The sequence below is a fragment of the Sceloporus occidentalis genome, unplaced genomic scaffold (assembly GCF_023333645.1).
Source record: "Sceloporus occidentalis isolate IW3139 unplaced genomic scaffold, rSceOcc1.0.p SCAF_12, whole genome shotgun sequence".
NCBI lineage: Eukaryota > Metazoa > Chordata > Lepidosauria > Squamata > Phrynosomatidae > Sceloporus > Sceloporus occidentalis.
In genome coordinates this window covers 11,954,293-12,528,508 of record NW_028316992.1, presented here as the reverse complement: position 1 = coordinate 12,528,508, position 574,216 = coordinate 11,954,293, and the positions used below count along the sequence as shown (strand labels likewise).

At 41.3% G+C, this 574,216-nt stretch overlaps 11 protein-coding genes across 20 annotated transcripts; 4 read left to right on the top strand and 7 right to left on the bottom strand.

Annotated features, from left to right (window-relative positions):
• Positions 1–5,348: 5,348 nt before the first annotated feature.
• Positions 5,349–21,336, bottom strand: PROB1 (proline rich basic protein 1). Its single transcript, XM_089477951.1, has 2 exons — positions 15,609–21,336; positions 5,349–7,630 (listed from the first exon to the last, which is right to left on the bottom strand). The coding sequence occupies exon 1, from the start codon at positions 21,134–21,136 to the stop codon at positions 16,634–16,636; it is 4,503 nt and encodes a 1,500-aa protein (XP_089334077.1). The 5' UTR covers positions 21,137–21,336; the 3' UTR covers positions 5,349–7,630; positions 15,609–16,633.
• A 15,732-nt stretch (positions 21,337–37,068) lies between these two features.
• Positions 37,069–50,417, bottom strand: SPATA24 (spermatogenesis associated 24). Its single transcript, XM_089477946.1, has 6 exons — positions 50,296–50,417; positions 47,180–47,245; positions 44,849–44,979; positions 42,820–42,890; positions 41,834–41,936; positions 37,069–38,498 (listed from the first exon to the last, which is right to left on the bottom strand). The coding sequence occupies exons 1-6, from the start codon at positions 50,371–50,373 to the stop codon at positions 38,408–38,410; spliced, it is 540 nt and encodes a 179-aa protein (XP_089334072.1). The 5' UTR covers positions 50,374–50,417; the 3' UTR covers positions 37,069–38,407.
• A 2,278-nt stretch (positions 50,418–52,695) lies between these two features.
• DNAJC18 (DnaJ heat shock protein family (Hsp40) member C18) lies at positions 52,696–69,273 on the bottom strand. The gene is given in 9 exon segments (XM_089477906.1): positions 52,696–54,851; positions 56,788–56,960; positions 59,279–59,388; positions 61,155–61,230; positions 61,232–61,265; positions 62,808–62,990; positions 64,983–65,128; positions 66,726–66,912; positions 69,166–69,273. Coding segments are annotated over 9 exon segments (1,071 nt in total). The 5' UTR covers positions 69,203–69,273; the 3' UTR covers positions 52,696–54,726.
• A 104,449-nt stretch (positions 69,274–173,722) lies between these two features.
• Positions 173,723–225,016, top strand: LOC149305278 (zinc finger CCCH domain-containing protein 13-like). Of its 3 annotated transcripts, none has more exons than XM_089478002.1 (20): positions 173,723–173,812; positions 185,702–185,827; positions 187,192–187,301; positions 193,029–193,140; positions 197,573–197,681; positions 199,656–199,795; positions 202,286–202,443; positions 202,822–203,022; positions 203,920–204,090; positions 206,322–206,632; positions 208,010–208,480; positions 209,710–209,892; positions 210,803–211,271; positions 211,461–211,564; positions 215,793–216,791; positions 217,793–218,293; positions 218,691–218,840; positions 221,329–221,529; positions 223,020–223,183; positions 224,141–225,016. In XM_089478002.1, exons 2-20 carry the CDS (start codon positions 185,711–185,713, stop codon positions 224,306–224,308), a joined length of 4,839 nt encoding a protein of 1,612 aa, XP_089334128.1. In that variant the 5' UTR covers positions 173,723–173,812; positions 185,702–185,710; the 3' UTR covers positions 224,309–225,016. The 3 variants fall into 3 exon arrangements, with proteins under 3 accessions (XP_089334128.1, XP_089334130.1, XP_089334129.1); XM_089478003.1 differs by having other exon boundaries at positions 173,730–173,812; positions 185,705–185,827; XM_089478004.1 differs by lacking the exon at positions 203,920–204,090.
• Positions 225,017–226,521: 1,505 nt separating this feature from the next.
• Positions 226,522–246,876, bottom strand: LOC149305277 (carboxypeptidase B2-like). Of its 2 annotated transcripts, none has more exons than XM_089477820.1 (11): positions 246,798–246,876; positions 242,206–242,281; positions 240,157–240,281; positions 239,923–240,031; positions 238,386–238,487; positions 237,398–237,502; positions 235,016–235,126; positions 232,229–232,319; positions 229,278–229,480; positions 226,849–226,933; positions 226,522–226,741 (listed from the first exon to the last, which is right to left on the bottom strand). In XM_089477820.1, exons 1-11 carry the CDS (start codon positions 246,866–246,868, stop codon positions 226,557–226,559), a joined length of 1,263 nt encoding a protein of 420 aa, XP_089333946.1. In that variant the 5' UTR covers positions 246,869–246,876; the 3' UTR covers positions 226,522–226,556. The 2 variants fall into 2 exon arrangements, with proteins under 2 accessions (XP_089333946.1, XP_089333947.1); XM_089477821.1 differs by having other exon boundaries at positions 239,926–240,031.
• Positions 246,877–251,523: 4,647 nt separating this feature from the next.
• On the top strand, positions 251,524–286,715 carry SLC23A1 (solute carrier family 23 member 1). Its single transcript, XM_089478110.1, has 15 exons — positions 251,524–251,584; positions 257,795–257,852; positions 261,825–261,947; positions 265,426–265,583; positions 265,685–265,773; positions 269,348–269,415; positions 270,760–270,941; positions 272,373–272,493; positions 274,438–274,594; positions 276,282–276,429; positions 276,971–277,076; positions 279,311–279,440; positions 281,386–281,529; positions 283,149–283,244; positions 285,634–286,715. The coding sequence occupies exons 2-15, from the start codon at positions 257,817–257,819 to the stop codon at positions 285,879–285,881; spliced, it is 1,806 nt and encodes a 601-aa protein (XP_089334236.1). The 5' UTR covers positions 251,524–251,584; positions 257,795–257,816; the 3' UTR covers positions 285,882–286,715.
• A 1,480-nt stretch (positions 286,716–288,195) lies between these two features.
• PAIP2 (poly(A) binding protein interacting protein 2) lies at positions 288,196–303,889 on the bottom strand. The gene is made up of 4 exons (XM_089478109.1): positions 303,808–303,889; positions 294,106–294,265; positions 292,013–292,192; positions 288,196–289,290 (listed from the first exon to the last, which is right to left on the bottom strand). The coding sequence occupies exons 2-4, from the start codon at positions 294,241–294,243 to the stop codon at positions 289,234–289,236; spliced, it is 375 nt and encodes a 124-aa protein (XP_089334235.1). The 5' UTR covers positions 294,244–294,265; positions 303,808–303,889; the 3' UTR covers positions 288,196–289,233.
• A 7,521-nt stretch (positions 303,890–311,410) lies between these two features.
• On the bottom strand, positions 311,411–345,660 carry MATR3 (matrin 3). 3 transcript variants are annotated; one of them, XM_089477913.1, is made up of 16 exons: positions 345,501–345,660; positions 334,137–334,241; positions 330,326–331,387; positions 325,956–326,017; positions 323,406–323,447; positions 322,111–322,211; positions 321,243–321,295; positions 320,494–320,619; positions 319,627–319,752; positions 319,329–319,499; positions 318,345–318,476; positions 317,687–317,730; positions 317,150–317,519; positions 315,041–315,392; positions 313,160–313,281; positions 311,411–312,460 (listed from the first exon to the last, which is right to left on the bottom strand). In XM_089477913.1, the coding sequence occupies exons 3-16, from the start codon at positions 331,223–331,225 to the stop codon at positions 312,386–312,388; spliced, it is 2,676 nt and encodes an 891-aa protein (XP_089334039.1). In that variant the 5' UTR covers positions 331,226–331,387; positions 334,137–334,241; positions 345,501–345,660; the 3' UTR covers positions 311,411–312,385. The 3 variants fall into 3 exon arrangements, with proteins under 3 accessions (XP_089334039.1, XP_089334041.1, XP_089334040.1); XM_089477915.1 differs by lacking the exon at positions 334,137–334,241; XM_089477914.1 differs by lacking the exons at positions 334,137–334,241; positions 345,501–345,660 and adding an exon at positions 334,072–334,087.
• Positions 345,661–347,347: 1,687 nt separating this feature from the next.
• On the top strand, positions 347,348–409,121 carry SIL1 (SIL1 nucleotide exchange factor). 3 transcript variants are annotated; one of them, XM_089477879.1, is made up of 10 exons: positions 347,348–347,418; positions 351,651–351,761; positions 352,034–352,175; positions 361,023–361,143; positions 371,296–371,404; positions 374,282–374,473; positions 377,078–377,199; positions 385,711–385,807; positions 402,003–402,167; positions 408,686–409,121. In XM_089477879.1, the coding sequence occupies exons 2-10, from the start codon at positions 351,657–351,659 to the stop codon at positions 409,037–409,039; spliced, it is 1,407 nt and encodes a 468-aa protein (XP_089334005.1). In that variant the 5' UTR covers positions 347,348–347,418; positions 351,651–351,656; the 3' UTR covers positions 409,040–409,121. The 3 variants fall into 3 exon arrangements, with proteins under 3 accessions (XP_089334005.1, XP_089334007.1, XP_089334006.1); XM_089477881.1 differs by lacking the exon at positions 347,348–347,418 and adding an exon at positions 347,441–347,548; XM_089477880.1 differs by lacking the exons at positions 347,348–347,418; positions 402,003–402,167 and adding an exon at positions 349,141–349,159.
• Positions 409,122–443,684: 34,563 nt separating this feature from the next.
• On the bottom strand, positions 443,685–535,919 carry CTNNA1 (catenin alpha 1). Of its 3 annotated transcripts, none has more exons than XM_089478071.1 (19): positions 535,884–535,919; positions 534,989–535,100; positions 526,043–526,149; positions 522,046–522,241; positions 520,350–520,516; positions 519,601–519,720; positions 517,589–517,855; positions 512,029–512,232; positions 482,778–482,858; positions 480,723–480,875; positions 473,596–473,688; positions 471,775–471,931; positions 463,278–463,478; positions 459,431–459,582; positions 455,376–455,486; positions 452,276–452,457; positions 449,834–449,939; positions 447,984–448,118; positions 443,685–445,062 (listed from the first exon to the last, which is right to left on the bottom strand). In XM_089478071.1, the coding sequence occupies exons 3-19, from the start codon at positions 526,145–526,147 to the stop codon at positions 444,775–444,777; spliced, it is 2,718 nt and encodes a 905-aa protein (XP_089334197.1). In that variant the 5' UTR covers positions 526,148–526,149; positions 534,989–535,100; positions 535,884–535,919; the 3' UTR covers positions 443,685–444,774. The 3 variants fall into 3 exon arrangements, with proteins under 3 accessions (XP_089334197.1, XP_089334195.1, XP_089334194.1); XM_089478069.1 differs by lacking the exon at positions 535,884–535,919 and adding an exon at positions 535,605–535,759; XM_089478068.1 differs by lacking the exon at positions 535,884–535,919 and having other exon boundaries at positions 534,989–535,262.
• LRRTM2 (leucine rich repeat transmembrane neuronal 2) lies at positions 494,365–499,936 on the top strand. The gene is made up of 2 exons (XM_089477868.1): positions 494,365–494,789; positions 495,068–499,936. The coding sequence occupies exons 1-2, from the start codon at positions 494,786–494,788 to the stop codon at positions 496,612–496,614; spliced, it is 1,551 nt and encodes a 516-aa protein (XP_089333994.1). The 5' UTR covers positions 494,365–494,785; the 3' UTR covers positions 496,615–499,936.
• Positions 535,920–574,216: the final 38,297 nt, after the last annotated feature.

Below are 574,216 nucleotides of genomic sequence, written 5' to 3'. Positions count from 1 at the left end.
GGGCTGGGAGGCACACGGAGTTTGGAAGGCACTGCCTACCACTCTCACCCCAAATGAGGGGTGGCTAATTGAACCCTGAGAAATCTCTAAGAAGGTGATGGACCAAAGAGGATCATTTTGAGCTGGTCTGTTTTAGCCTCAGGGAGGCCTTTTTTCAAAACCAGAAGTGATTTTGTGTCAGTTTGACCATCCGCATGGCCATCTGTCTTCTAACCCTTCTTCCATTTTCCTCTTCCGTCTAATTGATCTTTGTGGCCATTCTAAAATATCTCTATAGGATAATCTTAATTTGAAGATTAATTTGTTGATTTTGCTCCTGAAAACAAACAAAAACCAAACACAGATCCAGGAGTGACTGTTGGGAAAAACCACCATTTCCTTTCAGATCCCGGGATTAAGACATTGTGAGGCTACAGCTATTTCTTTCACTCAGATGGAGGACCAAAAAGCACCCAAAGATCTCTGCTGATCTCAGAATGGAGATGGTGAGGGAAGGAAAAGACACTCCCTGGTCACCACCATGTCTTTGCCCCCAAGCATCCCAATTCATGTACATGCCACAGCTCCCTTTGGAAGATGGAGAGCATAGTACTGTGCCTTATAGTCAAGCCAGACCCTACCTTCCAGGCTTAAAAGAGGAAACTTTCTCTCTGCATTTCTTGAGCAAGGCCAACACAAGAACTTATTTGGCATCCTTAGAGACAAATGTTAACAACATGATGTGGGATCCACCTTGTGATTGGCTGGAGGAGCAAATGACCATTCCATTCTACAAAGAGCTACTAGGAGAAGAATCAAAATGATTGTTGAAGGAACCGTCCAACACTGGTCACTGATTGCCCTGATATCCAGAGATATGTTTGTGAGAGGGAGAGAGAGAGAGAGAGAGAATGAGAGGAAAAGACAAAGAGAGAGAGAGAGAGAGAGAGAGATTGAGAAACAAACAATACATACATATCATTAGGAGACAATCTCCTATGAGCTGCCTTAGTGATTATTATTCCCACCCAATTCCATTTGTTTTTCTTCCCTGCAACATGCTATCAGATACAGTGACTTTAGTTGTCCATTGATTTGCATTATCTGTGTGGCAACATCTGGCCTTCCATGTATCTCTGGATTTAATTTCCCATCATCCCTGACCACTGGAAATGCTAGCTGACAGTAATTGCAGATCAAGAGCCACTGGTGGCCCTCAAGGAGCCCAGTCCCAACGTATCCATAATTAACAGGTAAGCCACCACCAACTGGTTCTCAGTCCAAGAAAGGCCATCCCTTCAGAGATAGGAAAACTGGTGACCATGCATCCCCAGCCCCCCTTCTGCCTACAGAAGTCAAGCGATGGGAACTGATTTCAGCACTTGTGATAGAGCAGGCCTCTGCACCATGCCAGAAGCAAGGTTCAGGGTAGTGCTCCTCAAAGTAGTGTTCCCTGGACCCATGCTGGTCCCCTGACCCATGGGCTACTGGTCCTTTGCATGTTTCGGGGGGCGGGGAGAGAAACAATTGTACCCAATGAGCTCAAATATAGTGTCTTTCCTTACTACACTGGGGAAAAAATTGAGTCCCTCATCGCAGATAGCTTGAAATGTACTGCCTTCGGGGGGCTTAGGGCAGGTCTCATGGAACAAAAGGCTGTCAAGATGGATCTCTTCTGGCAGGCCTTCCCCAAATCGCAATCCTGGCCTTACACCCAATATGTTTACCCCATTGACTGCCCTATGCCTAATCCCTCGTTGTCTATTTAAATTGGATTATTCTATTTTTAGATTATTTTAATATTTCATTGTTTAATTCTGTTTTAGGGAGGGAGGGAGGGGGATGTTGAGATTTTGTATGGAGTTTTAATATGTGAGCCACCTCAATTATCTTTGATAGAGAGGCAGGATACAAATAAAAAAACATTATTTTATTTTATTAACACATCACTTTGTCTTTCAACAGAATGTAATGGCCTGAGAGGTGCTGCCTTTTCCATACTACCCATCATTCGTTGCCTGAGGGAAACCCCTCACTCTACCTAATGATAGATTCAGCCCTGGTGCAAGGTAGTGTTTCATTTTGGGTTGGAACTATGCTGAGAAAGAGAAAGCACTGTCCATGGAAGGTTTTGGCCTAGATTTAGCTCAAAGTGGAAGGATAGCTTGGAAGAAAGCTGCCAATGCAGCTGTTGTTGTCTGAGTACTTGATGGGTGCATTGCTGTATGCCTTTTATTTAAACATTTCTAAGTAAAGCAGCTACAAAGATACTATTTCATGTCAGAGGTAAAGCTTAATCTTGAAGAGTGTTGCTTGCAGACATCCTCCGTGGGAAAGGGTGTATGTGTTACAGTTCAACAATGCTGCTTACACTTCACTATTTGATGGTCTTAGATTAAGGAAACTATCTTCTGTGGCATATGAAGCCTGGCTTGGTGTCATCTTATAGAATTGACTACTGTGTGTGTTTACTCTTCCAGACTATCTGTGGCTTTTTGACTCCTAGGCAGCATGAGGTTGATTGGACGTTGGAAGAAATGGCTAGAATTAGAGTTGTGGTTAGGACTCCAGTTCCATTAACAGAGGTTGGAACTGTGTTGCTCTCCAGATGTTGTTGAACTGCAAATCCCAACATGCCTTACCATTGGCTCTGTAGACCAGGGCTGCTGGGAGTTGTTGTCCGACAAATCTGGAGGGCTGCTGATGCCTACCTTACTTTAAGAGCTGCACATCAGACAGAAATGCAACCAATAAAGTTTCCGATCTTGGAGGTGAGAAAGTAGGAAAGGCTACACCTCCCTAATTTGGTTTAAATTTAGTTCACATCCTAATTTAGCTCAAATGTTTTGTCCCATATATGGTAAAGGGGTTTTAGAGGGCAGAAGATTGGGAACCAAAGATTCTGATGTCTTACTTGACATTTGATTGACACTATTTTCCCATGTTGATTAACAATTATATATATATTTTAAAAATGCCACATGATCACTGATTGAGATGGGACACATAATATGTCTAGAGTAAGGGTAGGTTGACCTTTCTCCCAATGCCTTTTTTTTCCTGCTGAAAATCAATCTGTATCCATCCAAATCTGCTATTTGCTGCTATTACCAGCATCAGAGGCACGTCATTCAATGGGGATGGGAACGAGGTTTTGCCAGGAAAACAGCATGATGGGGAAGATGAAACCTTTCTCCCACTGATTCCAGTGAAGACTGGGGTGTGGTCATGTAGCTGCTTTTACTTTTAAAAATATTTGGGGAATCCAAAACATGGAACACATTTAATGTGTAGCTAGAGACTCACTGGCTGCTATCATTTTAAATTTTGTTGCTTTTTTTAAAAACGCAGATCATGATATTCTTAGCTCCATCTTGTAAAGCAAATTTTTAAAAGCCTGACTTGTCCCAATATCATTTCCCCCATTTCCTTGCACACCTGTGTGCTCAAGCATCCAACAATAGCACTGGAAAGAACCAGAAAAGAGAAAACAACCAGCAAACTATTAAGATGGTGATAAGGACTATAGAGTAGTGTGAAGACACACCCAGCTAAAGATGGTGGCAGATTTGGGTGTGCAACGCCGGTACCCTGGTGAGATCAAATTCTTCTACCCAAAAAGGCTCTGAAGCTGAATGTAAAGTTCAAAAAGGGGGAAGTTTAATTTAAAGAACAAAAATAGTTTTCTCCTCCCCAGCTCTAGATAACTTGAAATAAAAGATACTTTACAGTTTGGCTTTCAGCAATCTTCAGGGTGTCATCTCTCTGGGATTGATCTTGGTTTGATCTCCTCACTCAATGGAGCTAGTGCAGGGTCTTTCAGCTCCTGATTTCTTTGACTTGGTGTAGGTAACTAATTTCGCTGACTTGTTCCTGGTAACTAAATCAGCTAAAGTGTAAGAAATGTCCTTACTGGCTGTCTGGGCCTATTTGCCCCCAAAAGACAGCTCTCTGCAAGTTCACAGCAAAGACTGCCAAAAACTAAAAGCCTCTATCTAGAACTTGCTAGGAAGGAGCAAACCAAACCTGGAAAAATGCAGGGGATCCTACAGCTCCTCCCACAACTTATACAGTGAACATTTCCTATACTAAAACTGTACTGCAGCCATTCATTCACAACCACAAGGTTGCGAGTTCAAGACCAGCAAAGGGCCCAAGCTCGACTCAGGCTTGCATCGTTCTGAGGTCGCTAAAATGAGTACCCAGACTGTTGGGGGCAAATTAGCTTACTTGCTAATTAGCTTACTTGCTGTTCACCGCTATGATCTTTGGAATAGCGGTATATAAATAAAACAAATAATAATAATAATAAAACATACTATGGCCTGAACTAATATGAAAGAAAATGTGCGGGGAGATTGAAACAGTCCTGGCTGGACATCACAAGTAGAGTTCTTATGTCTGGCTGTGTCTGATGAGAACTGTCCCGTGCATTTCCCAATTCTTTTTTTAACCAATAAATGTATTGTGTATCAAAAATAATCTTGGCTCCAATTGTTTTTTATTTTTATAATTCCAGTGACAAGGAATGCAAGTGTTTTCCTATTCAGAGGAAGAGCAGTTTACTTGACTGGCTTCATCTGCTCTTTTTCACACCAACACAGTTACATCTCACTGGCTATGCAGTACTGAAATGTCACCTTATTCATTATGTGACGTCACAAGTATACGCTCATCTAATCAAACAGAGACAACAGCATGAAGAAAATTAAAAGTTCAAAAATAGCAGCAAAGAGGGGAAATAATGGCAGAAAACATCAAATAAACAAACCAACAAAAAAGAATTGTAATGCAATTGTTTCTGCATCCAAACATCTTGTAGAGTAATTCCACACCCTATTCCTTTCATTGAGTAAGAGATGAGGAGGCAGAGTCCTGCCTTTCCTAAAGTTAATTGATAAACCCAAGGGTTTCTCTACTTAAAAATAGTTTTTTATGTTCTTCCTCATTAATAACTTTTGCCTTTTTGTATCTAGCCACATCCTTTTCATGATACGCCGATATGGCTCAGCTATGTGTCCCTGTTTTCATTTGGGAAATGTTGGTTAGTACATAAGCCCCACTTATTTCAATGAGCCTGTCAGATGTATATGTTCTGAATAGATGACAGTCGACATTTCAAATCACTGTGTAAAGAGTGGGTGGGAAATACAGATCTATGCTGATGCTTCTTTTATCCTGAAAATCAAAACAAGTGACTATTTGGTACAGACCTAGTTAAGACATCTACAACACTAATATGGCAATGTATATTGTTCATAGAAACAGTTCTGATACCTCAAAATAATATAAATAGTTTATTGTCAAATCTAATGCTCATTCAGATAAAACACATCAGTTATATAAAACACAAGGCACATTTTGGATCTTGCAGCCTTTATCAGGAACAATTAAAGCATGTAAAAACATAAGAAACCTTACAAATATTGCATTATGGATGATAATTTCAAATTCAGTTCTTTTTGGCATATCACAGATATGACATTCCTTCATACACCAAATGTCTACTGTCACCCAACACTGAACAACAGCCATCTTACTATTCAGCTGTGCATTAAAAAAATCGATACATAATTCCTTTAGATGTTATCACTAAAAACATCCTCAGAGCAATGATACCAAATCATATACTTTCTGTTTTTTCTGTTGTCAGAGCACTCCTGTAGTTTCACAATACTATATTCAAAGCCTGCAATAATTTCTGTACAATAACCATTTTGGAAAGACAGTTTTGCACCACAAACCAAGTATCAATATTTTCAAATATATTATTTACAACCGGGAAAGTACAAAAATCATAATAATCTTGTGACACATTAAAAACTAACAAATCGTTTTATTGTTGTATAAAGTTTTAAGTGATTCAAGGCTATTTCAGGTACATGAACTGTGTCTTCATCTGGCAGGGTTTTACACATGTATGTGTGTTCATATATACTGGTATAAAGAAAACAAAGCAAAAAGGTTAAAAGGCCACAAGGAACAAGAGATTCGGTCTAGGACATTTGAAAAAGTGAGAAAATTCTGTTCAATGTCCAGACAAACCAGGGACCCCAAAATTGGCTGGGGAAAGAAGCTTGAGACAATATAATAAATAAATTCATGATTGGCTATAACATCAGTGAAAAGACACATTTTTTGAAGTATTCTAGAAAGCCTAGAAGTTCATTATTCAAAACGTCACCTCTTTACTTTCTGGTTCAACATACTCTTCCTCTCTATTTTTCTCTACTGCATGAGCTCAGAGGTCAGCTTGCCTCCTGTGTTCACACAGCAAAGCTCTGATTCCAAGGTGCAGCAAACAAGATTGTGCTGTGTCCTAGGGCCTGTCTACACAATTAAAATACTCATCGCAATCAATTAGAATGTGATCTGCCCACAAACGATTTACAGGAGTTTGGGCATCCCCCCACCTCCCCCACAAATCCCTTAAACTGCATGAAAAATGCTTCAACCATGTAGCTGTCTGTTTCCTTCACATCGATTCAGATGGGCGTGCATTTTTGGCAGAGGAAGCGCACATATAGTCGTCCCTCCTTGTCCTCTGATTTTTTTTATCCACAGATTCAAGTATCCACAGCTTGAAAATATTCCCAAATAGTATAAATTCCAAATAGCAAATCTTGATTTTCCATTTTATATAAAGAAGACCATTTTCCTCTACTATTATATTTAATGGGACTTGAGCATCCACGGATTTTGTTATTCACAGGGGATCTTGGAACCCAACCTCAGCTGATAACAAGGTCCCACTGTACAGTCGGTCCTCCACATCTGCAGCTTTGACTTTTTGCGGATGTGATTATTTCTGGTTTTGATTAATATGTTCTCTCTAGGAATCTCTTAAGTCCTCCAGCGCAACTCTGCCAGAAGTTTACTATACAGCTCTGCTGCCAAATCTAGAAGTGTCTACAAAACGCTTCTCTAGACATTTGTAGGTATCCAGCATGATTCTGTGGTTAACCTTTGGCAGATGTTGACCATAATGTTCCACTGGAGGACCTGAGGATTCCTAGAAAGTTGTTCTCTTAGGTAAAAAAAAAATAGTGGGTTTTTTTTTTATTTGCAGTTTTCCCATATTCACAAGAGTCCTTTACCTCTAACCCCAGCAAACGTGGAGGGACAATTGTAGATTTGAATTTGTGGAGGAAAGTGAAGACAACTAAAGTCTGATACGAATGTGCAAAACCTACAGCAGTTCAGATAATACAGTTATGTATAGACTAGACCCTAGAAAACAGGCCTCTCCTCTTCCTTATCAGTTAGCTTTCATGACAACATTAGCCCATGTGGAGAGGCAGAGCTGTGTGAGACAGATCTGGTCCCCTCGGCCACTGGTCCTGTCCTTCCAGGGCCCATGAACCAAACTCCAACATCTTGCTTCTTGATTTGTTCTAAGAAACAGCCTTTAGCATTACCATCATATTATTGATTTATTCCACTTGAAAGCTGCAAACAACCACAGTGCTGGTTCCTTAGCGAAAGCATTTCCCTTCTGCTCCCTTTCACTTCTGTGACAGGTGCTTTTCCTCCATTTGCGAGGGATCCTGCACCATATTCCATTCTTCATTGCAGATTCCTTCTCTACCTTGCCAGTCCTGTTGGGGTTTTTTGTTCTTTTTTTTTTTAAACAACAGCAAGAAAATCCACCCTGCAAACACAGAAATCCATTTAAAGACATAAATCCCTGCCATCTTTCCACTTAAAAATTAAAGTCCTGTGGAAACAACAAGCACTTTTAGCACTTTGAACACAAACATATTGATTATAATATAAAATGTTCACTGGCTACAGTGGAACCCTCTTCATCACATCAGTTTTAAAGGTGCTACAAGACTATATTTTATACAAAGGACTACATTCCTGTCACTTAAGGAAGGCAACTAAAAAAAAATCAAAAGGCTCACACATACTCTTAGGTCATCTGCTATACAGTAAGTCACACAGACATGTGGAGCATGGATTTACAGCTGCTGTCTTTTCGTACATCTTTGGAGATGTAGTGAAACCTGTCCAAGGAAATGAAGCCACTGATGGGTTCAGTATGAATAAGAGAAAACTCTTATTCGTGGGATCACAATGTTCTCTTTCTTGCCATAAGCTGAAATAAGGAGACTATATGTCTATATACAGTCAGCCTTCCACATTTGCAGCTTTGACTTTTGCAGATTTGATTATTTATAGATTTGATTAATATGTTCTCTCTAGGAATCTCTAGGTTCTCCACATAAACTATGGTCAACATCTGCCAGAAGTTACACTGGAAGATCTAGAGATTTCTAGAGAACACTTCTCTATGCATTTGTAGGTCTTCTAGCACAATTCTATGGACAATGTCTAGCAGATGTTGACTACATACCTGCACTGGAGAACCTAGAGATTCCTACAGAGGTGTTCTCTCAGATTACAAAAAAGGTTTTCCACTTTTACAGGGATCCTAATGCCTAACCCAAGAAAATGTGGAGGGCCCACTGTAGTGAGTTTCAGAGTGGTCACTCACTAGTTGCAGAAGCCACAGGCACTGACTATTCCTTCCCTATATGGTGTGATACATCTCAGTTTGTACACAGAAACCCAGTGCCAGAGAGTTTTCAGGCAGCCCAGTCCATCTCTTGGGGATAAACTGTGTGAGGGACCCCAAAATCTGGGAACAAGTCCTGTAAGTTTGCCAGAGTCAGTAACTCCATGATCGAGTACAAAGAGGAAGCACTTTATAGTTGTCTCCAAAGTGTGACAACAATACCTCTTCAACACAACTTTAAAAGTTGGAGGAGTCCTGTTTTTACATTTGGCCACCCTATCATGAAGCCCTTTTTGGAGTTCCTTTTGAAGTCAGAATGATGGCGACTGGGCAAAGAGCCTCATTTGCTGTAATGCCAGTCGTTGAAAGGTTTTCCTGAGGGCAATTACTTGAAGTTGTCATTTTGGCAGACTCTAACACAATGTTGTTGGACTGCAACTCCTAGCAGTCCTCGCTGTTGATTGTGGTGGATGAGGCTGGCTGGAGTTGTAATCCAACTCCAACTGCATCTGCACTGAAGAAACAATGCAGCTTGACACCACTTTAATAGCCATGACTCAATACTATGGAATCTTGGGATCTGCAGTTTGTTGTGGCACTAGAGCTCTCTGACAGAGAAGGCTAAATATCACATAAAACTATAAATCACAGGAATCCATAGCACTGAGCCATGGCAATTAAAGTGATGTCAAATTGCCTTAATTCTATAGTGCAGATGCAGCCTCCATCTGGAAGACTACCCTTTCCCTACCAGTGCTCTGACATTACAGTTTAGAGTTGCTGTTTAAATGCTGTGTTTTAGGCTGCCTGTGCATTTGGAGGTGAGCCCTAGTGAGCCCATTGATTTGCACTGTGTAGACACGAACAACTGGGTTGGTTTGTCAGTGGTTTTCTCATTAGAGTTTTGAAATCCTTTCATTTATTCTTTGATACTTATGTTCCGTAACTTGCTCTGGACATCCTGTAGACTGAACAGCAAGATAGGAGGACTTGTAATTTACAAACCAACCTCTAAGCCAAGGCTGTTCAGATGGACTGCAACTCCACACAACTCTAGCCAGTATTTCAAATACAGTTGGTGATGAATGCTGTGAGCTACAGTCCAACAACGTCTGGAGGATCACAAGATTTCCATCTCTTTTGTAAGCCAATCTCCCCCAGTCTGGTGCCTTCAGAGATGTTGGAATGCAGCTCTTACCATCCTCAACCAGAATGGCTGGTATGATGGGAGCTGCAGTCCCATGACATCTGGAGGGCAACCATTTGGGAAAGGGTGATCTTGACATTCAGAAGACACGCATCTACACAAAATGGCCAGAGTATGCTGCCAGAATGTTATTCTGAACTGAAGCAGCTTATTCAGATGCATATTACAAGCCAAAATCAACACAATGAAAGAGACACTGTGAATGACGTCTTAAGGCTAACGGATCCTGTTGGTCAATTGTCCAAGCCTCAGTATGCTCTCTATTCAGGGATGATGGGATTTACAGGCCAATGTCTAGGGACCCAAGGTTGGAAACTCTGGCCTCAAGGGCATGCATAGCTATGCAGAACACTGAGATCCCAGATTCTGCCACTTGTCCCTTTCAACATTCAAAAGCAGGGGCACGGACTGTGCCTTCTATGGAGGGCTGCCAACTGGCCGGGCAAAACAAAAACAGAACAGCCTGAATTCTGTCCAGTGGCTCTCTCTCTCAGCCACTTGACAAAACAGGATCTGGCAGGTTGCTCACAGCATGAAGGTAACGGAGCCCCTTTCAGCCCTTCAGTAACCATGGATACTTCCCTGACCTATATATCTGCAGGCCTCTGGGCACATAGAGGGCTTTCTATAGATAAGAAGCCTGCAAAACCAAGATTTCTGGTCTTGGGGACAAAACCCTCTCCTTGCCTAGATCCGTATGGGTCCAAAGCCCTTTGTATTCAGGAATAGATACCCATTTTCCAGTCTGAGCTCAGCTGTGCACCTGAGGCTTTTGGCTGAGTCTGAGCATTTAAGGCAAAAGGGTCGTTGCGACCATATGGCTTAGCACTATCTCGCTCACATTCACAGAGAGATGTCTAAAGATGTGATGTCACCAGGTGTACAACTGTAGTATCTACACCAACATATATCAACAAATCGCTTTCTCCTCAGTGATGCAACTTGCTACGTGAAAATTAAGACCTGTCAATTTAGGAGATCCGACTTTTCCACTTATTAAGTAAATGTTCACAGAACTGGGTTTTCAGACCATGCCATCATCAGAATTTCTATTGCTCAAACAAAATGTGTGTGCATGTGTGCTGACTTTTACCATTATCTTGTATTTTATTGATGTGACCATTCTCCCAGAGAGGTTTTTGTCAACAGTGGGCAAACGTTCAATACAGAATTATCACAATTTGAGGCATGTTGTTTTATATTTCATATAATGTAGGTCTTTAAGATTTGGGAAGGATGTCTGAAAGATCTTCAGTTCCTGAGACTGGTGAAACCCAGTTGCTGTATATGGTTTGTGCTACCAGGCTGGCTTTTAAGTATATTAATGTCAAGTATATTAATAAAAAATAATAATAAACATCATTCTTATACCCCACGTTTCTGCTGCAGCAATCAGTACTGAATTTGTATTTTGCTGTCGGTGCAAATCTTGCTGTACTGTGTTTTAATAGTAATGCCTTGTAGACAGTAATAGGTTTGGGTGGACTTTACACCATAAAACCACTTGGTTCTCTACGACTGAAAAGGGCTATTATTAACAATTAATTGCTGCAGATCATAGAAGGGGCTGTCTCTTTGGTTGCCACCCATCCGAGGCCTGACTACAGGGCCCTCTGGGGAAGGAAAAACTTAACTAAAGTTTTATGTATGAGAAGTACCATTCAAAAGCCAGCATGGAGTAGTGGTTCAAGCATTGGACTATGACCCTGAAGATCTGGGTTCAGTTCCCTTCTCAGCCATGGAAACTGCTGGGTGACTTTGGGAGAGTCACACACTCTCAGCCCCAGAAAACTCCATGATAGGTTCACTTTCAGGTTGTCATAGGTCAGAAACAACTTGAAGTCACACAACAACATCAAGTACCATTAACTCCCTTCGTGCCTACTATTTGCATTGGGACAAGAGCTTCCATATGTCCAAATTGGAACATTTTTTCCGGTGACCATGGGCGGCAGGTAGTTAAACCATTCTCCTTACCAATTAAGGTCCCAGTCTGAATTGGGCCTCTTAAAACTCCTATTTGCTTTACAAAATCTATTTACGCATCTGGTAATTGGGTGGATTACCTATCCTACCAATCAGACAGTAATGATATGAATGGCATCTTGTCTAATATGGCTCTGAGCATATAACTTATCAAAGGCTGCAGAGGAATTTTTTCCTCAAGAGCTGGTAATCTTTGTGCTCCTTTGCTTTCCATGCCCCTTTGGAATTGCAGAAGCACATAACATGTCAAATATATATCCTTGCTTTCCTCTTGCTAGCTTGATTCACTTAGCCAGCCAACCCTAGGAAGCCAGATATAATTACATTCTTACATTTCAGAGGGTTATTTTAATTGTTTATTACCTGGCATTAAGAAGTAAGCAGCGTTCAGCTTTCAGTGCGTTCTATAATGTTAATCTAGTGCTAATGGGTTTTAAGATGTTCACTGTGATGGCAACAGGGATGATGTCTCTGGCTCCCATTAGATGAAGTGGTGTGATGTCTGAGAATGCTCATAAACATCCCATCTGCTCAGGAAAAAAGATCAGCTATGCAATCTTCACATCAGCTTTCTCAGCAGAAATTTTTTAAGGCTGTTATACAGATTTAGGGCCTATATTCTTGGAAATTTTTTTAAAAATGATTATGGAATATTTTCTTTTAGAATGGGGGAATAAAAGGTTTAGTAACAGGTGTTCACGTATTTGCTGCTTCCAAACCATTTAAAACACTATTTGAGAGGAAGACTTTCACCTAAGACTATGTACAGTATCAGATCACTATAATTCCTGATCTTGATTTCCTTTTCGCAGTTCATTTTATGGAAACGAGAGCATTATTTTGTGGGATACTATGGAGAGCTAGCGGAGACAACATATTTATTTCTGTTTTACTACTGAATATTTATTTCTGTTTTACTACTTGATAGTTTGGTCTTTTTTTATTGAGCTTTTTGCTTGGTCTTCAAAGCCAATGAGGAACCTTATAGCTCCTTCCATTTATAGCAAATAATAAACATTTTTAAAAAGTTCAATTTGTAATTACATTCTGAATTTGTAATTATATTCTGAATAAACTGGACTTTTAATACCGCAAACATTATGATTTGATGCCAATGAATGAATTTTATGTAACAAATTTTATGTTCCCAAGGAAGAAAGTGACTTTCAGTCTGTAAAAGATTGTATATTATTGTAACTGGGGAGAGGAGGAATGAAACCTGGTGAAATGTTTCAGTTCTCTAGATGCAGTGGCTGGAAATAACTGTACATGACCAAGAGTCCTGATGAGAAGAGTGGATAGTGATGAAGTTGGTAAAGTGTAGGGTTAGGTTGGTAAGGTGTAAATATAAGAACCTTATTTTGGAAGGAGTATTGTGTAAAAGCTAGGCATGGTGTAATGGTTTGAGCACTGGACTGCAACTCCGGAAATCAATTCCAGAAAACCCACTCAGTAGCTTTGGGTGATTCACACTCTCTCAGCTCCATGATAGGGTTGCTTTAGGCTTGCCATAAGTCTGAAACAACTTGAAAGTACACAACAGCAACAATGTTGTGTTAGAGCCTAAATACCCTAAAGGCACTAGGTCTTGTCTGATCTTGGAAGCTAAGCAGGATCAGCCCTGGCTAGTACTTGGATGGGAGTCCACCAACAAATACCAGCCTATATTTCAGAGGAAGAAACTGGTAACTACCTCTGAGTATTCCCTGTGTAAGAGAATCCTATGAAGCTTGTGACAATAAGCTGACAGGAGATTTGAAAGGCCATATGCACACACATTGTGTAAGAAATGTAAAGGATGCCAACATTGCATCACTGTTGGGAAAAGAGCTGAAGCAGCTGCATTCCCATCCATCTGGCAAGTTTTAAAGTCACAAGGAGCCAGGAAAAAGAAAGCAGAACTATCTACAGCAAATGTTGTGGCCATCCAGATGCTATTGACATGCAACTCCCATCTGCACAAGCCAGCATAGTGACTGTTGAGATAATGGGACATGTAGTTCAACAATACCAAGAGGTCCCAAAACACACACAGACCCCCCCCCCCCATTATTTTGTAAGGCCTGGGATGACTTTTTAAATTTTCTGTGAGCCACCTTGAGTCCCTATATCAGAAGAAAGGTGGGATATAAATAAAATAACAGTCATCATCATCATCATCATCCAGTGCTGCCTCTTTTTCTGGCTCTTGTCTTGTCCCACAATATACAAACCCATTAGACCATTTGAATTTTATGTAAAAGCAAAAAGAATGGCTAACTGCTAAGCTGTATGGTGGCCAAGAAAGGGAGCTTTGGAAGCCTGAAGACTGTGGAAGTCAAGCCCAAACCACAACAGGCTCATGTGCTTTTTTTGTCAGGGAGGGACAAAGTGGGTCCATCCTGATATTATTGAACTGTAACCCTCAGAAGCCCTAGCCAGCACAGCCAATGATGAAGAATGGTGGGAGTTGCAGTTGAACAACATCTGGAGTGTCTTGCTTTACAATTTAAGGAGGAACTTTCAGGAACAGTTCCTTCTGATAACATTTCTGCCATCACTGGCCAGCTGCAATGAGAAAAAAATATTATCTGGTGAAATGCATGCTTCTCTGTTACTCCTGCAGGCACAAGGATACTCTCATGGTTTGAACAAACCTTCATCCACCAAGAGAGGCAGGTAATAAACAAATAAATAACTAAATAGATAATAGGAGGAGTGGGCAACCTGCCCCTCAGATGCTGTTGGACTGTAGCTCCCATGATCGCCCCACTGGCTGGTGGGAATTGCAGATCAGAAACTTCTGGAGGGCAACAAGTTGCCGAACCCTGGTCTTGGGACTGAGACAAAAGTGGGGAGGACAATGGGTGGTTTATTCCACAGATTAGCCAGCCGCATATGCCACACATTCAGGAAGACAAAGAAATTGTGGTCCTACTTGGATACTAGCTGCTCTGGCTCATCTCCCTGGTTATTCTGAGCAGGAAAACTCAGCATAGAGAACAGCATGCAGCACTAGGCTTGCTTCTGCTTTCCCCTTATTTCTGGCAGAAACAAGATGCAGTATTCTGTTCAGGAATTGCTGATATATATAAAAAGAGATTGACAAAAGAAGGAAGACCTACTTCACCTCATCATTCTGGGCAGCATAGTAGTCAACAGAGACATCAAGGTGCTGGAAGCAAGTCTCCAGCTACACAGTAATGCTGCACATTTGCCTCTCACCACCATCCCTCCAGTGATACTGATTTATGATAATAGTGGCTAATCCCAACCTTTTCCCAAATCTTCCGAAACCATTGCTCTTTTGCAGTTTTTTTAAATAGTTAAAATAATGCAGTTATTAAAGAAATGCCAAAAAGTATTGTATTGCCTACAACTTGCAAAGCCAGAAAATGTTACATTTTGAGGAGCAGAATATATTGCAATTATATTTTACCTTTCTTCCATGTTGGAACTACAATAGCCAGGTGTAAAAGAGAACAAGGCTCTCACCCATTTACCTGTGGTGCAGAATAATGCATTTCAGCAGGTGAAAGTTCTCATGCAAGTGACATCTGCTGAAATTCCCTCTTTTACAAAACTATTAAAGATGCAGAAAGTCTGCCCTCTTTTCATTCTGGCTACTCTGTTCCACTATTCACCCAAATATCAAACAGATCCTTTGCTGGGGATCATGTTGATTCTTCCTTGGCACAAACATATTTTATTCTACCCTGAATGGAATCGTAGAATCATCGACTCATAGAATCATAAAGTTGGAAGGAACCGCAAAGGCCATCCAGTCCACCCCCCTGCCATGCAGGAAATGCTTTATTTTTACCCTGTTGATCACTGCTGACTTTGAAACAGTTATCTAGTTACCATTCCCATGCATTCATAGGCAGGCAGAGTATCACTGCCGGCATCTGGTATTACTTCTATTTTGCCACTTACCAAGTCAAGACTGGGGTCTGGAGATCTGCCTCTTCAGTGTGGAGCTCTGGCCAAAGATGAAGTTCAAGGGAGTAGTTATGCCTTCCACTCTCAGGCTGCCCAGTACATAATGTGCTGTTATTCTCACAGTATTTACGCCGCTAGAATCCAACAAGGTAGGGCAATGTGGGCTGAGACATTTTGCTGCCTGAGGTGGATAACAAATGGTGCTTCCCCTCCCTAGTTTCACATACAGAAGTTGACCAGACAGGCAGCTGAATCTGTCTTCAACCTAGATGACAGGACAGCCTCCTCCAATGCACCAGGCTGGTTTAGGGGGCACTGGGAAGGCTACACAGCATACACAAAGGTCCTGTCCTCCAGCACTTCACTATCACTCCCTGCTTTCTGAACTGGCTGTCTTGGGGGTATTTGTGGCCCTGTTACTACAATATACTGGTACAGTATGTGATGGAAAGGTGAAGTGGGGTACTGTTAACAATCAGTGGTACCTGGAGCTGTTGTTGGTTTGTGCATATATAAAAGTATCACAACTCAAAAAAAAAAAGTTTGGTTGAACATTTAATTTCCCACATAAGAGCCAAGAGTTGTGAATAAATGGACTCCTCAGGAGCAGACTTAGCATTAGAATATTATACTGCATATAGTATGCTTCAAGAAACAAACAACTGGAAATGAAAATCTTAAAGCCTGTATCCTGGTCCCCTGATGTCAATACCAAAACTCCCATTGACTTCAATTAGCACCAGAACGTGGCCCATTATTGCTCAGGATGTTTCTACTTAATGAACACCATCAAGCAAGTGATCTGTTAGCTATAAATGCTTAATGTCCTTTGAATCCTTTGGAGCCCACGCAACTAAACAAAATGAACAAAAAACAACCAAGCTTCCACTTTCCTGACATTCATTTTTTCCAGCTTCTAAGGAATGAAATTTGGCTTCACCTTTAAAAACGGGGTGGGTGGGTGGGGGAGAATGATCTAAAATATAACATCTTCTTTGCAGATGTTGTTAAATTTGTTGTCACACTCTAAAGAAAGATCCCTTTTCAGGCAAAGAAGGGCCAGAATTTGTGGTTGGGGAAAACAAAGCTTGATTAGGATTCGGACTTGAATTCATCCCAGTTGGAATATAATATAAACTTTCCATGTAGTTTCCATCAGCAGTCTGGGCAGGTGGGGGAGCTTCATTCTTTGAAAAATGGTTGAAGCTTTCAGTAACATTTGCGTTGTCTTGAATGGGTTGTTGGTCTTGAAGATCCAGATGGGCAGGTGGCGCAGCTGGAGGAGGAGGAGGGAAACCTGGAAATCCAGAATATGACATGTATGGTGGTCCATAACCTCCTGCGTTCATGACCACTGAAGAGAATGGAGACTGGTAAAGCCCACCATGTGAGGTCAGAGGGACTGGTGGTATCAGCACCTCAATGTACTGCCCTGTCTCTGGATCATAAAGCATCTTCAACTGAGGCTGCCTTGGTGATTCCACATAATAGCATTTCCCACTCTCTGGATCAACTAACATTTTTCGATGCGCTTGTAGTGGTGGAGCAGCAAAGTGCCTAGTTGGGCTTGGAGCAGTCTTACCAGATGGTGAAGTCCTTTCATTTCTTCTTGTGAAATTGGGAGACTCTTCAAGTCTCAAGGGGAGTTGACTATGGCTTGGGTTATTAGGATACAACACATTATCAGAGGCTGCTTTCCTTTCCATTTGTTTTGGTGGGTAAAACTCATTGCTTATTTTATTTCCTGATGCTTCTCCACTGGGCTGGAAAGAGACATTAGAGGAGAAAGAGGTGTTATCCATGGGCAATGTAAGGGGGTACTTAGTGGGTGCTTCAGGTTGCTGGGCTTTCACAGGAATTGTTAAGTAATTTGTGTTGTCAGCTTGAGTAGCTGAAAAATACTGTTCATTTGCCATTTGTGGTTTATTATTAAAATAATCACACCCTGAATCAGGGAGCTTTTTACAAGAGGCTGATGGTGTAAAAGATGAGTTTGATATTACCTTGATTCCTTCACTAAACTCTCTTGTTTGTGGACTGTCTGAAATGTATTCTGAATGTATTCTGTTATGCCTCTCCAAAGGCCTGGTGTCTTCAAGTCCTTTAGTTTCAGTTGCATTGTCAACAACATGGTGACTTGCTGGAGTCTGTGTCTGAATATTTTGGGTGCTTGTTGCCTGTGAGTGCCTGCACCTCTCACGGGATGATGCAGATTCGGAGAATTTATTTTCTTCTTTCAAAAAACTAGACAAATCTCTAGTGTCTCTGGGAGCCACTGAAAAGACCTCGCTGGATAAATGTTTTGGATAGGGCAACTCAGTTTCCTGGGTTTTGCAAGGCTCCTGAATATGGCTTGTGGTCATGGAACCAAGATCTCTCCTTGTGATTTCTTGAAGAGATGCAGTGGATGGAATCACAATGGCCTCTGATGAAACCACAGCTTTGTTTTCTCTCAACAAGCTATGATTAGACTGTGGCAACGCTTCTCTTATGGTCCTCTCATCAAGTGTGGAACAACTTGAAGCAGGGAAATAATCAGTCTCTGTTTTGTGTGACTGTTTGGAAATGGAGCTGTTGACTTTGATATTAAGCTGAGACTCCTTCTTGGCAGCTGAAGAAGAAGGTCTGACATTTAATTCACTCCGCTCATAAGGTACTGATTTATTTTCAACCTGGGGCTGCAACTCTTTATTTTCAGCAACAAGCTTCTTTGACTGAATTGTAGTGATATGCACTGGAGATTCCCCCACTGCAGAGCATTTGTTTTCTGGATGACCAGCAGCTTTGTTTTCATGTAACTGTCCTGTGGGATAAAAATTGTCACTGGACTCCCTGCCACTTGTGCTGTCATCAAGTAGAGAAAGTGCTGAAAGATCAAGGTCCTCAGCTTGGTCTTCCTTTTTCTCCTGTATAGAGTTTACTGTTTGAGAATCATCTTTCCGACATATTGAGGTACAATGTATGAACAGAGGTGAGATGGCCATGGATTCCCTTGGCAACACGGTTAAGTTGTTCTCACTCTTGCTTTCCGAATAGGCAGCCTGGTCTACACTAGAGCTATCTGAGGATTTAAAGGCATGGCTGTAGCTGTCATTCACCAATTTTCTGACATCTCTGGGAGGATGTATTCTTATCTTCCCTTTACTTTCCATCTGAGTAGTATTCTCCGTGCAAGATTTTTTCAGGCAATTTGATTTTTCACTGTGTGTCTTGCTGGAAGATGGAAATGTGACAGATGAAAGTTTCATGCTCTGAAATGTAGGCAACCTCCTATCACTGGAAATTCTGTCTAAAGGTGGGTGCCTAGAAGCATGAGGAATACTGTGCTCATTCTTGATCTGAGGGATGAGCTTCATTTCTTTAGTTTTGGATGTGAAGATGTTGCTTGAAGCATCTTTGGGCACCATGAGGCTTTTAGGCTTAATGGGAAACATTTCTTCTTTGGACTGTGTATGCTTGTTCTGACGAATAGCTCGTTGTTTCAGGTTTGGCCAAGGCTTTTGTGGCTTTGCAAATTTTGGAACTGCTGCCAAGCTTTTTGTATCAGCTTGCATAGATTCAAACACAGCTCGAGCTCTCCTGTATTCTTTTCTTTCCCCAGAAACCTGTTTTCTGATTTTGTTTGTCTCGATCAAATTCACACCACTCTCTGCCAAGATAGGGAGCCTCTTCAGCTGAGTGGCTTCTTGATATTTCATCCTCTCATTCAGTTCATTAAATGTATTTTTCAGTTTACAAACCTTTTCCCTTAGTTGCTCATTGAGCACAACTCCCTTGGTTGGCCTCAAGCCATCCATGCTGTCTTTGCTCACTGCAATGGATTCAGACTTCTCACTGGTGGTGGAATGACTTTGCATATCCTCAGTTGAAAAGCTGCAGTCTGATTTGGACAACGAACTTGACTTGCCTTCTAAACTGTCCCCTTGGATATCAGTACTTACAGAGGAAGGGACAGAAGAGGTTGAGCTGCCCTGGACAGATGCTTGTTCCATTTTAATTCTTTGTTCGTACTGCATTTTTTTAGCCAAAACATTCCTCACTAAACTTGAAGCAAGCCGTGTTTTGTTGTAAGCATTGTTTAAAGAGGCTGCTTTCAGAAACTGCTTATAATTGATCCTAAACTCATCGCTGATACTCCTCCCTTTCACGCATGACTCTTTCCTGGATTGGGTTCCTTGGTTCCTTGCCTGGAGGGTGGCACATTCACCAGCAGCACAGAAGGCAATCTCCTTCTTATCCTTCCGTCTCAACTGGATCTGGCGTTTGGGCACCATTCTCTTTTTAGAGAGGCTCTTTTTACCATCGGCATTCTCTAGTGTGACATCAATGCATTCAAAGTGCTCTTTTCCCAACACACCACTGAGCAGTTCTGTTTCTGGGGCTTTGCTGGCTCCTGAGAATTGCCGGCCTCCTTTAGCGTGGCCAGCTACCACTGTTTTCCTTTGCTCACTGCATGCTGGCCACCTGTTCATTCCATTACAATCTTCTGGCAAGGAATTGGATAAGCTGGATGATGTCCTGTTACTGGAACTATACATATCTAGGTAACTTCCCTGGGGACATGAGAGGCTCTGGAAAGACAGAGCAGTGAGCTTCTCTACTTCATTATCAGCCTCATCCGAGTCACTCATAACACCTGGATTTTCAACAAAATATTTGGGACATGCTGCTTTGGTACTTACAGGGCCATGAGCTCGACTGCCAAGGCTGCTTTTCTTCAGCTTGCGAACATTTGATAACATTTCCTTGGATTTGTCAGAACTGAATTGTGCAGGATGATCCAAATATTTAGATCCGCTGTCTCCTGGCTGCAGCCTTCGTGTGACGAGGCCCATTCTACTGCTGCATACTGGGTCTGCGCTATTCTTAGCTTTGATTGACATCTCAACCTGTTGGCTTTCCTTACTACTGGAAGATAGTTTGTCTCTGCAGGTTTGATCTTTTATAGTCCCACTGCGATCTGCCTGCAGGCTCTGCACTCTTGCCTCTTGGAATGGCAGTGAGTCTCCCAAAGTCTCTCTCCTGTGGGGCGGAAAATGAGCTCCTCCAGATGTAGCAGCATAAGTATCACCTTTCTCTTTGCTGTTCGTACTGCAAGGGTCTTCGTGTAAGACATTACCGAAACTATTCAGAGTCCCGCAGAGTTGCCTGGCTGTAACCTTGGACATCTTGCTTCCATCAGCAGGGCTTGTCTGAACCACAGGGAGGATCGATGTTGCTGGTGCTATACTTCCTTGCTCATATTCCGAGTCACAGTAAGTGCATGGCTTGATATGATCTCCAGATTCTTCAAAGTACTCAGCACAGTCCTTAAAACTCTCTGCTTCCTCTGAGCCCGGTGGAGTGCGGTAAGAAGAACTAGAAGTGTCAGAGGTGCGGTCTCCTTTGGAATGACAAGAAATGTGGCTGTCTTTCTCAGCGGGAGAATGGGATCTGCAGCTGTAGTTGCTGAATTGCTTTTCTTCATTCGGTCTGTCAGGTTCAGAAGAAGGTTGGCTATTTCCTGTCACAGAAAAAAACATTTTTCTGCTGTGTAGACCATGGGAGTCTGAGCTGGAACAATGGGAGACTGGATCCTCTTTTATCCCCGGTATAGCTGGGACTGTTCCCACTCCAGCTTGAGAACTTGATCTTCTGGATGAAGCTCATGTTCCATCCTCTCCCTGCTTAATCCAGTCATGATAAAGAGCAAAACCCTTGGTTGTGTCATGTGCCCATTAGAGCTGGGCTGAGGAAAATAGAAACACACACATACAGTGTGCTATAAAAACCACAGCCATCAGTAAACAAAACAACAACAACAACAAAATATCAATGCTATATTTGTTTTCTTTCTCTCCAGAGTGACACAATGAGAAATTCAGATATATAATAGTGTCAAAATATACTATTATTTGGGGGGAAATGCTCTAGAGAATATCTTTCTTAACCAAATAAATTTAAAAGTACCAAGAGAGTTGCTGTTTTCCTTAGGACTACTCATCTCATTAAAGAAATAATAATCATTTGATTGCATGGGCCTAAATAATTCCATTGAATCATAAGAATCACTTACCAAGTGTTGTCTGGATAAGTTCCCAATTATTTAGTGGGCCTACTCTAGATTAAGGCAGTTAGATTTAGGTTACGGAGTTTAGCTGATTAATCAGTTAATCCCTAAAATTGCATTGCATATTACTAAAATCAACAGATTATATTATATTGGCATTTTGGTTAGAAATGAGGAACATGTGTAACTCCAGATGTAGTAGAAGTGCAGCTCTCATCATCCCTTGCTGTTGGTTATGGCAGCTAATAGGACTGCTGGGAGCTGCAATTCAACATCTGGAGAGCCACACATTGCCTTCCTTTCTTTTACATGGTACATGCATGTGCTGCAATTGGTGTCATTTTAGCGGGGATATTCCCTTCTGTGTGACCCCTGCAATCTATAACTTTCACAAATACATATGTGAAAAATAATGAGGCCATTGATTTAAATACTGTAGTTCCCTATAATATGAATACTGTTGACAGTTCAATAATTACACAGCATTTTCCCCACAAGGAAAGGAAACACCTTCCCGGTTAGACAGCCCGATTGGTAGCAGTGTGCATGGAATAACAGCATATATAAAATAGCTGAGAATAAAGTTTTGTAATTAAAATTAACCACCAGGGAAGAAGAAGGAAGAGGGAAATCAAAGGTGATTACTTACAGGCATGCATTCTGTCCTATCGCACTTCTTACTCAATATGTACATGTAGGCCACAGACTTAAAAGAAAAAGAATAAGGTGACATATATCCTGAACATAGAATCATAGAGTTGGAAGAGACTGCAAGGGCCATCCAGTCCAACCTCCTGCCATACAGGAACTCTCAGTCAAAGCATTGTCCAGTACTATATTAAAGACATAATAATAATAATAATAATAATAATAATAATAATAATAATAATAAAAGAATCATAGAATCATAGAATCGTAGAGTTGGAAGAGACCACTAGGGCCATCCAGTCCAACCCCCTGCCATGCAGGAAATCCAAATCAAAGCATCCCCGACAGATGGCCATCCAGCCTCTGTTTAAAGACCTCCAAGGAAGGAGACTCTATCACCTTCCGAGGAAGTGCATTCCACTGTCGAACAGCCCTTACTGTCAGGAAGTTTCTCCTAATGTTCAGGTGGAATCTCTTTTCCTGTAGCTTGCATCCATTGTTCCGGGTCCTGTTCTCTGGAGCAGCAGAAAACAAGATTGCTCCCTCTTCAATATGACATCCTTTCAAATATTTAAACAGGGCTATCATATCACCTCTTAACCTTCTTTTCTCCAGGCTAAACATCCCCAGCTCCCTAAGTCGTTCCTCATAGGGCATGGTCTCCAGACCCTTCACCATTTTTGTCGCCCTCCTTTGGACACGCTCCAGTTTCTCAATGTCCTTTTTGAATTGTGGCGCCCAGAACTGGACACAATATTCTAGGTGGGGCCTGACCAAAGCAGAATACAGTGGCACTATTACTTCTCTTGATCTAGACACTATACTTCTATTGATGCAGCCTAAAATAGCATTGGCCTTTTTAGCTGCCGCATCACACTGTTCACTCATGTTCAACTTGTGGTCTACTTGGACTCCTAGATCCCTTTCACACGTAGTTTCATTCAGCCAGGTGTCACCCATCCTATATCTGTGCATTTTATTTTTCCGCCCTAAGTGCAATACCTTACATTTCTCTGTGTTGAATTTCATTTTGTTAGCTTTGGCCCAGCTTTCTAGTCTATTCAGGTCATTTTGAATCTTGATCCTGTCCTCTGGGGTATTAGCTATTCCCCCTAATTTGGTGTCATCTGCAAATTTGATAAGTATGCTCCCAATTCTGTCATCCAGGTCATTGATAAAGATGTTGAATAGCACTGGGCCCAGGACAGAGCCCTGTGGGACCCCACTGGTCACTTCTCTCCAGGATGAAAAGGAGCCATTGTTGAGCACCCTTTGGGTTCGGCCGGTCAACCAATTACAGATCCATGTAACAGTTCCTTTGTCTAGCCCACATTTTACAAGCTTGTTTGCAAGAATGTCATGGGAAACCTTGTCAAAGGCCTTACTGAAATCAAGATATACTATATCCACAGCATTCCCTTCATCTACCAAGCTGGTAATTTTGTCAAAGAAAGAGATTAGATTTGTCTGGCATGACTTGTTTCTCTGAAACCCATGTTGACTTTTTGTGATTATGGCATTGCCTTCTAGATGTTCACAGACTCTCTGTTTAATGATCTGCTCCAGAATCTTTCCTAGAACTGATGTCAGACTAACTGGACGATAATTGTTGGGATCCTCTTTTTTCCCCTTTTTGAAGATGGGGACAACGTTTGCCCTCCTCCAGTCTGCTGGGATCTCTCCTGTTCTCCAGGAGTTTTCAAATATGATTGCCAATGGCTCCGATATTACTTTTGCCAGTTCTTTTAATACCCTTGGATGGAGTTCATCTGGTCCCGGAGACTTAAATTCATTTAGATTAACAAGGTTTTCCTCTACTATCTCTTTACTTATTCTGTGCTGAAATTCCCCTATTCTGTCCTCTGCTCCATTATCCTCAGGTTGAGCATCCTTTGCCTTTTCTGAGAAGACTGAGGCAAAGAAGGTGTTGAGTAATTCTGCCTTTTCTCTGTCTCCTGTTAGCATTTTGCCATCTTCTCCACGCAGTGGCCCTACCGTTTCCTTCTTCTTCCTCTTGCTGCGGACATATCCAAAAAAGCCCTTTTTATTGTTCTTAACCTCTCTAGCAAGCCTGAGTTCATTCTGCGCTTTAGCTTTTCTGACTTTACCCCTACACATGCCTGCTATTTCTTTGAATTCCTTTTTCGTGATTTCCCCCTTTTTCCATTTCTTATACATGTTCCGTTTCAAACTTAGCTCAGTTGAAAGTTCCTTAGTCATCCATCCTGGTTTCTTGAGACACCTCCCGTTTTTCTTTCTCACTGGAACTGTTTGAAATTGTGCCTTCAGTATCTCCCTTTTGAGAAAGTCCCATCCGTCCTGAACTCCTTTATCTTTTAGTATTTCTGACCATGGAATCGCCCTCAATACTTCTCTAAGTTTACTGAAATCCGCTCTCCTAAAGTCTAGGATGCGTGTCTGACTCTGCCTGGCTTCTCCTCTCCATTGTATAACAAACTCCAGGAGAACATGGTCGCTTCCACCTAAGGATCCCACCACTTGCACCCCATTAACCAAGTCATCCTTGTTGGTTAGGATCAGATCTAAAATAGCTGACCCCCTTGTTGCCTCTTCCACCTTTTGGACCATGAAATTGTCTTCCAGGCAAGTGAGGAATTTGCTAGACCTTGAGGATTTTGCTGAGTTTGACTTCCAGCAAATATCAGGATAGTTGAAGTCGCCCATCACTACTACATCTCTCTTTTCTGACAGAATTATCTCAATATCCTGAAAATCTTATCTGGGTGGAAGTAGCAGATAACCTGTGATTTCAGATGGATCCATCATATCTACAGTGAGACTAGCCCCCTTACGTCACCACTGGGTAATGTAGATAAGAAACCTGAGAGATCAATAATATACAGTTGTATATCCACATCCACAGATTCAAGTATCCATAGCTTTAAAATAGATTAAAAATATATAAATTCCAAAGAGTAAACCTTGATTTTGCCCTGGGATTTGAGCACCCATGGATTTTGGTATCCACAGGGGGCCCTGGAACCAATCCCCAATGGGTCCCAAGGGCCCACTATAATTCCTTTCTATTTTTAGTTTTAACAAATATTTTCACAATAACTTTTTATACTCAACAACCACAAGTATATACCAGATATAAACAAAGAATGATATTGTCCCTATGGGATTAATCTTCTCAGGTATTTGTATGCATGGATGTCAGGCACTGACCTGAACAAATATCACAATATGAAAAAAGCTCTTCTGGACATTTGTTGTTATGCACCTTTAATTCAACACCAATTTATGGTGACCCTCTCATAGGATTTTTTTTCATCAATATTTTTTTCAGAGGTTTATCATTGCTTTCCTTTGAGGCTGAGATTTTGACTTGCCTAAGGTCACCCAGTGGGTTTCCATGGCTGAACACAGATTCAGATCCTGCTCTCCTAGATTTCTTGACCACCACACAAATCAAAACACTGTACTAGCTCTTCTCATAGAGAAATATTGTTCCAAGCCCCATCACTTTTAATTATGATTGTTTAACTACTGGATTAAATTTAGCATTTCCCTTTCAGTTACATGCCAGATTTTTAATGTCCGTCATTCCATAAAAATTACTATAACTATCTTCAATTCAGCCAAAAGAAAAATGCACAACTGCAGTTAAATTAACTCTTCTACAATAGAAAGATTTCAATGATTTTAAGGTGTTTGATGTGCTGATTTTTAATTGCTTATAATTTTTTATTGTAAGCATTTTTAATTTACTATTTTTAGAAGCTGATCCAATCTTGGGGGAAAGGTGGCATATACATGAAGTAAATAAATAACATAATAAATTTAAAAAAATCCTTATATATCAGTGTTTCAAAGTAAGAAACACTGAACACTGGCAGTAGTGTATGAACATTGGACCATTAAAAGATCTTGGTAATGAACTTATGCCAAGTTTAATGTAAGAGCCCCTCCCAAAAAACTTTCTTGGGACCTTGATATCTTTTCTCATGTAGGAATTTTCCACTAATTTGGACATAACCTTTCTGAGAGAGGAAAGGGTTTTTCTCTAGTAGAAAGACATTTAAAAATCCAATCCACTGTTGGGATGGTTACTATCCAATTTATGAAAAATTTTAATCTTAGAAGTGTACGTTTTTGAAATAACCCAACAGCCTTACCAGTACTAATGAACATTAGCCAGTCACAGCACATGTTGACCATTTCATTATTTCTAGTATAACTGAAGTGTTGTCATTGGCGGGTTATAAACCGCCGCTTTGAGGCGGTCTGCCGCCGCCACCGTTTGTTCCGTGCGGGAGCCGCAGCAGCCACACCGTGCGACTCCCACACGGACCGAAAAAGATTTAAGCGGTGCCTCTATGATGTCGCGAGGCGCCAGGGGTGGACTCGCGACGTCATAGACGCCATGACACGTGCGGACGCATAGCGTCCGATACGTAAACATGGCGGCCCCCATGTGGAAGGGGCGCCGCCATGTTGTACATATGGAATACGTATTAGGGTTAGGGGGGTGCAGAAGCACCGCCCCTTCCTAACCCTAATACGTATTCCATACGTATTTTTTGGCGGTTTGTAACCCGCCATTGTCAACTACCCTGGTCAGCCTCGACTCTGTGGATGAGACATCTCCAAAACATGTCCTCCACTGCTCTGCTTAGGTACTGTAGACTCAGACCTGTAGCCTCTCTGATTGAGTCCATCCATCTGGCATGTCGTCTCCCTTTCTTTCTATTGCCCTCTACCTTTCCTAGTATTATTGTCTTTTCCCAATGATTCATGCTTTCTCCTGATGCAGCCAAAGTATAACAACCTCAATTTAGTAATCATGGATTCTAGGGAGAGTTTGGGCTTGATCTGTTCTAGAACCGTCTTCTTGGTTATCCATGGTATCCTCAGCACTGTTTCCAGCACCACATCTCACACGAGTTTCCAGCATGCCCCAACGAGTTTATTTTCTATCAGCTTTTTTCACAGTCCAGTTCTCACATTCATATATGGTGATGGGAATATGATGGCTTGGACAATCCTCACTTTAGTGTTCAAAGTTATATATTTACACTTTAGGATCTTGTCCAGTTCTTTCATTGTTGCCCTTCCCAATCCTAGTCTTGTTCTAATTACTTGACTGCAGTCTTACGTTCTGTTCAGTGTATTATCCAAGGTATGGGAACTCAATTTCCCCATTATATAAGATGAATTCTTGTAGATACTCTGTGGCCATTATTTGTGTTTTCTTAATTTTCAACATTAAGCTTACCTTGACACTTTCCTCTTTGACCTTCTTCAGTAATTGCTCCAGATCATTGCTGGTTTCTGCTAGTACACTGAAGTTTACCTCACATGCTCACCTCTCTTTTGGCCATCCTTTGAGGCCAGTAGCTTTGGTCACCCCCAAACAACTCTTTCATCACATTTGCTGACTTACATTTTGATGGAGATGAAATAGGCCTCATTCCCTAGGTTGGGGGATGACCCAAGTTGTTTCTTTGGTCTGATGACTGTGAGAAGAGGGGACTGATCTTGCTTGCTCTATTTGGGTTCTTTGGGGACAATAGCAAGCCTTCCCTAAGGTGCTGCTTTCCACATGTATTAGATTGCAATTGCCATCCTCCTCCGCCAACAGGGCTTGCTGGACTGTGAAGAGAGCTATAGTCCAGCAAACCTGGAAGCTGCAATCTTGGAGACAACTATCCTAGGAGCTTCACCTCACATTTCCCCAATTACTCTTAAAACATGACCAAATGTGAATAAAGTCTGCCTCTATCATTTTGCATTTCCCGTTAACGATATGAATTTGCCCTGCATATCTTTAGTTGTTATTGGTGGTGTGTCAACATATCACTAACAGGTCTTATATGATTGATTGGTTTACATACTATGCGTTCCCTGAATGCTAACCTAGATTTAAAACAGGTGGAGTGGACTTCAGAAAAAACTGATGGTCTATCTCTCCTCCTGATTGCAACCAATAGACCCCAGTCCTTGGACTGATATCATGGTGGAAAGCAAGAGGGCTTTTCATACACAGTATCTTGTGAGAAGGCTAAGGCTATTTTGATCTTGTGAATATCATTCACATAATTATGACCCTGGTGCTAGACTCAAGGAATTTGCTGTGTATTGGGGATGAGCAAAAAGTAGATTGGACTCTGCATGTAGAGCTCCCTGTGATCTGCAGTGGATTTCTGACTCCCAGTTTTTTAACTATGGCAGACCCTTGTTATCCACTGGGGTTTGGTTCCAGGAACCCCCGTGAATAACAAAATCCATGCATGCTCAAGTCCCTTTAGATACAATGGCATAGCAAAATGGAGTCCTTTATATAAAATGGGAAAGTCAAAGTTTGATATTTGAATTTTATACTTTTTTTGAATATTTTCAAGCCGTGGATGCTTGAATCCGTGTATAAAAAATCCATGGATAAGGAGGGCCAACTGTAATAATGCTGAAATGAAGAAAGCCTAAGGCAAGCCCAAAAGGATACTGGGGTGGCAAGGCTGTGAGCCATTCACTTGCGGAATTTAAAACATGAGAATTCTTTAATTGTCATGTTTTATTTGTTTGTTTTGCACGACGCTCTGGTTGGAAGATCTCAGGGATCTATTAAAAGAAACAACAAAGTATGAAGTCTGCCCACATCTGGTCTCTTTGCTCTCTCCATAAGGACTGCTCAGAGTCTGTCCTTGCGTAAAATGAAGCAGTCTGCTTTACAGTCAGGAAGCAGGAATAAGTTAATATAAACAGAGCTAAATTTCACTGGCATCTTGTCACATTTTATCTCCAATCCAAGATGCTATTATTATCTCATAAAGCCATAAATGTTTTGTTTGAAACATTCAGGCCTGGAAAAAAAATATTTAAAATGTCCAGATGTCTGCGTTGTGTTGTATTCTTATACTTTTCCCTCCAGCACAAGAGTTATTTTTCTCCCCTTTTCCTAAGGGAAAAGACCTCTTACTGACTTGTACAAATGCCAACAAGCAAAGGTCACATTTTCACATTCCCATAGCAGCTATGGCATAGCCTCCTATTTTGTCTCTTGAATTTACTGTAACTGTGGCAGCATGAAAAGGGGTATGCATAAAAGAAAAACAGCCACTGCTTCTTCATAGTGACCAATTAAATTAATGGTGCATTTCATGAGTGTTTCAAGGACCTGAAATGGAAATGCTTGATTTGGTCAGTTTTATACTCACTAAGCAAACATAGTCATTTATATTAATATCAACAATATCTCAGAAATAAAGCCACAGGATCATTGCCTTGCTGTGAACCATGGATTTGGTTATCTGTGTTTATCTTATTGTAAGCCATTCTTAAGACAAACTTCAGAAAAGTTGGGTATGAATAACAAATTACTTATCAATGGAGAGATCAGATCAGCTACTACTAATTTTGTGTAAAGAACCATTTCATCTAAATCTGTGTTCCCACCACTACCCCTGCTGCATGTTGTTGTTGTTCATGTTGTTAACTGTCCTTGAGTCGAAGTCAACTCATGGTGACCCTATGGATGAGACATCTCCAAGATGTCTATCCTCCACTGCTCTGCTTAATTCCTGCAACCCTCTAAAACCTGTGATCTCCTTAATAGAGTCCATCCATGTGGCATGTGGCCTTCCTCTCTTCCTACTTCCCTCCACCTTTCCCAGCTTTATTGTCTTTTCCAATGAGTCCTTCTTTATCATGATGTGTCCGAAATATAACAGCCTCAGTTTGGTCATCTTGGCTTCCAGGGTAGTTTCTGGCTTGATCTGCTCTAGGACCCATTTGTTTGTCCTTTTGACTATCCACAGGATCCTCATCACTCTTCTCCAGCACCACACCTCAAATGAATGGATTTTCTTCCCATCTTCTTTCTTAACTGTCCAGCTCTCACATCCAACATGGTAATAGGAAATACAATGGCTTGTACGATTCTGATTTTTGTGTTGAGTTGTATATCTTTGCATTTTAGAATCTTTTCTAGTTCTTTCATAGCCACCCTCCCCATTCTTAACCTTCTTCTGATTTCCTGACTGCAGTCCCCATTTCTATCAATGTTTGATCCCAGGGATGGGAGTCTTTTACTATTTTTATTTCTTCATTTTCTAGGTTGAACTTGTGTAGGTCCTTGGTGGTCATTATTCTTGTTTTCTTTATGTTCATGATTAAGTCTGCCTTTGCACTTTCTTCTTTGATCTTCCTTGGTAGGTGTTCCATGTCTGCGAGGTTTTCTGCTAGTACTATGGTGTCATCTGCATATCTTAGGCCTGTTACAGACTGCCAAAATAAAGCTGCTTCGGGTCTCTTTGGAGGTATGCTGTTTAAATGATGCATGGGTCCTAAGAGTCCGGAGGTTGTGCCAAAGCCACACTCCATTCCTAAGCACTGGAGTGCAGCTTTGGTGCAGCTTCTTATTTTCACTCCTCTTTCTTCTGTATTCAAGCCTGCTTTTCTTACAATAAGTTCTGCAAACAAGTTGAACAGATAGGGTGAAAGGATACAGCCTTGTCTGACCCCTTTTCCAATTGGGAACCATTCTGTTTCTCTGTGTTCTATTCTGACAGTAGCCTCTTGTCCTGAATACAGATTCCTCATCAGGACTATCAGATGTGTTGGCACTCCCATGTCTCTAAGGGCATTCCATAGCCTTTCATGATCTACTCAGTTGATCAGGCTTTGCTATAATCTATAAAGCACATGCTGATTTTCTTTTTAGAATTTCCTGCTGCATGAGTCTTTGATAAAATGAACCCATGTTACCAACAACGGGGGGAAAGTTTAGTGAGTATCAGAATATTTAGGTTACAAGTTTCCTCTCTTCTACAAATATTATTTAGTGAGGAATGGCAAACCTCTGTGAACAAACATGCCAAGGAAATCTCGTGGTAGGTTCACCTTAGGGTCTCCATATGTCAGAAATGATTTGAAAGCACACAACAGCAACAAGTGAGCACAGAACTGACCAGATCCAGCTTTTCCATTTCCAAATTGGTGGGCAGGACTCCCTAACAGCAATATTTCTTCAGAGTTGTTTGTTCCCACATGGATCCATGGAGGCACTCCAATATGCCATTTGAAACAGATCCCTTCCCTCCCCAGCCAGTTGATCCGCACCTCATTGAGAACTGCAATAGATCTCTTGGTTGCAGAAAGGTTCATTTCAAGCCACAGACAGAACCAACTCCACCAGGCCTACTCCACAGGATCCCAGATAGTTCACAAAGCTGACTGGGCTGCAGCTGGTGTGTCAGATTACATCTCAGAATACACCATTTGTTTTTTCAATGCAGAGGCTGCAATCCTAAGCATACTTATTTGTAAGCAGGTTGTACTGCAGGCAATGAGTATTTTGAGTAAACATTGCCTCTAAGTCATGTAAAGCCAGCTGGGCAGTACATTTACTAAATATCTGGGCACCTAGACATATCTATTTCTGAGACCAACAGCTTTGGCTGCACACCAGGTAGCTCTTTATATCTCTACTTTGGTAGCCTGCATTGATATGTTCACCTTCTTTGTCTTCCAATTTTACTTTATTTTAAAACTGTCTATGTGGCTGTCCAACTGGCTGTCACTGTTTCGGCCCATAGATATCTGAACTAGAGGGCAAATCCTCAGAGAGTAATCTTTGTGTATTTTACAAGGTCAGTGAGAATACTGTTGCAGTACAGGAACTAATGATTTGCCCTTTAGCAAATTTCACTTTTCCCTGTCCCTCTTTCCTGGTCTATTGTTAAATAGACTGGCATAGGAGCCAGTATGGCGTAGTGGAAAGTGTTGGGACTATGGCTCTGGAGACCAGGGTTTATTTCCCACTAGGCCATGAAATCCCTGGGTGACCTTAGGCAAGCCACATGCTTTCAGCCTCAGGGAAAGGCTAAAGCAAACCTCTTCTGAACAAATCTTGTCAAGAAAACTCCATGATAGGGTCCCCTTAGGATCACCATTGGAAACATCTTGAAGGCATACAACGCCCACACAGGCTAGGCATGAATAGAACAGATCAAGCTCCCCTGTAGTCAAACCATTGAGGTATAGTTGAACATTGGGTACTGTGACAAGGACTTGAAGGTTTCCATGATAATGGTCCTGTTGGATGCAGGCAGTAATAAGTCGTGTCTACAAGTTTTTATCACCTGATCTCACAACTCATTTGCTGAAATCAAACAAGCATGGGGCCATGCATCGGACATGCATCATAAAACTGGAGTGGAAGGAACCTTTTTTCTTTTGTGTGCTGCAGTCCCTTGGATGAGATCTTGCTGGTGGAAAACCCGACTAGACTCATAACTACCCAACTTTCTCTTTCTCTCAAGGCCATTCTTGAGAAATAATTGAGCCATCTTCCTATTTATCAAGCAGTCTGTCCTTATTGAGATCATGAGCCCCCAGCATGAGGCATTTCTGACAAGTCTCATTTATTCACTTCAGCATTTTCCTGGTTGCTAATTTTGTCAATTATGCCTGTGATTTTGCTGAAATATTGTATTGCTTTAACATTTCAGTAATTGCTTTTGTTAGTTTGTACTATTGAAAGCCATACTGGGATTTTTGATTTAAAAATAACCCACGTTAAAAAAGGGTTGGTTGCTGCTGACCATAAAACACCTCAGGACTTGAAGAAGGTTCGGTATGGCTTTTTAATTCTAAATTTCTTTTGTTAACTATAGAGTACATAGTATTCTGATTGATTTCTGTATAAGATTTGCCCAGTGTGTAACAGATTGAGCAGGATAAACACATTATTTAATTTATATGTATTGCAAGTAAATGCTAATAAGTATTTATTTACTTTTTAAATCCTTCCAAAACTGTAAATAAATCTCAAGTACAATGAATATATGTAATATTTTATTATGAAAATATTAGTCAAAATCGAGTTGCAGCTTCCAATTAGAGTTGGCTCTTTTATAATAAAATCTTTTAAAAGTATGTTTTCAGGCCTCCTGTTGACCTATCACAACCCCATGCATTTAACAGGGTTTTCTGAGGCAAGGAATATTCAGGGACAGATTGCCACTGCCTTCCCATGAATATAGCCGACAGCACCTGGATATTGCTTGGTGGTCTCAGCTGTTGAATATTAGATCAAAACTTACGCAAATCCAACTGATACAATGAGTCTGCTCTGGAAGGATTAACAATTGGATTTACACCACTTTGTTTACAATTGCATTCATCATGACTGATGCAAGTAAAAAAAATCATTGTATTTTTTTATTTTGTTCTTTTAAATTCCACTATCTGAACTATACAGCTTGGGATAGGGATAAATCACTGTCATCTATTCTGTTTTCTGTTTTGTTTTACTTTGCTTGCAATTTTAAGGGATATTTATCCAGAGTCATCCTTTCTTTAGAATCCCCTCTCTCTATTTTTCTTGAATTTTAGAAGCTCAACATTTGCAATAGATGTATCTTTTGAATGTGTTCTTCCTTCATGGTCTATCTTCCCCCTTCCAACTGGCCCACCTCTGGTTTGATCAGCTCATGCCATATACGTTGAGAGACTATGGTGTTCAGGACCAACTGTACTTATGCTTGTCAGTGTTCAAATTTATTTCAACAGGATCAGAAACAAAACCCCTATTGACAAGTGGCTGCTAAATTAAGACGGTTAAAATTACCACTGGAAGCACTTGGGCTACTAATGCAATATGAGTTCTTGTGAATATTTCAGTGTCTAAATGTCAGGTAGTATTATTGATCTAACTCCCCAAACTTCATCTCAATACTGAAATGTCGTCAAAATAGCTGAAGTATATCTGACACTGACTTAGCTGGATGGTTTACAACTGGGACCGTGTTTGTCTATTCCCAAAGAGGGTGCCAAAAGTGTTTCGGTTCTAAGAGTGAGGTAGCTTCGGGACTTTGAAAGAAGATAACTTTTTAAAGCCAACACATGCAAAATGAGAATTTTTTTTTTAAAGAAAACCAGTTTTCCTCCTTTTTTCTATAATTTCACACATGGAAAACAAACAGAAATATTAGAGGTGTGCCTTGATGTATAATTTCAAGAATGATAATATGCAATAGCCTGCTCTTGCAGGAAATGATAGTAAAACATATCATTTATTTTTTCCAAAGACCAGTAAAGTAACAGCGGCAGGTGCTAATCCACTGGAGGCGAGCCAAGACCATAGGCTACTGGATACCCTGGGTCAGATCGGTTCACCAATGGAGCTAAATTTAAAGTCTTGGGAATTAAAAATATATTTTAAAATATCAGAAATAAATTGTAAGGCAGTTAACCCTTTAAAGTAAAAGCAAACGGTGAACTATTTTGTGCCTGTTTTATTTTAGGTGTATAGCCAAGCGATGGTTTAAAAATGGTTTTAAACCGCCTACAAATATCTCTAATTCCTACAGGCTAGGAGTGTAAGGCTCAAGTGAGCTGGGAAGGTAAATTCACCATTACTGTGTTGATCCCACGCAAATACATACCAGATGCCAGGCATTCACTGGTAGATAAGCCAGCAGAGGCTACAACCAAGCAGCTGTGGTTCGTTTCAATCTGGAATTTGCCAGTGTGCTGCAGCATCTTTAGGCTTTCTGATGTATCACCAGTATGTGGCCATAACTATGTACTTACATGGGTTCACAGAAGGGGTCAAGAAATGATAAGTTGGCCTAAAACAAACTACAATTCTCAGTGGGGCATAGTGGTTTGAGCATCAGATTATGACTCTGGAAATGGGTTTCAAATCCTGGCTCAGCCATGTAAACCCATTGGGTGACCTTGGGCAAGTCACACTCTCGCAGTCTCAGAGGATGGCACAATGGCAAACCGCTGCTGAAGAAACTTGCCAAGAAAACCCTATATAGGTTTGCATTAGTCGTAAATGACCTGAAGGCACACAACAACAAATCTAGGAGACAAGGGATAAGGATCCCATCCCCTGAGAAACAGAAAATCAACAGATAATTATTTGTGATCAAGGTGTATGTATGTCAGGTGTTGGTATTAAAACAGAGCTGACCAGCTGTTTTAATACCAACACCTGACATACATATACCTTTTATCACAAACAATTGATTTTCTGTTTCTCAGGGGACAGGGCTCTTACTGGTTATCCCTATCTCCTAGATTTGTTGTTGTTGTATGCCACCAATTGCTGCCCATGGCTGACAAATGGCTTCCTCCTAAGTAATGGTAGACTAATATTCTTGATCTTCCCCCACACACATAGCCTGGAGAGGTAATATGCTCTTCTCCATATAAATAAAGCATACCAATATTTCAGCCACATAATACTCTTTACAGGAAGGGAAGGTAGACTACCCACTTGCAGGATTTACTCTGTATTTTAATAGAAGCCCAGGTCTAGTAGCCCTGGATTTCTGACTACATCTGGCAAGGGTAATCCATGAAACTGCGCTGCTGAAACCTGACAGCACTTTGTTCTTCAGGGGCCTTGTGGAGTTGGGCCAATACAAAACATAATTCAAAGTGGTTTATTTTAAGAGTGCTGTTAGTGGTCTAAAGGACAAGTACTGATCAGGGCTTGAAAGTAACATGCTACAAGGTAATGCACTACTACAACTTATTCCTTTTGAGAACAATGAGTGCAGTACACTGTCATTTTTAAAGGAATCATGAGAATAAGAGTTTTCCTTGGTATTTGTTAAGAAGACTGCGGCTTTACGACGATTGGGGGAAGAGAAGGAATAATGACTGGCCTGGCTTCTCCTGCTGCTGACTCATGGCAGAGGAATAGTGAAAGCAATACTAAATGTGGTGCAGGCTATGAGAGACAGAGACATATCATGTTGGGCAGCAGGATAATCAAGATGAGAATAAATGAGGCTAAAATGCACCAGTGTAGGCAGTAGACCAAGGGCAGGCATAGGACTGGGCAGATGCAGCCCCTGGCCCCCACTTTTGTGCCCCGAAGCTTCACACCATTTAAAAATATTTAAATGGCTTAAAAATAAATTTCCATTTAAAATTAAATTTCAGCATGATCTTGGGGTAATTTTTGCCCCAGAACTACACAAATAGCCCCTCAATGAGTAAAAACATCAAGAAAAAAAATCCCCATTCACACTCCAGAACCCTGTACTACCCCAAATATCTATACTTTCCTTTGTAGTCCATATCAAAATGGATATAAGAAGTCAGGGGACATTACTTCTGGTTGCCATTTTGAGAGGAAGTGCAGAGAATAATGGGGGTTTAGGCATGCCGTGAAGTGGTGCAACGTGCGAGAAGGGGCTTGGGGGAAAGTGGCCACTGACCCCATACAGTTGCTCACCCCTGCAATAGACAATGCTTTCAGAAGTCATGGAAACCACTGACCACAGGTGTGACTTAGGGAGTATATTCTTGTTCCCCCCCCCCCCCCTTTCCTTGTGTAGGAGTAATAGTCATGTTAATGCATTAATCTTACCCAGGCACCAAGCCAAACATTGAGTAATACCATGAGTTACATTTGCAGAGTAACATCTCAGGCTTGGGTATTCATGGCTTGGAAGTCAAGAATCTCACTGAAGTAAGATTAGTAAGCAGCAGCTGGATACGCTCGATTTACAAAAGAGGGTAACACACTGTAAACATTGGTCTCCATCGCCCATATACGTTTCTGAAGTTATTTTAAAGGGCCTACAAGTATACTGTATATGATTAAAGGACTAAGGACAGATGGATATAATTTAGTACTTTATCTCCTTTTCTGTTTCTTATTTCTTTTATCTGGTGTTCTAATTGTAGGCTGGAGACACAGGAGGAAGGAATAAACAGTGAGATGAATCTGTGTTACAGAGAAAGAAATAATGCCACATTTTTAGACTGTTTTGGGGAAAGTAAGAATATATTATTAATAATTTATTAAACACCAACACCTCATTTTCAATAGCGATGTGCACATAAGCACAGAATTACTTTTTAAAGTTAAAACTATTAAAACAACATAAATGCATTTGTCACTAATACCATCACAGAGAACAATACTATAGGTACCTAGATTCCACATACCTAGCACAACAGCCAAGAATATGTCGAATGAGATGTTTCCCAGTATAAAACACTATACTGAAGTGACTGAAAAATTACTGTCATCATAAAAGTTCCAGCTTGAGGTAATAAACATAAGACTTCTAAAAACCATCACACACACACACATTTACAAAAGCTCAGTGAGAGGCTCTTTTCCCTCTATAAAAATAAGTGTTATAACTGCTCTTGAGCATATGTGGAATTCTTCTACTTTCCTACTGAATAACCAGCACTTCGTTTCAGAATCTGCTTTGCATATTCCACCTGTGCCATGGCCTAGACAAGGAGTGGAAGGGATATGGTGCTTGCCATGGGTTGCTGGCTGAATTCTGCAGTTACCCATTCACCTATAATTTTTCATATACAGAATTGTCATTTATTTTAATTCACTGGCAGAAAATATATCAGTAGTTTAGGATCCCTGGGCTCTCCTGTTTCTCAAGTTTTGAAAAGACATTGAGTATTACAGCTACTACCCTAGAATAAAGCTCAAAGGACTCACAGGCAATTATTTTTAAAATTACTTGTATATTTCTCTAGGTATCCTCTTCTGAAATTTTTCTACATCACTTTGAAATTTGTCTTCTGGAGATGGATGAAGAATGAAGAACGACAACCTTGCAGGAAAGAACTTTCAAATTCCAGTTCTATATCCACTTATGGTGCAGTAAGCCATTCTGAGCACAATAGGACTTACTTCTGAGTAGATACGAATGGAGTTGCACTGTTAATCTTATAGTCCAGGTCACATCAAGAATGACTTATAAAACACTTCCCAGGAAGTGTGGTACTTATTTCATAAGGAACACTAATGGTCTAAAGAGCATTTGATTCTTGACCAGCTTCCACAGCCATGCTTTGAAGGTGAAAAAGCAGGTGCATTTTGTCTAAACATTGGGAGCATTCAATCCTGCAATCTTTGTCCAACTAAACTGCTACAGAAATGCATACCTTCACAATGGGGCCCAGTGGAAAGAATGAGATATGGAAAAATGACATTTGGAGGTGAACTGAATTCCTCCATGATAATCTCCAATCACAGACAGAATTAAGTGGGGAAAACAAAAAAGTCAGTCCTTGACTTCTGTAGCGGTAGAGATGAGAAAACAACTGACTTTACACAATGCTTCTGTGGTTACTTGAAATCTTTCTTATTCTTTTTTCCAAGCGCTTCTGCTATGTAATTTTCCTGTTGTTTTTCTATCTTGAACTCAGATGCTTGTTTTCTGGGGGAGAAAAAACAACAAACATGAAAACAACAATAGCAGATGATAGGAACATGTGGAAATGGCAATCTATACAACATGTGGAAATGGGCATCTAAATAGAGTAATCCTTATTCCAACATTGACACTTCAAGAAAATAAACCAAAAGCTAATCCATGATGGGAAGTTTCCTGATCGTCAAAATCTACACATAATTGCTTAAGAATAATGGTTTAATACAGGCGTAGACAACAAGGCTGTTAGCCACTTTTCAGTTTAGGCAAATGCTCAAGAGGCCTAAAAAGAAAAGATGGACCTCAGCAGACTTTTAAGAAAAATGAAGAAAAAAAACAGCAACAGAAAATAAATAACAAGACTATCTTTAAAACAAAATGAAAACAAAGAATATTAATGAGTGGAGCAAATTCATATGTTAATAATTTAACAAATTAAATTTGTTAACAAATACAGTTATCCCACTCATGCTTGATTATTATGAAATTTATATATAAATGAATCTTAAATGTACTTAATGTACTTAACTGAACTTTCCTATGATATTAATATGATACTGGCTACAATACTATCAACTGAATATGAAACTGATTACCCCTCTGACTTCTGATATCCTGTAGTACTGTACTGACTATATGGGAATGACTATGATATTGACTATAGTCAACGGGATAATTGATATCACAGTCAATATTATTTCTTTCCCCTTTGATAATCATGCATTTAATTGTATGCCACAAATGTTGGCAGCAAACTCTGCTAAAAGAGTTGCCATAAAGGGTTGGGGCAGCACATGCAGCTTGCAGAAGACACTTTGACAACTTCCAATTTATTATCATTTCTAGGCAAGAAAAGAGGCTTGTATAAAGGACAACCATCCCTGGCAATTAAATAAACAGAGATATCATGATAAGTCACAGCTTACTGTCACTGGAATATGTATCTCTCCTTGTCCTCTCTTTCTTTAGCAAGGCTACAAGGAGGACAGAAGATTATACCTCTCTTTTTGAACAGCCACAGCTTTTTGTCCTATCCCTGAAAAACTGAGAGCACATTTTATTTACAACAGTTTGTTCATCACAAACACATTCTTCAAACAACCAAAAAGGTGACTATAACATGGTGTATTGGCTGGATAGCCAATACAGAAATCAAATAGACTCCACCATTGGAAGCAGAAGATGAGAACTTATTCTTTCTACAAAAGAAACCGAGGAGCATACTGTGGCACGGCCCATGTACTGCTAATATTAAAAAAGGAAAGTAAAGCTAAAGAACACTAAACCAACCATCATTCCAAGTGACCTGAATTACATGGTTTGTTTACCAATTTGTAAAGTTATTGCCCTGTGATTCAGTAGCCGCAAATGGGATCTGTGCAAAAAAGGGAGATAGCAGGATTTGCGTGCAGGAAAATTTATCTAATTTATCTAAGGAGGGGAAGAGAGCATGCACAAAAAAAAAATCTTCCAACAGAAGCTTCACTCAAGAGCACATGGGGGAAATAAATCACCAGGAACAGATGGCATACCAACAGAGCTACTTCAAGCTACAGACACAGAATTATTATTGTGAAGTCGAAGGCTTTCATGGCCGGCATCCATAGTTTTTTGTGGAGTTTTGGGGCTATGTGGCCATGTTCTAGAAGAGTTTATTCCTGATGTTTCGCCTGCATCGATGGCTGTCAACTTCAGAGAACGCATTCTCTGAAGATGCCAGCCACACATGCAGGCGAAACGTCAGGATTAAACTTTTCTAGAACATGGCCACTTAGCCTGAAAAACTCGCAAAAATTAAGAATTACAGTGTGTCCGTGTCATACGCAGGTGCCTTTTACGTGTTTTCAGCTTGTGCTGAAAGCCACACCAACGGGGTTGCAATGGCACGTGCGCATCATGCACGAGCCCCATTATTTTCAATGGGGCTCGGGCATACGTACTATTTGCCTTAAATTGGAGGGGTCTGGAACGGATCTCCTAAGTAAGGCAAAGGTGCACTGTATTATTATTATTATTATTATTATTATTATTATTATTATTATTACTATAACTATCATCATTAATATCATTGTTATTACTATCCAAATATACAAATTTAAAACAATCCAAAAGTATTAATAAAAGAATAAACATAAGACTGAAGAAACAATCGAACAATTCACTACTGTTCTCCACTCTGCTCTAATTCTAGAATTTACTCTAGTTCTAACTAAAATCTGTCAGTGCATATAGAAAACAAAAAATTAATTCACAGGTCAGAAATGCTCAATATACATTCCAATCTCCAAGAAAGGGGACCCCAGCAATTGCAACAACCACATGACCATTGTATTAATTTCTTATGCAAGGAAAGTGATACTCAAAATTCTAAAAAAAATTCATTTGATGTAGGACGCCAGTAAGGGAAGCAGTTGAACCATTAGATAACAAAGACATTAAAGGAGTTCTGAAGAAGGAAAACAAGATTGTAGAAAAATTAAATGAATGATTTTAATCTCTCTTTAGTACTGAGGATACAGGGGAAATATCCATGCCTGAACTAATGTGTCCAGCACAGGAGAGTGAGTCAAATAGTATGAATAAACAGATGACAGAAAGAGATGAAATTCCAAGACTTCATGGATAAATTACAAACAAACAAATTACCAGATCCAGTTGGTATCTTCCTCAGAGGTCTTAAGGCAAAATTGCTGATCTTCTAACTAAAATATATAACATCCTTACGATCAGACTCTAGACAATTAGAGATCCAAAACTAGTTTTAAAAAAGGAATTCAGAAGAGAACAAAGAAACTACCTATAAGCCAGTCAACGTAATGCCTTTTTTGGATGAGTGTCTCATCAAATATTGGAGTGATAACCTGCGATATGAAGAAGAGTCTAATAGAAGACATGGAGAAGCCAAGCTTTAAAGAAATAAGAGGGACTAGAAACTAGAAGTATGCCATACTCTTGATGCCACAGTCCAAAATGTGTGTGTTTTCACTACTAAAGACATTCTAAATATAAAATCATCTGTCTGACTACTTCTGAAGTCAAGAACAAACGTCAGTGGAAGGAAAGGGTTTATTGTTGTGAGCCTTCAAGTTGTTTTTGATTTATGGTGACCCTAAGGCGAACCTATAATGGGGTTTTCTTTGCAACACTCATTGGAGAGTGTTGTCATTGCTTTCCTCTGAGATGTTTTCCTCTGAGGCTGAGCGTTATTTGCCCAAAGCCACCTGGTGAGATTCCATCACCAAAAAGGATTTGAACTCTAGTCTCCCAGATTCCTATTCCAACACTTAACCCATTTCACCCTGTGGGCTGAATGAAGGGAACCATATCAGGATGAAACTTACTTTAAGGTTTGCTTCTGCTTATTGATGAAGTGCTGCAGCTCTTTGATCTCATTTTCTTTGTAGTTTAAAATGTCTTCCTGTTTCTGAATATGGGTCTCAATTTCTGGAAAGAAAATTTAGAAAAACTAAATTAATTTCTATCTCCAAAATCTCAAAACCTTGGGCCACACAATGTATGTATGTACACAGAAATCTTAGCAAAATATATAACTAGGGCTTTTTAGTTTAGAAAATGACTAAGTGATGACAACTATGATAGAAGTTATGCATGCTACAGAGAAAAAGCTCTTCTACACATTATCAAGAGTCAATCCGAGGTATGACACTGAACATATGTCAACAGGGAACTGCAGCCAGTCATGGTGGGACAATATATGTTTACAAATGACTGTTTGCTGCATTTGTACAAGACACTCACACAGGCTGAGTCGCCCTTATCCAAAATGATTGGTACCAGAGATGTTCTGGATTTACATAATGAGATAGATATCTTGGAATTGGGGCCCAAGTCTAAACACAAAATTGATTATGATTCATATACACCTTATACACATAACCTGCAGGCAATTTTATACAATATTTTAAAGATTTTTGTGTATGAAGCTTGTGTACACTGGACCATCAGAAAGCAAAGGTATCTCTATCTCAGTCACCTATGAAAAAATTTTGGTTTTTGGAGTATTTCGAAATTGGAATTCTGGATAACGGAGACCCAACCCGTATTTATCAGTTTACTAAAAGTGTTTTTTAATTGCCCATTACCCTTGCAGATACCAATACAGTACAATATACTATAAAAACAAAATAGTATCATAAAACCAAAAAGGAGCAGCCAATACACAAACAGATCAGGACAAACATAAAGGTTCCAAGCTGGCACCAAATGGACTGCAAAGTGGGCAATTAAACACTTAAAAGGTGACAGTTAAAAATGTAATGTATCATGCGACCTTCATTTCTAAAACAATCAAATCTAGTGGACTTACCAGAGCATTTGCTTATCAGCTTGTCCTTTTGGACTGATTGCTTTAGCACTTTGTTGTTTACACGAGAAAGTCTACAACAGAAATAACAGTGACAGATTGTAAAAAGGCAACTCTTTACCATTTTAATTGGAATATTGAATTGGGCCAGTCACTGTCTTTCAGATATCCCATCTAATGGAGTTGTTGTGAGGATAAAAACATGGTGAAAGACAAGATGTACTCTCCCATAGGAGTCTAGTTGGGGTTTGACTGATTTGGAGGAAGCCCTTCCCTCGATCCTGCCGTCTTCACAGGAGCCTTTGGCTAGTATACAAGTGGCTGTTCTCTAACACTGGAAATCCCTCCCAAAGGGGGCTAGACTGGGCTCCTCTCTACAGATCTTCCACTGGCAGGCAAAGACCTTTTTTTCAAGTAGGCTTTTAATACTGGACTAACTATGGAGGAAGAGACTTTTTCAGAATGCTGCACTTTTATTTCTTTTTTTTTTTTAAAGATGAGCTTTAAATCAATTTAATTTAGTTCACTTTTATGGCTGAGCCTTTAATTCAATTATTTTAATATTACATTAATGGGTTTTAATATTATAACATACAGTGTTTTCAGTTGAACTTGTTTTTTTTTAATGTTGTGGGGTGCCTTGAGACCCAGTTTAATAATGGTAGGATATAAAAGTAAACAATTAAGTAAGAACCAAATAAATTACGCGGGAGCCACATAATCTCTTATAAATGTAAAAAATAATAATTTACCAATACTATTAAATACAACCAGCATAAGAATTTCAGGCCGCTCTTTGACACCTGTCAAATAAAATGAGTAAGAGGTAGTTAAACCAGCCCCTTTCGAGCACGAGTGGGAATTATGAGGCTCTCCAGTTGTTGAACTGCAACTCCTGGCAACAATGACAACCATACCAAATGGTGAAGAATTGCTAGGAACTGCAGTCTCACAATATCCGCAGAGCCACACATTTCTCCTCCTAGCTTTACAGGCTTTACCTCTACAAGTGCAGGGCCTTCTGATCTAGCAAGGTTAGGAACAGCTAGATTAAAATACACAGCCTTCACTGACCCAATTTAAACTTCTATTATATTACTGTACTGATTTCAGAATCACCACATATAGCACCTCACAAGCTCCAAGCCTCATGGTATACAGTATCCATCCGAGGCACTAAGCCTTATCATATATAATAGCCAAAATTGCCATCCATGCACAAGAGGGAAGTATGAGTAGGTTTGGGAGAATCTCAAGTTTTGACAAAGTTTAAACAATATTTAAGACAAACTCCTACAGGAGGGGAATGAAAACTAGCAGGGGAAATAAAAAAATTGGTATCTGTGTGATGTGTATGAGAGAGAGAGGTAGAGGGAGCAAGAAATTAAATGGAAGTTCTTCAATGAGGGTGTAGCTCACTGGCAGCAACCCTGAACAGAAACATGTCATATTGCAACGTTCTGTTGCAGTTCTTAGCTTTACTACTACTTTCAAATACAGTGCGCCCACACCATACAGGGGCACGCCATACGCAGCTTTCAGCTTATGCTGAAGTTGTGCCATGGTAAAAACAATGGTGCACACGTGCCACATGCACGTGCCACATTGTCTTCAATGGAGCTCGAGCATACACATTTTTCCTTTATGCAGGGGGGTCCAGAACGCATCCCCCATGTAAGGGAAAGGCCCACTGTATTACTAATGGCCTTACTGGCCCATATCCTGTTGCAGAGTTATGCATTTAGGACTGTTATGTATTCACCATCCCTACGTAGCCCTTAGGGACCATGATAGTCCCCCAATTACCTTACTAGGAAGCAACCACTAAGGTCAACAGGGCTATGTTCCCACTGACTGGGACGCAGCTGGCTGATAGTCCCTCCTCTTTGCACAATGGCCTCTGGTAACTGGCCAGCCAACAGACTACCTGGGGGGCTAGGAGTGATGTAATGTCCACTTTCACCCCCTATTTATAGAGCCAAAGTATAACCCAATATTTTCATAGCAACTTCTCCATCATTTACAAGCGTACGCGCTGTCAAATGCTTGTTTCTCCATCTCAAGATGTTTTGATAGGACATCGATCTCCCCAAGGGCAAACTCCAACTGTTCTGATACCACAGCTAGATTAGTCTTTGTCTTTGAGTGTTCTTCCTCTTCCTTCTGAAAATTAAAGTACAGTTGAAAAATTTTAAGTTATTCGATTGCTTAACATATTTCATTTGGCAACATGATAACACAGCATCTGATTGCATCAGCAGACACATAAAATATTCCAAAATTTTGCTGTTCTGTTAAGGAGATTATCACATGCAGCTTCTAAAGTGCAATTCCCCTGGGAAGGAAGTGGGTTTGGCAATGGTGACTGCATAACGCCACCTCTGACCCCATAGCTGCCCCATCCCCCACCTGTCCCTTTTCATTCAAGGGGAAACCCGTGAATGAAATGGTAATCATGCAATGCTCTGGGTGTGGAAAGCCATTCCTAGGGCACTTGCATGATTGCTAGTCACGTGGTGTCACTGTCCCCTCCATTCCCTCTTCCACCTTGCTATTTGTTTATTCTTTTCTCAGCTTTTTGTGCAATTCTGGAGCTCTGCAGCCTCTGAAGTTTAATTTTTAAAAGGTTAAATCGGGACTGCAGAGCTCCAGAATTGTGCAAAAAAGTTGAAAAAAACGAACACTTAAAGGCATGCTGGGTAAGGCACAAGGGTGGGAGAGTGGGATTAGAGGAGAGGACAGGATGAGAGCACGATGGGGGCAGCAGCCACGGTTGCACGAATGAAAAAAGATGTGATGATGGCTGTACTAAAATCAGTGTGTTCCTGTTTTATTTTTCTGGTATGACATCATACAGATGTCACTCCCATATTTTTGAGATCAGCAACAACTATAGGACAATAGCACTAATCTCACATGCAAGCAAAATAATGCTCAAAATTCTGTAGCATAGACTCCAACCATACATGGAGAGAGAAATCTCAGAGGTGCAAGCAGGATTCAGAAAAGGAAAAGGCACCATGGACCACATTGCAAACATGTGATGGCTAATAGATCGCACCAAAGAATTCCAAAAAAGAATCAGCATATGTCTTATAGACTACAGCAAAGCTTTTGATTGTATAGGTCATGAAAAGCTATGGAATGCATTCAAAGACATGGACATGTCACGACATCTGATAGTCCTGATGAGGAATCTGCACCAAGGACAAGAGGCCACCGTCAGAACAGAATTCGGGGAAACAGAATGGTTCCCAATAGGCAAAGGGGTCAGGCAAGACTGCATCCTGTCACCTTACTTGTTTAATTTATATGCTGAAAACGTCATAAGAAAAGCAGAATTAGAATCAGAAAAAGGAGGAGTGAAGATAGGAGGAAGCAACATTAACAACCTAAGATATGCACATGACACCGTAATATTAGCAGAAGACATTCAGGAATTGGAACAGTTAATAAGGAAGGTCAAAGATGAAAGTGCAAAGGCAGGTCTGATGCTGAACATAAAGAAAGCAAAAATAATGCCCACAGAAGAAATACACAATTTCAATCTAGACAACGAGGAAATTGAAATAGTTAACGAATTCCCATATCTAGGATAAAACATTGACCAGAATGGAGACTGCAGTCAAGAAATAAGAAGACTAGGAATGGGAAGGGCAGCTGTGAAAGAACTGGAACAGCTACTGAAGAGCAAAGACATACAAATGAGCACTAAAGTCAGAATTGTTCAGGCCACTGTATTCCCAATTACCATGTACATCTGTGAGAGCTGGATAATGAAGGAAGCAGAAAGAAAATAAACTCATTTGAAATGTGGTGCTGGAGAAGAGCACTTAGGATACCATGAACAAACAAGAAGACAGACAAATAGGTTCTTCAACAGATCAGACCAGGGCTCTCCTTGGAAGCAAAGATGATCAAGTTGAGACTATCGTACTTTGGCCACATAATGAGAAGGCACAGATCACTAGAAAAAACAATAAAAAACAATAATGCTAGGAAAGGTGGAGGGTAGAAGAAAGAGAGGAAGACCACAAACCAGATGGATACACTCAATCAGGGGGGTTGTGGGCAAGGGCTTGCAGGATCTGGGCAGGGCAGTGGAGGATAGAGATTAATGCAGATGTCTCATTCACAGAGTCACCTTGAGGGCAGCTAACAACAACAAAAACAGCTTACTAACAACCCAGTTTTCAATATGGAGGAAATAATAACCATATATTTAATAGTTACCTAAGCATCTGCACATATCTGTTCTGGGCAATGTGCAAAACATTTAGGAATGTACACATTATACTTCTGTGTTATTCTTTCAGAAATAAGAATTTAAAATCAGAAAATTAAAAAATGGAAAGATGCATACCTCTAATTTTTTCACAATATCCTCATATTCTGCCTTGCTGACTGAGTTCTTCTCCTGTACTGCTATCTACAAATAAATAAATAAAAATTACAAACCAGTTGTTTGTGTAACACATTTGCAGAGCAGACACATCTAAATTCATTTATTTCAATTGGCGTAGGTATTTTTCAACCTATTTAAAGGCAATAATCCCCTACATAACCATCTATAACTATCTAGCAATGTGGTGTAGTGTTTGAGCGTTGGACTATGACTAGAGACCAGGGTTCAAATCCCTGTTCAGACATGGAAACCCACTGGGTGACCTTTGTCACGTCATACTCTCTCATTCTCAGAGAAAACAAAGGAAAATACTTCGGAACAAATCTTGTCAAGAAACCCTTGTGCTAGGTTTTTGGGTTTTTTTACTGGTGGTGGGGGTGGAAACACTATCTTCAAAGCATCCAACAAAATAACCATGCATAGCTGTCATACCTCATTTCTGATACTAATTTTTTTAAAGCTCTAAAAATCTTGATTTGGCTAACACTTTAAATAAAATCAACTATTAAACTGGAAGAGAAATGGTTTAACTTCAAAAGTAGAAGCCTGCAAATGGAATAACTACGAACATAAGAGATTTGCTGGATCAAAGCAAAGGTCCATCTAAATAAGTCTTCAGTTTCCAACACTCTATAGCAGCTAATCCTCCCAGGCACATGTGCACACACACACTGACACTGTGCCCTCCACTCACATGTCAGTGAGGTTTAGACTGCGTGGAAAAGCACATAACTGAAATAAAGAAGACTATGCATGGGATGGCAACCCTGAGCCTTCTCCATTTAAATCTTCAGTCTGTGAAACAGTTGTTTGGTATGTAGCTGGCAGTGTGATTATGCTGCAGTGTGCTGTAATGTCTCTCCTTTCATGCCATCTTCTGCAGCATATTTGCAGCACAAGAGACATAGAGGTTTGTGTGGGAGCAGTGTGGGCAATCCAAGAGGGCCATACATAGGGTTTACAAGGGCGCTACACATGCACTTTGTAGGAATTCTAGAATTTGTCTAGTTAAGTCAGATTAGTAGAGAAACTGCTTCCTAACAGTGCCCAGCTTTCAAGACCATCAGCAAACTATGACGCAAACAGTCTTCTTACATTGCTTACATCCCTAGAAATTAGTATTTAACAGTATGTCATCAGTGAATACAAAGATTTAGTTAATGTGGCCTGTTATAACTACTGCAGTTGTTTTCCCCCCAACACTGAAGAAAATATGCAAGGGTAGCTGTGTTGGTCATTCAGCAAATTCAAACAAAAATCCACCAAACAGGGATACATAGTTTTTTGTGAGTTTTTCAGGCTATGTGGTCATGTTCTAGCAGAGTTTCTTTCTGACGTTCTGCTAGCACTGTTTGGTGGATTTTCCCAAACACTGCTTTACTTTACAAATCTTGGGATTCCCATGACTACATAGGTGCTGGTATGTAATAGGTTTCTGTGCAAGTGAATCATGGTCTAGTTGAGGATTAGAGAGGCTCAGGGGCACCTCAGCTGGAAATAGTGGGCCTCCACATTTGCTGCTTTGACTTTTGCAGATATGATTATTTGCAGTTTTAATTAATATGTTCTCTCTAGGAATCTCTAGGTCTTCCAGTACAACTCCGCCAGAAGTTTACCACAAAGTTGTGCTGGAGAATCTAGAAGTTCCTAGAGATAACACTTCTCTAGGCATTTGTAGGTATTTTCCAGCATGATTCTACAGTCAACCTCTGGCAGATGTTGACCACAGAGTTCCACTGGAGGACCTGGAGATACCTAGAGAGCTGTTCTTTTAGGTAAAAAGAATAGGTTTTTTTATTTGCTGTTTTTCCACATTCACAGGGGTCCATCACCCCTAACCCCAGTGAATATGGAGGGACTACTGTATATCCCTCCCGTTTAGACCACAAGCCACTGCAGCTTAATACGGTTGTATACTATTTATCCTCTAACAGTCCCAATTTGGCAGATTTGGAGGGGGCAAAGTTTTTCTCTTTCTTAACACATCCCATAAATTCCAGGGTTTCTCTTCTTAAACCAGTACTTTTGTGTATTTTCTCATTAATAATGTTTGCCTCTCCTTGCTTGAACACACTCTGATGCGGCTCAGTTGCACGTCTGAGTTTTCATCTGCGAAATTTTGAAGGATATGATACTGTTCATTGGCAGGGTCCGAAATACATGAAGCTGTAGCAGCAAAGGGGTGGGTTTTAGCAGAAGGGATTGAGAGTTTCTAGAAAGGCTGGAATCAAACAGCCCTTACTGTCAGGAAGTTCCTCCTAATGTTGAGGTGGAATCTCTTTTCCTGCAGCTTGCATCCATTGCTCTGGGTCCTAGTCTCTGGAGCAGCAGAAAACAAACTTGCTCCCTCCTCAATATGACATCCCTTCAAATATTTAAACAGGGCTATCATATCACCTCTTAACCTTCTCTTCTCCAGGCTAAACATCCCCAGCTCCCTGAGTCGTTCCTCATAGGGCATGGTTTCCAGACCTTTCACCATTTTAGTCGCCCTCCTTTGGATACATTGCTCCAGTTTCTCAATGTCCTTTTTGAATTGTGGTGCCCAGAACTGGACACAATATTCCAGGTGGGGCCTGACCAAAGCATAGAGTGGCAAACTGCATCATTTCTACAGCGTAGATCAGTGGTGCCCAAACCTTGTATTTAAACTGTGCCCTTTAAGAGACTTTGGACTTCAGCTCCCAGAATCCCAAGCCACTGGCCAACATGGCTGAGGTTTCTGGGAGCTGGAGTCCACAATTTCTTTTCAAGGGACCACAGTTTGGCGAAACCACTGCTGCATTGGCACCTCTAGCCCTCAGGGGACATGTCTGTAAACATGTTGGGGTGGGATTTTATCAGCAATCGTTCCCAGTGATTCCCCACACTCTGGTCCTCCAGGTTGTTTTGGACTTCAACTCCCAGAAGCCCCAGCCACTTTGGCCAACGGCCAGGAATTCTGGGAGCTGTAGTCCAACAAAAACCAGGAAGTTGGGGAACCACTGGAATATAACCCCCACCATCCCCAAGTGATTAAGGACGACGGGGGCTGCAGTCCAAAAAGTGGGGAGAACCGACGAGAGCAGCCCCACCTGCCGCCTCAGCCCCTCCAGCAGCGCCTCCTGAGTCTCCACCAGACCCCGCAGCTGCTGGAAGGCGACCGACGCCATTTTGAGTCCAAACCAGCTCGCTTCCTCATCCGACCAATCACAAGCCAGCTCCCGGGAACTTCGCGAGCCAAGTCTCGCGAGATTCTTCCTCTCAGGAGGCGCTCTTGGCATAGAGTAGAACGCAGCCCATGTCTGCGCATGCGTCCTAGTCCCCTTTGCAATTGCCAGGAGAATCTTTCACTGAAGGGAGACCAAGCATGTCCTCCATTTCAGCCTTCTGCCCATTTCCCTCCATTTTGGACATGGCTCCTACATTTTTAGTAGTGTTTTGAGCTTTTATTTTCTGTCCAGGAGGGAATCCCAGAATGTCCTCCATTTTGAGCATCATTAAAAAGCATGGGTTTATATATTATAGGAGTGTTTTGTTTTCTCTCCAGGAGGGAATTCCAAAATGTCCTCCATTATATATAAAGTATATAATATAATGTAATGTAATGTAATATAATATATATATCCAGACTGAGAAACATGGATTTATATTTCATATCATATGGGTGCTTTGATCTTGTATCCTGTGTCTTCCATTTTTCTTGACTGAAGCATGGTTTTGCATTTCTAGGAGTGTTTCGAGCTTTTATTTGGCCATGTCCTCCATTTCTCTGGAATGTCCTACACACGTCTCTTGGCTGTCCTCCATTTAACCGTCTCTTGTCCTCCTTTGTGGTGAGGACACATCTGGTCACCCTGCTCTCTTACTTCACTCCGACAACCTCTTGCAAAGCCTGAGTAAAAAGTGTTGGGACCGAATTGGGAGGCAGTGCCTTGATTTTATTTTACCCACTTCCTTTTCTTTTGAGCAGTAAAAGCAGTGTGAAGCTCCCTCTGATTTCTTCCAGTGCTGTACTGCAAGAGCCACACTTTCCTTATATCAGAAGTGAGCCATACACATAGGCCTATAATGCAGTTTGTCACCACTTCAACTGCCACGACTCTGTCCTATGGAATCCTGGGATTTGTAGTTTTGTGAAGCACCAGCATTCTATGGCAGAGGAGGCCAAACACCTTGTAAAACTACAAACTTAAGGACTACTTAGGATGGCACTTGTGTGCTTTCACGTCGTTTCTGACCTATGGCAGCCCTAAGGCGAACCTATCATAGTGATCTCTTGGCAAGTTTGCCTTAGCCATCCTTTGAGGCTGAGATACTGTGACTCACCAAGTCATCTAATGGGGTTTTCTTTGCAGTTTGTAGAGGGAGTTTGCCATTGCCATCCTCTGAGGCTGAGAGTGTGTGACTTGCCAAAGGACACCCAGTGGGCTTCCATGGCTGACTGCAACACTTGCAGTGTCAAATGGTATTATTTCTATAGTGTAGTTGAACCCTATGAAAGCTTTGGTCAAATAAAATCTATTCATCTTCATGGTGTTAAGTTGATGTTTTTGCTGCAGCAGAATAAAACAGACCCTCATCTTGGAAAACTTGCAAAATGCTGAAATCCTAAATTTGTATTTTGGCATGATTTTTACTTACCAAATGCTTTCTTTTAAGAAATGACCAGTGCTGGGACTCAGTAGTATGCAATTAAGAAAAGGAAGGAATTACATACAATGTGACTACAAAAGAAGAAAGACACATGTAGCCGAAACTGGCAACAATTCACAGGAGAATGTATGCAAAATATTATTCCGAGGTCTTCCAAACAAACAGGGACAAACGCAGGCAGTTGAATACAGTGGACTGGCTCTAGAGAAGGGTAAAAAGTGGAGATGGAAAAAGAGTGGGAATAGCAGAGTGTGCAAAGATTGACAGATAAATGCACAAATCTGTGAGGTGACAGGGCAAGGATCAAAATTCCCTGAAGCAGAGATGAACAGCAAATGGAAGAAGACAGTGCAACAAAACTGATTGTTGGATAGGGTCCCCAAGAAACAACATATAAAGCATACATAGACAACCCTCCCTTCCATCTAGTCTTTCTCCTTTTCTCAACTACCATACCTGTTTTCAATATATCCACTTTAATATCTCATCGGAATATCAATGTCAATATTTTCCAAGACCAAAAGACTATTTCTCCCCAAATCTTCCCCAATACCTCTCTACATCCAATCTGTTGATCAAGCAACATACATCTGATTTTTATCATTGAATGTGGAGAGCAAAGAAGTCCAATCAATGTGTTTCCTTTTTTAGTCTTCTTGTGCCTTATATTTTTATTTTATTTATTTTATTAGAGTACTTATGGCTTGCCCTTCAGCCCTAAAGGCTATCACTATATGATACATAGTGGCTGCAAATCGGCCTTTTAAAAGTTCTGTCCCCAAAAATTGACTAAAGTGGCCTAGTTTGAAACAAATACAGTATCCTGAACGTACGGTAGCTTCAGTATTCATAACTTTTATTTCATTGTCTGTTTCCATACAGCAATAGGTGCCACGTTCATAGCTAAACAATGCATTACATTTAAATATTTTTGTAAAAAAGTGCACACACACGCGCACACACGCACAAAATTGTTTCCCACTTCAAGGGTGCGATTTTCAAAAACTGCATTAGTCCTGTTGACACTGCCCAAGAGCAAGGCCAAAGTAACAGAATGGATCATTTCAAATCTGCTCATCGCCCCAAGACAGTTCCAGAATGTTTATGCTAGATAAGGAAAACATCTTATTTACTAGTCATCTGGTGTAACAATACACACCTAAATGGTTTCTAAAAAATGGACTGTACAGTGCAATGATACAATGACCATATCGCCAATGTATATTTACATTCAGAAAGATAAATATCACTAAGCAACTGAAACAAATAGAAAAAAAAATTAAATTGGGGAGGGATGTGGAATGAACAAAAACAAAGTGAAGAAACATTTTCAAATCTCATGCATACTTGGAAATACATTTTAAAATAAGCTATTCCACAAAGGATAAACCAAATCTTGGATTGATGATTCTATGCTACAGTCTGTGCTATAGGCTGACCTATAGTCTAACTGGGACAAATAAAAATTACACAATTAATATTATATATAAAAGGATGCTGTTTTTCCTAAAATTAACAATGTTGTAGTTTGTAAAGTGTCACTGATAAAACAGGGGTCTTTTTTAATTTTCTCCAAATGGTGGTGTTAAGACACCACATAGAACTACAAGGTCTGACTGTTTTCAGACTCATATCCTTGGGAACATTTGGCATGACTAGTGCCTATGCAAGCGAACATCGGAGGAGAAATTATTGAAATAATTGTTTCGGTACCATGTGAACTAAAATTATAGATAAAACCTTCTAAGTATTTCCTTGAAAAATTGGCTGTCTTGGAGAACAGCACAGATGTTGCAAGGAATGTATAAAGTGATTCAATCATGATGGTGAACGCCCAATTAGAAAATGAATTTAGAAGAAGGTGAAAAGTGAAGCTGCCAATGGCAAGCCAGTGAAGGTAAATGGATGTAACGGTTTTCTAGATGCAGGGATTCAGAGCTCTCCAAAATTATAGTGTTAATTCCCCATCACATGATTCCGGTTCAACAACTAAAAAGATACAGATTAAAAACAAAGGCTGCCTACAGCTGGGGGCATTCTGGTAAGCGGGAGAGCACCCACTTCAGCTAAAAGAGCTACTTTTCCAGTTATTATTATTATTATTATTATGCTTTATTTATATAGCGCTGTAGATTTGCACAGCGCTGTACTTACAAACAATAAAATAGATAAGAGTAAACCTGCCCATGGGGTACAGTCAGTGTTTGTTTCTTCATCCCTCCCCATTTTCCATTTACATAATAGCTTTTCGTGTGGACAAGGAGTGGATTTTTTTTTACCTTTTAATCTGCAGACCATGCTTAGAACATACTTCAAAGTACTTTGAGAGTGCTCAATAAATAAATAAATAAATAAATAAATAAATAAATAAATAACAACCATCACCATCCTTTGTGTGTGGAACAAATCTTGTCCTTCCTATCTAAGCTTTCAGCAACAAGTCACATGAACAGCTGCTTTGGATCAATATGGGAATGACAATGTAAAATGCTGACCAACTATGGATCTTGAACTGAGCAGATTTTGTTCACAGCAAGAACAATGAGCATGATGGTTGTTTCTGGGACTCATGTGCTTGGCACATGGATGGCAACCAAGTATCAAATGACAACATTTGCCAAATGTAATTAATTCTCCAAAAAAATATCTAACATTTAACTACTACCAGGCCTTGGAACCAAATGTACTCAATACATTACAGCATGTGCGGCCTTGCTGGCTCAGTTCATACAGCTCTCTGTACATGTTACAGTACTAAGTCTACATATTATGTTTTGTCTCTAGATTATAAAAAGAAAACAGAGGTAAGCTGAAATTTCGAAAGCACACAGGACTTGTCGGTACTGCTAATTTTTCTCCTTGCGTCTGTGTTAGCGACTCCGTTGCAGTCCTATGATATTGGAGAGCTTTTCACAGTTGTCAAGTGATAGGGATTCAGCTTTTTGCTTCAGTCGCTCATCTCGGTATAGCTTTGCCAAATTAGATAACTCGGATTCTGAAAAATGAAAAAGATGGGTAATAGTTACACTTGGAGGAGTGTGAGATTTCATGTCGTTTATTTATCCCTTTTATATGACTTGAGTCCTATTTATTCACAGCTGGAGAATTTTAAACACAGATTGCAAAGAAATGGGAATTGCTGAGGTGGGAGAGGTACACATGAGATAACTTGAATAGATAATTTTTAACCTTTTCTATCTGGTGGTGAGATATCAGAATTGCAGAATATATGCGTGCAACTATTATTCTGCAATACCTACAATATGTGCTACAATTCAAGCTGAGGCAATTTATATGTTAAGCCCCATAATGCCATGACTACTTATAACAGAGAATTTGGACTTGATTATTTAAAACTAACACATGTTTCTGTTCATATGTGACTATAACTGATAGCGGTTTGGTGATACTGAAAAATTATTTATATAAAACTGGAAGTTAGAAAACAGAACCAAAGATCTTATTTTCTGTGTTAGATTTAAGTGTAATGGAAACAACTGTGGACTTTAATGCTTTGCTCATTTCTGTTGCAGATTTAATTGATGCCTGACTAATAGAAATTAGTGAAATTATACACATTTCTTGAAAATGAATTCACAGTCCTATAAAGCACTGAATTTAAAGACTAAACATAGGCCAGTCTACACTATCATTAGCTGGGAATGCCTTCCAAACATATAAATTGCATACAGTTGTTTGGATGTTGTATTAGTTTGTCCTCTGCCTACTTGCTGCTCAAACTTCCCTTGCCCATATCTTTTCTTCCCTCAAAACACTGATGGCGCAACACTGCATAACGTCTTCTCTCTCCGTGCCTATCCAACTACTTTTCTCATGTTCCTACTTTATGATATATGTGGTCTTGACTCCCATTATGGTGTTCCTTTCTTTATACAGACTATCAACTAGCCTTTCTGCTTCTCCCTCTTTCCTTTCTTGTATATATTTAACTTGAAACAGTCATTAGGTTTTTCCATAATAAATTCTCTTCATTAGCTCATCTTTCTCAGGTATGTCTCTGCTACCCTTCGGAGTCTCAGAACTCTGCCTCATATTCCTATTGTTCTCTTACAGCACTAGCAGGAAATATCTGCCATACCTACAGCTCAATTTCAATTCCGCCCATCCCCTATCACACTGTCATGGAAAAGCACTTCTGGCTACTGCAAATCACATTTCAATGTGAAAGGTATGCAGCAGGCTCATATCTTGTCCAGTTAATACTTTCAGGAATATGATTCTTCTCTAGAACAAGTTATGGCTCTACCATACATCCTGTTTCAGAGTGGAAAAGCTGCTTACTTTTTAGCTGTGCTTCTCTGTCGCTGGAATTCAGTGGCATGTCACCAGATTTAAAAATAGGAGCCACAAAAATTGTGACGGCAGAATGCATGTTGCCCACCTTTCTCCCCAGTGTTAGTGTTTTTAAATTCATTGGGCAAGGAGATATTCAAGACCTCCTTTTACAACAATCCCCTCCCTCCTACACCATAGCCAACGTTTACAATGTCAGAACATGCTCTCCCCACATGGTCAATTAGTGGCTGGGGGAAAAGAGAGGTACTCGGGAAGCATCCAGTGACATGGTTCTGTGGCCAGGAGAAGACTTCATCATCCCAGATTTCCAGTAAGAGATGATAGTATAAAGGAGTTTGGGAGGGTGACATCTTCTCCTGGTTGTGTGCATTCAGCTTGACACTGTCTGGGCACTCCAACACCCAAATGGGTGTGGGCTTATCTTCTGGCATTGAAAAGATTGGCATCCCTGAGGCAAAAGGCACAACGGAGAGAAGTATGCTGATGGAATGTTATTTTTTTATATACAGATATTTTACTTACAGATCAGTAGCATATTTAATAGAGTTAGCTGACTACATTATGAGTGCCTGGCACATATGAGGATGCTTAAGAATGAACAAAAGAAAACTTACTTTGTTGTTTTTCTTTCCTGCAGTTAGTCTGGACATGGTCGATGTAATCTTTTTCAATTTGCTTTTCAAGCTCTTCAAGTTCTTCACCATTATAATTATGTTCAAAGTTCTTATCGACATAGTAAGGCACCTGCAAATTCTGAGTTTCCCTAAGAATAGTGTGCCCTAGATTCCTATGAGGGGAAAGCAGTGAAGAATAGTTTTTCACCCATTAAAAAAAGGAAAGAAAGCTCAGAAAATAAGTTCTGTCACAATAGTATTTCTAGTTAAACTTATCTGATCTTTGAAAAGACTGAAAAAACATTATAAAAACCGATTACTGTACATATTTATTTTTCTTTTTTGAGGTTTGTTTCACCCCCATCGTCTTCATTAGCGGTGGGAACTATGTAATTTCCTGCATTCCTCACCACTGGCTATGCTGTCTAGGGCTGCTGAGAGTTGCAGTTCAATAACATCTGGAGGGCCATACAATTTCCATCTCTAATCTACATGATTGTATGGTGCTCATATGCCTATCCAGTTACTGTAGAATCTACATAAATAGTTGTGAGTAGACACCAAATGAATTAAAGATCTTTTAACTGGTCAGTTGAATGATTAGCCTACATCCCATTTCTGAAATGCAGAGAATTACATAATCAGGAAAATAAAGCAAGCTACCAGAGAACACAAAATTATGCCCTTAAGGAATGCTGAAGTGATGCAATTTAAAATGAACTTTTTCACTATTTATAATTTATTTATCTGTATAAAAATCTATTCTGCTTTTCCTCAGCCTATGGATGACTCAGGGTGGCCTATATTCACTTTAATAATAAAAAAGGGGAAAGACAGCTGGGGGGGCACATATGTGTTCTGCATGAGGCAAGATGTTCCAAAATAATAATGCAACTACAGAGAAGACTGATCTTTTATTGAAATTAACTGTTTCCCTACTCTTGGCAGGACAAAGAAAATAACTTCTCTGCTTTATCCTAGGAACAAGAAGGATGATATGGGAGGAAGCAATTCCTCAGCCATCCTGGGTTCAAGCCATTTAGACACTTACTGAATTCCAAGAGCTATTTTTCGATTCTTATTTTCTCTTCAATCTAGTATATATATTTCTTTTTTAAAACAGCCAACCATCTTTTACTTCTGCATATCCTCTCTTGTTGTTGTTTTTGTGTGCAAACATATTTTAAGTAACTACTCACCAGTTAGAACTGGAATGTTTTTCTGCTAGGCTTTTATTTAAGTTTACTTTACATGAAACTCTGAACAAGTCAATCCATTATTTTATATCTCTTCTTTGGCATTAGACTGTACAAATAGGGCTCTTCTTTCTGAGTAGTAACTGGCACTGTGGATCCCAATAATGTATTCAGCTATTGTAACTAAAGAAGCAGTTGTCTCCCTCCCCAATATTCCAAGGTAACGTTTTTTTCGTGCTAATAGAAAGTATCTCAAGTCTGATCCAAAAACAAACAGCTTCATTTATATACCGCTTCACACTGAACTAACAGTGTCTAAGCAGTTTACAACTGTAAGCTAATTGCCCCCAACAATCTGGGTACTCATTTTAGCCACCTCCTCAGAAGGATGCAAGGCTGAGTCAAGACTGAGCCCTTTCACTGATACTGAACTCGCAACCTTATGGTTTTGAGTGAGTGCCTGCAGTACAGGCATGTAACCACTGCGCCACCAGGGCTTAATAATGCTTACAGTAAATCCATTAAAATTAAGAGAACAAATATCATGTGTGAATTAAATCTCACAGATTTCAGTGTATGTACTGCATTGCAAGACTGGAGGGTCATTCAGACATATTTTTTTTTAGTGGAATAATGTAAATAACCTCACTCATGCATTCCAAGTTTGTTCCTGACACTATGGAATCACAACTGTGAGCATCTCTGCGAGTGCACTTGCTCACACGTGCCAGCACTCGAATAAACATGGAGTTGATGATGTGAATGTATTCAAAACTCATTCAAGGCATGCAGAGTTTAATATCAAGTCTATTTGCATCAGTTATTCACACTTCCAACAATGCAAATTTTTTTTAAAAGCTCGGAAAAAATCCGGTATTGATTATCCCGGGTTAACTGGGGTTTTTGGCAGCCTTCCCCCCAAACATAATTGGGTGCATTTGGGATACATGTGAACAACGGAGATTCAACCTGGATTATTTCTACTGTCTGAATAACCCCAAGGTGTGGAACCAATCCTTAGCTCTAACATTGCAACCACTAAACCCATAGAACTTCTTTTAAAACAGAAATCCAGTCTCCCTATTGGAAAATGTATGATGATGGAAAGATTGGCTATAGATGTGCCTTTTCATCTTTTAAAAGCTTTAATCAGCTTCCCAGTTTCTTTGCCATTCACATATAACAAACAACAGATCTTGTCTAACTTCTATACTGGAAACATTAGTATCAAGAAAGCCTTAAGAATCTTAAACTAGATTCTCCTGGAAGAAACAAGAAAAGATTTTGTGACTTACGATTTGTAGAAGAGGCTGTAGGGTGGATTAGTAGCCATCAGCTGAGTTACTACTGACACCACTATTATGATAAAGACTGGTAGTAACTGGATAAATGCTGAGTAGCTATTCTGGAAATTAAAACTATGGTTAGAGACTCATACAAGCTAGGAATAGAAAAATCACTTTTGTAAAGATAAAAAGGTAAAACAACCCAAGTTGGACATATTAGCTAGCAACTAGTTCTTTTAAGATGGACTCATTAAAGACTGAAGTTAAGAGAAAAAAGTATTGATGAATACTTACTATTTCTAATCAAGCTCTTTATATTAATACAAATCATGTGATAAGAACACAGCAGCTTCCAGATTGCTTTCTAAGGCATTCAGGAAGGATAATCCCTCACAGACATTTCTTCAGCTTTTATATACATCATGCTGCCTTGAGTTGGTCATATCATCACTATTCCACACACTATTTTCTATCATGTTATTTGGTGTTATTTAATTCTGATGACTAAATTATTGTTTTCTCATACATGCAAACTGGAGTGCAAGAGGTTAGTTATGTGATTAAGACTGATTCTTCCAATAAATTTTTGCAGAGGTATCCCATGGGCTACATGCCTTATTGTGGTGTGTACAGGATACAGTAATGGAGTCTGATGGCAGAGATAATGATTAAGAATCTTGCTCAACTATGAAATTAATGGGTGATCTTGCACACATACTTTTCTTTCATCCTCACAGCCTATTAGCAAGAAAAAAAATGTACAGCCTTGGCAGTGTAGATTGGCAGACATAAATATGTGGAAAGTATTTAGAAGCAGTACAAACAATCAGAACGAAAATGCTATTAAATGATGCACAAATATATATAAGGTTCATCCACAAAATTACCATCTGGTATGGTTAAGTCTGATACAATACAGATTGATTATCCTTTGTCTGAAATGCCTGGGACCAGAAGTGTTTTGGAGTTGGGACTTTTTAAGATTTTGGAATACCCAAGTAAGCATAGTATGTATCTGTACTATATTTGTGAGGCTGGAGGGACACACAAGGATCTGTGAAATGGCAGGATTGTCTTTCAGCTGCCAACCACTCGCTTCTGTAGTCAAGACAGTGGCTGTGATACTCCTGCTTATTTGTCTCTCTCCAGCTTCATGTCTTGTTCATTCAATACTTGTGTTGTGTATGAAAAGAGAGGCTGGAGAGAGACGAAGGCCTGTTACAGACTGCCAAAATAAAGCTGCTTCGGGTCTCTTTGGAGGTATGCTATTTAAATGATGCATGGGTCCTAAGAGTCCGGAGGTCGCGCCAAAGCCACACTCCATTCCTAAGCACTGGAGTGCAGCTTTGGTGCAGCTTTCGGATTCTTAAGATGCATGCATTATTTAAACAGCATATCTCCAAAGGGACCCAAAGCAGCTTTATTTTGGCAGTCTGTAACAGGCCTAAGTATCTGAGAGATGACAGAGCAGGAATGCCATAGCCTCCACCGCAAAGGCGGAAGTGGGTGGCTGGCAGCAAAAACTTTTGCTTTAGGGAGGTTTTTGGATTTCTGGAATAGGGGTGCTTGTTTTACCTGATGTAAGTCCCATGGGGTTTAGAAAAAGACGTTAAATTCTTATGCATATGTGAATAAAAACCCACATAAGCCTAAGAATTTATCTCCTTCCTTTGCATCTGTCAAAAGGTTACTCCATAGTATCAAAATAATTCTTCGTAAATATACTGGTTGAGTGCCTTACAATTAAAAGTCATAAGAGTAACAAATACCACTTCCTTTCAAAAATGGTTCAAATATTACCGAATTATAAGCAATACCAGATTTGTTAGTAACAAACAGACAGGAGCTGTTTAATGGGCTATCACACAATAAGTATCCAAATTACCTGCGGTCTAGTTTCTTCCTCTTCTTCCTCTTGTGTCCAAGTCCTCTCATGTCTGTTCCTTTGCTGAAAACAGGGGATCCATGGGTGAATGTGAAAACATGTGTATATTTCCTTTTTAAAAAAAGAAAGGAAAAAAGAATTTGTTTATTTATTTATTTTTATCTATCCTAGTGTGGATTATTACTCCTAGCACAATAATCTTAGATTTCATTTTAAAGTGTTCTAGCCTTCTGTGGTTATAGAAAGAACAGCTTGGCCTAGATTCTGACTTGTATATCATTCAATGGGTGAATTACCTCTGTTCCGCCAAGGGATTCTGGTACAATGGAAGTTCCTACTAGTGCAATAGAACAGGTGATTCCCCTTTCACCTTGCAGATCCCTGGGGCCATCTTTCCCAGGATTCCAGAGGATTTCCAAATTCCCTGAAGAAGATTTTAAAGGGTCTCCAAGGAGAGAGAGAACCAGCAGAAACTGCCTCTCTATTTTACTACCAATTTAAGTATCCTGAATGATATCCTTGGTATCCAAAACTGTGCTTCCTAAAAGCAGACAAGATTGGAATTGAACTATTTGTATTTTACACTTCAGCTTTTTATTTTAAAAAAATATTGAGTGGACTATTAACACTTCAAAGTGCGACTAATGAAGAAACAGGTCAGGCACAAAACACACTTTTCCTACCAGTTGTGGGCTTGTCTTAAGTCAGACATAGGAAACATTTGATCCTCCAGATATTCTGGCCTACAACTCCATAACTGTTATTACTGGCAATACTGGATGAGTCTGACAGGTGGTATAACCAAGGTATTTAGAGGTCAAATGTTCCACAGCCCTAGGGTAAGCTGAAATGTAAAGTCTAGTAAGACTGATATAATTTGTATAATAAGTATAGTATAACACTAGTATAAGAAGTGAATCGTTAAGAATAAATCTAGACTATGCATTTGAGAAGAGCCAAGTTATCCCTCCCCCTTTTGCACAGGCATAGTGTTACACCCTTGTCAAAGAGAGAGGAGCATCATATTCTTTGCTATGCTAACATTGTTAAAGCATTTGGTGGCTGGCATTACTGTTGTTCACCAAAGAAATATAGCTAGGTAGTTTTCTGAAGGTCTCAAATGATGACAGAACACTGGATTTGGAAGCGCTCATAGTAGCTAAATGCCAAGGAAGATTGAAAAAAGTAACAGCAACTTATCCAGGTTTGAGAGGTTTGGACATTGTGTGGAATTACTATTCTAGATATTACTTGGTGATGTTGTTAACTGCCTCAAGTAAGCCCCAACTCATGGCAACCCTATGGACAAGAAATCTCCAAGCCCCACTATCCTCAACCACTCTGCTTAAGTCCTACAGGCTCAGGCCCATGTTCTCTCTCATTGAGTCTATCCAACTAGCATATGGTCTTCCGCTCTTTCTATTCCTTCTACCATTCCTAGCACTATAGTCTTTTCTAATGATGTGGCCAAAGGATAACACCCTCAGTTGTGTCATGTTTGCTTCCAGAGAGTGTTCAGGTTTGATATGTTCTAAGACTCATTTATTTGTTACTATTTGTTAATGTTGGCTACATAGTATTATTCTACATATTTTAATAAAAAGCAGCAGATTTAGCTGTCCTTCAGAGAATATCCAGGAAGGGAAAACTCACCTGTTGGAAAGTTCCCTCCAAAAAACATATTAAATATTTCTTCTGGTGTGATGTCTGCCTCAAATTCTCTGTAATAGTTATAACGCCTGGGCAGGTTGATGTAAGGTTCTTCTTCATCTCCATACTGGTCATACTGTAATCTCTTTTCCGGATTGCTCAAAACTGCAAAAGCTGTTCCTATGGCTGTAGTGCAGAAGAGAAGGGAAGGGGGGAAAAAGCTATATTTTTGCCAGTGATCACGAAGTCTTCATCAACAAATTATATTGGAGTAAAATATGTTTGTGTTATACCATGAGTGGGAATTTGACAGAATTTCCAGAAGTTGTTGAACTGCAACCTCCAGTTTTGTCTCCATCTATGCTGGCTAGACTGCTGGGAGTTGCAATCCAACTTCTGTAGAATTCTAACCGCTGAATTAAGGCACAGAAAAGGGATTCGAAGTAGTGAAACATGACAGAACAGCATGGCAATAATCCCTGGTTCTGCATTAATGACAGAGCATTTGCATCCCACTTTTCTAAAATGCTCTGGCATTTTACTGATTTCACAGTATTTTAAAACACACTAGCCTTCTTGCTTGCCTGAATCATCTTTATGGAAATCCCACAGTAAGCAACCAAATTCAGAATTAGCTTCCCCTTTTAAGAGACATATAACATTAACATATAGTATTAATTTAGTGAGAATCAATAAAATGATGGGCAATTGAAGTAAAAAAAAACTTTTTGCAAACACTTAAATGCACTACTGAATTGAGATTTGTAGGCATTTGTATAACAAGATACAGTAATTTGGATAGGAACACTTTAGATTCTCTAAAGAAAATACCGCTGGTTAGACCTGGAGCTGAACAAGCAGCTAGAAACAACACAGAAAAGGACAACTAAAATGATTAAAGGATTACAACAACTTTGTTGATGAAAGAAAGAAAAAAACCAAGGAAGGGAAGACATAATAGAGGCGTATACCTCTGAACAAATGTTGCCAAGAAACCCCGTGATACGTTTGCCTTAGGATAGCTATAAGTCAGAAGCAATTTAAAAGGCACACAACAACAACCAAAATTATGCATGTTCAGGAGAAAGCCGATAGAGGAGCTCCTCCTACCAACACACACACAGGTAGAAGCCAAGATTACCAACTGAATGTGGAAAATTTGGGACAGAGAATAGGAGCTACCGGTATTTATTCACACAGCACACAGTTAGGCAGTATTACTCTTTAGTAATACTTGCATTCTAATGCCTAATCATGTGTTGGAAGACTAGCAAAAATAAGTAACTGTATATGATCCAATAAAAAAAAATGAATGGCTATCAGCAAACCATTTAGTAGATGGAATTTGGAAAGATGTACCATTTGCCATATTTGGTTTTACTTCTAAACTGTTCAATTAAATGGTTTTAAGATGGCAATGATAAATTATATATGGCTTTCAAATAATCATATGTTAAAAAATCCCATTAAACAATTCATTTTTATTTTTAAAACACCTACACAAATAAGTTGGCAATTTTATTCTAAAAACATTTAAAGTTATCCTATATAAAGACTGTAGTTGATTTTTTTTGCTGTTCTTGCCAAACAAGAATTTTTTTGTAAATTCAGAAAAGAAAGATCAATTAAAAATAATAGATTCATTGTAAAGGAAAGTTATTCTATTTACCAATATCTAGAAATTACTTAATTCAACCACCATTAAAATATATGAAACCAGTTCTTTATGAAATACACTTTGTGTCTTTTGACCAATAGTACTGGGCACATAGTCTGGAATATTTAGGCACAGGATCTTATATTTCTATAAGTCACAGCCAAAGTACTGCCCCCGATATTCAAAATCTTTTGACAATTCTACCACATTTTATTCACCTTGAAGCAGTAATAGGTCTAGTGTTCACAATATGTCATATTCAATTGATTTACTTTTACTGAACATGTTTTTAATTGGTGACTTTTAATATTTTAACTGTGAATTTTTAATGCCATTTGTTTAGTTCTGTTTTAGCGGACAAGCAGGATATAAAATGAATAGTATAAAAACACTGTACTGTACTGGGAAAGAGAAATATGCTTTTCTCAGCATACCAATGTGCAAAAGAATATCTCTTAAATTTATCAACAGAAAACATATTTTTGTCACTTCAACTACCTGATCCAGACTTTTTAACATACCTTTAAATGCATCTGTTGCTCCTGGAGCACAGTTCTTGTCTGGGTGAAATTTCAGAGCAAGTTTTCGGTAAGCTTTCTTTAGCTCTTCATCATTTGCATCTCTCCCAACGCCAAGAATCTCATAGTAATTCTTACTGTTCTTTATTCTATGAAATGAACACACTATTAAATTGTGTATCTTTACCAAAACAGCAATCATAGATGACTTCTGGGTAATGCCTGCATTAGGTCTTTAATTATATAAAAGGAAAAGTGGCAGCCAATGCAAGTTTCAGACCTCTCTGTCTATAGAGAAGCTATCACAATCTTTTTTTCCTTTGGATGTGCTTCATTGATCACTAGTCCTTTGACCAATCAGAAATAGTCAAACATTGGCCTGTTACAGACTGCCAAAATAAAGCTGCTTTGGGTCTCTTTGGAGGTATGCTGTTTAAATGATGCATGCATCCTAAGAATCCAGAAGCTGCACCAAAGCTGCCCTCCAGTGCTTAGGAATGGAGTGTGGCTTTGGTCGTGACCTCCAGACTCTTAAGACCCATGCATCATTTAAATAGCATACCTCCAAAGAGACCCAAAGCAGCTTTATTTTGGCAATCTGTAACAGGCCATTATGTTCAATGTGGACTTTAAAAAACTCTTCATTCTGATTCTTGCAGAACAAGAATGATGCATGCTGGTGCTGATATTTATCCATCTTACCCTGAATTTTAAAGGAAGGGAACACAGATGGCTAGCTAATGCTATTACAAAGCTGACTGCATTCTGGAAGAAAAGACATTTTAAATAAATTAGCAATTAAAACCTTAACTTAGGCCCTGAGTATATAGGTCAGGAAAACATGGGCTGAACCTATTCTGTTCTGGTCAGGGTGCTCACCTGGATCAGTCCCCATACCGATTCGGGAACCTGCTATTGGCACGCACTCCATACCTTTCTGCACTGTTGCTCTTACTATGGAGCTCCCCATTGCAGCATCTGACACAGAAACAGGGCACTTGGCTGCACCCACATGGCCAGCACCTGTTTCCATGTCACATGCAACGACAAGCAGCTTCCCAGCAGGGGTGACACATTGCTGAAAGGTAAGGCATATCTGGGAGCCATAGCAAACTAGGAGTCAAATTTACTCAAATTAAGGGCTGTTTGCCCAGGATCAAGCCAGTCTGACAGGATCTGGCGTTATCCTGGCCCTAGGGTTTCCAAACAGTCTGATGAGAGGCCAGGGGGAACACAGGCCTTTTGGCTCATGTTGACAGCCCATTATTCTCACGTATTGTATCAGCAAACAAGATGTAAATTAAATAGAAAATATTTAACCCAAGCTCAACACACGTTATAGGAATCTAGAATGTGAGAAGCATGAATCAGGGGAAGCTACAAATAGTAAAACAAGAAATTGAACCTTTCAACAATGCAATACTTGGGGTGAGAGGGCTAAAATGTACAGGAATGGGACTTCTGAGTCGGATAATTACACAGTGTTTTACCTACAAAGGCAATGAAAATCAAAGAACAAATGGGGTGGCATTAATAGTGAGGAGAGATGTAGTAAAAGCAGTCAAAGGATATAATGCAAAGTCTTGCCAAATAACATCACTAAGAAACCCATCAATATAACTAAATGTTGTACTGGAGAAGAGTTCTACATATACCGTAGATTGCTAAAAAGACAATCTGAACAACTCCAAAACATCTGGAGCGTATCCATCTTATTTGGAGAAAGATGAGAACTTTCCTATTTACCTTTGTACCCCAAGTAACTGTTCCTTGGTGTAAGTGATGCTTCCTTCCCCAGGCACTGACTGAGTCCTTCCATTGTCAGACACATGCTCTTTCTTCATCCTCAAGCAGTCACTACAACCACAGTAGTCAAAATTGTCTTGCACTTCCTCTGATGGACATGGATTTCTTCTGAGCTCATCAATTAGTGCTGCAATGGAAGCCAAATTTCTTATTAGTACATTTTCCAACGTGGAACACATAATGATATAGTTCTGAACACACAAGCATAACAAAAGTGAGGTGGAAAGATGTTATTATCATCAACTACGAACTATATTGGCCTCCACCAACCTGGTGTACTTCAGATGTTTGTCCTGGAATAAGTAGATGCAAAGGCACTAGCCTGAGGAAGGCTGAACTATATAGTACACAAGAACTCAGCTGGATCAGACTGTTGTCAAGAATCATATTTCAAACAGTAGCCAGCATGTGGTTCTTGAACACCTACTACAGGGAGGAAGAGAAAGACACCCGGCCCCCAATAACCGATATTTCGAGGAATACTGTCCGTGAAACACTGACTGTTCTGTAACTGGATATAGCTATCATGGTAGATATCCATCAATTGACTTCTAGCCCTGACACAAAAATATTAAAAGAGAAGGATCTATTACAAACATCCAGGATTTGTTCATTTAGTTACTTCCTTTCTGCCTTCCACAGCCAATATCAACATCTGCTCTCTTCCCTTTCAAAACATCTGTAAAATGTTGAAAATGGGAAGATTATTTCCATGCTAAATTGTCCTCTAGGAACTCTACTTCGTTCTCTCATTTGCCCTACTCTGTTAATTCCTAAAATCTAGCCCGTTTCACCCTCCAATAACCCCAGACATAGCAGAGGAAAAGATGTGTTAATGTTGTCTAGTTCCTTTATTGTTAGTGTATTGTTAAAAATTAAAATACTGACACCTTACAGACTATTTTAAAATTGACACAAGCTGTTTCAGGCAAGATGCATGAATAGCGACATCCTTACCTAGCAGATTATCTTTTACATCCTTACCTAGCTGATTATATTTTACAGGCACAAACACATGATTTAAAGGAAAATAGCAGTGGACAGCAGTAGTCCTGCACTATTTCTATGCAAAGCTCAAAAGTGTATATACTGTGGATCCTTGGTATCTGCTACGGTTTGTTTCCAGGCCCCTCCCATGAATACCAAACTCCATGGATGCTCAAGTCCTATTAAATATAATGGGGGTAGTAAAATGGTGTCCCTTACATAACATGGCAAAATTTAGGTTTGAATTTTAGAACTAATTAGATAGATAGATAGATAGATAGATAGATAGATAGACAGACAGACAGACAGACAGACAGACAGACAGACAGACAGACAGACATGCTGGAACTGATGGATAAAGAATCCGTGGATATGGAGGGCCAATTGAACAGTCCTTCATTTCCCTGTGCAATTGAACTTAATATACAGGCTGCACCTGCACTGCAGAGATAATCCAAGTTGACACCACTTCAACTGCCCTGGCTCAGTGCTGGGGAATCCTGGGAACTGTAGTTTATTGTGACACCAGGGCTCTCTGACAGAGAAGGGTAAATGTCTCATAAAACTAACTCCCAGAATTCCATAGCAGGGAATAATTGGGTTATAGGGTATGTATGTCCTCTTTTTAATTGTAAGCCGCCTCCATTGTCTCTGACAGAGAGACGGGCTAAAAATTAAGCTATTATTATTATTATTATTATTATTATTATTATTACTATTGAACCATGGCGGTTAAAGTGATGCCAAACTGGATTATTTCTGCAGTGTGTTTTGGACCTATAGTTAACAAGGAAAGTTGCTTCTCTCTTTCTGTGCATAATATATATCTATAGAATATATAATTATATTATTGTGTGTTTGTGTGTGTGTGTGTGTGTATATATATATATATATATATATGTAATATATAATACACACACACACACACACACAGATGTCCTATATATACAGGGCTATACAGTTGGCCCTCCGTGGAATTCTGGGAACTGTAGTTTTGTAAGACATTTAGCCTTCTCTGCCAGAGAGCTCTGGTGCCACCATAAACTACAGTTCCCAGAATTCCAGTGAGCATTCAGTCAGGGCAATTAAAGTGGCATCAAACTGGGATTATCCCTGTCGTGCGGAGGCAGCCCCAAATACCCCAATGTCCCTAAAAGGTGCTGCTTTCCTTCCTGCAGCCAGACATATGGCAACAGATGTACCAAGGTGCCTAGGGGCCACTGGACATGGCACTCGCCCCTCCATCCCATCCAAAAGGATTCCCATCCGACCACATCCCCGGCGTTTTTATATTTCATTTTAAAAAAGCAATTTTTTAAAACCCTTGTACTCCGCCTTTCTGCCAACAACGGGGCTCGAGGCGGCTCACCACAACGGCGACGTGTTTATTTACCTTCGGCCCAGCGCTCCCCAGGACTCAGCACGGCCATCTTCCATTGGAATGGAACCAGGGTCCTGGAGGAAAGGGGGCGGGGCCAGGCCGGCGCTCACGTGATCCTCCGCGCAAGGCACCCTGGGCGTTGTAGTCCCCGCCATCCCCCAATTGTCGTTCAAAAGGACCCTACTAGGTTCACATCGCCGCCTGAAGCAGGGCCTTCACCATAGAGTCGCCCACGGCCAGAGCGGCCGGAAGTGGCAAATGCCAACTCCCATCATATTTTCATGTTGTGTGCCTTCAAGTCATTTCCAATTTATGACGTGGCAAGATTTGCTCAGATTTGTTTGCCATTGCCTTCCCCTGAGGCTGAGAGAGTGTGACTCGCCCAAGGTCACCCAATGAGCTTTATGCTTGAGCAGGGATTTGAACCCTGATCTCCAGAGTCCTGGTCCAAGATTGAAATCCCTGAAGCCATATGTCTCTGAAACAACAACAACAACAACAATAATAATAAAATTGTATTTATATGCTGCATTGAGGCGGTTTACAACATCGAGTAAAACACAGTATAACATACAACATACAATTAAGATGCATCCCATTAATTCCATACCCCCATTTGTACTACAATAAAATATCATTAAATGGTCCAAGAATTAAAAGAATTAAGGATTAAAATAATTACAATAGTAATTAGTTTACTTACAGTGACAATTTTTTTTGTAACTTTTGTAAATGAATTTTTTTGTAACTTCTGATACATTTAATTATAATGGAGGTTTTCAAAGCCCAGGAAATTTAAAGTCCATTTGCCTCTCACCAGGGATTCTAAAACCCAGATAGAGAAGTACCCTTCTCCCTCCACATTTGCTGGGGTTAGGGGCACAGGACCCTTGTGAATGTGGAAAAACCACAAATAACAAAAACACTTATGTTTTTACCCGAAAGAGCACCTATCTAGGAATCTCTAGGTCCTCCAGTGCAACTCTGTGGTCAATGTCTTCCCCTGAGGCTGAGAGAAACTGACCATAGAACTGCACTGGGGGAGCTGCAAACGCCTAGTGGGGTGTCCTTTCTATGAATCTCTAGGTCCTCCAGGTAGGGTTGCCATAAATCCAGACCTCCAAAACGGGGAAAATGTAGGACAAAATTTTCAAATGTAGGACACAAGCAAATTGTGTCCTACATTGAAAATTTTGTCCTACATTTTCCCGCGGAGGGGAGCGGAGGCCAAGCGGCGACGGAAACCCTCCACTTAAGGAGGCTTTCCCTCCCCGCCTGGGCCCCGGGCCTCGCCGCGATCGGAGGCTGCGGAGGAAGGGCCAGGCCCCGGGCGATCGCCAAGGCCTCCCTTCCTTCTCCGGCCTCCGCAGAAGCCGCGGAGGAAGGCGCGAGGCCTCGGGCGATCGCCGAGGCCTCCCTTCCTTCCCCGGCCTCCGCAGAGGCCGTGGAGGAAGGGCCAGGCCCCGGGCGATTGCCGAGGCCTCCCTTCCTTCCCCGGCCTCCGCAGAGGCCGCGGAGGAAGGCACGAGGCCTTGGGCGATCGCCGAGGCCTCCCTTCCTTCCCCGGCCTCCGCAGAGGCCGCGGAGGAAGGCGCGAGGCTGCCGGTGATCGCCGGGGCCTCGCCTCCTTCCTGGCCTCCGCGGAGGCCAGGAAGGAGGGAGGAGGCTGCAGGGAGGCGGGGAGGTTGGTGCGGCTGTGCGCAGGAGGCGCCACCTCCCTGCAGCCTCCTCCGCCCCAGGCCTCGCTGCCCTCCTCTTCCTCCGCGCGGCCATGCGCGGTGGAGGAGGAGGAGGGCAGCGAGGCCCCCCGGGTTGCTCCGCAACCCCGCTGCAACCGGGCTTTACCCAGTTTTTGGCTGCACCCGTGCCGTGACCGGGCAGGTGACGCCAAAACCGGGAAAAACCCGGTTGCAGCCGGGTTATGGCAACCCTACCTCCAGGGCAACTTTGTGGTCAACATTAGCCAGACATTGACCATAGACTTGCACTGACTTAAGCCACTGACTTCTGTATGTCATATTCTGCATGTCGTGGGCCCTACTACCCAGACTCTGTACTTAGACCACTGTTCCACTCAGGAATCTCATTTCTATTCTAGGGCCAGCCTTTTCTCTCAAGGCCTCTTTTACACAAGCTTCCTCAGCAATCTGGAAGCGCCCTTTTCTTCAGGTCTCACCAGATATTTGAGGCAATCATGAGTATAGTACAACCCTCATATCTATGGATTCAGTATCCACGGTTTCACGTCATTTATTGTACTTGCTAAGGACCCTGAAGTGGTGGTAAGATAAAAGGGAAGATCAGTGAAGGCGGTTGGCTCCAGTGTCAGAAGGACAGTAAAACTGATGTAAGTTTTAACGTAGGTTTTAAAGGCACCTCCAATGTGTTGAAAATTGTCTCCAAAATACCTTTGGCACCTTGGATGGGTCCTTTAAAAACCCAGAGCTAATTCACCATAGATATCAAAGCTATCAGCTTTTACTGGGGAGGTAGAATTTAGACTTGGGATTCTGTCCAGGTCAGTTTTCTGAAACTTATAGTCCTCCAGACCTAGGGTTGCCATAACCCAGGACCTCCAAATCGGGACAAATGTAGGACAATTTTTTCAAATGTAAGACTTTTTTTTATAAGGGCAGAGGAGGCCTCCTCTGCCCTTATAAAAAAAATGTCCTACATTGGGCCTCTGAAGGGGCCAGGCAGGAGGGAGGAGGCCGCGGGGAGGCGGGGAGGATGGCGCGCGCTCCGCCTCCACCTTTGTTTCCTCCATGTGGCCTGGGGCGGAGGGGGCAGAGGAGGAGGAGGTGGGCGGCCCACGGGGAGGCAGCACCTCCCCCTTCGCCTCCTCTGCCCCAGGCCTCGCTGCCCTCCTCTTCCTCCACCTCCTCCGTGCGGTGGAGGAGGAGGAGGACAGTGAGGCCCCGGGTTGCAGCGCAACCCAGCTGCAACCGGGGTTGTCCCGGTTTTTGGCAGCACCCGGGCCGGGAGCGGGCAAGTGCCACCAAAACCGGGAAAATCCTGGTTGCATCCGGGTTATGGCAACCCTATCCAGACCCCATCTTTGTCTGAGATAAAGGAGCAAATGGTGCTCCACACTGCAGCTCCCAGTGCGCAGTACAGAAGGCCAGCCATGCCATTTTGACACCCAAAGCCATGCTGGCTGGGGATAAGAGGAGATGTGTATAACATATCCTGAGGGCACCAGGTTGGACAGAATTCTTTGATGGTATTCATGAATGCTGAGCAGGCTAAGGAGATGGAGTGTTTGTATGTGAACATAGAATTTCCACAGAGTTCTTGGCTCATAAAAACGTACCATTTTCCACCACTGCTGCTGTCTTTCATCTTGTGACTTTGGGTTCAAACTGTACTGTATGCATTCTGGGATCCCTTCTGTTAAAAAGTACCACTGAAATGCCAAATCTTATTCATTAATAAAAGCCAAAGCGGTTGCAGTGTTTGGGGTGAGTGACTCATTGAGAGGAAGGCTTGTATTTTCTGCTACACATTTGCTGGGGGCATTTTAAAAAATACAAAATGTCTCCCTCAAGGCAATTGTGATTTATTATATAAGGATTATGCAAACCACGAGGTAGCGATTAAGAGCTCCAATGGGGCCAGGATGTCACTGTGACTCTCCCCACCCCAGCAGGCCTTTCTGGTTAGCGTAAAGGTTCCTCCTCCTCCTCCTTTTTTTTCTTTGTTATAATGTTTATTCCAGATGAATATATTAAATGAATGCAAATACCACTATTTGCCTAAATCATCACAATTTGGCTTAAGTTTGTTTTGCAGGTCATTGCTAACTGTCTATAGAAATGGGAGGGTCTATAGGCTTGTCTGGACCAGGGGGAAACCCCATACTTACTCTGTAGCAGCTACAGCCTGGGCATGTTCTTCAGGATTCACAGGCAATGTGGGGCTTTTCTCCAAAACTCCAGAGAAAAAAGAATTTCCTTTTATCTCTCGTTTGCCTGCAAAATCCAGATCAGTGGCGAAGACATGGACATGTGGCCAGAAATACTCACATTATAGAACAAGTGATCATCATAGGACTGTCCTTCTTCCGAGTTGCTCTGATCTTGCCATGGTGAGTATGGTGCTATTGGAGTCACTACAGACTAGAACAGGGGTAGGCAATCTTTTTGAGCCGGGGGCCGGGTTGCTGTCCCTCAGACAACTGGAGGGCCGAAGCCAATAAATAAATAAATAAATAAATATTTAAAAATTTAAATAAATAAATAAACCGGGGCAAATGTAGGACAACATTTTCAAATGGTGGACACTTTTTAAAAAAAAGTGGAGGACACGCAAAAAAATTTGCTGATTTTTAAAAAAATGTTAATATAAATGCATGTTTCTGAGGCGTCTATAGACAATTGCCCCCCCTTGCCCCTGCGCGCGAGAGGCCAAAGGCCCCGGTGGCAATCGGCGGCAGGACCGGGCTGGGGCCGGTCCCAAGGCCTCGCCGGGCCGCATCTGGCCCGCGGGCCGCAGGTTGCCTACCCCTGGACTAGAAAACTGCACAGCAGGTACAGGATTATGGGGTTTCCCACCGGTGTAAACAGCTTATGAGTTTCCCTTTTTCTCACATTCAATTTTTTAAAATCTCAGGTTCTTTCCATTTTGAATAAGAAGAAATGGTGGTTAATATGGTTAAGTGGTTAATTCTCCATGTGTCCTGGCCTGAATTCAATAGCTGGTTCATGTATTCACCTGAACAAATACAAGGCTAAACCACACAGGGAGATGGGCAGGAACAAGAGTTGCCAGGTCTCCCTTATTTTAAGAGATGTTCCTCATTTGAGGGTTAGAAAGCTTTCCCTTATATATCCTCTATTTCCAAAAATAGACATGTGCGCATCATGTAATTTATTAATGTTGACAAAATATTAATTATGCAGAAAAACACATGGCTACATTAACTGAAATCAATACTCCATCCTAACTTACAAAAAATAAACTTCAATAGAAAGATGGCACATTTTGGTTTATTTGTGAGTGTCTTGCTTGTGACATGAATTGTGACCATAGATACTGGTGTGAAACCATCTTCTTTCAGTTTCGCAGATCTGTTTCCAGATTGTGGCACCAAGTCTCCTTCTCTTTCTTTCCGAACACTTCCTTCTAACAGCTGGGCTACTTTTGTTCCCTGAAGTTATCAGAAACACACACATACACACACTATGTTGCCATGAGGTTCTTAGTGCACACAACCTGTCTGTTCATGAGAATGTTAGTAGATGAAATAGGAAAAGATAGACAGAGGAGTTGAAATACAACCCCCGCTAGCAACACCTTCCTAGAGAGATATTCTTTCAGGTAAAAAAGGAAACCCATGGTTTTCTTTGGAGTTTCCCCACTTTCCCACGGGTCCTGTGTCCCTAACCCCAGGGAATGTGGAGAGACCACTGTCTGTGAAAGAGGAAAAGGCAGAAAGAGGAGAAGAGAGCTGCATTGGGAGGAAAGCAGGGCTCCGCAGGGACTTGAACCCCGTCCTGGAAACCAGGAGTGCCAACCACCAGCGCCTTTTGCTTTTTTTCTGGCAATGCAACAAGGAGAAAAGCAAAACCCGAGAGAACACAGGAGTGTTCTCTCAGGAAAAAGAAAACCTGACAGAGTTAAAACAAGAACATTTGAGTCGTAAAGCTTCAAATGTTTCAGGTATTCACTTTTTGCAACCTAAAAACAGTAATGAAATCTTGCAGAAACCTCCTTATTGACATCATAACTGCCTTTAAGATGCATCCTAGAGATTGGTTTTGTTAGGAATCTCTTCCTAACATACTGTTGTTGGTATTTGTTGAGCCTTGCTCTTAAAATACAGAAAAGATAACTTACCTGATCATCCAACCGCAATGGGAATGGGTCTGGGATGATTTCGGATAAACGGTTGTGTGGATTCTTCATAGGAACTGCTATAACCCAAGAAGAGGAGAGAAACCCCCCATACAAACACACTAGGGATGCGTTCCCACTATGAAATAAAGCGATCTGCCTGGACATCTCTCTAAGCCTGGATGCCCATGACTCAGTAGCTGCCAGGAGTGTATTTGCACATCTTAAAATTATGTGCCATCTGAGTGCATTCCTTGAGACTTCAGATCTGCCTGTACTCATGTCTGAGCCTGGATGCCCATGACTCAGTAGTTGCCAGGAGTGTATTTGCACATCTTAAAATTATGTGCCATCTGAGTCCATTCCTTGAGACTTCAGATCTGCCTGGACTCATGTCTGAGCCTGTATGCCCATGACTCAGTAGCTGCCAGGAGTGTATTTGCACATCTTAAAATTATGTGCCATCTGAGTCCATTCTTTGCGACTTCAGATCTGCCTGGACTTCTCTCAGAGTCTGTATGCCCATGGCTCAGTAGCTGCCAGGAGTGTATTTGCACATCTTAAAATTATGTGCCATCTGAGTCCATTTCTTGAGACTTCAGATCTGCCTGGACTTCTCTTTGAGCCTGGATGCCCATGACTCAGTAGTTGCCAGGAGTGTATTTGCGCATCTTAAAATTATGTGCAATTTGAGTCCATTCTTTGCGAATTCAGATCTCCCTGGACTTCTCTCAGAGCCTGGATGCCCATGACTCAGTAGCTGTCAGGAGTGTATTTCCACATCTTAACATTATGTACCATCTGAGTCGATTCCTTGAGACTTCAGATCTGCCTGGGCTTCTCACAGAGTCTGTATGCCCATGACTCAGCAGTTGCCAGGAGTGTATTTGCACATCTTAAAATTATGTGCCATCTGAGTCCATTCCTTGCGACTTCAGATCTGCCTGGACTTCTCTCTGAACCTAGATGCCCATGACTCAGTAGTTGCCAGGAGTTTATATGCACATCTTAAAATTATGTGCCATCTGAGTCCATTCCTTGCGACTTCAGATCTGCCTGTACTCATGTCTGAGCCTGTATGCCCATGGCTCAGTAGCTGCCAGGAGTGTATTTGCACATCTTAAAAATATGTGCCATCTGAGTCCATTCCTAGAGACTTCAGATCTGCCTGGACTTCTCTTTGAGCCTGGATGCCCATGACTCAGTAGTTGCCAGGAGTGAATTTGCACACCTTAAAATTATGTGCCATCTGAGTCCATTCCTTGAGACTTCAGATATGCCTGGATTTCTCTCAGAGCCTGTATGCCCATGACTCAGTAGCTGCCAGGAGTGTATTTGCACATCTTAAAATTATGTGCCATCTGAGTCCATTCCTTGCGACTTCAGATCTGCCTGGACTTCTCTCAGAGCCTGGATACCCATGACTCAGTAGCTGCCAGGAGTGTATTTCCACATCTTAAAATTATGTGCCATCTGAGTCCATTCCTTGAGAGTTCAGAACAGCCTGGACTCATGTCTGAGCCTGTATGCCCATGACTCATCAGTTCCCAGGAGTGCATTTACACATCAAACTTATGTGCCATCTGAGTCCATTCCTTGCGACTTCAGATCTGCCCGGACTTCTCTCAGAGCCTGTATGCCCATGGCTCAGTAGCTGCCAGGAGTGTATTTGCACATCTTAAAATTATGTGCCATCTGCGTCCATTCCTTGACACTTCAGATCTCCCTGGACTTCTCTTTGAGCCTGGATGCCCATGACTCAGTAGTTGCCAGGAGTGTATTTGCACATCTTAAAATTATGTGCCATCTCAGTCCATTCTTTGCGACTTCAGATCTCCCTGGACTTTTCTCAGAGGCTGGATGCCCATGACTCAGTAGCTGCCAGCAGTGTATTTGCACATCTTAAAATTATGTGCCATCTGAGTCCATTCCTTGAGCCTTCAGATCTGCCTGGACTTCTCTTTGAGCCTGGATGCCCATGACTCAGTAGTTGACAGGAGTATATTTGGACATCTTAAAATTATGGGCCATCTGAGTCCATTCCTTGAGACTTCAGATCTGCCTGGGCTTCTCTTTGAGCCTGGATGCCCATGACTCAGTAGTTGCCAGGAGTGTATTTGCACATCTTAAAATTATGTGCCATCTGAGTCCATTCCTTGAGACTTCAGATCTGCCTGTACTCATGTCTGAGCCTGGATGCCCATGACTCATCAGTTCCCAGGAGTGCATTTACACATCAAACTTATGTGCCATCTGAGTCCATTCCTTGAGACTTCAGATCTGCCTGGACTTCTCTCAGAGCCTGTATGCCCATGGCTCAGTAGCTGCCAGGAGTGTATTAGCACATCTCAAAACTATGTGCCATCTGAGTCCATTCCTAGAGACTTCAGATCTGCCTGGACTTCTCTTTGAGCCTGGATGCCCATGACTCAGTAGTTGCCAGGAGTGAATTTGCACACCTTAAAATTATGTGCCATGTGAGTCCATTCCTTGAGACTTCAGATCTGCCTGGACTTCTCTCTAAGCCTGGATGCCCATGACTCAGTAGTTGCCAGGAGTGAATTTGCACACCTTAAAATTATGTGCCATCTGAGTCCATTCCTAGAGACTTCAGATCTGCCTGGACTTCTCTTTGAGCCTGTATGCCCATGACTCAGTAGCTGCCAGGAGTGTATTTGCACATCTTAAAATTATGTGCCATCTGAGTCCATTCCTTGCAACTCCAGATCTGCCTGCACTTCTCTCAGAGCCTGGAGGCCGATGACTCAGTAGCTGCCAGAAGTGTATTTCCACTTCTTAAAATTATGTGCCATCTGAGTCCATTCCTTGAGACTTCAGAACAGCCTGGACTCATGTCTGAGCCTGGATGCCCATGACTCATCACTTCCCAGGAGTGCATTTACACATCAAACTTATGTGCCATCTGAGACCATTCCTTGTGACTTCAGATCTACCTGGACTTCTCTCAGAGCCTGTATGCCCATGGCTCAGTAGCTGCCAGGAGTATATTTGCACATCTTAAAATTATGTGCCATCTGCGTCCATTCCTTGAGATTTCAGATCTGCCTGGACTTCTCTTTGAGCCTGGATGCCCATGACTCAGTAGTTGGCAGGAGTATATTTGGACATCTTAAAATTATGTGCCATCTGAGTCCATTTCTTGAGACTTCAGATCTGCCTGGACTTCTCTTTGAGCCTGGATGCCAATGACTCAGTAGTTGCCAGGAGTGTATTTGCGCATCTTAAAATTATGTGCAATCTGAGTCCATTCTTTGCGAATTCAGATCTCCCTGGACTTCTCTCAGAGCCTGGATGCCCATGACTCAGTAGTTGCCAGGAGTGTATTTCCACATCTTAACATTATGTACCATCTGAGTCCATTCCTTGAGACTTCAGATCTGCCTGTACTCATGTCTGAGCCTGGATGCCCATGACTCATCAGTTCCCAGGAGTGCATTTACACATCAAACTTATGTGCCATCTGAGTCCATTCCTTGAGACTTCAGATCTGCCTGGACTTCTCTCAGAGCCTGTATGCCCATGGCTCAGTAGCTGCCAGGAGTGTATTAGCACATCTCAAAACTATGTGCCATCTGAGTCCATTCCTAGAGACTTCAGATCTGCCTGGACTTCTCTTTCAGCCTGGATGCCCATGACTCAGTAGTTGCCAGGAGTGAATTTGAACACCTTAAAATTATGTGCCATCTGAGTCCATTCCTTGAGACTTCAGATCTACATGGACTTCTCTTTGAGCCTGGATGCCCATGACTCAGTAGTTGCCAGGAGTGTATTTGAACACTTTAAAATTATGTGCCATCTGAGTCCATTCCTAGAGACTTCAGATCTGCCTGTACTCATGTCTGAGTCTGGATGCCCATGACTCATCAGTTCCAAGGAGTGCACTTACACATCAAACCTATGTTCCATCTGAGTCCATTCCTTGAGACTTCAGATCTGCCTGGACTTCTCTCAGAGCCTGTATGCCCATGGCTCAGTACCTGCCAGGAGTGTCTTTGCACATCTTAAAATTATGTGCCATCTGTGTCGATTCCCTGAGACTTCAGATCTGCCTGGACTTCTCTCAGAGTCTGTATGCCCATGACTCAGCGGTTGCCAGGAGTGTATTTGCACATCTTAACATTATGTGCCATCTGAGTCCATTCCTTGAGACTTCAGATCTGCCTGGACTTCTCTTTGAGCCTGGATGCCCATGACTCAGTAGTTGCCAGGAGTGTATTTGGAAATCTTAAAATTATGTGCCATCTCAGTCCATTCCTTGCGACTTCAGATCTGCCTCGACTTCTCTCTGAGCCTGGATGCCCATGACTCAGTAGTTGCCAGGAGTGTATTTGCACATCTTAAAATTATGTGCCATCTGAGTCCATTCCTTGCGATTTCAGATCTGCCTGAATTTCTCTCAGAGCCTGTATGCCCATGACTCAGTAGCTGCCAGGAGTGTATTTGCACATCTTAAAATTATGTGCACATGAGTCCATTCTTTGCGACTTCAGATCTGCCTGGACTTCTCTCAGAGTCTGTATGCCCATGACTCAGTAGCTGCCAGCAGTGTATTTGCACACCTTAAAATTATGTGCCATCTGAGTCCATTCCTTGAGACTTCAGATCTGCCTGGACTTCTCTTTGAGCCTGGATGCCCATGACTCAGTAGTTGACAGGAGTATATTTGGACATCTTAAAATTATGTGCCATCTGAGTCCATTTCTTGAGACTTCAGATCTGCCTGGACTTCTCTTTGAGCCTGGATGCCCATGACTCAGTAGTTGCCAGGAGTGTATTTGCACACCTTAAAATTATGTGCCATCTGAGTCCATTCCTTGAGACTTCAGATCTGCCTGGACTTCTCTTTGAGCCTGGATGCCCATGACTCAGTAGTTGCCAGGAGTGTATTTGCACATCTTAAAATTATGTGCCATCTGAGTCCATTCCTTGCGACTTCAGATCTTCCTGGATTTCTCTCAGAGCCTGTATGCCCATGACTCAGTAGCTGCCAGGAGTGTATTTGCACATTTTAAAATTATGTGCCATCTGCGTCCATTCCTTGAGATTTCAGATCTGCCTGGACTTCTCTTTGAGCCTGGATGCCCATGACTCAGTAGTTGACAGGAGTATATTTGGACATCTTAAAATTATGTGCCATCTGAGTCCATTTCTTGAGACTTCAGATCTGCCTGGACTTCTCTTTGAGCCTGGATGCCCATGACTCAGTAGTTGCCAGGAGTGTATTTGCGCATCTTAAAATTATGTGCAATCTGAGTCCATTCTTTGCGAATTCAGATCTCCCTGGACTTCTCTCAGAGCCTGGATGCCCATGACTCAGTAGCTGTCAGGAGTGTATTTCCACATCTTAACATTATGTACCATCTGAGTCGATTCCTTGAGACTTCAGATCTGCCAAGACTTCTCTTTGAGCCTGGATGCCCATGACTCCGTAGTTGACAGGAGTATATTTGGACATCTTAAAATTATGTGCCATCGGAGTCCATTTCTTGAGACTTCAGATCTGCCTGGACGTCTCTCTAAGCCCGGATGCCCATGATTCAGTAGCTGCCAGGAGTGTATTTGCACATCTTAAAATTTTGTGCCATCTGAGTCCATTCCTTGAGACTTCAGATCTGCCTGGACTTCTCTTTGAGCCTGGATGCCCATGACTCAGTAGTTGCTAGGAGTGTATTTACGCATCTTAAAATTATGTTCAATCTGAGTCCATTCTTTGCGAATTCAGATCTTCCTGGATTTCTCTCAGAGCCTGTATGCCCATGACTCAGTAGCTGCCAGGAGTGTATTTGCACATTTTAAAATTATGTGCCATCTGCGTCCATTCCTTGAGATTTCAGATCTGCCTGGACTTCTCTTTGAGCCTGGATGCCCATGACTCAGTAGTTGACAGGAGTATATTTGGACATCTTAAAATTATGTGCCATCTGAGTCCATTTCTTGAGACTTCAGATCTGCCTGGACTTCTCTTTGAGCCTGGATGCCCATGACTCAGTAGTTGCCAGGAGTGTATTTGCGCATCTTAAAATTATGTGCAATCTGAGTCCATTCTTTGCGAATTCAGATCTCCCTGGACTTCTCTCAGAGCCTGTATGCCCATGACTCAGTAGCTGTCAGGAGTGTATTTCCACATCTTAACATTATGTACCATCTGAGTCGATTCCTTGAGACTTCAAATCTGCCTGGACTTCTGTCAGAGTCTGTATGCCCATGACTCAGCAGTTGCCAGGAGTGTATTTGCACATCTTAAAATTATGTGCCATCTGAGTCCATTCCTTGCGACTTCAGATCTGCCTGGACTTCTCTCAGAGTCTGTATGCCCATGACTCAGTAGTTGCCAGGAGTGTATTTGCACATCTTAAAATTATGTGCCATCTGAGTCCATTCCTTGAGACTTCAGATCTGCCTGGACTTCTCTCAGAGCCTGTATGCCCATGACTCAGTAGCTGCCAGGAGTGTATTTGCACATCTTAAAATTATGTGCCATCTGCGTCCATTCCTTGAGACTTCAGATCTGCCTGGACTTCTCTTTCAGCCTGGATGCCCATGACTCCGTAGTTGACAGGAGTATACTTGGACATCTTAAAATTATGTGCCATCTGAGTCCATTTCTTGAGACTTCAGATCTGCCTGGACGTCTCTCTAAGCCTGGATGCCCATGACTCAGTAGCTGCCAGGAGTGTATTTGCACATCTTAAAATTATGTGCCATCTGAGTCCATTCCTTGAGACTTCAGATCTGCCTGTACTCATGTCTGAGCCTGGATGCCCATGACTCAGTAGTTGCCAGGAGTGTATTTGCACATCTTAAAATTATGTGCCATCTGAGTCCATTCCTTGAGACTTCTGATCTGCCTGTACTCATGTCTGAGCCTGGATGCCCATGACTCAGTAGTTCCCAGGAGTGCATTTACACATCAAACTTATGTTCCATCTGAGTCCATTCCTTGCGACTTCAGATCTGCCTGGACTTCTCTTTGAGCCTGGATGCCCATGACTCAGTAGTTGCCAGGAGTGTATTTGCACACCTTAAAATTATGTGCCATCTGAGTCCATTCCTTGAGACTTCAGATCTGCCTGCACTTCTCTTTGAGCCTGGATGCCCATGACTCAGTAGTTGCCAGGAGTGTATTTGCACATGTTAAAATTATGTGCCATCTGCGTCCATTCCTTGAGATTTCAGATCTGCCTGGACTTCTCTTTGAGCCTGGATGCCCATGACTCAGTAGTTGACAGGAGTATATTTGGACATCTTAAAATTATGTGCCATCTGAGTCCATTTCTTGAGACTTCAGATCTGCCTGGACTTCTCTTTGAGCCTGGATGCCCATGACTCAGTACTTGCCAGGAGTGTATTTGCGCATCTTAAAATTATGTGCAATCTGACTCCATTCTTTGCGAATTCAGATCTCCCTGGACTTCTCTCAGAGCCTGGATGCCCATGACTCAGTAGCTGCCAGGAGTGTATTTGCACATCTTAAAATTATGTGCCATCTGCGTCCATTCCTTGAGATTTCAGATCTGCCTGGACTTCTCTCAGAGCCTGTATGCCCATGGCTCCGTACCTGCCAGGAGTGTATTTGCACATCTTAAAATTATGTGCCATCTGTGTCGATTCCCTGAGACTTCAGATCTGCCTGGACTTCTCTCAGAGTCTGTATGCCCATGACTCAGCGGTTGCCAGGAGTGTATTTGCACATCTTAAGATTATGTGGCATCTGAGTCCATTCCGTGCGACTTCAGATCTGCGTGGACTTCTCTCTGAGCCTGGATGCCCATGACTCAGCATTTGCCAGGAGTGTATTTGCACATCTTAAAATTATGTGCCATCTGAGTCCATTCCTTGCGACTTCAGATCTGCCTGGACTTCTCTCTGAGCCTGTATGCCCATGACTCAGTAGCTGTCAGGAGTGTATTTGCACATCTTAAAATTTTGTGCCATCTGAGTCCATTCCTTGAGACTTCACATCTGCTTGGACTTCTCATTGAGCCTGGATGCCCATGACTCAGTAGTTGCCGGGAGTGTATTTGCACACCTTAAAATTACGTGCCATCTGAGTCCATTCCTTGAGACTTCAGATCTGCCTGGACTCATCTCTGAGCCTGGATGCTCATGGCTCATCAGTTCTCAGGAGTGCATTTACACATCAAACTTATGTGCCATCTGAGTCCATTCCTTGCGACTTCAGATCTGCCTGGACTTCTCTCTGAGCCTGGATGCCCATGACTCAGTATTTGCCGGGAGTGTATATGCATACCTTAAAATTACGTGCCATCTGAGTCCATTCCTTAAGACTTTAGATCTGCCTGGACTCATCTCTGAGCCAGGATGCTCATGGCTCATCAGTTCCCAGGAGTGCATTTACAAATCTTAAAATTATGTGCCATCTGAATCCATTCCTTGCGACTTCAGATCTCACTGGACTTCTGTCTAAGCTTGGATGCCCATGACTCAGTAGATGGCAGGAGTGTCTTTGCACACCTTAAAATTACGTGACATCTGAGTCCATTCCTTGCGACTTCAGATCTGCCTGGACTTCTCTGAGAGCCGGTATGCCCATGACTCAGTATCTGCCAGGAGTGTATTTGCACATCTTAAAATTATGTGCCATCTGAGTCCATTCCTTGCGACTTCAGATCTGCCTGGACTTCTCTCTGAGACTGGATGCCCATGACTCAGTAGTTGCCGGAAGAGCATTTACACATCAAACTTATGTGCCATCTGAGTCCATTCCTAGCGACTTCAGATCTGCCTGGACTTCTCTCAGAGCCTGTATGCCCATGACTCAGTAGCTGCCAGGAGTGTATTTGCACATCTTAAAATTATGTGCCATCTGAGTCCATTCCTTGCGACTTCAGATCTGCCTGGACTTCTCTCAGAGCCTGTATGCCCATGACTCAGTAGCTGTCAGGAGTGTATTTGCACATCTTAAAATTTTGTGCCATATGAGTCCATTCCTTGAGACTTCACATCTGCTTGGACTTCTCTTTCAACCTGGATGCCCATGACTCAGTAGTTGCCGGGAGTGTATTTGCACACCTTAAAATTACGTGCCATCTGTGTCCATTCCTTGACACTTCAGATCTGCCTGGACTCATCTCTGAGCCTTGATGCTCATGGCTCATCAGTTCTCAGGAGTGCATTTACACATCAAACTTATGTGCCATCTGAGTCCATTCCTTGAGACTTCAGATCTGCCTGGACTTCTCTTTGAGCCTGGATGCCCATGACTCAGTAGTTGCCAGGAGTGTATTTGCACATCTTAAAATTATGTGCCATCTGAGTCCATTCCTTGCGACTTCAGATCTGCCTGGACTTCTCTCTGAGCCTGTATGCCCATGACTCAGTAGCTGTCAGGAGTGTATTTGCACATCTTAAAATTTTGTGCCATCTGAGTCCATTCCTTGAGACTTCACATCTGCTTGGACTTCTCATTGAGCCTGGATGCCCATGACTCAGTAGTTGCCGGGAGTGTATTTGCACACCTTAAAATTACGTGCCATCTGAGTCCATTCCTTGAGACTTCAGATCTGCCTGGACTCATCTCTGAGCCTGGATGCTCATGGCTCATCAGTTCTCAGGAGTGCATTTACACATCAAACTTATGTGCCATCTGAGTCCATTCCTTGCGACTTCAGATCTGCCTGGACTTCTCTCTGAGCCTGGATGCCCATGACTCAGTAGTTTCCAGGAGTGTATTTGCATGTGTTAAAATTATGTGCCATCTGAGTCCTTTCCTTGAGACTTCAGATCTGCCTGGACGTCTCTTTGAGCCTGGATGCCCATGACTCAGTATTTGCCGGGAGTGTATATGCATACCTTAAAATTACGTGCCATCTGAGTCCATTCCTTGAGACTTTAGATCTGCCTGGACTCATCTCTGAGCCAGGATGCTCATGGCTCATCAGTTCCCAGGAGTGCATTTACAAATCTTAAAATTATGTGCCATCTGAATCCATTCCTTGCGACTTCAGATCTCACTGGACTTCTGTCTAACCTTGGATGCCCATGACTCAGTAGATGGCAGGAGTGTCTTTGCACACCTTAAAATTACGTGACATCTGAGTCCATTCCTTGCGACTTCAGATCTGCCTGGACTTCTCTGAGAGCCGGTATGCCCATGACTCAGTATCTGCCAGGAGTGTATTTGCACATCTTAAAATTATGTGCCATCTGAGTCCATTCCTTGCGACTTCAGATCTGCCTGGACTTCTCTCTGAGACTGGATGCCCATGACTCAGTAGTTGCCGGAAGAGCATTTACACATCAAACTTATGTGCCATCTGAGTCCATTCCTAGCGACTTCAGATCTGCCTGGACTTCTCTCAGAGCCTGTATGCCCATGACTCAGTAGCTGCCAGGAGTGTATTTGCACATCTTAAAATTATGTGCCATCTGAGTCCATTCCTTGCGACTTCAGATCTGCCTGGACTTCTCTCAGAGCCTGTATGCCCATGACTCAGTAGCTGTCAGGAGTGTATTTGCACATCTTAAAAATTTGTGCCATCTGAGTCCATTACTTGAGACTTCACATCTGCTTGGACTTCTCTTTCAGCCTGGATGCCCATGACTCAGTAGTTGCCGGGAGTGTATTTGCACACCTTAAAATTACGTGCCATCTGAGTCCATTCCTTGCGACTTCAGATCTGCCTGGACTTCTCTCTGAGCCTGGATGCCCATGACTCAGCATTTGCCAGGAGTGTATTTGCACATCTTAAAATTATGTGCCATCTGAGTCCATTCCTTGCGACTTCAGATCTTCCTGGACTTCTCTCTAAGCCTGGATTGCCATGTCTCAGTAGCTGCCAGGAGTGTATTTGCACATCTTAAAATTTTGTGCCATCTGAGTCCATTCCTTGCGACTTCAGATCTGCCTGGACTTCTCTCTGAGACTGGATGCCCATGACTCAGTAGTTGCCGGGAGAGCATTTACACATCAAACTTATGTGCCATCTGAGTCCATTCCTAGCGACTTCAGATCTCCCTGGACTTCTCTCACAGCCTGTATGCCCATGACTCAGTAGCTGCCAGGAGTGTATTTCCACATCTTAAAATTATGTGCCATCTGAGTCCATTCCTTGCGACTTCAGATCTGCCTGGACTTCTCTCATTGTCTGTATGCCCATGACTCAGCATTTGCCAGGAGTGTATTTGCACATCTTAAAACTATGTGCCATCTGAGTCCATTCCTTGCGACTTCAGATCTGCCTGGACTTCTCTCTAAGCCTGGATTGCCATGTCTCAGTAGCTGCCAGGAGTGTATTTGCACATCTTAAAATTTTGTGCCATCTGAGTCCATTACTTGCGACTTCAGATCTGCCTGGACTTCTCTCTGAGCCTGTATGCCCATGACTCAGTAGCTGTCAGGGGTGTATTTGCACATCTTAAAATGTTGTGCCATCTGAGTCCATTCCTTCAGACTTCAGATCTGCTTGGACTTCTCTTTGAGCCTGGATGCCCATGACTCAGTAGTTGCCGGGAGTGTATTTGCACACCTTAAAATTACGTGCCATCTGAGTCCATTCCTTGAGACTTCAGATCTGCCTGGACTCATCTCTGAGCCTGGATGCTCATGGCTCATAAGTTACCAGGAGTGCATTTACACATCAAACTTATGTGCCATCTGAGTCCATTCCTTGCGACTTCAGATCTGCCTGGACTTCTCTCTGAGCCTGGATGCCCATAACTCAGTAGTTTCCAGGAGTGTATTTGCATGTGTTAAAATTATGTGCCATCTGAGTCCTTTCCTTGAGACTTCAGATCTGCCTGGACGTCTCTTTGAGCCTGGATGCCCATGACTCAGTATTTGCCGGGAGTGTATATGCATACCTTAAAATTACGTGCCATCTGAGTCCATTCCTTGAGACTTTAGATCTGCCTGGACTCATCTCTTAGCCAGGATGCTCATGGCTCATCAGTTCCCAGGAGTGCATTTACACATCAAACTTACGTGCCATCTGAGTCCATTCCTTGCGACTTCAGATCTGCCTGGTCTTCTCTCAGAGCCTGTAAGCCCATGACTCAGTAGCTGCCAGGAGTGTATTTCTGAGTCCATTCCTTGAGACTTCAGATCTCACTGGACTTCTCTCTAAGCCTGGATGCCCATGACTCAGTAGATGCCAGGAGTGTATTTGCACGTCTTAAGATTATGTGGCATCTGAGTCCATTCCTTGCGACTTCAGATCTGCCTGGACTTCTCTCTGAGCCTGGATGCCCATGACTCAGCATTTGCCAGGAGTGTATTTGCACGTCTTAAAATTATGTGCCATCTGAGTCCATTCCTTGCGACTTCAGATATGCCTGGACTTCTCTCTGAGCCTGTATGCCCATGACTCAGTAGCTGTCAGGAGTGTATTTGCACATCTTAAAATTTTGTGCCATCTGAGTCCATTCCTTGAGACTTCACATCTGCTTGGACTTCTCTTTGAGCCTGGATGCCCATGACTCAGTAGTTGCCGGGAGTGTATTTGCACACCTTAAAATTACGTGCCATCTGAATCCATTCCTTGGGACTTCAGATCTCACTGGACTTCTGTCTAAGCTTGGATGCCCATGACTCAGTAGATGGCAGGAGTGTATTTGCACACCTTAAAATTACGTGACATCTGAGTCCATCCTTGCGACTTCAGATCTGCCTGGACTTCTCTGAGAGCCGGTATGCCCATGACTCAGTATCTGCCAGGAGTGTATTTGCACATCTTAAAATTATGTGCCATCTGAGTCCATTCCTTGCGACTTCAGATCTGCCTGGACTTCTCTCTGAGACTGGATGCCCATGACTCAGTAGTTGCCAGGAGTGTATTTGCACATCTAAATCTTATGTGCCATCTGAGTCCATTCCTTGCGACTTCAGATCTGCCTGGACTTCTCTCAGAGCCTGTATGCCCATGACTCAGTAGCTGCCAGGAGTGTATTTGCACATCTTAAGATTATGTGGCATCTGAGTCCATTCCTTGCGACTTCAGATCTGCCTGGACTTCTCTCTGAGCCTGGATGCCCATGACTCAGCATTTGCCAGGAGTGTATTTGCACATCTTAAAATTATGTGCCATCTGAGTCCATTCCTTGCGACTTCAGATCTCACTGGACTTCTCTCTGAGCCTGTATGCCCATGACTCAGTAGCTGTCAGGAGTGTATATGCATACCTTAAAATTACGTGCCATCTGAGTCCATTCCTTAAGACTTTAGATCTGCCTGGACTCATCTCTGAGCCAGGATGCTCATGGCTCATCAGTTCCCAGGAGTGCATTTACAAATCTTAAAATTATGTGCTATCTGAATCCATTCCTTGCGACTTCAGATCTCACTGGACTTCTGTCTAAGCTTGGATGCCCATGACTCAGTAGATGGCAGGAGTGTCTTTGCACACCTTAAAATTACGTGACATCTGAGTCGATTCCTTGCGACTTCAGATCTGCCTGGACTTCTCTGAGAGCCGGTATGCCCATGACTCAGTATCTGCCAGGAGTGTATTTGCACATCTTAAAATTTTGTGCCATCTGAGTCCATTCCTTGCGACTTCAGATCTGCCTGGACTTCTCTCTGAGACTGGATGCCCATGACTCAGTAGTTGCCGGAAGAGTATTTACACATCAAACTTATGTGCCATTTGAGTCCATTCCTAGCGACTTCAGATCTGCCTGGACTACTCTCAGAGCCTGTATGCCCATGACTCAGTAGCTGTCAGGAGTGTATTTGCACATCTTAAAATTTTGTGCCATCTGAGTCCATTACTTGAGACTTCACATCTGCTTGGACTTCTCTTTGAGCCTGGATGCCCATGACTCAGTAGTTGCCGGGAGTGTATTTGCACACCTTAAAATTACGTGCCATCTGAGTCCATTCCTTGACACTTCAGATCTGCCTGGACTCATCTCTGAGCCTTGATGCTCATGGCTCATCAGTTCTCAGGAGTGCATTTACACATCAAACTTATGTGCCATCTGAGTCCATTCCTTGCGACTTCAGATCTGCCTGGACTTCTCTCTGAGCCTGGATGCCCATGACTCAGTAGTTTCCAGGAGTGTATTTGCATGTGTTAAAATTATGTGCCATCTGAGTCCTTTCCTTGAGACTTCAGATCTGCCTGGACGTCTCTTTGAGCCTGGATGCCCATGACTCAGTATTTGCCGGGAGTGTATATGCATACCTTAAAATTACGTGCCATCTGAGTCCATTCCTTGAGACTTTAGATCTGCCTGGACTCATCTCTGAGCCAGGATGCTCATGGCTCATCAGTTCCCAGGAGTGCATTTACAAATCTTAAAATTACGTGCCATCTGAATCCATTCCTTGCGACTTCAGATCTCACTGGACTTCTGTCTAAGCTTGGATGCCCATGACTCAGTAGATGGCAGGAGTGTATTTGCACACCTTAAAATTACGTGCCATCTGAGTCCATGCCTTTTGACTTCAGATCTGCCTGGACTTCTCTGAGAGCCGGTATGCCCATGACTCAGTATCTGCCAGGAGTGTATTTGCACATCTTAAAATTATGTGCCATCTGAGTCCATTCCTTGCGACTTCAGTTCTGCCTGGACTTCTCTCTGAGACTGGATGCCCATGACTAAGTAGTTGCCGGGAGAGCATTTACACATCAAACTTATGTGCCATGTGAGTCCATTCCTAGCGACTTCAGATCTCCCTGGACTTCTCTCAGAGCCTGTATGCCCATGACTCATTAGTTGCCAGGAGTGTATTTTCACATCTTAAAATTATGTGCCATCTGAGTCCATTCCTTGCGACTTCAGATCTGCCTGGACTTCTCTCTGAGCCTGGATGCCCATGACTCAGTAGCTGCCAGGAGTGTATTTCCACATCTTAAAATTATGTGACATCTGAGTCCATTCCTTGCGACTTCAGATATGCCTAGACTTCTCTCTGAGCCTGGATGCCCATGACTCAGTAGCTGCCAGGAGTGTATTTCCACATCTTAAAATTATGTGCCATCTGAGTCCATTCCTTGCGACTTCAGATATGCCTGGACTTCTCTCTGAGCCTGGATGCCCATGACTCAGCATTTGCCAGGAGTGTATTTGCACATCTTAAAATTATGTGCCATCTGAGTCCATTCCTTGCGACTTCAGATCTGCCTGGACTTCTCTCTGAGACTGGATGCCCATGACTCAGTAGTTGCCGGAAGAGTATTTACACATCAAACTTATGTGCCATTTGAGTCCATTCCTAGCGACTTCAGATCTGCCTGGACTTCTCTCAGAGCCTGTATGCCCATGACTCAGTAGCTGTCAGGAGTGTATTTGCACATCTTAAAATTTTGTGCCATCTGAGTCCATTACTTGAGACTTCACATCTGCTTGGACTTCTCTTTGAGCCTGGATGCCCATGACTCAGTAGTTGCCGGGAGTGTATTTGCACACCTTAAAATTACGTGCCATCTGAGTCCATTCCTTGACACTTCAGATCTGCCTGGACTCATCTCTGAGCCTTGATGCTCATGGCTCATCAGTTCTCAGGAGTGCATTTACACATCAAACTTATGTGCCATCTGAGTCCATTCCTTGCGACTTCAGATCTGCCTGGACTTCTCTCTGAGCCTGGATGCCCATGACTCAGTAGTTTCCAGGAGTGTATTTGCATGTGTTAAAATTATGTGCCATCTGAGTCCTTTCCTTGAGACTTCAGATCTGCCTGGACGTCTCTTTGAGCCTGGATGCCCATGACTCAGTATTTGCCGGGAGTGTATATGCATACCTTAAAATTACGTGCCATCTGAGTCCATTCCTTGAGACTTTAGATCTGCCTGGACTCATCTCTGAGCCAGGATGCTCATGGCTCATCAGTTCCCAGGAGTGCATTTACAAATCTTAAAATTACGTGCCATCTGAATCCATTCCTTGCGACTTCAGATCTCACTGGACTTCTGTCTAAGCTTGGATGCCCATGACTCAGTAGATGGCAGGAGTGTATTTGCACACCTTAAAATTACGTGCCATCTGAGTCCATGCCTTTTGACTTCAGATCTGCCTGGACTTCTCTGAGAGCCGGTATGCCCATGACTCAGTATCTGCCAGGAGTGTATTTGCACATCTTAAAATTATGTGCCATCTGAGTCCATTCCTTGCGACTTCAGTTCTGCCTGGACTTCTCTCTGAGACTGGATGCCCATGACTAAGTAGTTGCCGGGAGAGCATTTACACATCAAACTTATGTGCCATGTGAGTCCATTCCTAGCGACTTCAGATCTCCCTGGACTTCTCTCAGAGCCTGTATGCCCATGACTCATTAGTTGCCAGGAGTGTATTTTCACATCTTAAAATTATGTGCCATCTGAGTCCATTCCTTGCGACTTCAGATCTGCCTGGACTTCTCTCTGAGCCTGGATGCCCATGACTCAGTAGCTGCCAGGAGTGTATTTCCACATCTTAAAATTATGTGACATCTGAGTCCATTCCTTGCGACTTCAGATATGCCTAGACTTCTCTCTGAGCCTGGATGCCCATGACTCAGTAGCTGCCAGGAGTGTATTTCCACATCTTAAAATTATGTGCCATCTGAGTCCATTCCTTGCGACTTCAGATATGCCTGGACTTCTGTCTGAGCCTGGATGCCCATGACTCAGCATTTGCCAGGAGTGTATTTGCACATCTTAAAATTATGTGCCATCTGAGTCCATTCCTTGCGACTTCAGATCTTCCTGGACTTCTCTCTAAGCCTGGATTGCCATGTCTCAGTAGCTGCCAGGAGTGTATTTGCACATCTTAAAATTTTGTGCCATCTGAGTCCATTCCTTGCGACTTCAGATCTGCCTGGACTTCTCTCTGAGACTGGATGCCCATGACTCTACAGTTGCCAGGAGTGCATTTGCACATCTAAATCTTATGTGCCATCTGAGTCCATTCCTTGCGACTTCAGATTTGCCTGGACTTCTCTCAGAGCCTGTATGCCCATGACTCAGTAGATGCCAGGAGTGTATTTGCACATCTTAAGATTATGTGGCATCTGAGTCCATTCCTTGCGACTTCAGATCTGCCTGGACTTCTCTCTGAGCCTGGATGCCCATGACTCAGCATTTGCCAGGAGTGTATTTGCACATCTTAAAATTATGTGCCATCTGAGTCCATTCCTTGCGACTTCAGATATGCCTGGACTTCTCTCTGAGCCTGTATGCCCATGACTCAGTAGCTGTCAGGAGTGTATTTGCACATCTTAAAATTTTGTGCCATCTGAGTCCATTCCTTGAGACTTCAGATCTCACTGGACTTCTGTCTTAGCTTGGATGCCCATGACTCAGTATTTGCCGGGAGTGTATATGCATACCTTAAAACTACGTGCCATCTGAGTCCATTCCTTGAGACTTTAGATCTGCCTGGACTCATCTCTTAGCCAGGATGCTCATGGCTCATCAGTTCCCAGGAGTGCATTTACACATCAAACTTACGTGCCATCTGAGTCCATTCCTTGCGACTTCAGATCTGCCTGGACTTCTCTCAGAGCCTGTAAGCCCATGACTCAGTAGCTGCCAGGAGTGTATTTCTGAGTCCATTCCTTGAGACTTCAGATCTCACTGGACTTCTCTCTAAGCCTGGATGCCCATGACTCAGTAGATGCCAGGAGTGTATTTGCATGTGTTAAAATTATGTGCCATCTGAGTCCTTTCCTTGAGACTTCAGATCTGCCTGGACGTCTCTTTGAGCCTGGATGCCCATGACTCAGTATTTGCCGGGAGTGTATATGCATACCTTAAAATTACGTGCCATCTGAGTCCATTCCTTAAGACTTTAGATCTGCCTGGACTCATCTCTGAGCCAGGATGCTCATGGCTCATCAGTTCCCAGGAGTGCATTTACAAATCTTAAAATTATGTGCCATCTGAATCCATTCCTTGCGACTTCAGATCTCACTGGACTTCTGTCTAAGCTTGGATGCCCATGACTCAGTAGATGGCAGGAGTGTCTTTGCACACCTTAAAATTACGTGACATCTGAGTCCATTCCTTGCGACTTCAGATCTGCCTGGACTTCTCTGAGAGCCGGTATGCCCATGACTCAGTATCTGCCAGGAGTGTATTTGCACATCTTAAAATTATGTGCCATCTGAGTCCATTCCTTGCGACTTCAGATCTGCCTGGACTTCTCTCTGAGACTGGATGCCCATGACTCAGTAGTTGCCAAAAAAGCATTTACACATCAAACTTATGTGCCATTTGAGTCCATTCCTAGCGACTTCAGATCTGCCTGGACTTCTCTCAGAGCCTGTATGCCCATGACTCAGTAGCTGCCAGGAGTGTATTTGCACATCTTAAAATTATGTGCCATCTGAGTCCATTCCTTGGGACTTCAGATCTGCCTGGACTTCTCTCAGAGCCTGTATGCCCATGACTCAGTAGCTGTCAGGAGTGTATTTGCACATCTTAAAATTTTGTGCCATCTGAGTCCATTTCTTGAGACTTCACATCTGCTTGGACTTCTCTTTGAGCCTGGATGCCCATGACTCAGTATTTGCCGGGAGTGTATTTGCACACCTTAAAATTACGTGCCATCTGAGTCCATTCCTTGACACTTCAGATCTGCCTGGACTCATCTCTGAGCCTTGATGCTCATGGCTCATCAGTTCTCAGGAGTGCATTTACACATCAAACTTATGTGCCATCTGAGTCCATTCCTTGAGACTTCAGATCTGCCTGGACTTCTCTCTGAGCCTGGATGCCCATGACTCAGTAGTTTCCAGGAGTGTATTTGCATGTGTTAAAATTATGTGCCATCTGAGTCCTTTCCTTGAGACTTCAGATCTGCCTGGACGTCTCTTTGAGCCTGGATGCCCATGACTCAGTATTTGCCGGGAGTGTATATGCATACCCTAAAATTACGTGCCATCTGAGTCCATTCCTTGAGACTTTAGATCTGCCTGGACTCATCTCTGAGCCAGGATGCTCATGGCTCATCAGTTCCCAGGAGTGCATTTAAAAATCTTAAAATTACGTGCCATCTGAATCCATTCCTTGCGACTTCAGATCTCACTGGACTTCTGTCTAAGCTTGGATGCCCATGACTCAGTAGATGGCAGGAGTGTATTTGCACACCTTAAAATTACGTGCCATCTGAGTCCATGCCTTTTGACTTCAGATCTGCCTGGACTTCTCTGAGAGCCGGTATGCCCATGACTCAGTATGTGCCAGGAGTGTATTTGCACATCTTAAAATTATGTGCCATCTGAGTCCATTCCTTGCGACTTCAGATCTGCCTGGAATTCTCTCTGAGCCTGGATGCCCATGACTCAGTAGCTGCCAGGAGTGTATTTCCACATCTTAAAATTATGTGACATCTGAGTCCATTCCTTGCGACTTCAGATATTCCTGGACTTCTCTCTGAGCCTGGATGCCCATGACTCAGTAGCTGCCAGGAGTGTATTTCCACATCTTAAAATTATGTGCCATCTGAGTCCATTCCTTGCGACTTCAGATATGCCTGGACTTCTCTCTGAGACTGGATGCCCATGACTCAGTAGTTGCCGGGAGAGCATTTACACATCAAACTTATGTGCCATGTGAGTCCATTCCTAGCGACTTCAGATCTCCCTGGACTTCTCTCAGAGCCTGTATGCCCATGACTCATTAGTTGCCAGGAGTGTATTTTCACATCTTAAAATTATGTGCCATCTGAGTCCATTCCTTGCGACTTCAGATCTGCCTGGACTTCTCTCTGAGCCGGTATGCCCATGACTCAGTATCTGCCAGGAGTGTATTTGCACATCTTAAAATTATGTGCCATCTGAGTCCATTCCTTGCGACTTCAGATCTGCCTGGAATTCTCTCTGAGCCTGGATGCCCATGACTCAGTAGCTGCCAGGAGTGTATTTCCACATCTTAAAATTATGTGACATCTGAGTCCATTCCTTGCGACTTCAGATATGCCTAGACTTCTCTCTGAGCCTGGATGCCCATGACTCAGTAGCTGCCAGGAGTGTATTTGCACATCTTAAAATTATGTGCCATCTGAGTCCATTCCTTGCGACTTCAGTTCTGCCTGGACTTCTCTCTGAGACTGGATGCCCATGACTAAGTAGTTGCCGGGAGAGCATTTACACATCAAACTTATGTGCCATGTGAGTCCATTCCTAGCGACTTCAGATCTCCCTGGACTTCTCTCAGAGCCTGTATGCCCATGACTCATTAGTTGCCAGGAGTGTATTTTCACATCTTAAAATTATGTGCCATCTGAGTCCATTCCTTGCGACTTCAGATCTGCCTGGACTTCTCTCTGAGCCTGGATGCCCATGACTCAGTAGCTGCCAGGAGTGTATTTCCACATCTTAAAATTATGTGACATCTGAGTCCATTCCTTGCGACTTCAGATATGCCTAGACTTCTCTCTGAGCCTGGATGCCCATGACTCAGTAGCTGCCAGGAGTGTATTTCCACATCTTAAAATTATGTGCCATCTGAGTCCATTCCTTGCGACTTCAGATATGCCTGGACTTCTCTCTGAGCCTGGATGCCCATGACTCAGCATTTGCCAGGAGTGTATTTGCACATCTTAAAATTATGTGCCATCTGAGTCCATTCCTTGCGACTTCAGATCTTCCTGGACTTCTCTCTAAGCCTGGATTGCCATGTCTCAGTAGCTGCCAGGAGTGTATTTGCACATCTTAAAATTTTGTGCCATCTGAGTCCATTCCTTGCGACTTCAGATCTGCCTGGACTTCTCTCTGAGACTGGATGCCCATGACTCTACAGTTGCCAGGAGTGCATTTGCACATCTAAATCTTATGTGCCATCTGAGTCCATTCCTTGCGACTTCAGATTTGCCTGGACTTCTCTCAGAGCCTGTATGCCCATGACTCAGTAGATGCCAGGAGTGTATTTGCACATCTTAAGATTATGTGGCATCTGAGTCCATTCCTTGCGACTTCAGATCTGCCTGGACTTCTCTCTGAGCCTGGATGCCCATGACTCAGCATTTGCCAGGAGTGTATTTGCACATCTTAAAATTATGTGCCATCTGAGTCCATTCCTTGCGACTTCAGATATGCCTGGACTTCTCTCTGAGCCTGTATGCCCATGACTCAGTAGCTGTCAGGAGTGTATTTGCACATCTTAAAATTTTGTGCCATCTGAGTCCATTCCTTGAGACTTCAGATCTCACTGGACTTCTGTCTTAGCTTGGATGCCCATGACTCAGTATTTGCCGGGAGTGTATATGCATACCTTAAAACTACGTGCCATCTGAGTCCATTCCTTGAGACTTTAGATCTGCCTGGACTCATCTCTTAGCCAGGATGCTCATGGCTCATCAGTTCCCAGGAGTGCATTTACACATCAAACTTACGTGCCATCTGAGTCCATTCCTTGCGACTTCAGATCTGCCTGGACTTCTCTCAGAGCCTGTAAGCCCATGACTCAGTAGCTGCCAGGAGTGTATTTCTGAGTCCATTCCTTGAGACTTCAGATCTCACTGGACTTCTCTCTAAGCCTGGATGCCCATGACTCAGTAGATGCCAGGAGTGTATTTGCATGTGTTAAAATTATGTGCCATCTGAGTCCTTTCCTTGAGACTTCAGATCTGCCTGGACGTCTCTTTGAGCCTGGATGCCCATGACTCAGTATTTGCCGGGAGTGTATATGCATACCTTAAAATTACGTGCCATCTGAGTCCATTCCTTAAGACTTTAGATCTGCCTGGACTCATCTCTGAGCCAGGATGCTCATGGCTCATCAGTTCCCAGGAGTGCATTTACAAATCTTAAAATTATGTGCCATCTGAATCCATTCCTTGCGACTTCAGATCTCACTGGACTTCTGTCTAAGCTTGGATGCCCATGACTCAGTAGATGGCAGGAGTGTCTTTGCACACCTTAAAATTACGTGACATCTGAGTCCATTCCTTGCGACTTCAGATCTGCCTGGACTTCTCTGAGAGCCGGTATGCCCATGACTCAGTATCTGCCAGGAGTGTATTTGCACATCTTAAAATTATGTGCCATCTGAGTCCATTCCTTGCGACTTCAGATCTGCCTGGACTTCTCTCTGAGACTGGATGCCCATGACTCAGTAGTTGCCAAAAAAGCATTTACACATCAAACTTATGTGCCATTTGAGTCCATTCCTAGCGACTTCAGATCTGCCTGGACTTCTCTCAGAGCCTGTATGCCCATGACTCAGTAGCTGCCAGGAGTGTATTTGCACATCTTAAAATTATGTGCCATCTGAGTCCATTCCTTGGGACTTCAGATCTGCCTGGACTTCTCTCAGAGCCTGTATGCCCATGACTCAGTAGCTGTCAGGAGTGTATTTGCACATCTTAAAATTTTGTGCCATCTGAGTCCATTTCTTGAGACTTCACATCTGCTTGGACTTCTCTTTGAGCCTGGATGCCCATGACTCAGTATTTGCCGGGAGTGTATTTGCACACCTTAAAATTACGTGCCATCTGAGTCCATTCCTTGACACTTCAGATCTGCATGGACTCATCTCTGAGCCTTGATGCTCATGGCTCATCAGTTCTCAGGAGTGCATTTACACATCAAACTTATGTGCCATCTGAGTCCATTCCTTGAGACTTCAGATCTGCCTGGACTTCTCTCTGAGCCTGGATGCCCATGACTCAGTAGTTTCCAGGAGTGTATTTGCATGTGTTAAAATTATGTGCCATCTGAGTCCTTTCCTTGAGACTTCAGATCTGCCTGGACGTCTCTTTGAGCCTGGATGCCCATGACTCAGTATTTGCCGGGAGTGTATATGCATACCCTAAAATTACGTGCCATCTGAGTCCATTCCTTGAGACTTTAGATCTGCCTGGACTCATCTCTGAGCCAGGATGCTCATGGCTCATCAGTTCCCAGGAGTGCATTTAAAAATCTTAAAATTACGTGCCATCTGAATCCATTCCTTGCGACTTCAGATCTCACTGGACTTCTGTCTAAGCTTGGATGCCCATGACTCAGTAGATGGCAGGAGTGTATTTGCACACCTTAAAATTACGTGCCATCTGAGTCCATGCCTTTTGACTTCAGATCTGCCTGGACTTCTCTGAGAGCCGGTATGCCCATGACTCAGTATGTGCCAGGAGTGTATTTGCACATCTTAAAATTATGTGCCATCTGAGTCCATTCCTTGCGACTTCAGATCTGCCTGGAATTCTCTCTGAGCCTGGATGCCCATGACTCAGTAGCTGCCAGGAGTGTATTTCCACATCTTAAAATTATGTGACATCTGAGTCCATTCCTTGCGACTTCAGATATTCCTGGACTTCTCTCTGAGCCTGGATGCCCATGACTCAGTAGCTGCCAGGAGTGTATTTCCACATCTTAAAATTATGTGCCATCTGAGTCCATTCCTTGCGACTTCAGATATGCCTGGACTTCTCTCTGAGACTGGATGCCCATGACTCAGTAGTTGCCGGGAGAGCATTTACACATCAAACTTATGTGCCATGTGAGTCCATTCCTAGCGACTTCAGATCTCCCTGGACTTCTCTCAGAGCCTGTATGCCCATGACTCATTAGTTGCCAGGAGTGTATTTTCACATCTTAAAATTATGTGCCATCTGAGTCCATTCCTTGCGACTTCAGATCTGCCTGGACTTCTCTCTGAGCCGGTATGCCCATGACTCAGTATCTGCCAGGAGTGTATTTGCACATCTTAAAATTATGTGCCATCTGAGTCCATTCCTTGCGACTTCAGATCTGCCTGGAATTCTCTCTGAGCCTGGATGCCCATGACTCAGTAGCTGCCAGGAGTGTATTTCCACATCTTAAAATTATGTGACATCTGAGTCCATTCCTTGCGACTTCAGATATTCCTGGACTTCTCTCTGAGCCTGGATGCCCATGACTCAGCATTTGCCAGGAGTGTATTTGCACATCTTAAAATTATGTGCCATCTGAGTCCATTCCTTGCGACTTCAGATCTTCCTGGACTTCTCTCTAAGCCTGGATTGCCATGTCTCAGTAGCTGCCAGGAGTGTATTTGCACATCTTAAAATTTTGTGCCATCTGAGTCCATTCCTTGCGACTTCAGATCTGCCTGGACTTCTCTCTGAGACTGGATGCCCATGACTCAGTAGTTGCCGGGAGAGCATTTACACATCAAACTTATGTGCCATCTGAGTCCATTCCTAGCGACTTCAGATCTCCCTGGACTTCTCTCAGAGCCTGTATGCCCATGACTCAGTAGCTGCCAGGAGTGTATTTCCACATCTTAAAATTATGTGCCATCTGAGTCCATTCCTTGCGACTTCAGATCTGCCTGGACTTCTCTCATTGTCTGTATGCCCATGACTCAGCATTTGCCAGGAGTGTATTTGCACATCTTAAAACTATGTGCCATCTGAGTCCATTCCTTGCGACTTCAGATCTGCCTGGACTTCTCTCTAAGCCTGGATTGCCATGTCTCAGTAGCTGCCAGGAGTGTATTTGCACATCTTAAAATTTTGTGCCATCTGAGTCCATTACTTGCGACTTCAGATCTGCCTGGACTTCTCTCTGAGCCTGTATGCCCATGACTCAGTAGCTGTCAGGAGTGTATTTGCACACCTTAAAATTACGTGCCATCTGAGTCCATTCCTTGAGACTTCAGATCTGCCTGGACTCATCTCTGAGCCTGGATGCTCATGGCTCATAAGTTACCAGGAGTGCATTTACACATCAAACTTATGTGCCATCTGAGTCCATTCCTTGCGACTTCAGATCTGCCTGGACTTCTCTCTGAGCCTGGATGCCCATAACTCAGTAGTTTCCAGGAGTGTATTTGCATGTGTTAAAATTATGTGCCATCTGAGTCCTTTCCTTGAGACTTCAGATCTGCCTGGACGTCTCTTTGAGCCTGGATGCCCATGACTCAGTATTTGCCGGGAGTGTATATGCATACCTTAAAATTACGTGCCATCTGAGTCCATTCCTTGAGACTTTAGATCTGCCTGGACTCATCTCTTAGCCAGGATGCTCATGGCTCATCAGTTCCCAGGAGTGCATTTACACATCAAACTTACGTGCCATCTGAGTCCATTCCTTGCGACTTCAGATCTGCCTGGACTTCTCTCAGAGCCTGTAAGCCCATGACTCAGTAACTGCCAGGAGTGTATTTCTGAGTCCATTCCTTGAGACTTCAGATCTCACTGGACTTCTCTCTAAGCCTGGATGCCCATGACTCAGTAGATGCCAGGAGTGTATTTGCACGTCTTAAAATTATGTGCCATCTGAGTCCATTCCTTGCGACTTCAGATCTGCCTGGACTTCTCTCTGAGCCTGGATGCCCATGACTCAGTAGTTTCCAGGAGTGTATTTGCATGTGTTAAAATTATGTGCCATCTGAGTCCTTTCCTTGAGACTTCAGATCTGCCTGGACGTCTCCTTGAGCCTGGATGCCCATGACTCAGTATTTGCCGGGAGTGTATATGCATACCTTAAAATTACGTGCCATCTGAGTCCATTCCTTGAGACTTTAGATCTGCCTGGACTCATCTCTGAGCCAGGATGCTCATGGCTCATCAGTTCCCAGGAGTGCATTTACACATCTCAAAATTTTGTGCCATCTGAGTCCATTCCTTGCGACTTCAGATCTGCCTGGACTTCTCTCTGAGACTGGATGCCCATGACTCAGTAGTTGCCGGGAGAGCATTTACACATCAAACTTATGTGCCATCTGAGTCCATTCCTAGCGACTTCAGATCTCCCTGGACTTCTCTCAGAGCCTGTATGCCCATGACTCAGTAGCTGTCAGGTGTGTATTTGCACATCTTAAAATTATGTGCCATCTGAGTCCATTCCTTGCGACTTCAGATCTGCCTGGACTTCTCTCAGAGCCTGTATGCCCATGACTCAGTAGCTGCCAGGAGTGTATTTGCACATCTTAAAATTATGTGCCATCTGAGTCCATTCCTTGCGACTTCAGATCTGCCTGGACTTCTCTCTGAGCCTGGATGCCCATGACTCAGTAGCTGCCAGGAGTGTATTTCCACATCTTAAAATTATGTGACATCTGAGTCCATTCCTTGCGACTTCAGATATGCCTGGACTTTCTCTAAGCCTGGATTGCCATGTCTCAGTAGCTGCCAGGAGTGTATTTGCACATCTTAAAATTATGTGCCATCTGAGTCCATTACTTGCGACTTCAGATCTGCCTGGACTTCTCTCTGAGACTGGATGCCCATGACTCAGTAGCTGTCAGGAGTGTATTTGCACATCTTAAAATTTTGTGCCATCTGAGTCCATTCCTTGAGACTTCACATCTGCTTGGACTTCTCTTTGAGCCTGGATGCCCATGACTCAGTAGTTGCCGGGAGTGTATTTGCACACCTTAAAATTACGTGCCATCTGAATCCATTCCTTGCGACTTCAGATCTCACTGGACTTCTGTCTAAGCTTGGATGCCCATGACTCAGTAGATGGCAGGATTGTATTTGCACACCTTAAAATTACGTGACATCTGAGTCCATCCTTGCGACTTCAGATCTGCCTGGACTTCTCTCTGAGACTGGATGCCCATGACTCAGTAGTTGCCAGGAGTGTATTTGCACATCTTAAGATTATGTGGCATCTGAGTCCATTCCTTGCGACTTCAGATCTGCCTGGACTTCTCTCTGAGCCTGGATGCCCATGACTCAGCATTTGCCAAGAGTGTATTTGCACATCTTAAAATTATGTGCCATCTGAGTCCATTCCTTGCGACTTCAGATATGCCTGGACTTCTCTCTGAGCCTGTATGCCCATGACTCAGTAGCTGTCAGGAGTGTATTTGCACATCTTAAAATTATGTGCCATCTGAGTCCATTCCTTGCGACTTCAGATCTGCCTGGACTTCTCTCTGAGCCTGGATGCCCATGACTCAGTAGTTTCCAGGAGTGTATTTGCATGTGTTAAAATTATGTGCCATCTGAGTCCTTTCCTTGAGACTTCAGATCTGCCTGGACGTCTCTTTGAGCCTGGATGCCCATGACTCAGTATTTGCCGGGAGTGTATATGCATACCTTAAAACTACGTGCCATCTGAGTCCATTCCTTGAGACTTTAGATCTGCCTGGACTCATCTCTGAGCCAGGATGCTCATGGCTCATCAGTTCCCAGGAGTGCATTTACAAATCTTGAAATTATGTGCCATATGAATCCATTCCTTGCGACTTCAGATCTCACTGGACTTCTGTCTAAGCTTGGATGCCCATGACTCAGTAGATGGCAGGAGTGTATTTGCACACCTTAAAATTACGTGACATCTGAGTCCATTCCTTGCGACTTCAGATATGCCTGGACTTCTCTCTGAGCCGGTATGCCCATGACTCAGTATCTGCCAGGAGTGTATTTGCAGATCTTAAAATTATGTGCCATCTGAGTCCATTCCTTGCGACTTCAGATCTGCCTGGATTTCTCTCTGAGACTGGATGCCCATGACTCTACAGTTGCCAGGAGTGCATTTGCACATCTAAATCTTATGTGCCATCTGAGTCCATTCCTTGCGACTTCAGATTTGCCTGGACTTCTCTCAGAGCCTGTATGCCCATGACTCAGTAGATGCCAGGAGTGTATTTGCACATTTTAAGATTATGTGGCATCTGAGTCCATTCCTTGCGACTTCAGATCTGCCTGGACTTCTCTCTGAGCCTGGATGCCCATGACTCAGCATTTGCCAGGAGTGTATTTGCACATCTTAAAATTTTGTGCCATCTGAGTCCATTCCTTGAGACTTCACATCTGCTTGGACTTCTCTTTGAGCCTGGATGCCCATGACTCAGTAGTTGCCGGGAGTGTATTTGCACACCTTAAAATTACGTGCCATCTGAATCCATTCCTTGCGACTTCAGATCTCACTGGACTTCTGTCTAAGCTTGGATGCCCATGACTCAGTAGATGGCAGGATTGTATTTGCACACCTTAAAATTACGTGACATCTGAGTCCATCCTTGCGACTTCAGATCTGCCTGGACTTCTCTCTGAGACTGGATGCCCATGACTCAGTAGTTGCCAGGAGTGTATTTGCACATCTTAAGATTATGTGGCATCTGAGTCCATTCCTTGCGACTTCAGATCTGCCTGGACTTCTCTCTGAGCCTGGATGCCCATGACTCAGCATTTGCCAAGAGTGTATTTGCACATCTTAAAATTATGTGCCATCTGAGTCCATTCCTTGCGACTTCAGATATGCCTGGACTTCTCTCTGAGCCTGTATGCCCATGACTCAGTAGCTGTCAGGAGTGTATTTGCACATCTTAAAATTATGTGCCATCTGAGTCCATTCCTTGCGACTTCAGATCTGCCTGGACTTCTCTCTGAGCCTGGATGCCCATGACTCAGTAGTTTCCAGGAGTGTATTTGCATGTGTTAAAATTATGTGCGATCTGAGTCCTTTCCTTGAGACTTCAGATCTGCCTGGACGTCTCTTTGAGCCTGGATGCCCATGACTCAGTATTTGCCGGGAGTGTATATGCATACCTTAAAACTACGTGCCATCTGAGTCCATTCCTTGAGACTTTAGATCTGCCTGGACTCATCTCTGAGCCAGGATGCTCATGGCTCATCAGTTCCCAGGAGTGCATTTACAAATCTTGAAATTATGTGCCATATGAATCCATTCCTTGCGACTTCAGATCTCACTGGACTTCTGTCTAAGCTTGGATGCCCATGACTCAGTAGATGGTAGGAGTGTATTTGCACACCTTAAAATTACGTGACATCTGAGTCCATTCCTTGCGACTTCAGATATGCCTGGACTTCTCTCTGAGCCGGTATGCCCATGACTCAGTATCTGCCAGGAGTGTATTTGCACATCTTAAAATTATGTGCCATCTGAGTCCATTCCTTGCGACTTCAGATCTGCCTGGACTTCTCTCTGAGACTGGATGCCCATGACTCTACAGTTGCCAGGAGTGCATTTGCACATCTAAATCTTATGTGCCATCTGAGTCCATTCCTTGCGACTTCAGATTTGCCTGGACTTCTCTCAGAGCCTGTATGCCCATGACTCAGTAGATGCCAGGAGTGTATTTGCACATTTTAAGATTATGTGGCATCTGAGTCCATTCCTTGCGACTTCAGATCTGCCTGGACTTCTCTCTGAGCCTGGATGCCCATGACTCAGCATTTGCCAGGAGTGTATTTGCACATCTTAAAATTATGTGCCATCTGAGTCCATTCCTTGCGACTTCAGATATGCCTGGACTTCTCTCTGAGCCTGTATGCCCATGACTCAGTAGCTGTCAGGAGTGTATTTGCACATCTTAAAATTTTGTGCCATCTGAGTCCATTCCTTGAGACTTCACATCTGCTTGGACTTCTCTTTGAGCCTGGATGCCCATGACTCAGTAGTTGCCGGGAGTGTATTTGCACACCTTAAAATTACGTGCCATCTGAATCCATTCCTTGCGACTTCAGATCTCACTGGACTTCTGTCTAAGCTTGGATGCCCATGACTCAGTAGATGGCAGGAGTGTATTTGCACACCTTAAAATTACGTGACATCTGAGTCCATCCTTGCGACTTCAGATCTGCCTGGACTTCTCTGAGAGCCGGTATGCCCATGACTCAGTATCTGCCAGCAGTGTATTTGCACATCTTAAAATTATGTGCCATCTGAGTCCATTCCTTGCGACTTCAGATCTGCCTGGACTTCTCTCTGAGACTGGATGCCCATGACTCAGTAGTTGCCAGGAGTGTATTTGCACATCTTAAGATTATGTGGCATCTGAGTCCATTCCTTGCGACTTCAGATCTGCCTGGACTTCTCTCAGAGCCTGTATGCCCATGACTCAGTAGTTGCCAGGAGTGTATTTCTGAGTCCATTCCTTGAGACTTCAGATCTCACTGGACTTCTCTCTAAGCCTGGATGCCCATGACTCAGTAGATGCCAGGAGTGTATTTGCACGTCTTAAAATTATGTGCCATCTGAGTCCATTCCTTGCGACTTCAGATCTGCCTGGACTTCTCTCTGAGCCTGGATGCCCATGACTCAGTAGTTTCCAGGAGTGTATTTGCATGTGTTAAAATTATGTGCCATCTGAGTCCTTTCCTTGAGACTTCAGATCTGCCTGGACGTCTCTTTGAGCCTGGATGCCCATGACTCATTATTTGCCGGGAGTGTATATGCATACCTTAAAATTACGTGCCATCTGAGTCCATTCCTTGAGACTTTAGATCTGCCTGGACTCATCTCTGAGCCAGGATGCTCATGGCTCATCAGTTCCCAGGAGTGCATTTACACATCTCAAAATTATGTGCCAACTGAGTCCATTCCTTGCGACTTCAGATCTCACTGGACGTCTGTCTAAGCTTGGATGCCCATGACTCAGTAGATGGCAGGAGTGTATTTGCACACCTTAAAATTACGTGACATCGGAGTCCATTCCTTGCAACTTCATATCTGCCTGGATTTCTCTCAGAGCCGGTATGCCCATGACTCAGTATCTGCCAGGAGTGTATTTGCACATCTTAAAATTATGTGCCATCTGAGTCCATTCCTTGCGACTTCAGATCTGCCTGGACTTCTCTCTGAGACTGGATGCCCATGACTCTACAGTTGCCAGGAGTGCATTTGCACATCTTAAAATTATGTGCCATCTGAGTCCATTCCTTGCGACTTCAGATCTCACTGGACTTCTGTCTAAGCTTGGATGCCCATGACTCAGTAGATGGCAGGAGTGTATTTGCACACCTTAAAATTACGTGACATCTGAGTCCATCCTTGCGACTTCAGATCTGCCTGGACTTCTCTGAGAGCCGGTATGCCCATGACTCAGTATCTGCCAGGAGTGTATTTGCACATCTTAAAATTATGTGCCATCTGAGTCCATTCCTTGCGACTTCAGATCTGCCTGGACTTCTCTCTGAGACTGGATGCCCATGACTCAGTAGTTGCCAGGAGTGTATTTGCACATCTTAAGATTATGTGGCATCTGAGTCCATTCCTTGCGACTTCAGATCTGCCTGGACTTCTCTCTGAGCCTGGATGCCCATGACTCAGCATTTGCCAGGAGTGTATTTGCACATCTTAAAATTATGTGCCATCTGAGTCCATTCCTTGCGACTTCAGATCTGCCTGGACTTCTCTCTGAGCCTGGATGCCCATGACTCAGTAGTTTCCAGGACTGTATTTGCATGTGTTAAAATTATGTGCCATCTGAGTCCTTTCCTTGAGACTTCAGATCTGCCTGGACGTCTCTTTGAGCCTGGATGCCCATGACTCAGTATTTGCCGGGAGTGTATATGCATACCTTAAAACTACGTGCCATCTGAGTCCATTCCTTGAGACTTTAGATCTGCCTGGACTCATCTCTTAGCCAGGATGCTCATGGCTTATCAGTTCCCAGGAGTGCATTTACACATCAAACTTACGTGCCATCTGAGTCCATTCCTTGCGACTTCAGATCTGCCTGGACTTCTCTCAGAGCCTGTAAGCCCATGACTCAGTAGCTGCCAGGAGTGTATTTCTGAGTCCATTCCTTGAGACTTCAGATCTCACTGGACTTCTCTCTAAGCCTGGATGCCCATGACTCAGTAGATGCCAGGAGTGTATTTGCACGTCTTAAAATTATGTGCCATCTGAGTCCATTCCTTGCGACTTCACATCTGCCTGGACTTCTCTCTGAGCCTGGATGCCCATGACTCAGTAGTTTCCAGGAGTGTATTTGCATGTGTTAAAATTATGTGCCATCTGAGTCCTTTCCTTGAGACTTCAGATCTGCCTGGACGTCTCTTTGAGCCTGGATGCCCATGACTCAGTATTTGCCGGGAGTGTATATGCATACCTTAAAATTACGTGCCATCTGAGTCCATTCCTTGAGACTTGAGATCTGCCTGGACTCATCTCTGAGCCAGGATGCTCATGGCTCATCAGTTCCCAGGAGTGCATTTACACATCTCAAAATTATGTGCCATCTGAGTCCATTCCTTGCGACTTCAGATCTCACTGGACTTCTGTCTAAGCTTGGATGCCCATGACTCAGTAGATGGCAGGAGTGTATTTGCACACCTTATAATTACGTGACATCTGAGTCCATTCCTTGGAACTTCAGATCTGCCTGGACTTCTCTGAGAGCCGGTATGCCCATGACTCAGTATCTGCCAGGAGTGTATTTGCACATCTTAAAATTATGTGCCATCTGAGTCCATTCCTTGCGACTTCAGATCTGCCTGGACTTCTCTCTGAGACTGGATGCCCATGACTCTACAGTTGCCAGGAGTGCATTTGCACATCTAAATCTTATGTGCCATTTGAGTCCATTCCTTGCGACTTCACATCTGCCTGGACTTCTCTCAGAGCCTGTATGCCCATGACTCAGTAGATGCCAGGAGTGTATTTGCACATCTTAAGATTATGTGGCATCTGAGTCCATTCCTTGCGACTTCAGATCTGCCTGGACTTCTCTCTGAGCCTGGATGCCCATGACTCAGCATTTGCCAGGAGTGTATTTGCACATCTTAAATTATGTGCCATCTGAGTCCATTCCTTGCGACTTCAGATATGCCTGGACTTCTCTCTGAGCCTGTATGCCCATGACTCAGTAGCTGTCAGGACTGTATTTGCACATCTTAAAATTTTGTGCCATCTGAGTCCATTCCTTGAGACTTCACATCTGCTTGGACTTCTCTTTGAGCCTGGATGCCCATGACTCAGTAGTTGCCGGGAGTGTATTTGCACACCTTAAAATTACGTGCCATCTGAATCCATTCCTTGCGACTTCAGATCTCACTGGACTTCTGTCTAAGCTTGGATGCCCATGACTCAGTAGATGGCAGGAGTGTATTTGCACACCTTAAAATTACGTGACATCTGAGTCCATCCTTGCGACTTCAGATCTGCCTGGACTTCTCTGAGAGCCGGTATGCCCATGACTCAGTATCTGCCAGGAGTGTATTTGCACATCTTAAAATTATGTGCCATCTGAGTGCATTCCTTGCGACTTCAGATCTGCCTGGACTTCTCTCTGAGACTGGATGCCCATGACTCAGTAGTTGCCAGGAGTGTATTTGCACATCTTAAGATTATGTGGCATCTGAGTCCATTCCTTGCGACTTCAGATCTGCCTGGACTTCTCTCTGAGCCTGGATGCCCATGACTCAGCATTTGCCAGGAGTGTATTTGCACATCTTAAAATTATGTGCCATCTGAGTCCATTCCTTGCGACTTCAGATATGCCTGGACTTCTCTCTGAGCCTGTATGCCCATGACTCAGTAGCTGTCAGGAGTGTATTTGCACATCTTAAAATTATGTGCCATCTGAGTCCATTCCTTGCGACTTCAGATCTGCCTGGACTTCTCTCTGAGCCTGGATGCCCATGACTCAGTAGTTTCCAGGAGTGTATTTGCATGTGTTAAAATTATGTGCCATCTGAGTCCTTTCCTTGAGACTTCAGATCTGCCTGGACGTCTCTTTGAGCCTGGATGCCCATGACTCAGTATTTGCCGGGAGTGTATATGCATACCTTAAAACTACGTGCCATCTGAGTCCATTCCTTGAGACTTTAGATCTGCCTGGACTCATCTCTGAGCCAGGATGCTCATGGCTCATCAGTTCCCAGGAGTGCATCTACAAATCTTGAAATTATGTGCCATATGAATCCATTCCTTGCGACTTCAGATCTCACTGGACTTCTGTCTAAGCTTGGATGCCCATGACTCAGTAGATGGCAGGAGTGTATTTGCACACCTTAAAATTACGTGACATCTGAGTCCATTCCTTGCGACTTCAGATATGCCTGGACTTCTCTCTGAGCCGGTATGCCCATGACTCAGTATCTGCCAGGAGTGTATTTGCACATCTTAAAATTATATGCCATCTGAGTCCATTCCTTGCGACTTCAGATCTGCCTGGACTTCTCTCTGAGACTGGATGCCCATGACTCTACAGTTGCCAGGAGTGCATTTGCACATCTAAATCTTATGTGCCATCTGAGTCCATTCCTTGCGACTTCAGATCTGCCTGGACTTCTCTGTAAGCCTGGATTGCCATGTCTCAGTAGCTGCCAGGAGTGTATTTGCACATCCTAAAAATTTGTGCCATCTGAGTCCATTCCTATCGACTTCAGATCTCCCTGGACTTCTCTCAGAGCCTGTATGCCCATGACTCAGTAGCTGTCAGGTGTGTATTTGCACATCTTAAAATTATGTGCCATCTGAGTCCATTCCTTGCGACTTCAGATCTGCCTGGACTTCTCTCAGAGCCTGTATGCCCATGACTCAGTAGCTGCCAGGAGTGTATTTGCACATCTTAAAATTTTGTGCCATCTGAGTCCATTACTTGCGACTTCAGATCGGCCTGGACTTCTCTCTGAGCCTGTATGCCCATGACTCAGTAGCTGTCAGGAGTGTATTTGCACATCTTAAAATGTTGTGCCATCTGAGTCCATTCCTTCAGACTTCAGATCTGCTTGGACTTCTCTTTGAGCCTGGATTCCCATGACTCAGTAGTTGCCGGGAGTGTATTTGCACACCTTAAAATTACGTGCCATCTGAGTCCATTCCTTGAGACTTCAGATCTGCCTGGACTCATCTCTGAGCCTGGATGCTCATGGCTCATAAGTTACCAGGAGTGCATTTACACATCAAACTTATGTGCCATCTGAGTCCATTCCTTGCGACTTCAGATCTGCCTGGACTTCTCTCTGAGCCTGGATGCCCATAACTCAGTAGTTTCCAGGAGTGTATTTGCATGTGTTAAAATTATGTGCCATCTGAGTCCTTTCCTTGAGACTTCAGATCTGCCTGGACGTCTCTTTGAGCCTGGATGCCCATGACTCAGTATTTGCCGGGAGTGTATATGCATACCTTAAAATTACGTGCCATCTGAGTCCATTCCTTGAGACTTTAGATCTGCCTGGACTCATGTCTTAGCCAGGATGCTCATGGCTCATCAGTTCCCAGGAGTGCATTTACACATCAAACTTATGTGCCATCTGAGTCCATTCCTTGCGACTTCAGATCTGCCTGGACTTCTCTCAGAGCCTGTATGCCCAGGACTCAGAAGCTGCCAGGAGTGTATTTCTGAGTCCATTCCTTGAGACTTCAGATCTCACTGGACTTCTCTCTAAGCCTGGATGCCCATGACTCAGTAGATGCCAGGAGTGTATTTGCACGTCTTAAAATTATGTGCCATCTGAGTCCATTCCTTGCGACTTCAGATCTGCCTGGACTTCTCTCTGAGCCTGGATGCCCATGACTCAGTAGTTTCCAGGAGTGTATTTGCATGTGTTAAAATTATGTGCCATCTGAGTCCTTTCCTTGAGACTTCAGATCTGCCTGGACGTCTCTTTGAGCCTGGATGCCCATGACTCAGTATTTGCCGGGAGTGTATATGCATACCTTAAAATTACGTGCCATCTGAGTCCATTCCTTGAGACTTTAGATCTGCCTGGACTCATCTCTGAGCCAGGATGCTCATGGCTCATCAGTTCCCAGGAGTGCATTTACACATCTCAAAATTATGTGCCAACTGTGTCCATTCCTTGCGACTTCAGATCTCACTGGACTTCTGTCTAAGCTTGGATGCCCATGACTCAGTAGATGGCAGGAGTGTATTTGCACACCTTAAAATTACGTGACATCGGAGTCCATTCCTTGCAACTTCAGATCTGCCTGGATTTCTCTCAGAGCCGGTATGCCCATGACTCAGTATCTGCCAGGAGTGTATTTGCACATCTTAAAATTATGTGCCATCTGAGTCCATTCCTTGCGACTTCAGATCTGCCTGGACTTCTCTCTGAGACTGGATGCCCATGACTCTACAGTTGCCAGGAGTGCATTTGCACATCTAAATCTTATGTGCCATCTGAGTCCATTCCTTGCGACTTCAGATTTGCCTGGACTTCTCTCAGAGCCTGTATGCCCATGACTCAGTAGATGCCAGGAGTGTATTTGCACATCTTAAGATTATGTGGCATCTGAGTCCATTCCTTGCGACTTCAGATCTGCCTGGACTTCTCTCTGAGACTGGATGCCCATGACTCAGTAGTTGCCGGGAGAGCATTTACACATCAAACTTATGTGCCATCTGAGTCCATTCCTAGCGACTTCAGATCTCCCTGGACTTCTCTCAGAGCCTGTATGCCCATGACTCAGTAGCTGTCAGGTGTGTATTTGCACATCTTAAAATTATGTGCCATCTGAGTCCATTCCTTGCGACTTCAGATCTGCCTGGACTTCTCTCAGAGCCTGTATGCCCATGACTCAGTAGCTGCCAGGAGTGTATTTGCACATCTTAAAATTTTGTGCCATCTGAGTCCATTACTTGCGACTTCAGATCTGCCTGGACTTCTCTCTGAGCCTGTATGCCCATGACTCAGTAGCTGTCAGGAGTGTATTTGCACATCTTAAAATGTTGTGCCATCTGAGTCCATTCCTTCAGACTTCAGATCTGCTTGGACTTCTCTTTGAGCCTGGATTCCCATGACTCAGTAGTTGCCGGGAGTGTATTTGCACACCTTAAAATTACGTGCCATCTGAGTCCATTCCTTGAGACTTCAGATCTGCCTGGACTCATCTCTGAGCCTGGATGCTCATGGCTCATAAGTTACCAGGAGTGCATTTACACATCAAACTTATGTGCCATCTGAGTCCATTCCTTGCGACTTCAGATCTGCCTGGACTTCTCTCTGAGCCTGGATGCCCATAACTCAGTAGTTTCCAGGAGTGTATTTGCATGTGTTAAAATTATGTGCCATCTGAGTCCTTTCCTTGAGACTTCAGATCTGCCTGGACGTCTCTTTGAGCCTGGATGCCCATGACTCAGTATTTGCCGGGAGTGTATATGCATACCTTAAAATTACGTGCCATCTGAGTCCATTCCTTGAGACTTTAGATCTGCCTGGACTCATCTCTTAGCCAGGATGCTCATGGCTCATCAGTTCCCAGGAGTGCATTTACACATCAAACTTATGTGCCATCTGAGTCCATTCCTTGCGACTTCAGATCTGCCTGGACTTCTCTCAGAGCCTGTATGCCCAGGACTCAGAAGCTGCCAGGAGTGTATTTCTGAGTCCATTCCTTGAGACTTCAGATCTCACTGGACTTCTCTCTAAGCCTGGATGCCCATGACTCAGTAGATGCCAGGAGTGTATTTGCACGTCTTAAAATTATGTGCCATCTGAGTCCATTCCTTGCGACTTCAGATCTGCCTGGACTTCTCTCTGAGCCTGGATGCCCATGACTCAGTAGTTTCCAGGAGTGTATTTGCATGTGTTAAAATTATGTGCCATCTGAGTCCTTTCCTTGAGACTTCAGATCTGCCTGGACGTCTCTTTGAGCCTGGATGCCCATGACTCAGTATTTGCCGGGAGTGTATATGCATACCTTAAAATTACGTGCCATCTGAGTCCATTCCTTGAGACTTTAGATCTGCCTGGACTCATCTCTGAGCCAGGATGCTCATGGCTCATCAGTTCCCAGGAGTGCATTTACACATCTCAAAATTATGTGCCAACTGTGTCCATTCCTTGCGACTTCAGATCTGCCTGGACTTCTCTCTAAGCTTGGATGCCCATGACTCAGTAGATGGCAGGAGTCTATTTGCACACCTTAAAATTACGTGACATCGGAGTCCATTCCTTGCAACTTCAGATCTGCCTGGATTTCTCTCAGAGCCGGTATGCCCATGACTCAGTATCTGCCAGGAGTGTATTTGCACATCTTAAAATTATGTGCCATCTGAGTCCATTCCTTGCGACTTCAGATCTGCCTGGACTTCTCTCTGAGACTGGATGCCCATGACTCTACAGTTGCCAGGAGTGCATTTGCACATCTAAATCTTATGTGCCATCTGAGTCCATTCCTTGCGACTTCAGATTTGCCTGGACTTCTCTCAGAGCCTGTATGCCCATGACTCAGTAGATGCCAGGAGTGTATTTGCACATCTTAAGATTATGTGGCATCTGAGTCCATTCCTTGCGACTTCAGATCTGCCTGGACTTCTCTCTGAGCCTGGATGTCCATGACTCAGCATTTGCCAGGAGTGTATTTGCACATCTTAAAATGATGTGCCATCTGAGTCCATTCCTTGCGACTTCAGATATGCCTGGACTTCTCTCTCAGCCTGTATGCCCATGACTCAGTAGCTGTCAGGAGTGTATTTGCACATCTTAAAATTTTGTGCCATCTGAGTCCATTCCTTGAGACTTCACATCTGCTTGGACTTCTCTTTGAGCCTGGATGCCCATGACTCAGTAGTTGCCGGGAGTGTATTTGCACACCTTAAAATTACGTGCCATCTGAATCCATTCCTTGCGACTTCAGATCTCACTGGACTTCTGTCTAAGCTTGGATGCCCATGACTCAGTAGATGGCAGGAGTGTATTTGCACACCTTAAAATTACGTGACATCTGAGTCCATCCTTGCGACTTCAGATCTGCCTGGACTTCTCTGAGAGCCGGTATGCCCATGACTCAGTATCTGCCAGGAGTGTATTTGCACATCTTAAAATTATGTGCCATCTGAGTCCATTCCTTGCGAGTTCAGATCTGCCTGGACTTCTCTCTGAGACTGGATGCCCATGACTCTACAGTTGCCAGGAGTGCATTTGCACATCTAAATCTTATGTGCCATCTGAGTCCATTCCTTGCGACTTCAGATTTGCCTGGACTTCTCTCAGAGCCTGTATGCCCATGACTCAGTAGCTGCCAGGAGTGTATTTCTGAGTCCATTCCTTGAAACTTCAGATCTCACTGGACTTCTCTCTAAGCCTGGATGCCCATGACTCAGTAGATGCCAGGAGTGTATTTGCACGTCTTAAAATTATGTGCCATCTGAGTCCATTCCTTGCGACTTCAGATCTGCCTGGACTTCTCTCAGAGCCTGTATGCCCATGACTCAGTAGCTGCCAGGAGTGTATTTGCACATCTTAAAATTTTGTGCCATCTGAGTCCATTACTTGCGACTTCAGATCGGCCTGGACTTCTCTCTGAGCCTGTATGCCCATGACTCAGTAGCTGTCAGGAGTGTATTTGCACATCTTAAAATGTTGTGCCATCTGAGTCCATTCCTTCAGACTTCAGATCTGCTTGGACTTCTCTTTGAGCCTGGATTCCCATGACTCAGTAGTTGCCGGGAGTGTATTTGCACACCTTAAAATTACGTGCCATCTGAGTCCATTCCTTGAGACTTCAGATCTGCCTGGACTCATCTCTGAGCCTGGATGCTCATGGCTCATAAGTTACCAGGAGTGCATTTACACATCAAACTTATGTGCCATCTGAGTCCATTCCTTGCGACTTCAGATCTGCCTGGACTTCTCTCTGAGCCTGGATGCCCATAACTCAGTAGTTTCCAGGAGTGTATTTGCATGTGTTAAAATTATGTGCCATCTGAGTCCTTTCCTTGAGACTTCAGATCTGCCTGGACGTCTCTTTGAGCCTGGATGCCCATGACTCAGTATTTGCCGGGAGTGTATATGCATACCTTAAAATTACGTGCCATCTGAGTCCATTCCTTGAGACTTTAGATCTGCCTGGACTCATGTCTTAGCCAGGATGCTCATGGCTCATCAGTTCCCAGGAGTGCATTTACACATCAAACTTATGTGCCATCTGAGTCCATTCCTTGCGACTTCAGATCTGCCTGGACTTCTCTCAGAGCCTGTATGCCCAGGACTCAGAAGCTGCCAGGAGTGTATTTCTGAGTCCATTCCTTGAGACTTCAGATCTCACTGGACTTCTCTCTAAGCCTGGATGCCCATGACTCAGTAGATGCCAGGAGTGTATTTGCACGTCTTAAAATTATGTGCCATCTGAGTCCATTCCTTGCGACTTCAGATCTGCCTGGACTTCTCTCTGAGCCTGGATGCCCATGACTCAGTAGTTTCCAGGAGTGTATTTGCATGTGTTAAAATTATGTGCCATCTGAGTCCTTTCCTTGAGACTTCAGATCTGCCTGGACGTCTCTTTGAGCCTGGATGCCCATGACTCAGTATTTGCCGGGAGTGTATATGCATACCTTAAAATTACGTGCCATCTGAGTCCATTCCTTGAGACTTTAGATCTGCCTGGACTCATCTCTGAGCCAGGATGCTCATGGCTCATCAGTTCCCAGGAGTGCATTTACACATCTCAAAATTATGTGCCAACTGTGTCCATTCCTTGCGACTTCAGATCTCACTGGACTTCTGTCTAAGCTTGGATGCCCATGACTCAGTAGATGGCAGGAGTGTATTTGCACACCTTAAAATTACGTGACATCGGAGTCCATTCCTTGCAACTTCAGATCTGCCTGGATTTCTCTCAGAGCCGGTATGCCCATGACTCAGTATCTGCCAGGAGTGTATTTGCACATCTTAAAATTATGTGCCATCTGAGTCCATTCCTTGCGACTTCAGATCTGCCTGGACTTCTCTCTGAGACTGGATGCCCATGACTCTACAGTTGCCAGGAGTGCATTTGCACATCTAAATCTTATGTGCCATCTGAGTCCATTCCTTGCGACTTCAGATTTGCCTGGACTTCTCTCAGAGCCTGTATGCCCATGACTCAGTAGATGCCAGGAGTGTATTTGCACATCTTAAGATTATGTGGCATCTGAGTCCATTCCTTGCGACTTCAGATCTGCCTGGACTTCTCTCTGAGACTGGATGCCCATGACTCAGTAGTTGCCGGGAGAGCATTTACACATCAAACTTATGTGCCATCTGAGTCCATTCCTAGCGACTTCAGATCTCCCTGGACTTCTCTCAGAGCCTGTATGCCCATGACTCAGTAGCTGTCAGGTGTGTATTTGCACATCTTAAAATTATGTGCCATCTGAGTCCATTCCTTGCGACTTCAGATCTGCCTGGACTTCTCTCAGAGCCTGTATGCCCATGACTCAGTAGCTGCCAGGAGTGTATTTGCACATCTTAAAATTTTGTGCCATCTGAGTCCATTACTTGCGACTTCAGATCTGCCTGGACTTCTCTCTGAGCCTGTATGCCCATGACTCAGTAGCTGTCAGGAGTGTATTTGCACATCTTAAAATGTTGTGCCATCTGAGTCCATTCCTTCAGACTTCAGATCTGCTTGGACTTCTCTTTGAGCCTGGATTCCCATGACTCAGTAGTTGCCGGGAGTGTATTTGCACACCTTAAAATTACGTGCCATCTGAGTCCATTCCTTGAGACTTCAGATCTGCCTGGACTCATCTCTGAGCCTGGATGCTCATGGCTCATAAGTTACCAGGAGTGCATTTACACATCAAACTTATGTGCCATCTGAGTCCATTCCTTGCGACTTCAGATCTGCCTGGACTTCTCTCTGAGCCTGGATGCCCATAACTCAGTAGTTTCCAGGAGTGTATTTGCATGTGTTAAAATTATGTGCCATCTGAGTCCTTTCCTTGAGACTTCAGATCTGCCTGGACGTCTCTTTGAGCCTGGATGCCCATGACTCAGTATTTGCCGGGAGTGTATATGCATACCTTAAAATTACGTGCCATCTGAGTCCATTCCTTGAGACTTTAGATCTGCCTGGACTCATCTCTTAGCCAGGATGCTCATGGCTCATCAGTTCCCAGGAGTGCATTTACACATCAAACTTATGTGCCATCTGAGTCCATTCCTTGCGACTTCAGATCTGCCTGGACTTCTCTCAGAGCCTGTATGCCCAGGACTCAGAAGCTGCCAGGAGTGTATTTCTGAGTCCATTCCTTGAGACTTCAGATCTCACTGGACTTCTCTCTAAGCCTGGATGCCCATGACTCAGTAGATGCCAGGAGTGTATTTGCACGTCTTAAAATTATGTGCCATCTGAGTCCATTCCTTGCGACTTCAGATCTGCCTGGACTTCTCTCTGAGCCTGGATGCCCATGACTCAGTAGTTTCCAGGAGTGTATTTGCATGTGTTAAAATTATGTGCCATCTGAGTCCTTTCCTTGAGACTTCAGATCTGCCTGGACGTCTCTTTGAGCCTGGATGCCCATGACTCAGTATTTGCCGGGAGTGTATATGCATACCTTAAAATTACGTGCCATCTGAGTCCATTCCTTGAGACTTTAGATCTGCCTGGACTCATCTCTGAGCCAGGATGCTCATGGCTCATCAGTTCCCAGGAGTGCATTTACACATCTCAAAATTATGTGCCAACTGTGTCCATTCCTTGCGACTTCAGATCTGCCTGGACTTCTCTCTAAGCTTGGATGCCCATGACTCAGTAGATGGCAGGAGTCTATTTGCACACCTTAAAATTACGTGACATCGGAGTCCATTCCTTGCAACTTCAGATCTGCCTGGATTTCTCTCAGAGCCGGTATGCCCATGACTCAGTATCTGCCAGGAGTGTATTTGCACATCTTAAAATTATGTGCCATCTGAGTCCATTCCTTGCGACTTCAGATCTGCCTGGACTTCTCTCTGAGACTGGATGCCCATGACTCTACAGTTGCCAGGAGTGCATTTGCACATCTAAATCTTATGTGCCATCTGAGTCCATTCCTTGCGACTTCAGATTTGCCTGGACTTCTCTCAGAGCCTGTATGCCCATGACTCAGTAGATGCCAGGAGTGTATTTGCACATCTTAAGATTATGTGGCATCTGAGTCCATTCCTTGCGACTTCAGATCTGCCTGGACTTCTCTCTGAGCCTGGATGTCCATGACTCAGCATTTGCCAGGAGTGTATTTGCACATCTTAAAATGATGTGCCATCTGAGTCCATTCCTTGCGACTTCAGATATGCCTGGACTTCTCTCTCAGCCTGTATGCCCATGACTCAGTAGCTGTCAGGAGTGTATTTGCACATCTTAAAATTTTGTGCCATCTGAGTCCATTCCTTGAGACTTCACATCTGCTTGGACTTCTCTTTGAGCCTGGATGCCCATGACTCAGTAGTTGCCGGGAGTGTATTTGCACACCTTAAAATTACGTGCCATCTGAATCCATTCCTTGCGACTTCAGATCTCACTGGACTTCTGTCTAAGCTTGGATGCCCATGACTCAGTAGATGGCAGGAGTGTATTTGCACACCTTAAAATTACGTGACATCTGAGTCCATCCTTGCGACTTCAGATCTGCCTGGACTTCTCTGAGAGCCGGTATGCCCATGACTCAGTATCTGCCAGGAGTGTATTTGCACATCTTAAAATTATGTGCCATCTGAGTCCATTCCTTGCGAGTTCAGATCTGCCTGGACTTCTCTCTGAGACTGGATGCCCATGACTCTACAGTTGCCAGGAGTGCATTTGCACATCTAAATCTTATGTGCCATCTGAGTCCATTCCTTGCGACTTCAGATTTGCCTGGACTTCTCTCAGAGCCTGTATGCCCATGACTCAGTAGCTGCCAGGAGTGTATTTCTGAGTCCATTCCTTGAAACTTCAGATCTCACTGGACTTCTCTCTAAGCCTGGATGCCCATGACTCAGTAGATGCCAGGAGTGTATTTGCACGTCTTAAAATTATGTGCCATCTGAGTCCATTCCTTGCGACTTCAGATCTGCCTGGACTTCTCTCTGAGCCTGGATGCCCATGACTCAGTAGTTTCCAGGAGTGTATTTGCATGTGTTAAAATTATGTGCCATCTGAGTCCATTCCTTGCGACTTCAGATCTGCCTGGACTTCTCTCAGAGCCTGTATGCCCATGACTCAGTAGCTGCCAGGAGTGTATTTGCACATCTTAAAATTTTGTGCCATCTGAGTCCATTACTTGCGACTTCAGATCTGCCTGGACTTCTCTCTGAGCCTGTATGCCCATGACTGAGTAGCTGTCAGGAGTGTATTTGCACATCTTAAAATGTTGTGCCATCTGAGTCCATTCCTTCAGACTTCAGATCTGCTTGGACTTCTCTTTGAGCCTGGATTCCCATGACTCAGTAGTTGCCGGGAGTGTATTTGCACACCTTAAAATTACGTGCCATCTGAGTCCATTCCTTGAGACTTCAGATCTGCCTGGACTCATCTCTGAGCCTGGATGCTCATGGCTCATAGGTTACCAGGAGTGCATTTACACATCAAACTTATGTGCCATCTGAGTCCATTCCTTGCGACTTCAGATCTGCCTGGACTTCTCTCTGAGCCTGGATGCCCATAACTCAGTAGTTTCCAGGAGTGTATTTGCATGTGTTAAAATTATGTGCCATCTGAGTCCTTTCCTTGAGACTTCAGATCTGCCTGGACGTCTCTTTGAGCCTGGATGCCCATGACTCAGTATTTGCCGGGAGTGTATATGCATACCTTAAAATTACGTGCCATCTGAGTCCATTCCTTGAGACTTTAGATCTGCCTGGACTCATGTCTTAGCCAGGATGCTCATGGCTCATCAGTTCCCAGGAGTGCATTTACACATCAAACTTATGTGCCATCTGAGTCCATTCCTTGCGACTTCAGATCTGCCTGGACTTCTCTCAGAGCCTGTATGCCCAGGACTCAGAAGCTGCCAGGAGTGTATTTCTGAGTCCATTCCTTGAGACTTCAGATCTCACTGGACTTCTCTCTAAGCCTGGATGCCCATGACTCAGTAGATGCCAGGAGTGTATTTGCACGTCTTAAAATTATGTGCCATCTGAGTCCATTCCTTGCGACTTCAGATCTGCCTGGACTTCTCTCTGAGCCTGGATGCCCATGACTCAGTAGTTTCCAGGAGTGTATTTGCATGTGTTAAAATTATGTGCCATCTGAGTCCTTTCCTTGAGACTTCAGATCTGCCTGGACGTCTCTTTGAGCCTGGATGCCCATGACTCAGTATTTGCCGGGAGTGTATATGCATACCTTAAAATTACGTGCCATCTGAGTCCATTCCTTGAGACTTTAGATCTGCCTGGACTCATCTCTGAGCCAGGATGCTCATGGCTCATCAGTTCCCAGGAGTGCATTTACACATCTCAAAATTATGTGCCAACTGTGTCCATTCCTTGCGACTTCAGATCTCACTGGACTTCTGTCTAAGCTTGGATGCCCATGACTCAGTAGATGGCAGGAGTGTATTTGCACACCTTAAAATTACGTGACATCGGAGTCCATTCCTTGCAACTTCAGATCTGCCTGGATTTCTCTCAGAGCCGGTATGCCCATGACTCAGTATCTGCCAGGAGTGTATTTGCACATCTTAAAATTATGTGCCATCTGAGTCCATTCCTTGCGACTTCAGATCTGCCTGGACTTCTCTCTGAGACTGGATGCCCATGACTCTACAGTTGCCAGGAGTGCATTTGCACATCTAAATCTTATGTGCCATCTGAGTCCATTCCTTGCGACTTCAGATTTGCCTGGACTTCTCTCAGAGCCTGTATGCCCATGACTCAGTAGATGCCAGGAGTGTATTTGCACATCTTAAGATTATGTGGCATCTGAGTCCATTCCTTGCGACTTCAGATCTGCCTGGACTTCTCTCTGAGCCTGGATGTCCATGACTCAGCATTTGCCAGGAGTGTATTTGCACATCTTAAAATGATGTGCCATCTGAGTCCATTCCTTGCGACTTCAGATATGCCTGGACTTCTCTCTCAGCCTGTATGCCCATGACTCAGTAGCTGTCAGGAGTGTATTTGCACATCTTAAAATTTTGTGCCATCTGAGTCCATTCCTTGAGACTTCACATCTGCTTGGACTTCTCTTTGAGCCTGGATGCCCATGACTCAGTAGTTGCCGGGAGTGTATTTGCACACCTTAAAATTACGTGCCATCTGAATCCATTCCTTGCGACTTCAGATCTCACTGGACTTCTGTCTAAGCTTGGATGCCCATGACTCAGTAGATGGCAGGAGTGTATTTGCACACCTTAAAATTACGTGACATCTGAGTCCATCCTTGCGACTTCAGATCTGCCTGGACTTCTCTGAGAGCCGGTATGCCCATGACTCAGTATCTGCCAGGAGTGTATTTGCACATCTTAAAATTATGTGCCATCTGAGTCCATTCCTTGCGACTTCAGATCTGCCTGGACTTCTCTCTGAGACTGGATGCCCATGACTCTACAGTTGCCAGGAGTGCATTTGCACATCTAAATCTTATGTGCCATCTGAGTCCATTCCTTGCGACTTCAGATTTGCCTGGACTTCTCTCAGAGCCTGTATGCCCATGACTCAGTAGATGCCAGGAGTGTATTTGCACATCTTAAGATTATGTGCCATCTGAGTCCATTCCTTGCGACTTCAGATCTGCCTGGACTTCTCTCAGAGCCTGTATGCCCATGACTCAGTAGCTGCCAGGAGTGTATTTCTGAGTCCATTCCTTGAAACTTCAGATCTCACTGGACTTCTCTCTAAGCCTGGATGCCCATGACTCAGTAGATGCCAGGAGTGTATTTGCACGTCTTAAAATTATGTGCCATCTGAGTCCATTCCTTGCGACTTCAGATCTGCCTGGACTTCTCTCTGAGACTGGATGCCCATGACTCTACAGTTGCCAGGAGTGTATTTGCATGTGTTAAAATTATGTGCCATCTGAGTCCTTTCCTTGAGACTTCAGATCTGCCTGGACGTCTCTTTGAGCCTGGATGCCCATGACTCAGTATTTGCCGGGAGTGTATATGCATACCTTAAAATTACGTGCCATCTGAGTCCATTCCTTGAGACTTTAGATCTGCCTGGACTCATCTCTGAGCCAGGATGCTCATGGCTCATCAGTTCCCAGGAGTGCATTTACACATCTCAAAATTATGTGCCAACTGAGTCCATTCCTTGCGACTTCAGATCTCACTGGACTTCTGTCTAAGCTTGGATGCCCATGACTCAGTAGATGGCAGGAGTGTATTTGCACACCTTAAAATTACGTGACATCGGAGTCCATTCCTTGCAACTTCAGATCTGCCTGGATTTCTCTCAGAGCCGGTATGCCCATGACTCAGTATCTGCCAGGAGTGTATTTGCACATCTTAAAATTATGTGCCATCTGAGTCCATTCCTTGCAACTTCAGATCTGCCTGGACTTCTCTCTGAGACTGGATGCCCATGACTCTACAGTTGCCAGGAGTGCATTTCAACATATAAATCTTATGTGCCATCTGAGTCCATTCCTTGCGACTTCAGATTTGCCTGGACTTCTCTCAGAGCCTGTATGCCCATGACTCAGTAGATGCCAGGAGTGTATTTGCACATCTTAAGATTATGTGGCATCTGAGTCCATTCCTTGCGACTTCAGATCTGCCTGGACTTCTCTCTGAGCCTGGATGCCCATGACTCAGTAGCTGTCAGTAGTGTATTTGCACATCTTAAAATTTTGTGCCATCTGAGTCCATTCCTTGAGACTTCACATCTGCTTGGACTTCTCTTTGAGCCTGGATGCCCATGACTCAGTAGTTGCCGGGAGTGTATTTGCACACCTTAAAATTACGTGCCATCTGAATCCATTCCTTGCGACTTCAGATCTCACTGGACTTCTGTCTAAGCTTGGATGCCCATGACTCAGTAGATGGCAGGAGTGTATTTGCACACCTTAAAATTACGTGACATCTGAGTCCATCCTTGCGACTTCAGATCTGCCTGGACTTCTCTGAGAGCCGGTATGCTCATGACTCAGTATCTGCCAGGAGTGTATTTGCACATCTTAAAATTATGTGCCATCTGAGTCCATTCCTTGCGACTTCAGATCTGCCTGGACTTCTCTCTGAGACTGGATGCCCATGACTCAGTAGTTGCCAGGAGTGTATTTGCACATCTTAAGATTATGTGGCATCTGAGCACATTCCTTGCGACTTCAGATCTGCCTCGACTTCTCTCAGAGCCTGTATGCCCATGACTCAGTAGCTGCCAGGAGTGTATTTCTGAGTCCATTCCTTGCGACTTCAGATCTCACTGGACTTCTCTCTAAGCCTGGATGCCCATGACTCAGTAGATGCCAGGAGTGTATTTGCACGTCTTAAAATTATGTGCCATCTGAGTCCATTCCTTGCGACTTCAGATCTGCCTGGACTTCTCTCTGAGCCTGGAAGCCCATGACTCAGTAGTTTCCAGGAGTGTATTTGCATGTGTTAAAATTATGTGCCATCTGAGTCCTTTCCTTGAGACTTCAGATCTGCCTGGACGTCTCTTTGAGCCTGGATGCCCATGACTCAGTATTTGCCGGGAGTGTATATGCATACCTTAAAATTACGTGCCATCTGAGTCCATTCCTTGAGACTTTAGATCTGCCTGGACTCATCTCTGAGCCAGGATGCTCATGGCTCATCAGTTCCCAGGAGTGCATTTACACATCTCAAAATTATGTGCCAACTGAGTCCATTCCTTGCGACTTCAGATCTCACTGGACTTCTGTCTAAGCTTGGATGCCCATGACTCAGTAGATGGCAGGAGTGTATTTGCACACCTTAAAATTACGTGACATCTGAGTCCATTCCTTGCAACTTCACATCTGCCTGGACTTCTCTGAGAGCCGGTATGCCCATGACTCAGTATCTGCCAGGAGTGTATTTGCACATCTTAAAATTATGTGCCATCTGAGTCCATTCCTTGCGACTTCAGATCTGCCTGGACTTCTCTCTGAGACTGGATGCCCATGACTCTACAGTTGCCAGGAGTGCATTTGCACATCTAAATCTTATGTGCCATCTGAGTCCATTCCTTGCGACTTCAGATCTGCCTGGACTTCTCTCAGAGCCTGTATGCCCATGACTCAGTAGCTGCCAGGAGTGTATTTGCACATCTTAAGATTATGTGGCATCTGAGTCCATTCCTTGCAACTTCAGATCTGCCTGGACTTCTCTCTGAGCCTGGATGCCCATGACTCAGCATTTGCCAGGAGTGTATTTGCACATCTTAAAATTATGTGCCATCTGAGTCCATTCCTTGCGACTTCAGATATGCCTGGACTTCTCTCTGAGCCTGTATGCCCATGACTCAGTAGCTGTCAGGAGTGTTTTTGCACATCTTAAAATTTTGTGCCATCTGAGTCCATTCCTTGAGACTTCACATCTGCTTGGACTTCTCTTTGAGCCTGGATGCCCATGACTCAGTAGTTGCCGGGAGTGTATTTGCACACCTTAAAATTACGTGCCATCTGAATCCATTCCTTGCGACTTCAGATCTCACTGGACTTCTGTCTAAGCTTGGATGCCCATGACTCAGTAGATGGCAGGAGTGTATTTGCACACCTTAAAATTACGTGACATCTGAGTCCATCCTTGCGACTTCAGATCTGCCTGGACTTCTCTGAGAGCCGGTATGCCCATGACTCAGTATCTGCCAGGAGTGTATTTGCACATCTTAAAATTATGTGCCATCTGAGTCCATTCCTTGCGACTTCAGATCTGCCTGGACTTCTCTCTGAGACTGGATGCCCATGACTCACTAGTTGCCAGGAGTGTATTTGCACATCTTAAGATTATGTGGCATCTGAGTCCATTCCTTGCGACTTCAGATCTGCCTGGACTTCTCTCTGAGCCTGGATGCCCATGACTCAGCATTTGCCAGGAGTGTATTTGCACATCTTAAAATTATGTGCCATCTGAGTCCATTCCTTGCGACTTCAGATATGCCTGGACTCATCTCTGAGCCTGTATGCCCATGACTCAGTAGCTGTCAGGAGTGTATTTGCACATCTTAAAATTATGTGCTATCTGAGTCCATTCCTTGCGACTTCAGATCTGCCTGGACTTCTCTCTGAGCCTGGATGCCCATGACTCAGTAGTTTCCAGGAGTGTATTTGAATGTGTTAAAATTATGTGCCATCTGAGTCCTTTCCTTGAGACTTCAGATCTGCCTGGACGTCTCTTTGAGCCTGGATGCCCATGACTCAGTATTTGCCGGGAGTGTATATGCGTACCTTAAAACTACGTGCCATCTGAGTCCATTCCTTGAGACTTTAGATCTGCCTGGACTCATCTCTGAGCCAGGATGATCATGGCTCATCAGTTCCCAGGAGTGCATTTACAAATCTTGAAATTACGTGCCATATGAATCCATTCTTTGCGACTTCAGTTCTCACTGGACTTCTGTCTAAGCTTGGATGCCCATGACTCAGTAGATGGCAGGAGTGTATTTGCACACCTTAAAATTACGTGACATCTGAGTCCATTCCTTGCGACTTCACATCTGCCTGGACTTCTCTGAGAGCCGGTATGCCCATGACTCAGTATCTGCCAGGAGTGTATTTGCACATCTTAAAATTATGTGCCATCTGAGTCCGTTCCTTGCGACTTCAGATCTGCCTGGACTTCTCTCTGAGACTGGATGCCCATGACTCTACAGTTGCCAGGAGTGCATTTGCACATCTAAATCTTATGTGCCATCTGAGTCCATTCCTTGCGACTTCAGATCTGCCTGGACTTCTCTCAGAGCCTGTATGCCCATGACTCAGTAGCTGCCAGGAGTGTATTTGCACATCTTAAGATTATGTGGCATCTGAGTCCATTCCTTGCGACTTCAGATCTGCCTGGACTTCTCTCTGAGCCTGGATGCCCATGACTCAGCATTTGCCAGGAGTGTATTTGCACATCTTAAAATTATGTGCCATCTGAGTCCATTCCTTGCGACTTCAGATATGCCTGGACTTCTCTCTGAGCCTGTATGCCCATGACTCAGTAGCTGTCAGGAGTGTTTTTGCACATCTTAAAATTTTGTGCCATCTGAGTCCATTCCTTGAGACTTCACATCTGCTTGGACTTCTCTTTGAGCCTGGATGCCCATGACTCAGTAGTTGCCGGGAGTGTATTTGCACACCTTAAAATTACGTGCCATCTGAATCCATTCCTTGCGACTTCAGATCTCACTGGACTTCTGTCTTAGCTTCGATGCCCATGACTCAGTAGATGGCAGGAGTGTATTTGCATACCTTAAAATTACGTGACATCTGAGTCCATCCTTGCGACTTCAGATCTGCCTGGACTTCTCTGAGAGCCGGTATGCCCATGACTCAGTATCTGCCAGGAGTGTATTTGCACATCTTAAAATTATGTGCCATCTGAGTCCATTCCTTGCGACTTCAGATCTGCCTGGACTTCTCTCTGAGACTGGATGCCCATGACTCACTAGTTGCCAGGAGTGTATTTGCACATCTTAAGATTATGTGGCATCTGAGTCCATTCCTTGCGACTTCAGATCTGCCTGGACTTCTCTCTGAGCCTGGATGCCCATGACTCAGCATTTGCCAGGAGTGTATTTGCACATCTTAAAATTATGTGCCATCTGAGTCCATTCCTTGCGACTTCAGATATGCCTGGACTCATCTCTGAGCCTGTATGCCCATGACTCAGTAGCTGTCAGGAGTGTATTTGCACATCTTAAAATTATGTGCTATCTGAGTCCATTCCTTGCGACTTCAGATCTGCCTGGACTTCTCTCTGAGCCTGGATGCCCATGACTCAGTAGTTTCCAGGAGTGTATTTGAATGTGTTAAAATTATGTGCCATCTGAGTCCTTTCCTTGAGACTTCAGATCTGCCTGGACGTCTCTTTGAGCCTGGATGCCCATGACTCAGTATTTGCCGGGAGTGTATATGCATACCTTAAAACTACGTGCCATCTGAGTCCATTCCTTGAGACTTTAGATCTGCCTGGACTCATCTCTGAGCCAGGATGATCATGGCTCATCAGTTCCCAGGAGTGCATTTACAAATCTTGAAATTACGTGCCATATGAATCCATTCCTTGCGACTTCAGTTCTCACTGGACTTCTGTCTAAGCTTGGATGCCCATGACTCAGTAGATGGCAGGAGTGTATTTGCACACCTTAAAATTACGTGACATCTGAGTCCATTCCTTGCGACTTCACATCTGCCTGGACTTCTCTGAGAGCCGGTATGCCCATGACTCAGTATCTGCCAGGAGTGTATTTGCACATCTTAAAATTATGTGCCATCTGAGTCCGTTCCTTGCGACTTCAGATCTGCCTGGACTTCTCTCTGAGACTGGATGCCCATGACTCTACAGTTGCCAGGAGTGCATTTGCACATCTAAATCTTATGTGCCATCTGAGTCCATTCCTTGCGACTTCAGATCTGCCTGGACTTCTCTCAGAGCCTGTATGCCCATGACTCAGTAGCTGCCAGGAGTGTATTTGCACATCTTAAGATTATGTGGCATCTGAGTCCATTCCTTGCGACTTCAGATCTGCCTGGACTTCTCTCTGAGCCTGGATGCCCATGACTCAGCATTTGCCAGGAGTGTATTTGCACATCTTAAAATTATGTGCCATCTGAGTCCATTCCTTGCGACTTCAGATATGCCTGGACTTCTCTCTGAGCCTGTATGCCCATGACTCAGTAGCTGTCAGGAGTGTTTTTGCACATCTTAAAATTTTGTGCCATCTGAGTCCATTCCTTGAGACTTCACATCTGCTTGGACTTCTCTTTGAGCCTGGATGCCCATGACTCAGTAGTTGCCGGGAGTGTATTTGCACACCTTAAAATTACGTGCCATCTGAATCCATTCCTTGCGACTTCAGATCTCACTGGACTTCTGTCTTAGCTTCGATGCCCATGACTCAGTAGATGGCAGGAGTGTATTTGCATACCTTAAAATTACGTGACATCTGAGTCCATCCTTGCGACTTCAGATCTGCCTGGACTTCTCTCTGAGACTGGATGCCCATGACTCTACAGTTGCCAGGAGTGCATTTGCACATCTAAATCTTATGTGCCATCTGAGTCCATTCCTTGCGACTTCAGATCTGCCTGGACTTCTCTCAGAGCCTGTATGCCCATGACTCAGTAGCTGCCAGGAGTGTATTTGCACATCTTAAGATTATGTGGCATCTGAGTCCATTCCTTGCGACTTCAGATCTGCCTGGACTTCTCTCTGAGCCTGTATGCCCATGACTCAGTAGCTGTCAGGAGTGTATTTGCACATCTTAAAATTTTGTGCCATCTGAGTCCATTCCTTGAGACTTCACATCTGCTTGGACTTCTCTTTGAGCCTGGATGCCCATGACTCAGTAGTTGCCGAGAGTGTATTTGCACACCTTAAAATTACGTGCCATCTGAGTCCATTCCTTGAGACTTCAGATCTGCCTGGACTCATCTCTGAGCCTGGATGCTCATGGCTCATCAGTTCTCAGGAGTGCATTTACACATCAAACTTATGTGCCATCTGAGTCCATTCCTTGCGACTTCAGATCTGCCTGGACTTCTCTCTGAGCCTGGATGCCCATGACTCAGTAGTTTCCAGGAGTGTATTTGCATGTGTTAAAATTATGTGCCATCTGAGTCCTTTCCTTGAGACTTCAGATCTGCCTGGACGTCTCTTTGAGCCTGGATGCCCATGACTCAGTATTTGCCGGGAGTGTATATGCATACCTTAAAAGTACGTGCCATCTGAGTCCATTCCTTGAGACTTTAGATCTGCCTGGACTCATCTCTTAGCCAGGATGCTCATGGCTCATCAGTTCCCAGGAGTGCATTTACACATCAAACTTATGTGCCATCTGAGTCCATTCCTTGCGACTTCAGATCCGCCTGGACTTCTCTCAGAGCCTGTATGCCCATGACTCAGCATTTGCCAGGAGTGTATTTGCACATCTTAAAATTATGTCCCATCTGAGTCCATTCCTTGCGACTTCAGATATGCCTGGACTTCTCTCTGAGCCTGTATGCCCATGACTCAGTAGCTGTCAGGAGTGTATTTGCACATCTTAAAATTTTGTGCCATCTGAGTCCATTCCTTGAGACTTCACATCTGCTTGGACTTCTCATTGAGCCTGGATGCCCATGACTCAGTAGTTGCCGGGAGTGTATTTGCACACCTTAAAATTACGTGCCATCTGAGTCCATTCCTTGAGACTTCAGATCTGCCTGGACTCATCTCTGAGCCTGGATGCTCATGGCTCATCAGTTCTCAGGAGTGCATTTACACATCAAACTTATGTGCCATCTGAGTCCATTCCTTGCGACTTCAGATCTGCCTGGACTTCTCTCTGAGCCTGGATGCCCATGACTCAGTAGTTTCCAGGAGTGTATTTGCATGTGTTAAAATTATGTGCCATCTTAGTCCTTTCCTTGAGACTTCAGATCTGCCTGGACGTCTCTTTGAGCCTGGATGCCCATGACTCAGTATTTGCCGGGAGTGTATATGCATACCTTAAAATTACGTGCCATCTGAGTCCATTCCTTAAGACTTTAGATCTGCCTGGACTCATCTCTGAGCCAGGATGCTCATGGCTCATCAGTTCCCAGGAGTGCATTTACAAATCTTAAAATTATGTAACATCTGAATCCATTCCTTGCGACTTCAGATCTCACTGGACTTCTGTCTAACCTTGGATGCCCATGACTCAGTAGATGGCAGGAGTGTCTTTGCACACCTTAAAATTACGTGACATCTGAGTCCATTCCTTGCGACTTCAGATCTGCCTGGACTTCTCTGAGAGCCGGTATGCCCATGACTCAGTATCTGCCAGGAGTGTACTTGCACATCTTAAAATTATGTGCCATCTGAGTCCATTCCTTGCGACTTCAGATCTGCCTGGACTTCTCTCTGAGACGGGATGCCCATGACTCAGTAGTTGCCGGAAGAGCATTTACACATCAAACTTATGTGCCATCTGAGTCCATTCCTAGCGACTTCAGATCTGCCTGGACTTCTCTCAGAGCCTGTATGCCCATGACTCAGTAGCTGCCAGGAGTGTATTTACACATCTTAAAATTATGTGCCATCTGAGTCCATTCCTTGCGACTTCAGATCTGCCTGGACTTCTCTCTGAGCCTGTATGCCCATGACTCAGTAGCTCTCAGGAGTGTATTTGCACATCTTAAAATTTTGTGCCATCTGAGTCCATTCCTTGAGACTTCACATCTGCTTGGACTTCTCATTGAGCCTGGATGCCCATGACTCAGTAGTTGCCGGGAGTGTATTTGCACACCTTAAAATTACGTGCCATCTGAGTCCATTCCTTGAGACTTCAGATCTGCCTGGACTCATCTCTGAGCCTGGATGCTCATGGCTCATCAGTTCTCAGGAGTGCATTTACACATCAAACTTATGTGCCATCTGAGTCCATTCCTTGCGACTTCAGATCTGCCTGGACTTCTCTCTGAGCCTGGATGCCCATGACTCAGTAGTTTCCAGGAGTGTATTTGCATGTGTTAAAATTATGTGCCATCTTAGTCCTTTCCTTGAGACTTCAGATCTGCCTGGACGTCTCTTTGAGCCTGGATGCCCATGACTCAGTATTTGCCGGGAGTGTATATGCATACCTTAAAATTACGTGCCATCTGAGTCCATTCCTTAAGACTTTAGATCTGCCTGGACTCATCTCTGAGCCAGGATGCTCATGGCTCATCAGTTCCCAGGAGTGCATTTACAAATCTTAAAATTATCTACCATCTGAATCCATTCCTTGCGACTTCAGATCTCACTGGACTTCTGTCTAACCTTGGATGCCCATGACTCAGTAGATGGCAGGAGTGTCTTTGCACACCTTAAAATTACGTGACATCTGAGTCCATTCCTTGCGACTTCAGATCTGCCTGGACTTCTCTGAGAGCCGGTATGCCCATGATTCAGTAGCTGCCAGGAGTGTATTTGCACATCTTAAAATTATGTGCCATCTGAGTCCATTCCTTGCGACTTCAGATCTGCCTGGACTTCTCTCTGAGACGGGATGCCCATGACTCAGTAGTTGCCGGAAGAGCATTTACACATCAAACTTATGTGCCATCTGAGTCCATTCCTAGCGACTTCAGATCTGCCTGGACTTCTCTCAGAGCCTGTATGCCCATGACTCAGTAGCTGCCAGGAGTGTATTTACACATCTTAAAATTATGTGCCATCTGAGTCCATTCCTTGCGACTTCAGATCTGCCTGGACTTCTCTCAGAGCCTGTATGCCCATGACTCAGTAGCTGCCAGGAGTGTATTTGCACATCTTAAAATTATGTGCCATCTGAGTCCATTCCTTGCGACTTCAGATATGCCTGGACTTCTCTCTGAGCCTGGATGCCCATGACTCAGCATTTGCCAGGAGTGTATTTGCACATCTTAAAATTATGTGCCATCTGAGTCCATTCCTTGCGACTTCAGATCTGCCTGGACTTCTCTGTGAGCCTGTATGCCCATGACTCAGTAGCTGTCAGGAGTGTATTTGCACATCTTAAAATTTTGTGCCATCTGAGTCCATTACTTGAGACTTCACATCTGCTTGGACTTCTCTTTGAGCCTGGATGCCCATGACTCAGTAGTTGCCGGGAGTGTATTTGCACACCTTAAAATTACGTGCCATCTGAGTCCATTCCTTGACACTTCAGATCTGCCTGGACTCATCTCTGAGCCTTGATGCTCATGGCTCATCAGTTCTCAGGAGTGCATTTACACATCAAACTTATGTGCCATCTGAGTCCATTCCTTGAGACTTCAGATCTGCCTGGACTTCTCTCTGAGCCTGGATGCCCATGACTCAGTAGTTTCCAGGAGTGTATTTGCATGTGTTAAAATTATGTGCCATCTGAGTCCTTTCCTTGAGACTTCAGATCTGCCTGGACGTCTCTTTGAGCCTGGATGCCCATGACTCAGTATTTGCCGGGAGTGTATATGCATACCTTAAAATTTCGTGCCATCTGAGTCCATTCCTTGAGACTTCAGATCTGCCTGGACTCATCTCTGAGCCTGGATGCTCATGGCTCATCAGTTCTCAGGAGTGCATTTACACATCAAACTTATGTGCCATCTGAGTCCATTCCTTGCGACTTCAGATCTGCCTGGACTTCTCTCTGAGCCTGGATGCCCATGACTCAGTAGTTTCCAGGAGTGTATTTGCATGTGTTAAAATTATGTGCCATCTGAGTCCTTTCCTTGAGACTTCAGATCTGCCTGCACGTCTCTTTGAGCCTGGATGCCCATGACTCAGTATTTGCCGGGAGTGTATATGCATACCTTAAAATTACGTGCCATCTGAGTCCATTCCTTAAGACTTTAGATCTGCCTGGACTCATCTCTGAGCCAGGATGCTCATGGCTCATCAGTTCCCAGGAGTGCATTTACAAATCTTAAAATTATGTGCCATCTGAATCCATTCCTTGCGACTTCAGATCTCACTGGACTTCTGTCTAAGCTTGGATGCCCATGACTCAGTAGATGGCAGGAGTGTCTTTGCACACCTTAAAATTACGTGACATCTGAGTCCATTCCTTGCGACTTCAGATCTGCCTGGACTTCTCTGAGAGCCGGTATGCCCATGACTCAGTAGCTGCCAGGAGTGTATTTGCACATCTTAAGATTATGTGGCATCTGAGTCCATTCCTTGCGACTTCAGATCTGCCTGGACTTCTCTCTGAGCCTGGATGCCCATGACTCAGCATTTGCCCGGAGTGTATTTGCACATCTTAAAATTATGTGCCATCTGAGTCCATTCCTTGCGACTTCAGATATGCCTGGACTTCTCTCTGAGCCTGTATGCCCATGACTCAGTAGCTGTCAGGAGTGTATTTGCACATCTTAAAATTTTGTGCCATCTGAGTCCATTCCTTGAGACTTCACATCTGCTTGGACTTCTCTTTGAGCCTGGATGCCCATGACTCAGTAGTTGCCGGGAGTGTATTTGCACACCTTAAAATTACGTGCCACCTGAATCCATTCCTTGCGACTTCAGATCTCACTGGACTTCTGTTTAAGCTTGGATGCCCATGACTCAGTAGATGGCAGGAGTGTATTTGCACACCTTAAAATTACGTGACATCTGAGTCCATCTTTGCGACTTCAGATCTGCCTGGACTTCTCTGAGAGCCGGTATGCCCATGACTCAGTATCTGCCAGGAGTGTATTTGCACATCTTAAAATTATGTGCCATCTGAGTCCATTCCTTGCGACTTCAGATCTGCCTGGACTTCTCTCTGAGACTGGATGCCCATGACTCAGTAGTTGCCAGGAGTGTATTTGCACATCTTAAGATTATGTGGCATCTGAGTCCATTCCGTGCGACTTCAGATCTGCCTGGACTTCTCTCTGAGCCTGGATGCCCATGACTCACCATTTGCCAGGAGTGTATTTGCACATCTTAAAATTATGTGCCATCTGAGTCCATTCCTGGCGACTTCAGATATGCCTGGACTTCTCTCTGAGCCTGTATGCCCATGACTCAGTAGCTGTCAGGAGTGTATTTGCACATCTTAAAATTATGTGCCATCTGAGTCCATTCCTTGCGACTTCAGATCTGCCTGGACTTCTCTCTGAGCCTGGATGCCCATGACTCAGTAGTTTCCAGGAGTGTATTTGCATGTGTTAAAATTATGTGCCATCTGAGTCCTTTCCTTGAGACTTCAGATCTGCCTGGACGTCTCTTTGAGCCTGGATGCCCATGACTCAGTATTTGCCGGGAGTGTATATGCATACCTTAAAACTACGTGCCATCTGAGTCCATTCCTTGAGACTTTAGATCTGCCTGGACTCATCTCTGAGCCAGGATGCTCATGGCTCATCAGTTCCCAGGAGTGCATTTACAAATCTTGAAATTATGTGCCATATGAATCCATTCCTTGCGACTTCAGATCTCACTGGACTTCTGTCTAAGCTTGGATGCCCATGACTCAGTAGATGGCAGGAGTGTATTTGCACACCTTAAAATTACGTGACATCTGAGTCCATTCCTTGCGACTTCAGATATGCCTGGACTTCTCTCTGAGCCGGTATGCCCATGACTCAGTAGCTGCCAGGAGTGTATTTGCACATCTTAAAATTATGTGCCATCTGAGTCCATTCCTTGCGACTTCAGATCTGCCTGGACTTCTCTCTGAGACTGGATGCCCATGACTCTACAGTTGCCAGGAGTGCATTTGCACATCTAAATCTTATGTGCCATCTGAGTCCATTCCTTGCGACTTCAGATCTGCCTGGACTTCTCTCAGAGCCTGTATGCCCATGACTCAGTAGCTGCCAGGAGTGTATTTGCACATCTTAAGATTATGTGGCATCTGAGTCCATTCCTTGCGACTTCAGATCTGCCTGGACTTCTCTCTGAGCCTGGATGCCCATGACTCAGCATTTGCCAGGAGTGTATTTGCACATCTTAAAATTATGTGCCATCTGAGTCCATTCCTTGCGACTTCAGATATGCCTGGACTTCTCTCTGAGCCTGTATGCCCATGACTCAGTAGCTGTCAGGAGTGTATTTGCACATCTTAAAATTTTGTGCCATCTGAGTCCATTACTTGAGACTTCAGATCTGCTTGGACTTCTCTTTGAGCCTGGATGCCCATGACTCAGTAGTTGCCGGGAGTGTATTTGCACACCTTAAAATTACGTGCCATCTGAGTCCATTCCTTGAGACTTCAGATCTGCCTGGACTCATCTCTGAGCCTTGATGCTCATGGCTCATCAGTTCTCAGGAGTGCATTTACACATCAAACTTATGTGCCATCTGAGTCCATTCCTTGCGACTTCAGATCTGCCTGGACTTCTCTCTGAGCCTGGATGCCCATGACTCAGTAGTTTCCAGGAGTGTATTTGCATGTGTTAAAATTATGTGCCATCTGAGTCCTTTCCTTGAGACTTCAGATCTGCCTGGACGTCTCTTTGAGCCTGGATGCCCATGACTCAGTATTTGCCGGGAGTGTATATGCATACCTTAAAACTACGTGCCATCTGAGTCCATTCCTTGAGACTTTAGATCTGCCTGGACTCATCTCTGAGCCAGGATGCTCATGGCTCATCAGTTCCCAGGAGTGCATTTACAAATCTTGAAATTATGTGCCATATGAATCCATTCCTTGCGACTTCAGATCTCACTGGACTTCTGTCTAAGCTTGGATGCCCATGACTCAGTAGATGGCAGGAGTGTATTTGCACACCTTAAAATTACGTGACATCTGAGTCCATTCCTTGCGACTTCAGATATGCCTGGACTTCTCTCTGAGCCGGTATGCCCATGACTCAGTAGCTGCCAGGAGTGTATTTGCACATCTTAAAATTATGTGCCATCTGAGTCCATTCCTTGCGACTTCAGATCTGCCTGGACTTCTCTCTGAGACTGGATGCCCATGACTCTACAGTTGCCAGGAGTGCATTTGCACATCTAAATCTTATGTGCCATCTGAGTCCATTCCTTGCGACTTCAGATCTGCCTGGACTTCTCTCTGAGCCTGTATGCCCATGACTCAGTAGCTGCCAGGAGTGTATTTGCACATCTTAAGATTATGTGGCATCTGAGTCCATTCCTTGCGACTTCAGATCTGCCTGGACTTCTCTCTGAGCCTGGATGCCCATGACTCAGCATTTGCCAGGAGTGTATTTGCACATCTTAAAATTATGTGCCATCTGAGTCCATTCCTTGCGACTTCAGATATGCCTGGACTTCTCTCTGAGCCTGTATGCCCATGACTCAGTAGCTGTCAGGAGTGTATTTGCACATCTTAAAATTTTGTGCCATCTGAGTCCATTACTTGAGACTTCAGATCTGCTTGGACTTCTCTTTGAGCCTGGATGCCCATGACTCAGTAGTTGCCGGGAGTGTATTTGCACACCTTAAAATTACGTGCCATCTGAGTCCATTCCTTGAGACTTCAGATCTGCCTGGACTCATCTCTGAGCCTTGATGCTCATGGCTCATCAGTTCTCAGGAGTGCATTTACACATCTGAGTCCATTCCTTGCGACTTCAGATCTGCCTGGACTTCTCTCTGAGCCTGGATGCCCATGACTCAGTAGTTTCCAGGAGTGTATTTGCATGTGTTAAAATTATGTGCCATCTGAGTCCTTTCCTTGAGACTTCAGATCTGCCTGGACGTCTCTTTGAGCCTGGATGCCCATGACTCAGTATTTGCCGGGAGTGTATATGCATACCTTAAAATTACGTGCCATCTGAGTCCATTCCTTGAGACTTTAGATCTGCCTGGACTCATCTCTGAGCCAGGATGCTCATGGCTCATCAGTTCCCAGGAGTGCATTTACAAATCTTAAAATTATGTGCCATCTGAATCCATTCCTTGCGACTTCAGATCTCACTGGACTTCTCTCTAAGCCTGGATTGCCATGTCTCAGTAGCTGCCAGGAGTGTATTTGCACATCTTAAAATTTTGTGCCATCTGAGTCCATTCCTTGCGACTTCAGATCTGCCTGGACTTCTCTCTGAGACTGGATGCCCATGACTCAGTAGTTGCCGGGAGAGCATTTACACATCAAACTTATGTGCCATCTGAGTCCATTCCTAGCGACTTCAGATCTCCCTGGACTTCTCTCAGAGCCTGTATGCCCATGACTCAGTAGCTGCCAGGAGTGTATTTGCACATCTTAAAATTATGTGCCATCTGAGTCCATTCCTTGCGACTTCAGATCTGCCTGGACTTCTCTCAGAGCCTGTAAGCCCATGACTCAGTAGCTGCCAGGAGTGTATTTCTTAGTCCATTCCTTGAGACTTCAGATCTCACTGGACTTCTCTCTAAGCCTGGATGCCCATGACTCAGTAGATGCCAGGAGTGTATTTGCACGTCTTAAAATTATGTGCCATCTGAGTCCATTCCTTGCGACTTCAGATCTGCCTGGACTTCTCTCTGAGCCTGGATGCCCATGACTCAGTAGTTTCCAGGAGTGTATTTGCATGTGTTAAAATTATGTGCCATCTGAGTCCTTTCCTTGAGACTTCAGATCTGCCTGGACGTCTCTTTGAGCCTGGATGCCCATGACTCAGTATTTGCCGGGAGTGTGTATGCATACCTTAAAATTACGTGCCATCTGAGTCCATTCCTTGAGCCTTTAGATCTGCCTGGACTCATCTCTGAGCCAGGATGCTCATGGCTCATCAGTTCCCAGGAGTGCATTTACACATCTCAAAATTATGTGCCATCTGAGTCCATTCCTTGCGACTTCAGATATGCCTGGACTTCTCTCTGAGCCTGTATGCCCATGACTCAGTAGCTGTCAGGAGTGTATTTGCACATCTTAAAATTTTGTTCCATCTGAGTCCATTCCTTGAGACTTCACATCTGCTTGGACTTCTCTTTGAGCCTGGATGCCCATGACTCAGTAGTTGCCGGGAGTGTATTTGCACACCTTAAAATTACGTGCCATCTGAATCCATTCCTTGCGACTTCAGATCTCACTGGACTTCTGTCTAAGCTTGGATGCCCATGACTCAGTAGATGGCAGGAGTGTATTTGCACACCTTAAAATTACGTGACATCTGAGTCCATCCTTGCGACTTCAGATCTGCCTGGACTTCTCTGAGAGCCGGTATGCCCATGACTCAGTATCTGCCAGGAGTGTATTTGCACATCTTAAAATTATGTGCCATCTGAGTCCATTCCTTGCGACTTCAGATCTGCCTGGACTTCTCTCTGAGACTGGATGCCCATGACTCAGTAGTTGCCAGGAGTGTATTTGCACATCTTAAGATTATGTGGCATCTGAGTCCATTCCTTGCGACTTCAGATCTGCCTGGACTTCTCTCTGAGCCTGGATGCCCATGACTCAGCATTTTCCAGGAGTGTATTTGCACATCTTAAAATTATGTGCCATCTGAGTCCATTCCTTGCGACTTTAGATATGCCTGGACTTCTCTCTGAGCCTGTATGCCCATGACTCAGTAGCTGTCAGGAGTGTATTTGCACATCTTAAAATTATGTGCCATCTGAGTCCATTCCTTGCGACTTCAGATCTGCCTGGACTTCTCTCTGAGCCTGGATGCCCATGACTCAGTAGTTTCCAGGAGTGTATTTGCATGTGTTAAAACTACGTGCCATCTGAGTCCATTCCTTGAGACTTTAGATCTGCCTGGACTCATCTCTGAGCCAGGATGCTCATGGCTCATCAGTTCCCAGGAGTGCCTTTACAAATCTTGAAATTATGTGCCATATGAATCCATTCCTTGCGACTTCAGATCTCACTGGACTTCTGTCTAAGCTTGGATGCCCATGACTCAGTAGATGGCAGGAGTGTATTTGCACACCTTAAAATTACGTGACATCTGAGTCCATTCCTTGCGACTTCAGATATGCCTGGACTTCTCTCTGAGCCGGTATGCCCATGACTCAGTATCTGCCTGGAGTGTATTTGCACATCTTAAAATTATGTGCCATCTAAGTCCATTCCTTGCGACTTCAGATCTGCCTGGACTTCTCTCTGAGACTGGATGCCCATGACTCTACAGTTGCCAGGAGTGCATTTGCACATCTAAATCTTATGTGCCATCTGAGTACATTCCTTGCGACTTCAGATCTGCCTGGACTTCTCTCAGAGCCTGTATGCCCATGACTCAGTAGCTGCCAGGAGTGTATTTGCACATCTTAAGATTATGTGGCATCTGAGTCCATTCCTTGCGACTTCAGATCTGCCTGGACTTCTCTCTGAGCCTGGATGCCCATGACTCAGCATTTGCCAGGAGTGTATTTGCACATCTTAAAATTATGTGCCATCTGAGTCCATTCCTTGAGACTTCACATCTGCTTGGACTTCTCTTTGAGCCTGGATGCCCATGACTCAGTAGTTGCCGGGAGTGTATTTGCACACCTTAAAATTACGTGCCACCTGAATCCATTCCTTGAGACTTTAGATCTGCCTGGACTCATCTCTGAGCCTGTATTCCCATGACTCAGTAGCTGCCAGGAGTGTATTTGCACATCTTAAGATTATGTGGCATCTGAGTCCATTCCTTGCGACTTCAGATCTGCCTGGACTTCTCTCTGAGCCTGGATGCCCATGACTCAGTAGTTTCCAGGAGTGTATTTGCATGTGTTAAAATTATGTGCCATCTGAGTCCTTTCCTTGAGACTTCAGATCTGCCTGGACGTCTCTTTGAGCCTGGATGCCCATGACTCAGTATTTGCCGGGAGTGTATATGCATACCTTAAAATTACGTGCCATCTGAGTCCATTCCTTGAGACTTTAGATCTGCCTGGACTCATCTCTGAGCCAGGATGCTCATGGCTCATCAGTTCCCAGGAGTGCATTTACAAATCTTAAAATTATGTGCCATCTGAATCCATTCCTTGCGACTTCAGATCTCACTGGACTTCTCTCTAAGCCTGGATTGCCATGTCTCAGTAGCTGCCAGGAGTGTATTTGCACATCTTAAAATTTTGTGCCATCTGAGTCCATTCCTTGCGACTTCAGATCTGCCTGGACTTCTCTCTGAGACTGGATGCCCATGACTCAGTAGTTGCCGGGAGAGCATTTACACATCAAACTTATGTGCCATCTGAGTCCATTCCTAGCGACTTCAGATCTCCCTGGACTTCTCTCAGAGCCTGTATGCCCATGACTCAGTAGCTGCCAGGAGTGTATTTGCACATCTTAAAATTATGTGCCATCTGAGTCCATTCCTTGCGACTTCAGATCTGCCTGGACTTCTCTCAGAGCCTGTAAGCCCATGACTCAGTAGCTGCCAGGAGTGTATTTCTTAGTCCATTCCTTGAGACTTCAGATCTCACTGGACTTCTCTCTAAGCCTGGATGCCCATGACTCAGTAGATGCCAGGAGTGTATTTGCACGTCTTAAAATTATGTGCCATCTGAGTCCATTCCTTGCGACTTCAGATCTGCCTGGACTTCTCTCTGAGCCTGGATGCCCATGACTCAGTACTTTCCAGGAGTGTATTTGCATGTGTTAAAATTATGTGCCATCTGAGTCCTTTCCTTGAGACTTCAGATCTGCCTGGACGTCTCTTTGAGCCTGGATGCCCATGACTCAGTATTTGCCGGGAGTGTGTATGCATACCTTAAAATTACGTGCCATCTGAGTCCATTCCTTGAGCCTTTAGATCTGCCTGGACTCATCTCTGAGCCAGGATGCTCATGGCTCATCAGTTCCCAGGAGTGCATTTACACATCTCAAAATTATGTGCCATCTGAGTCCATTCCTTGCGACTTCAGATATGCCTGGACTTCTCTCTGAGCCTGTATGCCCATGACTCAGTAGCTGTCAGGAGTGTATTTGCACATCTTAAAATTTTGTTCCATCTGAGTCCATTCCTTGAGACTTCACATCTGCTTGGACTTCTCTTTGAGCCTGGATGCCCATGACTCAGTAGTTGCCGGGAGTGTATTTGCACACCTTAAAATTACGTGCCATCTGAATCCATTCCTTGCGACTTCAGATCTCACTGGACTTCTGTCTAAGCTTGGATGCCCATGACTCAGTAGATGGCAGGAGTGTATTTGCACACCTTAAAATTACGTGACATCTGAGTCCATCCTTGCGACTTCAGATCTGCCTGGACTTCTCTGAGAGCCGGTATGCCCATGACTCAGTATCTGCCAGGAGTGTATTTGCACATCTTAAAATTATGTGCCATCTGAGTCCATTCCTTGCGACTTCAGATCTGCCTGGACTTCTCTCTGAGACTGGATGCCCATGACTCAGTAGTTGCCAGGAGTGTATTTGCACATCTTAAGATTATGTGGCATCTGAGTCCATTCCTTGCGACTTCAGATCTGCCTGGACTTCTCTCTGAGCCTGGATGCCCATGACTCAGCATTTTCCAGGAGTGTATTTGCACATCTTAAAATTATGTGCCATCTGAGTCCATTCCTTGCGACTTTAGATATGCCTGGACTTCTCTCTGAGCCTGTATGCCCATGACTCAGTAGCTGTCAGGAGTGTATTTGCACATCTTAAAATTATGTGCCATCTGAGTCCATTCCTTGCGACTTCAGATCTGCCTGGACTTCTCTCTGAGCCTGGATGCCCATGACTCAGTAGTTTCCAGGAGTGTATTTGCATGTGTTAAAACTACGTGCCATCTGAGTCCATTCCTTGAGACTTTAGATCTGCCTGGACTCATCTCTGAGCCAGGATGCTCATGGCTCATCAGTTCCCAGGAGTGCCTTTACAAATCTTGAAATTATGTGCCATATGAATCCATTCCTTGCGACTTCAGATCTCACTGGACTTCTGTCTAAGCTTGGATGCCCATGACTCAGTAGATGGCAGGAGTGTATTTGCACACCTTAAAATTACGTGACATCTGAGTCCATTCCTTGCGACTTCAGATATGCCTGGACTTCTCTCTGAGCCGGTATGCCCATGACTCAGTATCTGCCTGGAGTGTATTTGCACATCTTAAAATTATGTGCCATCTAAGTCCATTCCTTGCGACTTCAGATCTGCCTGGACTTCTCTCTGAGACTGGATGCCCATGACTCTACAGTTGCCAGGAGTGCATTTGCACATCTAAATCTTATGTGCCATCTGAGTACATTCCTTGCGACTTCAGATCTGCCTGGACTTCTCTCAGAGCCTGTATGCCCATGACTCAGTAGCTGCCAGGAGTGTATTTGCACATCTTAAGATTATGTGGCATCTGAGTCCATTCCTTGCGACTTCAGATCTGCCTGGACTTCTCTCTGAGCCTGGATGCCCATGACTCAGCATTTGCCAGGAGTGTATTTGCACATCTTAAAATTATGTGCCATCTGAGTCCATTCCTTGCGACTTCAGATATGCCTCTACTTCTCTCTGAGCCTGTATGCCCATGACTCAGTAGCTGTCAGGAGTGTATTTGCACATCTTAAAATTTTGTGCCATCTGAGTCCATTCCTTGAGACTTCAGATCTGCCTGGACGTCTCTTTGAGCCTGGATGCCCATGACTCAGTATTTGCCGGGAGTGTATATGCATACCTTAAAATTACGTGCCATCTGAGTCCATTCCTTGAGACTTTAGATCTGCCTGGACTCATCTCTGAGCCAGGATGCTCATGGCTCATCCGTTCCCAGGAGTGCATTTACACATCTCAAAATTATGTGCCATCTGAGTCCATTCCTTGCGACTTCAGATCTCACTGGACTTCTGTCTAAGCTTGGATGCCCATGACTCAGTAGATGGCAGGAGTGTATTTGCACACCTTAAAATTACGTGACATCTGAGTCCATTCCTTGCAACTTCAGATCTGCCTGGACTTCTCTGAGAGCCGGTATGCCCATGACTCAGTATCTGCCAGGAGTGTATTTGCACATCTTAAAATTATGTGCCATCTGAGTCCATTCCTTGCGACTTCAGATCTGCCTGGACTTCTCTCTGAGACTGGATGCCCATGACTCTACAGTTGCCAGGAGTTCATTTGCACATCTAAATCTTATGTGCCATCTGAGTCCATTCCTTGCGACTTCAGATCTGCCTGGACTTCTCTCAGAGCCGGTATGCCCATGACTCAGTAGCTGCCAGGAGTGTATTTGCACATCTTAAGATTATGTGGCATCTGAGTCCATTCCTTGCGACTTCAGATCTGCCTGGACTTCTCTCTGAGCCTGGATGCCCATGACTCAGCATTTGCCAGGAGTGTATTTGCACATCTTAAAATTATGTGCCATCTGAGTCCATTCCTTGCGACTTCAGATATGCCTGGACTTCTCTCTGAGCCTGTATGCCCATGACTCAGTAGCTGTCAGGAGTGTATTTGCACATCTTAAAATTTTGTGCCATCTGAGTCCATTCCTTGAGACTTCACATCTGCTTGGACTTCTCTTTGAGCCTGGATGCCCATGACTCTACAGTTGCCAGGAGTTCATTTGCACATCTAAATCTTATGTGCCATCTGAGTCCATTCCTTGCGACTTCAGATTTGCCTGGACTTCTCTCAGAGCCTGTATGCCCATGACTCAGTAGATGCCAGGAGTGTATTTGCACATCTTAAGATTATGTGGCATCTGAGTCCATTCCTTGCGACTTCAGATCTGCCTGGACTTCTCTCTGAGCCTGGATGCCCATGACTCAGCATTTGCCAGGAGTGTATTTGCACATCTTAAAATTATGTGCCATCTGAGTCCATTCCTTGCGACTTCAGATATGCCTGGACTTCTCTCTGAGCCTGTATGCCCATGACTCAGTAGCTGTCAGGAGTGTATTTGCACATCTTAAAATTTTGTGCCATCTGAGTCCATTCCTTGAGACTTCACATCTGCTTGGACTTCTCTTTGAGCCTGGATGCCCATGACTCAGTAGTTGCCGGGAGTGTATTTGCACACCTTAAAATTACGTGCCATCTGAATCCATTCCTTGCGACTTCAGATCTCACTGGACTTCTGTTTAAGCTTGGATGCCCATGACTCAGTAGATGGCAGGAGTGTATTTGCACACCTTAAAATTACGTGACATCTGAGTCCATCCTTGCGACTTCAGATCTGCCTGGACTTCTCTGAGAGCCGGTATGCCCATGACTCAGTATCTGCCAGGAGTGTATTTGCACATCTTAAAATTATGTGCCATCTGAGTCCATTCCTTGCGACTTCAGATCTGCCTGGACTTCTCTCTGAGACTGGATGCCCATGACTCAGTAGTTGCCAAGAGTGTATTTGCACATCTTAAAATTATGTGCCATCTGAGTCCATTCCTTGAGACTTCAGATCTGCCTGGACTCATCTCTGAGCCTGGATGCTCATGGCTCATCAGTTCCCAGGAGTGCATTTACACATCAAACTTATGTGCCATCTGAGTCCATTCCTTGCGACTTCAGATCTGCCTGGACTTCTCTCAGAGCCTGTATGCCCATGACTCAGTAGCTGCCAGGAGTATATTTACACATCTTAAAATTATGTGCCATCTGAGTCCATTCCTTGAGACTTCAGATCTGCCTGGACTTCTCTCTGAGCCTGGATGCCCATGACTCAGTAGCTGCCAGGAGTATATTTGCACATCTTAAAATTATGTGCCATCTGAGTCCATTCCTTGAGACTTCAGATCTGCCTGGACTTCTCTCAGAGCCTGTATGCCCATGACTCAGTAGCTGCCAGGAGTATATTTGCACATCTTAAAATTATGTGCCATCTGAGTCCATTCCATGCGACTTCAGATCTGCATGGACTTCTCTCTGAGACTGGAAGCCCATGACTCAGTAGTTGCCGGGAGTGTATTTGCACATCTTAAAATTATGTGCCATCTGAGTCCATTCCTTGCGACTTCATATCTGCCTGGACTTCTCTCTGAGCCTGTATGCCCATGACTCAGTAGCTGCCAGGAGTGTATTTCTGAGTCCATTCCTTGAGACTTCAGATCTGCCTGGACTTCTCTCTGAGCCTGGATACCCATGACTTAGCAGTTGCCAGGAGTGTATTTGCACATCTTAAAATTATGTGCCATCTGAGTCCTTTCCTTGAGACTTCAGATCTGCCTGGACTTCTCTTTGAGCCTGGAGGCCCATGACTCAGTAGTTGCCAGGAGTGTATTTGGACATCTTAAAATTATGTGCCATCTGAGTCCATTCCTTGCGACTTCAGATCTGCGTGGACTTCTCTTTGAGCCTCGATGCCCATGACGCAGTAGTTGCCAGGAGTGTATTTGCACACCTTAAAATTATGTGCCATCTGAGTCCATTCCTTGAGACTTCAGATCTGCCTGGACTTCTCTCTGAGCCTGGATGCCCATGACTCAGTAGCAACCAGGAGTGTATTTGCACATCTTAAACTTATATGCCATCTGAGTCCATTCCTTGAGACATAAGATATGCCTGGACTTCTCTCTGAGTCTGGATGTCCAGGTCTTCCCAGTGGCCAGGAGTGCATTTGCACCTCCTAAACTTGTCTGCCAGCTCTGCCCGTTCCTTGAGATCTTAGATCTGCCTGAACTCCTCTCTGCGCCCGTATGACCAAGTCTGAGCAGTGCCCAGGTGGGTAAGTGAGGCCGATGCCCATAGTTACCTGTGCCCACCCACCTTTGTGCCCTTTGTGCCCATCCCCAAACTCATGGCATAGCACAATTTTTAATTGCCTTCCACATGAAGCAGGATGTTGGATTTGTAACCCGGGCACAATTTATTTCTGAGGGGAGGCGCTATTTCTTCTCAGTCCACTTTTCCACGCCAGATCCCTCCATAAAATGTAGGACGGGGATATCATGGAAGACGGTGGAGACCAAAGAATTGGTAGCAATTAGTGCAAAGAAGCCAATATAGAAGTGTATGAAGGAATCGCAGCTAAGTTGAGAGCCAAAAGGCATGATAGGACAGGATCGGAAAGTGGAATAAAAGCCAATGCGATGAAGTGGAACTTTAAGAAGGAAAACCGGAGAGCAAATAGGAGTGGAGCTAGACCAGTAACCATGCCCTATTTTTGGAGCTAAAGGAGATCTTTGCTGGCGTTTCTAGTGTAGAGACAAAACGGGTAACTTCTGCAACGGATGTTGTGATAGTGTCAGGAGGTGCTGCTCCTCAGGACCCCAGCATGGCGCACTGACATTTGCAGCCAGCAGAGGGCTCCGAGGAGCTCTTTTCGGAAGGTACGTTTCACAAGGGAGGTTCTCCTCCACAGGAAGAAACTAATGCTGGTCCCCCCTACCTAGATCTGCAACGTTTGACGCACAGGAGAAACCATGTTGCAGTGAAACTGTCCGGTGCTCCGATCATTTGCGGAAATCCCAGAACTTCAAAACCAGCCATCACCTGCAAGGGCAGTGTAAAAGTGCAAAATGGTAATTAGTAATTTTCATTCCAAATCAATTACATTTATAGTGCAGAAGAAGGCAGGAAAGCAAAGGAGTTGTCACACAGTGGAAAAGACACTGAAAGTAACAATAAGAAAGCAACTAAGTACAACTACAAAGTAACAAACAGCAAACTGAAACTGTGCAACATATAACAGGATGCTGTAAAGTCAAATGGCAGAAAATGGCATACCTGGCTAAAGTCTCCAAGGTTTTCTTCATGTTTTCTTCATGAGCACCAATTCCATGGCATTAACCACTTGTATTATGCCTTTGCAGGCTGTGGACTTCCCAACACTGAAAAATGTAGCAGTAGTACATAGGAGCCTCGTCTGCTTCTCGTCCTCGTCCACTGATCTCTCTCCCTATCTCCGTCTGCTTCTCGTCCTCGTCCGCTGTCCTCGTTCTCCGTCCTTATCTGCTTCTCTTCCTTGTCCGCTTTTCTCCCTCTCTCCATCTGCTTCTCTTCCTCGTACGCAGTCCCCCTTCTCTGTCCTCGTCTGCTTCTCGTTCTCATCTGCTGATTTCTCTATCTCCATCTGCTTCTCGTCGTCATCCACTGTTCCCCCTTCTCCGCCCTCGTCTGCTTCTCCTCCTCGTCCGCTATCCTCGTTCTCCGTCCTCGTCTGCTTCTCGTCCTCGTCCCCTGATCTCTCTCCCTATCTCCGTCTGCTTCTCTTCCTCGTCCGCAGTCCTCCTTTCCATCCTCATCTGCTTCTTGTCCAGTATGCTCTTCCTCTCCTCTAGTTCTCCATCACCTTCTCTGTCTGATTTCCATTTTTAATATTTGGGGTTTTTTTTTCATCATAGACTTTTAAATCTTAAACCCTACAAAGTTTCTCTCACCCTCCAATGGAGTATCTGTGCTGAGGATCTTTTAATTCATTTAACCTTCTTCCCTCCTCTATTAAAAGGGGTTTGTTATATTTCGGCGGAGCTGTGCAGGTAAGAACCCAGCCCCGGTTTGTGTCCGCAGTCTGTCCTCATCCTCTCCAGCATCATTACTACAAGCACACTGGAACGTTTCCTGGGGAAGTGGAATTAATTCCTATCTTTAGGAACTCTGTGGGCCAATCTAAGTACCCTTTATCGGGGGCATTTTTTAGCCAATTGCCATTTAAAAAATTATTTTAATATGGCTAATAGGCTCCACAAACAGCATGGCTTACCACACACCTCTGCGGTTGCAGCTTTTCACTCCGTCATCTTACTGGACATCCCTTGAGATGTCAGATCTGCCTGGACTCCTTTCTGAGCCTGGATGGGCAGGTCTCAGCAGTGCCCAGGAGTGCATTTAGACAACAAACTTATGTGCCATCTGAGTCGATTCCTTCAGACTTCAGATCTGCCTGGCCTTCTCTCTGAGCCTGGATGCCCATGACACAGCAGTTCCCAGGAATGCATTTGCACATTTTAAACTTATGTGCCATCTGAGTCCATTCCATTAGACTTCAGATCTGCCTGGACTTCTCCTTGAGCCTGGATGCCCATTACTCGGTAGTTGCCAGGAGTGTATTTGCACATCTTAAAATTATGTGCCATCTGAGTCCATTCCTTGAATCTTCAGATCTGCCTGGACTTCTCTCTGAGCCCGGATCCCCAGGTCTCAGCAGTGATCGCCATAGTTACCTGTGCCCACCCACCTTTGTGCCCTTTGATCCCATCCCCAAACTCTTGGTATAGCGCCATTTTTAAATGCCTTCCACGCAAAGCAGGTTGTTGGATTTGTAGCCCGGGCGCAATTTAATTCTGAAGGGAGGTGCTATTACTTCTCAGTCCACTTTTCCACAGCAGATCCCTCCAAAAAAAGTGGGAATGGGATATCATGGAAGACGGAGGAGACCAAAGATTTGGTAGAAGTTAAGGCGAAGAGGCGGTGCAGATGCCACTCAGTAACAATCACCGCGATATAGATGTGTATGACAGAATCACAGCTAGGTTTTGAGCCAAAAGGCATGCTAGTACAGGATCAGAAAGTCGAACAAAAGCCAAACAATGAAGTAGAACTTTAAGAAGGCAAACCAGCTCGCAAACAGGAGCGTGGCTGGACCAGTAACCATGCCCTATTTTTGGAGCTGAAGGAGATCTTTGCTGATGTTTCTAGTGTAGAGACAAATCGGGTAATTTCTGCAACGGATGTTGTGATAGTGTCAGGAGGTGCTAATCGTCAGGATCCCAGCATGGCGCACCATCGACATTTGCAGCCAGCAGAGGGCTCTGAGGAGCTCTTTTCGGAAGGTGCGTTTCCTCCTCCAAAGGAAGAAACTAATGCTGGCCCCAGTGAAGAAGACCTACCTGGACCTGCAATGTTTGACGCACCGGAAAACTATGTTGCAGTGACAACAGTACACTGCTCCGATCATTTCTGGAAATCCGAGAGCTTCAAAACGAGCGATCACCTACAAGGGCAGTCCAGATATGCCTGGACTTCTCTCTGAGCCTGAATGCCCATGACTCAGCAGTTGCCAGGAGTGTATTTGCACATCTTAAAATTATGTGCCATCTGAGTCCATTCCTTTAGACTTCAGATCTGCCTGGACTTCTCTCTGAGCCTGAATGCCCATGACTCAGCAGTTGCCAGGAGTGTATTTGCACATCTTAAAATTATGTGCCATCTGAGTCCATTCCTTGCGACTTCAGATCTGCCTGGACTTCTCTCTGAGCCTGGATGCCCATGACACAGCAGTTGCCAGGAATGCATTTACACATCAACCATCCGCATCCAGATGGGGCAGGTGGATTTTTGTCTGTTTTTAAGCTGTGTATTTTTTATTTGATTTTATACATAGACTTCATAATTAGTTGAATTTTATAATAAGTTTAAAGGTTTTAACTGTAAGCCACCTTGGAGCCCTCCAGAGAGAAAGGTGGTATATGAATGAAATAAATAAATAAAATAAAATAAATACTGGGGTACAAGAGACATGAGAATGCATGCGGAATTCACAGAAAGATATCTCCATTAGCCTTAATATGACAGACCTAGGAGCAATATTTGAGCACAGATGGGAAAGAAGAGGAGAAGAGAGGCCAAGAGATGCAGCTTTCTTTGCAATACACTTAGACCAGGAACTAACATAATTCTCTTCCTCTTGAAGTTTAAGGAAATCAAAACCCTCCTCAAATACTATAACCTTCTTCTATAAGTTAAGGGCAAGCCACTAAGCTCTGCTAGATAAGGGCTTTCCTCTGTTTCCTGCAACAGCAGATACATAAATATAAATAAAGTCATAGGCCTCTTGCTAATCCTAACTGTAGTGGATAATATTAACTGCAGTAGAAATCGAAAGACACTTGGTAAACCAAACCACAGCAGAAATCAAAATGTCCTTTGCAAAACCAAAGTATTATCTGTCATCAACCTTCCTTCCTTCCTTCCTTCCTTCCTTCCTTCCTTCCTTTCTTCTCTCTTTCCATAATTAAAGTCTTAAAGCACTTATTAATCCTAACTGTAGTAGATAATACTAACTATAGCAGAAATCAACAGACACTGAGTAAACCAAATCACTGATACAAATTCATTCTGGGAGGGACCAACCATTGAATTGAACTTAAATGGTGGATATGGTGGCTTCACAGAAATACATACAAACCACATTTACACATTGGAAGACAAATCTCAGTGGGTTTTGTGCGTTCTCTCAGGAAAGAAAATGTGACACAAGGGCCCAGTACATATTGGGCTTTGCAGCGCCTTGTCACATGTAAGGGTTGCCTGGGGGCGGTGCGACCACACACCACGCAACCCTCACACATGATGAGGGCGTAACAATGGCCGCGCGGCACGTATGTAACAAGTGCACCAGTGGCACACTCGTTACGCCTCCATCACAGCAGAAAAAGAACCTGTTTTTGCAGGTTCTTTTTCCGCCAGTGGGAAGCCTCGCAATTTGGTGGCTGAGGCTTCCCTCCAGTGGAAAAATAGGCACCGCCATGCCGCCCTTTTTGGGCAGTCTTTACTGCGCCAATGAGAAGATTTGCTCTGTAAAACCTCAACTGTTTCAGCATATTCACTTTTTGCAACCTGAAAACAGTTGTGAGACATTACAGAGACCTGTTTCCTAGCATCCTTACTACCTTTAAGAGACATCATTAAGTTTGGTCTTGTGAGGGATCTCTCCCTAAAACACTGTTGTTGGTAGTTATTGCTATTGAGAAACATTAAAGAGGGCTTACCTGGTCTTGCAGCTGCACTTTCTGGAAACGGTTGTGTGGATTCTTCATAGGACCTGCTAGGATGCCAGAAAAGGAGAGAAGCCCCCCATACACAAATACACACAACATACAAAAGCATTCCCTTGTTATTCCTGGTGTGGAAAGAGAGAAGATAGGGTTCTCCTGTTCTTGGGTCCCTTGAACCTCTTGCATCTGAGACTCTCTCTCCTCCTCCGGATCTGGGAAAAGCAGCCTCCAGATCCCAGTGCACCCCAGTCCCTCCCAGTAATCCCAAAGACCTTCTCTGGCTGATCCTGGAGAGAAGGCCTTGTTTGGAGGGTCACCTCTTCTAAAACCAGGAAAGCAGAGACCCACCCACCCACCCCCCGACACACAACAACACAAAAGCAGTGCAGTAAAGAAGGTTACACAGGGATCAAATGCAATGTACGGCCCCATTCATACTGGTCTAAAAGACCTGGAAGGAACTGGGCTGATCCGGATGCCCCTCCCCTGAATCGCTCCGTTAGCAAGTGCCCACTACAAATTTGAAATCGAATGCATTTTGACCTGCAAATTAGAAATCGAATGCATTCTGTGTCTGCTGGCGAGGTGGCTGCTGCCAATCAAGCTATCGTCATGGTGACGTTTGCAGGGCATCGGGGAAAGCGTCCTCCCTTTTTAAAGAGCCAGGCACAGGGGTTTCAGCGGCTGAAGCAGGGAGAGAGATGCCTCTCTCTCTCTCTCTCTTTTTATAAACCTGTGGGCTTTGGGGTCAGATCTGCCCCTGTCCCAGGCAAAGGATGGGATTGCCATGCATTTTTTTAATGCCTTTAAAAGCAACATTAGCTTTCCCTTTGCTTCCCTTGCTGTATCTGCTCAAGAAGACAAACCATGCGCATATTTGCTCCAAAAAAATGGTTAAAAATGTAACATTGATTGTTTGCAACATTTGTAGCTTCCCCCTCTGCAGAAGGCAAGGAGATCCAAGGATATAAAGTGCAAGCCCAGCTCCATCTGCCTCTGGAATACAAACATAATGTATTCAATGCGCATATTTGCTCAAAAAAAATTGTTTGAATTTGAAAAGGGGGGGGGGTTGCCTGACATGAGCTCCGTTCGTGACCTGAATTTTTTCCTCCTGCAAGGGAAGGAATGCCCAGTGACAGAGGGCTTTGGGCAGAGGATGCAGGGAAAAGAGGCTCCTAAAGAATGCCTTCCCTTGCTCCCTTCTTCCCAGGGCTCTTTCCTCCTCCCCCTCCCCTCCGATGAGGGGAGGAAATGCCTTGCCCTTTGCCCACCCTCTGACCTAAATCCCTCCCTCAATTTGCCTCGATCGTGATCGAGGCCAAGTTCTCATTCCCAGGACCTGGGGTTTTCCAAAAGAAACGGTATTTGCGCCGATTTCAAAAACACCGCGCTAGGGGCCATTTACCACGGAACGGGTGTGCAAGCCTCGGATTCGCTTGTGTGAGATTCGGGGTGAGTAGGAACTTCACGTGATTGAATCGGTTTGAGAACCGATTTTTTTTGTAATGTGAATGGGCCCTAAGTTTACTTTCTTGTGTGTATGTGATCCCAAGAGGCATCTGGAACCAGAGATTAAAGGCTTCAGTGCCCCCTCCCTCCATTGACAAAGAGCATTTTACCAAAAACACAGCATTTCAAGTAACATATTTCCCACACAATTATTGCTATGAAATCCCTGAAAAGGAAGGCACTATAACAAGATCCCCAAAGGCATTTGAAACTCGGAGGGTTACTCACTGTCCAGTTGTCTTCGCCCCTAAACCTCCAGAGACTGGGATCCAGAGACTGGCACAGGGACTCGCATCCATCCCAAAGAGGCAGCGTTTGCTCCATAGAAAGGACACTGCAGGGCCAGCAAAGGATGCCCAATGTCACTCTTTTTCTGCCAGAGAATCCCAGACCAAGAGGGAGCTGGAATGTGGGCAAGATCCCAAACTTTGGGGGACAGTGGTCTTGGAACCAAATCTCAGAAGATGCCAAGGACCCCCTGGATTATCTTCACGTTTTTTGTTACTTTGTTTTGATTAATTCTCTTTTAGTACTTCTCCTCATTCCCTCCTCAATACTATTTTCCCTCTGGTTTTGGTTTTAAACTCTTTACTTGCATTAATTTTCCTTTTGGGACTAAAAAACCCAAAGTATTATTTGTCATTAATTTACCCTTCCTTCCTTCCTTCCTTCCTTCCTTCCTTCCTTCCTTCCTTCCTTCCGCAATTAAAGCCTTAAGGCAATTGTTAATTCTAACTGTAATAAATAACACTAACCTTACCAGAAATCAACAGACACTCGGGAAACCAATCCACTTGCACAAATCCCATTGAATCACTCTGCTTCAGACAAGCCATTGAACTTACCCCAAATTCCCCTCCGTTTGATTTTCTGTCGTTCCTTTTCATTGCCCCCCTAACCCTTGATAAGAGCCAATGTGTAACAGCCAATATTCAGAGTTATAAACTGACCATCTTAGAATCTCTTAGTTAAGTCTAGGAAATAGCTCCAGCTTTCAGAAGCATTCTAGCTGTTTCTGTTTTCCTCTTTGAGAGGCGGTTTTAAGCCTCCTTTGGCCCCCAGTTGCTTTAACCGCTGAGCCTGACACTCCCCTCCCTTCTGACCAGAGAAGTCCATGGAAGATGGCAGTTGGCCAGAGGAAGCCTGGATCCTTCCGCCTTCATTGTACGCATCATAGTGGCGCAGAAAAGTAGTCCCTAGAAACCTTGGGCCAATGGAGGGAAAAGTCCATTGCCACCCATTGAGAGATATTTGATGGGGAAAGTTTCCATTGCTCTATTAGTCGATATATACTGGCTTCACAGAAATACACAAACACACTTTGGAATAAAATCTCAGAAATATATATAAATACACACACACTTTGGAATAAAATCTCAGAAATATATATAAATACACACACACTTTGGAATAAAATCTGAGTGGTTTTTGAAAGACCAGACTGAAAAAATGTGAAAATGCATGCAATTTCCACAAGCGTGGACATACTGGCATAAGGGCGGACATACTGACTCCATAGAAATGTGTGTGTGTGTCCATGTGTACATGTGTACATGCATGCACACAATCACACAAACACTTTGGAAAAAATCTTAATGGTTTTTGAAAGACCAGACTGCACAAAAGTGAAAAGGCATGCAAATCCTACACAGTTGGGCCTGAGTGACCAGAAAAGGGCATGGAGCCTGGCAAGGGACGGCTTCAATCCTGGCACAGCCTCGATCCTTCTGCCTTCATTGTACACATGACAATGGCACCAAAAAGTAGTTTCTGGAAGCATTGAGCCCGCGGAGGGGAAAGCGTTCCTTTTCAATGCTGTGAGACATTTGCTGGGGAAGTTACTATTGCTATGTTGGTGGACATACTGGCTTCACAGAAATATACATGCACAGGCACACACAGACAGGCTTACTTTGGAAAGAAATCTCCATGATTTTTCAAAGACACGTCTGTGTGTGTGTGTGTGTGTGTGTGTGTGTGTGTGGAAAAATAAATCTCTGGTTTTTGGAAGACCAGGCTGAACAAAAGGGAAAAGTCATGCAAATTCCATAAGTGTTGGGAGTCTTTGGTGCCGTCCCATTACCTTTCGTTTAAAGGGCAGAGTTTTCATACGCCTCAATCACACAGAAAAAAAAGATCCAGTTTGACACAACTTTAACTGCATCAGCTGAATGCTATAAATTTCTGGAAATTGTAGTTGGTTGTGGCACCAGAGCTTTGCTTTGCAGTTCCCAGAATTCCATAGCATTCCGTCAGGCAGTTAAAGTAGTGTCAAATCACATTACTACTTCTGTGCGGATGCAGCTTTGCTTTCAAACAGCCCTGATTTGGCAGAGAGAGTCCCCCTGAATCCTCTGCCATCCCACTTTTCCAGATGCTTTCTAAATGACCCGGTTTCTCTCTCCTCCTCCCACTTTCCTCCTTTTGTCCCCAGCTCACTTCATCTGCTGCAAAATTAGGTTCAAAGTACAAAAGTAGTTGACACTCCATAAACTTAGGAAGGGGAAGAGGAAAGGCTGGAAATGCGTCTCTGCCATCCCATTGCCAGTGCTGATGAAATATTCACCTGCCAGTCTGGTTGCTTCTGGACATGAAATAGGGAGAGTGCCACCTTGTCCTTTGCCTCAGGTGGCAAAAGGTTTTAGGCCAACCAATAACCATAAAGAGAGAACAGCAATGGATATTGTTCCTATGCCCCCTGGCGACTGTGCTATGGGGTGTGCCATCTTATCCACTATCCCACATAATATCTAGAAAGAGTCATAATCAGGATTGTACATCATGGACACACACAAATTTCTATGAAGCCAGTACATCTGCACTTATGCCAATGTGTCCACACTTGTGGAAATTGCATGCCTCTTCACTTTTTTCCAATCTGGTGTTTCAAAAACCTCAGAGATTTTATTCCAAAGTGTGTGTGTGTCTGTGTGTGTAGTATATATGTGAAGCCAATATGTCCACGCTTAGACCCATGTGTCCACATGTGTAGGATTTTCATACCTTTTAATTTTTTTTCAGTCTCGTCTTTGAAAAAATACAGAGATTTTATTCCAAAGTGTGTTTGTGTATTTCTGTGAAGCCAGTATATATCCACTATCAGAGCAATGGAAACTTCCCCCATCAAATATCTCTCAATGGACAGCAATGGACTTTTCTCTCCATTGGCCCAAGGTTTCCAGGGACTACTTTTCTGCGCCACTATGATGTGTATGATGAAGGCGGAAGGATCCAGGCTGCCTCTGGCCAACTGCCGTCATCCATGGACTTCTCTGGTCAGAAGGGAAGGGAGAGTCAGGCTCAGTGGTTAGAGCAACTGGGGGCCATAGGAGGCTTAAAACCGCCTCTCAAAGAGGAAAACAGAAACAGCTAGAATGCTTCTGAAAGCTGGAGCTATTTCCTAGACTTAACTAAGAGATTCTAAGATGGTCAGTTTATAACTCTGAATATTGGCTATTACACATTGGCTCTTATCAAGGGTTAGGGGGGCAATGAAAAGGAAGGACAGAAAATCAAACAACGGAGGGGAATTTGGGGTAAGTTCAATGGCTTGTCTGAAGCAGAGTGATTCAATGGGATTTGTGCAAGTGGATTGGTTTCCCGAGTGTCTGTTGATTTCTGCTGTGGTTAGTATTATCTATTACAGTTAGGATTAACAAGTGATTTAAGGCTTTTATGGCAGAATAAAGGAAGGAAGGAAGGAAGGAAGGAAGGAAGGAAGGAAGGAAGGAAGGAAGGGCAAATGGATGAAAGACAATACTTTGTTTTTTTAAGTCCTCAAAGGAAAATTTATGCAAGTAAGAGGTTAAAAACCAAGACCAGGGGGGAAATAGTAATGAGGAAGGAATAAGGAGAAGTACTAAAAGAGAATTAACCAAACAGAATAACAAAAAAGGTGAAGATACGATAATACAGTTGGCTCTTGGTATCCGCTAGTATCAGTTTAAGGACCCTCCTCCCTCTTAGGGATACCAAAATCCATGGATGCTCAAGTCTTATTAAATACAGGGTCAGAGTAAAATGGTGTGCCTTATTTAAAATGGCAAAAATCAAGCTTTGTTTCTGGAATTTACATATATTTAAAATATTCTTAAGCTGTGGATGTTTGAATCTGTGGCTATGGAATCAGTGGATATGGAGGACTGACTGTACTAGCATGAAGTTCTGCATATATTTTAGACCAGTGGTTCCCAACCTGTCCCCCCTTTGGGGTTCGAACGACTCTTTCACAGGGGTCGCCTAAGACCATCGGAAAACACATATTTGCATGTAGCAATGAAAATAATTGTATGGTTGGGGGTCGCCACAACATGAGGAACTGTGTTAAAGGGTCGTGGCATTAGAAAGGTTGGGAACCACTATTTTAGACGAAGGAAAAACCAGTTTCATGTGAAATGCTCTTGCAAATACAAACATGGCCATGGTCTGTGATTCCCTGACAGCACCAGAGTGATATTGGGCATCCTTTGTTGGCCTTGCAGGGTCCTTTCTGTGGAGCAAGTGCTACCTCTTTGGGACGGATGCCAATCCCTGTGCCAATCTCTGGGTGCCAGTCTCTGGATGTTTGCGACCGAAGGCAACTGGACAGTGAGTGACTCTCCGACGCATTGCTGCAATTGGGCTTTGAATGCATTTGGGAACCTTGTTCTAAGTGCCTTCTTTTGCAGAGATTTCATAGCAACAACTGTGCAAGAAATGTGTGACTTGAAATGTTGTGTTTTTGGTAAAATGCTCTTTGGCAATGTTGGGAGGGGGGCACTGAAGCTTTTAGTCTCTTGGTCCACATGCCAACAAGTTATCTTTGCTTTTGATCCCTTTTTCACTTTGCATTTGATCCCTGTGTGACCCTCTTTATTGCATTGCTTTTGGGTTGTTGTGTGTTGGAGGGGGTGACACGTCTCTGCTTTCCTGGTTTTGGAAGAGTTGACCCTCCAAACAAGGCCTTCTCTCCAAGATCCAGCAGAAAAGGTCTTTAGGGTTACTGGGAGGGACTGGGGAGCCCTGGGATCTGGAGGCTGCTTTTCCCAGATCCGGAGGAGGAGAGAGAGTCTCAGATGCAAGAGGTTCAGGCTTCAAGGGACCCAAGAACAGGAGAACCCTATCTTCTCTCTTTCCACACCAGGAATAACAAGGGAATGCTTTTGTATGTTGTGTGTATTTGTGTATGGGGGGCTTCTCTCCTTTTCTGGCATCCTAGCAGGTCCTATGAAGAATCCACACAACCGTTTCCAGAAAGTGCAGCTGCAAGACCAGGTAAGCCCTCTTTAATATTTCTCAATAGCAATAACTACCTACAACAGTGTTTTAGGGAGAGATCCCTCACAAGACCAAACTCAATGATGTCTCTTAAAGGCAGTAAGGATGCTAGGAAACAGGTCTCTGTAATGTCTCACAACTGTTTTCAGGTTGCAAAAAGCGAATATGCTGAAACAGTTGAGGTTTTACAGAGCAATGTTTTCATTCTGTCAGGTTTTCCTGAGAAAACACACAAAAACCACTGAGATTTTTCCCCCGATATGTAAATGTGTGTATTTCTGTGAAGCCAGTATATCCACCAATTTGGGCTAAATTGAATGGCTCATCCTTCCCAGAATGATTCAATGGGATCTGTATCAATGGTTTGGTTTACCAAGCGTCTGTTGATTTCTGCTATAATTATTATTATATGCTACAGTTAGGATTAACAAGTGCTTTAAGACTTTAATTACAGAAGGAAAGTAGACAGGAAGAAAGGAAGGAAGGAAGGAAGGAAGGAAGGAAGGAAGGAAGGAAAAAGGATGACAGACAATACTTTGGTTTTTCAAAGGACATTTTGATTTCTGCTGTGGCTTGGTTTACCAAGTGTCTGTGGCTTTCTGCTGTGGTCAGTATTATCTATTACAGTTAGGATTAGCAAGGGGCTTATGACTTTCTTTATATTTATATTTATATTTCTGCTGTTCCCGGAAAGAGGAGAAAGCCCTTATCTAGCAGAGCTTCGTGGCTTGCCCTTAAATTACAGAGAAAGGATATAGTATTTGAGGGGGTGGTATAGACCTACTTAAACATCTGGCACAAGAGAATTGTATGATTTCCTGGTCCAAGTGTGTCACAAGGGGAGCTGCATCTCTTGGACTCTCCTCATCTCTTCTTTCCCATCCGGGCTCAAATATTGCTCCTAGGTCTGTCATATTAAGGCTAATGGAGGCCCGTTCCACATGGGCAAAAAGTACGCACTCGGCATGTACTAGGGTTACGAAAGGGCATCCCTTCCAGATGCCCTAACCCTAGTACGTGCTGAGCACGTACAAAATGGCGGTGCCCTATACACATGGGCGCCGCCATCTTGACGTGCCGGACATTTAGCGTCCAGATGTTCTCCTGCGCTTGCGATGTCACAAGTGCGCCACTTGCACACTCGTGCGTCACAAATACGACGCAAAAAGAAGCAGCTTTTTGCAGCTTAGTTTTCCGCCTCCAGGAAACCTCGCCGTTTGGAGGCTGAGGCTTCCCGGTGGCGGAAACAGAGGTGCTGGCAGACCGCCCTTTTTCGGCGATTTGTAAAGTGCCAATGATAGCGTTCTGTGAATTGATTGTGCGTTATTATGTCTCTTGTATCCCCGGTATTTTTTTATTTTATTTTATTTTATTTTATTTTATTTTATTTTATTTTATTTATATACAGCCTTTCTCCCTGGAGGGACCCAAGGCGGCTCACAGTTAAAATCTTTAAGTTTGTTATAAAATACAATCAATTACAACGTCTATATATAAAATGACATAAAATATGCACAAGTAAAAAACAGACTAAAAACCCACCTGCCCCACCTGTGATTAGGGTTCAGCTGGCGCACAAGTTTAAGGTGTGCAAATGCACTTCTTGCCACTGCCAAGACCTGGGCATCCAGGCTCTGAGAGGAGTCCAGGCAGATCTGAGGTCTCAACAAATGGACACAGATGGCACATAAGCTTAAGATGATCAAATGCAAACCTAGGCACTGCTGAGACCTGAGCATCCGGGCTCAGAGAGGAATCCAGGCAGATCTGATGCCTCAAGTAACGGACGCAGATGGAACATAAATTTAAGATGTGCAAATGCAATCCTAGCAACTGTCAAAACCTGGGCATCCAGGGTCAGAGAGGAGTCCAGGAAGATCTGACACCTCAAGGAACGGACGCAGATGACACATAAGTTTAACATGTGCAAATGCTGAGACCTAGGCATTCATGCTCAGAGAGGGGTCCAGGCGGATCTGAGGCCTCAAGGAACAGATGCAGATGGCACGTAAATTTAAGATGTGCAAATGCACTCCTGGCAACTGTAGAGTCATGGACATCCAGGCTCAGAGAGAATTCCAGGAAAATCTGAAGTCTCAAGGAATGGACTCAGATTGCACATAAGTTTAAGATGTGCAAATGCATTCCTGGCAACTGCTGTGTCATGGGCATCCAGGCTCAGAGAGAAGGCCAGGCATATCTGAAGTCTCAAGGAATGGACTCAGATGGCACGTAATTTAAGATGTGCAAATGCACTCCTGGCAACTGTAGAGTCATGGGCATCCAGGCTCAGAGAGAAGGCCAGGCAGATCTGAAGTCTCAAGGAATCGACTCAGATGTCACATAAGTTTAAGAAGTGCAAATGCACTCTTCGCAACTGTAGAGTCATGGGCATCCAGGCTCAGAGAGAAGTCCAGGCAGATCTGAAGTCTGAAGGAATGGACTCAGATGGCACATAAGTTTAAGGTGTGCAAATACACTCCTGGCAAATACTGAGTCATGGGCATCCAGGCTCAGAGAGAAGTCCAGGCAGATCTGAAGTCTCAAGGAATGGACTCAGATGGCACGTAAGTTTAAGATGTGCAAATGCACTCCTGGCAGATACTGAGTCATGGACATCCAGGCTCTGAGAGAAGTCCAGGCAGATCTGAAGTCGCAAGGAATGGACTCAGATGGCACATAATTTTAAGATGTGGAAATAAACTCCCGGCAACTACTGAGTCATGGGCATCCAGGCTCAAAGAGAAGTCCAGGCAGATCTGAAGTCTCAAGGAATGGACTCAGATGGCACATAAGTTTAAGATGTGCAAATGCATTCCTGGCAACTGCTGTGTCATGGGCATCCAGGCTCAGAAAGATGTCCAGGAAGATCTGAAGTCTGAAGGAATGGACTCAGATGGGACATAAGTTTGTTGTCTAAATGCACTCCTGGGAACTGCTGAGCCATGGGCATCCAGGCTCAGAGAGGAGTCCAGGCAGATCTGATGTCTCAAGGAATGGACGCAGGTGGCACATATGTTTAACATGTTCAAATGCACTCCTGGGCTCTGCTGAGACCTGCCCATCCAGGCTCAGAAAGGAGTCCAGGCAGATCTGACGTCTCAAGGGACGTCCAGTAAGATGACGCAGTGAAAAGCCGCAACTGCAGAAGTGTGTGGTAAGCCATGCTGTTTGTGGAGCCTATTAGCCATATTAAAATAATTTTTTAAATGGCAATTGGCTAAAAAAGGCCCCCGATAAAGGGTACTTAGATTGGCCCACGGAGTTCCTAAAGGTAGGAATTAACTCCACTTCCCCAGGAAACGTTCCAGTGTGCTTGTAGTAATGATGCCGGAGAGGATGAAGACAGACTGCGGACACAAACCGGGGCTGGGTTCTTACCTGCATAGCTCCGCCGAAATATAACAAACCCCTTTTAATAGAGGAGGGAAGACGGTTAAATGAATTAAAAGATCCTCAGCATAGATACTCCATTGGAGGGTGAGAGAAACTTTGTAGGGTTTAAGATTTAAAACTCTATGATGAAAAAAAAACTCCAAATATTAAAAACGGAAATCAGACAGAGAAGGTGATGGAGAACTAGAGGAGAGGAAGAGCATACTGGACAAGAAGCAGATGAGGATGGAAAGGAGGACTGCGGACGAGGAAGAGAAGCAGACGGAGACAGGGAGAGAGATCAGGGGACGAGGACGAGAAGCAGACGAGGACGGAGAACGAGGAAGCGGACGAGGAGGAGAAGCAGACGAGGACGGAGAAGGGGGAACAGTGGATGACGATGAGAAGCAGATGGAGATAGAGAGATCAGCAGATGAGAACGAGAAGCAGACAAAGACAGAGAAGGAGGATTGTGGACGAGGAAGAGAAGCAGATGGAGAGAGGGAGAAAAGCGGACAAGGAAGAGAAGCAGACGAGGACGGAGAACGAGGACAGCGGACGAGGACGAGAAGCAGACGGAGATAGGGAGAGAGATCAGTGGACGAGGACGAGAAGCAGACGAGGCTCCTATGTACTATCGCTGCATTTTTCGGTGTTGGGAAGTCCACAGCCTGCAAAGGCATAATACAAGTGGTTAATGCCATGGAATTGGTGCTCATGAAGAAAACATGAAGAAAACCTTGGAGACTATAGCCAGGTATGCCATTTTCTGCCATTTGACTTTACAGCATCCTGTTATATGTTGCACAGTTTCAGTTTGCTGTTTGTTACTTTGTAGTTGTACTTAGTTGATTTCTTATTGTTACTTTCAGTATCTTTTCCACTGTGTGACAACTGCTTTGCTTTCCTGCCTTCTTCTGCACTATAAATGTAATTGATTTGGAATGAACATTACTAATTACCATTTTACACTTTTACACTGCCCTTGCAGGTGATGGCTGGTTTTGAAGTTCTGAGATTTCCGCAAATGATCGGAGCACCAGACTGTTTCGCTGCAACGTGGTTTCTCCTGCGCATCAAACGTTGCAGATCCAGGTAGGTGGGATCAGCATTAGTTTCTTCCTGTGGAGGAGGACCTCCCTTGTGAAACGTACCTTCCGAAAAGAGCTCCTCGGAGCCCTCCGCTGGCTGCAAATGTCAGTGCGCCATGCTGGGGTCCCGAGAAGCAGCACCTCCTGACACTATCACAACATCCGTTGCAGAAGTTACCCGTTTTGTCTCTACACTAGAAACGCCAGCAAAGATCTCCTTCAGCTCCAAAAATAGGGCATGGTTAGTGGTCCAGACCCTCTCCTATTTGCTAGCCGGTTTGCCTTCTTAAAGTTCCACTTCATCGCTTTGGCCTTTATTCCACTTTCCGATCCTGTCCTATCATGCCTTTTGGCTCTCAACTTAGCTGCGATTCCTTCATACACATCTATATTGGCCTCTTCGCTCTAACTGCTACCAAATCTTTGGTCTCCTCTGTCTTCCATGATATCCCCGTCCCACTTTTTTTGGAGGGATCAGCCATGGAAAAGTGGACTGAGAAGAAATAGCGCCTCCCTTCAGAATTAAATTGCGCCCGGGCTACAAATCCAACATCCTGCTTCGTGTTTAAGGCATTTAAAAATGGCGCTATGCCATGAGTTTGGGGATGGGCACAAAGGGCACAAAGGTGGGTGGGCACAGGTAACTATGGGCATCAGCATCCCTTACCCACCTGGGCACTGCTGAAACTTGGTGATACGGGCTCAGAGAGGAGTTCAGGTAGATCTAAGATCTCAAGGAAGGGGCAGAGCTAGCACACAAGTTTAGTAAGTGCAAATGCACTCCTGGCAAATACTGAGTCAGGGGCATCCAGGCTCAGAGAGAAGTCCAGGAAGATCTGAAGTCTCAAGGAATGGACTCAGATGGCACATAAGTTTAAGAAGTGCAAATGCATTCCTGGCAACTGCTGGGTCATGGGCATTCAGGCTCAGAGAGAATTCCAGGCAGATCTGAAGTCGCAAGGAATGGACTCAGATGGCACATAAGTTTAAGATGTGCAAATGCACTCCTGGCAACTGTAGAGTCATGGGCATCCAGGCTCAGAGAGAAGTCCAGGCAGATCTGAAGTCCCAAGGAATGGACTCAGATGGCACATAAGTTTAAGATGTGCAAATGCACTCCTCGCAACTGTAGAGTCATGGGCATCCAGGCTCAGAGAGAAGTCCAGGCAGATCTGAAGTCGCAAGGAATGGACTCAGATGGCACATAAGATTTAGATGTGCAAATGCACTCCTGGCAACTGCTGTGTCATGGGCATCCAGGCTCAGAAAGATGTCCAAGCAGATCTGAAGTCTGAAGGAATGGACTCAGATGGCACATAAGTTTGTTGTCTAAATGCACTCCTGGGAACTGCTGAGCCATGGGCTTCAAGGCTCAGAGAGGAGTCCAGGCAGATCTGATGTCTCAAGGAATGGACGCAGGTGGCACATAAGTTTAACATGTTCAAGTGCACTCCTGGGCTCTGCTGAGACCTGCCCATCCAGGCTCAGAAAGGAGTCCAGGCAGATCTGACGTCTCAAGGGACGTCCAGTAAGATGACGCAGTGAAAAGCCGCAACCTCAGAAGTGTGTGGTAAGCCATGCTGTTTGTGGAGCCTATTAGCCATATTAAAATAATTTTTTAAATGGCAATTGGCTAAAAAAGGCCCCCGATAAAGGGTACTTAGATTGGCCCACGGAGTTCCTAAAGGTAGGAATTAACTCCACTTCCCCAGGAAACGTTCCAGTGTGCTTGTAGTAATGATGCCGGAGAGGATGAAGACAGACTGCGGACACAAACCGGGGCTGGGTTCATACCTGCATAGCTCCGCCGAAATATAACAAACCCCTTTTAATAATGGAGGGAAGACAGTTAAATGAATTAAAAGATCCTCAGCACAGATACTCCATTGGAGGGTGAGAGAAACTTTGTAGGGTTTAAGATTTAAAAGTCTATGATGGAAAAAAAAAAACCAAATATTAAAAACGGAAATCAGATCGAGAAGGTGATGGAGAACTAGAGGAGAGGAAGAGCATACTGGACAAGAAGCAGATGAGGATGGAAAGGAGGACTGCGGACAAGGAAGAGAAGCAGACGGAGATAGGGAGAGAGATCAGGGGACGAGGACGAGAAGCAGACGAGGACGGAGAACGAGGATAGCGGACGAGGAGGAGAAGCAGACGAAGGCGGAGAAGGGGGAACAGTGGATGACGATGAGAAGCAGATGGAGATAGAGAGAGAGATCAGCAGATGAGAACGAGAAGCAGACGAAGACAGAGAAGGAGGATTGTGGACGAGGAAGAGAAGCAGATGGAGAGAGGGAGAAAAGCGGACGAGGAAGAGAAGCAGACGAGGACGGAGAACGAGGACAGCGGACGAGGACGAGAAGCAGACGGAGATAGGGAGAGAGATCAGTGGACGAGGACGAGAAGCAGACGAGGCTCCTATGTACTATCGCTGCATTTTTCGGTGTTGGGAAGTCCACAGCCTGCAAAGGCATAATACAAGTGGTTAATGCCATGGAATTGGTGCTCATGAAGAAAACATGAAGAAAACCTTGGAGACTATAGCCAGGTATGCCATTTTCTGCCATTTGACTTTACAGCATCCTGTTATATGTTGCACAGTTTCAGTTTGCTGTTTGTTACTTTGTAGTTGTACTTAGTTGATTTCTTATTGTTACTTTCAGTATCTTTTCCACTGTGTGACAACTGCTTTGCTTTCCTGCCTTCTTCTGCACTATAAATGTAATTGATTTGGAATGAACATTACTAATTACCATTTTACACTTTTACACTGCCCTTGCAGGTGATGGCTGGTTTTGAAGTTCTGAGATTTCCGCAAATGATCGGAGCACCAGACTGTTTCGCTGCAACGTGGTTTCTCCTGCGCATCAAACGTTGCAGATCCAGGTAGGTGGGATCAGCATTAGTTTCTTCCTGTGGAGGAGGACCTCCCTTGTGAAACGTACCTTCCGAAAAGAGCTCCTCGGAGCCCTCCGCTGGCTGCAAATGTCAGTGCGCCATGCTGGGGTCCCGAGAAGCAGCACCTCCTGACACTATCACAACATCCGTTGCAGAAGTTACCCGTTTTGTCTCTACACTAGAAACGCCAGCAAAGATCTCCTTCAGCTCCAAAAATAGGGCATGGTTAGTGGTCCAGACCCTCTCCTATTTGCTAGCCGGTTTGCCTTCTTAAAGTTCCACTTCATCGCTTTGGCCTTTATTCCACTTTCCGATCCTGTCCTATCATGCCTTTTGGCTCTCAACTTAGCTGCGATTCCTTCATACACATCTATATTGGCCTCTTCGCTCTAACTGCTACCAAATCTTTGGTCTCCTCCGTCTTCCATGATATCCCCGTCCCACTTTTTTTGGAGGGATCAGCCGTGGAAAAGTGGACTGAGAAGAAATAGCGCCTCCCTTCAGAATTAAATTGCGCCCGGGCTACAAATCCAACATCCTGCTTCGTGTTTAAGGCATTTAAAAATGGCGCTATGCCATGAGTTTGGGGATGGGCACAAAGGGCACAAAGGTGGGTGGGCACAGGTAACTATGGGCATCAGCATCCCATACCCACCTGGGCACTGCTGAAACTTGGTGATACGGGCTCAGAGAGGAGTTCAGGTAGATCTAAGATCTCAAGGAAGGGGCAGAGCTAGCACACAAGTTTAGTAAGTGCAAATGCACTCCTGGCAAATACTGAGTCATGGGCATCCAGGCTCAGAGAGAAGTCCAGGAAGATCTGAAGTCTCAAGGAATGGACTCAGATGGCACATAAGTTTAAGAAGTGCAAATGCATTCCTGGCAACTGCTGGGTCATGGGCATTCAGGCTCAGAGAGAATTCCAGGCAGATCTGAAGTCGCAAGGAATGGACTCAGATGGCACATAAGTTTAAGATGTGCAAATGCACTCCTGGCAACTGTAGAGTCATGGGCATCCAGGCTCAGAGAGAAGTCCAGGCAGATCTGAAGTCCCAAGGAATGGACTCAGATGGCACATAAGTTTAAGATGTGCAAATGCACTCCTGGCAACTGTAGAGTCATGGACATCCAGGCTCAGAGAGAATTCCAGGCAAATCTGAAGTCTCAAGGAATGGACTCAGATTGCACATAAGTTTAAGAAGTGCAAATGCATTCCTGGCAACTGCTGTGTCATGGGCATCCAGGCTCAGAGAGAAGGCCAGGCATATCTGAAGTCTCAAGGAATCGACTCAGATGTCACATAAGTTTAAGAAGTGCAAATGCACTCTTCGCAACTGTAGAGTCATGGGCATCCAGGCTCAGAGAGAAGTCCAGGCAGATCTGAAGTCTGAAGGAATGGACTCAGATGGCACATAAGTTTAAGATGTGCAAATGCACTCCTGGCAACTGTAGAGTCATGGACATCCAGGCTCAGAGAGAATTCCAGGCAAATCTGAAGTCTCAAGGAATGGACTCAGATTGCACATAAGTTTAAGATGTGCAAATGCACTCCTCGCAACTGTAGAGTCATGGGCATCCAGGCTCAGAGAGAAGCCCAGGCAGATCTGAAGTCGCAAGGAATGGACTCAGATGGCACATAAGATTTAGATGTGCAAATGCACTCCTGGCAACTGCTGTGTCATGGGCATCCAGGCTCAGAAAGATGTCCAAGCAGATCTGAAGTCTGAAGGAATGAACTCAGATGGCACATAAGTTTAAGACGTGCAAATGCATTCCTGGCAACTGCTGTGTCATGGGCATCCAGGCTCAGAAAGATGTCCAAGCAGATCTGAAGTCTGAAGGAATGGACTCAGATGGCACATAAGTTTGTTGTCTAAATGCACTCCTGGGAACTGCTGAGCCATGGGCTTCAAGGCTCAGAGAGGAGTCCAGGCATATCTGATGTCTCAAGGAATGGACGCAGGTGGCACATAAGTTTAACATGTTCAAGTGCACTCCTGGGCTCTGCTGAGACCTGCCCATCCAGGCTCAGAAAGGAGTCCAGGCAGATCTGACGTCTCAAGGGGCGTCCAGTAAGATGACGCAGTGAAAAGCCGCAACCTCAGAAGTGTGTGGTAAGCCATGCTGTTTGTGGAGCCTATTAGCCATATTAAAATAATTTTTTAAATGGCAATTGGCTAAAAAAGGCCCCCGATAAAGGGTACTTAGATTGGCCCACTGAGTTCCTAAAGTTAGGAATTAACTCCACTTCCCCAGGAAACGTTCCAGTGTGCTTGTAGTAATGATGCCGGAGAGGATGAAGACAGACTGCGGACACAAACCGGTGCTGGGTTCATACCTGCATAGCTCCGCCGAAATATAACAAACCCCTTTTAATAATGGAGGGAAGACGGTTAAATGAATTAAAAGATCCTCAGCACAGATACTCCATTGGAGGGTGAGAGAAACTTTGTAGGGTTTAAGATTTAAAAGTCTATGATGGAAAAAAAAAACCTAAATATTAAAAACGGAAATCAGACCGAGTAGGTGATGGAGAACTAGAGGAGAGGAAGAGCATACTGGACAAGAAGGAGATGAGGATGGAAAGGAGGACTGCGAACAAGGAAGAGAAGCACACGGAGATAGGGAGAGAGATCAGGGGACGAGGACGAGAAGCAGACGAGGACGGAGAACGAGGATAGCGGACGAGGAGGAGAAGCAGACGAGGGCGGAGATGGGGGAACAGTGGATGACGACGAGAAGCAGATGGAGATAGAGAGAGAGATCAGCAGATGAGAACGAGAAGCAGAGGAAGACAGAGAAGGAGGATTGTGGACGAGGAAGAGAAGCAGATGGAGAGAGGGAGAAAAGCGGACGAGGAAGAGAAGCAGACGAGGACGGAGAACGAGGACGGGACGAGGACGAGAAGCAGACGGAGATAGGGAGAGAGATCAGTGGACGAGGACGAGAAGCAGACGAGGCTCCTATGTACTATCGCTGCATTTTTCGGTGTTGGGAAGTCCACAGCCTGCAAAGGCATAATACAAGTGGTTAATGCCATGGAATTGGTGCTCATGAAGAAAACATGAAGAAAACCTTGGAGACTATAGCCAGGTATGCCATTTTCTGCCATTTGACTTTACAGCATCCTGTTATATGTTGCACAGTTTCAGTTTGCTGTTTGTTACTTTGTAGTTGTACTTAGTTGATTTCTTATTGTTACTTTCAGTATCTTTTCCACTGTGTGACAACTGCTTTGCTTTCCTGCCTTCTTCTGCACTATAAATGTAATTGATTTGGAATGAACATTACTAATTACCATTTTACACTTTTACACTGCCCTTGCAGGTGATGGCTGGTTTTGAAGTTCTGAGATTTCCGCAAATGATCGGAGCACCAGACTGTTTCGCTGCAACGTGGTTTCTCCTGCGCATCAAACGTTGCAGATCCAGGTAGGTGGGATCAGCATTAGTTTCTTCCTGTGGAGGAGGACCTCCCTTGTGAAACGTACCTTCCGAAAAGAGCTCCTCGGAGCCCTCTGCTGGCTGCAAATGTCAGTGCGCCATGCTGGGGTCCTGAGGAACAGCACCTCCTGACACTATCACAACATCCGTTGCAGAAGTTACCCGTTTTGTCTCTACACTAGAAACGCCAGCAAAGATCTCCTTCAGCTCCAAAAATAGGGCATGGTTACTGGTCCAGCCCAACTCCTATTTGCTAACCCGTTTGCCTTCTTAAAGTTCCACTTCATCGCTTTGGCCTTTATTCCCCTTTCCGATCTTGTCCTATCATGCCTTTTGGCTCTCAGCTGCGATTCCTTCATACACTTCTATATTGGCTTCTTCGCTCTAATTGCTACCAAATCTTTGGTCTCCTCCGTCTTCCATGATATCCCCGTCCTACTTTTTTTAGAGGGATCTGGCGTGGAAAAGTGGACTGAGAAGAAATAGCGGCTCCCTTCAGAATTAAATTGCGCCCGGGCTACAAATCCAACATCCTGCTTCGTGTGGAAGGCATTTAAAAATGGCGCTATGCCATGAGTTTGGGGATGGGCACAAAGGGCACAAAGGTGGGTGGGCACAGGTAACTATGGGCATCGGCCTCACTTACCCACCCGGGCACTGCTGAGACTTGGTGATACGGGCTCAGAGAGGAGTTCAGGCAGATCTAAGATCTCAAGGAATGGGCAGAGCTGGCACACAAGTTTAGGAGGTGCAAATGCACTGCTGGGGACTGCTGAGACCTGCCCATCCAGGCTCAGAAAGGAGTCCAGGCAGATCTGACGTCTCAAGGAATGTACTCAGATGGCACATAAGTTTAAGATGTGCAAATGCATTCCTGGCAACTGTAGAGTCATGGGCATCCTGGTAACGCCCTCTGTTCCTTTTTTCCCCCCATTTTAAAATATTTATTGGTAGAATGAAATTAATAAATGTTATTATAATAAATTGATAAAACAAAATATTGGTTAATTTGCCTTACAATAATATCTAAAAACTTTTACATAATATCCCCCATACATATAATATATCCCTTTATAGTCCATTATTTACTACTTTATCTAAATCTAATTCATATTTCTTTTCATCATATACTTTTCATAATTCCCCCCTCCCCCCGTTTCCCCCTTCCCCCAAGTGCTCCCCATCACCAGAGACTAATATCTTCTTATTACTCTACCTCCAGAATTATAGCTCTTCCTCTGGTGGTAAGACACCTCCTTCTTTTACTAAAACCTTTTGTACAAACGTTTTCCATATTGCTTCAAAATCATTTCTCTTGATTATTCCTCTTCCAAACTTAATTCCACTAGTTAACTTAGCATTAATTGCTATTTGCCATATCTCTCTATACCAATCTTGTATTTGTAAATCTCTCCGGTCTTTCCACTTTTTTGCTATCATTAATCTCGCTGCTGTCAATAAATTTGTAATTAAATCCTTTATAACTTGGGTGCAGTTAATTTTATCATATAAAGATAATAAAGCTATCTTTGGACAAAATTCTAAATCAATTTTTGTTATTTCTTTTATCTCTTCAAATACAATTTGCCAAAATTTCCTTACGGTTCTACAACCCCACCACATATGCATATAGATGCCTATCTCTTGATACCCTCTCCAACATAACCTTGAATAATTCTTATTTATATAACTTAACCTTACTGGCGTTAAATACCATCTCCATATTATTTTATAATAATTCTCCTTTATTCGTATAGAATAAAATTTTAAATGGCGTTGATTCCAAATTTTCCCCCATTCGTGGACGTTTATTTTTTGTGCTAAATCCTCCTCCTATGTTGTCCTAAAATAATCTTCTTTTTCATTATATTTTAATAATAATTTATATATTTCACTTGTAACCCCTTTCAAAGTTTCATTTGCCTCTATACTATCTCTTTGCCTGATCAAATGTTCAAATTTTGTATATTCTCTAATCTCTCCAATATTTTTCTCATAATTTTTTGTCCATTGTTCCAATTGAATACAATTATACCAAGTTAATTTTGATCCTTGCAATGTCTCCTTCTCCCTCGTTATCTTCATCCATTCTTTTATCCTATATATTTCTTGACCTTTTACCAATTTCTCGTGGCTCCTCCCCCCAACGTCCTCTCTTCCTGTGAGAATGACCAAATGGCTGATCAAAATGGCCCTTATGCCCATCTTCCCATTAGACACTGTATCGCATATACTATCATTACCACCCCCTGAAAACCTCTATAAATGACACCCTCGCTCTCCCCCACATCATTGACTGTAGGGACCCAAGGTTAATGCTCGGCAAAGGACAAAGAAATTCTACCATTGAGAGCCCTTTTCGCTTGTGCTATTTCTGCTGTATGTCGAAAAAAACATGTAATCAATCATATTATTTAATTTAAAAAATTCAAACCCCCAGAAATAGGATCACACTGTCGCCTTACTTCTAGAAATACGTAGAAAACCATTCATGCCCACCTCATTCACAGGATGAATCGATTAGCTTATAGCCAATCCAACAGAAAAATCGAAGCCAAGCCACGTGTTTGGTAGACATGAACAAATAGCGTATTTCAAGCAAGAAGAAGGCTGGGTGGGTGACACTCCTTGGCCAGCCCCTCTGCTATTGTCTCTCCTCTCCAGAATAATGCGATTTCAGATCCAACATCGTTTCCACATGATGAACACACTCCGGAATCGATTCTTTCCAAAAGAATTGCTGGAAAACTAGTGTCAGGAAAAACTGGGTGTTTTGAATTTGCCTCACTGTGTCATGACAGAAATCGATCACATTACAACAGGAACCGGTTTCAAATTGGATCAATGGTCATTTAAACCAATTGGTGATTCGCTTTATTTCATAGTGGGAACGCATCCCTAGTGTGTTTGTATGGGGGGTTTCTCTCCTCTTCTTGGGTTATAGCAGTTCCTATGAAGAATCCACACAACCGTTTATCCGAAATCATCCCAGACCCATTCCCATTGCGGTTGGATGATCAGGTAAGTTATCTTTTCTGTATTTTAAGAGCAAGGCTCAACAAATACCAACAACAGTATGTTAGGAAGAGATCCCTAACAAAACCAATCTCTAGGATGCATCTTAAAGGCAGTGATGATGTCAATAAGGAGGTTTCTGCAAGATTTCATGACTCTTTTTAGGTTGCAAAAAGTGAATACCTGAAACATTTGAAGCTTTACGACTCAAATGTTCTTGTTTTAACTCTGTCAGGTTTTCTTTTTCCTGAGAGAACACTCCTGTGTTCTCTCAGGTTTTGCTTTTCTCCTTGTTGCATTGCCAGAAAAAAAGCAAAAGGCGCTGGTGGTTGGCACTCCTGGTTTCCAGGACGGGGTTCAAGTCCCTGCGGAGCCCTGCTTTCCTCCCAATGCAGCTCTCTTCTCCTCTTTCTGCCTTTTCCTCTTTCACAGACAGTGGTCTCTCCACATTCCCTGGGATTTGGGACACAGGAGCCCTGAGATAGTGGGGAAACTGCAAAGAAAAGCACACGGGTTTCCTTTCTTACCTGAAAGAATATCTCTCTAGGAATTTCTAGGTCCTCCAGCCCAACTCTTATGTTCAACATCTGCTGGAAGTTCAGAAAAGAATTGTGTGGGAGGACATGCAAATGCCTAGAGAAGTGGTCTCTCTAGGAATTGCTAGGTCCTTCCATGCACCATCTGTTCAAAATTGCCCATAGAGTCACATTGGAGGACCTAGAGATTCCTAGAGAGAACATATTAATGAAATCTGCAAAGGTCAAACTTGGAAATGTAGAGGGCTGACTGTACTTCCATTGAAATGAATACATAGTTTCTGTGTACCAAGATCTTAGTGACAGCAGTGTGTGTGTGTGTGTGATATAATTTCAGGGGGGGGGGGGAAGTAGCCCAGCTACTATTGTAGGCTTTGTCACGAGTTTTTCAGAATCAGCACTGGTAGCAAATCTTGCTTTATTCATAGAATCATAGAGTTGGAAGAGACACCAAAGGCCATGCAGTCCATCCTGAGTCTGCCATGCAGGAATTCTCAATCAAAGCATCTCCGACAGATTCTCCATCCAGCCTATGCTTAAAGACCTCCAAAGAAGGAGACTCAAAGGCAGCAAATTCCACTTTTGAACAGCTCTTACTATCATGATGTTTTTCCTAATGTTGGGGTGGAAGCTCTTTTCTTGCAGTTTGCATCCATTGTTCCGGGTCCTAGACTCTGGAGCAGCAGAAAACAAGTATGCTTCATTCCTCAAAATGACACCCCTTCAAATATTTAAACAGGATTATCATATCACCTCTTAACCTTCTCTTCTCCAAGCTAAACATACCCAGCTCCCTAAGCTGTTTCTCATAAGCCATGGTTTCCAGACCCTTCACCATTTAGTGGCCCTCCTCTGAACACACTCCAGTTTCTCAACATCCCTTTTGAATTGTGGCTCCCAGAACTGGACACAGTATACATTGATCTCCCCGTTTAAAACATATAACAGAAAACTTCCTGCCTATTCTCTAATTTATTTCCAAACTGAAATAAAATTTTATTTCTCTTCTGTTTTAATCTTTCAACATAAGTATTTACCGTAATACTATCCCATATTCCCTCATTAACACCTTAATACAAATAACAGCAATAGTTTCCAATGGTCTATAAAAACCATTGTTTGCTTTCGTTAATTTGAGCCAGCCTCATCACTTTTTCAAACCACTGCCTACATACTGGGATTTTATTGGTGATAATTGTTACTGAGTTTTAATTCTATTTAAATGTCCATCTTTGTATGTTTTCAATTATCTTAAATTGTAAGCCGCTTTCTGTCCCAATTTTGGGGAAATTGGGATAATTCTGCTACTACTACTAATAATAATGCAGCAGGCCATTGGTATCTGTACAGTTTGGTTCCAGGAGCCCCCATGGATACCAAAATCCATGGATGCTCAAGTCCTGCTAAATACAGCTGGGTAGTATTATTATTATTAACCTTTATTTATGAAGCGCTGTAAATTTACACAGCACTGTACATGCAATCTTTTTAGTTAGATGGTTCCCTGCCCTTGGGCTTACAATCTAAAAAGACATGGTTTCTGTTATATAAAATAAAAATGGTTTCTGTTATATAAAATTATATAAAATTTGTCTTGGCAAAACTGATGTTTACTTTTGGGTATGTGTATGTATGTGTGTATATATATATTATTCAAGGCATGGATAGTTGAAGCTGTGGATGAAGCCTCTGTGGATATGGAGGGGCAACTGTATTTTTTGGAAGGGTTAAAGAAACCTGAGAAATGGTGTGCCATGTCCATTGATCTTTGTGGTGAATATGTGGAATAGCATGTAATTGTCATGGCTTTAGGTCATTCCTTTCTTGGTTTGGCCGATAACTTTTTAGTACCCCCTCGGAGAAGCCAAGGGAGACCTCCCAGTCCTGGTTGTTGCCTGCCCGTTAGGAAATGTATTGTGACAAAACAGATAACACTGGCATCCTTTACGTCTGGAGGAGTTGCAAATGCCTAGGAGATATGTCCTCCGGGAATCTCTAGGTCCTCTCCAGGGCAACTTTTGGTTGAAGCGGACCATAGAGTTGCGCTGGAGGAGCTGCGGACGCCTAGTGGAGTGTTCTCTCTAGGAATCTCTCGGTCCTCCAGAGCAACTCTGTGGTCAACTTCTGCCAGACGTTGACCATAGTGTTGGGCTGGAGGTGCTGCAAATGCCTAGTAGATGTCCTCTCTAGGAATCTCTCGGTCCTCCAGAGCAACTCTGTGGTCAACTTCTGCCAGACGTTGACCATAGAGTTGAGTTGGAGAAGCTGCAAACGCCTAGTGGATGTGTCCTCTCTAGGAACCTCTAGGTCCTCCAGAGCAACTCTGTGGTCAACTTCTGCCAGATGTTGACCGTTGAGTTGGAAGAGCTGCAAATGCCTAGTAGATGTGTCCTCTCTAGGAATCTCTCAGTCCTCCATAGCAACTCTGTGGTCAACTTCTGCCAGACGTTGACCATAGAGTTGAGTTGGAGGAGCTGCAAATGCCTAGATGTGTCCTCTCTAGGAATCTCTTGGTCCTCCAGAGCAACTCTATGGTCAACTTCTGCCAGACGTTGACCATAGTTGAGTTGGAGAAGCAGCAAATGCCTAGATGTGTCCTCTCTAGGAATCTCGGTCCTCCATAGCAACTCTGTGGTCAACTTCAGCCAGACGATGACCATAGAGTTGAGTTGGAGGAGCTGCAAATGCCTAGCAGATGCGTCCTCTCTAGGAACCTCTAGGTCTTTCAGTGAGACGTTTACTTAAAGGTGACCATAGAGTTGCGCTGGAGGACCTAGAGTTTCCTAGAGAGGACGTATGAATCAAACCCGCCAATATTAAAGGCGTAGATGTTGGAGGGATGATGAGCGTACTCCCCGCGCCTGGGGCTACATCCGTTTTAAACCGCGTCACTAACACGGAGCGCGCGCGCGCTCTGCGCAGGACTTCCGCCATGGCCGCTTCCGGTTCCGGTGTGTGTCTTTCTCTCTCTCTCTCTCGTTCTCTGTGTGTCTCGGAGGTGGCGCAGGCCGGCGACGGCTTCTGCGCAGGCGCAGTTGCTGTTGGGGGAACTGTGGCTTAAGGGAAAGAAGGAGGAGGAGGAGGAGAAGAGGGAAGGGGGGGAAGTCGCGTTAGAGGCGCCTTGTGCTCAGTCCCCAACGGCGCCCCCCTCCTTCCTTCTCCCCATTGTGTCTCGCGCACCAGCCGTTGAAGGAGGGAGGGAGGGAGGGAAGGGGGGAGAAGAAGGAGGGCGGCGTCGCTGCTGGAGGTGCTGCGTTCGGGGCGGCCGTCGCTGCTCCCTGCTTCCGTCCCCGTGCGTCGCGGCCCTTAGTCCCGGGAGGACGGACTCCCGCCTCGCCCTCTCCCCCCCTCTCCGCCCTGGGCGGCGGCGGCGGGGGCGGCGGAGGGGAGGAGTAGGGCGCCTGCGCAGGGAACAGGTGAGACCCTCTCGGCCCAAGGACGGCGGCACTGGCCAAAGAGGGAGCCGGGGAGGGAGGGATGGGGACAGTGCGGCCACACTGCGGGGACAACGCGCCTCGACACCGCCTCCTTCCACTGGGGCCATAGCCACTTGTCCCCCCCTATTCGCCAGGGTTAGGGGCACAGGACTCCTGGGAAGGTGGGAAAGCCTCAAGTAACAAAAGCACCATGTTTTCCCCTCAGAGGACACCTCTCTAGGAATCTCTAGGTCCTCCAGGGCAACTCTATGGTCAACGTCCGACAGACACTGTCCATAGAGTTGCACTGGAGGAGCTACAAAGGCCTAGTAGATGGGTCCTCTCTAGGAATCTCTAGGTCCTCCAGGGCAACTCTATGGTCAACATCTGCTAGAGATTGACCATAGAGTTGTGTCAGAGGAGCTGCGAATAACCAGTGGAGTGTCCTCTCTAGGAATCTCTTGGTCTTTCAGTGAGATGTTTACATAAAGTTGACCATAGAGTTGCACTGGAGGACCTAGAGATTCCTAGAGAGGACATATTAAAGCCGTGAATAATCAAAGCCCTAAATATCAAATATGCCGCAAATATGGAGGGATGAGTGTGCATTTCTATACCACTTATCAGTGCATTTAAGCACACAGTTATTATTATTATTATTATTAATCTTTATTTATGAAGCGCTGTAAATTTACACAGCGGTGTACATACAATCTTTTTAATTGGACGGTTCCCTGCCCTCAGGCTTACAATCTAAAAAGACACGACACAAAAGGAGAAGGGAGTGGTGGTGGGGAAGGGGCCTCTCTAGTAGGATAATACATACAAAATACATAGCAATACAGGAAATGATTCAATAAAACAGGCAACAAAAGAACATCAAATAGCAAGTGACAATTATGCAATGCCTGGGAACGCTTCTCTGAACAGGATGGTCTTCAGCTCCGTTTTGAAGCTGGTTAAAGAAGTGATGGCTCTTGCTCGCAGGGGAAGAAGGTTCCAGGAGTGAGGGGCAGAGAGTGAAAAGGGGCGAATCCGAGATGGGGCAGAGGAAATCCTGGGCTGGGACAGCAGACCTTGACTACCAGAACGGAGGGCCCTAGTGGGAAGGTGAGGAGAAATAAGGTCTGATAAGTAAGGAGGGGCCAGCCCATGGAGGGCTTTAAACATCGACAGCAGGAACTTGTACTGAATGCGGAAAGGGAGGGGGAGCCAGTGAAGGGATGCCAACACAGGCATCTCAATCTTTAGCTCTCCTAATGTTTTTGGACTTCAACTCCCAGAAGTCCCAGCCAGCTTGCCCAAATAATCAAGGATTCTGGGAGCTGAAGTTTAAAATGCCCAGAGGATCCAAGGTTGAGAACCGGTTGACAGACAGAAAATGAATGACCCAACGCCACCCAGGGAGATTTTGTGGCTGCAAAGGAAATGCATTTCTGGCTGCCTCTTAGTACAGTCGGCCCTTCTTATACATGGATTTTTTATACACGGATTCAAGCATCTACAATTTGAAGATGTTCAAGAAAAATGTACATTTCAAATATCAAACCTTGATTTTCCATTTTTTATAAGGGACACCATTTTGCTATGTCATTATATTTAATGGGACTTGAGCATTCACAGATTTTGTTATACACGGGGGATCTTGGAACCAAACCCCAGTGGATAACAAGGGGGGATCTTGGAACCAAACCCCAGCGGATAACAAGGGTCCACTGTAATAGCAATAGCAATTACACTCATCCCTCCATATTTGCGACTTTCATATTTGCGGATTTGATTATTCACAGACTTGATTAATATGTTTTCTCTAGGAATATCTAGGTGCTCCAGTGCAACTCTATGGTCACCGTTATCTAAAAGTTGCACTGAAAGACCTAGAGATTCCTAGAGAGAACACTCCACTAGGCATTTGTAGCTCCTCTGCTGCACTTCTATGTTCAATGTCTGTCGGATGTTGACCACAGAGTTGCCCTGGAGGACCTAGAGATTCCTAGAGAGGTGTCCTCTCAGGTAAAATACATGGTGTTTTTGTTATTTGCGTTTTTTTCATATTCACAGGGGTCTTGTGCCCCTAGCCCCAGCGAATAGGGAGGGACAAGTAGCTATGGCCCCAGTGGAAGGAGGCGGTGTTGAGGCAAAATATCTCAGAGAACTACAGTTCGGTTTCCCCTATTTCCATAGCAATTAGTTAAATTGTCAAACTGGATTGTTTCTGCAGTGTGGATGCAGCCACAGTGGCTTCAAACCGCACTATTTCTACAGTGCACCCCCTTGTTCTTCCCTGCCACTTTTGTAGCTATCAACCTTTGTAGATCCTACTTTCAAATATACTTGTTCTGCAGCATCTGCGGCTTTGCCTTTTGCGGGTTTGATTATTCAGGGATTTTATTAATATGTTCTCTCTAGGAATATCTAGGTCCTCCAGAGCAACTCTGTGGTCAACTTTAACCAAATTTTGCATTGAAAGACCTAAATTCTGTGGTCAATGTCTGGCAGATGTTGACCACAAGAGTTGCACTGGAGGACCTAGAGATTCCTACAGAGGGGTTCTCTCAGTTATAAACATGGTGTTTTTGTTATTTGTGGTTTCCCCACATTCATTGAGATTTTGTGTCTCTAATGCCAGCAAATGTGAAGGGACAAGTGTACAAGTCATTGTTCTCCCCTTCCTTGTCACTGTAAACATGTTAAAAATGATATAGCAATCCATAAAATACATACTTGTGTCCTCCCCCCACCCATGGGGAGGAATGATCCTCTATCTTAAGTTTGGTTGTAGACTTTCATTTGTGCCAGTTTTCAGCCCTTGTGAAGCCACAGCTTGAGTTGGGCATCTCTGAGCACAATGCTCTGAGAGGGGTGCTTGTTTTTATTTTCTTACTGCAGATACTTTTTAAAAAAAGATAATTTGGGTCTACCTTGGGATCTGACTCATTAGTTAAAGTAGAATAAAATACTGAAACATTCAACAGGTCAGTGTAGCTCTGAATGCCAAGAGGCTCAATTTTTAAGTGTTGAAAGCTTCCATCCTGATCTTAACTAGAATCCTCAACTCATAGGTTTGGATAGATGCTGCTCTTATGAGACACTTTACAAGTGACCTTTCCTCTTCTGCATATCTGCCGGTTGTACACAAATCTCTCCTTCTTGAGGGAGCATATATTGGCACTGTGACCTCAACAAATACAGCATAGTTCTGATTTTGTTCAGCAGGACTTTAGGTCATGAAGAAGTTCACAGATCTGCCTGTGTACTCAAAGCTGGAAATACTGCTTTTGGCTGAATAACCAAAGTGCTGAGAAAAGGATTATATGTTGTATTTGCTGATACACTGTCATTTGTGTTTATTTGTTTGGAGGTGTCACATGCCAAGGAGGACACTGGGAATCCTTTTTCCTTTTTGCATTGTTTAGAAAATAATGTTTGCTCTGTGAAGTTTTGTTTTTGTTTTTTTACCCATGTATGAGAAGCTGCCCTTATATCAATTTTCTGCCATTTCTGTCTTTGGTCATTTTATCAGACAATTTAGAATTTATCAGACAATTTATACAGTGCTGATTTGTATGTGTTCACTTAAGAGGCAAGTCTGTGTTCAGTGAGATTTAGGTCTAAAACACACTGCAGAAATAATCCAGTTTGAGACGGTACAGAGCTGAAGGTAGCAGGGTTTGATAATTAGGATTGTGTTATCAGTGACTTGCATGGAAGGCATGAAGATCAGTGTCTTTTAAAATTGTGTTCCTTGGGGAAAAGGTCAGTATTAGAATTCAACTTGCTTAAAATAAAACAGATTCAGCATTTCCTGTTTTCCTTAGCAACATGCATAGTGGCATGTTGAGGTGATTTGAACTGAAAATGCTGCCCAAATTTTCCTCTTAATGCTTTGTCATATATACAGGGGCTTTTTCACACAGCCAGGTTGGTGAATGTTCCTTTTAGGGTTGGATTGGCGGTCTGAAAATGCCATGTTCCCAGACAGTGAATGTGAAAAGTGGTTTCAGGTTTCATAGTAGAAAACATAAGTGTGGCAATGAGTCTTTGATATCTGCAGGACATGGGGGGAAAAGTGTGTGCTGACTGCATGAATTTTGTAGAAATACGATACTGATGCCTAGGATTTGAAGTGACTTCCAAGGCTTTGGCCCCAGGCTCTCATGGAACTTGCAAAGGAGCAATAGTTGTCTTTGGGAATATCCATACTAAAAACCTAATAAATACTTAAGTGTCATAGTTTTCCCTAAGAATTCTGGGAATTGTAGTTTAGTGAAAATGCTAAGAATTATTAGATCCATATGCGCTCCCTTCCCAGGAAACACTTACCCTTATCCAACTTAAGTTATATTTTTAAAAGATTTCTGGAGGTGCCATTTTGCCAGAGTTTGAAGAGAGATATATGTGTTTCTATGCATTCTGTTAAACAACAATGTAGTGCAAACAGATAACACCTTTTCTGAGAAATACATAAAATTTACGCTTGTACTTCCTCATCAGTGTGTTATAGGTATGGATACTTATATATGCAGACAGATGATGACAGCTGTAGGTCAAGATGAGAGTTCACTGATAAAATGAAATGTCTATTTCATAGTTTTAATCTGCGCTATGGATATGCCATTTCTGCAAAAATGCAGTTGAAGCTTTGTGCATATTTCTGACAAGCAAGAGACCCATAAAAAGATACATTGACCAAATGAGCAATTGCATACTACTTCACTGTTGGAGGTTGGGGAGCAGGTGCAATGATGATCTTTGCCTTGAATGCAGATTAGTGCAGAACGAGGAGCTATTTCTAGAAGATGTTTCTTTTCACAAGAGCGCCAATAAAAAAAGATTTTAACAATAGTGATTTTCTAAATTCAGTTAGAAGAACAGTAGTATGCATAGAAAAATTAAAGATGTAGCTATTCCTTTGTCAAATTGTCATTTCTGGAGAACTTGTTGCCAGGTGATTGGATTGAATAGCCCACATTTAACTTATCAAGTACAATAAATACTAGCAACATTTTTGTTTTTCAGTGTGGGCCAAAATGGGTGCCTACTTGACTCAAATTATGGATCTTATGTGCTGTGAGGAATCCAAGTACTATAAATGTATCCAGTATATTGAATCTAATACTTTTTGTGATTATAAAGCATACGAGTGGGAAAGGATTGCTTTCTTTCTTTCTTAAAGGTGGAAGTGACAGTTCTTGCACATGTATGCCCTTTGTAACTGATGGAATATACTTTTTGATCTGTAATTATTGATAGAGCTGTGCAACTGATTCAGCTGAACCTAAAGCGGATTGGCTTGGTTCAGGCAAATTTTGGGTGAGTTTCATATTTGAGCAGAAGGGCCCAATTCAATTCTGGAATGGTGTAGGCATAGGCAAAGGATCTGGACACCAAATATAAGTGGGGAAAAACAGTGTATCTCTAACATAACCATACAAGGAAGATACAAAAGTAGTGTGATGCAGAGAAGGAACAGGGTTTTGTTTGTTGACAGGTTTCTCATGCATTCTGGGATAAGAATCTCTCCTAGTACTCTCCAGTCATAGTGCTTCTTGGTAGATTTTGTGAGGTAACTGAAGTTATATGATCATTTGTCTCTTCTGGGAATCTCTTTGTTTTGTAGCAGATCATGAACGAGGTGTGATAAAGTGTGCATGGTGGTTGATTGTCATCCTAGTTGCTCTGAGCCTTCATTTCCTTTTGTTTTCTTTTATATAACAGTAGTTTGTCTATTTAATAATACTGTTCTAGGTAGCAAAATGTCCCCCTCACACACACACTCCATAACAGTAGTGCCTAGGTTTTGTTACTTAGCTGTTACATGGAAGGTGGGCAAGCAGAGTCTCTACAGACAAGGTAGATCATTACATGGGACCACTTTGAGGTGGAAGGACATTCCCAGGGCTGCATGTCTGCCTTCATTAACAATCAGCTCTAACACTCTCAGAGGCAATATCCAAACAGTCTTGCTGAGGACAGAGGTAGAGAAGTCTCAGGTCTCAGAAAAGAGCAACAGGGGCAAAATGCATAGGGCAGGAACAGAGGATGATGTCTGCAGCATCTACCAGTCACCTCCCCTAACCAGAAGACTTAGGTACACAATTCTGGAAGGGATGACAGGCGTATGGGATCATGAAAGGAAGATTCATTGCCACCAAATGCCATAAGAGAGAGCAGGGAGAGAATCAGAGATATTATAGCATTTGGACTGCTGGTAATACAGAAAGTGTGATCTTCTCACTCTCCTACTGCCTTAAGCTGTATCATTGAATTTCATCAGTTGGTTTGCTGATAAAAGAAAAAAGTATAATCTTGAAGTATGTCATTATGCCATTATCATATTTTATGTAATCTTTAAGAAACTCAGCTGACAGATGCTCTGAGGGACAGTCCAAGAACAAAAGTAGCATGCAGTGCATTGCTAAGATTGAGCAGTCAACAAACAGCTTTTGAAAATTATTTTAGTTTGTTGCAAAACAGTAGAGAAAAAAGTTATAACTATTTTTGGTTTCTGAATGCAAATATCAGTACACATTAAAGGAACAGTTTGAGTCTGGATCAGAACAGACTAAACCAAACCCATATTCAATCTTGACTCTAAATTGAATGAACAAGCAGCTCTTATGTGTCCATATGACCAAAGAGGGAGGAGAAGCAGAATGTTTGAGTTAAAACCTTGGAAAATGTTGAGGAAAAATAGATAATATTATATTATCCATGTTACTAGTTAAAGTATTTTTCACTAGTTATAATGTTTTAGCAATGTACTTTTAAAAAAAGGAGTTGAGATATTTTCAATTATTCAGTATGCTATACTTTGTGCATATAATCCTGAGTATAATTTGTGAATCTGCAGAATCACACTGTGATCTTGAATTCAAAACTGAATGAATCCCCACTAACATGATTTGTCTGAGTACATTTCCAGTAGAGAATAAAGATATGATTTGGGGGCTAGAGCACACTACCATGATGGATAAGCCACTGTCGTAGCTCATTTATACCTCATCTTTCCACCAAGGATTTCAGATAGCTTACATGTTCCATCACTTCCTCCCCACCCATTATCCTCACAACTTTCCTTTGAGGTGGGTTATATTGAGAGAGGGGATTGCATATTAAGGACACCTGTGGAGCTTTTCCGTCAAGCTTGGTGGAATTAGAATCTAGGACTCCTGTACCTTTGTCTAACCACCACATCACACTGCTCTATTGGGATATAATTTGTCTCTTGTTTCTAGGATAAAATAGACAAATGTATAACCTATTGGGGCTAGTGTGCTTTGAAATTTCTGCTTCAAACTGAAAATGTGTAAACGATTGGAGGTACCGTCAGCACTTGATATCTACCCACAGTTAGAAAATATTTTCAAAATACATCAGTTCCAGAAAGGAAACAATTGATTTTGCCATTTTATATAAGGAACACCTTCTTAACTCTGGGCCCAAACAGATAGGCCAAAATAAAGTTGCTTCGAGTCACTTCGATGTATGCTGTTTAAATGACATGCATTTTAAGTGTCCTAAAACTGTGCCAAAGCAGTGCTCCAGTCCTTAGGACTAGAGCGCAGCATTGACACAGCTTCCGGCCTCTTAGGACGCATGCATCATTTAAACAGCATACCTCCAAGTGACCCGAAGCAGCTTTATTTTGGCCTGTCTGTTCGGGTCCTATGCCACAGTATATAGTGGGACTTGAGCATCCATGGATTTTGGTAGCCACAAGGGTCCTGGAAGCAAACCCCAGCAGATATCAAGGCCCTACTGGACAGTATTTTAAATTTCTGGGGATATTGTTTCTGCTTCTGCTTCCTTTGTCTGTGGGACAAACACTTACCCATCATTTGGAGCTTTTCTGCTAATCAGTATATTTTGTAAGCTTTTATTCCAGACCCCAAAATAGAAAAGAAAGAACCAACCAAGAAAAAAACCCACCACTACACACACACAAAGTTGATAAAAATAAACCATATATTGTGTAATCTGTGCTCCAAATTTAATCTGCTTTGTTCCTTTAGAAGTTTTTTAAACATTTAGTGTATACTTAATTAGGAGCAAGGAATTTAAAGCAAAATGAAATTGAGGTTTATCTTTCTTGGTCTCTCATGAAGAGGAAGTGTATGGGTCTAATAGTAATGTAGCAAGTTACTTTTTTGGTATTTTAATTAATGGCAACTTTTCAAATACTTTAATGAATAACAGGAACAAATTACTTTTATAAAATAATTTCCAAGCAATGTTAGATCATAAATTCACAATTTTAGATTCATAACCTTAGATGCGCATAAGCTTTTTCCTCTCTGTAGCACTGCTTCATACAAACCATTATTAAATTAGGAAGTATCTACCTATGGTAACCATGGCATCCCATGTTGTCTTAACTAGGAAACTATGGCTACCAGCTATTCAATGCCAGGATCTTAACTCAGCTTAACATTATGTTTAAGAACATTTATTATTCCAGAGTTAGTAATCCAGTTTCCCAATTTGTACAAAGTGGAAAAGTATAGGTAATTAGAGATTTCTTGGTTTGTTTATTTATTTTAAACATTTATATCCTGCCTTTCTCTCAGTAATGGGACTCAAGGCAACTAACAACATCTTTAAAACAATACAAGTCAAAAATCATACAAATGTCAAAATAAAAGTATAAATATAAGATTTGAAATCATCTATCATGGCTAGATGTAGCCTCTCAACAGGTGCAGTTGGTGCAGACGTTTTAGATGTGTAAAAGCATTCGAGGTCGCTGGAGAAACCTGGGCCTAAGCATCATCATCCTTTGGGTAATGGTGGTTGTATCCATGGGAGCTTATCTCTAATTAAAACACAGCATCAGAGGTCTCTTGCTGAGATCCTTAGTCTGAGCTACATGCTCATTTTACAAGTCTGGGAATTTTTGGTATTTCAGATCTGGTGATACAATCTATGGAATCTGGTAGGCAGTTTTTTAAGTCTCTTGTAAAAATAAATTGTGCTCACTTAGTAACACACATCAGGCATTTTCTAAGCCTAGGATCCTGTAGCTTCTAAATGAACAACAAACATTAAATATAACGAATCTTTCTGCTACTGGCATAGTGTGATATGGCAACTCTCAGCTGAGTAGATTCGTTCTCCCCTACCATCTTTTGTGTCACCCTCAAGTTTGTTCTGGACATTGCAGAACACATTTTGGAGTATGCAGAAGGCTGTCAGTAGGAAAAGGGAATGTTTGCATAAGTTGGCTTTCCAGTGCACTACTCAGTACTGATTATGATGCTGTTGAGTGAAGAGACAATTAATTCGAGAACTGTGCCTGCCTCCCCATCAGCCTTTCCCTGCCTTGTGATTTCCCATGGATGTTTGTTATTTGTATGTTGTATTTGAATTTTCACCTTTAAGGCTATAAAAGAAAAGGCTTTCATTTGGAGATGTGCAGTTATATAAAAAAAACCCATATAAAATTAGATTGAAATTGCTTGTAAAAATTATTTTCGTTTGTGGGAAAAATATATACAAACTTTCTTTGGGCTATTTTAATGTTAATGTGTTTAACAGGACCAGGGTATAAGAGTTGACCCTGAAAGTGGCAAATGCTACTCAATTTAATTAAGTAAATCAAAAGTACACTTCCATGAGGAAAGCTCTAAATTGCACAGGACAACAGTTCAAAACAATACTTTTTTTTCTGGTAGCTATTGAATTATGCTCATGGGATACATTTAGCTTTCATTCTTTTCTGATTAAGGTTCATATTTTGGTTTTTGAGCAGAATGTGGCACTTTCTGTCTCCATATTTTATTCCCTGAACTATTGCTGCCAATGGCTCACCCAATTCAAAGATTAGCTTGAAGACATTTCATATTTTATTTCTGAAAGAGAGCATTTTGTTGTTGTTGTTATTGTTGTTGTTATTATTAATTGCCCTCGAGTTGAGCCTGATTCATGATGACCCTGTGGAGGATATATCTCCAAGAGCCCACTCCCCAACCACCACTGCTCTTGCTTATATTGCAGTACAAAGGCTGTTGTTGATTTATGGAATTACAGGTTCAGTAGCCCTTAACATCTGGAATACTGAAATCTGAAATATAGCAAAATTGTCCACATGGGTGGCTGAGATAGCAAAACCTTGCTTTTTAATGTATCAATGTATGCAAACTTTGTTTCATGCACAAAATTATTAAACATATTCCATATAAAATGACTTTTAGGCTATGTATGTAAGTTGCATAAGCAACATAAATGAATTTCTTGTTTAGACTGTGTAAATAAGGAGACCTTGGTCTGGGGAATTTATCATTAGCTCAAACAGAGGAGCAGTCTCTATCCTATGTATATGAAGGTAGCCAAGGTAATAGGTCAACAGAGATAAGTTTATGAAAACTGAATACTGTTTATTATTCATTCACACATAAGACAATCATACACTCACACAATCATCCAAGAACTCAGGAATATAGTAAGTTAGCATTGGATAGATAACATGAGGCTTTCTAATGGTTATATTCACCTGTATTGGCGGTGCTCTAGGTCCAGATTGATGAAGACTCAGCAACACGGAGGGGAAGGAAGGAGGGGGAGTGGATTGGAACTATATCAGAACTCAGACTGACATGAAGCCTGTCTGAATTCTAACATGGAACATAGACAAAAGATTTGAGGGACCTTAAATAGACAAAATCTTGCCTCAGGCGAAGAGTTGTTTCCACATTTCAAAGCAAAGGCAATCTACATATTAAAGATTGCTTGATCTATAGAAATCTTCAAGGTGAGAATGGTTCTGGCCTGGCAAAGCATCCTGGCCATAAATCTGCCTCAAAGGTGTAAATGACTCTTTTCTGTTGGCAACTCCTATCTGGGCCTCTTTGATCTATATTTCAATAGCCTACGTGACCTGTCCGTCTTGCAGTGATGGAGAACTCTACGTCAGGTATCCCATCAGGCTCTCTGCATAGGGTCATCAGAAGAAAAGTCATACACATTTAGGATTTTAAGGCACCAATGCTGGTAACAACTGGCATCCCATCATCAGGCTATTTCATTATCTATATGCAAATATTCCAGAATTTCAAAAACTCCAAAACACTTTAGCATTTCAGATAAGGAAGATTAAAAAAATTAAGAGAGGCAGTGGAAAAATTACTGTGGCATTCAACATTTTGGAAGGCTTGAAGATTTGTATCACTTGTATGAGTGCAAGGTAGCCTTCACAATCAAATTTTCTTCCTTCCCCACAGCCTCCAAACCTTTTCAAGAGAATAGAGCAGCTCTCATGAATAGTGGCAGATGTGTTATATGAAGCTGCAGTGGGAGGGATCCTATACCAGTGGAAGCCTAATTTGTGCAAGTTCCTTCTGCTGAGATTTGTTCATTCCTCATGTTGTAATATGGCCAAATACAAGACAAGGAGAGCCTGGTTCCCTGGAGAGGGTTTCTGGAAGGTCTTAGGGAGCTTTCAACCATATGGAGGGGAAGAAGGGATCAGTAGTACAAGCTGTTTTCACTCATGCAACTGTTAGTTATAGTCCTGATTTCTTCCATGAAAACAGCAGTTTAAAATGCCACAGCTATAGTTCTGGTTGCTGCTACAGACTCATGCACTTAGTTTTCTTAAAGAAAAAAAATGTAGATCTGCTTTAGGTGTCCCTTATATTTGAAATAACTTGAGACAGTAGCTAGGGATAGCAAGGAAGCCAAAACAAAGCACAGATGTCCACCATGATTTTGGTGTTATTGGTACTGAAATAAATGAAAAACATATTTTAAACAAAATCCTGTCTATGTTATTGCATTAATTTTTGCAGAAGCTCGTGAAGATTAATACCATATCTTTTTCTTATGAGTTCAGTTGCAACAACACAACTTGAGAATTTTACAGTGTTGCTCTTTTTTTTTTTTTGGTTGAAGTAGTACAAAATGTCAAAAATTAGAAGGAAGGTCACAGTGGAAAATACCAAGACCATATCTGATAGCACATCCAGAAGACCCAGTGTATTTGAAAGACTTGGACCCAGCACTGGAAGTACTGCTGAGGTGAGTCAAATCTTTGCTCTTAATTTAGCACTTTCAGTCACACGTGAGGGGAAAGTTTTTCACTTTTGGTCATTGGATGGGTAGAGCCAGCAAGCATGGGAAAGCCCTCTGCCCAAAGACAGGACCAAGAAAGCATCTTCCATTGCTGCCCTCAAGTGAGGAAATCACCTTCCTAGTTTTGGCTGTACCTTCATAAGGAGAGCTGGGTTGTTTTGGCTACTTGGCTACTTCTAGATATTCAGGAGGGAAGAGATATGAGAATAAGAAGTTCAGTAAATTTATGAAGGCTTTCTTTTCTCATTTTGGTACCTTGTGGGCTATTGTAGTTTGAAGCAGCCCTGTGTAATTAAAGATGCTATAATGAACTCAAAGATCCAGTCAAACTGGCTCACTACCCACTAGAAATTTGTCTTGGGGAGAATTCATAGATAACTTTTGTATACAGTCGGCCCTCCTTATTTTTGCTATTTTATGTAAGAGACACCATTATATTTACTGGGACTTTAGCATCCATGGATTTTGGTATCCACATGGGGTCCTGGAACCAAACCCCAGCGGATACCAAGGGCAACTGTATATGACATGATAATTTTATTTGGGCTAGAAATTGAATTTCCCTTAGGTATTATTGATTAGCAGCTTTGTATAGTAACATTTTTGTTGTCTTGCCTTGGGCAGAATGACTTGTCTTAATGGCTAGAGCCTTTTATGCATTCATTTGTTTTTTTGTTGTTGCTTTTTTGCAGGTACCCTTGTTATAGGTACTTTATTTACTCTTGCTGTTGGCCTGTGGTATAGACTAGTCTGAATTATGTGGGCAAATCTTGAAGGAGTTATTGTAGGAAGGATCCTTCCTTGAGCACAACAGGTGACCTTCTGCAGTTTTTCAGCTCTGATTCCTTGGTCTCAGTGCTGTATTCATTTGGTACTAATTTTGTTATTTTGTACAAAATGCACCTGTACTTTGTGGGATGTGACATGCACATGAATGAATTTTTCAGCACTTGTACCTTTAAATTTCAAATACATTACTATTTCTTGGGAGAAGAAGTTGCACACGGTAAAATATATTTATGTGCATGTTTCACATCTCGGGTGGTGCATGTCTGTTGTGCATCAAAGTGAAGTAACGCTTGACTCTTAGTGGGAAAAGTAAAGAAACAGTAGTTGTTCAAGCAAATAGATTTTGAAATGTCTTGGCGTTATCCAATCCCACTAGCAGTGAGTAGGGTTGGATAATGTTGGATCTAAGACTGTTGATTTTTCACTCAGTTTCTGTTGGGTGGGAATATTTGTGCAATGTCTTTTCACATATAGAACTCCAAAATTAGTCTGAAATTCACCCAGTAATGTCTGTCTCTTAGACACAGTGCCGTAACTGGTTGAAGACTGGCATCTGCCTCTATGGGAACACATGTAAATTCGTACATGGCCCTTCACCACGAGGTAAAGGCTTTAGCAGCAGTTACAGAAGGTAAATGAAGAACTCAGCTTTATATTCACATGCTTGCAAAAGCTGTTTTCTTGTAGCTTTGTTTTAATTTACAATGCAGTGACATGGCTTTTTAAGAATACAGTTTGAGTATAATTTCAGAATAATAAAATAGGGAGGGGTTTTTTGCATTTTAATTTCTGCTTGACCAGTTTTGCCTAATGTCAAATAGGAAGTGAAATCATCATAAATGGATTGTTGCCTTGTGTTGCTACAGCTTCTGTTTTGCTCCAATTCTGTCTTGCAGCTACTTAGAGTTCTAAAAATCCCAGCCTTACAACTTCATTACTAGCAGTATGATTACTTGGACAGTGGAATTGTTCAATGTGCTTTCACAACACAGCATACCTTTGTGCCAGAACTGTTTCTTCATAATTGTCTGTCATCAAAAATAAAGTGAAAAATACTACTTGAAGTGAGAACATTATTTGATTTGTATCTCATGAAGAACCATACAGGATAATGTATCTTCTCATAGCATTTCATTTAGCCACAGTTGATTGAATATCTAGAATAAGTATTTTATTTACATTTAAAACTGAAAACTGAGCAATTCAGGATTTTCCACCAGAGGCTTAGGGTGCTATACTGTTACCTGGGAATAAATCCCATACAACTCAGTGGGACATAATTTATGATCAGACATGTACAGTTGGCCCTTCTTATACGCGGATTTGCCTTCCGCGGATTTGAGCATCCGCGGAAGGCAAACCCGGAAGTTGTCCCCAATGGCGGTGCACGTGCACGCGCGCTGCCATTGGGGACAAAAGTCCCTGGCTTACCCTCCCCTTTCCTTCCCTCCCTTCCTGCCTCCCTCCTTCCCTCCCTCCCTGCCTCCCCCCTTCCCTCCCTCCCTTTCCCCACTTACCTTGCTCGTCGTCGCCACCGCCGCCGCCTCCAAGTCGTCGTTACCGGCAGTGGCGGCGAGGAGGCATGGCCCTCGGCCTCCGCGGGAAGGCTGGGCGGTGCTGGAGGCCAAAGGGCTTTGTGGCCGCCGCCTCCACAGAAGGGCCGGGTGGCTGCCTAGAAAGGAGGGAAGGAAAGGGGAGGGTAAGCCAGGGACTTTTGTCCCCAATGGCGGCGCGCGTGCACGCACGCCGCCATTGGGGACAATAGGGACTTGAGCATATGCGGATTTTGGTATACACGGGGGGGGTACGGAACGGATCTCCCGCATATACCAAGGACCCACTGTATAGTGTTGTACGGTTAACTATGGCTGAAAAATGCTAGATAGGTTCATGATATTTTCAGAAAATGGGTATTTATTACTTTGAAGAAACACAAAATGTGAAGGTCAGCTGTGATGTGAAGCACATTTCTGATTCTCACTTGAGCTTGGATTTGCAAGTGTGACCTCATTCTGCTTTATAAATCTGCTTTTATTGATTCTGAATATATTGGGATGTATAGCTATTATATGAACCTATGAAGTTGCCTTACACAAGTTGAGATTATTCCTCTATCTACTCTGGTATTCCTGACATTGACTAGAATGAGGGTGCCAGCCATGAAAAACAAAAACTCAACAGATAAAGATTCTTTACTCATTCTGTTGCACTCAAATGTCATATAAATTTATTTACTAGATTTAGATTACCTATAATGATCATATATTTCCAATATCATTTCTTCTAGTGCTCAGTTCCAGTGTGCTAAGATTTTGTAGTTAAAGCAGAGACTGTGAACAACAAGAGGGAAGTAACTGTATGCCTAGGTGAATCCTACTGTTTGAAGAAATATACAAAATACCATTTACAGAACAAAATGAAAAAACACACAGTCCACTCCTTAAAAACAGAGAGACCATTCAGTTATATGGAGAACATATATAGAGGGGTAAGGAACAAGGAGTTGTCAGCCCCAAGACGTGTTATTAAGCTGAAATTACAGAGGAAGAGCCCAGAGGAAGAATGAGCATTGGTGTAAAGAGAATAGGAAATGAGGAGGAGGGAAAGAACTGTGTTAATAAAACTGGAGCTAGAGGCAGCTGAGTGGAGGAAGGGGAAGAAATGATGGAAATAGGAGTAAGAAAGAATAGTAAATAGACAAAGAACAAGGAGCACATAAAGAAGCAACAAGGAGCAGATGGATGAAGAATGCTAGTTGCCAGAAGAAGGCGGGGGGGAGACAAGTTAAAAACTAAAATGGTGAAAAATGAAGAAAAGAGACCTAATATAAATTGACATGTAGAAGAAAGGGAAAAGATAGATATGAAGTCTTACATAGGGCATTAAATGTTTATTTTTTACTCCAAGCAGTACTATATGGGGGGGGGGGGGGTCTCCCACTTGTCCTTACATACATCTGCAACATCTTATAAATGTAGCTGGGATTTATCACCTGTATCTTGCACAATATATAGTGTGTGTTTTTTTATCATAACAGTTCTCAAGGAGCTAAAAATTGCATACTTCTGGTAAAGTATCTGATTCAGTAAAGAGGCTTGAATTGGTAGGCGCCTATTGTTAGCTCATGAGAAAAGATGATAATGTATACTGATGGATATTTGTCAAAATAGACATTATTGTCTCCCCATAGATGGTCCAACCAGACTTTTCCTTGAAGCTTGAGTCCTGATACTCTTTAGTTCTAACATCATCTCTTGATTTGTTTTAACATTTTTGAATAGGGGTAGTGAAAATGTTATAGGTATATTATTTTTGTGACTTAGGCCTGTTACAGACTGCCAAAATAAAGCTGCTTTGGGTCTCTTTGGAGGTATGCTGTTTAAATGATGCATGCATCCTAAGAATCTGGAAGCTGCACCAAAGCTGCACTCCAGTGCTTAGGAATGGAGTGTGGCTTTGGCGCGACCTCCGGACTCTTAGGACCCATGCGTCATTTAAATAGCATACCTCCAAAGAGACCCAAAGCAGCTTTATTTTGGCAGTCTGTAACAGGCCTTAGGGCTGGTACAGACCAGCACTAAAAGGTGCCTTGTGGGCGGCATGGTGGCATGGTGTACACATGATGTGTGCCCCAACAACTCCCAGAAGCCACCCACCTGCCCACATGTGGGCTGGCTTCATGGCGCTCTGGCAGCGTGGGATTTAGATGCCGCATGCTGCCTGAGCACTGCGAAGCTGCGGTGGCGACGGAAAGGTTGCCCTTTTGCTGGCTCATTTTGCCATCCCTTTTTTGAGCTGGCAAATAGCCAGATTGGAGCCGCGGCATGCAGTTGCCACAGGCCTGATCTGTCATTCAAAGGGCTGTCTGTTTCGGCCCATAGCCTATTATTTTTCTATTAACACCATGAAAGGAATACTTTGGTATAATGCAAGAGAGCAACTCACGTTGTTCAATTGCTGAAAGGCATAATTTGTTTTCAGGTTTCCATCCAAAAATATTTTTGTGACTTCTGTGCATCTTGGAACTTGTGCTGAATTTAATTTTTTTCTTCTCCAAATTCAAAGCATTGTGTAGTAGCTCTTTGAAATTTTCAGCCAAGCTAAATTGAATAATACCAAAACAATAGCACATGCCAACTATTTTAAAAAGTTTGCATGCATTATAACACAGCAAGAGTGAGGACTGGGTTGAGAGACTAATGTCCTACTAGAAAGGTATGGTGAATTTGTAATTTAGATTTGAAACACCAACCTCAGTTTTCTGCAGCATATTTGTAAACTTGACAAGTTGAAAAATAGATTCTGATATAACAAAAAAGAATGAACATATTGTTTTTATCATACAGTAAAAACCCTGAGTTTCCTGCTGTTTATATACAATTGGCCCTCCCATTTCCACGAATTCTATGCCCATGGTTTCAGCTATCCACAGCTTGAAAATATTTCACACACAGAAACACAAAAATTCAAAAAGCAAACCTTGATTTTGTATCAGGGGCACCATTTTACTATGCCATTCTATATAATGGCACTTGATGATTCTTGGATTTGGTATCCACGAGGGCATACAAAACCCTGGAACCAAGCCCCAACAGATATCAAGGGCCCATTGTATTAACGGCTTCTAATCCCTGGTCTCTTTTGAGTGTGGTGGTATAAACTACTGTTCTCAGATACCTCTTTCTCACGTCACCATATTTGTAGATGTGCAGTTAAAGTATTCATCTAAAAAAGTAACGTGGAAAACATCCTTTAGTGATAAAGATGAGTGAAATCTTGAAAACTGTCCTCAATTTGCTCACAGCTAATCCTCATTGTATACTGGTTTTGGACATGGGTTTTGTCTTCACAAGCTAATAATTTATCCACTCACATCTGTGTCACTTTGTTGCATAGCTCTTTAAAAACTCAGGTGTCCTTAACACAAACAAAGTGGAAGGTCTGTAGCTAATTCAAAGTGCAGCCATATTGACAAAAGCTCTGGAAGATGGTGAAACAATATGTAAGGTTATTACTAGTTTCCAGCATTCAAAAAACTATTTTAGGCATTCAGAAAAAAAAATTGCCGGTTCAGTGGAATTTTTACTTTTTTTTTCTTTGAATGCTAGACAAACTTTTATCACCTCTGGCAACTCAATGTTGAAAATAGTATAGTGTACTATCAGCATGGGTATTGCATTCAGTAACTTCAAATTTCTAGAAAGCGATTCTTGCTGAAATAACTAAAATGTTATGGTTCTAGCTTTTATGTCTTCTTAGTGATGGACAACAAGTGATCTTAAGTCTCCAGTAGGGCACTTAAATGTTAGCTCTTAATGGCTTTAATGTTGATTTTTGCATGTAATTGGAAGGTGGAGCCTTTGATTGTTAGAAAGCCAAATAAAGCTTGGTATAACCAAGTTTTGGAAACAGTAAGTTATCTGAGAACTAACAGGAGGTCATGCTAGCTACTGGATTTGGTTGTTGTTTTTAATCTGAGCACACTCTTCATTTTAATAAACTATGCACATAGAAAATATAACGAGAAGGCATCAAATCACTGGAAAAGACAATAATGCTAGGAAAGGAAGAGAGGAGAAGGAGGAGAGGAAGACTGCATGCCAGATGGATGGACTCAACAGGGGGGAGGGGCACGGGTTTGCAGGAACTTAGCAGAGATGTGGAAGATAGGGGTTCTTGGCAGTGTCTCCTCCACAGGGTTGCCATGAGTCGAAGTCGACTCGACAGATAACAACAGCAATAACAACAAAAATATAAGATCAGATCTGATTTTCTGTAAACATCATGTATTTTGATTTATTACATTATAACATATTCAAGGATAGGCAGGGAGAATGTTGAAGATTTCTTCTGTTTATTTATTATTATATGGTGATCAGGGTGGGGTTAAAACTAATAAAATAAAAGTTCAAAATGTTGAGATGTCAGTTTGCAGGAGCATTTACTAATTTTATATCTCAGCTCATCATGGATGTGGTTTGATATGAATGAACAGCTTTTATATAAGAATAGCTATGCAAAGAATATTGTTAATACCTGGTTTCTTGTCTTTTTTGGACTGACATGAGGCTTTGATAATGTGTCCAGTACTTTTTGTAGAACTTTGATGATTTGTGCCATTCTTCAACAATAGTTAAACTAGTTCAGCAAGTCTCCTTCAGTCTGGCCAAATTTAACAGCAATTAGAAGGTTGGGAATATGTGTGTTTAACATTATTCCAGTGTATAACGTGGGGGTAGGTGTGTTGAAACTCATAGGAAATAGGAATGTTGACAAATGTCAACTAAAGAGCTATAAAATGCAGGTTTTAAAAATACATTTTGTAGAAGCAGCTGTTCTTTCTGTCTGCTTTGTACAGGTCACCAGAAAGGCCTACAGGGGATCTTCGGGAAAGAATGAAGAATAAGCGACAAGACATTGAAACAGAATCACAGAAACTTAATCCAGAAGAGCAATCTTCTCCTACTAGGGTAAGAATGGGTCTGTCTGTTTCCAAGATTACTTTAATTGTAGTAGAATAGAGGTGTGCTTCTTACAAAACATAGCTGGTCATAGTAGATTTCGTTCAGATTTACTCCTTTATGAATAGGTAGTCTTAATGAATTTGTGGAGCAAAGACTCCCTGCTTGGAGGAAGGGGTCAGTCAAATGACTTTTGCTGAACCCCTCTTTCCACTGTCCTCCAAATGCCACCACATACACTGTATTGGAAGGTTCCTAAACACTCCAGAGCCACTTATGGGGAGCAGAGCAGGTTTCAAAGGGAGGGAAACATGAGCAAAAGCTCCCTCCTTCCTTCTTCCCTCTAGCATGAGCAGAACTTCCATGAACACACGATTGGATCCCATCCAGTATCTTAAATGCCAGTTATGTAATACATGCTTAGAATAGACTGACCAGTATCCGAGTAGTTAAGTGTGCCCAAGAGGGTCTTTACATTTTTGGAGTAGTAGGCAGCCCACTCTCTTCCCTCCCCACAGCCCACAGCAAATCCTTTTTGAAACTAGAGGAGTTTTAAAAACAGTTTGGGATACTACACATTCAGTCTGCTGATGAGAAAAAAATCGAACTGTGTGTCCCTGAGTTTGTTAGGAAACCTGGCCTTTGATAGTAAACTGTTGGCTGTGTCCATATTTGTTTGTGCACATGTCCATCCATGTAGCACAGTCTTTTCTTGCCTGTCTTATCTTATGCCCCCTTCAAACCTTTGCTGAGTGTTGGAGCTTGGTTTGCTTTTTCACTGACTTTGACTCGTATGTGCATTCCCCCACCACACATCTTAGGCCTTTCCTGGGTGTTCCCAGTATATACTTACACTGTCACAAATGTGGATCCAGCCCTTTGTAGATAGTACTTGGTTGGATTCAGACTTATTTGTAACTCCAGTAAACAATTTAAAACAATGGAACATGATCAGCATTTAAAACAATGGAATATGATCAGCTTGTCCCAAGTGTGACTAAATCTGGCTTCAGTTGAAAAGTGCCCTTTCTGTGTTTAGGTATGTAACTGACAGAAGATATTGTATACATTCATGTAGAGTGGGCCCTTGTTATCTGCTGTGGTTTGGTTTCAGGAGCCCCCGTGGATAACAAAATCCGTGGATGCTCAAGTCCATTAAATACAATGGTATAGTAAAATGGTGTCCCTTATATAAAATGGAAAATCAAGGTTTGCTGTTTGGAACTTTTACTTTTTTGGAATATTTTCAAGCTGTGAATGCTTGAATCTGTGGATAAAAAATCTGTGGATAAGGAGGCCTGACTGCATAAGTCTAAAAATTTTAGTCAAAAAATTGACCCCAAAAACCTGAGTCAACATATCCATGGGTCAATGTAAGTACAGTGCGCCCGCACCATGCGCTGATTCATTTTACACAGCTTCCAGCTTACGCAGAAGCCACATGGGGAGTACAACTATGGTGTGTGTCCCTGTGGCGCGCGCACACTGCGCCAGCACATACACACCCCATTATTTCCGGAACGGATCCCCCGTATAAGGAGAGGGCCCACTGTACTGTATTTTAACTTTTTTTTTAAAGGAACCATCTCCTGGTGAAAGGCAAGATTGTAATCTATCCTGGAAGCGCTGTCCCCCCCTTTGCTTTCTCGTCCTTGTAGCCTTTAGTATGAGCACAAACAGTAATGCCTGCTGGAATTTTGTAAATTCTTTGGCATCGTTTTCCTTTGCTTTGTCCTTTAGGTTTGTTACATACCTCTAAGTTGTACCCTCAAGTTATCCACAGGTTAGAGCAAAATCCCATCATTTTAACCCCAAAACCTACCCTTAATTTATACATGAGGTCAACTTATAGTAGAGTATATACAATAATGTGTTCATTACCTGATTTTTAACTAATTGCATACATACACACAAAAACACATGTAATTTTTTTTTTACCCTCATGATTTTTTTTTAATGTGCCAACTTCTCTTAATAAAAAGTAATCCAATTTTGACAAGATTCTTATAAGTCCTTCAATTTCTATCCACTTTGGAAATATGGTCTGTTCAATATTGCAATATGACAAAATTCAAAATGGCTTCAGATGGTAATTTCAAACCATCATTATTTCACTGGAACATAATTTTAAATTTCCTGTGAGTATGATTTGTTCTTCGTGTCATAAAGGTTGGGAACTGATTATTTGTATAGTCTGCACAGGGACACTCTTTTTAAGAATCCTCGGAAATTAAGTCTTTCATTTTTGTAAATATTACTGTCAGGTTGGTAGAATTAAAGCCCCGATGGAAATTTAAAAGTTTTATTGCTTTGGCACATTCTCTAAGGAACTCGTCTTATATTGATTCTGAAATTTTCCTTTAAAAACATTTATTATTCACAATGAAATAAGTTCTCCAGCCAAAGTATTTTCCTTCCTAAAATTGTGATTTCCATTGGGTGTTTCATTTCAGGGTATCTTCCACAGTATCTTCAGTGTCTCCCCACCCGCGTCCCAAGAAGGACATCCGTTTCTTTGCTAATCGTGTTCTTAGTGGCCTTTTCCAATGTAACATCATCCAGATATTTTGGACTACTGTTCCACTGTGCTTCAAACAGGATGACCAATGGATAGGCACGGTGGTAGTTGTAATCCAAAACATTGGGAGGTACCAAGGTTAGGGGTGACTTGATTAGGAATAGGCCCAAACTCTTTCAGATGACTGTGGGGAAAAAAAGTGGCTTCGTCTTTTTTTACAGACCAAGCTTTACTCCAGATTGCCACAGTGACTGATGCTCTTTAGATTAGGATGCAAGTAAGAAACTCTTCTTTATGCCTGCTGAGAAGATGAGTCTGGAAGGGGAAATGACAAATGGTGAATTTGTGAAGGCAAATGTTTCAGAAATATGTGTTCCCTTCCCATTTGGTTTTGTTTCATTGCAGGTAGTGTTAATGTAAGTTGATATCTTTGTATAGATGCAGCTGTCTTGTGCCAGCTGTTTACTTGTTGTCACCATCAGTGTATGAGAGTAGAAGCATGTCCATGGAGGCTTGACATGGTGGGAATAAGAGCTCCTTTGCTTTCAGTTCCTCTAGTGCTCTCTGAGTCGCCCTCCCCCCTTTTCAGTAGCTGTTGTCCATCCTTGAAAAGTACAGGGCTCATGTGCGCTTTATGTCACCTATAGCAGTATTGCCATTGGGCCCTGTTTTGAATTGCCTTCTCATCAGTTCTGACCTCAGAATCAAGGTCTGTGTTTTGGTCTCCCATGGAAAGCTCTTCTAGAAGTTTAAATTGTTCTTTTCATACTGCTAGTTCATTTATCTCATTAATAACCCTAGGAATGAGCACTAAATTGAATACCATTGAACAAGGATTAGGTGTACAAGAAGTCTGTGCTGGTCTTATCGATCCATCGTGACATAACTTTGTTTCTCCTGAGATTTGGAGAGCTGTTGGTTGAATCTCAGAAGCATGGGAGCCAAAATTGAGTAGAAGTCTTTGAGTAATGAAAGAGCTATCCTTGGCAGTAAACAGTTTCAGTTGATATCTTCTGTTTTTCAGTATTACAAATACTACAAAATAGACCTAGTTCACATGTAGTGAAACTATATATTTAGTTTCACAAGGCAAGCATAAACCTTAAACCTCTGCACTTCCTCTATTGTTTATCTCTCTTTTGCATTTGAGGGGAAAATTTGAAACCATTTGAGATTTTAAACAAAAAGCAGTGTTCTGTTATGTCCAAATGCAGGATTGGTGGCTTGTTCAAACTGTAGGTACTTCAAACTATAGTTTAAGACCCTGCTTTGTGGTTTGGAAAAAACAGAGCATTGATTCAGGAATTAAATTTGGCTTAATAAGGGAGGAGACGCACAACTCTCTTGATAAGGAGTTTATTGTGTGAACAAAGAAACTGGGATGCCCCTTGTGACCCTTGCCTTCCCACTGTATGTGAATTGGGAACCATTGTTAATGGCTTTTCAACAAGACAAAACTCGAAAAGCCAGCTTCTGAAGTTAGGATTTGGTTTTGTAAATGTAATATGGTTTCCTGTGTTTGGATGAAAAAGGAAAGTAGCTTTTTAAAAGTGTAATCAGAAACTTTAAATTTTGTCCCTAATGCATAGTGTACAGACCCAAGTCTTGTGCCAAGTCTACTTTTCTTCCTTAATACTCAACTGTGGTCTAGCATTATATCTGAACCAGGCCTTTCTCTTTTTTGACTATTCATTGTAGGCCTCTCTTGACATGAGCTGAAAGGAGAAGAGGCACATTTTGTGATTCTTTAAATTTTCATTCCCATTTATTTTGAAAATCTTAAGATGAATTAGCAATATTAATGTTCTAAGGAGCAGATTAAACTCAGGCTACCATAAAATTGCTAAATGCATCTTCTTCCAATGTCTGGTTTTAAAAAGCAACTAACTTAGTTTGCGCTTTCTTTCTTTTTTTCCTCTATAGAAAGAGGCTTCGAGAGGAAGGCACAGGGGGAAGGAAGATATTAAAATTACAAAGGAGAGGACTCCAGAAAGTGAAGAAGAAAATCCGGACTGGGAAACAAATAGAGACGGTAGGTGAGATAATCTGTTAGATTCAAAATGCAAAAAATTGAGCTGTTAAACATCAAAGGAGAATAAGCGGGCATTCTGTAGTCTTCTCTACTGAAAAAGATAAATGTATAGAGTGGAGCGGGCAAAGTGAGGCCCTTCTAAAGATGAGAAGGCCCAGGGGAAAAAATGAGAAAAAATAAGGGGGGGGGCTTTTTTTAAATGGCCCTTTTCTCCAGCGGGACAGAGGGGAGAGTATTATGGAATACTTTTTTGTAGAGATGGATGAATAAAATATTTAAGACAAGATTTTCATATATTTCCTCCACCCAAAATTATTTCTGCAAACTATGTAACAGAAAGGTTTTTATTTTAGTGTTAGACAATGTGGGATGTTAAATCATTGTAGTTCATGGTCATGGTCACTTTTTATCAGTTATTTTTATGAGAATGAGTGCTTTTTTCCTGCTTGACTCTACAGAGAACTAACAGAAACAAAATATTTTCCTTTGTTGTACTAACATTAACAAGTGCCATCTATTTATTGTTTTTTGCATAATCTGAATAAACTGGCAAAACTGGTATGGATGATCAAAAGCTCCTCACTCCTGTTTAAAGGAAGACTCAAAGAAATATCAAAGATATATAATTTTCTTCTACTGATATGAATTTTAAATCCATAATAGTGCAGTATCAAATTATTATCCCTTAAAAATCCTTAATCTGTACACATCACAGGGCCCATATAAGTTTGTCCTTGACTTTTTGCACACAAATATTTGTTCTTTGTAGCAGTTACTCACTGCTTGAGCAAGCAGAGTTATGCACTGCCATTTCTACATTGCTTATCTCTCTTTGGATTTACAGATATGTGAATGCAACTGCACACATCTACCAAGTCAGATCATTTAATTGACTAACCTAAAAATACGTTTTTACAAAGTAACCCATTCTGAACATAAGACTTATTTTTTAATAAACACGCACAGGATTTTTCTGTAAGATTGGCATTATCTTCTCTAATAGTGGCATTCTATGGCCTCACAAAAAACCCTTTCCCAACCATGTTTGCCAAGATCCCTTTAATTGGAGATGCTGGGGTTTTAACCTAGGACTTAATGCATGCAAGGTACATGCTGTAGCTCTGATATATAGGCCTTTTCATAGAGGTGAAATTGGTGACAATTTGTGAATTCATTCAGCCACATTCCATGGCTCATCTGAGTCTGTAGAAAGACTTGTGTGAATTGCTAGAAAAGTGAAAACCTTATGGATTGTTACTGCTATATTTGGCAAAGGAGCAGTAAAGCTGTGTGAGAACAGAAATGAAGCAAAATGGGTTAAAGAAGAAGAGCAAGAAACTATGATGTGGGATGATTTTTTAGGATGAGGAAACCACTGGAGATACAGTGCACAAAACTGAGGGAACAGAAAAAAGAAGAGTGACAGACCAGAGAAAGGGAAGGAGTGAAAAATGTTATGCTATCTGGATGATGGAGAAAAGCAGACTATAGATGAGAGTTGGTAACAGTGAAGGTTTCAGAGGAATTTGTGCTGCTGAGGCCAAAAAAGTGACAAAGAACAATCCATGTAATACTAGTCCAGTAGCCTCTTTAGCACACTGGTGGAGTGCTTGGTAGTGAAGAGGGCACTGGTGTCCTTTTCTGCCCTGCCTTTCTCATTTCTGAGTCTTTTCCCTCTCCCGTCCCATGACTCTTCTCTCTCTGGGAATTTAAATCAGAATATTTAGAAGGACTTGTTAAGAGTGTAGAATTGGCACAAAGAACAATGTATCATGGGATAAAAATAAAATAAGGTGAAATAGATTCTGATGTACAGTAAATCTGGGCAGTGCCATTGCTAAATAATTTCTCTTATCGAGAAATATATTCTCTTTTTGATTTGTATCAATGTTAAATTAATCAGTCTGGATCCTTATATGTTTATCTATTATATTATAGTAATCGTACTTTATTTTTCTTCTTTTATTAATAAAGATTCTGATAACGGAGACGTTAACTACGATTATGATCATGAACTTTCTCTGGAAATGAAGCGCCAGAAGATCCAGAGAGAGTTAATGAAGCTTGAAGAGGAAAATATGGAGAAAAGGGAAGATATAGTAATTAAAAAGGAGGTTTGTATCTTCAAAATAAACACCAACTAGTCAGTAAAAATGAAGAATTAATAACTGACCAGATCCTACAGGCACTAGTTACTTGTCTGCTGCTGTTAGTGGCTGCCTCTGCTTGAGCTTTCTTTTCTTCCATCATAGGAGTCAAAACAATTACTTTTTGACACACACCCCATTTAAATGTATTAGAATTAAGACTTGTTTTTAATGGTGCTGGCATTTTAGTGGCTGTATTTGATATATTTCACAAGAGCCTGTTCACTGTAATTTAGAATTAGTGAATGGCTTTTCATGAGCATAGCCACTGTAACAAAACAAAACAGAATTTCATCCATGATAGATGTCTCATTCACACTGACCGTTATAGTTACTGACTATTCATTGGCACTTTGGCAACAAGAGGATGTGGCTCTTTGGTTCATGCCAGGTACTCAGTGTCAGTAATTTCTTCACACCCAGACGCCACCCCCAAGAATGTCAACTTTTTTGAAGCAGAAGACCTACAGTATGAAGAAGGTGGCAGAAAAGATCCACTCTGCTTGCAGGGTCCAAGCCATTAGATCCAATGAACAAATGGCTTTCTATTACATTTACTTGGTTTATAAGTGATTTTCAGGCTTTTTCAGACAGAGTGCTTTCCCCACTTTGAATCAGAATGCCCATTGTTACAACCTTTCTGTCCAGAAATGCTGCCAACACAGATACTCACACGGCTGATAAGAGCCTGCTGGGCAAGATAAACATGCCGAGCTGCCAGCAGCCGTTCCTCCTCAATGCCAAACAATGTCCAATAGAATAAGCCACTAGCCAGTCCAAAGTTCAGGATTACAGAGAGCCATACTACTAGTCCAGTTTGAGGTCAAGAGTACCAGAGGGTTGGTCAAGAGTCCGGTCCGAGGTCAAGGATTCAAAGGCAGTCAAGGGTCTAGGAAGCCAGGAGCCAGAACAAGTAGCATTTACTAATGAGAACTAATAGTCTCTGGCAAAAGAGCTCAACATCTGCCAGGTATCTTATATCTAGCTCCCTTACCATAGCTGCTGATTGCCTAATGAGCTCTTCTCAGCAAGCCTCTTGGAACAACGAAGGCACGCCCTTTCTAATCTCCTCAAGCTAAAGGTAGGAACCTCAATGCTTTGCTGCTCTATGTCTCCCAAGTCTGGCACTTCTTCTGGGGCAAGGCTGGGCTGCTGAGCCTCGGGCTTCACTGGAAAAGACCCCACAGAGCTAGGGTCTGGCTGAACCAAATCCACAGGGGCTGGGAGAGCAGATCTGGGACCTGACAGGGCAGAACTGGAGCGTGGCACAGCCTCAGGTTCCTCCTACACCTGAGGAGCCAAGTCCTCCTCTGAGTCCTCCTCGTGGCTGGCCATGACACTTTCCTCACTCCTTCCTGCTTTGAAATCTCACCTTTTATCTTTAGCATAGTTGAGCTCCACTTTGTCTTGCGTGTTAGCAATTAAGATGACTTGTCTTGAGCTTCCTAGATCAGAACAAAACGACCCTACAAAAATAGCAAATATCAGATTAAATCAGAGCTAGTTTTGGTGTTGTGTTTTAAGGTTTCTGTAAGTAGTTCTAAATCTGATGATCCTTGCCAGCAGTGAAAGCAAGTGATTCTTTAATTAGCATTTACAAATATATTAATATGAAGGTCCACCCCCTTGAGCTTTAAAGAATTATAGTATGATGCATCTTATTATTTTAGACTTCATATTAAATACTCAAGTACCAGTGCCACTTGACTTTCTTTACTTGGACTTCACTATGGGTTAAGTACTCCAATCATCAAGAACAGTAAGAATGAGGAGCCTCTAGCCTTTACCTAATCTGGCCTGTGCAAGTTCCCCCTTTAATCCATCCCTGGCTCCTGGAGGCTTATGGGAAAGAAATGTCCACTGGAAGGAAATGTAACCACTGATTACTCAGCAAATGTGGAGGAATTCCATAAGCCAGCTGCACACTTGCAGAAACCAATGGAGTCCTGAGATGGCTTTGCTGGCTTTGCTTCTCCACCTCCTTCCCTGTGTACTTCATTTCTCTTCTGTGTATGGAAAACATGAAGGATGAGTGAAGCCAACAAACATTGGCAGAGTCTGCTGTCAGCTTCACTCCTTCCATGCATATGGGGAGGAAGAATGAAGTCTGGCCCCTTGAGAATCTCTTACCAGTGCTTTGGCCTTGGACTTGATAACACCAGTAGCATACCTTGTACAAGGGTTAAAGAGGGAGGGAAACTACTCTTTTACCAAAAGTTTTGTTACTCGTAATAAAGCTATGTAGTTCCATCTTACCCTGTCTCTTCAAAAATTGACAATTGAAAACAATCTTACAAAATAAGTAGTTTGTATGGAAAATTTATTGGCAATGGGTGCCTTTTGAATTGATGTGATTCATCCTTCAGTGATGCATACTCGCACATATCAAGTTGCACATAGCACTGTAAAGCAAATTAACCTCAGCAGGACATGATTAATTGATTCACTTTTTAAAAGATTTCTCCAGAGGCTGTTGGATCAAAGTTATCATCGCCTTCACCAAGAAAATCTAGCAAATCTCCAAAACTAATATTGAGCCCCAAATCTTCATCATCGACCAGTAAGAGGGAAAAGAAGACGTCTGCAGTTTCTTCACCCCTCTTGGACCAGCAGAGGTTAGTATATAGGGATGTATTTTTTAGATAAAAGGGTTGTTCTGCATTAATTAGTTTTGTGGTCCAAAGCTTATTTGAATAGGCATTTTCATATGGATTGGTTCCATTTGGTGTGGCAAGTTGATTAATGCAATTAGTCACCAGTGTAGAGCTCCCATCTTACATGAAGTTTCCATGTGTCGATAACATTGAAAACAGCAGCGTTTGATTTGAATGAACATGATAGACTTTACATGAGTATCTAATCTGGGACAAACTAATTGTAATACTTTTTATTAAACATTTAGAGAGCTACTGCAAAGGTTTAAAACATCTACATATTTCTATTCAGTGAGTAGTGTAATTAACCCATTAAATCTTTATTTACTGGATTCTTAGGAGTTCAAAAACCAACCACAATAAAAAGAAGGGCCCTCGTACACCAAGTCCACCTCCACCAGTGCAAGAGGAGACTGCACAAGCAAAAAAACATAAAGAAAAGCATAAAGTCAAAGAACGGTTGGAAGAGAAGCCAAAGGAGGTAAAAGAGAGAGGCCGTGACTTAGAAAGACATAATAAAGAAAAAAAGGAGAAGCAGAGGTATTTGCAAAACGATTTATTGTTTTTGTATAGATTTTAGTTTGGCGATATCTGTAACATCTATAATCCATGAACTACTAAAAAAATATAAGGGTTTATGCATGTCTGTCTGGTTTGCTGGTGTTCATTTAAGAGGATGTATTTGATGATTCTGTTTGCTTTTTGTGAATGCACATAGACAAAAATTTGTGGGCATGTTCTTTTGTATTTGGAAAATGGGTCCACAATAGGCCTGAATGTTAAAAAATGAGTAGCATTTTTTCTCTTTGTTAACTGATAGACATTTAGAGCCCAAGTGACATTTCTTCCTAATTCTCCTCCATTTTCTGACTTGGCAGAACTGAGCTTCACTCAGTCTGCTTGGATATGATCCCTTGCTGCTGCCAAGTATCATGATAAACATTGAGAGTAATAACAAACATTTTGAAGGTGAACGTCTACTGTCCTCATCTCTCTTCCCCCTTGCATCCACTCCAGAAGACCTGCTCTGTTAGCCTACTAGATCAGAATATGAGGGTATGAGATGCTATGAGGAGAGGTCTCCTTCCCTGCGAAACTAACAAATCTCTGAGAGCTTGTTATGTTCACTCACATGGTTATTGGCAGTATTAAATTTTGAATAGTATGCCTCATCCCATACTTGTTAAAACAAGAGGATAAGCCAGGTGGGACCCAGAGGCCTACAGGGGGAACATATGCAGGAAATGACAAACAGTTACACTTTGCCACCATCAGATACCTAACAGATCCAGTAGCTTTTAACAGTCCATTGAAAAGTGCAGAAAGTTTTGTGAAGAGGCATGTTTAACTCTAGGCAAGATCAGTTGGATCAAAACTAAAAGCACTATCTCCATTCGATCTTTGGTGACATCACATCTCTATTTATATGTTCCTCAGAGATCCCTCAGAAGGTTCCCATAGACAGAGACGTTCACCTAGTCCAGAAGAACATTCTGGAAGTAATTCTTCTCCTTCAAGAGATTATTCCCCTTCCTCAAGGAGAAGGCAGACGTCTTGGGCTCTGACTAAGTCAAGCAGCCATAAACATTCCTTTTCACCATCTTGCAGGTAGAATAATTATATTTTGTTTAATATGTGGGTGGGTGGGGGCTCATTCATTCACAAGTATATCATATAATTAGGATAATTTAACTTCACGTAGAAAACTGTCTGAAAACAAAACACAGTGGGACTCTTTTACTTTATAAAAGAGCACTGCCAGTGGTTGGAGAGAGACATTGGCCTCCATTGGACCTTGAAGGTTCACACACCCCCACCATGTCCCACCCTAAATTTTTAGTTTTATTCTCCTCCTCAAATGCCAAAGGAGTCATGAGGGGGGGGAAATGAAAAGAAATTGGGGGTACTGAGGGCGCTGGAAGTATCAAAAACACCATTTGATGCACATTTTCCCCACACTCCTATGATAAGAAGGTAGCACTTGGTAGCATGCGTCAAGCAGTTTGCAAAATAAAGTCATGGGTCTTTGTGGTTAGTACTCTTGTCCTTTCACATATGGTCAGCCCTCCATGTCCATGGATTTTTATCCACAGATTCAAGCATCCACATCTTGAAAATGTTTAAAATATATATACAGTCAGAAAAGCCACCCTTGATTTTGCAATTTTATAAAAGGGACACCATTTTACTATGCCACAGTATTTAATAGATCTTGAACATCCATGGATTTTGATATTCACGGGGGGTCCTGGAACAAAACCCCTATAGATACCAAGGGACCATTGCGCTTGATTAGGTTTCAAATTGGAGAAGTGGAAAGAGCAGAGTTTTCTGTAGCAGCTGAAGACATGTATCCATTCTTTCAGATGAGCATCTTTTTGTTATAGTGCTTAAATATGTTTAGGACTGACTAGCTTGTGTTGCATATAAAAAGTAGCTCTTTCCACACTGCCTCAAAACCACAAATGTAGAAAACATGTAATCCCAATTAAAGGTATTCAGAAATGGTATATACCTGTATCTTTCTTAATTTTCTGGATGTCCAGCATACAAACATAAAATGAAGAGGTTATTTTCACACTTAACTAAAGAGCTGGGACTTGGTACACATTTAGTCTAAGGTTTCCAGTTTACAGAAGAATGTGAAAATAGGGCGCATATGTGTGTATATATATATATGTGTGTATATATATATATATATATATATATATATATATAAAATACAGAAAGAGAGAAGCTACTTTCCTTGTTAACTATGGGCTGTACAGACAGGCCAAAATAAAACTGCTTTGGGTCACTTTGGAAGTATGCTGTTTAAGGTGTGCCAAAGCCATGCCCCAGTCCTAAGGACTGGAACGTGGCTTTGGTGCAGCTTCTGGACTCTTAGGACGCATGCATCATTTAAACAGCATACCTCCAAAGTGACTCGAATAGCTTTATTTTGGCCTGTCTGTACGGGGCCTATGGGTCCAAAACACACTGCAGAAATAATCCAGTTTTGAGACTGCTTTAACTGCCCTGGCTCAGTCCTAGGGATTCTGGGAACTGTAGTTTTGTGAGACATTTAGCCTCTGAGAGAGAGCTCTGGTGCCACAACAAACTATAATTCCCAGGATTCCCTAGTACTGAGATAGAGCAGTTAAAGTGGTGGTAAACTGAATTATTTCTGCACTGTGTTTTGCACCACTGTGTACTTGTAGGATAAGAGAATTATCTGCACAGTGTTGCTTGAAAGTGAGAAAATTCTGCCTGTTTTAATCTTCCTTAATGCTATTTGGAAATCATACATGAGTTGCTCTGGGCTCTTACGAAGTAGAGCAGGGGAACAAAAGTAAACCTAATAGGCCAAGGCACATTTGACTTTCAGAAAAGTAAAATAAAATTAAATTAAAAAAGAGGGGGGGGGGACATAATTTTTCCCCACTAAGTGGGGGGATGCAAAACCTTTCCACAAGTAGTTATGTTACTTCTATTTTACATAGGCATGTATAATCTAATTGGTGTAAGCTACCAACAGGCTTTTGTTGTTGTTAATTGGCATATAAATGTTGAAAATAAATAAAATATATTATTTTCAGGACACCAACCAAAACCTGGGACAGAGTTCCTTATCCTAATACAGGCAAAACTACACTAGGGGGCATGCTGGCCTATGGGACTACCATTGCTCTCATGATATATTTAGGTTGGCTTTGAAAGAATTTCTAGTAGCATTTTGGAACATCTGTGCTTACAGAAGGCAAGGGACATAACAATTTCACCAAGAGGTCATCAGTTAAAAAGATGTTATCAGGCTCAAAAATACAGTGCAGTTTTTAATAAAATTTCTCCATATGTAGGTCTGCTTCACCACCAACTCAACATCATTCCCCTGTATCTTCAAGACATCACTCCTCTTCATCTCAGTCGGGTTCTTCTATTCAGAGGCGTTCTCCTTCCCCACGTCACAAAAGAACTCCTTCCCCCTCTTACAAAAGGACAGCTTCCCCACCTGTAGGCCGTTCCTCCTCCCCTTATGCTCACCGAGCTTCACCTTCTTCTCAACAAAAGCAGGCCCCTTCAAGGCATCGTTCACCAGTTAGAGAGAGAAGTCGGCATGATCGTGAACGGATTTCCCAATCACATGATCGGCGCCATGAAAGAAGAGATGGTATGGCTAACCATAAGAATCAAGACTATATTTGCAGGCCACATTTTTTTTTTTAAGTGATAAGAGACTGGGGATGGCTGGGGACTGTCTTGCTTCCAAAGGTTCCCAAGCTCAGTTCTGGAATTGTTGGCTATGGGATTAAGTGTACAACATGAAGCAATACCATCAGGTTTACTTGTCATAAGTTTTGGAGGGTGGATAGGATTAATTATCCTAACTCCAGACTCAGGTATATAAGTGGGAGCATTTACTAAAGCTTGTAGGATAGTCTTTCCTAGGAAGAATCAGCCTGTGGTTGCATGTGAGGGAAATTGCTCCACACTACTGTTCTACAGTTCTTTGAGAGTGTTGCCTACAGTGTGATCCGTCACATGATATATCAAAAAGCAGTATCTTCTTCTAAAGGCTCCTGAAGAAAATCACTGGACAATGGATTACAGATACAAAACTGATATAAGTAGATTATACTGTACAGTACTAGATTCTAGTAAAATCATGAGCAGTTTATTTAGAATTTCCAAATAAGATCTTAAAAATGGATAGGAAAAAATATGTCATTGTTACCATCAGGACAAAACGTCTCATGCCGCTTGCAGGTTTGGAGACGAGATCTTAAGGGCCATCATGTAAAGCTTGCTATGAATAGACTGCTCCTTGTGTTGCAGCAGGGTAAAGGAAAAGTCATTGTTATGTGCCATTGGTAATTTCGCACTTACAGTTGTTTGAATAGAGAGGCATGCACATATGCTCTGTTATATTTTTATATGATTTTTGAAAATGTTTATTGGCTGGTGGTTGACGAGATGAACAGGCATGTGACAATATTATCATATCATAAATACTATATTCAATTTTCTCTCAATTACAAGAATGTCTTAGAAATGTTTTTAAAGACATTCTCACAGTTTGGAGAAAATTAATTTGCAAATTATTTAAGTCTCCCCCAGACTCCTGTGCTATGTTGTGACTGCTGGAATGTCGACTGTACCCCCCACCCCATAGTACCCATTTTTAGCTGTTTTAATTTTGAAATGTGCTCCGTTTTTAGAGTACATATTTTATTTCCCCCAAACAGCCCATGAACCTTAGGGATGATCTTTGGTTGGACCCATTTTGCTTTACCTTGTCATGTAGTGGCTGGGGAGGATGGGCAGAGCAGCCCACCAAAAATTGTCCAGCTGTGTTACAATAGCCAGATGCAGAATGATGCAGGCATTACCTGGGGCCTCCTGGCATCATGGCTGTGTCAGGGGACGGAAAGAGGGGAAGCCTTTTTTATTAGCAAAAAGGAGATGTCACATAGTTATGGTACATCTCCTTTCTTTCAGTTTTTATTCCATTGATGTGTAACTGCCAATATTTTAAATGCATTTTCAGATACTAGAGGAAAAAGGGGGAGAGAAAGAGATAACAGAGATGAACGTGATTATGACCAAGAACAGAGTACCCCAAGGGATCACAGAGATGATCGAGAATCTCGGGATGGACGAGATCGAAGGGAAACCCGAGATAACAGAGACCGCAGGGATCTAAGAGAATCTCGGGACACTCGGGACTCACGAGAGATTACTCGGGATTCAAGGGACTGTAGCCGAGACACTAAAGAAAGTCGTGATCAGAGGGACCTGCGTTCCACACGAGACACAAATGACTACAGAGACAGAGAGAGTCGAGACACCCATAAAAAGGAAGATCAATATTTGGAGGAACCACGTAGCTATGGAAGAAGCCACGGGAGAGAAGAGAGTTCTCGTGCTGAAACAAGGACTGACTCAAGGAATGAATCTAGAAATGAATCCAGAACATCTGGAAGAAGTAGAGGGAGAGGTCCTGAATTATCAGACAAGGGTACAAAAAGTGAAATACTAAGTTTGTCATTACATGATTCGCTACCTCAAGAAATGCTTAATCAATATGGTAGAAATTTCATTAAAATGGAACTCTTTTTCCATTTATGGTTTCCCCAAATTTAACTGGCTTGCTACTTAATGAATCTGCAGGTTGTGTATATGTGTGTGTTCATGTACGCACACTTTCAAGTAATTTCCAACTTCGAATAATCCTTAAGTGAACCTGTCATGGGGTTTTCTGTGAGAATGTGACTCACCCAAGATCACCCAGTTGGTTTCTGTGGCTGAGCAGGGAAACAAACACTGATCTCCAGGGTCAAACAGTTGGCCCTCTGTATTGGCAGGGGTTTGGTTCCCCCCCCCCCCAATACTAAATATTGTGGGACCTCAAGTCCCATTATTGTCAATAGATGCTGACGTGTATTGGTGTGGTTATGTGCGCACGCCACCACTAACGCTCATGAGGCAGCACCATTTGTGAATACTTCAGTCCATGGATGGCTAGCCTGCCAGTAGAGAGGGCCAACTGTAGTCCAGTGGTCAAACCACTGCACCACACAGGTGCAGCCTATAGGTATTCTAAAAATTGTGAAATACTGTGAAGTACATGGGTAATGGGAAGATAAGAATCAACTGGTTTTCTTCCTGTTACGTGTTTGGTCTCTCATGTCTTAAGAGAATTAATGTTTGGCCTTTTTTCTACTATTGTTGCCAATTGCCAAATGTGTTAGTTTACTATCTTTCAGTGTAGCAGATGGAAAGCTTTAAACTACTTAATCCATACAAAGCATACAAATCTTTGTTATTCATTTGAGCAATCTGTGAATGGCTTTCAGTCCACTCATAAGGTCCAAACCTATCTGGACCTGTAATTGTTCTATAAGCTTATAGATTTATGCTGCCACACCTCTCTCCATGCAGTATTCTGTATTCTGAAGTTTGGGCTAAGTTGCATAAAGTTGATTTGTGGGGAAAAGTCCTTTTGAACAGAGATTGGAGCAGAGAAACTTCATGTTGTTTCCACCTTTGTTTCTTACGGTGGTCTCTTTTATGGCTGATTTTTCAGTATCAGGAATACAATTCTAACTCACCAGGATGCATACTGGAACAGTGGTAGAACTTTATTGTCTGTCCATGTCTTAAAACTAACCTTTAGGTTTATTTTTTTTTGCTATTTCTGTAACAACTGAATTTTCCCCATGTTTTCTATATGTACCTTTTTATCAGGAAGTCGAGGAACAAGGGGATCTCAGGCTGACAGCCACAATACTAGTAGTAACTACCATGACAGCTGGGAATCACGAAGCAGTTATCCTGAGAGAGATCGCTATGAAAGCCGGGAACATGCAAGGGATTCTTCCTTTGAGAGAAGACATGGAGAACGGGACAAACGGGACAATAGAGAAAGGGGTGAGTATCATTTGATTTTGATTTTTTTTAGCTGCTAGCTCACTGGGCTGCTGAGCTTCTTGACATATTTTAAAAGGAATCTGTGGTAACTTTTTACCATCCAATCTGCTCCAGTACAAGCAAAGAAACAAAAACTCCAGCTTGGGGCTGACTGCAGAGGGAAGCAAATTTGATTCTTAATATCAAACTAGTCCCCATTGGCAGGAACAAGGTTATAGCCTTTGATTGACATACAGTCTTATGGAGAAACACAACATTGCATTTTGGCTTTGGGCCTTTTTTTAATGGCAAAAGAGAGGATTCCTGCAGTTAGGTTAAATTTTCATTACTCTTTAACACATTCATCATCTTTTACACAGACTTCCTGGCATAATTAAAGATGGGCATTTTGCTAATAAAGTAATAATCTCCTTTAAACTGTTTATGGAGTTCACTGTTATTCATGTAGCCCAGTGTTGTTTATTCTGCCTGACAGTTCTCCATGGCAGTCTTTCTCAACCTTTTAACTCTAGAAGAACCACTGAAATAATTTTGATATCTCAGGGATCCCCTGCATAAGAACTATTTTATATATATATAGCTTTTTACAAAAGGTTTTGTTTTTTAAATTGGAGATACTAACATTTACTTTGAGACTTTTTGTTGTGTACCACTAAGCTGTAGTCTCGCCTCCATCCTTCCATGGATTCCAGTAGTTTGATAAACATACGTGATTCCTGACAAATTCAAAAGTCATTGTCTCTTTGGTTCAGCATCCCATAATTTTATTTTGCCAAGTTGATTTTAGGAAGTTCACTGCACAGTTTGAAATTAAAAAAGAATTAATGTATACAAACATTGAGCAATCCACTAAATTATGAAATTCACCTTTCCATTTATATATGGTAATAAAATCCATCTCTTACTACAGATCAGAGAGCAAGTTCACCAGGACGACATCAAGGAAGAAATGATGACCTTGAACGTGATGAAAGACTAGAAGAAAGGAGAGCAGATAGGGGTGAAGATAGGAGAGATGAAAGGCCTAGAGACCGGGAGAGGGAACGGGAAAGAGACAGAGAAGCAGAACGTGATCGTGCCCGTGAACGAGAACGTGAGAGAGAAAGGGATAAAGACAGAGAACGGGAACGGGACAGGGACCATGATAGAGACAGGGAAAGAGAACGGGAACGGGAAAGAGAAAGGGAAAGAGAACGGGAGAGGGAACGGGAAAGGGAACGAGAACGAGAACGGGAGAGAGGACGGGAAAGAGAAAAAGAAAGGGAGCGACAGAGAGAATGGGATGAAAAAGAGAGAGGAAGAGAAGAACGCAGAGATAAAAGAGAAGATGTCCGTGAAGAAAGAACCACAAGAGATAGCCGTGAAGACAGAAAGTCAAAGTGAGTTCATTTTTTAGAAAAAAATTAACTAAAAGTTCATTATTTGTGTTAGTAGCCTTAAATGTGTGCATCTTGAGACAGTTGTTAAAATATCAATTAATTTGATTTGTTGATGGTTTATACAGCCTTCATATAAAGTGTTTTAAGGAAAGCGGAGCAAAGCATATTTCTCTCTTTGGCCCATTTTAGGAAACGTCACAGAAATGAAAGTAGCCCCAGCCCACGCAAGTCCCCCAAGCGTCGCCGTGAACATTCACATGACAGTGATGCCTACAATAGTGGAGATGATCAAAGTAAGCAAAAGCAGTTAGATTCCATGCTAGCTTCTATGTTATTAGTAAAGCTGATGTGTTGGTAACTGAAACAAAAAACAGGCAAGGCTTTTTTTTAAAAAATAAATGTTCTTTTTCTTTTATTTTTTGGTAAAAGGTTGTCTTTCTTGCAGACTAATGATTTCCTGAATAAGGCATTTTCTTTTCTCTTTTATTTTTCTCTTTCTTTCTTTCTTTCTTTCTTTCTTTTTTTTTGGTATCAAATTTTTAATTAGTTTTAATGCATTCTGCTTCACATAAATGTTCAGAGAAAAAAATGAAAAAATAGAAAAAAAGATACCCAATTTTAAAATTAAACTAGAATTACAATACCTTATTAAACACTATGCTAAAACACTAATACCCAGAACACTAACTAAATAAAACTAAAATACTCTGATAGTATTCCAAACTGTAATAAATCAAACAAACACACAAAAAGAATGTGGTGTTCTACCATTACAGATCCAACTGACTGAATTTACTGAGGTGATGATAGTCATAACCACATATTATTACTTCATTAGAATTCTTATTGCTTATAAAGTCCATAATGGTTTCCAGTCTTTCTAAAAATCTTCAATTGGCTTAGCCTTTAAAACCCACGTTAATTTGACAGTTTGGGCTAACTCAGCAACTTTCACCAACCATTCTTCTGTCGTTGGTGCTTCAGTCCATTTCCATGTCTGAGTGTACAATATTCTTGCCACTGTACTCACCATAAGATAACCAACTTTGACTTTTAACGCATTCTTTTCTGAAGAAAAGCTTCTTGTGATGAAATAGCTAATATTCACTTGGGAAAAGACTGCTTCTATTTATATGAAACTCACAAAAGTGCTTTTCTAGTACAATGGTGTATCCAGCATGCGCCTAAGCTGTAACTTACCAAAGATAGGCTTGCCACCCAAATCTTAAATCATGACCTTCAAGTTCCAAAAATCTCTCAACTCTGAGCAATATCCATTTCTTCAACAGTACAAAACAAGAAGCCTTATAGTACAATGTAATATTAGAAAGCCTCAGTTGACCCTTAAGTATCACACAATGTTTTAAATTTTATTCTGAGTTTCTTTCCTTGTCAGGTAAAACTGAAAATTTCCTTCTGTCATTGCAAAAAAGTATTCTATTTCTCAAAATGGGGGCCATTTGAAAATAAAATAAGAACACATTTGACTTTATTGCTGCAGTTCTCTCCATTAGGAGATTTAATTTTCCCAGTTTTTCTATATCACTCCAGGTTGGGAGCCCCTGCCATAATCTTTTCCAACAGAGCCTACATTGAATACAAAGGATTTTGTATCATCACCAAATCATCCACACAAATCCTTACTTTATGCTCTTCCTCTTTTACCCTCATGTTGCATATTTTATCATCTTATCTAATACCTTTCAATAAAGTCTCCAACACCAAAATAAAAAGCAAAGGTGAAAGAGGACTTCCTTGTGTCATTCCCTTCTGTATCTGCATTGGTGGTGTTACCAAGATCTGAGCTTTTTGAACTGAATATATTGCCTTCATGACCTAGACAATATTTTCTCCAAAGTCCATTCTCTCCAAAACCTGAAATGAGTAATTCCAGGAAATTGTCAAAGGCTTTCTTGCATCTTAAAAGATCAAGGCTGCCTTTTTGTCATTCTGATGTTCCAAATATTCGGTAATGTTCAAAATTGTTCTTACTGTTTGTAGCTCCATAGTTCTCTTTTTAGCAGAAATCTAATCTGATCTTCATCAAGTATTCTGGTAAATATGTATCCTCAGTCTATTTGCCAAAATAGTGATAAATGCCTCATATTCATTATTCAATAAAGAAACAGGTCTGTTATATGATGTGAATGTGTCATTTGTATCCTGTAATATAATCGCTGTAATATAAGCATTTCCCCAAGGATCTGGCATCTATCCATTTCCTAAAAATTACATATCTCAAATTTCTTGTAATGTGCTGCAGATAACATATATGGTCCTGGAGCTTTTCTAACTTTAGTTTTTTAAATTGCCTCCACAAGCTCCATAATAGTTACAGGTCCATTCAAGCTTTGCTTTTGAGGCAGACTCATCTTGTCCAGTTGGAGTCTGTTCAAAGAAGCTTCCGTATCATTTTCATTTACCTTTACATATAAACCTCTATGGTATTCCTCAAAAGTTTTTTATGTTTTCATGCTGTCCATTACATACTGGTCTCCTTTCTTAAGCTTTGTTACGAATTTTTTTGTCCTTTGATATCTCATCTTAAAACATCTACTTAGAATAGAATAGAATCATAGAGTTGGTAGAGACCACAAGGGCCATCCAGTCCAACCTCCTGCCATGCAGGAACTCTTAATCAAAGCATCCCTGACAGATGGCCATCCAGCCTCTGTTTAAAGACCTCCTAGGAAGGAGACTCCACTACAGTCCGAGGGAGTGTATTCCACTGTCGAACAGCTCTTGCTCTCAGGAAGTTCCTCCTAATGTTGAGGTGAAATCTCTTTTCCTGTAGTTTGCATCCATTATTCTGGATCCTGTTCTCTGGAGCAGCAGAAAACAAGCTTGCTTCCTCCTCAATATGACATCCCTTCAGATATTTAAACAGGGCTATCATATCAGCTCTTAACCTTCTCTTCTCCAGGCTAAACACCCCCAGCTTCCTAGGGCGTTCCTCATAGGGCATGGTTTCCAGACCCTTCACCATTTTAGTCACCCTCCTTTGGACACGCTCCAGTTTCTTAATGTCCTTTTTGAATTGTGGTGCCCAGAACTGGACACAGTATTTCAGGTGGGACATGACTAAAGCAGAATAGAATGGCACTATTACTTCCCTTGATCTAGACACTATATCTTTATTGATGCAGCCTAAAATTGCATTGGCTTTTTAGCTGCTGCATCTTGCTTTTGACTCATGTTCAATTAGTGGTCTACTTGGACTCCTAGATCTCTTTCACATGTAGTCTCATTCAGCCAGGTGTCCCTCATCCTATATCTGTGCATTTCATTTTTCCTTCCTAAGAGCAGTACCTTACATATCTCTGTGTTGAATTTCATTTTGTTATATTTGGCCCAACTTTCTAGTCTATTCAGGTCATTTTGAATTTTAATCCTGTCCTCTGGGGTATTAGCTACTCCTCCTAATTTGGTGTCATCTGCAAATTTGATAAGTATGCCCCCAATTCTGTCATCCAAGTCATTGTTTTTTTTTCTATATTTTGTATCTCCTCCCTTTCCTTTGGGTTGAAATGTTTGCTTTGTAAAAAGGACTACTCGGTTTTTTGAAATTCTTATTTACAATCCCAATCCCTTGTTTCTCTTTCTGATTTGGATCTCTTAGTTGTTGCCTTACAAATTTTTAATCAGGATTTTTTAAAATGCAATTTCTCCCTTTTCTGTGGTGAATTTAAACCATTCACATTCCATGAAATCATTTTCAAAATTCATTTTATTCATATTATTTAAAAATAAGAGAAGGGTCTATTTTTGCTATTGATCTTATTGTTTCTTAGCAGCACTCAGTTGTTTGATCAAGCCTTTGGGTGCTAGCAATAAAAAGCCGTATCTCTTTTGCTGAGCAACTCCACCAAAAACATGTGTTCTCTATGCTTCTTCAGCATTCCTTCTGGTATTTTAAACTTAATTATTTCTGTTAGATTTATTTCAGACATTTTCTTGTTATGTGCTCCCAGTATTTCATCTCTGACTTTTTTCCACATCCCTAGGGAATTTTTCACTGAGGATAAACAGGGTTATATCAGTATAAGGATTAATATGCAATTCCATCTGTTCTGAAGAGATGTTAAATAACTGCATCATCACTTCTCCAATTGTCTACTTAAATCGGCCACCTTTTCTGGCACAGATCATAATCTAATCACCATCTTCCTTTCCTGATGGAACTCCCAACAGAGTTTAACCACTGTAACTTTAAGATCTTCACTTAAAACTAATTTAGCTGTCAAGGAATAAGTATAGAATTATGAAAAGAGAGTTTGTGTAAACCAATGAGTTTTTCTGTGAGCAACTTCCAGATCAAACATTCAAACTGATACATATATGGGTATTTTTAGTATATGAGTTTAAAAAGGCAACCTCCTTCTTCTGTGAGAACAAATGAGAAGGGATTCATTCCCCAAACACTGGCCCCATACATGACAATGTTTGATTTAAGTAATTGAGCTAATTGTAAAGGCCAGTTTCAGAAACAAAGCATCCTGATATGTTTTGCATCCTTTGTAGATGAAAAGCGCAGACTACCAAGTCAGGTTGTAAGACCCCAAGAATCACGCTCACTTAGTCCTACACACCTTTCAGAAGACAAGCAGAGCCGATGGAAAGACAGTGAGCGAAAGCCAGAGAGAAAGGACAGCTCCAGACATTATGAAGAAAGTGAGTTCAAAGAACGAGGGACCTCTGGGGAGAAACCACGTGAGCAGCGAGAGATCAATGAAAGTTCAAGGAGCAGGGGCCAAGAGACTGCGACTAACTGGGCTTCTGAAGAACGAGAGCCCTCTGATCATTTGCATGAGGATAAAAAGAAAGCTAAAGTGCAGAAAAAGACTACAAAAAAGAAGAAAGAGGATGATGTAGGACTGGAGCGCTATGTCAGTGAGCCAGCTCCAGAAAAGACCCAAGTGTTTTCTCCCAAGAAAGTTCAGAAAAAGAAAAACACTGAAAAAAAGCGGAAGAGATCAAAAGGAGATTCTGAGGCTTCTGAAGAAGACAATGGTTCACACCAAAAAAAGAAAAAAGGCCCAAGGACACCACCCGTAACCACAAGGGAGGAGATGGTAGAAGTTGTGCCTGAGAAAGCTGTGGTAGTAGAAGTTCCTCCTAAAAGAGAAGACACCACGTTTAGTGACTGGTCAGATGAAGATGTTCCTGAGCGTGGAGAACCTGTTCTGGAAAGAAGTTCTGAGGAACCACATAGAAGTACCCACCGCATAAAAGCTGAAAATGTGGAAACACCTCATGTTGTTGAAGATACCCCACGCGTCAAACCTGCTGAACAGAAGCGGAGCAGCAGTCTTTGCAGCAATCGAAGCCACACCTCGAGTAGACTCCGGTCACCCTCCAATGATTCTGCACACCGCAGTGGAGATGACCAGATTGGTCTGAAAAAGATCTTGCATAGCAGCTCCAGCGAGAGAGAGAAAAGGTGTATTGAAATTGCTGGGGAGCGGAAATCAAGAATCGATCAGCTAAAACGAGGTGTTCCTAGCCGCAGCACTTCTTCAGGTAGTTCTGGTTGCATTACTGTGCTTGTACATGCTATATCTGCCTGATTTCTTCTGGTTCCCTGCTCCGACTACAGCCCCATACCTTATATTTTTGCTGGCTAGAGAGGTGAATGAAAGGGGACTCCTGGCCCACTCCACCACTGGAAAGTAGCTCTCGCAGATTTCTCCTATGGTTTTGTCCCACTCCCCCAGAGACTGCCCCTATTGTCACAACTGTTTGAATTCTCAAGAATGTTATCTGTATTCCAAAGGAATATTGTTCCAGAAATTCCCTGCACCATACGATTATCTTACTGGCAGAGATCAAAAAGCTCCCTTCAACTGTTTGTGGTTAAATGTACATGTGTAGCTACAGCAGTGGTTTTCTTACTATTTTGGGTGTCCCATTCCAAATTAATTGAGTGTGCTCACAAATTAAGTCATCCTAATTATATAAAATAATGTATCACTGATCTGCTAGTAATAGTTTGTGTGAGATTAATATCGTGTCAGTGATACGTTTCTATCAAAAAGACATAAGGAGGAAGTAAAGTTAATTTTTGAGTTAATACTTCATATGAGTTTTAACACTCATATTTCTGAACTATTGAATTCACTAAGGAAGACTCCCAGCTGGTCCTGAAATCCTCGTTGTGAAGGAATTAGGGGACATGTTCTAGGCTATACAGGATGATATAATGATGTGTAAACAGTACTTAAATAATAGTTTCTCAGGTCAGATATCATGGGAAATTGTGGTTTAACAAGCCAATTAGCCCCAAAGCTAAGCATGCCATTAGAATAAGGGAAAGGCAAGAAGGACAAAGCCCATGCCTAATTTACAGACTTAGTAAGATTTTGACATCTGACATAAGATTACATATTAGTTGGATAGATTTGTTAAGTTTTAATTTCAAGTTAAAACTTACATTGAAGAATGTAAGGCTGTTTTAATGTAGTTAATCATGCCTTCCGCTGATCTGCAAAATGAGTCCTACTTTGTCTTAATACTTCATACAGATCGACAAGATTCAAGAAGCCACAGTTCGAGGCGAAGTTCTCCTGAGTCAGATCGTCAAGGCCATTCCCGATCTGGGTCCTTTGATAGTAGGGAGCGAGTTCAGGACAGAGACAGACATGATCACGATCGTGAACGGGACCGAGAAAGACGAGATGGTAGGACAAGAGATTGGGACCGAGATACGGCTAAAGACTGGTTGAGGAGTAGAGACCGGGACAGAATACGGGAACGTGACAGACAGCGGGAGAAACGGAGAGATACAGACCGTGAAAAGGAGAGACCTCTTCCTGAGAACTCTGAAAGAGACCGAGGTGTCAGCACTACCTCTCAAGCAGAATTATCCAAGCACAGTGAAACAAAACAAGTTAAAGAGCGTCAAGAGTTTGAGGCAATTTGTCTGGATTCAACTTCCCTAGAGAAAGAGAGGTTGGATAAAGACATCGGACCTTTACAAAGCTTTGAAGATGGAGTTGAAGCTGAGAAGCCAGAAAATGTAGAAGGTGAAACATTTGAGGGAGGGGAAAGATGTAATTCATTTAATTTTTTGTCTTTTTTTAAAAAAAATCAGATACCTAATAGAGTGGTTGTGGTGGTGAACTAAGCATTTTTCCCTCTAATTTGCTTGTTCTGACCCTGGGCCCCTACTTCAGATTTTAGCCTAGTAGAGTATCTGCTGCCAGGAATATGGAGCATGTAGGTGGTTGCATGAAAGTACATTTGACTCCTTCTTTCCATGACTCTCCACCTCCATGACACGTATTATCTCCATAGTAGAGGGTAAAGATGGAAGCAGTATGTATACCAGACCTTCTCCTTTTAAACCATTGTCCCAATAACCATTTGCATTTTATTCTTTTTGAAAGAGTTTTAAGAGATATATTTTCTCTCTTTCTGTAGGTGGAGATGATGAAGCCAAAATAGATGATATGCAGTCAATGGGATCTGGTGCTGGAGAATATGAGCCAATCAGTGATGATGAGCTGGATGAAATTTTGGCAGGTGATGCTGAAAAAAGGGAGGATCAACAGGATGAGGAGAAAATGCCAGGTAAGCATGACAGATTCTTTTTTGGCAGGGCTGTTTTGGAACAGCCTTCTGTTCCAAAATGACACTGATCCTGGGCTGAGAAGATTTGAACTCTGGAATCTGCATAAATTTCACATATAAATATGGTTGTGTGGGCTTGGTAGTTTTGCATAATATCCCCTCTAATTGCCATGGGAAAGGTGAAGACTATTTGCTGGGCCCTAAGAAGTTGTATCCTGACCTGACCCCCGGAAATCTTAAAAATAGCCCACTTGTTACCCAAATTACTGGCGTCTGAGGACGACACCCACAACCAGTATGTTTTAGGGGAATTTAGTACTTAGCCCAAAGGAGAGATATAGTATGACGTACGATCTATGATCAGCAAGTTAGAATTACTCAGGAATTCCCAAGTAAGGGTACAAATAAGAATTCTCATTTATTGAAGAGGAATAAGCAATGCACGCACACACACATACACACAATCCATGCACACCCACAAGAGCTAACAGAATCAAAAGTGTTGGGGTGAATAGATGTGATCCTTGGCTAATGGTAATACTCACCTGATGTAGATTGTGAGTCCAATCAATGGGAAGTCTGGCATGAAGAGGCCCAATTGCAGCAATGGAACGGGGAGTAGCCGGCATATTGAGAGGCTTAGTTTAGCAAACTGACAGAATGTCTGCCTTTTACTAGACTGAGACTGAGGAATGGTTGGTTTGCTACCTGTTTATATACCTTGAAAGTAGCTTGCATAGTGGGGGTGGCAGAAACCTAAAGTAGAATGGATTAAATCACTTTAGATGGTTTCCCAGGATGGGAAAGAATAGTCTGAAACTGGATTGAATGCAACGGGTGATTGGTGCAGATACTTCAGACAAAAGGGATTAGTGTGCTGGCTCTCCAGCCCTTTGTCAGACCATGTGCTTCCAGTCCTATACCTCAGACACGATCCCTTTACCCTCTCTAAACATAATAAGATCTGCTGGAATATTCCGGTGATTTCATCAAGAAGGGCTCCTTGTAACCTCTTCCTTGGTAGCTCCTACATGCAGGAATTCAAGCCTGCCATGGATCTGGTGCGTCTGCAGCGGGATCATTCTTAGGCCACCCTCATCAATTTTATATCAATTAAGGAGGAGTGAATGGGGTAACACACTATAAGAACTGTAAACCTTTTAGAGTCTATTTGATATGTTAATTTATAAGAAATAGAATATAATCTTTATTACAGTCATATACCAGCACATCATTTGTAAGCCATGCTTAAGCTACAGCTTTCTGGTTCATACATAATGAGAAACTGTGTTATAAAACCAGGATGGTTGGTTGGTCATGCACCTTCAATTCATTTTTTATTTATGGTGACCCTATCATGGGTTGTTGTTGTTGTTGTTGTTTGTTTTTCTGGCAAGATTTGTTCAGAGATTTGCTATTGCCTTCCCCTGAGGCTGAGAGCATGTGACTTGCCCAAGGTCACCCAGTGGGTTTCCATGGCTGAGCGGGAAATCAAGTTGTGGTCCAACACTGACACCACTACATCACACTTTGTACACGAAATCTGGGTGCAGAGAACAAAAGTCTCATCTCCGACACAAAGAGGGAGAGAGAATACAAGGCTCATTTTAAAAAAACTGGGATCATGAGATTTGAATTTGGCCAGGCTTTTTTTCTAAGTGGAATTTTGAAAATGGGGCATGGATTTTGAGTTTATACCTAAAATCCATTTGTTCTATGGATAAAAAGGTATGCTGATAAATTACTCTGTGGTGGGTCAAGACGGAACATGATATTATTTATCATTATATTATTACTAAACTGGAACCACCAAAATACAGGTTGTGGGTCATTTTGCAGTCTTAAGTAGCTGGGGGAAGTGCCTCATTTCAAACAAATGACAACTGCATGAGAATGCTAAGTTTTGCAGTCTGTCAGAGCTGAAGCACTGTTAATGAATGCCCATGTGACTCACAGAAAGAAAGAGAGGCCACTGTACAGTGCTTTAAAATCACATAAGCACTCTGGGGTCCTCATTCAGTTGCTACATAAATTAAAAGAACTGCCAAAGGATTCCCTGCTCACAAGTAAGCTTAATAGCCAAGAAAGCTAGGAGAGGAAAATGTCCTGCAACTGTGTGAAAAACAAAATGGGTGCTACATATCATGCAAGATACTTCCTGTACTCCTGAATGTAAAGTTTGTCACTGTGCTAACACTCAAGCTGACTTTGACATGACTTAATTCTCTCCTTGCTTCACGTTAAGGATGAAAACTCAAAAGGGCTTTTCTCTTTTCCTTGCTTTGTGCTGTACTGAAACCAGCAACAGCCTCTTTGTTAATTCAGAAATAGATATTTGAGGAATTTTAGAATCCCAGGTTCCTGACCATTGAAGTGACTCTGATATCCATTACGTGGTAGCTTATTTAGCACTATCGGTTGGAGTCTGCTGCGCCTGACTATGCACTCTATACAGAATGATTCTTTCATCTTTATATGTGTTTTGCAGATCCAGTTGATGTCATAGATGTAGACTGGTCCAGTCTTATGCCAAAGCAGCCAAAAGAGCCACGAGAAGCTGGAGCTGCTCTTTTAAAATTTACTCCGGGTGCTGTCATGTTGAGAGTGGGCATTTCCAAACAATTGGCTGGCCCTTCCCTCTTCACCAAAATTAAGGAGACCTGCCAGAGAACATTGGAGAAACCAAAAGGTAATTTCTTCTGGAAGTGAGCCAGAAGACATTTCAGGATTGCATTACTTGGGGAGAGAAGGAATATGCCTCATACTGAAGAAGCTAGATCAAGTCAGTTCAGTGGCTGTTCAGAGTTCTGGTTGCAACAGGATGGGATTGGTTGTGTGTACAAGTGGATTAGGGTTTCTGTACATTATAAGGATATGTACTGCTCTGTTGAAAGACTGCATTCTCCCACCCCAAAAATCCCCAAACCCTTCCAACTTTCATGTCAATAACTGCTTGGTTCCAAGGCTGGAGGGTGGGATTTATCACACTTTACCTCTGTCTGTAGGAGTAGATATGCTACTGGGGAACTGCATGGACATGTTCCCTCCTTGTGATGACCCCAGTAATTAAGAAGCAAGCTTTGCTCCATGCACTGCTGCCTTGTTTCATCCACCCATACTGTAGTCTGTTTCTTGATCACATGGGAATTGATGGACTACTGAAATCTTTTCAGTGTGCCATTTAGGATTTAGTAGAGCCTCATTAGCTGTGATTTTGGTTGCTTTTCCCTGTTACACATGTGGGATAACTAGAGACAGAGAGCAGATTTATTTAATTGCTCTCCTGAAACTGTGTACTCAGTCAGGCTCTGTAATCAGGTTATCCTCTCCCTCTGCATGTGTATAACATGCAGCCTTGTAGCAAAAACATACGCTCAACTCCCAGAATATGTGCCCTTCAAAAAAGAAAAGCAAAAGAATCATGCTCTGGGTCACTGATTGAATCATGCAATAGGTAATGATTGGGAGAAGGTAGCGTGTATGGCCCAGTCTCCCACCACATGCCCAGAACTTCCAAACAGAGACTGCACAGAAACAGAAAATATTACAGTGAGTTCAAAATCTTGTTAATGTTTCCATATTTGTGTTTATTTATTTTTTTAAAAAAATAACTCCTGCCTTTAAGATCCATGTTCTTACTTATTTTTGGAATATAAAATGTGCATATTTCCTGGCCCTTTCTCTGTGTGTGTTGGAGGGGGTTATTTTGCTATGCACTATAAAGTAAGAGTTGACTTTCCTTGCTTAACTCAGATTAGGAAAAGTTAGTCTGATCAGGGAATTACATTAGTGATCCTGGGCCATGCTCAGATTTTGTAACTTTACAGTTGAGAGAGGACCAGTCATTTGAGAAACCTCTTTGCCCTAAGCCCCCAATTCAGGATTCATTCAGATGTTTCATTCATGACAGGAGCAGACAACTGCATGGGGTCAGTTTCCTTCCTGCCACACTAGTATGTCCCAGAATATCAGAAGTGAAGCTGCACTGAATTTGGCTGAAATGGCGCAATTTGATTTCCAGAAATGTTCATTTTTATTCCTTCCTCTTTAAAAAATACGCATTTTGTTAATCAGTAAAGTGCAGATGTATCAATATAACTGTATAATATCTTTTTAAACCATTTTAAAGGAATGTGGGTTAAATTGTTACATATCTTTCTTTATGCTGCCTTTGTGCAGATGCTGAGAACCTGTTTGAACATGAATTTGGAGCACTGAACATGGCTGCCTTGCTGCGAAAGGAGGAGCGTGCTGGTCTGCTGTCCAACCTTGGTCCTTGTTGCAAAGCCCTGTGCTTCAGAAGAGATTCTGCAATTCGCAGGCAGCTAGTGAAAAATGAAAAGGCAAGTGTACTGTATGTGGCATGCCACTGCAACATAAAAATGCCTGTGCAACACCCAGAAAATCCAGGGTGACTCCCAACTTTGCGATGCGTTTCTTATTGAATCCTTCAGTTATACAACCACAACAAATTTCATAAGCCATCTAGTCAAGCTTCTACTGTAGTGGGTTTTGCCCATTGCTATTCAATATCTTCTTTTATAAAACCAATGGGAATTTAATAATCTGGTTGCTTCAGAACTGCTGTTCTCCTGAAACAATATGCAATGTTTATTTCTAGAGACTAGAGTCTTTGTGGAAAATATCAGCTGTCTTAAAAGGGTGCAAGTCAGATTTAAGCACCCTCACAACTTACTTTGTTGGTCATTGTGAAGTTCAGAATTCTGTTCCAATACAGCAACAATATTTAGTTTTTCTGGAGACTAAAATCTTTGTGAAAAATACCATCTGGAATTCTGTTGGATTTGGATTTACCACCCTGAAAACACTTTGCCTGTTGCAGTGAATCCAGCTACAGGAAAATAGTTTCCCTACTAATCCCCTAGCTTTCTGACAACACAGACATGGCTGTCTTGTGTGGACAGCTGCACTTCTTACAAAGTGGGTTGTGAGTATGCAATTGGGAGATGTAGTTATGGAGATATAAGTATGTGATAACATATCCATCTCTGGATGCTGGTTCTCTGCCACTATTTTCCTACCTGTTTTGCTCTTTTTGTATAATCATGATTTTATTTTACTTGGCCTGAATAGTTTTTCCATTTCATTTACTTATCTAAAGGTTCTATTAAGCATATATCTATAGCTTTGTATTTCTTGCATCCAGTAAACTGGGTGGCGTATACTGTTTTGAAGGCTAACAGATACTGCTTCACACGTTAGTGTGGCCTAACATCATTGAATTTGTGGAGTTACAACATCTGAATTCACATAACTAACTTGCATGTCTTCTCAAACAGGGCACAACGAAACAAACGTACACAAATCCCCCAGTAGTGGACAATGAGTTACTGCGGCTGAGTCTACGGTTGTTCAAACGCAAGACTGTTCATCAAGTTTCTGGGCAAGAAAAGACAGAGGACTCTAAACTTTCACAACCATATGTTCCAGAAGTATGCATGTCCTGAGCCATCCCCTTTGGTCTTTTTACTGTTTTATAGTATTGAAGTGTCCATCTTTGTTCCTTTTCAGCAAGACAGTGCTAGAAGAGGAAAATACATTATTTACATATTGGGACAGTTTGGATGCAATAATCTTTGTTTTTCCCCAAGTTCTGGCTTGTCAGGAAGGAGCAGGGATGTTCCAGTGGGAGCAGTTAAATAAATAGGGTAAGCTGTCTCTGTGGTTTGTTTGCGTTTATATCCAAATTGGGGACCCCTGGCTTACCGGCCTCCTAACAAGCAAGAATCGTAGGCTGCAGCAAGATTCTGGCTTTCGGAGAGCAAAACGTCAGGGTACTGATTTGGACCTAATACTAAACAAGCTACAAATAGACTTTTTTAGTTTATTTAACCTTTTCTCCCTGGCAGGAGGAACCAAACAAAAGCTATTAGGTAGCAAACACCAGGATGTCTGCTTGTTGCTGCTAAGCCAGACTTCCAAAGTATTTTGCTATCATTGCATCTAAACTGGCCCAGTGGATTGGTTGTGAGATGGGCTATCAAGGAACGAATTCAGTACGAAAGTTTGAAGACCAGTGTGTCTGTTTTGCTGCATGTTTTATAACTGAGTTCTAACCATGGATCCTATTTAATAACTTACTCGTATGTAAGTGTGAAAATGTCAATTTTTGGAGATATGTTTTATCACCTGCTATTAAATTTTTAAGAAGAAAACAGTTCTGATTTTTGTCTTGACTTTTTTAAAAAGAACACTCAATTTTTATCTGTAAAATAGAATTATCAATAAGATAATATATGTATTGATAAACTAGTTCTGGTAAATGTTGGGCTATTGTGTTTCTGGATTTCACACCTTGTAATGGTCATTCATCTGAATCCATTCGTTTCTTAAATATGCTGGAGTTTATCACTTTTTTCTTGGTTGAAGTATAACTGTGATGGGGGGATAGAAGAAGAAGATTTGGAAATGTAATTGAGAAGAAGGAGCAAGAAGAAATATCCCAGCAAAAGTCACGTCTTCCCCATTCAACATGTGTTCAGAGATACAAAAGTACAGGAGAATCCAAGACAATCAAGACAGAAGGATAGGAAATTTATTCTTGTCCATATTGGAAACTCCAAGGACCTAAAACAGACACACTGCCTTCGGTTTTAAAATGTGTAGCTACACATGGAAATTCACAAGAAACAGGTTGAGACAAGAGTTATGTCATTTAATATATATTTTTTAATCCCAGTAAGTACAGATACACTACCTCTCATCAAATCCCAAAGCGTTTGACTAGATTAGATGAGGCCACAATCTCTACCTCATTCAGAAATATTCATATGAAAAACAGAATTCAGGCTAACCACAAAAGTTCTCATTTTCTCGAATGAACAAGGTGTGTTGGATACCAACTTCAGTTCAGCGGGATTTCCTTGTACTAGAGGAAGAGGATGCATAGTGACTCTCCACTTCCTCTTCCTTGTAGTGCTGAAAGTTATATGGAGAATTCTGAAAGGTCACTGTCCAATTTTGTTCTAATGAGAAGCCTTCACTGGTTTCTAGCTCTCCATGGATGAAAGAAGCAAGTCTAGATTCAGCCCTGCGTTTTATTTTTTAACTTACTTCTTGGTAACATTAATTGTAAAAAAATAATCTCCCATTATCAGTGAAAGCACTATATCAAGGCTTTCTATATTTACTTGAGAACTATAGTTAATCGTGCCACACCCCACGATGACTATTTTGTGTCTAGACATTCCGGCTAAACCCAAGAACTGTGTAATAATATCCATGCTGTTGATGTATTTCCCAATTCGTTTGTGGAACATGTAGCTTCAGGCTTAGAGAAAAACTGTATCGCACTACACTGTTATAGAACTGTCGATCCACTTGAACTGCTATGGCTGCTTCCTGTGGAAATCTTGGGATTTGCAGTTTAGGGAAGGGCATTTAGAATCCTCAGCCTGAGAGCTTTTAGGCCTCCCTAAACTATAAACCCCCAAATTCCATAGAAGGAAGCCATAGCATTTAGTACAATAATAGCACTGTAAGAATGTAGTGTGATATTGACCTAAATCTATCAGTTTGTGTTATAGTTTATAAGTAATTAACAACTGCTAACTGTGTTAATTTTGCATAAATGCAAACAAAAACAAAGGAAAAAGTTCACGTTTTATTGAAATTAAAATACCAAGCAAGTTACATTTGTCTAGCCATATAAGCTGGCTGACTGGAATGTTGTACAATGCTAAATGGGATAGTGTTTTACATATTTTTAATAACATGTGAAGCTATTATTTTTATTCCAGTGAGTGTTTCATAGCAGGTTGGTTTAATGAGATGCTGAGGCAGCAAGAATCCGTATCTTCCTTTGTCCCGAAGTTCAAAAGTGAAAGAATACTTTATACCGAGATCATAAGCCCAGTCGTCTGAACCTCCTGGAGCTAAATCTATGGGATAAAACCAAAAACATCATCATGGCCAGATGTTCAACCTTACCTAGGCAGTGGCTAATTCAGAAATAAATGTGACTTAACATTCGTATTGTTCAACTTACAAATTGTTTGTGCACCAGAGCCTGCCTGGTAGTGATTTTGATATCCAACTCTTATAGCATTAGCTACTTTGTTTGCCACTAGTTGCTGAAAATAACAAGAAAAAAAATATTAGTTTTTAGTTTGCATTTGTGTTTATTTCCTTCAATGCTGACAGGTTTACTCCTTTCCATTTTTATAGAGTTTTAATATTCAGGTATTATTATCTGTGTTCTTGTAAGGCCTTATTCTGCAAAAAGAATAAGTCCTTCACTCAAATAGCATTTTGGAAAAACGCCAAAAGGACACACATGTGGACTCCTATTGCCCTCACTGCAACCAACGGTCCATCTTCCCCCAAAACATCCCAGGTGTGCCCTTTCGAAGCGTGATTAGCAGTTTCACCCTAGGCTTCCCTCTCTTATGTGAAGCCCATAGAGACCTTTTTACAAAACTTGACAATGGCCTGTCTTTGTGGCCATGTGAACATTCAGTTTAATAGTCTGTTACCGGTAATTCCTTTTCACTTTCTTCATCACTAAATGTTTGGTGATACTACACGTTGTGTCTCCCTTATCCAAAATGTTTGGCACAAGGACTGTTTTTGGATTTTGCAATATTTGGATATACATAAGATATATTAGAGAAGGGACCCAAGTCGAAACCAATATTAATTTATGTTTCATATGCACACCTATGTATAGCCTGAAGGTGATTTTATTCAATATTTTTACTAACTTTGTGCATGGAACAGAGTTTGTGTCCACTGAACCAACAGAAAGCAAAGTTGTCACTATCTCAGCCACCCATGAAAGAAGTTTTGGGTTTTGAAATATTTTTAAATTTTGGATAAGGGAGAGTCAACCTGTACCCTTTTCATAGGTGCATTAGTCTTCATGACAGATGTCTTAAGCCTGTTACAGACTGCCAAAATAAAGCTGCTTCGGGTCTCTTTGGAGGCATGCTGTTTAAATGATGCATGCATCCTAAGAATCTGGAAACTGCACCAAAGCTGCACTCCAGTGCTTAGGAATGGAGTGTGGCTTTGGCGCGACCTCCGGACTCTTAGGACCCATGCATCATTTAAACAGCATACCTCCAAAGAGACCCGAAGCAGCTTTATTTTGGCAGTCTGTAACAGGCCATAGATTTCTTATTTGCTGTACTACTTTTATACTGCACCTGATCAGATGTCGCCATCTAGCAGCTCGTCAATCATAATATGCTGTATAAATCTGCATACAGTTTATTCAATGAATGCAAAGACATTAGTTTCTTAAACAGAGGTGCACAATCTTTTGGGGGCAAAGGCTGTCTGGAAGGCCCCAGAATTCTTTGAGGTTAAATCCCCCAGCCCCAGGTCTCTGTAGGCTGAATAGAGAACAGCCAAAAGCCTTTGGTTCTTGCTCTCCTAGAGCGTGGGTGATATTGAGGTAAGCCTTCCTGTTCATCAGATCAATTCTCCTCACCTTTAACCTGTTTCACTTCCTCAAAATATCTTTTGGGAAGGAACCCTTAGAAAAAGGTTTGCAAGGAACAGTAGGTGGAAAGTCTGGTTGCTCATATAATGTTGAATATTGCCCCATATTTCCTGTCTGCTATCTAGGCCTATGGGAGGAATCCAAAATATTCTAGAGGCCTGGAGCTTCTGTGTGTTTTATTTTCCAGTAGTTACGTTTTCTCATATACAATTTATATGGAATATTTTGTGCTCCACATAACTTCAGAATCTGAATTACAAGAAATGAATACCACAGTGGTCACAGTATTTCAATACTCTTCCTAAGCACCTACTCTATCTTTATTCAGATGCTCCAGGTCCATTTGGATGGACTGTACTTAGGAGAACAGCAAACCAGAAGTAGAAGAAGGAAGTACGTAAGCATGGCAATAACACCAATAATAATGGTGTGACAAAGTTACATGTCTAAAACAATGTACCTAGTGGGAAGAAAGGTACTATATTGGTGTATAAAGGCACTATATTGGTGTAAAAGTTACATTTTTATAGCTACTTAAAAAACTTTCCCCCTATTTTTATGCCATTTTCCTATCAATGCTAAGGGGATTCTCCTTCCACAAAAAAGAATTTAAAAAATAACATAAAAATAATTAAGCTACTATTTTGACATCTGTCAGTTACAACAATGAATTGCCAGTTACATACTATAACAAGTAATGGGAATAAATTAATTTAAAAATTCACTTTTCAAACTCTGAGAAAGTCAAAGACTCTCACCAGTACTCAGTCACATAATATCAAGCCATGGTTTGTCAATGTCTCTGAACTGAGTCTGTGATCAAACACCAACATTTAGCCCTTTATTTGATAAAGGAAGTCTCTTTTGTGCACTACCCAGAAAAAAAGAAAAGGAGAAAAAACATGCCCCCTACCAAATGCAACATGGCAGTTCTTTAGGGTTGGATTAAACTTAAATAGTAGGATTCTTACCAGCTCATCATGGTCTTTGCTTTTATTTCTAGTATAAGAATATGGAAACAGAACCAGCTGGGAGTAAGAATGCATTGATATATATGCCTTAATATGATCCTTGTGCTTTCTGAGAAAGTTAGCTACAGCTTTTACTTCTGGTTCAGACTCAGGGTACGGTCCACAATATATCTCTTCGCAGTCATTATGAGATGCACCTTTGCCTTGATTTAAAAAAGAAAATACAGATAATTAATATAAAACTGTTTTCCTTTAGAAATGTTGGATCCACTGGACTGCAACTTTAGGAACATTTTTCATTCTGTATTTTCATTCTGTATTTGGAGTAGAAGTAAATACTCATACGTGGAAGGCACACTGTTACACTTACGGGTATTGTACTGAGAAGGATGGCCACCGTCTATCAAAAGTTTTCAGATTTGGAAGTACCATACCTTTAATCTTGTATGTGACTGTTTTTCCAGAAAGATCAAGACAGAGAAAAATACTCTGGTTTTTCTTTTCAGCAACATGGATGCTATCTCCCGTGCGATTTTGTTGATTGACACAGTTTAAGAAAAGGAAGTTGGCCTCAGGCATGAAAGAAGAGCAGCCTGTAAAGCTTGTCTCATCTCCTCCTTGCTTCTAGAGGTTTGGATGCACATCATAGAAAGGAAGAAAACCTTTCTTCTTCAGAAAAATACATTCTGAAAGAGCGGGGCATCCTCAGGAGTTTCCTCATAACCTTCCTAGAACAACTATGTATGTAAGCACTGCAAAGTGCTACTTCCTTGAAGTGGGAAATGGAAAAGCGGAGAGAAGCACTCACTGCTTGTCTGCAGAAGATTGGTTAATAATAATAATAATAATACAGCCCATAGCATATGCTCCCAATTTTTCTAGGTTTTTCCTCTAAGAACTAACTCCCACACAGGATTTCCCTCTGCATTTCTTGGTGCATCAGGTTCAAAATGGTTCTCTAGACAAATATATACAGGTAGGGAGGAGGAGTATCCTTACTTTCAGATTGGGAGTTTGGGGAGATTTGGATGTCACCTCGGATCTAAGATTCAGGACTACTAATTACTTTTCCAATTAAATGTATACATGCGCAACCTTTACTTTTACTCATTTTTTCCCTACTTTTGCAGGCTAAGAGACTGGGGGCCTTTGGGACATCTGAGTTTCTTTTCACATCTGAGGGTTTGTTTGTTTGTGCCCATTAGTGAATGTACCCACAAAGTGGCCTTTGCTATGCTTGGAACTGGATTCATTGAAACCACATCACCAAATAGCATCCATGTATAATTTGGAGGGTGAATATACATGTGTGTGCACATCCACATATATGTGTATGTTTTATAGAAATGTTTACAAAGCAGTCCTGTGCTTGTCTACAGACATAAATCACACTGAGGTCAGTGGAATTGACTCCTAGACAAAAGAGCAGACGTTTGCATCTTTAAATAGTCAGTAATGGACTGGATGAGGGCAAGCAAATTGAAACTTAACCCAGACGAGGCAGAGCTGCTCCTGGTCAATCGAAAAGCACATCGGGGAATAGGGACTTGGTCTGTGTTGGATGGGGTTACACTCCCCCTGAAATCTCAGGCTGTCAGGCTTATAGCTTGGGTGTTCAACTCTGAGCCTGGACGCCCAGGTTTCAGCAGTGGCCAGGGATGCATTTGCACAGCTAAAACTAGTGAGCCAACTTGCACCCATTCCTTGAGATGGCAGATCTCACTATGGTGACATGTGCCTTGATTACATCCCATTTGGACTACTGTAATGTACTCTGCCTGTGGCTGCCTTTGGAAACTGTTCGGAAACTTCAGCGGGTTCAAAATGCTGCAGCCAGAAGGCTGGCCAGGGCCAGTTTAAGGGAGCATATAACTCCCTTGTGGAAACAGCTCCACTGGCTACCAATTCATTTCTGGACAAAATTCAAAGTGCTGGTCATGACCTGTAAAGCCCTATACGGTTTAGGTCCAGGGTATCTGAAAGAGCGTATCTCCACATACCAACCTGCAAAGGTCCCAAGATCTACAGGGAAAGGCTTTCTCTTGGTCATGTCTTATTGAACACATGAAAGAGAGCTTTCTTGATAACTGCTCCTATCCTCTGAGATACTCTTCCACGGGAGGCTAGCCTGACCCCTTCCCTGTTCTCCTTTCGCCAACAGGCAAAGATTTTTTATTCCAAGGAGGCTTTTAATATATAATTGTTGTTGGGGAGGCTTCCATATGGGGTGTATGCTCTATTTATGTTTCTAACTCTTGTATTTTTTTTTTTTTTGTTATTTTATATGGTTTTAGCAAGATGGTTTTAATTGTTTTAACATTTTTATTGTTGTTGTTTTTAATCTGTGAACCACTTTGGGTTCCTCTTCAGGAGAAAGGCAGAATGGAAAATAAATAAATACATAAATAAATAAGTACATAAATAAATACATAAATAAATAAATGGGGGCAAGATCTTGCATGACTCATGTCACAACTCTTCATTGCACTGCAGCAAGAGGTGGAGTATAGATGCTTTAACCTTCAGGGCTTTGCTCGCCAGTACCACAGAACCCCTTTATTTGATACAGCTACCTGGCTTTTCAGGTGAGTTTTAAAGCAATGATAAGGATGCAGTGGAGGAGTGTGGTATAGTGGTTTGAGGTTGGACTATGACTCTAGAGACCAGGGTTCGAATCTCAACTCGGCCGTGGAAATCTACTGGATGGCCTTGGGCAAGTCACACTCTCTCATCTTCAGGGGAAGGCAATGGCAAACTTCCTCTGAACAAATCTTGCCAAGAAAACCCTTGATAGATTCCCCTTAGGGTTGCCATAAGTCAGAAACCACTTGAAGGCACACAATAACAAAACGACCGCAGTGACCATGAATGTGATTAAAAAACAAGATCATAAATATCAGTTATGATATCATAACTGGAAGCCAGCCACCAAATACAACATTTTATCTTACCACACCACCCTGCATCGAAGTTTCTGTTCAAGTCTGTCCCAATGCACCTGTTGCTGCCGTGCACTGAACGGCTTTTTCGCCACATTCGATTCTGTAGAGACACATGCGCACATGTACATTTAATAAATATCTTCAGGTTATTAAGAGTACAGAATTTTCAATAGAAAACCAAGCTTCTAACTCAGAATCACAGTTCTGGAAATACTTATCTAGTTCAGGAGGTTCCCACAACACCTTTGAGCAATGTAGACCGTCTCAAAATCAATATGAAGAAAGGACATGAGCATTGTTAAGTATTCATGATTATGCATTGGACAGGCAAAAAAATTTCACTTTGTCGAAACAGAATGCACACAGGTTTGGGCAGGGGAGAACAGAACAAGACCTATTGGAGAATATATAAAAAGAAGCCATTGCACTAAGAACAGCAGTTGCCGTACAAGCTCTCAGTTTCAAAATAGAATAAAATGTGTACTTCTGTGCTGTCCTGAACTAGGAAACGCACATGCTGGCTTACTCTGAAATTGACCTGAGTGTTTCTAGGTTCAGCTAGCAGTCTAGCTCTATATGGCCCCTCTCAGAAGCCTTCCAGACCAGTTCCTGCAAGGGAGGAGAGCAGTTGCTGGGCAGCCATTTTGTGTGGGTGAGTGTTTGAATTTTTTTAAACACTCTTGGAAGAGTGTTTGAATTTTTTAAAAACTCTTGGAAGAGTGTTTGTTGCTATGCATGTCCTCCATGAGATAATGCCTTTGAGAATAGCTGCAGAAGCTATGAGCGTCCTAGTGAAGCAAGCGTTCAACCCATTCTATTTTAGCCAATTAATAAAAAAGAAAAGGTTTAATTGCCTCTTAGGGAATGATTTACTTGCCTTCTAGTCACAGAGGCTGTGTTCCATCCAAAGAGTTTCTGTCCAAAGAATTGGGGACAAGGGCATTTTTGGCTATTTCTCTCTGTTAAGCTTGGTTGTCACTTTTAATGAAAAGAAACTCTTCTGGAATTCTTTCCAGATTTCCTTTTCTGTGTTTTGCTTGCTTCTCTCATGCTTACTTACACAATGAAGAAACTACAATCACAATATTTCTTAGAGTTCTGAGAAGTAAGGTTATAATGGAATAGTTGCATTTCCTTCTGTTTGCCTTGTTTGTGGAATAATACAAAGGAGTGCAAAAGAGCAAGCTTGGTGTAGAAATGTGAATGTTGGACCATGACTTTGGAGACCAGGGTCTGAATCCCCCCTCGGCCATGGGCAGGTCACACTCTCACAGCTTCAGAGGAAGGCAAAGGCAAACCCCATCTGGACAAATCTTGCCAAGGAAACCCATTGATAGGTGCACCTTTGGGTCACTTGGAGATAAGAGGTATATTTTATTATTATTTGCAATAAAATATTTTTACTATTGTTAAACTGTTATTTACTGTTAAGCTGTTATTCAGCTCCTCCACCCTAATTTTAGCTTTTCTTTTCTTATTTGTATTGTCATTTTATTTTATACGATTCATTTTTTATAATTGGGATGGGGTGGGAGAGGGAGGGTTAGTGTTTGGGCATTATTTTAATTTATATGTTATATATATATATATATATTGTATTTTATTGTTTCTTTGTTGTAACCTGCCTTGCTTCCTTCGGGGAAAGGCGGTATATAAATAAATTTATTATTAGTAGTATTTATAATAAAACTTCATTTCATTCAGCTGAAAAAAATTAAGTTGTATTATAAACAACAGCTTAGCAAACAAAGCTATTTTTATTGCAATAATAACACCAGAGTATACCTCTCATCTCCAAGCATTTTATGGTGTTTTTTCCTTCATTTTCTCAGCATCTTAGGGTCGCCATAAGTTGCAAAAAACTTGAAGGCACACAACAAAAACAGAAAATGTCCTTTGGGCATTGCAACAAAGGCTTCAGTCTTGCCTCCTGTATGAATACACTTATTAGAAACTGATCTGTGTTACTAAAGTTTTTTCTGCAATACCAATAAGTAGAAAGTGTCTATTAGATAAATGGAAGGGAGATAAGAAGGAATTAATGAAGAGAAAGAAAAATGTTCAAGAAGATGAATGCTCCTCCTAAATTGCTGAGGAGATGTTTTGTTGGATTTGGCTAAACCTACAAAAGAAGAAAATGCAGGAGAATCCTGTCAAAGTGCGCAGGCATTATTAATATTGCAATAGAGAGTAAATTGAACTATCCATTTTGCTAGAACATAGGAACATGCTTCATACTGAGTCAGACCATGGGTCCATCTAGTTCAGTATTGTTGACATAGACTGGAATCAGCTCAAGCTTCCTGGAAAATTTATTTCCTGGCTCTACCTGAAGATGCCAGGGATTGAACCTGGGACTTATAGCATATACTGTGCTGAAATAAATGGGCTTCGGGGGGAAAGGATAGCTATCAGACTAAATGTTTACATTGATTTTGAATGTTTCCTGGATACACCTAAGTCTGAACTAGATTGGTCAAAGCCCAGTAGTGAAACGAAAAAAAAACAGACAAACAAAGCCCAGATTGGACCTTGTATGAGTGATGTGCAGACAACTGTATATTCTGGAAGCATTTAAAGATCTAGGTTATACTCTTTTAAAAGGTAAAATATGTCTATGACTATTTATTTCAATAATGTGTTTGACATAAATCATAACCTTTGCTCGGCACCCCCAGAAAGTTGAACCAGCAGTTGCTTAAAAGCCCTCACAGAGTCACAGTAGGCTTTTTAAAAATTGGGATTCTCAAATCTCTGGATCAAATCTGATAAAACAGATGGAAAACGTGTACTTACAGTAGTCCATGTGTACTCATAGCCGTCCACGTTCATTACTGGCAAGACATAGAAATCAATGTGCTGTAAAAGCCTCTGCAGTGAGGAATCCCTGGTTAGGGACTGAGTTGCCTGCACAGAATGCAAGAACAAGATGTAATGCAAAGATCTAATGAGGAGAACCAAATATTGTCATTGTTGTTACTTGTGCTTAAGTCAGCTTTGACTTTTGGTGAAGTTACACTTTGAGTAGCCACAGAGCTTCTGGTACCCTGGCAAAGCCCCCCCCTCCCCCTGACACTTGATTTAAACCTACCTTGTTTTAAAATTTTTAAAAAATCTGACCAAGAGGATGATCACTGTTGAGTGACTATATATGTTTTCTATTTTCCATATTAATTCCATATCAATATGTTCTCCCTAGGAATCTCTAGGTCCTCCAGTGTGACTCTGCTGGAAGTTGACCATAAAGTCACACTGGAGGACCTAGAGATTCCTAGAAAAAAAATACTTCTCTAGGCATCTGTAGATCCTCCAGTGCAATTATATGGTCACCTTTCACTGGATGTTGACCATAGAGTTGCTCTGGAAGACCTAGAGATTCCAAAAGAAATGTTCTCTCAGGTAAAAATATACTGGTTTTCCCACTTTCATGGGTGTCCTCTATCCCTAACCCCAGTGAATATGGAGGACCTACATTAATTGATGGTGGGATAAATCAACGTTTTAATTCATTGCTACTGTACCATCCTCTTGGGCCTGAAAGTACCATGACCCAATATCATGATGACTCTCAGTTCACCTCCATTCTGTTTTGCTTACTCCGAACAATGCATTGGGATACCCATATTAGAACAATGTATTTTATGAGTGATCAAGAATAAAAAATATCTCTCATGACAGCTCGGTATTTAAGTAAAACAATTCATCTGAGATCTTCATATGTGGGGCTGACTGGAGTAAATCGAAGGGGTGAGGAAGAAATATGATGTCTAAACTTATCTCCACTATACTTATTTAATGTATTATTATCTATTGTATATATGGTCCTTCCCCCTCCAAGGCCCCAAGGGACTGTGTGTGTTTGCTGCTGTTGCCGGAGCGGCTCCCTGGGAGTGGATTCCACCTGCGCAGCTGCGCCCTCACCCAGGACTCGCCGCCAATGGACTCACAGCAGTGCTGCCAGGACCGAGGGAGACCAGGAACACCTGGGAGAAGCCGGGGAGGGGTGTGCCGGTGGCAGAGGCATGCCATAAAACCAGCTCGCTGGGGAACCTCCTCGTCCTTCCCCCTCCAAGGCCCCAAGGGACTGTGCATGTTTGCTGCTGTTGCCGGAGCGGCTCCCTGGGAGTGGATTCCACCTGCGCTGCTGAGCCCTCACCCAGGATTCGCCACCAACGGACTCACAGCGCCGCACCTGTGCAACTGCGCATGGTTGTAGGGGACAGGGACAGGATCCTATTAGCTGTGCCTGCAGCAGAGGAACGACTTGGATAGTAGTCTTACTCTGTTGCAGCTCTGTTACATTGTTGGTGTGTGGGGACTGTATGCTCATGGATTGTGTTCCCCCCATGAGCACCAATGTTATTCTAATCCCCTTCAATGATATATATTGTCACCCAGCTATAGTATGGTTTTTATGGCTTTAATTTGTTGTAGCTCTGTATAGTCTTTGGATGGTTCATGTTGGGTTTTTTGTTTGTATGGAGGGTGGGATTGCACTTTGTTGGGATATTGTTGTAACCATTGTTTTGTGGAATTCTTAATGTTGGAAACCGCTGTGATCTGCATTGGAATAGCGGTATACAAATAATATTTTTATTTTTTATTTTTTATTTATTGTATTTATATTTTTACTTCTTCATTTTTATATCCTTTTTATTTAACCTTTTATATAGAGTGCTTTTACAGAGGTTATACAAATTTTTTTGCATTTGTTGTATTTTGAGATGGTCCACGGGTTAATCAATAAATGTTGTTGTTGTTTTGCTTACTCTCCTCCTCAATGGAAGGGGTTCTCTTTCTGAATACACACATGGCACCACCTTTCTTCATCCAATTTTTCTCTTCAAAACCCAATTCCTTCATGAGGCTGTGTGCCAAAATGCATAGTGGAATACTTGATGTGTTGGCAGAATGTCCCCAATTCAGTCTTAACCCTTTTTTCTATATCCCCAAATATAATCAAGCTTTACATATATGAAACTGCTCTTGCTAACATTTTCTCATTCATACCCTTGTCTCAGACTCCTGCATCTCTTGTTTCCCTCTATTTATTTTAGACTAAAAGTTCCCTGGGAACAGGAACATTTTTATCTATACAATTCTATAGTACACCACTAGTGGATTCTTGGTGTGCCTGTGTGTAACAATTGATAAGGAGAGCATGTGTCATCTACTTACATGTCCTATGAACCAGACGCAAAAAGCAGGAGAAATCCATTCCCGAGCATGAATACCACAATCTATCCAAATGGCATTTTTGGGTGTTCCCCCTCCACTTGAAAGCTAAGAGAAGAATGAACAGAGATCTTAGTTGCACAATGGGAGTATGCAACCTTTTTAGTCCTGATGGACATATTTGCACAGCCACACATCCATGTGCACACAGGCATGTATGCATACATCTTATCAGTTTGATCATTTTCCTGCCCAGCATGCGAAATTTTACACATATCTACTCAGAGGGGAGTCCTAAGGCAACAAGTGCCAGACATGCAAAGCACAACTCAGTTCCATGTATGTGTACTCAGAAAAAAAAAACCCAAAACATGAACATGATTTCTATTCTTAGAAACTGTCAAAATGTAAAGGTGTTTAAAGAAGATACTATTGACAGGTTTAAAGGTATTTAAGTCCCAAATACTCTGCTCTTTGAATACCTGGTATCATTTACAAGAGAAGAATGTTATTTCTAATCAATGCTAAAGGAAGTCTCTCCCACAAAGCTGCTTTTTCCCTGTAACCCAACTGATCAGATGAGCTTCAAGGAAAAGAAGTGACCTGCAGCCCCCATGTGGTGCATCCATGGTGCAGGGATCTCAAAGTAATGCCAGGATACTTAATCATACCTTTAAAAAAATCAATATACTTCTAAATACATTCCTGTAAATAGTTATCCACAATAGGGTATTATGCCCTAGTCAGTGTTTCCTGCAACAGTAAATGCAGATTAGGATTTTCATTTTGCAAGAGAGAGAGAGAGAGAGAGAGAGAGAGAGAGAGAGAGAGAGAACATTTAGCACATAATAGATCCCACCCCCATTTTCGCAATAATTACAAAAATGGGAAGGGAGGGGGTTTGCTGCACGACTGTACTTTAATTTCCCGATTTGACAGTCAAAATAACATTGTTAAGATGTTTGAACAAAGAGTTATCAGCACCTTGTACCTTCAAAATATAAAGAGGCCGTTTCTCATAGGAAACTCCAATGGAGATTTTTTGGATCATATTAGAATGTTGTGTCGCTATTTCCTCCATCCAGGCATATATCTGAAATAATAAGATCATTTTTAAGCAAATGACAATTGCAATTAAGTATTCATATTCCATCTTTATTGCCCTTTGGAACTTGAGGTGGCACATGTGGGGTACCTGGATAGTCTTCCATCCGGTACAGACCATTTTAGTATCAGAAATGTGACTGGAACATGTGCTACAGACCATCTCCTGGGGCCCCTAAATCCAGATTTACATATTGTGATAAATACAGACCTTGGAACACAAACCAATTATGTTACTTATTATTCTATGCATCAATCAGGTCTTTATTGTGCTAAGCCTGTGTTTGTAGCTCGTTACCTTATGGGTTATTAATGTGCAATGCATTATTGATGCATTAATTTAATATTTTTCATTATCTGCTTTCAGAGATTAGACAGTCTTCTCCCAAAGGGCCTTTACAAGTCTGACTCCCCATGCTGGCCTAAAACTGACCTTCGTTTTCTGCCTCTTTCTGAAACTGAAATTCAAGCTACACAAGAGACATGTAGCTTCTTCACAAGCTTAGCAGTATTCTGGGAATCTTCCTGGAAGCACTCATTGTATTCTCTAAGTGTGTTAAATCACTAAAATAACATAGCAATAGTGTACACTTGGACATATTCCTGTTTTCCTCCAAAACATTAGTTTATGTAATCGAGTGGCGCCTGGGGGCTCCAATGTCAGTGGGACATTGAATCCATGCCATGCTTTAATCCAGGCCTCCAGGGTGTTAAACCCTGTTCACAAATAGGTCTAGCAGTTTGGAGACTTTAAAATGAGCCCAAACTTGGTGTGGATTCACCATCCTATTGACACGGGAGCCACTAGCCACTTCTGATGATGTCTGATGGAGCAATGCCTGTATTTGGTTTTCCTTTTGTTTAAGCTAAATGTTCTAAGTTTTAAGGCATTGCTACATGTCTAAGGCTGCAGTCCTGGATCCAGTAATATTTCCAGTTTTGAGCTGCATGTATACTGCATGTCTGAGACCACAATCCTAGATCCAGTTTCCTGGGAGTAAGCCCCGCTGATTTCTGAGTATACACTTGAGGTTGAGTTGCCCTTATCCAGAAATCTGAGATACTCCAATACTCAAAATTGTCCACTTGGGTGGCTCAGATAGTGACATCTTCGCTTTCTGATGGTTCGTTATACACAAACTTTGTTTCATGCACAAAATTATTTAAAACGTTGTGTATAAAAGTAACTTCAGCTTTGTGAATAAGGTGTATATGAAACATAAATTAATTTTGTGTTTAGACTTGGGTCCCATCTCCATAATATCTCATTATGTATATGCAAATATTCCAAAATCTAAAAAAATCCCAAACACTTCTGGTTCCAAGCATTTTGGATAAGGGAGACTCAACCTGTATTACACATTGAACACTATAGTTTTCAGGGCAGGATATAATATTAAAAGTAACAATTAGCCACATCTTACTACTTTTAGCGAATGATATTGTTCATAAAATGATGCCGAACTGCGGGGGGTGACAGTGTCATTGGCAGTTTGTATCTCAATAATTTTGTGAACATCCTCCAGTGATACTCTGAAGAAGAAGAAAAGAAAATATTTAGAAACTATGGATGCCGGCTATGAAAGCCTTCGACTTCACATTTAGAAACTTTGTTCAAATGTACATTTTTACACTTTCACAACAGGAAGTCACCATACCTGTATAGAATGGCAGATCTGTTAAGTGCAGCTTTCACGTCATTTACATCTGATATGTTGACATAGAAATGTACCTCTTTGTTTTTCATTATGTTCCTGGGTGAGTCAGGTTGCCAAAGCACAACCTACAATGTTTCCGAAAACATTAAAATAAAACAGAAATTAAACTGGTTTCTTTTATTTATTTGTTGGATTCATACTCTCCTTTCTTACAGTGCAAGGTGTCTAACAGTGACAAAATCAAACAAAACAAAATTAAAACCTAAAACAAATCAACTGTAATCCAGAGAGATGAGACATTATTGGCTCCCTTCTCAAAATCACATTTTGTTGCAGAATTAACACATAACGTTATCTACAAGATAGGTAGTTTAAGACATTTTCATCTGAAGAGTTAGAAACGATGGCCAGAATTCACCATAAGTAACGCACTTGTGACAATTTCATATTCACAATCCTTATGTATTCTCTAGCTTAGGGGATATATAGGGACTATCACAGGCCCTAATGCCCACTTACTGAGTAGCAGCTGGAGCAACTGAAGGAGGTCTGTTCTCCTGTTGACTGGGAAGCAGCCAATTGACATGAATAGCAGTCCTTGAGTGAGCTTTCACTGGCGCAAGGAGGAATTGTGACAGGGACTCTGCTTCTGGTTGTCACACTGGAGATTGCTCACAGGAGGGAGTGGGACCATTGACCAGCTGCTTCCTGATCAACAGTGGACAGACCTCCATCAAAGACAGCTACTGCTACCTGGTAAGTGGGACCTGGGAGGATTAGGCTGGGAGACACTATCTTGAAGTCATTCAGATGTCATTTTTTGTATCAGAGGGATGTGAATAACCGGGTTTGTTATTCACACCATGGAATGGCATCAATCCGCATCTCTCTGAGTTTGGAACAGGAGACGGCAGCTGAGGTGGGGTAGGGGGGTCCCCCATTGCTGGGTCTGGACTCATTCTCTGTGGTCTGAGGAGGAGGAAAACACACCGCTTTCCTCCCAGGAAGCCTAAAATGTCATTTAGCTTCAGGGAGAGTTGAAAGTGCATTCAATGAAATGATAACGTATGTATAAAACAGGAAATGCAATAGAAGAATAGATGCAAAACAGGAAATCTGAAGGTTGAGACAGATTTTGTGGCAATAGAGACCAGTTTTGTCTACTAAACATGGCTGTGTCTGAAAAAATCAGAGAATCCATTCTTTCCAGGAATGGAAAGCAGCAAGCAACAACTCATCCTTTTTGCTCATGATAATGTTCAAAAAGTAGTTTGGTGTCGTTACTCATTACAGTGTTTTTAAAGTCACTTGTAGTGGTATGGTATAGTGGTTATATTTTGTGTTCCTCATTAATTTTCTTACTTAAGAAAACTACTTTTGGGTTGATAAGAGAGTGGCATACAGTCTTTAAAAAGTCCAGCTAAAACAGTTCTTAAAAACTTTCAAATGTTCTTTGAAAGCAACATTTGAAAGGAACCAAGAAAGAGCGCAAAGTTTTTTTGTGTGTGTTTTTCGGGCTATGAGGCCATGTTCTAGAAGAGTTCATTCCTGAGGTTTCATCAGCATCTTTGGCTGGCATTTTCAGAGAACGCTGACCTGGAAGAGAGTAGGTATATGATCACAAAGCCAGCATTTTGGACTATGACTCTGTGAGATCAGGGTTTGTATCCCTGCTCAGCCATTGATACCCACTGGGTGATATTGAGTAAGTTGCACTCTCTCAGCCTCAGAGGAAAGCAAAACCCTCTCTTATCAAACCTTGCAAAAAAAACCCACCTCTGTGATAAGATTGCTTCAGGGTTGCCATAAATCAGAAACGACTGGAAGGCACGCAACAACAACAGCAGCAGCAACTTCACTATCAAAGTAGCTTTGTTCCCGATTTTGAAGCATGCCTTGGTTATGCCTCTTTTACCTACAAAAGTAACTTGTTGTGGAGTATAATAATTACCCACAACTCTTATGTTCCAAGTGCTGTTATTACCTTCTTTGCTTGCATATGATTTGAGGAGGTTACATTAATTGCAATGGTTTGCTAGAAGCGGTTACCTCAAAAGTAGTGGTCAGATTCTGGAGAATTGCAACTTGCCTACTGGAACGTGGAAGAGCCCACAATACCTGGTCACTGAAAAAGACAGGTGAGTTAGAGGAAGAAATATGTGATAGAACAATTCTATTTTGCTGCTAAGAAACCACCAGAGATTATGATTCTGAAAGGTGGAATGACCTTCTAGAGCCTGGAAAAATTATTTCTACAAAGTAAATATAATGGCGTATTTAAGACACCCATAAACTTAATAGTGGTAAGGCTGTGCCCTTAATTCCAGCTCATCATCTTATCATTGCCCAGATAGAGCTTGTATTCATTCGAGTGATAATTAACTTTCCAAGCTCTGGTCCTAATGGTACAGCAGGGATACTCCTAGGACCTCTAAACCAGCCAGAAAACTTTAGAAGTTACACACACACATTCCTTTTAGGGTCACTGTTAGCAGAAAGAGGGCAACAGGGCTCCTCTTTTAAACAGCTGTGGGTAGGAGTGAATTTCAGCAAGTGAGAAGTGTGCAAGAAATTCTTCTGCACAACAAAGAAAGCTATAGGAGTTCTCTGTTGCTTTTCCATGCATCTACTGTAGTCTTCCCATGTTGGCCATGGCTTTCAAGCAGGTGAAGGCAATATATATTTCACAACAAGGTCTAAGTCAGGTGTGGAAATCATGTGGCATTCCAGATGCTGTTGGACTACTATTCCCAGCACTCCTCACCACTGGCTATGCCAGCTAAGGAGGCTAGAAGGTGTGATCTAGCAGCGGATGGCTACATGATTTGGATAGTTTCTCACCCCAAACCACATGCCTCTTTCATATGTTACATTTTAAAGATGTGCATCTTGACAACTCAGGACCTTTCAACACAAGTATAACCTTATGATTCCACTTTTATCTGCAGTTGATGCATCCTATAGAATCCTGGAGTTTGCCATCTAATCAGAGGAACCTGGCTGAGAATTGTAAATGTCTCTCCTTAAAGTATAAATCCTAGGATTCCATGGGAGATTGCCATGGTAGTAAAGGTGGACTCATAATGCTATAATGAAAATGCTATAGGGAAAGGGCCTTAGGATATAACTATTCCAACTGACTGATCAACCAACTGACCAGTGTACTGCTGAATGCTTAACTCTAAATTACTTAAATGGATTTAATTAATCTCTTTGGAAAACGGCAATTTGAAGTGGTTAATCAGGGAGTGGAGTAGCCTTAATCAGTGGGATGCACATGTTTCATTTCTGATGCTCTGTTTGTTCCAGTGTGTTATTGCAACATGAGATGGAAAATAAATATTAAAAATACATTTATTTCTTACAGTTAGTAATATTCTGGAACTGAATTACACATATGATATGCAAATGTGGGCAATAGAAGCCAAAACTGTTTCTTGAGGGAAAGCAGAATTGGCAATAATCTTTTAGAATTATGGGGGCTTGACAGACCACCCCAAAAGGGCGGGTTGAAGACGCCCGTTTTTCCTCCTGAGGGACGCCACAACAGCCAAACTGCGCAGGCTCCCACCTTACCAAAAAGAACCCGCTAAAAGTGGGTTCTTTTTGGTGTGTGCGGCAGACACCATGAGTGCGCCATTGGCGCACTGTCACATGTTGATGACACAAGCGCAGCACCGTGATGTGCAGACACTGCACTGCACTTGCATCATCATGGTGGCCCCCATGTGGACTGGGCGGAGCCACAGTGGTGCCACCGACGCGCGCTAGGGCTCAGGAGCATGCAGATACTCTGCACTCCCAACCCCTGATTTTGACCTCAGGCCGGTACAAACCGGTGGTCTGTACCGGGCCATGGTGAACAAAAGTCCCAGCAGACCGGAGTAGGGCAAACATTGCCTCCTCTTCAAAAGGGGAAAAAGAGAGGACTCAGATAATTACCACCCAGTCAGTCCAACATCAAAACCAAGAAAGATTCTAGAGCTGATCATTAAACAGTTTGGAAGCACTTAGAAAAGAATGGTGTAATAATTAAAAGTCAACATAGGTTTCTGAAAAACAATTCATGCTGGACTAATTTTCTCCTTTTTTTGGTAGAGTTACAAGCTTGCTAGATGAAGGGAATGCTATGGATGTAGCATATCTTGTTTTCAGTAAGGCCTTTGACAAGGTCCCCCATGATATCTTTGTAAAAACACTTAATAAAATGTGAGCTAGACAATGATATTGCTTGGTGGTTCTGCAGTTTGTTGACACACTAAACCCAAAGGGTGCTCACCAAAGGCTCCGTTTCCTCCTGAAGAGAAGCAACTAGCAGGATGTCAGAAGGTTCTGTCCTGGACCCAGTGCTATTAAATATCTACAGTATCAATGACTTGGAAGATGGAATAGAGGGACACCTGGCTTGACAATAGTACATGTGAAAGGGATCTGGGGGTGCATTCCCACGATGAAATACAGTGAATTGCCAATCGGTGTAAATGACCATAGTTCCCATTTGAAACCGGTTCCTGTCACAATGTGATCGAATCCTGTCGTGAGGAAGCGAGGTAACGGCAAAACCCCTAGTTTTTCCAGAGAGTAGTTTCTATGCAGTTCTTTTCACAAGAATCTATTCTGAAGTGAGTTCAATAAGTGAGAATGACAGATCAGAATCTATTCATTCTGGAGGGGAGGGATAAATGGCAAAGGGGTGTTTACCATCCCTCCTCAGTTTTTGACTGATCCACCATTGTAAAGGCAAGTTGTTCTAAAATCAATCAATTGAATTTTCTATCATTTTTATTTTTAAGAAACCCATTGTCCTCCCTTTCATCCTCCTACCTCGTTCCTCGTCCTTGCCTCTGTCACCCTCCTTGCGCCATTGCCACCGTTCCCCTTGGCCTTGCCTCCATCTCTGGCCTTGCTCTGTTGTCTCCATTCCCATCGACCTTGTCTCTGCCCCCCCCCCCACCTTGCCTTTGTTACAGTTAAGATTGACTGTCATTTCCCTAGTCTTACAGTTAAGTCTTACTGAACACAGAGCTGTTACAGATCCATACGCTAGGTTACGAATCAGCCATTGTGACTTTAAAAACATCCTATTTAGTGGCTAACCATAGTGTATTAACTGGGCACTTTGGAGCAGACAACCATTTTTGGGCACAACGTATGTGTTTCGGTTCTGTATGTGTGAACCAAGCATAATTGACTCCACTGACATGATTCGCAGCTGAATGTGTGAAGGGAGTCCACTAAAGAATATTTATGTCAAATTCTCTGTCGTTGTTAAGGATAGGAAAGTTCTTTCTGCTTTGCTTTACTTGTATCATGAACTATTTGAGATGAAAGTATAATTTGATGCTACAAGCATAAAGTTACAAATCTCTCTCTCTCTCTGTGTATACACATTTGTGCTTATTCTCTCTCCCTCATAGTTTATGTCCCTCTTTTATCTCACAGTTTGTAACCACAGCAACCCTGTTATTGACAATCATTGCAAAACACAGTCCTATATCGGGAAGAGGAGGCCCCTAAGCATAAGGTGCTGCAATCTTAAGGGCACTAGATTTACAATAAGATTTATTTACTGGAGAGTCTGGAGAGCAGGGTTCATATCCCACTGGATGACCTTGGTCAACTCATAATCTCTTAGCCTCAGAGGATGGCAATGGCAACCCCCTCTGACGAAACTTGCCAAGAAAACCCTGTGATTGGTTCATACGCCTTAGAGTCACCATAAGTCGGAAATGACTTAAAGGCACCCAACAAGAACAACACCTACTGACCTAAGTGTTATACATACCTTCTTGGGAGTAATTCCTTTTGAACAGAATGGAATTTAACTTCAAACTAACCAAGAAATGGTCTGTACTGCAAATCCATGAGACTAAAATGTTAGAATCCAAGAAGCTGCACACATGTTCTATAAATCAATCTATCTGTATTTATGCGGATAATATACTATACATTTTTCCTAAGTGTTTTGCAAGATTTCATGTCTATGTGTATCATATCTTTGTTTTTGAAGTCCATGCAATAACATATCAAAACATTGTATTCTAACTGAATATAAGAAAGCACAAAAGACATTTATCGTTTGATCTCTCTCATATGTTTTTGTTTCTCTTTTTTTATTGTGGTATTGGACTCAGCAGATGCATTAAATCAATAAACTGATCTTTACCTTTGAAAAAAAATAACACTTCACATTTATACCAAATAAATTGTAACAATAAAAACAAGCAAAAACGGATTGTCTACACATAAATGGGGGATCTCAACATGGAACTTATTATTTTAATACATCTATGTGAGGAATTTCCTCCCTTTATGGTAAACTGGAGTTCTGTATCAATTTATCTGGGGGTAAGGTCCACTGAACTCAGGAGGGCTCACTTCCGTATACATATGTACAGGACTGGGTTGTTAATATCAAGGTCCCACATATCATTAGTGAAACAAGTTGTTTTGTAATTTCAAATACTTGTTATTATTATTAGAAACACATCTAAGGATTAGAGAAACCCTACATATTATACAGAGTTGTATATCCTGTTTAAAAAGCATTAATGTGACCTTTCTTCTCTTCAGCCATTTTTGGAATGTGTTTTTATTTTCACCAAATATTTCCCATCTTTCACTAGAAAATAAACACTTACCTTTGGAGAGATGAGACATGTTCCCTTTGAATGAGGATGAATACTATACCAATGAAAAGGAAAAACCTCATGGCAGCCGTTTCCAGTGAAACCAAGTAAGACAGTGACGGTTCAGGACCTACACTGTTGATTTTCTAAAGTCTCTGTTGAAAGAGTGGTTAAAATTTAATGTCCTCTCTCTTTGTAATGCATCTGCCTCCCATGTCCTTGGGACTAAGACAGAGCGATTTCGTTGTTTACGGTAAGAATTCCCAAAATGTGAAGTATACCTTCATATGGGCTTTAAATGGCCATTAAGGGAGACACAAATGCCTCCGTAACCTCACTGCATAAGTGTTATCCCTCTTTTGATTGATCCATGAAGCCAAATAACCTTTCTTTGTATTTAGTGGTCAGGCCTCACCTGGAATACTGTGTCCAGATATGCGTACCACAGTTCAAGAAAGAGAAGCTGGAATATCTCCAGAAAACAACCAAGATACTAATCCCTGTAAAGCAAGACCTATGAAGATCACTTTAGAGAGCTGAGTATGTTTAGCCTGGAGAAGAGAAGACTGGGAGGTGATGTGATAGCCATCCTTAAATGTCTGAAGAGATGTCATGTCTAAGAAGAGGCAAGCTTGTTTATCCTGCACCAGAAACTAGGCCTGGACTTAGGTAAGGGACTTACGCCTATGTAAGTGGATTTATATCTGTGAGAAATAGAACTGCATAATTTCACAATGTCCATGTTCAGCACGGAGCTGCCATGACATTCTTATGTACAGGAGTGAGTGAAGTGACCAATGTGCAACAAGTCTGATGTGGAAGGGGACAATGCACAATGGGACCAATACACAATGGAACCAATGTGCATTAGAATACTGCTAATGAGTGCCAATGCACATAAGTAGAGCCTGATGTACATCAAAACATTGCTGTTGGTGCCCTGATACACATCTTTGCAATTCACTAGAAGGATTCCTTAGTACTTCTGCTACATAGCTAAGTCAAGTCAGGTTAAACAATGTGGGCTGTGAAACAGAATTGCAGCCTAGGACATGAATCAATAAATTTAAATTACAAGAAAAAGATTCCAACTAAATATTAGGAAAGAATTTCTTGACTACAAAAGCTGTTGAAGAGTGAAATAGACTGCTTCAGAACATGTGGACTCTCCTTCTTTGGAGGTCTTTAAACAAAAATTAAACGAGCATCACTTGGGCGCAATTTGTTGTGTATTCCTGCCACGTACAGGGTTGGAATAGATGATCTTTGCAATCCCTTCCTACTCTGATTCTAGGATTCTGTTTATTTAATTTGTTTAAATGGTTTACCTGTTCTCTTTCTGCTTCACGTTGGGTCTCAAACATAGATGGCAAAAACATTACTATGTGAGCAACCCAATAGAATTCACCTTGAAAGGTGAAAGTGATAGTCTTATGATACCTTAAAAGTACTACATGTCTTATGCCATCTGAATAAATGAATGCTAGTTCATTAAAGTATATCTCATAATGCATTTGTTAGTCTTTAAAGGACTAGTCAACAACCTTGCAGAGACACTTCTCAGTAAATTTATTAAACACAGGGTCCTCATGAAGCTCAGGAGTGGGGAGCTCCAGGTGTTGTTGGACTGGCCCTAGCCACCTAATAAATGGTAAGGGATGATGCGAGTTGCAATTGAGCAACATTGGGAGAGACATACATTCTCTTTCTCTTTTCTAAGCAAACAAAGACAGAAAATGTCCACTAACATCCAACACAAGAGCTGCTGTGTAAATAGAATGTTGAACCTGGAGGCTTCCCCACTGATATGTTGTTTGTTATCCACCCTTGAGTTGACCTCAACCCATGGCGACCCTGTAGATGAGACATCTCCAAGATTCCCTGTCCTCCACTGCTTTGCTCAGTTCCTGCAAATTCATACCTGTGACCTCTTTTATAGAGTCCACCCATCAAACATGCGGCTGTCCTCTCTTTTCTGCTTCTCTCCGCCTTTCTTAGCTTTATTGTTTTCTTCAATGAGTCTTGCCTTCTCATGATTTGGCCAAAGTATGACAGCTTAGTCTAGTCATTTTGGCTTCCAGAGAGATTTCTGTTTTGATTTGCTCTAGCACCCATTTGTTTGTCCTTTTGGCTGTCCAAAGCATTCTTCTCCAGCACCACATTTCAAATGAATTGATTTTCTTCCTATACACTTTCCTAACTGTTTAGCTCTCACATCCATACATAGTAATAGGGAATACAATGCCTTCTATGATTCTAACTTTCATGCTCAAGTGCTCTCAACATAAATGATAGAGAATTTGTACATATGCATTTTGAACAAAGTTCATGCCAGATATACTGGTTCTTTTCTTCCCAACATTCCTTCAATATTCTGCACACCAATCATTTCTTGTTTCCCCTAAAATCTTTAGCCGTTTGGGGCAAAATAATTTCCTGCACCATTTTTTTTAAACTTCAGTAAAGCAACCAGTTGTACGAAATTCTGTGCTGTGGTCATGTCTAGTTTTTCCTCTTGAGTGCCTCACAGGGGCAGTACAAGCTAGCGCAATAGGAAATGATAAGCTGTATTCGGCCCTATTGCTATGCCTATGGGTTTTCACCTTCAACACTGGTGCAGTTTGACACCACTTTAATTGCCATGGCTCCATCCTACAGAATCCAGGGATTTGTCGTTTTGTGAGGCACCAGAGCTCTTTGGCAGAGAAGGCTAAAGACCTTGTAAAACTACAAATTCATAGTGTGGAGCCACAGCATTTAAAGCGGTGTCAAACTGCATTATTTTTACAATGCAGGTGCATCAAAAATTTCAGGATTCCATAGGATGGGACCATAAAGGTTAGTGAAATCACAGCAGTATATTTGTGTAGTGTAAAACACACACACACACACACACAGTCTCTCCTGTTAATAGATTTATCTTTCTGGTCAGACACAATATTATATAGGGCACACATTTGCAACATGAAGCGTGAGTAAGAGCCAATTTTTCTACCCCAGGATTCTTTTGGGGACTGCATGGGGACCAAAAATTCAAAACAAACAAAGTCAGGAATGGGCAGAAGTCCATATCATGTTTGGAAAAACTGCTTTTTAAACAGTGTATTTATTTTTCCACAGGTGGAATAATTTCTAATATTAAAGAGCCTTCTGGAACAGGCAACTCACCCTCTTTTTCTGGACAGAAAAAAAGTAAAAGGCCATAAAAAAACAGCCCTGAGAGCCACACACAAGTTCAAAAGTTTGGACAATGCTTGGACTCTAGTCATGGCACCCAATGCCTTGCCTCAAATGGTAACTTATTTCTCTTATGAATTTACCCTACGAAGGATATCAGGAGTGAGTAATTATGTGAAACGATTTCACACGACGCCACACAAAACCCACCATTAAAGTGGTCACAAAAAAGCACTAATGGGCATCCTTTTACTTTCAGGATTCCAGCGACAATGCATTTCCGATAGCACTTTATTTGCGCAATTGCATGTGATGATCATTCGCGCAATTACTCATCATTTTCACTTTATTTGCGGGGTGCTTTAAATGTGCTTTAATCTCTCGTTAATGGCAAAATTAGCCCCAGTGTGATAAACTCCTTAGTGTAAAGTCTATTGCTCTTACATTTTCTTCAATATATGAGTAAGTGTTCAGGTAGTGCTTTTCCTAATTGTTCATTTATATTAAATGAACAGTTTCTCCTGCTTTCTTTTTCTTCAAAAAATAGAGCCACAAGAGACCTCCATCCAGTAATTTTAATTTATTAATGGATTGAACACAGGCATTCTTCAAACACCAATAATCAGACTGGAAACATTTGCTTTACAACAAGACAGTGGCAAACATTCTTTGAAGTTTAGCAAAGTAGTTAATTCCTAATTTCATTACTAGCTTTATAATTAATAAGCCACTAGTTTAATTGCTCCTAAAATGGACTTTGGTTTGCCTACCTGGCAAAGCTTTCGTTCTGAGATAACACACTGTCAACTGGAGTGACTCTCACGTTCACGGTATCTTCTGGCTCGTGCAAGGAGGAATGAATAAAATTCTGTTACAGATAAAAGATAGAGACAGGCTACGTAATCTCTAGAGACAGAGTCAGCATGGTGTAGTGGTTTGAGTGCTGGACTATGACTTTGGAGACCAAGGTTCGAATCCTGGCTCGGCCATGGAAACCCACTGGATGCCCTTGGGCAAGTCACATGCTCTCAGCCTCAGCAGAAGGCAACAGCAAACCTCCCCTGAACAAATCTGGCCATGAAAACACCACAGTAGGTTTGCCTTAGGGTCACCATAAGTTGGAAACGACTTGAAGGTACACAACACACAAACAGAGGCACTCTCCCGTTTTTAGGACATCTGAACTTCTATCCATAGTGTTAGACTTTGTGGCCTGATACTACAATAGAAATGCCTCCCTTCTCTGCCCTCTTCCTTTCTGTTTCAGAGATCACCAACATGGTGCCACACCATTCAAAGTAACAACATGGCCAGAGTATGTTAACACTCCTGGGAAATGTCATAGAGACAAAAACAACCTGCCACCCCAGATAATGTATTAATAGGACTGATGCCATCCTTGGAGAATCATTTGCTTTACACCCTGAGGTAACCAGTATCTAGTTACTCCCATATTATCAACGGGATTAAATCTATCCTTAACAAATAAACGTTACATATTAAATTAGCAGCTTCCTTTATTTATTGCATTTTTTTCATTTATAGCTCACATTACCTCCAACTGGTTCAAGGGCTGTTATTGATTCTTCTGCCTCATTTTATCTTCAAAATAACCTTCTCAGGTAGGTTAAGCTGAGTAGTAGTGACCAGCTCAAAGTCACCGGGGATGCATCTACAATGTAGAAATAATGCAGTTTGACTGCAGTTTGCTCTAGCTCCATCCTATGGAATCCCGAGATTTGCAGTTTTACAAGGTCTTTAGCCTTTTCTGCCAAAGAGAGCTGGTGTCTCACAAAACTACAAATCCCAGGATTCTGTACAATGGAGCCATGGCAGTGAAACGGCATTATTTCTACAGTGTAGGTGAACCTTGAGTGAATAAGGATTTGAATCTGGGATTCCTCAGTCCTAGCCCAGGGAAGGAGATGGTGTGGAAACTTAGGCTGCATCTGCACTGTAGACAGAAATAATGCTTTTTGACACTGCTTTAAATAGCTCAATGCTATGACATTTTGGGATTTGTGGCACCGGAGCTCTCTGACAAAAAAGGCTAGATATCTCACAAAATGACATATCCTAAGCCATGGTAGTTAAGAGAGTGTGAAACTGCATTATTTCTGCAGTGCAGATGAGGCCCTAGCTGCAGTGCTAAGTACAAATCTGCTATTTTTCCAGTAGTTCCCGAAGATTTAGCATATCCCTTCTCAGTATCTTGACCCAAAGGTATTCCAGGGGAATGAAATAATACCAGTTAGTATCCCCTCCTCCCCTGACTATATAGATAAATACCGCTCTTCCTCACCAAGAAATTCATTTTCTTAACTTATTTATTTCACACCTTTCTCCCAATGTGGGACCCAAGAAGGCTTGTAATGTAAGTTAAAACAAAATAGAATTGAAGAAATGCATATTACAAAAGTTTAAAAAAATTAAACAGCTCTATTAAAAACATACAGAAAGCAGATGCCCTCATGGATATATAGGTAAGAAAACGAATTCTTATGATGTGAACTTGCCTATCTATTATTTAGCTTATGACATTTTTATCCAGCATGCCCCGTAAGGAACACATGGGGTGATATAGGGCTTTTTATTGAACCTTCTATAGCTCAGATCTGTAGCAAGAGGTACTAGTTCATCCCCCAAGCTCTGGGAAGAAGGCCTTTATTGGCCTATAGATGTCCAAATCTTAAACTATTACAACAGGATACATAATATGGATGGAGAGACAAGACCCTGGCACAAACCCAGAAGCCAACTCTGTCCCCATATCTACCCTGGAAGCACTATTACAGAGGCCAGTAACATTACCTACAACATCAGAAGTGTATTTACTTGTTTGTCCTCCAGTGCAATATATGCTACCCTATGCTGGCAATGCCCAAAATCTACATTGGACAAACAAAACAGTCTCTATGCAAGAGGATAAACAAATGCAAATGTGACATTAGAAATGGCAATACCCAAAAACTAGTTGCAAAACATTTCAACCTTTCCTGGATATACAGTAAAGGATTTACAGGTTGCTATCACTGAACAAGGAAATTACAAAGGAAGACTAGAAAGAAAAACAGCTGAATTGAATTATATCCACACGTTCTAATCTGCTAGCAGAGGTATGAACAAAGACAATGACTTCACGGCACATTAAATATATCAATACAAGAATTCTTGCTGCTGTATAAATAAGAAAAGGAATCCTCTCAGAGAGAGTTTTTAACCCAGGGAAACTGACTTCTGGTAAGCAGATTTGTTGCTTTTACACATCAACTCTAACTGACCACTGTCAAGATCTTAAAGATCTGTATCACCTTGGCTAGCTCTTTGAAAATGTAGAGCAAGAGGCATGATTTGCATCTTTCAGGATGCTGGCACATTCTATCCCATTCCCACAACTGTATAAACATGCTTTATATGTGAAGCTTTAATACCACTCTGTACTGCATCTGAAGAGGTGGGTTTATATCAATTAAAACCCATACTAAAATAAAAACTAGTTAGTCTTAACAGTCCTGACACTTTCTTTTTTTTTGTTCCCCTCCCTTCTCTTTTTTTATGCTGCAAGAGAATAACATGGCAATTCCGTGCGGGAGCCGTAGCACTCACACCGCGCGGCTCCCGCGCGGAGCAAAAAAGAATCTCCAAAATGGAGCTTCTTTCCGCGGCGCACTGATGACGTCGCGAAGCGCCAAGGGCGCATTCGTGACATCATTAGCGCTGCGTGACGTTCGGACGCTCAGCGTCCGATATGTCAATATGGCGCCGGCCATGTAGAAGGGCCGGCGCCATATTGTACGGACACAGTCCGTATTAGACCCAGGGGCGTCTAGAAGAGACGCCCCTTTTTTAAAATGGGATGTCCTGTGGACGTCCCAACTGCCGGTGTGTAACCGGCCTTTGAAAATTAATTTTAAGTCAAAAATTAAAGCCTGGTTTTGCTGTCAGCAAACACAGCATCTAATAACTCCAGACAAAAGTACTGAAGGGTGCATCTACACTGTAGGAATAATACAGTTTGAAACCACTCTAACTGCCATAGTTCCTGGGATCTGTAGTTTGGTGAGGCACCAGCACTCTTTGGCAGAGAAGGCTAAACACCTTATAAAATGACAAATCCCAGGATTTCATAGGATGGAGCACTTAAAGTGGTGTCAAACTGCATTCTTTCTACAGTGTAGATGCAACCAAAGAGACTTGATTACATACTAAGAGGAAACCATCAAAATATTTCTTGATTTAGGAACAACTTTGCAGAGTTGGTCATAAAGCAAAACAAGTTTAGGCTTGTCCAAACCAAGGCTCAGCCAGTGCCTGGGTGTGTCAGAGGAGAGGACTAAAGCATCATTGTTCAAGAGTTTATATATGGATTAGAATATGTATTTCTGCTGACAGTAAATATTTTAATCTTTCTCTAATCTGCAACATATCTCTCTGTAACAGGAGTACACTTACATATTGTACTTGTGACCTTGTTCAGTAACATATACATCAAACCTGGTGCAGCTGGTTTCTTCTTCCTTTCCCTTCTTCTCACAGCACTTATAACCAGCAGGTTGTTGTTGTTGTTGTTGTTATTGTTGTGTGCATTCAAGTTATTTCTGACATATGGCAACCCTGAGGTGAACCTACAATGGGATTTTCTTAGCCAGATTTGTATAGAGGAGGTTTGCCATTACTGTCCCCTGAGGCTGAGAGAGCGTGACTTGTCCATGGTCACTCAGTGGGTTTCATGGCAAAGCAGAGAATTGAATCTTGATCTCCAGAGTCATAGTCCAACACTCAAACCACTATGCCACATAACTAGCAGTATGCTTATGGAAACTTCTGCATAGGTTCCTAATACAGTGGGTCCTTGATATCCACTGGGATTTGGTTCCAGCCCCCCCACCCTCCACCCATGGATACCAAAATCCACAGATGCTCAAGTTCCATTAAATATAATGGCATAGTGCAATGGTGCCCTGTATATAAAATGGCAAAATCAAGGTTTGCTTTTGGGAATCTATATGTTTTTGGAATATTTTCATCCTGTGGATGGTTGAATCCATGGATAAGGAATCTGTGAATATGGAGGACTGATAGTATATGTCTTTCACCTGTCAACTTGGACAGTGGAGTTTATCGCACAGGCCCCTGGCACAGTCGGAGAACGGTCCAAAAGGGGCCGAGAAGGGAACAGAACGAGTGAGGGACGCATTTTACTGCACACTCGTTCTGTGACCTGCCCTTCCATTCCCAGTCCATCCCAGAGGAGATTTTCGAGAACTGTTTTGAATAGTTCTCAAAAATCGCCCCCTCTGGGACGGATGGGGAACGGATGGAGAACGGGACGGAGTGAGTAAGGGACTTCTGCGTGCAGTAAAATGTGTCCCCCACTCGTTCCACACTCGTTCCTAGACCCTTCCGTTCTCTGACCGTTCCCTGAGCCCTTGTGCGATAAATACAATGTCTAAGGAGGTCACTATCAGGACACAATATAGACAAACAGAACAATTTTCAATTGATAAGGAGGTCAGGAAAGGCTGAACTTGATCACCTTGTTTCATTTATAATAAAGTGGCTTCTTTTGGATCCAAGTGTGTGTTGTATTTTTACTAATCCCATCTGAGTTTATCACACGGGAGGGATCCTGTGAAAAAATGGGATTTAAAGTGGGGAAAAAAACACGCAAAAGCAGATTTATTATCAGACAACGTCTGGGTTAACCCAACATCAACCCAGACAGAAAATAGAAAAGACTTGCAAAAGCGCAATTGGATTTTCAGACGTCACTGTAACCCAGCTAGAAAGTCGACAAAACGTAATTCTTTTTACTTCCGTAAAATCCCGAAAGTAAAAAGAATTACGTGTTGTCAACATTCTAGCCGGTTTCATGTTGCGTTAACCCCAATGTGTCTGAAAATCAATTGCTTTTTTGTGTGTCTTCTTAGATTTGGGTGAGTTTGTGTTAAATCTTGTTTTAAATCCATGGGATGCCTCTTGAGTCCTGTGTCATAAACTCTTGAGTTCCAACAGAGTTGATTTGATAATGAACAAATGTTACTTTCGTTGTTGAAAACCAACATCTGGATTTCACAGAGGTTTATACAGCAATTGGTAATTGCAGAAATCATTTGCATTATGTCATCCGTATGTCATCCCCTGTGTATGTCTAAGTGTATGTTTTTGTTTCTTGATATAAATGATTGTTCCATCTTTCCACTACTGCAGCATCCCTGCTTTCCTTTCAAATGTTCTTGGGCAGATCTTTCACATATCCCAGCAATAAATAACTTATTTCCCCCCTTTTTTGAACTGGGTTGTTTATGCTCTTGCACAAGCTACCATGGCTACTCCACAAATCTGGGGAGATATCTCTAGGTTCCTCCCTGATTTGTGGGATGGGTGGGGTTTCTCATCTTGGAGCAGAAATATTGGTGTGTGTAGTAGGGGCATGTTGCTCTGTAGGCATATGCATTGGGGAAAGAGAAGGTAGGAGGAAACACTGTTGATAGTCAAAAGTGGAACTACCAGTGCACTGAGAATAATACTTGAGGAGAAGGGTATTTGCTAAAGAAAGACTAGCAAAGCCACAAGGAAAGTGTGAAGAACAACAATAAAAAGGTAAGTGTTGGTGTGTGCAGACATATTCTTTGTCTTCTCGATTTCAAATTTGAAACAACTAGGGCTCTTGTTGCCCTGAGCCAGTGTGTTGTAAGGGCATGAGTGTTGAACTATAACTCTGGAGATCAGGGTTTGATTCCCAGCTCAGCCATAAAACTTACTGGATGACCTTGGCCAAGTCACACTCTCTCAGCCTCAGGGGAAGAGAATGGGAAACCTCCTCTGAACAAATCATGCCAAGAAAAACCCATGATAGGGTTGCTATAACTTGGAAATGATGTGAAGGCACACAACACACACAGGGATGTTGCTACACTGAAGAATTAATACAGTTGGGCACTGCTTTATCTGTTATTGCTCCATCCTATGGAATACTGGGATTTGTAGCAGCAGAGTTCTCTGGTGCCATTTGTGGCACCACAGCTCTCTGACAGAGAAGAGGAAATATCTCAGAAAACTACGCATCCCAGAATTCCATAGCACCGAGCGAAGGCAGTTAAAACAGTCCCAAACTGCATGGATTCTGCAGTGTAGATGCAGCCAAGGAGTAGTCCAAATAAAGTATTTTTATTAACTTGTCTCCCAACAAAAGCAATCAATATGTTTTTTTCCTGTCTAATGCCCATTCTCTTGCTAGTATCTCTGACAAAAAATTATTAATTAAGTTCAAATACTTCTTGATCTAATTCATTCAACCCCTTGGCAAAGTGCAGGTTGAAATTAGTCTGTGGAGTTGTAAGTATTATAATGTGGAAATATGGAATGGATAGGTAGATTGGTTAAATTTGAAGGACATTTGAGAAGGTAGTTGCAGTTGTAAATCTGTGCAGGGCAAAATGTGAAGGAAAACAGTGCAGATTGACTTGGACTTTTGCCTCCTGTCCTAAAGCCATGTGAAATGAGACGATTTCTGAAGAATGGATTCCAACGGACTGACACACTGGATCCCAGCTGCCAGTCAGTTATACAATAACTTTATTCTTGAAATATTTATCTAACAGAGCTGTAAAAACTGTCATTATGGAAAGTGAGGGGGGAATGAGTTTTACCAACGTAGTGTCCTGATGAATAGAGATAAATGTGCGAACTTTCAAAACAATACAGTTTGTTTCACAATCAGCAGCCAATGGCTTCAGTTATAAATTGACAATCTTTCTTGGTATGTTGACTAAAGTCCTTCCCAAGGTAATAAGTGTGCCTGTTGTCACATTCTCTCTTCCTTTTCAAAGGCTGGCCTCGCTTTGCACAGAAATGAGAAGCACCTCCGAAGACCCTTCCCAACAGAAGGTAAATTTACTCTTCCTCATCGGCACATACAGCAGCCTAAAGTTTCTTGCTTAGACTTTTTAAGCATGGCTTAAAGGCAAAAAGGGGTGGTATGGTATTTTCCCTGGCTATGAGGAGAGGACAAGGAAACAACTAGGCTTGAGAATAGAATGGAAGAATGACATCTGTTTTTGAATACTTGAATAAAGGATACCAGCTCCAAGACAACATGTGTTGCACAGAGTTCTGAGTAGCTATTGCGATGCATTTATTTCCAGAACATTGATGGCAGCATAAAAGAAGGGGAATTCACCCTTTAAAGAGGACATCACTTCAGTTTTGCCTTGCATTGATTCAGATGCTGTTATCTCCTGAGCAACTACCCTTCCTTCCTTCCTTCCTTCCTTCCTTCCTTCCTTTTCTCACCTTTCTCCCTGACCCAGACCATCAACAATGTTAAGAGGCTGTAATTCTGTATTTGGCGATGGCAACTCAATCCCATGTGATTTCCGAGGTAGCCTTTTGCCAGATTTCTGAGATGTCAGTGTGTGTTGTATCATTCAAAGTGTACGGATCATTCTCACGTTTATCTAATTCAAAGATATAGCTAAGCTAGCCTGTAGAATCAGTATGTAGAGAGAACTTGTAGCATGTTTGAGACTCACTGAAAGAATATGGAATTTCTTTCTTTCTCCATTCTTCTTTCTTTCAGTTAGTCTCAAATGTGTTACAAGAGCTCTCTACACATTGAACTAATGCTGGCAAACAAACACCATATTCATTGCAGAATCTTAGAAGTGTTTCTGAGACCTGATTTGGCACACATTCTTTCTTGCCCTCTCCACTGTCTCAGCCACAAACTTGGAGCCCCCAGCTCACATTTTCATGATGAACAGGTTCTGCATGAAGGTGCAGATGAGTGGAACTGCACCTTTTGCACCATTCCTCTAAGCAATCTCCCAGGTCTCTCACTGAGTGTGTACTTACTTATCTAGTAGTCCCCTTAATGCCAAATGTGATCAGGAACCAGGATGGCACTTAATCTGTCCAACGGAGTGAGTTGCAATTAAACTTTGGCCTGTTACAGACTGCCAAAATAAAGCTGCTTCGGGTCTCTTTGGAGGTATGCTGTTTAAATGATGCATGCATCTGAAGAATCCAGAAGCTGCACCAAAAGCTGCACTCCGGTGCTTAGGAATGGAGTGTGGCTTTGGCGTGACCTCCGGATTCTTAGGATGCATGCATCATTTAAATAGCATACCTCCAAAGAGACCCGAAGCAGCTTTATTTTGGCAGTCTGTAACAGGCCATAGTCTCCCTGTACTGTTGATTTACCTTGGAGTTTATCAAATGGGAGGAATTTCTCTTAAATTTGAATGAAAAGAAAGTGGGGCCAGAACGCATTCACTTAAAGTCGCTAGTTTCGCGCAATTACGTGAATGCGCATTGCATTCGAACTGGCTCCCCATTTCCCAAAAATAGCATGCCATTGCCCGATTTTGCGTGTGGCAGTCTATCACGCAATAACGTTAAAACCCCATGATTGCGTTCAGATTGCCATCGGATTATACTTCCAGTTCCCCTTGTCTGATAAACTCCCTTGATATCCTCTGGCTGTGGTCTTCCAGGAAGAGCCAGAAGGTTTTGAGCAGCAATTCCAAAAGGAGACAAAATCTGGAGTTCATCAGCAAAAGCAGCCTGTGCTCCTTTTTCTGATGCATGATGGGATGTGATCCATGTTTAAGGTATGCTAACAACAGGAACCCTTTAAAAGCAATGCATTAACTGTGTCCTCTTTTTGTGAGACATTGCCATTACCTACTAGGTAAAGTAGAATTTCGTCCATAGTGGGGACCCATACACTGTGATACAAATACCCATTTCTTTTTGTGGCATGCTTACACAGATAATGAAGTCATGGCTTCTCTTCCATCATGGCCTGCTTAGTTGCTATGGGGTAGTTTGTCATCACAGTTTCAATAGTAGAATTGGAAGTAAACTTCCTAATACATATTAGGAAGAGTCCTAATATATATCCTTGAGTCGTGAAGCACAGGATTTACAGTGGGTCTGAGAATGTAAGCCTTCTTTCTGCCTATCATTCTTTTCTCCATTCTTCTCCTTAGCGTTGGATGCTTTTTAGTTGTGCTGTGCTAGAAAGGAGGTTCTTCTGTTTTGCATTCCACCCATTGGTTCCAGTTTATAGGTGAACAAACAGCAAAGCAACTGTAGACTGGCCATTCAGCCTTCCTACATATAACCAGTTTGAAGGAAGCAATTTGCCTCGGGCTGTGATGAAACACCATTGAAGGAACCTTAGCTGAAAGTCAAAAGGAGGCAAGAGAAAATATATAACCAGTCAGAATGGTACTACAGGTGATCAAAGCATAGTTATGTTCTAATTCAGATGAGATCTAATGGGTTTATAATACAGAACAGTGCTACTCAGAATAGTAGTCCATGGGCTGGGGTTGGTCCCTGAGTTAATCGGTATGGGTCTGTAGTGAATTTCCAGGAAAGAAAGAAAGTTCTCAGTGTATTTTGGGGGGTGGGGTGGACCCTGCCAGAATCCAATATCATTTAACTTAAGAAGTACCAATATAGAACAAAATAATGAATATCAAAGAATACAATAAAATATTGAAACCTATTCATTTCCTTCAGGGCAGACTTAGGGGACTCTCCAGATGTTACTAGGCTGCTCCATTCACCCCGGCTGTTGATCAGACTGGCTGGGGCTGCAGTTGCTGTGCTATGGCTTATGGTTAATGGATTAAGCAAGGCAAACATCCAAAATGCACACCTTATACAGCCCTGTCTGAGAGAATTTAGGAGAGGCACAAAAGATAACATTTCTTAGCAATCTAGGGAGTTACCTAGTGCTAAGGCTGTTGAATAGTTTTATAGATTGCTGTACCAGCTCCCACCTTGTCAGCTATCAGATCAGGCCATCATGACCTGCTGCTCAATGGTGCTAAACCTACTCAACCTTGCCTGCAATCATCACTAGAAGTGTCCAGCAGTTCTTGTTTCTGTACATTTATATTCTAAGCATCATTCAACTGTTTAAAGGGACCAAGATAAAGTTGAAGCATGGGGGGTTGCCTCCAGAATAAAGGCTGGCTTCCTAATATTTTCTTCAGAACACTGTCAACTGCTGCTCTTGTTCATGGATTCAGAGGCAACACCAGCAATTTAGCAGTTGCAGTCTTCATCTCTTTATCTATGACTTCATCTATGGCTCTTTAGTGTTTAAAGAGTCCCAACATAATCAGATAGTTTCAAACAGGTGCTGGTGGTCATTCGTAAGATACTGTCAGGATTAGAAGGATTTACGTTAGTATTGCTTGTTCAATTTATAAGGCTTCTACCAATTCAAAAGGGCTTCTAGGCAGTTTCTCCTCAATTAGAAGTTAAAGCCTAGCTTTAAATGTCTATCTTTAATTAGATCAAAGCAAAGGGTTAGCTGCCTTTGACTTTATTGGGGTAGAAAAGGAGGTATAAATACAAAAAATAAATGGTAAGAGAAACAAAATGGCTGATAAGTAAAGATACCACGTACTGTATAATGAGTACATAGGAAGTATATACAAGGGGGACTGCACACATACAGTGTTTGAAGACGTCTGGAGTGTGGTTAATGTTGGGCATTGTCTTGGTTACAGCTAGTGTCTTTATCTCATCATGGAAAACACACCTGACCTTGGAAAAGCTACTGGCTTTGCTGGCTGGACGATTCTGGGAGCTAATTTTCAGGCTCTGACTATTACCTGCTTCAAGCCAGAGTAGCCCTCCTCAGCTTGATCCCCTCCAGATGTTTTACTCTTCAACTCCCATCAGCTCTAAACAACAGCCAATGAGAAGGGATCATGGGAGATGAAGAAAAAAGTCATCTAGAAGTCATATAAGTTTGGGGAATTCTCCGTTTGCATGCACATATGCTTTTCTAGGATTCCACTTCTTTGTGCTAATGTTTTCCTCCGTCATTTTCAGCAGAAGCCAGGAAATGGAAATCCTGCGGGTCTACCAGAATCTCAACAGAAGATGGCTGTTGATATGATCTATACAATTGAAGATTCACCTCCATGGTATCTCTGCATCCTACTGGGATTTCAGGTAACAGGTTGATCAAGCTCCATCTGTTACTCATTTGTTTTGGACATGGGGCCAACGCTGCTCCTAATGACTATTTTGCTTATTCACGCTAAATAATTCTTATGTGCTCATCATTTCTAATACCATTATCCCAGACTTGTCTTCAAAAGAACTTATATTTTGTTCTGTGGTATTTCTTCACAGTAGGTACCATTTTTATAAAGCACAAGTAGCATTTACTGAGATATCATGTCGTACTGATTTGAATATTGGACTACAGCTCAAGGAGACCAGGGCTGGTCCGGTTCAATCATGATAATCCACTGAGTGCCCTTGTGAAACTGAACTCAACCTTAGAGGAGGGCAGTGGATAGCCACCTCTTAATAAATCCTGCCAAGAAAATCCTATGATAGGGTCTCAATAAGTCTCAGTTGACTTGAAGGCAAGCAACAAGAAACATTTATTGTGAAGGGGTGTAAGTTGCCTACAGTTTTCCTTCTGTAGGGGAACACAGTGATGAAATATTCTGTTTTGTTGATCTTACTAGGGTTGGCGTCAACCGGTGCGACAACACTTAAGGACTTTATCGCACTGCGTTCCTTCCACGCGTTCTGAGAACGGAACGGAAGGAGTAGGGATGAGTGCGGAACGAGTGGGGGACGGATTTTACCGCACGCATCCGTCCCTCATTCGTTCCGTTCCCCCTCTCTTCCGTTCTTAATCCGTTCCAGAGGGGGAAATTTTTGAGAACTGTTCTGAACAGTTCTCAAAAAGCGTCCCCTCTGGAACAGAAGGGGCAGGGAAGAGAGGGGGAACGGAATGAGTGAGGGACGGGTGTGTGCGGTAAAATCCGTCCCCCACTCATTTCCGTTTCCTGCTGGGCCGGGCCGAGAACCCGGTGCGATAAACTTCCTGGTGTCATCCCCCCGCCTTTACTTCCTCCCATACCACACCCATGTGGCATCCTTAGTAATGTTTTCTGTACTAACGTTACTTATAAATCAGTATATCAGTGAATGTAATGGTAATAATTGTGACATAAAACAACTAGCAAAATTAAAATTATTCCTTTATATATCATACCCACAGCCTAAGTGTATTTACATGTACATAGCTTCATATGGTTAAAGTGGAACATTGGTAAAATGTGATGTTTTTAAAGAATTTTTTTAAAAATAAGAAATTTTTATTTTTGTATTTTTTTGGGGGGGGGTTATTGACAACGATTGCTTTTTTATCAACTTGCTTTTTTAAAAATTACATATCTTAATCCCAATGTCACTATACAATGTGACCTATACAATGTGACTGGAGTGTGGTGTTACGGTCTCTGATCCTCAGTCATTTAGAGGTAGATTTTTATTTGGAGCAATTTGTGTATATATAATTTTTATTTGCCATCTAGTAATTGTACAGTCATACATGTGCATTTTTAAAATTATTTTATTATTTTAAAATTAAATTTGATTTATAAAAAAAACACCTGGGGCCTCTCATTTCTCTTCCCACTGAGCCTCACCTCCACTCACACCATCTCTTCACCTTTTTGGAGAGATACAAGCAATCGCCACAGTTCATTTCAGCCAAAATACAGATGTTTGAGGAGCAGTGGTGTCACCCCCCCTTTAAGGTGTCACCTGGTGTGATCCGCACCCCCCACAGGCCCTAGTGATCTGTAGAACTGTTATCTTATTTACACTTTTTGATGTTCCGGTGTGTTTTTAATCCACTTATTTTAATGTATTTTAAAATCTCTGAAATTCTGTGTAATCATGAATAATACATTGTGTGTGTATGTGTTTGAGCCTTCAAAGTGCCTATCGATTTATAGTGACCCCATGAATTTCATAGGGGTTTTTGGGGCAAGTAATATTCACAAGTGATTTTGCCAGTTCTTTCTTCTGAAATATAGCCTACAGCACCTGATAATCATTGGTGGTCTCCCATCAAAGTACAATAGCCTCTCAAAAAAAACCTAATAGCGTCTCATGACCCTAGCTGATAGTTGAATGCTATTGGGTGCACATATATTTAATTCACATACACAAGCACAGGCACAGTTATTTTTAATAATAATAATAATAATAATAATAATAATAATAATAAGAGGGACAACAGGAGATTCATTTTGATATGGGAGTAGTGACTTCTTAACTTTTTTTGAACCTCTGGACTTCACCAATCTCAGGGTTCCTTCAATCATATTGATTATTCCCTCTGATTTTTCAAGATCAAACTAAGCAATCAACATGCACTAAAGAAGAGGTGCATCCTCAAGAGATGAAATACGTCTCTTTACCATTGTACTGTCTTACTGGCACCATCTCCATATTTTGTATTTAAAGACTTTGTTTTGGAAGCAGTCATTGGAAACACAGGATTTGGTATGCAAGTTAATCTGCAAGTCTGATTGCTGTGACATGCAGGTCAGGAATAGATGGGTGGAAAATGCATTCCCCTTAACATCCATGTTGACTGCCAGTAGACACATCCTGACTGCACTTTTGTTGTAACTGACCACTTGTGTTTACTATTAGAAGGAATGATACAGAACTCTAAGGAAGTGTCTTCAAGTAGTATTTTGCATGCCTCTGTGTGTGTGTGTGTGCATGCACACACACCCTGAAACCAACTGTCAACATTATGTCAACCCCATGAATTTCATGGCTTTTTTTAAAGGCAAGGAATAGCGAAAGGTGGTTTGTCACTTTCTTTTTCTGAAATATAGCCTACAGCACCTGGTATTCTCTGGCAGTCCCCCTTCCAAGTATTAACCAGGCCTGATCCTGATTAGCTTCCAAGTTCAGATGAGATCTGGTGCTTTCAAGGTATTTAGGCCTAGAAGTTGTGTACCCTCAAGTCATTTCTAACTTATGGCAACCCTAAGGTGAACCTATCATGGAGTTTGTTTGTTTGTTTGTTTGTTTATGGTATTAATACCCTGCCCTTCAGCCCTAAAGGCTCTCAGAGCGGCTTACAATTATTGTTATTTTTAATTAGATGTTCCCTGCCCTCAAGCTTACAATAAAAAAGACATGACACAAAAGGAGAAGAGAATGGTGGTGGGGTTTTCTTGGCAAGATTTGTTCACAGCAGGTTTGCCATTGCCTTCCTTTGAGGCTGAGAGCATGTGACTTGCCCAGGGTCACTCAGTGGGTTTTCATGCTTGAGCAGGGACTCGAACCCCAATCTCCAGAGTCTTAGTCCTACACTCATACCACTACACCACACTGACTGCTTAACTTATATCTGGAAAATTTGCTAAGTCCAATGCAGAGGAATAACAGAAAGAACTAGATATAGGGAATGTCATATAATACATGTAATATAATATAATACATGTAAGGATGAATTCTGAGTTGGATATATACATGCATGATAGCATAGAGAGATCCTATCCATAGGAGTAGAAGGGGAATCTTCTTGTGATTTCAGTGCTGGGAATGTGCCTAATAGTATCTTCTTTTGACCTACCCTCCCTCCCAATTTTCTTTCCAGCACTATTTGACATGTTTCAGCGGCACCATTGCTGTTCCCTTCCTCCTAGCAGAAGCCATGTGTGTAGGGAAGGACCAGTACACCATCAGCCAGCTCATTGGCACCATCTTCAGCTGCGTGGGGATCACTACTCTCATCCAAAGCACTGTGGGAATCAGGTATGTTCTACCTGGCTTGCCTCCTTGGTGAATGTAAAAGGAGCCAAGTTGGTCGCAGTCAAATTGGTAGCAAACGGTGTTCTTTCTTTCTGGCAATCCAGGCTTCCTCTGTTTCAAGCCAGCGCACTGGCTTTCATGATTCCTGCCAAGTCTATTCTGGCCCTGGATAAATGGAAGTGTCCTCCAGAAGGCAAGTCATGGTGATAATGTGATTAAAGTCTGTTATTAATTATGTGTGAGTAGGATATTGTTTTATATGCATGTCATCACTCTGAAGCCTAGTTCTCTGTAAATTTCTGACTTGGAATGATAAGAGTTTTATTACACAGAAGAAGAAAAAAATGGGGAAGGCATTTTCACCACTTGGTGAATGACTACCATATATACTCGACTATAAGTTGACCTCTTGTATTGTATAAACTGAGAGCAGGTTTGGGGGCCAAAATTATGGATTTTGATATGACCCATGAATAAGTCAAGGGTAAAATCTAGGGGCGTGTAACAAAAGATCTAAAGGATGAAGCAAAGGAAAACAATGCCAAATAAGTTATAAAATTCCAGCAAGCATAACTGTGCTCACACTAAAGGCTGGATGAATGAGAGTAGATGAGGATTGGTGTTTTCAGGACAGATTATGCTCTTGCCTTTCAACAAGGGATGGTTCCTTTTTAAATAAGAGTTAAAGGAACGAACATACATTGACCTGTGGATAAATTGATTCAGAGTTTTGGGGTCAATTTTTTTACTTACATTTCTAGACTTATACATGAGTGTATACAGTAATTTAATACATAAGCTAAATCCTATCGTTATTTCCAGTTACAGGGGACCCATTGACTCAGTGGGATTTGCCTGTGTTTACCAGTTAGCCAACAATTGATTAAAAGAGTCTCCTCTGATTGGGACTGAATATGTAAGATCAAGGCCATAATCAATTACCACAATTAACTAGATGTTAGCTGAAGCACCTTTACCATTAAGATCCCAAACTAGTAAAGATAGGGAAGCATATGGCCCTTTGGTAGTTGTTGGATTCTGTTTTTTCTCACTTCCAACCATCATAGTCATTATTCAATACCACCAAGAGGCACTGACAGCAGGTGAGTTCTATATCAGTGTGGCAGTGAATCTGCTCTGGGTTTTATTAGCAACTTTGTTTGAACTATTGATACCACTATTGGAAGTGGATAGTGTTCAGCAAATGGACAGCTCTTTTAAAGTTCATACTAAAATCTGGGGAAGATTTACCAGTCTACTGATTTGGAAGACACTGGCCACCATTGCCAAAAGCCCTAAGGTTATCAAATGCTGCAGTTCTGTGCACACTTACTAGGAAGGCAGTACTAATGATATCAGTGTAACTCCTGAGTAAACATGGATACAAACTGCCTGTCAGCCCAGATCTTCGACAATGGCTCTTTGGGTGCTTCGCTACCTTTAAGGATAAGGGCTTCTCTATGGTGGCACCCAGTGGAACTTTGCTTTCAGTCCAATGCCTATTTGTTTTGCACCATCATTCTTATGTTTTAGAAACAAGGCTAAGTTTATCCTTATTTGCATTAATGTCTGATGAGAATTATTTTTTTTCTAACCTGCTCTTAGCTACTATCTACCCAGTTATTCATTTTAAGGTGTTGTTATTCAATTGGGTGGATACTTAGCTATGTAGCCCCCTTGTTTATGTAGTGTCTTGCAGCCTGGTCCCTCCAATCATCACTTACCACTGGGAGTAGTGAGGGGCCTGTTACCCTTTCAATCAGAAAGCAGATGACTGATGTTTCCACATACAGTACTCCCCCTCAAATGAGTGATCTCTGGTGTCATAGTCAGAAGCAGGATCTCTTTAGCAATTCCTCTTCACACCTAAGATCACCTGTGTGAGGGAATGTCAGTCAATCGCAGTGGCTACTGCCCAGGAACTGATAACTGGGGGATTTCCACAGATCCTACAGATTTCCTAAATTAGTGAATACTTAGGAATTGTGACTACTCTGTTATGCATAGATTATGCATTCCTAACTGCCTTTGTGAAATTCAGCCTTTGTTTTCTTCTACCATCGGTTAGTTATATATTCTTAAATTATGCTTGTAAGATCTTCTAAAGATCTAAATGTTGAAAAGTTGGCAAATAAATTGAATGGATGGATGGATGGTTATTTATCTTCACCTACTGTCTCTTCAACTGGAGATTCCTTTTTTTGGAATAGAACTGTAGAGATTAAAGATCCCTGAGGTATGAAGAGATGAAGTTCAGAGCCAAGGTAGTGCAGAGCAGTTTTTTTGGAAATGGGAACCCCCCTTCCCTTGTCATTTCATTCTGATTTTTGTTAAGCCACTGGTCATTATAGACTGGGATGGTCAATCTGTGGTTCGCAAACCACATGCGTCTCTTTGACATATAATGTGTGGTTCACAGAAATATCTTGGCTGAGCTCCTTTTTGCATTACAATTCATATAAAAGGTAAATAATTTTTTCAAGCTTTATTATTATTTACTAGGCTTTACAATTATTTAAACTGAGAGTCCACTGGATTAAAATGTAAGTTCATGGTGAGTAAATATATTTAAGAATTTAAATCCTAATTTTAATGCTAGATTTGAGTCAGGGATTAAGACAAATAAATATTAAGATATATAAATATCATTAAAATACCTCTTTTTACCCCTTTTATTTTTATTTTTGGCAATCTCATTTAATGTTAATGAAATGCCAATTTTATATTTTATTAGTTGTTTCTGCATCAAATATGCCTAATATAGTTAAAACACTGATCAATCAGGATTTTGAAAGCATTTGCTATATGTGTGTGTGTGTGTGTCTGTGTGTGTGCGCACACACAGTTTGTGATAGTGGAAACCAATACAGATCTAGAGATTAAAAACTACATACATTAAGAAATATTATGTACATATATTTCTTAATGTTTATTATATAAATATTGTAATAAAATGTGCATGTAGCAACAGCAACATACGTGTAATATTTGTTCCTAACTTGTGGCTCTGAACCATCTGAATTTTATCATATGTGACTCTTACATTAAGCAGGTTTGGCCACTCTTGGTATAGATGAATGGTGAGATCCATTTCCTGCCCACACAGAGGAATGGCAAGGATAAACTGTGTAGGTGATCTATTCTTTTGGTTTCCTGTTATAGGAAATCAAAGGAATAAATTATTCACATAGTTTGCCTTTCCAAGAGCCCCTTCCCCTTTTTTGTCTATCCCGGAAGCCTAGAACATTTTAAATAGGGGTTAGGAGAGTCCAGCATTAAATATTATGTTTAAGGGGATCACAACTGTTTTGAAAAGACACAGTTCATGGCTGTTACAGAATGGCAGAATAATCAGCCTCAGTGTTTCTATTTGCTCTTCATATTGGCTCAGCATCATCTGTCAGCTCGGTTCCTTCCTCCATACAAGGCTCAGCTCCCAAGGTGGTGCAGTTAGCTAGTTCATTGCTACTGAGTTGTTGGGCTGGATCTCTCCCTCTTCTTAATCAGCTACCTAAGCTTTGGCTGCAATTGTTCTGGTTATATTTGCTTTATCATTCTGAGAAGGCTGCCCCCACCCTGCCAATCTTAGCACTCCTCTGCTGACCTCTACCAGGGGTGAGGGATTGCCTTGCAACTTCAGCAGTCCAAGCTGATGAATGAGTCACATTTTCTAACAGAGGCTTCCCTTGTGCATGTTCCCGAGTTCTGGTGACCCCTTATTTCTAAGCTCTCACATCTATTAACCTTTCTTTTTTTCAACTGTGCAGAGGAGATCTATGGCAACTGGACCTTACCACTGAACACCTCTCATATTTGGCAACCAAGGATAAGAGAAGTAGGTGGAACCAAACCTTCAGGCTTCCAAGGGATGATCCAAATCCAACACAGCAACACTTCTTAGAAGGGAAAACTCTCTCTAAATCAATGCATACTCCCTGTGTACTTGCCAGGTGCCCTTCCCAATGTGGTGCACCTCCCTTTCCTTTCCCCGTACACTCTTCCTCTGGCTCTTTCTCCTACTGACACTCCTACCCTCTCCACCACTTTTTTTCTTCCCCTACACTCTTTCTCTGCTCTCCTATAAACTCACCAGGCAGCAGCAAACTCCTCTCTCTCCCTCTCACTTACAATTTAGAAGGATTGAGGTGTTCCCATCCCTGTAGGCCTATGTGGGGCAATGTGGGGTAGGCCTATACTAGCCAGAATATTCCAGGCTTCCCTTGGAATATTCTGGCCCTGAATTCCCCCTGAATTCCCCCCTCAACCAGCTCTATTTTGCTGTGGATTTTCAGCTTTCACAGCAAACAATGGGTGGTTGTCTTTCTGCAGGGTCCCCATTTGTCACCCAACATCACTGCTGAGGTTAGAATGAGGCACCCAGCCATTTTATCAGTGCTGGGCATCTGATTCTGGCCTCAGAGCAAATCACACTTTCAGCAGCGCCACTAGGTAGCTCGGCAGGACTGTGAGTAAAGACAGAGAGCCAAAACCCCGCAGCAAAAGATGAGTTATGTAAATGTGGGTTGGGGGAGGAAGCCTCAAATTGGGTGCAGTCGTCATGAAGGCAGTCTGCACCCATTTTGGAGTTTCGGTCCTGCGTCATGTAAACTAGACACAGCAAGCCTGGGGGGAGTTTGGGGGAATTGCTCCATGTAGACAAGCCCATAGAGACTAAGGACTGGAGCACAGCTTTGACGCAGCTTCTGGCATCTTAGAACGTGTGTGTCATTTAAACAGCATGCCTCCAAAGTGACCCGAAGCAGATTTATTTTGGCCTGTCTGTTCTGGCCCTGAGAATTTTAAATACCACTTCCCTGCATTCCAAATCCAAGGGGGAAAATCCATACAAAAGAGGAATCATAGCCCTATCATTCAGCAGTGTGAATGGTCTCCATGTGAAAGTGTGCCTCCTTAGTGTGCTGTCCAGTTGCTAAGTGTAGATGGGCCACTTTACAGCCCTTGAAGATGCTCCTTTCTTATGGCTCTTTATCTGTATGGGCTGGGACTGGGAATACTTCAAAAAATGGATAGTCATCCTCTGTAAAATGGGATGCATGGCCATTCTATCACAAATGTAAGGAATGTTTATGATACTTGATCTTAATGATGCTGCTTAAGTATCCCACATTCCCTTGCTATCAGTTTAATATAATCTTTCCCCCATTTCATTTTACCATAGATCCAAGGAGCAATCATTGTTTCCAGCCTGGTGGAAGTGGTAATTGGGTTGGTGGGCCTGCCTGGGGCCCTGCTGAGTTACATTGGACCACTCACAGTCACACCCACTGTCTCCTTAATCGGTCTCTCTGTTTTCCAAGCAGCAGGTGACAGAGCTGGATCACACTGGGGCATTGCAGCATTGTAAGCTCTACTTTTTCTGTATTGTAGAATTTCAAATAGAGGCAAGAGATGAAGGCCGAGCTTGGGAGGGGGGCGGCGGCGGTCTGTAGCCCTGTACAGATGTGGAGAAAGAAGCCCTGATGGCACAGTGGTTAAATGCCAGTACTGCAGCCACAAGGTTGTGTGTTCAGTCCCAGGGTTCCAAGGCTGACTCAGCCTTCCATCCTTTCGTAGGTTGGTAAAATGAGTACCCAACTTGTTGGGGGCAATTGGCTTACAGATTGTAAACTGCTTAGAGAGTGCTGAGTTCACTATTAAGCTGTATAGAAATGTAAATGCTCTTGGAGAACTACTGCAGAATCTTAAAGGAATGAACTGCAGAGGTGCAAGTCAAACACTTACATGCTTCCTTGTCATCTCACTCCACTACCAGATGTACACAAGTGAAGCAGTGAGCAAAATTAAAATTAAAAGTAACCGGCGGTTTTCCTCTCCAAATGTACAGAAGGGCATGTACAACACACACACACTTTATGAAGATTTGATGAACTGAAGGTGTATGTGTGTGTTGCACCTGCCCTTCTGTATGTTTGGAGAGCCAAACTACCAGTGACTCCTGTGTCAAGTGATGAATCCTTTTTGTATTTTAGCCTACACTTGGAGCATGGGGTGGTAGTCATATCAATTAAAGTTACTAGAGGAGTTTTCAGTGGAGTTAGAAAGAATGGGTCTGTGGCATGGTAAGAACATTGCTAACAATGGGTCTGTTTCCATTATCACATGTTATGTAACTTTACAGTCTTGTACTCATACAAACAGCCTTTTCTACATGAAGGCATGGTCTGTTGGCCCATTTGACTGCAATCACTGGGACTCAAACCCTTTGGAGAATGCTAAATGAAATACCTATAATTCATAGCTTAAAGGATATGTACAGCTCATTCACTTGAATATGTATGTGTGCACATGTACATTTGTAGGCATTGAACTGAGAATTACAAGTCACTCAGCCCCACGTTCAGTTGTGTGTACTGACTGCACTCCAAAGAAGTAACTTTTGCTATTTTTACAAGAAGGTACAGTAAGATCTGCATATAGGCTCTGAACTGCAAAATTGTGGGGCAGGGGAGAAAGAAACCAATTGGTAAAAGAATTGAATGCTCAACACTACAGCGGAAGTTACTAAACACAAACCACTACAGAAAATGGAGCCAAATCCTCTTTGATGTTGTTAAACATCTCTGTCCCACCTGGCTGAAATCAGATTCAGGACCAGTTCATGGGACACCTTGCCTTTGCGTGTATTTGCTCTGAAATGTGCAGCAAGAAAAAACTGCCTAGATACCATTAGTTTAATTTTACCATTCTTAGAAACAACAAAAGAAAAGTACTGTAAATGTTTCTGCACCCAATTTGTTCTTACAAAGTCTTTTTTTCTCCTCTTGTGAACAGGTCAATTGTTTTAATCATTGTGTTTGCTCAGTACCTACGTGATGTGTCTTTTCTTTTCCCTGGCTACAAATTTGGAAAAGGGTGCACTTTTTTCCGGATACAGATCTTCAAGATGTTTCCAGTAAGGAGGATCCTCTTTATTTGATGCCTGATCATGAAAGCATCCCATGGCCACAGTTTAATTGGATATAAATGGCTTGACTCTGCTATTTGAAATTTATTATATTTTTATTTCTCCCTTTCTCTAATGAGATCAGGATGGTAGAGAAATTCCCAGACATCACCATTTATCCTCTTAACCTGTGGGATGAGAATAAATTGAAACTTTCAGGATTGAAATTCAGTCTCCCCATTGTTATCCAACATTTCATTCAGCAGGAGTAGGCAGACTTCAGAATTGCAACAAGACCTTTCCACACTACATAATTATAGCACTGTGATTCCACTTTAAGTGCCACAGCAATATCCTATGGAATCCTGGGATTTCCAGTTTAGGGAAGGATGCTTAGAATTCCCAGCCAGAGAGTTCTAGTGCCTCACTAAAATATGAATCCCAGGATTACATTTGATGGAACTATGGCAGTGACAGTGGAATAAAACTGCTTTAACTATACAGTGTGAAAACGCCCTAAAGTCTCTTTTGGTGGTGGAAGTTTGTCTCTTTCTATATTTTTTTGGTGTCTGATTAGGTGTATGGAGTTTATCAGACATGGGGAATTGGAAGTATAATCCAATGGCAATCTGAACGCAATCATGGGGTTTAATGTTATTGCGTGATAACCCATTACGCACAAATTCGGGCAATGGGAAGTCAGTCTGAATGCAATCATGGGGTTTCACGTTATTGCGTGATAGACTGCCACATGCAAATTTGGGCAATGGCATGCTATTTTTGGGCAATGGGGAGCCAGTTCGAATGCAATGCGTATTCATGTAATTGCGCGAAACTAGCGACTTTAAGTGAATGCATTCTGGCCTCACTTTCTTTTCATTCGAATTTAAGAGAAATTCCTCTCATTTGATAAACTCCTATGTCTTGTTTGAAAAGGTGCTGGGGGTGAAGATTTAGCTCTGCCCTCCACTCCCATGGTATTTTGTTCTATGTGCCTTCAAGTCATTTCCAGCTTCTGGCAACCCTAAAACAAACCTACCATGGGTTTTCTTTGCAAAATTTCTTCAGAGAGGGGTTGCCTTTGCCTTCTTCTGAAGCGGAGAGAGCGTGATTTGCCCAAGGTCACCCGATTTGTTTCTGTGGCTGAGTCGAGATTTGAACCCTGGTCTGCATAGTCCAGCGCTCAAACCACTGCACCATGCTAGCTCTCAATAGTGAACCCCATCCAAACTGCCCTCCTATGGTTGTTGTTGTGTATCTCCAAGTCATTTTTGACTTACAGCGACCCTAAGGACAACTAGATCATAGGGTATTCTTGACAAGTTTCTTCATAGGGGGTTTGGCATTGCCATCTTCTGAGGCTGAGAGTGTGTGACTTGCTCAAGGTCACCCAGTGATTTTTTTTTTCATACCTGAGCAGGGAATGGAACCCCCATCTCCAGAGTCCTAGTCCAACACTCATACTGTTACACTATGCTGGCTCTTGTGAATGAAAAAGAAACTCTCTCACAGCTACACACTACAACTTCTGCTTATTATCTCATTTGGCCCTGAATTCCACTCAGCCCAGCAATGCTTGGAAAAGACTTAAAGCAGGGACGTAGCCAAGGGGGTTCTTGGGGTCCGGACCCCCCCTTCCGTTAGATAAAATGAATGGTGTGTGCTGCTGCGCCACCGCACCCAAGCCCCATTATAATGATGGCACTTAGTCTGGACCCCCCTTCCCAAAATCCTGGCTACGTCCCTGCTTAAAGGTTCACTACAGGCTAAATGAAAACTATAGGGCCATGAGTGTGATAAATATAAAATGAATGATATATTAACTAGTGTATGTTTTAGAAAAGTTTACTCTCCCATCTTGCATTTCCTTTCTTCTTTCAAATGTTAAAAAAATTGATAGGAATATATGGAAGATAATGGTAATGTTTGCACTATTCTGTGTCATATCTACAGATCATTCTGGCCATTCTGGTGGTCTGGCTGCTGTGTTATATTCTGACAATCACTGATGTATTTCCTCGCGATGCAAATGCCTATGGATTCAAAGCTAGGACAGATGCTAGAGGTGAAATCATGTCAATTGCCCCGTGGTTCCGATTCCCCTACCCATGTAAGTATTTGGTATTATTTAGTAGCTCCTTCCTCTGCGCTTTATTTTCACAGCAACCCTGTGAGGTAGGTGATGCTGAGATATAATAGTTGGCAGGGTTAAGGGGGGATGCTGGGTCAGTCTACACCAAAGGAGTAAACCACACTGGCTGGCTGTCTTTTCTGATGCTGGGCATCGCCAGTACTTCCAGAATAAAAGCAGTATAGCAGACCTGAAACATCTATGTGCTGCTTTTCATTGATCTACACAATCCCACCTCAAGGTCTGAGCCTCATTTCTTTTACTAGAAGCTTGGGAAAATTACTTTATGGAGTACAGCTCCCAAAATCTCCCAGCTAGAATGGCCATTGAGTGTTCTGGGAGTTGTACTCCCAAAAAAAGAAAACCATGATTTTGTCTAATCTAAATTGTGTTTTAAAATCACAGGGCATGGAGAAATGTAAAGAGGATGAGGCTGTTATCCTTATCTGATTTTAAGAAACATGCAGCTCTTCAGAAGTAATTAGACTACAAGTCCCATCAACCCGAGACCAGAATGGCAAAAGTGAAGTATCATGGGGGTTGCAGTCCAAGAAGATCTGCGGTGGCTGCATTGTCTCAGTTATTGTCGCCTTCTCCCATCTCTCTGTTAATCTAGCATTAATTGTTTTCATTTGGCCTCATGCTGGAACAGGAGCTGGTTTTTCTCTTTCATTCAGCTATATGACTAATGATGATAAACTCTAGTGCCTAGAGAATAAATGTCAAAATGAGCCATGTGACAAGCTGAGCTCATAAATTTTTGGTGAAAAGTAGTGGCACACTCTATAAATTCTAGGATTGCATGGAAGTGTATAAAAATGTTTTATGAAATAGCTGCTGTGAGTTTGTGTAGGGTGCAGATGAGGAATAAGTCCTAGCCTTGAAGACTGGGCTAAAATCCCCCCACAGATAAAGAAGTGTAGTGGTTAGCGTGTTGGCCTTGAGACATCACACTATGTAATGATAGCACCATTATTCCACTTACACTACCATGGCTGCGTTCTGTGGAATCCTGGGATTTGTAGTTTGGCCAGAAGCACCAGTGGAATTCCTTGGCTGAGGATCCTCAAGGCCGGTCCCCTAAACTGACAATCCCAGGGCTCCACAGGATGGAGCCATGACAGTTAAAGTAGAATCATAACTGCATGGTCCGAAAGGGCTTCTGGGTTAAATTTTGGGCCAGTCGCTCTCTTTTTCTGAGCCTGACCTGCCTCTCGGACTTGTTGACAGCTGCATCCACACAGCAGAAATAATCCGGTTTGACACTGGATCTCCGCTCTGGTGCCACAACAAATTACAATTTTCAGAATTCCACAGCATTGAGCCTTGGCAGTTAAAGTGGTATCAAACTGGATTATTTCCACTGTGTGGATGCAGTCATAATAAACCGCAGAGGGAGAAGTGCCATCATGCCTGTTATAAGAATATATAATAATAAAGGATTTATTTATAGCCCGCCCAATCACAAGGAATCCGGGTGGGTTACAGGAATAAAAATACATAAATATAAAATACATGTTGCCTTCAGTTTTTGCTAGGGTTATAAATGTACCAAAGAAATATAGAAATAATGATGCTTTCAGACCCAGACCACTGAAAGCATGTTCTGTGTGCTTGTGATAAGCCAAGGTCTAAGGGTTTCAGCTCACCGTTGTCCTCTTTCTAGGCCAGTGGGGGCTTCCCACAGTAACAGCTGCGGCCGTGCTGGGAATGTTCAGCGCCACCTTGGCTGGGATCATTGAGTCTATCGGGGATTACTATTCCTGTGCCAGGCTGGCAGGAGCTCCCCCGCCACCTGTGCATGCCATTAACAGGTAAGAAGCATGCCACTTCCTCTCACATGCCTCAGATATCATCTTCATGGCTCTGGAGAGCAATGTGAGAGGATGATAGTTCACTGTGGGGCAGTGGTGAAATTGATTCCAGACTGGCATTTTGTGATGCCAAAAATATTCTCCCAGGGACCCAGGCCATATGGGTGCATGTGTGTAGGAGGGGGTGAGAGCGAGCATAGCCTAGTGGTTTGAGTGTTTGACTAAGACTCTGGAGACCAGGGTTTGATTCCCTGCCTGGCAGTTGAGTGACCTTGGGCAAGTCACACTCTCTCAGCCTCAGAGAAGGCAATGGCAAACCTCTGTACAAGTCTCGACAAGAAAACACCATGATAGCTTTGCATTAGGGTCACCATAAGTCAGAAATGGCTTGAAGTCACACAACAACAAAAATAACATGTTGTGGGGATGGATGGATGGGAGACTCTTACACTGGCAGGACATAGGAAGAATTTATGGAAAACCTTATGCCATAGTTGGGGTTCTTTCTCTTTCTTTCTTTTACCCCCTCCTTTTCTCTTAGGGGCATTTTTACCGAGGGAATCTCTTGTATAATTGCCGGATTACTGGGCACTGGCAATGCTTCTACTTCCTCCAGCCCTAACATTGGAGTCTTGGGCATCACCAAGGTACTACCCTGCCATGTTTGATGAGAGCATCTTCTGTTTCTAGGATCTTATTCAGGGCTGGCCCAAGACTTTTTGCTGCCTGAGGTGGAACAGAAAATGGTAACCCTGCAAGTCCAGGTACCCAAGGCCAAGCAAATTATTTTGGCACTTGAGGCAGAAAATCCCACAAACATATTTTTCTGTCTCTGGAAGTAAAAGCAGAATCACCAATAATAGTTGATTTGCTACCTTTTTATGATACCTGCAACTGAAGGAAGATAGTCACATTGTGCAATGGTGTGATGCACCTTGCTCTTGCTAGATTCCAGGAGTCACAGTGTATGGGCTGAATGACCTGCTTCTCTCCTGTGCTCATGGTACAAAAGTGCAAAATCAGAACTTGGGAAAGTCAATGTCTTGGACTATAGCTCCCAGAATCCCCAAGCCCTTGTGGCTGTCAGCCAGGGATTCTTAGAGCTGTTGTCCGAAAAAGAAACTCTTTTCTAAATTCTGTCCTTGATTTTCCCTCCAGAGACTGCCGAGTGCAACTGCAGTGATTGTCTTTTAGAGATACCAGTCAGCTGAGAATACAATCCAGCCCAGGCACTTAGCACTTTAAAATTAATATTGAATTCATTGGGAGATATTTAGGCCTATATTGAACTTTCCCATGGAAATGAATAAAATGTGGAAGCCCAGGTAGCTTCTTCCATGTCAGCACGGAGGTGATTTCATTGTAGGTGAACTTTATAGGAGTAATCTGAGGTGTTGAATGTTATCTCCAAATTAGGATTGACACCTTGCTTCACTCCTTTAAAGTTCAGATTGGACTCCAAACAGATCTGCTGCCTGAGTGATATGGAAGCCTCCAGCAGCCACAGCTTTAAGTGTAGCTAGATTCTGCTTGCAACAGTGATGTGTGTTCTTGAGGATCACTGGTCGAAAACCCACTGCAGAAATAATCCAGTTTGAGACTGCTTTAACTGCCCTGGTTTAGTGCTAGGGAATCCTGGGAATTGTAGTTTATTGTGGCACCAGAGCTGTCAGAAAGCTAAATGTCTCACAAAACTATAGCTCCCAAATTCCTTAGTACTGAGCCAGGGCAGTTAAAAGCAGTCTCAAATTAGATTATTTCTGCCGTGTATTTTGGACCACGGTCAGCTTTTGAAAAGAATAGGCTGCAGACCCATATGCATTTACATGGAGGAAGCCCACTGCATTCATTGGACCTGTGCAGATAGGGGTAAGATTTCACTTTAAAGAATCCACTTTGCTTTTGAGAAGAATGTGGATATTTATCTTTATTACAGTTCAAACTCTGCCTACAGTCCAAAACTCCCTTGTTGAAACACCTCCACTGGCACAACTGAAAATATGACTGTATCCTCCTATATGAGTTTGCTTGAGTTAAGATCCTTGGCGTGGGATTCTCCTGGCCCCACCACCATCACAGGCATATTTAGTTGGAACAGAGGGGAGGGCCTTCTTGGTTGGCTGTTCCCATTCTGTGGAAGACTAGAGAGACTAGGCTGGCCTCCTCCCTACTGTCTTTCCACCAAGTAGACCTATTTGAACAAGCATTTACCCTCTACGTGGCTGTGCAGAAAAGTCTTTAATGGTCTGTGTGGTGCACTTTTACTATTACTATGTTTTAAAATGATTTTGTGTTGTTTTTAAAGTATCAGTGTTTTAATACGATGGTTTATTTTTTAAAAAATATATATTTTTATTAGATTTTAATTCATGTACCTTCTTTTGAGTGTTGGACTAGGATTTTGGAGACCAGGGTTTGATTCCCAGTTCGGCCATGAAACCCACTGGGTGACCTTGGGCAAGTCATATGCTCTCAGCCTCAGGGTAAAGCAATGGCAAACCTCCTCTGAACATATCTTGCCAAGAAAACCCCATGATAGGTTTACTTTAGGGGCACTGTAAAGCGGAAATGACTTGAAGGCACACAAAAACAACAAACCTCTTAATTTATGCTGTGACCCAATTTGGGTCCCATTCTGGAGGAAGGTGGGATGAGTGAGCCAAACAGATAAATGAACAAACAAATAAATAATAAAGAAATAAGTTGGAGGGGGAATCTTTCTTGATGGGTCAGAGTCTAGCCACAGTACAACAGCCCAGATGCTGGAGAAACAAATAGCTTATGGGAAGCAGAACGCTGTAGAACAGAAGGATAAGAAAGCTGTGAAAGAGAAGTAAATGACTAACTGTCTGTCACTTGTGTGGCTGGCTTTCCTATGCAGGTGGGCAGCAGGAAAGTGGTGCAGTACGGTGCTGGGATCATGCTTATTTTGGGAACCATTGGCAAGTTTACAGCTCTCTTTGCTTCTTTCCCTGACCCCATTCTTGGAGGGATGTTCTGCACATTGTTTGGTAAGTTACCATTTATGATATTGCTGCACTGATCAAAACAAAATGGGATGAGATCTCATTTGATGCTGTCCAAGTATTAAGCTCCACTGGCGTATTTATATAAAGGTCTGGGAGGGTGAACGCCACTAGAAAGTTGATAGTGTGATGATTCTCCTTCAGCACACCTCCTGGCCAGACAGCACCTGCTTTGGATCTGTGCCTCGTGCTTCCTGGCTGCCATTGTGAAGTCAGGCAAACATTTTTGTGAAAGGAACTCCTGGATGGCTCCTTGTGCAGTGTTTAACACAACCTCAGGTTACATTTGCAAAATGATAGTTGTCATCCTGTTCAGTAATTACTGAAGGTCATAAGGTGCACTTACGACTCCACAACTGCTGGGGATTCTACAGTCATTAACACCCAAACATGACCCCCATACCTTACCTTTAGTTGGCAATACTTCAGTCAAAAAGTTTCTGACACTCAGATTGGAGCACTGAGATGTTGTTGTCGTTGTTGTTGTTGTGAGCCAGCATCATATAGTAGTTTGAGCATTGAATTATGACTCTGTAGGCCAGGATTTTGATCCCAGATCGGCCATGTAAATCTACTGGGTGACCTTGGACAAGTCACACTTTCTCTCCCTCTTTAGAAACTTGCCAAGAAAATCCTGTGATAAGCTTGCCTTACGGTCACCATAAGTTGGAAACAACTTGAAGGAACACAACAACATCTATTATTGTTGTTGTTGTTGTTGATAATACTGTAAACAATAAAAAATTGCAATTAAGAACATTACAAAAAGGCAACATTAAAACTGATGCTGACTCTGACAATTGCAAGGTTGGCAGGTCGGCAGTTCGAGACCCAAGCATGACAGAGTGAGCTCCCGTCACTAGTCCCAGCTCCTGCCAACCTAGAAGTTCAAAAGCATGTAAAATGCAAGTAGATAAATAGGTACCACTTCAGTGGAAAGGTAACAGCATTCTGTGCAGTCAGGTTGGCCACATGACCATGGCATCGTCTTTGACAATGCTGGCTCCTTCGGCTTAGTAACGAAAATGAGCACTGTCCCCTACCGTCGGACACAACTGGACAATCTTGTCAAAGGGGAAAGAAATCTTTACCTTTACCTATCATCAGACTTAGCTATGATGGTGGAGCTCAGTCATTGTACTGTAGTTAGATCTGAAGATACAGGATTTGACTCATTTTGTAGGTAGGGGTAATTTGCCTTCTTTTGTACAGCCGCTTCCTCGCTTTCAGGGAGGACTGAAACAAAATGTTTGCTGTCGCAACCATGCCATGAAGGTGATGGGGAAGCTGTTTGGGAGAGGGTGATTTGACACAGAAAAGAATGCCTACCCCAGCGCCACCAGGAAATTCGGGTTGGAGTCTTGGTCAGCTCCGCCAGTGGTTGCACTTTTTCCAGGATTGTGCAAAAGTGGCAAGGGAAGGCAAGCCAAATCTGCTAGCTCTGAGCAGCCTAATTCTCTAATACCTATGTGAAGTCAAAGGTTTTCATGGCTGGCATCCATAGTTTTTTGTGTGTTTTTCAGGCTATGTGGCCATGTTCTAGAAGAGTTTATTCCTGATGTTTCGCCAGCATCTTTGGCTGGCATCTTTAGAAGATGCCAGCCACAGATGTTGGTGAAACGTCAGGAATAAACTCTTCTAGAACATGGCCACATAGCCTGAAAAAACCAACAAAAAACTCTCTAATACCTGATTACCTGATTTCCATCAAGGAGAGAACCCACAGCCTTTCTCCCACTGCCTCTGCCATGACCTACGAGTGTTGTTACACTGGCATTGTGCACCATCATGGTTCCAGCCTTTGTACACTGGGCTGACATGCGTAATCATTTGCTGAAGCTTGAGCCTTAGTCCTCTGCTTGCCATTGGTCCCAGATGTTCAACACACATTTATTTTTTTTTCAGTCACATGTTCTTTTTCATTCCCCAGGTATGATCACAGCAGTGGGGCTTTCCAACCTACAGTTTGTGGACATGAACTCTTCCCGCAACCTGTTTGTCTTGGGCTTTTCAATGTTTTTTGGACTCACTCTTCCAAGCTACTTAGATTCACATCCAGATGCTATTGACACAGGTACTGAAAAAAAAAGCCACTGAGACCTTTGTTTAACCACAGAGATGTGAAACCTCTGGGGGATGACTGCTGCACTGATCTTTGCCTGACCTGTGAATATACTGGTTTGGTCATCTTATATATTTATACTGGTTAGTCATTAGTTGTTGGGAATGGTACTAGTAGCTCCTTGGCTGTTCCTCCTAGATCCTTGTCCAGTTGCATCCTTTCAAGCTATAGTGTAATCGTCATTAAACTTGCTCAGTGCAAAATTGCAAATGACATGAAATTGGAAGGAATAACTAATCTCATAAAGGATAGAATCAGCATTCATTGCAAGCTGAAATTCAACAGTCCTCCATTTAATATTTCCCCTCCCCAAAATCAAAGCCATAAATATAGGTTGAGGAAGACTTGTTTGACAACAAAAGATCTTAGTGTTCTGATTGGTCACAAGCTGAACAGGAGCCAGTAGTGTGCGGTTGCTGAAATGCTGCCAAATTTTAAGTTGCATTACGAGAAATGTAAGGTTGTGCCTGTCCAGAAAATTCCAACACAGTCCAAGCCTAAACCCAATTGCTAGACTAGATCCACTTTTTCCGTTGTTGAACCTATAAGTCTAGATTTACATAACCCTACTGATTCAGTGGGTCTACTGTAGTTGGGGCTAGCAATTGGATTTTGGCCGCCGTTTGCTTCTGTGCATGGAGTAGGGAGGGGGTGTTCTGTTTTCTTCTTAGGTCCCAAACACACTGCAGAAATAACCCGGTTTGAGACCGTTTTAACTGTCCTGGCTCAGCGCTAAAGAATCCTGGGAATTGTAGTTTATTGTGGCACCAGAGCCCTCTGACAGAGAAGGCTAAATATTTCAGAAAACTACCGTTCCCAGAATCCCATAGCCTTGAGCCAGGGCACTTAAAGCGGTGCCAAACCGGGTTATTTTTCCAGTGTGGATACAGCCTTAGATGTGATTTCTGTTGCTCCACAGGGCAGGACTAGAACTTGATGGTCAGGGAGTAGATTTCAGTTGAAAGTTAAGAAGACCATCCTAATGGTAACCACTCTTTGACTGTGGAACAGGCTGGCTTGGGAACTGGCTGCCTTAGGAAATGATGGAGAGGTTTAAGCAGATGTTAGATGGTCTTCTTCCCTGGATGCTGTAGCAAAATCCTGCTCTGAGTAGGGGATCCGTACTACATGAGTTACTTCCAGCTCTTATGATTCTGAAACATAGGTTACTGTATGTGTGAGCCTTATCAAGTCACAAGGAAAGCTTGCAGGCACACTTTTCTCCTCTCCCTATTGTGGATTATGAGGAAAGAGTGGGCAATTGATGCTTGCTCAGTCTCAAATAATTAAAAGGAAGGAGACCACTCAAAGAAAGTGCTACAAGTAAAGTTTCTTTTAAAAAGCTCTGGCATGTTATTTCCAGGGAATGGATATAGAGTTAGAAAATGGGATTCCTGACTTCAGGGAAGAAGCAAAATTACTTTAGGGAGCAATGTTACATGCAAAAATACCAACGATGAATTGGAACAAATCAAGTCTAAAAGTACACAAGTGTTTTAATGCAAAAGTATAAACTTGGGAGTTAACATAGTGAGCTAATTTTCTGTTTGCATGTTCTCAACTGCTTACAGGAATTGCTGAAGTGGACCAAATATTAAGAGTGCTGTTGACCACAGAAATGTTTGTTGGAGGAGGCATAGCGTTCTTGTTGGACAATACTATACCAGGTACAGTTCTTTCATTGCCTTACTCTCTTCTGGAGCTGCTTGCATTTTGTGTCTCGAGTGCCCGGACTCAGGAATCCAAAGTGGGGCTGAAACATACCCAGTTCACATATAAACACTACATGGAAACCAGAGGAAAACTACTTCATTGGAGAACTAAAGACAGTGTTTCAGTTACCAGAAGTAACTTGTAGAAGTGACTGAAATCACAGACTCTTATATCAATGTGGTGGCAGAATATATATTAGATATACAGCTATCACTTTTGTTTTCCGACACCAAAGGAGGCAACACAAGGAGGGCAATACCTTTAGGAGGCCAGCCAAATTGTGGAAGCTTTTAAAATCTCTTTCTTCACCAGGCAAAAACATTTTTTTAAAATCCCAGGTGGGGGAAAGGGCCAGTGACACTGTAAGAGATTTTCCTTGCCTGCATATGAACCTGACAATACAGGTTGCCTAAGGCAGTCACTGCTCCCTTCCTGGAAAGGGAACTGTGGGATTCATAGCAGATAGAGACAAGTTTCAAGGGGTCCTCACAATCCTCTAATCAGTGGATGATTAAATTTTATTGCTCTGTTTTCATTGCCTTTCTTGTTCCTATAAACCCCAGGGCCATTGGGAACAAATGGTGTGATGCCTAGTTGGGTATCTGCAATCCCTTTCCCCAAGCCATCCAAACAGAATGCTTAATGTAGACACTGTACTTGCACAGTATTGGTTGTCTTATGAGAGCCAGAATGGTGGTGTGATTTGTAGTGGTTTGACTATGACTCTGGAGACCAGGGTTTGGATCCTGGCTTGCTCATGGAAACCCACTGGGTGACCTTGGGCAAGTCACACTCTCTCAGCCTCAGATGGCAATGGCAACCCCCCTCTGAAGAAACTTGCCAAGAAAACTCCATTATATGGTCGCCTTAGGGTCACCATAAGTCAGAAATGACTTGAAGGCACACAACAACAAATGGTTGTCTTATACTCAATATGGCTGCTCTCCCACATTTCCAGAATATATAGTTTTTGCCAAGATATAGGCTAGTCCCTCCAAGAAATTTAGCTAGTCAGCAAGGCATTGAACAGTGTACAGAGGGACATAAATTACTTACAGTGTTGGTTTGAAGCATTCCCACATTTTCAAAGTCCAGCTGACTGGTTGGTTGTTAGAAAGAAATGGTAATTGCCACAACCTGATTTTATTTCTTGTCAGCAATGGAGGAGAGAGAGTGGTTTGTAGTGGTTTAAGTGTTGGACTATGCGGATCTGGGTTTTAATCTGTGCTAGACCATGAAACGTCATTGGGTGACCTTGGGCAAGTCATGCTTTCTCAGCCTGAGAAGAGGGTAATGGCAAACCCCCTCTGAACAAACCTTGCCAAGAACACCCCATGATAGTTTGCTTTTGGGTTGCCGTATGTAGGAAATGAGTTGAAGGCACACAACAACAAACATGGAGGAGAAATCACTAAGAGAAGGTGTAGAGTTGAGCTAAATGCCTCCCAATGTTTAAGGCATGGCCAAGGATTGGAAAGGCTTGGGGACCTGCAATCCTAGCATATTCCCCATTCCATGCACCTGATCCTCCTCCCCGTCCTCTTCTGATACAAGAGAAGTAAGCAATGATTTTTTTCTTCTATAGGGAGAGGGCACCAACCTCAGATCAGGATTTCCAATTTAGTTAGTGGTCCCACCGGTTTGAGCTGCCTTCCTAACATTTTCGCTTTAATCAACAAATATACTTTAAATAGTAGCAAGTTTCTTATAGTATAAGATTTTGTGGGCTAAAATTAATTTCATTAGATTTATGTTACAACAAATGCATTTGTTTTTTAAAGCGCCACAAGAATTTAACAAGATGACTAACATGGCCTAATAATGGTATCCCTGTTTTGTGGATTATGGCTACCCATGTTTTCTGAAAAAATGATATTTTGATCAAACTCTGGTCACACACTCTTCACTTATTGAATTTTTAGTATTACTCTTCTGCTGGGGATTTTTTTTTATACATGATGCAGGTTTTGACAGGAAACTGTGCCTTTATTAACTATTTGAAATAAACCAAACAATTGATTCATTTGGGGGGAAGTAGGCAACCTATGGGCTTCCAGATTCTTGACTGCAACTCCCACCAGTCCTAGGAAACATGGGCTATGATTATCTATAGCCATCCCTGATCCATCAGATTGACTATACAGAGAGGCCTCAGTTCCTTTAACTGCTGCCTGCCTCAGTATAACCAAGATTACTATGCCCACTACTGGAAAAAAGCAGTTTCATTTCTCCTTTTAGGTAATCTATTCTCATACCATAATTTCTGCATTTTGTAGTAAATTTGGTGGTTCTAATCTTTGTGCCAAATTTATCTGATGGTTATTAATCTGTACTTCCTCTCAGGGACTGAAGAAGAACGTGGACTAATCCAGTGGAAGGCTGGAGCACACGGAAACAGTAATACATCTGCAGAACTGAAGAGTTATGATTTTCCTTTTGGGATGAATGTAGTTAGAAGGATCCAGTGGTTGAAATATGTGCCAGTGTGCCCAGTTTTCATGGGGTTTAACTTCAGGGCAAAGAGGGATCCAGATATATTAGAACAGACACAGAGTATGACACCTATCCCAGCTATATCCACAAAGGTTTGAAGAGACTCTCATGAAGCATCATGGAAGGTTGGAGAACTACATTTAGTTGCAGAGGACTGTGTGAAGTTCCAGTGCATTTAAATCACAGCTCAGTGGAGCTGCCTCCGGTAAAGAAGGTTCAGCGATTGAATTCTATGGTAGATCAGGCATGGATGGTTAAAGTTCATTTTTCATGCCCCCCTCCCCATTAGTGTTTAAAATTTCACCCAGAGAACTCCTATAATTACAGCAGCATGGGGACATACACATTTACAGACAAGTTCCCTACTCTGCTCCCTTTCCGTGTCCATTATGAGATTAGAAGCAAGAGGTATTTTGGTGCTTTGGGTTACTATTTGAAAAGCATCAGCAAGATTGTACCTATTTTCCAATTTTGAAAAGGTAAAGTTTCAGTAAAAATTATGCAGTGAAGTCTTGCATTTATCCTGATTTTAAACCCATTATTTTGTGTATATAGTTCACATTTCAGTAATTAGAACTTTATTGGGCAAGAAATATGCAACAGATGGATGATGCATTTTAAGTTTTATTTACAAATATGAGGTGAGCTTTAAAAAAAAATTAAGTAGAGATTCCTTAGGCACCAACATATGCTTCTGAAACACATGAGTGTGACATACTGTGAACACCCAAGAGGTTTTACGCAATTACTGACAGAACTTTGTAGTTAATAATTGCAAGGTAATAAAGACCCAGCCCTAAAATGTATTGTTCTGGACATATTTTCCTCGATGCTCCAACAGTTTAGCTTCTTCCAGAACAAATACTGTACCATCTGTTGTGACAGATGTGTAATTCTAAGGTTTTGGAGATTGTTAATATGCAACAGTTTCATTGATGCCAATGGATGTTATGACAGTAAAGTTTTTCATTCTTCAGAAACTGATCTGCATTCTGTATAATGACAATGAGGTCTGAGGCTGCAGTGTAGTATTCCCTTAGCTTAGTGAGAACATATGCGTATGGAGATAGGCCAGCACTATACATTCTCTATGCAAAATAGCAGCATTGAATAACACATGTCAATGACAGCATGCTGTTGTGCAGTGCATGACCACAATGAACAAGACTGCTGTATGGGCAACTCTGCTTCTACTACTGTCAGCAGAATATATCTGTTGTGCCATGGTGAGTAATTCATCCCACTTTTGTATGTCACTTACAGAATGCCAGCCTGAACCAAACTGAGTATTCAAGGGTCTCTGACTTGCAGAATCAATTGTAGCAGGATGATGAAAGGCAGTTGTTGAGAAATGCAAGTTACAGAACAACCTGCAATATTCCATTCTGGCCCCTGAGAAGGGATCAGGTTTTGTTAACCAGATACACTTTGTGCATCTTTAAGAAGCCAAATGAGCGTTGCTGATTAATAGAACACAAGGAAAGGTTGTTATTAAGCTGAATGACCATTGATGGTAATGCAGGACTTCAGAAATAATCCTGTATCCAGTTACATGAGGATGTGCCAGTCACTTCAAAACTTTCTTTTTGTTTGACTGCAGCTTGGTATAAAGGGGGTAATCACTTTCAGGATCAAAAGTCAAGACAAACTGGCTTCACACTGTTGACATGTGATGCACCAAAAAAAACAATGGCGATGATTCTGCAGCAGACATGTAGCCACAATGTCATGGCTACACTCCAGCTTCTGACCTGACCCCTGAAACCACCTTAAAATCCAGCCAACTGCCCTGAGGGATAGAGTTCTGCAATGATTGTGAGCTGGACACTGAAGGATAGACCCCTTCCACCAGAGGTTCAATCCTGCACACACACACACACACATACCCCACAAAAGAAAAAAATAGCCAGGTTCCTGGCACAATTCCTCAGCAAACCATCAATTGCTGACAGGACATGTCATCCTTCAGCTCCCCACTCACCTGTGCTGCCGAACTCTATCCCTTTGTGTGCCTGGATGGATTTTAAACTGGCCTTTGGAAACATTTATCATCATGGCTATGATATCACAATCATAACTGTGAATAGAAAATAGTTCCAAGGTTGTAAAGATGTCAGCCTATCTTTGAAAAGAGGCAGATTTAACTCAAGCCCATTTCTCTCCCTGTCTGCTTCAGTTTACACAGAAGTAGTTCCCAAACGTTGGTCCTTCAGATGTTTTCGACTTCAGTTCCCAAATTCCTGATTGTTGGCCCAGGGTTCTGGGAGCTGAAGTTCAAAAACACCTGGAGGATTAAAGTTTGGAAATCACTGATTTACAGTAAACAAACTTATTCCATCCTTCTCTGTTATCTTTTCCCATAAAGGCATACCACAAGTTTTAACAAGACGAACACTCAAGAGATCATCACACTGTCATTTCTACTATTATTTATTTTTTTAAATATTTTTGAAAAAATATAATTTTTTTACAATATTTTCAACTTAAACACTATTCACACTGAACACGTATGGCAGCTTAAAAGCTACCCAAATATGAAGTTTAAGAAGCCAAAACTGTTCTAGTTGTATTAAAAAAAAAAAGTTGTGCTGTAGACTATTGTGTAGTGATGATTAAACAAAGCAAGGGAAAAGCACCACTCAAATCACTAATGCTAAAGTTTTACAGGTAAACCCAACTCTTAAGGTTGTAGAATTTTACATAGGCAGTGCCATGTTTCTGGATTCCTGGAAGAAACTGTGATGTACGATTTCACATCACTTTAAATGTAAGTTCAGAAGTGGGACAAACATTCAAACATGATAACTTGCCATAAATACAATCCATCTGCCAGTCTTTTCCCCCCTTCCACCAGATCTGTAGCCAAGATAAAGAACTCTGTACAGGTCTGTAAAAGTAATCCAGGTATAATACATAATTCACACTTTTCTCAAAAAAGAAGAGTATGAAGTTTGCTTGATAATGGGAAGAGTTAGTAGCAGTACTGAAATCCAGCTAATCTGCATAATCAGATGAACCTTGCTTTTATTTTCACGTTAAGGCATTATCAGGTGTGTATCAACACCAACTCTTATGTTTTAGTTAAAACAGACCACTCTTTTTCAAAGTCTGAATCCTCCTTAAAAACAGAATTGCAAGAGTTTCTCAGAAATGTGCTACTTTTCTCAACTTGACTGGTGCTTCCTACCTCACTGTCTCCTTCACAAAATGCCTGGGTCCAATTGGATTTTTTTTTTCCTTTCCATTTCATTAACCTCTGACAGCAGTTGACTTAATAACAGTCTCAGCACTTTTATTAAGCATGCAAGACTAACAAAACTTTGGCAATGCGTAAGTGTAACACAGTGACAAGAAGAGAGAGCGCTTTAACAATTAAATCTTCTAATACTGGCTTCACAGTGTGGAAATTGTGCTACATCCACCAAAAGAGGGCCCAGTCTACTCATTTATTTAGTACTTCACCCCAGGAACAAACTCCTTTGCGTTTGGATTCAGATTACTCTTCACCTGGAAGACAGATATTAAAAACGTAGAATTATGAAGAATCTGTACAAGATTATTTACAGCAGCTATTCACAATGAAAAAGACTGCATATGAGCAGCAAGATGCATTCATGGAGGAATGTTACACAATACAAGGCAGTCTTCTAATAAAACCATACAAAGCAGCCTATTGATCCATCTAAGCCAAGACTGTATTCCCCCTATCATCTACAATCTTTTCCTTTTAGCTGAAACTACTACAATCCGAGTTTGTGTGTGAAAGCTGCATAGCATCTGTCAAAACACAGTTCTTTCGCCCTTACATGTAGTGCCTGGAAGACTCTTGGGTGCAGAGACTCCCAGCTTTAATGAAGCTGTATTAAGACCACAGGCAAAATTCAACTGTCAGTCCTAGCAAGCATAGACTCACTGAATGAGATTTGTTAAATTCTATGTACATGTAAGACCCATGGATAATACAATGTGTCTACTTGATTTAAGACTAACAACTGGATCTATTCCCAATAGTTATTAATGTAGTTTGCAAGAGTATTTAACAATTTGTACTCTTAAAAAGAGCTTCCTGATATGCTTGGTACAAGACAGCTAACATAAAAATAAAAAGCTGTGCCTGCAATTAACAGCCTTGTGCAGAACATGTACCACCCTAAACTGTGTGCCAATGAGTTTTTCTATGTACTCCCAGTAACTGGTAACATGTTGAATTAATAGTTAAATATATAGGTTGAATCTCCTTTATATGGAATGCTTGGGACTAGATGTCTTTTGGATTTGGGGGGATATTGGAATACCTGAATTTGCATATACATACATAATGAGATATCTTCAAAACTGGACCCAAGTCTAAACACAAATTTATGTTTCATATATACCTATACACATAGCCTGAAGATAATTTTACACAATTTTAAAAATAACTCTAAGCATGGAACAGCTTGTGTGCACTGAACCACAAAAATAAATAAATAAATAAATAATCCAACCAGCCAAATCCCCCCTCCCCCCAAAAAAACCCCAAACGTGTCACAATCTAATATATCCATGGGGGAAAAACGTTTTGGGTTTTGGAGTATTTCTGTATAAGGGAGACTCAACCTGTAATTACTGTTTTCTCAAGCTTTTAGTTCATGCTTGCATATGAATACTACATTCTCAAATATAGTTAAGTTCCATTGTGTTCAGTGGGAAAACATCCAAAAAAAAAAACTGAAGGCACCAGATTCTCTTGGTTCTGAGAAGCTAAGGAGAGTCAGGCCTGATTAATATTTGAATGAGTCTGCCATGGAACACTGGGCATTGTTGACTGTATTCAGAGGAAAGCAATGACAAACTCCCTCTGAATAAATCTTGCCAAGAACACCCTACAATAGGGGCACCTCAGTCAAGAATTGACTTGAAGGCACCTTACAATAACATTATGTGTGTTTAGGATTCCGACTTGTTATAAACATGCTCCCATAACTTAGACTATGGCTGCATCCGCACTGCAGAAATAATCCAGTTTGACACTGCTTTAACTGCCATGACTCAAGGTTATGGAATTCTGGGAATGGTAGTTTGCTGAGGCCCAAGAGCTTCGCCCAATTACAGATTGAAGATATAAATCAATGTAAATAGGAATAAAGCTGTAGTTTGAAGGGGAAAACCTCTGTTTGCATATGATACATGTATTTAGTTGCTGAAGGCCCCATAATAGATAATTATAATACCATAATGTTCTCTATTATATTATCTATTATTATTATTATTATTATTATTATTATTATTATTATTACCATAATACCCTCTATTATGGTGCCTTCTGCAACGAACTATATGCATCATATAAAAACAAACTGGGATTTCCCCCTTCAAACTATAGTTTTATTCCTATTTATATTAATGCATATTTAATTGACCAATCCTACTCATAACAAAGAAACAGCATTTTTAAAAATCAGATACTACTTTAATAAGAACAGTGACTCTGGTGAAACAGAGGAGTATACATATTAAAAACACAGTACCTATTGGATGTCTCTTTTGTAGTTGGTAATCATCTCTGTGTTAAAGTAACTGTGAAGTAGCTCATGTTTGTTTTGAAACAGACATGGAAATATTTTTTCCCTTTTTTTGGAAAAGAGTGAAATATTTTCTACAATTACAAATTGATTAGTTTTTAAAATTGATTTTATGATTAAAGTTGAATGACCAGTTCACTTCTATATCTGCCAGAGATTTACTTTTTTAATAATAAAGAAATTATACTGTTCAAGTGATATTCTCAAGGGAATATGGGATTAGCTGTACAACACTACCAAACATGACAAATGTTTCAATGCTTGTTCTTTGTTAGAGATGCTGAACCAGCAGTCACTGAGTGAGAGAGTCAAAATAAGGGCAGATCTAGGTGTCTGCAATACTCCACTCCCCTTCCTAACCACACAGCTCCACAAATGCTTTCATGCTGTTCTTGTTTCTCTGCTCTTTTCAATACACATAGTATATTCTAAAGGGAATGGATTCTCATAGCTTACACAAGAGAAAGTGGAGGAGGGAAGGAGGATAAAATGAAGGAGACAACCCTAATATGGATATGCAGCAGTTGGACTGGTGCCAGGAACAATGTGAAGGAGGCCCTGCTTTGGTTATATCCCAGATGAAATGCAGAGCAAGGTATACCAGCTGTGTCTGGAGAAGGGTGTTCACTTAAAATAAAAGTCAGCTTTAAAATCTAGACACTTACCACCAGATCTTCCAGTGAAGAGCCATCACTTATGACAAGATCGTTAAGCTGGTCCTGAATTTGATCCATCGTTTGCGGGAGATCTCTGGCTGGAATAAACCACTCATGTTCCTCCTCTTCTTCCAGCATTTCTTGGAAGCAACGTTCTATAAATTCTTCTTCCCACAATTCCTCTTCAATCTGTAATTGGGACAGGAACATTATCACCAACCTTAAGAGTCGTTTGCAAAGATCAAACAAAGAAAATGCTTAGTTTTTTTGTGGGTTTTTTGGGCTATGTGGCCATGTTCCAGAAAAGTTTCTTCCTGACGTTTCGCCAGCATCTGTGGCTGGCATCCTCAGATGCTGGCAAAATGTCAGGAAGAAACTTTTCTGGAACATGGCCACATAGCCCGAAAAACCCACAAAAAACTATGGATACTGGCCATGAAAGCGTTCGACTTTACAAAGAAAATGCTGTAGTGATACACTGCTCAGCAACCTACTTGGCAGTATTTTCTTCTCAGAAAGCAACATTTTTTAAAATCCAAACTGTGATACTCTGAAGCTTGTAGCAAATATTTTTTTCATATTTCTATATTTTCCACAAACTTTGTATGCTATTTATATATGTCTAATAAGAATAATGAAATCACTGTTTTTCTTTCTTTCTTTCTTTTTTGTATACTGCACTGTTTAAAAGAAGGATGTAAATTGAGACTAGTCTCGCCAGGGTATTGCCCAAAAGGCCAGGACCTGGACATCTTTCATTGATTGATTGAAATTTTATTTCTATACCGCCGTTCCTACGATTTCAGTTACAAAGTATTGCTCCCAGCTGCTAATAAAATATATTTGAAGTAGATTTGCGTCCTGTGTCCTACCTGTGCGAGCAATACATACGTGAGGAAGTGGGAAAGGGCCTTCTCTGCTTTGGCACCCAGGTTGTGGAACACCCTCCCTTTGGAAGTCCTATTAGTGCTAATACTGGCTACTTTTAAGTGACAGGTTAAACACTGCTTTTAATCAAAGCCTTTGGAATCTAATAATTTTGCTCAAGTCTATACATGTTTTAGGATATTTAAATTTGTTTTAACTGTCAATTAACTGGTATGCTGCTTAAGCTGCTTTTATATTTTTAAAATTATTCTTTATTGTTTAATTTATATTCTGCCTTGAATCACAAAATGGGAGAAAGGTGGGATATAAATAAATTAAATAAATACAATTTAAGTTGTGCTAAATTGACTTTATACTCAGGCTGCCTTGACATCCTGTGACAAACTGCAGGATCTAAGTATCTTAAACAAACAAATCTCTTCCTTAGGGATTTGGCAGGGATTCTCTATATGATTAGATTTGAGCAGACAGGCCACTGACCTGACCCTGCAGGGCCTAAACAAAGGTCTCATTCCCACTACCTTTTAAACCAGATCATGATTCAGTTTGAACCGGTTCAAACAACCCTGGTTCCCACTTAATCCGAATTGCTGAAGCGATTCCGAGAGGAGGGCCATGTGCTAGACCCATTTAACCCGCATCTTTTTGATGCTGATTTTTTCTGCTTCTTTTTCAATAAATCGAATCTGCGCAAGTGTGAATCACATGCAGATCGGAATCAATTCAAATTTCCCTTTTGGCTGGAACCGAATCATTTTGAATCGATTCATTTGTGAATGGGAACCACAAGTGGATTATTTTGGAGGGAAAAATGTGATCGAGGCAAATGGAACCATGCTCCGCTGTGAAATAAATCCATCAATTTGGATCGCACACCAATTTATTTGTAAGTGGGAATGAGGCCAAAGCAGCTGAAGACAGGGGATCTTGGAGATGTCCCATCAACAGGATCATGAGTCAAGGGTCCAAAACATAATGCAGAAATAATCCAGTCTGAGACCACTTTAAGTGCCCTGGCTCAATGCTAGGGAATTCTAGGAACTGTGGTTTTGTGAGACATTTAGCCTTCTCTACCAGAGAGAAACTGCAATTCCTAGGATTCCCTAGCACTGAGCTAGGGCAGTGAAAACGGTATCAAACCGGATTATTTCTGCTGTGTTGTGGGCCAATGTCGACTTGAGGGTTGTTAACAACAACTCTATATACTAACCCACCTGCCTGTTGAACTCCTCTTCATTTTCCATCCACATGTATTCAGCAAATGGGTTATCATCTTCATGAGAGTGACCATTCATGATCACATCTTCATTGATAATGCTTGGACTAGTACTCCTGCGGCTTGGATCTTTCATGATTGCACTTTTGAGCTTAAGCCTGAAAGAAAGGAAAAAAATAGTGGTCCAGGTTTTTTTGATGGAATTTATATATGAGTGTGTAATGCATGCAGATTTAAATTAACTTGTATGTATCCTTACAGCATAATTTTGTCAGCTATTTTTATATAGTTTTCAGGTAAAATTACAGTAAAAATTCTAGCTAAAGGTAAGAAAAAGGTGAAGGGAGGGAGCATATGGGCACAAGTGAAGAGCCCTACATCTATCCAGGATCTGTAAAAGCTGGAATTGGCAAATTATGCTTGGAGACTGCTCTTGTTCAGAATCTTACATTTGCCTCCTGAAACAGAGGTATGGACCTGTATGTACATGCAGTGAGATAATAAGCTGGCAACTACATCAGAATTTGGCCAGTGGCAAGTGAATGCCCTGTCATTCAAAAGCAGTCAGACAGCTATTTTAGGCATTCATCTCTCCTTCTGTTACAATGAATCTGCAGGTTTGTTCAGGGGGTTCACTAACTTCACACATACAGAGTTCCTGCAGGAAAGTAGATTGTGCCAATCCCTCTGCATCAGTTTTGTCCAACTCACTAAGGGGCAAAACAGATCTCTGCAAAAGGTGGCTTGAAGCCGCCCCTGAGAAAGGCAGATTGGGGCTGTGGCCCCAATCCACCTTTTCGCCGGCTCAAAAAGAAGTGCCAAATAGCCACTCCTTTTTGCGTTGGCAAAAAGCCAGCTTTTCTGCCCCACCATGTATGGAAGCTGGCTTTCAAGTGCTCCAACGGCATCTAAATGCTGCACTGCTGGGCAGAAGCCAGTCCATATGTTGATAGCTGGGCAGCATAAAACCAGCTTCCGGGCTTCTTGTAGGCATAAGTTGTCTGTATGCCACCTTCCCAAGCCATCTGGAAGCTGACTTTTTATGGTGGTCTGTTTTGCCCCTAAGTTCCCTCCTTCTGCAGCCATTCAAATGAGCCCCATGTAGCCACTGGATAGTCTCTCTCTTCCTGTAGACAGTGATAAATAAGCATTAAAACCAAACATAACCAGAACACTCGCTCCCTTACTTAAGCTCTGAAGCCTTCTTTACTATCCCTCAAACAAACAAACAAGCTTCATTTATATACTGCTTCATACCGCCTAAGCAGTGTCTAAGCGGTTTACAACTGTAAGCTAATTTGCCCCATCAATCTGGGTACTCATTTTAGCGACCTCCTTGGAAGGATGCAAGCCTGAGTCGAGCTTGAGCCCTTTTGCTGGTCTTGAACTCGCAACCTTATGGTTTTGAATGAGTGGCTGCAGTACAGGCATTTAACCACTGTGCCACCAGGGCTCCCTCCTTTCTAATTTCTATGAAGCAGACATTATTCATGCCAGTTTTCCTACACACTACTTTTGCTAAATAGTGGCTGGATATGACAGAAGAGGGAAAAGTTACAGAAGACAGATGAAGTACTGTAAGATCTTAATTTTATACAACCTGCACACAGGAACAGGCAATGTCAATGTACAATCTGTATTTCGACAAGACCAAGATTAAGACTAGCAGGAAAGATAGCTATGTTAACATGCACAAGAAACTCTACATATGATCCATCCTGCACACATCAAGAATTTTCACTGGGTTTGAAATAAAGAATTGGGAAAACAAATTTTTATAAATCAAATTAGCAACAAGGAGGAAAAACTGTATTGTGATAAGTGCAAAATATCAATATACGATATAATCTTCTTTGTTACACGTTCCTACGTTTTACCCTCCACTTATCCAGGCGTATCATCAAAATCCATATTTTTGGCCCCCAAACCTGCCCTCAATTTAAACATGAGATTATACGGTACACTGCCTTGTTTCAATGTTTCAACTTCCTTTCAAAACTATGGCTATGTTTTCTAGAAAGGCTGAAACAAAATTTGCGTCGGGGCTGGTCAAATTGCAATCTCCAGATCAGTGCTTCTCAGGGTATTTGAGGTGGGAAACCAGCAATCAGTATTATCTGGTGTGTCAGGGCCCTACATCATATTTGTGCCCATTGGCTACAACTGATTATCTCTTTCCTGGAAATTCTCTAGTCTCAAGCAGCCAATTTGAGTACAGTACTGCTTTGAGTAGCACTGCTCCAAATGAACTGTAGCTCCCAGCATTCCTCACAAATGCTTGTGCCAGCTATAAATGTAGGCAAAGGCCATGCAGCAACATCTCAAGGACTGCACTTAGCTCATGTCTGGATTAGAATAATAATTTAATTTTAAGATAATGAAGGCAATGCAAGCTTCATCCTGAACTAGAAAGGGGTTTAATTCAATACAACTAGAACTTGAACCTCTGAAAACGCAAGCATATCCTATTTATTTCAATTTGTTCCTACTGAAGGCGTGCTTTAAGTTATAGAGGCAAACACTTTTTAGTAGAAGCCTTTTCTGTTAGTTACCAATCTTTTCAGGCTTCCCATTCTGAGGGACACTATGGTACAAACTGAGGTGATTATTCTCCTGATGGTAACAAACGGGTCTGTTACATACAGAGATGGAAATCTGCTGGAAATATTTGATTCTGAATTTTAGTCAATTATTGTAATCTTTATAACATACTTCCCTTAAACTGTCTGTCATCATTTAGAGAAAGCACACTAATTTCAGCACACCCAGTTAAAACTGCACACGATATGGTTTGACTGTCTATCTATTTCCAACAGACTTTAAGACTCTTTCATTGAGGTCACTGACACACCTTCAGTTTGTCACTGTAGGAGGATTTAACAGCATGGGCTATACAAACCTTAGAGTCCTCTGTTTTATCTTATTTTACATCTGAGAGTGCGCTCTTGGTAATACCAATCGTGTGTCACACAAGGAATTGAGTATGGCTACCCTACAGCTGATGGATTTTCACCCTAGCAGTTTATCAGAGCCAGAATGCTTTACTGAAATATGACAAGACTTTCCCGACTAGGGAAGGAGATGATAGAAGAATTCTGATTCCTAAGTATTTTTGTTTGCAGACTAAAAACAACAGAAAGAAACGGAAATGCTTCCAATTACAACTCATAGAACTGGATCAACCACTGGGCCCAGCCACTGGAAGAAGGGATCAGGTTGTTTAAACCTGCAACCACTCAGAAAAGCTGCTCCAGATAGTTTGGGAATGATGTGGGATTGTGGCAAGAGAAGGAATCAACAAAATTCCCCTCTCCTTTTTACAGCAAGAGATTCTGTTGGATCTTTTGTTCAAAGAAAAGAAACTGTGCATCTCACCCACAGAAAAGATGGCGGGGGGGGGGGAATCATACTTAGGTTTGCATTGGAGAAATCCAGATGCTTGCTGAAACGATGAAAATTGCATTTAAAAAGCCTATATGTAAGAGAAACTGTTACTTAAGTATTTAAGTCAATAAATGTATTACAGTTATTGCTGGAAACAACTCAAGTTAGATTTTTCTTTTTAAAATCAAGGTTAGGATTCCTACATTACTTGTACTGATTTCATTTTAATTCATAACAAAACTCTTCTAATTTGATATTTGCTAAAAACGCTCGAAAGAGAGAGCTCTGACAAAGCCTTTCAGAAACCACCTATTACAAGCAAAATGTCATAATTACTGAAACATGCAATTTAAAACCCACATTCCCCAGGTGAACACATAAGCAAAACCACTTTGTAATGATGCAGCATTCTGCTGCTAGCAAAACACACTGAAAATATTATGTAAAAAGGCTAAAATAAAAATTGCACAATGTTCCAGGCTCTGATCACAATGTCTAGGACCATAACATTCAAGCAAATTATTCTGTTTACCTCCATTTTTTAAACGCATACAGATTCTATGATTTAGCCTGGGAATCTAGACCACTAGTCACCTTAGAAATTTCATCATGTTTCTGTCTCCATTTGCAACACTCAAAGGGAGCTGTGTTTAAGTACAGACTTCCCTCTGGCAGCTCTAAGCCTCTTCATGCTGGATCCTGCTATACAGTAATTCACAGGACCTTGATGTCAAATGAGATTGTGACCTCACAAACCTCACCTGTGAGAGATGATGTAAAATAAGAGGAAATATCATACTTGTGTAACCTTGCTCTAAAAGAACGGGTTCTACATTTACTTTGCAATATTGTGCACCACTGGTTTTAGTGTACTATGAGAATAAGAAGTATACAGAACAAGTTGAGAATAAAACAGTGCTAAGTTATGAAAGGGTATAAAATCCCACTGTACCTTTAATCTTTACTTTTACCCCACTCTTTTTCTGAGAAGCATACAGTAAATTATATATGGCTCACAGATGCTGTAAATGAACAGATCTGCTTTCCTTTTACAGAAGAACATCTACAATGCATGTGCTCTTTTAGTATGAATCAAAGGAACATCAGTAGGTGAAGCTTTTCCTCACACTTGCCCACAACTATTTTTCACACAGGAGCATGGCTTCATTTGCAAGTCCTAGATAAGTGGTTTCAGACTATGTTCAAAAGAAACATGAGGCTTCTTAGAACCTTGTTGACAGTTTATCTCAGTGAGAAAAACCAGGGATAGCCAACAAGGTTCACTGGAGGCAAAACATGACCAACATTCCCTAACAGAAACTGGGTGTCCTAATTCATGCCTGAGAACGTTTCACAATATGATGGGATTGTATAGAGGATGGGCAGTAATTCCTGAGGCAATGTGGAAGGTGTTCCCTAAAATTGAAAAGACTGAGTAACATTGTCCAAGATCAACATGAGAGATCAGATGCCTCTTGAGCAAAGTATTCTATACAGAATGGGGGAGAAATCGTATATGATTGTATTTTTATTTGCTTTTAAACTCATAATTTCTGGGGGAACTGTTTTCAAGCCTGGAAGATACATGTGTCAATTCTACCCCTTTCAAAACATATATACAAGTAAGAAAACAGTAGAAACAAAAGCAAGAAACAATGAAAGATGATGTTATAAGTGATGCCCTACAACCGCAGAAGAACCAAAGGATAGGAGGATTCTTCTCACTCATTTCTTCAGATATCCACAGGCAAGAAACACACTTATCACTGTTCCTCCCTCTTCCTCATCACCAACTTGTCACATATTATGTATTATCAACAATTTACACAACTCTTCTGGGTTTTTCTTTCTCTCTTAAGAACTAGGAACAGATTCTACTAACAAGATAAATTAAAAAAATATATGACCAGTTCTGCATTCAATTATCAGTTAAGTGCAAAACTTTAGCAAACTTGTCTATCAAACAATGAATCATTGCAGTCTTTGTCTGTTCCTCCTTTCATACAGAGAAGAGCTGAAGCTCTGTATCAACTTTTTATCCAAGTTTTAAATATTGGATACCAGAAAAAACAGACCCTTGGAAGCCACAAATAACCCTTGGCAAGTCTTCTGCATGGGCAAGAGGTGCCTTCCACTCTTGTTTAATTAAAATTTGGAAGACTTCCTTTGAACTCAGTATGGAACAACAATATTCACACTGTCAAATTATTTAACAGCAATAGGATTAGCTCAGTTTTGCAAATTTTGCCTTGCTGTGTGATTTGACAACTATTTTGAATTAAAGAATGTGACACAATGGGAATTTTTATGATTATACACACACACACACACAAAACTTCCTGCTCAAGGAAGACTTTTGCCACTAGGCAAAGACAATTTTATTCAGGTGAGCATTTGGTATCTAACCAAGTGTGCAGCTGAAGGGGAGTTGAATCAGTTGGCTGCTGGCTGTGTCTTCACTGTTGTGTTTTAATCACATGTTTGCATATATGATATTTTAACTAAGATTTCATTTTCATTTCAATCTGTATTTTGGCTGCTATGCACACCATTTCTTGTTATCAAGGTGAGGTTATAAATTAATGAAACAATGAATATTCTATGCTAGATGTTATTGTGAAACAGTCAACAGTACCTAGAGCATTCGAATGATGAAAGGAGATTAAAATGCAAGGGGTCTCTTCTTAAAAGAGAAAACTGCAATGCACCTACTTGGTTTTGGCAGAAACAGATTTCAGCTTCAGCTGCCAAAGTAACACAGGAATCCTCCAATGAATGTGATATATAAAATAGTGATTGTCAGTATTGTAAGTTGGTCCACCTCGAGCCAAATTTCACTTTAGCTATAATTTCACTGGTTAGCCCTATTTCAAGCTCTCATACGTAATCTTTGGATATTATTATTAATCTATCTGACAAGGTACTGACAATGCTACTAAGAAAACATATATGAACTTGTGAAGTGACCTCAATTCTTTCAAGATCTATGTATTACTACACTTATAGGAAATACTTAGAAAACTTAGGGAAAGCTATTAATGCTTGAAGTGAATGTTTGAATGTCACTTTAGCTGATATTTGTAATTCTAACATTGTAAATATCCATGTATTATTTCAGCGACAAAATATGAACTATAAAAGCTTTTGGCCATATTTGAATTTAACTGCCACAAATAAGACGACTATAGTAATATGGATACATCCGTCTACTTGTTTTACCAATAAAATGTTTCTCGATGCACCCCTGACCTGAATGCAGTGGGACTTGTATGTATCTTCCAATGGAAACACAGGTATGTGCATACCTATTTTCCTCTCTCTACTACCAAATGATTTCACCAGACGACTGTAAACACAAGACTGGGGATGCATCTGTGCATTCCACACCTTACAGAACCTATTCCCGCACTTGCATAAACAGCGTTCGGTGCAGTCAGGCTGGCCACATGATCACAGAGTAGTCTCTGACGATGCTGGCTCTTCTTAGTAATGGTCGGACACAACTTGATAACCTTGTCAATAGAGAATACTTTTACCTTTTTATTCCAGCACCCAGTTTCCATTTCCAACCAGCCATTCATTTTTTTTTTGTCGGCACAGAAACTCTAAACAACACCCCCTCCCCCCAATTGCTTCACCATTTTCTTGCAGGGAAGGGGCTGTAACCAGGGAGAGGAAAGAAAGGGACACTTCAGAACCACCATGGCCTGCTAGGCCAGGTTGGTCAGACACCCTCCTTCCTCCCCCCCCCCCCCGGCCTCTCCTACATTTTATCCTTCTGTCCAGGAGGGATTCCAAAATGTCTTCCATTTTGAGCATCACTAAGAAGCATGGATTTATAGTTACAGGAGTGTTTTGAGCTTTGAGTTGGTCAAGTCCTCTATTTTTGCAGTGTCTCATCCTCCTTGGCAGTGAGGCCATCTGGTCACCCTGGCTTGGCCATGAAACGCCCACTGGGTGACCTTAGGCAAGTCACATTCTCTCAGCCTCAGGGGATGGCAATGACAAACCCCTCTGAACAAACCTCACCAAGAAAACCCCATGATAGGATCCCCTTAGGGTCCCCATATGTCGGAAACATCTTGAAGGCATGCAACACAGACACAGGCTAGGCCTTGGGACTACATACCTCACAGAACCTCTTGGGCCACCATGTTGATAGCTGGGGAATTCTGGGGACTGTAGTCCAGAAAGTCTATGGAGTTCTCTAAGCTATGCTTTTCAGTATGAGAAAGAGGCAGTTTGGGCTATCTGGCCCACTTATATAGGCCTCCAATGATCCAGAGCTTGAATATAATATCCAAAAAGCAAACCTTGATTTTGCCATTTGATATAAGAGATACCATTTTACTATGCCATTGTATCTAATGGGACTTGAGCATTCGGGGATGTTGGTATCCATGGGGGGTGGGTCCTGGAACCAAACCCCAGGGGATTCCAAGAGCCCCCTGTATATAGAGGGCATAGATTGGGAAATTACCTTTTTGATTACAACTCCCAGAAGTTGTAGTCCAAGAAGCGACTATTTCAAGCTCTGACGCAGACCCCCAATTTTCTCCCTCCTTCCTCCCCACCCAAAAAGGAAAGGTGCTTGGACAGAGTTGGTTTTGAGTGAAGAACAACCAAGTTGAAATCAGACTCTGGGGAATATACCTGTATTAAAGAATTCAAAGATATAGCTGTGTTAAGTCTGTGGAATCACAGAATCACAGAGTTGGAAGAGACTGCAAGTACCATCCAGTCCAACCCCCTGCCATGCAGGAACTCTCAATCAAAGCATCCCTGACAGATGGCCATCCAGCCTCTGTTTAAAGACCTCTAAGGAAGGAGACTCCATTACAGTCCGAGGGAGTGTATTCCACTGTCAAACAGCCCTTGCTCTCAGGAAGTTCCTCCTAATGTTGAGGTGGAATCTCTTTTCCTGGAGCTTGCATCCATTGTTCTGGGTTCTAGTCTCTGGAGCAGCAGAAAACAAGCTTGCTCCCTCCTCAATATGACACCCCTTCAAATATTTAAACAGGGCTATCATATCATCTCTTAACCTTCTCTTCTCCAGGCTAAACATCCCCAGCTCCCTGAGTCGTTCCTCATAGGGCAAGGTTTCCAGACCTTTCACCATTTTATTCGCCCTCCTTTGGACATGCTCCAGTTTCTCAATGTCCTTTTTGAATTGTGGTGCCCAGAACTGGACACAATATTCCAGGTGGGGCCTGACCAAAGCAGAATACAGTGGCACTATTACTTCTCTTGATCACTATACTTTTATTGATGCAGCCTAAAATTGCATTGGCCTTTTTAGCTGCCGCGTCACACTGTTGACTCATGTTCAACTTGTGGTCTACTTGGACTCCTAGATCCCTTTCACACGTAGTTTCATTCAGCCAGGTGTCACCCATCCTATATCTGTGCATTTCATTTTCCTCCCTAAGTGCAATACCTTACATTTCTCCCTGTTGAATTTCATTTTGTTAGCTGTGGCCCAGCTTTCTAGTCTATTCAGGTCATTCTGAATTTTGATCCTGTCCTCTGGGGTATTAGCTACTGCTCCTACTTTGGTGTCATCTGCAAATTTGATAAGTATTCCCCCAATTCTGTCATCCAAGTCACTGATAAAGATGTTGAACAGCACTGGGCCCAGGACAGAGCCCTGTGGGACCCCACTGGTCACTTCAGTACATAGAGAGACCTCTGAGACTTACTGAGGGAAAGAAGTTGGTGAAATGCACCTGAGGAAATAGACCGAAGCCTAGGGAAGGTCTTGCTGCCAACTCCTTTCTTTTAGTGAGTCTGAAGGGTGCTGCAAGATCTCTCTCTCTGGACTTCTATAGGCCTTATATAGGTTTCCCCGTCCTCCAACCAGGAACAAGGCGAAGCCTGATCAGAGGCAGCAGAACCTTTGGCAAAGGAGCATGAAAGACAGACAGAGACAAGAAGGGACAGGCCCCGCCCCCTGGCTCAATCAGGCCCCGCCCCCTTCCGCGCCGCGCGCCCCCGCCAGGCCCCGCCCCTCCCAGTCGCGCGCCTCTTTGTTCGCCTCCCGAGGCGCGAGGAAGCCCCGCCCCCTCCCGAGGGGGAGGAACCGAAATGACTTCCCATCACGCACCGCGCCGCGCCGCGCCCCTAATGGACAGGCAGCACGTTTCTCGAAGTACCCGGATGGAGGGGGCAAAAAAGGGGGGGCGTCGAAGGACCCGAAGACGCGTTCGCCCCTCCAACCGACGGACCGGTTCCGTTTCCCCCCTCAGTCGGTCCCCTCCTCCAAGGGCCAGGCCTTTTCCCCAGCCTTAGGCCTCCTCCTGCTGCCATTGGGCCCCACCTTGTGTGGTAGTTGCGCCACAGACGAGCCTGCCGCCGCTTCCTCCCCCTTCTCCAGTCGGATCCCCTCCTCCTTCCTTCCTTCCTTCCTTCCTTCGCCTCAGCCACCCCCCTTCCTCGGGAAACACAACAACCGCCCTGGACAGGAAGTGACGTCACTTCCGTCGCCTGCGTAAGGGACGACGACGAAGCCTCCCTGGCGCCTCTATGGTTTCCACGCAAAGAGAATCACACTTCCGGTCATGAACCGGAAGTGGAGGGTTGCCACCATAGAAGTGCCAGAGGCTAGAGCGGCGCCAGGCACTGAGGGGAGGAGGCTCTGAATGCCTTTTAGGCTTAGTTCCAAAATGGCTCTCTACAGTGACCTCCCAAATTAATACACACACACACACACACCCAGATTCTCAAAGCATATATATATATATATATATATATATATATATAATATTATTAATTTATAATATATATATATACTGTATATATGTGTGTAATGATATACATTTGTTTGTGGGTTTGGGATATGTATATATATACTGTACACACACACACATATCCCAAATTCTCAAAGCATATATATGTAATATATATATATATATGTAATGATATACATTTGCTTGTGGGTTTGGGATATGTATATATATACACACACACACACATATCCCAAATTCTCAAAGCATATATATGTAATATATATATATATATGTAATGATATACATTTGCTTGTGGGTTTGGGATATGTATATATATACACACACACACACATATCCCAAATTCTCAAAGCATATATATGTAATATATATATATATATGTAATGATATACATTTGCTTGTGGGTTTGGGATATGTATATATATACACACACACACACATATCCCAAATTCTCAAAGCATATATATGTAATATATATATATATATGTAATGATATACATTTGCTTGTGGGTTTGGGATATGTATATATATACACACACACACACATATCCCAAATTCTCAAAGCATATATATGTAATATATATATATATATGTAATGATATACATTTGCTTGTGGGTTTGGGATATGTATATATATACACACACACACACATATCCCAAATTCTCAAAGCATATATATGTAATATATATATATATATGTAATGATATACATTTGCTTGTGGGTTTGGGATATGTATATATATACACACACACACACATATCCCAAATTCTCAAAGCATATATATGTAATATATATATATATATGTAATGATATACATTTGCTTGTGGGTTTGGGATATGTATATATATACACACACACACACATATCCCAAATTCTCAAAGCATATATATGTAATATATATATATATATGTAATGATATACATTTGCTTGTGGGTTTGGGATATGTATATATATACACACACACACACATATCCCAAATTCTCAAAGCATATATATGTAATATATATATATATATGTAATGATATACATTTGCTTGTGGGTTTGGGATATGTATATATATACACACACACACACATATCCCAAATTCTCAAAGCATATATATGTAATATATATATATATATGTAATGATATACATTTGCTTGTGGGTTTGGGATATGTATATATATACACACACACACACATATCCCAAATTCTCAAAGCATATATATGTAATATATATATATATATGTAATGATATACATTTGCTTGTGGGTTTGGGATATGTATATATATATACACACACACACACATATCCCAAATTCTCAAAGCATATATATGTAATATATATATATATATGTAATGATATACATTTGCTTGTGGGTTTGGGATATGTATATATATACACACACACACACATATCCCAAATTCTCAAAGCATATATATGTAATATATATATATATATGTAATGATATACATTTGCTTGTGGGTTTGGGATATGTATATATATACACACACACACACATATCCCAAATTCTCAAAGCATATATATGTAATATATATATATATATGTAATGATATACATTTGCTTGTGAGTTTGGGATATGTATATATATACACACACACACACATATCCCAAATTCTCAAAGCATATATATGTAATATATATATATATATGTAATGATATACATTTGCTTGTGAGTTTGGGATATGTATATATATACACACACACACACATATCCCAAATTCTCAAAGCATATATATGTAATATATATATATATATATGTAATGATATACATTTGTTTGTGGGTTTGGGATATGTATATATATATATATATACACACACACACACACACACACACACATATATATAGGCGGGTTACAGACTGCCAAAAATACGTATTCCATACGTATAAGGGTTAGGAAGGGGCGGTGCTTCCACACACCCCTAACCCTAGTACGTATGGAATACGTACAAAATGGCAGCACCATGTTCATACGGGCGCCGCCATCTTTACGTCTTGGACGCATAGCGTCCAGATGTGTCGCGGCACCTATGATGTCGCGAATGCGCCAGCGGTGCCTCGCGACATCATAGAGGCGCCACAAGAAGGAGCTCCATTTTGGAGCTCCTTTTTTGCTGCGCGCAGGAGCCGCGCGGTGTGGCTGCTAAGGCTCCCTCATGGAGCAAGCGGCAGTCTGTAACCCACCATAGTTTATTTTACCATATGTTTTTTAAAAGTACACAAAACATTTAAGATAAGAACTGTTCTTTATTATTATTATTAAGCTTTATAGAGGGCTGTAAATTTACACAGTGCTGTATATGCAGCCGGTTAAAAGCAGAATAAAATAAAATAAGCCTGTCTATTTATTTATTTATTTATTTATTTATTTTGAAAATAATTATAAATATTATAACTATTAATATAAATAATTGTAAATACTTAGAAAATGTTTGTTTGTTTGTTTTGTGCCTTTCAAGTCGTTTTTGACTTACGGTGTCCCTAAGGCAACCCTGTTTTCATGGCAAGGTTTTTTCAGAGGCAGTTTGCCATTGCCTTCCTCTGAGGCTGAGAGAGTGTGACTGCCCAAGTTCACTCACTGGGTTCCCATGGCTGAGCCATGCTGGCTTCCAGTTCACATGTGCATATACATACCTATTGAGAAAACTGAAATAAGAAAAGATCCATACGTGAAAGGAGTAAACTCTATCACAGCTGTGCCTCTAAGTCTCTTTTGACTTATACTGACCCAAAGGCTTTCTTGGCAAGATTTATTCAGAGGACGTTTGCCATTGCCTTCCCCTGAGACTGAGAGAGTGTGACTTCTTGCCCAAGGTCTCCCAGTGGGTTCCCATGGCCAAGCTGGGAACCGAACCTCCACCTCTCTAGAATCATAGTTCAACACCCAAACCATTATGCCATGCTGGCTTCCTGGAGTACAAAAGACACCACATAATTAAACATGTAGTGCCCAAACTTACTACTAATATAAAGAGGAAGGCCTTTCCAATTACTGGTAAACTTCTACATTGCCATCATAAAAATGCTATTTGAAACCAGTGTATTTGTAGTCCGTATCAGGTGGAGGACGTTGTGCAGTGCATGCTAATTTGTCCTCTGTAGGGCAAGTTGGCAACCCTAGAGAGAAGTTCCTAATACGTTTGTTGACAAAGGGCAGTGGGAACTCTCTTGTTCAGTATCTTTTGAGTGATATCCATGGTCCAAAACACACCGCTTATAGTATGTCAAGTGGGGAGGGGCACATGTGATGTACACATGTAGATATAAAGGCATGGGGTCCGAAAGGTAAAAAGTCTGAGTACCACTGGATGGCCTACTTCATTGATTCATCTGGGAAGTGACCACATCTATAGTGGATGGTAGTTTCTGTGTCAGTGGAGCAGTGAATCCACTCTAGATTTTAAAGTACCTCTCCAAGGTGCCTAACCCCCTTCCTAAACAAATCCAACAACTTAAAAGAGCTCCTTCAAAGTTATCCCAAACCTGTATTCATTGTCAGCTGCCACTGCCGTCAAATAGTACTGAACACACCTTTGTAGATATAGTGAGTCCTCAGTATCCGTTGTGGTTTGGTTCCAGGACCCCTCTGGATATTAAAATCAGGAGTGGGTAAGCAGTGCCTCTTGAGTTTGGATTGCAGCTCCCATCAGTACTAGTTATGCTGCCTAGGGCCAATGGGGATTGGGGACTAGCATCTGGTGAGTGGCAGATCGCCCAGCCTGATCTAGTTGGAATAGGATTGCATTGCATTGCCATTTGTAAAACAGTGCATTTCTACAAGCAGGTGCCAAAAAGTTCTCAGCCCAATGCACTTTCCAAATTCTGAGTGTAATATTGCCACTATAGCTTCCAATTTGCAGGATCATAACTCTAATTTCTGATTATTATTATTATTATTATTATTTTCAGATCGTTGATAGAACCCTGTCAAGGCGAAGTGTGTAATTTTCAAGTGCTGAACTTTGGGCCATCATGCAGTTCCTATTCCTGCAGGAGGAAACTTCCTAAAGGAAACCCATGAGTGTATGCTGCAAACACTGAGTGACAAGTTCCCATCATATTCAACTGTGAAAAAGTTTTGAGATCGAAAATGCCGCAAGGTCTGCGAGGCCTTCAACATCAGCTCCTGAACTGTTGAGTGTGTTCATGACCTCTCTTTGGCAATTCTGCAAGTCTCAGCTAAATCAACTGCTGAGACACTAGAGATATCCTGGGAATGCACTGGGTCTATAATTCATGAGCAGTTGGCCATGCAGAAGCAGTCAGCCAAGTGAATGTCGAAATGTTTAATTCGGACCAGGAATGAAATTGATTGGATACCTCCAAGTTGATTTTGCAGCGATAATTTTTTTAGAACGAATAGTCTCTGCTGATGAAACATGGTTACATCACTATGACCCAGAGACCAAACAACAGTTCTTTCAATGGTGACACTTTAGTTCTCCACAGCCCAAGAAATTCAAGACTCAAAGGAAAGTCAGCAGAAAAGGTCATCATGGCCAGTTTTTTGGGTTAAGGAAAGTATTTTGATGACTATCTTCAGAAGGGCAAAACAGTTCATGCAGAATACTACTCTTAACTTGCTGTGCTGATTAAAGGAGGCATTGAAGAAAAAAAGACTGCCGAGGGAAGCTGCAGAAAGGACAATGCACCTGTTCACAGGATTGGCAAGACAATGGGTTTTGAAGAATTTGGGATTTTACTGCATAGACCTTTCAGCCGACTATTTCCCCTTTCCCGCCTTTAAAAAGGTTTGAAAGGAAGGATTTTTTTGTATTACTTGGCAATGATAGCAGCAGCAGAGCAGTATTTCAGGGACCAGACATCAGATTTTTTGGGGGGAAGGGTTAAAGGACCTTGAGAAAAAATCTATCAAACTTTGGGGTGAATACTACTGTATGCGGAATAGAATATGTTTAATGGCTCTTCTTGGTCAGATTGAGAACTTTTCAACACCCCCTCATATGGCAATGAATAAAGGGCCTTGTCAGGTTTGATTTCCATGCTTCTGCTCTAGGTAGGCCTAACGTTGGAGTTAATGTATGCTTTTTTTGGTTATTGAACCACTGTGGCTAAGTGTAGCTTTCAGACAGTTTGTATCACTAGAATGTGAGATGGCCTTCTTCACATTTAAACAGGATCCAGCTATCAATCTGAAAGACATGTCCACTACCTGCACATAGAATATCAGGATGATGAGTGTCTGTGTGGTATAGTGGATGTAAAGTATCAGGATGATACAGAGCCAAACAAACGCGAGCCCAAACTTTCCCAAAGACCTTCTTCCCATCAAGTTTGGGTTTCACACATTTTTCTTGTTCGTCCTCTCAAGACCCCTTCATGCCCCCTTCCTTTCTCCTATGCTCGAATCCCTCTTGGCTACTACTTTATGCTGTTGATTTAACTGCAAAGATACCTACCAAAAAGAAGTACATATAAAAACATGGGACACAAGTCAGTTATGTCCAACCTGGAAGGCAAGTAGTGACCATAACTTCCCTACTGTCAGTGACCCACCTTCCTTTAACTGTTCTCATTTTGGACTTTTGCCCTTTCTTCATCTCGTTTACCTTCCAATTCTCCTTCACTTCTGCAAAGTTCTTTACTCTCAACCTCTCCCTCTTACTTTCATATATATGGTTGTATTTGTTAGACAATCTCATATTTCACTCCAATTTTGATTGTGCTTTATCGTCTGTTTTGTTATTTTTTGTAAATTTTAATAAAATGTATCATTCTTCCTTCATGCCAATCACGACAAGTGTCCCTATTGGCTTTTTCATCCCCTTAACTCAAAACACTTGCATCTTCTTGCTGGACTTCCATTAGCCTTGTTTGGTGACAGTTAAACAACATAATTATGAAAATGTTATAGCAGTAAGCATGATTTCTGATTATGCTCGTGCTTACTCCTAGAGAATATTGCTTGCCATACAAGTTTTGAACTACATGAGGTCAATTGTTGACACAATAGATGTGCAGATAGATATCCACATTATTTTTTGCTGTTGTGAGACTCTTTGAAAAACATTGTACACAGTGGCTTCTGCTCATCAATTCTGTGTGATATCATTTCAGCATAGCTTCTGCAGAGGAGTCTGTTATTGCCAGACATAGAATAACTCAGATCAAAAGTTCTCAGCTTTTGTTTTACCAAATGTGTTGGATTTCAGTGTCCAGAATCCATCACTTTGACTGTGCTGACTAGTGTTTCTGGAACTGAAGTCCAATGCACCTGGAGGGCCAACAGTTGAGAACCACTGACTTAAGGTGGTTTAAAAAGGTATAAGAAAAAAATAAAACAGTATTTTAAAATTAAAATTGTATACACAGTATTGATTTTCTTTTCTGTCCTTATAGGCAGAGTTTAAGATACTAATCTCATAGTTAACATCTGATTTATTGTAGCACAAGTATTAAGAAGGTATTTGCACAGCATTTTAAAGAACAAAACAGTGGGAAGGATCTAAGGCTGGGATTTCAAGGTGTAGGATGGATAATAGCCATTTGGTCTAAATTTAGTGGTTAGACCCAGCCTGAGTAGATCCATTCCATCAGTGGAAATTATTGAATCCCGAAAATTCTAGGTGAGACTAGCAACTGGATTTAGTTCTCTGTCTAGGCATTGCAATGAGCTGCTAAGGAACAGTGTTCAGACAAAACTAACGTGTTACGTTACAAAAGCTTCAAAAGAAGGCAGCTAAGGTTGCAGAGCTTATGATAAAGAGTGAGCAAGTGTTGCTGCAGCAAGTTAGTGATAAGTTAGCTTGAAAGCTGAGTTGACAGTCCCTGTCATTCACAGATTAAGATCCCTTCCATGCTCTGCAGAAGTGCTCTAGTGCCAGTGCATGCTGCCATGGCCATGTAGCAGTGGGTAAGGCAACCAGGCAATGTTTCACTTTCATGCCAATTCACAGCTGGGAGAAAACAGACATTCCTTTCCTGAATCTGCAGAATACCTTAGCATTCTCTTCCAGCTGGGGAACTGCTGTTTCCACCCTCCTTCAGTTATTAAATGGCTATAGGTGTGCATATCAACACTGGGAAGTTGGGTAACTGAACACCCAAATTTCATACACCGGTGAATGTCACTAGTCATCTTTGCCCCTGATTTACTCTTCCAAATAAGGAGATGGCTTACCGACAGAATGAACACAAGAACATCTAAGAAAATTTACTCTTGACTTGTTTGATAGTTTATTGGCTTGACATTCTAACAATCTGAATCCAGTTAAGTAAGCTGTTAAAATGATAAAACTACACAAAAACAGATTTTAGACACAAGCTCCATTCACATCAGCTATGTGAAGGTACATCAAGAATATAGGATGAAATCAATCTGAAAATGTAGGCCCCACTCTAAACACATTACTATGGACCAAGTACTTCTAGGTTTAATGACTGTTTAGTAACTAATCTAGGATCTGAGTTGGAATACAAACATAAAAAAGGTAAATATTTACAATTTAGCCTTGAAATGCTCCTTTTGCTTATACTGAAGATGTATGGAAAGTACTAAATTAAAGTTGCAAGTAAGAGCTCAGAAACGTAATACTGGTCAGAAGAGTAAGAATTTGCTTCCTGCAAGAACAGGACAGAAAAATCAGGACTGAGATAACAGAAGATTTTTTTTTTGTTGAAGCTGGCTATAGTTTTCCTATTCACTATCTAACACATGGATACTAAAGAAAATGTTTCCACATTTTTAAAAGCCACATAAAATTTCTAACATGTCTCAAAAATGAAATGAAATAATGCAAGTCCACTGAAAAACTACTAGCTGGACTAAAAAATGGAATGTGGAATGTTCCAGAGGGGAAAAAGTTCTAAGTTTTAATATGTAACTGAAAAAAACCGCATTTAAAAAGATGTTTTTCAAACTCTGAAAAGCTTAATGCTGATAAAATTATCTGGTCTTCACAAATTATGCAACAGTCCTTCAGAAGAATCAATTTAGACACAAAAATCTATTGTCTCCCCCCCCTTTTAAACGAACAAAAGATTTGAAAATGCAGTTTGTTATAACATTAAACACATTAACAGAATTATACTTTTATTTAGTCTACTAAAATCTACGTAACATAGCATTTCATCAATTTTGCTGTATTGAGATAAACATTAAAAATAAAACAAGTTTTTCTTAAATTCTTAAGCCTCCTCTGCAGCAGCATTTAAGTCTTTTTTTTTCTGTTTCTGATCTTCAGCCATTTTGTCCATGTGTTTCTGTAAAGAAAAAAACAAGGAGAATTGAATTTAAGTTTTATGGAGTGCCCTCAAGTCATACTATCCAATATTCTTTTTAAACAGTCCTCCATCCAACTTGGATTTTGTTTGGGTGAGGTGTCAGAAAACCCCACAGGTTCGGAATAGTTATGTTTGCCATATAATATGCTGAACTGAATGCTACAACCAGTACAGTGGGCCCTTGTTATCTGCTGGGATTTGATTTCAGGACTACCCATGGCTAACAAAATCTGTGGATGCTCAAGTCCCATTAAACAGAATGGCACAGTAAAACGGTGTCTCTCATATAAAATGGAAAATCAAGATTTGCTATTTGGAATTTATACTTCTTTGGAATATTTTCAAGCTGTGGATGCTTGCATCCATGGATAAAAAATCTGTAGATAAGGAGGGTCAGCTGTATATACATTTTACTGGGCGGGATCCAACTAGAATTAGGTAACCCGATGGAATTTTAGTTGGTTGGACTTAACTTGTATAATTAGCATGCACGACTTGTGTGAACAATTCCATATCAGCTAGCTGATGAAACAAATTAAGAGTAGTGGCACTGAGTTTCGTATTTGTCATTTAAGATTTAAAGATAAACTTTTAAAAAAAATCTCCCCATGTTCAGGTTTCAAAGGTATTTTCTTCATTTGTAGAAAACACAAGGTGCCTTGAGAAATTTTGCCTTACCTTCAGTTTTTGATAGTGTGTGAGGCTGCTGCAGTGGACCTTTTTTGCAGCATCTTCATTGGTGTAAAATAAAGAACACAATTTACAGTAAAACCCAGTTCTCGGCACCACATAGTTCACACCTAAAGAGAGAGAGACAGACACACAGTAGCAAATTTGATCCCAAGTATTTGAAGAATCAGCATCATTATATTTTTATTCTGAAAAAGGTAGGAAAAGCCAAGTTCTTCATTTAAAGAAATAATTTTCTACGGGCTACACATAATCTTGCTTTTACGTGTTACTAAATCAAATGAGTCAGTCTGCTAGAAATTTAATAACACTGAAGATTTTAAAAATCCATCATAGGAATTTCTGCCCAACTCAGATGTTAGTGTTCCAGTATAAACTGACTGATACAGGGCTCATCCAGATGGACTGGAAAAAACCAGACAGAATCCCATTGTGGGAGAAAGGCAGGATATAAATCCTGGAAATAAAATAAATAAATAAACTTGTGCTTTCCAGTTTTTTAAATTCTTTTTTAGGTGGGGAAGATCTACATGAAATTTGCACCATTCTTCAGTATTCCCAGGGAACTCTCAGCAGTTACAAGGGCTGAATTTCCCAAAAGAAAAGGAGCCAGACATGTCCTCTGAGTCAACGGAAAAGACTGGGCACTCAAGGGACATGCCGGGATTGCAGGCACGCTAGCATAAGCTGGCAAAAAGTACCTGGATCAAGTTCTCAAGAGCAAAGTTTCCCTCTGCCCAATCCACATTTGCCAGTGCCTACTTCTACAGAGAGATACCACTATGATCTTTGGAAAGATATTATAATCTCGAACACTTAATGGGGACACTATTAGAAACTCTACAACCATTATTCAAAACCAGGAGATGTAATATCCATAAAATGTACAAGAAAGAAATAGCTTGATTTGACTGGCAATAGCTAGTACTATGTTTATATTTTGTTACTGTGAACTATCTTGTTTGTTTGCCTATAGATTTGCAATCTGAGGAGGATTTAAAAATTTTTTTAAAAAGAGACATGCCAGGAAAAAGAGAGACAATATCATTCTCTGCAGTTAAGTAGGAGGCAGACTGCTGACAAGGATCACCTGCACAATTAGGTTAGGTTATAAATATCCCAGGACCTCCCATGGTCCAGCATGGTTGATAACCATCCTTCGTACTCTACTGACTGCCTGTTGCCTGGAATTCTGCTTGGACCTGGACTAATCTTTCAAATGTTCCCTTTGAACCTGCTGTAATGGCCTGACTAAAGCCTCCTGATGATTATACAACCACTGCTTTTGCTACCAATTATTTGGTGAGGCAAGTTCCCTTTCTCTCTCTCCATCAGTGCTTAAAACACTAAGGATCTGGCTAGCCTCCCAAAGGCAAAATAGGCCAGTGTACATGGCTGTCTGTGTGTTATCCTGGGAGGTAGCTAAGATGGCCACCACCAAGAAACATAGCAACTGTTCCCAGGACAGCAGATTCAGCAGGTATCAAGTGAGGGAGTGTTTGCAATAAAAACAAATGACGTTAATGCTTAACTAGTGTAATACTGCTAAAGCACATCGACAATAATTCCTGAATTATCTAAAAAGTGGAAATTCCTGAAAGGCAATTCCTGAAATGTTGCCTATGTTTAGATGTGACATATGACCAAGATGAGGGGGAGGAGAAAGAACAAAAAGGGGGGGGGGGCAGTGAGGGAAGCCTAGGATATTTCAAGGAAGAGTGTGGATGCAAAACCATCAATATGTAGGTAAAATCAAAACAAAAAGAATTGGAAAGTCAATATTCAGGGACTTTTTTCCTGTCTGGATAAACCTACAGTTTCTATTGCAATGTCACCTTTTGAATGCTACCTAGGAGAAAATAATCTTACCAACAGGAACATTTGGTTGATATGGTCCAATTCTGTGTTCATCTGAGACTGCGCATCTCTCACTGGCAGTATCTTGCTCACTGGTACTTTCTTTTTTCTCTCCTTCTTGTGATACTGTGCCATCATTCATTTCAGATTGGTCTGTCTTCACAGTTTTGGCACCATTTTCCAGTGTCTCATTTCCCTGTTCTGTTTCTTCAGCTGTACCTTCAGTTTCATTGTTGTCAGTTTTTACAAGAGATTTAACCATGCCAGATCGACGTTGTTTCTGGTGATCTGAATCTTCTTCATCACCAACTTCATCAAGAGTGACAAAACCTTCCATGCTTCTTGGAAATCCACCTACATGCCTCTGGGGGTAAAAAGAAGTATTTGTTATTCTGGCTATCTGTTACATTAGATAAGATTTTCTCACTAAGGCCTGAAACACATGGGCCAAATAAAGCACCTTCCGGGTGCTTTGGGGGCATGGCATTCAAACGACACATGCCCCCAAATCACCCGGAAGTTGCTCTGAGGCTGCCTAAGGTAGAACAAAGCTGGCACAAAAAGCTGCTCTTTCTGGCGACCCATTTGGAACCATGGCAGCAGGTGGGTTCAGGATTGCAATATCCAATCACTGTGGTCCCAGAGCAATCAGGGCAGGAGCAGCCTCTGGCTGCTCCTTTTGCCCCATCTGCTTCACCCCTAAGATCTATTTTATGAGCCTTCTGAATATAGTCCAAAGATACAATTCTAACATAGAGACACTCTCATCACTTCTCTATCTATGGGGCACCAGAAGAGAGAGGTTTGGGGTGCACTAGAACATCAATAGCTGTAGAATATATCACCAGAGACACACTGGAAGCTAGGTTAGGCTAAACTTTCCCCTATGCAACACATAGCAAAAACTGGATTCCCTAAAATGGTACACGACAAAACCATAATCAAGCACAAGACAGGAACACATAGGTGACTACTGCCACAAGTGACACATTCCTATGCAGGATGATAGCATTGGACATCTGGCACAGTCCTTGTGTAGGACTCAATTCTTTTCTAGCTAGACATTACTACTCAGGTCAGGGTTTCTCAACAAGGATTCTCTGGAACTGCTGGGTTCCATAAAAGCTTGCTAGGGATTGTGCAAGACATTGTGATTATCAAGAACAACTTTGAGCTGTAGATAAAATTTTTAGGCAGGGTTCCCTAAGACCTGACAATTATTTTAAGGATTCTTCCAGGGTAATGTGGTTGACAAAGGTGGCACGAGTCAGTAACTCACAGTTGTGCTGTCACTAAAATGAGAGAGATATAGATAGTAAAGTGGAGGAGCTAAAGGTAGAACTCAGAAGGTATAGGTTAGCAGCCAGCACCAGACCCTCAGCAAAAGACAGAAGCAGATGCAGTATTGGTCAGAAGAAAAACGTTTTAAAATACTTTTAAAATATAGCTTGTGTGCTCTTTGTATTTTTTAAAGATTCCACAGAATTTTTAAAAATTTCTCCCTTTTCATCCAAATGAATGACTGGGGTAGATGTAAAGGTAAGTGGACCCCACACACCTTTTACCCAGCACAGAACCAAAGGCAATTGTACTCACCCTTTCTGAATTAAGGTGACACTTTCTCCCAACATACTGAGGCATTCCAAATATTATGCGTAATTTCTCTCCTCAAAACACCACTTTCAAGCTACTGCAGCTTTCAGCTCGCTTCCAGTAATTTCACTAAATAATCTACAGCACAGATGAGAATTGTACAAACCCTCCAGATGTTGGACTGTAATGTCCAGAATTCCTTACCATTTCCTGTGCTGATTAATGTTGCAATAAACAATATCTGGAGGGCCACATTTATTCCAACCTCTGATCTAGAGCTCACTCAGTTATAGGGTATCATTGCTCTCTGAAGCCACCTATGCCAGCAAAAGAAGCAACAAGGAGAGCACTCCTTTAGGGGTAATGAGTACATTACCCTTAAATTTTTTATTCAAAGCCTGATCTGAACAACCTTGTTATAAGCAGCATCTCTCTTGATGGGAAATATAAAACAGAACTGGTGGGAAGGTAAATATTCTTGTCTATCAGGAGAGGGGATCAATCTTAGCAATAGCATTTTCTGCTTACTTTTTTCATTTTTTTCCCTGCTGTAGTAGTTGCAGCACCCTCTTCAGTTTTTGCAGTAGTTTCATCACCAGCTGCTTCCTTTTCTTCAGTAGTTACCTCGCCCAAATTTGCCACATCTGTATCTTCTGCTGCTGAACTGCCACTCTCTAGCAATGCTGTTGCTTCCTCGTCATCTACCAACAACTCATCTTCAGATTCAAGTAAATGTGGTTCTTCTTGGTCTGCTTGTTCACTGTCTTTTGTATCCTGCCCTTCTGCTTCATCTCCTTTCTCTTCTTTATCTTCAGTATCCATTTTCTCATTTTCATCAGACTTACTTTTTTTCTCCTCACTTCCGTAGTCTTTGCTATCTGGAGAAAGACCTCTCTTTCTATAAAAGAAGAAAACAAATCTTGTTTCTCCATTTGATGGTGTATTTTAAAACAAACTATCACCTGAAACTTCTACAGTCTGTTATCTATAGAAAGAAAACAAAACAAAACCCAATCTTACGTACCCATTTTATGGTGCAAACAAACTAATTATCTGAAAGATTACCTTGGTTTATCTTTCCTCATCACATCTGCTCCTTTGTTGGGAATCTGAAACAAACATGATACATTTTATTGATTTGTACAAGGTAAGGCTTATGGGTTTGAGGTTCTGGATTATGCCTCATGATTATTCAAGTGAATGTTTCTATTCTTCAAGGATTTACAAAAGACACATAGTAACAGTCAAAAGCTTAAAGGCACCAAAGTAGAGACATTTTGCACCTTCACAATCTTAATTATCTTGTGTTCACAATTGATGACAATTTCAATTAAATCCATTTAAATACAAAGTTCAAGTTACCCAACAAAATATAGAAAAGTCAGAGATGTGTGTGAACACTCCTGCAAGGCACGGCAGGTATGAATCACCTTCCATTCAGTTAACATTTCTAGACAATAGTACAAAAGAAAAACATAATATGTCCAGATGCATCACCAGCAGCTCTAATCTACATCTCCCAGCAGTCTAATCATGGTTTGAATATTTACTTGCCAAATACCCTTTCCTTCCCTGGCAATGGCAGTCAGTATAAGAAGAAAATGCTATCCTGCTCACTAAGGAAACAGCCATGAACACTCAACACTTTGTATTATAACATTATTGACCAAAACAGTACTAAACCAAAAGTGAGAATCATCTTGAACTAACACATGGTACCTACCCTTAATATTAATTTCTTGTACTTTTCTGACAAATCTACTTTTACACATCTTCCCTGGAACCAGAGGGCTTTGTTAGAACAGTGCTCCATCATTGCTTCAGCATCTTCTCTTGTCTCCATTTCTATGAAAGCCTACACAAGAGAGTTAAGAAGGTTTAGCCTATAGTCATTTTAACAATGAGTGGTGGGAATAAGAGAACAATGACAAACTCTACAATTCACTACCTATCACACAGAATTACTACAATGATGAAACCGATAAGTCATCCTTTCTCTGTCAAGTCCGCACTTTGCCTAAAGCCCTCAGTTTCTTTCTCAGCTCCTCTCAGTCCACAAAAATATGGCAGGTTTCTGTTGACTATGCTTTCATATGTATATGCTTGCAGATGCCAAATGAAATGGAGGTCTGGTGGCTCTTTACTTATTTTTTACTAAAATCACAGAAAATGGAAAGCACATCATATAGTGGCGTGCTTGATAAAAGAGTGATAAAACATGCAAAAAACCTTCAAATATTTGAATCTTTCTTTTCTTGAAGATAACTTTCAGAATATTTAGGGGAAAAGGCTGCTGCTAAAACATGCTTGGGAAGTAGACAGACAAAACTTTAAAATTTGGGCTTAGTTTAGATTCAATCAGTATTTTCCTAAGTCTCTTGAATAATTTCTAAGTCAAACTGTACCTGAAAGTAAAAAATATAATTGATTATTAATTTGTGATGATCTCTGGTCATATATTAACATGACTAAATAGCAGTAGTAAGCTGGTATTTGCACTCCCATGTAACATGCAGAGCAGAGATAATACGTATCCCCTCCAAGAAAATGCACATAAATTTAGAGATGAGCACACTCATCTTCCTGACAAATGTCACATGTATTATTCACAGACCTGTATTTTATTCTATATTTCTACCAAAATGGTTAGCAAAAAGGATCTATTGAAGACTGCACACTTCCAGTTATGCAACATCATATGAATTACCTGACTCTTCATTCTCATTAATATGTAGTTCTTTATTTTCCCATAGGGCTCGGCTAATTTGAGTACGGCATTGTCCGAATAGCCCGAATTTGGCAAATTACTGAGATGAATCACACGACCGAGTTCTTGTTTTGGAGGATCAAATTTCTGGTCAGGTTTCACTTCTGGTTTCTAAAAAAGCAAAATTAGTTGAGAAAATATTTTGTTGAGCCATTATACCAGAAACCACAGCAAAGAATGCAGGAATTTAAACATTAAAAATGAAAATGTAGGATTAGATGAATGCAACTGCTTTTACCTTTATTCTTTTATATTTCTGTGATAAATGGACTCTCACAGGTTTGCCAAACACTAAGGCTGGTGCTGTTGAATAATACTCTACTACAGCTTGTGCATCTTCAGTGGTCGACATTTCAATAAATGCCTGAAATTGTACAATAGATAAATTAAAGGAGGGCTGTGCATTAGATACACTGTTGAGTATATATCAAATGTGTTCTGTATGTTCAGACTACATTTACTGCACTGCACTATCTATGTGAAATATTTTTGCATGTTAAAAATGTAAAATGTGTTTTACCAGGAACATGCAATTTCTTTAGTGCTGAAAAATTTTGAAGCTTATCAGAAGCCTTGCTCAGCTGGCCATTTTTTGAAGTCGGAAACTCTCTAACTTCAAAAAAGTGCTGGTGGCTGAGTGAGACTTCAACCCGTGATGGATCCAGGCAGTGACATCACGAATAGATTGGTAGTGATTTAGCTCTGATAACATCCAGAAGCATCCTGGATCCTGAATTGAATCCGGAAGAGGTAAACCGGCTTTTTTCTTCGTTTGATAAGCTCCTTACATAAAAAAAGTTTTAATTTTGCATTTAAGTTTCTTACTGCAAGTATGTAGAATAGAAAGTTAGTTTGTATCAAACGTTTTTGCTATTGTGAAGCTAGCATTCTCCAGATCCCAAGAACATCTGGGGCCTCATGCTGCCACCTTCTGGTTCAGCTATGTCATTTCACACATGTTACTTCTGTTATACTACTGTACATACAATTCAAGAAACAACTTATCAAAGAACACTAGCTGAGTCTTTAATTAATTAATTATTTGCATTAATACTGTTTCAAATGAAGTGGGAAAATGATATTATCTAACAAGACTAATGTTTACCTCATTTATTTTGTTCAAGATTAGGTGATTTGTAATAATTCCAAATGGTTCAACAAGCTGCAGTAACTGGAATCTCAGGTTTTTCCCTCTCTGAAAATCCATAATGTGTACAACTCGGCTTGTTTCCTGTTAATGGCAGACAGCAGTGACTAGTATGTTAAGCAAAGTGAACAGTGCATCCTACTCTATTTATTACAGGTTCCTTTAGCCACTTTTCTGATGAAAAATGATTACAAAAAAGAAAGAAGCAGCTCACATCCAGGATTCACTTGAGATGCACAAGGTAAAGGGGAGGCAATCTTGACTAAACTTGAACGTAAATACATCCTCCGAAGGGAGGACAGCAAATGTCTGTACAGCCTTTCTAACATTTTTGGCACAGTAAATTAGATTTGAGGATCCCATCAGTAGATCTTAGATAACTAGATATCCTCATGGGATCATCAAATCTGTAGATAGTAGGGCCACATATTCAGTTAACTTACATTCTATACTTAAGCTGCTACTAAACTGGGCTGCATCACACCAGGATGGTGACAGGAAGCTTACAGGTCTGCATGATCTTCTCCTCAATACACTAATTCTATGCAAAAAATATTTTTGTATGGAATGTATTCACTTGTGTGAAGCTGCCTTCTGAATTAATATAACCACCACAATGACAGGTAGTCCCTCATTCCATTCAGGTAACAATATTGTAGTAACAACTAAACATATCTGGATACTTCAGCTTTGATTTCAATACTAACCACTCTGCCCTTGTGCAAGTGTCTTGGCCCTTGCATGCTTCCATTTCCAGCCCCTAGACATGAACATCGGGAGAGAAATGGACAGAGAAAAAAGAAATAGTTATACAATTAGCAAGGTTCTTGATAATATAATGTATCATAATGTGGAATTCCTTTAAACCATTTATGGAAAGCTCTTAATAAGACTATGACTGATTTTTTTTGAAATTATAAACATGTTTTTATTAAAAAATAATACATGCGTTTCTTATATTTTCCCCTCTAAATGAAATGTACAAGTGTCAAAGCACACAAGTTCACAATTTCTGTGGAAAAACCTGGAAATGAGAATGACTTTGCTGAGTTCAGAAAGTGTACTATAGCAAAGGGAGCTTAAGCCACTAAGTCAAATTCTACCACTCAAATTTCTCAAATTCTTTAGCTTAAAAACAGACAAACCCCAAAGTATTCAGAAACCTTACAAGACTAATAGATATTTGGCATGACACGTCTGATGATGTGTGCTGCATCAAAACTGATGCCCAATAAACTTTCATTACTCCTCTGTACCTCCATCAGACATTCCCCCCCAGATCCCCTCCCCCCACTCAAAACACACAAACCTCTATGTGATACGGAAATGGGTTTTCACTGGGTTTCTAGCCTTCCGAAGGCTGCTTTAGGACCAAGAGAAATGTTTTATTGTCCCTGGAAGCGAATTGGAATTCTCTGGTTTCCTTACTTCTCAAAGCCTTTCCTGAGCCAAAATCAAGTGAGCTAAAAAGATAGTGAAATTGTTCTCCACACCTTGCTAGTGGTGAGGGTTTTGAGTGAAATTTTGAGATGTGATACAACTTTCCTTACTAAAGTATGCCTTTAATTTTATTACCTCTTGATCCAAGTGGTGGCCCTCCCAGATGAAATGGAGGTGGAGGTGGTCCCAAAATTCCCGGAGCTGGATTTGTGGATTGCAACATAAATGGATCACCCCTAGAGGTCACCCACAACAAAATGAAACCATGTTAGCCTTTAAAATAAAGCATAATCTTTCACATAAATTTCAGTAATTTTTTGTATGAGTAAGTAAATGGTAATAGATAAAAGTGTTCAGAAGTCCTGCTGCACCATTATTAACTTTCATGTGTAGATACTAGTACAGGGATGGGACAACTGCAGCCCTCAGATCACATTTAGTCTTCAGGTTTGTTCCTCAGTTTTTCCCCCCAAATAAATTTGCTATCATGATAAACTGAAGTTTAGTAGTAAGTACACTACAGTTAGCAGGGAACTCAATGATACTGATCCCTGTCACTGTATTGGCTACAGCTAATATCACAGTCCATACCCCAGTCAAAACTCATTACTACAGCAGTGTATATAAAAACATTTAAGGTTCACTTATATATACACATACATTTTAATACAGCTAAGTGAAGCTAATACAATACTTTCTATTTGTTAATAATGAAATTAAACTTTCCAAATTCTAACCAGCCAAGTTTTGACTAATAATTATTTTAAACTGAAATTTAAATATTAAAAATATATATTTATGTAATTATGAATCCCAGTTCTGAGGAAAAGATGAGATTTGAACAACAACAACAACAACAACAACAACAACAACAACAACATAATAAATCCATTAAATCCTTTCCCTTGGGCTTTGTCCCTTGACTTTGCAACCCTTGAATATTCGTCCAACCTGACTAATGGGTCTCTTCACTGTGGAAATTGTCCACCCCCGTATTAGTACAGCCAACTCTTAATAGCTGCAGGGGTTCCATCCCACCCCCCTCCATGGACACCAAAAACTGGGCCCTCACGTCTTGTAGTTGTTAATGGCAGTGCACCGTGCTCACGGCTGTGACCACGTGCATGTGTGGCCATTAGGAACAATAGGACAGGGTCATTCAGACATTTCTACACAGCATCACAAAGAGGAAAACATAAATATAATCCCCATCCTGCAAGATACTACTGAGGTTTAAAGCTATATGAATAGATCCCTGCTCACCAAGTCCTGAATTTCAGCACTCTAGCAGAAAGTTATTTCACCTAATCCCAGAATTTGTAACCATTAAACTACTGGGAATGAAGCTGGAAATTTCTTTTGATTTCATATGCCACCAATTTGTTTCATTCTATTTGCAAAATATATACCAGGTATATATTTTTACTTACAGCCCACGTCCAGAATCACTATCAGGGTTCCATTCAGGGTATCTTTAAAGGAAAAGCAGTCAGTTAGATCATTTCTGTGAATTAAATGTTATATCTAGAGAGATATTATACAGTTATATCTTCTCAGCATCAAAATTCTGAATGTAAAAATTAGAAGGTCACTTGTAAAATAGCTGCCTTCCCCCATACTGTCAAAGTTAGTCCATATTTCTAACACATTACTTTCCTGTAGTATTCTGTTGACCAAGTAACATGAAACCCAACAAGGAATATAATCCAGTTTTTTTTAAAAAGCAAATATAATCATTACTGAAAGAGCCAAAATCCACTGTATACATAGCTGGAAGTTGATTCCATGTAAATCTCAATAATGTAAACTATTCTGAGTACTGTCTGTTATGTTAAACTCAAATGAATTGTTAAACTGACAGTATAATCAGTATCAAAATCAAATCTCACTATAACCAAAGTTTGCATGACAGAATACTTCTATTATAATCTGTCAACTAACCCAATAACATTTCATTGTATGTTATGAAAGAATGCCCAGGCTAATTTTCAATTTTATTAAAGAAACATATGATGTATAGTCTCAACGGGGTAGAGAGATTGGAATAGTTACAGACTGAAGATGGTAGAACTCTAGGCCATAGAGTTACAATAGATTTCCAGTCGATATTGGATCAATCAAAAGAAATCTTCATTTACTACTAATGAGTGAAATCCATTGCCACAAGATATTTTAACAGACACCCAATGGAACAGTTTTAAGAAAATTACAGCTGGCATCTTGCTAGTGAGATACATGTGTGTGTCCCTTTTTGGATAGACGGAGAAGAATATTTTTTGCTCAAGCTTTGAAAAAAACACCAACCAACCAAACACAGCCATCCCAAACAAGCTCTTCTCATGCCTGGTGGCTGTCAACCAGGGGGTAGAACCCTTGCTGCTCTCTCTTATTGGTGGGCAAGGGAAATAATTTAGACCATGAAAGTTCAGCTGTCCTGGGTTCCCATGGGAAGGAACAGATGGGTGCACTTCCTTTGACCCCGTGACCCGAGTGGAGACCAGTCGCTATTTTATGGTCTTCTCCTCCAACAGTAAGTGACAGCAGTAGGGGCTACTCCCTTGGTATGACAGAGGCTGGGTGGGGGCAGGTGTAACTGCACATGTGGAGCTATGTGTAGGTGCAGGCTCTCAGTCTTTGTATGTTTAAAGATACAAAGTACAGTGGACCCATCCTTGGTGATTTGGTTTCAGGACCTGAGAGTGATGGAAAAAAACCACAGATGCTGAAGCCCCATTTTATTCAATGGGTGACAATGCATGTATCCAGATCCATATGCCACCAATGAATAATATGGGGTGTGGGAATCCGCAGACAATAGAATCTACAGATTGCTAACCTGCCAATACAGAGGGCCCACTATATTAAGTCTGATGAGCAGTCTGGAAGTTATCAAAATCCCTAGCTTAGAATCAAGTTTACACTAAAAGTGCAATGGTTTAGAAGTAACTAATATGTACTAAAAGTCACAAAGAAGCTGTTATAACTTTTTAAAGAGAAGAGTACAGTGGGCCCTCTACATCTGTGAACATGCCATCTGCAGATTTAAGCATCTGCGGGCAGCAAGCCTGCACTGCTGAGGAGGAGGAAGTGACAGGAGGCTAGGAGTAGGAAAAAGCTGTGGAGGAGGAGGAAGCGGGAGGAAGAGGCAAGAGGAGGTAGGAGGAGATGAGAGGAAGAAGCCACAGACAAGGAGGAAGATGAGGAAGAGCAAGGAGGAGGAAGAAAGAGGCAGGAGGAGGAAGCCACGGAGGAAGAGGCAAGAGTAAGTAGGAGGAGGCGAGAGGAAGAGGAAGGAGCACAGAGGAGAAGGATGAAGGAACAGAAGAAAGAGAGTGAAGGTGGCGGGAGGAAGATGAAGTGGTGGCAGTGGTCCCTTGCCGTTAACCACCTCAGGCAAAAGAAAGGAGGGAGGGAGAATGCATGAGGTAAAGTCCCACTGACCCCAATGGAATTTGAGCATCCATGGATTTTGGTATCCATGTGGGATGGTGGTGTCCAGAACGGGGGCCCATTGTACTTACGGTTAAAAGCTTGAATGGTATCTTTAACAGATTACAAAATTTGTAACAAAAAAAAAAAAAATCTTTAAAACATTTAGACCTTCCTTTGTCAGTAATCTTCTATACAGGGATAAATTCCAAAACTTTTAGTTGTTCTGTAACATTAATAAAGATCCAGCTGGGTTATGTGAAAGTCAAGCATAATTGATGCTTGGAGCTTTATTGTGCATATACAATATTGCTTTATTGTGGACATCACTAAAATCTGAAACAAAAGAAGAAACTGATTTATGGAATGTTTCAAGCCAATATAATTTGCCTCTAGACAGAGTAATTCAGCTTGCAGACCTAATCTGTGTCACTGACACTGTTGAAATAAACTAATTATTTTCAAGGTGTAGAAATGGAAATGGTTGTGTTTTCTGAAACAGTAAATAGCAATTAAAATAAAAGGGGATGTTTTAAATATTCAAATCATACATTTCAAGGAGAAGTTGACAACGTCGGCTGTGTGTTGCTCCATTGATATGCTGGTTCCACTCCTGTAGCAAAAGTACAAATGCCAAAATGATCAGGAACATAAAGTAGTAATTTTACACATATTCCCAACACCTAATAAATCATTTGCAAATCCATCAAATTATTATGTGAAAAACCTAATGCTAACTACATTGCTAAGTGTAAAAATATCTTAAGATTTATACAGTGGGGCCCTGAAAGTGTCATCCAAATAAGGACTTATCTGCAATTCAACTGCAAAATGTTACCACAGAGGCAGAAAGGACTGACCCTAAGAAGGGCAAAAAAAAAATTAGCATAACTTCAATTTACTCTTTATTCCCTCCCTCCACATTAGAATACATACCATGTTTTTCCAAAAGTGACTGTGTATTGTTGGAAAGACTTTCTGTGGCTGCTCATATCACCTTAGAGAGCCAATTTTCAGCAAACACCCCCACCCCATCTTCTGCAGCCTTCTCTGCAATATTCCATTCTATTACACAAATTTCTCCCAATCCAGAGGAGAAACTTTCTGGGTCGCAAGGAGAGTGCACAAGGGGCATGGGTGACTGGCAGAAATAAGGTGCCCCATTGTGCACAAGCAAAAAAAAAAAATTCTAATTTGGACACACATTTTTAAAGATTACAGAAATACAGTGGGACCTTGTTATCCGCTGAGGTTTGGTTTCAGGATCCCTGTGGATAACAAAATCCGTGGATGCTTGAGTCTGATTAAATACAATGGCAGAGCAAAATGGTGTCCTTTATATAAAATTGAAAATCAAGGTTTGCTATCAGGAATTCATACTTTTTAAAAATATTTTCAAGCTGTGGATGCTTGAATCCGTGGATAAAAAATCAGTGTATAAGGCGGACTGACAGTATTAGAATAGGGTCTATAAAGATCAAGGAAAGCTAAAATCAAAGAACAGTTTGACATTCCTCGTCAGGGAATAATATGAACTGATTAGGAATAGCTTCAAAAATATAATGAAAACTGGATTTTGGTATAAGTCAACCAAAGTTGCTTTTAGTGATCTTAGGCTGTAGGATATTACGTAGCCGAAATAGACTGAAGATGCATCTAGAACCCTATCCTTAAGACAGCTGGGAAATAACAATAAAAAACAGTGGCTTCTACACTGGTAATACCATTAAGATCAAGAAAGAATGCTGTCACACACAACAAAAAGTGCTAAAATCCACCCATTATTTTTTCACCTATGCTAACACATGTGACAATGACTTCACTCTAGCAGAAGGACAGCTTTTGGGTTTCAAAGATAAAGGAAAAGAGGAAGAACACTTCTTCACAGCTACTGCTCATTCTTGCATTTTCCATAAGCTTCTAATAAAGGGAGCCCTCTAAGTATTAAGCCCATTCTATTTTTAGTTACCACGGGCTGGTGCAGACGTAGCTATGGCTAGGGAATCAGGAACATGCTATAAGACCACAAAATCTCGTCCCTATTCAAGATTTTCCTACTGGCCTTAATTACCCTTAGGAGACATGTTCACACTAGCTGTTAACTGTGCTTAACCCTACAATGCTTCTGAACAAGTGTCAATCCTTGCTTAAAGGTGGGTAACAGTGGCGGGTTATAGACCGCCCATTTGGGGCGTTCTGCACCCGCCCCTTTCCCCGGAGTATCGGGGCCTTAGTGGCCAGAACGGCAGCCGCTGAGGCCCCGATGTGTCGCTTTTCAGGCTGCGGGGAAGCAGCAAAATGCCGCTTCCCCGCAGCCTGAAAAGGGGTGTCCCTGGGGCTTCAAGCCCCAAGGACACCCCGTGGCGGCGGGGAGAAGAGAAAGGGGCCGCAGCCGTCTGAAGGCTGCGCCCAGCGGACTAAAGCAGGAAGGAGCTCCAAAACGGAGCTCCTTCCTGCTCCGTGTTCAGGGCGCACTAAGCACCCTGGCGCGGAGCAAGGACGTCACGTCCGCGCCGCCCCGTCTAGAGGCGACGCAGCCGTGACGTCCTCACGGCGGCGGCCATATGGAAGGGCCGCTGCCGTTTAGTGCGTGACGAGCACGCACTAGGGTTAGGGCGGTGCGGAAGCACCGCCCTTTTGTAACCCTAGTGCGTGCTCATCACGCACTAAAGTGCCGGTCTGTAACCAGCCAGTGTGTCAACCCATACTTAATCCACAGTTAAGACTGGCACAGGAAGAGCAGTGAAATGGGAGCATGAGATCTACAGTCTGTCCCCCAACCCGTTATCTACAAGAAAGGTGATAAGCTACGTAACAAATGCACTGGCTCCAAGACTCAGTAATTGAACTAAACAAAAAACAAACAAACAACAAGAAAATTAAAATCTTTAGTCCCTGCTCCATCTTTACTGTACAAGAGTTAACTTTTTGCTACTCTAAAATCTAACTGACTGCTTTTAGGCACATATATAGGTGTTTACTGGCAGGATTTTGTTATATTTACATAATAGATACTTCCGGCTTATGTAGATTTTGGACCACAAAATACATTATCAGTGTTGTTTTCACGAAATTTTTAAAACTGTATGAACTAATTTCTCTAATTCAAAATAATTACGGAGCCACAAAAAGGCATTCTGAATAAGCTTAGAAATTCAGATAGCCTACACACCTTCTATTCACAAAAAGACTTTTATTTAAACCATTAAGGGACCTCAATAGTTAACTGAGCATATGAATATTTTGTTTGGTAAAACAAGGTGCTCCTTCTTGCTGTACCAGCACCAATACTCAGGAAACTACTAAATATCTGGGCTCATCCTTTCTAAGTGAAAGGTTCCCAAAGACCTAAGGAGATTTTCCAGGTTCTTTCCTTGTCCAGATACAACAGTCCTAACTGTCCTTTATAACTGTGATTTGAGGCTAACAGAGGCCAGGTATGTACATACTGTATCAACACATTTTCCATTAAGACATCTGCTTGTTCAAAGCTCTAAATATTATAAGCATAATTCAGCTAAAAAATTAAGTTGAAAATATGTAATTTTTGGAACTGGTCACTTAACATACACCAGGTGACTACAGATTACAATATGCTGAAGAGACAACTGTTTTGAGGGTAACACCTTCTGTTCAGAACAATTTGACAAGATATAGGTGTAGAAGATAAACTTCATTATGTAAGTGTCAAAATTAGTTGCTTTGATTTCTGGTTTTGGAAGAAAAGGTGGGACATAAAAAAAAATCTATTGCTATGATTTAAAAAAACCACTGCACCTTTTCACTCCTGTGAGATTCGTCTCAGTGTAAGAAACAAAGATACTGAGAAAAACCTGCAAACTTTCAGAAGCAGAAGAATCAACCAGAGAAGTGAGATGAGCAAATGAAACAATTCTTTTTTCTGTTTTAAAATAGTTGTGTTTCACCAAGATATTTTCCACAAGCAAGGGACATAGAAATCTGCACATCCTTCAGTTACTGTGAAGAAAGTGTTAGAGACAACCCAATGAAACAGTTAGAAGAAAGACTCTTACCTGTATTTTTTTTGCCACAAGCTTTGAAAATAAAACATGAGCACAGCAATACCAATAGTGGGTTTTAGTATCCAAATGACAAACAGATGAACAGATTGTAAAACAATTAGAAAACCTGAATAATGCACAATAGCTCTTTTGTTTGAGAACCAAATTATGAATGAAGAATGAAGCCTGATCACAATTTCAATAAAGATCTACTCTAAGTAGAGAATGCTAACAGAGTATGATATTGTACAACAGCAGTAGGCTAATGTTTGAGATTGTAAAAAGGGATAGATGTACTATGTAATAATAAAAAGTGAGTCTGAAGTGTTTAAGAAGGTTGTGAAAAGGGAGAAAAAATGAGACGTTTCAGGCACAGTATGAAAACAGTTTCAAAGTTCTTTTTAAAAAGCAAAAGAATGAACTTTTTAAAATGTGAACTACAACTCTGATATCGTGTTACTGGATACTACATTAACTCATTCTCTTTCTCTCTGGCCATGGACAAGAGGGAAAAAGCAGAAATGTGTAAGACAGCTTAACTATAAAATCAGCAATCAAGACAGATGGGAAGGAATGCTGATTCTAGCCTACAAATAACTACAAAACAAAATGAAACTGACTATCTTAAGCTAGAGTAAGATACTATGCAGACGCACAATATAAACTGACTAGATGATAAGTGACCTGGAATTCAGCCCATGTGAGTGAAACAATATATATTAGGGTAAATCCCTGTCTTCATGTGTTTGTTAATGACGTCTTGAAAATAAATCACGTCTTTTGTACGTGAACTCATGTAGGGTCTTTGTGTTAAGTACTCAGAACATAGAAAGTGAGGCAAGAAACAAGCAACAGGGACTATAAAGTAAAGAAAAATAAGCATCTGATGCTTAACTCACCTTATTAGAATGAACAGGCAAATCACAGATAGAGCACAGATGGGGATAAACCTTCGGTAAGAGTCCATGGAAGTCTTCAATATTGCTATCAGGAGGAGCGCCTCTTTTTTTCTCAAAGAGAGATCTCTCAGGGCCACGGCCCAATCTGTCATACTCACTGTCAAATTTACGATACTTATGCGAAGTTTCGCCATAGTAAGAGTCATCCCTACACCTTTCTCCATCTCTTAATCTCTCGTCTTCATAATCCATTCTGTCATAATAAACAGATTCTTGAGAACGACTTCCATGATCATAGTCAACCACTCGGCTGAGACTAGAACCACGATCATCAAAGCTATCTCTTCTAAAATGCCTTTTCTCTTCCCAATCATCCCTAGGAACTCTGTATGGCGGCTCCCGTGCAGCTGATCTGCCATCTCTACCATAACTCAGTGATGGGCCTTCTTCAGCTCTCCTCCTTTTAAGTTGCAGAAGTATTTGAGGCAAGTTTTCAGGAGTGATCTTGTCCTCAGGATAACGACTCAGTTCATCTAAGTCTCTAGCAGACAGCCCGAAGCTGGCCAGAATGCTAGTGGCCTGCTCTGTATCTCCACGGTGCTGAGAAGACAGAGAGAGTGGGCCTCTATTTCCAATGTTAAATATAGACTGTAAGGCATGGGAAGATGGACTAGCAGAAGACAGCACACTATGAGCTCCTTGTTGATTCAATGAAGAACTCATTCCAAGATTCATTAAGCTAGCAAGGCGCGCCGTACCCGGGTTCATCCTTCCAAGAGATGCTGGCACACTTAAAGACTGGGTAGCAGCAGCAGCAAGAAGGCCTATTCCTGCAGAAAGGTCACGTCCATGACCTTGGGAATCCCTATTTAGAGCTGACTGGTGGAATGACTTGGACATTGCTGAACTATAGCTTGTCTATTATGGATCAAACTTTAGAAATGTCTGAAAAGAAAGCTCACTCTAGAAAACTAGGTAAACTTCACTTCAAAAAGGTAACGCCAAGAAAAGGGATCAATAATGACTGTTGATCTTCTTCAAGCTGAGAAACACACGACAGGTCTGTAGAAAAACAAGCAGTTTTAGTCATAAAACTCTTTATGCAGATGCAGTTTTAAAGTATGCATCATGTTGATCTAGAAACAATTTGAGACCTTACATGGCTTCATTATGTAGCTGCAATAGCCTGAAGATGCATCCAGAACCCTATCATATATAACTTTCATATAAAAACAGATTCCCCACCACCATTTTGACTTTAAATGTGCAGTTTTGTTTTGATGATAAATGATATTAAGTACCAGATGACTAGAAATGCCCGATTTCAAGCTTTTGTGTTAAAATGGTAGGGTGTACACATCTTATGTTATTGCTCTAGATTCAGGGAGGTGGCATAATGTGTCACTCAAGGAATCAAGAAATGTGTGTGTTGAAATTAAGCCTATACCATTATAGGAAAGGACAGAAGGAATTTGAGAGTAGCTGATATCTGGATATCTAATGAATGACTTACTAAATAAGACCAAGTAATTTCTACTCAGTAAAACTATGTTACTGATAAGACTTTAGTGAAGAATAGCATGTTTAACGTTTGCCAGGAAAACACAAGACTTCTTGATCAAATAACAGTTCATATACTGCTAGCATCGCATATGAACCATATCCACAAATTTTAATATTATATAATGAAGATTTGGCACATTAGTCTATACTATAAGATCTCAAGCCACTCACGGCCAAATCTCAACAATTAATAAATTGGGAGACCACAGACTTTTTTGAAGAAGAGAAATTCTGTGGCACTATCCCAATCAAACTTGTTCAAGGAACTGTGTGACATCTTTTGGATGATTCTTGATCTTTGGCTACAACCAACATTTGTTACAAGAGTACCATGACAAAGTGATATGGCTATTGTTAAAGGCTTTTATTCTTGAAGTATTTATTTTGTTCTACCTAAGCAACCAGTAAATACTGAAAAGTTAGCTGAACAATTTCTAAGTGGTCTTTTGAGAAGAGCTCATGAGATTATTCTAAGCACAAAGTGAATAAATGAAAATACAGGCCTAAATTATTTAGGCACTTCTTAAAATACCACTAATAGCAATTTCATTGCACCTATTACGGAAGAATAGTTTAGGGATGGGGCCAACACAGTAGATAATTTTGAGGGAAAATAATTAATTAACAATTTTCCATTTAAAAGCAAACACTATGAAGCCTGAATTGCTGTTAAATTTATATCCTATCAGAATTACATATTATGTTTCATTGTTAAGTGAAAAGTGTTGTAGACAATATTTCAATTTTTCTAAAGAACTGAGCTAGTGTTAAATTCTGCAATGATAAGATGCTTTACCATATGGATGTATACTTATATTGTTTGAAACGTTATAAGTAGTTACACACACAAAAGACAACATAGGAACTATTTTAATATACAACCCTCACATGTTGACACAGGGGGCTGCTTATCACTACCTGATTATAATAGTGATACAGTTAACACTAATTAAAACTATTTCATTGTTAACATTTGAAGTTTTTTTCCAACTGAATTGGGGGTGAGAAACTGAAAAGCATTGATGGAAGGGTAGAACTAGAAGAACAGTTCAGATACTGCAAGTGCAGAGCAGATGTCAACAGAAGCAGAAGAGAAAGAAAGATCAAATGTCAAGTGACAAACATACCATCCATGAAAGTGAAAATTTTCTAAACAAAGTGATAGTCTACCTGTTCTGCATGTAATGCTAGCAATTACCAGCAATGCCACAGAAAGCTTTGTCATGAGAATTTTTCATACTTAGAAGACACAGTTCTTTTCAGGTTTGTAACAAACGATTTGCCAAGAGCAAATAAATTGCCTCCAGACTAGAAGGTGCAATACAAAATCACAACAGATGAATTTAGCCCTTTAAAAATCAGTGTAAATCCTAACATATTCCAGCATTTCTTGAGTTTGCACTTTCACAGCAATAGCAAAGCTACTGCTCATCTTTCCTGTTCACTTAGCTATCCACTTGACTAAATCCTATTTAATAGCTCACTGCATTTAACTTTAACTCTTGATTGATCTGAGACCCATTCACTGGCAAAAGTCAGTACATAACTATTAATATAATGCTTGAAGCAGTTTTTACTTAACAGAAAGGTTGAAAGTAAGGATAGGAGACTGGGGTTTTCCATATTCAAATACTCTCTCTTTGCAGAAATACAAGAATTAGGTGTTGTAATACACTGGCAAAGCAATGAGTCTTTGCAGATGTTCAGATGCCCTGTTACCATAGTAGTTCTTATGCACAAGTTTTTGGGTTGATTCTTAATAGTGGTAACAGATGGAAAGATTGAAAATAGTAAGACTTGACTCAAATTAAGCCTAAAGGGTATGGTAGATGGAATTTACATTCAGATCCAATCCCTAAAGTCAAAGTTTCTTTGAAATAAGGACTACGTTTGAGTCAATTAGTACTCTTCCACATATTCTACCAAGCTGGTTTTTCTGTGTTTCTTTCTTATGGATAGGCATATCCATCCCCTTGAATTTAATTCAAGATATGAAAATCTACCAGAGAAAGTTTCTCCTTAATTTCTAATTTAATAATTTCGGAATCATTACTTAAGATTTCCAAAGTTTCAGAACAAGAGTGTTTATTTGGATTCCAAGAAATATGTGAACATCTATGTATACACATGCGGACTTATTTGCAAGGCTGATTATTTTCCTTACAAAAAGCAAACCTCTGCACCTCTGATTTTAGTGAGTTGTTGAAGTTATTATACAATATCAGACCCAGGAGTATCTGAAGTGTACCTCCTGACAGAGTTGGACTGACCAGCAGATGGTTTCACTGCAAAGCCTGGTTTCCACACAAGCTGCAACTGCCCAGGCTTATTATGAAATCGATGTACTGTAAACCTACAAAGAAAAAGCAGACATCAGAAAAATCTTAGTATTAAATTCTTAAAATAGAATACTAAAAATGAGTTTGTGGTCTGATAAAAAATTGGATTGTGAAGGAGGAAAGAGGATAACCATAACAACATACTGTATAACACAGGCCTATTTTAGTTCTCTGAACTTCAACTGACTATATTGAATAACTAATGATTAAGACACATGACTAGAAAGAAACGTGAATGGATATATTCAGAACATATCTGATCTAATGAGTTGAAAACAAAACATTTAAGAGAAGTAAGGAAAAGGAGCTGCTGAGCTTATACCAGAAAGCAAATGGTCTATCTTTCAAGTTCAGAATCTGTTGAAAAGACATTGGCTTCAAATTCTACAATGTCGGTTCACCAACTTATACAAACATGAATGACCTCATACCACTAATACTTTGAACCGCTCTTTCTAACACTACAGAATAAGGTTCTTCAAATATAAGTAAAAAGGTTTTTGAATATGGGGAGAAAGATAGCATTAGACGATGGTGGAGTTTAAAGCATGATAGGAAGTAGGTATAAGCAAAGAAACTTACAAATAAGAATAGAACATCAACATTTCTTCAAGTAGAATCAAATTAGTAGCTAGCAGAATTCAGGAATTCCTTTAAGATATCTCATTGAAACCTCATGCCACACAAGATCCATATCATCTTACATTTGAACTTCATTAGAAATTCAGGGGGATGTGAACATGGACAAACAGGCTAACCACATAGGATGTGCTTATCCCACAATTAGGATATTCCTGGCCACAGACTGGAGAAAACTCCCACCTAAAGGGATATTCTAGAACCCAAAGGACCTCCATTACATAAAATGCCTACTGTCTTAGTTTTCACTGAAAGAACAGAACTGGTTACACACTGGAAAAGACTAACCTAGCATGCAATAGGAATAGGGCATAGAAGAATATGGGAGCATTTAATTATGGCCCTGTTCAAGCATCAGTGAGAGCCTAAAACAACACTTTTGATACACAGCATATCTTTAACGCAGCAAATGCTTCTCAGAATTCTGCCTGAAAAACTATCCAGGAAAAATGTATTGCTCTTACTTACTTCATAAGCTTGGTTTGGACTACAGCCATATATCAATTAACATAGCTTCTGACAGAGTAGCTCCTTTTTGCAAAGTCTTTTTATGAATGACCTACTCTGCTTGCTTTTCCTTCTTGTCCCACCTAGCTGAAGTTTTTATTTGTCATTGGGAGGATGGTGAAGGAAGGCTGGGGAAATGCAGACATTCAGTGCTGGGTTGCAGCAGAGTGTGTCTGCAGTAAATAATAAAGCTAGTTGGGAAAGAATGTGGAAAGGTAAATAGCAACTGCCTCCAGAATCTCTTACTGAGTATGTATGGACAGGAAAAGAGGGAGAAAACATGTAAACAAACAAGTTTCCCTCACCAGTTACCACCAACAAGCTAAAAAAGCATATGTTTGTTTATGCTTGCCTACCAAAATGGAAATCATAAGGAAAACTGAAGCTCATCCCTGGATGCATTTTGGAAGAATCTTGGAAGTAATTTCTAGAGACAGCATGTTTTTGTTTACATATGCAAGGCTTAACTGATTGGGTTTTTTTTATTTTGCATGTGCATATTGTTTGTTTTGAATAAAAAGTTGACTGAAACATGTTTTAAATGTTCCTTTTGGTGGTATAGGAACTTATCCCTATTCTTTCCTTGTTACTTCTGCTTCTGGGACCAAATGTTCTTTTAAAGTAGTAATGCCCAGGAACACATCTACCTCCTTCCTGGAAGTATTATACCTGTAGAAATTTTCACTTGTGTGGGAAATTAAAATTTCAGCCTACTATTGTATATAGCAAGAAACCATTATAAATACAGTGCACTCAGATATGCTGGAAGCTGTGCCAGAAGAAGTGGTGCCATGCACCGGGAAAAGTAATGGCACATGAGGCACCGCGCACCGCCACGGACACGATCCCCATTGTCTTTAATGGGGCTCAAGGAATTTAATTTGCAGCTAGATATAAAAACAAAACAAAAAATAAAACACACAATCACAAACAAAGCAAATAAAAATTCACACAAAGTGGAACCTTATTAAATCTTAACACTCTTTCAGTGTCAATACAATGAATCTACACACTCTAAACATAACCTGTCGACTTTGATCAAACACATTAGTATACCCTAAGGCAAGGGATGTATTGTGCATGTGTGTGTGTGTCTATGTTTAAATATGTCTAATATTTATATATTTGACATATCATACAATTCCGTTCCATTAAGAAGTGGCTCAGGTCTTCTACTGGGATCACAATACACACTTGCATTTTGGTAGTTATGTTCCCATGTTCCAGTGGGAATTCAAAGTGCTGATCATGACCTATAAAGCCCTATATGGATTAGGTCTAGTCTATTTGAAGAACCAGATCTCCCCATATGAACCTGCCAGAATACTAATATCTTCAGGGGAAAGCTTTCTCTTGGTCCCACCACTACCACCAGTCTCCCTTGGTGAGGACACAAGAGAGAACCTTCTCAGTGGCTGCTCCCACCATCTGGAACTGCCTTCCATGGGAGGCTAGGCTGGCCCCCTCCCTGCTTGCTTTTTTTAAATGTAAGCCAAGATATTTTTATTTCAGCAGACGTTTAATATATTATAAACATACCAGGGTCATTTTTATGGAGTAGGCGTGTTTTAGTCATGCTTTTAACTTTTGTAAATTTAACTGTAATTTTATACTGTTTTTAGATGTTAATTGATTTAAATTTTATTGTAATTCCTTTTTTAATAATGTTTTTATCTGTGGGTTGCCTTGGGCCCCTTCTGGAAGAAAGGAATCATACAAATGAAATAAATAAATAGGATGTGGTGGTGAAAGATCTTTCTCCTGAGCTTATGAAGAAGTGATCCTTAGCCCTCTTTGCACCTGAACCTGGATAGTCAAAATATAATGGACCTGAGTTGGCACTTTTATTAAGCTAGCATACATAGAGTTTCAGTTCCACTGAAGAATTTCAGTAATATTGTTTTGGAATGAAACCGTGTGTAGAAATAAAGTTTTGTGTGATTAGTCTGATATTTTATTTTGTGTATGTGATATATTTGTGTATATAAAACAGAACACATTAATAAAACAAAACTGCTTTTAAGTAGAAATGAAACCCTCAATTGTACAAAATAAACTTTATTCTAAAATCAATTAAGCACGGTCTAAAAGCATTACTAATCCAACATCAAGCCTCAGGCATATGATGCTATTCAACTTACAATTGGAACTTTCCACCTCACAAAAGCATAATCATTTCACAAATGCACAAAAGCATTTACCAAACAAGCCAAAGTGACAATTTAAAAGTTGTTGTTGTGTGACTACAAGTCATTTCTGACTTATGACAACCCTAATGTGAACGTATTGTGGGATTCTCTTGGCAAGATTTGCTCAGAGGGGGATTTACCTTTGCCTTTGAGGCTGAGAATGTGTGACCTGCCCAAAGTCACCCACTGGCTCTCGAGTTAAACATAGCTAAAAACATTTAACCTTTACCCCTTTCTTCAACCCACATCTTCTACAAGGCTCTCATTTTAAGTCTTTAATACTCACATTGTAATCTGGTTTTAACAAGGGTAACTGCATTCTTCACATGTCTTGTTACACTCTTCAGCCTCTATTGTTCTTTTTAGTATTTAGTGGCCTGTATTTGATTATTGAACTGTAGGGATGTATATTATTATTATTATTATTATTATTATTATTATTATTATTATTATGCTTGTCTCCAAAATTGGGATTCAAAGCAGCTTATAGTCTAAAACACAGCACAATTAAAGGCTTACAAAACTGACAGTTAAAAAGGAATTTAACTACTACAATCTTATAAAAACAGAATACAGTTTTAAAAGATAAAAGCACTTAAAAACCATACACTTAAATTACTTCCCAATTCTCATGTACTAGACAGAGTCCAATACCTATTTGCTGCAAAGGAGCTATTCTGCCGTGTTGCTTTTTCAACCACACAAGGGTCCCTTAACCATTACGGTGGACTGGAGCTGCATTCTCTGTGGGTTCACGTCACAGCTTCACTGTAACCTTTCTAGGTAGACCTTTGCATGGATGGGGCCAACTGTGTACGTAATTACCAGTGCTATTTGATCAGGACTGATGGTAATTGATCAGGTGGGAAGCAACTGTGTGATAGTTCTTTGTATATTACAGCATGAAACCAATGAAACCTACATCTCTTTTCATGTCTACTCTAAAAGACAAAAGTCACCAGACTGTCTGGACTGCACGGTTTAATCAACACAATCAGATGAAAAGCACGTACAGTGTATACTCATATTGCCTTAATAAGGAATTATCAACTCATGAGTTAAGGCTGTTCGGCTCTCCAATAAGGAGAATTTTAAGAGCACAAAGTGTGTTATATATATTGTACCAATAACATTTCCAACATCCCTGTAGACAAGCCAATACCATTATCATGTTACAGATATGAATAGAACTGAAGCTGTGAGAATAGCTTGAAATTTGAGCCACAAGACACAGGCTTTCATTTTAAAACTACTTTCATTCTTTCATACTAAGGGGGGGGGGCAGCTATTCTTTTCCCCAGGATATTTTACAGAAAGCTGCAGAAAATGTAGAAATTATCAAATGGACCAGATATGCTAACTCTGACACAGTGGCATAGTGGTTTGAACATTCGACTATGACTCTGGAGAGCAGGGTTTGATTCTCAGCTTGACCATAAAACCCACTGTGTGACCTCAGGGAAGTCACATGCTCTCAGCCACAGAGGAAGGCAACGGCAAATATCCTCTGAACAAATCTTGCCAAGAAAACTCCATGATAAGTTTGCCATAAATCGGAAACAACTTGAAGGCACACAACAACAACCACACTAATGTAGCTTCCTTCAACCAGGTGCTATTCAGGGGTCCTGGACTGTAACTCCCAGAATCTCTGACCACTGGCCATGTCAACTGGGGCTGATAGAAACTGTACTCTCAAATGCATGGAGGCAACCAGATTGGGGAAGGCGTCTTTACTTAATATCCCTTTTATATTTCACATAGGGCTATTCAGGTAGTATAGTCTATGGTTAAGTTGTCCATGTGACTTGGTCAATCTACCAGCCAAATATGAACAAAGTGGTTTGCCTCTTTCCCTTCCAGTTTATACTACCCTGGGAGAAGAACGTAGCTGGTTAAACGAAAAAGAGCACTCCTGTTAGGATGTTGTATTGTAGGTGGCTGTATCGCAATACTAAAGTCTGTCTTTGCAGGCCTGAAGACTTCAGATTCAAAAGCTGAGACCTCCAGTTGAAAGACCTCAGGCTTGGGAAAGATCCCTGTCCAGGACTTTTCAGAATTACTACCTCCCCAAGGGAATAAGTATCATGCCTTTTCACTCTCTTATCTGTAGAAGCAATGAAATACTACCAGAACAACAGACTGTTACCTGTCAGGAGGCAGTCTGCACAGTCTGTGTTAGAATAAAACACCCTTTATTAGTCAAATTAACATCTTCGTTGTACTATATCAATAACAGCCACCTGGCTTGACTCTGAAATAATCTTCTCTAAAATTAGATTTCTGTGAGACCTGCTTCTGAAGTCACTGGATGCAACTGCAGACAACAGCTAATGTCTAATGGTAGGCTCCTTTATCAGGAGCCACCAAGAACTGCCCCCAGCATCCTACAGTTGTGGAGACCAAATGTTTTGACTTCTGTCAAAAGCAGGGTATTCCAAAATTCTGGAAAAGCAAATCTAAAAAGAAACATCTTTTTGAAAGTATTATATAATAAGGCACTACTGAATAATTTTATTCTTGTATTTATTTGATAGACTATAGACTGTGACACCCCCCCCCCCCGGGCCTGCCATGTGCCAGGACCATATTCATGTCGACTGATTATGACTGTTTCTTTCTTTCTTGGAAACTTGCCACAGACTACCATACAATACCACCAGTCCCTGGATGATCATGATAACAATCCATTCTCCTTCATGTTTATTCAGAACTATGCCCATCACATTTGATGCAGTTTGCTGACAAGTAAGTGTAGACATGAGAGCAGTCACAATTACTACTAGGGAAGAAGGCAAAGTAGCATGGTGACTAGATCTGGTGAACATGGTGAACAATCTGACCCTTTCAGATGCCTTTGACCCTTTCCGACTCCCTGTGAAAAAGGACCACAACTGGGTCGACTGTCTTTCCTGGCAGCTTCTTCCACTTTATTTGTTTTTGGCACCCCAGACCACTATAGCAAGACACTCCTGGGCTAGATGTGCCACATCTGGTCTCCACAGCCCCTCCTGCTACCAATATGGCTGTACTACATCCACAATTGGGCCTTAAATGGCAAAGCAGTAACTGTAATTAAACAAAAAAATTGACCAGCCATACAAGCCCTGGTTGATTAATATATTAAATACATTTGTACACAGCATTTAAAATGTTTCTGAAGGTAACTTTGTTTTTAGACATTACAGGTGTCATTCTGAAAGTTTTTCAAACCCAAATTCTCCCTTTTGTGAGAGAAAACAGGTACAAAGAACTGTGTTGAGGGGCTTCTTAAAAAATAAAACTGGCTGACTGCTTGGGGCGTCTGTATCATTTAAGCTAGTGGCCATAACATCCGAGTTGTTTTTTACTACTTAATTTTCTGATTTAGTCTTATATTGGTGTATTCCTGTACATTAATAATAAAAAGCTTTAAACAAAACAACCCCCCCCCAAAAGAAGAAGAAGAAGAAGAAAGAGAGAGAGAAAACAGTCTAAACCAACATCCCCATTTTTTTAAAAAAAAGCTGTTTTTTTGCAGCCCTGTGCCTGAGGTCTGCTAAATTTAAAGGATGTAACATTTAAACAACACTGCATTCCTTAACCGTGTTTCTTAATTAAACATTTTCTGGGTCCTGGAGTAAATTATGAAGTGTACAAAAGTAACACAAACACTAAAACTCTAGCAATATGGCAGATCCATCCATTTAGAGTAGCAGAAAATGTTCTGATCGAACGGTTTCCAGAAAACACAATTTACTGGTTGCAATACCTATCACACCAACAAACCCAACTCTTAAAAAGAACACAGCATGGCCTCAAATTTAGCCAACCGAGGTCTGACTCTCAATCAGATAATCAATCTGGACAAAACAACCTCATAGTCCCAGCACATAAAGAGAACTAAAGTAATAATCAGAAAGATTAGTGCTTCAGCTACTTCCCAACAGGCTTGGTTTCTCTTAACAAAAAAGGAAACCTTTCTGAAAAAAATACTGTACATGTAAGGAAACATTCAGTCCAAGAAACCCTTTCATGTACACTGAAATGAATCCACCCAGCCCTCATCAGCTGACCTGGTCATTGAAAACTAATGTATATAAGTCGATCTCATGTGTAAGTCAAGGGCAGGTTTGAGGGCCAAAATTATGAATTTTGATATGACCCATGGATATGTCGAGGGTAAAATCAGAGGCCTGTAACAAAAGATGTAAAGGATGAAGGAAAGGGAAATAATGCCAAAGGACTTACAAAATTACAGAAGGCATAATTGTTTGCCCACATCCTAAAGGTTGGATGGCTGAGAGAGTAGAGAGTAGTGTACATAGGGAGTTTTGGAGATGTCTCATCTACAGGGTTGCCATGGGGCACTGATGGTGAACCTCTTAGAGGCCGAGTGCCCAAACTGCAACACAAGACCCACTTATTTATTGCAAAGTGCCATGTCCCTCTGGCTTTCTAGTAACACACTCTGGCAAACTCTGTGCTGGGGCCATGGAACATGTGCACACAGAGAGGGCTCTGAGTGCCACCTATGGCATGAATGCCATAGATTTGCCATCACTGCCATGGGTCGAGATCAACTCAAGGGTAGATAACAACAAAACAGAGCCTCCAGGATATTTTATGCTCTTACCTCTCACCAGAGGACAGTTCCTTTTTCAAATAAGAGTTGAAGTACAACATTTATATTGGCCTGTTGGTAAGTCGACTCAGGTTTTGGGGGGGCAATTTTTTGACTACCATTTCTAGACTCATACAGGAGTATATACAGTAAATACGTTTTAATACCGAATATGATCGGCACTGTCTTCTTCGATTTGTTTACATCCCACCTCCCTCCCAAACTAGAACTCAAAGTGACTTACAGTTTAATAGAATACTATTAAAAATATACAAAAGTGAGCATTAAAACAGAATCAAACCATTACAGTATTAAAACACATTGCTCCTAGAAAGAATAAAATGCAGTTAGAACAGAGATAAATGTGCTTAAGAGTGTCTTAGCCAGAAATGAAATAAACTATGGTCTGGTTGTGTGCAGAGCTAAGCGTTTGAAAAGATAACAGATTGCATCAAGCCTACTAAACAAACTAACTATGGCCAGCAAGAAGTAGCTGTTATTCCAGTACGCCTCAGACGCCAGGAAGACAACAAAAGTACCACTGAAATAAAATTGTCAGACATAGGTAGGCCTGTTAAGTCTGGAAAATCAAACTCTGTTTTGCCACGAACCTTTCCAGCACCACCGAGTATGGAAAGGGATCTTGCAGCTTTCCTAGGCTTGAGCCTCCTTCTTCTGATGCGCACTATATAAGTCTCTCCCTGGACTTTCCACTCCACCTCTGAGGAAGGGGTGGCCTCAAGACTACAAAAGCTTTAAAGATCCCTTTGCATACTGGTGGTGCTGGAAAGGTTCATGGAAAAACATACATTTTGAGGAGGGATGTAGATATAGTAAGTGATGGCATCACAAAAGTGTTCTGGGAAAGACTTCCAAGACTCTGGGCTAAAGAGGGAGAAATGGCGGAGAGCAGAATTCAAAGACATTTGATCCAAAACAAACTGCAGAAACAATCCAGTTTGAGAGGGCTTTAACTGCCCTAGCTCCATGGTCGGGAATCCTGAGAGTTGTAGTTTATTGTGGTACCAGAATAAGAGAAGGCTAAACGTATCACAAAACTAGTTCCCAGAATTCCCTAGCACAGAGGCAGGGCAGTTAAAGCAGCCTGAAACTGGATTATTTCTGCAGTGTGTTTTGGATGGTAGCTGTGTTGTTAGTCTGGAAAATCAGTAGCCAAAAGGGATGCATCTGAGGAATTAGGCCCATGTTTAGGAAAGTTCATGCATCTCTCTTTCAGGTAGTCTCAAAGCTGCTACAAGATCCCTTTGCATAATAAGTTGTTCTTCTTACTGCTTGGAAATGTTTCAGAGGTAATTTGTCTTATTACTTGCTCTACTGCTTTTTGGTTATTTTGCATTACTTTATTCAAAGGGGAAAGCCCACTTAGGCTCAATGAGAATCATCTACAAATCCCTTGTCAAGATGCCTAAAATGGCCTTTCAAGCAAAGCTTATGCCTCTCTCTCAGTTGGTCTCCAAGGTGTTACAAGAACCCTTTCCATCCTTGAAATCGGGTAGATGCTGGCCTTCCTTAGATGGTGGCAGTCACAGGTGTATGTTTCCCTTCTACTATCCGCCTCTCTTTCCTTTGGCAGAAAATGCCAGAGACTTGGAACAATTACCAAAGAAGCCAAGGAAGAAAACGCTAAGGCTGGTTTATGCGTCTGGGGGTTCAAGTCGTTTGCGATTTAAGGTGACCCTGTTATGGGGTTTTCTTGGCAAGCATTTCTTCAGAGAGAGGGTTGCCTTTGCCTTCCTCTGAGGCGGAGAGAGTGTGACTTACTCAGTGGGTTTCCATGGCTGAGTGAGGATTTGAACCCTGGTCTCCAGAGTTAAAGTCCAGCACTCAAACCACTACAACACACCGGCTGTGAGTTACTACACCTCTTTGTTTAAAAAAGAAGAAGAAGAGAGAGATTATGGAGGGCCTAGCTCCCAAAACATATTTACTTAAGCAGGTGTTCAAGATGTTCATCATCACCAGGGTAGTTTTTAATGGGAGCAGGTGTGTTTTAGTCACGTTTTTTAATTTTTGTACACCTATATGTCAATTTTATACAGGGTTTTATACGATTTAAACAGTATTAAATTTCTGTTGTAACACTTTATTTATTTAAAATCTGCCAGTCACTTTTGGTCCCTTTCTGGGGATACAAAAACAAACAAATACCGCTCCTCTGTTTAAAAACATAATAACGATGATGGTTTAATAGGATTTTAACTGTTTTAAAATTTCTCTTGTAGTGTTTTTATTTATTTATCTATCTATCTGCGAGTCGCCTTGGTTCCCTTTCTGGGAGAAAGGCGGTATACAAAAATAAATAATAAATAAATACCACTCATCTACTTAAAAACTTAACAATAATAATGATGGTTTTATATGATTTTAACAGTTATATATATATATATATATATATATATATTTCATTTTATTTATTTATTTAATTAAAATCTGCGAGTGCCTTGGGGCCCTTTCTAGGAAAAAAGAGGGCACACAAAAATAAATAAATAAGTAAATAAATAAATAAATAAATAGCATTCCTCTGTTTAAAAACATAGTAATAATAATGATGGTTTGATATGATTTTAATGCTTTTAGATTCGATTGTAATGTTTTATTTATTTATTTAAAATCTGTGAGCCGCCTTGGGTCCTTTTTCTGGGAGAAAGGCGGCATACAAAAATAAATACCGCTCCTCTGTTTAAAAACCTAACAACAACAATAATAATAATAATAATGATCTTCCCTTTTAAAATGGGAAAGCACCCCTCTCACGAACTGGATGGGCGAGAGAGGGATGAGAGATAGCCCCTCATGAGGAGATAACATTTTCCTTCCATTTCAAACCCTGTATTTTACATTATCCCTGTTGTCTTGTCTTTATTTATTTATTTATTCATTTATTTACTTTCTCTATGCTGGATATATATATATATATACGCCGTAATAAAGACCAAATCAAATCGATAGAGGGCCTGAGTTTTCCTCCAGAGGGAGGAGGGAAAGGAGAACAAAGTAGTGTCGCCTCAAGAAAAGGCCTGTGTTTTGCGTGCCTGGCGTTGCGCATGCGCTCTACCTAACATGCGCGCGAGGGGAAGAAAAAGAGAGCGCGCGCAACGACGCCAACCGCCGCCGCCCTCCTCCGAGTCCTCAACCCCCCTCCCCCCCTCCTTTCTTCCCTCAACGCCGACTGCGCAGGCGCACGCGCGCGAGCTCCCCGAGGGTTCCAAACGCCGCCGCCGCCGCCATTTAGCCCCTCCCCCCTCCTCCCACCACAGAGCCTTGGTTTTTTTTTCACCTACGCAGACGATTTCCCCCCCCCCTCACGCGCCTACCTCGCTAAGACAGAAACGAGCGCTTCCCTAATTGGCCCGCTCCCCTGCTACAAGCAGAAGCTGGGGAAGGGGATCCCGGCGTAGAAAGGCGTAGAAAGACCGCTGCGTTAGACTCCGCTCCAGCAACCGCTCGCGCTAGACCGCTAATCCGCCCGGCGCATGCGTAGTCGTCGTCTGCGCGGCCAGGGGGCGGAGCTTTGTGCGCATGCGCTCACTTCGCGTGTAAAATCTCGCGGCTGGGTTGGTTTCCCCCGCCCTCCTTCTCTAACCCATCGCGAGAAAGCGGCCATTTTGTTTTCTATCCTTACTCCCTCAGGAGTCCTCCCCCTCCCCTCCTCAAAATTCTTGACTTGATGGATCTTTCCTTTTAGGAGACTTCCTGGCTTTTTGTAGCGTTGTGTTTCTTTTACCTATGAACGAGAGGCCTCCAAGTCACTTAATAAGTTAAAACAAGGTCCAAAACACACCGCAGGAACAATCCTAGGGAATGCTGGGAATTGTAGTTTCTTGTGGCACCAGGGCCCTTTTCTGACAGAGAAGGTTAAAGGACCTCACAAAACTACAGTTCCCAGGATTCCCTGGCACTGAGCCAGGGCAGTTAAAGCGGTCTCAAACGGGATTATTTCTGCAAGTGTGTTTTGGACCTTAGTTAATAAGTTACTTAATATGGTATCTTTTTGAATTTAATTTATTATTCTTATTACACACATCTTTGCATAGAAACAATTTCAACGGGTTTATCGCTCTTTGAACAATGAAGGAAATGATAACTTAATTCTTCTTTTGTTTCTTCCTGTCTCTTTCTTTCTTTTTGTTTGCCTAATCTTCTTGTTGACTTCCTTAATTCACCACTCTGGAACAGTCTTAATGTGATAGCTACATTTAGAATATTCAATATTAATATAATTTGTTACTAACAGCAAAAATTAGGAGAGAGGTTTAGAGAAAAAAACTAGGCCCGAAAAATGGTTTAGATAACTGAGGTCACCAAAGCATTTCCAGGCACCAGAACTGGCACTGAACACAAATAAATAAATAAATAAATAAATATATTATTTATAAATAAACACACACATATATATAAATATTATTTTTTATTTGTAAATATAGATATAAATAAATTTAAAAAACGGAAAAATGATAACATTTATAAATAAATAAACATACTTATAACTAAATAATAAATTTTATTTATTTATTTATAAATACACATATAAATAAAAATATAAATAATAATAACAATAAAATTTATAAATAAATAAATATACATATAAATAAAATATTATTTATTTATTAATTTATAAATATACATATAAAATAAATATAAGTGTGTATATATATAATAAATAATGTGTGGAATGCACTTAAGAAACATTATGGCACAGAGAGAGTTTAGAATTGAAACTAATAAGGGAGTGTGGGTCCAGGGTTTCAAATGGACCTTTCATGTATGCATCTGTCCAGCAATAGATGTGAGAATATTCTTGTATAAGTTCCCTTTGTCTAAGAACCAATAAAACCTTGGGTTACTTTCTTTTTGGTGCTACGGATTTCTCCGCTCTGGAAACCCCGCAACAAACTCCAACTCCCAGAATTCCATAGCCTTGAGCCAGAAAAAAAGAGATCTACACTTTTCTTCCCCTCTCCCTAAACAAATATGGCGATTTCTTCCACTTCCGCCCGGAGAGGAAGAACAACGAAAGGGAGCCCGGAAGCTTCTCCTCCAACCCCTGGGTGGGCCCCTCTATAATCTTTGCTACCTCTACAGAGGAGTCCTGTTATGAGTCGCCTGCTGCGTGGGAGGAGCGGAGTCCGCTTCGCCTAAAATGGCGGCAGGGCGTGACGTGGCTGCTTTTGATTGGTGGAACGGGCTGCTCGCTCCGCTCAGGCTCCTACAGGGAGGAAGGCTGGGCAAGAGGTAGGAGGCTTGAGGGGCAGCTGATGGAGGGACTCTGAGCAGCCGCAGGAATAACCCGCTTCGGCACCGCTCTAACAGCCGGGGCTCCGTGCCGTGGGGGATTCTGGGAGCTGTAGTTTTTGGGAGACATGTAGGCTGCACCCCAGTTAACAGAAACAATCCTCTGTTGACGCCGCTTTAACTGTGTTTTATTGTTGTCATTGCTGTAGTCCGCCTTGACTGCCTAGGGAAAAGGCGGAATATAAATAATTTGTATTATTATTCTTATTACTAACTGCCCTGGTTCATATAGTTCCCAAACAGTTCCCAAACAGCACTGCAGAAATAATAATCCAGTTTGAGACCACTTTAACTGCCCTGGCTCAATGCTAGGGGATTCTGGGATTTGTAGTTTTGTGAGACACCCCAACCTTTTATGTCAGGGAGCCCTGGCGCCACAAATAAACTACAACTCCCAGGATTCAACCATGGTTGAATTGTTACTATTGTTATTACAAAATGCTGTGTGGATGCAGCCTTGGCCTTTCTCTGTTAGAGAGCTCTGGTGTCACAACGCACTACAAATCCCAGGATTCCACAGCATGGCTGTTAAAGGGATGCGAAATGGCATTGGTTCTTCTGCAGCAGGGCAGCAGCCTAGGACTCTGAAGACCAGGGTTCAAATCCTTGCTTGGCCTTGGAAGCACGCTGGTTAGCATTGGGCCAGTCACACTCTCTCAGCCTCGTCCGAATGTTGCTTGCCAAGAAAATCCTGGGATAGGGTCACCAAAGGCAGTCATATAACCACAGCCACAAAAGTGTTCGGAGAGATAGCTTTCCTTGTCTTTTTCAGCACAGAAAGTCCTTGAAAGTAACTGGGCAAAAGAACTCTGTGGTCCAAAACACACTTGAAGAAATAATCCAGTTTGAGACCGCTTTAAACTGCCCTGGCTCAATGCTAGGGGATTCTGGGATCTGTAGTTTTGTGGGACATTTAGCCTCCTCTGTCAGAGAGCTCTGGTGCCACAATGAAATACAATTCCCCGGATTCCCTAGCACTGAGTCAGGGCAGCTAAAGTGGTCTCAAACTGGATTATTTCTGCAGTGTGTTTTGGACCTTTGTTGGCACATTCCCTTTGTTTTATTTCTGCATCTGACAAGAAATTTATTCTTCCTTACGCAAACAAAAACCCATCAGTGATCCTTTATTGGCCAACCGAAATGCACAATATGCTCGTTGCAAGCTTTCGAAGCTCCATGGGCTTCTTCATCAGGCAAGATGTTACAAACCAAGGAATTGGATATGTTAGTCAGATGCCTGTATGTTGTTTCAGTCCTTAGTAAAGATGTTATGCAGGTAGTCTCCTCCTCCTTCTGGCCATGCAACAATAGGGAGACTTTCAAGGTCCAGGACATTTAAAGTCCATTTGCATCTCCACAGGGGCGCCCTGTTTTGCAATCCAGTATGTCTCCATTCCAGTGAGGTCACAGGCCTCTTTGTAGGCAAATGGACTTTAAATGTCCTGGACTTTTAAAATCTCCCTACTGCTGCAATGGCCAGAAAGAGAAGCCTGCCTGCACAAAATATATCCTCCCCATCATAACATCTTTACTAAGGACTGAAACAACATGCAGGTGTCTGACTAACATCTTCAATTGTTTTCTCTCCTGTTTGGTATGTAACATCTTGACTGATGAAGAAGCCCATGGAGCTTCGAAAGCTTGCAACAAGGACATTGTGCATTTCGGTTGGCCAATGAAGGTATCACTGATGGGTTTTTGAATGCATTTGTTAAATGGCCAACACAGCAACCCTTGCATGTTATTCTTCCTTAGTTAGTCTCAGTGCTGCTGCTGGGAGAGGTACCACTTGGATTGGGGCCGTTTCACTTCAGACAGCGTTTAATTATTATTATTATTATTATTAACCTTTATGTTTAATGGTTCAGAGGAATGGCTGTTCCTCCACAAACACACTCACCTAGGAAACAAGCACCTAAGGATGAAGAGACATTTAGGTCCTGTCTTCTCGTTTTCTAAGTTTGGGAAACTTAATTTTTCAAACTGCAATTACTATTTTTGCTTGGGAAGCCTAGGCATTGTAGTCCCCAAAAGTTACTTTTCTGATTTCAGTGGTTGCTTCTCTTGCTGCTGATAATGCGTGAGAAGAATTATAGAATCATGGAGTTGGAAGAGACCCCAAGAGCCATCCAGTCCAAACCCCTACCATGCAAGAACTCACAATCAAAGCATCCCTGGCAGATGGCTGTCCAGCCTCTGTTTAAAGACCTCCAATGAAGGAGACTCCACTACATTCTCAGGGAGTGTGTTCTACTGTTGAACAGCTCTTACTGTCAGGAGGTCCCTCCTAATGTTGAGGTGGAAACTCTTTTCCTGTAGTATAGTTGGGTGAGTCCTTTGCTTCTAGGGCACTGGTTCTCAACCTTCTTAATGCCGTGACCCTTTAATGTAGTTCCTCATGTTGTTGTGACCCCCCAACCATAAAATTGCTGTGTCTCGGTTCCTAAGACCATCAGAAACATGTGTTTTCCAATGGTCTTAGGCGACCCCTGTGAAAGGGTTGTTCAACACCCAAAGGGGTCACAACCCACAGGTTGAGACTGCCACTCTAGGTTGACAGCCTAGGATGCAAGCTGCCACCTATCTGTGTTGTAGAAGGGAAGCATAGAGGCAGAGGGAATAATAAAAAGTAATGTAGGAGTCGAGGAAGGCAGAAGCGTCTCCTCCCTCCCTTTTCATCCCAAATCCTTAGCTGCCAACCATGCTTGCTCCAATTCTGGATGTTCTATCAAAAGTGAAACTGCATCTTGTGTTTAAAGTAGGGTGAAGAGCTCAACTGAAGTTTTATTTTTATTTCTTCTTACAAGTATGTGTGTAAGGAGAGAGCCAGCATGGTGCAGTGGTTTGAGCGTTCAACTACAACTCTGGAGACCAGTGTTTGAATTCTGGATCGGCCATGGAAACCCAGTGGGTGACCCTGGGCAAGTCGCGCTCTCTCAGCCTCAGAGCATGGCAATGGCTAACCCTCTTTGAAGAAGTTTGCCAAGAAAACCCCATGATAGGGTCACCTTAGGATTGCCATAAGTGGGAAATGACTCGAAGGCACACAATAGCACAAGTGTGTAAGGAGGCTTCATCCAGATCAGGCTGACCAAACTGAAACCTTATTCCTCCCACATATTATTTTCTTAACCTAAGTTCACCACCTATTTGTGGGGCTTAAAAAGAGTGGGGGAGATGACTGTCCTAATAAATGCATCTTCATTTTCCATGATAGGGGCAGGTCCACGATAATAGAATAGAATGCTGAACTAGTCAAATAATGGCTCCTTGTTTTAAAATTACAGTGGGCCCTTGGTGTCTGTTGGGATTTGGTTCCCGGATCCTCCATGGAAACCAAAATCTATGAACACTCAAGTTCCATTAAATATAAAGGCAACAGTAAAATGCTGCCCCTTAAATGGAAAATCAAAGTTTGCTAATTGGAATTTATATGGAATTTACTTTCTGCTGGATTTTGGAGACTGCTAAACACAGGAGGAGCAAGCAAAGTGACAGGTGCCCCTGCTGCAGGTTCTGTGTAGATGGCTGACAAACTGAAGGAGTCTGTCTCTTTCATTCTTGTGAAGTGGGTCACTGACACAAACTTCATAAGTTCTCTTCAATACATGGAAAACCTCGAGGAAGGAAAAGCTGTCAGGTTAGGCTAAACATCTGAATGCCAGACGCCTACACCAGGAAGAGATTTATAGTTGCCATCTGGTAACTGGCCATCTGGTCACTACCTTCGTGGCTGAGTGATTGAAATTTATGTTCTTGAAAATGTCTGCAATTAAACTTTGGTGCTATTTTTTAAAAATTAAGTTGCCTTGTTTTGGGTTTACTTCAAGGTTGCTTTTGTGCTCAGTCAGTCCTCACATAATTGCCAACCTGTGGATTGTGACTGAAATTTATTTATTATTGGTTATGTACTGTAGTTACATTTATATGCCACTTTTCTCCATTGAACTCAAGTCAGCATATACTGGCTCTCCTCTTTGCTCCTTTATCCTTATAACAGACCTGTGAGGTAGGCCACATTGAACTAGCTCAAAGTCATCCTGAGAGATCTGTGGCTCAAAGGGGACTAATTTGTATCTCCCTAGATAATAAAATTGTACAGTGTTGTGAAAGAGATGATGACATGATGAAGAAGGGAAGAGAAACTTGATAAATCTGTTATCTCATTTCAGGTTGCAATGTCTCACAGTATCTGTTTTGGGTCCATCGTGACAAAGCTCAATTTGGTGGTCTTGCTGCTTTTTATAACAAGTTTCTCTTCATGCTTAAATGACAGAGTTGCAGTAAGTATCTTTAATATCTGAATACTATATAAGGAAAGTTCATTCATCTGAACGAATTGGTGTTGATAAGATGGGTTGGTCCATGTATATTCTTTCTCAGGCTAATTCTTTCTAATTTGTTACTGTAGTCTGCACTTTCAGTGCAAATAATTAACCTCATAGTTAATCAGGTCTTTGAAAGGCTCTCTAATCATCATGAAAGCCAGTAAAGCATAGATTTTTAAAATAATAACCTATGTAGAGCTGTAAATCAGTTGTCTTTTATTTTGAAGGAGTTTGCTTTGACAAAAAAAGAAGAGAATGATTTAAAGGAAGAGAACAGAAAAGAGTTTGTGGAGGAAGAAGAGGAGGAACTAGATCCTGAAGACTTGGATGTATTTTATCCAACAAATCAGTGGCAAACGGTTCGGCCAGGTAAACGAAACATAGCTAATTGTGTAGAACTATTGAAATTATATTCTGTGTTGTTCAAGAAAATCAGCACAGAAACAGAATACAATTTCACTCAACTGCAAAAACTCCAAAGTAAGTGTGACTAAAATGCTAGTGATCTTCAGTCTAATCCCAGTTCTGAGAGGAAGACAGTTTTAATATCATATTAAGGAAAACCTATTTACAAAGGTTAACAGCATAATTAAAATATTAATAAAACACATTTTACCCTTTAAAAACCACAAATCTTGTGGCAACTTTAAAACTAATATATTTATTTTACCATGCACTTCTATGGATTTTGTGGCTCATAATCTACATAAGCTGGTGCAAAAATAGATCTATTGGTCTTAAAGGTGCCTTAAGACTCCTTGTTGTTTTGCTGGAACAGACTGACAAGCTCAACCTTTTAAAAATACTTTTGTTATCCATTTCATAGTACACTTGTCCCTACACATCTGAGGCTTTGATTTTTGTGGATTTGATTATTAGTGGATTTTATTAAGATGTTCTCTGTAGGAATATCTAGGTCCTCCAGTGCAACTCTGTGGTCAACTTTAATCAAATGTCGCACTGAAGGGACTAGAGATTCCTAGAGAGAACACTCCACTTGGCATTTGTAGCTCCTCCAGTGCAATTCTATGGTCAATGGCTGGCAGATATTGACAACAGAGTTATCTAGAGATTCTTAGAGAGGTGTTCTCTCAGGTAAAAACATTGTGTTTTTGTTATTTCCGGTTTTTCCACATTCACAAGGGTCCTGTGCCCCTAACCCCAGCAAATGTGGTGGGTTGACTGTATTGAGAAGAAGCTGGTGAGTTTTGAATTACCAAATTATAGAACAGATCAAAAGTTATCAAAATCTGGGACTGATATTCTACTCTTCGATCTCATAGTATATACATACATCTTACATTCTTCAGAAAGCACTAGATGGTGAGATTCCTCTATTAATTTTGTTTCTATATGAAAAGGTTATTCCAGAATTCCAGTCTACTTCAGCAGCTGTAGCATTTTTCAGTGCTAAGATAGCTTCTTCAGCTTCTTTATAGAGTTGCTATGTTTGAGTCAGGAGAAGACCTTTATTTGTTGATTACCCCATTTGTACATCCCTAGATATGTTCCTTGTTTTCAACTATACTAATGGAAAGACAACATTCCCCTTTTCTTGTGAAGACCTGGGTGACAACCTTAAAACTCTGGCTAAAGATTTCTATCCTGACAGTTAGGCCTTTGGACTTTTCTCCAAAATTCACACTACTGTTCTGATGCACTGTCTGGATGAAAGAGCTCATTGTGTTAGGCTGTCATTCTCTTTCCTTTAAATGGGATTTGATTCTGCAATATTGCCTTTCAAGATCTTTCTACTTGGGTGTATGCAATTTGCTCTCCTCATTCTTTGTAAACCTTTTCTTTATGGAAACCATTTTCAGAACATTCATAATACTAGAACACAGGGACATCCACTGAAGCTGGATTTTGGGAAATTCAGAACAGCCAAAAGTAGATAACATCTTTGCATAGCATGTATGTAGTTAAACTGTATAATTCACAAGGCATAGTGATGGCTGTCAACTTGAACAGCTTTGAAATGGGTGAGATAAATGCATAGATATTAGGGCATGGAAATTAGGGCAATCAGTGGCTACTAGTCAGGATCAGTGGCATCATTGGGGAGGTGTGGCCGTGGCAGGTGCGGAGCAAAGTGGGTAACACCCCAGTTGGCCCCTTCTCCTCCTCCGGTGCAGAAGGAGCAAACACTTGCTCTTCCCAGCTGCTCTATTGCCAGGCTGCCTCCCTGGGGAGGAAGCTTACTAGTGATCGAGGAAGAGGAGGGGCAAATGTACACCCTTCTTGGGTGATGCCCTCTGCACTGGGTGACACCCTATCTAGTGATGCCACTGGTTAGGATGGCTATATAATCTACAATATATAATACACTGTTTCACAGTAAGCCTCCTATCAGGTCTTGGAGAAGGCAAAAAAGAGTGTGCACCGCGAGTGGGCTTCCCATAAGGCTGCTGTGCAAACAGCCTGTTGAACTGGATGGGCCTTTAGTCTGGTACTGCATAACCTTTCTTTTCTTCTCCAAGTAGTTTTCTTGTAACCAAATAATGTAATGTATTCACTTTCATCCAATTTTAGCATGCTAGTCTCTCCTATGGTTTGAGGAAGATATGATGGGGGTTCCACTACCCTTGAGCAGTCATCCATGCAACAACTAGGTGATGCGAGCTATGGAGTATTTTGTTTTGTTTTAGGTTTTGTTCTTTTTTGTAGTACTTATGTTGGGGCTTAACAGCAAGTAACTGCTGCTTTAGTGACCACTATACCAGACAAATCAGCCCAATTTTATGTTAAATATTTGCTCTCAGATAAAATTTCATCCACTTTAATTAGCTGTGGGTGACTTTTCCCACCATGTCTAGTGACCGCGATGCGTCATCTACCTATCACATGTTGGAAGGCTGGTTGGGGGTGGCTATTTTATGGTGCGTGTTTGGGCATTTTTGATTTGAGGATGCTACCTTTTGTATACATGCTTCTGATTGTTTTTAATTGTGGTATTTTGAGTGCAGTTTAAAAATATGGGAAATAATATAACAATGTATATATGCTTAAAATAGCCAAATTTAACAGGTAAATGGCTAAAGTATAAAATATATGTATGGAATACTTTAGTATTTCTAAATTACCATATTTTAGTAAGCATTCAGATAGTGCTATTCACAAGGTTCCTGCAAACTAGCTAGTTAAAGGTGGGCTAGGCAGTGCAACAGTTAGGTGGATTAGTAATTGGTTGACCAGTCGAACCCAAAGGTTGCTCAGCAATGGCTGCTCTTCATCTTGGAGTGACCAGAGGGATGCTACAGGGTTCTGTCCAGGACCCAGTACTATTCAACATCTTTATGAATGACTTGGATGAAGGACTAGAGGGCATGCTTATGAAATTTGCAGATGACACCAAATTAGGAGGAGTAGCTAATACTCCAGAGGGCTGGATCACAATTCAAAATGACCTTAATAGATTAGAAAGCAGGGCCAAAACTGACAAAATGAATTTTAACATGGAGAAATGTAAAGTTCTTACATTCACTTAGGCAGAAAAAATTAAATGCACAGGTATAGGATGGGTGACTCCTGGCTTGACAGTAGTGCATGTTAAAGGTTCTAGGAGTCCAACAGTGTGATGTGGTAGCTAAAAAGGTCAATGCAATTCTAGGCTGCATCAATAGAAGTATAGTGTCTAGATAAAGGGAAGTAATAGTTCCACTCTTTTCTGGTTTGGTCAGACCTAGAATACTGTGTCCAGTGTTGGGCACTGCAATTAAAAAAGCATGTTGACAAGCTGGAGTGTGTCCAGAGGAGGACAACCAAAATGGTGAAGGGTCTGGAAACCATGCCTTATGAGGATCTGGGTATGTTTAGCCTAGAGAAGAGAAGGTTAAGAGGTGGTATGATAGCCCTGTTTAAACATTTGAAGATATGTCATATTGAGGATGGAGCAAGCCTGTTTTCTGCAACTCCAGAGACTAGGACCTGGAGCAAAGGATTCAAATTACAAGAAAAGAGATTCCACCTCAAAATGAGGAATAATTTCCTGACAGGAAGAGATGTTCGACAGGGAATGCATTGCCTTGAAGAGTGGTGGAGTCTCCTCCTTTGGGGTTTTTAAAATAGAAATTGGATGGTCATCTGTTGGGAGTGCTTTAATGGTGTCTTACTGCATAGCAGAAGGGGGTTGGGCTTGATGATCCTTGTGGTCTCTTCCAACACTATGGCGGGATACATACCGCCATTTAGTACGTATAGGATACGTACTAGGGTTAGGAAGGGGCGGTGCTTCCGCACCCCCCTAACCCTAGTACGTATTCAATACGTACAAGATGGCGGCGCCCCTTCTACATGGGCGCCACCATCTTGACGTATCGGACGCTGAGCGTCCATACGCGTCGCGGGCGTTGTGACGTAGCGAGTGCGCCCCTGGCGCCTCGCTACATCGCAAACGCGACTCAAGAAGAAGCTCCATTTTGGAGCTTCTTTTTCAGTCTGCACGGGAGCCGCGCCGTGTGGAGGCTCCGGATCCCCCGCTAACCGGCGGCGGCGGCAGACCGCCGCAAAGCGGCGGTTTGTATCCCGCCTATGATTCTATGAGTTTTCAAACATAATCTGCAATATGTTGTGTTAGAAAATGTATTTAGGGAGAGCTGGGACAATTTCCTCAGTTTCTAACCTGTTTGTTGTTCTTAATTTCCATCAAGTCAAATTTGGTTTATGGTCATGTTCTAATGTGTTTGGATTAAATATTTAAAGCTGTTGCTTGTTGTTGCCAGTTTTAATTTTATAGTGGCTTTTCAAAATGGTGAGATGCCCATATTTCTTTGTTTTTTGTGTAGAGAACCAAGAAGGAGGGGATCTTTGGGTAAAGGCTTGCATGCTCTATTGGTCACATTGTCAAGTAGAAAGGTGATTTATACAGTTTTTGTTAACATGTTTATGGGTAAAGTAATTATGTTTTAATTGAGGTTGCAAGTTTTAATAGGCAGGTGAATCAACAGCAGGTTCAGTTGATTAAACACTAAAGTCCAGTGTTAGTAAATGAGGAATGTATAAAAATTAAGATAAGGCTGCTATTCAAGGGCTCAGTAGTTTTGTTTTTTGGGGCTATTTTGATTTTGATGTCTGTGCTGTGTTTCCTTAATAGGCAGTGAAAAATGAAATATTAAAGATGGCCTTTCTAGTGAGTGGAAGCTATTTTTAAAAACCAGCTTGTATTTTAGCTGACATTTCCATCAATATCTCAGGAAGGTACCTACACGGATTTTGTCAGTCTGCACATTTATTTATGTTGAGTCATATAATATCATTCTTTATTTGTGTGACAGCACTAGCTTGAATTTATGGTAAATTTTCATTTATTGCATGTTTCTCTGTTCTATTTATATCAATAAATATTAGGCAGATTAAGAAAGGCACATAACTGGTATATGTAAGGGTTTATATTAATCACAGTGTTGTTATAGTCAAAAGATAAATGTTAAATATATAACATCTCTAAATGCAGTCCCTCCTCTACTGGCCAATTAAAGAACATCAGAGAACACTGGGTTCAAATATTTTATTTTTATTCAAACCCATAGTTTCAGTTACATAAAATATTAGAAAAATAAACAACACAACAAAAAACAGATCCAACATAAAATACAATCACAAAATAAACATTACATCTATGACTTCCACCCAACCAAAAACCTTTAACTCAAACTGTGGTCCGAAACGCACTGCAGAAATAATACAGTTGGAGACTTTAACTGCCCTGACTCAGTGCTAGGGAATTCTGGGAAGTGTAATTTATTGTGGCACCAGAAGCCTCTGACAGAGAAGACTAAATATCTCACAAATCTACAGTTTCCAGAACCTATACTAAAGTTTATAAAAATCATAGCCCACACAATTTGATTTTATCAAACCTCAAACTGTCAAATTCCCCCATCATTGTCTCAAAAAGTTGACAAACATATCCAAATCTTTCTTAAAATTAACCAAAGACTTTTAAAAATCAAGATTGTCAATTTATCCATTTCAGCAAGCTTACAAATCTCCACTAGCCAGTCTTCGTGTGTTGAAATAGCAGCTTCTTTCCATCTTCGAGCATAGACAGTTCTCACTGCTGTAATAATATATTATAGAATTCTTCCATATTCCATATTTTCTATATCTGCTTTCCATCTGTTATTCCATCATTACCAATAGGTAAAATTTGGGTCTCTTCATGAGCTTTAAAATGTCCACCAACATTAGGTACATCTGAGTCCAAGCTTTCTGAGCTTTATTACATGACCACCACATATAATAAAATGGCCCAATGTTTTGATTACACTTGTAGGATTTGCTAGTACCTTTTAAATACTTCTTTGAAAGTTTTTCTGGTGTTAAATACCACCTGTATATCATTTTTCAGACATTTTCTTTTAGATCATAACTCATAGTAAATTTTAAAGACTTTGTCCAAGCATTTCCCCACTGTTCTAAATGTATTTGAGTATCAATATTTTGTGCTCATTTTCTCATACATAATTTCACTTATTCAACTTCTCTTTCTATTCTTAACAACATTTGTACATCTTTGCTATTAAATGCTCATCATCTAAACAAAGTTGAGTTTCCACTTCTGATTCCTTTAATACAAAATCATATAGTGCTTTTGTCCATCTTAAATCTCTCACTGTATTATCAGTATGATAACCAGTGAAATATCAACCCTTCAGTTTCCAGATTCTCCCTAGATTTGATTCCAATTTAGCCTTTATCCAGTAATATTAACTCTTTATGAGACACCCATTTTTATTTTTTAAAAAAGGCTCTCTCTTAAACAGTGCTTCATGTGGTAAATTCCAAAGACACAGTTTCGAGTAAAATTGAATTTCATATCTGTTCCAGTTTCTTAACAATGATCTCACATAGTGATCGTTAAATTCAGAATCTACTTTAGCTTTATCATACCACAGAAAAGCATGCCAACTGAGTCTCAAATTACATCCTTCCATTGGCAACGCTTTCTCATATTTTTTTCCAATGTAATCCAATCTTTCAACCATACAAAGCAACCAGCATGGTAATATGACCTTAAATCTGGCAAGGCTAAACCTTCTCTTAGATTAGCATCCTGCAATATCTTGAATCTCAACATTGAGTCCAAATATTATACTCTGCTGTTTTCATTGCCCTTTTCTGCCAGTCCTCTAATCATGATCAATCACCCAATTAAAAGGTTGTGGACTCGTAAGATTTCCATCCATATAGCTGTTACATTGAAACTCAGGCAGTTTTTCCACAGCATCCCACAGTGGGACCTAAGGTGTAATATCTAGACATGTTTGCAGCTTTCTTTGGGGAAGGATCTTAATACAGTTATTGTTATGTGCCTCCATGTCAACTTTGTCTTAGGGACGCTTCGCTAGGGTTTTCTTGGTAAGATGTATTTGGGGGTGGTTTGTCATTGCCTTTCTTTGGGGCTGCAAAAGTGTGACTTGCCCAAGGTCACCCAGTGTATGTCCATGGCTGAAGGGAGATTCGAACCCTGATCTCCAGAGTCATAGTCCAGCATTCAAATTATTATATCATGCTGGCTCTGCCTTAGTACAGAAGCCCTGTAAATTTAATATGATGCTCAATAATGGAGATTGTTCATTCTGTTCATCATCCTTTAACTCATGAAATGGGAAATGCTCCCTCCCCACAGTAAGTAAGAGAAAATTAGTCCTTTAGAGATCAGCCTAAATCACAGTACAACTCTGTATTGCTAAGGCAGAAATAAGTCTCATTGAATTGAGTGGCATTTTCTCAAGTGAGTGGTCGGTGTGTGGTCTACTGAATATCATTGGGTTGTATCTCCCACCCAGTGGTGGGACATGCTGGAAACTGCAACCCAGCAACAGCTGTAGGACTGCACTTTCTCTGCCTATTTGGATTTCTCCCCTCACCCCCCCCCCCTCCTGTCTGAAGGGCTCAGGTATTTGCATTTCATTTTTTCTACTAAAACCATTTTGAGGTCTCCTGTCTAACCATTGGATTTATTTTAAAAGAAAGCATGCAGATAATAACATTGGATTCCACACAAAAGGCTGGAATTTTTACACTGCCTTCATGACGAAATTACTTAGTCTTGTGTTTATGAAATGAAGATCAACTGGCAACAACATTATCTTAGTCTGGAAGCTCCCTGGTCCTTGTCAAATCATCTAACAGATGTGGAATTTTTAAAGAAAAGTTCTTTTATCTGGTTTTCAGACTTACAGAATTTTCCATATGTAGGGAGTTATTCAAGGATGTAAAAACCAATGCCTTGATTTAAGCTGGCCTTGCTTTGGTTCCAGACAGAGAACAACTACCCAAATTCAGATTTAGGAAGAACAAGGAAATGAAGTAATCCCAACTGATTTCAAAACTTTTATTAGTTGATCTGACCATAGATGAAATCGTTTACCTTGTATTACTGATGTATTTTTAAGTGAGAGTTGCTTCACATTTAAAGCAGGAACAACAACAATCTATCTAACAGGAGTAAATAAACGTAAATAATAATAATCTATTGAGTAGGAGTGAAGAAATAAGGTGGAGTATCAAGTATGAATTAAATAGAGGTTAAGCATCCCTAATCTGGAAATCCGAAACACTCCAAAAACCCAAAACCGTTTGAGTGCTGACATGATGGTTCAATTTTGAAATATTTTGCATTTGGATTTTGGAATACAAGTAGCATAGTATGTAATGTGCTGTATTTGTAAAGCTGGAGAGAAATGTAGCTGGAGAGAGACGTGAGGATCTGTGAAATGGTGGGAGGCATGGATTTGCACCAAACACTGCTTGGATTAACACCATTTCACAGATCCTTGTGTCTCTTTTTAGTCTCACAAATACAATAGAGGTATGTACTACACTACTTGCATTACAATAGCTTGATGGGGGGTGGGTGAGGGGGGGTGGGGAGATCCAAACTCTGAAATATTTCTGGTCCCTAGCGTTTCAAATGAGGCATACTCAACCTGTATGTGAAATAGTAATACTTGGAGATGCTTTGTCTCCATCAGTTCTGATGTGTGGGTGTGGGGAGGGGGGAATCACAGGATGAAATGATCTCTCGGTGACCCTGTGTTGGACTCACTATGGTTATATGAAAAGGCTTCAATCATGTTTAACTGTCTAATTGGCTACCTTTTGTCGTGTAGCATTGAAATAAAAATGTCAGCCTATCTGAGGAAAAAAGGGCAAAAAGAAAATTCTAAGATGAATAAATGTGCCCTAAAATTTTTATCATTTTATTTGCAGGTCAGGCTGTTCCTGCAGGATTGCATGTGCAATTAAATCTTCAGACAGGAGAAAAATTAGCCAAGCTTCCAGAGGACAGCCATGGGAAAAGTGACTTGAAGGACCCTTCAAAAAGTAAAAGGTACCGTAGCTTAAAATACTACTTTCCCCCACCCCTGCTGCAATTGGAAGCTGATTTTCCCTCATTTTGAAGATAGGTTAAAGCATGGGTGGAGAAAACCAGGATTGTAGAATTCATTTTCCTATCAATCCTAGCCATCCCAATCAGTGGTGAGACATGAAGGAATCAGTAGTTCTATATCCATGGCTTAGGGCTGGTCTACATGAGTTATTTACTCTGAATTCCTCCTGGGCTCTTTGTATCCTGTTTACATGATGCAGGGCAAAAACCTGAATTGGGCCTGCACTGTCTTTATGACATCCATATCTGATATGACATTTCCTCCTGTTGCCCTGGGTTTTGAGCTGTCTCTGCAGTGAAGATGGTTAGCTGCCTCCCCATGGAGTCCGTGCGAGCCACTCGTTGGCACCACGAAGACGTGAGTTGCTTTGACGTCAGAATGAAGTGCCCTATATCGATAACATGGCTGGACACTTTATTGTGACTTCAGCAGTGGCACCAGACAATGAATGGGAATCACATGGGAAAACAGCTGCTGCAGAGGGAGTCATCCCTTGTGGGAGAGAACACAGGTAATGAGGGGAAATTGGGGCCAGAATACTTCAGGGACAGTGAAGACAAGCCTTTACATCATGGAATTGTCACATGTTCCCATCATCCATATGAGACCATGTTTATTCATGACATTTTGCCAGCAGCTGTGGCTGGCATCTTTAGAGAATGCTGGAACAGAAAAGAGTGGGGATATATACTGTTTGTTGAGAGGAAATGATTTACATATTAGTCTGTGTATAGTTCTGTTGTTGAATGGCAAGGCCTCAGGGTGTCTATTTAATTAATGCTCCCAGCTGGCAATGGATCATTAATTAAATAGACACCCTGAGGCCTTGCCATTCAACAACAGAACAACACACAGATTAATATGTAAAATCACTTCCTCTCAACCAACAGTATATATACCCCACTCTCTTCACGAATTGTCAAGAGTATTTAGCAACATTGGCACAACACCCAACACAACCCTATTTTAGATAGTTGGGTTTTCTATGGATGCTTCTTTCAATAGCCTGGTTTTACAAAGATGCTATTTAGCCTGGCTATATACATCATAGCTTTTCATTTGAAATGTGGCTGAGAGAAGCAAACCCTTGTTTCTTTAGTGGAAAAGTTTATCTTGCTAGATATAAACTAGATATTAAAAAAGTTAAATTCTCAAATGCAGCAACCACAACCAAAGATTAGTTTGAGGAATAGTGGTTTAATGCTTGAAAGGAGTTGTAATTTCACTATGGTGGTTTGTTACAATAAGTATCAAAATATACAGGACCAGCTTAAAATACTTTGCTATCTGAGGTGAGGGATAAGATGGTGTCTTTCATAGTTTTATGTTCAAAACCTAGCTGGCCTGGCAGTTGATTCTTATTTCAGTACTTGCCAATGGGACAGTTTTCTCCACCACACCTGTGTAGACTGGCCGGGGGGGGGAGCGGGGGGAGCAGCAGATCAGCCGTACAACATAAGCATTTCTTTCCTGCAATGCCCTGTTCCTACTCCCTGGCATCTGCAGTCTGATATGGCTGTCCTGCTCTAAAAATACACGATCACACTGAAAAACAAGTAATTACAAAACATTCAAGTCAGGAAATCAACATTTCAGTAGCTCTATCACAGCATAAATTTTATGGATGGATGGATTTTATTTATATCCCACTTTTCTCCTGATGTAGGCTCCATGACAGTTTACAAAAATGATAAAACATGAAAATTTTAAACCTGATAATAAAAAGTGAAATCATAACTAAACAAGTTATCATATTAAAGTGCCATAAGAGTTCCAAAGTATAAAATCATTTAAAAATATAACAGTCAATTAAAGAATATAGGACCTTCCCGCATAAAAAGACTCTGAAACCCATTAATTATTAAATACCTATCAGGGCACCACAATTCAAAAAAGATGTTGAGAAACTGGAGCATGTCCAAAGGAGGGCAACTAAAATGGTGAAGGGTCTGGATACCATGCTATATGAGGAACACCTTAGGGAGCTGGGAGCTGGGGATGTTTAGCCTGGAGAAGAAAAAGTTAAAAGGTGATATGATAGCCCTGTTTAAATATTTGAGGGTTGTCATATTGATGAGGGAGCAAGCTTATTTTCTGCTGCTCCAGAAAACAGGACCCAGAACAATGGATGCAAGCTACAGGAAAAGAGATTCCGCCTCAACATTAGGAGGAACTTCCTGACAGTAAGGGCTGTTCGACAGTGGAACACACTCCCTCGGAGTGTAGTGGAGTCTCCCTCCTTGGAGGTCTTTAAGCAGAGGCTGGATGGCAATCTGTTGGGGATGCTTTGATTGAGATTTCCTGTATGGCAGGGGGTTGGACTGGATGGTCCTTGTGGTCTCTTCCAACTCTATGATTCTATGAATACAAATATCTGGAGTGGGCTAGCCTAGCTCCCAATGGATGGAAATTACTTAGCCTGTTTGCAGACATCAAGAAGGCCCTCTTCCATGTCCTTGCCAGACAATTCTGAGATGGTGGTGGGACAGACATAGCTCTCCTCCAAGTATCTTAAAACTCTGGAAGGTTCATAGAGGAAGATGTAATTTTTCAGACAAATTCATGACATAGGGCCGGAACAGATGGCCCATAAAAGATGCCTTCAGGGTGTCATCAGAGTGCAGTGTTTACATGCCACATACTCTCATGACTTCTGGAAGCTGGGTAACTGCCCAGACATGGGCAGCTTCAAGATGCTCTGACAGTGCACCATTTAATGCCACATGCTGCCAGAGCATCTTCAAGACGGCTTCAAGCCGCAGTGGGGCAGGAAAAGCTGTCTTTTTGCTGGATGAAAAAGGAGTAGATCTTTGCCACTCCTTTTTCGGCCAGCTTCATGGCAGATTGGAGTTGGAGCATGTGTTTGTCACAGCCCCAATCCATCTTTGGAAGGGTGACTTCAAACCACCACTTCAGGGCTGTCTGTTCTCCCCCACAGTGAGACAAAACATGTTGTTCTTGTTAACTGCCTTCGAGTTGACCTTGACTTATGACAGCCTCATGGATGAGACCTCTTCAAGACTCCCTGTCCTCCACTGCTCTGCTCAGGTCCTGCAGGCTCAGGCCTCTCGCCTTTCTGATTGAGTCCAACCATCTTGCATGTGGTCTCCCTCTCTACTGCTCTCTACCTTTCCTAGCATTATTGTCTTTTCTAATGATTTATGCTTTCTCATGATGTGGCCAAAGTATGACAGCCTCAATTTAGTCACCCTGGCTTCTAGGGGAGTCTGGGCATGATCTGTTCTTGGCTGTCCATGGGATGATCAAGACACTCCTCCAGCACCACATTTTGAATGAGTCTATTTTCTTTCTGTTGGCTTTCTTCATTGTCCAACTCTCACATCCATACATGGTGATGGGGAAAGCAATGGCTTGGACAACCCTCACTTTAGTATCAGAATTATATCTTTACACTTTACACTTGATCTTATTGGAGAGGTGGGGTAGAAATAAATATTGTTGTTGTTGTTATCATTATCCAGTTCTTTCATAGCTTCCCTTCCCAATCTTGGCCTACTTCTAATTTCTTGACTGTAGTCTCTGTTCTGCTCAGTGTTTGATCCAAGACATGGGAATTCTTTGAGTATATCAGTTTTCTTATTGACTAAGCTGAATTCTTGTAGATCTTCCATGGTAATTTTAAAAAAATATTCAGCAGTAATCCAACCTTGGCAGTTTTTTGCTTGACCTTCTTCAGTAATTGCTCCAGGTCTTTATTTGTTTTTGTTAGCAGTATTGTGCCATCTGTGTATTTTAGGTTGTTAATGTTCCTTCCTCCTGTTTTCACTCCTCCTGCCTCTGGGTCTAAGCCTGCTCTGTATATTATGTTTTCTGCATACAGTCAAATAGATAGGGTGATAATATGCAGCCTTACCTGACCCCTTTGCCAATTGGGAACCATTCTGTTTTTCCATCCTCAGTTCTGACAGCAGACTCTTGGTTTGAATATAGGTTTCACCAAACATGATACAGTAAGACAGAACAATAATGCTTAATATACAAGTTGAGCCTCCCTTATCAGAAATGCTTGGGACCAGGTGTTCTATATTTCAGAGTTTTTCAGTCTTCGAAATCTTTGCATATGCATAATGAGATATCTTGGAGATGGACCCTATTCTAAAAATGAAATTCATTTATGTTTTGTATACACCTTATACACAGTTTGAAGGTAATTTTATACACAATATTTTAAATAATTTTTGTGGATTAAACCAATGTTTGTGTACACTAAACCATCAGAAAGCAAAGGTGTCACAATCTCAGCCACAGATGTGGACATTTTGGATTATGGAGTATTTTGGACTTTGGAATTCCAGATAAGGAATACTCAACCTGTATACCAATACAAAAACAAGGTCCATGTTGCAATAAAAATAATTGGTCAATCTGTCCCTTCCTATAAGTGTTGGTCTTGTTATACTTCGAGGGCCCTCAATAGCTTGGTTTTGTGGGAGGGAGTCTCTTTAGGGTCTTCTGGCTAAACCAGATGGTTCACAGTTCTCCTCTGTGTAAAAGTCCTTGGGGTGGTGGTAAATTCTCTTTCTGAAACCTTCTAGGTCCATTAGGTACTAGTGCTGGTTATGCTGTATCATGGAAAATGGCAGTGTAGGATCAAAGTTATTTTTCAGAATGACGTGTTACAGAACTTTATTGTACATTTTCTCAGGACAAGCAGATCAGATTTTAGCCATCAAGAATTTATTGGAAATTACTAAGGGTACTGTTTCCCTAATATTTTAAAAGCTCACGTCAAGGTGACTGTTTTAGTTTTTAAGAGACAAAAATCATTAAGGTAATAACATTCATCCTCTTGAATAATTAGGGATATATACCACACCAAATCAAGTACCATTGATTATTTCTAGAAAGTGCATGCATTCCATTAGCTTTTCTTATTGCTGGAATTAAGTTTTCCACCTCAGTCTGAATTATGTTTAATTCATGACTGAGAAATCCAATTAGTATATTTTAATTCTAGTGGACATTAATATATGTTTAACCGTGCTAGAAAATGGACCATGAAATATATGTTTATTCTGTTTCTGCCTCTGGTTACGTTTCTTTATCCTCTGGTGGATATGTGTACTGAGGGTGGGACAGACCCAACTTTCCCTCACTGTCTTCCCTCAGTCTGCACTGGCACATCTCGACACACAACCAGTGATGTCATATCACTCCTGGTCACCATTTGGAGCCAAAATGAAGCTGTAAGCCCGAGGGCAGGGAACCGTCTAACTAAAAAGATTGCATGTACAGCGCTGTGTAAATTTACAGAGCTTCATAAATAAAGGTTAATAATAATAATAATAATAATAATAATGAAAAATGTTGTGAGGTTGGGGGGAAGTTGGAGATGTAGCAAATTGGACATTTACATGTAGTTTTGGGTAGTCTTTGGACAGAAAATTGCCTTCAAATTTTTTTGTGGGCTTGGGGTCCATAGAAGTGGGCTTTGTGGCCCCATGTAGTCCATCAGCCAGACTTTCCCCATCCATATTGTAACCCCTTTGCCCTTTGCTCTATGCCCCCTAGATTCACTTGCCCTTCCTTATTTTTATTTACAAAAAGAATCTTCTACAGTTCCAATTAGTAGAAGATGTGTGTAAGGGTGATATGACAGTTTTGAGCTATGTTCACTTTAATTTTGAATTTGCTGGAGAGTGTAATCCAGTTCCAGCCAAAGGTATGTTATGCTCTTCTAAACAGTCCCCTGCAACCAGAGGACTCTGCCACTTAGTGAAGGAATGTAGTTAAAGGCAAATAGCTTACTGAATTGGATCCTTGAACCGGACTGGGATTCTCCAAGGGGGCTTTGGCATACAGGTTGAATCTTCCTTATCCAAAATGCTTGAGACCAGAAATCTTTTGGAGTTTGGATTTTTTTTGTTTGTTTGTTTTGGATTTTGGAATACCTGTCTTTGCATGTGTGTACACAATGATATATCATGGAGGTGGCATCCAAGTCTAAGCACAACATTCATTTATTTAATATTAATATACACAACATCCCCCCCCCCCCCCCATTCCCTTCTCCTTTTGTGTTGTGTCTTTTTAGATTGCAGGCTTGAGGGCAGGGAACCGTTTATTATCCCCTCTGTTGTAAGCCACCCGGATTCCCAGTGATTGGGCGGCATATAAATAAATCTTCTTCTTCTTCTTCTTCTTCTTCTTCTTCTTCTTATTATTATTATTATTATTATTATTTATGTTTCATATAAACCTTCTTATACACAAAGGTTAATTATACAATATTTTAAATATTTTAAATAATGTTGTGCATGAGACAAAGATTGTGTATACTGAACCATCAGAAAGCAAAGGTTTTACCATCTCAGCCATTCATTTAAAAAGTTTGCTCATTGGAATATTTTGCATTTTTTAATTCCTGGATAAGGGAGGCTCGGCCTGTATATATGTTCCATATACTCGTGTATGTGTTGAAAATTTTACATCAAAAGATTGACCCAAAAAAAACCTGGGTTGACTTACACATGGGTCGATACGGTAATGCCGGGGTGGTGGTGGAGTAGGAAGGGCAAACGCTCACTGCTCCAGGCTGCTTTGCCACCCGGATTTCTCGCAAGGGGAGGGTTGGGCTGCAGAGTAAGGGTGAACGCTTGTTCCTCAAGGCTCCTTTGCTACTTGGCTTTCTCCTAAGGAGAGATCTGGACTGCCAAATGCTCATCCCTTAAGGCTCATCCACCACTGAACTGTCTCCCAAGGAGAGGGCAGGTGGCACAGTAGGAGGAAGGATAAGTGCTCATCCCTCAAGGTTCCTTCACTGCCCATCTGCCTGCTTTCAATTGTTTACGGCCAGTTTGCTTGTTTCCTCTTCCTCCTCATCTCCTCCTTCTGGGAGGAAATAAGTGGTCTGGCTCCGGATCTGGCACGGGATAACTGAAGGCAAGCGGATGGGCAGAAAAGCAGGACCATGCTGAACTCCAAAGTTTTATCCTTGGCTTAGCCATAGGTCATGCCAAATTCCATAATTTTGGCTCTAAAACCTGCCACAACTTTACATGAGATCAACTTATAGTTGAGTATATACAGTAGTTGCAGATTGCCAGCCTCTGACATGCAAGCAGTGTAACCTTCTTGCCTTTAGTAAAGAGAAGATTGTTTCAGGCTCTGAGCTACTGCTAGGAGCTAGTCTTTCAAGCCATAGGCCCTTAGAAGTGGAAGCCTTTTTCTTCCATTGCTGAGGCTTGTGTTCTGTCTTTTCCTTGTTGTCTTCATCACCACACCCTTTTCTGCTACCATTAGCATGATAACATTCACGTGGGTATAAAATTTTGGCCTATGTTAGTAAGTATTATAGATGAGGTATGTTAGGCTTAAGTGTCTGAAGAGCTTTATTACTGAGCTTTAAGAACCCAGTAGTACTGGTACCTCTCCCCGTTATTGTATGTGCATAGTTACCTTCAAGAAAAGATCCTTTTTCTCTTTGTGAACTTTACATATATATAGATTATACACAAACTTGCATGTATATTCAGTGCTGTAGTGATTTATACTGATGAGTTCATTGTGATGCACATGTTTAACTGTGTGTTTACCCTTGACGTTTATCCTTAGTGTTGTAATCAGTGTTGGTTACTCGTATTGGTACCTTTTGAATAAACTCAGAGTAATCATTAAGGGGAGAAGGGTAGAAAGGGGAAAAATAGGAATCTAATCCAACCTATCTTGATGGTGCTAGTGTTGTGTCATCAATTTTTGGGGGGGAGTACTCAAAAGAAATCTTTTAGGCAGAAATGTAATGTTTAGTGTAGGATATTCAGACAGTGAAACTATTTAATGTAAAGGCCAGAGTCCATGAGACCAAGCAGGAGAAAAAGCAGATGCTGTACAACATTTTTTTTTTGACTTGTGAGAAGTAGACATCTCTTTACTAGGTAGACAGCGTGACTGAAAAGGGAGAATAATTTTGAAGCAACTGAGCAGGTTGGAGAATAAAGTGGAGAAATAAGTAACACAGGTCTTACTGTAAGTTGCTGGGAACTTCAGTAGTTTTATTCTTGACACACAAAAAAATCAACAGACATTTTCTCTTCTCTGTTTGTTTCCCTCCTAACAAACCAAGGGAAGAACCTAGGGTTTGTTTCAGGTTTGTTTTTCTGGCTTGTTGGGAGAAAAAAAAACAGTGAAAAGTAGGCGCCCGCATTTGAATGACACAATAAACAAACCATGGCAAAGAGCGCCTTGATTTGTTTAGCCTTTCCCAGTGCAAACAGCTCATGCATGAGAAGCATTCAGGCTAAATCAGTATCTTAGGTCTGATAAGCACCCAGGAGACATTGTTGTCAAATTAATATAATAAGGGGCTAAAAACCTAATTTGAAGAACTATGTGGGAGGGGGAGTACTTTGAATTTAGAATCAGAGATTCATTAGAACGAATATGATCAGCCCTTTGCTCTAAAACTTTTGAAAACTCACTCTTCTCAACCTTATTATTCCTCAATTTTGCTGGAAGCATATTTGATGTCAGCTGAGCTCTCTCTTTAAACAAATCATTTTCTTTCAGGGAAACATCGTGTGCATTGATACACCCAAGGAGGGACATTTTTATTCATGGAAGAGCTTGGGGATGTTGACATTACAAACAAGCCAGATGGTGGTGGTCAGGTGTCATCTTAGTCTTAATCATTTAAATACCACGAGGAAAGTGGTTTTGCTTGTGATATCTAGGATGACAAGTTTCTCTCCCCCCCCCCTCCATTTTGAAGATGTAATTTGTATTTTTGGATATACTGAGAATATTTGCATATATATTCTGGATTGATGTGTCTTGCAGGGGTAGGTGGGAAATGATTAGGAGTGTAGGGGGAAAACTTCAATCTTGGCATGATTTGTGATAAACTCTCTCTAGGGAAGTTGTTTTTACCATTCTGAAATTAGGCAGTAAAATGAGTATATCAACACACATAGACTTCAATAATATCAATCATCTTTGTATAAATTAATCTCTGTATAATGTGGAAAATTTATCTTCTTTTGAGTTCGGAACTTGTTGTCAATCAGCCTCTTTGTCTGTCACAGAGGAGAAAAAAGCCCTTCATGATGTTAGTTGCATTTCTTAAACCCTTTTCAGTTCTATTATTTTTGTATTTTTTAAGATGAGACTGGAGCTGTAGACATTATTCTACACGTGGCAATGACAAATCTTTTTCCTTTCTACACAGTTGAGAGAGTAAAGAAAATAATTTTGTGACCAAAAATTTAGATTGGCCAGTGTAGAAAATATATTTGGGGACTGAAATTTATTCTGTCCTCTCCATGGTCAAGTATGATTGATACTTCTAGAGGATGGCGTGTGTATTCAGAAGTCGTCATTGTTTTGGGTTGGCCTCATTTCACTTCCAGATTTTAGGCACTCAATCATCTAAATTCACTATGAGAAGGAATTATTTTTTATTTTCATCCAACTAAAGTGTTATATGTGTTATTGTTTCAAATGAGTTTTATTTTGAGGAACATTGGAACAAGATTCACATTGGAAATGTCCCTGTTCTGCTGGCTAGGTACGGGTGCCTGCCAGTACTTAAGTGGATGTGCCAATTGTCAGTTTTGTGCAGAACACAGAGTCCAGAATTAAGCTGAATAAATCTTCGGGAGTGATTTTTGCAGGTGTTTATGCTGCTCCTCTAAGGTGTGGACTTTTTACTTCTCAACCTGAGCAAGGTTATTGCAGGGTTTAATATTAAACAGTATAATTTTGTGACACTGACCAGGAACATCTGTGCTTCATCTTGGTGTAGCTAATCTGTTTTATATATTCCCAGATGTGCTTTAGGGAGAATAAAGTTAAAGCAACTGCAAAGTTCTATCAGCTTTGTACAAATGGATTGTCAGATGACACCTTTTATGACTCTATATGTTTTTTTTAATGTTTTTTTAAATATCAGCATTAAATTACACTCAAGATTGATCCATAATGGTGTCACTGGTTGTTTCTATATATCTTGTGCATACATAAGGTTTGCCTGTAAAACAAAAGTGATTGCTGGCAGTCAAATTATTCTTAATTTTTCACTTTCTAGTGTCGATCTCTTATTAAACAGTGTAATGTATGCTTTTGTTTTGTTCAAGACTGGGCCCCATAGATGTTGACCCAGGTTCATTTACAACTCAAGAACTGAAAAAGGCTCTGGCTAAAATGAAGAAAAGCATGAAGACAGAAGATACCTTGGAAGGAAAGGTATTATTAATCCAGGAAAATGTCAATGAGAAGGTTACTGAAAACTCAGTAGTGAGATGTTCAAATCAAATTATGGGGGGAAAAGATAAGGGAGGCTTGTCGTGCTATTTAAATGTTAACTCAGAATGGAGTTACTCTGAAAGTTCAGAGTCTAAGAATCTGCTACAGACATTGAGTTTGCATTTGAAATTTTCTATGTTTTCCCCCCTGCACTGTCTGGCCAGAAATGAGAAGCAGCAAATCCATTCATGTTGTCAGACACCTGAGAATGACTGCTTTGGGTTCAGGGCTCCCCGACTCCCATCACGTATACATGTTCATTTTCTGAAAAAGTGAAACTCCTTTGTTAAGTACAGAGGGCTGTTTCTCCTTTCTTTCTCTTTCTCATTCCAGAAAAGAGAAAGAAATAGCCCTGAAATGAAAGCCAGGAATCTGCTGAAACAAATGGATTTTGTGTCAGAGGCTTGCGTTTTCCAGTTCTGGTCAAACACCATAATCTGATAACTCTTGTATGAAATTTCAGATGGAGCCTCAATATTTGCAGCATAAATTAAGGTTCTCCTGCATTTTCAGAGCAACTCTTGTCTTAGTTTGTAAACTATTAAAGGCAAATATTATAGCCGACACACTTTCCTTTTTGAATTATCCTATTTCTTCTAATAATTAACCCTGATCTACTTGAACACTATTCCTAAGTGATGGGATACTTCTACTACAAGTTAGCAGGTAGTGCTGTGTCTCATTATCCCCCCCCCCCCCAGCTATCTTTACAAGACATTTTCACTTCAACCCATGACTGTCAATTAAAAAGGGATTCATTTGGAAATCATTTAATCATTTTTCAATACTATAGGATTGTTTGGGGTATTGAGAACTGCTTTAGGATGGTAGATATGCTTGTACTTTTACAGTGGGGCCCCTTGAACACATTGTTTAAAAAGATACAATGGGCCCACTGTATTGGCAGGCTACCTACAGGCAGATTGGCATGTCTGCGGCTCTCCATGCCCATATTATTCAGTAGTGGTGCTGACAAGAACTTGTGCATGTTACTGCCCATTGACTAATATGGGGCTTGAGTGTCCATGTTTACCCCCTAGAACGTAACCCCTTCAGATGGGAAGGTCCACTGTAACACAAACCTCAGAAACTTTCCAAAGCTGATTGGAATGCATTGCCTTCCTCTTTGCTCATCTACTCATTTAGAGCTCAGTTATTTATTGATTGGTTAGGTAAAAGATGGTGAAGTCAGAAATGGAAATGCTCCATTGAACACTGATATGGAATAGTCTCTCCCCTTCTGTATGTACAGATTCTGCGGCAAAGTCTCTACTGATTTTGGATGGGCAGACATCTTGTCAGATTTAATTTCCGTTCTCTAACAAAGATTACAACATCTAATTTTCCGCTTTGATGTCTCTTTGATAACCTAATCTGTTAAGCAGTTTTAATTGCTAACTACCTTGTAGAGCTAATACTAAATCTTTAAGAAAACATTATTGGTAAATAACAAACAGTTCTTGGGGCTTGTAAATCAAGGTGTTTCTTTTTTAATTACATTCAGACAGCTGCCTGACTTTGAACATGGGAAAGTAATTTCACCTTTCTTGAGGCTATTGTCTGTTTTAAAAACTGATCATACGTTATATTCTACCTCTTGTGTAATCTAAGTACTTCAGTGGGCTATTTCCCAGGAGCACTGTAAGAAATAAGGCAGGGACTTACACAACACTGTAGCTCCACTTCTGTGCTCTGAAGCTAGAAATACCAGTTTACTGAATTTGGATGACAGTAGTATGTAACATCCCTCCTTCTCTGATTGTACCACCCACATGAAAAGTTTTTAATGCAGAAGTAAGAGATGAGATATAATATATGGATTCCCACCTATGGCTAAAACAGGCATAAGGTGGGAGATGTGTGATTTTAAAAAAGTTTTATAAGTGAAGTGACTGCAGGATAAATATGAACTGGATTAGGACAAATGGCTTTGGGAGATGGGTTTATAATTCTTTCCCACCACAAGCCATAGTCTTCAATGGGGCAAATGGTGGCTTTGATGAGAGAAAGGTGATGGGGATGTTGGGAAGATGGATAAATTAATGCCTTTCCAATACAATTTGTTCATAGAATCATAGAGTTTGAAGGGACCCCTTAGGCCATTAAGTTCAACTTCCTAGTCAATGCAAGACCTCCAGCTAAAGCATCCCCAGCAGGTAGCTGTCCAGCTTCTTTTTGAAGATGTCCAAAAAAAGAGAGACCCCACCACCTCTCTGTGCAATTTGTTCCAGTTATGAACCTGTTACTGTTAAGAAATTGCTTCTAATTTCAATTGAAATCTACCCTCCTGTAACTTAAAACCATTAGACCTGATCATGCCCTCTGAAAATAGTAAACAAGCCAACACCCTCCTTTCTGTGAAGCCCCTTAGTTATTTAAAAAGTGTGATCCTGTCACTCCTATCTTCATCAGGCTGAACGTGCCCAACTTTTGTATGTTTTGTTCTCCATACCGCTTATTGTCCTTGTTGCCTTCTCTAAACTGAGCCCAGTTTGTCTATATCCTTCTTAAAATGAGGCACCCAGAAGTGAATGCAGTTCCTTTCCTATACACTTTTAAATTAAAAAAACCCAACTCCAGAACTGTGCCCTTCCATTTTGCATATGTTTTTCTGTTAGATGAAATACCTATCTGTCTAATTGGAACCCATTAGATTATGTGTGACTGTTTGTTTTCCCTTGTGATAATAAGGATTATTTGTATACACCTAAACCCACCTACTGCTTTGACAAGTTTTGAGGAAACAAAATAATTAATCATGACAATGTTTATCTTTGGCGTGTGCTATTTTGGTTTGTTTTCCCCATCTTTCCCCAGGCTCATCAAGAAGATGTCAGGAAAAGGTTCCGTCCCATTGAAAAGCTTAAGGAAGAGTTCAGGGAGCTCAATCTGCAGCTAGAAACAGATCCTGAAATTATGTTTAAATTAATCAACACATTCAACAGTTCTGCTTCAACCCTGGAGGAGAAAATAAGAGCACTTTATGATCTTGAATATTATGTTCATCAGGTAAGAACATTTTAAAAAACATTAGCAGCTGCTTGTGTGATACCCAGGGAATGATGGAAGCATAAAAATAGATTTCTTGCAGTAGCAGATGTTGTGGAATTGGGGTACTCTGTTTCTCTTCACATGACATTTTATCTGTACAGATGTATGCTTCTGCAATTCAGATGTGAAATCGGGCAAATGACTTGTAACATTTGGAAGCTGCCTTTTTTCTATGTCTTTCCAAACACACATTTAAGCAGTCTTTGAAAGATTATAACAAATGTTCATCAGGTCTTCCTTGGAACCTGATGAGGGTGTTTTGAATGGCAAGCCTCATGGCCTGAGAAGCAGAGAGAAAATACCTCCTAAGAATGTGCTGTGTCCTTTGCCACTGGACAACCAGGGCTCACTTCTGCTTACCTATGACAAAAGGAGAGGCTTTTCAGTTACCAGCTATAGTTTTTAAGATTTGAGCTGTGACAAATATCACTTTATAAACTGAATGATAGATTTTTTTTGTTCATTCATCTGTTCCTGAATAGAATGTCAGAGGATCTAGGATTAAAAACCTAAGCGCATTTAGCTAAAAGAAACCTACAGTGAAACCAATAAGCCTTATAGTGTTGCCTCCAGAATTTCTGTTAATACAAATTTTGGAAATTCTTCCTTAAGCAGAAAAGCGGGGGAATTTTGACGGAAGCTAAAAGAGATTTAATATGGCTGACAAAACTTCCTTTCCACACATCCTTAGTTTAAGACCCTTCTGATTTTAAGGTAGATTTTTAAAGTCCAATTTATAGCTACTGATTCTTTTTGAAATATTTTGATTAAAATTGTTTAATAACCAAAAATTTCTCTACATGCACAATCATGGAGAACCACATAAAAGGATGATAGGCTATTGGCTGACTAATAAAGAATAATCACAGTATAATAATTACTCATGTAATGTTTCATACTCTACAGGAAGAACTAATTGATTAAACAGTAAGATCACTCCACAAAGTTTGATCTGTACGTAGAGCTAAATAAATTGGATCACTTGATCAATGGATACTGACTTTTGTACCTCTGATTATTTTAAATTTGACTAGCTTGGTCTTCCTATTCTTTATCCCCACGTATAATATATTTGTAGAGTGTAGTTTTGCTAGGTCAGCTTTCTGTGTTGTTTTCAATGCTAAGCTGACCAGGTTCTGTGCTCATAACAAATTCTTCCCTTCTGCTATTACTTTACCTGAATTCATTTGTACCTCTTATAGCTGGAATAATAATCATCCTGAACCTGAGTGCTACAATTTAAATACCATACAATGTATGAGGCTTTGCCTTTCCTTTGAACAGAATGACCATTGCAGCATTTTTTAAAGTAGGCAGGCCTCCCCTAGTTCATCAAGGCTAAAATTCACATTCTGTGTTAACACGTCAGACTGTTGGCTCAGTCATCTTACGATCAATATTCCAAGTTCTGTTTCCAGCTCATTCGTTCTAGCTGATGAGTTTCTAGTCAATAATACAAATGCTTATTGTTAGTCCCCAAGTATTTCTAACCCTCTAACCCTGTCAGTTAAATTAAAATTTAAAACATTGTGTAGGGATAATGGATAACTCCCCAGGTTCCCAATAACAGTCTCCTACACAAAGAAGAGTGTTCATTTTGCTTGATAGTGATTCTTCTTCTATTAGGTATAATATCTGGGGAAGGTTTTCATAAGCTAATCACACAGTTTGAACTTTGAGCAATTCTTTCTGTATTTGATTGCAGCCTTAGGGCCAGATCCAGGGTTCAAAATGTTTCTGTGTGTGGAGCAGGGAGTGATTTTCTCCAAGCCTTCCTATAACTCTCTGAGTTTACCCAAAAAGTTAATTCAGAACAGTGTGGGGAGGTGGCATTGCTTTGGAGAGAGGAAAGAAGAAGTGGTGAAAATAATCTTTCCCCACTATTGCTGCAGCTCCACTAGATACCCATGCGGGCTCCTACCATGTAGGGGTGAATTGAGGCTGGGATGTGGGTGCACACATAAATCCTGTCCCTGAATATCACCACAGAGCCAACAGCTTTCCAGACCTTCAGGCATAGTATGCAAAGATAGGACCATGTAATCAAACATGGTTATAAAACTCCTATGATCAGAAACCCTGATACATCTGATTTCTGATTATGGGAGCTCTGCAAGCATAATCAACTTGAATATGTTGTTGCATTCAGCATACAGTGACCTTTGGGTGCAGGGCTTATGTGTATACCTCATGCTCCCCTCCAGGTTAGGCCTACAAGTAAGCAAGTGAACTCTGGCATAGAGTTTACTCAGTTCCTTCTGCAAATGGAAAAGAGCTTTCTGTTTGGATGAGAGACGCTATGGAGCCAGCCTACAATGTTATTTCTTCAAGAATAAAATGTGATCCATAAGGAGGTGGTATTTTATGACTTGAAACAAAATAATTTTTTTTAGTTTTTAAACCTTTTAAAATTAATCTCATAGGGCATATGGAACATGCTTTATGTTTTCAGTTGCATACTTCATTTTTATTTAAATTATGAATACCCCAACCCCCCAAAAAAAGAACATTCACAATGACATAGCCTTATCTTAAACAAATATGGAACTGAATCTTTTCCAGGTGGACAATGCAAAAGATTTGCTTTCTCTTGGTGGCTTACAACTTCTGATAAATGGGCTGAACAGCACTGAACCGTTGATGAAGGAATACATATCCTTTGTACTTGGAGCAGCACTATCAAGGTGAGTGTGTGTTTTTGTGTGTGGGGAGACCTCTGTGAATTTGTCAGGAAGGAAAGAATAACCACTAGAAACAGACAGCATCTGACTGCCCAATTAGACAGGGTGGTTACAGATTTTGGCAGGATTCTGTGTGGTCAGCTGTGCCTGGTGCTCCTGTTATCAGAAGTGATCAACCTAAACATGATGAAAGGTGTCCTGTAGTTGCTAGGCAACTGCACAAGGTTGTATCTTCCTTGGATCTAGCAAAGCAGCTGTCCAGCTGCTGAAGGGCCTTTGAAGCAGCAAATGAACTGATCTCATGCAAATGTTCGGGCAGTTGTTTTTAGGATGCTGACCTTTGTGACAAAGAACCAAGACCTTGGAGTGGACACTGTGGGGATTAGATGATAATTAGATTTTAAAATATTGTCTTGCTGCAAGGACTCCAAGCCTCTCAGAAACAAAGCACTAAGAATGTCTTTGTGAATATAGCAACAAGTCAAAGCATATTCTAATCTCCATTCAAAACCCTCAAAAACAAGGATGGAGAATGTGTGGCCCTGTAGAAGTGGATGCACTGCAATTCCCATCAGTCCTAGCTAGCCTAGCCAGTAGTAAGGGTTAATGGAAGTTGCAAGTGAACATCATGTGGAAGCGACGTTAATACATCACTATACAAAAGGCATAGTATTAGGCAAAACATAGTCATCAATATATTAGTCACAGGTGAATAACACAGCCTTGTTGGACTTCCATTTCCATTCATCCGAATTAGCATAGCAAATGATAACCATGAAAGATGTAGTCCAGCCACATCTCAAGTACCACATATTCCCTAGCTCTGATTTAAGAGAATGGCGATGACAAACCCCCTCTGAAGAAACCTGCCAAGAAAACCCTGTGATAGGCTTGCCTTAGTCAGAAATGACAGGAAGGCACACCACCACCACCACAACACATTTTTCATTTTAAAAAGGAAAAGAACAGTTCAAAGAAAATGACTCTGCAAATTCCTCTTGGGTTTTCAGTTGTGGGTCCTATGCCTGTCTGCTGTTGTCTGTCATAATTCCCAGGTAGAGTCACAGGAATTTTCCATTTATTGGATAAAATTTTCAAAGAATTGAAATCCTATTTCATGTTAAAGGCACCATTTATATCTGCCCTTCTGAGAGCAAAACTTGGATCACTGGTTGGAGTGTAAGCTTTAGGACATGTCATACACATGAAGATTTTAAACTGTCACTTGAATCTATTGTGGCATGATAAGGGTAGTGGAGCATTTCTACTTATATTATTAATAGGAAATGGAGTGGCATAGTTCCATTTTGCAGTGGTATATATTTCATAATTCTTTGTATTATTGACCTGCCTCTGTCCTTTGGGATTTGATATTAGGTTTATCAACTAGGCATTGTTGCAGGGGGAAGGTAGAGCTTTAATTTTTTTGTCTGCTTCACACTCTCTCTGTGATATCAAAATAAACAGCATGTAGATTTGCAGCTTATGACTATAGCAATGTCACTGTTTTCCCCTGCACGAGTTATGCACCATCTTCACCTAATGAAGAAGCCCACTGAGCTTTGAAAGTTAGCATAATGTTTTTGTGCCTTCTGTTTGGCCTGATGAAGGTATAACTATGTATATTGCTGTTTGGATGACCTAAACACCCTAAAGGCACCAGATCTTGTCTGAGCTTGGAAGCTAAGCAGGTTCCTGGTTAGTAGTTGAATGGAGAAACCACCAAAGAATACCAGTTGCTGTAGGCTATATTTCAGAGGAAGGAACTAGTATGACCACCTCTGGGTATTCCTTGCCTAGGAGAACTCTGAAATTCATAGAGTTGCTATACATCAGCAGACCCACACACACAAACAGAGGCAAGTATGAGTCCCCATCTTTTGCCTTGGCTGCCAGTGGTAGCATATTGGCCTCTCTGGCTGTTGATGATGCCATAAACAGAGACGGTGTTAATTTGTTTTTGTTGTTAAGAGAGAACCTGATGAAGTTTCAGTTTTATAGAACGGGAATACAGTTGGCCCTTGGTATCCATGGATTTTTTTATCCATGGATTCAAGCCGCCACAGCTTTAAAATATTCAAAAATAGTATAAATTCCAAAAAAAAGAGCAAACCTTGATTTTGCCATTTTTATAAAAGGGACACCATTTCACTGTGCTACTGTATATAATGGGACTTGAGCATCCATGGATTTTAGTATGCATGGGGAGTCCTGGAAACAAACCCCAGCAGATATCAAGGGCCCACTGTATAGCATTCTAGGAGGGTTTCCCCCTTTCCATCCCATTTGGGACCAAAACCTAGTCAGCCTTTCCTAGTTCTCTTCCTAGCCTTGACCCTGGAGCTTTTCTCCAGCATGTATATTGTGGGAGGGGAATAGCAATTGTTAGCTGCAATTCGAAACTAACTTAACTGCACCCGGTCATGGCATTCATACCTTTTAGTGTTCCTTCCCTATTGTGACCTTCTGTGACTGATTGTGTGACAAGTGTGTTTCCCGATAAAGCATTACTTCTCATAGGTATTCACTTTCAAGAAATGCTTTTGTTCCCTTTAGGAAGCATTTACTCTTCTGGGCCTGTTTACTGGTGCTTTCCACTATGTGCTTTAATTTGGCAGAGACCAGAAGGTGATAGGATCGAGCAAAAAAGAAATAGAAAGAGCGGGGGCTGCTGCCTTTCTTGGCCATTATTCATAACTCCTGCCACATAAATAACAGCTGCTAGAAACAATCCTGTATTCACAACCTCCTCTTCAGAAAGGCACCGAAGGGGAATATCCATGGCAACAGTTGCTGAGGGCAGGCCTTCATCACTGGAGAGCGTCATATTTTGCAGAGAACAATAGCAGCTACTTTGCAAATAAGTTTGCACACACCTTTCTGGGGAGGAAAGGGAGGATCCATGCTGAGCTAAGCTGGCCCCCCAGCTTCACTCCATGGAGTCTATATATATATTTAAAAGGGTTTGATCAAATTGCAGTAATTGTTATTCCATCCACAAAGTGATTTGCAAGTTGACTAATATGAGCAGCATTTTATTTGTTGGTAAAACTTGGATTAATCTTTGAGGAGAAATTAATGCAGTGGCAACCGCCAATGACTGGAACCAGAGGGTTCTGGGGAAGAGAGCTAATCAACCCAATAGATACTGAAAATATGGAGGAATGGTCAAGTACGTGCCTTAGTTCAGTGACTTTTCACCTTTAACAGGTCCTGGACCTCTTTGAGAATCTGATGGACATGATGATTTTCCCTCTCCCCAGAGCAATGCACTTAAAACATCATTTTCAAAGTAACAGAAATCCAGGGGAGAACAAAAATCCACATTTTTGTGTCTACTTCATCCCCAGACCACCCCCAGTGAAATGCCTCTGCTTTAGTTTCTGGTTGTTGGTGTGAATTATAGTGGTGGAGTAAACTTCAGGGTGGAGTAAAGGGGAAACTGTAGATACTGGTCATAATTGATCCTGGTGCGAGCCTACCCATTCCAAGAGGCTGAAATGAGCCTACTGGTTTCCATTGGTGGGCTGGCAGAGAAGGTTTTATTTATGGTACCCCATGTATGTTTTCCAGTTTAATGTACTGTAGTGATTTCTTCTATCAGGCATTCAGAGGCCTCCAATGCCAGTACTGGTACTGAACCAAATTCTAGGAGCAGTACAGGACTGACTGAGGACCAGTAAATTGAAACTTATTCCCATCACATTTTAGGGTGCTGCTGACAAAGGGTTTGTCTGTTGTGGATGATGGTGTTCAACCAATTCTGGAAGTAGTTCCACAGTTAAAAAAAGATACAGTGCGATCTCAGCTATTAATAGATCCTCTTCTGTCATTGGAGTGACAGTGATGTAGAGTGTTGTCTGTCAGCTAAGGCTGAAGAATAGACTGTCTGTGACCTTTTGTCAGACAGTGAAAATCTGGCTGTGGTTATTGGTACTCTAGTGACTTCCAAGTTGGATTATTATAATATCTTCTCCATGGGACTGCCTTTGAAAAGGGTCCAGAAAGTACAACTATTTCAAAATAGGACTATTAGATTACTAGTGAGGGGCCAGTTTGGGAAATCATAACAAACCTCTTTTGAAACAGAGGCACTTGGCTCCAAAGTCCATTTCTGGGCTCAAAGTGCTACCCCTAAACAAAAAGCAGTCTGTATTTTCTGGTATTTCCTGTACTGAATTCATTACAGAACTGCCTTTTCACTAAGATCTTCATCTGCAGTTCTCGATAATGCTGATATCTGAAGTAAGTTAGGTGACAGCTGCCAGAGAGACTTTGCAGTGATGGCATCATGCATATGAAATACCCCTCCTCAGGAAGACTCCAGGTGAAGACTGTTGTATTTACTCAGAATTGTAACCCTCTAAACTGTTCAGAGTTTTTATATAGGTTACGAAAAAGTGTTCATATGCATTATTCAGATGGAAGATTCTGGGAGTTGCAGTCCAAGAAAATTACCTTTCCAAACTCTGCTTCCATCACTTACTGTAGCGGGCAAATGGTTCTTTCTAAATTTGGCAATATAGTCCACACCATCAGTTGAGCTTGAAGTTTCTGCCTGCATTACTATTCTGGAAGGAGCAAAATGATACTGTCTTTCCTGTTATGTCTGTTAAGGGGATAAGTGTGCAGATGACTACAAAATGTTACTGGCAAATTTTCCATAAATAAGTCAACGCCTGGATAGGAGAGTTCCTGGGCATCCTGAGAGTACCATCCTTAGTTCCAGGAAAGGCAAGTGGGATGTAAATGTAACTTCTTACCTAACGTTCGCCAAATCAACTAAAGAGAATTTGGCCCATTTATAATCCTTGTGGCGGGGCGGAATGCATCTGAATTGTTATGTCTTAACTTTTTCAGATGGAAATTCTATTCTCTTTGAGCTGAAAGGCTGATCCTAGAATAAGATTCTGAACAGACATGGATAATAAGTGTTTGAATAAATCATCACGTTAATAGAAACAGAAGAGCCAGAGAGAAGCAGAAAAAGAGCGGGGATTCTTTTTAAAAAATTAAGGAACAGATGTGGTGTAAAGTGAGCAGATTATTCCATTAATCTGTGTAAATGAAATTCAAAGGAAATAGCACTGGAGAAAGAGCCCTTTGTTAACGCACCACTTCTAGTGAAGGAAGGTGCTCCATTAATAAACGTCACTGCAACACTTAAGACGTACGGCCAGAAAGCTTCATGTGCCCTTTATGTCCTACACCTGACTGCCATTAGTTCAATTTAACATTAGTCACACTTCCCTTGCTACTGCATTGCTGATTATCCAGTATTTCCCCACCACCGCCACTCCGCACCGCCAAACATCCATCTGTCGCTTACAGGCGGTCCTGAAATGTTTATTGCACTGCAATATTAAGCTCATATGGTAGTTGGCACTGCCAGCTACATTCAAAGTCTTGTTTTGTCCCCATTGTTGTTTTTCACAACAGCTTTTCTCTTTGAGGAAAATTGGGGATTTCTGTTGCACCTCATGGCAAGCCGAATGTTGCATTTATCTTCAATTCTTACTGAATGAGATCCGAAGTGTCATCCTTCTGTCTCTGCTCATATTAGAAGTGTACAGAAAAGATTTAAGAAAAACTAATCAAAAGAGGGAGTCTCTTTCTGTCAATAATCACCTTAACAAGCATTATCGAGGCCTTGGTTTTCTCTTTGACTCTTGTCTCCCTACATATTCACCAAAGCATATCACTTCTCCCTTTACAATAGTGCTTCCTAACCTGCAGTCCATGTCCCCTTATAAGATGGATGTGAATGAAGAGCAAAAAATGATTCCCGTCCTCTTTTGGTTTCCTCCTTGTTACTCTGAAATTTTCCTGTCACATTGAATTTTGAGGGAAAATTTAGTCTTTTCAAGTGCTCGCTGTGTGTTTTTTTTTTCATTCCAAACTAGTCTATGGGAAGTTTCCAATGTAGTAAAATAATTTGTGTGCCAAATTTTGTTTACATTCATTGTTGTTGTGTGCATTTGAGTCATTTCCGACTTCTGGTGACCCTAAGGCAAACCTAACATGGGGTTTTCTTAGCACGTTTCTTCACAGGAGTTTTGCCATTGTTATCCTCTGAGTCTGAGAAAATGTGACTTGCCGAAGGCTATCCAGTGGGTTTACATGACCAAGCTGGGATTCGGACCCTGGTCTCCAGAGTCATAGTCCAATACTTAAACCACTGACTACACCATGATGTGTCTCATACTAACTAGGAATTTAAATCTTTGTTCCTTTCATTCTCAAATGCGAGACTAAATAATTTCAAAAGTTCTTTCTTGCTGGCAAGATTATGAGAGATTTTGCATATTTTCCAATGATTTTTTGTAGCATTTGGGGACTTATTGTCGAAAATACATTTGCAAAGAACTTGGGGTGTTTTGCACAAAAACAATAGTTTGTATGGAAAAGAATTATTTTTGTACAGAAAACAGTGTATTGCGCACAAAATGATGGTTTTGGCATGAACAAAGAAGGTTGGGTGTCTGGTTTTTTCTTTATTTGCATAAACAATTTTTCACAAAAGCCCCCCTCCCCCCCCAAAAAAAACAACAACAACAGTTCACATGATGTTTTATCATTTTATTGATGGGTTGAGATACTGGGGGTCAAGGTTGTGAACATTTGTAGGTATTTTTAAATGTTCTTTAATGTCTCAAAGAATCTGAAACCGATGGAAGGTTTACAATGCTTTGTAATGTTACACATTTAAGAATGGTCCTTTTGTTCCTTGGTGAAAACTCAGGTCCAGGGCCTGATCACCTTTTACTTGGATGACTGCAGTCTTCTCCGGACTTGCCATTCTCTCAGCTTCATCCACTCATTACTGTCTAGCACTCTGCTGCTTTCAAACCATTCACTTCTCACATTATTCCAACCATGGGTGTATCTGCACTGTAGAAATAATGCAGTTTGATACCACTTTATCTGCCCTGGCTCCATCCTACAGAATCGTGGGATTAGTAGTTTTGTGAGGCACCAGAACTCTTGGGAGAGAAGGCTGAAGAACTTGTAAAACTACAAATCCCAGGATTCCATAGGTTGGAGCTTCAGCACTTATAGTGGTATCAAACTGCATTATTTCTACAGTGATCCAGTTTGAGACCACTTTCACTGCTCGGCTTAATGCTAGGGAATTCTGGGAGCTGTAGTCTTGTGAGACATTTAGCCTTCTCTGTCAGAGACCTCTGGGACCACAATAAACTACAATTCCTAGGATTCCCTAGCACTGAGCCAGGGCAGTTAAAGCGGTCTCAAACTGGATTATTTCTGCAACGTGTTTTGGAACTAGAAGTATCCTAGATGAACCTCCCCTGTTTAAAAATAAAGGTATAACATCTTTTAAGGGTATGCCACATGTTTGTACCATAATGCTAGGTTTTCAAAACAAACAAAAGCATCTGAACTCCTAGAGAAGCAAGAGGGATCCTCTTTAACTAATTACTTGAGTTATCACTTAAAGGCTCCAAAAGTTACCATCTTAGGGCCCGTACAGACAGGCCAAAATAAAGCACTTTCAGGTCACTTTGGAGGTATGCTGTTTAAATGATGCATGCATCCTAAGAGTCTGGAAGCCATGCCAAAGCCACGCTCCAGTCCTAAGGCGACAGCATGAAACGCAATGCGAATTAGCATTTGAACCATTTGGTTTTCCTCTTCCACTATTGAGCAAGGCTACACTTTGTAACTAAAGAATGTAAAGAATCTAGAAAGTATTTGGGGACTCCAAAGGAAATTCTCTTTCAATCCCCAAATTTCTAGCATAGCAGAACGAGACATCCAAAACTGTTCACATCTAGAACCCTTATATTTGCTCAGTTCACATTCCCTTGGTAACTTTGCTGCCCCTTTGGATGCCTGGACTGTACTTCTAAAGGTTCAACTGATGCAGTTTAAGTTACTGCAATGCTAGAAATTTGGAGACTGAAGGAAAATTTAGTTGCTGTGTGTGTGTTGGAAATCTTATTTGGGAGTGGGCAATACCCTCATTTTGATACCCTGTAGCTATAGCCTCTGTAAATTAGAATTTGAATATACAATATCTATTCCCCAGTTGTTAGAAATGGAACTGATTACAAGTAGCTCATTACTTATAACTCATTAACTGTGTACTCTAATTGGACAACACACAACTGTGTATGTGCTTTCAAGTTGTCTGTTGACTTATGGCAGCCCCATGAATATCGTAGAGTTTCCTTAGGCCAGGAATACTCAGAGATGGTTTTCCATTGCCTTCCTCCAAACCATAGCCACATATCCTAAAAAAATGAGCTGCTAGTCTTACGTTGTCAGGTTTCTTGCCACCAGATGGCGACTTCTGAGCCAAAATAGTAGCAGATGCAGTTTTTTAGCAATGCTGTCTTGCTCAAGGGCTTGGTGTTCATTAAAAACCTTGCAATATATTGTTCCAAATAGCTTGCCCCACAAGTGTCTCTTTCAGAAGCCAGATCGCAATAAAGTTAAAAGATCACCCAAATGCTTTTGACTCAAATGCATTTCACTTTCCTCTCTTCGCAGCAACCCCAGTGTACAAGTTGCAGCAGTTGAGGGAGGTGCTTTGCAGAAACTGCTGGTTATTTTGGCTACAGATCAGTCTCTAGCTGTGAAGAAAAAGGTAAGAGGGCAGCAGTGTACATTTGACCAGAGCTCTAGATATAACTGTACTGGAATTCTTGAGTAGATCTTTATAGACAGACAGCGCATATGGGAATCAGTAGTTTTAAAGCAGCATCAGGTTTATGGATGTGAACCCAGTAATTGGATGAAGACACTGTATCAGAGTTTTCTCTGAAATTAAGGACTACATTCTGTTGCCATTTTCATGCTAGATAATATATTTAGTTTTGCAGCCAGTTATCCTTGGAGTTCTTTAGGACAGGTAGGGGCCGGTCCTTCCATTGTATACACAGAGGAAGCTGTCTTAGATGCCAAATGCTAGGGAATAGTAGTGGCAGCGCCTGGGGTCTTCTTCATGCCCATCTCCACCATAACCTTTCCCTTCTGTTGGAAGTAAAGCTGTGTGTGTCTCATGGCTTGGCTTGTACCTCCTGAACCAGTTTGCTGTGCTCAGGTATGTTAGAAGACGTCTCATCTCCAGCAGCGACATCTTGTGACTTCTAGAGGGACAGTGAATCTGCTCAGGGTTTTGGACTGAACTTTAAAGGAGCTAGCCAAGGCATTGAACTTATTTGTGGGGATGGATTGAGCACCTTATGTAGTGTTTTTAAAGTTTGGACTACAACCAAAAATGGACTTGAGAGCCATCAGCAGCCACCCATCACAAGCACTGAAGCCAAAATTCAACTAGAACTTGAATTTATATTTGTATATCCACATACAGAAGTAAGGGTGTGTGTGCTTTGCTTCAAGCAGCATAATGTCTTGGACTAGCTGGTGTAGTGTTACCACGCTATGGATGGCAGGTGATGTATTTTCCATAGTGCAAAAGACATACTCAGCTGACAGCAACAGAAGCAGAGTTGTGCATGTAGCAATGTTGCATATTGTGGTTATGCACATTACATTGTGGTACCCAGTCATTGACAGGTTTCACAGCAATTCTATTCTTCATGGGAGTTGCATCGTTCCAATGCAATGTATCTCTGTATGTAGATATTTATACTATGCTGAGGGGAATGTGTGAAGCCGCTCTGAGTCCCAGTCCTGGGGAAAGAGCGGGGTACAAATAAATAGACAGACAGACAGACAGACAGACAGACAGACAGAAAAGCAAGGTGGATTGTCCTGGATCAAGGACACAGAGGGCAGAGCTTTCTGTTATCTTGGCCCTGTGTATATATCCAGGCCACTGCTTCTCCACATTAAATTCTTCTTTCCTCAAACTACTTTTTTCTTTCTGTTGAAACAGTAATTGTTGTTATATGCTTCCAAGTCACTTTTTACTTGTGGTGCCCCTAAGGTGAACCTATCATAGGGTTTTCTTGACAATTTTCAAACATGTATTAACAGAATACTTGGGGAAATAAATTACCAGGAACAAATGGCATCTCAGCATTGCTGCTTCAAGCTACAGAGACAGAATGTAATCAAGTTCTAACTAAAACCAGTCAGCAAACATGGAATACAAAAGAATGGCCCACAGATTAGAAACATTCAATATACATTCCAATTTCCAAGAAAGAGGATACCAGGAATTGCTGTAACCACAAGACCGTTACATTAATTTCCCATACAAGTAAAGTCATACATACATTCAAAATTCTACAACAAATTCTTTCAACATATATGGAACAAGAAATGCCAGACGTCCAAGCTTGGTTCAAGAAAGGAAGAGGCACTAGGCATCGCACTGCATATTAGATAATAAAGCACACCAAAGAATTTTAAAAAACCAGCCTGTGTTTTATAGATTATAACAAAGCCTGTGATTGTATAGGAAAAACTATAGATCTCTGTTAAAGAAATGGGTGTACCACTACATTTGATTGTCGGTGAAGCATAACCAGTATTTAGGACAAGAGGCTACTGGTAGGAAAGAATACAGAGAAACTGAATGGTTTCCAATTGGCAAGGGGGTCAGGCAAGACTGCATTTTATCACCCTATCTGTTTAGTTTATATGCTGAATGTATCACACACAAAGTGAGATTAGACTTAGAAGTCTGAGACATGAAAATTAGAGGAAGGACCATAAACAGTTTAATATATGCAGTGACACCATACTATTAGCAGAATCATAGAATCATAGATTTGGAAGAGACCTCCAAGGAAGGAGACTCCACCACTCTCGGAGGGAGTGTGTTCCACTGTCGAACAGCCCTTGGTCAGGATGTTCCTCCTAATGTTGAGGTGGAATCTCTTTTCCTGCAGTTTTCATCCATTGTTCCGGGTCCTGTTCTCTGGAGCAGCAGAAAACAAGCTTGCTCCCTCCTTTCAGGTATTTAAACAGGGTTATCATATTACCTCTTAACCTTCTCTTCTCCAGACTAAACATCCCCAGCTCCCTAGGGTGTTCCTCATAGGGCATGGTTTCAAGACCTTTCACCATTTTAGTCTCTCAATGTCCTTTTTGAATTGTGGTGCCCAGAACTGGACATAATATTCCAGGTGGGGCCTGACCAAAGCAGAATAGAATGTCACTATTACTTCCCTTAATCTAGACACCACTTCTATTGATGCAGCCTAAAATCGCATTGGCCTTTTTAGCTGCTGCATCACACTGTTGATTCATGTTCAACTTGTGGTCTACTTGGACTCTCAGATCCCTTTCACATGTTCAGCCAGGTGTCCCCCATCTTATATGTGTGCATTTTGTCTTTCCGCCCTAAGTGCAGTACCTTACATTTCTCCGTATTGAATTTCATTTTGTTAGCTTTGGCCCAGCTTTCTAGTCTATTCAGGTCATTTTGAATTTTGATCCTGTCTTCTGGGGTATTAGCTACTCCTCTTAGTTTGGTGTCATCTGCAAATTTGATGAGTATGCCCCCAATTCTGTCATCCAAGTCATTGATAAAGATGTTGAATAGCATTGGGCCCAGGACAGAACCCCGTGAGACCCCAATGATCACTTCTTTCCAGGATGAAAAGGAGCCATTGTTGAGCACCCTTTGGGTTCGGCCAGTCAACCAATTACAAATCCATGTAACAGTTACCTTGTCTAACCCACATTTTACAAGCTTGTTTACAAGAATGTCATGGGGAACCTTGTCAAAGGCCTTACTGAAATCAAGATATGCTATATCCACAGCATTCCCTTCATCTAACAAGCTGGTAATTTTATTTAAAACAAGAGATCAGATTTGTCTGGCATGACTTGTTTCTCTGAAACCCATGTTGACTTTTGTGATTATGGAATTGCCATCTAGATGTTCACAGACTCTCTGTTTAATGATCTGCTCTAGAATCTTTCCTAGAACTGATGTCAGACTAACTGGACAATAATTGTTGGGATCCTCTTTTCTTCCCTTTTTGAAGATGGGGACAGTGTTTGCCCTCCTCCAGAAGATAGTAAAGACTTGGAACAAGTACTGAAGAAAGTGCAAAGACACATTAAAAAAAACCAAAATACCGACCACAGATAATTTATATAACTTGAAAACAGATGATAAAAAACATTGAAATAGTTCAAGATTTTTCATATCTTGGCTCAGTCATTAATCAGAATAGAGACTGCAGTCAAGTAATCAGATGACTAGGACTTGGAAGGGCTATGTTAGGATTGTCCATGCCATCATAGTTTCCATTTCTGGGAACAGTTGTGAAAGCTGGATGGTGAAGAAAGCTGATGGGGGGGGGGAGCAACTCATTTGAGATGCTGGAAAAGAGACCTACAGATACCATGGACTGCTAAATAGACAAATACTGTGGGCCCTTGGTATCCGCTGGATTTTGGTTGCAGGACCCCCCATGGATAACATTTTCAAACCGTGGGTGGTTGAATCAGTGGATAAAAAAAAATCTGTAGATGCAGAGGGTTGGCTGTAAATGGGTCCAAATGAAATCAAGCCTGAACTCTTCCTAGAAGTCCAGATGACTAAACTGAGACTATTGTACTTTGGTCATATTGTGAGAAGACATGACTCCCTAGAAAAGATAATAATGCAAGGTAAGGTGGAAGGCAGTAGGAAAAGAGGAAGGCCACATTCTAGATTGATAGACTCAATCAAGGAAGCCATAGCCCTGAGTCTGCAAGACTTGAGCAGGGCTGTTGATGATAGGGTGATTTGAAGGGCTCTCATTCATGGAGTCTCCATAAGTCAACTCGACTTGATGGCTGTTAACAACAACAAACCAAATAGGAACTTTGTTACATCCCTTGGTGTGTAATTGGCTGAGTTGGGTAACTTTCAGGTCCCATAAGGAGAAGTTATTTTTCTCAAGCACAGTTCCTAGAATCTCTCAGTAGCATGTCTAATAACACAGCTGGTTGGAGGTTTCTGGGAGCTCTGTGTGTGTATGTGTGCGTGTGTGCACACACACCTCCAAACTCCTGTCAATTTACAATAATCCATGATGTAGTTTCCCAAATTTTTTCTAAACTTTGGTCTCAAAAAGATAGGCTTGAAATCAAAAATAAGATGCACATGATCTAGACGTGGTGATTGAACACCTCAGTGTACCATCTGTTGAGTAAAATTTTAAGGAGAGATTATATCATTCAGGTGCAAATAGCTTCACAGAATTCATGTTCTATTGTTGTATAGACCTGTGGCAGTGAACACATTCAGTCCAAAGATACAGACTAGAGATTATATAGTTTTTCCCCATCTATCTTGTAAGACCTGCTCTGCATTTTATAGATGTGTATCTTTTTCTTCCAGCAAAACAGAGACAACTAATCAATTCAGATCAGATTTGATGGTATTACATAGTGATTGAAAGTCCAAAGATTTGCTTTTTGATCTCAGGTCCAATTTTCTACATGTCCAGGGCTTTCAGGAAGTCCTATCCTTCCTATTGTGATACTGTTTGTGTGTCAATCAGCAAAATTCAGATCTCTCCATAATAAGATATGATTGGTCCTTGGTGTGTTTGTTTTGGAGCTTAGAGAAAGAGGGATTCCTATTTTCTGACATGCTTTATTCATATATTTTGCTGTAGTACTTCAAGTGTACATTCCAATTATCTTTAGTCCTTATATTCTGCTAATTGAATTTATCCTTCAGTATGCTTCAGCTGCAGTGCATGTATAAAATTAATACCGACCATATTTCAAGTGTTCAGTGTTCTTCAGGATTGAAGACTGAAGCTACTGAATTGTTCTGAACAACATACAGTGTTGGATGAGGAGAACATAGCCTTGCTGAACCTCTTTGTGACATTTGGTACTATTAACTGGTGGTTGGGTACCTTTGCCCCTGCAGATGTTTTCGGCTACCACTCTCATCCCTTAGGATTGGGAGTGTTTCTATGGTAGTTGGGGCTTTTAGTTTTTTGAACTCCAAAACTTCTGGATGCCCAAACGTTATTGACCTCTTCTAAACCATTATATTCTTCTGTTTTAAAGCATTGGTTTCAGTGGGGGTTGTTGTGGTGGTGGTGGTGCACCTTCAAGTCATTTCCAGCTTATGGTGGCCCAAAGACTATCATGGGGTTTTCTTAGCAAGATTTATTTTTGCCTTCCTCTCACCCAGTGGATTTCCATGGCTAAGCAGGGATTCGAAGCCTGGTCTCTCAGAGACTTAGCCCAACACTCAAACCATTACACAACGTGGGGTATTTTTTTGAGAATTCTGCCCTATCTACATGAGATATGATCTATGTGATGGCAACACAGTAAACTACCTCTTTTCCCCTTAGTTCAGTGTTTTCTGTACTGTAATGATTGGTGGCAGCTTTCTAGTGGTTTCAGAGAAGCATCTTTTCGATCCCCAGCTGGAGATTGAACCCAAGACTTTCTGCATGCAAGCACAAGCTCTGCCATTGAACTGTGGGCTTTCTGTAACTCTAGTCCTGATGATTTCTAGATCTGTCAGAAGGATTGAGTGGGCTACCATTCTTGATAGACTATAATAGATACTGTGTTTTGACATTCTGTATTGTTTCCTTGTTTGATTAATCTAGGTACAGTAACAAATGTTCTTAGAATAATGCCTGATTGCAGTTGTGGGTTAGGACAGCAGTAACAAATTGAGGCTTCAATCCTATCAAGACAGAAGAGAGGATGATGAACCAACCCAAGGAGGCTGTGGTTTACTTGTCCTAAATGGGCTTACAGGCTGCAGTGGCGAGGAGCAGCTTTTACAAGCTTTGGTTAATGGGCCATCTTCAGTTACTTCTCTTGGAGGAAGATGTGGTCTCCAGTACCTGTGCTTTTGTCATTCCTGTTTTGACCATGACAGTGTACTTTATGTGATGCTGACTTTTAAGTAAAGGTTGCAAACAGAGATGGGGAACATTTGGCTCTTCAAGTGTTGCTGTTTTGAGAAGGAACAACGCTCAACATTGGCAGTGCTATCTATCGGCTGAGAGTAGTTACAGTCCAACAACATCTGGAAGGCCCTTTGTTCTCTGGTATTCTAGCAGATCTGTAAATAGCTTACTTCCTAAGATTGTTAACTCTAGAAAGCATCAGGCCTTCTTTTTTTAGTTCCTCTGCTCTGGTTGTTGGTCTGCTTCCTGGCTCCATTCAAGGTGCTGGCATTGACTTAGAAAGACCCAGATAGCAAGATCTCTTCCCATCCTTTATGCTGGTGCAGACCTGGTCTTTTTTCTGGGATGGTCCCACATCATGGAATGCTTCCTGTAGTGGAGTTAATCTGCCTACATGCCAACAATCTTCCAGCTCCTTGAATTTTAAATTGCTGTTTGATCTAGTTTGTTGCTGAGATTTGATTTGGCTATTCTATTAAGGTTTTATTGATGCTTTTATGTTTGTCCTGGATTGTTTCTCGTTTTAATTTGGCTGTCCTTTTGAGTGCCATTCAGCAATAGAGAATGTAGCTTATAAATGTCTGAATGAACCATTTCAGCAATGCTTTGGCAACTCAATAAAGTTGATCAGTGTTATCCCCATGTAATAGATATTGGGAGTGGGAAGTGTTGAGGCAAAGGAGGCTGTGATGTATTTTTGCCCACTCAATTCAGAAATCAGATGGAATTTGAACTCAGGACTAGGATGGCTTACATCATTAGCAATGATGCTATATTAGTGGTTACATCAGAGATAGGAATTGTGCATCCTGGTGGATGAATTGCAGTTCCCAACATTCCTAATTATTGGTTGTGCTGGCTAGGACTGCTGGGACTTGCAGTCTTAATAACATCTGGAGAGTAGTTTAATTCCCACCTTTGGGTTATATCCTCATTTAAGTAGGTCTATTGCCATCAATGGGACTTCAGGGAGGCTCAAAGCTCATTGATTTCAAAAGATCCTCTCAGTGTGCAGCTGCTGAGATCCAGCTTCATGCCTACATGTTGCTTTCTATTTGGCTAAATGAGCTCTGGCCTGCAGAGTTATAAAGCTGCTTTTGTGTGCAGCACCCTCAGTGTGTCCAATGCTTCACAGAAGAGGGGGGCAGGTTGCTACTAAGGAGCTTACTCTCTTTAGATCTCAATTGGGGAAATAACAGAGGGGAGGATGAGGATAGTGCAAAGAGTAAACAGAGAAGCACAATATGGTGAGTTCCACAGCACGTGTTTTGGCTTAGTTTCATCCAAAGTGGCTTCCTAGTGCGACATGGGAACCCATGGGTGGTGTCAGAAAGGTACAGGAAAAACAGATTTTGCTGTAGACGAAGTAAGTGATGGCATCATACAGGTTTTCTGAGAAAGCCTTTCAAGACTACAGGCTAATGAGAGAGAAGTCTTTCAAGAGCAGGATTCAAAGACATAGCTGTGTTAGTTTGGAAAATCAGTATGCAAAGGGATACATCTGAAGAAGTAGGCTCAAGTCATGCTACCAGCTTCTTTCTTTCAATTAGTCTCAAAGGTGCTACAAGAGCTCTTTCAAGAGCAGAGAAACATTTGAATGATGGTGTGTGGGGGAGCAGGAGGAGCAAAGGTCATGGGAATTGGATGTCAGCATGTGGGAGGAGGAAGAGGCCACCCCACCATCCAGGAAGAGCTTTACAGTCTGCCTGCCTGCGTACCTGCCTGCTTGCTGTTGGCTGCTGGCAGCCTTACCTGGAAGACTGTTGCCTTTTGAGAGGCCATTCCCTTCAGGACCAGGCTCCTGGCACCCAGCTAATTCCTGGCTAAACAGCCATGTAGGACAGCCTGTCCCCTTTCTAAGGGGATAAAAGCTGGGTGCCTGCTGCAGCGGGTGTGTTGCTGGTGGAGCCGCCGCAGAAAGGAGTGACACCAAAGGGATTTATAACAATAACCATCTGATTTATAACAATAATGGGCAGTTGGAGATACGGTAGGGGGAGTCAGTTGTATCACTGTGGTAGAAGGGAGACACACAGGGTACTTCCTATTCAAATAACCTGTATAGCCTTGACAGCTGGCCCCCTGGGCTGAAAATGCTGCTGCTCAGTGGCGGGTCAGTGAATGGTAAAACAGCACTGATCCAGGACTTGATCCTGGATGAGCATGCCGACCAGGCCTGTATTACGGAGACCTGGCTGGATGAAGCTGGGGGAGCTAATCTTTCCTAGTTTTGCCCACCTGGGTTTTCCGTACATCAGCAGGCGAGGCCTGGGGGATGGGGAGGTGGAATTGCAGTGGTCTATTAGGATCCAATCTTCCTTATCAGGTCCCTGTCCCACAGTGTATATTTATTTAAAGGTGGATGGCTAGGACAGAATAGGGATTTTGTTGATGTACCGCCCACCTTTCTGCAACCGGACCTGTTTATCCCGAATTGGCCTTTTTAGTCACCAACGCGGGATGAGTCCTTCCTGAATCTTTGTTCGCGAAGCAAAGCCAGAGAGAGAGAGAGAGAGAGAGAGAGAGAGAGAGAGAGAGAGAGAGAGAGACCGCCCACCCCATTGCACAACAGCCTCCCTGCCTGAGCTGACAGAGTTAGTCTCTGCAGAAGCGGAGTCCCCTTGGCTTATTGTGGTGGGGAACTTCACCATCCATGTGGATACTACACTGTCAGGAACAACTCAGGACTTCATGTGTGCCATGACAACCATGGGGCTGCCCCAAGTAATATCTGAGGCCACCCATGTACTGGGACATACTCTGGAGCTGTTTGTCTGTTCAGGACAGGATAATAGTGATCTGGGAGTGGAAGAACTCTGTAGTTCTGTTGTCATGGACTGATCACTACCTGGTAGGAGTTAGACTCACTGGGATTCAGAGGCTTTGTAGTGGTGGGGGGCTGATTAAACCTCCTACCCCAGGAGGTTTATGGATCTGGATGGATTCCTGATGGCTTTTGGGGAGTTTCCTGCTGCCTTGGCATGTGATCCTGTCGAAGTTGTGGCTGATCTCTGGAATAGGGAAATGGCCAAGGCTTGCCCCTAAGCATCCGCTCCTATGAAATGCAGCCAGATGTGCCCCCGGTTTACCAGGGAGCTGACAATGATGAAATGAGTGGGACGGAGACTAGAGCGACGATGGCGGAAGACTGGGAGTGAATCTGACTAAACACAGGCTAGAGCTTATTGGAAAGCTTATGCCATGGCAGTGGTAACAGCAAAGAAACTATACTTCTCTGCCACCATTCTTTCTGCACAGTGTCATCCAACAGAGCTGTTTTGAGTTGTCAGGGGCCTTTTACATTCTGGCCCCCACGAAGGAAATAAAGACCATTCGACAGCTCGCTGTGAAGAATTTGCAAGTCACTTTGGAGACAAAAATCACTCGGATTCACTCTGACTTGGATGCTATAGTTGAGACAGGTCCAGTAGATGTAATCTTAGCATTTGCTTGTCCCATATTATTGGATAAGTTTCAATTTGTGCAACCTGAGGATGCTGACAAGATCCTTGGAGAAGTGAAAGCCACCACCTGCATACTAGATCCTTGCCCCTCCTGGCTTCTGAAATCAGCTAAAGGGGGACTGGCCAAGTGGGTAAAGGAAGTGGTGAATGCTTCTTGGCCCCTGGCCTGCAGAGTCCCACAGGGTTCTGTGTTGTCCCCCATGTTATTTAACATCTACATGAAACCACTGGGAGAGGTCATCCAGAGTTCTGGGATGTGGTGTGATCAATATGCAGATGACACTCAACTCTGTCTCTCCTTTCCATCTGGCTCCAAGGAAGCTATCTCTGTGCTGAACCAGTGTCTCCTGTCAGTAATGGACTAGATGAGGGCAAACAAATGCAGACTTAATCCAGACAAGACAGAGGTGCTCCTGGTCAGTCATAAGGCAGGATAGGGAATTGGGGCTTTGCCTGTGCTGGAGTTACCTTCCCCTGAAATTTAAAGCTCGCAGCTTGGGTGTGCTCCTGGACTCCACTTTGAGCCTGGATGCCCAGGTTTCAGGAGTGGCCAGGAGTGCATTTGCAGAATTAAAACTTGTGCACCATCTGTGCCCATTCTTTGAGACATCAGTTCTGACTATGGTGACACATGCCTTGATTACATCCTGTTTGGACTACCTCAACGCACTCTACATGGGGCTGCCTTTGGAAACTAAGCCTCAGCCAACTTGGCCAATAGTCAGGAATTATGGGAACTGAAGTCCAAAACATCTGGAGGGCTAAAGGTTGAGAACCACTACATCTAGGGCCTTCAGCATAACCTTTGGCAGAAGTTGACCATAGAGTCATGCTGGAGGACTTAGAGATTCCTAGAGAAAACATATTAATCAAATCTGTGAATAATCAAATTGGCAAAAGTCAAAGCCATGGATGGGGGCTGACTGTATTGAGTCAGACCAGTGGAGAGATTTGGGGTTGGATTGCAGGAGGGCCATGGAAAGCTTTGATAGAAGGGACAAAGGACATATGGTGCCACCATGTGCTGCTGCTTAAGATGAATACAGCTGGAATAATGATGAGGGGCAATTTCTTGTTAACTGACCCTTTGCTGGGTTGCATTGCCATTTGCTGGGTCTAGGCTTTTGTGATGTTATCATAGTTCTGAAGCTTTCTAAAGGGGGAGATGAAGCTAGCATAGCACAGTTTACAGGACTGCAGGGCAGATTGTCCAGCATAATATGGACTGTCAAAAAGAAAACTGATTCCACTGGCAGGCCTGAATATCAGAGTCTAACAAACATCGGAGTAGACATTTGGGGAATGAGATAATTGCTTCATGCAGCTCAGTAATCCGCCTCCAGCCGTGACCAATATTTGATGTTGGTTTTTTTTTCAGGGGACAAAGCCTTGATAAAGGCCCCTAGCTCAATGTATGGGACAGACTGATTGAGAGCTGGAGGCTTGGTTCTTCACTGGCTCTTCGGTGATCAATTTGCTCTTTGAGGCGTGAGATCCATTTACCCTTATCAGGCAGAATAGCAAAGATGTTGTTGATCACAAATGTTTACAGTTCCTCTAGAAGCTACAGTCATCGTTTTCTCATTCAGCTGCAGTTTGGACAAGTTACTCTTTCTGGATGACAACTCACAGCATCCCCACTTAACGCCCATGTCTGGGGAATTCTGGTATCTATTGTTTCCCCCCTTAACTTTTCCAGGCTCTGAATATAGCAACCCTTTGCAATCATCAAGTAAACCTACCTCCTCCTTGTCTTTATTCATTATGCACTCTGTGTCAGTGTAATCAAGGCTGTGCTGTCGACATATTAACAAGGGTGCCCTGGAATATATTAGCCTTTAGCTGTGTTTTAAAACCCCGGAGCTTCTCTGGATGAGTGTGTGTGCCTCAGAAAAAGAAGCAAGACTGATGGTATGTTCATGTAAGAGGAAAATGCTTCCTGAGGGAAAATCCCTTTCTCAGTGCAGACCCTTATATAAAGCTGTGCTTGCAGAAAAATGTTTATAGCATCTCCCTGAAAGCTGTGTGGAGTGTACTCTTAATCTTACAAAGCACTCTGCTTGTGTCCTAAAGGAAAGAATGGTGGACAGGAGAATTTGCCTCCTCCTGTTTTCCACAGCTACGTTCTTGCCATATAGTTTTTCACATGGTGGGGGGAGTGGTTCATCTCTGCCTAACATTCTTAGCAGTGTCCAAAAATTGGCAAGGGAGGAGTAAGGGCTGTAACCGCCTCTTTCCTTCCCGTTGCTTTTTGCTAATCACACTTCAGCACATAACCCTGGAGGGCTTTTCCTGCAAATTGCTTTGAGCATGTTCACTCTGCATGTTCCGCTGGCTACTTTCTCAGGTTGCAGCACACACTCTGTAGTACCACAGGGAACACTATAGGCAGACTTATGAATAAGGACTTGCTAACACCTTGCATTCCCATCCTGCTCACTTTGGAGGAAGACAACTGTTGAGGATCAGTTCTTGTTCTGCTCTGAGTAGCCAGGGGAATTTTAACTGCTCTGAGGGGTTTTAGGCCTGTGTTGACTTATCTTTAGGCCTATGCAGGTGTTCCTTTCTGTGCAAGGTGGGGATATTTGTTACCCTCACATATTCCTTGTGTTTTTACATCAGTCTTCTCACATGGAGAGCAACCTGGTGAAAAGAAGAGCCTCCTATTACTTGTAGAGATACTCTGTGTGAATTCCAGAATGCAGGAAGACTGGTGTTTTGGATCACATGAACACACCAAGGAGGGTCCTGTCTTCATAAAATCGCTCTTCATATAAGGAGAATGATGGCAATGCTGGCCTAGGGAAAGGCAGGGAAATGTGCTGTGTGTCCTGATATGTTTACTTTGCATGAAAAAAATCAACCTGCTTAGAACTCTAGGGTCACCCTAGTCCTGCCTTGGCACTGTGTATCCACTGGCAAAGCAGCCTGCCTGGAGGGTTTCCCTGCTTGATGCTTCTATCTTCCAGCAACATGGTGCAGTCAAGGAAGTATCTGTATGTGCATCATTGGGAGGGCTTGTAGGAGATGGACAGGTAATTTCATTTATATCTTGACTTTTCTCCGGTGAGTACAGAACCTCACACGTAGATGGGCTATAGCTTCAGGGGTGGAGGTGGCAAAATGAGAGCATTTCCTTCCCAAACAAGAATTCTGCCCCACCAATGAAATTTGCCTCTGGCTCTCAAATGTCTATGGAGACATTGAAACACACTTAAAACTCTTATACCTGCTCTCCCCACATTCTCTTGCTATGTCTGTCTCTTTTGCTTGGATGCTTCTTAAATACTCAACTGAAGTTTTAAGTTGCTGCAATGCTAGAAATTTGAAAACTGAAGGAAACTTTCATTGGATGGCAAATTCTTACTTAGAGGAAGGCAGTGCCCACATATTGCTATCCCTGTAGCTATACCCTGTAGCTATACCCTCCTGCACAGCTCTTGTACTCCCCGCTTTATTTTTACAACAACCCTACGATGTAGAGGGTGACTGGCCCAAAGTCTGCCAGAAGGTTTTATGGCTCAGTGGGGGGCTTAAACCTGGATTTTCATAATCCCCACTAAACGCTCTAGTGGCTAGCCACCACATCACACTGCTTTGAGTTGCTGTATAGAAGCTCCTTGGTAAATGCAGTGTGGGCTGACGTACATTGGTTTTCCCTTGGAGTTTTAAGAGATCCGAGCCATGCTATTCCTCAGTCTCTCCTCTGGCACACCACAGGAAACATATATGGGTGCCATATGGGTGCCATGGCAACAAGTGAATATTGTTTGGTTCGTTGGTTTTTTGCAAGAGAGAGTTGAATTTGTGCAGAGGGGAAATGTCCAGCATTTAACAGCATGGAAGAGGGTTGGAATGTTGGAAGACAGTGACTAAGTGGAGTAAGGTTTATAGGTCTTCACTGACCTTCAAATTATCATGCAAAGCAAAAATAAAAATAAGAATAAATAAAGGGGAGTTCTAATCTGTGCCCGAGTTGTGCTTTAAAAAATCAGGAAGCGGTTTGGATGAAAAACTGGCAGGCTAGGCAGATGTCAAGTTCCCTCTGCAGTATTCCTTTCTAGCCCTTCCTTGACTAAAAGAGAGAACAGGTCAGCACTAGCTAGAATGCTCTTTCCATTAGCATTTAAGAAGAAGAGAGATACTTGCACGTATCAGACTTCTGGTACTGTGAGGACACCGTAGAGATTTATTTTTCATTCATTTGTGATGCCATGGGAATTGAAACATCACCAGATGTCATTGCTGTAGTCTAGATAAAGAAGAAGGCTCATCCTCTGTACTATTGGAGAGGATGCAATAGAGAAACAAACTAAACTGGAAAGGGAAGAAATGTTCTCTGCTCAGACCTGCTCAGAAAATTGTCTCCTTGAAGGTCAGATTGATGTGAAGACAAACCAGTAGTTCTGATTTCTGGAACCCTAATCACTGGAAATTGTTGCCATGTTTTATAATATGGACACAGGAGCCAAAACTGAGTATGGAAAGATTTCTGATAAAGTGGGAAGGATTTCTAACAAGAGCTGTTTCCTACTTGTGTTTCTCTTACAGCTTGGAAAAGTTACTTTTTTGAACTATATCAGGCATGCCAGCCCAGAGATTCTTTGGGGTCATTCCTACTGGCAGGATGAATCGCTTCCTGATTTACTTCTGCCCTGGGTTTGAAAGTGAACCCAAAAGGCCTCCAGTTATGAAGGGGATCTTTTCCTTACCCCCGTCCAAGCAATTTAGTTTACCCCGATTGTCATCCCTACTGGCAGCGCAGCTTCAGAATCCCCTGTAAATAATCTGTGATGTAAGCAGCTGCCCGGCTTGGAAATTGGGGGGTTGGAGGCTGAGAGAGGGTGACCCGAGGCTGAAAGAGTGTGATGCTCAGAAACAATGAAGGGTCAGAGCAGTGCAAGGGGGAGGAAGAGGCAGGAGGAGGAGAATGATGATGGAGGAAGGGTCAGTGACCCGGTAGGAAAGGAAGAGGGGGCTCTGGAGGAAAATGGGGGGAGCTTAGGTGCCAGTGCGAGGAGGAGGAGGAGGATGGAGAAGGAAGAAGGAGGCAAGAGGAGGGGGATGATGAGAGTCTTGGGTCCTGGCGCAAGAAGGAGGAGGAGGAAGAAGAAGGAAATGGGAGGAGGGGGATGATGGGAGTCTTGGGTCCTGGCATGAGGAGGAGGAAGAGGATGAAGGAGAAAGAAGGAGGCAAGAGGAGGAGGGGGATGATGGGAGGCTTGGGGCCTGGCATGAGGAGGAGGAGGGCATGGGAGCCTTCCCCCCCCCTAAATAAAATTTAATGGCAAAATAGGTAGAGTGGCTTAGCAGCGACTCGCTGCTTTGCCAATCTATCAATTTTGCGATTAGTTTTATTTTTGTTTTTTGTTTTTAAAAAAGGCGGCACGTGTGTGTGTGTGTGTGTGTGTGACATCTCTGGGATGGAAGACACACATCTCTCTGCCATTTGCCCCTCTCCTCTGAAATAATCAATCTCGAACTGGCATTCCCACTTAGTGGATGCGGGTTGGGATCGAAGCTTCTGAAAAGAACTGCTAAAAAATGGCTACCTAAATACCCCAGGCTTTTGACATTTGCCATGGGTTTTTCCCACTGGAATCGATCAAATGAGGATCAGATTCGAGTTCCAGTGGGCACTAGGTCCATATAACTCATGTCAAGATTCGTATATTATCATAATGGGAATGAGCCCTCTGAGTTGTATGGGGAGGGGGGTGGAATCACCTTTTCAAACCCTGGTTTCCAGCATGTCCATTGTGTATCCTAGCAGGGGATAGATAGAGATGAAGTCTGCTGCCTGCCTCTCTCAGGCACACTTTCCCCTTAAGATTTCACAGGCCTGCTTCTTTCTTTCAAACATTGCACGTTCACCAGAGAGAAAAACATATTAGACAGGCTGGTAATGCATCTTGTAAACAGCTATGTGCCCCCAATGAAAATATATCAAAAAGCCCAAATTAGAAGCCAGGAGGGCACTTCTACAGAGGGAAGGGCCTTAGATCCAGTGAAGATTCCTGCTAAGGAAGAGGAAGGTGATTTGAGCCATTTCTTTCTGTGCTGCCTCCCACTCTGCTCTACAGGATGTCTCTGTCCTCTAGATTTGCTTTTTAAGATACACAGCAGTGGGGAGGTGGGTGAGAATTGGTCCCCACATCCTACCTTCAGCAAAAATGTCTTGTGAGGGTAGTTCAGCTTGTGGGAGCTCTGGATTCAAGCCAGATTTTTGTCTGTTCTGTAAGTCTTTTTTTTTTAACCTTTGTATCATAGTGTGTCATGCATCAGATCATACCAGCCCCCTGAAATTGGTGCCCCAAAGGGAGAAAATCAAGTTGTTTTAACCACTGGATTCTTCAGATTCTCCCTCCATGAATCCATGCAAATAAAACTGTAATGGGAATATAGAAATGGGTTTTGTCAGATATGAGGGAAATGTTTGGGTATGGGCTAAATATACTGCACAGGAAAGTACTGATGGACCAGGTAGATTATTTGGTTTTCTTTTTGTTTCCAGGCTCTCTTTGCCTTGTCATCAATGCTACGCCACTTTCCCTATGCTCAGCAGCAGTTCCTTAAGCTGGGAGGTCTTCAGGTACTCAGAGATCTCTGCACAGAAAAAGGAATGGAGACATTACATGTTCGTGTTGTGACACTTCTGCATGACTTAATGGTGGAAAAGGTAAAAGAGCTTGTTAACACTCCACAGGCTTTAGAATAGGCATGAATACACAGGGATGGGTCAAGTATCATCATTGGAGTATGAAATGCATCAAAGCCCTCCAATTTGCAGAAAGAGCAGGACTGTATTCTTAGCACTGATGGAACAATGCTGATGGGGAAATGGAATGATGGAGCCTGAAAAGTGAGACACAGCTCACAGTGAGCTGACATTCTAGGTTCCAGAGCAAAAAGCTGCAGAGTCCTTTCCATCATTTGATTTTTCATATTGCATTATTTATATCCCACCTTCTGGTTGTTAAAAAGGGCCCCCTTTGTGTGATCCACCATGTTCCATCTTAGCAATTTTCCACAAGTGGATTTCACCTGGAAGAATTAGAAATCAAGGCAGTGAGTTTTGTTATTAAGCAGTTTTGCAGAGTGCAAGCCCATGGGGAGCATTAAATTAGCTGTGGTGGCCCATCTTTATCTGTGAATGCGTTTCAGTAGAACCAAATCTAGTTGCTAATCTTGACTAGGATTTACTGATTTAGCTCAATGGGACTTACAAAAGTGTTGACTTACAATTCTTGACTTGATTCCATGATTCTGGTTGGGGCTAGTAATGGGATTTTGGCTAATAAGTTTTGTAAGTCTGCAAACTTTGGGATTTCCTGAAGCATTCAGACCTCACTCTTGTTTATCCGTGGCCCAATTTGGGCTCCTGTTCTATTGGCACTTGCCAAAAGTAGTCAACATTACACATAGCCCTTGTAATAACACTGTAAAGTAGGCTAAATATCACTTACCCCTAGTTTGCAAAAGGGAGGCTGAGAGAGGGCTACTTGCCAAAGGGCAAGGTAAGGTAAACTGTGGCAAAGATAAGATGCAAACTAGGGACTCAGGCGCGTTACAGACCGCCCAAAACGGGCGGTCTCGCGCCGCTGCCGGTTGCTCTGTGAGGGAGCCACAGCAGCCAAACCGCGCGGCTCCCTCGCGGAGCAAAAAGAAGCCCCAAAATGGCACTTCTTCTTGCACCCCGGATGGGACGCAGCGAGGCGCTACTTGCGCACTTGTGGTGTCATATCTGGGGTGCAACGTGCGGACGCTATGCGTCCAGCACATAAAAATGGCAGCACCCATGTGTATAGGGCGCCGCCAATTTTATGCCCCCGTCACGTGCTAGGGGTGAGGCCGGTGTGGATGCTAGGTCCTCGGCCAACCCCTAGCACGTGACGGGGGCGCCGCAAAACGGGCCTCAGTTTCTTGGTCACTGTGCTGTGTCAGTTCTTGCTTGCACATGCTTTCCTGTTTCTGTTGTGATAATCATTTAGCTTTGTGTAGATGACTGACTGTTCCCCAGATCCTCTTAAGAGGGAAATCTTCATCACTGACATGGATGGCTGCATTTGGCAGACTGCATTCTTAATAACTTACAAATTAGAGGCCATCCCCTGAATGTATTATTCTATTTATAGACTGCCTCTTCCTGCGCTTTGTGTGATGCTTTCACACAGAGATAAAATTGAGGATGTGCAGTACATTATTGGTAGTCACCTGTTGGAAGGTTTGGTTTAGAAGGAGGTGATTTCATAAGCAGGTGCAGCAGGATCTGCCCATCTCCTACTAAGTGAAATTTGTTGCTGATTAACTTGGGTGCTACCTACCTTTGTTGGAGCTCCTGTCTTCTTTCACCATCACACAGTGCCCTTCTTCAGCTAGGACTAATAGCTACAACAGGTGTTGCCAACTTAAAGTAAAGAGCCCCCCTTTTTGAGGGAAAATAATGCAGCTATAATGCACATGAGTGAACAACTAATTTTTTGGCCCTTGGGAATATATCTTGAGTGAATTAGTTTGTAAATGTAGCTTCTCACGCTCTAGTTGTAACTCCTCAACATCTGGACATCCATAAATGTCCATCTTCTGATTGAGTGAGTTCAAAAGAAGGCAGACCTGCAAAGTTTTGCAGAGCATCTGAGTAAGTATATTTTTTGCCTTGCCTTGAGGCTCCAGGTCTCACTTGCCTTCTGGCTCTGTGGAAAACTGCTTTCTTCTTCTTCTTTCCCATTGGGTTAGGTGCTGAGTTCAACTGTTACCCTCAGCATACTTGGCCACACACCCTATGGCTGGTGGAGTATCTTGGAGGGAAGATGTTACACTCAAACTTCTCTGTTGCACACTGAGTGTTGCATTGCTTGAGGGAGCAGGATGTGTTCCCCATGCACATCCTCCTATAATTTGGCTGATTTGCCTTGACTTTGCTCTTTTCAACCCAGAGAAACACTCTTCCTTAATTATAATATAGTAGTAAGGAGACTCTTGTGATTAGGATCTAATTAATGAAGCACATATATAGCAATTAACACAGGAGGCTGCCAAGTGAAGCAAAGAAATGCTTTTTTCTTCTTCTTTAAAGAAAGGATACAGGCTCCCATTGTGTTCTGGATCTGGCAACTACATGTTGTAAGCAACCTTTTACTTCATAAGCTGAGCCAGATGGCTGGCTGGCTGGCAGGGCCCATGTGGGAGTTCTACTGAGGGAACTGAGCTTCTGGGCTGAGTCCAGATGATGATTTCTATCAAACAAGAGGTGCAGCTTCTCCCTTCACTCCTCCTCCTCCTTCCTCTTTTTACCTCTTTGGCCTTAACCCTGATCAAGAAGGAAAAGCTGGATTATTGTACAGCATAATGTAGCAGTGGGAGAAGTCCCTCCCCCCCTTTATCCCATCCATACCCAATTGAAGCCCCTTCCCAACTGCATGGAAACCACAGACTAATAAAATAGGTCAGGAGAGACAGCAACCAATATCTGGTTTAGTTAATTTCAATCTTTTGAAATTTTTTAAATTTAAGGATAATGTGGAATGCCTATGGAGATGGGCATCCACCCCAAGGTCCCAAGAACACTTGGGTCACTGAGTGAACTAAGGCATTTGCCAATAGTCACAATTCAGTCACTTGCCGAAATAGACACCTGTCTGTTGCAACAGTGTCACATTTGGAGGCTTACTTTGGTTTTTTCAAAGGATGGTCTTAAATATTATTGCAAAACTAACTGATCAGAAGCTATCACCAGGCCCACATTCATTCACTCAAAGAGAGTAATAATGACTGTTGACTGCCATGCAATAGTATCTCCTCACCTTCCCCAGCACAAAGGCTCTGAAAAGGCTGAAAACAGCCTTTTTGTTTCCTGTGTCCAAAATAGTATATATCAGAACTACTTGGACCCCGTCCTGTGCAAGGCTAATCATAAAACTTGTTGAATGTTGTGTGTCTTATTTACACGTAGACTTGCACAAATTGCCCTAGTAACTTACAAGACATACATTAACAAGACATAAAAGATGGAAAGGTGAGTAAAATCCAAAGAGAAATTGCTACAAACAATTCTCTTCCATTTCTTCTTGTTAAAGACTTCTGCAGAAGCCTGATTCACTTGAGAAGCTGTACCTTGTTATGCAGCAGCTTAAGTGCGTGGGTTTCTTTACGGCAAACAAAGGATCCCCAACCCTCGTTCTTCCCATCCCTGTATGTTTCATAGAGATTACATGAAAACATGTGACTAAGATTAGATGGGATACTATACAGCACAGTCGCTGACTGCCATTGTGCAGTGCAGGAGGTATTTTTAATGCACGCTGCATTGAAAACAAATACGTTTTGAGCATTTTGCTGGTATTTGTAGCCCTTACTTTTATCTTTCCCCTGTGGGCTGCTGCTCCCTCCTCCTTTTTTGACAATATCATATTTGGATAGTCATTTATGATTTTGATTACTTCTCCAGGGGGCCCAAAGAGCATTAAAAGCAGAAGTCTAGTCTGTTTAATAAAGACATTCAGGCCCCATTTCTGCTACAGTTGTGGTTTCCAAAAAACAATCAACCTCAGTAATCTCATTTGTTGATACTATTTCAAAGTGTTTTAACTGGCCCCTGGAAAGGAAAGCGAGAATAATTCTAACTTTTGTTTCCACTGAGGGCAAGAGATAAAGCAACAGTATTAAATAATGTCAGGATACATTTAGATGGAAAACGAGGGCAGGGCTGGGAAGAGAAGTTGCTGTTACTGATATCCTCAAGCTTAGTACCTCTTGAATAACATCCTTTTGTGTTATGTTGAGCTTTTGCCACAATACAAGCTAGTGGTGCTCCCAAACACACACATGCTGCCTCTCAGATCTGCTGTTCTCTCTCACCTTAGCTGCACTCACCAGGGTAATGGGAAAGGCATGTGGAGTTGATTTTTCCAGCAACAATATATTGTTGTGAACTTTTCATTCAGTAATGCAAGTAAATAAATATTTTTTTCTAGATTGAGACTCAAAATGACTTACAATGATTTTGTAAAAAAAAATGTTGAGGCGGCCGGCCAGCCAGCTAGTCCCTGCATGGCAGAGGAGTCATTGGCGGAGGCCTCACAGTGACAAGGCCTCCTCCTTTGGGGCCCAGCCGGCTGGCTATGCCCTGCGTGGCTCGTCCCGTAGTGGAGGTCCCACCCTCCTTGAGCCGTCTGGCTCAAAAGCACTGCTAAAAGTGTGGCAGCAAAGGAGGAGGCAGAGGAGGAGGAGGTGGGTGCCAGGAGCCGGGACTGGCTTCAAACTTGGGACGGGGCTTTCAAAATGGTTAAAAACCGTGAAAATCCCGGCAGAAATCGGGATATGGCAAGCTTAAGCCCACTGTAGTGTCCAGATGCTGCGATGGGGACAGGGAGTAGTTCTGTCCACCACCCTCATCTTCACATTGACTTTTGGCATACAATGGGGTTCTGCATAGTTAAAGAGCCCTTGAATAAACACCATCCAGTCCTGGTTGTTGCTCCTTTTCGGTGTTTCATCTACTTGGTCATCTTTGTCAGACATTTATTGCATTTCTGATGCACTCAAAGGACTTGGAGGCAGAAAACCAGGGACCTCCCAGAGGTAGAAGAAGGGGTGGTGGTGGAAGTATGCATCAGGTTTTGTTTACCACATTTTGAAATAAGTGAGGTGCGTGTGTGCATGGGCATCTGCGTGTGTAAAAGCACGAAGTCTAAACATTACCTACTTGCCCTACACCACTTGCTAACAATGGTTCAGGCCAGGATATCTGTGTGTGCTTGTGTCCATCTTAATAGCTTGAGCAGTGAAAGCTAATATAAATAATGAATAAAGCTTTCCTTTCCCTTCCTTTTTCTACTTGAGTCATCAAATACTTTCACTATCTCTGGCTGATTTCTTATTTCTAAATGACTCTCCCCCATCCCCAGCAATAATAGATTTTTACATTTTAAAGCAATTTGTTCCTCAGCTTGCTTTTATAGTCAAGTTGCATTTGGTTGTCAGAGTTTTTCTCTTTTTTATTTTCTTCATTTTGGCAAGGCATCCTATACAAATGAAGCATTATCTTTTAGCACCTCTTTGACTCTTCTATTCAGCCACAATGCTACCCATTTGGGTTTGTCTGTGTCTTTTTTCATTTTGTGTGGTATCTACTCTTACGAGTAGAAAATTACATTTTAAAGATTCTTCAGCTAACAGTATATTGGAATGAATCAGAGAATATTTCTCTCACCCCTCCCTATTGCATACTCACGAGAAGCTGAAAGTCAGGTCTTGCTTCTTTCAATAAAAACAGGTATTGTTGTGTGTCTCCTAGTAGATTTTGACTTATGGAGACCCTAAGGCATAGGAGGTTGCAATCTTCCTGTAAGTCAGGGTGGGGAACGTGTGACCTGTACTGGTGCACTCATCATCCTTGATAATTGCCTGCTGTGGCTGATGGGAGATGGAGCCCTGCAACATTTGGAGGGCTAGAGGTTTCTCAACCCATATTTAAATGAAAGCTAGAGCTTAGTAAAGTTACTTGTTACGCATAGGAAAATGCATCCCTATGCGCCCTGAACTATTCTTGCTTAATATGACTTCAGTCTTAGAGAAAGCAGATGAAAAGGAATACTGGAAGCTAATTTTATATATGGTGACAGCTGCACGTATTCTTTTAGTTAAATACTGGAAAGAAAAGATAACGCCTTCAACTGAAGAATGGTTAATTAAATTGATAAATATGATTGAATTAGACAAACTTACCTGTAGCTTGAAAAACAACTCATTAACTGAAATAGAAAAAGTATGGTTACTGGTGATAAAATACTGGAATAAGAATTGGCAAGGTCTGATAATGCAGTGCCATGCAGTGAAATGGGAAACTGCTATAAGTAAGACAACTTCAAATTCAGAACAAGAACATTATTTCGCTTTCTTTTTTCCCTGTCTCTTTCTTTCTTTCTTTCTAACTCTTGTTTGATTGCAGCCCCCTGAGACCCTCAGTGATCATGGCCCCTTCTAGATGGCAAGGGTGGCAGCTTTGGCTTCCAAGCCCCTCTTGGACTAGAGGTCCCAGAATCCTCCAGCCAATGGGGCCAGTGGTCATACTGATTGTGGGATCATGGGAGTGGTAGTCCAAAAAAGGAATTGTTTCCAAGGTCTGGTGAATATATATATATAATAGGAAGTGAGGAGTACTAGCATTAATAATAATTTTGGGGAATTTGGTTACAGCTGTTGCACAAGGAACCGCTTGACGACAACAATCAGGTCCGCGAGAGGGTTGAGCAGTACAGCCAAGTGGCCTTGGTCCCTGCCATTGTGGAGCAGGGCTGGTGTGCCATTATTTCCAATCTCCTGAGAATGCCTGAACATGACACCAGGGAGAAGGTTCTCAAGACTGTGCACGTGCTGCTGGCTTTCTGCAGGGAGAGCTACTCCCACGATCACAGCCTCGCCCACACGCTGAGCCTCCTCCGCCAAGAGTATGAAGAGCTGGCAGCAGAAGAACAAAAGGAAGGAGAGGAAGATGGCTATTTTAAGGAACTCCTTAGCTCCATAAATAGCATTGCCCAGCAGCTGAAATAAAGGACTTCTGCAGCCTTGGAGAGATGTTGAAATTCACTGGTCAATTTGGAAAGAGTTTTGCATAATAAAACCATTGAACCAACCTTTTGGCTTTGTGTAATCCTTTGAAGTGGTAAGTAAGCCCATTACAGAGGGAAAGAGAGCCTACTTTCATATTAGCAATTCATACTATGTTTTATTCCTGGAACTAATTTCCAGAAATACCTGCCTTACAACAGGATGCAGGTGCACCTACTAAAGTTGTGTCAGAAAAGGGAGCATCTTTTATTTCTATCACTTTTTTAAAAAAAGCTAACAACTACGTTCCAAGAGAAATTGTCTTTACAAATAAGTAAGGCAGTCTGAAATCAGCTGGAACAAGGCTCCTATCTTGTCTTACCCATGTCAATTGAAATAAATGTTTGGGCCGAGGGTGAAAAATCAATTTTTTGGCCACGGGTGGGAGCATATCTGATTGCTTTATTTGTTTGGAAGGGCAACTACTCCTTTGTCTCAAAACATGTCAGGAAGAAAAGGTATTGTTTTCTACACAGCTCTGTAGCTCTGCTGCTGTTTCAGTCCCCCTTGCTGTTGTCTAAAGAGTAGCTTCAATGTAAACACATTTTATTAGCCTGTGCTAGCTCTGAGCTTTCATCTGCAATTCAGAGTGACAAGGACTGAGTAGTGGATTGTTCAGACATTATTAGAGAATGCTGGATTGCTTAGCCACTAAGCCTTAAGAAAATGCTGCTCCAGAAATAATGTTCTGGCTCCACGATTCCCAAACTGTGTTTGGGTGAACACGGATTCCTCTGTGGAGGAGATTGGTAACAGCAGGTGAAATTCAGTGACAGTCAGCTTTTCCATTATTGAACTTGCCCTGAAAAGTGTATTTACAGAAGAAAGCTGGATGGTTTCTAAATCAGGGGTATATCCTACAGATGTTTTGGAATATTCCTATTGTCCCACCAACTTGGCCAATGAAAAAGGATCAGAAGACTTGCAATCCAAAATGTCTGGAAGGCATCACTTATCTGTCCATGTTCTCAAGTGAGCTCTCGCCTCACATGGGGACAGTGGGGAGATCCAACAGACCTAACCACACCATATGGACTCAAAGCATACTTGAAGTTCCTGCAGAATCTTCTGAAACACAGCACTTCTTCAACAGAAAAGGTGATGGAGATAATACACGAGACCCTTTGCTAGAACAGCTGCATTAGAAACCATCATGTGCCATTTTGACCAGGCATAGCAATGCCACAGAGCAATCTATGGCTCAGGCTTTACTTATTGAATGGTTCTCCATGGGGTTATATTCTTTTGCTGTCCTGCTCCCATGTTTTGGTTTGCTTATCTGCATGGCAGATGATGTTCCTTCATTGGTTCTGCAGCCAACTTAGCTTGTATCTCTTTCACTCTGTCTCATTAAAGTTGTGATGCTTTTGATGTAGAACTCTGGATTACTTTCCCATTGAGGGGAATACAGCTTTTGTGTGACTGTGTCCTCAGCTTTGGCCACTGCTTACCTTGTGGGAATTTCGTTGCCCACTCAGGGAAGGGGTGCTTTGTGAATCATTGTGTGGTTGATCTCATTAGCTGCCATGCCAGTTCTAGAGATTGATTACCATTGCCTCAGCAGTGGGAGGTGGCATGACCAGAACTTAGCACATTATGCAAGCTGCTGCTGAGTTGGCAATGTGAAGGTGGAGAATCCTTGGCCCTTCAGATGTTTTGACTTACAATTCCTACCTGCCCCAGCAAGCACAGTCAATAGCAAGGGATTGTGGGAGTTGCAATCCAAACCATCTGAAAGCCATAATGGCCTATGGATACCTTCTTCCATGCTACTGTCAAATTCATAGGTTCTCAGCCCATTTGCCTGCTTGATGTAATCTTTAGACTCTCAATATCCAGGGAAACACAATTTGAAATCCCCATTCCCTTGTAAACCTTGCTGGGTGAGCTCACTTACTTTCAGCCAAATCTACAGGATTGCTAACCACGTTATCCCACAAGGCAAAATTGGAAGTTTAAAGTGGGGCCAATGCAGAGTCATCCAGGGTTCAGGGACCAATTCGCAGCTGCTTTTCGCATGATGCTGCAGCCAATCAGAAGAGAATCTAGAGTGAATGTGAGGTCAATCGGGAAATAAGCAAATTTGCAAAACTACCGGATTCACTTGTCCTTTTTCCTTGCAAATTGGCTCCTCTCACGTAATGGCTGCTGTGTGATAATGCAAGGCTCCAGATGCGTCCACTTTCCTGATTTCGCAAGCTGCCTTGCTGTCCCTGGGACTAGAGACTTCTTAAGGGGAGACACACATGCTTCCCTCGCCCAGCCTCTCTCCTCCTCTAATGGAGCCTCTCACAAAGGGCAGAGCTGCTGGTGGGAGAAGAAGGCAGAGGGAGGGTGCTTTGGAGGGAGAAATGGAGGACATGCCCTGGAAAAAGAGGGCATCTGGGAGGCTCAGCCCTCGCTGGAACCAGGCAAGATAGATAGATAGATAGATAGATAGATAGATAGATAGATAGATAGATAGAGATAGGTAAGTGGACAGATAGATGACAGAAAGATAGGTAAGTGGATGGATGGATAGGTAGGTAGGTAGGTAGGTAGGTAGGTAGGTAGGTAGGTGACGGAGATAGATAACAGAGAGATAGGTAAGTGGATGGATGGATGGATGGATGGATGGATGGATGGATGGATAGATGACAGAGATAGGTAGGGTAGGTGGATAGATAGATAGATAGATAGATAGATAGATGACAGAGATAGACAGACAGACAGACAGATGACACACAGACACAGAGAGATGGATGACAGACAGACTGGCAGCGATGTATGTATGTATGACAGACAGGGACCCTGCTTGGTCATGAAACCCACTGGGTGACCTTGAGAAAGTCACACTCTCTCAACCTCAGAGGAAATAGGACCCATATGAATCTTGTGTGTCTTTGTAGTTTTACAGAGTTTGTCTGCCTTCCTCTGACACAGCTTTTGGGGCACAGAGACTTCCATCCCTGGTTTCCCCTCCCTCCCTGCAGCATGTGGGGGGGGGGGCACTTGTGGAAGTGACAGTTTGGAGCATGCTCAGAAAAGATATTTCTAAGCAAGCAATGGGAATTTGTCCTCACCCATCTGATAGCTAAATTTGAATCTAACCCTAAATAATGTGCCTTTAACCCCTTGTTGTGCTCTTGTGTGTGATAACCATTAGCAAATGGGCTTGCTTTTCTGGAGTGACTGCACTTGAACTATTTTTGGGATGGCAGCACATAGGTCACTGTGTGATAATGACCTAAGAGCCCAGAGTGAGAAGAGAGAAAACCATGGGCCTATTGCTAGTCCTGAATAGAGTAGAACTATGAAATCAGTTGGATCGACCTATCTGTCAACAGTTAAATACATGAGTCTAATTCTAGTTGGGACTAACCCTATATTCCTGCCCTGAGCCCTTTGGAAGAAAGGCAGGCTAAACTTGAGAAAAGTAGTTTGGAATGAAACCCAGTTCCATCTTAAGTGCTTTCAAACTGCAAATTTGCATGTGCCAAATGCTAGCACATGTCCCACACATTTGGTGTAGGTCTTCAAGTAGTTACTGATTTATGCAAGCTGCCTATCATGGGGATTTCTTGGCTAGATTTGTTCAGGGATGGTTTGCCTTTGCCTTCATCTAAGAGAAGGTAACTTGCCCAAGGTCACCCAGTGAATTTCCAGGGCTGAGCAGGGATTAAAATCCTAGTCTCCCAGGGTTCAAGTCCAACCCTCAAACCACTACATCATGATGGCTCTCACATGCAAATGTTTAAAAACAACAACTTGTGAGAGCCATTCTGTTTTGGAGGGGCGATGTAGGATTTGTTCTTGCCTGATAACAAGGGCTGCCATGTTGATGCACAGAGTGCATGTTCCAAAATAAATTTATATTCATTGGAGCTGAAACAGGCAGCCTCTTTTAAAAAGTGAATGGATAGCACTTGGCTTTTTATCGATTGGGTTATTTTAAGGCTAATAGCTAATAGCCCTTCCTTACTGGACTTAGAAATATTTGTTACTTTTTGCAGATTCTACCACTTTGGCTCATGCGATTAAGTTGCAGAAGTAATTATAGACATTGATTTTCCTTCTGGTGGCATTTTGGTTGTTTATCTTCAATCAGAGAGGGAGAAAATGAAGGGATTTTACAGGAAATGTTCCCCAGAGAACAGCATGTGATTATTAGAAGCAGTAAAACACTAGAGCTTTAGAATACGTCAGAGTTTTGGCAGTGCGCACAGGGTGTTGCTCAAAAGAAAAGGCTGCACTCACATTTTAAGCCATTCCTGCTTGTTAGAGTTAGGTTACTGTAAAGCCAACTTTCCCTGAGCAAGGTGAGGGAAGGAACAATGCTCTGTAGGTGTTGTACGTTTCTGTTTGAGCTGTCACTCAGGGTCTTAAAAGTAGATGCGAGCAGATTGCAGCAATGGTTAGCAGCGGGCAGTGGTTAATTGGGTTTGAAAGGTGAGGAACAAGGCACATATGAAACAAAGAGGAAAAGATGACAATCGCACAAGATTGCCACTGAATGCTTCTGCAGTGCGGAAGCCTTTTTTCTCCCCTGTTGGGGGCTGCATTGCCATGGGAGGCAGCCCTTTTCTTTCTCTTTTCCCTTGCCACTATCTCATGTTCCATGCTCAGCCAGTTGCTAGTGGGGAGCATCATATTTTGGCTAGTAGTCTCCAGGAGGCTCTTGAGATCTGTCCATGGGCTATAGGTTTCCACCCCTGTATGACCCAGACTTTGGGGTACGTTCCATGCAAATGGATAGTTTGGCATTCCTAGATTGGGTCGCCCTCTGAAGAACTGATGGGAAATGTTGTTTGGGGTTCTTATTTTCCTCCACAGTCATCCTTTAGGGCAGTGATGGCGAACCTATGGCACACGTGCCAGAGGTGGCACTCAGAGCCCTCTCTGTGTGCACATGTTCCATCGCCCCAGCACAGAGTTTGCCAGAGTTTGTTACTAGAAAGCCAGAGGGACATGGCACTTTGCAATAAATAAGTGGGTTTTGGGTTGCAGTTTGGGCACTCGGCCTCTAAGAGGTTCACCATCACTGCTTTAGGGATTTTGCTAATTCTGGCAATGTTTGGGAGGAAACAGAGGTCAGGCATCACAACCGTTGATGTGACTAAGGAGATTATCGCACAATTCTTTAGTAATGGAATAGAAGCGGGATTGACACTGTAATCCACGGATTTTATCCCACTACATCATGGCTATGCATTAGGTATCCTGTGGTCAATCTGTGCTTCTGCCACTGCTTTTAATGAACGGGAAAATCCAGTAAATAGCTGTCATTCCCACAGTTAACCCATTCTTGAAGTATGTGCCATAAATCATTCGAGGGTAATTCAGAGAGAAGGGCATTTAAACTGGATTCACTGCACCTCTCCCCATTCTTAATGAACGCAAGACTTCTTACTGCTGAGGAGGCAACCCATCTTGGGGAGAAGAGACAGAAACGGGCTTTCATTGCATGGACACATCCACACACCATTCCCATTGAAAGCAAGACTTTTAAGTACTGACAAGGCAACAATTTCATCTGGGGCAATAAAAACAAGATTTAAAGGGCTTTCACTGCACACCCCCCACTGCCAAAGGCAAGGCTACTTTACTGATTAAGTTCGGGTAGCTGATGAGTAAAGGTAACGGTAGTGCATTAAAATTCATGGGCAACCTATTAATTCACAATTGCATGGTAATTTGATAAGAATCGTTGCTGTTTTAGGTGTTTAAAAAACCCGCACAGCTTCAGGAGGGAATCTTTGTGCAATAATCTTGTAAGGGTGCAGACTGATTAAATCAGACTGATTAAAAGACCAGAAAGTCCCAGGATTTGTTCCTGTTTTTTCTGATTTCATTTTGGAGATTCATACACGTTTTCGTTATCCCAGAATATTTTCTTTCAGCTCCCAGTATGAGCAAAGACATTTTATACCAGCTCCCCAGGTTAATTTATGTCAATCCAATATAAAACTGGAAAGAACAGCAACAAAATCTGGGACTTTTCAATCCGTCTGGCTACACCTTGAGTGCTCAGTAAATTCTCAACTCTGCTCACAAATGCAGCTGCAGCTCAGGAGCCATTTTAATTTTTCAGATCCATGTAAGTTGCTGGTCTTCATGCAGTGCAGTGCTCCTGAAAATCCGTGCTGTGGTAGCAGGGAAAAAAAGGGGGTTGTGTTCTTTCCTCACGGTTTGCGTTTGTATCTTTTTACTTGCAGTTCAGTTTTAAGCTGGTAGAAAGCCTTGGGATGACATTCTCTCTGCTTGATGGTTAGGCAGTGAGGCTTGTGAAATATTAAGGGAGTGGGACTGTGCTGACAAGGAATAACACAGCAGAGAATATCCTTGTTCTACAGATTTTATTTCAAGAGTGGGAGCCTTCCGTGTGCTTCATGTTCAGGTCAAGGGCACGGAGGTCACCATCTCAGTGGATTCTGCTGGATTTTCTGGGACTGCTAAGCGGAAATTCTACAGGCTAAAACTGATATGGATTTGCAATAATAGTCAGTGCAACGGTAGCTAAAGTCCAGATGGGATTTTGGCAAATCAAGTATTTAGAAGGCAAGTGCTGTGGACTTGCAGGCCACGGATAGAGGATATCTTGCTCTCTTATTCCTCAGCTGTTCTGGAACTGAGTATGTGAAATTGCTGGACAGTTTTGTTCCTTGGACTCAGAAGAGATGTTTGTCCCATACTGGACGCAGGACTTTTTTTTTCTAGTGGGAAAAATAGGACCCTCTCCTGCCTTTAAACCAGTGCCCAGGAATGTGTGGCCCTCCAGATATTGTTGGAGTGCCTGCATCCAATGCTGTGCAGGGCTGATGGGCACTGCAATCCAACCATGTCTAGAAGGCAGAATAATTCCCATCGCTGCACAAGGCCAAGGAGTGGCCCCAGGGACAGGCAGCACACAGTTCTGGTCGAAGATAGAGCTTCTCCGCTCTCTTGTACTGGTCTGCTCCCTTAAGGTACCAAAGCTCAAGGCTGAAAATAATCTGGCTTGCAGATGTTGTTTGGCCTGCAGCTCCCAGCATCTTTAAGCAGTAGAGCCAGTCATACAGAATGCTGGGAGTTGCAGTCAAGGAACATCTGGGGAGCTGCATAGGGCACCTGTTGCCAGACAGATGTTTTTAGTCTACATCTCCCATCAGTTTAGTGCAGCATAGCCAACACAGAGGTGCAGTCCAGCATCTTGAAGGCCATAGATCGCTCTCTTCTGACATTTCCTGGACTTTGAAATGCTTTGTCTCCCTGTACCACATAGTCAGAAGGAGTGGCCTGCCTACATAGATACATACTCAGAATGCCGCCACCAACATCTTGGCAAAATGCAAGCCTGTGACTAACATTGTCTTTTTTCTCTCTCTTGTATTTTTAACTTCTTTCTCTGATGAAGCAGCCAGTGAAGCTTCGAAAGCTTGTGACATATATTTGTTGAATTTTGGTTGGCCAAAAAAGGTATCACAGTTTTGCAGATTTTGGATGTCATTGTACTTTGCTATAGGACCAACCCAGTTACCCCTGGATATCTTTTCTATAAGCTTTCACACCATGTGGCTGAATTATGACAGCTTCAATTTGGTCATCTTGGCTTCCAGTGAGAGTTCAGGCTTGATCTGTTCCCAGGACCCATTTTGTGGTCTTCCTGGCTGTCCAAAATACTATTTTGCAGCAACTGATGTAGTTTAAGGATGAGGGGTGAGGGGTGAGGGGAAGAAACATTTTAAAGCCAGCTGAGAAAGTAGAACAACAGAGGATTATCTGAGACTGTCCCTGCCAAGTTGGGACAGTTGGAGGATATGGATGATTAATGGCCATTTTGCCTGGGGGGTTCTGGGAGCTGAGGGTCCAAAAGAGTAACTTCTGCAAAATATGCCTAAAATGGGAGTGTTTGGAGTTGGGATGGCTATGAATGTGCTTTGTGGGAGCAAGGGCTACAGACATCTAGAGTGTTGTTACAGAATGATCCTTGCTTGTTGTTACGGTTCAGGCTGGGGGAAAGGGACCAGCCCCAGTGCCACACCATCAACAAGTGTGCCCAGGCCTCATTTAGTCACATTTTGTTTCCTCCTGGAGAAAAAGCTGGAGCCAGATGGAGGAAAAGCAAAACATGCTGGCAAACAGAAATGGAGAATGGCCAGCTTTAGCTTGGTCTCTCTCCTGCAGCAGGAAGCTGGCGAAAGGCATCTTCCTCAGCAAGAGGCTGGAGGTTTCCGCAAAAACTGCAGGGAAAGAAAGCTACGGGTTGCCTGTTCCGATTTTTGCCTCTTTCTTCTAACAATGAAGAAAGAAAAGAGGAGGCGGAAGAGCAGGTGGGAACGTGCTTCTGTGGCTTGGCTAAAGCAGAATGAAAACACCTGAAGGAGATCTTCCCTCCTCAGTCTTCTTGCATCTCGACTTAAGAGAGCCTGAGTGTTCAAAGGAGAGCCAGATTCCATTCTGGGCAACAGAGTGGCAGAGCTCCATTTCTGTGCCTTGTCTAGGATCTGCCTTGGCATTACAAAGCCAAGCTTCCGGCAAAACACAACCTGATTAATCTGCCGTGACCTGAACCACCCTTTGCCCCCTGGCTGCCCTGCGACTGCTGGCCCCAATGAACATGAACAAATAGGGGAAGAGAGAGAGAAAGAGAGAGAGAGAGAAGCTCATATTAACTGCTTGCTTTAACTGCGATAGGACTAAGTGTGTTTGTAGGGGGAAACACATCTGCATACCAACCAATGCAAAAATACAGCTTATACAACCAAACGGAGAGTTTGTCTGTACACAACCACAACCTCGCACTGTGCAAATGCATATAGTGGAATCTGCAGTGAGCTATGGACAAACATGTCTTTGCTTTATAAATGGGTAGTGAGGCACCGTTTTGTCTCCTCCAAGAGACTTTGCACATTACAAATCATGTTTCTACATGCCTGAAGTAGAACAGGCTTTGTATTAGGCATTGCAAACACACTGTTATGACTGAAGATGCAAACCAACTGGCTTTTCTCCCCTAGACCTTATGTGCTGTTGCGTAGACACACCTTATTAATTTGTGCAACTATGAGATTGCTTTATTCATGGATGGTGTGTGGAGATGTATATTCAGAAACAGGAAAAAACCCCATCATCAATTGGATTCGGTACCAAGCACCTGCCCCTTTTGTTTTATCGCTTTCCACAAAGAGAGCGCAAGCCGAGAAAGAAAGCAGAAACAGCTGAGAATGGCTGTTCAAAGGAGGTAAAGTGCTGATGTGGCATACAATAGGGCTGCCCCAAAACATTGTGCTGCCTGAGGTGGAGCAGATGATGGTCCACTGCCCCTCCAAAGTGAAGATACATTGTACCTAAGCCCAAGTAAGTTGTTAGAGCACCTGAGGTACCTTCACATTTCACATGGGATGCATGTGGCAAACAACATCAGAATGTGGCCAAGATGGTAGAAGTAATTAATGAGGAAGAACTCACAAACTGGGACAGGCTGAAGCAGTTTGCTTTTGCCTGAGCCTTCTGGGAAGGGCAAGATTTTGCCTCTTCCTCTTCTCACTGCTTAATTAATTGGACATGGATTGATTTGCACATTGAACTCAGTTTGCAGCAATTGAAGTAAGCTGAGAACAAAGGAGGAGAGGGAGAGAGACAGTCAGGAATTTTAAAAGCATCTTAAAAAACAAAACAAAGCAGGATGACAAAAGATTATTTAGGACTGCTCCTGACAAACTGGGGCAGTTGGAGGCTATGATGTCCCTTTACTACCTCCCCTAGAACTAAAAATTCAGTAAACAATAGTAACTAAGAATTAGCTGCCTTTTCGTGACACCAAAGAAATCTGCTCCCTGAAGGGATATGGGAGTTTATCAAACTGGAGGAATTTCTCTTAAATTCGAATGAAAAGAAAGTGGGGCCAGAATTCATTCACTTAAAGTCGCTAGTTTAGTGCAATTACGTGAATACGCATTGCGTTCGAACTGGCTCTCCATTACCCGAAAATAGCATGTCATTGCCTGAATTTGTGTGTGGCAGTCTATCGCGCAATAACGTTAAACCCCATGATTGCGTTCGGACTGACTTCCCATTGCCCGAATTTGCGTGTGGTGGTCTATCACGCAATAACGTTAAGCCCCATGATTGTGTTCAGATTGCCATCGGATTATACTTCCAATTCCCCTTGTGTGATACACTCCATTGGCAACTAAGCAGGACTGGGGAAGCAGTGATCCTTCTAATGCTGTTGGACTCCAGTTTCCATCAACCCCAACCAATGGCAAGGGGCTATGAGTGGAGTAATTCATCAATGCTTAGAGCAATGTGTGACCTGTGGGTTCATTTTTTTAATACTCCATGCCCTCAAATGTTTTCTATGGGACCTGGGGGCAAATTTGGACATTTCTGCCCTCCTGAGCCATTATAGACTAAGGAGAGGCGGTTCTCCTGAGCAAAAATACCTCCATACTTCCTAGAGGCATTGGAGGGTGCAGGAGGGGTATTTGAGAGCAAAAAACAGGCTGCAGGGTTTGCAGCCATGCAACCTCTCCTGTGTGGTGCTTAATCCCGAACAGTTGCCCATCTCATGCTGTGACAAGAGTAGAAAGAATGTAATGGCTGAGTCTTCCTCAGCAAACATTTAGCAGATGTCCGGCAACCCCTCTGAGGAATCAAGTTGCTGACTGGGTTATTGTCCACTTTGGCTCCATGAAACCCTGTTTCTGAGAAGCCCAGTACAGCTTTGCATTGGAAAACTGACAGCACCGGGAGTCTTGTATTTTAAATGCAAATCCAAAGACAACTGAGCCGTGTCTGATGCAACACAGGAGGAGTCCAGAGTAGAGAGGAGTGCATAGAAAAGATGGACGTGGGTATGTAGGCTTAAGGATTTGGAGAACAGGAAGGGGTCCGAGTGGGGCCTCGGGAGGTCAGCTTTTCATTCTGCACACCTCTGGATGTGAACCTCATGGCTGTCTGTCATGTGAATTCATATTGCCGCAGCTCCACACAGACGCACGCACTCACTCTGCACTAACGTAAACAGGGCTTTTTCACTGAAAGTGAAGAAAACAATTTAGAAAAACAGCAGGAAATCAAAGACAGAGAGTTTTATGAATAATTATATACCCACAGGCATGTCCCTTTGAGACTACCAATGGGAAACTATTGTACAGAACAAACAAGCTTTTCCAAGGAAGACAGAACTGGCTCAGCCCTGAAATCTTCTGGCAGGAAAGAAAGAAATGGAAGAAGTTGTTTGTTTAAATGTAAGCATCTCTAATGAATGGGCATGTCTCTTTTCTCTTATAAGATGTGACATGGTAGGCAAGGGACACTTTTATTTTGCCCACTGAGAATTTGATGCAGATTGTTATCATGTGTTATTGTCTATGTAACTTAATGTGTGGAGTTCTTTATTCTAGAGTTGCAGTGTACCATAGAACAGTTAAAGCGCCCAGAAAGGGGAAGCCATACCTTCCAGCTGTTCTGGTTTAGCAGGGGCAATCCTGATAAATCATCTTTCATCCTACTTTCTCAGCTGCTTTTAAAATGTCCCTGTTTCTCTTGCCTCTTCCCACTTTCCTCCTTCATGTTTGGCTTACAACAATTGATGTAAACAGGCTTCAAACTGGAAAAATAGTTTGCTCTCAGTTACCTCAGGCCTGTTACAGACTGCCAAAATAAAGCTGCTTCGGGTCTCTTTGGAGGTATGCTATTTAAATGATGCAAGGGTCCTAAGAATCCGGAAGCTGCACCAATGCTGCACTCCAGTGCTTAGGAATGGAGTGTGGCTTTGGCGCGACCTCCGGACTCTTAGGACCCATGCATCATTTAAATAGCATACCTCCAAAGAGACCCAAAGCAGCTTTATTTTGGCAGTCTGTAACAGGCCATAGTCTCAGGAAGAGATGTGGGCAAAGTCCTCCCTCTCTCAGTAGGTTCATTTGTGTGCCCCTCCCGCTTTTTCTTTTTTCAGGCTTTCCTAAACTCAGTACATAAATTCCAGGATTCCTGTTTAAAAGAGTAATTTTTCATATTCGCTTATGTCTTTTGTTGCCTCGCCAAACCCTTTTGGTCACGCTCTGATGTTGCTGAGCTACATATATCCTAGTTTTGAGCTGTGAAATGCTGAAGGGTTTAATAAGCAAGGAGACCGCAGTCAGGAGATCAAGGTACTCAAATGTTCAAACTTCAAGACAATAATTAATGCCAATCAATTGACTGGAATCCCAATGAACTGGGAATCAATTCATTGGGTATCAAGCCAATTATTAGTCCCAAAGAATATTAATCTTCTGTCTTGGCTCACCAGGATTCAACAGACCTTCTCTAGTTGGGACTAGTGGTTGGATTTAGGTCGGTTTGGTTGCGTAAATCTTCACCTGGTACTTTCAGACACAGGTTGACAACTCCAGCAAGAAGACAGCTTCACATTTTTCCAGGGTATTTTAAAAAATGGCTTGAGTTGGACTGGACAACCATTCTATGTTAATTTAAGGCCTTTTGGATTAAGGTTGCTTGCATGTAGTGCTCTGCATATGGTGTTACATCTCAAGGATCTTCAAAGGTTATATCTGTTTTAAGGGTACATTAACCTTCAACTGATCCTGGAAGTCATCAGAGAAGCCATGCTGGTGTAGGTGGCTTTGGTGGCTGTGGCTGTGAGTTGGGAACCAACATTTGGATACATGTGATGGCAGTGGTTTGGTGTTGAAAATATATGCGGGTACTCAGACTGGCACGATGACAGACATATTATTATAGAAGTAGACAGCAGAAACTAGTTAGCAGTGGAGACGCTGAGGTTTTTTTACCATCTTTGGATCTCACTATAACCATGAAATGTGACGATTATCTCTAGCCCTTCTCCTAGATCATTAAAATGAGTTACTCCTCCACCTTTCGGGGGGAGATAAGACAGAATAAATCCCCTCCTCTGGAAATGGTTTGAATAAATCTATTAACTTCTTGCCTGGCCTCAGTGATGCATTAATTCAGACTTTCCCTCAAGTGCATGTTTTTGTTTCTTTACAATATTCCTACACTGCCCTTCAGAAAACACTTTCCTCACTAGCATACAACCAAGCGATAACATAATAAATGAGAGTGAATAAAGTGGCCATTGAAACAAAGTTCTGAGATTAAATAGAAAGGATAAAGCAGATCCAACATCGAGTTTATGCTAAGTGGTAAAAAGTGAATTAAAAGAGTTTTAGCTATCACTAAAGTGACATCAAGCCTGGCATCAGGCAAACCCTGCATAGAACAGTATTCCACAGATGGGGTGGATCCCATAACAGAAAAAGCCTCATTGGTGTTGTGTGCCTTCAAGTCATTTCTGACTTATGGATACCCAAAGGAGACCCTATCGTGGGGTTTTCTTGGTAAAATTTTTTCAAAGGGGGTTTGTCCTTGCCCTTCTCTGAAGCTGAGATTGTGACTTGCCCATGGATTTCTACGATGAGTGAAGATACGAACCCTGGTCTCCCAGTTTCCTAGTCCAACTTTCAAACCACTACACTACTACACACTGGCTCTTTGTTTTAGCAATTAAAGGTGAAAAGGTAAAGGTTTTCCTTTGACAAGATTGTCTAGTCATGTCCATTCTTAATCATCTTAATCTATTAATCATAATCTTAGCAATTGCCTGCCCATTATCATATTGCAGAAAGTTAGATTCATAAAGATAAATGTTCCAAGAAGGATATGTTATTAGAATGTAGCATCTATTGCCGTTCCTCCCTTTTTCTAGTATTCTCAAAGGCCCCATACAGACAGGCCAAAATAAAGTTGCTTCAGGTCACTTTGGAGGTATGCTGTTTAAATGATGCACGCGTCCCAGGAGTCCGGAAGCTGCGCCAAAGCTGTGCACCAGCCCTTAGGACTAGATCGTGGCTTTGGTGCACAGCTTTGGACTCTTAGGGCGTATGCATCATTGAAAGTGATACCTCCAAAGTGACCTGAAGCAGCTTTATTTTGGGCTGTCTGTATGGGGCCAAAGACTCCTCAGTTCTTGGGTTCCCTGAATCTGCTTTAATTCTCCTTCCTTGCCTGACTCCTGCTTTAATTCTCTTTACATGTCTGACTCTTGCACTAGTGTCTAAGGGCTGATTACCAGACTACAACAGTCAAAAGGGCTGGCCCCACCTAAGTTCATTGCCGAGAGCAGATTAAGGAGAAGCAGCACCAGCAGTTCATACCAAAGGCCATATGGGCTCAGTAGGAATAACAAAGTCAGGATTATCCATGCCATTGTATTTTTGATTTCTAGGTATGGTTGTAAAAAACTGAATAGTGAAAAAAAGCTGAAAGGAAGAAAATCAACCTTTAAGAAGATTATAGACAAGTTGGAGCAGGTTTAGAGAAGGGCAACGAAGATGATCAGAAAAATGGAGAACTAAACTTATAAGGAAAGGTTGAAGGAGCTGGAAATGTTTGGCTTGGTGAAGAGAAGACTGAGGGGTGATATGATTGAGGGTCTTCTGCTCCAGAGGTTAGGATCAGGTCTAATGGTATTCCTTTCCATGCTAGGATTACCTATATGTACTGAATTTGATCAGGGCAAATGGAGCATAGTTCCACTGCAGTTGATTTCTTGAAGAATTTGCCCCTATCCTCAAATCTACTTATATTTGTGATGGAAAGAATGTGAAGTTTAAATTACCCAAGGATGGGACAAAGTAGAACTGACAGATTTCCCCTTACTTATTTCCTTGAGCCTTATGTCTTATGGAGCAGCATACTCTCTCTTCTAGCAGTACAACTGCACCAGAGTCTCTCCACTTTTGGGACCTCTCCTGCTGTATGTACATTCAAAATAAGGTAATAGACCTTTAAAACCATCGCCACCAACCCCACACAACTCTCTCTTTTGTATGCCATGTTTACACAGCTTCATCAGCCATAGATCTCATGATATTTTTAAACAGATTGATATTTACAGCCCACAGAAAGTTCATTTTTAAAAATCACAAGGATAGAGTCGTGAGCTGGAGGAGAACGTATCAGGGAAGCTGGGGCTTATTGATTATGCAAGCGGTATTCCAAGTGGAAAAGGTTATGTTTATAATGTCTTCTCTTTACTGATGTTCTCTGGCTCACAATCTTTAGGAGCTCGCTGGGGAGGTGTTCTATCTAAAACTGGGTCGCTACCATCATTTACAAGGCTCATCGAGGGGGGACCTCTTATTTTGACTGCACTTTTCTATCCTGCACGGTGCCTCTACGCTTGAATTTTTCAGATTCCCTTTTCTCCTTGGTAATGTGTTTTGCTCTTTCCAAGGAGGAGTCACAAAAGCCGAGTTTAACCTCAACAGATATTTGAAATATCTCTGGTTTTGATTATTATTATTTTTTTAAAGGTGAATAAGCAACTGAATGTTACAGATGTATACTGATGGGCATCAAGGCTTTCCTGTTAATATAGGGCCCGAACAAACAAGCCAAAATAAAGCTGCTTCAGGTCACTTTGGAGGTATGCTGTTTAAATGTTGCATGCATCCTAAGAGGCCGGAAGCTACACCAAAGCCATGCTCCAGTCCTAAGGTCCAGAACACAGCATTGGCACAGCTTCTGGCCTCTTAAGATGTGTGTGTCATTTAAACAGCATGCCTCCAAACTGACCTGAAGCAGCTTTATTTTGGCCTCTCTGTCCGGGTCCAATGATATCCTCCTTTTTTTCCTGGTTTTTCTAAAAGGCAGAAAGGCTGAAGTAGACTGTCAATGTTTGCAATGAGCTATGGTCAGACTCTGGTTCTCCAGATGTTGCTAGACTGCAATTCCCATCATCCCATTGTCTTCCAATGACAGGTAATTTCCATCAGCCACAGCAGCCTGACCGACCTGTTTGACAACATCCAGAGGACCACATGTTTCACTAGTAAGGTATGCATTTCATCAAGATTATAGAATCGTTGAGACAGAAGATGCAGGAATACACAACAAAAGCATTCTCAAAAGATGGCCATCCAGCCTCTCTTTAAAGACCTCCAAAGAGGTCCAAAGACTAAAGCATTCTATTCTATTGTTGAATGGCTTGTACAAGATAGTGTTAAGGTGGAATCTCTTTTCTTGTCATTTGAATCTATTGGTTCATGTTCTAATCTCTGGAGCAGCAGAAAAGAAGCTTGGTCTATTCTCCATATGACATCCCTTCACATATTTGTCTCTATCATGTTGTCTCTCAATCTTCTCTTCTCCAAGCTAAATATACTCTCTCGCTTGTTCCTCACAGGCCTTGGTTTCCAGGCCATTGATGATCTTGGTCACCCTTCTCTAGGCATGGTCCAGCTTGTCACTATCCTTCATGTCTTTGGTCATATTGCTCTATTTGGAATGTGCACAGATGTCTCCTTTTGGTATAATAAACGTCTTCCAATGGCAAGTGATTTCAAGAACTGAATGTCTTAAAATCTCCTCACCAGTGGCTGTGTTGGCTGAGGAATTCTGGGAGTTGCAGTCCAAAAAAAGTATTTTTGGTGGACCTTCTGAGTCAAAAGCCGTTTTGTGCCATATGCTATTTTTCTCTTTATGTTCTGAAGAGTTTTCTACATTTCCTGGTACTATTTTAGCCCATGTCTGGTCTTGTCTTGTTTCAGAAAAATTATCTACTCCCTGACATATACTGAAAGGTGTACTCTGTGCTAAAATAAATCCATTAGTCTTCAAGGTGCTCACAAGACTCGACTCGGTCTCTGCTTCTTATGTTTCAATATGGACTAATGTTTGTGTGGCTAGGGTCACACACACACACTTGGGGACGGTCTTTATCTCAGGCGGGCAATGTGCAGAACTGAAGGGTAAATGCAGACAGGGGTGCCTTATTTTGCCCCTCTTTTTCTTCACTGCTCTCTCCCTAACTGGGACAGGAGTAATTCAAAACAGAAATCACTTTTGTTAAGGGTGCTTTCCCTGTCTCTTTCTTGATTAAAGATTTCCCATGGCAATGATGGCAAAGTTTTTGACAGCTAATGTCTTAGGGGATGATGAGCATTGCTCCCTTCATCTTCTCTGCTCTTCTGTTTTCTGACTGAAGCGTTGCTTGATTATTTGAGAAACCTGCTTGTGGAAAAACACTTGGATGAAATGGTACAAATGGGTGCTGGAAACATTATCTCTAGCTCCTCCCTTAAAACACATTACAGAGATGTAGCTGTGGGGCAAACAAAATAAGGGCATTGCTCCCCCCCCCCCAAGAAATTGTCTTTAATTACCCAAATTTCTAGCATTGGAATAACTTAAAATGTCAGTTGAGCATTTAGAAATAGAGTTTAGGCCGCTAAAGAAAAGGGACAGGCAAAGGTTCCTAAGGGAATGCAAACATAGCAAGGGAATTCAATGGGTCCTAGAGCAAATTAAGCCAGAGATCTCTGTAGAAGCCAAAATGACAACACTGAAGCTGTCATACTTTGGATGACACATGAGAAGGCACAACTCATAGAAAAGACAATAATGCTAGAAAAGGTGGTGGGAACTAGAAAGAGAGGAAGGCCACATGCTAGATGGATTGACTCTATTAAGGAGATCATGGGTATGACTTTGCAGGAACTAAGCAGAACAATAATAACTTTATTACGGCCAATTGGCCAGCATGACTAAGCAGAACAATGGAGGACAACGGTCTTGGAGAAGTCTCATCCACAGGGATGCCATAGGTTGAGATTGACTTGAGGGCAACAAAAACTCAAATCCTATTAAATACAGTGGCATAGTAAAATGGCATCCCATAATCAACATTTGCTTTTTCAAATTTATATTTTTTTGAATACAGTTGACCCTTCTTATACATGGATTCAAGCATCCACAATTTGAAAATGTTCAAAAAAGTATAAATTTAAAATATCAAACCTTGATTTTCCATTTTTTATAAGGGACACCATTTTGCTATGTCATTATATTTAATGGGACTTGAGCATCCATGGATTTTGTAATCCACGGGGGATCTTGGAACCAAACCCCAGCGTATAACAAGGGTCCACTGTATTATCAAGCCATGGATGACTAAATCCTTGAATATAGAATATGTGACTATAAAGGGCCATCTGTAGTGAATAATAATATTAATAATGCCAACTGTAACAAACAACAATGTAACTACCATAAAGATAATGACAAAATAATAAAGGAAACACAAATTTCTTAAAGCATACAATTAATGTATCAAGGAAATAGGGAAATATGGAAGACTACAATTATACAGGTTTATTGGTGGTTCTGATCATTGGTGCTTGATCACTTTGTGTTGGGGGGGGATATGTCCTCTTAGCCTAGTTTGGGGGGGGGGATCAAGTCCCTCTCACTCTTACAAAGAATGAGCCTAGCAGACTGCATCAGGCAGCCGATTTTTGGGGTCAGGTAATGGTGTAAGATTATCTATTTACTATGGTTTTCTTGATATTTTTACTGCCAGGGATGGTGAGGGATGCTCATGTCAAAATAAACTGGCTCACTTGGAGTTCTTCGCACCGTGAATTTGGAAGCGGTGCTTTTTGCTGATCTCCCTCAGGCAGCAAAATATCTTGGGCCAGCCCTGGCATATAAGTAGATGTATCATGTTCAACTAAACTTGATTCTTATATAAAAATAAATAAATACACATACATTTTAAAGGCAAGTGCCAAACCGGCATACGACAAGTCATTTTTATCGCAAGAGGCCTTGTTATTCTAGCCATTCCTTTTAGAGATGTTGCTGGGAAATGGCACCGAGAGACAATTAATTATGAACTACAATGAGGTGTTCCGTGGCATTGCCAAAAGGCCATTGATTTATTGATCTAACTCAACAAATCTACATTTTTGCAAGATGTGAAAAACCTATAAATCAGGGCTGGCCCTAGATAGATTGCTGTCTGAGGTGGGGCTATATCTGCCCACAGCTGTAACTGCAAAGGACATTCCCCACTGCTCAGCAAATGCAGCGTTTGCAAATGAGTGACCTCTTGCTCTTGGGAGAACTGGTCTGTATTTTGGCCTCCAAGAATATAACCTTTCTCTTCATTTGTATAGTTTGACTCACCATTACCACTATCCTCCCCCAAACTGGCTAAGCTCTTTAGAAACCCAAGGCTAAATAAGTAAGAAAGAAAATTATTGTAGATAGATTTCATCTCCATGGCATCAAAAAAAAAAACAATAAAAACTGTTCTGTCCTCTCTGCTTAATAGTAGGGCAGGGCCCAAGGATGTTCAAAGGAAGCCAAACTCAAAACAGTTGACCTTTGTAGGATCTCTTGTCTCCAGGTTTGGGTTTTGGATTTGATTGATTCCATGTCTCTGTCTCTCCGTTGCACACACACACATCCCTCCAGGAAACTGCTGCATTCGAAAGCAGAAACTGTCAGCTTCCTCTCCAGACACAAATTGCCAGCTGCTATTTCAGGCCTTAACCAGGCCAAAAAGCTTCCCTCTTCATTAACAGAGTACGAAAGAAAAAACAAAACAAATATACCCATATTTGCACCCACGAATTACAATTTTGAGCTGTCTCCAGTACATACTAGGCTGCCTGTTTGCTGACTGGCATTTATGTTATTAAAAGACTTAACTAATCTTGTTACCAATTGGAAACCAACCTGTCTGCCATAATGTATTTTAAAGAATATTGTGATCAAGCTATTCGCCATACTACTGAAAATAGTCTCAGGCAACATTCAGCCAAGTCACAAGCATCTCTTTCTCTCCCTCCTTTTCTGTCCATCCATCCATCCATCCATCCATTCAGGTAGTTAAATTTATTTTTCATTTTTTCTCCTATGAGATCAAGGCAATGTGCGCTTGCTGCTATCCCACTTAATCCCCATTACAATCCTGTGAAAGAGGTCAAGCAGAGAGTAAACAAGCAAGCGAGAGACTGGCCCAAGGAAGGGTCATCCAGTTCCCAATGTGGCACTTTCACCACTACACCACAGTGATTCTTGCAAGCAAGAATCACCAGTCAAGTGATTCTTGACTGGCCCTTGTTCAGAGTTGTAAGGCAATGCTCACCCATTTGCTTAATAGAGATGCTTCTCAGAATACTGAGTCAGTTCCATGTTCCAATAATGCAGTTATGCAGGGCTGCTTGAACAGGATTGTTTTTAAAATGAAAGAACCAAAGCTATGAGAAGAGATGGGGAAGAGGAAAGAAACCCTTTAACAATGAAGTCCCTTAGAAAATTAAACTAAAACAATAAGCACCCAGAAACAAAAACATACTCAGAGTCTCCCAAAAAGGGAGACCATTAAAGAACGAATAAATGCAAGCAATCCTTGAAACTGGTGGTTGAATTTTTCATGCTTGGTTTATGTCAAAAAGAGCCACATCAGGCCAAGAACGTCCATTAATACCAAACGATGGCTCTGTTACACTTTACACACCAGAGAAAGAGGGGTGAAGCATGTGGGAGTGTGATACTTTTCGGCCCCTGATCACACGATGAGCAGAGTTTAAGGACAAGGGGAGGCCGGAAAAAGAACACTGTGCCTGCCATGTTATAATCTCAACAGGCACCTGAGGCAAAAAGTCCCACAAGTGTCTTTCCCCGCTCTATGACAGCCCTAGTGACAGTAGTTACATGCCAGTACTGCAGCCACAAGGTTATGAGTTTGGTCCCAGGGCTCCAAGGTTGACTCTGCCTTCCATCCTTTCGTAAGTCAGTAAAATGAGTACCTAGCACATTGTAAACCACTTAGACTGCTTAGTTCACTATTAAGCAGTATACAAATGTAAATGCTATTGTTATTGCTATGGCAGGAAAAATGTAATAATAATAACAACAACAACAATAATAATTGAATCACTACTGGGATGGCATATAGCAATATTCCATTTTTAATTGATATAATCAATATCTAGTTCCCCTAAATGCATAGTAGAAGAGAGGCCCAAAAGGTGAACCTTAGCCTCCGTAAAAAGTTTGCTGAAGAAGGGATTCTAACAAGATGAATAAAGAGGGCAGAGTGACATCTTTGAAGGATGTCTGATAATACTGGTTCTGCTTAGAGTCAAAATAAGGGATGTTGATAGGGATGTGCAGACTAAGTACAAGGTTGAGAGTGGTATATGGAGCCCCTTTAGTAATAACAAGATTGATAAGAGAAAGGATGGAATGTGGCATAGGGGTTCTAATGCAAATTAATTGAGTTTTAATGTATGCAGGAATTTGTATTATGAGGGCTTGAAATTTTTATATGTTTCAATTTCTCTACCCAATAGAATTTGCCAGCGTTTCTTTGTTTGCGGCCTATAAAAGGAAGACTTTACTTTTACTCAGGGTCTCAGATATTGATTAGGATGGCAATCCTAAACTGAGATCTTGCTGGCAATAAATTGTTTCTTTATCAAACTGGGTCTTCTCTTGTTTGTTTACTGTTCTGTTCAAAAACCCATACTTGAAATTGGCTTTATCTATAACCTTACCAAATTTCGGCCCTTGCAGTACACCTCAAACCACCAGCTTGAGACAGCAGCCTTTTTCTCTTTATTGCCAGATATTCTCCTCTCCTTTTTATGTCTCAGAGTTGTCGCTTTTGCTATTTTCCTTCTGTCGAAGTGACTTGACAGAATAGAGTTGTTCTCGCTCCTTATCTTTCTCTTTGGCAGCTCTTTGTGGTGGGAACTTGTGCGGGGTAGTGAAGAAGGCATTCAGGCTGCTTATGCTTCAAGCCAAAGTAAATTTGGTTTTTAAAAAAGAAGAAAAATGAATACGCATTGTTGATTTTGTTGAGAAAGTAGCCTGGTTTACCAAGCTCTGTTCTGAATTTAACAGAGGGGAGTCATCTGGGGTTTGCAGATTTCTTTAATACAAGTGCATCTAGACTTAAGTCTACGAAAGCCCATGCTGCCGACTTCCTTGTTTCATTTAGTCTCAAAGGTGCTACAAGATCTCTCTACGTACTGATTCTACATAGCTATATCTTTGAATTCTTTAATACAGGTATATTCCCCAGAGTCTGATTTCAACTTGGCTGTTCTTCACTCAAAACCAACTCTGTCCAAGCAGCTTTTCTTTTTGGGTGGGGAGGAAGGAGGGAGAAAATTGGGGGTCTGCGTCAGAGCTTGAAATAGTCGCTTCTTGGACTACAACTTCTGGGAGTTGTAATCAAAAAGGTAATTTCCCAATCTATGCCCTCTATATACAGGGGGCTCTTGGAATCCCCTGGGGTTTGGTTCCAGGACCCACCCCCCATGGATACCAACATCCCTGAATGCTCAAGTCCCATTAGATACAATGGCATAGTAAAATGGTATCTCTTATATCAAATGGCAAAATCAAGGTTTGCTTTTTGGAGATCATATTTTTAAGAAATATTTTCAAGCTCTGGATGCTTGAATCCGTGGATAAAAAAATATGTGAATATGTCTGGCTGACTGTATGTTATCCCACAGATGGGATAGGTATAATCTGGGATGGGTAAAATTACCTTTAAGGGCCCTTTCTTACTACATAGTCATAGTACTCTGATTCCACTTCAGCTGCCATGGCATAATCCCATGGAAACCTTGGATGGACATTTTTAGGGGAGGAACATTAAGGCTTCTGAGCCAGACATCCCCTCTGATGCATCCTAAACTATCCCAGGATAGGATGCAATCATGGTAGTTAGTGATATCATAGCACTATAACTGTGCAGTGTGAAAGGGGTCTAATTTTTAAAAAAATCTGTTAAAAAAGAGAACGATAGAAATAAGGGCCAAAATTCTTTATGGCAGTTCTGAATGCATAACCTAGAGGTACGCACTTATGAGGGTTACATATTCATGAACCCTATGTAACCACTAGTTTGTTGATTGTTTGTTGTTGTGTGGCTTCAAATCATTTCTGACTTATGGAGACAGGTACTGTGAAAGTCATTCAGTCCTACTTACTAGAAAGCAGCCACTGCGATCGATGAAGGTCTCTTTCTCTATTAGGAAGCAGCTGGCTGACCATGATAGTTAGTGGTGTTGTAGCACTATTACTGTGCCGTGTGAAAGGAGCTTTAAAAAACAACAACAGTTAATCATGCACCCCTGAGCAATCTCTGACAGTGGAAAGCGGAACTAAAGTGCAACTTCTCCTTGTTGAATTGGAGATTGCTCACAGGAGGGGATGGGATTGTCAATCCACTGCTTCTTGGTCTAAAGGGGAACAGACTCCTGTTGATCGCACTGGTAAGTGGGGAGTCGGGCTGGGATTCACTGCATAGCACCACAACTATGGTGCTTAGGCATCCCATAAATCCCATACAGGATTCTGGCCGTGAACTCAAAATCAAAGACTGTCATAAGGCATTTTGTAGCCTGGGGTGCAGCAGCAAACAGCACTCCGAACCCAACTCACTGTGAATCATAACCAAAGTCAGCCACCTTATTTTGGCAACATAAGGCAGAAAATCCAATAAAACCCCGGCCACCATCTCCTTGGAAGTAAATTAAATAACCATTTGCTGCCGTACCAAGAACAACCCAAGATACTTTGCTGCCTGAGGCAGAATAGCAAATGGTACCCAGTCCCTCCCCAAGTTGATAATGTTGGAAGCAAAGAAGCATGAACAGTTGTACAAAGTGATAAGGGAGAGAAGGGAGTCTAGAGAATGCTTGCCCTTTGTCTTCATCACCATGTTTCTTTTTTTGACCAAATGCATCTGAGGAAGTAGTACCAAGGTTCATGCTGTCAACTTCTTTCTTTCAGTTAGACTCAAGGGTGCTGCAAGATCTCTCTACATTTTCTTCCTTTGGTTTATGTATCTACTCAAGGCTTTTGTTTCCTTGCCTGCAAAGATTTCGCTTCTCCTCTTCTTTCAAGAAGTTAGTCTCTTTGTTTTCCTTTGTCTGGGAAAGAGCATCCATGAGGCTCCAACCTCAAGAATTGATGTCAGTTTACACCCACACATAAGCTCCAGCTTTTAGAGGCTCTTGTAACCAAATGTAGGTCAAGTTCTTTTGTCCACCTCCATTACCATCCTAAAATGGATTTCCTAAGACAATAAATGTAAGTTTTCCTTTCATTTACCCTACAAAAGCATCCAGACTCATTTCTCCTCTATCACAAGCTCCTGTTGCACTACCCCTGATGCACTCTATAGGTACCAAACACAGGTTGAATCTCCCTTATCCCAAACACTTGGGACCAGAAGTGTTTTGGATTTTGGAGTTTTTCTGTTTTTGGGATATTGACATATACCTAATGAGATATCTTGGGGATGGGACCCAAGTCTAAACATAAAATTCATTTATGTTTTGTATACATCTTATACAGATAGCCCGAAGGTAATTTTATCCACAATATTTTAAATAAATTGGTACATGAAACAAGGTTTGTGCACACTGAACCATCAGAAAGCAAAAATGGCACTATTTCAGCCATCCATGAGGACAATTTTGGATTTTGGAATATTTCTGTTTTTGGAATTCCGGATGAGGGAGACTCAGCCTGTATTCCTATTGGTATGCAGAACCAAACAGACATATTATTTTATATTATATTATAATCCCCCAAGTAACCTTCCCTAGTTCTGGCAGTTTTTAAAAAAAGTTGCCAACAGATCAAATTACAAATTGATGCTCTGCCGTAACACCCCCAAAGCTGTTTTGTAAGGTGTCCACCTCACCCTGCTTAATAGGACGTCAAACATTGCTTGGGGGAGAGACCACACCATGGTGATCCTCCTCATCCCAGCTACTTTCCTTGCTGTAGCTTCCTCTGTTTGCACCAAGTTATGATGAAGGAAAAAAGCTTGGAAAGTTATTTTTTGAGAGAACAACTTCCAGAATCCCCAGTCAGCAGGGTCACTGGTGCACTGAGAGTTGCTGTCCCCCAAAGCAATGATTTCCCAAGTTTTGAGCAAGCGCCTGTGTAGGACGTTCAGCAGGAAGGCTTGTGAGCAAGAGGGAGTTCTAGGTCTTGGGACTCCTTTGTATGAACTGCCCTACATGAGGGCCAGGGAAACAGAGCTGCTGTTTTCTCTACTCCAGTAACCCTGTAACCCACACTTCTTGTCCCCAGGGTAACACTGGGGTTAGTATTCCTCAGCTCAGGCACTCTTGTCATTGCCAGGAATTTTCCCATTTCAACTTTTTTCTTTCTTTCTCTCTCTCTCCCCCCCCCCCCCCTTTAAAAAAAAGAAAAAAAGAACTGCTTTACATTTCTAGGTCATTGCACACGCTGTCTGCATTCATTAAATGCTGTAATGTGGCTTTAAGGCTTTTCTTGGGGGTCTCCACCAACAAAAAGCTCCCGCTCTCTCTCTAGAGATCCTTACTTCAGTTAAGCTTGAGAAAGGGGCAAACAAGATGTGACGGCAGTAAACCTGTGTATCAGAATTGGGTAGCTGGCTGTCATTTTCTTACAAAGTAGGATGGATTAGTCAGAGGGCAAAAGCTTTGCTTTGATCGGAGTCTCGAAGCATCTTCTACTTTGGCCACACCAACAAGATTTACCACTCAGTTGCCCCAAAGAACATAAATATCCCATTCTTGTGTGTGTGTGTGTGTGGGGGGGGGGGGGAGTACTGGAAAAGGAACCAGTGAGGTGTAGTGGTGAAAATGTTGGGTTGGGACTTGGGAGATGCAGCTACAAGGCCTCAGTGCACCACAAAACTCATTGGGTGACTTTGGGGCAGTCCTTCTTCTTCTTGGCTTGACCTACCTTATTGAGTTGTTGGGAGGCTAAAGTGAAATGAGGAGGTAAGCTATCTATGCTGACCTGAGCTCTGGAGAGCCAGTGTATTGTAGTGGTTTGGTCGTTGGACTACAGCTCTGGATATCAGGGTTTGATTCCCCACTTGAGCATAAAAACCCACTGGGTAACTTTGGGCAAGTTGCAATCTCTCAGCCTCAAAAGCTAGCAATGGCAAACCCCCTTTGAAGAAATTTGCTAAGAAAACCATATGATAGAACCGCCTTAGGGTCACCATAAGTAAAAAAAAATCTCTTACAGGCACACAACAATGAATGAAGATAACAAACAAAAGGAAGGCGATTTCCCTTATTTGTTCGTTCCCCCCCCCCCCCCCCACTGCATACCTGACACTTGTAACATGTTCCTTCCTGGAAAACCACCACTGCCATCACCGTCAGGCAAAGTCTACACTCTTGACACGTGCCTCAATCCACCAACCCAACTCATTTCCTAGTGAAGAAAGGCTTCTGAAGTGTTATGTGTAGTTTATGCATAGTAAGGTATCCTTCATCTTTGGAATGATGGATTACTTTGTTCTAAACTCTAGACGTCGATTCTGGTCTGAGGCTCTGGGTTATTTGTAGACTCTGTTCTTGCTGGATGGAGGCTGCCAAACCCATTCTCTACTCAAAAAGATCAGCAAGAAAGACAATATCAGAATAAACCCTTCCACACTTTTCACCTGAAGATAAAGAGAAATAACATGAGAGTCCCAGCGGCACCTGCCCTTCCAGAACCTCAGCTGAATCGCTGGAGTGTGGGCTTCCTCCTTCTAGCATAGGACAGGAAAGCAATTCCTCCACCCAGAGTGGAGGAACCTCACAAACTGCATCTGGCAAGCAAAAGTAGTGCTGCTGGTTTTCCCATTTCCCAAAGGAATCCAATGGGAAAGAAGTGATGCTGAGGGATCTGTAGCTGTTCTGTTGCATGTCTTTGAAAAAAATAATTTTGAGCCACCAATTTGGATAAGCTATCTATTCAGTACTAAAAATCAAGGCACCAATTTTCATGCGCTTGGCCTATCCACCTAATCTGTTATAAGAGAATTAGAAATACTCCACCTCTATTTGTAATATGCATTTTAAATGACGATTTAGTCAATACATTGTATTGGTGTTACAGACTGCCAAAATAAAGCTGCTTCGGGTCTCTTTAGAGGTATGCTATTTAAATGATGCATGGGTCCTAAGAGTCCGGAGGTCGCCCCAAAGCCACACTCCATTCCTAAGCACTGGAGTGCAGCTTTGGTGCAGCTTCCGGATTCTTAGGATGCATGCATCATTTAAATAGCATACCTCCAAAGAGACCTAAAGCAGCTTTATTTTGGCAGTCTGTAACAGGCCATTGTTTTATTGAGGGTATTTTATATGACATTGTAGTTTAAATCTGCGGATCGAGGTGGGAAATATAAATAAAATTATTATTATTATTATTCGCTGCATTTATATCTGCAGTCAAAATTTTACTGCTGAAATCTGCAATGTAGTGTTTCAGTGGAGAGTTAGCGATGATCTCTTTCAGGACACATGACTCCACTCCTCCTTTCCACTGGTTTCGCATCCCTGCTTCCAACAGTTATTTAGTGAGCAACTAGTGTTCTAGTAATGAGCATTAAGCCAGCTCAGCCCTCACTGGTTTTTTTTTTTTAATGGTGATAAGTTCTTCCCTTTGGGTTTTTTTGTGGGGGGTCCTTAAAGTATATTTTATAAGAGATACATGTGTGTGTGCACGTGTGCATATTTCTCCAAGCATGCTAAAACCGCCTTGATTTTTCAGTTCTTAGTGGCACCACTGTTGGTTATACAGTCGGCCCTCTGTATCCATGGATTCTTTATCCACAGACTCAACCATCTATGGCTTGAAAATATTTTTAAAAAATCCAAAAAGTAAACCTTGATTTTGCTAGTTGATATAAAGGAACACCATTTTACTATACCATTGTATTTAATGGGACTTGAGCATCCATGGATTTGGGTATTCACAGGGGTCCTGGAACCAAATCTCAGTTGGTACCAAGCACCCACTCTAATATCTTTGCACTCACCAGCTGAGTTAGCTATTAGAGGTGACAATAATCATTGACACTTTCTATTCCTTTTAGTGTTCTCCTTTAAGTGGATCCCCATGTACACATGTACATACACATGGCTACATTATTAGGTCCCTGACCCCAGGAGCCCTTAACTTGTAATGAATTGTACTGCAGAATCAAGCATTTGATAATAGTGCATGAGATATATTTCAGATGGTTGATGTCAAGAGGTAGAGACTCTTCAGCGCTCCAGATGTTTGGCACTACACCTCCTACAATCCTTTGGCCATGGTGGGGGAGTTGTAGGCCAAACCACCCCTGTTCTGTCCTGCTTTTCTTTGTAAAACTACTTTTTTCAAGGGTACAGGGCTTTGTCTGAAACAGGCAATTTTGAGGGGATAAGGAAGTTAGAAAACCTGAACGGGGTTTCTAGGGTCTGGAAAATTTACTTTTTTGTGACTACAACTCCCAGGATCTCCTAACCATCATGGCCAGTGGTCACAATGGCTGGGGGGGGGATGGTGGGAGCTGTAGTTAAAGTTAAATTTTCCAAGCCCATTACTTTCACGAAAATCCATGTTCACATTTGCAACATGCAGTGCTAGTCATTGGCACTGATGTAAACAGCAAAGTCATAGAGGTGTGTCAGCAGTTAAAAGCTGTGGCGTATAGAAGTCCCAGGTTAAGCCAGTATGAGCCCAGCAGTTTCAGAGTAGGTGGCAAGACACAGGAAGGTCTATTACTTTCCAGTCTTGCTCATGGAGTTTTGGGTGAGGCAGCATCTATGTGGTCACCATAAAGAAGCAGAATCCTGGTCTAGATTCAGCAGAATTCCTATGTTTGGAGGCACTGGGATAAATTATGGTGTTTAGGCTCCTGGTATATGCACCAACTGTTGCTCCTAGGCATTCGTATACACTAAGGCTCTGCTTATCCCTTTCTTGTAGCTATACTTCCTATTGTATGAGCAACAATGGATATAATTCATTTAACACTTACTAAAGTGGAGTTTCAACCAACCTGGAATGTTCTTCACTATGTAAAACTTGAGGATATAGGTTTCTTTGATCACAGGCTATTTCTGGAAACAAGTCAACACCGACTCAATCTAAAACTGACTGACACTTTTGCTTAGGATTGTAGCCTCAGTATCTCAAGGGCATAAGCATAATGTCACACCAGGCTAAATTCATGCCTATTAGTATTTTACTTGGGTTTCAAAATGATCATGCATAAAATATAGTCCTTTGTGGGATCATAAAAATTCATATTCCAAGGAAGAGTAAGTAAATCAGCTCACTGACAACTCACACTAGGACAAGAGGGCGATGCAATAGAGCCCATTATGTTATGTTTAGCAGCTGCTGGGGAACAAGATGGTTACTGGAATACACTAGTATTGCATAAAGTGAAGTTAGGAGCGAACATACAACAGATGAGCTTAGTGGGGGAAAGGTAGCCATAATACATCTGGGGAGAGCAGACAAGAACAGATGGAGTCTGACAGGAAATCAACATTATACAAGAGAGATGTGATTTTCCCCCTTAAAATATATATCTGTTTTAGTGAGCTGGCAATTCATGAGGCACTGCCAAGTAGCTAGGAGGAGTGCTTTTAACTGTGAGTTGGTCCACATTTTGAGAAGATAGTTCTTCTCGATCTCCAATACCATTGCCCTCATACTCTTTGTTAAGTGATATATTTTGTCCATTGTGTTACACCACTTTCATTTTCTCTAGTTTCCCAACAGTGAATTAACTGTAGGAAAGAGAAGAGTGGTTAGTGATGACAGACCCAAAGTATTTAGGAACCATTTTTAACATACTGAATAGGAAACATATCCACAAACAGTAGTGTCCAAAATGATACTATGTAGTCCATTATTTCTGTAACTCACTTCCCATTGAAGGCTTCTAGTTCAGAAACTAGGGTACGTTAGCCAGTGAATGATAACCACTAGTGGAAGAGGTGGCAATCTAAAATTTGATGTCACATCTGAGTTTTCTTGTAACAGTTTGAATGTTAACTCTTAGGGAAAAGATCTTCACTGAGTTGGAATGCCTTTAGAGGTCATCTAGTTTCTTAAGCTATCAGATGGCCATGGCATTCCCCCCCAAGTGTGCCAGAGGCTACTATCATATTTGTGCCTGCTTACCCCAACTGTTAATTTCCAGAAATGCTGTAGATAATGGTTCATTTGAGTAGCACTGATCTCGTCTCAACTCTTGCTCAATACAGCCTCTTCAGTGCTGATAGGCAACCCTGGATATGTTCCAAAGTGCTGATGCCTTTCTTAAAAAGCCACCAGAAATGGTCAGTTCTAGATAAAGCCTACCTATTTAATATTATAATAATGTTTAAAAATTCTTTGCATAACTGTATGGGTTTCCCAGTACAACAGTGGCTGCCATTGCTACAGGCTCATTAAATGACATGCGGTAAATGAAATGATGGTTCTGAATTAATCAGTTACGAAGATGGCATACCCAACAGACCTCATCATCTATCTTGATCTCACAATTGCCTCCTCTTATTGGCTAAATGCTGAGACGTCCATCACAAGCTGTTTGGTACAAGCTCAGGAGATGGTTGGAAGGGGGGACCTCTTACAACATGTGCCACTACTACCTTGTCAAGCAAAGTAAAGTGACATTCCAATGTTTTTCTGAGAGATGGGGAAACAGAATGAAAAGCAGAAGACTGAAGGTTCAAGTAGAGACTAGCTTGCTATTCTCTCTTCTTTCTATTCCTGTTGCACTGTTCTCTTCCAAGCTATCACTTTCCTTTACATTGAAATCAAAAGGTCTTTATTTGAAAGTACATTCCGAGGCTCTTATGTATTGCCAAGAGCAGAACTGTATGACCATTTGTGCAAACTGCATAACCACATTTCATTTGGGGTCTTGGCTGTAAAATGTGCTGTGCTCTTTGTGCCCCTTCCCTCTGTGCCTTGTAAGGCTGAGTAATTTTAGCCATCATACAAGCCTTTACAGAACCACGGCTGTGCTTTTGTCCCTCTTGCAGCCTTCTGATTTTTACTACATCATTGACTCTGAAGCCCTCAAGGCATATTATCCACAGCTAACTCTTACTCTCCAGTTAGCTTGAAACATGCCCTGGTTTAGGCTTGCAGTTTGAAGAGGAAAGATAACCTGGCTTAGCAGAAAAACACAGAGGACAGTCTCAGATCACTTCTCAGCATGAACTTGGCATAATGATTTCAAATTAATTGGAACATGGTCAAACAATTCATCTGGGATCCAAAGCATGATCTGGCAGATGCAGTTCTACAGCAGAAATTACAGGGATATGTATACAGAACAATGTAGCACACCACGATCAGACGACAAATCTCTTGGCCCAGTATTCTGTATTCCACTGCAGACCAATCCCTGGACTCTGGGACTCTTTGATAGCATGGTATATCAAGCACAGGATGACTCAAACTTTCCTACACCTGATTTATAGCTTTATAGTATTCTGGGTGCTTTAAATATCTGAATGCATTCCTTTCTGCTTCTGTCTGACATACACACAACATAGTGATACATACCCATCCCTGCTATCGAACCACTGGAGGACTGAGTGTAATATTTGTACTGCATGAAAAAGGGATATAAACGTAGGCACTAACTCTTGCATGCTGTTATATAACTTCCTTATATAATGACCAAATGCATTGAGAAGACACATGGCCAATGGTTCCTTCAGAGCCAAAGCCCATCTTCTCCTTTTCTCAGAGGCACCAAGGAGGGAATACAAACTGATTAATGGTTGCACTAACCTTACAGTTTTTGCCCCACAGCTGTTCCTCTTGACTGAAAAGAAAGGACATGAGAGATGCTGGTCAAATCACACAAAGCCACCTCCTTGGATCTTCCTGCTAAATATGAACATAGTTCCTGTGTATTCCTGTGAACAGGTCCTCAGTGATTCATGAACACATCATGATGAGTACTATCTAAGGCTGCAGGAAGAACTCAGAAATGAACAATTTAGGTAATGATCCTGTTACTGGAGGCAAGTTGTAGATTGCAGAAAATCTTATCTTTCTGAAGGAGTGTGACGCTGCAAAGGAACTCTTAACATGATTCTCTAAAAGGGAATTTGGGGAGGGAGGGGCAACATGGACGTGAAAAATCCACATAATTGTTCTTATGTTGATGATGCATTTGGGAAAATTATTTTTTAGCTTATAGGATATTCTGCTCCAGTGGGTATGCTGCAAGGACTTGCAGTTTAGTTGGACATATGGCAAATTACATGATTTCTACTGCTGTTGCAATCCCTCCCTTCCTGTGACTGTTAAGAACCCTTGAAAATTCAACTGGAAATTCACTGTTGGCACAGGTGCAGAGAGCCAGCGTGGTGGAATGGTTTGAGAGTTCGACTACGACTCTGGAGACCATGGTTCAATTCCTAACTTGGCCATGCTCTCAGCCTCATAGGAAGGCAATAGCCAACTTCTGAAGAAATTTTGCCAAGAAAACCCCATGATTAGGGTTGCCGTAAGTTGGAAATGACTTGAAGGCGTACAACACGCGCGCACGCGCACACACACACACTCTGAGGTGCAGAATGTAAGTCACAGAAAAATGGGAGGGAGGAATACTCAGTCTGCAGCACATGCAAGCATGATGAACGCCACAGATTTTCTTCTGAGCCAGGTAATTCAGTAACATCTGTAGTCAGTTAAGCTAGTAATACAAAAGCTGCTTTATATTGATGCAGCAGTTGTAAAAACTGATTATTACACCACCAGGAAAATGTGGGCATTAACAAAGTCAGGAGAAGTTGAAGGCTTTCATGGCTGGCATCCATAGTTGTTTTGTTGGGTTTTTGGGCTATGTGGCCATGTTCTAGAAGAGTTTATTCCTGATGTTTTGCCAGCATCTGTGGCTGAAGATGAATTCTCTGAAGATGCCAGCCACAGATGCTGGCAAATCGTCAGGAATAAACTCTTCTAGAACATGGCCACTTAGCCCGAAAAACTAAAGTCAGGAGAGTCACCACCAAAACAGTAATGTCAAAAATCAGTACTATTTATATGTATATATTATTATATCCACAGCACAATATACCCAGGAAGATTTGCTAGAGTTACCCAAGTTATCTCTTCCTTTCTTATAGCATATAATTCTAGTAAATTTGTTGCAATATTAATGGCATACATATTTACTTTATTTGTTTATTTCTGGAACTCCCTTCTGTGGGTGGTTAGGCTTGCCCCCTCCCTGCTTTCCTTTCACCGGTAAGCAAAAACATTTTTACTAAGGCAGACTTTTAAATCATGACGGGGTGGCTTTTATATGGGGTGGGTGTTTTAGTTATGTTTTTAAAGTTTTAAAATGTTTTTTATCTTGTGAGCTGCCTTGGGTCGCTTTCTGGGAGAAAGATGGCATAAAATGAAATAAATAAATAAATAAATAAATAAATAAATAAATAAATAAATAATTAAATGCTTCCTATGGAACTCCATGTTCTGTATTATGTACATCTTTAAATCTGCACCCCAGGGTATAGCATTATTATTAAAACTGTAGCCATTGCAAACCAGAGGTAACCTCTCTCTGTACCAGGCATAACTCTGGTACAACTTTTAAAGAACACATTTTACATTAAACTGGAAGAAACGGTCACATCCACAGATTTATCTGAACATGTAACCCAACCAGCCTCTATCTGACCCAACATCTCACTACTGCAGTGACTTTTCTGAAACAATGAAAGGTTTATGTCTATCTTTACCAATTTTCAACTGTGAGAGGATGGAACACGAAAAGAGTATTTTGCTTCTCACTGCAAGCACCCTAACAAGATGACTCTCTCAAACACATCAACCTGTTCACCTTGTGTGTATAAAAGAATAAATGCAGATCATATCTCCCTGTATGAGCTGGCCCAGGCTCTGAGATCCCCAGGAGAGGCCCTTGTCTCCATCCCACAACCATCACATTGTGGAAAGGCGGGGTAGAAATAAAGATTATTATTATTATTATCACAAGCACAGTTAGTGGGGACACGAGAGGGCCTTTTCTATGGTTGCCCCTAGACTCTGTAACTCCCTGCCTTGTTATTCTTCTGCCGACAGGCTAAGGCCTACTTGTTCAGACAGGCTTTTAAAACAGAAAATTTTAAAGGCATGTGATGGGGTGTTGTTATATTGTTTTAATGTATTTTAAGCATTTAAATATTTTTAAAGTACTTGATTTTAGCACTGAATTTGTTTTAATTATTGTAGTAATTTAATTCTATTTTAATATACTATTTTTGTATGTTTTTAACTATATGATATTTTTTCTCGCAGTCTTCAGACCCGCATCCCCACTTATGTGCGAGGGACAAACGGAGGGGGAATGAATGGGTTTCACGCCTATATTCAAGCCAATGGAGCTTGAATATAAATGAAACTCCAGTTTTGTGAGGGGGTCTGGAATGGATCCCACATGAAAAAGGAGGGGCAACTGTAATGATGATGATGATGATGATGATGATGCAACCTTGGTTTACTAGTTTTGCATCTGAACACTGTGGCACTGTTGTAACTTGCTGAAATAATAAACACTTTCTGAGCTGTCCATATTGAAAACACAGCCACTGTGATGAATTGAGATTCTAGATCAATATTGCTCTTCCAGTGGACTCTCTTTCAAGTGGATGCATTTGGTGTAAGTACTGTGGACAAACAAAGAACAACCCCAAACCAATTAACATTTGGAACAAATATCCCAATGATGTGCCAAGAAACCCAGCTCCTTAACCCATAAATACATTTTCCTAGTGACATGATATGAATCAGAATAAAAGCAGATTAACTCTTTCTGAGGTGCAATGAAAAAGTAATTGTCCAGGTATTATCTACTTTTTAACTAAATTAATATAGTGTGAACTTATTCCTTTAAAAGTATTAGTAGTTTCACTGAGGAATCACAGTTCATGGAGGAACCACGAAAACAACAACAACATCATAATCCAATTCTGATCTATGCAACTGGTTTTTATCCTGAACTTTATTGGAAAAGGTATAAAAACAGAAATCCATAATTTTTTTAAAACAGCAAAATTATACCAAAAAGCTCCCAGTATGACAATGTCTAAATTGCAGTCTGAATTAAAACTATTGGCTACGTTTCCTTTTAAGCTTAAGGCAGGATGCATAGCAATTATCAGGGGAACGCAATGATGGATTGGCATTTGAATGCAATGTTTACTGTACTGGCTGGTACAAGGAACTTTATTAGAGTCTTGTGGCAAGGTACATTAGTAATCTGTAATCAACATTTAACTTTCTCCCTGTCTCAAGGAAAACAATCAGATTTTTTTAATGATGCATTGTGTATTACACACCATGTTTCTTTGGGATTGTCTTCCCACAGGCTTCCAGAGAAGCCCTCACAAGAGGCCCTCAGAAAATGCTCACCTCTCCCTGCTGTGCACAGCTGTGCATGCCGATAAAAATGACATTGATTTCAGCAATTCAAGAACAAATCCATCAATGTATTCCATTAAAAAATAAAAGAAGGGGGAAAACTTGCTTAAATAAGAAAGGAACACTACAGTACATTACTTCCTCAAAACTGTTTTCTAGCATTGTTTTAGTGTTTAAAGCAGCAACTAACAGTTTCCACTTTGCCAACGATTTTGTCATAAAAAGCTTACTCTCTACCAACCCACAGCATTATATACTTAACCAGATGTCCCACTCTACTTTCAAGTTTAAGAAGGTTCACTTTTCTTCGAAAGGAATGATGTGGTCCAGTTATGTAAAGGATTAATATTATGGTAAATTCTTCTTTGGTTATAGAATAGATTTAAAAGCAGGATTTATTACTTTTAAGAGGCCAGCTAAAAATACCACAGAATTCTAAACAATATTTTCATAATAGAATCAGCACGTCTGTAGATTTAAACTTGTACTGTTATACTTTCAAAGTCTGTTTACGTCCTTTTACTCTAAATGATTTTATCAAATTATTAAGTAAATGAATTTTAACATAATCCACAGAATACTGCAAGAAATTCTGTAGGTAGTAGCTATCAAACCCAGATTGCCCTGTCTGTTTAAATGCTCTCCATTGCCTTAAATTCACTGAGTGCTTGCACTGGGTTAACATGCTTCTTCTGGGAGGCTCGCTTGATTTTGGTCTGTGTTTCATCTTGTTTCTCTCGTTTGACTAGTGGTTTCTTCTCTGGAGCCTTCATTTTCCAAGACACTGCTGGAAGGTTCAGAGAAGCCATCCCTTGAGACTTCTGGTACTTAGTGGATGCCACGTAAGAAGCCTTCACCGTTTGTACCACAGCATTCATCAGGTTCTTTGCAGCTTGAATTAGAGACATAGCGCTATCCACCTAAAATGAAATCAACAAGAAGTTGCCTTAGTTTAAACAGTGTCCACAATAGAGCCTATTTAGGTAAAGAAGAGAAGTGGTCTTCTTACCATTTGTAGGAAATCTGTGATTGCAAAACTGTGTCTTTATATAATCAAAGATGTGTGCCTGCTGTTTAGTACGTTGAACTCCTTTACTATACAAAGGAGTTCCTGGTGAAAGTCAGTGGGCCTTAGGGAAAATGGGGTGATAGGAGAGGGGTACTTTGTAGACTACCAGAAAACAGGATCTACCAAAAGGGTTAAGAAAATATTTGAGTGCAGCATATCCTGGAATATAGACTAGAAAGGGAACAGAGTAAAGCCTCTTGCAACTGGACTAAATTAAATTAATATTTTGATTATGTAGGAAATCTTCAGCTGCAGTACAGCTCTTGCATCTAGTTAGGTTTAACAGGGATTGTGATGTCTGAATGAGTCAGTAGGATAACAGATGGAAATAAAAACTTTGACTGCACACAGCAGGTTTCTAACTAGTTTCTATTGTGTCAGAATAGATCTGTGTCAATAGCTGATGTGGCCACTATGCAATGATTGCATTTATCTTGGTTAAGATTGTTCATCTGCCAGTACTGATGTGTATCATATTAACATCTGTATAGGAGCATCACATCACTGTGCTGTCAAAAGAACATGCAAATCCACTCAGTGTGGCAAAAGGTAGGTTGACACAGATTGTTAGCCAGCTGAGAATGTGAGAGATTTGAAAGAATGTTCAGAAGCTATGAAAGAGGAAGCACAAAGCTTAACTGCTTGTAATCTTTTTCAACCACTAATTTATGGCTATTAATGACCTGCAATGACCTGTGGAATTAACAGATAAAAGCTGCCTCCCCTTTTTGCAATTTCAGGAGGGCCACAAATGAAAAATTAGTTGGTATGCCAGGAGGGTCCACTATGACCCACTTCTATTCAGATTCTGCAAACTATGGGGTAGAGTTGAGCAACCTTTCTATTGCACTGCATTAGTCCTTCCAACTAAGAAACCAACAAGCAAGTTATATAGAATTCATGATGCCTTTTGCCATTTTAATTCGCCCTTGTAGTTTCCCAAAGTAGTTCTTTGGGACAAGTGTATACACCATAATGACCACTTATTGGTAAAACAGCAGATATAGCAAGTTACATCTGTATTTATCTACCCAAGAGGCAACAGGATACCTACAATATGTGGCATAAATTGATTTTCAGGGTATATTAAATCACATTTTTCAAATTCTAGCTTGGAGAGAAATGCATTTCTATAACAGATGACCACATCAGGCAAATCAGCATTTACAGTCACAATGGAACCCAAAGGAACATGTTATTTGCTATCAAATTACCAGGTATGTCTTCATGCACTTCCAAACCACCTTTCAAAGAGTGCCCAGGCCTGCAGAAAAGCACCACAATATATGTTGTGTTTTCCACAATGCCCATTTAGTTTCCTCCTGGTGATGGTGGGGAGGTGAGAAAGAAACCTGCAGTCACATGACAAGTATTTTGCATTTAAGTGGCATCTGATTTGTGTTTGCATCACAGTGTGCTGTTGTTCCCCAAGGAAAGGACTCACTCTTATCATGTTATTTTTAGCAACCACCATCAAAGTTTAATGAGAATGAGTTTCTCTCATACCCTATAGTCTGGATTATTTACTGGATTATTTATACACAACATAAAAAAACAACACTTCTGTCAGATAATTTTTACTAAGCCATAGGCAGGGATATGAAAAGGGCTACCTGAATTTCCATTCTGCCAATTAGCATTTGGCTCTTGGTAGTAGGTTAACGCTTGCGGGCCAAACTGTTATTTGGTTAATAAGTGTCATATTTTGAATAGGGTTAGCTAGTGAAATAAAAAAAAAACCAGAGTAACTGCTCTAGGGAAGGCTTGGTTCTATGGGATATGAGAAAAAAAATCTTGACTGTGAAAGGCCTAAAGAAATGTGTAACTCAGAAGATGTTAGCCTGAGTGCTAGAGAAATCTTTCTTGCTGTACAGGAGCAAGCAGCCACATGCCCTTGTTTACACAGCTTCCTACTTTACCACACTGCAAACTCAATTAGAAATGTAGAAATGATAAAGAATTCCTGCTGTTTTAGGGAGTAATGGGTGAAAATGGAATTGATCAGAATTTATGCAAGGGGAAGAGGCACTGCATAACTGGAGCAACAGCAGAGGCAATTGACTTTGGTAGGGCAGTTTCAGATAGAAAGAAGAGGACACATTTGTATTCAGAAAACAAAAGTACAGCTATGAAATCAGTGTCTATCCGTATAATTACAAAACAGAGCTTGGACTTAGCTGTTTCTTACAAGAATAACAGAAAACTAAATATACTACACACTTATAAAAAGCTATATAATACTGCAATTATCTAACCTGCTCTCTAACATAACAGTAGTACAATGGTGCCTTGATATCTGCAAGGGATCTGTTCTGGACCGGTCCATGGATAGATACCAAAATCTGTGGATGCTCAAGTCCTGCTGTCCCCAATGGCAGTGTGCGCCACTATTAGGGACAACAGGACCTCAGGTAAGTCTCCACTTCAGGTAACCCTTCACTTCACTTCTCTTTGTCCCTAATAGCGGTGCGGCTACGTGCACACAATGTCAGTGGGGACAATGTGGGCTTGCTGCCATGGATGGCAAGTCCACAGCTACCAAGGTTTCACTGTATATATATGAATCACAGTTCTAACTGAAAGCACTGAAAAGGGTGGGTGGAGAAAAATAATCTGAAGATGCCCCAGTGATCTTTCCAAAGGGAGAGTGAACCCAATTTTAGCAAGCAAAGAATACACAAAGTTTATTTAGAATTCTACCAAATTTAACAAAGTTTAAGTTTGTGTGAATGCTGAAGCAAGCAAAGGGAAAATAGTAAGAAATTTACAAACCCCTGACACAACGAGTTCTCCTCCTAGGTTCTGAACTTCTGCCTTCACTTTGCTACAGATGTTCAGCTGGTGGCAGTATAAAGCAATACGTTGCAAATAGGCCAGCAGGTCTTGTTTGCACGCAGAATCTGGGCACTGAGGATTGAAAGAAGTATGACATTTAGTGCTGGGAAGTTAAAGTGAAAAAAACAACCCAGGAAAACCCCCACAAATGATTCAGGTAATAAAAAATACTCTCATCTTGTTAACAGAAGTGTTCCAAAGCACAGGAAGAGAGCCCCTCAAAACAGATGCAAGGGCAAACTCACCCCTCAGTTTTACCAATTATTTTAATACATGCATGTTATATAGTGTGTTGTTTGATCTACCTCTATTTTAAGAGAAGAGGATTTGTTTTACTACATTACTATCCTGGCCTTTCATCCAAAAAGCTTTAGGTGACAGTGCACATAGTTCCATTTCTCCAAGCTACTCTATTAAGCTTTGTTAAGCTAGCCCCAAGTTGAGCTTCATGGTCAACTGGGAACCTGAAAGTAGGTCCAAGCATGGGCTTTTATAAATAAAATTCTTTGCAAACTTTCTTTTGTATCACTAATGGAAATTATTGCTATCAAGTATGGCAATGGCCACTATTAAAGTATTTTTATTTTAATAAAAAACATATCAATTTAACTATTTGGTGGACTCCTACAATGTGGAATGTAAAGCTAGAAGAGAATGGGAAAAGTTGGAATGTTCTGTCATGATCCCATACTGTCTATGATTCAGTTACAATTTGCACAACTGGATGCCACCAGTAAGTGTTCAATGAAAGACTGGGTATGTATTAGAAATTCAACAAATATTAACACTTCAATTCATAATGAGGAAGAGTGAAAACTCATACCTCTATAGCACTGACATGTTTAACACTGTAACAGTTGCACAGAAGGAGAGATCTACATGTGGGTACAGAATAGCTTAAGCATTAAACTCTGAAAAAGTCAAACTGCACACACACTGTGAAATGAATTTAAAAAAGGCAGAATGTATTAAGATAACAATAGGAAGGAGTACTGAAATGAATTAAGTTCTCAAAAGGGATGAAAATTCATCTAAATGGTAAGAAAGTATTCTTTGACTACAAAGGGAAAGACACAATCCCACATGAGGTATCTGCAAGGACCAAAATGCTGAGACTTCTATTAGTGGGGCATAAACAGGGACAATCTAATTTATTCTGCAGTATGCTAGAAGAATTTAAGGTTTTGAGCTCTGTGACTAAATTTCTTTCTGGCTTCTGAACTTTCACTGAGGCCCATGTCTGTGATGCCAGACTAGTCTGTGGGGCTCTGCAATAAATGTACCTCTCTAATGTAAAGTCATAGATATGACCTAAGTTTTCAGAAATAAACTGAAAGATCACAATAGGATCTTGATTTGCTAATGCTGGGATATGTACTGAGGAAGACCTTTCAGGTGTTTTTTAAAATTCTTTTTTAAATGGTACAGAAATTGCAGCAGATGGGAAACTATGGCTATAAACAGTTACAGACAATGGCTTGAAAATGGAAAGGGCTCTTTCTGGAACCCCTGCATTCCGACTGCAGCATCTGAAAGGAAAGCAGAGCCTTAGGAAAAATTCAAAATAAAAATAAAAATGCAGAGATAGTTGAATTTAAAAAATTCAATGAACCATTATATTAGACACCTGGATAGAAAAACAAAGAAGCTAACAAATGGAGAATGAAGAACTGAGTATTTGTAGTCAAGAACAAAACCATAATACAAGCAGGTTTCTTGTACTTATGAAACTAAAACTCAAGGTTAAAGAAGAATGGAAGGCTTGTGAAAATTTATTTATGACATACGTGATCAGCAATGGTCCTTCCTAGCTTATCCATTCTTGACCCAGCTTCTGCAATTTTTTTTGCAGCACTAATCACATCAGATGTATTTTTTAGTGGACCTTTACCTCTGGAAAAAAAAAATAACACAGTTTTTGTCTACTGTCTTTAGGACCTCAAACCAAATGCATCTTTACTGGCCAATTTCCTACTGTAGATGAGTTATTCAGTTCCAAGAGCTGTGAGCAAATTTTATTTGTCCAAGAAGGCTCTGAGCTTGCATTTCTTGAAAAGCCACCCCACTCTCCTTGGAAAGCTGCTTTTGGAGCTGGGGGACTTTACAAATTATTTGATTTGGTGGCAAGGGTGCATGCATTTGTGCAATTCAAATCAAAAAGTTAAAATTTCTATAGAGCATGCCCAAATGCTCTGGCATCCTATAATATTAGCTCATTAGATTTCAACCTGTAGTTCAAAATAACAAAACAAAACAAACAGGTAATTGTAATGGACAAGATAATTATGTTTTGAGAGAAATGATTCAATTATTGCTATATGTAAAATAAACGACCCCTAGTCAAATATTAAGTTCCTTTACTTTATTGTACTTAATTTGCAACAAATGGCATTTTAGCCTGGGGTTCAGATTACAGACAAGTCTAAGTCGTTCTTAATTGCCACAAGTTGCACAAAATCAACTTGGAAAATGTCAATTTTAAATTTTGGAAAATATAGCTTTTCTAGTAATTTTAAGTATGTATTCAGCTATGCACATGTTAGGCTGGCAGTTAATTTCTTATTTTCTTTTATACAACCTCTCCACTACCATTAATAAAAGTTTTCTGTGTTGTTTATGAGAAGGGAGAATTAAAAGGAAAAATATTTAATGCACCTTAAAGTACAGCCAATTCAACATGATAAAAATAAAAAGGCCACTTTAAAACGGCATGGGGGAAAACAGAATATTTTGCAACCTTATAATAATTTCAAAACAGAAGGCAAAGCATAAAAATTCAAACTGATAAAACAGTATAACACCACATCATAGTTTAAGAGTCCTAGAAGAATTTTTAAAAAGTACATGCGTAATGCCAGAAAGATATTACAGTTGGCCCTCCTTATCCACGGATTCAAGCATCCACGGCTTGAAAATATTCCAAAAAAGTATAAATTCCAAACAGCAAACCTTGATTTTTCCATTTTATTTATGGAACACCATTTTGCTCTGCTGTTATATTTAATGGGACTTGAGCATCCACAGAATTTGTTATCCATGGGGGATTCTGGAACCAAACCCCAGCGGATAACAAGATCCCAATGCATGATATAGAAGAAGTGCCAAAACAGATGATCCTAAAGAGGTGGCTTGATGTTACTCCTTTGACTGCCGGATTGGGGCTATGGCAACCACACACTGCGGCCTCAATCCCGTTTTTTTCTGGCATAAAAAGGAGTGGCATTTTGCTGTTTCTTTTTGGGCCAGAAAAACACGGGATTGAGTACAGCAGTACAACAGCCTTTGGAACAGACTGACAATCACTCACCTGAACAGACAAAGCACCCACTAACAATACTTCCATCATGCATGGATTAAACTATAGTTTTCTGGCTCCCAACCAATCTATTACTATGCCTGATACTAGCAACACATACCTAGCATATATGAAAAATAAGGTAGGATTTTATGTTATCCATCTACCTATCATACCAGTCTTTAAATATCTGGATGACCATGCTTAGGTTTGTGTAGATATTAAACAGCTTGGCAGACAAGAGAAAAGCTTAAAGGACACCAGATCATAACTGCCACAAAGTCTATCAGAAATCCTCTTATACTATTTTCTGGAAATGGTTATCCAGCTACAAATATAATCTGAGAACAATATCACAGACTCTATTAATGTGAACAGTCTATTAAAAAAAATACTATCCTTGCTAGTCTTGAAGGACTATAGGAAGGACTACTGATTCTATAGGAATCAACAGCAATGTACAGTGCGCCCACCTCATACGCGGGCACCTTTTACGCAGCTTTCAGCTTATGCTGAAAGCCGCATGATGGAACAAACAATGGCATGTGCACCTTTTCTTTACAACACCTATGGTGCGCATGCCTCGCTGCATGTCATGTACGAGCCCCATTATATCCAATGGAGCTCGAGCATACGTGCTATCTGCCTTATGCGAGGGCGTCCGGAACGGATCCCTGAGTGAGGCAAGGGCGCACTGTATTCAATTTTCCAATTTCCCCCATTCCAGGCAGAGGTCATCCCTCAGAGTGACTAAATATAAAATGGACATGTGATTGGCAAGGCAGACCTGTCAAGAGTCAACAATACTAATTAGGATACTAAGGTATGATAATATTTAGAAATCAATACCATTTAACAGAACCTTGTTATACAAGGAATGCAAAATTGCCTCTAAAACACTTACTTTGGTAGCAGAGCCATAAAGAATGCTTACCTGGTAAAGTCTGTCATTTCCATCATAATCATGCACATCTGTTTTGCCAGAACAATAATATCATTACCACTGTCATCCCATTTGGACACTTCAGCATCCAATTTACTCTTCTCTTCCTGAAAGCTGGCGACTTGTTCAGCAATTTTAGCCTTTTGCTCTTGAGGGAGTTGAGCCATGATAGCCTGAAATGAAGAATTGCTCCATTCATAATTCTTTTCATTTATTGGCATTGAGGCTTTTCAGGTTCTACTGATTAACAGGGGGAAGATTAAATTATACCTGAAGGGTTGATAGGAGCACTTCTTTTCATCTTGATCCAAATTTTGTGACTATATGAATTATCTATTAAAATTATAAGTAAAGACTATTTGGAAAGAAAGTCACTGATATAAAGGCTGTCACTTGAAGCACTGCTAAAACAAAATTATCAGCAGTCCAAGAAAGTTTACTCCCCCCCTTTTCTTTTTCTTTACAACACCTTTCACAGTAAACTATGGATGATCACTTCAAATTGCTACAGAATTCGCTGAAAAGTACAGTGTGACCTTTCAGTCGGACAGCTGAAGTGGACATTTTAAACATATATTTATTGCTGCAAGCCAAATCTCACACACTGATCAATGTGTGGAGAATTCAAAGGAAAGATTTTCAAGAATGCTATGCAATTATATGAGCATCATGTTCTGACTCAATCCTTTAACACATCTGGGGTTGAATTTCAGAAGTTTAAACACATGCCACCTACATAAAATTTAAGGGCTTGTTCACAGTGAAAGCAATTATAGAGAGGCAGCACTTTAGGACCTTATGAAATGCTAAGAGGGCAGTCTTGGCTATTTGCTTGCAAGGGCATGGTTAATGTGCCCTTCTGCTTGCAAGTGAGTAACCCACCTGCACTATCAAGTGGCCCGTCTTTTAAAGAGCAGAGCCACTTGAATTAAGCATCTGCCTTTTGTTAAAAATCTTGTCCCTTAGTTATTCCTGTAGTGTTCTATGTGCACTGCACATATGCAAGTTGAAACACAGAAAAAATGAGAAAAAAAATAAAGACATTTGTTTTATCTTAAAAATCACTGCTGGCCATTTATGATTTGGAGTAAACAACATTTGTCAAATTTGATGTTTAGCATAAAATATACATGGAAAGTGATGCTTGGTTGCCAAAGCACAGTAGATAATTGAACATTATGTTCAGTTTTTGGCCACAGCCTTTTCAAGATATCCAAAAAGAAACCGTAAAGATTTCAGAATAAGGTTTAAATGTGTGCAGTGTAAGGGAAGATTAAAGGAATGTGACTGGTGTAGAGAAAACGTTCCCCATCATGCAAGGGGGTGTGGGAACATTTTGCTGTCATAAAAAAGGAGATATCTACTAATAAGTGAAGGGAAATCAAAATATAATGGGTCTCCAGTGGCAGCATTTTATATTCAGGCTAGATTTTCCTAACGTACAGTAATTCCTGATTAAGAAGTATACTCTCCTTTCCCTTGAAATCTTAGGGAAGGTTTAAAATCAAGAGATACCTAAGGCAGAAGTCAGATTATATCCTCCTTTAAGTCTGTGATTTGCATACATAGATTTGGATTCACTGAAAGAACTAAAAGGTGGTTCTAAAAGTCCATGACCTTTGTGAACTAAATTGGATAAAGGCTGGAGTTTAGCTGGTAAGACAGGAAAAATGCAAGAAACTGTAAAGATGATGCATGTGTGTGATGACACTTTACAACTGAGTCAATCCCTAATGTAAGAGAGGCATCGTTATTTTCGTTCAGTTTAAATTTAATCCAGACCCCCAATTCAGACAGGGTGGGAACATTAATGAAAGGTCAGGCACAGACATAAGTCAGATGTGAGGCAATTGCACTGGGATGGGCCCCATGAATTTGTTTCAGTCAAGATAGAAATGACAAGTAGTCACCTGGTTTTGGCAAAAAATGGGTCATTCTGGGATTGTGGATGACAAATAGACCCAAATAGCCACATTTTTGTGGCAGTCTTGTAAATTTTCCATTTTTTAAAATAATAATAATAATTGGGGGTCTATCACCCTCCGAATAGTCCTTGGGAGCTACATACTGTCAGGGATGATGGAAGTTGTTGCTCTTCACCTCTGGCTCGAACTCACCACCTTGTTACGCACCGGCGCTGACCAGTTTTGGCCAGTGGTTAAAGCTTTGCTCTAAAGCAGCAGAGTTACAGAGAATAGGCTGAAGACCCTGACAAACTCTCCAAGCCTTCTCACTCTTGCTTCCACAGAAGTCTTCCCACTTCTTCAGGATCCAGCTGGCTCTTGTATCTTCTTCACTCAAGACACCAGACAACTCAGTAATCTTATATAAAAGATCTACTTTATTCTACTATATACAGCTCCAAAACTATCCAATACTCCTCCACTACTACCCACAAAATACATTGGGATTCATAGCCATTATTATAGTCATTGCAAAATACCACCCACTGTTGTCTGTTTCCACCCAGTGGGCGTGTACATCCACTCTCATTGGTTCTCTTGGTTCAACCCACAATTAATGATTTCATCATCTCAGCCTTGACCACTTAACAATTCTCAGGTGTGTTCAATTATCCACTTTGCATTTCTGTCCTTGGCATTTAGGACTTGTTAATTCCATTACCTTTTACACCTGTGTGGCTTCTAATTGCTTCTGCTGTGTCACCCTGACTCTCACATACATGTTTTATTTCATTCACTGTATATCCCATGTTGCATTTTCCTTAACACATACAGCCCATGGGCCAGACCTTTCCCATTTTGGATCCAAACCAATGCTCTATGTCAGAGGCAGGCAACCTGATGCCCTCTAGAAGTTTTGTACTACAAGCCCCATAGGCTCCAAGCATCATGGCCAAGGTTCAGAGATATGAGAGTTGCAGGCCAAAACATCTAGAGTGGACTGCTCCTGCTCTAAGGTATACATATTTACATTAGTAAAGAGCAAAAGCAAAGAACATACTCCCAGTCTTCAAAATATTTTAGTAAAAAGGAGAGATGAATGCTAATCTCTTGATTTTAGCACAGTATCTTATCCTTGTTATTCTCATAGAAATAAGGACAAGTGAAAGCAAAGCTGTTGCTCTTACTCTTGCACTTTGGCCAGCGATAAGTTGGTCATCTTCAGTTTGAACACTTGTTCTGCTTCTGACATCAAAGTCTTCTGTCTCAAAGTCTGAATCATCCAGTTCTTCAGGAGTCTAAAAAAGTAATTGAAACACAAATAAAACACAAGAACAAACCTCTCAGAAATACTAACACTAGAATGCAGTAAATTTTGGAATGCAAACTAAACATGTAATTTCATATTTGTGAAGCTTGATAATAAAATGTTTCGCAGTCATTACAGGTGTTACATTTCTGTGATGCGCCAAGAGTAGTTTTATTGAAAGGACGGATAAGAACATTTTACATATTTGAAATAAAGACAACATTAGGAGGAACTTCCTGACAGTAAGGGCTGTTCGACAGTGGAACACACTTCCTCGGAGAGTGATGGAGTCTCCTTCCTTAGTCTTTAAACAAAGGCTGGGTGGCCATCTGTCGGTTATGCTTTGATTGGTAGTGCCTGTATGGCAGGGGGTTGGACTGGATGGCCTTCTGGTCTCTTCCAACTCTATGATAGTCTTAAAGGGTATGTCTTAACCCTTTCCTTCCTTCCTGCTTTTTATGCTGTAAGACTAACATGGCTACTTCTCTGAAAACTACTCTGGGGTATGAGTCCAAATGCCTCAGCTGCCTGTAGTGACCTTGGTGTGGTAGCCACTTCTCAGCAGCTTCACCTTCCTAACAAATACTACTTTTCACTCTTTATCTCAAGCAAAACCCTCTTTAGTTGCTAAAATATTTTTGCAATAAAATATTATAATAAAAGGGTAGTACTTATGAACCAATGAGAAGAGGGAAATAGCAAAGAAAGTGCTGAATAAAAAGGATCTCTCTTTATCCCACCTCACTGGAGGCGGGGGAGGCAGTGGCTGGAGAGTGTTGGATCAACTGCTTCTAAATGATAAATGCTAGTGTGTGTGTGTGTGTGTGTGTGTGTGTGTGTAGAAACAGAGGAGAGAGACTAAAAGCTCATTTTTAAATACAATACAGCTCATTTCTAATGGTAACAGAACTGTCTACTGCTTGCTTTCTGTGTGCTTGGAAGTCATGAGTGGCTAATAATTCCACCTATTTTTGCCTCTAGACCTGACCACTTCTCAGTCTGGCCATGCCCACTATGACAACAGGCTGGATTTGAGGTGACATGGATATTTACAGGAAAAAGGTTTCTCAGTCCTACTCTAGATCCTAAACTTCTCATTTTACTCATGCACACTAGAACATGTGCTTCAAGGCCATGTTTGAGAGGCATGGCCTGCTGGCATGAATGCTTGGGTTATGATGATGCTGAAGGTAGCAGGTGAAAGGATACCAACTTCCTTTTCTTTCCTTTGTATACTAGCTTTGACTTTTGAGACTGTTGGTAGCACACATGCAATAGGTACAGATCACTCTCCAGTCTTGCTTACCTGGGGAACCTCTGTGCTTGGTTAAACCCAATAATGAAAACATTAGTCGTAAAGGAGCAGTTAGGAATAAGTCAGCCACTGGCAGAAAAATGTACTGCTGCTGAAATCTATAGCTATTATATTTAATTATCAGGTTTGATTCATGTTATTCTCCCTTTGCCATGTTGGTATGACTTCTCTGAAAAGTATAGTGCCTACATGATAGACCGATGTGTTTACATGATAGCATGTATCATTTTGGGGGTGGAAAAGGCTACACACAGCAGTCTTCATAAGTCCTGTTGAAAATGCATGCCAATCAGCTCTGGAAATAGGCTATATGGACATGATACCCCAGAAGGTCATAGTATGCGCGTAGCTTCCTTATTCTAGATCTATATTTCAGTGTTAGGTACATTATGAAAGCACTGAAAGAGTTCCTTCAGTTGTCCTGTAGTTAATTAGTCTTAGCAGATAAAAATTTCTCACCCTCACTTTTATACTGTTATTATGCAGTGGATTAATTTAAACTGCACTATGAAATGCATAATGTTTTCATGCTTCACTTCAAAATGCCTAATGCCTGAAAACTATTAGCTAAAATTTCAGATATCTGTGATGTCTTTGTTCTTACCCTTGTTTTTAAAGCTTTCTACTGTTCCTTCAATTTTGTATTTTAAATGGAAATGCTTTCATCAATCATTAGGTCTTTCAACACAGCCCCCCCCCCCCCCTCCAAAATAGAAGAAATTTGCATGTAATAGTCTATTTTGGAGTGGGCAACTGGGGAAGGGGATAGAGTCAATCTTCGCCTCTGCACCCACCCAGTAAATCACATTGATGCAACAAAGCCCCCAGATCTCTGTATATAGGTTGGCAGCATTTTTCCCCTCTGGGATTATAGCTGGTTTGGGGGGTTCTAGAAGGTTTCTGAAGCATGTTGGGGACTTGAAAGATGAAAAGGAATGCATTTTCAATTGTTTGTGAGAATTTTTTTTTCCTGGAAAAAAAAAAGAGGGGGGTTCTGGGGAGTTTAGGGGCTACATCCTGCCAATGGCCCATAATTTACCCATTTCTGGTTTATTTGTTCATTTCTGCCAAATGGAAACAAACAGTTTTGTCTCCTGAAATTTGCTTCCTAGAACATTAGAGGCAATCTCAGCTTTGTTGTTTCTGTCATGTGTCTTCAAGTCATTGCTGACTTATGACAACCTAAATCATGGGGGTTTTCTTGGCAGAATTTGTTGAGAGGGGGTTTGCCTTTGCCTTCCTGAGGCTGAGAGAGTGTCACTTGCCCAAGATCATCCACTGGGTCTCATGACTGAGCAGGAATCCAAACCCTGGTCTAGAGTCCTAGTTCAAACCACTAACCACACTAGCTTTCAATCTCAGCTTTACAGGTCTTCTTAATTCTCTCTTGCCTGATGTAGTAGATGACTTTTTGCTTCCTGACACAAGAGTCTTCTAAAATGCCTTGATCATTTCATGTAGCACTTCTGTTCCATTTCGTCTATCCTACTTATCTCACTCTTAAAGGGTTAAGACAATACAGTATTTTTAAATTAAAACTATCACAACATAGATAAAATCAGATGAAAGACTTCATATAATTCAACCGAATAATGAAAATTCTAGAAAAGCCACTGTACATTTATAGAGAAAGAAGGCAAACAGATCATTTAAATTACTTCTTTGAAGAGATTATTACAACAGAAGAACTACAACACAGAAGCCTTGCTTTATATACAAACCATAAGTAAGGCTGAAATTTGATACATGGATCAAGTTCTTAGGAGGGAGAGGGTTCATATAGGACAAAGGAGCTCCTGATATACTATGCTGTACTCCAATCTTTATGGCTTTATATATCAAATAGAAATAGGGTCCAGGCTTACAACAAGGGACAAATACAGTTCCCTTAGTGTTCCTCCACCCTGCCACAATAAGCATTGGGGTGAGAGACATGTATTGGCATGTTTCACTTGACCCAACACAAAACTAGTGACTACCAACTATAGTGTTAGGAAGATTTTGTTAATGATGATAATTATATTTGATAATTATGTGGTAATGCCTTATTATACTCCAATATTACTTTTTAGATGCCTTGGAAGTATGCTTAACAAGTAGACTACAGATGACAGTAATAGAAACAGGTAATCATGTTCTGTACCAACTGAAGCTTATGAACACTTGTCAATGACAATTCAGCATGAAACAGATTGTGGCAATTATTTATGAAAGCAACAATGGATTAAATCCCTTGAGACAACCAATGGAAATGCTTTGAACCTGGACTTGCATCGTTATTACATTAAGCCTTTAGTAATTACCATAAAGCAACGACACCTGACTTGTGGTTAAAAGTGTGGAAAATGACCAAAATGGTTAAAAGGCATTCATGGTTTGCATACCAATATGCACCTAATAGGTGAAATATGGAGTATAATTATCCAACCAATATGAAGATTCAGTTTTAGACAAATATGCATAGGATTAGTGGAGCTATTATTACATGTTATTGTGAGAAATCTGTTTTTACTCAGTGTACATTGTAGATGTTTAGTGTTCTGTAATGTGTTTTGATATTTTAAAAAGTATTTTAAAAGAACAGATAATGCTATTTCATCAAATATGGATTCACTTACTCTGATCATCAGTACTGCTTTTCTGATGTCACGAATTCCATCATATACCAATCGTGAGGCATCAATAAATTCATTTTCATCCACTGGCTGAGCAGGGTCAGAACTCAGTGCTTCTACAGCAGCTTCTACTTGTTCAGTAAAACGTGGCATTACTGAAGAACATACAGGAAAAACAATTTAGAACCAAAATACAAAAGAAAAAGATTTTGCATTGACACTAAGTAGCTTTCATTTTTAGCTACATTGGTTGTATAATATTGTCCTCATTTGAAAGTTATGTCTAAATTGGTTTATTTCATTTCCCAGAATAAATTGACCACTATGGAGTAAGGATGGGAAACATCTGGCCTGCAAGCTGAATACTGCCCACCAGGTCTCCCTGTCTTGGACTTTAAAGATAGATAGATTTTAAGATGGATTTAAGAGAGATTTGTGAAAGGGACATGCTTAGCCTGCAGAAAGTGGAAAGGGATGTAAGAATAGCTATTCAACCTTGATGAATGTTCCTCCAGTCAGTGCCTTCATTTCTTTCTCCCTACCCTTCCCACACCTTGTTGAAGAAGGTGAGCAGAACAAAGGAGGCTCCCTGAATGAGGTGCAGCACCTTGAGAAAAGTGTCTGAATGATGCGTGTCTGGAGGCACTAGTAGGATTACTTCTTGTTGTCATCTAACCCCTGATTTCTCAACCTTGCCCTAAAGGTTGCAAGCATAGCTGGATTAATGTTGGCTTTGTATATCCTTTTTTGGCATGCACATCAGAAGGTTTCTGCTAGGAGGTAATATGGTTTATACATACAGTATGTTACTCAGACTACACCAGGTGTTAAAAGTAGTGCAAGAAGATTGTAAGCATGCCAATGCAACAGATGCAGAATTAGTTTAACAGAGTATGGAATATGGGCCTCAGGGGAAATCTAACACCTTAAAGACACAAGGAATGAAGGGCACAATGAAATCAGTGGTTTCAAAATTAAGGTCAAATTTCTAATTATTAAAGATTACAGTTTACAATCCATGCATTTTAAATTATGATTAGGGCAGTTTTTAAATGATCGCATTAAATGTCAATCCCAGATATGAGTAAGAAAGAGTAAAACTAGGCCTTGGTATTGGGCAAAATGTGCTAACCAAAGCACCAAGAAAATATTTTATCAACATAGCAATCAGAATTAGAATTTGCATCAGACAATCAGAATAACTAGAGCTTGTGTGGTGTAGTGAGAGCTAGTGTGGTCAGTGGCTTGAGTATTGGATTATGACGGTGGAGGCCAAGTCACAGGCTATGAGCCTCAGGGGAAGATAAAGGCAAAAAACTCTCTGAATCAATCTCGCCAAGAAAACCCCTTGGCAGATTAGCCTTGGGGTCATCATAAATTAGAAATGACTTGAAGGGCCCCCATAAATTGGAAACGACTTGAAGGCATACCACAACAACCTGATGCTATAATGAATGGTGTATTTACCTCCCTGGCAAGGGCATTAGATAAGCTCCACGAGCCCAAGATCAGCTGAATTTAGCGAAGAGGGCACAGATTCATGGCTTAGTCCAAGAATCTTCCACTCCTCACTTGACAGCGACACTTTTTGGGGGTGGGGTGGGGGGAGAATCAAGTTCTGTACTGAGACAGAGGAAGCAGTGGCCCTATTCTCTCCCTTGCTTATGTATGTATTTTTCAGGGTAAATACAGTCACACCAGAATCAGTACTGCCTGCAGCACTGAGGGAAGCACTGAGTAGGGGATTTAGTACGAATGTTTAAAGGTTAAATAATTCACTTGTAGAAATCAAAATCCCTTTAGTAGCAAGGTTTTATGTTCCTTATAAATGATTGAATTAAATACTGCAGTGATTACAATATAATATAAACAAACAACCTATATGAAAAAGAGAAAAGATGCATCTAAGTTCATTTAAGCATAAGTCCATCATTAACACAAAACAGTGTATATTTTAGTGCTCTAGGAATATAACAGTCCTATGACATGAACAAAATATTTATGTGAACAAGAGTAGCAGATTTTACAATTTGCAAATTTAGCTAATTAGTTAATTTACAATTTGCTAATTCATCATAATACTTTTAATTAAAAGATGCAACCACTAAGGAAGCCTGCAGAAACCAGGAGTTGACAACTTCAGTGATTTTGGGGGCCAATGTTTTGCCCCTGGGAACCTTTGAGGACTGTACAGACTGCCAGCACAGTTTAGTGGTTTGAGTGTAGGACTATGACTCTAGATCAGAGTTCAATTCCCTGCACCGCCATGGAAACCCAATGGATGAAGTCAGGCAAGTCATACACTCTTATCCAGATACTTTCTGTGATACTCTGTGATACTCTCACCTTAGGGTACCATATGTCAGAAACGACTTGAAGGCACACAACAAGAACACAAAACAGAAACAGTCAGATGTCCATTTTTGGTTAGGAAACACCAAGAGTTTTGATGTTATTGTAGACTACTCCCCAAAACATATTTAAGAGGTGAACTATTGGATTCCAGAGGAAGCAATTCATCTTTTTTATTGGCCAGAAAAAAGGTCAGTCTAGGGAGTTTGTAGAAAGCTCAGCCCTGACATAAACTAAGCAGTGAAGCAGGTGAACCAGACTCATTCCAAGGCCAGACACATCCATGCAACTTTACTTAGTGCCTTCAACACCTTAGTGCCTTCCAAAATTGCAGAAGCAGGTGTCTGCTTGTGCAGCAGACTCTTTCTTGGTCCTCTCCATCCCTTTTCAACTTCCAAGTCTGCTTTATAGTTCTCCAACTATTCAGAGCAGATTTTTTCTCTTTTTTTTAAAATGAATATTTCCTTTATTTCACTTATTCATACTCAGTTTACATAAATTTTCTTCTTACTTATAATCTTTTACATTTGTTTCGACATACAGTTCCAATACTTTTTGAATTTATACATTTTATAAGAGGGGAAAAAAAAAGATCCCCTGATTTCCCCTGAAGAAGAGACTAATTTAAACTTAAATTGTTCCCATTACTATTGTTATTTCATTATATCTTTCCTAATTCCAAAGTTGACTTCCCAAGCCTGTACCACAGGAAGCCAATCTTCAGTTGCCCTTTCTCGTGGCTTGTCTCTTATCATACCTGTTAATCTGTCCATTTCTCTTAACTCTTGTAACTTCAACATCCAATCTTCCCAACTTGGTGGTTCTTCACTTTTCCATTTTTTTGCTAAAACCATTCTAGCCGCTGTTGCTAAATATAATAGGATTCTCCAATATTTCTTTCTTATTTCATTACCAAATACCAATGTCATATTTAACAGATAGTACTCTGGTAGCATCGTAATTTGTATTTTAAACATTTTTTGCACAGTTACATGAATTTCCCCCCAGAATTTTTTGATCTTTGGACAAGTCCACCACATGTGGTAAAGTGAACCTGGTTCCTTCTTACAACGCCAACACTTTACATCTTGTAATTTATATATATGTTTTATTTTTACTGGGGTTAAGTACCACCTGTTTGATATCTTCATGTAGTTTTCCTTCAGGTCTTGTGATGCTGTAAAGCTATGTGTTTCCCTCCATGCCGTTTGCCAGTCTTGGTAATCTAATGAATGGCCTATATCTTGTGCCCATCGAATCATACTTTCCTTTATTATTTCTTCTTCCAACTCTCTCTCCAATAGTAAACTATAAAGTTTTTTTTTAACTTTATTCAGAGCAGATTTTGGAAAGCTGCACTTGGACAAGCAATCTGTTCCTTTGGCAGATCCAATTCTCTCAATGGACACAAGTGGATTTCTTCAAATGTCCTGTGCAAAGATAGTATTAAACCTGTTAAGTACCCAAATCAAATGCCTGCTGAAACAGTTTGCCTCACCTGTGTTTGACAGCAGCTTTGTTGCTTCCAAAACCTTTTCTGTGTATACCCCAGGTTCATAATTATCCATCTCAGAAGTGACTACATGAATTACTCTTGCTGCACGACCACGAATTGCACCAGCAGTGCGATCTAAACCATCAACATCTTTTTCTTGGAGAGCAATGACACATTTGTTTACATCTTCTAAAATATGATTCTCTGGTGGTAAAAAAAGAAAGAAGGTAACTTTTTGCCCAGAATCTGTGTAAATTAATACAAGCATATTATTAAGAAAAAAAATCTAAGATTACTACTAACACAACAGCCAGCGTGGTATAGTAGCTTGAGCGTTGGACTATGATTGTGGAAACCAGACTTTCCCGACGCCTTCATGGAAACCTACTGGGTGACCTTGGGCAAGTCACACTCCCTCAGGAAGGCAAAGGCAAAGCCCCTCTATACAAAGCTTAGCAAGCAAATTCCATGATAAGTTTGCTTTAGGGTCATCACTGATCTGAAGCTATACTACAACAACAACTAGATTAAAGTTAGTTAAGACTACAGTGGACCCTTGTTATACGCTGGGGTTTGGTTCCAAGATCTCCCATGGATAACAAAATCCATGGATGCTCAAGTCCCATTAAATATAATGACATAGCAAAATGGTTTCCATTATAAAAAATTGATAATCACGGTTTGATATTTGAAATTTATACTGTTTTTGAACATTTTCAAACTGTGGATGCTTGAATCCATGTATAAGACATCTGTGTATAAGAAGGGCCGACTGTATTAATAATAATAATAAATTTTATTTTTATCCCGCTTTTCCACGATGATCAAAGAAACAGGAACTGACATTACTGCCCAATAAGAACAAAACATAGTAGTTAAAGAGACTATTTTATCTCATTTTTTTATTGCAATCAAAGGTAACAATTCAGCAGTTGAAAATGAATTTTATTTAAGATGTGGGTATGGACTAAGGTGTTTCCCAGTGAATGTTCTAAAATTCTGTATAGTCTGATGTTGCAGCAAATCAAGAACAGCAAGGAAATCAAAGACACTTAACAATTTGATTGTTACACAATCTTGTTTCCTTACTGCACATATTCACTCAGGAATCTGAAGAATGTATATAGTCCTAGAAAGATGAAGATGCTGACGTTTCTATTGCCAAGGTCGACCTATAGTCCAGTATATATGGTAAATTTCATTCAGTTACTCAAAGTTTCAACCTCTTCCTTTGTCCTCTGTTGTCTAGCATTCCCCAGTCTCAGAAACTTCCCTGGCTTCACCAAAGGATAGAACTCTTCCCACCTGTAGCCTACAAAAGTCATTTTTTTTCAGCCTCATCTTTTTAATGGTCACAAACATCCCTGCACATTTTTAAAGTGGAAAGACTGGAGCGCTCCTGCTAAAATAACAGAATTCATTACTGAAGGAAGTGAGAGCCTGTACAGAGAAGGAGAACATTCCCCTCTATAGACACAGAGTAATTAAGGCTATAAGCCTATGCAGGTAATAAAATAAATTATAAGCATCACTTAACACACATAGGTTTGTAATTTTATATGTACATCAGAGCATCTGTCTCCTTTTCCTGGCAAAGGGCAGGGAGAGGGTGAATTACTCCAAATGCAGGTGGGATGCATTACTGTTACCTTTACTATCATCCCTCCCACAAATACAGCAGCTCTTGTACTTGTTTGTCTGCTGAGTACTACCTAGAATTAAAGAATGAAAATTCCAACAACCTGAACTGCATGGAGATTTGCAGGGGAATATGCCCACTTTGGGACACCATGTCAGACATCACCTTGACATCACACCTGATATTCCCATACTAGCTAGCACAGTTACACAATTGAAGTCATGAGCTGTCCTGAATAAGGATCCCATAAGCTTGTTTGCCAAAAGAAAAAACAAACATGATCAGCTAGAATCATGTACTCATAGAAAAGGAGAGTTGGAAGGGAATGAAAGAGCTAGCTTCCTACTGTGCAGGAGCACAATTAAAATGCCCCAAAGATATGCCTATCTAACCTCTGTTTAGAGACTTCCAAAGAAGAGGAGATGCAAAAAGAGATGAAAGGATGTCAGGAAGAAAGATATGAAGATTTCTTCATTCAAGGAAAGAATCATTTGAAGATTAATCACAATTTGAGAAAGTGAGGTAGAAGTTCCACTCATGGCACTTGGGAGAAATAAATCATCAGCAACCAATAGTATACCTGTTGGGGGTGGGGCATTTACACAACACACGCCCTGAACATGGCTGGAAGCCACACTGACCCTGAAGAGCCAGCACAAAAAGGAGCGGCAAAAAGCTGCTCCTTGCCGGCAGCTGGATTGAGGACCATGGGTGCAGCCCGGATTAGGGCCAGGCATGGACGCTAGCTGTGGACCCTGCATGATTTGTGCTGGCGTGACTGCACACTGCTCTTTCGGGCCCATCTGCATAACCCCTATCTTAGTCACACATGGGGACAATTTTTGGACTTTGGAGTATTCAGATTTTGGAATTACCGATAAGGGATACTCAGTCTGTAGGAAGAAAATCAAGTCACTAAAAATTTGCTGCAGATGAGTTCTATAGATACCCTTGACTGCTAAAAAAGACAAATTAATAGGTTCTAGAGCAAATTAAGCCTGACTAAAGTGAAACTGTCATACTGTGGGCATGTCATAAGAAAACATGACTTAATAGAAAAGACAAAAATTCTAAGTAAAGCAGAAGGCAGTAGGAAAAGAGGAAGACCACATTACAGATGGATAGACTCAATCAAGGAAGCCACAACCCTGAGTCTGCAAGACTTGAGCTGATGATTAGGCTAGTTGAGTTGATGACAGGTTCACTTGGAGGTCTCTTATTCATAGGTTCACCATAATTCAAAGCTGATGAAGCAACAATTAACAACAATGAAGAAGACTCCATTATTCTCCAAGGCAGTCTAATCCACTGTCAAACAGATTTTACAATCAGTATTTTTTTTCCTAATGTTTAGGTAGGATCTCTTTTCTTGCACTTTGAATCCACTAGTTCAAATTCTAGAAAACAAACTCACTCTTATCTTCTACCTGACATCCTTTTGGATATTTAAAGACAGCTCTCAAACCATTTTTCTCAAGCTCAACCTGATGCTTAGCACGCTTGCTGCCATGAGCAAGTAACAGGAATGCACACAATAATGCTACTTACTGCAGTGATGGTATGCATGGTTTTTCCCTGCATGAAAATAGCTACAAGGAAATTTCTACACAGAAAAACTAGTGTGAAGTAGCTTTAAACAGCTGCCACTCTTTATTAGATCTCTCAATGCAAGGGTGTAATTAGTTCAGATCCTCTTGGCCATCTCTCAAAAAGCACATCACTTGGTTTGAAAAATTTCCAGCTAGGATGCTTAGGGCATCCATAATAATGCACAAGGTTTCCCATATCTTGTCATGTACCATTAACTTGGATCAAACAAAGTCAATGTTATTCAACTCCTATACAGCAGACAAAAGTCCGAATTGAGCACAGCACTAAAATCTTCATGAAATATGATGTTTGGCCCCATGTGGAATGACTAGAAGGGTAGATGAACTACAGATAACAGAGAAGTGGAGAAAGTGACAAATCCAAATGAGAGAGCTACAAATCAGCCCTCCTCCCTGGCTGGAGTTGTGAAATTGAATTCCCATCAGGTAGGGCATTCTAACCAAGCTTGCAGACTTCCTCTCAACTCTGTCCCGTTCTCAGTAACAAGACCCCAGCCTGTTAGGCTTCTGTAATGGGCAGTGAAGATGAAAAGTCTTAATGCTTAAACTCTTCAAAAAGCAGTCCTTCTCTATTTTGCTTTATCGTGTGGTGGACAACTGTAGAGGTGGAAGGGACCAATGTTCAGTAGGTCATATTGGTGCATAAAATCCTATAGGCCCCCTAATTTTTTCCTCGGTGAAAAAAAAATTCAAACGCTGTTACCTTCCCACCAAAGTGGAACCTATTTATCTACTTGCATTTGCATCCTTTCCAAGGATTGGGAAAAAGGACTGGGAGAAGCTGGGACTAGTGACAGAAGTTCCCCCCATCATGTAGTACCTGGGCCTTGAATTGCCAACCTTCTGATCTTACGATCATCAGAACAGGCGTTTTTAACCACTATGCCACCGCATCCCTATAAATCCAAAACCTTCAAACCACCACAAAACTATTACAAAAAGTCACTTTGTTTCATTATCAGCCTTTTTTCTGGCTTTCTGTTCAAGGTAGGTGGAGATAGAGAGCAAAACTGATGTATTTTGGAGTGGTTTTGAGCCATTTATGAGTTGGGGGCAAAATAAATCAAAATACCTGGACTTTTTTTAAAAAACAAACCTGGATCTCCATTCTCTGTTTAAACCCAAACTAAATATACATAAAAACTCTCCGTATACTTACATTTTAAAAGTGAACTCAAGGACTATAATGGGCAGTGTGTGTCGGTGTGTGCTTTTTTACAACCATCCTTGCTGTAAAGGCAGAAAAGCACCAAAAAAGTGGGCAAAAGCTTATTAACACCAATGTAAGTTCACTGAGTGACTTTATCACAATGCTTCATTGCCCTTCTTCATCATGATATCTCCACCCATGTGACAAGTGGGAAAAGGGCCTGCAATTTAGTCTCGCTTGCAAAATTAAGCTCTTCTTCTTTCCTCTCTTTTTAAAAGGAAAAGCAAGTATTAAAGCCACCTGTACACATTCAAGTTGTACATCCAGCTCTCTGTATTGGCAGGCTAACCACCTGAAGATTGGAGCATCTGCGGATGGCCCCACCCCATTAATGTCAACAGCAGCATATGCATGCAGCCATACCAACATGGCCATGTGCACATTATTGTTTATTGATGTTAATGGGACTTGAGGCTGCAAATTTTTTTGGTATCCGCGGGTCCAGAACTGATCATCCACCAATATTGAGGGCTGACTGTATTTAGTTTTCATGGTGGTTCTATCTGCCATGATTGGGTGAAGTTGAAGAGAGAGTTAAAGAAAAGTGAGTGACCTCCTAGCCTTTTGTAAATAATTTTTATCTGCACATCTCTCTTCAAACTTTTACACACACACACACAATTACTATTAGCATTTTTAAAAACACATATGCATTCACAGCATATATGCAAGATTAGTTGTTGATTTCTAGTCGACTTCCCAATGCCACAATTTTAAAAAAGTCTTTCTATATTTGTTGCTGAAATGGTTCTAGCTGAAAATGCTACAGAGTCATGCCCTGCATCTGCTATAAACTGAAGAGCCTTCTGAATAGTTATTAATGCATTAAATAATGACTGCATATTCAGCTCTTGTACTTCCAAAAACCATCGTTCCTGGAAATATAGAACCAGCTACCAAGGAACGTATTGCTAAAGTGGGAGCCTCATGAGATCTTTTAACCACAGATTCAAGCCTATGCTTATTAACATCCTTCAGAACTGTTTTGCTCTCTTTTGAGACTCCTGCATGAGAAATACGCGATGAAATAGAACCATCCACCAGTGGTATTTTTAAACATTTTATATCCTCTTTTCTAAATGCATTAACCCACACAGTAAAACTCTGAAGCCTTCTTGTATTCAAGAGAGACTCAAAATCTAAATTAATTAATTATTTAAAACATTTCTGGCAATGGGAATTCCATGCCTGGTGGTACTGCTTTCCACATGACAGATGCTATCTTATTATCACTATCTGTCTTACCTCTTTCCTGATGTGCATCTCCCTTATCATCTAATATTAGTTAGTATTTGCAACTTTCTCAACATATTTTTAATTTCTATGCATCAAATAATCTAGTTGAAAATATTTCACTTTCAGACTGATAAGCTATGTTCCTCAGATACATCCTCTCTTTGCTCATCAGATATGCAAGACCTTCGATTCTGAGGCTTCTATGTCTTCTTCAATGTGCTTTGGTTTTCTACAACACTACCTGCCTGCAAGAACACTAACTACCTGCTCTTTTCATTTTGACTCAATACTTTCCACAAATTTGTTTGTTTACTTTATCTCCCTTAACTACAACAGGCCCTCCACATTTATGGGGGTTAGGGGCACAATACCTCTGCAAATGTGTAAAAACCACAAATAACTCCCCGCAAGCCAGTTAAAGGAATGGGTGGGTGGGTGGGGCAAGAAAAGCAGGAGCTCACGCGTGGTCTCTTCTTCCCTGCCCTCTCGTCCCTTTAACTGGCTCCCCATCCCTTTCCTAGGTGGATGTTTCCCCAGGCAGCTATCCTTCCTAGAAAGGTGAGCAGGATTGATCCCCCCACACCCCTTTCCAGGATGGATAGCTGCCTGGGGAAAGGCTACTATTTGGCTGGGAAAGGGATGAGGTTGGTGCACACACCTTTCCTGGCTGCTCCCTCCCTCCTGGGCTTTTTCCCCCCAAGGGAGTGAACATGCAGCTGGCCCTGACCTCGCGAATAATCAAAACTGCGAGTGTCAAAGCTGCGAATGTCCAGGGACGATTGTACTTTATATTGTATTTGTGAATTACCTTTGCCACTTAATTGCATATTTATGTTATGACAGGAATTAATTACATTTAACTCTGTTTTTTGTAAACAATTCATCCATCCCATTTGATTCCAGTGGTTCCCAACCTTCCTAATGCCGCGACCCTTTAATACAGTTCCTCATGCTGTGGTGACCCAAACCTATGAAATTATTTTCATTGCTACTTCATAACTGTAATTAAATAGGTGTTTTCCAATGGTCTCAGGCGACCCCCATGAAAGGGTCATTTGACCCCCAAAGGGGTCCCGATCCACAGGTTGGGAACCACTGGATTAAACCAATTCATTGAACTAAAAGGCATGAAAGTTCCTTCCACAGAAGATACTGCATTCCTGTTAACGATCCTATTTATTTCTCTATTAACTGATTCTCTTATATCTGCTGTATACAGAAATCGTTTTCTATTGATGAATTGCATCTCTGTTGATATTAACTGGCTCATGAATCTAACCTGTATTCTCTGTCACTGCATGGTTTATATAATGTAAAAAGGTGGGACATAACTCCCTGGCTTTTAAGTTGTCCTGAATCAGCCTGTTTTCATTGTTCTCCACAAACATGTCAATCAAGATATGCTGTGCTTCACTCCCAAACTTGCTGCTCAGACCCACCTCCTGGATTGGAATGCCCGTTTCCAAAATGCTGGCCTGAAGCAAAAGTCGGCAATTTTGCCGCTCTCTTCTTTTGAGATCCAGTTCCTTTTTGAAAAGCTAACTCAACTGTTGTCTCAATCTTTCTGTATTATAAGTTTTTCCCAGCTTTTTAATGCATGTGGGTACCCTGCTTGGCCTCCCACATTTTTGTGGTATTTAATGTTTTGCAGGCTTTTATAAAGTGCCTTGTGAAATCACTCTCGTTTTTAAAAATATTTTTCTCATGGCTTTTTCACTCGACCCCACAGAGACATTCTTTCACAGTCAAATGGTTATTTCCATTACATTTTGTTTCTCCGACTGCAACCTGCGGGGGGTGGGGTGGGTCAGCATTAGTGGATTTTTAGTTGTGGTCTCTGAGGAGGCAGTCAGTGGTACCTGATCTTTTCTTCTGTCTTCAAAGGTCCAAAACACACTGCAAAAATAATCCAGTTTTGAGACTGTTTTCAGTGCTCTGGCTCAATGCTAGGGAATTCTGGGAACTGTAGTTTTGTGAGACATTTAGCCTTCTCTGTCAGAGAGCTCTGGGACCATAATAAACTACAGTTCCCAGGATTCCCTAGCACTGAGCCAGGGCAATTAAAGTGGTCTTCAACTGGATTGTTTCTGCAGTGTTTTGGAACTTAGTTAATTTTAACCTTTATCCATCAGTTAGCAAAACTATATTCTTATCTTGCTCTTCCAATGACGACAGAAAAAGAGGAGGAGGTAGGAAGAGGAGCAGGAGCAGGAGGAAAGAAGAATGAAAGCAGTGCTTGCCAAGGGGAAAGAGGAAGAGGAAGGATGAAGAGGAGGAGGGATGAAGGAAAAACAGCTGCAGCAGCAGTCAGAGGAGAAAAAAAGGAGGAGGAAGAGGAAGGAAGAGGGGGAGGAAGGAAAAATGGGGGAAAGAGAAGAAAAAAAGGGCATCCGTAACTGTGTGTCGGCACAAACAGAAGGAAGAGTCGGCCCCCACCATGGTGAGAAGGTCTTCGGGAGCCGGTGGTGTGTGTGCAAAATCCTATTATTTTTAATGGTGGTATGGCCGCATGGCCGCATCACCATTGAGTACTATGCGACTTGAGCCCCAGCAGATTTTGGTATCTGTGGGGTGGTGGTGGTTCCGGAATGGATCCCCTGTGGATACTGAAGGCCCATTGTATAAACCAAAATGAAGATAAGGAGCTGTACTTCTAAAGATGTAACAGCTATGTCAGCATATCACTGACAGGTTAAATAAAGCAAGAAAACAAAGCCTTTCACAGAATTCTCAAAGACAACATCAGTGTATGACAAAAAATAAAGTTCAATATGAAAGAAGTCTTAGTAAAACTGATCCCGTTACCTGATACTGCCAAGAAATCATCAATTGAAGTGATGTCATCCACAGCATCTGTCAGTATACGCACTTGCTTTTCCCATTGTTCTTTAAACATATCCATGTTTTCTTGAGCTAGCTTGCTTTGTGGTTTGGCAGCCAAAGCCAATGCTGCATTAATTACCTGTAATGCAAAGCAAACTTCATACCCTATTTCTGAATTTACCAATTCTGAAGTATTAGCTACTTTTAATGCACTTTATTCTATTAGACTAACTAGCCACTTAATTAGTAATCCCACTCTGGGGTGGAGTGTAACAGGGTCTAACACAGTGCAATTTGGCTAAAAAGCTTGACAGAGTTAGCTCAAGGCAAGTTTAAAACTGCAACTGTGAAAGTACAGTCCTCCCTCTGTTCTCGTGGTTTTTGAACTCGCATCCCCTGCATATGTGCGAGGGACGAACAGAGGGAGAATGAATGGAGTGCACGTCTATATTCAAGCCAATGGAGCGAAACTCCATTTTTGCGAGGGGATCCATAACGCATTCCCCATGAAAAAAGAGGGACGACTGTATATCATGATTTGTTTATTAAATTTATATCCCATATTTCACCAAATGGTTTTCAATCTGGCCAAAAATAAATAAAAATGCAACAATAGTTTCTTTTAAAGCCTTTAAGAAAATGTGATAGAACAAATAAATCCAATAAAAAGGCTGTTCACAACTAATAACAACATATTTGCAGATCTGCGTAAAAGACACAAGCCAGCTTGGACAAGCTTAGTCTGTCTTCCCTTGATAGCCTGATACGTCTCTTAAGGTTCTGCCAAATGTGCTCCAGAGGTTGGCCAGGCTTCTTCCAGGGATTTGAAAACTTCGGTCTTGCTCATATGAATAGCTAAAATTCCAAAGGCAGCCAATACCATGTACAACACATGAAATGAGTGAATTCATGTCATAGATGTTGGAGACAATAATTCTAGGAATGGGCATGTTTGATGCTCTAGTCTTAACTGCAAAAGTATCTTTGAGCATTGTTGTAACTTAAGCACTGTTCTGTTAAAAATTGAGTAAATCCAGGGCTGAATCCATGAATATATTAAAACACTGAACTTGACAGGTTGAAATCTATTCCCTCATCTGCTTTTCAGCTGACCAGGCGTCATACTGTTGTAAGTTTCAATTTGTTCATCAATCACCATCAAAGTAAGAACTTTTAACAGCTTTCTTGGATTTAAATAGAAAGGAAAATAATGGAGTATTAGCAGTATATTATTTAAACTGAACCCCAAAACCTCAGATGACCCTTCTGACACATACATGCTGGCTCTGCTGGCTAGTGCTATCAGGACTTGCAGTCTAACAACATTTGGAAAGTCACACACTCCTCATCCTTATACTAAAGAGTCAAGATAGAAGTTTTTAAAAACTGTATGAAGCATTTATTCCTGACAAATCTCTCCAGAACATTATGAATTGTTAATAGCTTTAAGCTTGTTATACTTTTACAAGCAAGACTGAAATTCAATGTTTGCATGTGATTTTTAATGAAAACGTGGTCGTCTTGTATATTTTCTTATTAAGAAACGACTGACAGAAGTGATGTGTAACAGATGTCTGACAACAATAACCTCTTTGGTATTAACAACTAATACAGCCACTAAGTGTGCCTCCACTTTATGTTATATCAAAACATCAAAATTATCTCCATAAACCATCTAGAAAATCTGACATCACTGATCTCAACAGGCAAAATAGTACTGTATGGATTAAAAGAAGTTATATATGTTCTCCACATTTCACATAAAATGTAATACAGAATGTATGCATCAAACATATAATTTACCTGAGGACAAAGCGCTTCAAGCTGGCTTGCTGACATGTGCACTAATTTAACACCCTCTTCATTATTAGAGATAGAACAGGCCAAATTGGCAACCTGTACACAGAAATGAAAGGTATTTTAGGAAGCTACACTTGTTTGTATGAAATTGCTTCTGGAATCAAAGCTGCCTTCTTCAGTTTTCTATGTCCAATCACTTTTCACAGGGAAACAATTACAGTTCACATACTTTTTATAATTAGTGATAACAACTGCCAAGGCAATTTATTACAAAGGAAGAACATTTAGAGTTAGGAGCATACTAAAAGCTTGTATTTATAGTAACCAATGGCAACCTCTAATGCTCAGGAGCTCAAGTTATTTTCTTAGACACGTATTAGTTTGGACTAATATACTAAGTAAAAATGACTTATAAGGAAAACGATTACCTTATAAAAAACTATGGCCTGTTATAGACAGCCAAAATAAAGCTGCTTCGAGTCACAGTGGAGGTATGGTGTTTCAATGATGCATGCGTCCTAAGAGTCCAGAAGTCGACTAAAGCCACGCTCCAGCCCTAAGGACTGGAGCGTGGCTTTGGTGTGGCTTCTGGACTCTTAGGATGCATGCATCATTGAAACCCCACACCTCCACTGTGACTCGAAGCAGCTTTATTTTGGCTGTCTGTAACAGGCCAATGTTATTTTTTTATTCAGCATCATTGTATTATGGGCCCATTCAACTAGCTAGTGAAAGTAGTATATACATTTAGCAGGCTCACAGATTATCGAAAGTTGCATTCAGAGTTCTAGCCACAAAGTTTCATGTAATATTTGACTTCTTAAAAAAATAATCTTATGTATGAATTTCCTCTACTCATGTGCAAACATTTTATTTACATTCCAGTTTTCTACAGAATATATTGTTGCCAACTGGTGCAGAAGACGTTAACAACAGGCTCTTGTCTAGAGACAAGTCACTCTATTTGCTTTCTGGGAGAGTAATGAAAGGTCACACAAAGGGATGTTATTTTTAAGTGAAAACATTCTATATTTTGGAACTTGTTCTCTGAAGAGGGATTCTAAAATGTTTTATAGTTATTAGCTGACAGGTGAGTGACAGCTTGTTATTTAAAGCCTACATTTGTGCAGAGAAATATGTAAAACTAGTAGAAAAAGACAAGAACACTGTGTTCCATCCCTCCAGAAGTAGCAGAAAAATTGCCTCCTTTTAGCAGCACTCTTTCAAAAGAAGTCAAAATTCTGGTCAGTACATACCATTTTGTTTTTACAAGAATAACGTATTGAATGTTTCTCCCAATGGAAACATAGATAACTAGCTCAGTTACCTAAGCTGTTAATAAATATACACTATGTGTCAACTGAAACTCCATTAGCTTAAGAGTCTGAAAGTCAGGATGCCTCATCTTACACTTGTGGATGGTGAGAAGGTCTGAATAAAATTTCCTCGCCTGGATTCAAAAAAATATACTCTTCTCAAGAGGCTAATGTTTTAACTAACTGAGAAAAAACAGAAAAAATTGTCATAAATAAAGGAGTGAGACAAAGATGTCCCCTTTCCCCACTATTTATAATAGTGTTAGAGATCCTGTTAAATGTAATTAGAAAAGAAAAACTAATTGAAGGAGTTAAAGTGGGTAATGAAATGTTTAAATTAAGGGCCTATGCCGACAATCTAGTCTTAACAATTGCAGAGCCAAATGAAAGTGTAGAAATTTTGATGCGAATTCTTAAGACACTATGGAAAAGTTACAGAATACAAAATCAATAATTCCAAAACAACATTGATGTCCATGAAGTTAAGAAAGAAAGAAGAAGAAGAGGTGAGGGTGAAAACAGGATTTCAAATTAAAAAGGTGGTGAAATATTTGGGTATCACACTAACAACTAACAATAAAGACCTATTCTATAATAATTATGACAAGATTTGAAAAGAGGTTAAAAGGGATTTGGAGAAATGGAATTAAATCTATCTTGGGTTGGCAGAATAGCGACGATAAAGATGGTCCTACCACCGAAAATGTTTTTTTCCCTTCAGAACCTTCCAATAATCTTAAATAATGCCCCATTTAACAGGTGGAATAAGGATATGATGGAATTCGTGTGGCAAAAGAAAAAAGCAAGAATACAAATAAAAAATATGCAAGATAAAACAGAAAAAGGGGGGCTTGCCCTGCCAAACTTAAAATGGTATTTCGAAGTTTGTGCATTAGATTGGCTATATGACTGGTTCAAATTAGAAAATAAAAGATTATTAACATTAGAGAGTTACGAGTTAAAATATGGGATTCATGCATATCTTTTTTACAGAAAACTAAAATTAAACAGAAATTTTAACAACCATATAGTACGCAAATCACTATTTAGAATTTGGACAAACAAAAATGGAAATGGTGTAATAAAATTCCACTTTGGGCATCACCAGCAGAGGCGTTGATTAGAAGAGAAGAATATGGAAACAATAATTGGATTAAATACTCTAATATTATAAAAAAGATACAGGATAAAAATATAATGAAGACACAAGAGGAGTTAATAAAAGAAGGGATAAAATGTAACTGGTTCTCTTATAGACAATTAGTTGCAAGATTTAAAATGGATAATAAATTATTTGGGATAGGAACTGGACACCAAGATTTTGAAATTATAATCAAAAACGGGGAAAATAAAAGAATTTCAAAATTTCATAACTTAATATTAAAGTGGGAAATGGAAGACGAAATGGTGAAAGACTACATGATCAAATGGGCCAAAGATCTTAATCAGACAATAGAGATGAGTCAGTGGGAAAAAACCTGGAAAGTTAGAAGTAAATATACAAGTAGTATGGAAATAAGAGAGAACCTATATAAGTCTATATATAGGTGGTATCTTACGCCATGCAGAATTTCAAAAATGTTAAAAAATAACAACAATGGTAACTGTTGGAAATGCGAAAAGAAAATGGGAACTTATTTACATGCATGGTGGAATTGTGAAATAGCAAAAAAAATTCTGGACAGGGATACACAACGAATTGAGAAAGATGTTCCACATAAAGGAATGTGTGAGCCCAAAGATGTATTTACTAAATATTATTGAAAACGAAGAACTGGAAAAGAATGGAGGAAAAGTTATTTTTTTTTGCTACAACTGCTGCTAGAATGATATACACAAAATATTGGAAGAAAAAGGAGGTACCGTTAATAGAGGATTGGAAAATTAAAATGTATGATATATTCGGTATGGAAAAGCTGTCCTGCATGACTAAAATGCAGTCTTTACAAAGTTTATAAAGACTGGGAACCATAGGTTGAATATGTAAAGTCAGAAGGGGGTAAGGAACCAATGGATAGCACTAACAGACTAGATAGAAGGAAAGAGGTAAGAGAGAACTGTATAAAAGAGACAGGGAAACAGAAACATCAATTGATTAAAGTAAACGGGGGAAAATCTTAACTTACCATTTTAAATGTATTTGTTTGTTTTGGTAAATATAGAAAGGATAGAACGCTTAGACACTAGACAGATATATCCATGATACAACCAGTACAAGATACGATTTGGTAATAAATGACACTCTGTTGATAATGGTGAAAGATCGTTATAAGAGAAAGTAAAAATTTATAAAATTAACTTGTTCACTGCGACAGATTAGGAAGTAGAATTTATTTTTGTCAGTTCTTATTATGACATACACGTGTAAATATTGAAGGATCATTGTAAATTTTTAATTTTGTTTCATAAAATAATAAAATAAAAATGGATATGGTCCTGTGCTACATGCCACAAAACGTTGGCACTTCTACTGTGGAAAGTTATCACTCATACCATATATAGTGCTGCAACCTCCACAGCTTTAGCCACAAATGCACTTAGACATTTGTAGAGCTGCAACAACTTCTCCTTCCACTTTGTGCACCACTACCAATTAGATGCCATTGAATTGGCAGAGGCTTCATTTGGAAGACATATACTCAGTCAATTAATGTGCCTCAGTTCAGCCACTCAGAGAGCTTGTATGTTCCATAGCAGGATGTTTCCCCCTCCACCACTAGAAAAAGGAACACTGATCTTACCTGTGAAATGTTTCTTTTCAGCAGTGGAGGCAGAAACATCCTCACCAACCAGAATTGAGGGAAGAATTTATCCACAGGGATGGGGAGGAATTAACATTTCTTTAACTTTTAGCTACATTGTTAGTTGGGGATAACAGTTTTCTCTGTAATTTACTGTTTCTGCTGGGAGTGGTATGTTAGCTATTCTTTTCTTGTTAGCTGTAACACAGACTGAGAACTCTTAGGGGTTGCTCTTCTTGGTGACAGTTCCCTCAAAGTCTACTTTCTTCCTATCAGAGTGATGAGGAGGAGCAACCTACGACAGGAAGTTCCCACCTCTCCTGATGAAAAGAAACATCTCACAGGTAAAACCAATGTTCCTTTTGCACATTTCTAATGCCCTCACAAAAACATAAAATGAAAAATGAGGCCAACATGTGTTCCAGTCAAGGTAGGTACAAGGGCTGTATATTTAAAACAGGAATTCTCCATTTGGAAGTTTTGACTGGAAGTTTTCAAATGGCAGGTTTTCTGGAAGTGACATACATGGCTTTAGATGATAACTTAGCTAATCCAAAAGGAATGAATACCTCAGACATTGGAAATAGTTCCTGTAGTACAGACAGAGCAAATTAATTTTTAATGTAGTTTCCAAAGAATGCACGTTTTTGTCAAGTTGGTAACCTATCTCCAAGAATCTGCCCATTACATCTAAGTGGCATGGATGACCTCAGGCTGACTAGTGGTGCTGCTAGCATTTGGATGAACAAGTTTCTATTTACCCCCAAGTGACAATCCTGCCAAATATAATAGTAACAAATGCATGCATACAATACTCTCCCTACAACACTTTGCCAGAATTTGAGCTAACATGCTGGTGACAGAAATGTAAGAGCTGGTTACCCTTGTAGAAGGCTGCCCATTCTAAATGTAGATCAAGTCTTTACATTTTGCTTTGAAATTAATTACAAATGACACTTGAGTGAGAAATTAGGTTGATGTCTCAAGTGAAGCATTTCTGATTCTATAAGGAGTTTACTTGTGGAAAGCAAGTATAAGGTGGTCTTAGTTATCTGACCAAACAAATAATGACCTATATCTTATTTTGATTCAAGTCCCTGTCTTCAATTTCCTGATTTCTGCTTAAGCTATCTTTCTTGCACTGGAATCCCAAAAATCAACTGCTGAAGTATGCAATAACAACTTACCATTATCCCCAACTGTTCATGTTGATGTATGCAAGAAGTAGTCCTATGTAAAATGCTTCAGACATCAAACCACTTAGGGGAGAAACAGACTGCCCCTTCTAAGATGGATTGGGTCTGCGGCAACCACATGCCCAATCCGCCTTCAACCCAAATGAAAAAGGAGAGGCAATGAGTCACTCCTTTTGGGTCAGCAAAAAGCCGGCTTTGCCACCTGCACCGCAGCTGGAAGTCGGCTTCATGACGCTCCAGCAGTGTGTAAATGCTGCTGTGCTTCTAGAGTGCCTGGAGCTGGCCCATGTCTGGGCAGCCAGGTGGCCTGAAGCCGGCTTTCAGGCAGTTTCAGAGCATGTGGCATATAAACAGCACACTCCGAAGCTGCCCGGATGGCAGTGCGAAAGGGTCGTCTGTTTTGGCCCTTACTTGCTGATTAATGAAGGATAATCTATTTAGTTAATGTCAAGACTATAAAGCATTAATGATTGGATTAAGTGTGAGAAATTGCAGCTATTTAAATGTTTTAGACTAATTACTGGTTATAACTAATTATCTTGTAATTAAATTTAAAATTCCTAAACATCTGAAACAAAAATAAATAACAAGAATGTATGCTCTTAAATTCAAAGTCCAGCTGAGAGCCTTAAATTGTTTTGAACTGATTGCCTACTATGTCTGATGTGAATCAGAATTTATACAGGTATTTGTAACAGAGTTAATTCCCTAAAAGTTTTGCTCGGCAATTACAGAATGTTGTAAAGTGTGTACTAATTTCAGATTGCTTTATGATGGAATTTTATAGTGCTTCTATCATTCATTTATACTCTTGACATCCCAATCACATGTATTAATGATCTGTATTGAAAAGCATTGTGAAAGTTAATGTTGGATGATACGAATTCTGTCTGTAGTGATTGATTGGTGATAGTTCATTTAAAAATATGAGTCATCATTTGATACTATGATGAGTGATAAACATCCATGTGATAAGCTATCTTTAGAACAGTGGTTCTAACCTTTTCTATGCCCCACACTCCTAATTAATCAAATTATTGATTAATGTTTGTACTTCCTACAAAAGTAGTATCACATTTGAAGAAGAAGAAACCTAAATTCTAGTTTTTGAACCAGAAGTTGAACCACATACAATATTGCAGGTGAACAAATTGAACTTTAAAAAGCTTTTAACTCAGTGTATAAAATACAAATCTAAATTGAGCAATTAGATTCTAATTTATTCAGAAAAAATTGAGTGATGGCTCATGACTTGTCACTCAAGGACAAAAGCCACTCTTTGTCATACCCCCTGAAACTCCATCTTTTACCCCCTGAGGGTGCAGGGTGTTGTAAAATATGACAAATGTTTATCCTTAAAATTATAGTCATGTTTTCCAAACTTTTTTAATAACTGTTCAGGAAGAAATTAAAAAAAAACACTCTAAATTTTGCAGCTATACGCTTCAATACATAGGCTAGCAGATATTATTTTTCTTTTCTTAAGTCAAGCAATGTTATAAAACTATCAAAATGATTTTAAAAGGTTAAACACTAAAGAACTGCACTTCCAAGTCTCCTTAGAGGCAGATGGCAAGAAATTGTGCTCCAGACAGTGGAACAGACTGCCTAAGCAATATGTACTTCTAGATAAAGAAAACAGTATAATCGCTGTGTAAAAATATATATTATTTTGGAAAAGACTATGGTGTGGCAAAAGGCAAAGTATATTCATATACCCTAAACATTTACCACAACACTTCCCTTGTCACCTGTGGCAAATTAGCTTCTCTATTCTAGAAAATATTCAGTCTGTTCAATACAACAATAAAACTTTTAATGCAATGCATAGCTATCTTGTCAAAAGATAAGATAATATCGAGCTTTAATCATACTACCTCAATCAGTTTGTTAGCATGTTCACGGAAGACCTGGGCATACTCTTTAACTTCTTTCTCATTTCCATTCTTGGCAGCTTCAATCAAAACTAGAAGTGGTACATTTGTTTCCAGAAAGGAATCTGAAACATGGTCCATAACAGCTTTTCGAAGCTAAGGATAGAGATCAAACCTCTGTTAGCCTTTTATCAAAATAAATGGTTATTTTTACTTTTACAACTTACTTTGCCAGTAATTCTTCTATTAAATCCACAGCTTTTCACACTCAATTCTAACTGACACTGCTGCTCAGAGCATTTCTAAAGCTCTCTCTCTCTCTCTCAAATTGACACTATCTATGTATGTCTCAATGACCAAGCTTCAAAATATTATTATTAATATGAAATAACTGTAACAAAGCAAGGCTGGGAGGAAAACAACATTTAACCCACCCCAGTTTTTTTGGGGGGATTAAACCAGTTTTTTTGCATTAATGTTTCAATGAAAAAAAATGAATCCTATTTATTATATTAATACTGTAAAACATTATGTATTAGAAAGCTTATCAACCATGTTTTAATGTTTTCTAACATTAACAATCAGAAGTTATTCAGCTTTGATATGATTTACATCTTTAAATAAAATACCATTTTAAGCTGTTTATTATTCCTATTAAACCTGAATATATGTAGATTATATATAATAAAGCATACCAAGTACTCTCTGAGCTGTTTTGGTTGAACTTATATTAATTTAAGGATGTGTTTCTGAATGAGATTTCTTGTACAGTACTATAAAATAAAGTGATTAAAAAGAAGTAACTGGCACTGGATACTGGTCTAACAATGAACAACTGCCAATGTTAAAAGTTAAAATGTTTGAATTCAAATATTCACTGTTGTGTCAGTAAGAGGGTTGGAAAATAGTAATAATAGCCAGACTAAAAATTATTAATAATCTTTTAACAAACAAAAAAAGTATTTTTAAAGTCATTTGGTTTAAACCAACTTAGTTTAAACTAGCCAACTCTGTTCCAAAGTAATTGGGAAATCATACTTACCTGACATCTGGAAACCATACTTGCTTACAAAGAGACTTCAGACCAAACATTAAATTCTTCTGGTTACTTATTATTACTTAAAACATGTTATACTAACTATCCTGCTCAATTTCGTCTACACTGATAACATAATCATACAGGTCTTGATGTTATACCTATACAATCATATTTTAACATTTTCTTTGTAATTAATAATGCTCTTTAATAATAATCACAGATCTTACAATAGCTTATGTTTTACTGCATCTATCCATCATCAGGGATGACCACTTGAGGGCTCTCAAGTAGCTGGATCTATAACCTACAAATCTATCTTGCCTGACCCTCAACAATCCTATCCACTTTTCATAGAAAGCTCTACCAAATTTCATTCAGCAGTGAAGCAAATTAGTTTTAAAAATCATGAGGCACATTTCATACATCTATAATTTGACTAGCCCCCACAGAATTTTTTTGTACTACGGTTGCTAGGCGGAGCTGACTTATAAAAAACTGTCAGACAGTACAGAAATTGAGTACTCCTGCTCTTTTTAATAAGATCAGAATCTAAACTAATTTGACCTAAGCTGAACTAACCTAGAGTTGAGTGTAATCTTTAAAATGACACAAACGTTTCTGCATCTTGGACATCCTGAATTTGCAGTATGACCAGGGGAGATAATTGTCTTCACTAATGGCTCTATGATGTTCTCTCTGTACAGCAATAAACTATTCTTTTATGCAGTGGCTTGATCAGGGTGGTGGTTGATGCTGTGAGGGTGGAGATGAAGACAACGAAGACAAGTCCCTCAAAGCTTTATCTCAATTAAGCTTAAACACAACTATATCTTAGAGCCTTCTGCGAAGATACTGCCAACTTGTACCCTCAAGGCCAATTTGCCAAAGTTTTACCTGAATGCTCACATGTAGTCTTCCATTACAATTGACAGGGCCACCAGAGACTGCTACAATTAAGCTCACATTAGAAATTAATTGTTATTTATGCTGAAATATTTTATCCATATTTAATGTCATACCTGTCTACGTAAATCCCTTGTCTTTTTTGTCATCTTGTCTATTGCCAAGTTTAGAGCATCACTTCTTTCTTTGCGTCCAGCCTAGAAAAACAAAACAAAACAAAATTAAATTAATACAATGTAACAACTGCAATGGCTCTGATTCAAGCCTGTGTACACTAGGAAGTTTCCATTTATTTAAGTGTCGAAGGCAAGAACTCAGCTGTCTGTAAGCACTGCTTTCATGCACAACCAGAATTCCTTATGTAGGACTGATCAATATCTTGTTTTTAAGTTTGTAGTACACGCAAGAATTCTGCAATCATTTGCATCAAGCAGGGTCAGCATCTTGTGCTTCTATGGTCCAAAACACACTGCAGAAATAATCCTGTTTTAATTGCCCTAGCTCACTGTGAGGGAAACCTGGGAATTGTAGTTTATCATGGCACCAGATGTCTCTGACAGAGAAGGCTAAATGTCTCACAAAACCACAGTCCCCAGAATTCCCTAGCATTGAGCCAGGGAAGTTAAACAAGTCTCAAACTGGATGATTTCTTCATTATGTTTGGACCTATGATAAGCAAGATAAATTGGGCCTCAATACTTGCTTATTCTGAAAAGCTATTAATACAAAAAGACTGATGATGCCTACATCCAGGTTTTGGGCCAATGAGCTAAGCTCAGTGTGATGTGCTCTCCTTTACTAGTGTGCCCTGGAGGATTTATTTGGTGTAAGTAGCAACAGAGGGCAGGAGCAGTACTTTTAACTAGTCAGATAGCTGCATTTAGTTCTTTTAAAGATTTTCTACAATACTATGGAATGCTGCTAGACTATTCTAAGGGAAAATAAAGTGTGGCTAGACTTAGCTCAGCATATAAAGCCAGATGTTTTGTTGTAAAGCACCTGAAAGACACTAGTCCTGGCAGAATGCTGGGAGATTCTGATATCTATCCACAACTGAACCTGATGGCCCTGCCAAAACTAGTTACAGTCTGCCCTCCACATTTGCAGGTTTTACACTGGTGGGTATGATTATTCACAGATTATTTGCTGTCATTTCAATTGTTGCCCTGTGCCATTTTTAACAGGGACTGCAAGCCTTGAAAGAGACTGTGAATGAAGCTTGTAAATTCTTATTAAAAAGGGGCAGGACAGCAGTGAGGAGGTGGTAAGCCCTGTCAGCTGCTTGCTTCTGCCTTACAAAGGAACTCTGCCACCACAGAGGCATTCATGACGGGTTGAATCTGCAGTTAAATATGGAGGTGGCAGGGGTGGCTAGAGTTATTTGTGCCCCCTCCTCCCATTTCTTCAAGGGTCCTCTACCTCTAACCCCAGTGAATGTGGAGGGCTGACTTGTGCACTTATCCTGTTGTAAAAGAACTTAAATCTAGCTCGAAGTACGGTTAATCAAGATTAAATGGTGAAGCACAGCTAAAAAAGCTAAAGTGATATGGCCTTTTATAAATGACTTAATAACGAAGCAGTAAAGCTTAGGCAAACAAAGCTGAAGAATTAATTGTAAATGTAGTTGTAATATATATTTAGGATTGTAGACATCTTGTAGATTTCAAAGGCTATATAAAATGAAGGCTTAAGTAAGCATAAATTAAAGGTCTGACTCTTGATCACCAGTTCAATATCACCTACAGTAACAGATATACCTGAGGTATGGACTCCAGCGATGATCAAGCAAGCTTGCTTGATCTAATAATCAATCCTTTGATTGCACCTCTTCTGTACTCTTCCAACTAACAAACTATAACTGGAGATCTGTCTGTTAAAGATCTCTCTTAACATTAACAGCATCACTTATTAGAGGGTAGCATTTATCAGTAGTTTTTGAAAACTGTACTTCACATAACTCAGCAGACGTTTTTGTTACCAGCAGCTTGTTTAAGGAAGAGCCTGAATCCTAGACTACAAGCCAACTCCATATCAGGATGGAGCAAAATAGCAGCAAAGGTAGTAGCATCCTTGATGTCAAGACATTTACAGTTAATCTTCACAATATCAGTATTATACTATCAGCAGCCCAAGGAATTGCCAAGGAAAAAGCACTGTGCCCACAGCTCTTACTACCAGATCAGTGGAGATGGGATCTGTAATGCAACAAAATAGAAGGCCTGTTTATGTTGTTATCTCCTCATGAAAAGAGATGGGAGTGTTACTGCATAAAACCCTGTGCCAGGCACATGTGGGTGTGAAAGACACGGGAAACTGATAGAATGAACTACTCAGGAAGAATCCTAGGTACTGGTAGAATGCCAAGGTGGCAGTGTTGTACTACAAAAAAATATGTGTTGAATAAGTAACAAAACAAGTGGACTGTACTTATGTTCAGAAATAAGAAATAGCTAAGATATGTTTTAGTAGTAAGTGCTATTGCCTTTATTGTTTATTGTTTCTAATGCTAGCATGGGCATGTAGGAAACTTTCTTGTTATACCATTTGGTAAAACAATCTTGCTAAAACAAGTCAGCCTTTGGGACTTGAAAATTCTGCCCATACCTCAAAGTCTTGCCTTAATGGCCACTTAACCCTCCACTTTGTTCCAGAGTACTAAGGCTCTACTCCCATCCAAGAATAATTTTGTGTATGCCTAGGAATCTAGAAAAAGACTCATGCTTGATTTTTAATGTTGCTGTCTTGTCTACAATAAAGCAATTTGTGAGATTACAATATTGGCAAAATCTGAAGATGCTGCAATAGAATCGTGGGCACCACTGATGAAAGTGCTGTGCTGCAACATATGGTGTATGTATCTGGGTCAATCAGGAGAAAATGAGTACATCCCCAAAGACCTACAAGGCTACAAAACTAGCTCCAGTTTCCTTATTTATTACTGTCTCTGATTTGTATTCCACCTTTCCCTTTATGTAGGACCCAAGGTGGCCTACAGCATTTAAAAAACAAGATACAATTATTTATACTAAGGTTAGAAATAAGTAACAGTACAATTAAAAACATAGATGATTAAAAAAACAACCACTCCCACCATAGACTCTCTTGTCACATACATTTTTAGCCAAAGTTCTGCCTGATTAAAAAGCCCTAAGCCTGCCAGCAAAAGGAAAGTATGTTTGTTGTTAACCATCCTGGATCTGATCTCGACCCATGGCAACCCTGTGGTTGAGATCTTCAAGATTCTCTTGTCCTCCACAGCTCTGTTAGTTTCTACATACTCATACCTGTGACCACCTTAATAGAGTCCACTCATCTAGCATGCGACCTTCCTCTCTTTCTACTTCCTTCCACCTTTCCTAGCACTGTTGTGCCTTCTCATGATGTGTCCAAAGTGTGACAGCTTCAGTTTTGTCATTCTGACTTCCACAGAGATCTCTGGCTTGATTTGCTCCAGGACCCATTTATTTGTCTTTTTGGCTGTCCGTGGAATCCTTAGCACTCTTCTCCAGCACCACATCTCAAATGAGTTGATTTTCTTCCTATGTTTTCTTAACTGTCCAGCTCTCACATACATACATAGCAATAGGGAATAAAAGGATTTTATGATTCTAACCTTTGTACTGAGTTGTATATCTTTGTATTTTAGGATCTTTTCTAGTTCTTTCATAGCTGCCATCCCCGTTCCTAGCAATGTTTAATCCCGGGTATGAGAACTCTTTTAGTATTTCTATTTCTTCCTTGACTAGGTTGAATTTGTGTAGATTATTCGTGGTCATTATTTTTGTTTTCTTTATGTTCAACAGTAAGCCTGTCTTTGCACTTTCTTCCTTGATCTTCCTTAGTAGCTGCTCCAGATCTGTGGAGTTTTCTGCTAGTATAATGGTGATGTCTGCGTATCTTAGATTGATATTCCTTCCTCCTGTTTTCACTCTTTCTTCTGTGTCCAAGCCTGCTTTTCTTACAACATGTTCCACATATAAGGTGAACAGGTAGGGTGATAAGATGCAGCTTTGTCTGACTATTTTGCCAACTAGGAACCATTCTGTTTCTCTGTGTTCTGTTCTGACAGTAGCCTTTTGTCCTGAGTATAGATTCCTCATCAGGACTATCAGATGTTGTGGCACTTCCATGTCTGTAAGGGCATTCCATAGCCATTCATGATTTATACAACCAAAGGCTTTGGTATAGTCTATAAAGCAAATGCTAATTTGTTTTTGGAATTCTCTGGTGCATTACATTATCCATCATATGTTTGCAAGATGATCCCTTCCACCTCCTTCTTTCCTGAACCCCACTTGGACCTCTGGGATTTGTCTATGTATGGTTGCATCTATGCTGGAGAATTTTGAGCATAATTTTGCTTGTGTGGGAGATTAGTACTATGGTCCTATAGTTTCTATAGTTTTGTGTCTGCTTTTTTGTGGATGCGGATGTATACTGATTCCAATCTATTGGCCTTCGTTTTGTTTTCCATATCTGTTGGCATATGTTGGATAGCACCAGTGTTGTTTCTGTCAATGTGGATTGCAGCAATTTGATTGGAATATCATCTTTTCCTGGTGATTTGCTTCTCGCCATTTCTCTTATTGCAGCTGCCACCTTGCTTTTTTGACTTTGGGGTTCACCTTCATATGGTTCTTCGTTCCTTGTGCCGTTTATCATCTTTTAGATAACATCCAACATGTTGTATTACATCCAACATCTTATTATTCCTTCTTGATCTTGAATTATGTTATTTTTATTGTCACAGAGCACCCTGGTCCATGGTTTGAAATTGCCTTTGATTTCTGGTATCTTGTGGAATATGCCTCTTTTTTGTCCCTTTCTGTTGTTGTCTTCTATTTCTCTGCACTGTTCATTGTAGTAGTTTTCTTCATCTTTTCGCACTAGCTGTTCTACTGTTGCATTCATGATTCTTAGTTTGTCCCTATCTCCCTTTTGTTTTGCTTCTCTTTTTTCCTTACTGCTTGTAGCATTTTATCTGTCATCCATGGTTTCTTCTCTTTCTTTCTATCTACTGAAAGTGTGTCTCTGCATTCTTCTTTTAGTACGTCCCTGGCTTCAGACCATAGTTCTTCTGGTTCTCCGTTTGATATGCTTATTCGCACAGATCTGTTCCTTGTATTGTCCATAAATTCTGCTGAGATATTATTTAGATCATATTTCGGCATGATGACTGTTTTTCTTCTTCTTGAGTTTTACTCTTATTCTTGATATGAGTAATTCGTGATCCATGCCATAGTTGGTTCCTGATTTAGTATTGGCCACCAGTATAGAACTTTGCCATCTTTTATTTCCGATTATATAAAATATTCGGTTTTTGTGTTGGCTATCTGGTGATGTACATGTGTATAGCCTTCTTTCTGGCTGTATGAAAAATGTGTTTGCAATGAATAGATTGTTAGCTTCACAAAAATCTATCAGACACTCACCTGCTTCATTTCTTTTGCCTAATCCAAATCTGCCTACTATTTTTTTATTCTTCTTTGCTTCTATCTTTGGCATTCCAGTTGCCTATGATCTGCTTGATGTCCTACGTTGGTACGTTGTACTCCTTCGTAACATCTTTCAGTTTTTTCCTGTTCTGCCTCTGTGGTTGGTACATATACTTGAATTATGGTGATATTCATAGGTTTTCCATGGAGCCTTATGGATATTATTTGGTCTGATTTTGCATTGTGTGCTTTCACTGCTTTTGTCACATCTTTTCTTATAACGAAAGCCACCCATTTCTTCATGTCTTTTCATTCCCTGAGCACACTGTGTAGTTGCCTGATTGAAAGTGGCCTATTCCTGTCCATTTTAACTCTCTCACACCCAGTACTGCTATGTTCATGCATTCCATTTCCATTTTTACTATGACTAACTTCCCTTAGCTCATGCTTCTCACATTCCACATCCTTACTTTATGTGTGGTGCTGCTTCAGATAGCATTTGTCTTTCTGGGTGTGTCTACTATTTGTCTCGTCACCTTGACTGTTCCTGCATTTATGATTTCCTTTTATTTCTTCCTATCTCTGTTAGTGATCTGATCCTCCTGTGTCTCACTTGGGATGTCTCATCATAGTGTTTTCTAGACACTAGTTCTAACAAGTATTAGCTATGGTGTCACTGCTGTTCTCTCACTTTAGTGACACCCACCTCTACTGCTGCTGCCCATTAGTTGTTTGACACCCTATGTCACCCCTCTCATTGTTAACTGTTTGTTTCCCCTACCCATCATCCCATGCCTCCCTCTATTTCCCTCATGCCCTCCTCCCTTAGTTCCCTGGCTGATTCTCAGCCTCTCTCCATTGTTCCTATGGGATCTGTCACAGCTGCTGCTTCTGTTCTGGGGAGGGCAGGGGGAAGGTGGATTCTTGCCTTCCCTCCCAGCATCTCTTTCCATCTTGTCTTCTAATCAGGAGATGGGTGGAGGTGAACTCTTGCCTTCCCTCCTGGCTTCTCTCTTTCCAGCTCAGCTTCTGAGCTGGGGTGTGTGTGTGATATATTTACAAGTTCTACAGAATATCTTTTACTTGTGAGCCACTTTGGGTCCTTTTTTGGAAGAAAGGCGGCATCAAATGAAATAACTAAGATTTCACGGAAAGCGGGGTGTGGCTCAGACAAGGTCTGAGAGTGACACAGATTGAGGGAGATCTTCTGTGCACACTGAGTGCCTTCAACTTCCTGCAGGAAAAAATTCCAGTCTGGGAGCAACCACTGAAAAGGCTGTTTCACGAGTCCCAGCAGCCATACCTGTGAAGGTGATGGGGCCAAGAGAAAGCCTTCCCCTGAAAATCTTAAAAGTTGGGCAGGCTGTTATAGGGATATATGGTTTTTCAGAATGGACCCAAGCCAGCTAAGCTTTAAAGATCATAACCAGCACTTTGAATTCTACCTGGAAATAGACTGTTAGCCAGTGAAGCTGTTTCAACAGGGGATTATATGTTCCTTGTAACAAGCCCCAGTCAACAGTATGGCCACATCATTTTGGACCTGCTGAAGTTTCTGAGCAGTTTCCAAAGGGAGCCCCATGGTAATCCAACTGGCATGTAATCAAGGCTTATGTAACTATGGCCATATCATCTGTTTCAAGACTTTGCATACTACCACTTAACCAGAAACACAGGTTTGCAGCCACATTTAAAGATTCAATGACACAGCTCCTCCACAAAAGGGGAATTTTACAAGACAAAGGCATTTCAGAAGAAATAACTTTTTCTTTCCACGTATGACCTCTGCAGAATGTTGCATTAGGTTCTAATCGTGAAGGTATATTCTGGGTTGTTGAGAGGAGAAATCTACACAACTTGGGTTTCTCTGTGACCACCCAAAGAAAGAACCAATGTGGTCTCATAATAGCTGGGGGGAAAAACCTTGCAGGTTTCTCCCCTTTGGCCATCCATGAGATCAGTTCTTTTACTAGTCAAGCTTGAATGCGAACCACACAGGAAAAATAGGAGGAGACAAAGGAAAGGCCTGTCTCATTCCAGATAAAACCAAAATGAGCAGTCACTATGGGAGGAGGTGGATTCCTCCTCTCGTTGGTATCCTGCTCCATGAAAAAATGGTGGTAAAACTGGGAATTTGCAATGGCATCTGAATACTGAGGTGTGCACCATAGCACACATGGAGGGAATTTCATGCCCTTTTGGCCATAGGTACAGCCCCCAGAGGGAACGGGATATAACCTGTTGACAGTCTTTCACCCTGGACCTCTCTCTTACTGGTGCCACAGACATCATATCCCTTTGTGAGGCACCTCACAATCTGAATTTGACTCCACCATGCTCTCCACAAGTTGGAGTGTGGCACAGATTCCTCCAACATCTGCTGAAGCAGCTTCAGTGCAGAGGGAACTATATCCTTGGACAAAACAGCCCCATCATTAGATTAGTTCCATTCACCCCAATCTGCTAGTGTGTTTTCTGAAGCGCAACTCTGAATAGGGTTCTTTCTCTTTAACACAGGTTGAGTCTCCCTTATCTGTAATTCCAAAATCCAAAACTGTCCACATGGGTGGCTGAGATAGTGACACCTTTGTTTTCTGATGGTTCATTGTATACTTTGTTTCATGCACGTTATTAAAATACTGTGTATAAAATTATCTTCAGGCTATGTGTATAAGGTGTATTGTTATTATGTTCCTCCAAGTTATTTTTGACCTATGGTGACTGTAAGGTGAACCTATCATAGGGTTTTCTTGGCAAGTTTCTTCAGCAGGGTTTCCCCATTGCCAACCTCTGAGGCTGAGAAAGTGTGACTTGCCCAAGGTCACCCAGTGGATTTTTATGTTTAAATGCTCAAGAGGGGAATCAAACCTTGACTTCCAGAGTTGTAGTCCAAACTTAAACCATTACACTACACTGGTTACAAAACATAAATTTCATGTTTAGACTTAGGCCTCATCTCCAAGATATCCTATTATGTACTTGCAAATATTCCAAAATCCAAAACATCCCTGGTCTCTAGTATTTTGGATAAGGGAGACTCAACCTGTAGCTCCACTCCTTTCTCCTACCAGAGCCATTGCAGAATCAGAAGAAAAGGCAAAAGAAGAAAGAAAGGCAGGTTAAACAGACAGAAAGGATAATTCAAAAAAATAGAGAAGGAATAAGAAAGAGCTCTGCTGAGGTCAAAGGCAAGAAAAACTGGTACAATGATTTTAGAAGACTGGGTGTGTGTAGCATTCAAGAAGTAATTGTTAAGTACAGAGTTGGAATTGCACCCAATGAGTGGGTCCGGCCTAGATTTTTTTTTGGCTGACTTTGTAAACCAAGCCAAAAATTGTGTCATCCAAGCTCTTCCCTTTCATTTCCATACAAATTTGATGGAAACTTCTGAATAGCAACAAAGGAAGCCTCCTCACAGGCAAGAGCTTTTTTCTTACAACTAAAGCAAAAGATAGCATTGTGATTTGGGCAGATTCATGGCAGAGAAGCACCATCAAGTAATAAATAAGTGTTTACTTTTTTTCTGTGAAAAAGAGAGGCAGGAGAGTCCTGGTATCAGTAGATACTGCATAACATCATCCAGAGAAACTAAGCTATAGCTGAGGGCAGTGGTGTCACTAAGGGGGTTGCAGGGGATGCAGACCACACCAGGTGACACCCTAAAGGTGTGTGTGTCACCATTGCTCCTCATACATCTACCTTTTGGCAGAAGCAGGCTGTGGCATTCATCTGCTTCCCTTTAAAATGCTTTAAGAGATGGTGGGAATGGGGTGAAGCTCAATGGGAGGAGAAAGAAGAGGCCTCCGAATTTTTTAAAATTAAATTTTCAAAATTTTAAATTTTAGATTTTTTAAATTTGAATTTTTATTTTATTCTTTTCCAATTTTCTTTAAAAACAACACATTTTAAACAAATCTTCACTATGTATATGTAAATACATTTAGGTTTGCATATGATATTGTAATCTGAAGGTATAATTTTAATTTTGCTAGTTGTTTATGTCACAACTATTAGGATTACATTCAGTGGTACATGGGAATTATGATTTATGAGTAACGTTAGTGCAAAAAAGCATTACTAAGGATTCGGTATGGTGTGAAATGGGAGGAGGTCAATGGGGGGGTCACATCATGTTACCACAGCTGGTGACACCAACCCTAATGATACCACTGGCTGAGGATGTCTCTGCACTCTCTCCTGCTCTATTAAAACAAATATGTGGCTAAATCCGGTCCCTGGACTTAACTCTGGACTTAACAATTACTTCTTGAATTCTAGTGCACCCCCGATCCTCTAGAACCATGGCACCAGAAAGATCCTGATGTTTTATGTCTGACAGGCATTACGTGATTCTGCAGACATAGTATGTGGAAGGAAAGAAACAACTGGTCTACAACAATATAACCGTGAACAACTGGCCTTGGAAGACTTTCGGAAGTCGCACTACCACATGTACTGTTATATTTGCACTTAGTTTTAATCAGCCAGTACACTATGTAACTGAAACAGAACACCGGAGTGTTTATTAAAGTTCAGCTGATTTTATGAATTGCAAACTACTGTATTTTCTGGCGTATAAGACTACTTTTTAACCCAGGAAAAGCTTCTCAAAAGTCAGGGGTCGTCTTATACGCCGGATGTCATATTATAGGTCAGGTGCTGAAACTTCTGAGCTGGACTGGAGGTTCTGCGGTCGCCGCATATGGTGGAGGGAGTTCAAAAATGGCCGCAGCCGCAGGCGATCGTATGAAAGCCGCTACCGCTCTGATAGTCTTGGAGACAGAGAGAACTGGGCAGGCAGGGAGAACTGACCAGTCCAAGCAGGCTTTGTATACAACAAGCTTTCCTGCTAAGGACCTGCATGTCGTAAGCATTTGAATTTAAATTACCATATTGAAATCAAATCTGATGTTTTTTAAATTTTTATTTGGTGTGAGATGGAAGAGGGGTAGCCTTATACGGTGAGTACATCCCAAACTCTATATTTTAACTGGAAAAGTTGGGGGGTCGTCTTATATGCCCAGTCGTCTTATACGCTGGAAAATACGGTAGTGTTAATGACACCACAAACCTTAAATGATTTAAATAACGTTTAACTCAGCATTTATTCTTTAACAAAAAGTTATTGCTGAATACAGCTATAGCACATTTCTGCTTCAAACAATCTCAGTTCATCAAACTGAGTTAACGAAGACTTCAAATCTGGATTTCACTTCAGGGCCAAAACAAAGTGCCAAGAATGGTGAGGAAAGAAATGACCCCACAACCCCATTCTTCCCTTAGAACTGACTTATAATGATTTCCCCTGCAACCACCCCAACAAGTGAACATTATTTGCTATACAGCTTAAAAATGAATTGTTCTGATTTACCCTTTTTGTCCTTTTTCTGATTCACCCTTCTGTCAATTTTAAAAAACAAAAGGTAACACATTTCTAGAAAGAAACACAAGCATCTTGCAAGCGGGCAAGGTATCATTTACACCAAAAGAAATACTGGGAATATAGTCTTTGACAAATGAACTGATATACACAACCAAGATTTGTTCTGATGGTGGGGTACAGACAAGGTTTATTTTTCTATTTAAAAATACTTGAAATTGAACGGGAAGAGAGAGTTTGTACCATCCCCATTAATCTACTTCTACTGGACAATTTTTCATCCTGTCTCTCAGTAAATTGTAATTATTTTCTAATCTTATTTGAACTATCAGATATTTAAATAAGAGTCCTGATAGCTGTTAAAAGAACAGTTATGTGAAAACAATCCACTCAAAAGTTTGCATCTGGTTGAGTTTATTTCAAGAGGCACTTGCCAAAGTCATCTTCTCAATTCCAATAATAAATATCTCCCTCCTTTTAAACTAGAACTGTAATTTTATAGCAATGCAAATCCCTTTTGAATTTAAAATCCCATGTGACTTTGCCTGACAGCCTTTGTTAATTAGCAAACTGATTGCCCCCTCCTTGCCCCAAACACACAACAAGCAAAGCACCATCAGGACAACCATGCCAAAAAAAATCTGTACTGTTAACTAGATTTCAGAAATCCAGTGTTAATAATAAACATGCAATCTGCAGGAGAGACTCTTGCAAAGTCACTTCTCTCCCTTGGATGTCAAATGAAGAATTCCTACAGTTAAGTTTTTCCTCTTAGTGGTAGTCTAATCTCACAATTCACAGTATGCACCACAGTGCCTTAAACTGCAAAGCTTCTGGAAAACCCAAACAAAAAGGAACGTCACAAGATGACGTCAGCCTATATACGGTTGTGTGGTCGCAGCACATAAGCAAATGCGTTCCTGTACCATATCCCTGAAAGCTTTTCAGCAAATGCATTCAAGCGACTACAGAAGCTTCTCTCAGCAATAAGCTACCCATCTGCCATCAACAAGTTAAGACAAAAAAGCCATAGCCGTGGAAAACGCTTTCAATTAAACAGCTGTACAGTATAAAAACAGAGAACTCCAATTCAGCACTGATTCGGGAATTTGCAGACCTGTCACTGAAAATCAAGGAAATGAATTCAAAAGGAATATATGACAAGGGGATGTGAAGTCATTTTTACTTTTATTAGTGGAGGACAGTAGCAGTAAATTATTCAGAGGCTGTCAACATTAGAGCTTTTTACAGACTCACTGTGTTGAGTCTAAAACTACGACTGAATGCAACCTTCAACGTACTCAAAAGAATGGGTAAGTTTATACATTTTGATTTGTTGTACTATGTGCAGTAAATTTGACTTTAGAAATAGGTAACAATAGCATGTTAATATCTTTTAAGGCAACTGGGTAGTCTGTCAATAATTTCAATAATTTAGACTGATGTTCATACCAAACATTTATTTAAAGTGTAAAGACCTCAGCATTTTAATGCATGTCATTATCTGCAGCAATCGTTTTTTCTTTCTGTTGTAAGCATACATCTGATAAGAATATCCTATTTTGTTGTTTCCTTGAACTATATTCTGCAGGCTTACATTTCAAGTGGCCATTAGGGACTCCTGTGCTGGCAGCAGTATATGCAATGAGTATTGTTTTTAAAATGCTGCCTGCCTTGGGCACGGCTTGTCCACCAAAATGCCGTTGCGAGAAGCTGCTCTTTTACTGTGACTCTCAGGGGTTTCACTCAGTGCCAAACACCACTGACAAGGGCTGTCTAGGTTTGTCATTGAGGCACAATTTTATTACGGAACTTGAAGGGGATCAGTTTGCAAGCTTCAGTCAACTTACTTGGCTTCATTTAGACCATAATCAAATTGATACAATAAAAGAAGATGGCTTTCAAGGACTGTATAAACTAAAGGAATTAATTTTAAGTTCAAACAAAATCTCTTATTTGCCAAACACAACTTTTAGCCAACTGCTTAACCTGCAACATTTGGACCTCTCTTTCAATCAGTTATCTGCTTTGCATCCTGAATTGTTCTATGGCCTTCGCAAACTGCAAACCTTGAGTTTACGTTCCAATTCCCTGAGGACTATCCCAGTCCGTCTATTTTCAGACTGTCGTAGTTTGGATTTTTTGGATCTGAGCACAAATCGTTTGCGAAGTTTGGCACGCAATGGATTTGCAGGATTAATCAAACTGAGGGAGCTTCACCTAGAGCACAACCAGCTGACAAAGATTAACTTTGCTCATTTCCTACGGCTAAGCAATCTGCACATGCTCTTCTTACAGGGGAATAAAATTAGCAACTTGACATGCGGGATGGAATGGACCTGGGGCACTTTAGAAAAGATAGATTTGTCTGGAAATGATATCAAAGCCATTGATATGACAGTTTTTGAAATAATGCCTAACCTTAAAGTACTCCTAATGGATAACAACAAGCTAACCACTCTGGAGTCCAAGGTTTTATATTCACTTAAAACCCTAACTACGGTGGGTCTCTCCAGCAACCCATGGGAATGCAGCCCCAAAATATGTGCATTAGCTACATGGCTGAGTGGTTTCCAAGGTCGGTGGGAGCACTCCATACTTTGCCATAGTCCAAACCACACCCAGGGAGAGGATATTCTAGATGCAGTTTATGGTTTTCAGCTTTGCTGGAATTTATCAACTGTTGTTACAACCATTGCTGCAAGCTACGGAGCTCCAACGACTGAATACACAAAAAGAATAAGCTCCTCAAATTTCCATGTGGGAGATAAAGAAATTTCAACTACTACGGGCATACCTATTACCACAGAAGAACAGTTGCCTGAGCCCAACAATGTCATCTTCACTCAGCAGGTAATTACAGGAACAATGGCTTTATTATTTTCTTTCTTTTTTATCATTTTTGTAGTGTTCATCTCCAGGAAGTGCTGCCCTCCCACATTAAGAAAAATTAGGCAGTGCTCAATGATTCAAAGCCACAGGCAACTACGATCTCAAACACGGCTACATATGTCAAATATGTCAGACCAAGGACCATATAATGAATATGAACCCACCCATGAAGGACCTTTCATCATCATTAATGGTTATGGACAGTGCAAGTGTCAGCAACTACCCTATAAAGAATGTGAAGTGTAATGTCTACAGGTAATCAAAAAGCAAAAGCAGATAAAACTTACTTTAAATTGCAGGGATCCAAAACATATTAATTTTTAAAGAGGAAATGTTGAAAAAGCCTAGATTTTTCTAGGCTACATGTTTTGAGTGATGCAGTATTTAAAAGTGTTTTTTCTTTTTAAATAAACCCATAATATTTTCAGTGTTAAATCAGCAATGTTTGCATTAAATTTGCACTCCTGATGTTTGGAAGTCTAAATATGCTCAACCCAAAATATGTAAACTGCTTCATGTTATGTAATTATATGTGTAAGACTTTTACTCAAGCCTCCAGACATGAGTTAGATGAATAGCTTGGATGAAATGACACCATTAGGTATATATTTGCAGGACTCACTGAAGGGAGGACATTTTGCCATTTGATGCCCCAACATTTCAGGTGATTCAGTTTTTTCGGAAGCAGAGATTTAAAAGAAAATGTGGTATTTGTGTGTTTAAAGCTGATTCTCAGATTTATATCTACAGTGGTAAGGTGCAGCAGAGGATTTTCCTATGTACTGAAGCATGGGAAAAGATTAAGTGTATTTTCTAAAATTCCATATTGAGAGTTCAGCTTATTTAAATTTGTTCCAAATTCAGAATACAATATAGCTGTCGACACTTCTGAATAAACCGAGATTACATGCATTGCTTTAAAATATCACTCTTCCATAGACATTCGGTACCATGCAGTATGGTCTTCAAAGAATTAGAGACAACCAATTTGTATTAAATCTGTCTTGAATTTAGTGGGACACATTTCAGATTAAGACTCAATATGTGTTTGAAAGAAATGAGCTCTTATTTTTTAAGGCCAGCACAGAAGACCTCTTTCTTCTGCTCTCATCCCAATGGTTCATCTTGAACAGAAATCCAATTTATGAACTAGTGATTTCTCAGAAGACAAAATTAGTCACTGCAGGAGAAACCCACAGCTATCACTTAACAATTTATATATGAATTCTAATCCTGACTGTTCATAAATGAATTCCACTGATTTCAAGAAGACTGATTTCCAAGCAAAAATGTTTGGGTAAAAACAAAAACATGGTTGAATAAAAATATAATCTGCAGAACATTTTACTTGGCAGAGAATGTTTAAGACCCCATTGAACAGTGGTACAAAATTACTCCCCCCAAAAAAACAAACAAATGGTTTCTAGGGAAAAAAACATGACAGGTTGACTGTTCCTTATCCGAAATGCTTGGGACCAGAAGTGTTTGAGTTTTTTTGGATTTTGGAATACTTGCATATTCATAATGAGATATCCTGGAGATGGGACCCAGCTCTAAACATGAAATTAATTTATGTTTGGCATACACCTTGTACACACAGACTGAAGGCAATTTCATGTGTAACATTTTAAATAATGTTGTGCATGAAACAAAGTTGGTGTACACTGATCCACCAGAAAGCAAAGGTGTCACTACCTCAGCAACCCATGTAGACAATTTTGGAATATTTTGGAATTTCGGAGAAGGGAGACTCAACCTGTATACCTAAACTATGTTATGAAATTAAATTTACTGTGCATCTGTGTAGTTTAACAATAAGACTGTTGGGGAGGAGAGAGTATTTAATTGTTCAAAAATCATGAAAACATAACCAAAGCTATAAACTTAGGAAAAAAATGTACATATGTAGATCTAAAATATCATGCCAAGTTCAACCGCAACTCTTTCTTTTTTACACAGTGGGGAGGGAGGGGGAGCATTGGTGCTTGAATTCTTTAGATTGGTATACAGTATTAATTATGTGTTGTACTATGCTGAAAAGTTTTCAAGCTAGAATCACTGGCTCAAAAATCCATTTTATATGTGCATTATCTTTTAGTGAAATACCTGGATGGACTATTGCAGTGCTTTAACATAAAATGAGTAATCAGAAGATCTGAGACTTTACAACCAATGAATCAAGCCCAGTACTAATTAACTCCAGCTTTTTATGCTGGACACTACATTTAATTAATATGAGACTTCCTATACAATTATTTTTCTACTTATTAAGCCACTAACTGTTTACTACTAGAGTAAAAACAGATGGACCGATTGCCACAGCTCTCTCATGTAGGAAATCTTTATTTTTAGCCATACAACATATATTCTATGCATCTGGGTAAAGGGAAATTCCCTCTGCCTTTAAACACAGCACCCGCCAAGAATTCATTAAGTTTCACTGAAATAAATGTTACTCACACTTTTCTTGTGAATTGCCTATGTTTCAGTGTCCCTCCCTGCCAACCCTCCCACGCACATTATGCAGACACTGTTCACTTCCAAGTGTTGCCAAGATTCAGTTGTGTTTAACTGTGCAAGTGTGTATGAAGGTAGACTAATATGTATATATTGCAAAGAACTGCAAAGAAAATTGAACACTTAAAAACAGAACCCTCTTTCAAATCTTTAACTGGTAGCAAACAGTCTTGGCTACTAATCAGGCCCATATATCCCCACCATGTTAAGCCTATATAGTTTCACTATACTAAGTAGTAATGTATGAACTCTGCAGAATTTAGTATAAAATAGAAACACTGATTCCAATATATTGTCTTCCTTGGTCACCTTGGATCCTGTGCTGAGAGAAAGGTAGTAAGTAAGTAAATAAACAAAATAATGAAATCTATAAATTCTATTTGCACCCTGCAGGATACTCTGAATGAGTATAGCTCAATGCTATTTCACTGGTTGATTGCCTAAATGCTACATGGCAGCTATGACAACTGGCTCGAGCTACTAGCTGGCCAAATTTTTTTAAATGTGCTCCTTGAGGTGGTTTCTTGGGCTTTTACAAATGAAGCTAGTAATATTTCGATGCTGCAATGTTCTCTTCCAAAAGTGGTCTTTATGTTAGGATTAGGAATCACCACAGCTACTTAACAATTAAGTGAATTTGTGGAATACTGGATATGGGCTAACAAGCTTTTCCCATTCCCTTCAATTGGTCTTGGCACAGATGTATAACTTGCTTACCTACTTCTATGACAACCTGTTTTCTCCTCCTTTCTTTGAGTTAATACCTGCAGATACCAGGCAAGAACAAACCAATATTCTCACCAGTGCTCATTCAATCTTGGAATGGATTAATATTAGTTTTTATTGTACATACCAATATCACAAGACATGTGCCTACAAGACAACATTTCGCTGTTTTAAGAAACAGCAATAGAGGATATTTGGTATGAACTCTTGATTATGTAAACCACAGACAGACACTAAACATAACTAAGAGGAGCTGTATGGCCTGTATGATAAAATCACTGACAGTCAGCAAAACATATCAATCCCACTAACAACGAATTGCCCATAGAAAAGTTATGTTCACAATTTCTCTCTATTTTTTTCTTGCATCTTTAAAGAAGATGATATCTTCTCATGTGGCAAACTATTAAAAGCTACATGCAATTCAGTATCAGAATGCCAAATGTTACTTTTAACAGAAAAAGTACCATGAAAGCAGTTCAAATATGCATGTTCATGGTAGCAACAGTATCAACTAGAGATGCGCATTTATGAAGTACCATCATAAACAGGATGTTCGTATCCCCTAATGGCAACTGAAGAAACAACTTTTAATGTAGACATTCATATACATTTGGCTGAGGCACATCAACCAACAAATAATGAAATAAAGGGAGAACAAGCGATGTGTATGCATGTATGAACCAATACCAAGGCTGGCCTAACTTAGTGTCTCATATAAATATATCCTCCCCAAAGCACTGTACTGTATTTTCATTGGCTTATTGTTTCCACCTGTGCTGTGGTAGTTTTTACATAGTAATTTCTAAGAACAATATGCCATCCTTAACCTTATTTACAATTGACATTTTAAGGCTTCTGTTGCACAATCTTCAGAAGAAAAAAATCAAGTGGATCCACTTTTTAGTCACAACATCAATCTCTATCTAAAATTTATTGCCATCAGTTCAGAAAGTTAACATTCCCTACAATCTGATTTCAGAAATATAACTTATTTATATGGGAAGAACATGACTATGGGGTTAATTATGTTCAGTATCACAGTTCTCTGCAGCCCAGGGTCATTATCTATCTCTAACTGGTGCCATAGAATCAAACTTTTTATATTGCATCAACAGCTACTGGCTGGAGAGGAAACAACTCAAAGAGGGGTATATGTTTAAATGAGGCTTCATTATTTTACATGATTTAAATCATGCCACATTATACAAACAAGATTGTGGCCACATCCATGATGTAAATTTCAAGTCTCTGCTACACTTCCAATATAACATATCTGGTGTTACTACATTTTAAGATCCTAGAATGTTTCAACAAATGCTGAGATTATTAACAGACATTCCAAATTACTTGTGTTAGTAATGTTCCGAGATGCATTTTCTGGTGGAGGAGAAAGATTCATAATGCAGTAAGCGCAGTGTACAAAAACCATTAAAAAGTGTGTATACTGTAAAAATAGATGTTGCCTCTTTTTTGATACCTTTTGAAAATAAGAATACACAGTTGATCTGAATTTTTGGGGAGTGTGTGTGATAAGATACAATAAAATAGCAGTCTTTAGGACATGATCTATTTATCAGCTCCTGAAATACAGATTGCTTAGAAAAAAATCCTTTGAGTACAGCCATATCATTTTCCCACAGCCATGTTGGTAAACCTTGCACTACATTTCAGTGAAATGATACTTTTTAGATATTTAGGATGTAAAAATAGAGATGTTGTTTGTATTATGAAAACTATCTATTTATATGATAAGCTTTAGGAAAGTGGATATTTTGTCCACAGTGTTCCAAGTTTTCCTAGGGATTTCATAAATAAGAACTGAAGCAGATGCCTGAATACAGATTCCAACCTCATACATACTAAAAAGTCTGACCTGAAGTATTCAAGCAAATGCATTTATGAATTTCTATGAACTATTTTCTTGTCTGGTATGTTCTCTTGGGGGGGGGGGAGTTACTTATCAGTATAAAGGTAAAAAAAAGCTATTTGCTGAGAACACTTTTGTTGCTGAGAGCACTATGGGAGTAGGTAATTCATTGGACAAATGATTTTGGTTGGCGTATTCCAAAAAGTCACATGTAGACACTATTGTCCTGTGCTATGATGGTAGTCATAAGTGAACGCAGAAATATTTGTTTACGTATTTCCGTCATGTAAGTTTTCTTATACATGCATTTATACTGGGCTAGAATTTGACAAGTGACCTTTCAGAGTACTTGAAAAAAGACCATCTTAATGCCAAATAATAGCATTCTCTAGAGCAGTGGTTCCCAAATTTTGGTTCTTCAGGTATTTTGGATGTCAACTCTCAGGCACCCCGGGCAGTTTGGCTAATAGTCAGAAATTCTGGAAGTTGAAGTCCAAAACACCTGGAGGGCCAAATTTTGGGAATCATTCCTCTAGAGTATAAAGAACTGCAGAAACTGTCATCAAGACAACAACATATCTTATCTTTGTTTCTATGCATTCACTGATGTAGACTTCTTTAAAAATTATGATTTCATTAAAATCAATTATGTTTCTAGTACACATGAAGGAGGAACTTTTCTATGGTGATTCTTGAAGCCAATCAAGTTGCTGCCAACAGCAGGCATATTGTGCTAGTACTCGATCTGCTCTGGACCAATTAAAAGAATACCTAGGCTGATTTACTTCTAACTGAAATAGACAGCATAGGAGGTGAAAAATATTTCTAAGAATTCTACCTTTATTTATTTGTAAGATGTCTCCGGTCAAAATTAAGAAAATTTACTGAGGACTTTTATTGAGTTATCAGAATTGTAGCCAGTAGTGACGACTCAAAACTCATCTCCCAAGAACATGTTTTGCATTAAATAACTTTTTCTCACTCCAGTGACCTGGATAATAAAAACAAGCTACATATGCAATACTTAAGCCCATCTCTTACCAAAGGCCTCTATTCCTGAGAGAAATAATGAACAATTGAACAAAGCATCACAGTGAGGAAGCACTTAAGTGATAAGAAGTAATTACTGCATTTGGATGGATTAGAAAAAGGAAACAATTTTGCTAATACTGTAATATTGAAGAACTGAAGTTATTAGCACATTTAAAACTACATTTATCTAGGATTCCACGCCTAAATTCTTTTACTTCCAAGTCACAAAATTTAACTGGTCCAACTTTCAAATGTACAGAATGGTGACATATGAACAAGCACCCCAAAACCCAGCAGTAAAAATAACCCACTATCCAGGAAAGTACAATGTTTAATCTATATAGTAAATATGCTAGTTACTGTTACTTGCCATTTCTGTGACTATACATTGGGTATTTCCTAGGAGGATGTTTAGGAGAATTCAATATTTCATATTTGTCAGTTTCAGGGATCTGGGAGTCCAAGTAAACCACAAATTGAACATGAGTCAACAGTGTGATGCGGCAGCTAGCAAGGCCAAAGCGATTTTAGGCTGCATCAATAAAGGTATAGTGTCTAGATCAAGGGAAGTAATAGTCCCACTCTATTCTGCTCTGGTCAGGCCCCACCTGGAATACTGTGTCCAGTTCTGGACACCACAATTTAAAAAGGACATTGAGAAACTGGAGCGTGTCCAAAGGAGGACGACTAAAATGGTGAAGGGTCTGGAAACCATGTCCTATGAGGAATGACTTAGGGAGCTGGGGATGTTTAGCCTGGAGAAGAGAAGGTTAAGAGGTGATATGATAGCCTTGCTTAAATACTTGAAGGGATGTCATATTGAGGAGGGAGCAAGCTTGTTTTCTGCTGCTCCAGAGACTAGGACCCGGAGCAATGGATGCAAGCTCCAGGAAAAGAGATTCCACCTCAACATTAGGAGGAACTTCCTGACAGTAAGGGCTATTTGACAGTGGAACACACTCCCTCGGAGTGTAGTGGAATCTCCTTCCTTAGGTTTTTAAACAGAGGCTGGATGGCCATCTGTCGAGGATGCTTTGATTTAGATTTCCTGCATGGCAGGGGGGTTGGACTGGGTAGCCCTTGTGGTCTCTTCCAACTGTATGATTCTAATATTTTCTACTCTAGTCACCACTGCTAGATTCCAGCCAGCTTGACATCACTGCTATCTATTTTTGAAGTCAAAACTATGCTTTGGGAGCTAGCTAGCAAAGCAGTCACATTTATTACCCAAAGTTTAGTTTTCCCTCCTTCCCATCTTATCCAATTAATAGCTAGCCATTCACCTCCATGTCCTCTTACGTTTTCCAATATGTGTCGTAAATTGCAAAATCCCAGTCTTTAGTCCAATAAGATTTTGAGAAACATTGTTACATGTGCTATTAGTGCTCTAGTTCTGACTCCTGTTGTCTGTGACTGTGATGACCTACCAAGTGAAAACTAATACTCTAAAGTACCTGCAACTGTGGAAAATTAGGAGACCATACTAGTCTCTCTGGAGACCTTGGAGGGCTGCATCCCCACCACATGCACCTCTGGGAAGAAAGGTTTTTGTGTCAAAACACTCAATTTTGGGGGACCTGCTTGGGTGTTTTTAGGCCCAGGATAGACTTTTTTTTAAAGCAGGAATTTGCCCCATGGAAATGCCTTCCATGGCCCCTAGAGAGAAAATTGAAGCATTTAAAAATGTTTTGCCTTCTTTCTTTCTTTCTTTTTTGGACACATGGAGGCCATGGGGCCTCCAAACAGTGTGGGAATACCATGAAGAACACACATTTTTGATGGGGAAAGGTGCAGCTTTGCCCACCTCTCGTCTAAACAATGGATGGGTCAGAAGGTCACCATAGCTCCCCCAGAGGGTCAATGTATATGTAGACCAATGTCACGTGTCTATTGTCAGTTCTACCTTAACATGTTTCTGGATATGACATTTTTATGCCTACCCAAATTCTTAAACTATCCATTATGTTTTGTAATGGTGGGAAGTAAACAGCCAGCAGCTTCACTACATTTCTTGGCTGGAAAGACTCAGGAGCTAACTGGCAGAGTGAGGAAAAAATAATGCCAGAGATCACTTGGCAGTTCTTATCACCCCAAACAATTTTTCCCTATCACATTCATACCCTACCTTTCTTCTGTGTATTTCAACATTGCACGTATGCTTCTATCCCAAAGGGTCAACTATGAGTAAAAACCCACAGTTATAGAGGGAAAAGGTTGGCCTGAAGTCCCTTGGGTGAATAGATCTGAATTCAGGTCTCCCCAACTGTAATCATCAAACATAGCATGGTGCTGGATTATCATCTACTGTTACACTTGCAAACCTTGGCCTTGTCAGTTTGCCCATTCTCTCACAAGATCTCCCTTTAGCACAGATGCAAGGATAACTGCAGGCTACTGCTGTGTTCAAACTGGGGCATTCTGTGGTTAGCCTTAACTATGAAAACAAGTCAGCTTCAAACTGTCTGTGATACCTGTTTGCTAGTAAATACAGATAACTGGTCTGGATTTAGACAGAACAAAATATTTAACATCTTACAATGAAAAACAAAATCTTATGAACTTCTTGGACTTGTGTCAGCAGAGGAAAGGTAGAGAATGCATGCATTGCTGAATCATACTTCTATATCAAAAGCCACAGCAGTATTCTAAGCATTGGATAAGGAAGGTTGAAAAATAAAACTATTTAGTTTAAATGTGAACCACAGAACAAACTCATAGGACGTAGAATTTAGAAAAATATGCCAGAGACATGATCTTACGTTCAGTCATTCAAGACATATTCCATAATAGATCAACGCGCAACAGTGTTAAAGCACAAATATGAAATACAAAATACATGAAAAACGATTTTTGGAGAAGTTCAGGTTTGTTGATGAATCAATTACCGTTCCCAAGGAACTAAATGTGTACTATCTCAATGGAAGGTAATTCCATGGTTAGAACATGCTCTAAAGTGCACATACTAGCCCAAACAAGCATACATCAAGGATGAAAAAAGCCCCATGTTTTTTTGTTTGCAATTCTGGTTTATATACCGGGGTTTTTTCAGGGGTGGGGTTGGGAGGAAAGGGGTGCAGATGCTGTTGACTTCAACTTCCTGAGGGCCCACCAATATGGTCAAATGGTTAGAAACACAGAGGTGTGTGAAGTCCAATTATATCTGAAGCCCGAGCCTCTCTAATTGAACATCAATGGTTTACACAGTTGGTTAGGAACAGAGCAGGGCTTGTTGTATTCTTAAATAATCTACCTCACTCAGGACACACATCTGCCTGAGTACAGGTTTATAATATGTTAATGTAACATCTTAACTCAATTAGGTGACTTCTATATTATTGTGCTAGTTATGCTAGTATTATGGCTGATTCACTGAATTTCCAAACTTCTGATTCCAAAGGTTTTGCCTTGGCTTACTAGCTGGTCTGTGGTCACTACAAGGCCCTCCCTTCCTCTATTTGGTGTGTCATAGAGGATAAGGAGAAAGGAAGGGTATAGTTACATCGTGTCTGATGCTTTTCTAGAAGACTGCATTTGTGGAAAACTAGTCCATTGCTCTCAGAAATCTTCTGCAAGTAGACATGGGGTGCTTCTCTAAGAAACATTATAGAGGGATTTTGGCACAACTCAATAGGGATGGGAAAGGGGAAACATTTGGAAAAAAAGTAAAGAGTGTAATAATTTCTGAAGTGGTATTCTAACTTGTTCCTCCAGTTCAGCAACACTCATAATGCTGATTAAATCCATTCAGATTTTGGTTATACACCTTTATATGTGCTTCAAATCTGCACTTTAAACTACAAGAAAATCAGAGTATGTAACAGTTGAGGATTCTCAAATATCAAGACACTAACTTTATAATACATATTGATTTGTTTTCAAAATTACTATGTAAATATTTTGAGCAGAAGCACTGTAAGAAAAAATACATTGGTACCCAAGTTAGCAATTCTACATTTCATCTTCTCTTAACATACAGCAGGGTATGCAAAGTACAAACTATGGGTTGCATGGGGTCCCCAAGGCAATTTGAGATATCCAAGCCCTGCAGCCTTTTCTTTTTCAATATGTTAAATTAGGAATGCGCCAACACCTAGTGTGGGAGGCAATATCACCAACTTTTTAACTATTGGAGTGTTTTAGGCCCAGAAGAAGATTCTTTAAAATCAGGAATGTCTTGCTTCCTGTCTTCCCCTAAAGCAGGCCAATGTGCCTAATCCAGGAAACTTGTCTTTCCCACCAGGGGGAAAAATAAACAAAAACTAAAACAAACAAACCAAGATTGAGGTATGGACCTTTGAGGTGCCACAGGGGACAAAAAATGATCTCACAAACTCTGCCCATCCCTTGCATGCAGTAAAATGACAAAAGGTCTTGTGAAGTTGGCATACTCTCTTGATTCAGGAGCTCTAATCGTTCTAAAAGAGTTCTAAAAAAAGAAGACTCAAACAGATTCCTTTCATGTCACATGGGAATCTGCATTCCAAAATGAAGGGAATTTTCAAAATAGTCTTGATAAAATACCAGGGACTGCTATTTGAAGAAAAAGATCAAATTACACTGGACAGGCTGGAAAACTTAAGCACAGCTAAAGAACATCTTTAGATTTCTAGTTATTTTCACCTACTCACACATACACCTAAGCTGAGTTTAGGCGTGTGTTAGTTTCTACTTCTTGCAAGAGGAAATGAAGATTGCTGTAAAACAATTGTCTTACTCGTCAGCTATCTAATGTGCAATCATGTATTTGGTTGCCTTAGATTATATTTTGCTGTGTCTTAGTTGACATTTCATTTCCAAGTTCTCATTAAATCAAGTCACTTTATTATATTACAGATGTTTTCATACCAATTTTGTGAACAGGGTATTATCCACCACTGCAATGTTAATGATCTGCAAACTGGGAAGCATTATCACAGATACAAAGTAGAAATTACTCCCACATTAATCATACTGATTCATACTGGCAGGGATTTAGAGAGTAAATTAGGGAAAGGGATGAAGATATTGACTTATCTGTTTCTTGAGGCAGGCACTCACACCCATCTAGGGTGCTTGCTTAAAACTCCTGTAAGTTGGGAGATGTTTCACAGGACACAAAGGAAAAAGCTCAAGAGTATCATAAAATTTCCACAACATTTTTTTTCTTTGTTTTGGGTGGTAGCTGTTATTTTCCTTCAAGTTGTTTCAGACATGTGGTGACCATAAGGTGAACCTACAGAACTACTGTATTTACAAGACTAGGAGAGCTCAATTAAAATAGGCTAGAGATTGCTTTGCCATTTGGAAACAGAAGAAGTTCAGTGAAGTCAGCTTCTGCTACTTTGGCACTTGTAGTTTTTCTTAACTGTGAAGATCCTTGGAACATGGACATCCTGTCATCTCCATTTTTGCTAATCTTATTCTGATTATGGATCCTTGGTGAAATCCACTGCTTACTTCTCCTTACCATGACCTGGCAATTTATACTTATCCTCTACTGCCTGTTTTTAAATATAGCTAAGACATCCTATTCTGTTACACTATTAACAGCACATCTTTAGAAGGTTTGCTTAAATAACTGTTATTCTATCAATGTTTAATAATAATAATAACAACAACACAATTTATTTATATCCTGCCTCTCTACAAAATGCAATTAGGGTGACTTACAAGGTTAAAATATACAGTCCGAACCCTCAACCCACCCACCCCCTTAGATTTAAATCCAATTATTAGTCCTGCCTAGAGTAGACTCCAACCTGAAAGCATAAATTTAAGTGTTAGTCCAATCAGAGTAGACTCAGTGAGAACCTGGAAAGTTAACACTTAAGTCCCATTGATTTAGCGGGTTAGACTAGCAGATTTAGGCTTAGGTATATAATGTCTGTTGTACCTACATATTTTATAACATCCTCAAAAGAACTCTAGAAGTTACCAGATTAAGACTACCTTTCAGAAATGATGTTGGTCCTTCACAACAAGGCTTGTTCTTTTTTATGTTTGAGAACTCATAGAATCAGAGAGTTGGAATATCACAAGGATCATCCAGTCCAACTCCTTTCTGCTATGCAGTAAGACACCATTAAAGCAGTCCTAACAGATTACCATTCAATTTCTATTTAAAAAACTCCGAAGGAGGAGACTCCACCACTCTTCAAGGCAGTGTGTTCCCTGTCGGACATCTCTTCCTGTCAGGAAGTTCTTCCTCATTTTGAGGTGGAATCTCTTTTCTTGTAGTTTGACCCGGCCCTAGTCTCTAGAGCTGCAGAAAACAAGCTCACTCCATCCTCAATATGACATCTCTCCAAATGTTTAAGCAGGGCTATCATACTATGTTGAAATTCATTTTGTTAGTTTTGGCTAATTCATTTTGTTAGTTTCTAATCTATCAAGCTCATTTTGAATTCTGATCCTGTCCTCTGGGTATTAGCTACTCCTCCAAATTTGGTGTCATCTTCAAATTTCATAAGCATGCCCTCTAGTCCTTCATCCAAGTCATTCAAAGGTGTTGAATAGTACTGGGCCTAGGACAGAACCCTGTAGCACCCCACTGGTAACTCCAAGATGAAGAGGAGCCATTGCTGAGCACCTTTTGGGTTCAGCTGGTCAACCAATTACTAATCCACCTAACAGTAGCATTGTCTAGCCCACATTTTACTAATTTGTTTGCAGGAATGTTCTAGGAGAACTTGTCAAAGGCCTCATTGAAATCAAGATATGCTACATCTGCAGCATTCACCTCATCTAGCACACTGGTAATTTTATTTTAAAAGGAGATAAGATTAATCTTGCATGAGTTGTTTTTGAGAAATACATGTTGACTTTTGTGATTATGGTATTTCTTTCTAAATGTTTACAGATTCTCTGGTTGTTGTTTTTTTAATGATCTGCTCTAGAACCTTTCCTGGTATTGATGTCAGACTAACTGGGCAAACATTGTTGAGATCTCTTTTTTCTCTTTTTGAAGATGAGGACAACATTTGCCTCCTCCAGTTTGCTGAGACTTCTTCCGTTTTCCAGGAATTCTCAAAGATTATTGCCAGTGGGTCTGGGATTATTTCTGCCAGTTGTTTTAATATCACTGGATGTCGTTCATCTGGCCCTGGAGACTTGAGTTCATTTAGATCAGGGTGGGGAACCTACAGCCTTCCAGGTTCTGACAAGTTACCATTCCCATCATGCGTCACCACCAGCTAAGCTGAAGGAAGTTTTAGCTAGACTCATGGGGGCTTAGTTGTAGCTCCTCTTCTTATGGTGATGCTACATGGATTTAATACACATTTCTTAAATCAGTTTTTCTTAACTTCTTCACTTGTAGTGGCTCTCTTGTTTCCAATTGTATTTAATACCTTCTAAGCATTACAGAAGATCAGTGTGTGCTTAAAATGTTTTATCTTTGTGTGTGATGGTAGGAAACCAAATGCATCCATATGTATTCATTTGGAAAGCATGGCAGTGTCGCCCTTACCATTAAACATGAAAACATCCAACCTGCTAGTCAAGCAAACAGATTAAACTCTGTTAATCCACCTCTTATGCCTTTCAATTAAGTCACTATGCACTGGACTTCCAATATTTGACTATATGCCTATTAAACTTGTCTCTTATTTGGAGAAAGTTGCTCTCAGAGCTCAAGCCCCACAACTCTACTCTTAGACATCTTAAGATGTGACTGGCTGATTTTAAAATACTAGCCTGTGGCTAATTATCTCTCTATTTTCTTCTCTTGAGTGTAAGGTATTTTACATTTTATATTCTCTTTAAATTGACTGTGTGCATATAACAGGAAAGTGCCTTAAGTCTTAGGAAAATTACAGCTATGAAACTAAATAATATAAATACCATTACTATCACTCAATCTCAGTTTCCTATTTGTGAAAGATAAGAATAACCTACCCAACAGCACCACGGAATAACCAGTTGTAATATTCCTGAAAACAAATATCTCAGCTGTCATAGTGCTTTCTCCTTTTCTGTATTCCTTCCTATCATACTACCCCTTCCACTTCTTCCTCTCCCTTCTTAAACTCAGTTCTTGTCCAGGTTCTTTCTCCCACTTTCTTTCTTAATTAATTTTCTTATTGCAGTTCCTAAGAAAGAACCAAGCAATTCTCTAATGATGAGACTGGTAAATATCCTTGATTTCTGCTACTTCCTCCTCCTTATACTGGAGCTTGGCAGCAGGTTCAACCCAATTCTTGCTATCAAGACCAATTATCAATTGCTAGATGATGAAGCAAATTATTTTTGAGCAAATTGTCTACCTACCCATGGATTATAATCTAAGCAGAAGTTTATCAATTCTCATCCATATGTCAAAAGTAATGTTAGGCAGCCACAGACAGAAAGAGCATTCCAACCCTCTCCCACATATATTTTTTTAAACAAGGAAGTTTGGAACTCAAAGACCACAAGTTTCAAATTTTGTTTCAAACATGCTCACAACATCACACAACCTATATAATTTCATATTATAGAAGAAAGAACAACACAGCAATAAACTTGTCATGAAGTATTTCAGCTACACAAATTCCTAAGGGGTGGGAGAAGAAATATCAGCTAACTCAATCATCCTCTCTGACTGCAAGGTAGACCCTCCACCATTCTCAGAAAGGGACTGGATCTTTGAACAGGTAGACTTTAAGACACCTCCTTCCAAGCCACAGATTGCTAACACCACAGTGCCCCTCTTGCTTGCAGGGACTTTAATCCTTTGTTTTCAAAAGTAATTTTTGCAGTGAAAATTTAAGTCTTCCATCAAACAGATGATGTCAAAATTAAGTGTTTAATTCAAATGTTGAAATCCTGGGTCTTGTACTGACATTAGAAATGAATTCCTCTCTTACAGTACCATAGACCTTACTCTTTATGCTAAATGGAAGAGAAATAGTTCTTTTGCATTTTTCTTATTTCCAAGTCATTATTTTGATATTTCAATTAAATTAGAAACAAGAGAACCTACATTATTTTCTGTTATGAAGTATTTTATAAACAGTAGATAGAGTGATTTGTTCAGCCATTTATATCCTCATGATGCATTCATATTCATGTCATTTAATCTTACTACATAGTATCAACCAATAAACCTTGATGAAATGCTTGATTTGATTCTCCAGAGCATCTCTCTATATTCAGTACAGTTGTACTTGTCTAAAGAGCTCATGAAACATTGCCATTTGCCCACAATACAAGTTGTGTCAATGAAATGTCCAACTCTTAATAATGAACATTCATTCTGTACCAAATAGGCTACGTTATTGGCAGAACTCTCTGTTTCAGAGTAACAGCTGTGTTGTTTTAAATAAATAAGTCAGGCATGAGCTTTTTAAAGGCAAGAGACAACATCTCATCACAAGCACTAAGTACTATTGAAACTGACATTCTACTGCTTGATCACTGCCCAGGTTTAAGAACTATTTCACTGTTTTCATAAAAAACAGTGATGACAAAATTCTAACTCATGAAACATCTTTGGCACTAAAAATTTATATATGTATGTAAAGGGACAACATGAAACACATGCTCTGATTACTCACATTTCCCATGTACTCTGACAGAAGATCTTGCAAGGCCTGTCGCACTGCATTACACTCTGCAACTATGCGTTCCCGTCGGTCATCACGTGTGCAGGATGAGTCAGCCATGAGGGCTGCCCCACTAATGATGCTCTCCAGGCGCTCTTCCAGGGAAGGCCTGAAACGTTCCTCACTGAAGTTCAGAGGATCCACAATAATTTGTTTCTGTTAAAAAAAAGTTGTCGAACCTTTCACTACTTTTGAATAGGCTTATAAATTCTTAAGACTATACTAGGGTTACAACTCACACTTGGGCAACCAGTGTGGGAATATTTATATCAACCATTTCCCCAAGGACTTAGTGGAATTCACATTTTCAATCTGTACATCTGAAATATCAATAGAATCCTTATCTACATTCTCTACCATCTTCCTTAGTTAGTCTAAGAAGAACAAAGCAGTACATCACAAACTCAATTTCTTCATGCTTACCAGGCTGTTAAATTTAGCAGAGGTGTGCACCAGTGCACTTTATACCAAGTTAAAACTGTATTAGTAATTTCATTAGTGATATTACAAAATATCTGCACATGAAATATAGGGGTTTGTCAATTCCAGAGCATTCTAAATGTTTCAGGTTAATGAATCAATTAATGTTCATTGTTTTCATACAATGGTTTGTGTGATTCTTTTACTTTATATACTTAAGAAATATTCATTCTGAAGGAAAAAGTTGAGCTTTATCTGATTTTATTTTAGAATCATACAGTGATACATTTCCGATACTTTAAAACCAGGCACTCTTGCACACACAAAAGTATCTTAGTACTAGTTAGTCATAATCGCTACAGAGACTGTACAAAAAAGCCAAATGTGACAAACTTTCCTGCACTTGCACCCCATCCTACAATCAAAATCCAAGCAGCTAAGAATATATCTGCCTTCTCTTTTGCCACTTTGCAGTGCAGGCCAAGAATCATTGAAAAGCCAAGAGGAAGGGAATGCTAAAAACTGTGTTGGACGAAATCAGAAACCTTCTTGAGATGGCACTCCCTAAATGCCCCTTCTTCCTTGGAAAATCTTCAGTACATCAGCATTCTCAATTCCACCTCTGTTCTCACAGGTGTATGTACAACTATACTGTATGTGCCACAGCACTAAATGACTAATTTCTCATATATCCTGATGAGCATTCATAAGGATGCTGTTGCCCAGAAGCAGTGAAACTGCCCCCCTCTCCCATGCCTGGATCATCACTAGTCCCCTATGTCTACAAAAATAGTAAGAATCCAGTTACACCTTAAAGACTAATCTATTTGGCACTCTTCGGTGTCAAGTCTCAATTTAATTAAGTTTTCAAGTGCTACATTCTTTTTGCTTTAAAAGACTAATGCAGCTAGTAACGCTTGGAAATGTTACTTTTACAAGTAACGGAGCAGAACAAAAATTTTCATAATGTATCTCAAATATCACAAAGTTTCATATGGGAGAAAATGTGCTGAGCTCAGACTGTTTAGGGCTTTAAAAAGAATAAGAGTGTCATACAGCAGGCCTAGGAACACAGTGATTCTCTCTCAGACATATACACCTAATTTAATGGTTAAGCATGTCATCCAAGTGTTTTCCAGAGGTAATTTGCTTATCCAATCAATATGGGGAAATGCTTCAAGCAGGTGGGAAAACTGTGAGTGACACACACAAAGATCCAGAGGCAGTAACAACTCTGCTTGGAAAAGGCCTGGACACCTAACAACTATTTTAGTGAAGAACAGTAATCACTGTGGGCAGAAAGACAAGTAAATGCCTTCTGTATAGCCACTGCAAGGGCACACATCAAAGTGACAAAGGGGGTGGTCAAAGAGGAAATTGTCTAATGGAGTTTACTAGTGGGAAGAAAACCCAGGCACTTAAAGAACAACCTGAGCATTGAGCAAGAATTTATGAGGCAACAATAGTTCAGATCAAACACAGACTCAGCCATGATCTATTCTCATCTCCAGGATGACATACATTCCAAATGTTTGGTAGCTCTTACTAGTAAAGTCAGATGTTAAAAACTATGATCATCTGAAAGTCCCTACAGCTACTTGAGCTGCTGTAATAACAAAAAGTATTTAGGATCATGACAGATTGAATGGCCAGAGGGAAAGAGTAACAGGGATTCTGTATCTATAATGGCTGCATAGTTGAAGGAATTTCAGTAATTGTTGCATGTTGTGCAAGCAACATCTGTAGAGATTTCCTTTTCTACATAGCCATGAGAGATACAGGAGTCCTGTTCTTTTTCATCTGGCTACTCTAATGTCAATTGTTCAGGAATAATAGATCAACAGATTAAGAAAACTGATGGCTAGTTTAGGTGGCAAAACTGTTATTATCGGGACAGAGCATGGAAAAGAGAGATATAGGTGCAAGACAGTTAATTTTGTCCACAGTTACTATGACAGCTGCAGTCTGATGCTTAACACAACCCATCTGATTAAGAAAGCAAGGTTTGCTGAGCTCAGTAATGTTTATTGCTAAGTATGTAAGGACATCGTTGCAGGTTATGTATAAATTTAACTAATAAAACTGCATTGTGTAATGTGTAAAACTGCATATACCATATATTCTCATCTGTAAGTCTAAAAATTTATGCCCAACAATTGACCCCAAAATTCCAGATTGACTTATTTATGGGTCAGTGTGGTAATGTGACAGCAGCTCTTTCAGATTTCCCTGCGTTTCCCTGTGAGGAGAGTTTATTTCTCTCTTGAGCCAAGCAGAAAGAGCCCAGAGTGATTAATTGCTATTAGACAAACAAACAGAATCACTGGCTGGCCCTCGCTGTCTAGATGAAGGCTGAAACCAAAGCTGAAACAAACAACCTCAGTTAGTGTCTCTCTTGCCAGGCACAGACATACACACATACACACACTGAAGGAGCCTCCAAATTTTATCCTCAATTTATCCATGGGTCATGCCAAAAACCATAATTTTGGGCCCAAATCCTGCCCTGGACTTATACATGAGGTCAACTTATAGTTGAGTATAGACGGTACCTTACTTTTAATAAAACAATTTGCTATTACAGACAGAGCTCCAACTTCTGCACATTGTAAAATCTAACATTTACCAAGTAGAACAAATTGAAAGTTGAAAAGTTGTCCATTTCCTTATCTTTTTCTGCTAAACGAATGCCTACGCTACCAAGGTTATACAAATAGCAGTTTTACAAAGGTGTAAAAGAATAAGGCAAATAACTAAATATAGAAGAAACAGGAGAAAAGGAGAAAATTATCAAGAATGAAAAAGATGTACTAAAGATGAAAGTTTACACAAGGACGTACAAACAAGAGAGGCTGGATTATCAGGAGAAATATCAAAGAAGAGACTGGAGCACTGAATATGTTATAGAAGACAGTGGGCTAATGTGTACATTAACCTCAGTAGTAAAAAAAAAAAAGGGGGGGGGGGAGACCATGCTTGTCATGACCTATCACTGCTTCCCAGACTAACAGGAATTATTTGGCAATATTGATTTTAAAGTAGGGTTTCAGCTCCTGTTCATCTCTGTGTGTGGTAGTGGTGTGGTCCAGGTTTCTGTTTCTAACACTGATCAGCAAGATACTTTTAGGAAACCCACAAGATAGACACGAAGGCAATAGGTCTTCCCACAATACATCCTTCCCCAGTATACTTTCAAAATATTATTCTGAATACCTTTATAACACAAGCAGCCCATGGACCTCAACTGTTTTTGTGCCCACACAAGGAGCCACTATGCCACCTCTGCTCTACACTTTTACAATAGAGCAGGGGACACAGGAAGACCATGACTAATAATGTTAGACAAAGAAGTGCTTTTTTGGGAAGGAAAACACTAAGTCATTGAGTGATTCTGAAAGGAGCAAGAAGAAGTCATAATACTTTCCACATACAGTAAGCTGTAGGTATTCGCTGGGGCTTGGTTCCAGGACCCACATGGATACCAAGTCCCATTAAATACAATGACATAGTCAAATGGTGCCCCTTATATAAGATGGCAAAATCAAAATTTGCTTCCTGGAAAATAAATTCTATGCCACAGATTGTTGACTGTGTGGATGCAGAATCCTTGTATACAGAGGGCCAACTGTATTCCTAAGCCTGGGCTGCATCCGGTGGTCCCAACACTTTTCTAGGCTCAGGAAGAGGGGTAAGAACTCTGGCCCTCCATGCTTCCTGAAGATGAGAACACTTAGACCCTTGGTTCAAAAGAAAAAGTGAAAGAATGATCTGGTTCAAAGCAGGGAAATCCAGAAAGCAAAAACCTGAGGAACTGAAGTGTGGAAAGTATTGGAAAAGTAGATTAAAGCAGGACAGACTTGAGAAGACAAGGGATCAAGAAAATAAAAGTGGTGAAGAAAAAAGGCCATGGATTGATATTTACACAGGGCTGAGAAACAAGATGAGGTATTACTGGTAAGAAAAGAGAGAATAGGGTGTACTTCACATATTAGCTAAAGGCAGGGGAATAGCTGGTTGTGTCTTCAGGTTTTGTATAAATGTCACTGTGGTGCAAGATAAAAAAAAGTCAGGTTATGGTCTATGTTAAGCTCCTTTTTGTATGAGGGTATGTGCTAGATCATATAGCAAGTCAAGAACTGGTCTTCTCAAGTATCTCCACATATTTTAATCCATCATGTTATAATCCATGTACATGTAACCTGAAACTTCTTAACAGAAAGCTACATGTCCATGATTAGAAACAAATAAATCTATTAGTCTCTCTCTATATATCTTTCTTAAGTATATTATGACTAAAAACCAATTATGCCTACTGTATATATGTATCTATAGGTCAACCTCATGTATAAATTGAGGGAAAGTTTTGGGGCTGAAATTATGGATTTTGATATGACCCAAGGATAAGTCGAGGCTAAAACCTAGGGACAGATAGCAAAGGTTCTATAGGATGAAGCAAAGCAAAACAATGTCAAAACTTACAAAATTCCAGCAGACATAGCTCTCTGTGCTCACTTTTAAGGCTGGATGAATGAGAGAGTAGAAGGGACCAGTGGTTCCAGGGCAGATTATACTCTTTGCCTTTCACCAAGGGATGGTTCCTTCTTTTATTTAATAGTTAAGATACAGTACTTACATTGACTTGTGGATAAGTCGACTCAGGTGTTTTTTTTGGTCAATTTTTTAACCTAAATTTCTAGACATATATGAGTAAAGTCGGCTCTTCTCATATACAGATTTTTTATACATGGATCCAAGCATCCACGGTTTGAAAATGTTCCAAAAAAGTATAAATTTCAAATATCAAACCTTGATTTTCCATTTTTTATAAGGGACACCATTTTGCTATGTCATTATATTTAATGGGACTTGAGTATCCATGGATTTTGTTATACACGGGGGATTTTGGAACCAAAGCCCAGCGTATACCAAGGGTTCACTGTATATACAGTATTATGACTGAAAAGCTGTTTTAGATGTTTCTAAAGTTGAAGGTGTCTGACTCATCCACCCATAAGATAAATACTTTGTTATCTGAGGTTTAAATAGTTCTATTCAATCTTACTACCAACAGGATGCAACATTTAGTACTTACATCAAAGTTGTTAAGTGCATAAGCCAACTCTCCTCCACCACCTTGATGGTGAACTGAGTCCTCAGAAGCTGTTGCTTGGGCTGCATTAGAGATCCCTGTGACTGCCTGCTGCAATTGCTTATAGATCAAATCCCTGTTGGCTTTGTAAGCAGCTACATCTGGATGCTGAAGACATGCTTGAGAAGCAGTGTAAAGTATAGGAATGTTTTTCTGAAGAATTCCTCTGGCTGCAGCCATTTGATCACGATGCCCAATATCTTTTAATTCCTATAACAAAATATTTCAAATAGCAGTATGCTTTGGTTAGAATTTTTTTTTTAAAAAAAATCATGATGAAGTTGGGGATTAGAATTTTCCTTAACTTAAAGAAGGATTATATGTTGTAACTTTGAATAAAATGAAAACCACAGAATTCATTAGATGCAAAAGAAAACTCAATGACCTCCAGAATGAAACTGCAAATATGAAGTCTTAAACACTCAGTTTCCAGAAACAGAAGTTACTGGAAATGTTCTTACCAAATATTTAAGAAAGAGCAAAAGCTTGGCTACTAATAGCCAGCCCCCTGGGACTCAATCATATTTCTCACGGGCGAAGCAGACCAGCAGCTTGAAGCCGATCGGCTTGGGACCGTGGCAACCGCACACTCCACTTTGAAAGTGTGTTGCTGTCGCAATCCTGAATGGGATGCCAGCAAGGAGCACTTTTTCTGAGCTCCTTTTTCTGGTGGCATTGGGCCGCCTTAGGCTGCCCCAACACAGCTTTCATCCAATTTGGGGGGGTGTGTCCTCTGCCTGAGTTTCACCCCCAAACCTAGTGTTCAGCAAATCATTTAGAGTGGCAGTTGGCAGAAAGCTGGTCTGGATCTACTGCTAGATCTCTGGGTGAACTTCAGAGATCAAGATTTGTATTTTTTTTAAAAAAAAACACCAAGCAAAATGACTTCCTAAATTATATTGCTGAAATGAAAAAAAGCTGGGATAATCATGAGTGGTTTTTTATGTAGCAAGACTGTGAGCTGGAACAGACTGTTTGTCACTTCTTTTGGGACTGGTAAAAAGGCGGATTGGGGCCGTAGCATGCAGTTGCCATGGCCCCAATTTGGCTTTCTCAGAGGTGGCTTGAAGCTGCCTCTTCATGGCGGTCTGTTCCACCCCGAGTTCAATTTTGATCCTCAAAACCAATTCCTTCTATATGTAATTTTTTTAACCTACCAGATTCCAGTTGGTGGATCTTAAGGTGGTTTAAAAAAGAGATTCTGTAATCCTTAACTCTGACCATGCTCCCAGAGGACTATATATATAAAAAAATCCTCCCCCATTTATGTTATGAACCAACCATTTGTCTGAGCAGCTCACACAAATTCATGTATATGAGTGATTCGCTTACATGAACATAATAGTATAAAATAGAACACTTATGGCAGATAAGCAGCAATTTCTACAAGTAGGGCACAATGAAAGTGCAGCAATTCCTGTTTACAGAAGTTGCAAATGCATATTACATGACTACTCTTCTATGATAAATTGTTCACATGAATGTATTAACTTGCAAGAGCTGATGTCTGAGCAAACCAGGTAGGGTTCATACATTATGAGTCATCTCCAAGTTTATTCTTTGGCCTATCTTTCTGCAGCAAGGGAGAGTATCTTTTATTCCTTCTACTCATATTCAGAGATATCCTTTATCAACCAAACTTGCTTTCATCTCACAGGACTGCCTCAGTACTCTCATGCCAGCTTCTCCCTCAGTTCGCATTTTGTACTATTATCCAAGTGAAGGGAATAGGTGATTCATTTACTAATGTCAACCTTGCTCAGATTTTTTTTTAAAAAATCTGACAACTAAAAGCAGTATCATATTTTGCATCTTGTTACAAAGTAGTCAACTATTACCATTTTAGAACTGTGGTACTATTATATGCATTATGATATTGTCAAATATTATAATATATATATTACAAATATCAACAAGTGACCACATCTTTGAAAATATGTAAATTGTTACAATACCTGTTGTCTCTTGCCTGCCATTATATTAAGCTTATCCACCTCTGGTTTAAGAGCTTTGTACTGAATTCCTAGATCTTGTTCAGTACCAGCATTTCTCAGTTTTAGGATGCCTTCTTCTACCTAGAAGATTAAATCGGGTTTCAAACCACAATACCATACAACAGTTTAAAATTTAGCAAAAACGCTATATTCAAACAATACAAATGTGTGGTTGTGAACCTTCCCATTAATTTCAAACTTACATGTTCTGAAGGTAAAATATTGACTGGAAATACCAATTTCAATAAGGTATTAATCTGGAGTCAATTTTGTCCAGGATATTGTTTCTAACACTGATCAACCAGATAGTTTGAGGAAGCCCACAGGATAGACATGAAGAGAATAGCTCTTCTGACAACCCATCCTCCCCCACTGTGCTTTGAAAAAGTTGTTTAGAATGTCTGTTATAATATACCAGAGGTGGGCAATGAACATCCACGCACTGTATGTAGCCCCAAACTGATTTAGTACTCACATAAGGGCCACCGTGCCACCCCTGCTTCTACACTTTTACAATAAAGCAGGGTATTCAGGAAGCTCATGACTTGTTATAATGGGGAAATGACTTTTTTGGGGAAGAAACAATGGAGCTTCCAAATTTCTGGTGTGTGGCCCCAGTGGTTCAGGGATAGCAAAGCAGCCCACTGACAACTGCCTATCTGAGATATTTAAAACAGAATCAAGAAAGCTAAAGATGAACTATTACTTACGACTTTAAGTTGCACAAGCAGTTTGTACACATCTGCCATATCAGCCAAAATAAGCAGGCGTGTAACGGCTGACAGGAGGGCACGGGCTGCTCTCACCATGTTCCCACGTTTCACTGAAGAACATGGGTCATCAGCAAATTCTCCAGATGCACTCTTCATCATGTCTCCTATGTACACAAAGTTAGCAGTTATATTCCTTCAGTTCTCACTATCACCATACAAACTACAGTTTATACATCCTGTGGGACCACAGTGGTGATAAAGGACTATTACTAACAAAATCATGTTTAATTACACCTTAAGGAATACATACAACAAAACTAAGAATTTTATTATTACTTTTGAACAGTAAGAACCCAACTGGCAGCACTCTCATGTTACAAAATGGGAAGTAAAATAATTTCACTTCCATGGTCTTTAAAGTAATATATATTAGAATCACACAAGTACAGGTTGAATCTTCCTTATCTGAAATGCTTGAGACTAGAAGTGTTTTGGATTTTTTATTTTTTTTAATATTTGCATATACATAATGGGGTATTTGGAAATGGGATCCAAGTCAAAACATGAAATTCATTTATGTTTCCTATACATCTTATACACATAGACTGAAGGCAATTTTATATATAATATTTTTAATAATATTGTGCATGAAACAAAGACCTGGTACAGACGGGCAAAAAGCACCATCCTGCAGGCAGGGTGAGGGCTGAGCATCCCCATGCTCAGAACCCTCCCTGTGCTGCCCAAACAGCGCCACGCCAAAGGGTCGTGATCAAGCCACCTGGCAGCAGCTGTGACACCTCTTTGCAAACACAAAAAGGAGCCAGAAAAACCTGGCTCCTTTTTGTGCTCTGCGGAGGTTGGATTGGTGCCGTGGTGTGAATTTGCCGCAACACCGATTTGGGGCAGAAAGGGGTGATGTTTCGCTGTCCTTTCCTGCCCGTCTGCACCGGGCCAAAGTTTGTCAACACTGAACTATCAGAAAGCAAAAGCGTCACTGTCTCAGCCACTGATGTGGACAATTTTGCTGTATTTCAGAAATCCAGATGAGGCTCAACTTGTAGTTATTTTGTCAGAAGACTCAAGTCCCCCTTTTAAAATGAATCCAACATTATGAAAAACTGGGAAACTTCATGCATCAGATTTTTTGAGTGATATAAAATGCAAAGGAACTTTACTTGAAATAACATTTGGTATTTTATACCATTCTTATAAATTACATGGGTCAAGATCATCACAAGAAAGTATATAGTTAAGATTTCGGTTTACAAAAGACTATTACTACAGTTGCCCCTCCTTTCTTCCAGACTTGGGATCCGCATTCTTGAATACGCATGGAGGAACAACCTCCATTATCACCAATGGGGCTTGAATACTTGCGACTCTCCATTTCTGCGGAGGGCTGGGTGGGCGCAACGGATCCTCCGCGAAAACAGAGAGTCAACTGTATTACATCTATAAATAGTGTTTTAATAGTTACTAAAAATGAAACAGAATATTGACAATGCTCACTTTGTGACCATGGGTTTGTCATCCATCATTGGAATTACTTAAAAACTAGAACTTTTCATTATCAATCTAGAGGTAACATGATTCTTGTAGGTTGGCTAACTTTTGTGAACCATTTCACAGGGATGGTGCAAGAAGCAAATAAAGCAAATGAGGCGCCACATCTTAAAGCCACACTACATACCTTGTTTACGGACATCTTCCACAGCTGCCACCAACTCTTCCTTAAGAAATTGACTCTCCTTTGCAATTTTATCCCCCTTTTCCAAGAAATTCTCTGTTGCTTGTTCAACTGATGCAGCTAGAACATGAGCTTTTTTAGACCGACCTCTCTTTTTATTGGAAGGGCCCTTGTTACTGGTATTGACCAATGTTGTAACCTAGAAGTAAGGATTACATGATACACATCAACTGATGAACTCCTGACAACTTTACATGGTGAAACTCCCATGCTAACGTGAAACTAAATCCAAGTGTTAGTCCCAACTCAATTACACTGCAGCAATGGAACTGACAGAAGTGTTGCCTTGCCAAGTTTTCACTGGGTCAAAAGATTTACTCTTGTTGTGAGTAACTATTGAATATAGATCATGGTTCCAAACTAATTGTTACAACAAAGATTACAGTTTCACTAACACCTTCAGGTTTTAGGCAATTAACTTCAGCAAAAACCATAAGAATGTTTTAAGAAGCCAATATGAAAAACAGGGAACATGCAACATACCCTTGTTTAATTTATGCATCCAATTTTGCTCTTGCTTTGAATTTCAGGTTTCCTATCAGTGCTAGACTTTTATTCAGCAACAATGACGTCCATAAAGGTTTGAAAGAATTTTAAATACTGTAATAAAATCTTTATGCCAATGCTGAAATTATAACTGAAGATGAACAACGTAGTCTTTCTGAATAGGAAATGAGGGCTTGCCAAGAGTATTCCTCCAGTTGCAAGCTATTCTTGTTTTCTTCTCTTCATTCATACATCTGCTCTCTGATTTCCTCTATTCTAATACTGTCCAAGTTTAAATTTGCTTATTAAAGCTAGATACATTTTATCTGTTCTCACTTTCCCCTTCAAGAAATGCTCACAACTTGTCTTCTTTCATGTTTTCCCAAACTTGGGCACGTTACAGACGGGCCCATGAGGCGGCATCATCGCGCTGTGATTACGTGCGAGGGGCGGCACTTCCTGATGCGCCTTGCCCCTTGCGCGTAATGAGTGCGTCAAAATGGCGGCACCCTATACAGATGGGCACCGCCATTTTGACCTCACGGACGCACAGCGTCCTGACGTCGCACCCCGGAAGAGACACCGCGAGTGCGGACTTTGGCACTCGTGGTGTCACTTCCGGGTTGCCGGAAGGAGCACGATTTTCACGCTCCTTTTTTGCAGTGCTGAGGAGTTGCTCAGTTTGGCTGCTGTGACTCCTCCGCGCTGCAACCATATACAACTTCTTGACTTGCCAGTGAATAAGAATATGTACCATCTAACAGGAAACATTTTAACAGGCAACAATTTTAAAGGAATTGAACACTCTGTTTCCAAAAACATGTTGATCTGATAACTTACTTTCCTAATTACTTCTTTAAAGTTGCACTGGGATGGTGATAAGAAACAAAACCCATATACGTTTTTAAAAATTGCTGCACACATTCAAGGACACTGAGTAAGACAAACTTACAGAGTAAGTACCCAAATGCTTTAGAAGCAAACACTGATAAAGGTCAAGGAGTGGGAATTTTCATGCGGTAAGCATTAATGATTTGTAGGTTGCACTACATATTTACAAACCAAGTATATTGTGCAGCTCTGTCCTCCAAGTCTCAATGGATTATCATAGTGAGATATAAACTGACATCTCCTGGAACTTGATCATAATTCAGTAGTAATATACCAGCCTGAGCTCCCAGTATTAAGCCCATAATTTCTTGTAGGATATACTATCCAATTAGATCAGGGTTGGGGAAAAAACAGTTTAACAAAAAAACAAAACAAAATTGAACAGCCAAACAAACAGGGTTTTTTTTTAATTTGTATAAACACATTTTTTTGCATTAATGTGTAAGACTACATCAATGTAGGACTAAACCAGAAAATTAAATAGCAAAATGCAATTCAGATATTATAGCTTACATAATAATAATAATAATAATAATAATAGTAATAATACTAATAATAAATCTTTTAAAAATTCTCTTTTAAAGCAAGTTGTTTTGGTTGAATTTATATTAATTGAAGGCTTTGTTTCTGAATGACATTTCTTGCACAATAAAATAAAGCAATTAAAAAGAAGCAACTGATACTGGTCTAACAAAGGCCAATAAACAGTTAAAGTTAAATGTTTAAATTCAGTCATTGCTGTTCCTGTAAGAAGGTTGAAAAATAGTAATAGCCAGACTGTTTAAAAAAAGAACAATCAATTAAAAAAACTGGAGTGTTTTTTTTTTAAAGAAAGTCATCTGGCTTCAATCAAACTTTAAGCCATGGTTTAAATCAGCCAACCCTGATATAGATATAATGATCACAATTATTTCTCTCATGATTATCTTTGTACAGAAGGGCACTCTTGACATTCTTTGGAGTAGGGTTAGCGAGTCTGATTTATGCAGATGCAACATTTCATAATTGCTTAAGCATGGCTAGAGATGAGAGCTGGAATCCTGATGACAACATATGCATGTGTAAGTCGTTTGCACATGTAGTTTATAGGTGTGCATGCCTATGTTCAGACTGAGTGTGTGCTACTCTTCCGTAGCCCTTTGTGTAATGTTCAAAACCTTCCCTCAGCAGCTGTCAGGCCTGCTGGAGGGAAGGGGAGAAGGGGTGGCAGTTCAGAAAATGCAGCTATGAGGGAAAGGGATATAAGGGTGCAGATCATCAGTGAGCACACTTTCCTTTCTTTCCTACTCTCAGCTAAAGTGAGCTGGTTTATCACCATCTCACTTGCCTCCTGTTGCCATTGTCAGGGCTTCACAGCTGTAGTGGTCATGGGAGGTTTTGGACTGGGCACAGCAGGGATTGGCAAGTGTGGAAGGGATGTGACTGCCATCTTGTCCAGGTTTTGGGTGTCTTTTGTTTTATTTGGGCATGGGGAGGGTCAGTGGAAGCAAACCACTGCATTTACATCTGGTTTTCAGACCAAAGGTGACCCCAAAATTGGGGCCGTTTTAAAAAAAAAAAAAAAACTGGGTCTGGGGGCTTTGGGAATCTTCAAGGGTTCTGCATGGGGGTTCCAAAGCTAGAGGCAGCCTTGAGATTCCCTTTGCCTATTACTAGACTAGAGTATATCCCACTGTGGCCTGCCACCACTAAAAAGAAATATGGAGGATCTTACCTTAAGTGTGCCAGTTCATGCTTCTCCCTCCTTCCTCCCCATGCTAACTACAGTAACTACCTGTGATAATTAGTGTTTGTGTTGAATACTAATCTTAGTTTTAAAGCAGACCTTGAAACTTCTTAAAAACACTTTTAATCTCTAATGCTAGCTATAGTAGCTTCTGATATCCACTGCCAAACATAGGAACATTCAGTTCTATGCAGAAATTACTACCAGTCACAGGCAGCGCTAAAAAATGATGGGAGAATTCAGGGAGGAAGGTGTCTATCAAGTAGTGCATACAAGCCTATTCAGTGTTCAGCCATACTTATGTACGATGAACCAAGACTTCTTAGATGCATCTAAAATTCATGAAATTAACTCTGATTACAGTAGTTATAAATAATTTCCATGCAGTTAAATGGGGCTTCAAGTCAACTAACTTGTTTGAGATCAAGGATCTCTCTTTGACTTTTGTTCATGTGTTTGACAGAAAGTCAGTCATCCAGTATTTTTAAGTAAGTAAGCTTTGCTTAATTCAATCAATTTCTATTAAGATCAGACTTTATTTTAAACTTGGATATTTAATTAACTCTTCATGCATTTAAAAATGCTTTTTTGTTTCAAAAAAGCTGGACGTGTTATGAATTCTAAAGATCATTTCCTTATACACTGTGGCATCAAACTAACTTAACTGGTGAGTAAAGATCTGAACACAGAACAAATGTTATTCATACCCTTGCCAACCCCAATGAGCTATAAATGACTAGTCAACCAATACAATTCAACGATTGCCTTCAGTACAACATTGCAGAGCTAGAGAACATAAATAAAAGGCAAAGCAGTACCATACAGAGTGACCATTACCTGTGTGACAAGAGGTTCTAGTAACCTTTCAACTGCCAGAGTTCTTATCTCCAGGCTCTTTGGATCCCATTTGAAGTTAACGTTTCCTGCATTAATGGCAGTCATTTCTGAGGAAAGAAAAACATTGTGTAATTTCATTCTTATTACTATTTTCCGTGCAGCATAACCTAGGCCCATGTACTCACAAGATGCGCTGCCTTCAAAGGGACTTATCCCAAAATAAGTGTGCTTATTCCAAAATAACTGGGCACAATGACAGAACCTTCTGTTCACTGATCCTTTGCAGGCTGATCAATGAAACCTAGATCATAACATTCCACAAGCAAAGAGCTGTACCTTGAAAGGGAAAGTTGTAGAGGACAGATGCACAACTTAACCCACACCACACAGGGCATGCGTATGTACAAAAATATTCATAATCTTTACTCAAACTGTCCTGCACCAAAAAAAGAACACCCAACTTTGTACTGGAAGAGTAAGATGCAACACTTCATGAGGAAAGGAGCACAGGAGGGAAGGAGTTTGCTCTGTACTTCGACAAGGTGTGGACTGAGTTTCCAAGGTGGCCCAGATCCACAGTGCTTTGAAATGGACATGCAGCTGTTTTAAAGCTATTATGGCTAGCACTTTGGAAATGTTACTGTTTCATGATACTTCTGGAAGGGAAAGTATCTTCCAGAACTTTCAGGAACAGTCTCTCAAAAGCTTCTGCCCCCTTTTTGCACCACAGAACCAAAAACAACCAATGAAGTCAATTTCTCACAACCACATCTTGCTTACTTATGGCTGTTCACCACAGACCTGCTGCTACTGCAGCACTCCCCAGCTCATACAACTGCTGGAAATCTGCAACTAAAGATACCACTTGTTAATATAAATACAGCTCCTCAGGTGACTATCTACCCTTCAATGCTCCCTTGCCTTTTTTACTTCCCTATGTTGTGTTAACATGGCAACCTCTCAATCCTGTTCTTTAAAGACCTTTGAATTATCCTTATCACTTCTTTTGCTTCAGACCCTCCTTTCCATAGCTGCCCACTCTGTCCTCCTTTAATCCTTCCCTTGCATTTTCCAAGCACCCAGCCACCTTGCTTCTGGTTTTCTTATCGTATTGCTTCCAGTAGTGACCAAATATAGTAAACTTCATTTGCAAAAATTTGTATAGGGAAAACTGCATCAGCAATCCTGAATATGCTTCAGAGATTTCTCAACATATGTGTATCAGCCCAAGAGGAAGACAACTGCTGCTGAACAGGAATAGCTATCCAGTGATGTCATCATTCCACTCAAACGCCTCAAACTTTTGTTCTTCTTCCGTGCCACATTCATTTCAGTCACAGTGAGTACAGCAAAACAAACTCATACACCGATGAACACAGCAGTTTTGGCAGGAGGCCTAGATGACAATTAAATTACTACATTAATGGAAGTACTGTACTTGTTTAGTAGACTGCATACCAGACATTAATCATCCTATCTAGAGAACGTCGATTACACAATATCACACACACTAAGCAGAGCCTGCAACAAATAATGAAAGAAAGTATGGCAACACATGCTCTTTAACGCCATTTATTGAGTACTACACATTAAACCAAGGGCACTGGATGGAAAAAAAATGGTAAATTATTTCACAGTGAAGCAACTGGGCAGGGCAGAGTGGAAAAGAAGGAGGGGTAATTCTTAAAAGAAAGCACATAGGCAAGTACCCCCATACTATACTGTGTAGGGCTATCCATTTGTATTATCACAAGTGTGAAAACTGAGGACTGCATTTGTGAGGGGCAGGGGGAAACGATAAGTGGGTCAAGTTTACTAGCAATAATGTTAGCTACACTCACATTTACAGATGCAATCCTAAGCATGCATATCAGACAAACATTAGGTGAGTTCAGTGGGACTGTTTAACAAGTTAATGCTGTGCTTAGGATCAGAGTGAGGCATGCACTGTTTGGGTTCTCTTGACAGCCTGGAAATCTACTGAATGCCAACTCATTTAGGATGAGCCAAGGTCCCAGCTCTCTTAGATTGCTCTGCTTACAGCGGGAGACGCTAAACAAGGAAAAGGACTTTGTAAGCAGGAGCTGGCTTTCTGGCTTGTTTTACTTGTGGCAAGCCAGGAAAAAAAACAACAACCAAGATTAGTTCTATGAATAGTTGTCTGCCTTGCTGGAGGAGAGACAAGCCAGTGAGCAGGCCCCATGCCAGATTTCATGTCATGATGAACAAGCCACAAATCAAAGGTTAGCAAAAGACAACAAGGTAGGATGGACAGGATGGAGTAAGAATTGGAAAACTCCCCAGTATCTGATCTTCCAAGAGATTTAAATTCTCCAAAACCTAGAGAAGTTATACAAGAAATAAGGCTAAAGAGAAGATAGCGCAGCACAGTGTCACACCTCTTCCAAGAGACTTATCTCACAGTACAAAGACTCAGGGGATCATTTTCCAGTCTACTCAAGGTGAAGTAGCATTCTTCAGCACTAGATACATCCCACATCTGAGAATTTGACACCAGTGCTTCAGAAAATAATATACAAGTTTCAAGATTTAATGAGTTGTAAGATACTTTTGAGGCTAGCACATAGGAGTCTGAAATAATTTCAGTCTTTTCAGACTATGTCTGTACTAGTACTGAGTGTTTTATGAAGTACAGCCAGGTAGCAGAGAAGAACTTCCCTCTGCCCCAACCTGTCATTCTCACTCCAAATACTTTTACAGATAGCAAAGGAAGTGTCTTTGTTGTGATGCAAATGGATGTACAATTTCCTGGACTTTCGAGAATCTCCCAGTTCCCATAAGGCCAGAAGGAGGAGGTGCCAGCCCAGTCTGCATGATATGCCCCTCCATACCATCTTAACTCCTGTTTGGTTTGTAACACCTTGCCTGATGAAGAAGCCAGTGAAGCTTCGAAAGCTTGCAACAAGTATGTTGTGCATTTTTGTTGGCCAATAAAGGTATCACTGTTTGGTGGGTTTTTTATTGGATTTGCTAAAGGGACAACACAGCTACCCCTGGATGTTTTTTGTATTGTCCGGTTCTCATCCCACAATTTAGAAGCCTGAGATAAAAAAGAAAATGTGCCACATGATTTGTCATTTGAAATTCAATTTCAGTACCCCAGTGTGACATTCACATTTTGATAAACAAATGGATCAAAGAATTATAGCATATTTCTATATTGGTCACCTCCATTTTGTAACGTTTGCTGCCAACAGGCTAAGCCAAAATTAAATTCCATCTTAACTTAATACAACGCATCCTGTAAAAACATAAACAGTGGACATATCCTGGAACTTGTCTATTCAACCTACTTCACCAGGTGAAATTCAGAACCTAACCAAATTCTGTCAACCAATGCAAGTTGTTGTTGTTTTACGTATGTGCATTTCTTGGGAGCTGCAGTAAGTATCTGAAACACTGATCTGCATGAAAAGTAACCAAATCAGTTACTATACGTTTTTTTGTATCTGAAACAGAGTATGACCGGATATGACAACTAATCAAATTTTGAAAGGATCTAGTTACCACTGAACTATGAAGTGCAGTCAGAGTGACCAGATGTAACCACAAAGGAGAACAAAGTATTGAAAAAGGAAGGGCATTCAAGAAAAATGTAGGACATTACAAAATAAAAGCTAGAAACACTAAAATAAATGTAAATTTATGCTTCTTTTTTGTGCTCAAAATGGAGGATTTTGAAATTCCACTGGAACAGAAGGTTGGCATGTATGACATGTCCTGAAAAAGGAAGACGTCTGGTCACTCTGGGCGCAGTAGATTATTATTATTTACCTAACAACGAACAAATAATTTGTATATACAGTTGACCATCTGTATCCATGGATTCTGCATCCATGGATTCAACCATACACAACTTGAAAATATTCAAAAAATAATTTCCAGAAAGCAAACCTTGATTTTGCCATTTAAATTGTTGCTGTTGTGTGCCTTCCAGTTGTTTCTCATTTATGGTGACCCTATGGTGAACCTATCATGGTGTTTTCTTGGCAACATTTCTTCAGAGGAGGTTTTGCCATTTCCTTTCCCTGAGGCTGAGAGCCTGTGACTGGCCCAAGGTCACCCAGTGGGTTTCATGACTGAGCAAGGAACTGAACTCTGGCCTCCAGAGTTGTAGTCTACCACTCAAACCCCTATGCCAGGTTGGTAAAGGACATGATTATACTATGCCATTGTATATAATGGGACTTGAGCATCTATGGGTTTTGGTGTCCATGGGAGGGTGTGGGGTGTGTGTGTCCTGGAACCAAACCCCAGCAGATACTAAGGGCCCATTGTACAAGTAAATAAGCAATAAACCATCTTGTATTCAGGTCAGGGACTAGGGGACATTTTCCAAGTTAACACACGCAAATGAGTCTGTAAATGGTTTTAGTAGCAACACACTACTTGTTCCATCCTACAGAAAGCGAATGTGACATATGCTAGCTGCAGCACAGATGCCTGAAGCACAACAATGGAAAAGATCCTGGCCATTAAAGAGAGACAGCTTGGATTTATACAATTATGGGATGTTTTGGTAACAAATATATTAATGTATCAAATATGAAATAACTAAGATGATTAATTGGCCAGGTTGATGGCCAATATAAGATCTGAGAAATGAGTCAAAGACTATTTATCCACATACATACCATAAGACTTACAATACACTAATTATTTTATAATAACTCCCTAACAGGCAAATTTATGCCAATATCAGATTTATTCCAAAAGATAGATGGTGTATATAGACAAGTAGCTTGCTGGAGTCTGTTCTCCTTGACTGTTATTGGTATCTTCAAGTTCTTTTTGATTTATAGTGATCCTAAGGCAAACCAGAGTGGCACAATGGTTTGAACGTTGGACCGTGACTCTCAAGACCAGGGTTTGAATCCTGGGTCAACCATAGAAACCCACTGCGTGACCTTTGAGAGGATGGCAAGGGCAAACCCCCTCTGAACGAACCTTGCAAAGAAATCCCATGATAGGATCCGCCTTAGGGTCGCCATGAGCCTGAAACAACTTGAAGGCACACAACAACAACAACAAACCAAACCTATCATGGATTTTCTTGGCAAGATTTGCTCAGAGGAGGTTTGCCTTTGGGGCTGAGAGAGCGTGCTTTGCCCAAGGTCACTCTGTCCATTTACTTGGCTGAGCAGGAATTCAAATCTTGATTTTCCAGAACCTCATCGAATCGCTTTTTAAAACAAATGAAAAATCTTTTAGATTGTAAGCCTGAGGGCAGGAAAACATCTGATTAAAAAGATTGTATGTACAGCTCTGTGTAAATTTACAGTGCTTTATAAATAAAGGTTAATAATAATAATAATAAAAAGATGGCTTCAGAAACCATAAGCAGTTACCAAATACACTTGTCCCTCCCTATTCACTAGGGTTAGGGGCACAAGACCCCCATGAATATAGAAAAACTGCAAATAACAAAAACACCACATTTTTACCTGAGAGGACACCTCTCTAGGAATCTCTAGGTCCTCCAGTGAAACTCTGTGGTCAACGTTTGACAGCCACTGACCACAGAACTACACTGGAGGAGCTACAAATGCCTAGTGGAGTGTTCTCTCTAGGAATCTCTAGGTCCTTCATTGCAACTTTTGGTTAAAGTTGACCACAGAGTTGCAATGGAGGACCTAGATATTCCTAGAGAGAACATATTAATCAAATCCGTGAATAATCAAATCCGTAAATATGGAGGGATGAGTGTACAGCACTTACTTTGACTTTTTTGAGTGCGTGTGCGTGTTATCCTGGGAGTATACTTTAGAAGTCAGGCTAAACTTCCTTCCCTCCCCCCCCCCTCTCTTTTGTCAAAACAAACTTCTGAAGACTTCCCACTAACTTTGTCTGACAGGGCACAATGACGTCCGTCCCAACCCCCCTCCCCAGCCTTCCTCGCCCACGCCCCATTTAAAGTTTGTTTCCTCTACAGTCAGGGAAGGAGGAGGAGGAGGTAGTGCGCACGCACATGGGTGTTGCGAGACAACTCTTGTCCAGAGCACAGCGTTTGTTCCCTTTGCAAGCAGTTGTTGTTACGCAGCGGGGGAGGAAAGTCTTCTTCCTCACTCTCCAAAAGAAAGAAAGAAAGAAAGAAAGAAAGAGTTGGGATCAAAGCAAGAGTGAAAGACTTTTAGAAGGAGGGGGAATAAGTAGCCCCGGGAGTCCACAGCGTGGTGTAGTTGTTTGAGTGCTGGACTAGGATTCTGGAGAGCAGGTTCAAATCCTGGCTGGCCATGGCCAAGTCACACTCTCTCAGCCTCAGAGGACAGCAATGGCAAACCCCCTCTGAACAAATCTTGCCAAGAAAAGCCCCATGATAGGTTCTCCTTTTAGAGTCACCATAAATCAGAAATGACTTTAAGACACACACACACACAGTACCTTTGAGACAAACTGAGAAAAGCCCACTTCATCGCCATCAATTGGAAACAACTTATCACACACTCTCAGCCTCATAGGGCGGCAATGGTAAACCCCTTCTGAACAAATCGTGGCAAGAAAAAACCCATGATAGGTTCTGTCATAAGTTAACAAATGACCCATCACACTCTCAGCCTCAGGGGATGGTTGTGGCAAGCCCCCCCCCCCAAAGAAACTTGGCAGGAAAACCTCATGATAGGCTCACCATAGGTAAAAAGAGAAGTAATGAAAGCAATAAAAGTGTTGCATTGAATGTTAATACTCTGGAGAGCAGGGTTTGAACCCCAGTTTGCCCACAGAAACCCACCGAGTGGCCTTGGGCAAGAGGTCACACTCTCTCAGCCTCAGAGGATGACACGGGCAAATGCCCCTGGCAAAGAAACCTGGCAGGAAAACCTCATTATAGGTAGGGTCACCGCAAGTTAAAAAACAACTTGTCACACTCTCTCAGCCTCAGAAAATGGCAAGGGCAAAACCCCCTCTGAACAAGTCTTACCAAGAAAATGCCATGGTAGGGTTTCTTCAACTTCTTTCTCCTGTTTGCCTGATGAAGAAGCAGGCGTGACTCTGAAAACTTGCAACATGTAATTGTGCATTTTGTTTGGACCCATAAAGGTATCATTGTTTGGATACCTTTAAAGGTATCATTGATCGGATGTTACTGGATGTATCATTGTTTGGATGTTATTATACCTTTATTTGGCCCCATTAAAGGTATCGTTGTTTGGATGTTATTTACATGTTATTGTTCGATGTTTGGATACCTTTATTTGGCCCAAGAAAGGTACCATTGTTTGGATGTTACTGGATTTGCTATGTGGCCAACATCGCTACCCCTAGATGTCCCATGGTAAGGTCGCCTTAGTTAAAAAATGACTCATCACTCTCTCAGCCTCAGAGGATGGCAATGTTCTCTGAACAAATCTTGCCAAGAAAACTCCATGATAGGCTGTTCTGAGGGTTGCCACACAAGTCAGAAACAACTTGAAGAAGGCACACAACAACAACAACAACATAAAAGACAGTAATGGCTGTTGGACAGTGGAACACCCTCCTTCCTTGGAGTGTATTGGAGTCTCCTTCCTTGGAGGTCTTTAAGCAGAGGCTGGATGGCCCTCTGTCAATGGGGATGCTTTGATTGGGAGTTCCTGCATGGCAGAATGGGGTTGGACTGGATGGCCCTTGGGGTCTCTTCCAACTCTATGATTCTAAGCCTCAGACTCTTCCTCCTCCGAATCTGTGAGCCACCTTCGCTCCTTCCTGGGAGGAAAGGTGGCATACCAACCCAACAACTGAACCAACAACGACAGCCACTCTTTCCTGAGGCGGAGAGAGAGAAAGGCTTCCTCCTCCCTTCAATCCCTGGAATGAGGACGCTGCCCAGGGCAGCCAGGAAGAGGCCGGCCGAGAGGGAAGCCAGGCCAAGGCGGAGGAGGAAGAAGAAGAGGAGGAAGGGCAATCCCTCATTCCCTCTTATTTTGAGGGGAAATACCATATATACACTCGACTATAAGTCGACCTCATGTATAAGTCGAGGGCATGTTTGGGGGCCAAGAATTGTGGATTTTGACACAACCTGCGGATAAGTTGAGGGTAAAACTTGGGGGCATGTAACAAAGGATGTAAAGTGGATGAAGCAAAGGAAAACGATGCCAAAGAACTTAACAAAGCCCTACATCTATACAGTACCTATACTGACCTGTGGATAGAGTTGACTCAGGGTTTTTTTTGGGAGGGGGTCAATGTTTTGACTAAAATTTAGAGACTTATACATGAGTATATACAGTGAAAGGGGTGGGTGGGACTGGGGGATATGGACTGTATACACTCATCCCTCCGTATTCGCTAGGGTTAGGGGCACAAGACCCCCGTGAATATGGAAAAACCACAAATAACAAAAACACTGTTTTTGCCTGAGAGGACACCTCTCTAGGAATCTCTAGGTCCTCCAGGGCAACTCTGTGGTCAGTGTCCAACAGACATTGACCATAGAGTTTCACTGGCAGAGATACAAATGCCTAGTGGAGAGTCCTCTCTAGGTCCTCAGGGCAACTCTATGGTCAATGTCCAACATACACTGATCATAGAGTTTCACTGGCGGAGATACAAATGCCTAGTGGAGAGTCCTCTCTAGGAATCTCTAGGTCCTCAGGGCAACCTTTGGTTAAAGTTGACCATAGAGTTGCACTGGAGGACCTAGATATTCCTAGAGAGGACATATTAACCAAATCTGTGAATAATCAAATCCTCAAATATCAAATCCACAAATATGGAGGGAAGAGTGTATTTCAATGTTGTAATTATTATTATTATTATGATATAATAATAATAAAAACATAAAAGCGAAGGAAGAGAGGAGGAGGAGGAGGACCAAAGGCTGGCCAAGGTGGGGAGGGAGGGAGGGAGTTTGCAAAGTTTTAAGGCCCAAAGAAAGGAAGGAAGGAAAGGGAGGAGAAGGAGGAGGAAAAGTGAGCGACGCTTCAGCAGCAGCAGCCAGAAAGTTACCTTCGCCGTTGAGTCCGCCTTCCTCTTCTACTTTTACTTCTTCTTGAGCGTCGCTAATTGAAAGGACTCTGGGCCCCGCCCTTCAAAGAAGCGGCCGTTGCTCTCGCGCACACTTAAAAAAAGAGGAGGGGGAGGGGGTCCGGTGGATGGCTCAGCCGCTGTTCCGTCCCTGTTCCCCCCGCCGCGCCCTGACCCAAAGAACGCCAGCAACTAGTCAGGCTCTTCCGGGAGCCTCCCTCCGTCCCACTTGCGTCGGCTCTTCCCCTCACCTCCCTCTTCGGCTATTTCCGTCACCTCTCGGCTCTTCCCTAACACCGCCCTCCTCGGCTGTTCCCATCTACTGTACTCGGCTCTTTCCGTCACCTCCCTACTCTCTGCTCTTCCCTAACACCGCCCTCCTCTCGGCTCTTTCCGTCACTTCCCTCCTCGGCTGTTCCCATCAACTCGGCTCTTTCCGTCACCTCCCTCCTCGGCTGTTCCTATAAACTCGGCTCTTTCCGTCACCTCGCTCCTCTCGGCTCTTCCCTAACACCTCCCTCCTCTCGGTTCTTCCCGTCACTGCCCTTCTCTCGGCTCTTCCCACAAGCCCTCCACCCCCTCCGCAGACTTCACTAACTCAGCTGGAGTAGCCCTCATACGACGACTTTCCTCTCTGCTTCTTGGGGATTTCCCCCCTTTCTCTTCCCATCTTTCGACCCCGCTTTTGATCCCGTTCATGGTCGTTGGGGAGAGGGGATCCCGCGGGCAAAGACGGGGGACCCGGTGGGGAGGGGCGGCGATAGTGGGAACAGCCTCGGGGTGGGAGTGAGAGGGTGAGTCAGGAATGAGTTTCAGGTGAGAGTGGCTGTGTTGGGACGTATTGCGCATGCGCAGTGTGAGGGGAAAGAAGTAGTACCTCAGGTTTTGGGTTGTTTTGCTTAACTTTCTCTGGCTTCATAACTTCTCTGTCGAAGTTTCTGCCCCCATTTGCCCTTATAAGGCTAGACACACTCTTCATTGGAAGCAAGAGCCATGGCAGGTTCTTGTTGTGTGCCTTCAAGGTGTGTCCTACCCGCAAAAGGAGGACAATCCTGAAAAATGGAGGACACAGCTCAATAAAAAAGCTACAAACACTCCTGTAAATATAAATCCATGCTTCTTAGTTGTGTTCAAAGTGGAAGGTATCCAAGAAAAATGGAGGATATGACACAATAAAAGCTGAAAACACTTATAAATATAGATCCATGCTTATTTGTGCTCAGAATAGAGGGATCTAAGAGAAATGGAGGACACACCTCAATAAAAGTTAAGAACACTCCTATAAATATGAATCCATGCTTCTTAGTTGTGCTCAAAATGGAGGACACCCAAGAGGAATTGAGAACATGACCCAACAAAAGCTAACCTATAAATATAAATCCATGCTTCTTAGTCATGCTTGAAATGGAGGACACACAAGAGAAATGGAGGATACGATCCAATAAAAACTAAAAAAAACCCCAAACACTCCTGTAATATAAATCCATGCTCCTTAGTCATGCTCAAAGTGGAGGGCATCCAAGAGAAATAGAGGACATGGCCCAATAAAAGCTAAAAACGCTCTTGTAAATATAAATCCATGCTTCTTAGTTGTGCTCAAAGTGGAGGACCACCTACTAAGGTCACCCAGTGGGTTTCATGGCCAAGCGAGGAATCAGACCCTGGTCTCCAGAGTTGTAGTCCAACACTCAAAGCACTACGCCATGCTGGCTCCCTTACTTGCTTTTCTAGCTCTATCCTATAGTATCCTAGGTTTTGTAGTTTAGTTCTCTGTCAAGGAGTGCTGGTGCTTCACAAAACTATAGATCCCAGGCTTCTGTAGGACGGAGCCATGGCACTTAAAGTAGTGTCAAGCTGCGTTATTCCAACAGCATAGATGCACCCCAAGCCATTTCTGACTTATGGAGAACCTATCATGGGGGTTTCTTTGCAGAATTTGTACAGAGGAGGGTTGCCATTGCCAACCTCTGTGGCTGAGAGAGCATGACTTGCCCAAGGTCACTCAATAGGTTTCCATGGCTGAGTGTGCATTTGAACCCCAGACTCTCAGAATCCTAGTCGCAATGCTCAAACTGCCAGACCACACAATTCACTACAGAGATCTTGGGGTGAGAGAGTCTCAGTCACCCAATAAGGTTGATACATCAATAGAGCCTTCTACCTTGATCTCCCAACAGTACGCCTTCTCCTAATGCTCTGAAAAAGAGACTGTTCTGCTTGGTGTAAACATTGGGGCTAGGTAATTCTAATATAGGATCCAGTGTGGCATAGCAGTTTGAATATTGGACTATGATTCTGGAAACCAGGGTTCGATTCCTCACTTGCCTGTGAAACCTACTGGGTGACCTTAGGCATGTCACACTCTCTCAGCCTCAGGGGAAGGCAGTGGCAAACCTCCTCTGAACAAATCTTGCAAAGAAAACCCTGGGATAGGTTCACCTTAGGGCTGCCCATAAGTCAAAAATGACTTGAAGGCACACAACACACAAACAATCTTGATATGGGAAGGTATTCTAAAATGATGGTGTCAGACCTCAAGAGGTACCTCAACACCAGGTAAGTGCTTCCAACATTGATTTAAGCGTTCAGGAAGATGGGTTTTGGAGACATATGTGAAGGAAAATTGTTTCGACTGTCTCCTAACTTTCATTCTGTTAGGCAAAATAGTAGAGAGGCCTCAACCAAAGTAAAAGTTGGATGGGGCAGTATTGTATCTACAGTCTATACCAAGTGGGAGTAATGTGCAATGTGTTCAAAGAGATGATGATGGCAGCCAGGCCTGACCCAAGATATTTTGCTGCCTGCAACAGATAAAATAATAGCTCCATTCTGCTATGCCATGTAAAGAAATTAACAGGATGGGCAGCCCCATACCCTCCAACATTTCACAGATGAAAACTGGAAGTGCCTCTATGCTGTAGAAATAATGCACCACTTTATAGCTCCATTATGTGGAATCCTGGGATTTGCAGTTTTACAAGCCATCTCTGCCAATGAGTGCTGGTGCCTCACAAAACAGCAAATCTTAGGGTTTTGTAGGATGGAGCCAAGACAAAGTGGTGTCAAACTACATTATTTCTATGGCGTAGATGCACCCTGGGGTACTTGTGGCTGAGCAACATCCCAGAGTGTGGTCAAGGTGGCAAAAGTTATTAATGAGGAACACATTCTTCCTGAGCCTACTGGGAAGGGTAAGAGTCTGCCCCCTCCTCTCTTTTTCCTTCAGCTGAGGTAACTGAGTGCAAACTCTGGACTTTATCACACGGGAGGAATTTCTCTTAATTTCGAATGAAAAGAAAGTGGGGCCAGAACACATTCACGTTAATTCGCTAGCTCAGCGAATTTACATGAATTCGAATTGCGTTCGAACTGACTTCCCACTGCCCAAAAATAGCTTGCCATTGCCCAAATTTGCGTGTGGTAGTCTATCACGCAATAACATTAAACCCCATGATTGCGCTCAGATTGCCATTGGATTATACTTCCAATTTCCCTTGTCTGATAAACTCCTCTATTTGCACTTTGCACTCACTTTGCAGCAACTGAAGTAAGCTTGAGGACAAATGGGGAAAGCAAGAAGAGGGAGGAGAGAGAAACAGACATTTTAAAAGCAGCTGAAAAAGTGGGATGACAGGCTTAGCTGGGGCTGTCCATGCCAAATCGGGGCAGTTGAAGAACATTTTTGTTGTTATGTGCCCTTGAGTCAACTTCGACTCGGAGACCCTGTGGACGAGACACCTCCAAGAACCCCTGTCTTTCACTTCTCTACTTAGTTCCTGCAAGCTCATGCCCATGTCCCCCCCATCCACCTGGCATGTGGTCTCCCTGTCCTTCTTCTCCCCTCTACCTTTCCCAGCATTATTGTCTTTTCCAGCGATCCATGCAGGGACGTAGCCAAGGGGGGGTTCTTGGGGTCCAGACCCCCCCTTCCATTAGAAAAATGAATGGTGCATGCTGCTGTGCCACCGTGCCCAAGCCCCATTATAATGGTGGCACTTAGTCTGGACCCCCCCCCCTCCTAAAATCCTGGCTACGTCCCTAATCCATGCCTTCTCATTATATGGCTGAAGTACATCAGCCTGAGTTTAATCATCTTGGCTTCTAAGGAGATCTCTGGCTTGATCAGTTCCAAGACCCATCTGTTTGTCCTTTTGGCTGCCCACAGTATCCTAAGCACTCTTCTCCAGCACCACATCTTAAATGAGTAGATTTTCCTTCTGTCTTCTTCCTTGACTGTCCAACTCTTGCAGCCATACATGGTGATGGAGAATATGACGACTTGGACAATTCTAACTTTTGTATTCAATTTTATATCTTTACTTTTCAGGATTCCCTCTAGTTCTTTCATAGCTACCCTATCCATTCCTGATCTTCTTATTTCTTGACTGCAGTCACCACTCTGATCTATAGTTGATCCTAGGTACAGGAATTATTTAAATATTTTGATTTCCTTGTTGTCTAGATTGAATTTATGCATCTCTTCTGTAGTCATAATTTTGTTTTCTTTATGTTCAACATTAATCCTTCCTTTGCACCTTCCTATTTAACCTTCCTCAGTAATCTTTCCAAGTCTGTGACGTCTTCTGCAACTACTATGGTATCATGTATACCATGTATAGCATGTAGTCTAATCTTATTTCACCACTGGAGATGTGGCATTATTTTTTACTGAGGGCACCTGAGTGCAGCAGGCCAGCTTAGAGGGTGCATGGCAGGCCTCATGGCGCACACAGCTCTGACCTCCAACTTGCTCACAGCTCCATCTGTCACCTTTTCTACTGACTACTCAGATAAATGCTTCAATGCAACAGCAGTTGGGGGAGTTTGCAGCCTAGTTTGTCTGCCTCTCTGCTTGTGCAAACAATCAAGGGTCTTTTTTCAACAGCGCTCCCTGAGAGGGCCAGCCAGCCAAGGCCAGCAAGAAGGGAGCATCACATCCAGATCTGGTGGTGATGGTGGTTGTTATGTGCCATCTATTTGACTTCAACTTATGGAGACTCTGTGAATGAGAGACCTGTAAATCACCCTGCCATCTCCAGCCCTGCTCAGGTCTTGCAGATTCAAGGCTATGACTTCCTTGATTGACTCCATCCATCTGGAATGTGGTCTTCCTCTTTTTCCTACTGCTTTGTGCCTTATCAAGCAATATTGTCTTTCCTAGTGAGTCATGTCTTCTCATGACACACCCAAAGTACGACAGTCTCAGTTGAGTCATCTTGGCTTTTGGTGAGAGTTCAGGTTTGATTTGCTCTAGAACCCATATATTTGTCTTTTTAGCAGCCCACAGCATCTGTATAACTCTTTTCCAACACCACATTTCACATGAGTTGATTTTCTTCCTTTCAGTTTTCTTCACTGTTCAGCTTTCAAAACCATACATAGCAATAGGAAGTACACTGGAATGATATTCAATTATGTATTTTTACACTTGAGAATATGGTCCAGTTCCTTCTTAGCTGACCTTTCAATACTTAATCATCTTCTGATTTCTTGATTTCAGTTTCAATTTTGAATAATTAGTGACTCAAATATAGGAAATGTTTGACTAGCTCAGTGCTTCATTGTCTATTTTAGAGTTATGTAAATAATTTGTTATTATTATTTTTGTTTTCTTATGTAGTGGTTTGAGTGTTGGACTATGACTCTGGAGACCAGGGTTTGATTCCCAGCTCAGCCATGAGAACCCACTGGGGACCAGGGTAAGTCAAACTCTCTCAGCCTCAGTAGAAAGTAAAGGCAAACCTCCTTTGAACAAATCTTGCTGAGAAACCTTGTGATAAGGTTTTGAAGATTATTCAGATTATTCAGTTTGGCACTTATTATGTGCACCCCCCCCCCAAGAAAACAGTATTTATACTCAGAAAACAGTGTTTTCTGCAGAGAAAATGTTGTTTATTACAGAAGGAACTTGTTTTCTTTGCAGAAAATGGTATCTTATGTGCCCCAAAGGTGCATATTTCACACAGAGTATGTATCAAACTGTGATACTACGTGGATTCTCACCCATCTAGGGTTCTTTTCAAATTTTCTCTTCATTTAGGAAACCCATGTCCTGAATAGTTTTGAATATTCTTTCCACCCCTATGCTATGGCCATAATGTGCAGGAAACTGGGTTGATCAATAACAATAAACCAGTTCTTGTTGTGTGCCTCCAAGTCATTTCTAACTTGTGGTGAACCTATAATCATTTTTTACTTATAGCAAACCTTCCAAATCGTTTTTGACCATAAAGCAGACCTTTCATGGGGGTTTCTTGGCAAGATATGTTCAGAAGGAGTTTGCCTTTGCTTTCCTTTGAAGCTGAGAGAGTGTGGCTTGTTCAAGGTCGCCCAGTGGGTTTCCATGGCCAAGCAGGGATTTGAACCATGGGCTCATAGTTCATAGTTCATAGCTGGGCTCATAGAGCCAGCATGCTACACCATGCTGGCTCTCCAACCAGTTCTAGCTGTTTCAATTTCTACCATGGGTCATTTGTAAAGCTTATACTTCTTAATTGCCCATTCCAGGCCAAGCCACTCCTCCAATACTATGCAGAATGATGAGAGTAACTGATAAGGATATATTGTTGCACAGAAGATTCTTTACATTCTTCCCCCCCAGCGGCTGTGATTGCAGCCAAGCTCAAAAGGAACAGGAAATCCCAGGGCAGTTGCAGATGATATCACTGTTCCAGCCCTGGCCTTAAACCCTGTGAACTTTGGTTCTTTTACGTCACTCCTGGGAGCACTATTCTGTGCTGTGCATGGCTAAGGAGAGCCCTGGAGTCACAGTGGTGGGGCCTGCTGTCATCACTGACCACAGCATCCATCAGTGTCTTGTTATGCCTAATAATGGAGCACATCATTGTGGTAACATTGCAATGCATGTTGACACCTCAACAACAACAAAAAGGAAAGGCCTAACCCTATTGATTTGCAATTTCACTTGTAAGATGAAAAGCACAGAGAATGGAGAAGGGTCATAATTCCTGGCTCTGCTCCATCCCAGTCCTGGCCTAATTGCAATATGTATGTTAAATATATAGATTTGCAAACAGGTACAGTGTTATCTGTTGGGGTTTGGTTCTAGCACCCTCTGTGGATACTAAAATCCATGGATGCTCAAGACCCATTAAATATAGTGGCATAGTAAAATGGTGTTCCTTTTGTAAAATGGCAAAATTGAGGCTTGCTATTTGGAATTTATATACATTTTCGGAATATTTTCAACCGTGGATGCTTGAATCTGTGTATAAAGAATCTGTAGATACAGAGCCAACTGTACTTACAAATGAGTAGCTGTTTGGTGGCGCTTGTTGAGAGTGCAACATTCAAGGCAGGCCAAGGGACATGCTCCTTCTCTGTCTACCCCACCTTACCCATGGAAAAACATGCGAATAGAGGTATATGGTGGAGAGACATTTGGAGCATTTCCCTAAAACTGAGGGACAAGAGGTACACCCCTGAATGGATAAGGTATTTATAGACCAGAGCTTGAAAATTTTACTTTGGGAACTACACATTCCAGTATCCTGCAGTGACTAGGAGATTCTGAGAGAGGTAGTGCCCCAAAGTCATCTTTCCAGGCTCTTTCCCAAACCTTCTTGAATGCTGAGATTTGGCTTAAGAGAGAATAGCTACCGAGAAGCCGACATTTTTAGCACTTGCTAGTCAAAATGTGAGGCATGAAGCTAACCTTGTGATGAAGGCCAGCAGTCCATCCCAGAACAATCCACACTAAAAGGAAAGGAATATTAGGTTGTAAGAGTGCTGTTGCCTTTTTATAACTTTGAATCAGGGTTGAATTTGGGACAAAGGCATTGAAGAAAATGTGTCTGTGCTTATAGAATAGAAGAGTAATTCACTTGTGTGCATACGTGTGATCCTTTCTGTATCTCATGCTGTAATGAGTACTCAGTGTACTCAGTGTGAAAGTTATGTATTCTCTCTGGGTAAGATTATGTTTGTTAAGAAATTGGCATAGTAGTGCCCACACACTCCAAACATTAATTGATTCAAAGCGTGCTTATGTGTTATTAAGTGTACCATCTGCAAGATTTCCCACATCTTCACCTCCCATTTTCTTTGAGATTTATAGTACAAACGTATGCATGTTTACATGTAATTAAGCCAGATTGTGCTCCAAGGCTTATCCTTTAGTAAACTGTATTGAGGAATTCTGCATTACAACAAAATCCTGTGTGACTTTCCTTAGAACTAACTATCACTTTGTGCAGTGGATCTTCTTGTTGTTTGCCTCCAAGTCATTTTTTTTAAAACTTACGGCAACCCTAAGACAAACCTATCATAGGGTTTTCTTGGCAAAGAAGGGGTTTGCCATTGCTATCCTGTGAGGCTGAGATAGTGTCCCTCACCCAAGGTTACCCAGTGGGTTTTTATGCTTCAGCAGGCAATTGAACCCTGATCTCCAGAGTCATAGTCCAATGCTGAAACCTCTGCACCACACTGGATCTCTTGTAGTGGATCTTCCTCCATTAGAATCACCTCTAGCCAAGCCAATACAATAAAGACTCTCTATGCTATGTTTATCTAGTTCAGCCATTGTTGAGGGGAGAGTTGGATTCAGTTCATTTTTGAACAATTCAGCAATATTGGTACATTTCATCATATTGAGAATGGAATGGAGTTTTAACAAAATTAGATGTGGGAGAAAGTGAAACTGACATATTTTTTCCTTCCTTAAACACAGGACACCTGGGAAGTCTCTTGAGACGGTATTTCAAGAAAAGAAAAACCAAGCAAGGACTGTAGATGTAAATGCCTAAGGTATTTTTAGAGATAGTTGGAAAAGAAAGGAATTTTTAATAAATGTATCCATCTGTGGTCTGGGAGACTATTTAAAAAAACCCAGCTAGTCTTATCTTTCAGTTTCACATTATTGGGAATAAACTGCAAGTGACTGGTAATATATTTTTTTCCTTTTTGAATCATATGGAAACAAATGTACATGACTAAAAATATTCATGTTTCATAAAAATATGCACAGATATGTTTAATCGATGAAGGGAAATGCATGCCAAAATAGTATATTAAAAAGAACAGGTAAAAAAACAACAACACATACATTGGTAAAGACACATACCAAAATATGTGCATATTTCCCTGTGGACTCCTGCTTCAAAAGCCCCATGATCTGACACAGTACAGAGACTGGAAGAAAATGCAAGTGGGATTTGGAGAAATGCAAAAATAAAAATAGAGAAATTTTCACATTCCTACTTCATTTGGAAACTTGAATTATGATGCATTTCTACCTAAGCCAGGTACATAACTGAAGCCAATGTGTAAACATCACAAAATAACATTCTGGTGCCCAGGACTCAAAATGTAAGACATACACATTGATGCAGTCATTGTCTGTGTGGTTTTCTTGTCTCTTGAGACTTGTACCTGAGGAAGAAGCACACCTAGGCATATCCACCTAGTATTCTAACAAGTACATCAGTGAAACATGGGATACTAAACATAAGTGGTTTTACCTTCTTCATCATCTTCTTCTTCTTCCCATGTCACTATTGACTAGCAGAGATGAAATACACTTGCAGTTGGAGACAGTATTAAATGGTAAGTCAACACACAGGTAAATCTCATTGATTCAGAGGATCTACTTTAGGTAGCATGTACTGACTTGAGTGCTGGATTGGGACACTGGGCGATTAGCGATTTTCTGCCAAGAAAATCCCATGTTAGGTTTGCCATAATCCAGAAATGACTTGAAGGCACACAACAACAACAAGCAACAGAATTCAGGCCAGTGATCCTACACTTCCCTGGGAGCAAGTCCAGTTGAGCCTAATAGGACTTACTTGAATAAACATACAGTATCTAGGACTCACTGTTAGCTACTTTTTCCTCAGCTGGGTTCATAGGCGTTGTTTATTCCCTGCTGCTTCCCACCCTCATGGCTCAGAATGGTTCACCTTCAGACTTAGACTGTTATCGCTGCCCTTACCTTAGACAAGGAAACCTTGGCATAATATTGGGAGGGCTAGGGCTAAATAGTCTGAAGGCACCAGATCCCATCTGATTTTGGAAGCTAGCTCTGGTTAGTACTTGAGTGGGAGACTACCAATGAATACCATTTGCGATAGGCTGTATTTCATAGAAAGGAATTGACAAAACCACCTCTGAGTATTCCTTGCCTAAGAAAACCCTATGAAATTAATGGGGTCACCGTAAATTGACAAGTGACTTGAAGGTACATACACACCTACCCTTAGTTCTCTAATTTAATACCTTTCTCTAACACTGGGATGGGAATTATATGGTCTTCTTAATGGGGACACACTTGCTCCAAAACAAGATGCCGTATGCCAGAAACATCCCCTGACAGTTGCTTTTCCATTATTTTCTGGGAACTTTCCAATGTTCCAGTTACAGGCTGTTCCATTTCTGAGCTGGAAATTGACAAATTTTCCACAGTGCTTTGTTTAGCTTAAATTTATTCTTCCTGTGATTATTACTGATTGCTTTGTCCTGCTTTTGATGTGAAAGACTTCTGACACTGGACACTTTAAAATATATGAAAGCTGTCTTTGTGTTTTTACTACAGTCTTCTTTTTGTTTATCTCTTTCCACTTGTGGAAAGCCCTTGTAGTGCCTGAAACCCTATTCAGTATCAGAATTCAGAAAAGTTACATTTTGGATTACAGCTCACACTCCTTCCCTCAGCCAGCATGCTCATGCTGATTGATGGATTTGGGGAACTGTACTCAAAAACGTAACATTGCCAAGCTGTCTTTCACTGTTAATATCCTGGTGCATCTGATGAAGTGGGCTGGAATCCACCAAAGCTAAGCTAGAAATTCCTTTTTCTTCGTTAGTCTCAGAGGGGCTATAGGTGCGTGTGTCGTGTGTCTTCAAGTCACTTCTGATTTACATTGACTCCAAGGTGAACCTATCATAAGGTTTCCTTGGCAGGATTTGTCCAGAGGAGGTTTGCCATTGCCTTCCCCTGAGGCTGAGAGAATGCGACTTGCCCAAGTTCACCCAGTGGGTTTCATGTCTGAGCAAGTAATCGAACCCTGGTCTCTGGAGTCATAGTCTAAGACTCAAACCACTATATCATGCTGGCTCTCGCAAAAGTGCTATAGGATTCCATTGGCAGTATCCAGACTGGTGCTTTGTGCCAGCCTGGATACATGCTAGGGTTGCCTGGGGGCATCCTTTAGAGACACCCCGCAACCCTAGCACGTAACCACGACATCAAAATGAAGGCGCCTTGACTACATGGGCACCGCCATTATGACGTCACGGCCGCACTGCAGCGAAATGGCACAGCGCAGGCGTGATGTCCTGGTGCTGCTGCAGGGCACTTGTGGCGCCCTTTCAGTGGCAGTGGAAGGAGCTCCGAAACGGAGCTCCTTTTGTCACGGGTATCGCTGGTGCAGCCTTTACACGGCTGCACCAGCGATACAGAAGAGAAAGGGGCCGAGTGGCCCCTTTCTCTCTTTCCCCACCGCTGTTGGGGTGTCCTTGGGACATGAAGCCCCAAGGACATCCCTTTCCAGGCCGCGGGAAACCAGCATTTTGCCGCTCCCCCGAGGCCTGGAAAAGCGGCGAATCGGGGCCTCTGGGGCTGCCGCTCTGGCTGCTGAGGCCCCGATCCATCGGGGAAAGGGGTGGTCTGTATCCCGCCTTTATCTCTTTTAATTTTTGAAACAAACTAACACAGCTATGTCTTTGAATGTTGTTATTCTTCTTGAATGTAAAGAATTGGATGTGATACTCAAAAAAGTGTCTTAAGCAGTAGTCCCAAGTACATTTACTTGACTCTCCATGAGGGGCAAAAAAATGATGTCTTCCTTCCTTCCTAATGGCTCCAGTGAGTTCACTGCGGAAATGGCTGACACCCCTGAATGAGTTCTGTCAATGTTTTGGCTGAACACTGAAAACACCAGATGATGTTAGAAGTCCTATATCAAGTAGGGGAGCAACTTGTAATTTCCAGCTGATGTTGGTCTACAATACTCAGCCTTTTTTTTACCAACATCTGGAGGGCAGGCTAATTTTCTCCACTGCTGTGTTAAACATCTGTAACTCCTACAATAGACAAGATGGAAAAAGGAAAAAAACACAATGTTATTATGTGCTGTCAAGTTTTCATTGACACATGGCAACCTATCCTAGGTTTTTTTTTTGCCAGATTTATTTAGAGGGGGCTTGCCTTTGCTTTCCTTTTAGGCTAAGAGTGTGTGACTTGTCCAAGGCCACCCAGTGGGTTTCCATGGCTGAATAGAAATTCAGACTTGAGTCTCACATTTGACTCCCTACTCCACCAGTGAGACCACTACTCCATGCTGTCTCTTTGAAATAACACAGGGATGTTACATAAAGCCTGAAACCAAACAAGATAAATAGGAAATTTATATCCACCAAACAGTGATACCTTTACTGACTAACCAAAATGCACAATATACTTGTTGCAAGCTTTCAAAGCTCCACTGGCTTCTTCACCATGCAAGGTGTTACAAAACCAAAGCGGAGAAAAATTAGAGATGTTAGAAAGATGCCTGCATTCTGTTGTTTCTGTCCTTAGTTAAGATGGTATGGGGAGGATATCTTTTGCAGGCTGGCTCTTCCTCCTTCTGGCCATGTGGCAATTGGGAGATTTTCAAAGTCCATGAAATTTACATTCCATTGACAACTTATGAGTGAAAATGCAACAGATCCCAGTCCCTTGGACAAAATGAATATCCCATTCTACAGCAGTCATTTTCAACGCAGAACGTAGTTACTTGCGATTAATCACTTGTCTTGGTAGCAAGATTGAAGCAAATTTCTGTTTCAAAAGTAACAGGACAAGTTTCTCTATTGATACAATAAGTAAAAATTTCCTCAAATTTTATTCTATTCTCTTATCTATTCTAAGGCCTGTTACAGACTGACAAAATAAAGCTGCTTCAGGTCTCTTTGGAGGTATGCTATTTAAATGATGCACGGGTCCTATGACTCCGGAGGTCGCGCCAAAGCCACACTCCATTCCTAAGCACTGGAGTGCAGCTTTGGTGCAGCTTCCGGATTCTTAGGATGCATGCATCATTTAAATAGCATACCTCCAAAGAGACCTGAAGCAGCTTTATTTTGGCAGTCTGTAACAGGCCTATGTTATGTTAAAGGCAAGAAAGAAGTAATGAGTGATGTAGTGGGTTACTTTTCAATGACTGCAATGAGTAATGGCAAAACTACTTTTAAAAACTCTAATGGGTATAGGGAATGAATTACTTTATAAAAAGTAATTTTCCATGTTCTATTCAGAACTTTTCCCCACTCTGTGTTTGAGCCTTTGAGAAACTGTTAAACAATAAAGTTCAAAATGAAATTGTTATACTAGTTCATTCAAAGAATATTGACAGGGTCAATGAAATGCAGCTTGGCTCAGTGTAACAGGAGACTTTCAGTACAGCAGAAAATTATGTAATCAATACACTGGAAAATGATATAATGTTGTCCTGTGCACACGTTTCTGGGTATAAGTTTAATAGACTTGAGTGGGCATTGCGTCAATATGATGTCAATTAAAACTTACACACAATATCAAGAAAGAGTCACTTTGTTTTAAAGGATCATTGATCTTTCAGGTTTAAAATGCCACCAGAAATGTTTCAGAAAATTAATCAATAGGTTTCAAGGTGCAGTCTAAAGCTTCAGACTGATTTTTTCACATACATGTATGAACTCAGGTACATAAACATTTTACACTTCTTCCAGAATGCTTACATTTATTTCCATTTCCATTTAGAGAGAGAGAGAGAGAGAGAGAGAGGAACAAATCCAGCTCACATGGCTTTGGGGGGAAAAACCTTGAACAGTCATGCATAGCATAGATATTGATAAGCAGTCCATATGTCTGGGGGAAAAAATCAAGTTATAACTACAGAACGCATGTACATATGTAGATAGAGGAATGAGATATTCAGGTCACTAAGTAGTGATGATGGGTGTTTGTTCTCCATCCTTGGAGTATAAGAAACTTGGGAAGTTTCTTGGAGTGGTGAGCTATAAATCCCAGCATAGTGGACCATATTCTGGGAAATCTGGGAGTTGTGGTTCAAAAAAGGAACTTTTTCAGATTCTAGAGCTGGAAAAAGAAAAATGGAAAGCTGAGCAGCAGCAGTGATAGAATGAAAGACGGTAGCCTAGAAGCCTGAAAAGGGTTCTGATAGGAGACAAAGAAGAACACACTGCAGTACTTTATTGCAGGCCTGATTTATAATTTCCCAAATTTTGTAATTTTGCAATCACATACTTTAACCCCCATAGTACCATGTAGTACAATGTAACTATATAACCCCATCACACCATCATATATTTTGGTGGGAAGCCTTGACTTTAACAAAAAAAAAGTCTGTGGTACTGGTACTGTGAGCATGAGGGTTGTGGATTATGGCCATAGTCCAGTAAAGCATTGTCTCTGCATCCCCTCAGTTTAGGAGTTTTTATCACATGGGGGAAATCCTGTGCAAAAACAGGATTTAAAAGCTGGAAAAACCCCACAAGAGCAGGTTGATTTTCACACACATTGTCGTTAAACTGGTTTTAGCCCGAATGGAAAGTAAAAAGGAGCGGCTTTTGTCTACTTTCCGTTCAGGTTAACACCACTTTAACAATGACATAGTGTGAATTTAAACCTCTGTTTCTGCACAGGATTTCCCCCATGTGATAAACTCCATAGACCACATTGCTATTGGGTGCCTTCTAGTCATTTTTGACTTAGGGTGACCTGGAGCAACCCAATTTTGGGGTTTTCTTGGCAAGGTTTGCTCATAGAACTGTATTTTGCTATTTTTACTGTTGTACACCACATTGGTTCTCTACTATAGACTACATAACAAGCAGCTTGTCCACAACATCATGTGGGAAGTGCTTTTTTCAGGGAGTGGGGAAAGCAAAGAGAAAAGGGTCAAAGTCCTCCTTTGTATACACAAGCCAATATGTGTAATTTTCTGAGACATAAAATGGCGTTCTTTTTAATATATTCTTGAAACAGGTGTCATAAAAACACCTGTTCTAGCTCGCCTTTTTGGAATTCAAGTTTTGTAACTTAACATTTTTGTCAGGTTTTTTCTTTGAAAGACAAAGGAAAAGCGTCTTGACTTCAAACGGATTTTCTTAATAAAATTGCAGGAGACAAAAACACTTGAGAGGAAAGGGGGGGGAACCCTCTAAACTATGAAATAGCTGTCACCCTGTGGGAATGTGAATGAGGAAGACTTCAGAAAATGATCCGCGCTGTTTGAAATGTCTCTCTGACTAACGCAGCATGAGAACCTTGGAAAGGAAATGCTTTTTTCCCTTTTTTATTCTTAAAGGATGTATAGTTAGTGTACTTGAAGCAGGCTTGAGCTCAGGAATCTTTGAAAAGAAAAACATTTCCCCCAAGTTTTTTTTTCATGAGGAATGACTGTCTTCTTTTGTAGGCAAATGACCTCTTATATTGTACAGAAAGATTTCCAGCTTGTGTGTGTCTCTGTGTGTGTACTCCTTTGAAAATGAGGCTTGATATGAATGTTTTAAAAGGGGGAAAAATCAAGTAATGACCAGATGAATTTATTTGTTTCCTAATTGTTGCAGTCTCATAAATCCATCGCTTAATTTCAGGATGAAACTTCTATCTGACGTCTGTTATGTTTGGACAATGTCACCCATTGCTGTAATTCATGGTGTCACCCCCCCCCCCCATGACTTCCTCCCATACTACCCCATACAGAATCCATAGGCCTGTTACAGACTGCCAAAATAAAGCTGCTTGGGGTCTCTTTGGAGGTATGCTATTTAAATGATGCATGGGTCCTAAGAGTCCGGAGGTCGCACCAAAGCCACACTCCATTCCTAAGCACTGGAGTGCAGCTTTGGTGCAGTTTCCAGATTCTTAGGATGCATGCATCATTTAAACAGCATACCTCCAAAGAGACCCAAAGCAGCTTTATTTTGGCAGTCTGTAACAGGCCTTTGTAATGTTTTTTTGTACTAATGTTACTCATAAATAGTAATTCCTATATATCACTAAATATAATGGCAGTAGTTGTAACATAAACAACTCTCTTCCTACTGAGCCCCGCTCACTCCAACTCTTCAATGTTTCAAAGGGACACAGGGAAATGCCACAGTTCATGTCTGCCAAAAGGAAGATGTTTGGGGAGCAGTGGTGGCACCCCTCCTTAGGATGTCACCTAGTGTGGCCCACAACTCCATAGTGACACCCCTTTACCCTTAGAAATGTACATTTGGTGTTCTCTCAGTCTCTTTCTCAGAGGTTCACAGCTTCTCCTGAACCTCTTAATTCTCCTAAAATAGGATCATTTTGGATTTCGATTTCCCCCCCTCACTTCTTTCCTCACAAAAATCAGTTGAAATTTGCATAAAGCTTATATTATATGTGAAGTCGAAGGCTTTCATGGCTGGCATCCATAGTTTTTTGTGGGTTTTTTGGGCTATGTGGCCATGTTCTAGAAGAGTTTCTTCCTGATGTTTTGCCAGCATCTGTGGCTGGCATCTTCTAGATGTCAGCCACAGATGCTGGCAAAACATCAGGAAGAAACTCTTCTAGAACATGGTCACATAACCCGAAAAACCCACAAAAAACTTATATTATATGGTTTAACTTTACTGGGGTTTTGCTCTCTCTCTTTTCCACTTTACTATTAAAACATTCATATCAAGCATCATTTTCAATTTACAGTATTACTCTTCTCTGTGTTCTAGAGCTGAACAGTGTCACAGGAAGGAAACTTTAACTTGAAAAGGTCAAACATTGGAAGAGATTTAATTTTCTTCTTACTTTGAGAGAGGATTTCCTCCCTGTAGAGCAATGTTCCATTTACATTAACAATGCAATAATGCACATATCTACTCAGATGTCAGTCCCAACGAGTTCAATGGGGTTTATTCCCATTGATTCTTTTTTTAAAAAAATATTTACATTCAAAACAGATCTCAGTTACATACAATAATGACAGAGCACTGGTAGCGCAGTGGTTAAATGCCTGTAATGCCGCCACTCACTCACAAACCATGAGGTTGCGAGTTCAATACTAGCCTCGGGCTCAGGGTTGACTCAACCTGGCATCCTTCTAAGGTTGCTAAAATGAGTACCCAGCTTGTTGGGGGCAATTGGTTTACACATTGTAAATCGCTTAGGGAGTGCTTAAGTGCATTGATAAGTGGTATAGAAATGTTCTTGCTATTGCTATTACTAATAATGTTCCAGTATAACATAAGCAAGAAAATAAAAACCCCAAGGAGAAAAAACAGCCACATTACAGTACTCATAACTTTCTATAAAATCTGACCTAATCTCCAAATATAAGTCCATTTGTAAATTTTGTCTATACATCATTCTTTAAAATGTTGCAAGTATGTTTAGATCTTTTATCCATTAAGATCACAGATGGAGAAAAATTATCTTTGAAGAAATGAAGTTTTAATCTTTTAGCAGTCAAAAGGCATGGAAAATCCACTTCTGTTGGGCATTTGTTAATTTCCATAAAACAAGTGAATAATTCAAAAGAACATGCATAACAAGGAACTTTCGAAAACCAAATTTACCTTGTGTGATTACTTCCTCCCAAAATGTAGCTAGTATAAGACAACTCCAAAACATAAGCATTAAGGAAGCATTAGCAATATTACATCTTTAATAATTTCCTGGTTTGGAAAGGCCTTTCTTGAATAGATATCGTGGTGACCAATATACCTGAAAGAGCAATTTCTGCTGTATGAGACGTAGTGGGAGATCTATAGCCATACTAGTTACACATGTTAAAATTAATGGCCATTGATTAGTTAGAAATGGATATTCCATTTCTGTTCCATTCTTGTTGTAAACCTTGTATGTCATATTTATATATAGATAACAAATGTCTATATAAATTGTTAGTTTGGATACTTGGTTGACCTCAATATCTCTAATATTAAGAGAACCTCAGATGCACTTAAAACTGCAGGATCAAATCTGGATTGTAACAAATGTTTCAGTTATAAATTGCCATTTAGCTGATAAAGGCTAAACTGCTTCTGCAAAACTGAAAAAGGCAAAAACTCATCAACACCAAATATCTGATATAAGGTAACAATCTCATTATCTGCCCACACCACCCGTAAAAATGGTTCCTTACCAATTTTCAAACCTTGATTTCCCCATAAAATCAATTTGATGAGCATATGGGTCAGATTGGAATCGACAAGGCAATATTTACCACACAGTTCTAACTGCCGAAATTGTTGGCAAAAGACTGCCCTTTCTAATAAAACGGGAACCAAGGACTGTCCGTTTGAACAAAGGTGCCAGAAATGAAGACTCCAAGGCTGACCATGGTGGGTTATTTATTTTAAGTGGGTATGTCCAAAAATTAATACTAGATAACAGATATGCTCAATGGTATGTAAAAAGATCTGGAAGGTTGAACTTCACCTCTTTAACTGGAATTTGTATCCTTTTCATTGACATTCTGGGAGGAGATGAGCCTCCCTAAAGCTTCCAATTTGAAAAAAAATGGCCACCGAAGTGACTTATGGGGGCCAAATTCAACACTAAAGGTAAAGCGATGCCATTTTGAGGGAAAGGTCAGTGAGATAAAATCAGCCTAACTCCTGAATTAGGCTCAATTTTTGAAGAAGTAAGTCGGGCACCAGAGGCTGTGTGATAAAGTCTAGCAGGGTTAAGTATGACTAAGGAGCCAATGGTGTTGTGATAAATTTTGAATAGCAGGAATCATAATGGTTCCCAGAGGCAGATCCCAAAATACCACCCAAAAATTCAAACAGCTCAATAAACCAAAGCTTGCAATTTTCATCTTCACCAGGAACAGGTCTTTTGTAATGCAGATCTATCTCCTAACTGTCTGCTCTAGATGGAGCCACCCCAAAATACTTTGCGTTACGAAAGGCATAACTCACAACAGTATATTGTGGCTGGGGAAAACCTGTCCCTGTGTAAATTATTATGGGAATTGCATCTAAGGGCCCGAACAGACAGGCCAAAATAAATCTGCTTCAGCTCACTTTGGAGATATGCTGTTTAAATGAACAAGCATCTTAAGAGGTCAGAAGCTGTGCCTAAGCTGCACTCCAGTCCTTAGGACTGGAACGTGGCTTTGCTGTGGCTTCCAGCCTCTTAGGACCCATATGTCATTTAAACAGCATACCTCCAAAGTGACCCGAAGCAGCTTTATTTTGCCCTGTCTGTTCAGACCCTAAGTTCAGAGAAAATAGGGAAGCCTTAGAGGGTGGCTGATGGCATCACTGTCTGAGATAATCTAACGGTAGCCCCAAGAGCCTGGCTTCTACTGCAACACTGTATAGGGCTACCATTTTGTTTTCATGGAAGCGCTTTGTGTTTCTGGTAATTTGCCCTTCTGACCTCTGAAGAAGCCAATGAATTAATCCATGCCATACATATATCCTAGGTCCTCTGTTACGTTTCTTTGAGTGCTAGTTGTGTGCTGAACAGGTGACGATCAAACTGCAGTCTTCTAATCTCTTCTAAGCCACAAAAGGCAGGCATCAAACCTTGAGAACAAGATGGATGATGAGAGGCTGCACAGAAGATTTATTGAGTAGCAGAAACATCAACAATCCTGATTAATTTCAGGACACCCAGCTAGACAGCTTCATGAAAGAAAGAAAGAAAAATCAGTAAAAGTCTCATTACTATTATTGCTACTGAAGAACACCATGATGACCCTCAGTGCTAATTGTTTAACCAATAATTACTGTTACATCAACTAAAATACAGTCCCATCCACAAAATAAATTTCAAAAGTCCTGTATAATAAAGCAAAAACATTAATTCAGATGTAGCTTTTTAAAAATAACCCACAATGGTGGTTTCAACAAATTTTTGGTTGCATTTTCAACACAGCAATGGGAACTCTTGCATCTCCCTTCACATGAGAAATGTCTTGTTATTAGACAGAAGATAAAATGATGTTTGCTAAATCATCTGAATTGCCTAGGCTCTCTAACACTTTCTCAATGAATGCCTCCCTAAGGTTTTATGAATATTGCACAATGCAGGTTGTAATGACAAATATATTTTCCATGTCCCAAGCTCCATAGTAGACACATAATTATTGTTATTCTGGAATGTCCTGGTATTGCTCCTCAAGAAACTGAGAGGGTATAATTTGGAATCTCTCAGCGTAAAACAAACAAGAAAACAATCCTGAGGCTACCTTGTGGAGATTAGATCATGAAAATAGCTCTCAAGGGCATGATCAGTCTTAATGAGCCAGGGAGATGGTGAAAATAAAGACGTTCAAATTGACTCCGTGTCATGATTGGAAGACTAATCCCCAAGCCTCTTGTGTGTGTGTGTGTGTGTGTGTGTGTCTTTGCCTGGTCTGGACTCCAGTGTGTTAAGTTTGAAGCCTAGTCAAAATGCCTATATTTTATGATCACCTTGAGATAACTGATTCTTTCTAGACATCACCTGTTCTGTCTAGGTTTTCCAGACAAGAAGCTGTCATTTATTTTGAAGGAGAGCAGCAAAGAGTCTTAAAAACTTCACATGTTCTACCTGGCATAAGCTTGTTTCATTACCAGGAGTTGCAGTCTGAAAAGCTTGTCCCAAATATAATCCATTAGTCTTTAAGATGCCATAATGTGCTTTTTGTTATTTTGCTGCAGCAGATAACATGGCTCCCCACTAGACTGTTTCAAAGATTCGACAGAGTAATATATAATAGATAACAGCAGAGTGGGAAACTTCACAGGTGTAAATTTATCTGCTCCAAGTAATACCTCCTGCTGGGGCTGCCTTTGAAGAAGAGGGACAAAGTTTCACGTTTTGTAGCATGTGGGCTTCTAAATCAGAAACTACTTGAAGACGCAACAACAACAACAGCCATGTATAATGACTAGTAACAAAAAGAAGCCCCTTTGTCCCTTGACAGACACAGGCCCATAATTAACCAGATGATTATTATATGACAGTTGTAATATAGATGCAATAGCTTAGTGGTTAAGATGCCAATTCTGATTATCAGGAGTTGGCAGTTCAAGGCCCAAGTGCTGCATGATGGAGGGAGCTCCTGTCACTAGACCCAGCTTCTGCCAACCCAGCAGTTTGAAAGCATGCAAGTGGAAGCAGATAAATAGGTACCACTTCTCAGTGGAAAGGTAACACCATTTGATGGGCACATGACCGCCAAAGCAGTCCTTAGATAATGCTAGCTCTTTGGCATTGTAACGGAAATGATCACTACCCCCTACAGTTGGTTACAACTAGACATTCATGTCAAGGGACTACTTTACCTTTAACTTTAGTAATGTAGAACCAGAACATGGAAAAATTAGGGGTTTTTTTTGAGCTACAGATCTCCGTGTCCATGCTGCCTGGCAAACGCTGTGAGCTGCAATACAAAAACCACTCTTAATTCCAAGCCCTGCACAGAACTTAGAAAATGATTTCATCTTAAGTCATACCATTGGCCAACTGGGTCAGTATTATCTACACAGTAGCACAAGAAGTCCATTGGGGCAGACACGTTCAGCAGAAACTCTGATAGTTTGTGTGTCGTTTGCCTTCGAGTCATTCCCAGCACAATCCGCTCCACACTCTCAGAATATCTGGGAAGAATTTATTAGAATACCATAAACCCAAACTATGGAACAGCCTACCGGAAGAGATCTGTCTTATTACCACCTTAGATGCCTTTAAGAAGGCACTTAAGATGGATCTCTTCTGGCAGGCTTAACCATCCGACCTCTTATAGGAGATCTTTAAGATAAAATGCTTCACTTCTGGTTATGATGTATATTTTCTAAATGTTTTAGATGTTCTAGATGTTTTAGAATTTTATTGAATTAATAATAATGTCATTGTTTTATTGATTGTATTTTATATCTGTACTGTGCTAATTTGTTGATGTAATCTCACTTCAGTCCGTAGGGAGAGGTGGGAAAATACAAATAAAAATTATTATTATTATTATTATTATTATTATTATTATTATTATTATTATTAGGCAACCTCAAGCTGACCCTGTTGCAGGGTTTTCTTTGCAAGTTTCTTCATGGGGGCAGGGGATGGGGTTGCCATTGCCATCCTCCAAGGCTGAGAAACTGACTTGTCTAAGGTCACCCACTGAGTTTTCATGGCCAAGTGAGGATTCGAACCCTGGTTTCCAGAGTCATAGTACAACGTTCAAACCTCTACACCACACTGGCTACACTGGAGTTTAAATGTGGGGTCAGTGTAAAGCATAAGTAGGCAAACTTTTGCCCTCCAGGTGTTGTTAGACTCTACCCTAGCCAGCATGAGTCATGTCAATGGATGGTCGAATTTGTACTTCAGCAACACTTGAAGGAGCCTGTGTTGTTTATCCTGGTTTACAGATATACCTAGGATACTTTAAAACTGCACATCTGCATGTTGTGTTTCCTCATTATCTGACATGACTATAGAATCCTGGGATCTGAAGTTTGGTCAGAGGCAGTAGAGGAACTCTCTGGTTTGAAACTTCTAAATGCCCCTTCCTAAACTGCAAATCCCAGAATTCTTAAACTGGAATTATAGTCATTAAATTGAAATCATAGTGCTGGAAATGTGTAGTGCGAAATGTTCCTGGAGTTGCACTGACAGCAAACATCTATGTAAAAAAGATTTATAGATGGATTTGTTGAGAAGGAAAGGTCTAGATGTGGCAGAATATCCACTTTCTGCTATTGGCATTTAATACAAGCAGAAATACAAGGAATACAGTAGTCCACACTGCCTTGACAGACTGCACTGACTTGAATCTAGAGGCTGAAATTATTAGTTCAAACTAGATCCATTGATGGGAACTTGGAAAGTTAAGTATTGTGTAAGTTCCATTGATCCAGTGTCTAGTCTAACTGAGGCTGCATACACACAGCAGAAATAATCCAATTTGACACCATTTTAACTGCCATGGTTCAATGCTACAGAATTCTGGGAAATGTAGTTTTGTGAGACATTTAGTCCCTTCTATCAGAGAGCTCTGATGCCACAATAAACTTCAATTCCCAGAATTCCCCAGCATTGAGCCAGGGCAGTTAAAGAGGTTTCAAACTGGATTATTTCTGCAGTCTGTTTTGGACCTGAGATGATTAATTGTATTTAGGCAAGAAATTCCAGGAGCAGAATTCCAAAAGTGTGTTGTATGAATGTTTTTATTTTTATAGTACTTTATTTCCACCATGTTTTCACTAGTAGAAGTAGGGGTGGGCTATGGGGAATGCTCACATTTTCACTGGTGGAATTTTTGACGGATGCTCTATATTGTGGAATTTTGTATCAGGTCTTATAGATGGAAAGGTGAATTGGCTGAAGAACACTATTCCTCTTCTGCAAATGATTCTGCAAATGAAAGTTGGGACGCTCTAACAAATCAAAAGGATCTTCTGTTTGTGGAATAAGACTCTTTCATTCATTCATGAAAGAGTAATCCTGGATCCAAGCCCAAGTATTTTGACAAATGTAGCATTGTTGTTATTGTGTGCTTTGAAGTGATTTCTGACTTATGGTGCTCACAAGGCAATCTTATCATGGGTTTTTCTTGGCAAGATTTGTTCAGAGAGAGTTTGCCATTGTCTTCCTCTGAGCCTGAGACAGTGTGACCTATCCAAGATCACCCAGTGGATTCCCATGGATGAACAGGCATTTGAATCCTGGTCTCCCAGAGCCGCAGTACAGCACTCAAAACATTACATCACACTGACTCTCAACAGATGTAGCATTAAGAATGGTCCATCTTTTTAGAAGAGAACGGGAGCTTACCTCACAAAGATCTGCTAGTATTACAGCAACATCCTCTAGGGCTGGAACAGACAACAGTAGAAACTGTCACAGAACTTGATGTTGGGAGCATTTGAGAACAGAGTGTGAACATGAGCCCTCTTGGAAAAGTCTAACTTTTCCCATGATCCATATTTCCGAAAAAGCCTTTCTGTCCCAAATGTGAAGAAATGTGTGAATTTTGGTGAATTCTTTTTGGAACTAAATTGCAATAACATTATCACCCATCTACACCAGCCAAATTTAGCAGGCATAGCTATTCCCATGAAGTGCCCTATGTGTTAAAGGTGAGATAAAAAAAGAGAGGTAGCAACCTACATTTGGCACCAGCATAGGTAAGGGATTCGGACTTTTAAGTTGAGCACTCACAGTTTTGGACCTGAATCTGTCCATCTCAGTTTCTCCCACAATAACATTTTAAAATGTTCATTTCCATCCCTCCTGCACATTAAAAAAGTGATTATCAAATAATAATAATCATCATGATCCAATTATAGTATATTTTTTAAAAAAACCAAGTAAACCAAAACAGAATTCTCCCCTTTCTTTAAACACTGTCTGAATAACATTGTGCCAGCAAAAGCTGTAAATATAGGAGCCAGGCATGAGAAGTCTATTCTTCATTCCAACTGTTTCTTTCCCTCTAGGTTGCACAGCTTGGAGCATCATGGCTGTGGTTTATGCCTTACAAGGCATCCTTGTGAAGAATCATATATAAGAAGGACTATGAAGAAATTAAAATGAAGGTTAGGAGCACATCTCTGTATTGTACCAAAAAGGAAAAGTGCTATATTTGATGCATTTGGTAGTGCTTTTAGGATCAGCCAAGGGATCAGCTGAGAGAGGCTTTTTACAACTAGGCATCCTGGCTGTTACAAGCAAATATAGGTACATTATTTATCAGGTAAGACCCAATGTGTGCAGTCAATTTTTGCTTCTCAAGATCTGTGCAGGTCTCTCACATATCCCATCTCTCCACAGGTTGGACTGTATTACTGAGCAGCCTTATGACCATATGACATTCTTTTTGGATTAATAAAGGAAATAAATGGAAACTAAACCACTTCAAAACTGTCTGCATCTCTTTGTCCTCGGTAACATTTCATTTAGCAGGTTAGATTTTTCCAAGAGGGCTCTTGTTACGCACGCTGCTCTGCAATGCCCCTAATAGCAAATCCTGTGACAATTTCTACTGTTTGGCTATTTCAGCCCTAGAGGTCTTTTGCTCTAATCCTAGCAGATCTTTATGAGGCAAGCTCTCATTCTCTTCTCAAAAGATTGAGAGCAACAGTAGGTCAGCCCTTTGTTCAGTTGTCTGCTTAGTCATTTGGGAAAAGAAATTGATCTCTTAAGTCTTGAAATACCTTTCCTAGTTTTATGTGGCCCTTATCTCCTCCAGGTCTGCAAAGACAGAATGATGGGTGGGTGGGAGAAAGGGAGAGGAAAAAACTTCTCAATCCTGTAGTGTTCCAAATGATGCCTATTTGGGGCTCTAAACCCACCCATTGCTGGCATGTAGCCCCCAATAGATTAGCCCTGATGGATTTAGTTATGTATTTTAGGCATTTTTATCCTGCTCTTCAGAGGCTGCCAAAGCAGCTTACATGCCATTAAAACAGCAGACTGTTTAAAGAGGTGGCAACAAAGACACTTTGCTGTCATTCCATTTTCAATCAGTTCTGTTTTCTGTGGAGAAGGGACTCAAGCAGTGACTCAAGGGTGGGGAATATGCAGGGACGTAGCCAAGGGGGGGTTCTTGGGGTCTGGACCCCCCCTTCCATTAGAAAAATGAATGGTGTGTGCTGCTGCGCCGCACCCAAGCCCCATTATAATGGTGGCACTTAGTCTGGACCCCCCCCCTTCCTAAAATCCTAGCTACGTCCCTGGAATATGTGATCCTCCAGATGTTTTCTGACTACAATTTTCATCATCCTGCCCTCTTGGCTGTATTGTTGTTGTGCACCTTTAAGTTGTTTCCAACTTATGGTGAACCTAAGGCGAATCTATCATGGGGTTTTTGTGGCAAGATGAGTTCAGAGGAAGTTTGCCATGGCTTGCCCCTGAGGCTGAGAGCATGTGGCTTGCCCAAGGTCACCCAGCGGGCTTACATGACTGAGCCGGATTTTGAACCCTGGTCACCAGAATCCAACACTAAAACCACTACACCAAGCTGTTTCTCATTGGCTGTGTTGCCTAGGGCTTAAAGGGGTTCCAGTCCAACAAGATCTGAAGGGCCACAGGTTCCCAGCTGTGCATGAATAGAAGCACAGATAAATATACAAAAACACCACAACTGCCACAGAGTTGGAGGTTGTTGAGAGCGGAACACATAGATTGATGTGAAAACTGCATTTTGAAAAGTCCAGTGTGAGCAAATGCATTTGAAAGACCCCACACTGAAGCTGAAAAGTACAAATTGGAGGGAGGGAGTTCAACAATTGAGGAGCTGTCATTGTATTTGCCAGTCTAGCTGTTTTAACCAGTGGACACATGAGCAGAACGACTGGCAATGACCTGCAAGTGGAGATAGCATGATACAGGCGTCTTGCTGTTTTTAGGGAAGCTATAAACACACATCTGTTCAAATTGGCCTTTTAAACTCTTTCTGTGTTTAATGTACTTATTAGATTTTATTATTTGTTTCTAGTGGAGTTCATCAGCTGCCTTGAATTGTATTTTTTCTTTGTGGAAAGATAAAATGTAATAAACAAACGAATGAATGAATGAATAAAAATAGATAAATAAATGCAGTCTCTCAAGTAAGCTACTTCTAAACCATTTAAAGATTTGAGGGTAATAGCCAGAAATGAAACCAGAAACAAATTGTTAACCTGTGTCACCCAGTGCATAAGAGGTATCACATAGCGTGAATTTTTCTGGCCTCCATCAGCACTTTGGCAGCCACATTTTCTGCCTGTTGAAGCTTTCCAGCTAGGCTTGAAGGCAGCTCAATGCAAAGTGCATTATAGCAATCCAATTTAGAGATAACCAGTAAACAGGTTCCTATAACTAGGTCTGACAGCTCCCAAATGGGGCTGTAGCAAAGACATTGTTACTGCCATTTCCTGACCTTCACCAGGTGCCACAATGTCAAAAAGAGACTCCAGACTATGTGCAGACTTCTTATTGAACCCCGAAAAGCAGGAACAGGTTTACTTCTCTCTGAGCAAGTGGGTAGCTAGCGTCAGTTACCTTCATATTTACATCTTTGAAAAGTAAAAAGATCTAAAACCTAACTTCTCTTTGCAAATGGACCCACTGCATGATCATCTAGTTCCATGAGATTTTGGACACTCTGATTTCACTCAAGTAGAAAGAGTGATGAAGTCATTGTGTATATGCTTGGCTGAAACGCAAGTTAATAAGACTGCACAGACTGTTCATTTGTCTGTTCAGAAGGTGAACTTTTAACAGGACCATAGAGATGACAAATTTCAATGGCTCTTGGTGTTAGCTCGCATCAGATCATTAATATTCTCAGTGTCACCTGCACTTGGGAATCCAGTCACTCTTATATTTGATCGGTAACACATTCTCAATCAATTTCAGTTTAAATGTCAGTGGATTCAACTGTTTATTCAGTTATTCAGAGCACAAACACTCCCATAATTCAGTTATACCAGTTTAGGGGCTCTGTGTTTCTGTGGAAGTCCCACTATGGTGGCAAACAGGCAGATACACCATTACGATGATGGATATGAGTCAGGATCCGTCATGAGAAGCATAGCAACTCAGAAATACTGCTGCAATGTTTGATATGAGACAGAGCTGTGTGAGAAATGTGGATTGTCATAAAATAAAACAGGTCTAAAATAACCTTGTCTAAGCGTATGATCTCCAAATGCTTTAGGCCTCCTGATTGTCCTGATTGTTGATCAGGCTAAGAAAGGTTGATGGGAAGGTACCAGCTTGGGAAGGCTGGTCTGAGAGCCTCTAGAAATATCTTCCACCAAAATGAAACTCCCTCAGTCTTCTGAAATCCTGTTTGCAGGTATCCACACAGAAAGTGCTAGACCGGAGCATGGCATTGAGTGTAGATGTTTATATTTTTCCATGTTAGCAAACCTGGAATTTTGGGATGATTTTGTGTGTGTGCATGGTGTGCATGTGTGTGCATGAGAGAGATTATATGGTGTTTAAACCTCACTGCCTCACTTACTTCTAGGAGTATCAACAGTACTTCTACCACATTTGGAAAGCTAGAATTTCTTACCATTTTGAGGATATTTTTGAAATCAGCAGCAAGTGAAAATACTGGCATGCAAGACTGGAAAGCACTTGACAACACAATAGACACAGAGGACTAGAAAAATCTTATATTTGAACATTACTCAAAATGCAGGACTCCTATAACTTCTAACGTCCCTTTGAGTGGGGGCAGATGAGAAGGGCTGTTTTGGAAAACTTTAAACAACACAATCTACTTACATCTAGGGTTGCCATAATTTGCTACCAACAAACCGGGACAAAATGTAGGAACAAAATTTAGGACAAAAATTAGGCCAAAACGTAGGACAAATGTAGGATAAAAATTTGGCCAAATGTAGGTCATTCAGGAAAAAATGGAGGACACAACCAACCAGAAGCCAAAACCATTAATATTTTGTTTTGAAAACCATTTATATAAATGCTTATATTATAGAGATCTTGTTGCACCTCTGAGACTAAATGCATTTCAGGAATTAGACTTTAGGAAAGCTCATGCTGCCAACTTCTTTCTTTCAGTTAATAATAATACAGTAATAGAATTCAAAGAGATTTTACCTTACCTTTGAGACTAAATGCATCTGAGGAAGTGCAGAGCAGCAGAAGGCAGCAGTGGAGGAAGACCAGGATTTGATCCCTTCCTTGGGCATTAAAAAACCCACTAGGCTAGTCACACTCTCTCAGCCTCAAGGGAAGACAAAGGCAAACCCTGTCTGAACAAATCTTCTAAGAAAACTCCTTGTTGGGCAAATCACACTCTCTCAGCCTCAGAGGAAGGCAAAGTCAACCCTCCACACACACACAAACAAACCTAATCCCCCGGGCCCCCGTCAACGGGGAAAGGCCTAGAAGGCCTCTCTCCTTCCTCCGCTGCCGCTGCCGCACCGAAACCGCAGCAAAAGGTCTCTCCACTGGCGGGAGGGAGGATGGGGAAGGCCTAGGCCTCCCGCCGCCACATCGAAACTGTGGCGAGCAATGGCGGGAGGCTTTCCCCCACCACAGCCCTACCCTACGTGGTCAGCTCCTCCTCCTCTAGGCCATTGCCCCTTGTGGGCAGTTGGAGAGGCTGCAGCGGGCGAGCTTTCAGCTCCTCCTGTGGCCCAACCAAAAGGAGGAGGAGCTGTGGGACTGAGGCGGAGTTAGGTGGGAGCTTGAGCGGGGGGGGACATTTTGCCAAACCCTTGGCGGGACAATCCCAAGGCCCCTAAACCGAGATTGTCCTGCCTAAAAGCGGGATATGGCAAGCCTACCTGGGTGACTTTGGGTAAGCCACACTCTCTCCACCTCAGAGGAAAGCAAGGGCAAACCCCTCTGAACAAATCCTGCCAAGAAACCTGTGTGATAGCTGTTTCCTTTAGGGTCAGCATAAGTGGGAAATAACTGAAGTCACACAACAATAACAAATCTAGGTAATTGTGTCATATTAACAATTGCTATTTTGTCACAATTGTGATACTACTGTATATACTCATGTAGAAATCTAGAAATTTAAGTCAAAAAATGGACCCTAAAGACCTGAGTTGACTTATCCATGTGTCAATGTAAGTATTGTATCTTAACTCTCATTTAAAAGAAGAAACAATCTCCTGGTGAAAAGCAAGAGTATAATATGTGAAGCACCGGCCCCCTTTACTCTCTCATCCATCCAGTCTTAAGAGTAAGCGCAGAGTTATGTGTGATGGACTTTTGTAAGTTCTTTAACATTATTTTGCTTTGCTTCATCTTTTAGATGCTTTGCTATATGCCTCTAAATTTTATCCTCAACTTATCCACGGCTTATAGCAAAATCCATAATTTTGGCCCCCAAACTTGCCATCGATTTATACATGAGGTCAACTTATGCTCGAGTGCATACAGTATTATTATGATCATAATCCCTCCCAACCTACTTTGCCAGACATCAGCTGCATAGGATATTCATTCTGCCATGGAATAGAGCATGTGTGGATGATATTTCCATCAGGCCAAGCACCTGATACAGGATATCAGCCAAGCTTTTTATTCAGACAGGCCTTTGGCCTTTAACTAGATATGGCAGAAGGGTCTTCTAATGGGGCATTCCATATTCCCCCCCCCCCCGTTTTCAATATATCCAATACAGGGAGAGGTGGGATACAAATAAATATTGTTGTTGTTGTTGTTATTATTATTATTATTATTATTATTATATTGCAAACCTCTTTTGTTATTTTAATACCATTGCCTGTTTAATGGTTTTGTAACTTTTGCACCATACAGTTGCAAGTTCATGGATTCCTTATCCAGCAGTTCAAGCATCCAAGGTTTGAAAATATTCCAAAAATATATAAATTCCAAAAAGTAAAGCTTAATTTTGCCATTTTATATAAGGGACACCATTTTTTTCATGCTATTGTATATAATGGGACTTGAGCACCCATGGATTTTGGTATCCATGGGAGGGTCCTGAAACCAAAACTCAGCAGATACCAAGGAACCAAAGTATTATTGTTTTAACTATCTTGTGCTTTAAACTTAAACAGCAAGCCAACTTTCATTCCAGATGGCAAGAAATGTGTGATCTAAATTTCAACAAATAAAGAGCACAAGAACTACACCAACATGTGCTACAATCACCCGAGACATTGAGGCGGGTTACAAACCGCCATTAAAGTACGCGCGGAGCGCGTAATAGGGTTAGGGAGGTGCGGTGCTTCCGCACCTCCCTAACCCCAATACGCGCTCTGCGCGTAAAAAATGACGGCGGCCGTCATGAGGACATCATGGCCACGCCGCCTCTACACGGGGCGGCGCAGACGTGACGTCCTCACTCCGCACCAGGGCGCCTAGGGCACCCTTTCCGCGGACCAGGAAGGAGCTCCATTTCGGAGCTCCTTCCTGGTTTGCGGTGGTGCTTTGCTTCGCTGGGCGCAGCCTTCAGACGGCTGCGCCCAGCGAAGCAATGGAGAAAGGGGCCAAGCGGCCCCTTTCTCCCCCTCTCCGCCGCCGCGGGGTGTCCTTGGGGCTTGGGGCTTGAAGCCCCAAGGACACCCCTTTTCAGGCTGTGGGGAAGCGGCGTTTTGCCGCTTCCCCACAGCCTGAAAAGCGGCGGATCAGGGCCTTAGCGGCTGCCGTTCTGGCCACTGAGGCCCCGATACACCGGGGAAAGGGGCGGGTGCAGACCGCCCCAAATGGGCGGTCTATAACCTGCCTTACTCTGTCTAGAAGAGGTGCCCTGAGGATCATGCAAATGGGTCTTCATACATGCAGGATATTGGAACTAGTGGGGGCAGGTGGCTTCCACATCAGTGGGGTGGCAGATATATCCTCCCAAATCATTTGAGTGTTTTAAAATTCAGCTTTAAAACCTGGAGATGGAATGCATGGACTGCCCCAATCAGGAAAAATAAAAAATGTCCCACCACTTCCTTTGGAGAACCTGCACATACAGTCAGTCTTCCATATCCCTGGATCCATAGATTCCACCATCCACAAACTGAAAATATGTTTTTTAAAATTCCAAAAGTCAAATCTTGATTTTGCCATTTTATATAAGGGGCACCATTTTGATACACGATTGTAATGGAACTTGAGCGTCCATGGATTTTGGTATCCACGGGGGTCCTAGGACCAAACAACAAGCACCTACTGTGTTTTTAACACCCCAACAAAATTCTGACTCTTGACTCCTATAAAGGCTTCAGGGATCACATTGGACTGCTGTGAGTAAAAGTTTTTTTCTCTCAGTACCATCCTGAGGATGAATCCAGCCCTATATCTCAATGTCAAGTGAATATTCAGCACCAGCAGTTCCACCAAATATATACAAAGTTGCTCACTTTGCCTTGTTTCAATCAGCTTCAGATTTTGAGTTATCATCTGCATTCAGCATCCAAGTTGTGTTCAGAGTCATCCCTTCCCTAACACCATCGCACACTCAAACTCCATTAACTGCAATCATCAGTTGCTTTGCAAAATTTCCATGGATTATCATGCAAAGCTGCACATGCACCAATGGCATCCAATATTCAACTGCATAATTTATATTGCATTTGTATATTGTTAATGCTTTATATCCCCACTGCAGCCATTTAACTAATGAAATATCTGATTGTTAGATTTACACCCCACCTTTCACCCAAAGTCTCAAACGGAGGGCAACCAAAATGAATGGTCTGGAAACTACCAAGCCCTATGAGCAGTGCCTTAGAGAGCTGGGGATGTTTAGCCTGGAGAAGAGAAGGTTAAGAGGTGATATGATAGCCTTGTTTAAATATTTGAAGGGATGTCATACTGAAGATGGAGCAAGCTTGTTTTCTGACTCTGCTTCAAATGCTGCTGATTATATGATTGTGGAAGATGGAGAGAAGAGGACACAGAGCAACGGATGCAAACTACAGGAAATGGGATTCCACCTCAATATTAGGAAGGACTTTCTGAGGATAAGAGCTGTTTGACAATGGGAGATGCTGCCTTGGAATGTGGTGGACTTTCCTGATGTCTTCCTGCATGGCAGGGAGTTGGTCTGGAGAGTTCTTGAGGTCTTTTCTGGCTCTATGACTCTATGACTCTCGTAACTCCTTCATCCTTACAACAAATGAGTGAGGTAGGTCAGGTTCAAGTAGATTGGTCCTAGACCACATAGGCCTGGTACACACCGCCAGGAAGCAACATCCTGGTGGCAACAGTAGGGCTTGGGAACACACACCAACCACATGCTCCTGAGCCCTACTACATGCGGACGGTGCCATAATTGCATGGCACCGCCCACATGGGGGGAATGTCTATGATGTGTGGGCGTCTGAGAGCCCACACATCTTCTGGAGGAAGGGCCATCATAGGGCTGTGTTGCAGACCTTATGATGGTGCAAAAAAGGAGCCACTCTAGGCGACTCCTTTTTTACTGCGCAGCGGTACCGCGCCATTTGGTTGCTGCGGTAACTCTGCGCAGCACACAGGGGCGGCATTTCTCCATCTGTCTGTCTTGGGCCTTTGTCTCTTTCATGGCTTTGTGGAGTCTAGAACCCGAGATCCACACTTTAATCACTGCCTCACACTGACCCTCGCTAATGCTTCAAATGCTGCTGATTATGTGATTGTGAGAGATGGAGAGAAATAATAATGCCTTTCTAGTCTGCCCAGGTCAGACCTCACCTGAAATCCTGTGTCCAGTTCTGGGCATCACAATTCAAGAAAGATGTGGAGCATGTCCAGAGGAGGGCAAGCAACATGGTGGAAAGTCTGGAAACCACTAAACCCTGTGAGGAGTGGCTTAGGTAGGTTTAGCCAGGAGAAGAAAAGGTTAAGAGGTGACATGGTCGCTGTCTTTCTTTAAATATCTGAAGGGATGTCATGTAGAAGATGGAGCAAGCTTGCTTATGCTGCTCTAGATTCTTGGACATGTAGCACTGGATTCAAATTACAGGAAAAGAGATTCCACCTAAACATTAGAAACCTTTTCTTCTGCCACTCCCAAATTATGGAATAGCCTCCTGGAGGAGATTTAATGTATCATTAGCCTTGATTGCTTTAAAAAGGCAATCAAGACATATCTCTTCTGGCAGGCCTTCCCAGATTAATATTTTAGCAACCTTGTATTTAATCATTCAACAACTGTCCTAACTAACTCTGCCTTGTATTTTTAATAACTGTTTTAATAACTGCTAATAATTTAACTGTATTTTGTTGTGGATGGGAGGGTTAGGGAGGGTTTGGGATACAAGGGTAAAAGTGACTATTGCATTTTATGGATGTCTTTACTGTTAGCTGCTTCAATCTTCTGGAGAAGCAGAATAATAATAATAATAATAATAATAATTGAAAGAACTCTTCTACTGTAAGGCCTGTTTAACAATGGAATGGACTGCCTCAGAGGGCTGTGGCGCTCTTTCTTTGGAGATTTTAAAGCAGAGGTTGGATGGATATCTTTCTGGAGTGCTATGGTTGTGTATTCCTGCATGGCAGGAGGATGGACTACATGCGGTTCCTTCCAACTTCTAAGATTGTATGAAAGCTGAACAGTGAAGAAAGTGGACTGCAAGAAAATTAACTCATTTGAAACATGGTGCTGGAGGAGAGTTCTGTCAGGGTATCATGGTCTGTAAAGGATGTATGAATAGGTCTAAAATCAAATCAGCCCTGGACTCTTCCTAGAAGCCAAAATATCTCAACTGAAATGACATGACCCACTGGAAAAGCAAATAATGTTTGGCAAAGCTGAATGCAGCAAGAAAAGAAGAAAACTGCATTATGGTTGGATTGCCTCCATCAAAAAATCCTCCAGTGGCCTGACTTTGCAAGACCTGAGCTGATCTTTTAGGAACAGGGTCTCATGGAGGTGTCTAATTTATAGTCAAAGCATAAATCAAATCCAACTCCATGGCAAATAACAACAAATGTTTCCCCCCCACTTGTCTCTCCCACTGTTGTGTTTCCCCTCCCCTATCTCTGAAGGTAACCCCTTGGCTACAGAGACATGTCCATTCTTGCAAATAAAGTTCTGCCTGGCACTAGGCCAGTGTGATGTAGTGGTTTGAGCATCAGACTTCAACTCCAGAGACCAGGGTTTGATTCCCTGCTTGGCCACAGAAACTCACTGGGTCACCTTGGGTCAGTGACACTCTCAGCCACCCTGGGTTTGCAAGGCCTTGTGTAGGGCTGTGGACAACAACATGACTTGGGGGGTCTCTCATTCATGGAGTCACCATCAGTTGAATCATAGAGAGCTGGAAGAGACATCTAGGATCATTCAGCCCAACCCTTATTTGCCATGCAGGAAGACACCATCAAAGCACTGTCGACAGATCCAGCCTCTGTTTAAAAACCTCCAAAGAAGGGGACTCCACCACTCTCCAAGGCACCGACTTGCACTGACCAATAGCTCTTACTGCCTAGAGAGATATTCTTTCAGGTAAGAAAGGAAACCTATGTGCTTTTCTTTGCAGTTTCCCCACTATCTCAGGGCTCCTGTGTCCCAAATCCAAGGGAATGTGGAGGGAGCACTGTCTGTGAAAGAGGAAAAGGCAGAAAGAGGAGAAGAGAGCTGCATTGGGAAGAAAACAAGGGCTCCGCAGGGACTTGAACCCCGTCCTGGAAACCAGGAGTGCCAACCACCAGCGCCTTTTGCTTTTTTTCTGGCAATGCAACAAGGAGAAAAGCAAAACCTGAGAGAACACAGGAGTGTTCTCTCAGGAAAAAGAAAACCTGACAGAGTTAAAACAAGAACATTTGAGTCGTAAAGTTTCAAATGTTTCAGGTATTCACTTTTTGCAACCTAAAAACAGCCTTGCTTCCCAGACTGTCAGGCTGGGAATTTGGATGGTCTGTGGCAGAAAGAGAATTAAAGAACTAGCAGCCTCCTCTTTCTTCTTCTTTCCACTCCTTTTGAGCACCTTGTATCCCCCAGGTGTTGTTAGATTGCTATTCCCATCAGCCCTATCACCATAGGTCAGGATATAGGATGGTGGGAACTGCAGTTGAAAAATGACTGGAAGGCAACACATTGCCTACGTTTTCCTTAGTCCCCCCTTTCCATCTCAGATCTTCAGAGAAGTGACTGCAAGAGGAGATGGTTGTTGTTGTTGTTGTTGTTGTTGCTGTGTGCCTTCAAGTCATTTCCAACATACGGCGACCCCAGGGTTCAATTCTCCGCTTGGCTGTGAAACCCACTGTGTGACCTTGGGGAAGTCACATGCTCTCAGCTTCAGGGGAAGGCAATGGCAAACCTCCTCTGAACAAATCTTGTAAAGAAAACCCTATGATAGGATGTCATAAGTCAGAAAAGACTTGAAGGCATGCAACACACACACACACACACGGCAACCAATCATGGGATTTTCAAAGGAGCTTTGCCACTGCCTTTTGTGAGGCAGAGAGCATGTGACTTGCCCAAGGTATGAGAATGCAACCTTGAATTATTTCATGCTGAATCAGAGGGGCTCAGCCTTGGATGACAACAGGAAGTCTTGGGATAGCTGAATGAGTAGTCTTCTCATCTAATTCTATCCAGTTTTGTCCATGCTTCTCTCACTTTTCCTTTCCCACTTCATACCAGAACTTGGAAAGCTGCGTGTTACAAGTAATTCATTCTTATTCCCTTTTACAGTATTTGGAAACTATCCCATTATTGAGCACTTTCACACTTCATGATTAAAGCACTATGAAGCACTTTACTTGCCACGGCTTCCTCCCATGGAATCCTGGGATTGGCAGTTGAGAGAGGGGTCTTTCCCCTGAGAGTTCTTCTAGGGCTTCTGACCAAATTACAAAGCCCAGGATTCCAGAGGATGGGACCACAGTAGTTAAAGCAGAATCATAGTGCTATAATTCTGTAGCATGGAAGGGCTCACCATTAATCATCACAACCAGTGCATTATTTGCATCACTGCAATGGTGCCTGTGTGGTGGAGTGGTTTGAGTGTTGGACTACAACTCTGGAGGCCAGGGTTTGAATTCTTCCTGAGCCATGGAAACGCATTGGGTGACCTTGGCCAAGTCACATTCTCTCAACCTCAGATGAAGACAAAAGCAAATTCCCTCTGAACAAACCTTGCCAAGAAACCCCCATGAGAAGGTCAGCATATGATCACTATATATCCAAAATGAATTGAAAGCAGACAACAACATGGATCTGTAAAGATGCCTTCTAATGCTCCTCAAAAGAGTATTACAGTGCTCTATACAGCACTCTATAAATAAAGCTTAATAATAGTTAATAATATCAGCTAAGAAACTTCTAGGAGTAGATGGTCAGAAAGGAGCCAAACTGCATCGTTGAGAAGCAAAATCCTAAGGGTTCTGTTAAAGCCATTGGGGTAAAAATTGTTTTATCTCTGTTGAAGCCCCAGGCGACAGGTTCTTCATGGTTCCCTGTTGCAGCTACAATGCGGTATCTCACAATACAGAAAACATGCCGTGGCAGCTGTGTTGGCCATTTAAAAAATACAAATAAAAATCCATTAGTGGTACTTTTATTACCCAACCGAAATGCACAATAGACTTGTTGCAAGCTTTTGAAGCTCCATGGGCTTCTTCATCAGGCAAGAAGAAGAGGATCCACTGGACTCCAAATTTAGCACTGGAAAATGTCTGTGCTGCCCCCTTCCCTTGATGATAATAACAAATAAAGATAATTTTGATTTCTTTCCCGCCTCTCCTCAAAGCTCCATGCTAGTTTTGCTTCTTGGTGAATCCATCCCTGGGTCCTCCAGACTAGTGATTTCAAGCAATTTGTATTGCATCTTGAAGCTTCTCCCTCAAAATGCTCCATCCTAACTTACAAAAAATAAACTTCAATAGAAAGCTGGCACATTTTGGTTTATTTGTGAGTGTCTTGCTTGTGACATGAATTGTGACCATAGACGCTAGTGTGAAACCATCTTCTTTCAGTTCCCCAGATCTGTTTCCAGATTGTGGCACCAAGTCTCCTTCTGTTTCTTTCCGAACACTTCCTTCTAACAGCTGGGCTACTTTTGTTCCCTGAAGTTATCAGAAACACACACATACACACACTATGTTGCCATGAGGTTCTTAGTGCACACAACCTGTCTGTTCATGAGAATGTTAGTAGATGAAATAGGAAAAGATAGACAGAGGAGTTGAAATACAACCCCCGCTAACAACACCTTCCTAGAGAGATATTCTTTCAGGTAAAAAAGGAAACCCATGGTTTTCTTTGGAGTTTCCCCACTTTCCCATGGGTCCTGTGTCCCTAACCCCAGGGAATGTGGAGGGAGCACTGTCTGTGAAAGAGGAAAAGGCAGAAAGAGGAGAAGAGAGCTGCATTGGGAGGAAAGCAGGGCTCCGCAGGGACTTGAACCCCGTCCTGGAAACCAGGAGTGCCAACCACCAGCGCCTTTTGCTTTTTTTCTGGCAATGCAACAAGGAGAAAAGCAAAACCTGAGAGAACACAGGAATGTTCTCTCAGGAAAAAGAAAACCTGACAGAGTTAAAACAAGAACATTTGAGTCGTAAAGCTTCAAATGTTTCAGGTATTCACTTTTTGCAACCTAAAAACAGTCATGAAATCTTGCAGAAACCTCCTTATTGACATCATAACTGCCTTTAAGATGCATCCTAGAGATTGGTTTTGTTAGGGATCTCTTCCTAACATACTGTTGTTGGTATTTGTTGAGCCTTGCTCTTAAAATACAGAAAAGATAACTTACCTGATCATCCAACCGCAATGGGAATGGGTCTGGGATGATTTCGGATAAACGGTTGTGTGGATTCTTCATAGGAACTGCTATAACCCAAGAAGAGGAGAGAAACCCCCCATACAAACACACTAGGGATGCATTCCCACTATGAAATAAAGCGAATCACCAATCGGTTTAAATGACCATTGTTCCAGTTTGAAACCAGTTCCTGTCGTAATGTGATCGATTCCTGTCATGACACAGTGAGGCAAATTCAAAACACCCAGTTTTTCCTGACACTAGTTTTCCAGCAATTCTTTTGGAAAGAATCAATTCCGGAGTGTGTTCATCATGTGGAAACGATGTTGGATCTGGGAGAGAGGGCGTTACCAGCTGGCTAAGGGATGCTAATCCCCATAGTTACCTGTGCCCAACCATTTATGTGCCCTTTGTGCCCATCCCCAAACTCCTGGCATAGTGCCATTTTTAAATGCCTTCCACGCAAAGTGGATTGTTGGATTTGTGGCCTGGGTGAAGAGGCGCTGCAGATGCCACTCAATAAAAATCACAATAATATAGATGTGTATGAAAGAATCGCAGCTAGGTTTTGAGCCAAAAGGCATGATAGGACAGGATCGGAAAGTCGAAGGAAGACCAAAGCAATGACGTGGTACTTTAAGAAGGCAAACCAGCTAGCAAACAGGAGCGGGGCTGGACCAGTAACCATGCCCTATTTTGGGAACTGAAGGAGATCTTTGCTGACGTTTCTAGTGTAGAGACAAATCGGGTAACTTCTGCAATGGATGTTGTGATAGTGTCAGGAGGTGCTAATCCTCAGGACCCCACCATGGCGCACCATCGACATTTGCAGCCAGCAGAGGGCTCCGAGGAGCTCTATTCGGAAGGTGCATTTCACAAGGGAGGTCCTCCTCCACAGGAGGAAACTAATGCTGGCCCCTGTGAAGAAGACCTACTTGGACCTGCAACGTTTGACGCACCGGAGAAACTATGTTGCAGTGACAACAGTACACTGCTCCGACCATTTCTGGAAATCCGAGAGCTTCAAAACCAGCCATCATGGATATTTGTTATATGACAAAGTGAAATTAGACAAACATTTTAATAATCATATTATTAGGAAAACACTAC

What these genes read in the sequence shown, in the direction of transcription:
- PROB1 (XM_089477951.1), bottom strand. Translation starts at nt 21,136, where the DNA reads ATGTTTTTTTCTGTGACAGGAAATAGCCAACCTTCTTCTGAACCTGAC.
- SPATA24 (XM_089477946.1), bottom strand. Translation starts at nt 50,373, where the DNA reads ATGGCGTCGGTCGCCTTCCAGCAGCTGCGGGGTCTGGTGGAGACTCAG. An exon ending in AAACAAGCATTTGACAGCGC is followed by an intron (nt 42,891 to 44,848) that starts GTACGCTTGTAA and finishes TTTCTGTTGTAG; the next exon opens with ACTTTCTCGTGTAAACAACA. An exon ending in AAGCAGAAGCAAACCTTAAA is followed by an intron (nt 38,499 to 41,833) that starts GTAAGTTTCATC and finishes TTTCTCCCCCAG; the next exon opens with AAAACAAGCATCTGAGTTCA.
- LOC149305278 (XM_089478002.1), top strand. Translation starts at nt 185,711, where the DNA reads ATGTCAAAAATTAGAAGGAAGGTCACAGTGGAAAATACCAAGACCATA. An exon ending in AGCAATCTTCTCCTACTAGG is followed by an intron (nt 193,141 to 197,572) that starts GTAAGAATGGGT and finishes TTTCCTCTATAG; the next exon opens with AAAGAGGCTTCGAGAGGAAG. An exon ending in CCCCTCTTGGACCAGCAGAG is followed by an intron (nt 202,444 to 202,821) that starts GTTAGTATATAG and finishes CTGGATTCTTAG; the next exon opens with GAGTTCAAAAACCAACCACA.
- LOC149305277 (XM_089477820.1), bottom strand. Translation starts at nt 246,868, where the DNA reads ATGAGGTTTTTCCTTTTCATTGGTATAGTATTCATCCTCATTCAAAGG. An exon ending in CTTCGATGCAGGGTGGTGTG is followed by an intron (nt 229,481 to 232,228) that starts GTAAGATAAAAT and finishes TTTTAAATCAAG; the next exon opens with GCAAAGGTGCATCTCATAAT. An exon ending in CTCTGGTGCACAAACAATTT is followed by an intron (nt 226,742 to 226,848) that starts GTAAGTTGAACA and finishes TTTATCCCATAG; the next exon opens with ATTTAGCTCCAGGAGGTTCA.
- SLC23A1 (XM_089478110.1), top strand. Translation starts at nt 257,817, where the DNA reads ATGAGAAGCACCTCCGAAGACCCTTCCCAACAGAAG. An exon ending in GCATCCTACTGGGATTTCAG is followed by an intron (nt 261,948 to 265,425) that starts GTAACAGGTTGA and finishes TTTTCTTTCCAG; the next exon opens with CACTATTTGACATGTTTCAG. An exon ending in GTTCCGATTCCCCTACCCAT is followed by an intron (nt 274,595 to 276,281) that starts GTAAGTATTTGG and finishes TCCTCTTTCTAG; the next exon opens with GCCAGTGGGGGCTTCCCACA.
- PAIP2 (XM_089478109.1), bottom strand. Translation starts at nt 294,243, where the DNA reads ATGAAAGATCCAAGCCGCAGGAGTACTAGTCCAAGCATTATCAATGAA. An exon ending in AAGAGGAGTTCAACAGGCAG is followed by an intron (nt 292,193 to 294,105) that starts GTGGGTTAGTAT and finishes TCCCAATTACAG; the next exon opens with ATTGAAGAGGAATTGTGGGA. An exon ending in CTTCACTGGAAGATCTGGTG is followed by an intron (nt 289,291 to 292,012) that starts GTAAGTGTCTAG and finishes TCTGTCTTCCAG; the next exon opens with GTGAAGAGTAATCTGAATCC.
- MATR3 (XM_089477913.1), bottom strand. Translation starts at nt 331,225, where the DNA reads ATGTCCAAGTCATTCCACCAGTCAGCTCTAAATAGGGATTCCCAAGGT. An exon ending in AGAAATATAAAAGAATAAAG is followed by an intron (nt 319,500 to 319,626) that starts GTAAAAGCAGTT and finishes TTGCTTTTTTAG; the next exon opens with AAACCAGAAGTGAAACCTGA. An exon ending in ACAAGAAATTAATATTAAGG is followed by an intron (nt 317,731 to 318,344) that starts GTAGGTACCATG and finishes TGTTTGTTTCAG; the next exon opens with ATTCCCAACAAAGGAGCAGA.
- SIL1 (XM_089477879.1), top strand. Translation starts at nt 351,657, where the DNA reads ATGTCTCACAGTATCTGTTTTGGGTCCATCGTGACAAAGCTCAATTTG. An exon ending in CTTGGAGCAGCACTATCAAG is followed by an intron (nt 377,200 to 385,710) that starts GTGAGTGTGTGT and finishes CTCTCTTCGCAG; the next exon opens with CAACCCCAGTGTACAAGTTG. An exon ending in CTCTAGCTGTGAAGAAAAAG is followed by an intron (nt 385,808 to 402,002) that starts GTAAGAGGGCAG and finishes TTTTGTTTCCAG; the next exon opens with GCTCTCTTTGCCTTGTCATC.
- CTNNA1 (XM_089478071.1), bottom strand. Translation starts at nt 526,147, where the DNA reads ATGACTGCCATTAATGCAGGAAACGTTAACTTCAAATGGGATCCAAAG. An exon ending in TGTCAGAGTACATGGGAAAT is followed by an intron (nt 482,859 to 512,028) that starts GTGAGTAATCAG and finishes TTGTTTTTCTAG; the next exon opens with GCTGGACGCAAAGAAAGAAG. An exon ending in GAAATGACAGACTTTACCAG is followed by an intron (nt 449,940 to 452,275) that starts GTAAGCATTCTT and finishes TTTTTTTTCCAG; the next exon opens with AGGTAAAGGTCCACTAAAAA.